The sequence below is a fragment of the Drosophila tropicalis genome, unplaced genomic scaffold (assembly GCF_018151085.1).
Source record: "Drosophila tropicalis isolate 14030-0801.00 unplaced genomic scaffold, ASM1815108v1 contig_593, whole genome shotgun sequence".
Taxonomy (NCBI): Eukaryota; Metazoa; Arthropoda; class Insecta; order Diptera; family Drosophilidae; genus Drosophila; species Drosophila tropicalis.
The window spans coordinates 4894013-5458108 of NW_027173070.1; the positions used below are offsets into that span (position 1 = coordinate 4894013).

The 564096-nt window shown below is 37.4% G+C and overlaps 60 protein-coding genes, 7 long non-coding RNA genes and 1 pseudogene across 130 annotated transcripts; 35 read left to right on the top strand and 33 right to left on the bottom strand.

The window, feature by feature from the left end:
• The first annotated feature begins 783 nt into the window (after window positions 1-783).
• On the top strand, window positions 784-35677 carry CAP (Cbl-associated protein). Of its 19 annotated transcripts, XM_068289765.1 has the most exons (18): window positions 15485-15659; window positions 15831-15905; window positions 22071-22478; window positions 22599-22697; window positions 22916-23055; window positions 23138-23210; window positions 23459-23491; window positions 24014-24167; window positions 24530-24650; window positions 24903-24935; window positions 25394-25446; window positions 25573-25751; window positions 30354-30431; window positions 34228-34534; window positions 34598-34712; window positions 34777-34983; window positions 35047-35282; window positions 35352-35677. In XM_068289765.1, the coding sequence occupies exons 1-18, from the start codon at window positions 15650-15652 to the stop codon at window positions 35518-35520; spliced, it is 2490 nt and encodes an 829-aa protein (XP_068145866.1). In that variant the 5' UTR covers window positions 15485-15649; the 3' UTR covers window positions 35521-35677. The 19 variants fall into 19 exon arrangements, with proteins under 19 accessions (XP_068145859.1, XP_068145860.1, XP_068145878.1 ...); XM_068289766.1 differs by lacking the exon at window positions 23459-23491; XM_068289775.1 differs by lacking the exons at window positions 15485-15659; window positions 15831-15905; window positions 22071-22478; window positions 22599-22697 and adding an exon at window positions 6083-12760 and having other exon boundaries at window positions 34195-34534.
• A 1032-nt stretch (window positions 35678-36709) lies between these two features.
• Window positions 36710-39377, bottom strand: RNaseZ (ribonuclease Z). Its single transcript, XM_068289778.1, has 2 exons — window positions 38107-39377; window positions 36710-38050 (listed from the first exon to the last, which is right to left on the bottom strand). The coding sequence occupies exons 1-2, from the start codon at window positions 39347-39349 to the stop codon at window positions 36975-36977; spliced, it is 2319 nt and encodes a 772-aa protein (XP_068145879.1). The 5' UTR covers window positions 39350-39377; the 3' UTR covers window positions 36710-36974.
• Window positions 39378-39490: 113 nt separating this feature from the next.
• LOC137576831 (uncharacterized protein C16C10.8) lies at window positions 39491-40444 on the top strand. Its single transcript, XM_068290156.1, has one exon. The coding sequence runs from the start codon at window positions 39562-39564 to the stop codon at window positions 40384-40386; it is 825 nt and encodes a 274-aa protein (XP_068146257.1). The 5' UTR covers window positions 39491-39561; the 3' UTR covers window positions 40387-40444.
• On the bottom strand, window positions 40358-41546 carry Obp46a (Odorant-binding protein 46a). Its single transcript, XM_068290157.1, has 4 exons — window positions 41106-41546; window positions 40933-41046; window positions 40714-40870; window positions 40358-40663 (listed from the first exon to the last, which is right to left on the bottom strand). The coding sequence occupies exons 1-4, from the start codon at window positions 41217-41219 to the stop codon at window positions 40458-40460; spliced, it is 591 nt and encodes a 196-aa protein (XP_068146258.1). The 5' UTR covers window positions 41220-41546; the 3' UTR covers window positions 40358-40457.
• A 1829-nt stretch (window positions 41547-43375) lies between these two features.
• Ndg (Nidogen) lies at window positions 43376-51495 on the top strand. The gene is made up of 11 exons (XM_068290155.1): window positions 43376-43875; window positions 46397-46876; window positions 46938-48305; window positions 48366-48633; window positions 48711-48853; window positions 48912-49321; window positions 49384-49541; window positions 50162-50416; window positions 50478-50652; window positions 50715-50999; window positions 51057-51495. The coding sequence occupies exons 1-11, from the start codon at window positions 43642-43644 to the stop codon at window positions 51319-51321; spliced, it is 4041 nt and encodes a 1346-aa protein (XP_068146256.1). The 5' UTR covers window positions 43376-43641; the 3' UTR covers window positions 51322-51495.
• Window positions 48629-49560, bottom strand: LOC137576833 (uncharacterized). Its single transcript, XR_011032323.1, has 2 exons — window positions 49268-49560; window positions 48629-49174 (listed from the first exon to the last, which is right to left on the bottom strand). It is a non-coding gene; the product is annotated as an uncharacterized lncRNA (long non-coding RNA).
• Window positions 51496-52389: 894 nt separating the features above from the next.
• On the bottom strand, window positions 52390-151094 carry SLO2 (slowpoke 2). 11 transcript variants are annotated; one of them, XM_068288420.1, is made up of 30 exons: window positions 97848-98428; window positions 91204-91397; window positions 71618-71697; window positions 71163-71262; window positions 70879-71077; window positions 70740-70814; window positions 70597-70680; window positions 70442-70536; window positions 70177-70360; window positions 69098-69361; window positions 68804-68982; window positions 68582-68722; window positions 67650-67799; window positions 67168-67430; window positions 66017-66415; window positions 63811-64137; window positions 63450-63600; window positions 62353-62832; window positions 61001-61106; window positions 60699-60914; window positions 60389-60552; window positions 60207-60318; window positions 59944-60129; window positions 59677-59883; window positions 57360-57542; window positions 56737-56942; window positions 56008-56223; window positions 55887-55932; window positions 54332-54520; window positions 52390-54266 (listed from the first exon to the last, which is right to left on the bottom strand). In XM_068288420.1, the coding sequence occupies exons 1-30, from the start codon at window positions 98064-98066 to the stop codon at window positions 53964-53966; spliced, it is 5718 nt and encodes a 1905-aa protein (XP_068144521.1). In that variant the 5' UTR covers window positions 98067-98428; the 3' UTR covers window positions 52390-53963. The 11 variants fall into 11 exon arrangements, with proteins under 11 accessions (XP_068144521.1, XP_068144523.1, XP_068144529.1 ...); XM_068288422.1 differs by lacking the exons at window positions 91204-91397; window positions 97848-98428 and adding exons at window positions 145130-145788; window positions 150583-151094 and having other exon boundaries at window positions 55887-56223; XM_068288428.1 differs by lacking the exons at window positions 66017-66415; window positions 91204-91397; window positions 97848-98428 and adding exons at window positions 145130-145788; window positions 150583-151092 and having other exon boundaries at window positions 55887-56223.
• On the bottom strand, window positions 84676-85382 carry LOC137577764 (uncharacterized). The gene is made up of 2 exons (XR_011032475.1): window positions 84950-85382; window positions 84676-84892 (listed from the first exon to the last, which is right to left on the bottom strand). It is a non-coding gene; the product is annotated as an uncharacterized lncRNA (long non-coding RNA).
• On the bottom strand, window positions 86137-87325 carry LOC137577143 (uncharacterized). 3 transcript variants are annotated; one of them, XR_011032372.1, is made up of 4 exons: window positions 86747-86881; window positions 86561-86689; window positions 86403-86499; window positions 86137-86340 (listed from the first exon to the last, which is right to left on the bottom strand). It is a non-coding gene; the product is annotated as an uncharacterized lncRNA (long non-coding RNA). The 3 variants fall into 3 exon arrangements; XR_011032371.1 differs by lacking the exons at window positions 86561-86689; window positions 86747-86881 and adding an exon at window positions 87174-87325; XR_011032373.1 differs by lacking the exon at window positions 86561-86689 and having other exon boundaries at window positions 86747-86864.
• LOC137576564 (uncharacterized) lies at window positions 88324-88914 on the bottom strand. Its single transcript, XM_068289780.1, has one exon. The coding sequence runs from the start codon at window positions 88904-88906 to the stop codon at window positions 88706-88708; it is 201 nt and encodes a 66-aa protein (XP_068145881.1). The 5' UTR covers window positions 88907-88914; the 3' UTR covers window positions 88324-88705.
• Window positions 89037-90664, bottom strand: LOC137576565 (uncharacterized). Its single transcript, XM_068289781.1, has 3 exons — window positions 90507-90664; window positions 89264-89501; window positions 89037-89158 (listed from the first exon to the last, which is right to left on the bottom strand). Exon 2 carries the CDS (start codon window positions 89449-89451, stop codon window positions 89347-89349), a length of 105 nt encoding a protein of 34 aa, XP_068145882.1. The 5' UTR covers window positions 89452-89501; window positions 90507-90664; the 3' UTR covers window positions 89037-89158; window positions 89264-89346.
• Window positions 95222-96358, top strand: Gr47a (Gustatory receptor 47a). The gene is made up of 2 exons (XM_068291236.1): window positions 95222-96136; window positions 96200-96358. Exons 1-2 carry the CDS (start codon window positions 95222-95224, stop codon window positions 96356-96358), a joined length of 1074 nt encoding a protein of 357 aa, XP_068147337.1.
• Window positions 140406-141029, bottom strand: LOC137577707 (uncharacterized). Its single transcript, XM_068291238.1, has 2 exons — window positions 140949-141029; window positions 140406-140885 (listed from the first exon to the last, which is right to left on the bottom strand). Exons 1-2 carry the CDS (start codon window positions 141027-141029, stop codon window positions 140406-140408), a joined length of 561 nt encoding a protein of 186 aa, XP_068147339.1.
• Window positions 151095-151338: 244 nt separating the features above from the next.
• LOC137578147 (peroxiredoxin-6-like) lies at window positions 151339-152413 on the bottom strand (annotated as a pseudogene).
• Window positions 152414-155174: 2761 nt separating this feature from the next.
• Prx6b (Peroxiredoxin 6b) lies at window positions 155175-156250 on the top strand. Its single transcript, XM_068291794.1, has 4 exons — window positions 155175-155370; window positions 155434-155808; window positions 155879-155954; window positions 156022-156250. The coding sequence occupies exons 1-4, from the start codon at window positions 155288-155290 to the stop codon at window positions 156148-156150; spliced, it is 663 nt and encodes a 220-aa protein (XP_068147895.1). The 5' UTR covers window positions 155175-155287; the 3' UTR covers window positions 156151-156250.
• Window positions 156251-156410: 160 nt separating this feature from the next.
• On the top strand, window positions 156411-162157 carry RanBPM (Ran-binding protein M). 2 transcript variants are annotated; one of them, XM_068291791.1, is made up of 11 exons: window positions 156411-156518; window positions 157654-159144; window positions 159210-159403; window positions 159474-159655; window positions 159723-159835; window positions 159899-160050; window positions 160117-160319; window positions 160391-160650; window positions 160713-160852; window positions 160917-161028; window positions 161092-162157. In XM_068291791.1, exons 2-11 carry the CDS (start codon window positions 157695-157697, stop codon window positions 161226-161228), a joined length of 2943 nt encoding a protein of 980 aa, XP_068147892.1. In that variant the 5' UTR covers window positions 156411-156518; window positions 157654-157694; the 3' UTR covers window positions 161229-162157. The 2 variants fall into 2 exon arrangements, with proteins under 2 accessions (XP_068147892.1, XP_068147894.1); XM_068291793.1 differs by having other exon boundaries at window positions 156412-156518; window positions 159213-159403.
• LOC137578148 (uncharacterized) lies at window positions 161253-162342 on the top strand. Its single transcript, XM_068291795.1, has one exon. The coding sequence runs from the start codon at window positions 161253-161255 to the stop codon at window positions 161769-161771; it is 519 nt and encodes a 172-aa protein (XP_068147896.1). The 3' UTR covers window positions 161772-162342.
• Window positions 162343-162844: 502 nt separating this feature from the next.
• On the bottom strand, window positions 162845-163648 carry LOC137578149 (succinate dehydrogenase assembly factor 2-B, mitochondrial). The gene is made up of 3 exons (XM_068291796.1): window positions 163519-163648; window positions 163284-163465; window positions 162845-163222 (listed from the first exon to the last, which is right to left on the bottom strand). Exons 1-3 carry the CDS (start codon window positions 163534-163536, stop codon window positions 162952-162954), a joined length of 471 nt encoding a protein of 156 aa, XP_068147897.1. The 5' UTR covers window positions 163537-163648; the 3' UTR covers window positions 162845-162951.
• Window positions 163649-163714: 66 nt separating this feature from the next.
• Sdhaf3 (Succinate dehydrogenase assembly factor 3) lies at window positions 163715-164382 on the bottom strand. The gene is made up of 3 exons (XM_068291797.1): window positions 164239-164382; window positions 164074-164183; window positions 163715-164007 (listed from the first exon to the last, which is right to left on the bottom strand). Exons 1-3 carry the CDS (start codon window positions 164309-164311, stop codon window positions 163816-163818), a joined length of 375 nt encoding a protein of 124 aa, XP_068147898.1. The 5' UTR covers window positions 164312-164382; the 3' UTR covers window positions 163715-163815.
• Window positions 164383-164689: 307 nt separating this feature from the next.
• Window positions 164690-192790, top strand: Galphao (G protein alpha o subunit). Of its 3 annotated transcripts, none has more exons than XM_068291429.1 (8): window positions 164690-164846; window positions 166185-166473; window positions 174572-174756; window positions 174845-175005; window positions 188436-188564; window positions 188620-188749; window positions 188815-188968; window positions 189082-192790. In XM_068291429.1, the coding sequence occupies exons 2-8, from the start codon at window positions 166356-166358 to the stop codon at window positions 189267-189269; spliced, it is 1065 nt and encodes a 354-aa protein (XP_068147530.1). In that variant the 5' UTR covers window positions 164690-164846; window positions 166185-166355; the 3' UTR covers window positions 189270-192790. The 3 variants fall into 3 exon arrangements, with proteins under 3 accessions (XP_068147530.1, XP_068147531.1, XP_068147532.1); XM_068291430.1 differs by having other exon boundaries at window positions 164692-164993; XM_068291431.1 differs by lacking the exons at window positions 164690-164846; window positions 166185-166473 and adding an exon at window positions 171507-172050.
• On the bottom strand, window positions 175291-185945 carry Cyp49a1 (Cytochrome P450 49a1). Of its 2 annotated transcripts, XM_068291426.1 has the most exons (14): window positions 185577-185945; window positions 180957-181246; window positions 180769-180887; window positions 180543-180708; window positions 177446-177526; window positions 177255-177371; window positions 177089-177165; window positions 176823-177018; window positions 176583-176757; window positions 176358-176527; window positions 176219-176297; window positions 176038-176152; window positions 175854-175972; window positions 175291-175771 (listed from the first exon to the last, which is right to left on the bottom strand). In XM_068291426.1, exons 2-14 carry the CDS (start codon window positions 181223-181225, stop codon window positions 175658-175660), a joined length of 1797 nt encoding a protein of 598 aa, XP_068147527.1. In that variant the 5' UTR covers window positions 181226-181246; window positions 185577-185945; the 3' UTR covers window positions 175291-175657. The 2 variants fall into 2 exon arrangements, with proteins under 2 accessions (XP_068147527.1, XP_068147529.1); XM_068291428.1 differs by lacking the exons at window positions 180543-180708; window positions 180769-180887; window positions 180957-181246; window positions 185577-185945 and adding an exon at window positions 177817-177913.
• A 1544-nt stretch (window positions 192791-194334) lies between the features above and the next one.
• On the bottom strand, window positions 194335-195135 carry LOC137577866 (peptidyl-prolyl cis-trans isomerase-like 3). The gene is made up of 3 exons (XM_068291432.1): window positions 195032-195135; window positions 194738-194974; window positions 194335-194663 (listed from the first exon to the last, which is right to left on the bottom strand). The coding sequence occupies exons 1-3, from the start codon at window positions 195032-195034 to the stop codon at window positions 194418-194420; spliced, it is 486 nt and encodes a 161-aa protein (XP_068147533.1). The 5' UTR covers window positions 195035-195135; the 3' UTR covers window positions 194335-194417.
• Window positions 195136-195326: 191 nt separating this feature from the next.
• Rpe (Ribulose-5-phosphate-3-epimerase) lies at window positions 195327-196618 on the top strand. Its single transcript, XM_068289434.1, has 3 exons — window positions 195327-195631; window positions 195701-195883; window positions 195958-196618. Exons 1-3 carry the CDS (start codon window positions 195440-195442, stop codon window positions 196252-196254), a joined length of 672 nt encoding a protein of 223 aa, XP_068145535.1. The 5' UTR covers window positions 195327-195439; the 3' UTR covers window positions 196255-196618.
• Window positions 196619-196791: 173 nt separating this feature from the next.
• LOC137577971 (uncharacterized) lies at window positions 196792-198218 on the bottom strand. Its single transcript, XM_068291574.1, has 3 exons — window positions 198214-198218; window positions 197463-197845; window positions 196792-197402 (listed from the first exon to the last, which is right to left on the bottom strand). The coding sequence occupies exons 1-3, from the start codon at window positions 198216-198218 to the stop codon at window positions 196792-196794; spliced, it is 999 nt and encodes a 332-aa protein (XP_068147675.1).
• Window positions 198219-198349: 131 nt separating this feature from the next.
• Window positions 198350-216037, bottom strand: Corin (corin serine peptidase). Of its 3 annotated transcripts, XM_068290687.1 has the most exons (14): window positions 215731-216037; window positions 214841-215178; window positions 207407-207509; window positions 207066-207336; window positions 204971-206387; window positions 204726-204910; window positions 204239-204672; window positions 203782-204182; window positions 203387-203713; window positions 203141-203324; window positions 202921-203080; window positions 202735-202861; window positions 202528-202673; window positions 198350-202468 (listed from the first exon to the last, which is right to left on the bottom strand). In XM_068290687.1, the coding sequence occupies exons 3-14, from the start codon at window positions 207475-207477 to the stop codon at window positions 202154-202156; spliced, it is 4038 nt and encodes a 1345-aa protein (XP_068146788.1). In that variant the 5' UTR covers window positions 207478-207509; window positions 214841-215178; window positions 215731-216037; the 3' UTR covers window positions 198350-202153. The 3 variants fall into 3 exon arrangements, with proteins under 3 accessions (XP_068146788.1, XP_068146789.1, XP_068146787.1); XM_068290688.1 differs by having other exon boundaries at window positions 204239-204669; window positions 214841-216037; XM_068290686.1 differs by having other exon boundaries at window positions 214841-216037.
• Window positions 216038-224617: 8580 nt separating this feature from the next.
• Coq9 (ubiquinone biosynthesis protein COQ9, mitochondrial) lies at window positions 224618-228721 on the top strand. 2 transcript variants are annotated; one of them, XM_068290389.1, is made up of 5 exons: window positions 224618-224743; window positions 227380-228038; window positions 228108-228317; window positions 228377-228448; window positions 228538-228721. In XM_068290389.1, exons 1-4 carry the CDS (start codon window positions 224683-224685, stop codon window positions 228413-228415), a joined length of 969 nt encoding a protein of 322 aa, XP_068146490.1. In that variant the 5' UTR covers window positions 224618-224682; the 3' UTR covers window positions 228416-228448; window positions 228538-228721. The 2 variants fall into 2 exon arrangements, with proteins under 2 accessions (XP_068146490.1, XP_068146489.1); XM_068290388.1 differs by having other exon boundaries at window positions 228377-228721.
• Window positions 224872-227104, top strand: LOC137577027 (glomulin). The gene has a single exon (XM_068290387.1). It carries the CDS (start codon window positions 225072-225074, stop codon window positions 226998-227000), a length of 1929 nt encoding a protein of 642 aa, XP_068146488.1. The 5' UTR covers window positions 224872-225071; the 3' UTR covers window positions 227001-227104.
• Window positions 228722-228782: 61 nt separating the features above from the next.
• On the bottom strand, window positions 228783-230332 carry LOC137577030 (uncharacterized). Its single transcript, XM_068290390.1, is given in 2 exon segments — window positions 228783-229823; window positions 229826-230332. Coding segments are annotated over 2 exon segments (990 nt in total). The 5' UTR covers window positions 230190-230332; the 3' UTR covers window positions 228783-229197.
• A 138-nt stretch (window positions 230333-230470) lies between these two features.
• DCTN4-p62 (dynactin subunit 4) lies at window positions 230471-232272 on the top strand. The gene has a single exon (XM_068290707.1). It carries the CDS (start codon window positions 230558-230560, stop codon window positions 232112-232114), a length of 1557 nt encoding a protein of 518 aa, XP_068146808.1. The 5' UTR covers window positions 230471-230557; the 3' UTR covers window positions 232115-232272.
• Rdh1 (Retinol dehydrogenase 1) lies at window positions 232197-233482 on the bottom strand. Its single transcript, XM_068290708.1, has 4 exons — window positions 233351-233482; window positions 233032-233295; window positions 232548-232964; window positions 232197-232480 (listed from the first exon to the last, which is right to left on the bottom strand). The coding sequence occupies exons 2-4, from the start codon at window positions 233286-233288 to the stop codon at window positions 232264-232266; spliced, it is 891 nt and encodes a 296-aa protein (XP_068146809.1). The 5' UTR covers window positions 233289-233295; window positions 233351-233482; the 3' UTR covers window positions 232197-232263.
• A 755-nt stretch (window positions 233483-234237) lies between these two features.
• Window positions 234238-235613, bottom strand: LOC137577346 (retinol dehydrogenase 12-like). The gene is made up of 4 exons (XM_068290788.1): window positions 235454-235613; window positions 235122-235385; window positions 234649-235053; window positions 234238-234573 (listed from the first exon to the last, which is right to left on the bottom strand). The coding sequence occupies exons 1-4, from the start codon at window positions 235531-235533 to the stop codon at window positions 234348-234350; spliced, it is 975 nt and encodes a 324-aa protein (XP_068146889.1). The 5' UTR covers window positions 235534-235613; the 3' UTR covers window positions 234238-234347.
• A 331-nt stretch (window positions 235614-235944) lies between these two features.
• Window positions 235945-237439, bottom strand: LOC137576959 (retinol dehydrogenase 12). 2 transcript variants are annotated; one of them, XM_068290308.1, is made up of 4 exons: window positions 237128-237439; window positions 236784-237047; window positions 236305-236724; window positions 235945-236220 (listed from the first exon to the last, which is right to left on the bottom strand). In XM_068290308.1, the coding sequence occupies exons 1-4, from the start codon at window positions 237211-237213 to the stop codon at window positions 236004-236006; spliced, it is 987 nt and encodes a 328-aa protein (XP_068146409.1). In that variant the 5' UTR covers window positions 237214-237439; the 3' UTR covers window positions 235945-236003. The 2 variants fall into 2 exon arrangements, with proteins under 2 accessions (XP_068146409.1, XP_068146408.1); XM_068290307.1 differs by having other exon boundaries at window positions 236293-236724.
• Window positions 237440-237737: 298 nt separating this feature from the next.
• Window positions 237738-239403, bottom strand: LOC137577345 (retinol dehydrogenase 13-like). Of its 2 annotated transcripts, none has more exons than XM_068290787.1 (5): window positions 239276-239403; window positions 238606-238869; window positions 238383-238539; window positions 238070-238329; window positions 237738-238007 (listed from the first exon to the last, which is right to left on the bottom strand). In XM_068290787.1, the coding sequence occupies exons 2-5, from the start codon at window positions 238860-238862 to the stop codon at window positions 237758-237760; spliced, it is 924 nt and encodes a 307-aa protein (XP_068146888.1). In that variant the 5' UTR covers window positions 238863-238869; window positions 239276-239403; the 3' UTR covers window positions 237738-237757. The 2 variants fall into 2 exon arrangements, with proteins under 2 accessions (XP_068146888.1, XP_068146887.1); XM_068290786.1 differs by lacking the exon at window positions 239276-239403 and adding an exon at window positions 238940-239097.
• A 36-nt stretch (window positions 239404-239439) lies between these two features.
• LOC137577347 (lysM and putative peptidoglycan-binding domain-containing protein 3) lies at window positions 239440-242669 on the top strand. The gene is made up of 3 exons (XM_068290789.1): window positions 239440-239658; window positions 239750-240312; window positions 242118-242669. The coding sequence occupies exons 1-3, from the start codon at window positions 239645-239647 to the stop codon at window positions 242360-242362; spliced, it is 822 nt and encodes a 273-aa protein (XP_068146890.1). The 5' UTR covers window positions 239440-239644; the 3' UTR covers window positions 242363-242669.
• Window positions 240479-242025, top strand: LOC137577344 (26S proteasome regulatory subunit 7). The gene has a single exon (XM_068290785.1). It carries the CDS (start codon window positions 240617-240619, stop codon window positions 241916-241918), a length of 1302 nt encoding a protein of 433 aa, XP_068146886.1. The 5' UTR covers window positions 240479-240616; the 3' UTR covers window positions 241919-242025.
• Window positions 242670-243909: 1240 nt separating the features above from the next.
• LRR (Leucine-rich repeat) lies at window positions 243910-263851 on the bottom strand. Of its 12 annotated transcripts, none has more exons than XR_011032399.1 (20): window positions 260298-260448; window positions 254023-254120; window positions 253246-253296; window positions 253027-253155; window positions 252846-252929; window positions 251901-252127; window positions 251662-251823; window positions 251502-251599; window positions 251199-251240; window positions 250466-250653; window positions 250319-250396; window positions 248935-250259; window positions 248068-248233; window positions 247729-247800; window positions 247301-247321; window positions 246349-246976; window positions 245869-246282; window positions 245628-245807; window positions 244948-245479; window positions 243910-244869 (listed from the first exon to the last, which is right to left on the bottom strand). XR_011032399.1 is itself a non-coding variant. In XM_068290779.1 (20 exons), the coding sequence occupies exons 1-20, from the start codon at window positions 262960-262962 to the stop codon at window positions 244768-244770; spliced, it is 4482 nt and encodes a 1493-aa protein (XP_068146880.1). In that variant the 5' UTR covers window positions 262963-263851; the 3' UTR covers window positions 243910-244767. The 12 variants fall into 12 exon arrangements, 8 of the variants coding, with proteins under 8 accessions (XP_068146880.1, XP_068146877.1, XP_068146881.1 ...); XM_068290779.1 differs by lacking the exon at window positions 260298-260448 and adding an exon at window positions 262926-263851 and having other exon boundaries at window positions 245100-245479; XM_068290776.1 differs by having other exon boundaries at window positions 245100-245479.
• Window positions 263852-264681: 830 nt separating this feature from the next.
• Window positions 264682-266083, top strand: LOC137576645 (ATPase ASNA1 homolog). The gene is made up of 4 exons (XM_068289882.1): window positions 264682-264896; window positions 264968-265085; window positions 265149-265589; window positions 265658-266083. Exons 1-4 carry the CDS (start codon window positions 264781-264783, stop codon window positions 265988-265990), a joined length of 1008 nt encoding a protein of 335 aa, XP_068145983.1. The 5' UTR covers window positions 264682-264780; the 3' UTR covers window positions 265991-266083.
• A 54-nt stretch (window positions 266084-266137) lies between these two features.
• Window positions 266138-269975, bottom strand: GTPBP1 (GTP-binding protein 1). Of its 2 annotated transcripts, none has more exons than XM_068289881.1 (5): window positions 269813-269975; window positions 268673-269030; window positions 268434-268614; window positions 268031-268373; window positions 266138-267965 (listed from the first exon to the last, which is right to left on the bottom strand). In XM_068289881.1, the coding sequence occupies exons 2-5, from the start codon at window positions 268932-268934 to the stop codon at window positions 266670-266672; spliced, it is 2082 nt and encodes a 693-aa protein (XP_068145982.1). In that variant the 5' UTR covers window positions 268935-269030; window positions 269813-269975; the 3' UTR covers window positions 266138-266669. The 2 variants fall into 2 exon arrangements, with proteins under 2 accessions (XP_068145982.1, XP_068145981.1); XM_068289880.1 differs by having other exon boundaries at window positions 268673-269033.
• Window positions 269976-270258: 283 nt separating this feature from the next.
• Window positions 270259-273119, top strand: LOC137577452 (uncharacterized). Of its 2 annotated transcripts, XM_068290928.1 has the most exons (10): window positions 270259-270580; window positions 270641-270795; window positions 270856-270971; window positions 271031-271242; window positions 271306-271460; window positions 271523-271634; window positions 271698-271851; window positions 271912-272083; window positions 272153-272384; window positions 272438-273119. In XM_068290928.1, exons 1-10 carry the CDS (start codon window positions 270341-270343, stop codon window positions 273020-273022), a joined length of 2133 nt encoding a protein of 710 aa, XP_068147029.1. In that variant the 5' UTR covers window positions 270259-270340; the 3' UTR covers window positions 273023-273119. The 2 variants fall into 2 exon arrangements, with proteins under 2 accessions (XP_068147029.1, XP_068147030.1); XM_068290929.1 differs by lacking the exon at window positions 272438-273119 and having other exon boundaries at window positions 271912-272087; window positions 272153-272349.
• On the bottom strand, window positions 273083-276491 carry CNT2 (Concentrative nucleoside transporter 2). Of its 3 annotated transcripts, none has more exons than XM_068290931.1 (9): window positions 276260-276491; window positions 275456-275504; window positions 275360-275395; window positions 275142-275301; window positions 274761-274965; window positions 273933-274697; window positions 273537-273864; window positions 273283-273463; window positions 273083-273221 (listed from the first exon to the last, which is right to left on the bottom strand). In XM_068290931.1, the coding sequence occupies exons 2-9, from the start codon at window positions 275495-275497 to the stop codon at window positions 273136-273138; spliced, it is 1803 nt and encodes a 600-aa protein (XP_068147032.1). In that variant the 5' UTR covers window positions 275498-275504; window positions 276260-276491; the 3' UTR covers window positions 273083-273135. The 3 variants fall into 3 exon arrangements, with proteins under 3 accessions (XP_068147032.1, XP_068147031.1, XP_068147033.1); XM_068290930.1 differs by having other exon boundaries at window positions 276272-276490; XM_068290932.1 differs by having other exon boundaries at window positions 276367-276449.
• Window positions 276492-278643: 2152 nt separating this feature from the next.
• On the bottom strand, window positions 278644-286023 carry ana (anachronism). Of its 3 annotated transcripts, none has more exons than XM_068290290.1 (5): window positions 285418-286023; window positions 280786-281186; window positions 280359-280589; window positions 279356-279428; window positions 278644-279286 (listed from the first exon to the last, which is right to left on the bottom strand). In XM_068290290.1, exons 1-5 carry the CDS (start codon window positions 285723-285725, stop codon window positions 278899-278901), a joined length of 1401 nt encoding a protein of 466 aa, XP_068146391.1. In that variant the 5' UTR covers window positions 285726-286023; the 3' UTR covers window positions 278644-278898. The 3 variants fall into 3 exon arrangements, with proteins under 3 accessions (XP_068146391.1, XP_068146389.1, XP_068146392.1); XM_068290288.1 differs by having other exon boundaries at window positions 280777-281186; XM_068290291.1 differs by having other exon boundaries at window positions 279144-279286; window positions 280363-280589; window positions 280777-281186.
• Window positions 286024-294868: 8845 nt separating this feature from the next.
• Window positions 294869-296228, top strand: LOC137577549 (leucine-rich repeat-containing protein 34). The gene is made up of 2 exons (XM_068291042.1): window positions 294869-295336; window positions 295392-296228. Exons 1-2 carry the CDS (start codon window positions 294910-294912, stop codon window positions 296132-296134), a joined length of 1170 nt encoding a protein of 389 aa, XP_068147143.1. The 5' UTR covers window positions 294869-294909; the 3' UTR covers window positions 296135-296228.
• A 952-nt stretch (window positions 296229-297180) lies between these two features.
• LOC137576943 (putative sodium-coupled neutral amino acid transporter 11) lies at window positions 297181-314236 on the top strand. 2 transcript variants are annotated; one of them, XM_068290287.1, is made up of 11 exons: window positions 297186-297353; window positions 297713-298026; window positions 301691-301750; window positions 306292-306591; window positions 306674-306788; window positions 306892-307144; window positions 310393-310463; window positions 310579-310740; window positions 310824-310936; window positions 311197-311388; window positions 311451-314236. In XM_068290287.1, exons 2-11 carry the CDS (start codon window positions 297970-297972, stop codon window positions 311721-311723), a joined length of 1596 nt encoding a protein of 531 aa, XP_068146388.1. In that variant the 5' UTR covers window positions 297186-297353; window positions 297713-297969; the 3' UTR covers window positions 311724-314236. The 2 variants fall into 2 exon arrangements, 1 of the variants encoding a protein (XP_068146388.1); XR_011032350.1 differs by lacking the exons at window positions 310393-310463; window positions 311451-314236 and having other exon boundaries at window positions 297181-297353; window positions 311197-311210.
• A 179-nt stretch (window positions 314237-314415) lies between these two features.
• PPO2 (Prophenoloxidase 2) lies at window positions 314416-316905 on the top strand. The gene is made up of 4 exons (XM_068289399.1): window positions 314416-315466; window positions 315527-315622; window positions 315688-316449; window positions 316511-316905. Exons 1-4 carry the CDS (start codon window positions 314483-314485, stop codon window positions 316721-316723), a joined length of 2055 nt encoding a protein of 684 aa, XP_068145500.1. The 5' UTR covers window positions 314416-314482; the 3' UTR covers window positions 316724-316905.
• Window positions 316906-317230: 325 nt separating this feature from the next.
• Ance-4 lies at window positions 317231-319388 on the top strand. Its single transcript, XM_068290178.1, has 5 exons — window positions 317231-317300; window positions 317382-318865; window positions 318921-319046; window positions 319105-319283; window positions 319339-319388. The coding sequence occupies exons 1-5, from the start codon at window positions 317259-317261 to the stop codon at window positions 319347-319349; spliced, it is 1842 nt and encodes a 613-aa protein (XP_068146279.1). The 5' UTR covers window positions 317231-317258; the 3' UTR covers window positions 319350-319388.
• Window positions 319389-329468: 10080 nt separating this feature from the next.
• Window positions 329469-342479, top strand: LOC137576533 (uncharacterized). Its single transcript, XM_068289706.1, has 9 exons — window positions 329469-329526; window positions 330050-330127; window positions 337965-339944; window positions 340004-340134; window positions 340358-340591; window positions 341221-341332; window positions 341451-341704; window positions 341769-342062; window positions 342129-342479. Exons 3-9 carry the CDS (start codon window positions 338599-338601, stop codon window positions 342242-342244), a joined length of 2487 nt encoding a protein of 828 aa, XP_068145807.1. The 5' UTR covers window positions 329469-329526; window positions 330050-330127; window positions 337965-338598; the 3' UTR covers window positions 342245-342479.
• A 168-nt stretch (window positions 342480-342647) lies between these two features.
• Window positions 342648-343811, bottom strand: LOC137577337 (uncharacterized). The gene is made up of 4 exons (XM_068290770.1): window positions 343317-343811; window positions 343175-343260; window positions 342965-343115; window positions 342648-342903 (listed from the first exon to the last, which is right to left on the bottom strand). The coding sequence occupies exons 1-4, from the start codon at window positions 343642-343644 to the stop codon at window positions 342737-342739; spliced, it is 732 nt and encodes a 243-aa protein (XP_068146871.1). The 5' UTR covers window positions 343645-343811; the 3' UTR covers window positions 342648-342736.
• A 3242-nt stretch (window positions 343812-347053) lies between these two features.
• LOC137577972 (transmembrane protease serine 9-like) lies at window positions 347054-357763 on the top strand. Its single transcript, XM_068291575.1, has 13 exons — window positions 347054-347117; window positions 347191-347543; window positions 347610-348132; window positions 348206-348313; window positions 348538-348636; window positions 348700-348763; window positions 351014-351237; window positions 353662-353778; window positions 353923-354102; window positions 356203-356688; window positions 356860-357037; window positions 357102-357480; window positions 357545-357763. The coding sequence occupies exons 1-13, from the start codon at window positions 347054-347056 to the stop codon at window positions 357761-357763; spliced, it is 2994 nt and encodes a 997-aa protein (XP_068147676.1).
• A 6727-nt stretch (window positions 357764-364490) lies between these two features.
• Window positions 364491-371882, top strand: Np (Notopleural). Its single transcript, XM_068290560.1, has 8 exons — window positions 364491-364601; window positions 367618-367775; window positions 367849-369319; window positions 369374-369790; window positions 370581-370758; window positions 370832-370984; window positions 371053-371324; window positions 371394-371882. The coding sequence occupies exons 1-8, from the start codon at window positions 364499-364501 to the stop codon at window positions 371555-371557; spliced, it is 2916 nt and encodes a 971-aa protein (XP_068146661.1). The 5' UTR covers window positions 364491-364498; the 3' UTR covers window positions 371558-371882.
• A 685-nt stretch (window positions 371883-372567) lies between these two features.
• Window positions 372568-372863, top strand: LOC137575742 (uncharacterized). Its single transcript, XR_011032223.1, has 2 exons — window positions 372568-372631; window positions 372700-372863. It is a non-coding gene; the product is annotated as an uncharacterized lncRNA (long non-coding RNA).
• A 7990-nt stretch (window positions 372864-380853) lies between these two features.
• Window positions 380854-397077, top strand: flz (filzig). Its single transcript, XM_068291576.1, is given in 8 exon segments — window positions 380854-381103; window positions 391425-391809; window positions 391811-395274; window positions 395769-395955; window positions 396024-396208; window positions 396280-396395; window positions 396473-396592; window positions 396664-397077. Coding segments are annotated over 8 exon segments (4872 nt in total). The 3' UTR covers window positions 396829-397077.
• A 2338-nt stretch (window positions 397078-399415) lies between these two features.
• Window positions 399416-406549, top strand: spab (space blanket). 2 transcript variants are annotated; one of them, XM_068290207.1, is made up of 6 exons: window positions 399416-399550; window positions 404756-405154; window positions 405324-405459; window positions 405522-405747; window positions 405825-405924; window positions 406214-406546. In XM_068290207.1, exons 2-6 carry the CDS (start codon window positions 404834-404836, stop codon window positions 406226-406228), a joined length of 798 nt encoding a protein of 265 aa, XP_068146308.1. In that variant the 5' UTR covers window positions 399416-399550; window positions 404756-404833; the 3' UTR covers window positions 406229-406546. The 2 variants fall into 2 exon arrangements, with proteins under 2 accessions (XP_068146308.1, XP_068146309.1); XM_068290208.1 differs by having other exon boundaries at window positions 399419-399437; window positions 406214-406549.
• Window positions 400969-402994, top strand: LOC137576466 (uncharacterized). The gene is made up of 2 exons (XM_068289593.1): window positions 400969-402347; window positions 402428-402994. The coding sequence occupies exons 1-2, from the start codon at window positions 401019-401021 to the stop codon at window positions 402491-402493; spliced, it is 1395 nt and encodes a 464-aa protein (XP_068145694.1). The 5' UTR covers window positions 400969-401018; the 3' UTR covers window positions 402494-402994.
• A 1352-nt stretch (window positions 406550-407901) lies between the features above and the next one.
• LOC137576257 (uncharacterized) lies at window positions 407902-409948 on the bottom strand. Of its 2 annotated transcripts, XR_011032279.1 has the most exons (3): window positions 409833-409948; window positions 409404-409551; window positions 407902-409343 (listed from the first exon to the last, which is right to left on the bottom strand). It is a non-coding gene; the product is annotated as an uncharacterized lncRNA (long non-coding RNA). The 2 variants fall into 2 exon arrangements; XR_011032278.1 differs by having other exon boundaries at window positions 409404-409927.
• Window positions 409949-410066: 118 nt separating this feature from the next.
• On the top strand, window positions 410067-415036 carry LOC137578009 (uncharacterized). Its single transcript, XR_011032529.1, has 5 exons — window positions 410067-410226; window positions 410458-410678; window positions 410765-411256; window positions 411309-411541; window positions 411604-415036. It is a non-coding gene; the product is annotated as an uncharacterized lncRNA (long non-coding RNA).
• LOC137578007 (dynein axonemal intermediate chain 1) lies at window positions 410391-416051 on the bottom strand. The gene is made up of 6 exons (XM_068291634.1): window positions 415691-416051; window positions 412240-412911; window positions 411753-412185; window positions 411614-411691; window positions 410723-411536; window positions 410391-410659 (listed from the first exon to the last, which is right to left on the bottom strand). Exons 1-6 carry the CDS (start codon window positions 415736-415738, stop codon window positions 410476-410478), a joined length of 2229 nt encoding a protein of 742 aa, XP_068147735.1. The 5' UTR covers window positions 415739-416051; the 3' UTR covers window positions 410391-410475.
• Window positions 416052-417553: 1502 nt separating this feature from the next.
• Window positions 417554-431160, bottom strand: babo (TGF-beta receptor type-1 babo). 4 transcript variants are annotated; one of them, XM_068291638.1, is made up of 8 exons: window positions 430367-431160; window positions 429958-430281; window positions 428061-428178; window positions 423584-423717; window positions 421145-421375; window positions 420592-420825; window positions 420013-420536; window positions 417554-419947 (listed from the first exon to the last, which is right to left on the bottom strand). In XM_068291638.1, exons 1-8 carry the CDS (start codon window positions 430434-430436, stop codon window positions 419765-419767), a joined length of 1818 nt encoding a protein of 605 aa, XP_068147739.1. In that variant the 5' UTR covers window positions 430437-431160; the 3' UTR covers window positions 417554-419764. The 4 variants fall into 4 exon arrangements, with proteins under 4 accessions (XP_068147739.1, XP_068147737.1, XP_068147736.1 ...); XM_068291636.1 differs by lacking the exon at window positions 423584-423717 and adding an exon at window positions 426021-426166; XM_068291635.1 differs by lacking the exon at window positions 423584-423717 and adding an exon at window positions 427695-427951.
• Window positions 431161-431519: 359 nt separating this feature from the next.
• Window positions 431520-432011, bottom strand: Tom7 (Translocase of outer membrane 7). Its single transcript, XM_068290567.1, has 2 exons — window positions 431829-432011; window positions 431520-431746 (listed from the first exon to the last, which is right to left on the bottom strand). Exons 1-2 carry the CDS (start codon window positions 431926-431928, stop codon window positions 431682-431684), a joined length of 165 nt encoding a protein of 54 aa, XP_068146668.1. The 5' UTR covers window positions 431929-432011; the 3' UTR covers window positions 431520-431681.
• Window positions 432012-432251: 240 nt separating this feature from the next.
• LOC137577170 (uncharacterized) lies at window positions 432252-435651 on the top strand. Of its 2 annotated transcripts, XM_068290565.1 has the most exons (3): window positions 432252-432419; window positions 432537-432643; window positions 434763-435651. In XM_068290565.1, exons 2-3 carry the CDS (start codon window positions 432593-432595, stop codon window positions 434919-434921), a joined length of 210 nt encoding a protein of 69 aa, XP_068146666.1. In that variant the 5' UTR covers window positions 432252-432419; window positions 432537-432592; the 3' UTR covers window positions 434922-435651. The 2 variants fall into 2 exon arrangements, 1 of the variants encoding a protein (XP_068146666.1); XR_011032374.1 differs by lacking the exons at window positions 432252-432419; window positions 432537-432643 and adding an exon at window positions 432650-433954 and having other exon boundaries at window positions 434763-434900.
• Window positions 435652-436122: 471 nt separating this feature from the next.
• On the top strand, window positions 436123-439165 carry LOC137575959 (dymeclin). Its single transcript, XM_068288752.1, has 5 exons — window positions 436123-436497; window positions 436568-437765; window positions 437825-438400; window positions 438460-438582; window positions 438645-439165. The coding sequence occupies exons 1-5, from the start codon at window positions 436355-436357 to the stop codon at window positions 438792-438794; spliced, it is 2190 nt and encodes a 729-aa protein (XP_068144853.1). The 5' UTR covers window positions 436123-436354; the 3' UTR covers window positions 438795-439165.
• A 4454-nt stretch (window positions 439166-443619) lies between these two features.
• Window positions 443620-444086, bottom strand: LOC137577977 (PI-actitoxin-Aeq3b). The gene has a single exon (XM_068291578.1). The coding sequence runs from the start codon at window positions 444084-444086 to the stop codon at window positions 443796-443798; it is 291 nt and encodes a 96-aa protein (XP_068147679.1). The 3' UTR covers window positions 443620-443795.
• Window positions 444087-451382: 7296 nt separating this feature from the next.
• Window positions 451383-455570, top strand: LOC137577981 (trichohyalin). The gene is made up of 2 exons (XM_068291584.1): window positions 451383-454528; window positions 454680-455570. The coding sequence occupies exons 1-2, from the start codon at window positions 451398-451400 to the stop codon at window positions 455461-455463; spliced, it is 3915 nt and encodes a 1304-aa protein (XP_068147685.1). The 5' UTR covers window positions 451383-451397; the 3' UTR covers window positions 455464-455570.
• Window positions 455571-466972: 11402 nt separating this feature from the next.
• LOC137576714 (uncharacterized) lies at window positions 466973-470356 on the bottom strand. Its single transcript, XM_068289966.1, has one exon. The coding sequence runs from the start codon at window positions 470285-470287 to the stop codon at window positions 467099-467101; it is 3189 nt and encodes a 1062-aa protein (XP_068146067.1). The 5' UTR covers window positions 470288-470356; the 3' UTR covers window positions 466973-467098.
• A 720-nt stretch (window positions 470357-471076) lies between these two features.
• AttC (Attacin-C) lies at window positions 471077-472034 on the top strand. Its single transcript, XM_068289901.1, has 2 exons — window positions 471077-471486; window positions 471548-472034. Exons 1-2 carry the CDS (start codon window positions 471143-471145, stop codon window positions 471945-471947), a joined length of 744 nt encoding a protein of 247 aa, XP_068146002.1. The 5' UTR covers window positions 471077-471142; the 3' UTR covers window positions 471948-472034.
• A 5580-nt stretch (window positions 472035-477614) lies between these two features.
• On the bottom strand, window positions 477615-479093 carry LOC137577675 (gamma-butyrobetaine dioxygenase). The gene is made up of 2 exons (XM_068291213.1): window positions 478115-479093; window positions 477615-478054 (listed from the first exon to the last, which is right to left on the bottom strand). The coding sequence occupies exons 1-2, from the start codon at window positions 479008-479010 to the stop codon at window positions 477733-477735; spliced, it is 1218 nt and encodes a 405-aa protein (XP_068147314.1). The 5' UTR covers window positions 479011-479093; the 3' UTR covers window positions 477615-477732.
• Window positions 479094-487879: 8786 nt separating this feature from the next.
• On the top strand, window positions 487880-489380 carry LOC137577133 (uncharacterized). Its single transcript, XM_068290525.1, has 2 exons — window positions 487880-487974; window positions 488059-489380. The coding sequence occupies exons 1-2, from the start codon at window positions 487920-487922 to the stop codon at window positions 489333-489335; spliced, it is 1332 nt and encodes a 443-aa protein (XP_068146626.1). The 5' UTR covers window positions 487880-487919; the 3' UTR covers window positions 489336-489380.
• Window positions 489381-519308: 29928 nt separating this feature from the next.
• Window positions 519309-521263, top strand: LOC137577982 (kinesin-like protein KIF23). The gene has a single exon (XM_068291585.1). It carries the CDS (start codon window positions 519368-519370, stop codon window positions 521261-521263), a length of 1896 nt encoding a protein of 631 aa, XP_068147686.1. The 5' UTR covers window positions 519309-519367.
• A 5709-nt stretch (window positions 521264-526972) lies between these two features.
• On the top strand, window positions 526973-532898 carry LOC137578103 (uncharacterized). Its single transcript, XR_011032543.1, has 3 exons — window positions 526973-527131; window positions 532708-532744; window positions 532798-532898. It is a non-coding gene; the product is annotated as an uncharacterized lncRNA (long non-coding RNA).
• The last annotated feature ends 31198 nt before the right edge of the window (window positions 532899-564096 follow it).

Sequence of the window (564096 nt, forward strand, 5' to 3'; positions counted from 1 at the left end):
ATCATCATCAGAATTTGCTAAAGAACTCCAGAATTCGAATGTTAAAACTAATTGAGAATTGCAACTAAATGAAGAGTAAAATGATTGGCGAAACATAAAATAACTTTTTGTGGATCCTTTTAAAATATTCTTCTTTTCAAGATTGACTTCAAACGAGCTCAAATGCTAGGTTAGACTTTTTAAAAATGTTTTAGAAACTTAATTTATTTTTTTAATTAATTATTTGATACATTTGAATACTTTGAGTACTTTTGTACATGAAATAATCATATTGGGATCCTTTTTTGAATCACGAACTTATTTTGAATGGAAATGTGTTCTTTACAAAATCAAGCAAGTGAAATACCTAAAAAACTATGAAGTACATTTTGGATCTTTATTGAAATTCACAATGAGAGAGGATTTTTTCTCTTGTTTGGAAATGTATTTGAAAATGAAAAGTTATTCCTTAATAAATCGAATTCTGGTATATTAACTTTAAGTTAGCGTAAGAAAACTCACATGAAACATGGTCTCACTTCAAAGAATATCGTTAGCAAAAGATTCTATTTCAAGTCAAATGCAACCTCGACAAAAAGAAACAACTTTATTGTGTAGATGAAGTGACCCCTTTCAAATCAAAGAGTATATATACAAAAATACAACAACTTATCATTTGATTTGCTTGGTTATTGTTCTTATTGTTGTTGTTATTGTTGCTGCCACTGCCAGGTGGGTGACATACGAGCAAACCACAGAAAAGCTTCCGCTAAAGCTTCAGTTTGGCATTAGAACTTCGACTTTGACGTTGTGTCCGATCCGCGTCCGCTTTCGCTACGTTACACTGGACTACAGAAACAAGATTGTAGTTTGATCAGTTGTTAATCGATCGATCGGGTTTTGTGGCCGGTTTCAAAAAAATATATATATCTTTTTTCTCTGTTCTTTTACAAAAATGTTTGTGTACTTTCCCCCTAACCACCCCCTACACACACACACACACTCGCCAAGAGTGTTGTTTGTGTGTGTGTGTGTTTGTGTATGTTGTTTGTGTTCGAATCTGACGCAATTTGTTTGCGCGACCTCCCCACCCCCCAAAACCAAAGTTAATTTGTTTGTTTATTTTCGCGAGGGTGGCAAACTTTTGCAATTACGCGCTAAACTTACAACACTCGGATGCTAAAGGGCAAATTCGAATATGAATGCCAAACAGAAAATGAAAATACGAACAGTAAAGTGAGGGAAACAACCAAATTATATGAGATCATTATTCGATTTTTAGGCCTGGCAAAAAAGATAAGACAAGAGTCAGAATGGACAAACGGAAGAATGGGAGCAAGACCGACACATGTAGTTAGATATGATAAAAAACAAATCAAGAGAGATTGGCCCCACTGTGCCATAGAGAGACACAGTGAGTTGTCTTTGTATTTGGCAGGCAACTGCAACTGCGGCCCCCTTTTTCCCTAATATTTTCTTTTTGGTTTGTCAGTCGGGCCATGTCAGCGGCACTTTAAAGATCGCGCCGACTGCGTTTGCAAATCGATTGTAGGTACATATATGTATATACATATAGGCAGATTTTGTTAATGTGAACGTGACGTCAGCAGAAAATTATAAAGCAAAACAAAAAGAAATAAAAACGATTCCCTTCGATTACTACTGCGCTTGTTGCTGTCGGTGGGTGGCAAATTGAGGCTCGCGCGCTTCATAAATTAATTTACTAAACATTATATTTGTTGTCAGTGTGTGTGTGTGTGTGTGTGTGTGTGTAAGACAGAGTGTAAATACAAATAGAGAGAAAGAAAGAGAGTGAGAGGTGGAGTCAAGCATAAATAGTATAGGCTCTACCAAGAGAGAGGCTACGAGAATGTTTTCCAAAATAAATTACGTATACGTAAACATGACTAAAGAGGCAATAACAACAACAAAAAGAAGAACAACAACAACCGATATGCCAACAAAACATTCAAAAATCTATGCTAATTAGCTACAACAACAACAAGCAGTACAACAACATAAGCAAACCAAAACAGACAAAGTATACAACAAGAACAAAAACAGAATCTAGTTAAAGAATGGAAAATTTTCGGCTAAATAAAACGACAATTGAATGCCCTAACTTAGGGAAAGACTATATAAAACTTTTGGTTGAAATTCAAACTCATTTCCAATATAAGAGATGAATTTTTTATTAGGCTTTGAAATACTACAAACTAACTAAAAGATAAAACAGGCAAATAGAATTAAAGTAGTGGAAAAAGTTTGTTTAGATGAATTAAACGACAATTTATATGCCCTAACACAAGAAACTCTGTGGTGAAATTGAAATCGAACTTACAACCGAGTAATCAAAACCTCACTTAAACGACCTTATAGATGCCCTAACACGGGACAAATTTGAATAATTGTAGTAACGACTGAATACTTCCACAATTTCTTTAATGAAGTTACAAAGACACAAAGTTATATATAAAAGAGTCGACCATCTTTTTTTTTAATTCTTGAAAATTGTTTTCAAGAGACCTTACAACGAATTAAATTAAGCAATCAGACGAACATTAGTATAATATTTCTTATAATCCGAACTCTCAAGACGAAATTTATTTACATTCAAGTGAACATTCTTAATTTCCTTCCAAGGAACGTTCATAATTTCCTTAGAAAAACCTAACAAACCTTACGCTTTTTAAATTTACATTTTCATTAATTAAAATTTAAAACAAAAAGAGAGAATTTGTACAAAATGTTGTAGAAAGAATCAAACTACTAATTGTAAGTTACATCAAGTTAGTCGTTTCTAAAGTTAGGTAGTATCTATTAAAAGTAGTTACAAACTATATTAATAAGTTCTCATAGTTGTTAGACACTTAGTAAGTAATATCTAGGTTTGGTTTAAAGTTCATTTACATACATTATATGTACATATGTATATCTAATAGTCTCAAGGAAACAGATTTGGTATTCATCACTATATTCTTCTAACACTTCGTCATTTTGAACAACAATTTCAATGACTTGAATATGCATTCTTTATCTCAATTGCAAAAATCCATTATCAAAATTTGAGCATGAATATGAGAATTTAGAGTCTTGATATCAATATGTGGTTAGGGTATGATTGACGATCTATAAATAAACTGCCTAAGCAAATTTAAAAGCACTTAAAAAAAAAAGGAAAACAAAATTCAAATAGTTAAACATATTCTCAGTTCCTCCCTCCTACTTGCTGTCTCTTTCTGGCCTTGTTTCTTTGTTTGTTAACCATTCAACTGTAGAGAAAAACCACAAAAGGTGCCATAAAAACTATACTGGGAAAGAGGCCCCTGTACGCAAGGGAAAGGGCGGGAAGAAGGGATGGTGGGCAAGTGTTGTGGCGGGAAAAGTAAACGGAAATCAAGCCAATTGTGTCGAGAGTTCTATGTTTGTCTGTATGGGCAAAGGAAATTGCCGTTTTAATAGGTTTTTAATTAGGTAGCAAATGTTAAATCTAACGATAAATGCGGTTTTTTCCAATGTGTTGTTGTTGTTGTTGGCTTTGTGGCTGTTGCATAATCTGTTGCATCTACACACATATGTACATACATTGACATATGTATGTATACATGTATATTTACCTCATTATGCATCACGTGTTGCAGAGTCTTGAGACGCAATCGTCTGGCACCTGACACAAACTTCACTCTCACTTACTCGCTCTTTCTCTCTCTCTTTCTCTGAGTCAGAAAATAAAAATTGAAATCCATTAAGTATCTTTTTTAAAAATATAAAAGGCCAAATACTACTAACCGCATGGCCCAGTATACACACACTCACAAACATAAGATATATGTATTTGTATATGTGAATCTGCTGTATATGCTGCTTCAATTTCAACTCGTAAAATGTATTCAAGAGTACACACACACACACTGGCATAGAGACAAAACAAGAAAACAAAATACAAAAAAAAGTAAAACCAAAATCAAAAGAAATTACGCACGAAAAATGTCTTGAAAATGCCATAAGTTATACCTCCCTCCCTACCCCATCCACTGCTCCCGTTCGCCTCTTCACCATCCCCTACCATGCCTCATCCTATGCACGTTTGTATAGACAAAAAACTAAAAATCTCGTACACTTTAAGACTATTTCCGTAAACCGTTTGCTCTTTCCCCAAATGCCCTGCAAAGTGAGGTGCGTCTTTTATATTTCTTTTTGGGCATATTTGAAATTGGATCTAGACTGATTAGTTCGATGACTGATATCGAAATTATAAACAGAGAACTCTAAGCTCTCTGAGTGATTACTGAACTGACATGAAAGTGAGAGAGAGAGTCAAATTGGAAATCCCAAAATATATTTCACTCCCTCAAAAAAACAAAAAAAAACGTTTTTCCTCTTTTATTGGAAAAAAGAATTCTGAAAATTTAAAAGAAATTTGATTCAGTTATTTATTATGGCGCATTAAGAAAAATATAATAAGAAGAATTAAGAAATCATATATTTTCTAGACACTTAAAGAAATTATTTGACCTTTAAAATTCCTTAGGTTGATCTTCGTTGTCTGGTTATATAAATCTTTTCTTATATGGAGATTTTTAGGACTTTCTTTTCTTATCATTTTTAATAGTTTATTCTTATATTTTCATTATTCGTTAGGTTGACTTTTGGTGCCTTCTAATGACTAATTTTTCGTAGGAAACAGTGCCAAAGATCAAAAACTGCAAGAAATTTGAAGAAATATTGGAAAACTTCAAAAATATGAAATCTGTTTTTTAGTGTACCAATTTTTAGCCCATTTGAGTTCTTGAGTACCTTCACGTGATTGACAAATTATTGAAAACATTTTGAAAACTTCGGTAAACAGGCGACTCGCAAAAAGATGTTAAGAGATGTGCCATTATTTGTTGAATATTTTCAAATAAAACCTTAAAGATTTTTCCTGAATCTATTCGATTCCTTTAAAAAAAGTTAAAGGGGAAATTCGTTAATACAATAGAGGAAATAAATATAATAACTAAACCAACTGTTTAGCCTTCACACTGGCATTAGCCAGCCTTAATCATAGCATTTCTGAATAAGTTCGAATACAACTCAAAATAGATTCAATGAATGCCCTTCAATTGCATTTGTCATCGAAAATTCTTTAATTTTTCCAAGTGTATATTGTGTTTATTTCAAAAAACAAATATGTCTTTGTTTCATTTTTAATTTATGAATGTTTCAAAAATATATGAAAAAAAATCTAAACAAGAAAACAGATTTATTTTTCGCAGACATATTCATTTTCAATATTATATTGTTTTTTGATGTTGTTTTTTGAAGATTGCATTGACCTAGAGGCGAAGGCGTGATACCCGAAGCACACCCTTTTGGTTTGTTTAGATTTGCATTCTGCTCACACATAACGACAGGGAGCTCCCCCTTTCCCCACTCTCTTTCAGCCAATCCCTTCTCTCTGTCATCTCCTTGAATTTCTCTTTGTCTCCTCCCTCGTACTCTCAATTTTTTGTGTATTTTTAAAATTGTGGATCGGGCACGCCAGCAACACCAACAGAAACAGCAGCAGCAGCAACATTATTATGAATTCCCCGATTTGTTGGTGTTGGTGTAGCCACTGATGATGTTGCCTGTGTAACTCATTTGGGTTGCTGCTTGTTGCTGCTGCTGCTGCTCCCAGCTGCCCTGGCCCATTCCTTGTCCGTCAGTTGCCCGAGTCAAGCCGTTAGCCGAAAGTCGAGTATACGGAAAACCGTTCAAATAAATAAATATATTGCCTCAATGAGATCAAATTGAATGAAAAACGAAAAATGAGAAAATTTTAGGAAATTCAAATGAAAATGTCTTTTTGACGAGAGCGAAAGTTGAGCGCAAAAGTTGAAACGCAAAATAATTTGGCCAAACATTTTCAAAAACCAAAAATTTTATTTCGAACGCGAGTTTTTATTTGATTGTTGTTGTTGTTATTTTGATTCTTATTTTGGTGTGCTGCATCGCAAAGCGCGAGCAACGGGCAAGACGCGTGTCAATATTTTTATACATTTTTTGTTGGTTTGTGGGGGGCGGGCGGCGATGGGCGGTTGGTGAGGCGGTCGGTCGAAGCGGGTCGGGGGTGTCCGTAAAGAGCAAACGTTGACGCTGGCGCTGAGTTTTTGTTTTTGTATTTTTGTTTTTTATTATTTTGCCGGTCGTCGTCGTCGGTTGGTTGGTTGGCTGGCTGGTTGCTGCCGGCAATTCAGTTCAGTTTTAGTTGTGTTGCTGGCGACGAGTGACACACCGTAAAGCAAAAAGCATTATAAGAACGAAAGACGACAATCGAAACAGAGAGAAAAAAGAAAAGAAACAAAAGAAAAGAAAAAACACGAAATATAGCAATAATTTAGTTCTAGACTGGCAAACGGGTCGTATGCGTAATCGTTCACACACAAACACAATAACAACAAAAGAAAAAATACACACACACACACAAACAAATACAAATACAAAAATCTGCATTATTAGTGACCTTAGACAATGCCCAATAATCGTAATCGTAATCGGAACCGAAATCGTAATAAACGCAATCGAAACCAAAATCAACAGCAAACGAAACAGGAGCCACAGCAGGAGCAGGATCAGGAACAGGAACAGGAGCAACCAGAGCAGCCAAAGGAAGAAAGGGATCAACAAGAGGAAACGACGCCAGCATTATTACCTACATTAGATGAAAATGAAAATTCTGGCAGCAATTCAAATGGGTCGAGCAGCAGCAGCAATACTTCTAATGCTCAGCAGGCTCTAACGAAGAAGACCCCCAGCCACGAAGAGGCAACGAGAGTGACAGTTGAGGCGGATGTGGTGAGTGCACAACAACAACAGCAACAAGTCATCAACAACAACAGCAGCGACGACGACGACAACAACAACAACAAAATGGGTGCGAAAAATTCCAAGCATCAAAAGGAAAAACGTGAAAAGTCACAAGAAAAACTAGAGGAAAAGCACGTGGAACAATCTTCAGCAACAACGACAATAGTAAATGATAAACCACCAGGCAGTCCTCGACAAGTCAGGGTCATAGTTCATCGCATAGTAAGGGAAGATGAAACGGACTTTGCACGAAATGATACTCAACAGCAACAAGTGGAAGAAGACGATGAGACACGAAAAGTTGCAGCACAGGAAGAGCAACTTAAAGTTGAACAGCAACAACAACAATATAATCGAGAACAAGAAGAAGTGGATTTGTTAATTAAGACATTACAGCAACCTGAGATTAAACAGCAATTAGTCAAAGAACAGCAAAGTTTCCCTCAGACTATCTCACCAGAAAAAGTGCAGAAAACTGAAATAGTTAAAGAAACCCAACATGTGCAACAAAAGCAACAGCATAAAATAGTACTACATAAAATACAACTAGAGCAAGAAGAGCCACAGCAATCACCTCAAAGTTGCGAGTTGTACTCAAAAGAGACGAAAAAAGTAGAAAAACTGCAACAAACTGAGAGTGTTGAAGAAAGTAAGCAGCAGAAACATATTCCACTGCAACAAACAGAGGAACAGCATAAAATCGTACTACATACAATACAACTAGAGCAAAAAGAACCACAGCAATCACCACCAAATTCTGTCCAGCCACAATCTGAGTCTTATGCAAAAGAAGAAACAACACAAGAGACGAAACTGCAACAAGCTGAGAGTATTGATGAAATCCGAAAGCAATGTGAGCAGCAGCAACATGTTGCACGGCAGCAGGAGCAAAAGACAGAGGAACAGAATAATATAGTACTTCATGCAATTCATCTAGAACAACAAGAGAAGCAGCAGTCACCACATAGTTCTGATCCGAAAGCAAAAGAAGCCGAAGAACAACTGCAACAAACTGAAAATCTAGAAGAGAGCCAAAAGAAGAGGGTTCAACAGCAATATGAACAGCAGCAACATGTACCTCAGCAGCAACAGGAGAAGGTAGTGCATCATAAGATTCACCAGGAGCAATCGCAGGAATCGCCACCATTGCAACGTAGTCATAAAGTGATCATACATAAGATTCACATTGAAACTGATGCCGAGGAACGTGAGAGGAGAGGTAAGCCCACAATTGAGGAGATTAGCAGCAATACAATTGGCACCGCTCAAGCGACAGCACCTATTAACAATATGGGGGGCACTCTATCACCACCACCGCGATATCTAGTGGAATCTCCTTCACCAAAAACCACCAAAGACTTGATACCAGCTCAATTTTTGAAATCCTCCTCGAGTGGCATACAAATTCAAGAATTAGAGTTCAATAGCGATGCCAGTTCGGGAGAATTTAACTATCCACCGCTGCAATCGCCATTGGTTAGTGAAGTTGAGTCCGAAACAGAGGCCACAACTCCCACTCAATTGCCAAAGACAACTTCTTCGCCAGATATGTCGTCCATTAGTCGCGCCGAGCAACAAGAGCAATTGCGTCAGAAGCGCGCCCAAAAGCGTAATGCCCTGGAGACGCACTTTTTGCCGCAGTTGCTGAGTCCGCGCTATTTGGACAGCATATTGGAGGAGAATGGCGATGGTTCGACAGCAGCAGCTGCAGCAGCCACAGCCGAACAATTGCATGCCAAGAGCAATCAAAATAGTTCGTCATCTGCTCAACGTATTGCCAAGGCCAATGAAATGTTTCCGAAATCTCAATTGGATTTCAGTCGTCGTCATAAGCGTAGAGAGGAACCGGTGGCCCTAATGCTAGAGACTCGTTTGCTGGAACAATGCACAGATGATTTGGAAAGTTGCACCCGTCTTGAGAGCACTCTATCGCCCCAATCAGAGGATGCTGAATTGGTCTATTTAAGCTCATCGGCTTCAAGTAGTATGTCCGATTTAGAGTTGGAACTCGAACTCGAACAGGCAGCTGCTTTGGCCGAGCGTACACTTGTCGATTTGGATACAGATGCTACCAAATTAATGGAGGGTAGCCAAAATCGTGCTGCTAGTAATGATGCTGCCGATGCTGATGAGATGAGTAGCACAACAACAACAGAACCGGCAACGGAAACTGAAACAGAAACAGAAGTGGAAACCGAGGACGGTGGCGGCGAGGCCAATGAGAGTCGTGAGAGCACACCTGTTAACCAGCAACAGCAACAACCGACTGAGTCTCAGTCCCAAGCAGATGGCTCTCTCTTGAGAACGACGCCTACGCCCACCACCACCACCACCACCACCAACAACAACGAAGAGGAGACGGTAGCGAATGTAGCTAAAGAAAATTCCGTCAGTTTGCAGGCTGCTTCATCGCTGGCGGCCACGCGCGAGCATTTCTTACGGAATATGGATAAAGTGCGCGAATTAATCGAAATGACGCGACGCGAAGAGGAAATAATCGATAACGAAAAATCTGGTATTACACCACAACGTTCACCCTCACCACCACCCCGGCCACCGCCACCATTAGCCCATCCAATATCCCCGCAGACCCCGCATAATGTTGTTGTTACTAACCAAAATGTAGCACAGCTTCCATCACTAATTTCCGGTTATGTGTTTAACCGTCAAGAATCAAATGAATCACATTGTTCTGATAGTACACAGCATAGTCAATGCACAGCCATTAATATGGCTTCACCACCTCCACCACCGACACCTCCAACCACTCAGCAGCTACAATACCCGCCCATACCACCACTACCCATCCAACAACAACAACAAGAACAAGAGAAACAACAACCAACACAGGAAACAATTAATCTAGTTGCAGATAATGGTCCTGAATCGGATTCTATAAAGAAATTACGTCTTCTATGCACCGAAACATTGGCATCTATGCCATATGGGGAACAAGTCTTGGAAGAATTAGCCAATGTAGCACAAAATATAGCCAAGGATCAAATTGCCAATAAAATGCCATATCCCATGCCAGATTTGCCCCACATTCGGGAATTGCAATTGTCAACAAAAGAGAATGAGAAATATACAACTTCAACAACTTCCTCCGCTTGGCTTGGTCTACCCACCGAAGCTGATCCCAAATTGTTAGTATGCCTGTCACCCACTCAAAGGGAATTGGTTGAACAACAGCAGCAACCTAAAGCCGATCAGCTGCTCGATGATCATCAAAAGTTTATGGAACGTCGTGGCTATAATGAGCTAAGCAAAGAACAAGTGAGAGTCATCGACAATGAGAAGCAAATGGAACAGCAACAACAAATGCTCAATATGGCAGCCAAGATGCGAGAATTGCGCAAGAGTTTGACGCCCACACCGCCGCCAGTGCCGAAAAAGAGTGCCGAAACGGCAGCCAAGGCAACAGCAACGGCGGCAACGGCAGCAGCAGCAACATCATCAATTGAAAATAAACCCAAAAAGCAAACAGTCGAACAGCAACAGTCGAGTCACAGCACCACCAGTCAAATGTCAAGCACAACCACAAGCAGCACAACGGCCACCACAAACAATGGCCACAATGGTATATCTAGCAAATTTCCCTCTTCAATGGAGAGTGAATTGGCACGCATGTTTCCTAGTCTCCAGCAACAGGGTGACATATTTGCCGAGCAACGCAAACGTTTCTCAAATATCGAGAGTGAGAGTAAAAACTTTCCAGAACTAAAACTCAATCAAAATCAAAGTAAACGTTACTCCAATATAGAAACCAAATCATATGAATCGAAAAAACGTACAGAGAATGGTCAGGTGATCTATGATATAACCAATTCCAGTCACGAGAAACAAGTCGAGGGTGACAAGGATCTGAGTAAAGTAGATGATGAGGTGAAACCGCCACCAATACCACCGCCACCCATGATGTCAGAGACGAAATTAAATGGTAACACTCAGGCAAACACTTTCATTAAGGATGACGTCTTCATTAAAAATAGCCAAACTAAAGATGAGAGCAAAAATGCTGCTTCCACCTATGAGGAATTTCGGCAACGTGCCAAGGCTGCGGTTGATGCCATTGGACAGGGACAGAGTGGCCCTGGCTTGGATACAGATAATGTGTTCAAGGACTTCGATCGTCTCTCACAGCAATTGAATAAGGAACTGCAATCGACGCGAGAGCATCGACAAAAATCTGCATCACTCTACGATCTCAGTGGTTTGACACGACAAACAAGTTGCCAAAGTCAACAGCAGTTGAATCAGCTGAAACAACAAAGACATGCCCACATGCAGGAGCTGGAAAAGGAGATAGAACGTTCGGCCAGATCCCGTATGGAGCGTATGTCATCGGTAGAGCCAAAGACCTATCAAATACCCATTGAAATGGAGGCGAATAATCGGTCTCGTCGCTCCGAGTCATTGTGTAATCTAAATGAGGTGCCAAGACGACCGCATACTTCGGCGGGCGTCTACAAAGAGGAAGATGATTGGTCACGTTATGCCAGTGACTTGGGCTATTCGGAGAACATAGCTCGTCCGTTTGCCAGAGAAGTGGAGATTTGCTATCAGAGACAGAGACCCAATCATGGTGGCATTAGGGCTCCACGTCTTTTATCGGCCAGCTCCAATGATTTGAGTTCCTTTACTAGCTATGATAGCTTCAATGCCTATGGAGGTCGAAGAACACATGCTCCTATGCTGAGTGAAGCTCCTCAGCAGCAGCAACAACGACCACAATATGCTAGCTGTTATTCCCTGATTGAGCGTAATCCCAATCCTACTTATATAAGCACAACCTCGAGAAGAGGCACTAGTCCAGCCCCACCACAAGTAGCACCACCACCACCACCTCCCGCCTATGATCGCCAACAGCGACGCTCTTCTTTGCCACGAGAACTTCATGAACAGCAGCTGAAATATATTCTCTCCAAGGAGGAAGAACTCAAACTGGAGGTGGAACGTTTGCAGCATGAACGTCGTCGCCTGATGGAGGAAATGCAAAGAGCTCCCGTTATAAATCCCTCCCAGCGCAGGGAAAGCTATCGTCCAGCTCCAAAGTTACCCACATTGAGTGAGGATGAGGTTTTCCGCCAACAAATGGCCGAGGAATGGATGAACAAAGTGGCCGAGCGGGATGAGAGGAGACATCAAAAGATTATCAAGATATCAAAAATCGAAGATGAACCAGAACACTTGACCACAGAGCAAGCCAATATTAGTGATGAGTTCCTAAATCGTGTTAAGGAACGACGCCATAAACTGTCCATGCCAGCGGATAGCGATTGGGAGAGTGGAGCAGAGTCTCAGCCACAGGGCAAGGCTGCTCAAAGTGGACCTGAATCAGAACCGGAAACATCAGTTCACATACTCGAAGGCCAAACGGAAGCAAATCTACGTCAGCTACCCAGACATCTGAGGGAATTTGCCAAGTTCTCAACCCAAGAACAATTGCCCGATGGCGGTCAGATGGAGCATCATGAACAGCAGGAAAAACGTGAGGATTTCACGGATAATTCACATTCTAGTGCCACCAAGAAAAGCAGCATTATCAAGACGTACAAGGTGTCGCGTCTGCCGCCTTCAGTCCAGGGTGAGTTCCATGAAGAGGAGTTCAAAGAGCCAAGAGCTCCTACACTTAAGCGTTATCGTACTCGCTCTAATACAGCGAAATTGATAAGTCAAAATGTATCATTAATTGATGATGCCTCAGCTTCTGCAACTAGTTCCTGCTACTACTCCTCTTCCCCATCCTATTCCTCATCCAAATCGCCTGATACTGATACTCTAAATGGTTGTGGTTCCCCTAACAAAGGTTTATCAACATCATCAGCATCCGTAGCTTCACAAGAAGTTCCCCCAACTGAGGCCAATGCGAATTCCTCTGCTTCTGGCAGCATTTTGGGTACTGCCCTTCTGGTGGGTTTGTCCTTGCTGACAGCCTGGAATAAGTTCAGTTAGAGACACCCACAAAGAAACACGAATTTTTGTTGAAATTATATCCCACTACACATCCCATTTCATTCCCCTTTCTTCTGTCCTCTACACACTCATGGGTATATGGTTATTTAACTATGTCACTATCTTAAGCACATTCGTACACATTCTTAATTTAATTTCTATAATTTGAACAAAATTTCGTGTCTAGTCAAAAAACTTAAAGTACTTTCTCTGTTTCTTTTCACTTTAATGGTATATGGTCACATCTTTTCATGCACATTTTCCTCCTTCCTCTCTCTTGTATATACTTGATGTTGTCTGTTGTCTCCTGTTTTCTTTTTTGTATATTTCCATCTCTCTTTATATCTATATATTGTGTCCATTGTGTGCGCCTACAGAAACAGAAACAGATTGCCCACCAGACAACTCCAACTCCAACACCAACTCGAAAAGTACCAGAACAAGAACAACAAGCACTTCAGAATCGACGTCCACAAGGCATACTATTAACGGAGATTCACCCATTTCCAGCAGCTTTAATGACCACTTCTTTAGTTCCCCATTTCGTTCGAAAATCTTTGAAGAGTTTGATAAATATTGGCGCAACTTTGAACCCAATCAAAACCTTTGCTAATGCGGAACCAGATCAGAAACAAAACAAAACAAAAAAATGCTTTAAAACAAATTTTCCTTTTAGTCTATTTCACTTAATGCAGCATGGAACTTATATATTATATTTTATAATTTCTATCTTTTGGATTAAATCTTTGAATCAATCTTTGTCTATGTGAAATTGTTTGACATCCAAAAAAAAAAAAAATATATATATATATTTATATATTAAAAAAAAAATAATGTTGTTTAATGTTTAATAAAAATTGAAAATTTGATTAACCAAAAAAAAAAAAAGAACCCAAAATGAAATTGTTTGTTTTTGATATTACTGCATGTACATACATACATATTCGTATACATACATATTAAATTTTTGTTTTTTTCAGAACGAAAATACTAACCCAAAAGAACTGATCAAATTGTCTAACTATCTCTATCTCGCTCTCTCTCTCTATATATATTTATAAATATCTCATTATGAAAACGTTTCATTAACAAATTGTAATAAATGTTTGTCTAATTAGTAAGCTTTAAGATTAATGCCAATGATTTACACTAGACAACATAAAAATGCGACCCCAGTCGTCTAGAGCGACATGCTTGTCAGAATACTAAACCAATTTTGTTGTCTAGTGTTGAGACATTTGCTTTTTGCTTTAATGTTACGTATATATGTACCTATATTTTACTTACTACGACTCTCTACGCTCAAATGTCTAGAAAATCGGCTTTTCATATAGCAAAAAGACCTCTTAAGTGGCCTCTTATCCCCTTGTGGTTTTTTTCTTATACGGCGAATTTGTTCTACTTAAGGCAATTGAGTCCATGTTGGTCCGTCGGCTTATCTCATGACCATACCGTGTTCTCTCCTCCCATAAGACTGGGAGTGGATTGCAAAAATAAAAGGCACAAGGCGATTAAGCGGAAATTTTAATTAATTCCAAGCAATTGCATGTGGCAACAGAGGAAAGGGTTAGAGGGGGTTGTTGGGGTAGAACAAAGTGCAGAGAACAGACAAGTTCTCTGATGATGACAAAATCGCAGAAAATAAACAAAAAGCACAAAGAGACAATTGAGCGGAGAGCAAAAATGCATGAGCAAAAATAAGAAAATTAAACTGTAGAACTGAGAACTAAAAACTAAAATGAAAATGCTGTAATTTAGCGCATCTGCCTGCCACAACGATGAATGTGAAAATGCGGCCACGCCCACAAAAGCAGACGAGATTTCTGCTCAACCAGCAGCCTAATCATCATCATCATCAGCAACAGCAGCAACAGAAGCGACGCAGCTGGTCCGAAAGCGATCTGCTTAAGGAAATTGACAATGAACTGCAACTGGCCAAGGGTTTTCTCTATGCCAATGGTGTGTCTTTTGCAAGATCCCTCCCCTCCCACCATTCACCCATTGGCTTTTGCCTCCTGTCTCTGTGTTTTGTCCTCTAATTGTTATCTACCCTAACAACCTCAAGAAAAACAAGCCTAATTTAAACGAGTGCAGCTGCTTAAATAATTTTTTCCCCCTTGTTGGCTGAACTCGTTCTGATTGTCTGTTTATTCAAAATTTTATAACATTTTCTATTTTTTATTTGGTTTTGTGTATATTTGTAGCATTTCTTTATTTCGCAGGGCCGCCCAGAAGTATGCTATATGCTTTTTGGTTGGCTCACGAAATTATGTATACGCCATGTGTAGCAAGCAACAACAACGAATAACCAATTGGTATGGGGAATGAAATATCTATTTTTTGGTCAATTTATCTTTTATCTTTAATTTATAGACCACTTGAACAGAGATTTGACTCTCACACACTCTCACTCTCTCTCTCTCTCCCTTTCTCTATTTTTTCCTGTCTCTGTTTACCTTAAAGCATAAGATTTTTTGTTTATAGTGAGAAAACCAAAAAAAAAAAAAATATTGGAAGAATATGTATAATTTTTTTTTTTTTTTCTTGAACTAGAACATTCAACAAATTTGTTGTTTGTCTACTCGCACACAAATTGAGATTTTCGTTTCGTTTAAAATATTTTTTTTTTCTTTCATTTTTGTTGTATTTTTTGGCCCAAAAGAAAACTTTTTCAGCAAGTTGAATGAGAAAATTTCTTACTCGTAGTCGTCGTCGTGTTTAAGTCGTGTGAGCAACGTCAAGGCGCATGAAAAACGAAAAAAGAAATAGCATATAGAAAAATATCAAAAAAAAAAATAAATTTTTGAAAAAGTATTAAGAGTTCAGTTCTCAGTTCTCTATAGATTTCCATTTTTTTTTTCTATCCAAACGAGCTGACAAAAAAATGGGGCAGGGTTAGTCGAGCATTTGATTTGGTTTGTTCTCTTTTAGACCAGACAAGAAAATTGTGTGTGTGTGTGTGTCTGTGTGAGCCTCTTACACCTGTTTCCTATGTAAAAGTGAAGCGGCAAAGTAGCAAAGTGCCAAAAGATTTCGTGAAGTTCAATTGTTTATAATTATTTCAGAAACTACACCAACTACAACAACAAGCACAACAATGTTTGCACCAAAATTTAAAGCACGAGCTCCAACGGGTTCAGGTAAAGGTTTTTGCTCTTGTTTTTCTTCCCCAAAAAACAAAATTTTTGTTGGTGACATTCATAAATGGCAAACATGACGTTTTCAAAAAAAAAAAAAAAGTCTTTGATATGACAGCTTGACGAATTCTTTGAGCAATTATAAATTACATTTACAAAAATTTATAATTTTATTTATATATATTTCTGAATTCTGAATTCAATCAGCTTTTGCACCTATTTCATTTGAGTGAAACAAAAAAAAATCTGTTTGGTCTATAAAGTTCTCGCTGGACGCGGGTTTTTCACTTTTGTTTATTTCAAATATTTCGTATTAGTTAATGCTAATTGAGGCAAATAACAAAATTTCCACATGATTTAAGCAAACAACAAATAGCTGGAAATTTTCTGCCTGGCTAAAATTATCAAATGACGTAAAATACAAACATTTTCTATGGTGAGCAATATTTATTACAATATTTGCAATGTGCTTTTACTTTAGGAGGCTACTAGAAGACGCCCCCGCCAAAAAAAGAGAAGAAAAACACAAAAAAAAACCCAAAAGCCTTTTACAGTGTCCAATAAAATTGAACAATAAACTCAAAGCAGATGTTGCAAGCAGATGGAAAGTTGTTCAGTCTATAGAGAAAGAACAGAAGGAATGAAAGGGGAGCACTTTGACCATGTCAGCATTAACAAATACTTTTGACGGTCAGGTTGATTTCGGCGTCGACGCCTATCTTACTCATCGGGCTAAATCTAATCCATCAAATTAATGGCGTCGATATTCTCTTAATGTTGATTTGCATCACATTTTTTGATTAGGGGGGCTTTAGAAACTATATGGACCTATGTATGTATGTATATACTATATAGGCTCCTATATATCTATAGGTAAACTTTAGTTGCTGTCTTATATGATATAATCTTTTTTTGATTTTCTTTTTGGGCCCGATAGAGATGTTGTCTATGTAGGCGCTGCTTTTATATTTATTTAAAGCATTAATTTGTATGTTGTTTTATTTTTAAAACTGCCGCCTCGTATGTTTTCTCTCGCCTTGCTGTGAACCGCCAAAAACAACAGCAGCAACAACTACAAAAGATATAAATGTGGTGACTTTTTACTGACTGGACATAATTTATCGTTCCTCATCCTATAAAAAAACAAAAACAAGAACAACAATATTTCGTTCAGTTGAACTTGAAGAAGAAAACAAAAATCGTAGGTAATATTTGAATGAAAACTGATTTAAAATTGAATTTCTGGGATTATATTTACTGTCAACCATATCTTGGGGATTTCAGTTTATTTTCATGTATGACGTATCCAGCAGGAATTAGCTATATAGTAGGTAAACCTATACATATATGCTAGATGTTAAGAGATTAATTGGCCCATCAAATTGTATTATAATCGCCTAACTTTATTAGAATTATTCAAATCGGTTTATTTCATGTCAAATTTTGATCATAAATCAGCGAGGTTTTGGAATATTTGCTTATTTCTACTTCATTATAAAGTCGAAGATTAACAATGGGGGCGAATACAAAAAAAAAGGGATTCAATGTTCTTTGTCAAGTTGGTCTAGAGCACCTTTTTTTTACAAAAATACGAACTGCAATTGTCCCAACAAATAAGTGAAAACTAAACTGTTATAATAATATATTGATTATCAACTTTTGTATACAAAACTATCAGTTAGTCCCAGTTTACTATCATGCATTTGAATATTAACTAGTCGGTGTTGTTCAATGGTTGACTACTGCCAAAGGTGATTCTAAGTTAGTTTAAATATTATATTTGGACTATTTAGCAGTTGTTAAACGTTGCAATTGTAAATGAAGATGTCTAAATATATTTTCTTTTTTCAATTCTTGATTATAATCACTGCACATTGGACCAAAATGCCTATTTGTGCATAAACTACCGTGAACTACCGAGTTGAAACTTCGTTTATAAAGCTAGAAGCTCGTACGTATACGTAATACGTATACGTATACGTAATCCAGTTAAGAATCAAAGCGGAAGGATAATAAAAGAAAGATCCTTCTTCAATATTTTGTGTTCCAAGATCGATTTTCAGGGGACTTAGAGTTTACAAATGCATAAAATGTTTATGTGGGACATACATATAAATACATAGTGTCTCCTATTTGTCGAAAGAGTTTAGGCTTTAAAAATCCTTCTTATGATATTGTCGCTATACTTTGTTTTCTGCTAAGTTAGATCAAAATCGCTGAACTATATTCGCATTTCCAAATTTCTATCAGATTTGCTTTTGGAACTATTCTCAATCCTCAATTCCACACATGCTTTTAGTAACAACTTAAAAATCCAAAGGCCCTGAAAATTGACAATTCGTAAACTTTAGGGCAAATCTTTATCAATATAAATGATAAAGTCAATTTAAAACTGAACCTAGTGGTTCACTCTTTCGAATCTTCTAAGCAAAGAATTGATTTTGTTTTTTAATCTAAGAGCTTTGGACTAAAAAGTTTTTTTTCCCCGTCCCCAAGTATTCATCGATTTGGTAGTGTCTGTAATTAAATTTCAGCTCTCTTATATTTTTCTTTTTTGCATCTCTTCTCCACTTCATAAATTCTTTAGTTTTCAGTCTGTGAATGGAGTGAAGCATTCCATATAAATCACTTCGATGAATGCCTCTTAATTTGCTGGCAAACAATGCCCACAATGATGCCACACCCTAGACACGGCCGACCCATACCCTCCTGCCACCAAAAAAAAAGTGCCTTCCCCCTTCACCATCCCCTCCTCCTATCCAAAAGCGAAATCAATGACAAATGGTTGCACGCACCCAGGTCCAGGTCCAGGTTCAGGTCAGGTTGTTTCCATTTCTAATCTACACCAACACCCACTATCTTTCCCCCACTCTTTCTGTTTGTGTGTGTGTGCCAGCAAGGCCATTCATTGAGATTGAGTGGGGAGTGAAGGGGGAGACATTCTTTGTGGTTCGTTCCGCTATTTGAAATGCTCACTCTTAGGGCAGGTTCTACTCATACCGCATCTAAGATTCTTTCTAGTTTGCAAATCAATAACAACAACAAAAACAGCAACTATATTAAATTTTCAACCAATTTGGACACTCCTTCTTTTGTTTTTGTTTTTGTGATGGTGAGACACACCCAAGAGTTTCTGTCTCTCGGCCTCTCGATTCTCACTCGCTCTCTCTCTCTCTCTCTCTCTCTTTCTCCCCTTAACATTTTCTCCGATGGCGAATTTTCCATTCGATTTATTCTAAAATGAGCAGCAGCAGCGGCAGCGGCGTTCACCGGAAGTGCCAAGCCAAGTCAAGCCAAGCCAGAAATAAATATCGCACAATTGTTATTTTCGGTTTTTTCAGTTTTTACACACACACACACACACATCCATACAAAACAAATGGAATCATTTTGATTGACTTTACGCTTTTTCAACTGTTTTTTTATTTTTACTTCTGTTGTCTTTTTCTGTTGTCTTTTATATTATAGCTAGTTTATATAGTTAGTCCGCGCACATCCGTTCCATTTCGCATTGCACGCATAATTGGCGTTCCAAAGAACCCAACTCTGGGCCAAAGCCCCTTTGCCCCCGCACCCCTCCTAAGCGACCGCTATCTCCGCTTGATCGAGCACTGCTCCCACATTTGAGCATATAGTAGATATATGTATATACACATATAATTGATCTTCTATTTAAATCGCTGAAATGAAATGGGGACGGGACTTGGGTGTGTTTAACAGTCAGTCAGTCGCTTGTGATTTGGTGGCCTTTTGTTTCTCTCTACTTTTTCTCTACTCTGTGCCTTTTCCTCCAAATTGGTGAAAAGGCCATCGTCATCTGCCTGCTTGACTGCCGTGTCACGCAAAATTCAGTCGCTTCGAGCCGTGCGCGGAGTCAGCAACTCACCTAAGCAAAACGCTTCAAAAAAATAAAATCAAAAAGATCCTTCTGTGTGTGTGTGTGTATGTGTATATCCTGTGACCAAAACTATTAGGTAAAATCTAATACAAAATAATCAAAGCAAAATTACGAGTGAAAATTGTGTGTGTGTATTAGTGTTTTTTCTTTGATTGACAAGTCTAAAGAATCGTTTATATATCTGTTATAAATTCCATTTTTGTATAATTCAATTAAGTGCTGATTGAAATAAAGACGTCAGCGCGCTCACATTCAATATTATAGGAAAAGCTGTTGAAAATCTGCAGAAAATCTACTCCATATATGTGTGTGTGTGAGAGAGAAAAGGAAATTTCAGACCGAAAATTAATGCTATAAGAAATACGTGTCAATGTCTAAGGGGAAAGAGAGAAGGCAATGCGCCTGGTTTGTTCTTTTCTAGTTTTGTTTTTGTTTTTTTTTTTTTTTTGCCTTTTTTACAGGTGGCATATAAATCTGTAGAATCAATGATTTCTTTATTTTTCTTTTGCCAATGCAAAAGCTGCATAGTTAGCGAGAGTTGTTTAAGAAGTTTTCTATGCAAAATGGAACGAAGTAAATTAAATAAAATTGATTTCATTGAAAATGATTGATTCATTCCAAAAGCAAAGAAATAAGACGAGGGAAGACTTCTATCAGAACTACTTTTGAATAATTCTCAAAAAAAAAAAAAAACAAGTTTTATCTTCCTATATATGGCAGACTTTAAGTATTGAAAGATGTTTAATTCATTTTGCGCTTGCTTTATATACTTGATTATTATATTAAGATTAAAGCTAACTTTATAAATTTCACAGTGTTGACTTAGTATATATCTTCACATCTGAGATATTAGAACATTTTATGACTTGTATATATTACCTCGCTCTGAAATAAACATTTGATCTGCTTAATGATCTTTGACTTCATTAAGTTGCCAAAAGCGTTCTCTATATAGTATGATATCACTCTTAGATGTAAAGATCACGATGCATGTGATATGGACAGACATTTCAAAATACTGATTCCTGTTTTAAAAGCTATAATCTCTATGATTATATCAAAGATAAATAATCTAATGCTAGAGTAAGCCATTTGTATGAGAACGTTATCTACATTTTGGTCTCTAAACACAAGAAATTTTCAAATTCCAAGTTTTAGAGTTAAATCAGTCCTTAAAGGTCTCTGAGAGGAAGAACTATGATCTATTAGATTATATATTATAAATATATTGAAATGCTTTTACTTTTATATTATCCATGTAAAATTTTAATTCTTGTTTTTAACGACTGATTAGAGAACTATGAATCAAGATTTTTCTATTTCTGTTTGTGGGTTTAAAAATTGCTTTTAATCTTATATTAATCAATTTGCATTCGAAATTTTCTGAATTTTATTCTCTAACCGTTTAGGATTGAATAAATTTAAGTTATATTAACTGAAATGATTCTATTTATTAGTTATTTTTTCTTTTTTGAAAAGCTTAAAAAGAATATCAAAATCTTCCAGAAACCTAGCCACGATCTACAAAAAAAAAAAAATTAAATTTAAATTTAATTTAAATTTTTGAGTGTAGAATCCATTACGGGAACAACTGTTGCTGCGGGTGTTTGAAACATAAATGTTTGAGAAATTCTGAAAATACTTATATTAAAGATCAATTAATGCCTTCTTTTTTGAAGATTCGCAGAATAGAATTTTCTAAATTGTTTACCAAATTGTTTAATTACTACAACCATTTATAGTTGGAAAACTAATTAAACACATCTCGTGTTTATGTTTTAACTGTATTTTTATATTCTATATTATCTATTTGTGTGTTTGTGAATTCTAAACATGCGCCAAATGCCATGACTCATCCCTTACCTCATGTGTGTGCTAGTGTGTGTGTGTGTGTGTGTGTGTGTGTGTGCCAAATTTTGAATGTCTGCCAAATGGCGGCGGCTTCCTTGGTCGTATTCGTCGTATTAATTATTGCTGTTCTACGTCGCTATGTTTGTTTGTCCAATTTGTCTTTTTTTTGTGTTTTTTGGTTTTTTCTTGTTGGTTGGTCGTGTCTCTCTTCTGTTTTTTCTTTTCTTTTCGTCGAGTGTAAAGGGAAACAGCATTAGAGCATAAAATTTGTTGACAAGTGTAAATTGAAAGAGGTGCACACCAATCAGAAAACTCAATCTCTAGAACTACTTTGGAAATGTCATGTCTGTCAGGAAAAACGTTCCCAGCGTTTCGATTCGTTTTGGCTCGAAACCTAAATCAATTCTGATTCTTAACAGGCGTGTGGACACCAAAAAGTCAAACACCTTGCGGCTCAACAAACGATCTAAATTTTGGATCTTCCTCGGTGGGTGCACCTACACCGCCGCCACCGCCCACTCAGCCCATTTGGACGCCACAACCTTCACCAGCTTTAAGTGGCCGCAAAGAATTTCGACCTGTGCGCTTTGAGTCGCCCACATTGCCACGACGATATACGGCTTTACAAGGACAACCAGCTGCTCCTCCTTCTGGGTCGTATATCACAAACGGCGATTATCCGTTGCCGCCACCTGCTCCACGTTCGGTTAACTCCAATTCGGATTACGCGGAAACCGATTGCTCGACACAGCATCAACAACAACAACAGCAACAATTTGGTTTTGGCCCTGTTGCCCCAAGTGCCAGTGTTTCGGATAAAATTAAAAGTATTTAATGATTAGCACAGTTTTCACTCCAAAATTTTTGCTTGATTTCGATCCTTTGATTCAATTCGATTGAATTTCTGTTTTTGCGATTTTGTTAATTTTGCCATTTTCATTTTAAAGCATTTGAACGCTCGGCTTCCACATCGGAGCTGCAAAGGCCGTTCATACGACGTCAACTGTCTGATACTAGCCGTCCAGTCTATAGACCCAATGAAGTCAGTAAGTATTTGAAAGAGGGCCTAAGAGTATGAGAGTAAAAACTAAATAAAAAGTAAAACAAATTGACCAAAATGAGGCACGTTGTTGTTGCACTACACTAGGCAGAATATGTTTTGTGTTTCTAAACCTTAAATCTACCCAACCCCACCACCAACTCTCTCTCCACCCCGACCCACTGTCAAAAATCGAACTAACTTTTAACCCAAAACGGTTTCCAGTCTACCAAGTCAAGCACGAGTATATGAGCGAACCGGAAACGGAATACGATCGTCCACGCAAAATGGCGCAATTAGGTCGACGGCAATATGAGGGCATCGGTCCAGTGACAAACGATGGAATGCCCATAATCCTAAGATCGGTAATGCACTTTATATAAATATAGGGGAACTATTCCATATAGTTTTTCCAGTTGCTCTAATCTTCTATTCTGTTGAAAACAGGAGGTTCAGGAGCCGCATCAACATGAATGGTATAAACGTCTATATCAGACCATACATAAGCAGAAGAATGGCGGTAAATGTTAAAAACAAAACTCAATCTTTAAACTGAAGCATATTCCATAAATATATATTTAATCCATATAACACCCATCCAGAAACATTTCCCTTTCCCAAGACCCCAATCCTAGTTCTCTTTTCCCCCCAATGCTTCAGTTTTCTCTTTTCTCTCTCTCTCTCTCTGTCGATTTATTGAATTCGATCTTTCTTCCAATTCTTCTCTCTCTGTTTGCCATTCTCACTTGCATTCGCTTCTTGTCTCAGATGATTTTGTGATACGCTACAAGTGTCCTCGAGGTGATTCTTTTGAAACTATTTTACATTTTAGTAATATTTTAGACCTTCATTAGCTAACCCCTTCTACCCGATCTGTTATCTTTGGCTTTATTTGCTTACATCTGCATATACATAGCTAAAACGCTTTGAAAAGTGATGCTATACCTTACTTATAATTGATAGTTGTATAATATATATTTATAATTTCATTTATTATTATTTTATTATCCATTAAGCATGCAGTACAATTTCCATATGTATTTTTTTTTTTTTAATTTATTCGTGTCTATAGCTCATTGATCAATTGGAAGCTTTAACCACTACTAAACAAACTATCCTACTATTAAGGGCTTAACTACTACTACTACTACTCACCCTGCAAAATCCAAACCAATCCAATCCAAATACAATATAAATGCTAACATCATGTGCGCTGAACAAAGTAATAACCCAATATAAAACAACAGACATACAATTAGCATGTAGAACTTTTAGTTTATGATTTGATTCTAATCTTCTTTTATGCCATTCATCAATTAACAGCTCGACCATCCTATAAGAGCAACGGTTATGTTTCAGAGCCCGAACCCAATTACGATTCCGATTACTCAACTGTAAGATATCGCACACAGAATCCTCATCGAGTGCAGTCAGTGTCATCGGCTGTTAATGTGAGAAATCTCAATCAGGACGAGAAGTGAGTACATTTAATAAATAAAAAATAAGGAAGTTTTCCCCTTAAAGTATGCAATAACTGTCGTAAAGTATACTTGAAATGTTCTCCATGCAGGAAACGATTCACAGATGATATACAATTTTTATTGAGATTAACCTTTGCATTCTTTATGGTTAAAAATATTATTTTTTTTTAAACCCCCAAGAGACACAGTTAAACCTTAACTACATGAACTAGATCTTAAGTTCTTTGATTATTCACTGCATACTTTAGGGATACAAATTCCTGTATTTCAATCACTAGAGCCCAAACTGACGCTTAACCAAATGAAAAATCTTTTCTTGTTGTTTCATGATTGATATATGAATATATGTCTTTTCCAGATTATATGGTACTATGCCAAATCCCATAAAATCGGCACAGAATTCATATAAAAATCAACCTGGTCGCATTGAGAACTATACCACAGGTCACTCATCCGTTTCCGAGAAGGAAAAGAAAGAGGTAAGTACCCAGCAAAAACCCAGTAAAAAATTGCATCATCACATCACTGAGAAGCACATCTAAGAGCTTACACATTCCTCGATGGGATAACAGCCATAGACCATTTCCTTATCCCACAATCAATAAACGATGCAAACGAACCATGTCACCCAAACAAATTCATATTCACAAATCGATTTCACCTATTAAATAAATTTCTAACTCACAAATCCAAACGAAAAAAAAAAAAACTGATCTTATTCACAATTCTAGTGGTGGGACGAAGTGATGGACATCTTTAACGGGGTATGATCTATATAATTTTATTAGTTTTTTAGTTGTTATTTTCTTTATTTTATGGTTAGCCATTGTTTTTTTTTTTTTTTTTTTTTTTTGTTAAGAAAGTTTACGTTGAAGTCGATTTTTGACAACTCTGCTGGGATCTATATAATATCCTATCCCATAACCACTTATTCTCTTTCCCTGCCTACCTAAATAAATAAACCTACTATAATTGCCCCTTAGTGGCTTAGGGAACATACACGCATACCGCGTATTATAATAGAATTCGTTGATGATTTTCCTGTAAGTTTTTAAAGTACATCTAGAAATATAAATCTAGGCAGGCATCATTGCAAAAAAAAATATTTAATAAAAATAAAAAAAAAGGCACTCAATAAAATTACTAAAATTCAAATCAACCTTTTACGAACTTAATATGATTTTATGTTTAATCTATTTTTATTTCCATTTTATTTGACCAGAACCTAGAACAATCGAAACTATCGCCGCTCTACACAGAAGGCAATTTGTCAAGGTAAGTTAATGCCAGAAACTGATTCGAAATGATTCGAAAGATTCAGATATATGAAAGCTAAACAAGGAAAGAACAGATAACATGTTCGAAAATCTCATTAATTTATATATTTTGCAAATTTTTCAGAGCTTTGGCCAAAGAATCTGGTTATACCAGCGATTCGAATCTAGTCTTTCGCAAAAAGGAGCTATCTTTCGGTAGTCCTTTGAGTCCTGTTGAGCAGAAGCAAGCCTACAAAAGCTTACAGGCCGGTGGAGAACCGCCCTTGCTTGGCTTCCGTAAGCCAGCACCCGAGAAACCCAAAGGTAAGAGTCATTTGAGAAGTTTGCTCTTAACAATTAAATATTAACTAACTATACTTTGCTGGCGACTAATTACTAATTAATTCAACTTAACGGTGTTGGTTCCTACTTCCTCTTTTTTTGGGATCTTGACTTTTACACTCTATTTTTTTATACTTAGCACCTCTTATTAGTTTGACTCTCTCAATGAATTCTACAAATCTTTAGCACACACACTGCCAAACACTTCAGAATGTTAGACGATGCCAGAGTTGTTAAAGGTTCGTACCAGCACCAACCACCAAGAAATCCACAGAAAACCCACAGGGCACCTTCACTGGGCACAAAAACAAAAACGGCACGAGTTAAGCGCCTAATTGAATAAAGTTTCCTGTCTTCCTGCAGAAATTGTCGAAGAATTCGAATTTATACAGATAACACCGACTCTAACAAAAATACGAGTGAGCACTAAGGAGCTAAAGGAAGAACCAGAAGAGGAAGAACCAGTAGTCCCTAAACCGCAGCCACCACCTCCACCACCTCCGCCACCACCGCCACCACCTCCTCCACCATCTTCAGCAACGACAGGCAAAAAGGAAGAAAAAATGTTTTCCAACTTCTCGAAGAATTTGCCCTCGTTTATACCTTTAAGCAAGAAGCAGCAGCAGCAACAGCTGGATCAACCTGCTAATCCTCCTGCCCCACCAAATCGTAAGTCTTCCTGCACCAAAAGCACAGTGCGTGTGTCGACCAAGTCCCGGCATGAGCAATGCTTCCAACCACCTGGAGGCAATGGTTCTACCATCACGCTGCGTAAGGTTACCTCGAGCAGCTCATCGCGCCGGGAACCCATTTGCCGTTCAAAGTCCACGGGAGCTGTCTCCACTTTGTTGGCCACTCTAACGGCTACAAAGGAAACGCGTAATAAAGATGGATGCTTAACCCGAGTCCAACATCAACACTCTCGTTTGCGTTCCGTGAGTCCCAGTCGTCGTCGACCGCCGGCACGTATCCTGTTGGCTTTGCGTCAATCGAGCCGCAGTCCAGTGGCCTTTGGACGCAGCATCTCCAAGGAACGTAGTTTTGCAGAGGAGAAGAAACGTTTGGAGAATACTCTGCCAGCGAATCGAACAAATTTCGAAGCGAGCACTAATATCTTGAGAGATCCTCTGCTGAAATCTCCACAGGATGTAAGAGAAGCGGTGCGTTCGTATGCCACCTGTAAGGCGCAGCATTCGCGTAGCAAGTCCTTGCCTCGTCTACCTCGACATACAAACTCGACTGTAAGCACTACTACGCGTCATACTATGTGCTTTCCTCAAGTGCGTCCACAAAACTTACTAGATTGCACGCGTGCCCTGAAAAAGGCTCCGAAGAAGGGTAAGAACCAACCCAAAAGGGCATCGAATGATAGTCTGCCACGAAGCAATTCAACTTATTCCATTGACTCAATGGTCAGGGAGGAGGAAATCATATCGATAGCGCCACCCAAGACTTATGTGAGTAAGCCGAAGAGCTCGCCAGCTCCCAAGTGTCTAATGGGTCCTGTTCCTCTGCAAAACAGTCGCAGCGAGGGACATGTGCCCCGCAAGCAACGACAATTGGCCAAGAAGCAACCATTGAGCGATACGGTAAGAGAGAAAACCAACTTCTGGAATGACTACAATGCCAAGCAAGCCATGTCTCTGCCGCAGCAGACGACTTCCGCAACATCTGAGTACAAATTCTGTTCTCTGGAACCAGAAGATGTCTACGACTGTGTTCTTCCACCGAATAGCGGTTGCATTGAAGATCTCGTTTGGAAATATGAGAACAAAAATGTGGGTGAATCTCAAATAAAGGGCATAACAGATATAGCACGTCCTGTTTCACCTCATCCGGACTATGAGACCAAGTCACTCGATCGTCGTCGTTTCTCACCAACCCGTGAGGTGAGAGTACCCCAACGGGAAGTACGTTCGCCTTCTCGTCGTCGCATTGATAGCCTACGTTCCAAGGAGCAGGTAATTGCCCGTGCCAGCAGTCTAAGCAGTGCCGATGATCGTTCCAAGAGAGGAGCAGGTGCAACGTCGTCGGCAGCAACAAATAGCACAATCTATCAATGTGGTGATCTAGCCCACAGTGCCACCTCATTGAATCAGCATTTGGAACGACATAGTCCCAGTTGTCGATATCGCAATAATTGCGAACGATTCACCGAACTCAATCGTTTCTATAGCACTTTGGAACGTGTGGGTCAGCTGGAAAGGGCCACTTCATCAAGCAACTTTCATCCCTTGCGCAAGGATGCCGAACTCTTAGATTTCGATGAATGGCGCAAGGTGCGTCTCCATGAGCGTGCCGAAAAGGAACTACAATATTTGGTGGGTAAACTGCAAATGGATCAGCGTGAGCGTGATTTGCATTTTCGTTCCAAGGATATCAATGATCTAAAATGGCGCCACGAGGCCGATCAAGCTCTGAGTGCTAAGAAAAAGTCCGTGGAAGATTTGCGTGAGAATTTTGAGAAATGGCAAATCCTAAGACAAAAACAGCAACAGCAGTTAGAGGTGGAACAGCCACAACAACGTCAATGGCGTCGTAATACAGTGGCCGACTTGGCCACCACTTTGGAAAATGAAACGACTTTAGGATCGTCATCGACGACTACAACAACTGAACGTCATCTTAATAATGAGCTGGTAAGCACTTTGTCCAAGGATCAAATAAAGAAAATTACACAACAGCTAAACGAGATCTATGCGGGAGGCAACCGTGGTCAGAAGCCTACTATAGATGAACAATATATTGTAACTGTAGAGAAGACTTCAAACCAAAATCAACCGCCAAATACTCTGAAAGTACGTTGCAATTCAAGCATTACCAAGGAACAACTTTTGGAACCAGTTCTACGCAAAAGAGATGAACCACAACCGCGTGCTACACGCAGTCAATCGCCCGTGGTTATAGCCAGAGAAACTCGTGGAGCCATAGCTGCCAAAAATGCAGAACTAACCCTAACTAAGGGAGCACCCGATGTGCCGCCAAGACCCAAACCGATAGCCAGTTCAACTGTCATTCCTTTAACTAAAGTTGAGCAAGCCGAATCCCGAGAAGCTAGCGAGAACATCAACGAGAAGATTCAATACTTTGAAGAACGACAATATGATGAGCCACCCAAGACAATTTATCATGCCCGTGAGGACTCGTCACCCGATGAGGCAGAAGTTATGCGCCTGATCGAACAGAATATGCAGGCACGAAGGCAGCAGGCAAAACACATTCAAAGCCAAATACAGATTCAGAATCAGAGTCAGAATAAAATTCAAAGTCATGTGGAATTGAGTAACTCGCTGACCGATTTGAGTGGCATCTATGGCGAAAGACCAGCGGCAAGGGTAAATTTTCATTTGCACAGCCCACCCGTGAGGCCACCCGACGACGGCGAGCACGAACTAGTCAGCTTCGAGAATGGTTCTGTGGAGGATCCTCATCATCCAAGCGGCAGCATTGAGCTCTACGATTCCTACTATCGTTCTCGCAGCCTTTCACCCCAATCTCAGGTGTCGGCTTGCTCTTCAAGCTCCTATCTGCAGAGAGTCTACACAGGAGAAGTGCAGAAAATAAAAGAAAAATTTGAAAGTATTCAGAGTGAGAAACTTACAAATGATTTTTTTGGGCTTAGTTCGCTGCGGAAGGCGCGCAGCGATCCTGAATTCAATGCAGGATCAAAAGACGCCTTGGCTTCTGTAACGGATACAGAGCCCCAGAGGAAAACAATAATCAAACAAATCTCTCATTTACCATCGCCCACATTGAATGCGTCTAGAGGACGCTGTCGTCAACGTGCCTCACGTCTAATGCCCCACATTGATATCATTAGCAAGACGGCGGCTCTGAAGAAGGAATTACCACCACCACCACCAAAAGTGGTTAGTCCAACGCGTAGTCTAAGCAGTAACAGCAACTATATAGAGCGTCTAAGGAGTCGCTATGAATCAACGAGTGAAGCTGCCACCCTTCAATATCTGTCTACTTCCCATCCGGATCTGAGAGATGTCCATGAGAGTATTTCACCACACTTAAGTGCCAATTGGGTGGCCCACAAGCATCCTCATCCCGAACGTCTAGCTCCACCACAACCCAAGAAACCTCAACGACTAACGCCGGCGGTGGCAAGGGCCAAGTCTACTTCTCCACCACGACCAGCAAAATCGTCGCTACATCAACAGAAGAAGTCATTGCGTGATGACATCTTTGCCAATCAAAAGTTTGATCCACAAAAGCATCGCCCCAAAGCACGATATGTTCCCGATGGTGCCCCCGCTCCCACTCCCGCTCCGGGTCCCAAGCCAGCGACTACTCCTCTACGTGGTTCTGGTGTTGTTACCTTGGAACGCCTCAAAAGAGCTGGCATGGCGGTAACATTTAAAGGTGATTTATGGCATTGGGTGTGTTAGCGGTTAGTTAGAATTAACTGAGAAGGGTGGGCGAGAGAGGGAAATCTTAGTTTTATGCTTCGGTTGTTGTCACGCCTAATCCTGTAGAACTACTACTGCTGCTCCTGTTGTTTGCTTATAAAATTGGCCAATCTATTCTCTAAAACACATTATTATATGTAACAATATTTTTTCGGGGCACACACAGATTATGATTCGAGTGCTCCTCCCATACCGCCCCAGCCGCCAATCAAGGGTTTGGTGTCACCCCTATACGATGAGCCAGGTGAGTGATGATGGTCCGCAAAATTTACTAACTAGCTACAAAAATTTTGCTGCAATTTTTCTCCAAGCTATTGTCTAATCTGAAATATGAATGAATGCTCCTATGTTACATAGGTTGTTCTACGCAGGGAAAATTAGGGGAATTTCCTCTGCAAACTTATCAGTTAAAAATTTGAATTGTTTTCTAACCTATTGCATACTATAAGGGACAAGTTTCCCCCATTTCACAGTCCCAGATCCGCGTTTGTATTTTCTCACTATGTAGAGCGTCGTTTTTTTGGTTGCTGTCATTTTTGCTCTAGTTTGACCCCTCTTGAACGACCTTTAGGGAAAAGCGTTTTAACTAACGCGACATAAGAAAAATTTCCGCAATTTCACCAATTGCTATTTCCTTTATTTAAGCTAGGTGTGTCGACTGAGGAATTAGTAGTAGTCGTAGTAGTTGACCAAATTAATCGATATCGAGCAATAGCACCTGCCTGCTGCCGGCTAACTGTCAGTGTTGTGTGTTTTGTTTTGCTGACCTGCTTACCACCCCCTTTCGCCTTAGCCCGCTCAATGCCGGTCTGAGGGTTGGCGTTGCCATGGCCAAGACAACAAAACAAAAAATGGGAAAAGAACCTGTCACCGTATTGGTTATTGTTGGTTCAGTTCAGTTAGTTAGTTCCACTTAATCGTGCCAAAACGTTGTCAGAACGAAACGCGCATCCCATTCTAACCCAAAACGAATGGATTATGCAATAAATGAATAAATGGATTTGGACTCTTAGCACAAGAAAATGATACATCAAACTTTGGCCCCGCGACCCAACAATCATTCCATGCAAAATGGAAATGGACGCATTAGAAATCGAACTGGACACAGTGTTCACTGGCGTACGAATCCTCCCCCCAACCACTCCGAATACGAATTCACATAATCAAAAGTTATATCGTAGTTGCGATGATTTGGAAATGACGCAGGAAATAAGCAGGAACTATATTTATCGTGACGTCTATACCCAGCCACCACCTCCTCCTCCTCCTGTCCATTATCATGGGAGTATTTGTGATATTGCGAATTGTGGGAAAATCCTTTGGTTGCGACGTCAAGATGATGATTTTCCAGCTCCCATGGTGCCACCTCATCCTGCCGCAAGGGAAATTGGTTATCATGTGATAGGATTACCCCATACTCCCATGCCACATCAGAGGCAAGCCTATTTGGCCAATCAGCATGCCATCGGAGCCTCCATACCCCTCATAATGTGGCAGCAGCAGCAGCAGCAACAACAACAAAACCCTCACCTTAGCCAAAGCAGTTAGTATTTTCTCCCACTTCCCTTTTACCTCTATAGCCTGCTGCCTCTCTTCTTGGACTTTCTCATTTGCATAGATCGCGAACGTCGCCCCGCTACCTTGCCATGATTTTTGCACTTTCTCACGAATGTTAAAAAGAAAACTCGTTATCACTCGTAGTGTTGGCCAAAGAGATAAGGTGTAAAGAGAGAGTGAGAGAGAGTAAACCAGAGAGCTTACTCTTGGCACATGCTAGCCAGCTTTTTGCCACACTTCTCACGTTTCTTTGATAAAAAGCTTCAGGCCAGAGAGCTTAAACGATCTTGTGTGAAAGACAGTGGGACTAGAAGTGCCCCAACTTTGTTACAATTTCACACAACTATCTCTTTTATAGACAGGGATGGATTAAGCCAATGGCCAATAGGTAATTCTGATGATTTAGAAAGGTAGTGTTGGGTGGGAAGAAATCAGTTTTCCCAAAATTTGATCACTTGTAAGTCACGTCACATTCTTGCTTCTCTCTTTCTGCTCCACTGTAGCCCCACTGAGAGCAACCGATCAACAATTAAACGTGACTTTTTCGGCGCCACAACGGCATTCGTAGTACTGATATTGTTCCGAGTTACTCATTGCGAAGTCTTCGCTCATCGCTCTCCACAGTCTTGTGTCTTGTTTGGGGTGGGGGAAAAACTTTTTCATTCAGTTTCGGTTTCAATTGGATTCAGTATCGGTTTTGGGTTTCAGTTGAGCGCCACGCGAGCTTCGGTGAGTGTGTGAGTGACTGAGTGAGCGGGTTTCGTTTGGTGGTTTGCCTTTTCCTTCCTAGCTTTTTGTGTGGCAAGTCGAGCGTTAAGTTGTCTGTTTGTTGGTTTGTTTATTTGTGTCTGTCTCTCATTTATTCTGGTTTTATCAGGCAATTTTCCTTGGCCTTCGAACTGAATCACATTTGTCTACTGATTGATTATACATAGAAGTGACTAATCAGCGGTAAATTGGAACAACAGAAGAAACGTTTTAGAAAAGTAAACAATTATCAATTGAGAAATGTGTGAAATGAAAAGTGACAGCGTTTTGTTAAAGAAAAGCCTTGGAAAAACCCGGCTTACATGTGTGTGTGTGTGTGTTTTTGCTGTGAAAGATGAAAATCGGCAACGCTTTCAAATGCTTTGGTCATGGCAAATCAAGTGAAAGTGAAAAATCTCTTTTAAGTGTCAATTAAAACCTTTTTGTACATGAACATGACTACAACACAAAATGCTGCTAATTGTTGTTGTTTTTTTTTCTTTTTTTCTTTACGTTATTGTTTTTGTACAAATATTTAACCAAGTGCCGCTCCCCTGAAAAGAAATAAAAAAACAGTTTTCTTTCACTCTCTAAGAAATTGTTGTCTCTTGTCGTCACGCAAATTCATTTAAGGTTTTTTTTTTTTTTATCAGCTGCGCAATTCTATTAAACAAATTCCAGATGAAAAACTTTTCAATGTAACTCAATTAAAATGATATTTTATTGCCTATATATTATGCATGTCGAGGCCAGTTCTATAAAGCTGGCAAAGCTTGGTTAATATATTAGGAAAGAGATAAGATATCTGTTTAAATATTCAATTAACCATTTGAAAAATTAACTTCAATTTGAGTCTCATTTTCTATGGAATAAGACCTAATTCAATTTAAGCCAATCAAAAGAGCGAATTAAGCAGGGGCGGAGCATTTAAGCTTCTCTAAGGGGTGCCCTCTTAAATATGCAATAAATAGAGCAAAAACTTCTAATTTATCATCCAAAAAGAATTCATTCAATCGAAAGAGGATGTTAACAGAACTAAAGTATGCAACATGATGATTAACGTTAATTTGAGTCTCATTTTCACAAAGAAAAGGACTTAATTCCACTTTGGTCCCTCGAAAAAGAATATTAAGCAGGGGCAACATTCGACAAACATAGAAAATTGTCTATTAGCAATGAGAAACACTTTTTTTTTAGATAAGATCAGAATTTATGGAGCTGGAGAGTAGCTAAAGCCATACCGAATCATATCAGATCATTTTTGCTGTCCAACTACGTCCTTGTCCTCCCTTAGATGCTTAAGGGGGGATAAGAGTTATCTCTCACGAGATTCTTAAAGAATTGTTTATTTGCTTAGCAATTGGCATTGTGGTGGGTTAGCGACCCGATCAGACAACCGACACTATCGTCTTAGATAACCCTCCTACCCAAAGGTTTCATAACAGCAGCAGCATTTTTTTTTTTTTTGCGGTTAGATCGTATTACACTTGTCTATCGCCTATATAGTCAGAGTTTATTTTTAAAATATAAATAAACAAAGTCACACTCACGTACACACACACATACACACAGTCACCGCTTATTAGTCAATTCTTGTGGGACAGAGAAAAGAATCTGTCTTATCGCCGAAAACGGGGGACGGAACCAAAACCAAATGTTGAGGGTGCTTCTTTTTAATCTAATCAAAATCTTTTCCTAATTAGAATCTCCTTCGAATCGTTATTATTATCAAACAGATGTCAACATCCATTTCAAGACACCCGTGAGGCATGAATATAAGCAAAATATAAGCGAAGAGGAGTTAGCAATACGTCAAGCGGAGCATATGCAAAAATTATATCAAGAAGAAAGAAGACGCAAATATCTACAGGAGCTGCAGGACATGAATTCACGTCGGCATACAGATAATTTTACGCCCTCACAGAAATCGCCCATAGCCCTGAATCGCTATGACGATTTTCCCACAGATGTTACACTTAAATCTCTAGTGGGGCCCAAAACAGTGGCCAAAGCCCTCTACAACTTCCAGGGACAGACCTCCAAGTAAGTAAACGAGATTGGAGATCCTCCTGAATAAAATATTAAACAAATTTTCTCTTCTTGTAGGGAACTTTCCTTCCGCAAAGGTGACACCATCTATATAAGGCGACAGATTGATGCCAATTGGTTTGAAGGTGAACATAATGCCATGATTGGGTTGCTGCCAGCCAGTTATGTGGAGGTTAGTCCAAGTACTATGCACCTAAAGGGCCACTAGCTTATAATTTGTCATTTGTTTCCTCTAGATTGTGAGTAGAGATGGTGCTCGTACTCCAGCCAAACGTCCCTCGGAGGGCCAGGCACGTGCCAAATATAATTTCCAGGCGCAATCTGGCATTGAGCTATCCCTAAACAAAGGCGAGTTGGTAACACTCACACGACGTGTGGATGGCAATTGGTTTGAGGGTAAAATAGCCAATCGTAAAGGCATCTTCCCTGTGTCTTATGTAGAGGTAAACTTAATAAGCTAAGCCATATAGACATGGAATCGATAACTAATTGGTGTTTTATCCTAGATACTCACCGATATTGGAGCAGAGGATATAGCGGCTAGAACGACAACCACCGTGATTAACAGTCAGAGTACCACAAATTTGCGACCCAATTTAGATGTGCTGCGCACAAATATCAACAATGAGTTCAACACTCTAACCCAGAATGGTGCCCAACCCCCGAATGGCATACTGAAGGATACGCGAGGATTGCACAAAACCGATGCCCTCCATGTGGATACCACTTCTGAGCCAGTGGCGTAAGTTATCAATCAGAAACTAAATTGAAGTTGTCCTTAAACTAATGTTAATCCCCCGTTTTCCTTTAGTTATCGCGCTCTCTACAAATACCGCCCACAAAATTCCGATGAACTGGAACTGCTGGAGGGTGATCTGGTGCATGTTTTAGAGAAATGCGATGATGGATGGTTTGTGGGCACCTCACAGCGTACAGGCTGCTTTGGCACATTCCCTGGCAACTATGTGGAACGTGCCTAATCAAATTAGACCCCTGGAACCGAAGGATATTCAAATTTTTTGGTCCCCTCGTCTCGTCGTTTCTGCCCCCTAAAATAATAATAATACTATAAATGTTCATCTCTAATCTTAAAAAGAATTTGTAGTCTAATCAAATAATTTTGAATATTAACTAGAACGATCTGAGCGATTGTGGGTCATGAAAAAAGCAGCTAAATGGAAAAACAAAACAAAAACCATACAAAAAAACACGTTATTATTTAATTATTTTATGTTGTTGTTAAATTCTTCTTCTTATCTTCATTCTCTTTAATTTAAAATAATGTAAAACTATTTATTTATTTTTAAAACAAAAACAGAGCATTAATTATATGAATGTTGAAATTATATTTAACTCCCCCCCCCCCCTCTCCACTATATCTCCTCCATCCACGGAACCGCGCTCCTCCAACACAAAACACAGAAACCCCCAAAAAAAAAAAAAAAAAAAAAAGAGATCTAAATTAAGTCTCACTTAAACAAAAATCTTTCCCGTTTACCTACTAATTTTAACTAGTCACAGCTAATTTCCAAAAAAAACATTGAAAAATCCCAAAAAAAAAAAAGTTTTGAAAAACATTTTTAAAGAAAATGAGAGCCATTTGTGAGTTTTTGTCAATGAAAAGTGCCTTAAACAAATGAAACTCTATTGACTTGAAAGCGAACCAGAAGTGCCCTTTGTTGATGATTATTAATAATAATAAAATATAATATTTATATAAACACACATACACCAACACACACAGAAATACACCCTGTTGCAAGCGTATTTAGTAAATAAAGAAAACAAACTACAAACAAAAAAAACAACAAAAAGTTATGAAACTATTTTTGACTTTGAACTGGTATCTTCTATATGGATATAGAATTCTGTAATGTTTCAATAATTGTGAGTAACTTAGATCAAACATTTTCATCCAAGATCTTTGTGATCATCTTATCTTATCTTAGTAATATCTAGATGACTTTTTTTAATATGGTTCAAAAACAAATTTCAAATGAACTGCCTTCTATACCTTTATCGGGTTAGATCTAGATTTTATTAGAGCGATTTTTATGTCCATTTCAGTTATACAAATTTAGACATCTCTTCTTAACTTTTAAATCTCTTCTCATCTTAAAGACTTTTCTCATGGGACAAGCTTGACATAAAAAACGTAATATTTTCAAATAGCGGACATAAATCAGGCATAAGTTATATACTTAAGTATTTAATTCATGGTTTAATTGCTGGGCAAAGAGTATACATAGAATATGCAATAAAATAAATATAAAAATTCAACAGTTTATGTTTAAGATATAGTGAATACACATACATACCTCGGTTAACTTAACTAAACTTTTGCTTAAGTTAAAGATCTCTTACTGATCTTAGCTTTGAAACGATGATATACCATATGATCATGATAAGCTTAGCCTATTTGAATGATTAGCTGCTACGTTTCGGCCAATTTGCGTTTCCTCTCCTGTTTGAGTTCCCTTTTCACAGCTCGCTGTTCCAATTCTTCGGTATATTCCGCATACATGGCCATAAGGGCTGGATACAACTTATGGTAATCTTGCAGATCTTCAAGGGTAACCTGCATATTGTCAAAGGCAATGGCCACATGCTTCATATCATCCACACTGGGCAGACGTGGGCACTTGGCATAGCGTTGAGAGAAATGGGTTAGAATTGTGTGCTTGGCTTGCATGTCACGTCCCTGCTGAATGGCCTGAGAGATGGTGCTGTGTGTCTTAATACGGGCTTCTTCCTCTAGATCATCCTCCATGGTGGCCTCGTGTATGAGAATGGTTGAATCACGACCCAGCTCAATGAGATCCAGGCAGGGCATAGTGTCGCCACTGTAAGTTACCTTAATGGGCTCATTTTCATGTTTCGCTTCCAGTGTTAGGCTAATACCAAATGCGTTGGGACAATGTCTTACCAGGCAAGTGGATATTGATGTTATGCCCAAGGGTTCAAGGCTTTCATCACTCAGTGGCTGCTGTAGAAGATCACCATTGGCCACCATCGTATAGGATCCAGCTATATCTTCAATTTGACTATGATAGAACTGCAACCAGGGTTCAATTTGCCGCGGAGCAAGCAAAATCAGGGGCTTCGCATGGGGAAAGAGCTGTTTCCGTTCTCGCAGGAGGCCAATTAGACCCATGTGATGATCGGCATGCAGATGAGACACATAGATGGCTTGCAATTGCTCGAGTACCTCTTGAGCCTTTGGTTGACCAAAGAAACGTATAATCTGGCCATAGGTTCCCTCACCGCAATCCAAGAGAATAAAACCTTTTGCAGATGTTTGTATCAAAATCGAACTAACATTTCGTGTTTTGTTGGGTATACATGAGCCAGTGCCCAAGAATATGAGACGAGGATAAGTATTCGTAGAGATTGGAACGTTCTTTGATTCACTTTTCAGTTGGGTCAGCAACTCTGTGAAACCAGCAACCGCATGAGTTTCCTTTATGTATTCCTCGGGTGTTAGTTTCACCTCCAGAGAGCGATCCAAACCTGCAAGAAAGGGAATTAAAATAAAAGTTTAGTTCTAGATATACCAATCTACTTACATTTTCTTGGTCGCAAATGAAAACTGGTCATTGAGACGACTCCCGCTTCATCTCCAGCTCTATTTTCTGTCACTTCTTTCTCTAATTCTGTCTCTTGGTCATCCTCTTCCAGTTTGGTTTTCTTCAAGTTCTGACTCAGTGGACATGGGACTGGCTCTTGAAGCAGAGGAAATATCTGAGGATTCAATTGATTCAACTGATGTTGAATCCTATGAGCAGCTGCATATCCAGAGAAGGCATTTTGTGGTGAACTTAAATATATGTTCTGAGTATCTTGAGAGAAATTGTCTGTTAAAAACGTTTGGTATTCCGGCAGACTGGATACTTCATGGGGAGTAAAATGAATCACAAGGGCTACCACTCCGAGCTTGGTTTTACCCAAATCCTTAAATATATTAGCCTGCTCCTTAAGGGAAGGCAAAAAATCCCTATCTGGTAGATCAATAAACACAAAAGACAAGGCCGTTTCGGCGGGCTCGGTGACATCTGCAGAGCGGACTACCCGACCATCGGGCAAAGTGACATCTTGTCCATTTTTTAGTTGTCCCATAAGAGGACCAGGCTTAAGACCCTGTTCCACACATTTCACAAGATTAAGGGCTCCTGGACGGGGTTTCATTTGGCATATATAACTCATGACGACTTGCTCCAGACCATCTATTGTCTTTTTTATAGGCACCGCCTCCACTTTCAGAATAGAATCCTCAAATGTTTTGCCTTCAGTGCAATCTTCTGTTTGCATTTGTAGATTTTTGAGAACCACAAAACGTCGCATCGATTGCAGCATAGTCGAGAGATGAGCTGGTCCATGCAGGCCCACCTGTCTAACACCAGCATCTTGAATGGTAAGGGCAAGACCAGGCAAGCCGCCCACCGTCGACCACGTGTTGCGTGTCACAAAGATGTGCTCCAATCGCGACAGACGCGTCCGATGCTCATGGGCCAGCCGCTGGGTTCCCTCGCCACAGTTAAAAAGATAGCGTGATTGGTCGGTGAACAGGTAAACCGAACTGGGTGAACCATTGGCTCCGTTGCCCAGCACCTGGAGATTCACGGTCCCAGGCACAACTGAAGCCAGCTTTTTACGCAATACATTCGGCTCTCGTGTATACTTGGCGGGCAATGGATCAGTGGCAGCTGCACCCACCACAGAGCTACTCATATTGATGAGGCGATGGATTTGCTGACGACGACGAAGATGTTGTCCATAAAGCAAAGGTCTCGAGAATTTCAAAATAATCATTGGCAATTGAGTCAGTTGTGCTGCCAGAAACAACAACATTAACACTCTGGCAACACAGTTACCGTACACTTGGATTGGTCACCCTACATTTACCCTACTTCCCAGTATTTTGCTCGAAATTGAGTTGCCTGCACTGGTCCACCACTAGAAATGCCCACGTGCGTTTATGTTTGAATTTGTTTAATTTTTGTATTGTCAGCCGGTTCAACAGAATGGTCTTCTTCACCTGTAATATCTGCGGCGAGAGCGTTAAGAAACCCGCTGTGGAGAAGCACTACCAGCAACGATGCCGCGGCAACCAAAAGAATGTCTCCTGCATGGACTGTCTCAAGGATTTCTATGGTGAAGACTATGTAGCCCATACCAAATGCATATCGGAGGCTCAAAAATATGCCAATCAAAATTCCAACTTTGTGGCCAAAGAGCCGCGTAACAAAAACGCTCAAAAGCAGGAAGGCTGGATGGACATCATTCGTGCCATTTTGGACAGCACGGATTACCAGTTGACGCCAGCGCTCCGCAACGCCTTCCAACGTCTGCAATCCGTCGATAATGTGCCCCGTAAAAAGGCCAAATTTGAAAACTTTGTGGGCAACTGCATACACATGCCAAGGCCACAGGCCAGCCAGGTGTGGGATATTCTCGAAAAGGAGCTGAATAAAATGAAAGCAGCCAAACAACAAGAATTGGCCAAATTGAAGGAGCAAAAAGAATCCCAGAAGCAGCAAGAAGTAGAAAAAGAGGAACAGCCGCCCAGCAAAAAAGCCAAACTTGACAATGGCCATGACATTGAGGAATCTACCGAATCCACCGAATTCGATTGGGCTGCCCAATTAACTAAACTTGTGGGCAAGCAATCCGATGGCAGTATTTTCCAAGAGAAATTGAAAAAGAAGCTACTCAAAAAGTATCTCAAACATTTGACCCTCTCGGAGTTAAGCGAGAAGCAAACTAAGAAATTTGATAAGAAATTCGACAAACATTTAAAAAAATGTGAAACGCTAAAACTCGAAGGGGATCTTGTTAAGCAGTTATAGCTTAATTAATTTTTATATATATGTATGTAGGAAATAAATCATATATAATTTATATCCATTTGCTCCAGCCATTAATATTTCACATAATGCATGCATTCCCGCAAATAGTCTCTGCTTATCTTGCATTGGGGACTCTCACGGAAACGATGAGCTGGGCAATTCAATATCATTTCATTGGACACACATTCCATGACCAACCCCGGATACGGATGGCAGCCATAACGTGTCAGACGTTTGGCCAATTGCTTAACACTTGCGCGAGGCAACAAGGAAAGGGCTACGAAAGGATTAGGTTTAGGATGGATACTGGTATTCTCTTTTGCTTACCATGTTTATCACATTTGATGTAGGTCTGATATAGAAGAGCCTCATCCGCATCATCAGCCAGTTCACTTTCCAAATGCTCTCGCACAGCGCGAAGATTCAAAGATTGGCGATTTGGTCTTAGGAAATCGGAGCTATTGAATGTACATTCAGAGGTACACTAACAGAGATGAGAATCGTTAGTATTTTACTTGAATATTTGTGGTTTAATGGATTACTCACAAACATATAGAGTTGCTCTTCCTGATCGTTGGTATAGTGGATCTTTTCATGCCAATTGATTTGGCATTCGGTAAACTGACGACTCTCATCATGTAAGTCACAGCAGAAATCGTGCTATTAACAAATATTAGATGATTAAACGAAATGTAGATATAGAAATCCTACTGCCATACCATGGTGTCCATATTATTAAATTCGCAATCCTCATTCATTGGCCCAGCAGGATTGGCTGTCACCCTCGAGCCAGTCGTTGCTAGTAGAATGATTAAGCAGAGATTAGGCCACATTTTACTATGTAGAATTTTTCCATGAACTTCAACGTTTTTATATGTTACTCCAAAAGTCGATTTAATTTTTGGCTAATTTTGCGTAACATTTAATGGTTTTTAATTACGAGCCAAATTTAAGTTTATATTTCTTTTTGGGTTTTGGGTAATTATGATCATCATCGTCATCATCATCAGCCCGCTTCCCGACTATTGCAGTATGACTGCGGTTTTGGTTCTGGACGTTCTGGGAGAGGTCGTTCTGCTCCAATTCCTGGAATGCATTTCCACGTGCAATGATAAATGATGGAAGGCCCATGGAGGCATCCATCAGACATGATTCCAAATATAGCTAAGAAGATATATAGAGACCAAGAGAGAGAGAGAGAGGGAGAGATAGATGGAGAAATGAAACACGCACTTGGACATGGCTGATGTCTAACAAATGCATGCGGAAGCATTATATATCCCACACCCATTCCCCGATACCTCGCTGCTGAGCATTCCCTTTAGCATTCAGCTGCAACTAATTAACCGAGAAATACATCATAAATAGTACATCCCTTCCCTTCTCTTCTCTGGAACATCATCAGTCAAGTCACAGACTTTGAGTCGCTCCAAAAGAAGTTTCCATTTGTTTATTTTTGACTCATGGTAAAAGGAAAGAGGGGTATGCGGGAGTGTGTTAGAATGGGTGTGTGTGGTAGGTAGGATATGCATTTTGTTATGGCGGCGCTTCATAGTGGCATATGGCCATAAGACAGACATAGACAAGGGATCATGTTAAAGGTGTAGCTAGAGCAATCAAGCGGCACGTGCCCCTACATCTTTGCCGATGAAGTTCACCATCTAGAAGAATTGGGAACATTTTGTTTTCCAAACGCCTAACTAGGCGCATTTTTTTTGGGAATGAGATTTTGAAACCCAATCGGAAACCCAACCCAATCTAGAAAATTATGTCACGCAGATGTTTATAATAAATTGAAACTTTAAAAAAAAAAAAAAAATTGTATTTCAGACTTTTAATTGGAGTTTAAATAAGTTGTATTAAAGTCAAAACAACTTTAGTAAATTGCTAAATACTCTAAACCTAAATATCACGATCTTTCCCAGTTTAAAACCATAAACTGTTATCAAAATGTAATCACATTGTTGTTACTCTTATCTTATATTTAATAACTTGATATTTTTCTATATAATGAAAAGTTTCTCATTTAAAAAAGGATTTTCCTTTAACGATATCTCCATGATTGATGGTTTCTCTATGTTATAGTGTTACGATCCGACGAATTTTCAAATTTTATCAGTAGCTTAGGGCGTAGAGTTAATAGACGGACGGGCAGACGGATACGAGTATGGCTAGATTGACTTGACTTTATAAGCTGTTCGAGAATAGATATACATAAGTTGTTGATAGGATCGAATACATCTACTTTTGTAGATTACATGTGTGATTTTTTGATAACCTTTTTCACAAGGCTATGAAACAAATTAATTTCGATTTTCACGCTTTTTTTTACAGACACTTTTTAAGAAATGTCTTTTAAAAAAACATATATTATAGGTATATGTAGATATAAATTAGTACTACAGATTACCAATAACAAACACTGCCTATAACTAAGTATATTACCCTTAAGAGATAAATGTCCTTAGTCCTCTTATGTAGGTTAAGGTTTAATGACCCAAATGAAGTGTGAAGAAAGAACAAACACATGCCGCCGTTATAGCCAAGATGAGCCATATCCGAATTAGCCATAATATTTGCTTTTGCCATTTCAAAAAAAAATAAGCAATTTTGAAGAGTAGACTGCAACTTTTATCTCCGCACATCATCACATTTTACTCTCTTTGTAGTAGTTGTTCATGTGGATGCTATTTGCATGTGAGACAATGCAATCTCATTGACTCCAGACGACTCTCATTTTCCCTGCCTCTAGAGAAAGAGAGAGAGATTGAGTGAGAGGTGGAGGAAAAGAGAGAGTGAGACAATCCCATACCACATGCCACATACGAATTCGAAAAAGACCCAACCGAACTGAAGAGAATCCACACAGTAGCAATAGACAATTCAGTCGAGAATTTGTTGGCAAACCGTGCGGTTCGTTTCGTTGCTCGAAGTTTTTGTCGGTCTCTAAAGACCATTTGGAAGAATTCTTCTTCCGTAGGATTCTTGAGTAGGAGACAAATTTGGAGGAGCTGTGACAAGTTCCAAAAAATTTCTAGCAGAAAATAGTTTTACGTTTGGCATTTATTTTTAAATCCAACTATATACATACATAAATATATATATATACTTATTCTTAAGTCAACTTTTTCGTGTGTTGTGAGTGTGAAAAAATGCCAATGGCAATAATATTGTGAAATATTTTTGAAAAATCCAAAGAAATATATATAAATTATTTAAATATATATATATATATATACTACATCCACAACCAAAATGAGAAACTTTAACATCAGCCATGTGCTGATCGGCCTGTTAAGCTGCTTCATTCTGGCGGCAAGTGGCCAGTACGAGCATTATCTGGATAGCCTGAGATCAAACGAATTCTATGAATTCATTGAGGGACGATCGGGATCTATACAATTTTTGGCTAAGGGCGATAGTGAGCAGTCTCTGCTGCAATTGGAGCATCCGATCAGTTTCTATGGCGAGAAATATGAACAGCTTTATGTGAGTATCATCCAAACGGTCCATCAATTGCTGATAAGCTGACCCACACCCAGATCCCTCCCCCTACCCGCAGCCATCTCACCGGCAATCATTATGCAAATATTTAATTCTCTAATCTCTAGCAGTAGTCGGTACACACATTGTAATATTTAAATGTAAATTTTACTTTGCTTATTTATAGAAATTCTATTATTTTATTTCGGCAAAAACATGACAAGACATCGATTTCAACACCCACCCAAAAAGAGGCTCTCAAATGTGCCTTCAACTTATTTCGCACCCTCGCAAGGGGTGGTCTTCCCCCAACCCTCCTATTCCCTCATGACAGCCCATTGATGTGGTCTTCTCCCCTCTTCACTGAAGGCCTCTTTGGCCAACTGCCAAAGTTTATTTGGCATCAAAAAATTATGAGAGCTCTTTTTTTTGGTTTTAGTAGCTTTTTAGAAGAATCGAAAGTGTCGTCCATTTTGGTGTTTGTTTTTTGTCAGCTAATTAACTAAATTTATGTGTCTGACGTGGAAAAATAGCACGCGGCACAAATGGAACATATACATACATATATTTTTGTGTAGAAAAGAAGCAAAAATGTGCATAAATCTTATCACAATTTTAGTTCCAGGAAAAAAGGAAACTGTAAATAGAACAAAACCATAATTTTCATTCTATAAAATGTCGGATAATTTGAAAAATAGTCAATGAACAACTTACTAGAACAAAGTCATAATTTACATTCCATAAATTGTGTGATCTTGTAAAAGTATTTTTGTATTTTGTGAACAGACAAAAAATCAGTGAAAACCTTTTAGAAACGAAAATTTGAACATTAAGAGGAATGATACTTAATTAAAAAGAATACAAAAATGAACTAAAGTGATGTCTTTGAATCAGTATTTGTAAGACAAAATTCAAAAATTGCAAGAACTTGTAGAATCTCAAATTTAGATGCAAAGCTCTTTTAACATTTGAAATTTTTAAATTATTTAAATCTTAAACTCGATATTAACATTTCAAGAGAAAACAAGAATACTTCTTTCTTTATAATAAAGGATCAACTATGGTCCGGAATATAAGAATTTGTTGCCAAAAAACGAAAATGTTACAAAAACTTTTAACACAATACAGATTTTTTCGAAAAGAAGTTATTTCGGTTGCAAGAAATTAGATTGGATTAAGATCTTTGAGTAGTCAAGTAGTCATCCTTTAAAGTATAATTTTGGGTAATAGTGTTTCCTTTTAAATGAAATAATTAAATTTTTGGAGTCTGTTCAACCAATTATTTTAAATTTAATATTATTATCAGTTCCGGATAGGGGAATTGGGTTAAGATCTCTGATGGTTCAAAAAATAGCTTTATAGTATGTTCTCCGAGTTTCTAAACCATTAATTAGTAATATTTTTAAATTTGTTAGTGCCAAAGGAGTAAATCTCTCTTAAATATACTATTTCCTTTTCAAAAAACTTATTTTTAAAGTATTTGTTTAAACTTTAACCATGTTAAGTCATCTAGAAGTTAGGTTATACTATTGAATCTTAGACTAAAGAAACCCTTTTTGGAATGGAATATATTGGAAAATTTTTAACATCACCGATTGAAAAGTATTAACAGAATTGTTAAAGAACTTTCACAGATTCATTTAAATTCATTAAACCTAATCTCAAGAATTAATTAATACTAAATTTATTAACTTTTACATGAATGAGATGATCGAACTTAGAAAATTTGTTTTGATTTCGAAAACCATGAAAACAATGACGTACTTTTCGAAGCCCTTCGATATCGGTTATATAAGATTCTTTTGAGTTAGGATATGTCTGTATGTATGTAGGTACATATGTACATATATAGATCCTGTATTATACGAAGTTTTCACCAAATTAATCTTCTTTGTAAATTGCTTTTCCCAAATTTTCTAATAAATTACTCTTAGTTTTTATGGCATCAATTATTGTTTAATTTCAACATACATATGTTAATGTTTCGAAAATATTTTGGAATATCTCAACACATCTATTTGTTATTCTATCCCGTAGAGTTTTAAATTGTTTAAGTGGAAATTGATTTATGTGCGGGTGATCATGTTGGCATATTATGAACACCTGTGCTCCAAATTCCAGTTTAACCGAAAAGAATAGGAATTCCATGGCTTGTCCGACCGACCGACCGACAGTTTATGTTTATACAGAAAATATAGGAAAAGCAATGGTATTTTTGGGTGAATCGAAGAGATTTTAAAGTAGGAAGCGAACTAGTAGTTTGAGCTAATTTTAGACCTGAGTGTGTGTGAAGTTGTGTGTGAAAAAGGGAGAAGTCAATTAAAGGGAAGATAAAGATCATTTGCCGTCTTATGTTAATGATTTGTTATTGTTTTCTTTCCGCCATTCTTGAGAGGGAAATGCTTGTTAAGTGGCCCGTTAGCACTTCAAACTGAAGTGCCCCTTATGGAAGGGCACCGACTGTCATTTCCTTTTCAAATTATCCTTCTGCTCGCGTACTTATTATCACTTCCTTTCCTTTTTGCAGATCAATACCAATGGCATTTTGACATTTAATGTTGAATTTTCCGAGTACTTGAATCAACCATTTCCTTTGGAATATCCTTCCATAGCGGCCTTCTATTCGAATGTGGATACCACAAATAGTGACGATAGCACTGACATTTCCCTCTTTGTCACCACGGATGAGGCCAGCTTGGATAAGGCCCAGCAATTGGTCCGTTACGCTTACAGCGAGCAGGCGGAATTCGAGGCAAAGCAATTGATTGTGGCCACTTGGCGGAATGTGGGCTACTTCGATTCAAAGACGGATAAATTGAATACCTTCCAGGTGGCTTTAATAGCCAATGATGAGCAGACTTTCGTACACTTCATCTATCCCGATGGTGGCCTCAATTGGCTGCAAGGTGAAGCTGGTGTACAGGGACTACCCGATATACGGGCCCAAGCTGGTTTTGTGGCCGAAGATGGCAGACATTATAATCTAAATGGTTCTGGTTCGGAAAATGTAAGACCGCAAACTGGACACAGCTCCTTCTTCATCTCATAGCATTTCTCTTTAATTTCAGGCTCGTTTCTTAAGCGAAAGCACTAATCTAGGTGTTCCCGGTGTATGGCTCTTTGAGGTGGCTCCTCTCAATCCCGATCAGAATGTTGTGCCACCGAACAATGCCGAATCACGTACTGAATCGCCAGCGTTGGCCCAGACTTGCCAGGCCAGTGGTCATCAGTGCGATACTCATGCCCAGTGCCATGATAAGGCCGAGGGTTATTGTTGTGTCTGTCAAGAGGGTTTCTATGGCAATGGAAAATCATGTCTGGCCAATGATTTACCCATACGTGTAACGGGTAGTCTGTCAGGTCAATTGAATGGCCAGGATGTTGACTCCTGGGGCGCTAAGTTGCAATCGTATGTGGTGACCACGGATGCCAGATCCTATACAACCATTAATCCTTTAACTGCCGAACAAGGCGCCCAATTGAGATTGATTTTGCCATTGTTGACCACCATCTCCTGGCTGTTTGCCAAGTCCATCAATGGTGTAGCTGTGAATGGTTATCACTTGACTGGAGGACAATATCAGCATACATCCAGGATACAATTTGATTCGGGTGAAAATGTGTTGGTCAATCAAACCTTTGAGGGTCTGAACTATTGGGATCAGTTGTCGGTGAAAGTGGATCTGTATGGTGAAGTGCCCACAGTAGATGCTGGAGCTCAACTCCATCTGCCCGACTACACGGATGAGTATCGGTTTGTGAGGCCTGGCGTATTGGAATCCGTTCAATCGCATCAATTGGAAATCAACGAAGATGGACAAACTCATGTGATTGGCTTTAAGGTGGATCAAAGTATTGCCTATCAGAGTTGTTTGCGTGACGATGAGTCCGATCCCACAGAGACAAGTGTCCTGGAGAAGGTCTCCAAAATCGCCCTGGACTATGTGGCCAGAGATCAGGCCTTGAGAAGCAGCGCTTTAAGTAAAATTGGAGTTGACACCGAGTCGAATGCTTGCACTGACGGCTCTGCCCAGTGCGGTGAGAATGCTGTCTGTGTTCCCTATGAGGATACTTATCGCTGTGACTGTCGTCATGGCTACTCCGCAGTGGTGGACGAGCGTGGTCTTGAGATCTGCGTGGATATCGATGAATGTTCTTTGGGTACACATGTCTGTGACCCGAATGCCTTCTGTGCCAACAGTGAGGGAGGCTTCACCTGTGTATGCTACGATGGTTTCGAGGGCAATGGCTATCGTTGTCTGATCAACAGCTCTGCTGCCGACAATATTGAATACTCTACCCCAGCCCAGAGGCCAGAAGAGTCATATCCACCGAATCCAGAACCCACTGAACAACAACCAGACTACAATGGCCAGGAGCAGGAGCCACAGCAGCCACAACCCAAACCACTGCCACCTCATCTGGATGAGTGCTATGTGAGTGAATAACGAAATAAAACGAAAAATAGGTCTAATCCTTTTTTCTTCTTTTTTCAGCGCTGTTCCCCCGATGCCGATTGCTATGAAGGTCGCTGCAGTTGCCGTGATGGCTTCTCTGGCGATGGCTATCAATGCGAACACATTTGTGGACACGATGAGGTCTGGGAACAAGGTCGTTGTGTCCCGCTGCTTTTGTCCTATGAACTCGAACCCGAATGCAATTTCCTGGGCGAGTGCCATTGCATCGAAGGCTATGAACTGACTGATGATGAGAAACTCTGCAGATATTTGGGTGGTTACGAGGTCGAGAAGAACGATGATTTAGGTAAGGAATTGTTTAATGGAATATTATTATTATCTATAGTCACTTTACATATATTTCTTGGATCTATTTATCTACAGTGCCCTGCGACGTGGATGCCAATTGTCATATCAATGCCAGTTGCAATTGGTTTGAACATGAATTGCGTCACATTTGCACTTGCATTTCCGGCTTCAGTGGCGATGGCTACAACTGTGAACCCATCGATGATTCTTGTGCCATAGTAAGTTGCCAAAAGCCAAATATAAATTCCAATTAAATGTAATTATTATCCCCAATAGAAACCTGAGATCTGTGATGCCCATGCTACCTGTAGTTATAGTGAGGAACTGGGAAAATCGGAATGCATCTGCCAGCGTGGTTATCACGGCGATGGTTATCGTTGCCAGCTGTCTCCGGAATGCCAATCTTCGGAGCATTGTGGTGAGAATGCCTATTGCGATGATGGCGTCTGCCAGTGCAATGAGAACTTCGAGAGGGATGTAAGCGACACATGTGTACAGGCTGGACGCTGTGGCAATGATTTCTGTGGCTCGAATGCCATCTGCAAGTGGGATTCATTGCGTGATACTCAGTATTGCGATTGTTTGGATGGCTATCAATATGATGTTGTATCTGGTTGTACCAGCAAGCCTACCTACTGCAATGTTAGGAATAATTGCGGCATTCATGCCACCTGTGAGCCAACAGAGTAAGTACTAATTCCTGTTAATCAAAGTGAAATCAATAGCTAACTGATGGAGTTCTTTATAGGGATCCCGCCATCTATGAGTGCCAGTGTATTGCTGGCTACCGTGGTGATGGTTATGTCTGCATTGAGGAACAAAATTGTCTAAACAATCCCACACTGTGCGATATGAATGCCAAGTGTCATTCGACCAACAATGGCCTGGTTTGTGCCTGTAATCAGGGTGAGTTACCTTTGGTTTTTGTTATTGTTTCTTGGGGGCGACGATTTTATCCTGCTTTGGAGGCTCACAAGGGGCGCAAGAATTAAAGAAACAGAATCCAAAAATGGCCAGGGCTAGCAGGACATTCAGGTAGCCATTATTTCGATCCCAGGTAAGGGGATGCATAAAGAATTCCCGCATCGATTGCAACATAGTAACACGCCGATTTGGATCATCTATTCTTGCACTAAAGGGTCGTCTGGTCGACAAAGCAACAGACCGATGCAATCCTGGAATAGGACGCACTGTGAGGCGTGTTATTCTTCCAAGCATATTTGGGGGCAAACGCATCTCTCTAGTTTTGTACGAAAAGAAAAGAAAGAAAAAAAGACTATACGAAATTTTGAAATTTAACACCAAAAATTTTTGACTTGAATAACTGTTGTGTTGGATTAAAAAACAAAAAGTTACATATTTTTACCTGAAATTTAGTTAAATCAAAGTTTACTGAGGTTACACAGTGAACTTGCTCCTTACGATATGCTATAAAATGAGGGCTTATTCATCCCGCCATTAAGTTTTTCATTGAATGATTCACTTTTTTGGTAGCGTCTTTAACTAAATCTTTGTATTCTTTTCAGGTTTCTATGGCAATGGATCTGTTTGCTTCGAACGTCAACAACATGAGGCGGATTTCCTTATAGTTAGTCAGGGTGTCGTAATTGTACGAGTGCCTCTGAATGGGCGCAACGTCATTCCCATATCGGTGGCCTCCATGGCAATTGGTCTGGACAAGGATTGTGTGGAAGGACGTGTCTATTGGGGTGATATCTCAGCCAAGAAGATAATGAGTGCCAAATACGATGGAACTGATTCCAAAACATTCATCAGCACAGGTAATAAATGAATACAAAAGAGAAAATGAACTTCCTATACATTTCAATATAAATGCTTTAGATGTAGAATCGCCGGAGGGTATTGCTATTGATGTGGTGTCGCGTCGCCTTTACTGGACAGATTCTGTGAAGGATACCATTGAGGTGGCTAGTTTGGATGATCCATCATTGAGAGCTGTAATTATTAACAAGAACTTAGTCAATCCTCGTGGCATTGCCATCGATCCGTATAGAGAGTGAGTAGAAAGATAAGAAAACGCTTGTGAATGCTTTAAATTACGCCTCTTTTTTTTGGCAGAAAACTCTTCTGGTCTGATTGGGATCGTTCGTCTCCCAAAATCGAAATCTCCGATTTGGATGGCACTGGACGGGAGGTTTTGCTTGGCAAGGAAGGTGTCAATTTGCCCAACTCTCTCGTGGTTCTCGAACATAGTGGAGAACTCTGCTATGCCGATGCTGGAACCAAGAAAGTGGAATGCATTAATCCCGAAAGTCGACAACTCCGCACAATATCAAATGAGCTTAACTATCCGTTTGGTCTGACCTTTACCCATGATCAATTCTATTGGACCGATTGGAGCACGTATGTAAAATTTCCATAAATTTAACATTTTTTACGTTTTTCCTCCATTTCTTGTAGCAAAAAGTTGGAAATTGTAGACAGTCTGGGCACCAGACAAACTCCAATCCAAACTCCCTTCTTTGGCAGCCATAAAATGTATGGTATGACTGCAGTGGAGCAGAATTGTCCTCAATATCAAAGTCCATGCCAGAATAATAATGGTGGCTGCACGGATTCCCGCCTTTGTTTGGCCAATCGTAAGGCTCCATCAGGCAAGAGTTGCAAGTGCACAAGCTTATCCACCAGCTGCAGCCAACCTGTAGGACCGTATCCCCAGCTTTAAAGGGATATCTTGAAATTAAAATCACAAAAAAATAAAAATGAAATTATTTTTGGATAAGTATACAAAGTACATAGAAGCAGCAGAAGTTGACTTAACCAAACCAACTAACCGAGTGCCCTTTTTTGTGTATGTAAAGCTACTCAACTTAATAAAACAAGAAACACTTTACTATTATTTAGAAATTGTTTAATTTTATTTAAATGATTTGAGATGCCGTTTCCTAAAGGATTGCCAGTACAGTCTAAAGTATTTAATTTGAATAAACTCTGGCAGCGCTGTTTTTTTTTCTATGTGGCGCCAAGTGCTAAGCTTGTTACATCTTCTGGCAACACTGCCAATTTCTCGTTGTTGCTTGCCGCAAATGTTCAAGGTGCTAATTTGTTTTATGAGTCCAAAGTGAATTAAAGTAAGTCGGTGTTAAGTTAAAGTAATTTTCTTTTAGTTTATGGTGTGAGCAATTAAATCGATGTGTGTTAAAATGAAATTCCAAACAAGGAGACAAATTTCAAAAAACTAAGCAGACGCCGCGGCGTCTTGTATATTGTTAAGGCAAACAAATGCAGAACTTCCTTTGTGTTTTAGTTATTGTATTTGTCAAGTGTCAATAAATATAAATGAATATATGTACATTTAATGTATACGTGGAAAATCTCAGCACTTTAAGGTAAATGGTAACTGATTTTTTAAACTTTAAAGTAAAAATTTATAAGTACCTAAATATTTCCCATTACCCCTCGAAATGAAGTGTTGAAAAATTGCCAAATATGGGGGAAAATCTAAGTTTCGACACATATTGATGTTAAACCGATATTTTTGATGAGCGCCAAAAAAGAATATTTGAGTTTAAATTAGTTTTTCCATAGGGATTTTTAACGACTTTAAATTTTTGTTAAAGGGACCTTTATTCAGAGTGGTTTTTTTTTTGCTGGTTTTAGCTAGTGTTTTTTGTTTTGTTTGTTGTTTCCTTGTTTCATTTTAAATACATTTTGTAATTAGTTGTTTGTTTTTTGTTGTTTTCTAATTTTACAATGTGTTTCTATTTGTACATTGAGACATCAATTTGATCTATTTTCGGTTGCTGTTATACTTAAACTAAATAGAATAGTATACATATATAAAGTATACCTATTATATATTATTTCCTTTTGTGCTGCTAGGCTAGCTTATGTTTAACTTAGGTTGTTTTTTCTTTTTCATAATTGAGACACTGGAATGCATTTTTCTTTCACTTTATTTTACCTTCTCTCTTTTTCTCTCTCTCTCCATCTCTCCTTCCTTTTATTTTTCTAATTCCCTCGTTGAGTAAAATGTCGCTTATAAAACTGAGTGCATTTCTAATATGTTTTAAGGTGATCTGATCTCTATATATATTTTATATGTAGGTACTTCTAATGCGAACTACAAAATTTTATTTGCTCTTTTGGGTTTTCTATAGCTCATTGAATTTGGTACAGTTTCGTCGGAACCAACTACTTATTTCTGTTTTTGGTTTTTCTTTTTTTTATTTAGTTGACTAAATTCACTAGTTTCTAATTACTAATATATGTATATACTTTTATTTTGTTTTCATAATTGTGGTTTTTGCGTTGTAGTTTTTTTTTGGTTCAACTAATAGTTAGTTTTAATGCAGATAGCAGTTGATTCTTAATTTAAATTTTTTGTTTTTATGTATATATGTATATACAAATTATTTGTGTTGTTGTTGTTATGTAAAGCATTAGAGTATACCAAAGCCCGTTCCAATATTATGAAAACCTTTTCACATTTTTTTTTTCTTGTGTTTTTTTTTTTCTCGTAAAGTTACAAAAATGTATCTGATATATTGTTAGTTTGCAATTTTGTGGGATTTTTTTTGTTTTGTTTGTGTATAGTACAAAGACATTAATAGCACCTTTTCATTAAATTAAAACAAATGAAGTGAAATGAAAGTAAATAAAGTGAATTTGTGTTGTTCCTTAGTTAGTTCTTAGTTTAAGTTAGCTTAACTAATGTTTATGTCTATATGCTTTGAAGCCTGTTTTTTTTTGTTCTGGAAAGGGGATATGAATTGGTTTTAGCTTAGAATTATTTGCCGATATTGGAGATGTATATATGTATGTATGTATGTGTGTATATATATGTATGTATATCTAACTATATTTTCTTTCAATCCAATAGTTTAACTACATTTGTTGTTCCCAAAACACATTTATCGCTTGATTTTGTTATTTTTTTGTTGTTGTTTTTGTTGTTGTTGTCTCTCTTAATATACTCTACAAATAATGAATGCTAGAATTACAAAAACTAAAGAAATAAATTTGCCAATAGGGGAAGAATTTTTTTTTTTAAATACGAAAGTCATTTTAGGCAATTGGAATTTGATTTTAAGAATTTCCCTTATTAATTTTTGTAATGAGAAAAAGAAATATTGAATTTTGATTCACTAGATCTACTTTCTATATAACTACAAATATCTTATATGTATATTTATCTATTGCCATTGCACAGCCACGCCACAGACATTTCAGGGAAGGGGGGGTAATAGGCAGGAAGGATATCTCTCAGAATTTATCTCTTCGTCTGTGCGTGCTGCTGGCCGTATTCTATATCCATTTGTTCTTCGACATGGATGAGCGGAGTCGTCGACCCCACATAAGGTTGTATCATACAATCGTGCCCTGTAAATGCTGCGGCGAGGAGACCTGGGACGATTGTGTCAGCGAATCCTGTGCCTGCAACGAGCTGCCACCTCCACTGCCTGAGGTACTTGGTCCTGGACCCAGATCAGCTGTATTGATGGCAAGGGAAGAGCCGCCACTACCACCGCCGCCGCCGCCGATTCCACCACCACCTCCGCCCAAGGCAGAGGGATTTATGCCACCACCAGGACCACCGCCCACCACACATGGTACACCCAAGATTGGTGTTGGCTCCTCCGGTGGTGTGACCTGTAGGGAAATTTGATTCTACACGGAGAGTTACACATTATAATTAGATTTTATTATTATTTGAATCGATCTCCAAAACCCACCTCCATTCCAATGCTACCATTTAGCGAGATCTTGATGGGATTACTGTGATTCGTTGCCTGCATTAGTGTGGTAAAATGGCTAATGCCGATTTCCTCTAGCGAAGATTTTCTCCGCCCATGACTAACGCCCACATTAGGCAGTCCTTGACGCAGGGATGAGGACCGTCGAAGTAGGATATCATTGTCAATCTAAAATGGATCCAAAAAAACAAAAAAAACGGGGGGGAATGGAAGTGCCACCCAGTAGAAGAGGAATAATTTGAAAATAATTATCATCTTTCAAATATGATCGATTCGAATTAAATTCAATCAATTCACACACAATAATGCACACACATTTACACACACAATACAAAAATACAAATTGGCTAATTGAGAAATTAAAATACATTAAAAAATAACACATGATGAAGGGGGCTTGGGATGGTGGTGGTTGGGGGGCGGGCACCCCATGTGACCCATGATGATTGAGAACGAACGAACGAACGAACGTAACGTGATGTTGTGGTTAATCAATCCTTTAGCGTGCGTGCTATTGATATGGAATGGTAACTGGTTGTTGCACTTGTTGTTGTTGTTATACTGGTTGTTGTTGTTGTTGCTTGATTGTTGCTGTGGTTGCAGCTGCAGCTAGTTGTGGGTTGTTGTGGCTGTGGCTATTGTTGTTGCAGTTGCTCTTATTTAAGGAGTTCTTTCGAGTGTGTGTGTGTTACTAGGTGATATTTTTCTAATAATTTGTTTTTATCATAATTTTTTGCAGCCAATTTTTAAGTAAAATCAAATAAGGCAAATTAAATAATAACTTTGGGCGTAGCTAGGTTAAATTTTGCAAAAGAAAAACCTTTCTTAAAGGCTTGAGGTCGTCTGCTAAACCAAAGAAATCAGATACTGTCAGACATACAGAGGTTAAAGTTTCTCAAAATCAACAGGACCTTTGAAAATTACAAGACCACATTGAATACTCTTGGGATTCGTTTAAGCAGCTCAAGACTTACTCTATTCTAAATGAAAATTCTAAGGAAATAACTCAAAAACCAATCTGCTTATCAAAAATTTCAGTCACATTTTGCTTTGTGGTACTCTCTTGACCAACTAACTGGCTGTGATTAACTTATTCCCTTTAAATGATATGCCAAAACTATGATCTATGACCAGTTTTATCTTAGGTTATCTTCTTTAGTCGGTAATTTGAAAAACATGCGTCAATCACTTATTTAATCCTGACTACGCCCATGATTTGGTTTATAACTACTTCGTCACTTGGCTGGAAATTTATTTAAAATTTTTAGACACTCATTTAACTGTACATTTGATTGATTTGACTAAATTAGATATGACAAAACATTTTCATTCCCAGCCAAATGCAAATGCAAAATATATAAATTACGCGTGTGTGGGTATAAGTGTATGTGTGTGTGTGAAACAAACGAACGTGAAACAAACAAACAAACAGATAGAGTTTGGTGGAAAAACGTGTGTCTGCTTGTGTGTGTGTGTGGGTGGGTGTAGGTAGGTAGGTAAGTATGTTAGGTAGGTAGTAGTAATAATAGCCAACCCGCAATGAGTTACTCCTGCCGCGCTGTGAGCCAACCACCGTCGGACTGTCGGGTAGAGAAAGAGAATTCGATTTAATTTGCTGCTGCATCGGCGGTGTGCGCTGGCTAGTTGATCCATACCCGGCCAATGTTTGAACACTCTGCATTTGCATGGGATTCAAACCGGCAATACCGGAACCACGTCGCGAACCAGCTCCGACGGCGGTATTGGTCATTTGGCTCATTTGTGGCCCACCCAAATTGATATTGGAACAAAATGAGATGTTTGATTTGCGTCGCGAATTGTGACGTTCGAAGGTTTTTTGTGCCGAAAACGGTGAAGGTCGTACCAAATAACTGGCCACATAGAAAGAAAGAGAAGAGAGAATGAAGGAAGAGAAAGTTTATTAGGTTTTTCAATTTCATTGAGTTGTGGTCTGAGAAAATGCAACCAAAATGTAAACCATGTTACATATTATTTACACTTTCACTTTATACTCTTGCAGAGCATACAAAGAAGAGAGGAAGACATTTTAAACCTTAAAACATTTATATATACATGTATTCCTAATCAGCCTAAAAGGTCAAGTTCACTCGTTTTATTGCCGGACATGTTCAAAACATTTTTGAAACGGACCACCATACCATAAAATCAGACAAGAAGTTGCAATTTGAAGCAGATCGGATAAACGGAAAGCTTAAAATCAGCAACTCGGTTGGAGCACTTCCGTTTTTCTTGGGCACGGCATAAATAGAAATAGACAGAGTGATGATGATAAAACTATAGGTTATATAGATGTATTGAGACACAGGACTGCAAGGGTATTTAAAGTTCAACATAGCCGAAGTTCATATTCTTTCATAGCTTACATTAGATCGCCCTCTTCCAGCTTGAGATCACAGCTTGGATTGATTATCACATAGGACAAATGATTTCGTTTCTCGCTAACATCATCATAATCTATAGTGGGCAGATTAAGTGATTCCATGCGACTACGCACCAAATTAGCTATCTCAGCGCGCTCAATTTGCTGTGCATGATTATCACGAGCCTCATCAGCCAAATTAATCGAATACTAGAAATAGAGAAAAGACCCAACAAAATAATTCTCATTAGAGATTAATAAAAACCAAACAAAATATAAAATTGAATGTCATCAGTTCTAGTCTAAAATGTTCAGTTAGTTGTTCTTGTTATGAGTAGAATATTTGTGTGCAGCGGATGGTGGGATGACAACGATTTTATGGTGGTTGTGGTGTGGTGGGCGGGGGCCAATCCCTTTTGAATTGCATTGGTCATCTTCATCATATTTCATGCTAATTTCATGCTGTAATTAAAAAAAAAAAAAAAACAGGAAAAAGCCAAACACTATGTTGACCTACCTGAGCTAAAGACTCTCACTCTCTCTACTGAATGTATTTGGTTGTTTTTTTATATTAATTTATTAAATTTCATGTTGATGTTTAATCATCATATCATCGGGGCTACTTACGGATGATCCTTTACGCTCCGATGTACAACCAGCCAGACAGTTGACCGATTTCTGTCGCTGATGTTGGTGTCGATAGCTGCTGGTGCTGGCACCTGCTGTAGATGAGGGTGGTCGATAGGTAACACCACGCAGCATTTCACTGCTATCCTTGGTGGAATCAGGTGTTCCAGTTTCCTCATCATACTGGGCGTATGAGTAATTTTTCATTGGTTGATTTTGTGTATGCAAATTTCGATGAAATGATTTACATATTTAATTGATTTTTAATTGAAATGGGCAGATGTGAGAGTATTAGTAAGCATATAATGAAGTAAAATTCTTCTCAGTGTGCGTGTTTCAGTGTTTGTGTGTGTGTGTGAGTGAGTGTGGCCATAGGTTAATGTAAACATTTAATGTGTATTGGTAGAAGAAAAAAAACATGCGGTTACCGAACTAAAAGCAAAAACATGTAAGTATACAAAAAAGTTTACTTTCTTTGTCTTTTTTTAATATTATTTTTTTGTTTGTTTCTTTTTAAAAAAAATAATATGAAAAGTTAAAGCAAAATAAAAATTCAGCTTAAGGCCGCACTAAATCAAGGAAAAAAAATATAAAACACAATATATATAAAGCTATATTTGCTTTGAAAAAGTGCCTTTAGCAAGCTGTTGATAGGAAAATCTAATTTTGTTTTCTTTCTGCAGTTGTAACATCAAAAAAAAGTTAAAAAAAAAAACAACAAAACTTGTTTTTTAAATGTACTTAATTGATTGTAGCATAAATAAGATTATTGGTTCAGTTTCAGTTGAAATTCAAAGCAAAACACAATTTTGACACTTTCTAAAAAAAATGGGAAAAATTTTAGACAATTTCAATGGATAGACTTGTTTAGGTGACCTTGCCTTAATCCATTTTTTTTTTTGGAACACAACAAGTAATGCAATCAGCTAATTAAACGAATTGACATGCAAATAAGCTACAAAATTAAAAGCAAACATGCATCAGAATCACGCAGAGAACCAATATGAGGGTAGTTAGAGGGGGAAAATGAGAAAGAGGGGACACAAACTATTATAACTACTTGGACAGGTGTGCTGGCCGGGTAGAGGAGGGAGAAGGGTGGTAGCAATCTACACACACATTTATCTCTAAATCAAAGAAAAAACCAAAACCCCAAAAAGAGGTCAGAAAAAAGAAAAATCACATTCAAGCATATGAATAACTTTTTTTTTGTATGAAATGTTTGACTTTCATTTGATTTGATTTTAATGTTTTTCTTTTTTTTTTGTTTAATAGTTTTTAGTTTTTTTTTTTTTTCTCTGAAGGTAAACTCACTGCGTGCTGCGTGTGCAATATATATATAGATATCTCTTTCTCTATATATATAAAGCCTAGGTCAAGTCCAATACAAACGCAAATCAATTAGCTTAATTTTTTATTGTAAACAAAATATATATCTCGGTCAACTGTGTTTCTTTTTTGTTATTATTTCTTTTAATTTGTCGTTTGATGAATATGCAGAAGTAATTTGTTTTTAGCTAAGATTAAGATTAAGCGTAAATGAAAATCCGTTTTTGAGATAGGGGAACGGCGGGGTAAAGGAAGAATTTGTTTTAACTACTTTGATAGACTTTCAGTTATATGTATATGTACACAAATCGGAATCGAATCGGAAATTGAAATTGAAAAGGCTACTTTTTTGTTCTTGGGTTTCAAATTCTATATATTGAGAGAACCTTTAAAAGTTTGGAGAGAAAAATAACGTATATATGATTTATAAAGTGGTATGTATATATATATGTATAAAGTTTAGTTCGCGCCAGACTCATATGCAGTTAGTAGATACTTATTGAAATCGAAGCGTAAGCGTGTGATATGGAAATCAATTCAAAACGTAAAGAAAAACGAAAAGAATCAACATATTAAAATTCAAATCAAATTTGAAATTAAAATGGAAACCATAATTGAACCAATTTTGTTCAAGTCTAGGCCTCGAGTGGTTAAATATCATTTTTTATTTTTTTTTTGGGAAATATCTTGAACTGAATGTGTACCTAATTGAAACGCAAAAAGCGTAACTTAGAGAGAACAAGAGAAAGAAGTAGGTGTGTATATTTATTTTTTAAAGTAAGAGTTAAGAGTTTGAGACAGGCTAAGAGTTATGTTTGATTTTTTTTTTTTTTTTTTGTGGAAGTTATGTGAGAGTTAGAGAGACAGACAGAGTGATGTGAGTTAAGAGTTAGTTAGTTAGTTTAGTGTTAAAGACAAAACTTTCGAAGTTGAAAACCTGAGGCCCTAAACGCAATTGACATTTGCCTTTTGTTTGTGTTGGACTCACCGATGGACGCAATCGCACACAATGCCTGCTGAAGGCCGAGAAGGGTCCCCATCTTTCGATCGGCGAATTACTCACATGTGATGTGTCCGCATTCGATGTATCTTGAGTGCGATAAATGCCAATTGGTATCTCACAGGTTGTTGAGCATAATTTCTGATATAAACGCCCATAGGTTCGTATCCACATGTCCTCTTTGGTTATACGCATCTGTGTAGGAAGTAAGACTAAGTCCCATGCCAAGTACTCATCATCAAAGGTGACACATACCGAGGTTAGGAAACCACTTCCCGGTGCCTGATCAATGCCCAGCAGTAAACGGACGAATGTGATAACATAATCCTTGACAAATGCCTGATACAGCAAAGTGTCCAGCATGGAGGCACTGAATACCGCTCCGGCGGCAAAGGGTAAACGAAACATATAGGATATATGCGAACCGCGTTCCTTTTCGCGCTGCGTGTAAAGTGAGCGACAAATTAGCTTACACATAACTGGACAAAGTTTTCTTGGGTGTAAGTGTAACTACTGACCTTTTCCATTTTACTCAGATGCAGGGCATACTTATCGTGAGCTCGGAATTGCATAAAACGCATATTAGAACTCTGTGATAATTCGGTAATACTTTTAATGCTGGGAAAGAATCTGAAAAAAAAACAAACAATAGAATGGTAAAGTCGTGAATTATGGCAAAAGTACTTATAGATGCACTTACTTGAACATATTCTGAACTGCTACAATTGTATTACAATCGGATAGGGAATCTTCTTCCGCTGAATTGGACAGCTCTTTATTAACAACCACCACGCTTTCGGCCAGCGTAATACCCGCACGTAAAAGATCATCTAGACAGTCAATTGAACCTAGCATCCAATAGACCTAAAAATGCATTTAAGTTTCAATTCATTTCTTAGTACATTCACTTTATAATACATTTCGTAATACATAATTCAATATGCTTTTATCAATTCATCGCTCAATATATTTTTCAATCCATTATTGAATTTGATTTAAATACTACATACCAATGGAAAATAAGATAGAGCATCTAAAAAGGCCACATCGGGTCGTCGTTCTAATAGCAATATAATGGGATTCAACGAGGTCTTTGAACGAAAGTGTGCTCGCAATGGTATAATGAAATTATATATGCCATTTGAGGCATAATCGGCCGCCAATATGATGGTCTTATTCTGCCATTGATATTCCTTTGCGTTCCTATAACTGCAATGCTCGCATACCTGCAAATTGAAATCGAAAATCAAGTACCAGGTAATGGGAATCTCTATATACAGACGAAGAGAGAATGCAGAATGTAGCCACTTACCTGTGCCAACTGCAGACAACAGAGGGGCTTCTTCTCTTTCAGTAAATAGCAAAGCGTCGGACTGACACCAATGAAAGGCGAAACTGGCGGGAATCCCTTGACAATGCTGCAAATGTAGAAGGTGTAAACACATGCGTTCGTTACTCTGGACAGGTCTTAACGGCAAGGAAGACAGAAGGATAAAAGGTACCCAGATGGAAGGAACAAATAAAAGTGTGGGGAAATGACAGGCGCGTGTGTGTTGGTCTAAGTAAAATTGAGACGGAAAAGCAAGCAACAAACACAACACAACAGGCAAAAGAAAACGCAAAGGATTAGCTTAACAATTGTATGAAGTATGAAACTGAATAGAACTGCTATATTCAAAATGATACTAATGAATACAATGAGGTATAACTGAAAAGTGAAAATGTTCCTTGGGTAAAATTAGAATGAGATTTTACAATTATAGAGATTCATATATGTGAAAAAGTTTTCATTTGATATATATATATACATTCTACAGATTGCAATATGAATTGGTCAAACTTTTAATAAAATTTGCCTTATATTTATGTCTTGTTAATTATAAATTTCTGTTTGAACAAAATGAAAGACACACAGAGCAAACTACGACTAAAAAAGTATTACTATAACAACAGCATTATGGTTAAATGTTGTATTTCTTATTTTCTTTTTTGCACGAGTTGCAGTGACATGGGCGTGTGGGTGTGGTTGGCGGTGGGCTAATGGTTGGGTGGCTTGAGACTTTTCACATGCAGTCAATGAGAGAGAGACAGAGAAGAAGAATAGACAGAACATTTTCCAAAGTAGTAGGAGTAACCCCTTTTCGTTGAAAAGGACTCTAATTGCACAGGCAAAGAGCGACCAAAAAAGTTTCTTTTTCTTTTGCTTAAGGGGGTAAACCAAGACGTGGAAGTGAAAGTAGTTTTCTGCGAAACAAAAAAAAAAAAAAACAAAAAAATTAATGCAGAACGGGAAAACCAAAAAATAAATAACAAATATAAGCAAAAGCAGCAGCAACATCAGCAGTATCAACAACAACAACAAAGACAAATCTCAAGTAGTGACAGTTTTGTTTCTTTTTTCTCCCCATTTTCCAGCAAGGTAAACGACGTCAGGGCCAAGCATTTAGACCGCGCCTTGGCCAAGTCATTAAAACATGTCCTGCGGGCTGAATGCAAACAAAAGCAACAGCAACAGCAACAGTAACATTGCAACTGCAACAACAACATGAACATCAACAATAACAACAAGTAGAAATAGGACAACTCTTTCAATGATTGATGCCTATCTCTTTTCATCTGGCTCCCTTCTCTATCTCCTTTTCTCTCTCTGTGTACCCAACTTACCCTGAATAATCGGCGGCCCAAACCGGACGCAACTTTCGATGCGTCTCAAGAATTGAACTGCTCGATGTAAATCCACAATTTGGTTGAGACTGAGCCGCTGCCGCTGTCGCCGACATTGTTGTAGTGGTCGAGGTGCTGGTGCTTGTGGTGGAGCAACTACACGAGCAACACCGTTGCAATTGTCGCCTACGTGCCGCTAGCATGGCCAATGCACCACCACCCAAGCCCAGACTCCCCACTCCGCCCACTACTGGACGTTGTTGTTGGTGGTGACTCTCACTGTCGCAACTGTAACTTTTCTTCATTGCTCGTCGCCGCATCTCAGTGGGATTGATAGGAAGCGGTGCTGCAACAGCGGTGCAAAAGGCGCAGCCAGGCGGCGTTTGTAGCGGTTGGGTTTGCGTTTGATGATAAGAATCTTCCGAAGAGCTCATGATGAGCGAATAGGTGCGCGATTGTGGAAAATGCCCGCCCAAGCAACTGAGGCGAGAGTGGTGGAGTAGGAGTAGGTGGTTTAGTGCGGTTTCGGAGGGTAGGTTAGTAAGTATGTGTGTTTACATAAAGAGGGGGTCTAAGTGAGGGGAGTTGGGTGGGTGGATACTAGCTAATCACTATTTAATTATTGGTTGCTGGTGCTCTAAGACAACATTCAATGAAAATTGATTCAATCTTCGAATGATCTGTATAATTTAGTTTTAAAATCACAAAGAACATTCATGAGGATCATTTAAAGGATCATACAGAAGTTATACTTATATACTCTTCAAGTTAGATATATGTATATGTTATATGTATGTACAATCAAGAGAAGGTGGTCAAACGTACAGTTATACATAATTTTAGTGAGAGACATTAATTTAATAAGTAGATAAATAGTAGTTAGGGTTACGCACAAACACACAGACACACACACAGTTTGGAGATTATGTGGATAGAATTAAGGTCCAGATTTATGTACAGAAATGTACAAGGTGTACACACACACTAAAACACTTACACATATACATACATATTTATATAGAGTTTGTGTGTGTCTAATTAAGGAGACAATAAGAGGTTCTTGTAGAGGATTTTGCAAGAGTGTTATAAAAACTTACGCTATTTTCTCTGAGGGTGAACGCCAAGGCATCTCATCGTCAATCTCATCATCGCTCTCATCACCCTCTTCGCCATCATCATTGCCAGCGATGCTAAATGATGAAGAAGTGAACATATCGGGCACAGGCAATATTGAAGGTCGTCTACTTCCTATAGACGTGAAAAAAATAGAAATTTAAATTTTAGACGACATAGAAGTAATTTCAAATGCAACTTTTATAAATCTATTTATAAGCAACAATCAGATCAGATCAGATTTTCTATTCGACTTTATCAAAAACTCAATCGATCTATAAGAATGTTCAATCATCGTTAGACTTGTATTATTCACAAAATTTTATAATCAAGGAATGACTTTACCTCTACGTTGATTGAGCACATCGGGACTGAGTAGGTTAGGATTATTGCCAAAGGGCACATCCAAATGATTGCCCGTGGTAGTTAATGTGGCGGGATGAACGGTTAATGAAGTACCCATACTGTGACCACCACCTACTCCTAGCCCACCGCTAGACCCACTGGGCATACCCGAAACTCCTCCTCCACCCGTTAGAGTGTTGCTTGATGGCACTGCTGTGGTGGTTATTGTGGTTGTGGCCATTGCCGTCTGTTGCTGCTGCGTCACTGTGGTGTCCTTAAGATTCTGTTTGGAATCTGCTATTATCACAGCTGTCGGTGTATCGCCGGCTGAGAAAATTGAAAGAAATCGAAGCGTTTTAAACATATATATTGAAATAATATGGTTAAATATTTTTCTTAATTGAAAACTACTTTTAAGAAAATTAATTTCACTTTGCTATACAAAAAAATTGATACAGAATAAAAAGGGTAAAAATCGGGTTAAAGCTAGAGTAAAAGTGCTCATTAAAAGTCCTTTCATTGTTCGACCGGCCAACAACGGTTTTTACTTCGGCTTTTTTTGATTAGTTAGTTAACGTGCAGGTATTAACTTTCCTTCTAATTACAAGCTCAAAAGAAAAGGTATTGGGGCGGAGAAGGTCGTGGTTATAAGAAAATTATTCAGCATGACGCAACAAGCTGAAAGTTTTCCTTTTTTTGTTCCGCGTCTTTGCTCTTGTATCGTTAGTTTTCCGTATTTCCTTTTTTCCGTTCAGGGTTTCATTTTTTTGTTGTTGTTTTTTGTTTAATTGTTGCGTGAGCTGAGCATATCATTTACAATTTGACACCGACACTGAGAAACTGAGAGATAGAGAGAGACAGACATGCACACGTAGTAGAAGGAGGAGAACGAGGAGAAGGGAAACAACAACAAGATAACAAACAAAGTCGAAAGATATAGAAAAAGTTACAGATACATCTATTTACATTCACATAGAGAAGGAGACAGAGACTAGGACAAAGGCAAAGAGAAAGTGAAAGAAATGCAAAGCGGCAAATGGCATAAAGTAAGTAAAATGAAGCAAACACAAAAATAGCAACACTGTGAAAAGTTAAAAGAAGAAGAAGAGCAAAATAAAAAGCATATACAGATGGTGTTTGTATGTAAAACATATCTATATACATATATGTATATATATACACATACATACATACATATATAAGTGTGGTTATGTATGTGGGGAAAAAAAACCAGGCAAAGTGGTTGCCGGATATATGCGCCGGATGTGGTTCGGGTATATGTCAAGGTGTGGTTTCTATGTGCGAACATGTGTGTGCGGGTGTTTGTGTGTGTCTACGGTGTGTGTTTCAAAGTGTGAGTAGTAGCGGAAATGGTTTTTGATGGCAGCGGAGTAAATGCATAATAAAACTTAAAGAGAGATAAAGGGAGTGGGTGATCCATATATAATGGCAGAAGAAAAGAAGAGACTGGGAAAGGGTTAGAAACAGAGAAGAGTTAGAGAAAGAGACAAAGTGAGAGAACCTTGAAAAGTCATACACAGAAATGTTTTTTTTTCTTTTTCACTTTGTTGATCATAAGACTTCTTTTTTATTTTCCCAACTTCAATGCTTATAGACTTTGCTGTAGAAGTAATAGATACGAAAAACTACATTGTAAGCTCCATATAAGGTTGAAAAACTTAGCCGATCTTCTTTAATTTTTGCAAACTTCTTTAATATGTATGTTGCATAGGATAAGCAGACGATTTTCTTCTTTTCAGTTTCAATTGGTCAAAAATATATGTATGTACCTATGTATATCCATCAATATGGTTTCGCTTTCAAAATATATATCGAAACTTTTATTAGCGGATTTTGTAGTGAAGTGATATTCGTTCAAAGCTTTAACTAGTTGTGAATTACAACTATAAGGTGAATAAAATGAACAAGGATTGCAAGAGGCATTTGTCCTTTTAATTATTTATATATTAACCTATATTAAAGAATTTTATGACCTGGAAATTATTTTCTGTGTAATTCTGTGACGGAAGGTTAAGTGGCAACTTTTATGAAAATAAGTAAGAGTAAAGTGGGGTATAGAAAAAAAATGAGTAGGTGATATTTTAGTGTGTTTGCTTCATTTTGTTTTATTTTTTGGAGGAGTTCTCTGGGGGGTTTCGGGGTTTGGTTGATGGGTGGGTTGGTTTGGATGGTGTTCTACACTCACGCACAAATAGTGATGCAAACTCGTTACTGTCGTTTGGTGTTTGCATAGGCGGATATAATTGCGGATACGGTTGCAAATTCAAAGGCGTGCCACTAACTGAGGCGGTGGCAGAGATGCCGCCATTTTCATAACTGGTTGTGGGACTGTGGGGCACACGAACACAAACAGATGGCACTGGTGCAATTGTCGTAAATGCCGCTGTTGTTGCCGATGGTGTTGCTGGTGTTGCTATTCCTGCTGCTGCTGATGTTGCTGCCGTTGCCGCTGATGGAGTTGTTGCTGTTATTGTTGTTGTTGATGTTGCTGATAATAATGTTGATGATGTGAAAGTCGTGCTTATTGTTGTTGTAGTTGTTGGTATTGTTGCTGTTGGTATTGTTGATGTTGTTGTTGTATTGGCTACATATTACACATACATATATATATGCATATATATCTATCACGGTATATATTGGTGGTATTTGATAGGTGTATTTTGTGTGTGAGATAAACTATATGGACTAAGACTCACGAAAGTGTAAACCTTGTGGAAAATCATTCAAATTTTGTTTCCATAACTTTTACATTTTCTGTTAGAACTCTAAAAGTATTTTATTCTAGCTGTAGTCTTTAGAGTGAGTAGTATAGAGTCAGTTTTTTGTTATGAACTAAGAGTTTCTGCTTAGAAAATGCCTACAACAAAAAAACAAACAAAAAGACCAAAAACGAAAAACATAACAAAGCGGAGGTCCTTTCGTTAAAGGGACTAATTTCTTTAATAATTTTAAGTAATTTTCCAGAGAAAAAAACTCAAACAAAAGAAGGCAAAACACATTGAAAGCATTTTCGTTTTTCCTTTTTTTTTTTTTGTTTTGTTTTGTTTGATTTCATTCAAGAACAAAATGGAAAGAGAGTTTAATAAATTAAAAGAAGAAATATATAACCTCAAAAATTAAACAAGATAGAGGGAAAGAGAGAAAAGGAAAAAGTCAGGGACGAGAAAGAGAGAGAGAGAGAGAGAAAGTGGGAGAAGAGGGAAGAGCAACAGCGACACACTTGTTGCTAAAAGCATACATAAAAAATCATTCAACGCAACACACTCGGTTGTCCCTCTCATTCGGTTGCTTTCTCTCTCTTTCTCACTCTTTAAAGCACATTCATTTGTATCTTACCATTAGCCGCTGCCGCTTGAGAAGAGGCTGATGTACCACCTCCACCAGATACGCCACTTGTCTCCTTAGTTGTGCCCGACATCGGGTCCGCTGTTTGATTTTGATTAACGACAAATGCCGAATTCTCCTCCTTGGTTATGCTCATATAATAACACGTGTCATCCTTTTTCATTATATGCCTTGGTCCGGGATTCAATAGAATGGTATCCTCATAGAATTCTGGCAGCTCAGCCGGCCTGACACCCACCAAGGCCACGCCATATCTGAGCAATAGCAGAAGTTGTATAGAGATGGGTGGGTGGGGTAGTTGGACAAGAAAGAAAACGAAACCGAAACGAAATTGTGAAGTTTTGCATAAAATTTATGTTTATAATTTTATGTATGTTTCTGCACGTGCCATTCAAATTGAACAAAAAAAAAAAAACTTATTTTTGTATACACAAGACTGGGTATTTTGTGTCCACATTTTCATTTTAACTTACTTGCGATGTGAATGAAAACTGGCATAGGTGAAACTTTTACCCTCATATTCGCCAAAGAAACGGCTGTCACCAAGAACAATATGATAGATCTCATTGCCCGAACATTTTCCATAGAGACGATGCCACTCTTCCGGGGATTGTTGTCCTTCCCTATAGCAAAAAAAAAAAAAAAAAATACAGTTTTGTTATATAAACTTATGAATAGCTTTGATAAAGGAAATAGTCATGATACACTTCATATATTAGGAATAGCGAATCACGGATTATCACTGAGAAGTTTTAGAGGTGCGAATTTTTGGGCTATCTCGTATGATTATACTTAAAGTGGATCTGGAAGTTTGGAGCTTACTTGAGTTGTATTTTCTCTGCTTTTACTTTTATGATTTAAAATTTGTAATAATTATAACTTTAATTTGAAATTTGTTTATTCTTAAAAGTAAATTTGCTTATCTAAACAAATGACATTGACACTAATTGTTAGTTAAATTTTAATCCTTTTATATCCCTTTCGAGACTTAAAGTGACAAAAAGTTTTTTGTCGAAACAAAGTTTGGCATTGCTATTTTTTATTTTTAGGGATCTCCCTTAAAATGGGTTAACTACTCTTGGGGTTTACCCCAGCGCGTATTTAATGCTTTCGTTGAAATGCCATTTGAAATGCTAAATTAGCTGCCCACCATCGAATGACAACGCTGAAGACTACTCAACAAACAAGAAAAAAAGAGCGAAGCTAAAGAACGAAAGGAAAAAGTGTGACGCATCCAACCCACATGACATGAATGACGCAAGGACATCAAATTTCAGTTGATTTCGTTTTTCTTCACTCGGTTCGCTTTTTTTCACTTTTAACAGTTGACCTGGCAGCCACTGGGCCATTGATAGTGAAAGAGTTTTAGTTAGAAAAGAGGGGAAAAAGGAGGTGGTATACATACTGTCCGCGGGATGTGTGCAGCAATAGGGTGACTAGGGTGCTGGCACCCGGGCAAGTGCAGTTGTTGGCCAACAGGGCGTACTTGAATTCATCCTCGCAGACGACATGCTCAGCGAATTTCACATGCAGCTTGTGTTCCGGCCTGTCAGATTGAATTCGATTAAATTCAATTTGCAAAAACAAAGAATGAAATAACGAAGAGGATACAAGTTTTGACGCTTACCTAAAAATTTGTACATATTGGGGAACATTTGGTGCAAAATCTTTAACAGCCCAAGAGCGTAAAATTGTATGCTCATCGGCAGCAGTTTTATCAGCATAATTGCGTGCAGCTAATATGAAACAAGCCTCAGCCTCATTCATTCTGGCTCGTGCCAAATCGCCATCCTTGAGACACGAGCCCTTCAAAAGAAGAAAAAAACATGCTGGTTATTGATGGTTACAAATGGCCACAGGGCATATTGACAATTAGCTTCAGTTTGTCTTAATCAATCTACTCCATGTGTATGTCCTTTACCTGTATATAGATCACACGTTGAGCCCAAATTGGCACTTGCAGTATCATTCGCATTGTTGTATCCAATTCCATGGGACTTAATAGGACCACATAAAAATCCTGCAGCAATGGATGGGCATAAAACTCATTGAGGAAGTCCATTATAGTGTCCGCATGCAGAGTTGTCGAACAGACCACAACATGCTTTTCGCTCTGTGCCCGATGTGAGGAGTAACTGCCACCCAGTTTTTGTCTCTCCATCCAGGTGAAGGCCAATTGTTCAAACTGTTGAAATGTGTGTGGAAAGTGTGGCAGGAGATTCATTAATAATTTCAATTAAATTTAAGTGCCTTCACATTTCCAGTGTGTGTGCAACAATTTAGCCAAAATTTAGTCAACTTGTTGGTCAATCCTAAAATCACTCTCTACCCACACCTGCCCTTCTTTTCGCCCTGCTCTCTCGTAGTCATAAATTCTGCAACACATTTCCAAGTTTTAGTGCAGAAAAACCATTTGATTGATGCTCTTGTTGTGAGTTTGCTTGCCCCAGAGCTCCCTACCTCCCCTTGATGTATATACATATGTCGCGAATCTCTATAACGTTCCAGGCACATATATATTTTTTTCTTTGTTTTTTTGCTCTGTGTAATGTTTGCTTCGGTTTATGGCAGTTGACTTCAGTTGTTGTTAGTTTTTGCTGCGCTGATATAAAACAATTGTTTTGCAAATTGTTCCAACATGGCAAACATACACACACACACAGAGAGAATGGATGCTGATGTCCCCCATCCTATGCTGCCTTCATATTAATATCGATTGATTGATTTAGTCTCATCTATTTTATGTACATACAACAATTTTGATGGATGGCTGGACATAACTAGTCCTAATGGTAGGTCCTAGACTGAATGACTGACTTTACTCACTTAACTTTGTATATACATTTGTATATGTACAGTTGGAGAAAGAAATGTTTCATAAATAAATAATAAAGTAGAAAAAAGTTCTTCTCCAACTGTGCATAGTTTTCTCTCAGTGTTATGTGTGTGTAAATATTGATAGAAATTAAATGTGATAGTAGGGTTGTAGCTTGAACTTACCTGTGTGGGCAGCACAATCAGCGCCACACAAATCATAATGACCATATAAAGTTGTGAGGGCCAAATGTCTGGAACAAAATCACCATAACCCACTGTGGAGAAGGTCACAACCACATAGTAGGTACTCTGAAAGAGATTCAAATGCCGATGACCAGCTCGCTGAAAGTGCTGAATGCCACAGACGCTGAAAATGAAACAATAAAAAACACAGACACACACACACAATTTAGTTGTTAAACAAACAGACTAAAAACTTTACACTCACCTAGTGAAAACTAAACACAAAAGAGTTGCTGATAAAATAGTCAATTGTTGAGATAAGGCTGATTGAGATTTTTGCATGGCTCGATGGAGATCATTCTGCGGAAGGAGAAATTTATTAAAAACAACCATCCAATGAGAATGTTTCTAATAACTTACAAACATATTCTCCAGAGAACGTTTGGCCAGCCAGCAATTAAGGAAAATGGGTATAAATAGATTACGTAATGGAGGATGAACAATCTAATAAGAAAACGGTTTAGAAATATTCATAAAATTTGTTATTAAAAAAGAAAACTTACCGTTAAAGCAAAAGGTATTGTCGTAACTAATTCTAGTATAAAATGAAATGATAGAATTTGCTGCCAAATGTTGCCCTGCAATGGTAAGAGTTATAGTTATGTTATATAACTTAGATCCGCAATGTTTATTATCTTTTACCTTATAGCCTAGATATGTGAGCACCAAAGATTGCGTTAAGGAGACCATGGCTAAGAGTAATTGCAGCACCCATAAAACAGTTGGTCGATTAACCCATAATATGGCGTCCCAATTGATAATGGGATTCTCTTGAAATTCTTCTTCAGTTAACTTGGCTGAGATGATGAACTCTGTCTTATTGGCCACTTCGCAGCCATAGCTAGACAGAGGCAGATGACGAGAGAGAATGAAAGAGAGAGAGTTAACCAATCGATAAAGTAGTTTTCTTCATAATTTGTTCTTACCATGTTATAAATGTTGGATTTTTATCCAATATCACACGTATTATGTAGAGAACACACGACAGTAACTTAAGGAATAAATCGGCAATTCGTATGCGTAAGCCTGTTGAAGAGAGAAGGAAAAGAAAAGAAAACGAAAAAAAGGACAAGAACGTAAGGAAAAAAGGCAAGAAGGAAAATTGGGTCAGGTAACTAAATTACTATGTGTCTGGTTAACCAAATGTTTACACAAACGAGTCCCCAATCAGCCCTCGTTTTCCCCCCAACACATATGCCTCTTCAATTACATGTATTTTCTCTCTGGCTGGTCAAATCAATATTTACTTAAGATTATCGAAATTCGTTTTTCTTGTTGTTGTCCCCATATATGAAATTCAATTAAATTCTTGTTTTCTTCACGAGTTTTGTTGTAATTAACATAAAAGTGAGCATGTTAAAAATATTATTCTTTTACTTACTTGAACGCTGATTCTTAATGAAATACAATTGCAGTCTTTCTTTAAATGTGTTTTCATTCACATAGTACTCCACACGAACTCTGTAAAGAAGAAAAAAAAATCAAATTTAACATTTATTTCGTATAAATTGACATCTAAGAACTATCAATTGGCAATTGATCAGCTTATATAAAGATGGATAAAAAAAAAGTATCACCATGGCACCTGGAACTTCGTCAAAAGCTGCAATGCATTTTCTATTAGTGCGTGCTGTTCGCAGCATTCTGCAGACAAGTATTAAAATGTCAGAGACCACCCAGCGCGTTGCAACGAACGACTCCTGTCTCCTCTGTCCTGCTAGAAGACACCCATCTTGTTACGACCAAGACACGTGATAGGCAGCCACGTTATTGCTATTTAACGACACAAAAGACATTTTGCGTATACATAGGTACATATGTACATGCATATGGCAAATATCACAGGGAACACATTTCACTTTGGCTGAGTCGAAAATGAGTTAAACATAGACCATATAACGCATCCATTTAACTTGTCGTGAATAGAAGTAGTTCAGACCCGTCATGTGCCTTGTAACACTTGGTTACCTAATAATAGGTATGATTGACTGGCACAATTAGCATTTGTACAGTACAAGAAATATGTATGTAGCATACTTTTATGAGCTATCATTTAATACCTTAACTTAAACCTTGATCTGCATCTTACAGCAATTAGTCTGGTTTATTTATATCAACCTTTTAGTGTTCACAGTCTTAAAAAACGTACCTTGATCTGTGGCAGCACAAAAAAAGACATACTTTTCTATGTTGTCATAAGCTGGGATTAATTTATGCACATAATATATCAATAAATCAATACTTAAGTTTTGGTTTGTATTTCCTTTTTGTATTTTCTTTTTTTTATTTAAATTTACTTATTAAACATTAAGTGAACAATGGTTTACTCAATGTTTTAAAAAAAGCAAAACAAAAAAATGTAGCATACTTACTGGGGACTCAGTTATGCATATTTCTTTATTCGAAATTGACTGCAAAGTCAATAAAAATTTATACAGAAATCATTACAAATTTAAACAAGCTCATCCATCCCCATTTTTACAATAAAAATGAATCTCTTTCTGTTGCTAAAGCAAGCAATCAACAACGAAATGGGTGCATTTTATATATTTATTTTGTTGCAATTGTTATTGGCTACCATCAAGAATCAAAGAACGAATTTTGTTCTTTGCAGTTAACTCAAATTTCGAGTACTCAGCAAATAAAAAGCAAAAAAAAAAAAAAAAAAACAAAATGAGAATTGAAAGCGTTTTCAGTCAAAGACTTACATTAAACACTTGACTGCACATGACATGAATGGATTTCAGTAATAGATTGTCTGAGAAGTGTAGATGAGCAGATGAAGATGGGGCCGGGGGGCTTGGAGTAATTAAAAGAGCCTTGGCCACACTTTAAGTGGGTGATGTTGTTCATCGCTTTGATCAAGAACAAAAGGACAATTCAATTAACTAGTTTTTTGTGTTGGGTCACCTTTCTGCTGCTTCTGTCTTGCTCTATCTGTTGTCTGCTGTGTGTGTGTGAATTGTCTCGGCTTATAAGTATAAATGTTTAAGTTTAGTTTTCTCTTGTTGTCTCATTTATGAGCTGTGAATATTCATGTCAAGGTTAATGCACGCCTAGACACAACAGCAATGAGCAAAGTAGTTGTGCTCCCGGCAGTGGCTCAATGGCACCTCAGAGGCTAAAGAAGGGCAACGACTGCTGCAGCGCGTGGTGAAATTAACGAGCAGCTTTTTGCTCACTCATATACACACACACATACAAGTGACCAATCAGTTATAGAGTACTGGCTAAAACTCACAACGTGCCGTTGCATACAATCAACTCTGACCTCGGAAATTTTTGGTGGCGTTGGAAAAAGCTGCGCACTTTGCGGTTATACCAGGGGTCATTCCTCCCCCCTTTGCTCCGTTTTGCTTCACTTTTTAGTGACTTGATTTCTACTATTTTCAAATTAAATTTTGGGTGAGGAAAAAGCCATTAAAATGTAAGTGAATAAATATAATTGAAACGTTTTCCACAGGCCACAACAAATTTTTTGCCACACTTTTTTTGTCACTTTTCTTGGCCCTTTTTTGGCCTGTTTGCTTATTTCGGCGCTAACAGAGTCAGCGCTAATGTGTTTTTGTTATTGCTTCATGTTCATCATCTTGGCCATCATCATCATCATGATCATCATTGTTATTTGATTATCTCAAAACAGGCAAGATATTGAATTTAAAGCCCGCTCTCTTTCTCTATGTTAGCTCCAAGCAATTTTTCCTGAAGCTACTTCTACACATTGCTCTTACCTTTTTATTGATTTTCTTAAAAATTTGATTTTACTTACTCTTGTGCGTCTCAAATTTCTATTAGAGTCGCAACAGATTTGATTACAAACTTGATTAAATTTCACTTAAAACGGAACAACTTAAAGGCCCCAGAAACATTGAAAACCAAAATCAAAGAACAACGTCACTCTGGGGTACCTGTTCGCAACCTGGAGGTCCTTTGTTAGGCCAAATACAATGTAAGCTCCCCAAAAGTGTGAGTGGGAACAAAAACGAAGCTAAAGAGTTTTGCTTGCTGTTTGCTTGCTTTTTTCATATTTATTACTCGCTTGATGAGGCCGACTGGAACTTCTACTAACGCCGCCTCCGTCTTGTTGGTCATTAAACACTTTTCGTCTTATAGCCAGTTATAGCCTTCGCTTTGGTTATACCCATGATAGCTTAAGTGCTGGCTTGTCTTGATTGCGGGTCGTAAAAAAATTAAGAGCTCCTTAAAGAAAATGCTCCAGATATATCATATAATCACGACAAAAACAAAAAATCTTTAAGAAAGCTTTTTGTTATCCATTTTAAAGGTGATTGACAACCAAGTTGGTCTTTAAACAAAAACTAATACCAAAAAAAAAAATGAATTTATGCTTCTGGTTAAATATTTTATATTATTTAAAATAAACTCTTTTGGTTGAATTGCATTCAAAGAAATGTTGAAAGGATTAATTTTAATACCCACTCAAAAAATGTATTTAAAATTCAAAGCAATTATTTTTATAATAGAACAGCTTGAATTTTTCATAGCATACTATTTTGGGCAACGCAAAACGGAAGTGCCACAAAATGGTCAACCAATAATTGTACACATAAAAATGTGTAGCATAGTTTTTAGAGCATTATTTTAAAGTTAAATTTAAATTTCATTTGGGGGGCAAACTTGCTAAGTTTGAAAGTTAAGTTCTTTTTGCTTTTACTATATTTTCTCTATGAGGACATAAGCTTTTAGTTCTCAACTTGATTCGATTAGAGACGCCTCCGTTTGCCGTTGTCTGCCGATTGCTGCCGTCTGCTGGGTTGGAACTTCTTCACTTGCCAGCGCAATCAAGTTATGATAGCTACTTAAATGCTTTTCCAACACATTTCGAGTTGTGTGTGTATAATCAATAATATTAAAATTGAGTTTTCATCTATATTAAATCAATTTGAACAATTTCTCTCACACACTTTAGCGTTTTATGCCTTACCTGGGTATGCGATCATAAGAGTCCCATGACGATAGACAATTATACGATGAATTGCGACTATTGCCAGCCATATTGCATAATAAATGATCCATTGGCTTGTATTTAACTTTGATTTAGCTTGTCATTCATTGAATTGTTTAGTATTTTATATAAACTGGAGGGCTTTTTTTAATACGTTTAATTATTTGATATGTATCGGTTAGTCATTGCTCTTGCACTTGCCTTCAAAAATAATTAAAGTGAGTTGAGGACTTTAGCTGACAGTTAGCCGAGTTGTTATAGACGCTTCAAGTTTAATCAAAATTGATTGCTTTCTGCAATTAATTTGTTATTTGAACACGCAATTGAGGACAGGGACACACACACACACAAATATACTCAGACACATTCAGAGAGTCACACATGCATAGGAAATATATACACATTCTACCATGTTTTACATGATTTTTATTCCAATTTATGTGTGTGTGTGTGTATGTAGCAGTGTGGGTTTTGCCTGTCTACCGCCTTTTGTTTGTTTCTACTCTGGTCATTTAATAAATTTATTGGCTACCTTGACGAAAATAAAAAAAATAACACACACACACAAAAGACGTATGGGGTGTGTGGATGAGGTGCGGAAAAGACACGGAAAATTGGCGTTTTATGTGGCCATTTTATTTTCATTCACTTGCACTTTTCTTTTTGTTGTTTTTGTCGTTTTTGCACTCTTTATTCCTTTTTGAAATTGTTTCGAACATGAGCAATTAATTAAAATGCATGAATTCATGTGAGCTTTAACTATAAATTATATTTTTCGTTTTTGTTTTTATATTGCAATATTTCCATTAAAAAAGTATTTGTTTAACCACCGCTGAGCATTGAAAAGCGATAAAAATCATTTTCATGCCCAACAACAGATTTTAATATACAAGCAAAAAGATAAAATGTTTTTAAATGGCCTTCGTAAAACAACACAAAAGAACTACTTCTATAAACATTTATTTAACTATTGTTTTTAGATTTTGCAACAGTAGAAATTTATGTATTTTATGTATCCAAAAAACACCTTGTTGCTTTAATTAGACTTATGAACAGTTGCCACAAAAACAACTAAAAAACTTCTTAACCTCTTTTAAGACAGGCTCATGCCCCAAAGCTTTTACATTATAAATCTTACATAAAATGTCATCATTTTGACTTTACTTTTTGTATTATCAATAAAACAATTTGTATATTTGATATGATTATGCCATGACTTATGAGATTTTATGTATTCTGTTGTGTGAAAAAGCCCACAAAAAAACATAAGAAAAGTCACCAACAAATTTAAGTGACATGAATGATGAATGACAGTTGAAATCAGGCAAACCTAGAAAGTCGAGAGTCCATAAAATCATCATTTGAAAGAAGAGAAGAGACACAAAAAAAAAAAAAAAGAAAGCATAGAAATCATGTTTAAGCCTTGTGGGGTTATCTCAGTTTCAGAGTGCTTAAGTGTGGCTAGACTGAGCGACTGACTGGACTCACTCAATTTGTCTGACAGTGTTTCTTTCACCCAACATTTTCTAATTTAAATTTGTCTTTCTTGCCACGGAGCCCTTTGGCTTCAGCAGCTGCAATTTATTGCCTTTGCTTCAATTAAAACAAAGGAAAAAAAGGAGATGAAAAACACGGGAAAATAAAGAGTGAAATGTATTCTTCGGGCGCTTTGGCATGACATTTGAACTTCTTTGGGGGCCGGACAAGGACACAGTTTGCAGATTGGAGGACATTGATTTCTGTGTTGCCTCATATTTAATGCAGGGTTTTCTTTCCCATCTTATGAGCTTCTTGGTGTTTTCTTCTTTTTGAATGCAATTTGCATGTCAATTGGCTTCGATGGAATAATTTAGGCAGCATTCGCATTGATTAATTAAATCGAAAGGATTTTCTCATAGGTTATTAAGAGAGATTACAAAAAGTATAGTAGACTTTTCTGCTGAATACATACATTTTTCCTTTTCTTGGAAAATGTTAAAGTGTTATGGCTTTAAGCAAATGTTTCAATCTCCTATTGAATTATGCATATAACAAGTATACGCCCAGTTAGACATTGAGTTGTCGGTTGACTAAGGTAATGATGCAGCACAAAACAGTTAACAATTACTTTAATTGCTTCGACGCTTTTTTCTCGTTCAATAGGCTTTAAGGATATATGTAAGTGTATGTATTATATTATTCCATTGCCTTTTCTCAAGATAATCCATCATATTGCACTTAGGAAATTGCAATGAAATATTTTCTTGTTAGTGACACTTTTTCAAGGAAATCCTTTAGTCATATAAGAATATATTTTTAACTTTTACTAAATTTAAGCCATGTCTGTGCTCACAGCTCATTAGGTTTATCGATTGGGCCACTTTCCCTTCGCCATATCAAACTCATTCCCCCAAGCTCAGCATCGTCATTGTCACTCTGCTGTGCCTTAACAGACAGTCCGACAGTCAGACAGACAGAGACAAGGGTTTCTTTTCTGCTTTTCTGTTTTTTAAATGTATGCAAACATTTGCCTTAACAATTGCTGCCTGCCACCATATGAGCTTGAAACCCTCAAAACGATAAACATTTTCCGAGCATTGAACTACTACTTGAAAATGAAAAGAGAAGAGAAAGTAGAAAAAAGGTTCTTTCACTCGTAACCAGCAACCAAACAAATCAATTTGACTAGCATTTGATTGCCATGTTGCTGCATAAAATTTAAATAATTTCTTACTACCATTTCACTCGAATGACTGCTTGCCAGCAGCAGGCTACTGCCTCACTTGGCCAGACATTGTTTTGGCCTTTGTTTTTGCCTGCCATTTGCATTCTGAAATATCTTTATTCATCTTTTGACCAAATGCGCTGACCTTTGAACCCCGCTTTTGCAAAGTATCAAAATTGTGGCACGGAAGTACGTCACAGTTCTATGAACTGCTCGCCTCCCCATTCCAGATATTTTAGTATGTGCAATTGTAGAAAAATGTAAAATGAAAGAATTCAAAATAAAGCCCCTTTCGTCTAGATATAGTTGGATGAGAAGTCAAAGAAGGATCTAGGGCGAAATTTATCTTTCAAATGGGCAGGAATTAAACTTATTAAGAACTTAACAAATTTTGTATAGTCTACTAAATCAATTTATTTATCGTTTGCTAAGAATTTATTTTTTAGCTGGTCTGGGCATACTTAAGAGGACAAATTTCGATCGTTCCACATCCCTAGATCCGTCTCAAACGTTGGATGATTGATCAGACCATATGAAGCTTTTGACCTTTGGTTAAGGATTTACTCTCTCCCAATTTTTTATACTTAATCCAAAAGGGGTTGGCTACTTATTTTGCCTCTGGACTCTTAAATGTTTCCGTTTTTATGATTTGCAGTACATTTTTATGACCCTGGCTTGGTTTATGGGTTTTTCCTTTTCTTTCTGTTGTTTTTTTTTTTTTGTGGGAGAGAGCTTTATAAACCTGCGTCTGAAATACGAATTTTAATGCGCTTATAGTCGTATTTCTTGATTGCATATATACACACATAAACCCACACACACACACACACACTTATACGCACACACACATCTCAGGAAATTATGTGAAATGCGAAATGTGGCTTGGCTTTCAGTGATTCGGAAATTTGCTTTGATGTTTCTATCAATTCAATGGGCCAGAGAAGTAAAACTAAATTAGCCCCACAACTATTTTAGTTAAAGACATTTTCGGCACGCAATCGACTCATCAAAACTTTCCCAACACACACACATACAATCACGTGAGAAACTTGTTGATTAAACAATTGCTAAGGCGTGCCTTTGGCTCTTGGCCAAATGCGCAACAATTTTACTTTTTTTTTTTTTTAACTGCAAATGCAAATTATAGGCACAAACAAACTGTTGCTTGTCCTGGAATGCCCACTCCTTTGCCTTTTGTGGTTGGGTTTAAATGTACGGAAGCAATCGATGCCACGTTAAATGGGCAATTTGCCCTAATGACGTCATTACTTGGCAGGCCAAAACACCGAGAAGGAAAAGCCTCAAAAGTAAAGGCTAATGTCCAATAGTCCATACCGAAAACGAGCGTCTGGTCTAAGCTTCTCGGCGCATAAATCAAATGCTAAAAAACTTCAACGAAAACCGCACGCGACCTTTTGTGTTTTTGCAGTTTGAAAACGAAAAAGAACAGAGAAAAAGTACATATAAAGTTCTCGATTGGGCAACGACATGGATATACCCTAAGAATAGCTGGTGAGTTAGACATTCCAGACATCCAAGATCTAGTTTGACTTGGTCTATGGGGTTATCTATGCATCTATAAGATACAGAACAATTTGGTGAAAACCTCTCCAATCGTTGTGTCTGTAGTTGTGTCTAATTTACAGGGTGTCAAATGCGAGAATAATATTTTTTCTTTTCTTTTTTTTTTTTTTTGCAAAACTGCGCATCGGCATACAAACTTGAGTAGGCAGCAAATTTATCACTTGAGCAGCTTAATGGTACTTGGGCAAATAACAACAGGGCGAAAACACAAAAGCGCATTACAAAGCGTTTAGCATGTTGTTTTTTCTCCTCTCCTTCGCTTGCTTTTTTTTTTGTTTTACTTTTTTTCGTTGGTTTTTCCTTCACATTTTTTGTTTTGTCTTATTTTATGCCTCTTTTGTGGCCTTTGTGCGTGTTCAGCTACATATGTAAAATAAAATAAATATATGTAGAGAGCAGGAGGAGAAGAGTTTTGGGGGGGGGGGGGTGTTGCCCCAACTGATGGGGTGGCAATGCCTAAGTGAGACTTTATGAACTAAGCGAAAATGAAGTCATAAGTGAATGAACAGAAGGTCCCTTGTGTCCTGCCCCTGCGTCAGTTTGTCCCTACCAATTCACAAAGGAAGCAGCTAAATAGATGAACTAAAAGTTTACCTCAAATTCTATGCGTGTGTGTGTGTGTGTGTGTACTGGTTTCTGTATGTGTGTGTTTTTGTGGTAAAGTTTTCGCCTTTATAATTGTTTTTTATTTTGCGCCAACAGAAAATTGAGAAAACATTTTAAGGCAACAGTTGACCAAAATTTAATTATAATTTCCAAGCGAAATGAATTTAATATGCATTTTAATCAGTGTGAAATTTACTTGCATAAAACCAATTTGATTTTGATTTAACTATTGACATATTATAATCAGTGACGGTTGCCTAAGGGGTGAAATTTTCTTCTCTCTTGAAGCCCAGGCTTCCGCCACTGCATACGACTCATTTTATATGTGTTATTTCCACAAAGTGATATTAAATTTCCTTTCATTTATGTTTAATGCAAATCAATGACAAAGCCTAACGAAAATAAAGAGAAAGAAGCCGTCTTTCTATCATCTATTTTTGTGGTGAAACCTTAGAAGCAATTTTGACCTAATTTTAAAGCTTAGGAATTTGTCTAAAAATAAATATCTATTTGTCTTTTATTAAAGTGAGAGTATTTTGGAAAAAAAAATACAAAAATGTTGTTCTTCTTTTTATACTGCCCAAGTTATTGTTAAAGCCGTTTACTTAACAAGTCTTTGGCTTTAATTGCCTTTTGTTAAACAAATGATGGCCCTTCTATAACCTCGCCAAGTTCTCCTTTTGCCCCTCTCTTTTAGATAAACATATATGCAAATATTTAATAATTTTCATATACTTCAGTGCCAGAAAAGCAATTTGCATTTGCGTTATTATTTTTTCATACACACGCACGCACACAGAAAATGAAAATTGGCATTTTCTGTTTGTCACACATGGAAATTTTTTTGGCAGAACTGGATTACAAATACATACACACATATGTTTATGTGTGTGAGTGTGTGTGCATGTTCGCATGTGTGTGTGATTTGGAATTAGGCGCCAAATTAGCTTATTTGACATTTCAATGTGCAAATATTTAGACAAATGCGTAGAAAAGCAAAAATATGCTGTTAATGCTTGACTGCAGGCCTTAAGTGAAAGCCACTGACAAGGCCAAATCGAGGATGCGAGTATGTAGGTAGAAACTGAAGCTGGCTTTAAGGATGTTTTAAGTGCGTTGAGTGCTTTGGCACAAAAATATCCATGAGTTGTCAATGGTATTTATTTATCTGCTGCTGTCAGTTAATTTCCGTTCAAGTAGCCATTAAAACAATCATTGCTTCGCTTAGGCGCCCCTCCAAAACCCACTCACCCAACCACCCACACACACACACAGACACAACGAGAAAAGACTCTCACTTTCTCTGAGCTGTGACAAACGTCATTTTTATGGCCTGCCATTAACAGCTTGTTAATAAAAATGGCAAAAATCCAAAAAGCGAAATAACTCAATTACATGGCCCAGTTGGAGCCAGACAGAAGAACCAAATGCGAACCACCGCGGCACCCTGTCTATCAAAGCGCCATCATCGTCGTCTTCGCCACCACCACCCCTCCTTAGGCAACCGCACCGCACCCATTCTATCATCTGTTGTATGGCCCATCCCATTGGCTAATTACAGACTTTTTCTTTTGGCTTGGCTTTTCTTTTCCTTGTTTGACATCAAACTTGTCCATTTTTCTTCTCCTCTCTCTCTCTTGGTTTTTATCTTCATTCTATTTTTTGTTTGGCTTTATTATTATTGAAACCAATTAATCTGCTCCTCACCATCTACTCTCCCCTTCCCTAGAGTCTAAGTGATGTCTCGCACGTGTCACAGTTTATCATAAATATGCGGATTTTGACTTATTGTATTACACATACGGTAGGTGTGGGTTAACGCGGTGTGTGTGTGTGTGTTAGCCAAGTTTGTGGTAAACTTTTTGCACTTGTCTTTAACTTTACCCATTTAAGGCCCTCTTACAAGTGTGGAAAATTGTCAAGTTAATTTAGCATTTTTGCTTAAATGAGAAGATTAACTAACAAGATTTAAAAACTTTATGTTGGAGATTGTTTAGGTTGATACTCTTGTTGAATTAACAAAACTTTTTTAAAAGGATTAGCTTGTTTTTTTTACGTTTATGTTTTTCTCCAAGTTTACTTATGTGTTTTTGTATTTATAATTCTATTTAAAGAATCCATCAGTATGAGGGATCGAGTTTTTATCTTTTCAAGAGCTAAGACTTGTGGTTTCTATTTTCTATCTCAAAAGTCAATGCATTTCTTTTATCAATTCATTAAAATATCTAAGGATATTTAAGTGAAGTACTGAACGGTAAAAGTCCCTAATGTGTTTATTTAATAATCAATAAATTTCTAATACAATTCGTCGCCTAGTTGGGGTCAAGGCTGTATACATTTTAGAATACATTTTAGATTATTAACTCTTTTCCTAATATTATATAAATTAATAAAACCGAATGAAAAGTTTTCCATTTTATTTTTGAAGTACTTTTAGTGATATTTTAAATCTTCAGTGTCTATTTTAATTTATTATAAAATTTAGTAGTTTCCTTTAACTTTTTAAAGTTTAAGATTCAAAATTTATGCATTTGCCAATTTTTTTAGTTATTATTTTTTTAGAATTAATTTCTTTTTATTTTTGAAAATTTATAATGAGTTGTAGAATTTTATTTTGCCCATTTCGTTTTGAATTAGAACTTTTATTAAACTACAAATAAATTTCGTTGCTCAGCCTCCATCGAACCACTCACAATACAATTAGTTAATTCACTTTCTGATAGATTTGACTATATAGCCGATTTTGCGTTATATTTTACAACCGCAATCGTAACGGAATCGAAACTCTTTAAATCGAACCGTTGCTTCGTCCGGTCGTTATTTGCTTTCGTTTGCCGTGGCTTTAGTTGAACGACTGAAATACGAACAGTTTTCGTTTGAAGAGGACTGCCAAGGAAGTGGCGCAGGCTCGCACAAAAGGACACCAAAAATATATATAGGAATTCCACCACAGCTTCATATGTGGTGGGTTTATTTTGAGGGGCAAACAACAGCTGAGCTATGGACATGGACAGAAAGGGCGCCAAAATAACTTGGATGCCGGCTAAGAAAACTCTTGTTTATGTTTTTCACAGTTCAAAGAGAAAATCTCAAAAAGCTCAGACACAAGGGATCCAACGATTGTCACAGTTAACAGCCAAAGAGAGTGAGAAAAGCTTTACGAAAAGCTTAATCAACAACTAACTGAAATTTTTAAATCCTCTGTTAATATGTTTAGAGTAGTGAAAATGTAGTTTAGGAAAAGTTGCATAAATTTTGAAATTAATTAAAACTTTTCTATTGACAAATTAGCTTTAAAATATTTTGGTGGAAATTGTGGAAAATTTATGTGAGGTTTATCTAGGCTAACCTTTTACCTGTTGACGGTTGGTTTAACAATTTAACCTTTTTACTGATGCCCCTGCTTCTCTTTAGTCATTGCGATTACCGCCATCAATCATGGTGGGCTCGAGAAAACATTTCAATTTCATTTTCAGGAGCTTCTTCTTAACCAATTTAACCAGCTTAACCTTTGTCTGTTTGCAGATAAGGCCAAACCCGCAGTACCCACAAATAAAACCTCCACCCCAAGGAATAAATATTGATAGTTGTAGTACCGACTTTTAGGTATCCTGGAAAAGCATTGAGAAATGTATTTCGTTTATTTGAAAAATCAACATCATTTGATGATTTTTATGGCCTGAATCAAATTTCGTTCAACCATGGGCCTTATATACTCTTTCATATTCACCTTATTCATTGAAGGGGGGGGCAGAGTTGTAAGAAAAACCATTTCTATCTTTAGTTATGCACAAGCGGATCCACTCGAGCCTAAACCGCAAAATCATGAAATATTTATGCGGATATGCGGATATGCGTGCGGATGGATGGCTCGATTGAAATGCGAGTTCATTTTGTATTTCAGCTTTAGCTCATTTGTTAAACGTTTGCGGTAACTGTGGGGAGTTGTGAGTTCTACGAAGAGTTTCTCCCCGATAATCAATCATAATGAAAGGTAAACCTTACATTCTCATCTCATCTCATTCTCATTTTCCCACGTGTGAAGCATAGTCAAACAAATTTGAATTACCCTTTCTGACCCCCTCTTCTGTCACCTCCGAATGCATGCATGTAATTATGTATACAACGATGGCTTAGCTCTTTGGAAGGAAAACCTTAAAGTTTTTATAGAAAAGTTGTCTTAACTTGTTTTTTTTTTTTTTTGCTTTGGCGTAAAACTTTGAACTTTTTGGCAAAACTTTTGCCTAACTCCTGACACATATATTTATGTTTGTTTACCCACAAAAACAAAAAACGACAACGCCAAAACGAAAAAACAAAAGTGGGAAAACTTGCCTTTCATAAATGCATTGAACTTGACTTGAAACTTTCAGCCGGTCTCTCTCTGAGAAAACTTCCATTGGTTTTGATAAAGGTCCTCGTGGGCCATAAATATAAATTGGCAGTTGAGCAGAAAGCGCATAACCCTCCAACCCAAAGCAGATGCCTTTAAATTCTCGACATTTGCGAATGATGTCGGTCTTATTATCTTTTGGTTATAAGTTCAAAAGAACAATTAAGAGAAAATGCACAACAAATCTTTTCACTTATAATTTTGTTTTAATTTGCATTCATTTATGATTTCATAACTGAAAATTTTTGATTCTTTGGTTTAGTTTTTAATATTATCCATAAGTCTTCCTGAGTGATCTAGGAAGAACTGCATCGTCGACATACAAACATGCCCATCAGGATGCCGAAGCCAAGGGAAATCAGATGACTCATCTTGAGAAATTTAGTTCGTCACACTTCAATTACTATGAAAAAAGGTTGTAGGAAATAAAATAATTACAAAGGAATTACCATTCACTTACACGTGTATTCTTGGCAATCAGAAATCCAAGTATTCCTCCCACTAGAAAGGTCAAAAGACGCTGCATTTTCTTTTTGTTGATTGGAATGAAATTTGAAATATGTTTAGGATAACCAGAAATTTAGTTGTATTTTTTCCAGATATAACTTGTGTTGTTTAAGTTTGAGAAAAACTGAAATTTAGATTGTTGTTAGGTCGAACGCCTATGCTTAACTGCTTAGACACAGCCAACTTAACAGACGTAAACTATCTATGATTTTTGGCTATCAAATAGCCAACAATACAGCCTACTATAAATGTCAAAAGCCACTCCATTTTCGCACAACAAAAAGAAAAAATGAAATATTATCACTATAAATTTTAATGAAACTTTTACAATTTGTTTTAGCTAAGCCACCATCCACTTTGAGCAAGAATGTAACAATGAGTAAATAATGAATTTCGAAATGACTTTAATTTTTAAGGCCTACTTTGAGAGTAAAGAAAAATTTACTTTTATACTTGATTCAAGTTAAAGAAATTGATGAAGTTTGACTTTTAGTTGACCAAAAGAAGTGCTCTAGAATGTGAAGGATAATATAACTAGTAGGATCTTGTATGTTCTAACTTATTTAACCTTATTCGTAAAAAAAATGTTCCCTTTTTATGCAAAACCAAGTGCAAGAGGCGTTGTCATTTGCGATTATTTGTGCCATGTAATTACAGAAAAGTTTAATCTATGTAGATGCAAATGTCTGAAAAAACTTAAATTCTGATATGATGCCCAACTTTTCCCGAAATCGAATGAACCAACGCATTTAACTTTTTCTGGGACCTAAGATTGCCACCTTTAAGCTCTAGTTTGCCTAACAACTTATATTTTATGACCCTTCCACGAATTCATTTGACCGCACACAACCGTTTAGTAGAAATTTACTGCTACTTTCAGCATCTCTTAACCAAATTATACCCTCTTTTATGCCAAACGAATTGTGTAGAAGATGAACTTGAGAAGAAAAATAGTTTGTTTGAAGGCACGCCATGCCGACATTAAGCTCTTCTGCCTCTTTGTATCTGTCTACAATGGCAACCCATCTCCCCCAAGCTATCTATAGCTATATTTATATATTCACAGATATATTAAATGTTGTTGCCAAGTTGTCTAGATTTAAATCCTTAGCCATTGCCAACGAAAATAAATATTTCAAATACTATAATGTATACTAATACAATTTTATTTTCTTAATTTCGCCATTTCACTTGTAATTTTTTTGTAAATTCTTCATTTCTTCTAGGATCAGCAGTTTCGTCTGCACATCATCATGCCAATAATGACCCCCAAGGCAAATGAAATAATATGAGTCATGGTGAGTTTTGATCCTGTTTTTCGTTTTCGCTATTTACTTGCTCACTCTAAGGAAAAGGATGTTTTGCATTAGCGATTAATGTGTTAAGCCTTTTTTATGCCAACTTACTTTAATATTTTTGGCAAGAAAAAACTTCCAGCATTGCCTATTGATGGTTTTTATTTATTTTTAATGGAAAGTTGAACTTGCTTCAACAACCGACCGACTGAAAATAATAATTATAGTTTAGGACCATTTTCAAATGTTAGTTATAAGGCTAAGATTACTGTGGTTCGACAAGAATTTCGTTTTACGAATTCTTGCCTATTAAGTAGCCAACAATGCAGCCCACAAGAAATGTTATAATCCAATCCCCATCCATTTGCAACGAATTTCTTTTAAAATTTTTGCAAAACCTTTTTGAACTCATATGAATTTCTAAAGTATACTTGTTTGAAAATAGATTGACTTACTTTTAACTGCCTACTTGTTATTGTTTCTTTTATGTATGTATGCCAATTAAGTAGCCTACAAAAACACCTACAAATAGAGTGAAAATCCACGAATTTTCCATTATTCAAGTTATCGAAAAAAATAATGATTTTATAGTTACTACAGTAATTTTAGACTGCTATTTAATAACAATGATTGGCGAATATCCATTTTAAGGCCTACTTTGTATTAAGCTAAAGCAAATAATTTATGATGGAACAGTATATAAAAAACTGTATCCTTTAGGACCCATTAAGGGTTTATGGTTATAAAAAGCCAAGAAATAAACGTCTTAGGGAAGTTATTTTGTAAGATTCCTTTGCTAAAACTGTTTACGAGAAAGGATTCTACAGCCCCTATAAATTATCCCTTATTCTCCTGCGGCTCTCGTTTTCCCTTCAAACTTACGTTTTACATTTTTTTACCAATAATATAGCCAAGAATAGCGCCCACAGCCAAAGTTAATATACGTTCCATTTTTTCGCTATAAAAAAATGTTTCAAATTTATGAATTGACTGAGTCCGAAAAACTATTTAACTGAATGTTTGATAATAAATCACAAGGTAACTATGCACGTTAACTTTGACAATTTTCAATTCCCCAAAAAATTTAGGCAGAACAGAGGTTCCTTTTCCTTGTCATTGTGTCTAAAATCACACCTAAAAACAAAACAAATTTTCAGTGCTCCAATTCATAGTTTTTTTTTTGGATTTTTTCGTTAAAATTTTTTTTCTCTAACACCAAAATTTTGTTAATTTTTCTGTGCCCACGTATCCCTTCGCCCGCCGAGAATGTGTCATGAAAGTTGTAATTGCGCTTCGAAGCAGCAACCAAACTGCCCGCAACAACAGTGTCCGCAGGGTCCACCGCCGCCGCAGGGTCCGCCGCCGCCGCAATGTCCACAATATCCTCAATATCCACAATATCCCCCCCCAGCAGCCAACGTGTCGGCCTCGTCCATCCCTATGGAGTAAAATCAATTGTGTGCCATGCAATCGACTCTTTTTCTTCGTAGTGGGCGGAGCAGTTGGCCTGTATTATGACCAGCTTAAGGAGAAGGCCGAAAAATCTATGGATGCGGCAAAGAAGGATGATAATAACCAAAAGGGCAAGGACAAGAAGAAGAAGTAACATGGGCAGCTGAGGAGTCAACAAGACATTAGAAATAAATTAAATCTTTTTTAACGAAAACTATACATTAAAATTATGCCATAGACTTCAAAAAGAAAGTCCAAATGAATGCTTTAAACCTTTTTTTAGCAATTAATGCTTTGTTTGGAACGTCTTTGACATGAGATTCTATGTTCATGGTTCATTTTTCCTCGTCCAATTCGAAATTCAGCGAGCACAGGAGTATAAAAATTTAGGAACTATTTGTTGCATTTAGAATAAGAGGGAACGATATTTGTTGTATATTTCTGTAGTTTAATTGAGTTGCATTTAATGGTAGAATAAGAAGAGGGAAAGAATACATGGGGAGAATACGACATTCCTTTTATCCTTATATGCTGACTTCCATTAGTGGAAGGAATACCCTAACAGATAAAACACTTGATATTTGTTGTATATTTCTGTAGTTTAATTGAGTTGCATTTAATGGTAGGATAAGAAGAGGGAAAGAATACATGGGGGGAATACGTCCTTCCTTCCATCTTTCTATGCTGCCTTCCATTGGTGCTACTTTCTGTGGATGCGGGCCCTCCTTTCATTGTTTCGATTTCGGTTCGGTCTCTCTGAAAGTCCCAATGTGCCGATGATTTAGCGCATTAAAGACGTTGCCACCAAAGCAGCTTGGCGTATTCTTCCCTAGTAGCATCGACTCGCATGCACAACCCACCAACCTCACATTGAGACTGGCCTGGACTGAATTGAACTGAACTGAACTGATCCCCGCTGCGGCTGCTGCCGCTGCTACTGCTACTGCTCATGGATGGATTGTCTACTTCTTTTTCTTGTCACCGCCATCGTCCTTGGGAGGTTCCTGGCCCTTATTGTCCTTATTGCGCACCCAGACAACACCAAGGCCCACACCGATCACAAAGAATAGCACACGATTGCATTGTGGGCAATTGAGTCGCGATAAGAACGAAGGCTGGGGCCGGCAAGTTCTGCGTATCTCATTTCGCTTGCAACAAGGCATCTTTAAGTTCTTTTATAAATAAATGTGTATTTATTTTTATCCTGCAACTGAATTTTCTTTGTCCTACTTTAGGAATTTTGAACTTAATTTTTGTTGACTTTTTCCCAAAAAATAAAAAAAAAAATATAGATAAATAAATGAAATATTTAGCCGAAATATTTTAGTATGTTGTTCTGTTTAGGTCTTGCTTGTGAATGATATGTAGCTTCATGTCGAGACTGGTACTTGAATTTTTTGATTCAGCCAGGCCAACTAGATCAAGAAAAAAACGAGAGAAATTTTTTGAATTTGAAATTTGAGACTGAAAGTCAACGCCTACTTTGTTTAATGAAAAAATTCGATGTCTCGCCCACTTACCAGGTGAGATTTTTGTATATCTGTGAAATTACTTCTTCTCCTTGTCTTTACCCTTGTCCTTGCCTTTTCCCTTGCCCTTGTCATCAGGAACAGGCTCCTTCTCCCTCTTTGGGGAAAGTTTTGGCATACCACATGCCCACCACAAGGCCAGCAAAAACGGCAGACAAGCGCTCACACATCATCTTCATCTTGACTTTTGTTGGTTTTCGACTTTTTTCTCGTTTTTCACTCTAATTCACTTTAATTTTGAACGAAAATTTTAATTTTGTTGAATTTTTTTTTTCAGAATAATTTTGTTGTAAATTTGTTTTTTTTTTTCTCTCTTTTTGAGGAAGCCAAAAAATGTGTGTTAATATGAACAGATGTGATATTTGACTGGTGTGAGTTTGTGTGGCAAGCCAAAAACGTTAGTGCCCCAGCCTACTTTTCGTTTGACAAATCTTTACACTGATTTTGATACGAGACTGAGAGGGAGACAATGTGAGAGAGATGGCAAGATTATCTAACTAATTGAAATGTGCCAAGGACAAAAGGACGCCAAAAATTCTGTGCTGCAGAGTCAAGAGTCACGGTCGTGTCGTGGTGGTTTGAAGACGGGGAAAGAAATGTTTTTTGCTATTTTTTTTGGTAAAACTAAGAGTTGAGAATGTCGTCGACCTTTAAATACTCTGGCATGATTAAATGGACCAGACCTAATACCTTGTCGCAAAAGGTTTCTCTTGGGGAGAGAGAAATTTAAAACTTCGTCATAATCTAAGCAATGGCGGATCAGGATGATTGTTAAGTGGGCATTGAAATCTACGTCATTTTGGTTGGGAAAAAATCATTTTCTCTTTTTTTGAAGCGTTCAAAAAACCAAAACTTGGTGAAGCCTAATTCCTAATTTTATCTTAAGTAAGGTGAAAAGGACCTTTTACCAATAGAATTAAAATCCAACCCAAACTAAATCTATTTATAATAACTTTTCGCCCCTTCAACTTTTAGAATCTAACATTTTCTGATTGTCGAATTTTTGCGATTTATTCTCATTCATCGTATTTGGTAAATCTCATTTGCCTATTTTTTGGATTCTTATTCTCATCTTTGTCATCCGGTTTTCCCTCGCCCTTGCCCTTGCCTTCATTTGTGGCTTGTTTATCATCTCTGGAGAACGTTTTGCCATACCACAAGCCCACCAGCACACCAGCCAATACAGAGGAAATGCGATCACACAGCAACTGCATCTTGACGCTTGTTGACTTACCCAAAGCTTAAATGATAAGCCTTAACGAGCAAAAAAAAAATTAAATTGGGAAACTTTAAATTTAGTACGGGAAATTTGGTTTGTGTTTGTTTTCTTAAAGCAGCCAAAAATGTGTGTTACTTGTAACTTGTGATAATTTGTACTAATGCGAACCTGACGCAAGTTAAAGACGTAGAGCAGACGACGCCTACTTTGATGGTAAATTAAAACCAAAGTAAGAATTTTTCCATGTCATACCTGAAAGTTACTTTGTTGTTCTTATCGATAACACTAAACCTAAAGATGATTTCGATAAATATTAAGAGAACTTAAATGTAATGTAATAATAATTTGTCTGCCTTAAAGTCTTCATGCAGCTTATGTACACCATCCACTTGATAGAGTATACACAAAGAAAAACACATTACAAATTGACTTTAACCCGAAACGAAAAAGCATCTGAAAAACAAACGAATCGCAATGCGGCATTATTTTGTCTTTACAGCCAGTGCCTAAAAGTATGTCACATTGTTTTGCTTTTGTATGTGTGTTTGTGTGCGCGTAGATTGCCCTCAGGTGAGAAAACAATCAGAGAGAGAGATAGGTACATACATACACACAAACACCAAAAAAAAAACTTTTTTGGCGTAACAACGATGTGTGGCAGCCTCCCCCCGTTTTGAAGATGGCAAGAGGCAGTCTCCCCGGCACTACTCACCTTGGTATCTGTAGAGCAATCTCGTCCAAACTATCCGACGGACTCATCGGTGTGCGCTCAAAGAGGCGCGACGGGGCCAATGTTAGATGACCGGTGGAATCGCTGACACATTTGAAGACCTTGGCGCCGCGACGTTGACGTTGCTGCTGGCGCTGCTGTTCCACGCGCTTCTTGCGCTTATTCTCCTCGGCGCGCTGAAGATTATGCAAGCGAAAGAAGAACATTGACATTCTGCGGGTGGTTGGCCGTTTTGCGGGGAGTAGAAGTATGAAGGCGAACGGATGTGGCATGTGGCATGGTGATAGTGGATGGTGCAGCAATAATTTCAAAAAATTTCCATTTGCCAGATTGCATTTTTAATTTTTTTTGTTTTGTTTTTTTGCATTGCGTGCACAATTTGCGTTTTATTTATTTTTGATTACGATTTTCGGTTTCGATTTCGGTTTTGGTTTTGTTGGTCAATTGATTAAGCATTGATTATGTTCGTTACATTTCAGTTTCAGTTGTTTTGTTTGTTTGAGTTTTTTTTTTTTCGTACGATATTTTGGTTTTTACATTAATTATTATTGATGGCATGAAATATGGTAAATAAGCAAAGAATTTTAAATTTGTTGTTGTGTGTCTCTGTGTATCTGTGTGTTTTGTTTTTGTTTTTTGGGAGCTAGTGAATGTAAATGTTTTCACATGCAAACAAACAAAAAAAAAAAAAAGAAGAGAAAGGAAAATTGAAATCTGCCCCAAACTTCCGTGGCATCAATCAAATTTAAATTTTACAACAGCTAAGCTAAAAGGGAGAATGGGTAAAGGGAGAGTGAGAGGATGTGAGAGAGGTGCCACTGGGCACCAACTGGTCTTGTCAGTTGTTACGCCGGAAATTGAAATATGAACCACATTTTGAGCGGGTTGAAAATGTCCATTTCTTTGCCTTAAGCTCTGTACCCAATGTCATAACAGGAAATCTTTAAGCGGAAGTTTTAAGCCAAAAGAAAAGAATTTTCTCTTCCTTTTGTATTTGCTTGTGTATGTCTCTGTCTCCTGTATCCTGTCTCCATCTCCATCTCTGTCAGTACACTCTTCTAATGAGCTCGCCTAGTCAATGCAAATTGATTGATTGATCAGCCGCAATCAACTGATAAATTAAAATCAAATGTTTCTTGTCATCAACAGAGCACCAGATTTCCGTTCAATTAGCAGTAGGCAGCAAACTTAATGACAAACCCTGATGGCTCGTGTCAAAAATAAATTAAACGAAATTTACATAAATTTTCCCTTTTTCCTTTAGCTCCACACACTCAAAATGATGATTGTCGAAGCAATTTAATTATAAATACGTCTCAGAAGCAACTCAGACGGCAGACAGATAATTGTCCAACCAGAAGAGGCAAGAAAAAAAGAATCATTAATGGAACGTTTCAGACAATTTTGCTTTTTGTTAATTAAACCTAAAGCAGACAAAACTTTTGCCTAATGCCAAAGTTTTTCTTGTGTCCTTCTCCACATGAAAAATCAATTTGAAATGAAGTGAAATTTATTAGCAAATATAAATTAAACTTTATCTTTAATTCACTTTGATCGATGTATATCTAACATATTAACAAATTTGTTGCCTACTTCCAGGCATTAATAAATAATAAAAGCAGCTGGTGCAACTAATTGCAATTTCTCATGGCAAATTCGTTTATAATTTTTCTTTTGCAAATGACCGAGACTATATCAAAACAAAAAATCCAATTTCCATGAGATATGAGGCAAAGCTCGGACAAACCAGAAGCGGAATATGATTTTGGCTCATTAAGTTAAGTGAATTTATTAAAAAGAACATTACATTTTTAAATGGATCACAGCTGTTAATTTTCAAGTGAAACCACAAAGCAAAATTAATGCAAATTACAGTTATTGTGCGAAATGAGAATTATTGGAAAAATATTATTCATTATTCTGTTGCTGCAACTGCTTGAAAAAGCCAGACAGTCGGGCAGAAAACGAAAAGGTAAAGTTATTAAGAAAAAAACCAAACACCACATATTCAATGAAAGTTAGTAACTTACATTAGAACTTCTCCGTAACAATTAGTTGACTTTTGCCACATTAGAGTAATAATGATAAGAATGATGTGTCACCCATTGCAACATGTTTGGATTGAACAGCAAGGCAGATGCGTAAGGGGCTTTTGAATGTGTTAAGGGTTATACCCAATCGGAATGCAAAAGGAATTGTTTGAATAAACAAACTACCACACCAAAAACTACTACTCAAATGACAACAACCACAACAATAACAACCAAAATAACAACAACAATAACAATAACCACAACGGGTTCAACAACTGAAAGTCCCAACACGAAAGCCAGTAACGCTTTGGATCCTACTAGGACTACACGTCGTCCGCCTCGAACTCGAAGAACACGAAAATCAACAGTTTTGCAGTAAAAACAAACAACATTTTTGAAATAAAAAATCCATAATAAAAGCTCGAAATTAGCTAAATCATTTAAATAACTTAAATGCCATGAATATCGAAAGGCGGCGACCTGCCAGCAGCCGAAGGGCAAGTAAAGTGGAGCCTTAGGCCTGCGGCGCAGATATTTTCACGCCCATTGAAAAAAAGCAAACAATGGAATGCCCTCTGAATCCCTCGCATTCTCCTCCTCCTTCTCCTCGAACGAACAATAACGAAACATGCAAGAAAAAACAGATATACAAGATGGAAGAGGGAGAGAGAAAAAAACGCAACGCAATAATCATTAGGCCACACAAAGCCCTGGGTTTGGGTTCCTGGGCTCTTGAAGCGGGTTGAGTGCCTTGTCAACTGCTGACCAGGCAGTGAGTGGGAGGGGGTGGGAGAGGTTTCGTGGCGGAGACACAAAAAGAATATATAAAGCAAAATGCCAAAATAAACACTTGTCCTAAGGGGTATAGTGGGTGGTGGAGGGTGAAGGTGGAGAAGGTGGTGCAAAGTGGCAGAACGAGCCAGCCACAAAAGAGAATATTTTCCAGCTCAGCACGCGTTGGGCGGTAAAGCGTAAGCGTAACACTAGGTTAGACAGAGGAGTAACAGTAGAAGGAGCAGCAGCAGGCACACACACACACACACACTAAAACACACAGGACACCCGGACTGAGGACAAAAATCTTTTCACGCTCCAGCAACAAAAAAATAAACGTAATAAAAATGTAGACAATTTTTACGACACGCAACAAGAAGAACAAGAAAATCCAAAGAACGACAACGACTACGGGAAATGTATCCACGTTTTATTTCTTCATTAAAAACCAGTATTGATTGCCCTTTTTTTTTTTTTTTTTTGTTCAGGCCACTTGAGGCCTATCAGAAAAGAAAACGCTCCTTAATTGTCTGTGTACCATAGTTTTTTGCTTTGATTTTTGATTTATTTACCAGCAAATAAATATTAATATAAAAATGAAACATAAAGGGATTGCCAGTTGAATGGATTTTTCTATTGTCCTTTATTCTAGCAATATACCCTTACTAAGGTTCGATTGTCTGTTTTTATGTCTAGTCTTTTAGTTTAGTAGATATTTTGGTACTTTCAAACACCTCAATTTGCTAGACTTGAATAGAGCTTGAAACATAATTTAATATTCAATGACGGTAAGGGTATACAAACTGCGAACACAGTTAAAATGACCTTCTTTCCTATTATTTCTATTCATCAATGTTGTTGAATGGTTTCAATTTCGTCTACTTCTTTCAATATAAAGATTAGGCAGACAAAAGCCGCTTAACCATGCAACAAAAGTCATCCTCTGAAGAGGATTTCGGAGAGCCACATGACTCTAAAGCTAAAGCCATTTTGTAGAGTATACATATGTATATTACAGGTAAAAGGTTGTCTCTTCTAATGGCAAAAACAAGGTTAACCAACCAATCATTAAATGGAATTGTTGATTAATAATTTAAATTGACCATCAATTGTTTTCTTGGTATGCATTGTTACGGGTTTTCTCTTTGTATATTAAGCTCGACCAACTATTTTCAGTTGCAGTTGCAGCAAAGATGGCTTTCGATAAGTTTCAATTGTACGGTTTGCTCAGTTGGTTTATGGTTCTGAATGGTCTGCATCATTTCTACTTCAATGTGAAATCCCAAAGCCTAATTACTTATGGCCTTATTAAATTTTATTGTTGCATACACCATGCTCTATCTGTATTGGCACTGGGGCGTATGATTTATGTGTATCATGATAATCCATCGATATGTGTCTCATTCCTAATCATAGCCGGTGTAATGGCGTCCTGCATACGGAAATGCTGGGAACGTAAAATGAGTTTGAAGAGGATTATGGTAAAATTGGTGTTTTTGGAAAAGCATGAATTTACTGGCTTTAAAAGTGGTCCTAAATTACGTTTACGTTGCTATATGAAAAGCCTGTTTGTAGCCATAACTTTTATAAGGATACATTTCTTCTACCCTACCTATATGAAGAGATTTTCCAAGGATCTATATATATTGGACATTTGTTCGTATTGGTTACTCTACAATATGCTACTAGCTGAGGTATTTGCATATTATTGCGTTTTGTGGCAAACATGTCGGGGATTCTATATACTTAATCTTCAACTCTCAGTAAGCAGAAGGAAGAAGCAATTATTAAAACTATTGCAAATCTATGGTCAGTTACTAAAACTAAGCACACAAATGAATAAAGTATACGAATATAGTGGAGTGTTTTTATGTGCTTCCAAGTGTTGGTATCAAATTGCTTTTGGCTATGAAATATTTGTCATTCTGGCATTACCTAAATCCTCGTTTAATGCTAAATTAACCATGGCCATGAAGGTGTTTATTATCTTGACTTTTATTCTCGATGCGATTAATTTATATTTGGCCACAGACTTGGCTGATGAATTTAACAAACTGAGAGAGCAGACCAGGCGTATTTTAAGGGAAAGTCGACAGTTTAATAGATTGGTAACATATTATTATTAAATCAATCAAATATTATTGATATTATTGCTTTTCCTTTTCGCTTAGGTATCAATTTTCAGTCTTCAATTGTGTTTATATCCCGAACGTGTGATGTTTCTCAATGCTTTTGCCTTTGATCGTCGTTTGACGTTTACTTTGTTAACTAAATCGCTTTTGTTCACAATTTGTTGGCTACAAGGCGATTATGCGAAACTTAAAGAATAGTAGAGAGCCAACTTTGACTTGGACGTAAACGTGGTCTTGGCATCTAGTTAATATGCACAAACTTTGTTGCCAGCTAATTAAGACACTCAAAGGCACAAAAGTTTCTACTCAACAAAACACACACCAACACACACACAGCAAGATACAACACAAACATCATGCAACTGCAAAATATATAATAAAATATATACCACATACACATAAATATATACATACATAGATTGTATAGTATGTTAAATGAAGACTTGTGGAACTCAAAGTATGTGAGTGTGCATAGAAGCCGTATAGAAGAGCAACAAAACATTTCATAAATGCATTTCTAGTTAAAGTTTGAAAGTTCAACAACATCAGCAGCAACAAGAACCACATAACAGAAAGAAACCAATAATAATAAATATGTTAAGAATTCTCTAAAGTAAAGTCTAAGATATGGCATACCCAATTATTAATAATTCTCTTAAAAGGATATTAACAAAACTATTTAACTGTTTGTTGTACTGTAAAGATTTAAGGTTTAATGACAACTCGCACCAATTCTTCAATTTTTGATTTCTTTAAACTTTTTCCTAAATTTTAGATCGCGACCTATTATTGATTGACGCACTAGTTTTTATTTTTATGACTTCTGCCAAAAAAAAATATAATATAAACAAAAAGGGGTGGAGAGCCTTTTGCCCACAATTGAACTAAACTTTTGGGAAAACTAATGTTTGACCCAGTTTTCAAAACTTTTCCATCAAATGTTAGTTGAATTTTAAAATAAAATTTGGACTCTTCGGGGACTTATCATGGGTTGCAGCTTTGCAAACATCTCTCTATTTATTTTTAATTCTATTTTGTCTTTTGATCTCTACTGAAGATAAAGTGACAGAGCACTTGACTTTCATTTGATTCGAAATCGACTGCTCCATTTCGGTTAAAAATTTGAAGCTATTTTCTTGAAATTGAATATATCAAGAGCAAAACAATGATAGAAATAACTAAATCATAGGCTAATTCAAGTTATGAAGAGTTGTTTATTTCAATTTAACATTTTGCAAGACGAATAAATTGGACAATTGATTGATTTCGAGAAGCTTTGCCCCCTTCTCACACTTTTGCTTCTCTATAAAATGCCACTTAGAAGCAAACCGGTAAATCCAACAAAACATAACCAAGGATAACAATAGATTAGAACTTTGTGTGCATATATTTATTTGTATAGAGTATATATGTGTGTGTCTGTGTGTGTGAGCGTGTGTGATAACATGTAGATGCTTTCTAGTGGCTCTCAGCATAAATATATATATGTATAAAAAGGATAGAGAATTTAATTTGATTTCCGTATGATGGCCAGAAATTGTGGAAATATGAGAAATGTTTAAAGCGTTTTCCTCTTATGGTATTATGGAAAACTGTAGGAAGGGCAAAACGGGAAGAAAACAAAAAGGCAAAAGCGAAAACAAAAACGAAAAGGAAAACCAAAAAAAAATTGGAAAAGCAAACTTACTTGTGGCAACCAATTGGCCAAGTTGAAGTTATATATGTGAGTTATATGGTTATTATTGTCGTTGTTGTAGCTGTTGTTGTTGTTGTTGTTGTTGGGATTGTTGTTGCTGTTCCTTCGCATGCTGTTGTTGTTGCTGTTGCTGCTGCTGCTATTGTAGTTGCTGTTATTATTGTTGCTGCTGCTGCTTCTGCTGCTGCTCATCATGATGCAAAAGGTCATAGCTTAAGAGGCCAAGGATTAGTGTCTGGTTGTGAGTACGGTATAGGTGTGTGTGAATGTGTTTGTATGGTGTGTAAGGGTTTTGAAACAGGCAGGTTAGATAGACACACATATACACAGGCACAGATAGAGAAAGAGAGAGAGAGACAGAGGGCGAGCGAGCGAGCGAGAGAGAGATAGAGACAGCTAAATACAATTAGATTAAGTTTAATCAGAATATTCTCCTTCTCACTCATTTAACAACATTCAAAGAGCTCCCAAAAAATGTTTGTTTTAAATTTTTTTTTTTTTCCATTGCTTTTTACCTGACTTTGATTTTGGTTTAAATTCTTTGTAATTACAATTATTTACTTTTATTATATTTTCTGTCCTTGGTTACAGTCTACACAGTTGACACTTTCAGTTACAGAGTTAACAGGTGTTTTTCAACATATATATATATATAATATACACAAAATTGGAACAAATTTACAGCACTAAGTCATCTATGCATTTTTGTTTAATCCTAAGTTTTAAAGCTTTTACCAATTTGCCAGTTTCTTTGTTGGTCATTTATATTTACACTTAAACCATTAAAATTTAATTACTAAGTTTTTAGTTAATTTTGTTTTGTTCTTGGTCTCACATTAAGGTTACACAGCATTAGGATTAAGTCTTTATATATAGATATACATTCTTCGTTTGGTCCATAGTTGGTTTACACGCTTAAACATTAATTATAGATTATTATTATAATATTTTGCAATTATATTTATTTAATTGGTCACTTTTTATATTTGGTCACTTCAATATGTTTTATGGTTAAAGCTGTTGAATTATTTATTGTTGTTAATGTTGCTGCTGGTTCTGAAAAAAACGGAAACTATCCAATTTGGTTTTTTTCTTCTTTCCTCTTCAAACATCACGACTCAAGTGTGCCCCACGAAGGAAAGTCATCACCAAAACGAATGAAAGCGATAATAAGAAACACGTAAAGTTGTGCCAAATGAAATTATGACCGACCATAAGACAATAAAGCAGTAAGAACTTATATGAAACAGCGTTCATGCAACGAATTTTGAATACCCTGAAATTCCTCTGAAATTGAGTAAAAGTTTTTCTTCTTAAGTTAAAGTAACTTACAAATGTTTAAAGTCACAATGAAACGTCATAGATTTACAGACACATTAAGCACAAGGGTTCAGGGTGGCAGAAAGTTGGGGGAACAAACAGCGTTGAATTTCAATAAACAATTCCTCTGGAACAAATTTAAAAGAATTTTTAAAGGCGAATTTAATTTGCAACTAATTTCGATCCTCTTTGAGAGGAAACCTGACCCTGTATATGACTATAATATGTGATATATGATTTCACAATAATTTTAAGTAACAATTCGAAAGTCTGTAATCAAAATTTACAAATAGATCTAGGCATCTGTAAACAGCTTACATTAAAGGCGTGTCTAAGTCAATCCTACTAAAAGGAGAAAGGTTTTATTGCTTAAAATTATCAGCAAAAGTTTCTGAAATGTTTAGATTTACACAAAACTCAAGGTTCAGAATCAAAGTTAATCAAACCCATTTTCTTTTACAAATAGTACATATTAAACTTAATGTGTATAGAAAAATATGAAATATAGAAAAATATTGCCGGACAATATTCAATTCCAATTGCCATTCATGCTTACAAATTATATAGAATATATGTATGTAGATGATTGAATTATAATTCCCTAACGGGACTTTATTTTCCAGAAGGACACTCTGTGTCATTTGCATATAGAAAATGAAATTCATTTAAAGTATATCACATTAAAGTGGACACCCGTTGAGCATTTTCTGCTAAGTTCAAATTCGTGCCAGAGAACTGTTTTATTATCTTTTCTTCTTCTTCTTCACCCGTTTCTTGCCCCACATTTTCCCCCTTGGAACCCTAGAAGCAAGTGCTGTGGCAGATATAATTTGATTTTCTTTCAATGGCCAAGAGAAAATTAAAATAATAATGGGCAAATATATGTATAAGCTTCTGTTAGTTAAATATAACAAAATACATTAGCTATATTAAGTCTTTAAGCCATGGTGAAGATGACAGCTTAGGCTACATGTATATATATATACATAGGTATATTTATAGGATCAGACAGAAGAAAATCGATGAAAAACAATAACTAAATATGATGATAATCATGGGGAGAAAGAGGAATACGAAAAGGCAAGCAGAACGAAAACTTGCCACCAATTTTTTTGTGAGTTGACAAAATGCAATATGACACTCGCACGCAACTCGGTTGTTGTTATCCTGTTCCTTTTCCTTCCTTTTAGTTTTATTTTTTGTCTTCCTGCAATTTCGTACAGAAATTGAATTTATGACCAGCTGCTGGTTTGACAGTTGCCACTTTATATAAAGAGGGCAACTTTTTGGGGCCACCCATAGCGAGTTTTTAACTCTTTACTCACACACACAGACAGACACAGAGAGAAAGTTCAAAGCAATTTTTAAAAGATCAAATGGTCAATAGAGCAAGAGAAGCCACAGGGGAGACAGACCGACACAGAGAGACAGTCCAAAAAGGAGAAGAAAAGGAAAAATCACTTCAATTTACTTTTCGATTTTTCAATGATTTGTGGTTGCTTTTCTTCTGTTTCTTCTTTTACTGTTGTTGTTGTTGTGTGACTCAAATTTACTTTTGTCATTTTCACACCAACCACAAGATGTGTATGGAATTTTCATCCCAAAACAAAATTGTCTCTGGCAAATATCTGTGCTAAGTCAGCAACGTATACAATTACTTTTCGTACATCCTCTTCCAGGATGTCGTTGTATATGCGAATGTGTCTGTGTGTATCAGTGTGGTTGTGTGTCTAATCACCATAATGAAAGGACTTGATTCCCAATGAAGCATAGCTAATTGGTTTAAGCCATTGATAAAAAATGTATATGTATAATAATAAATAAAAAGGAAAAGGAAAAACTTCAATCAAAATTTGTACAAGACGTTCTATATACATTTTGTACTCTTGAATAAATAAGTTGAAGAAAAAATTAAGTAAACCAAAATATAATTTAACAAAATTTGGGATTGAATTGATTTTTTATTCAAGATTTTTAATATTTTAAATATTAAACAAGTCAAGACTTTTCTTATGTATTGAATCCTTATGCCAAATTAGTTCTTGAAATGAAGAAAAATGTTCATTCGATTTATAACAAATATATTGATTATATGCCTTTCGCAACATGATTTATTGTGGCTTCATTTGATATATATATATTCCATTTTCTTGTGGATTTCTCCTAACTAGGGACAAACTTCTTTTAATTGTTGCCTTTAACCGGATTACTTATATAGTACATATGTAAAGCGTAAAAAAAAATTATGTATACGCCACGTTGGCCGGCCATGTTTCGCCTTGGGGTTTCCATAGGGAAAACTTTATATAGGCATGAGAGCTGGACAATATTCTACAGCACAATCGATACACTTTTTCCTGTTAATTAAAGTTTTCTGTTAACTGAATTTACATGGAAAAGTTACAGAAATTGAAAACTTTCGTTTCGTGTTTTTTTTTTTTTAATGGTTTGTTATTTAAACATTCATAAACTTGCCGCATCTCGCCAAGCTAAATGGTAAAGTTACAAAATGGTCGCCACTTATGCGTGGTTGTAGAGGAGGCCATGAAGCAGGAGGAGAGAGAAACGGAGATGAGGAAGTGTAGCGACAACATGTGCTGCCAATTTTGTGGGCAGCAAAAATTTTCACTTTTCCGTTGCTGTTGTGTATATATCAATATAAAGTATATTTTTGGGCCCCCTTGTGGGTGCGGAGGAGTTGTTGTTGTTGCCGAGTTAATGCGCTCAATTAAGTGCCAAAAACGTTCACAAAGTTGAGTGCATGAGAAGCTGGTGCTGTTGCTGTTGTTGATGTTGATGATGCTGCCACCATTTGGGGCAACTTAACACCCAGAGAGCTGGCATAAGGGGAAAAGGCAAAGGCAGAAAGCTTGGCATTGTTGCAATGAATGCGAGAAGCTTTAATTACATGAGCCGCTACTCAGTTGGCCCAAAAGCCAACGTCGAAAGAGTAGAATTCTGGGAGGGCACTCCTTTTGTGTTGTTTGTATGAGGGAGGGCAGAGTAGGGCATGGCAAGGCAAGGCAACTTGGCAGCAATTAAAGTAAGTGGTACCATTTTCCATTCTCTTGCTCGCTCTCCTCACAGTTTTTCGTTGAGTTATTTTCTTCATAATTTTGACAAAGCTTTTTAGGTCTCTGGCTTCGTTTCGCACTATTCCCACTTTTTAATACAAACAAAATTAAATGTAATATATACTATTATACGGTTTTCGTTTGAGCATTTGCTTTGTGACAAACTTATCTCTTGCGTTCACACGCCAAACGTAAGAATCAAATCAAAGTGTCGCCTTTTTTCATAGTTTGGTTTGGAATCTATATGGGGGCATCTGTGTGAAATGTAAAACTTCTTCAGAATATCAACTAACAAGCGAAACGGAAAGCAAAATCCAGAACGTTGTCTGCAGCTTCACCGATTAGCAGCTGAAGGAGGAAATGGTGGAGCAGCCAATGTCCTGACGGGGATTTAGCGAATGGAGGAGAAGCAACCCAGAGAAAAGCATAAAAATGCAAGCTATGCGTGTGAGAAAATGGACAAAAAACGCAAAAAAAAGAGGGACGCAAACGAACTAAAGGACCCATCGAGGACACTCGAAATGTCGACTTTAAATAGAGAAATCGCTTTGGCATTCCGCATTGGCATTTTGGCATTCGGTTGTAGGGCGAAACGTGCCACTTGGTTTAGATTCGGTCTCTTCTATCTCTCTGCTTCCTCCACCTTTCTAGCGACTGTCATTGCATCAAGTTCTAAATGAAGTTATGCAGCATTTTTTCATTGATTTCATTTTTTCCTTTCCATGTCTTTTTTATAGTCTTTTTTCGCTACCAATAAAGTAAAGTAGAGTTTCAGAGTTCGAGAGAGTGTTAGGTGTTAGAGAGGAATGGAGTGAAGGGAATTAAGTGGCGCTGCACGCCAATTAAGTGCAAGTGGGAATTGTTCTAGCTGCACTCAGCTGCTGCACTTGCCCTCAAAAGTAGGCAACGCCATGCACTACTTATACAAATTAAACAAGCAAAACAGGAATAAAGGGAGACTGAATAGGAAATGGTGCATAAAGGGGCGTATCTGAATAAAAGTGGGTCATTTGACTTCTAGAGATTGTTTTTAGTCCTCCACATCAATAAAAGTGTTTAAATTAACTAATTGAGCGTGTTACGGGAAATAGATTTAAGTTAAAGACAACTGAGTGAAAGCTCTAGACTTAAATTCAATTTGAATTCGCTCCTGTAGTTATGGTGTGGTAACTATTTGACATATGCAAATACTTTAGTGGCGCAAAATGTTAATGCTACCAGCCAGCACACTTCACAAAAGAACCTCTGACACTATTTCACTCCCTCTCTCGCTCTCTCTCTCTCTCTTTTCTCTTTTTATCTCCTGCTGACAAGCAACACAGATGCGAATGAGTTGAGGCTAATGTGACGAGGGCAAAAATACAAGTGCTTGTCGCTCACAGAGTCAGGATTTTATGGCTGATTTAGTGCAGCTAAATGCATTTTTACCCCACATACCCAAACCTCCCTCCACACACACAAAAAACACGGTAAAATGCATTAAGCCTCGTAAACTATTTAAGCCAGCTTCCCTCTGTGGCGCTTTCACTGCCCTTCTCCCCTCCCCTGTATCTCTCACTTAAGCTTTATACTACTCATTCGCCATTAAAGCAGCTCATTAAATATTGAAAAATGTTATGGACAAAACATAAACAAATTTCCACTGCGTACGAATTGCAATTTGAATTTTTTTTTGCTACTGCTGCTGCCCCTTAAGGGCACAAAAATTTGCATGTTGTTGAATTGCAGACAAATAATAAAAAAAAGAAATAATATATTCTATAAACCAAAAAAAAAGGAAAGGAAGAAGAGTTTATTAAAATAAACAAGAAATGTATATGGGGAAAAAGGAATTGGGACAAAAAGTGGGCATGGAATCTGGCTGAAGTGGAAGCGTAAATTCAATCAAAGTTGGGCCAAGAAAGGGCAAACACAAAAACTGATAGAGAGAGAAAGAGAAGATATATGTATGTATGTGTGCATACATTGAATCTCTCGGGCAAACGTCGGTACGCATATCGCCAGTAATAAATTGAATTTATTAGGAACGAAAATTTTTCACGCCTCATGAAATTGACTTTGACTCAAAATATGAACAGCAATTAATATTAATTCCCACAAAACTTCTCACTTTTTGTTGTGCTCGGCTTAACAAAATGTACTATCCATTAGTCAAAAGGTTTACTTGGCTAAAAGTGAGTATTTTTACTTCAATGCGAGAGTTTTACTCTCTTAATTGCAATTTCTTGGTTACAGGGTATTAAGCATGTCGATAGGTAAAATTAGATAGCCAGCATTAATTTTTGTTTTTGTCATTTAAAAGCTTTTCTCTGCTTTTCCTTGCCATTTTCATTGCCAGTTTTGTTGTTATTGCGGCTTTTTCAGTCAATTATCCAGCTGTCAGTTAACATTAAGCCGTGGCCACATATGAGTCGAACCAGCATAACTTGCCCATTTTTCAATTGATTAAATTGAGAAAGTTTTTATTCGTTGTTGTTGTTGTTGGTGCTGACTTCCTTGTGGCCTAATTATTTTGTTTACCTAGAAAATGTGTTTCTATATCGACTTTTAATTACATTCCCAAGAAGAAGAGAAGATAAAATTTAATTAGTTCTTAAAGCGTAAATTCATGTCACCCGAGGGAAGTTATAAAAGTTGCTAGAACCCCTCGGCCTAATCAAAGTAATCGAAATGGTCTTGTAGAACATAAAAACATTGCACTTTTGCTTAGATTTTAATTGAATTTTTCTCTTTCCCAAAAAAAAATTGAGGTTTAGTTTGGAGGAACATTTTAATTCGCCCTTGTTGAATGTGGGTGGTGAGCAGCTGCTGAACAAATTGAAATTCGGTTAAGACGGAGACTCTGCCTTTGCCTTTAATTATAATGAATTTTTGGCCAATTTGCATTAAGCAAAACGTTCATCATGATGATCATCGATGATGACGATGACTGTCATTGTCTCTTGTTGATTAAAAACTTTTGTCGATTATGTTAGCAACGAAATCGATGATGAAAGTGAAAGTAAACAATCAACAAAATGAATGAATACAATAAATGTAGAAGGGATGGTTGGAGAAAGGCATACTAGAGGGTATTGGTTATTCAGTGTCCTCGTCGTCGTTTGCTAAACAAATATAGCAACAGCAGCTGTTTTGCTGCTATTCACACGCAGTTTTTTGGCTTCGTTTTTTGTTAGGTTGTCAAATACAAACACAAAGTGAAAGCATTTTTGCGCCTTATGGCCAGGGCACCACCAAGAACACCACCTAGTGGTTAGGTAAATTCATTTCGCATGTCCCCGCTGCTTTGCTAATAAAATGACTAAAGAGAAAAATATATACGCACAAATATTCTTACACTGAACGAAATGAAATTTTAGCGAAATGTTCAAATGTCTCATTGTATGAAAATATAATTTGCCAAAATTGATTCAAGTGTGTTTTATTGGCTTATGTAAAGCCAGACAGCCTGTTGCTTTTCCTTTTCTTTCTGCAACTCATTCATCGCTTTTATTGCCTCCTGTGGCGGCGGTTTTAGGTGGCTTTTATGACATAAACGACAAACGTCGTCTTTGTCGTCATATGGCCAAATAGTTTTCTTCTCCAAAAAAAAAAAAAAAAAAAAAGAAAAGAAAATTGAAAATGCTCTCAGCAGCTGGCAAATGAATTACTACATAGACTTTTGGGGCTGAGCGTGTGAAGTTTTTCACTTGGCTTCGTCTTCTGCGCCTTCGGCAGAAGGTGTTAAATATATGCATGCATAAATTATGAACCTAAATTATACAAATATTTGACAAAGACTCGGCAAGAATGTTATGAAAATGGAACAGCAGTTGGGTCAACATAGCATATTGTCGTCGTCGTCGCGGTCGTTGTTGTTGTTGTTATGCGTTTAAGCCAAGATTGTGACATGGAACTTAAGCTTGCTGATAATATCATCGCATGTTGGTGTAAATAAATTAAGCAGCTTATCGAATTATCACTGGGTTGGTAATTAAAAGGCTTAACAAAGACATTAACTTTGTCTTTTCACCAAGGGTGGGTGTGTGTGCGTGTGCTTAATAATGTTATGAATATTAGTTTAATTTAAATAAGAAATTTGTAGCAGAAAATATGGAGAGACGTTTAAGCCATTTCTTTCATCAACATTACCCATACGCCTCGTGGGTAAATAGAAATCTGCCGAATTTCAATTATTTGTTGGTATTTATTGTTTCGTTTACTTAGTGAATTACTTAACTTAGTATGCACTCAATATGTATTAAAGGCTAAGCTCCTATTTTCCTGTCTTCTCTCCCTATTCCTCTCTTTCTCTCTCTCTCGCTCTCTCTCCCTCTCTAAACAATAAACAGTAAAATACTGCAAAAGGTGAATATAAATAAATAAATGACCCAAAAAAAGTATGCTACAAAAATAAAAACATTACTCATACGCCTCGTGGCTCAAGAGAAATGTGTCAAATTTCAATTATTTATATTTTATTCACAAGAGCTGAAGGAGTGAACGAGACAGAGTTGGGGTAAATGCCATTATGCTGACTTCATTTCAATTTTCGGTGTGTGGCATAAATTATGCAGAATGGTGGTTAAAGTGCATATCGATGGCAGTTTTTTAATTGAAGAGCTCGCTCGCGACACTCAGACAGAGGCAGGGCGACAGAGAGAGAGAGTAAGAGAGTGTGGGGAAATTTAATTAAATCAATGTGTTGATTTAATTGAAATGCGGGTGAGACCACTCAGCGTATGTAAAGGACATGAACATACTCGTCATCATCATCAGCAACATTCCCCATTTCCAAACCCATTTTGCTGCAGCCAATTAATTTACATGTTAATGCACTTAAAGCAACAACAATAACAAGAACAACAACAACAAGAAATTGGCATCAGCAACACCTACTGCAAACATGGATTATAAAAAATGCATGATCTGTTCTCGCTCTTTGTCTAGTTTTTGAGTTAAGGCATTTCAAGGAGTTTGACACTTACTCAAAGGATATGCATATCCTTGCATGCCATATCCAAAGGCATCCACAGTATGTTCTATAGAAAAATTGTGGCAGACAGAAGAGACCGACAGAATGACAGCCTGTCTATCACCATTTGTAGTTGCTGTATGCACTATGTCATTGAGTTTGTTTGTTGCAATAACAAACGCTTCCAATGGCGTCAGGACACATTGTGCAACGAGAACTCATGCGCTCATTCGTTGGCCCTACTCACCCTGAATGGGTTTTTACGCCATCTTCTCTTTTATGATTCTTTTTGTGTGCATGTGTGTGTGTGTGTGTGTGTGGGACTTTACTGAAGCTTGATTTATGGTCAACTCTTTCATCATCGACGAAAAATTTTCAATTGAATTTCGCCATGACTTTTTACTTATGCACAGAATGGTAAAAATGACTTTTTCCGGATTTTATTTGATGAGATATATGATATTGTATATTTAACTGTCGGACTTTGTATTTAATTTATTTTTCTTTCATTCGTTATTATTTGGGTAGATTTAAATGGAGGAAATTTTCGGCGTTTAGCACTTAGCTCGTTGCTCTTTTCTGACTGTTTGAGCTAGTCAAATATTTGACTTTAACGGAAACTTTTTAGCACTTGCACAGACACACACACACACCCACAAATGTACAGTTACATACATACCCACTCAAAGGATGTGCAGTTTTGCCTCAAAGTCTTCTGTAGTTTTTCACACATTTTGCTCTACTCACTCTCTCTGTTTCCCTTTTAACCTTACGGCAAGTCTATTAAATCTGCTTGAGCTGCTGTTGTTGCAGCTGCAGCTTGTTCTCGTTTTTATTTTTGTGCTTGACTATTTTTAGTCCAACTGCTCTGGTATATCCTTTTCTTGTGTGAAACTTTAATGGACTTAAACGACCAAAATTTAGGTACACAAATCTTAAATTTAGCAGAAAATATGTTAAATTAATAATTAATTTATGTCACAGCTGAAAATATTTTACGTCAGTGATAAATTTTTGAAATTTAAAGTGAAGTGAATCATTTATCTATGAATAAAATTCATCTCCATATACCTATTTATGGAAAAAGCTCAAACAATTTGACTGCCTCTTTCCCTTGGGTTATAACCAAACCAATCAACATCATTTCAATGTCAATCAGTAAATCAACAAAAATGAAGCAAGTAAATAGAAATTATTTGAACTGATTTCATATATGTACGGTATTTATGTACTATATGAACAAATGGCTATAGAAATGCTGATTCTCTCACGATAAACATTATACACGGGCAAACATTGAAGTTTTAATTAAATGATAAATGCAGAAAGCGCATCGAAGCGAAATCAGCCGCAAAAAATGTGAGGGAAATGCCACACCAACACACACGCAGACATGGTTATATGTCCCAGCGATTTTTAGTTTAAACCCCGGAAAAAAGGCAACCCTAAAGGGTTTAAGGGGTCGGCGGTGGGAGAAGTGTGAGTTAATTTTATCGAAACACAAGCACTCATGCATGTTTGTATATATAACGAGCTTGTGTCACTTTCTTTCTTCTGGTATATTTGTCCTGCAGCGTACATTGTGTTTCTTCCTTTCATTCGTGCTCCTGTTTCCCTTCAGTTTGTTTTTTGGGCCTGGCTCTTGTAACCATTCCTGACGTCAATCGATTGATTTTTATTTCGGTTTACATTCCGTTGCCCCTCTTTCGCTTTTTTTCTGGTTTTCTGGCTTATTTACTCGTTTCTTCTAATTGCAAGTAGGTTTCGAGGCGGCACGCCTGGCTCATCATTATGCTGATAATTAACGTTCTCGTGGTTTCAATTGTCATTAAATATGATAGAAATCGAAAGTATATATTTATAATTATATTTTTGGGTCTAGCTCAAGGTCAAGGTTATTAACTAGAGCAAACATGTGTTCAACATTTGATCAGATTCCCAAACCCCTCTACAATTTAAATGAAAAACTTTAAGCAGAGCAGACAAAGTTCGTCAAATTTGATTAAGGTCAACAAAGTCTGATTTGAGTTAATTAGGGTGTTGACTTTTGGCTATGTTTGTCCTAATACATTTCTTTTAATTAAGGAATATAAATTGTATTATTTTAATTATAAAACACATACTAATAATATTGATTTTTTAAATCAATTTGTCATAATTCATAGAAGAAGGAATAAAATTATTATTTTCTTTAACTACTTCGGCTTAAATGAAATCAGAAAGATAAAGAAGATTAATTCAAAAGTGTAAATTTATTTATTTATTTCATTTAAAGTAATCAAAAACTGTTAAATTTTCGCTTAAAATCATAAACATAATCTTAGCCAGCTCAATTAAAATAAAGAAATAAAATAAAAATAGGCTTTGACTTTCGGTTTTGTGAATAAAGCGAATTTATAAATATTTGCTCACAAACGAATAAATAACATTTTTATATTATTTTAATTCCACGAGATACACATATTTAATACTCTCTATATGCAAAGTATAAAATTTAATTCAATTAAAATATGAATTTTCATATCAAAAGATTTCTTGACAACTGAAATCGATACAGATTTAACAAAGCTATGACCTCGAGAAGTTGCGCCTTATTGGTATAGGGTTACGCCATTCCCTTAACATGGCATTGATATACATATGTGTGCATGTGTGTGTGAGTGTGTGTGAGCACCATGTTCTGTGTGGCAACTTCAGATTTTGAGTAGGGCTCACAGTAGACGTCAGTCGGCATATCGTCACATATGTCATTTGTGCTTCAATTTTTTTTTTTATGGCAAGCGTTTTATTGACTCGCTTCCCTGTTGGATTCCCACCCCTTCCGCCCTTCCTTCCTATTTCCTTTATCAAGCTAAATGATAAAAATTTAATGACCAGCACAGACAAACCAATACATGAGCATACTTAATGGTTGGTCGAAAAGAAGAAAGGACATCAATTTAATATACATTTACATTATTTAACTTTACCTTTAACAAAAGCGATTCACTTGACTAGAGTTATCGATAATTATTAAATGGTGTTTACTTTAGGGTAATGGGTCAATTTTTCAAATAAGTTCAAACAAATATATCGATTTTCACATTTGTATGGTTTGCTAAGTTCTACGGTATTACTCATACGCTCTGTTGTGTCAATCTGAATGATATTTTAGAAAATACAGGTAATTAGATTTGGAGTTGTTCAGGGTTAGGTAAGTTTTTTCTTCTATACATATGACGCATATGCTGTGATTTACTAAACAGGCTGTTTAGTGCGTTGCAAGTTTTTCTTGCTGTTATGGCGCGTTTTGTTATTAAAATTAGCTTGAATATAAAATGCTTCATACATTTTCGCACCACTTAAATATTTAATTAAAGACAAGAGAGACGAGCGAAAGAGCATATGGGGCCATACCACGCAAATGATGTCTTCTATATGGAGTAGTTTGCTTTGATAACATAATTCTTCTACTCGACTCTCCTCCCTCTGGTAGTCTGGCCGACTGTGGTGTGTTGCTTTAAGCCTCTTCCTGCTTTTGCGTTAAGTCGCTTTTGCCTTATATCCGTTGTCAGAGTGTCATGTTTTGTGTCGGTTTTCGGAGGAAGTGCAGTCATTTCATGCGCAATAATGTCACTTGCATCCAAATCCTTCTAACCACAACACTCTCCAGGAGGGAGAGAAAAGAATGAGTGAGCGCTGGGGAGGGGAGGAAAAGAAAGAGCAAAGGGCCTTGTGGCATTTGTTTTGTGGTTTTGCATGTTTTCTCATAAACTGACAGCAATTCATGTTTAGAAAGAAACTACAATCTGCTTTAAATAACATAAACTTTTTATTATGCATACAAAATGTTATAATGATGCAGTTAATTTGTTTATTTTTTAGTTTATCCTCTAGTTAAGTGGGCAAACGAATAATATGCCACACAGATTTCTATGAAAAGCAGCAAACAACTCATTGCCTGACCCATCAGAATCAAACGAAAAGCATACGCTATATGATTTAATATCAATGGTTCGAAACTATCCCTCATATTGGGTGCCGTCTGTGGCTTAGCCGCCAATAGACTTTGAACATTGCCACTAGACCAATGCTTGGAAAAACCATATTCATGGATATAGTAAAGAAAATCATTGATTGCCAATTCATAAATGGAATTCTGTTGAATATAAACGCTTGCCGGTATCTGAGAGACTATATCCAAATGTAGAGGACGACAGAAAATCCGTCGATTAAAAAACATTTGATAGCTATTGATGGCAGCCCACGAGGTAGCTGTCACCTGATACGCATTGCTAGAGTTAAACGACAAAGCCAAGTCGGACCAATTCTTCAAAGGAATAAACCGGGCATTCGGTAAAAGAGCTGCAAAATGATTTGCACCTAAAAACGTCTCAATGATCCTTTGAGAGTTCAGTGGGAAAAAAACAGGCATTTGACTTGCACGTAAATCCATGAAACTTTCTATATCCGAATATTCTGGGGGTTTAGTCATTATGGCACTCAATTTGGCAGCAAAAAAAGTACTAAAAACCAAACCGAAAACACTCATTGTGATCACAATTTGACGAAGTGAGAAAGAATGACGTCCCCGCCACATTGTCGCAATGCCCAACATATGACCAAAAACTCTTAAATTTATTAGAAAGTTACAAATCACACCGCGATGTTCTAGATTTTCCCAGTAATGCGAAATTTTCACTAGCAATGCTTCCATAATTGAAAATATCAGATACATAATTATTATGTAGAATAACCAAGTGTTGCCAAAAAATAATGTATAAACTTTTGATATATGCACTTTATGGTTGCAAGGTACGATAATGAATAGACTGGCTATGCGATAATCCTGACAATGAACCATACGACTTGGCATCGATTTCATGGCAAATTCAGCAAAATCCAATTCACCAGTCAACAGTTTATCAGTCAAATCTTCGTTGTTCATACGCGTTCCATCGGCCTTCCATGCAGCTTGATAATATTCCAGAGTAATATTATGCTTTGCGGCAAACTCTTGAAAATATATGGCCACAGGACTCATTAGGGAGATCTTCCGTGTCATCACATCTCTACCAAGAAATGCTAAGGTATCGTATTCGTTGGGCAAAGTAATGGCCACTTTTCCTTGATAATTTGACCAATATTTCGGATATAATTCTTTCAAGTCATTTAGATTTGCGACTAATTGAAATTTACCTTTGGCAAACGGCTGCCATTGGTAGATTTCGATTTCTCTGCCTTTTATTTGAATCAGAATGACTTTGAGGAACTTCATTTGTCTCAGCTTTTCGATTAGGAGAGTTCTTTTTAATTGCTTTGAATTTAGCCATAATATTATTCTTCCCTCAGGCATTCGCTTGAAATTTTTAGCCAATGTGAATAACATTTGAATGTCTGGGTAAGAGTTCAAGCAAATCAGAGCTACAAATAGCTTATTATACATGAGAGAGAAATGTGTCTTAGTCTCTTGATCCATTTGCAAGATGGGCCATTCATTGGTATGAAATTGGCTCAAAGGACAATCGTACATGTTTATTCTTCTCTGCATTATAAGGATAGTCGATATACTTTGCTCTTTATTTATTCTATCCAAGAGTTTTAGTAGCAGTCGATTATGATGTTGATTTGCTTGTTCTGGTGGATTAGTTAACGAAAAAAACTGCTTCTGATAGGCAGCGACAGTCAAAGTAAGGGCCAAGATGAGGATGCACCCGAATCCGCTCATCATTGGTGACTTTTTGCTTTCCTTCTTGATTTACAACTAACCGAACTCATCTAATGGATGTTCAGATTAACTTTGATGGTTTTTGAAATCTTTTCTCCATCTCTACTTAATTGACTTAAAAGCTTGAAAAATCTCACTGCACTTTAGATGGATTTAACGATTAAAAAAAATGCACAAATGTAATGACTGAGCAAGGAAAAAGCTAATAATTATGATTCAGAGCTAGTGCAGAAAGGAAATATGAGGAAATGAGGTGTATAAAAGGAAGTCTGGTACACTGAGCGAATAAAATCACTGTAAATAAATTCTCTTTAATTCTGTGCAGGTTATTTATTTAATTTTACTTATAAATTTTATTTAATTCTTTGTTCAGTTTATTTGTTTGGTCTAGACTGAATTTGAATATATAAGGTTATATAGGGGTACTTTCAGATACAAGTCAAACATAAACACTTGAAATCTATAAGGAGTTTCTTCTCTAATTTTTTGAAGTGTCAAATTTTTGAAAATTTCAAAGACTACTAAACAAAGTCGAATGAATCATGTAAGCATTTGATTACTTCTTTTGCTGGAATCAGAGAAATGGATGGAATCATAAATGAATGATGCTTCTTAAACAATGAAAGCTACACGGATGTGTTTCCGTTTAGCGAATTTCGTGAAATTTCCTGTTTGGGCCTTAAATAATACTCAGATGTAACTGAAAGGGAGTGTTTTGGCCCCTCCCTGTGAATACTAGGTTCCACCTACATATATGCCAATTGGAGGAGAGTTGGTGAAATTGACACACGTTTGGCAAACAAATTGTCTGATGGTCGCTTTTGCACACAAATAAAACGACGACGTCGACAAATAAACAAAAACAGGGAAAAAGAAAGAAAGGAAACAAAAAAAGAACCATATCGGATGGTTGCGGATATATGCGGATTCATTCCCGATTGCACACTTGAGTCGATGTTGCGAAGTAGGATTGGACGCCCTTCCTTACCTTTGTTTTGTTGTTCCGCATGCCTAAAGTTTGCTTAGCAGTGGAAAGAGGGAGGAGGGATGTTGAACGGTGCCCTTAGGACTAGGACGGCCGCGCACACGCAATAAATTCACGAAAATGAACTTTGAACTTGGCACAGTTTCTTTTTTTTCTTCCTTTTTTTGTTAAGTTATTGTTGCGCCAGCGCAAAAAGTTCATAAATTATGTCTAACGGGTCAATTGGTTAGTTGGTCGATTGGAACCGGCCCCAGCAACGAAAATGTGAAGAAGATGGGAGAAGAATATTAGAGTGAAAAATGCTGTCGCTGTTGATTTATTTATTTATGCACGGAGACAGCAAACAAATTCGCACGAATATTTTTATTGCCACTTAAATGCAGGTAAGTAAATTAAATATTTAGGAACCTTATGCCTTATATTCTTATTGATTTATGTGTGTTGCTGTTGTTGTGCCCGTAAGATTTCTGTTATTTGTAGGATAATTTATAACATTTTTTTTTTTGGTTTTTTTTTGTGTAATTTATTGTTCAACCAGCTTGTAATTAAAATTTAATACGCTACACACATTACATTTTCACTATATACACTTCGATTTCCGTTACAAATCTCAACACGATGAGGCGACCGAAAAAGGCGAAACGAACAAACGAACGAAACGGAAGAGACTCACATAGCAGCAGCTCTCTACATATGGGAAAACTCTGGCAACTCAACTTTCAACTCTCCGGCAGAGGCAGAAAAACAGAGGCAACGGCAAAATTTTCACATGTGTTTCATGTGCAAAGAATAAAAACAAACTGAAACCAAAAACCGAAACTGAAAGCCGACACAAACGTTGTCTTGCCCTCTAAAATGTATTCTCTCCACCTATTAAGTAATGCCGACTGATGTCGACTGTCGTTTGTCGTCTTTGTAGTCCGCTGCCGAGATATTACTGTTAAATTCACACAGAGAGAGAGAAAGAGAGAGTGAGAGTGGGAAAAAAGGTCCAAAAAGCTCATCACTACAGCAAGAGAGAATGCCGTTAAAGTTTTCCTTTTGGACCATGTTAACAAAAATCTAACGGTTGAATGTTTGAGAAATTCTGTTAAGTTACTTTGTAACCATATTTCTAACTTGAGTTGGTATAAATACAGGAATAAGTGTTTATAGATGGAATTATTTAAATAATGAAGCTTCTTCAATTTGGTAAGCCAAAATTATTTCAAATAGATTTGATTCCTTTGGGACTCTTTAAGGAAAACATAGATTTCTGTTTGTGTCTCTCCTCTTAGTGGTTGAAATAAAAATTAGTTTTTAATTTTTAAAATAAAATCGTTTTGCCTGACAAAAAAATTAAGATCTCTTAATTCAGAATGGATTTGTATTGCAATTTAAATTATCTCTTCCTACCTACAGAAGCAAATTGATTAAACAATTCATTAGAATTGGAGTATTTGCAAACAAGAACACGTACAAAAGTAATTGTAAAGAAATTTGGTTGAACCAAAGCTTCAGGAAGTTCAACTTACCCCTTTCTGTCATAAATTGTCAAGATTTTTAAAAAGTATTCACACAATGACTTATTAAAATTAGAGTTAACTTAACATACTGCAAACAACTCACATTAGCATACTAATTTCCTCATTCCCTCCAGTTTGGTTCGCATATAATTTAAAAAACCTCAAACAATTGTCAACGACATGTTTATGGCATGTGGTTAGGCGTTTATTTAGAACCGCTAGGCCAACTGTCAGTAAGTGCCTCAGTCACCCACTCATCCAGTCAGTAAGCAACCCTAGACTTATTAGCAGCATTAACGACAACCGCCAACACCGCAAATCATTAAATGTTTCTAGCACTCTCTCTTTCTATCTATCTAATTAAATTCTAAGCATAGCAACAAGTGATGATTCCTCACCATCGCCCAGATTCTCATGCCTCACCCTCACTATCCACTCAACCACAATAATAAATGTCAAAAATGTCAGACAAAAAACAAACAGTGAAAACAAATGTAAACCAGTTTGTACTAACCACGAAGCGAATGGAATGGGGAAAGGCAACTGGCTCAACCAATAAATCAATTCCAAGGACTAAACTTCTAGATTTTGCCTCTGAATTTCATTACGAATGCCAAGCACAGGCCACTCCATTCCACTGGCAAGGATATGGGGACATCAGGACATTGAGGCAGGGACAGCCAAGACAGGACAGGACGGGACAGCAGCTGCCTCAAGTCAAGTTGGTTTATGTTGATAGGAGTCTGCCTTCTGTCGTCGTTTTGCCTTCTGTCTTTACCGTTTTGCCATTGCCATTCTCCTTCCCCCTTGCCGTTGCCTTTGCCTTGGAGTGTTAACATACTCATATTCACTTTGCATCTTAATCGTTATGGGAAGAGGTGAATGGGATGGAAGGAACTTAGTTTTGCCTTTCTCTAGTATGAGATTGAACAATTTCGATAGCCAACTGTTTTTGATCCCATCATCATTATCATCATCATAATCATCAGCATCATCGTGTCCTTCATTATTATTGGCATATTTTGTATATTTTCATGTTGTTGGCCAAGTTATTACAAAGTTATTTGGCCTCGTTTATTGGCCCAACAATTTTGGTTCGTTTTCTCGTATAAATGAATAATGCAAATATTTGTGAAACTTGTTAAGGACAAAGTTGATACGGGAAATGACGTAAAGATAAAAGGTAGAAATAATTGATAATTAATTTACACTTTCAATTTGCAAAAAACAATACTTTTACTTGAGTAGGCAACAAAACAATTTTCCCAATACAACCATTACAAAGTTTGAAACTTTTTTAAACAAAGTTAGCGATTACTTCTTTTAAAAGTAAAAGTAATGTAGTTATATTATGTCACAAGTTTAAATCGTTATTTATCGATATTATTTTCTTAAAACCCTTTTTGTTATAAAAGGAATAATGTCAATAATATTACTTTACTACTATGAATTCGAATGCTTTGAATATTACTTAAAGCACACAGTGGTGCCATCTGTGGTTCATTCTAATCATTTGTTGTAATCAGAAAAGTCTACACAAAAAGCTTTTTACTTTAACCAAATATTTACACACTTAACAATTTCTCTCATTTATCCTGCCGTAAAACAAATGGCAATGCCTTTACAGTACTCTCTCTGTGTCTCGCTTGACGTCTTCCTACCGTTTGCTTACGTCCTTGCGCTCTCTCTCTCTCTCTCTCCTTCTCTTTGGAACGAATAATAAGGCAAAGACATAAACAGCGCAAACACGTGGCTCGAACCAAAGAGAAAAAAAAAGGACCAAGCGAAAAGAGAGAGAGAGAGAGTGTGTAAGAGCGGCCAAAAGGCAGAGAATAGAGTAAACTTCAGTCTTACATCTAATAGGAGGTGTAGCCCTCCCCCCCACCAAGTAACTCACTAAAAAAATTCGTTGGCCTCAAATGAACCTTAAGTTAATAATGATTTGGAGAATGATGAGTAAGCCAAATTTGTTAGATTGACCAAGATTTAAGCATGGAAATTCTTAATTTAATCGAGATTCGGACTTTGACTTGTTGCATTTACTGCATTTTTATGATGCAATTTTCTGATAAGTGTCGGAAAGTATGCTACATAAATTACATTACATTGCTTTTGTGTGTGTGAATAGTTTTTACCTTGAACTATGAATGGACTATGTGTATGAATGGCTTTAACTTTTTGCTACTAGCCAGCTGCAGATGGGAAACTTGTCTGAATTTAAATATTTTATTTTAGTTGACTTTTTGCGAGGACAAGTTGGTCTTTAGGGAAATCTAAGCCACAAATGTGATAAAATTTTCTGCAGAGAACATATACACACACACACACACACATAGCTACACAAATAGATTGCTCACACAAATAGACTCACTCATACACACAGAGAGACAATTAGTTGAGGCAGTGGCAGCAGCTGTCAGAGCATAAACAAAAGGTAACATTAGGCATAAATATATGTATGTATTTATGTGCCACATGGTCATATTAAGGCAGGTAAAACTGAGGTAAAAGCCAAATGGCTCATAAAGCACACATACTCGCAACACACACACCATATGTGTGTGCGTGTATGATTTCGACCCAAAATTGTCCTCGCTTTTTTTTTTTTTTTTTTTTTGGCAGAGGGTTTTATCGTTTATTAAATGCCTAAAGCAAGTTACTTACTTCCTTCCTTCTTGTCTTCCCACCTCTAACGCACATCAAAAGTGTGTCTTAGTGCGTCTATGCAAATTTTATGAACCGCAAAGTCGGAAATGACATACGGAATTTTATTCCATCCGTTTCAAGTTAGATATATATATAAATCAAGCTTATTACTCATACGCACCGTTTAGAGCGGAAAATATCTATAAATGCTTCCAGTTAGCTTACCTGAAAAGAGACAAGACAAAAATTTGTATAAGTAAAAGATAAAGTGAGTATGATGATGACTCTGCCTCTTCCTTTTCCGTGCTCAAAGGTGTTCAAGCAAATAGTTTAACTTACACACTCAAAGTCAAAAGCAAAAGGAGGAGGAGAAAAAGGCGGTGGAGCGTATCAGAGAATACCAGAGACAACGGAGTTGGGGTAAAAGCCGTTTAAGACTCAGGCTGTTAATGTTTTCCAATAGAAGCTCTTGATATATGAGCTATGCAATGTGAAAGCATGTGAGTTTCTCAGTCTATGTATGTATATGTATATGTGTATGTGTTTGTGGGTAAATCTAAGGATTTATATAGGTATTTCTGTGTTCGTTTAGGTTATACTTTTTTCTTTTCCCCAGCTCTTAAGTGTCTCTGGCTTAAGAGCCACTCAATAAAGAAGAAACTGTGACTGGTGAACCAATAAGAAACACATACTAGATGGTGAGTAAAATTAAAGTCATATAGTTTCACATGTCCATGAACATGACATATATTAAACAGCTTAGACAATTTTGAGAAAATTATGAGCTATATTTATAGAGAATTATTTTCGATTTACTTGAAACATCTAACTTTAAAGTATACCTAAAATAAATACTTAGAAAAGTGTTTTAAACGCATTGAGCTCAATATGCTCTCTCGAAGGTAAAGATTGTGTTATTTTTTAGCTACACGCAATAAGTATTCAATAGAACTTACTTATGTATGTAATAAAGTCTTCAACCTTTCGGCAGTTAGCTTTAAGGTTAAGTAGTTTTTAAATAAGAAATTAATCAAGCTTTAAAAATAGAGCAATACGTTAACTTCCTATAGTTAAAAGTGTACATAGAATAAGTCTATGGAAGCGCGACAATTAGCTCAGGAAAATTCCTATTTAAACTTCCCTTTCCCGAGGGAAATGCATTTCAATTCCAAGTAAATGGAAACCTTGTAACCTCATTTGGATTCATTTATTGTGGCTGCAATGCGCTAAAACTATTCATTTCCATTAAGTTGGCCATTTAAGTGCTGTGGCTGCTGTTACTGCCTGCTCAGTCAGACGTGTAATGGAGACAGGAGACAACACAGCAACAGGATCTTAAGCATAATTAATGTTTATAACTGGCAGCTAATCAATAACTTTGCCAATTAGCCTTAGGGGCCTGAAGCGAATCAGAAAAGGTGTCGATGCAAGGTGCTAGTCAAAGAAAAGAAGAAAAAAAAGGAGACGAACATAATTGAGTTATTTACGCTAATTGGCACACACACACACACACTTCCTTTGTTGAAAAGAGAGAGCTTCTAATGAAAAGACTCAGACTAACTAAAGAGGAAGAAGAAGGGAATGAGGCTTAGCTGCAGGCCAAGACCAAAACCACAAAAAGTTTGCTATGAGCAAACGTGCTCGGCGCCAAAAAAGTAGGCACGCTCAATGACTGACAAATTGGCACACTGACGAACCGTTGGCTTAGGCATAACAACAAAGGGAAAGCATACGTTCCTTCCACCACATCCCCATTTCCCTTCACTACCCTCCGTCCCCTCATCGTCCTTTTTCCTCTCTGTTTCCTCATATTACATTCAAAAATGTTCGTGCAAAATGCAGCCAATGGTGTTTGCTGTTTTGGGGCTTCCGCTTTTCCTGTTGCTGCCTGGAGTGTGTGTGTGTGTGTAGGTGTATCGTTTGGGTGTGTGTATGTTAGCATGTTAAATGCAATTACAAATATTCAATTTGCAAACCTGCCAACAGTTGTTGCATGTTGCACAAATTATTGATCACATTTATGATTATCCAAGTTCTTTATGCATAAAGAAGAAGTCATTATTTAATATCAAATGTCATCATAATGTTTCCAGGCCCAGGTAAATAATTTATGCTTTTTTGAGAGTTGTTGAAATAAAGTTGTATTGTTTGTTTGGCCATTAAACATTAGCCACGCTTGTGATACTCCGCAATTTCGAAAATCGAAAATTAATTTCTTAAGATTAGAATCATAGATTAACTGAAATTAAACTTAATTTTTGTAAATTTCGCTGCTTTTGAAATCCATTTTAGCCTTCCATTTATTGGAAAGCTGTTAAATTATATTCCTAATACTGGGATAAAATAGGCTTAGTTCAATGGTATTTTCCATTTCCATCTGCTGAGCAAATTGTTTGCCGTTTTTCGCATGTTTACAAATCGATTGCAAATTGAAATTTTATGCTGGTAGCCATAATCGTTTCATCTTTAAACTTAATTTTCACTCGTTAAAATTAAAACCAATTAGCTTTCAAAACACGCACCAGCAGGATCAAGAAGGATAATAATTAAATTTAAGTGCCTAAAAGTAGTCAAACTTTTGAGGCCGCCGAGCTGAGCCGCCATTTTTGAGTGGAGTGTCAAAGTAGATATCGAAATTCGCAGAAACATTTGGGGAATGAGAGCAACATTTTAGTAAAGTTGTGATTCGAGTTGATTATGGGACAAGAGAGATGTTGGGCCTTACTCTTGAGATTTCGATTTACCCAAATGCCAATCAAAGGGGGGTCTGTTGTGGCTATTCTTACCTTTCATCCAAACGCATGCTGCTACGACTTATGTCACTCCACACGGACATGGAGCGTGGCCTTTGAAAAATAGACTTCGAGAATCTTCGCACTGCCGTTGTGGCTGGCAATTGCTGTGGCGGATAGCCATAGCTTCCAGCCAGATCGTTGAGGCCATCGTCATTGAAATTGACATTACGCTGTTGCCGATGGCTGGGCGATGATGCTGCCATTGAGGGCATCGAGTAGCTGCAGGTTTGATTATCGTCCGACATGCCCAAAGCTGTATAACTCACTTGAAGATTGTGGGTCATTTCCTTGAACGGCACCAACAAAAATTATTCCGAAATAATTTCGATTTCTTATTTTTGCTTCTATTTAACCGTCGCGTTTTGGGAAGCATTCACATAACTTGGTTGATTCATTTTTAATTTGCACTGCACTCACTTGTGTGGTTTGGTCAGCTGTTCAGTTGGTATTAATTGCTCAAGTACGCAGACTCATTTATATAGACATATATATTATTTTATACAGCATTTTCGCGAGATATCAGACACTTCATTAAGCACAATTGAATCGCCTTGCTCTCATCTTCTCACTGTCTGTTTGTCTATTGTCTTTCCTCTCTCTTTCTGGCTCTGAAGTGACAATGATAAATGAGATTTCTTTCTTCCCCCATACGCCTTCCTGACTTTGACTTCGACTTGGGCATGTTTAATTGACTGCACCAAATAAGCAACAACAATAGCAATAACAACTACTACTTTTACTAGACAACAAATATTGTCCAGAGTTTAAAAGTTCAAATGGCAGAGTGATCAATCAATCAATCAAATCGAATCCTTAATAAATGTTACGCAACTTTCAAATACCAAAAATTAGCAATTTTCGTAGAACAGCTAATTGGAACACTTTAAAATCTTGTTAAAGTATTGTTTATTTCATTTTTATTTAAGGACACAAAACAAAATTGTATTTTGCTGAGTAGAAAAATGTTAAATGGAAATTTTTGTTTGGCATAAAAATGTCATGAATTTCATATGAACGACGAGTGTGCGTGTGTGTCTCTTTCAAAGGCGTGGCATGCGACGATTTTCCTCCCACCCCTCGAGATAATGAAAAACAATTTCCACAGCATCATCACAGCACACAGAGAAACACGCCCACAAAAAGCGAGAACCAAGTTGCAGTAGCAAAAAGAAGACACAGAAACGAAATTAAAATGTTTTACGCCTTGTTTACTCCCTCTCACCAAGCTTGCCTCTGCCATCTCTCTCTCTGCCTCTTTTCCTCTCTCTCTCTACTCCAGTCCACTTCAAAGTCCTTCTTCTTTTTCATATCCGCCTTTTATTGCTGCAATTCGGCATTATTTTTGAGCCAATTTTTGGGGCAATATAAACGAAATTTTTATTACACTTTGAGAGGAATACAAAAAAAAGGAGTACTAGTGTCTTAAAAGCCCCGCATAAACTGCTTTAAATTAGTAGTATTTCCCACCTCTAATAGTTTTACTAAGTATATAGTTGTCGCCTTTGTCTTGGGGACCAAACTCAAGCACGCAAACTGCTTGGTCACACGGATTATCGGTTTGGCTATAACCAAGACATTAAATGGGCTGTGCCAAGGTCATGATTAGAAAGATTTTATGGCCAAAGCGCCAAACAAAGGGCTGTTGAGGAGATGGGGATGAGGATAGGGGTAGTGGGCCACCACTCATCTCAATAATTTCCTGGCAACAACTTTAACCTTATCAATTAATGGAACTTGTCAACCCTGTGAACTTCGCTCTATGAACTTCCGTTTTTGTGAGGCCAGCTCAAATGCCAGGAAATTTCCTTCCCTTTCGAACAGAAAAACTAAGCACAGAACAGCTGTTCGTTGGCCAAAAACGGAAATGTCTTTCAAAATGTTATATACATTTGTTTACTCAAGCAACATATGGAAAATCCTTGGAATGGGGGGGATTGTAGACTTGGAGCTTGGGGAATTGGGAATTTGTTGCTGGCTGCCATAAATAAAAACAAAAGCTTAGAGAAGTAGACAGAAAATGTTAATGTGTCGACAACAATTTATGTGCCTGACATATGCCTAAGTATTCATGACAACTCTTACGGGATATGCTGATATTCTTATATGCATGTGACCAGGAAGAGGGGCAACCCTAAAAGTTTTCCTCGTCAATCACACAATGGAGAGAAAATCAAGAGGTTCTTTACTTTAACTACATACTTCCTATACATTGGTCAATATCAATGAAATGTAACACAATAAGCTCTTATTGCCAAAGGTTCAGGTAATTTTAATTCCAGCAAATCCGATTACTATATCAATTTGAGCATTCTTCACAAAGAAAAGGTAACTTTAAAAACCACCCTCGCATTTCATGGTACATAAGAGGCTAAGTTAAGCCTTGGCCATCAACAAAAACCTCGTTGAAACCCCGTTTCAACCTTTTTTTACGTTTTGCTGGGCAAATGAAATAAATTTAAAAATTTTAACCTTCAGTCAGGCAATGAGACGAATACGAGGGGGTTTGGGGGTATTGTAAGTAAGGAAATAAGTAAGTAGAACTTGTCAGCAGTCTGTATAACCCTCATCATAGAGTTAGTTGACCTTTCTTTAGGCTTAAAACAAATGCCCAACTAAGTCGTATGCCCTGAAAAGTGTATCTAAATAGATAATAATTCTCTATGATTTATTAGGCGTTTTTAAAAGAAGAATTTTTATATTCTACTTTCCAACTTTATATACAGGTTTTTACTTATCATCTTAAAAGCCTTTAATCTAACATAGATATAAATCTATTTTGATGTGTGTAATTTCCACATATGAATAAGTATTACCTTTATACTCTAATCTATTCGATTATATATTTATGTGTATATCTTTATGGCTACATAACTCTTAGCAAGGCCAAAGCATTCAAATCATTAAAGTGAAATCATCATCTTATAGAAATTGTTTTTTTTTTTTTTTTTTTTTGCTTAATTTTTCTTGGCTGCTTGCCATAAACAAAATTTCCCTTTGCCAAGTTTTTGTATTTGTTATCGTTGTAAATTGATTTGTGGTTTCAGTTTAGCAAGACTCAACTCGAGTTTACTTTTCGTTTTCTCTTTCTTTCTTTTTATTTTGTGGCTTATTGAATGTTTTATTCTTTGAGGCTAAAATATGATTGTTCACACCTGGTAAAAGATAAGGACTAAAAGAATATCAAAGACAAACATGAAATGACCAAACTTTTTCCCCTAAGTCTTAAAGTTAAAAAGTTTAAAATTTAGAATTTTCTTTTCTCTTTTTTTTTTTTTTTGGCTGAAGCTTAAGGATAATTTAATTTGGTTGTCTTCCTTCTTCTCCTCCGCCAAAGAAATTATTAAAGTTGATTAAAATTTGTTACGAAATTCACGCCATTTTACGGCCGACAAGAGCTATGCGGCCAAAGAGGGTAAAACTTTTTGGCCAGAAACAATTTGAAAGAAAATCGACAGAAAATTTGGTATCATGGGTCTGGGGCGGAAATAAATGATAATGGAAGGCTAACATAGACAAAGAGAGAAAGAAAAGCAAAATAATGGCGCAAATATCTGGGCAAGTGAGCAACAAATCAAATAGAAAGGGATATATATAGGGTTAGTTGCTCGTCTATTTTGGTCAGTGTTGAACATTTGTCTAAGGCAAAGAAAAACATGTTTTAGCCCAAGCAAATGTTGGTTCACACAAATGGTCAATCACTTATCACACAGAGGGCAAAGCAAATTGCCAGTCAAATGCTGTTACATCCCATTCATAAAAAACTTTTTTCAAGTTCAACAGAGAAGAAGCAGATGATATTTATAAAAATAGGCCTTATTTTATATATAGTTATGATAAACATGAAATTAAATTTTTACGTTTTCTAGTCCTTTAAGGTTAATGCTTTTCTAAGGATACCCAAATCTACTTCTGCCTTTGTTAAAAATTTAATGAAATTGGTTACTTTACTGACTCGGCAATTTATATACATATATATACATATATTGACCATATGTGTTTATAGGTTTATATTTGTTCTTTCTTTTTTGTTTGCTGGCAATTCGCTTTAACAAGCGAAAAACCCAAAATCCTAACAAAACAGAAAATGGTCAATTAAATCACAAAATTTATGAAATCTTTTGCCCTATAAAAATACCAAAAAAATATAAAAAAACAAATTATTTTTGTCATTAAAGTATTATTATAAAAGGGAAAGCCGGGGGAGAAATCAAAAAGAATGAAACCACAAAGAGGCTCATAAAATAACAAAAACAAGCAAAAAAAAAAAAAATGAAGAAAGAACAACAAAATCAAAGCGAAACATAAAAGACAAACATACAGAGACACACACACACACAGAGAGACTAAGTTGTGCCCACACACTCTTAAACACACACTGGGCGTATACTTAACTTTATGATATGTTATACGATTTGATGTGGCTTTTTTAATAAAGAATCATAACTATATATACCAAAAGATTTATACCATATATGCTGCTTTCTCTCTGTCTGTGTTTTTGTGTTTGCGGCTGTGTGTGTGTGTAAAGTAAAATAAAATGTTTGTGACAGAATCAAAGTATTATTCATGTAATATCTCCCCGCCCACTTTTCTCTTTACGCTTCCCTTTCCACTGTGTGACTGACTCGTATAAGCTGGCCTTAAAAGAAATAAAGCCAAAAGTGAAAGCCGAACAAAACCAAAAAAATATACAAAAGTTTTCTCTTTTTCCACTGCCAAAAGGAAAAACCAAAAAAAAAAAAAAAAAATAGACAGACAGGCTGAGCTAATCCCTGGCTAACGCCCCAAACAACTGGGAACAGAGAGCGAAATGGCAGGCAAAAGGTCGAGTTAATCTATGGATCTACCCAACTTGGCCACATGGCAAATTTGTTTGCCCAGACCACAAGAGGGGTCGGTCGAAAGGGGTACAAAGGAATGGCATAACTTGCCAAAAGGATAAATGTTGCTTATACTACAAAAAGACATTTACATATATAATAAAATTATCGTCTTACGTCTCTGTGGCGCAAGAAACTTTTCAATCAAAAAATGTACACAAATATTCAAGAAGAAAATTCTTCACAAACGTTTCAAATCAGTGAGAAAGCCAAATAAAAATATATATTTCTTCTTTGACCATTTAGCTTGACTAATGATAATGATGATGATGATATCATCTGATTTTACCATATATAAGAACTTAAAGCTGGCAATTAGATTGATGACTTTGACTTTTGTCTGTGGAACTGCGGTCAAGAAAAATAAATGGCAAGAACCTTTTTCTTTAATTAATCGTTTAATAAAAACAACTGACTATATTAAATCATACTTTTAAAAAACTAGTTTATAATTAATTGTTTAATATAAAACTAAATCCACTAAATCACATTTCCTAAAAACTAACAAAATTATGCAGATAAGAAAGTTTATACTCAATTTGTAAGCAGAATTAACAATGTCTTTCTCATAATTAACAAGATTATCTGTTGTAAGAAACCCAAAACTGTTAAAATTATTCCAATGGGAATGCCTTTATTGCTTGGGCAACCATATAACTTATATTGCCTTTTCATTTTGTGAACCTACGGGGTAAAAGCCTTAACTAAAAACCATTTAAATAAATAATAAACGGCAGATGAAAGGAAATCCTCTATTTCTCATCCTTCTATGAAATGTCTTGGCCAACTTAGATAGCAATCAGCCGAAAGTCCATTCTAGTCTAGCACTTTCATAAATTCAAGAGTCAGAAATTAAAACAAAAAAGGTTTATAAAGTTTATTTAAGTGCATAAATTTAAGTAAATTGAAAGTGACTGCCACAAAACTGACAGTTAACGCAAACTGTTGTTGGTGGTGTGGTGTGTGTGGGAAAGTAAACTATGAAAAATTGTTTGTTAGAGCACAGATAAGAAACATACATTCACATACACCCACCCATACACACACACACACACACACCGAGATAAAATGTGTCAAGGCAAAGTAGGAAACAGCAAAATAGTAACAAAAACTACTGCTTCACTAGATGAGAGAAAGAGAGACAGAGAATCTAACATGACAGACAAGAAAAGTTTTTTAAAACAACAAAACAAATTTCTATGTGAAAAAAGGGGAAATGAATCGATCATAGAAACGGAAATCACTTGGAATTTAATATGTTGAAAGCTAAGAAGCTTCTAAGACTCTGCGCACAAATGTATGCTATGAAGTTTTCTTTTATGGCTAAACACACGCACATAATCGTATAAAGCAACAAACACACACACTTCCTAGCACACACACACACACACAAGTAGTACATATTATACGTTCCCATTCCTTCTTTTGTTTTTTTTCGATTCTGATGTCCCTTGATTAAGTTTTTTGTGGAGTCCTTCATGCAAATTGAAAGTCGTTCGCCTTGCGACTGAAAAATCATTTCGCTCCCCTCAAGGACAATGCAAATGTGACATTCTGATGATGTTGTTGTTGTTTTTGCTGTTGCTGTTGTTGTTTTTGTTGCTAGTATTGCTGTGACATTTTAGGCTAATTAACCAACACACCCACACAAACGCACACCCATATACACGTACATTCCGTAAGTACGGCCTTGAGCATAATTTTTTGTTAAATAATAATTTGTTTGTTTTGCAAAAAATTTTTTGCTTGATTTGCTTGTTTTGAGTTCTTCTTTTTTTTTTTTTTGCGGCGCACCAATGAATTTAACTTGACGCGCACACAACTTTGTATTATATATTTCTTTCTATATATATATATATGCGTATATCCCGATATCTTGCCCGAGAACGTTGTGAACGTCCGTCGCGCTGTTCTGCATCGAACTGACTGCTGCCTGATGCCACCAACTGCCAATCTTTTTGTTGGTTAGCACAGCAAAGCAAAGCAGAAAAGCAGCAGCAGCAGCGTCAGCGGCAGCGTCAAAGGAGCAGCAGCAGCAGCAGGAAAAGGAAAATCAGAAGGAGTCACGCACCAGCAGCAAAAACCAAAGTGAAAAAGAGTCTGAGTCCGAGTCCAAGTCAAGTATATTTTTTTTTGTTTTAGCCGCTATAAGCAACCTGCCACATGAAACTTCTATCTAGTGTGGCTCGAAATTCGTCTCTCTTACGCAGAGAAAGAGACACACAACTCTCTCTTAATTTTGCATTGCGTAGAAAGGCAACTAGAGTTGTCAGGGCAACAGTTCAAAATTTCTCAAAAAATGTATGCAAAGTCAGTAACTTAAAAAGACAAAATATAAAATCTAAATAAATAATTTAAAAGTATTGTTAGTTAATGCTGCATCGTTTTTATATATTTTATGTATATTTCTCTTTGCTGGTTTTAAAACTATATTTTATATTACTTTTCAAGAAATACATACATAGTTCAAAAAGTATTTTTTAAACAGCATTAATCTCTACAAAATTATTAACTGGTTTCTTGAAAGAAACGTCTGAGTTCAAACCTCTTCAGACCGGTGCATTTTTGTTCCATTATCCTTCACGTGTAATCAACTTGTTATATAACAAAAAGGAATCCACAAAGAAGCCAAAGAGAGTTTCGCTCTTTATCACTTTCTCTTTCGCTTTTGCCCTCTGTCTCTTTCTTATTTGTCCTCGTAACCCAGTAGAAAATGGACAACAAAACAAAAATTGCCAACTGTTCATACATATCAACAATTTGGCGCCAAAGTTGGACACAGAGAGACAGAGAGAGAGAGAGATAGACACGTGTTTCGTGTCTGCTCATTGCCATTGCGAGTTCATTTCCGTTTCGTTTTGTTTCTACCTCTCCCGAACTGTATGTAAACAATGAAGCTTTTCTGTGACGTCATTGCGAAACCTACTGACGTCATTGTCTGAGTAAAGTCTCCAAACACGAAATAAAGAAGGAGACCCCCATAAAGTGTCGCCATCTGTTAGTCAATTATAATAATTAAAATATTTGCCTGCAAGTAAATTGAACGTATTTGATGAGGATATAAATTGCCATAAGAAAATGTTTTGATCTAAAATGGTTTTGAATTTGATATTTAAAATTTAGCGTTGGAAACCAATATGAAATAAGTTTGATTATAAGACTATTGTTGGTAAATGTGTTATCCTACGAATAATTGATATTTTTTCTTACTTTCTTTTATGTATATGAATATCCAGAACAATTATGTTTTCACGCAGTTTACGTTCAATTAAAACTAAAAACAAAATTATTCGCTTTTTTTATGGTTCTTGATGTGATGCCATTTCAATAGGTGGGCTTCTTAAACAAATAGCCAACACTGGATTCAATTCATCGTCACTTTAACCTTTCCTCCCACACTCACACTGAGAAGGTTAACGCACTTCTTGAGTTTCACTCAGAGCACAGTGTTCTATATAATGGAAATGTATTGATTTCCATAAATGATTGATAGCCCGAAATATTCAGCTAAAGTACTCCTCGCTAGCACATCGAGGTTTATGATAGAAACAAAAGGTGCGACTGACAGCCGAGAGCTGCCTCCCTCCCACCTGCTTCTCATCCTTTTGTCCTACTCATCCCACATGCAAATCCCCCTGAGCATCAACAGCCACTACAACAACAGAGCATTACGAAATTAAACATGAAAATGCATTTCAAGCCGCCTGAAAGTGAAATTTAATGCCAACTCTGTTGGAAACATGAGAGAAATAAAAAATTGAGGACATAGTGTGTGACAAAGAAAACGATAAACAAGCAAAAAAAAAAAAAAATTTGATTTTACTGAAACTAGCGAAAAAAAAGTTAGTGAAGAAAATTACAAACTTTATTTAAAAGTGTCTTATACCAATTTGGGAGAAAAAAAGTTGCAAAATGAATCTGTGAAATTTTAGAGAGTTCTAAACTAGGAGAAAATGCAGCCAGCATTTCTCTTTAAACAAAAAGTGTTCAGAATTATACAATTGCTTGTTTATCAACTTTTGTATAAATTTGCGTTTTGTTCTTTTGCTAAAATAAAAATTGTCGAGTTTCCGAGACTTGCTTAAAATTCAGGTCCAAATTTCCAACTGCCCAATTGATATGCCAAACAGCAGACGGACAAAATGCATAAAAGAAAAAACCCCAAAAAAAAATGACAACCGAAACCTGAACAAACAATGTAAAGGATATATGTATGTATGTAAGATATATACATATATATAAATGGGTGTGTAAATGTGTTGATTAGTGTATGTATGTGTGTGTGTGAAAATTTGTGTGAGTGAATTTGTTGTCAATTTCCTGCAATTTGTCGTAGGCGGCAACACAATCATCGTCATCACCATCAACATATAGCAGAGAAAAGGAGAAACGATTCTGATACTACCTTCCCCTGTCTTACTTCCTAACTACTCTTACTCCCCTTCCCACCCCTCTCACTGCCCGTATTCTGTAATGGGATACGCGGCAAAGACACAATCAAGACAACATAATATAAAAATAAATTAGAATGTGAAAATATGCCAAAATGACAAGAGATGAGATGAAATGAGGTGGATGGGGTGGCAATGGGATGGGAATGAAAAGAGTCTTTAGTCAGCAATTTGTTTTGACGCTAAACGACAGTCGAAAGGAGGAAAGAGTGAGCTATGTTGATGGGAACTAGTTGGAGAGCCTAAATTGAGTGTTTGACAGCTTACTGGCTGTTGCCTGATTGCTTAATTCCTGCCTTACTCATATGCATTAACATGTCGACTAGGAATAATTAAAATGTCAAGGCATTCCTTTGCAGTTGCCATTGTCAGTCAGTGAGAGGGCAGTAAGCCCCCATTTGATCTATTCTTTAACCTTGCCCAAAAGAGCCTATCAATTTCTGCCAACAAAATGAAAAAAACTATCCTACAACAAAAAACTATAACGCACAAAAGAAAAGGGTACAAATAAAAATGAAAATAACTGTCAGAAAGAAAGCATTTATGAAAGGTTTTCCTTTCTGGTTTTATTTTTCATTTATTTTCTTTTATGTGTGTGTGTTTGGGGGACAAACAGCTGACCGAATGCCTCTCATGAACAGACAACAAGCAAACGGCCATTCCCATATCAAGAAAATCCAACTTTTAGCTTTCGCTCTATGGAATTTGAAAAATTACAGAAAACCTTACAATAAAAGTATGCGACTATTTGATGACCTTTTAAGCATTGCCATACATTTATCTCCTTAAACATGGCCACAAGCCCAAAACTCTCTCTCTCTGTTTCTTACAAGTTTACCCTCTGAGGACCCCCAAAGAAATAAAATGTAAAATAAAACAGCAAAGAAAAACAAAATAACTGAAAAGATAGCATCATCACATCGAAGTCTGGAATCTTTTCAGTTCTCTTGCTTCTTCCTGTGAAGAAGGAGAGATACGGTGGACTTGAGGCGATGGAAGGCAAACCCGCCTCCCTGTTGATATGGGCAACCAAAATCATTTGGGACATTAATATAAATAAATTGGCATACAAGTTACAAGAAATGATAAGAATAAAGCAAACAGAGAAGAAGATGTTACAGACAGTTACAACACGTGCGGTTGCTGATCAGCTTGAGAATGCATCAAAGCAAATGCCATTACATGACTGACTGACCATCAACTTATTATACCCAACTTACTATGCACTGGAAAAACAGAATTGATGATCCCAATGATCCCTGACCCTACTCATGACTTAACACACATCATTTTTGACTCAGTATCTCTCTCTATTTTCTGATGTGCTTAGAAACTTATCAGAGGCAAGAAGTCATAACGAGTTTAGGTGTTATGCATTAGAATTTTATATCAGGAAAGAACAAACTTATTGTAACTTTTAACAAACTTATTGTAACTTCTTTTCATTATTCACAAACGTGTCTGAATCGTTTCCTATACATAAAGGTGAACGATGAATTAAATTTCAATCATTCTTCAAAATTTTAAAATGAACAAAAGCTCTTTCTCCTAATTCATTTCTTTTTACTACTATGTTTTATTATTAGGAGGACTATCTAAAAAAAATATTGACTTAAACAAAATACCAAATTAACTTCTATAAACAAAATACTAACACATATTCCTATTTTTACTTTTCAATAAAATTAAATTAAGATAAGCCTCGCACATATAAATTTGTTATTTCCATAGGTAATTCATTTACAATTTCATGATTCAAAACTCTGACAATGCAAATGAATCTAACTTGCTTCTAACCCCCACACCAGCAGTCCTCCTCCTTCTGCTTCTTCCTTTCTCTGTATATATGCATTTGGCAGGGGATATGCAAGGCCAAGCCCACTTAAAGCGTCACGGAGCCTTTTTGATATGTCGAATATCATGCAGCGCATACGAGTATATGGATATATATGTATATATATACCCATATATGTACATATGAAATCCCTGTCTCTAAACCTGAATATATTTGCTTTGCAGCTCACGCATTCAGACAGTCAGTCATTCGGTAGGTGGGAGATATAGAAGGGGGCAGACCCCTCAAGGCTCTACCCGTAGCCTTTTCATTTATTAATACACACTTTGCCCTCAGCCGCCATTTTGGGTGAAATAAAAAGCACAAAAAAAAGAGAAAAAACCAAACACAACCGAAAAACGAAAAGTACAACAAATATAAGTAAACGCCAAAAAGTCAGTCAATGTATAGTAATCAATATGCCAGTTCCCTCCCAATGATAGCCTCACCATCCGGCTGCAGCCCCCACTTGTCGCACATTTATATATATGTATGTATTGACTATATAGCATGTATTTCTGTTGCTACAATTCGATTTTTTCGTGGTTTCGTCCACCGTTTTACGTTTATTCAATTTGTGCACTTCAATAAAAATATATATCTGTTTATGTACCCGCATATGTATATTTATAAATATGTACACAAATGACTTTGTATTTGTCCAAAATGTTAAGTAGAGTTAGATATCGTCAGGTGAAATGTAATATCAAAATATTTAAAAATTTTATGTCTATGCAAATGTCTGTATAAAAACAGAATCACAGTTCAAAGTATTTCAGAATATAATTGAATTCCTTTGGAAAAATAACTGGTTATACCTCTAAATAGAACATGCTTATATGGAAAGTACACATCATTATATAGAGTGACCTCTGTACGTTTGGGTGTTTGCCTCTGTGTATCCGACTGTCAGCTATCACCTACGTACCTGTCACTTGTCACCTAGCTAACCTATGGTATTAGTGGTCTTCTCCTGTCGGGCGTCCAGGTCAAGGTCGCAAAGTGTTACGAAATTTTCACTGAATCCAACTTTATGTTTATGAAAACGCTTGCAAATCTTGTAATTTTTTATAGCCTATTATTAGGCTGAAATAAAAAAATCTTTAAGTTTTCGAACACGCTTTACCTTTTTTCATTATTGAAGCAACAAATCAGAGTGCAAAAGCGATAAATATAAACAACAGCTGCGACTGTTTTTCATCTCAAATATTGAATGAAAATCAAAATGCCAAAACTAAAAAAAAGCACATGAAAGGCGCGTGATGTTGATAAGGAAGGGAAAAGAGAAAGAGAGAGAGTGAGATAGACAGAGAGAGAGAGAGATGGGAGTGATGTTAAGGAAAGAGCAATGGTAGCATTATATAATATTCAATGATTTTTTGTTGTGATGCCATTTGACAGGCAGAGAGACGAGACGGCCCGCGACAATTGCCAAACGTCAGCAATTTTTCTCTGTGTTTTTTTTTTTTCTGGTAAATTTTTTGTCAATGTGTCAATATTTATACTTTTATTATATTTTTTTTTTTTAGTGAGTTGAGTTTGAGTTTCTGCCTGGGGAGTTTTATTGGTTTGCATTTTGATTGACACATTTTGAATGCGGCATGAGAAAATGTTTTTCGCATTGTGTGGGCTTTTTTTTTTTTTTGTTATTCTAATAGTAGGTAAATCAATTAATTGAGGCTTTCTCCTCGAAAAACGTAACAAATTCAGGGAAAAATCAAAAGAAAAATTAAGCTGAAATCCAGCCCTAATCAATTATGCAAAAGGCAAAATACGTGCCATGAACTTGTCTGACTTAAATGTACTATGAGTAAATCTAGGGCATGATAACGAACCAAGGAAATTCAATGAATTTTCTTCTTCTTTTTCTCGTTTTAGCCGTCTTTCTCTTTAATTTACTTGATACCCTGTAAGGAAAGATTGCGAGAGTATAAGTTAATAACCTCATTTCAGAACGGTTTTAGCTGAGCCTCTATAGTCCAATAAATCTTTTTTGTAATTGAAGCCCAATTCGAATATATTTAATTAGCAACACCGTTGGCTTCACTTTGACTTGGTACTAGGTATATTTAAGCCTTCGACATAATGATGTATTGAGTTTTGTTGAATTTTTTATTTATTTTTTTAGTTTTGTTTTATTGGAGACATCTATTTAACGGGTCCCCAAGGATATAGCCTTGATATTCGCTTGAGAGAGCTAATTGAACGCCATTTGCTGGGACAGTAATTGATGTATGACTTAGTCCAACTGTCTCTCTAAACGCCCACTGCGCTTTTCACCCTCTCTGACTCCCACTCTCTCTTTCTCTTTCACTCTCACTCTGATGCTCTTTGTGGCATTTCTTGAGGGACCAAAAGCCAAGCTCAAATGTCCTACACAAAAAGCCAAACGAATTGAATTCTTTCTCTATTATCTGTTTCACAATGCAATTTTTTGTCCATGATTTCGAATGGCAGCAAATGCTTTTGTGGGGCAAGCGAGGAAAGGAAAGTGTGGAAAGAAAGAAGAGAAGAGTAAGCAGGAAATTTAAAACTTTTTGTCCATTAGAAAATTGCGTTCGGTTACCTGTCGTTCTTTACTCGCTCTTGTCTATATGTATATAATAGTGACCCCAAATGAAATTGGACAAAAATTGAAAGACAAATGTCAATGGGGAAATTGCCACATTTTGTGGCACTCAACAACAACAACAACAATAAACGGAACGGAAAAGAAATGAAAACTGTAAATAAAAACCCCTTGATGCACTTTGCCAGTAATTTTTTACTCCTTTTAGTATTTGCTTTATAGCTTTTTTCTATCACATAAACAAAATACATATATATATATACATTTGTTCCCCTTTTCAGTTGTAATTGGATGAATGACATAGCCATTCCGTCTCTCCACGCACTCTAATTTTAATTTAATTAAGTAAAGTGTCGTAATTAAAGCGGAAGGCAATTGTCAATGTAGTTGAATCTCAAACAGATGACTGAGAGAACTAAAACAAGGAAGAGTCTCGCCCAAATGTTAGTCTAGCTAATTAGGCAAAGAGAAAAACAATTCAAATCCAATAGAAAACTGCTTATTTAGGGGACTTTTACTCAGCTTCTAGTTTCAGTTTTACGCATCAATTTCAAAAGTCTTTAGAATGATTGTGTTTTCTCCTGTGGCTAGCAAGCTCTTATGTTGGGAGTGGGTGGCTGGTATATAGCAATACGATTTTGTATTATTATACCGTGATGAACGTCATGAAAAGTGCAATGAAAATTCAGAGTGAGCAAAACGTTTTAAGAGCCTTTTTTTCATCCTCCATTGCCATAAAAAGAAAATTTGCATAAAATGGCCGAGACAAGAAAGACACCAGCGACTTTATCAGGGGCAACTTTTTGGATTGGGTTCAAAACTGGGTGCTCGCTCAGTTGTTGGCCAACTGAAGCGATCCACCATTGTGCTTGCGTCTGTCATCATTCCAGGCATACAGACGTTCAGTTAGTCAGTCAGTCAGTTCTTCAGTATCCTTCGCTTCCACTTGGCTTGGTTTGATTCGTTTCGGTTTTCGGTTTTCAGTTTGATTTGGTTTGATTTTGTCATTCACACAAAAGAGGATATCCTCTTTGGCTATGCTTCGCTGCTCCACACACAAACACACACACACACACAAAGACACAGAGAACTGTCCTTTCCACCTGCCCACCATGATGTTGTAATTGTTAAATATTGAAAAACGCCTACTAATTAAATATTTTGTTACCCAAGGAAATTGAAAAATTCCTAAAAACAGCTATCAAATGCATCATTGACCGAATGGCACTTTAGGGAATTCCAACCTAAAACTTTAAGATTTATTTCCTCCACAAAAAAAATAAAAATAAAAATGAAAACAAAAACAAAAGTGGAGAGAGGCAAAAGGAGAATGAGAAAAACCGAAACCTCAAGGAAGAGGCAACTGTTCATGTTTTACGCCACATTTAGTGCCGAAGGGTAAAAAAGTTGTCACACGTACACACACACACACATACACCCACATACACCATGAATACAGGCATGCATATAGCGTTTTGTCAAGAACTTTGCTTGTAATAGAATTTTGAAGCATTTTACTGCTCAGCATATCCTAGTATCAAAAGAGTTGAACGAGTATGATGATTTTTCAAAACAGTATCAAAAAGGGTTGCTCTAAAGTTTATCAATATGTGCCCTTGATATGTATATCATTCCTCTCTAAAAATAAACAAATAAACTTTAAAAAATTGAAACTTTATGCCTATTATTTTATTCTATTTTATTTGTTCGCCTTTCTACAGTTCTAACTGCTCTAACCAGCCAAAGCCAACCTAACTCATAAGTATATAGAAACTAATAGTCATTTTTAGGCGATCTCTTGCAAATTGTCGATACATATAAAAAAGAAATCTTTTGTCGGTTTAACACAATTTACAATATAGTTTAAGGAGTTTAAATTACAATTCGAAGTTCAATTGTTATGGGCTGGAAAGCATAAATGATCTGAAATATCACATTGATCGCTTATTGTTGAAGTGAAAATGAATATATCAAACATCTTTGAAATATAAAGTACATAGACTGCTTCCACTGTCGCATAGTCCCTGACAAGGGAGTTCTAAAACCTATTATCATACTCTAGGGTATAGCACAGTTTTAGCAACTTTTGTAAATGTGGGTGTAATTTTTATTGTTGCTCCTTTAGTTGCTGTTGCCTCTGCTGCTTTCTCTCAGGGAAAAGAACCACAAATTGCCTTTTTCGCACATTGATTGATTTTTTGAACTTTTGTTTCCTGCTCATTTTTTTCGTTTTTGGTTGATGGTTTTTTATGAGCTTGAAATGTCTGCACTTTAACTTTTGTGTCTTTGCCGCCCCCTCATCCTACCCGCACAACCCACTCCAAACAACGCACACACAAAAGCCATCGCTTTGAACTACATAATTATTTATTTATGAGTTTTATTTCATTGACGGTATTCAAGTTGCTTTCGTCGTCGTCATTGTTGCTGTCGTTTTTTTTGTTTGCTTTTCTATTGGCGAAAATGTTAGAGGTCAGTATTTTTCTTTTTTAGTGTTTGTTTGTTTGTTTGCTTTGTTTGCTGTTGCCAGGTGGCGCCAGTGTGGAATGGGCAGGTTGTGAGAGAAATAGCCAGTGGCCTCTTCTCCACAAGTGTCCTATAAATAGAAGTATGCCGCTTATGACGTAGCAACAGTTTACAAATAGAAGAGAACATGTTACAATCAAGGATATAGATAGGCGGAAGACAGATAAAACGAAACACAAAGAAGAGCCATAAAATACGCACAAGAACCAAAAGAAAAAGAAGTAAGAACGAAATATGGAATGTTTAAGTTAAAGCATTAAATACATCTTTAGCAATTTTGTATTCAAAAAACTAATTGAAAGGAAATCCAATGTAATGTGCCGACTACTCGGCGGATACGTAATAATTTTGCTTTAGATGCTAAATTTAGTAATTTTCATGCTTTTTCTGTCTTTTAATTAACACTTATTTCATATTCATAAGTGAATGTGAATAGAGAATAGAGAAATTATCACTTTCCATTGAATATATACATAAACATGAACATGAATGGCATTTACAAAAGTGAATTAAATATGAATTGAAATAGTTACAAATTTATTAATTTTTTCAGTTGTAATTCATAATTAAATGCTTTACACAGTTAACATGCTTTTTACCATTTGAATATAAAAAGTAATAACTTAATCCGGAGTTGTTTGTAGTTTTATTATACCTTCAACCGAGTCTTGAAATTTCCTCACAAATTTCGGTAAAACTGACACAAAAAGCTTTAGTGGAAAAATAGAAATCATGATTGAAATCTTTTTATTGATTTAAGTGCAAAATGATATCTAATTTTAGAACAAATTGACCATTACAGAGAACCTTTTTTATAGAAAATTGAATGTTTCTCTTGGTAGGTGGAAATATTCATGCATTAAACAATAAACAATCGCTTACGCTGTTTATGGCTTTCACCTTGATGCAACCGCAATTGCACAGGAGGGCAGCAAATCGTTTTACATGCGCACGAAATGTGGCAGGGAAGAGAATGAAATGGGAATGGGTGGTAACCCTATAAATAGTGCTTAATGCATGCATAATGCATAGACATGGCGACCCTGCACTACTTACTGTGGCTATAATCCATCCGTCAAGCGGGAAACTGGCGAGAGGGGCTAAGGGAAAGGAGGATTGGGAGCTGGGAGCTGCTTATACAACTGGCCACTGCGATTTTAATTATAGTTACCAAGTCCAGATGCAAAGAAATGAGAGAACCTGTGCCAGAACCTGACTGACATTTATGTTTGTTGCAAGTTTTTTTTCGCATTGTGAGTGTCATGTCAGAGAAAATGTCCGAGAAATGTTGCTAATGAATATGTCAGAAGACAAGTCGCACAAAGCAAAAGATAGAGAGCAGAAGAGTGAGAGAAAATTCTTATTTAAAGTCGAGTTGAAAGCAAATTTTTTTCAGTTCAAAAGCCATCAAAAGCAGGCACAGAACTCTTCATTCCTCCACCCATTGCCACCCTCATTGTTTACAGAAAATTGTGTTAAATGTGCGAAATAACCACAAACAATTTTGGCCTGAAGAAACCTTTACCTGTAATAATTTGGCTTCTTTTCGTATTTTCTTTTTCTTGGTTTTTTTTTTTTTTTTGTTGTTGTATGTAATGAGAGCAGAGCAAAGCGAAGGCGAAAAAAAAAACCCTTTATCCCCACAGGGATAAAATTTTCGTGGTCCCTAATTGAACATTTTCACTCATCTTACCAAGTATAAACTTTTCCTTCTCGTTCGTCTCGCTTCCAAATGATTTCAAGTGCGTTTACGCAGAAAAGAAAATAACCCAAAAATATTTGCCATATAACACTAAAATCGTTGCCGGCTAATGAGCTGCTCGGTGAATGAAAGTGAGTGGAAGTTTTTATGTTTAGGCCATCACATTTGACCTTTAACGAAAGGATTTCGAAATTTTAGGTAGGCTTATACATAAAATGAACTTGTTCGACGGGAACATTTGTCACCAGTCCCTATTTCCCTTCTAATAATTTTCTTGCCCAGGCTAATTTCAATCTGTTAACGAGTGTCAAAAACAAATTGCCAACTCGCTCCAGCCTTTTCACCCTCTTTAGCATTTTCTCGCATTTCCTCGCATTTTACTTCAACATTTTCACCATTTCCTTCCTACGTGTGGGCCATTAAAATCTTCTTAGCATTTGGACAGGCAATTAAATGCTTTCGCCACATAAAATTGTTCTAAGTATTTAAGGCCTCATAAATCTTGATCCTCCAAAACATGGGGCAAACATATTAAAATATTTTGTAAGTAAGTAAGAGCGAAAGGAAACAAAACGAAAAGGCAAAAAAAATAAGAAAATGCCATCAAAGAGGTAAATATAAAAAACAAAACCAAAAAAAAATCTTGCCAAAAGCCTTTAAGTCTGAAAGTTTTCTTTTAAGAAATCGAGTCACTATGAATATTAAATGCTCTATATAAAATATTTACAAAAAAAAATTGATTTATTATCCATTTGTTGTGGCTATTTAAAGAGGAAATTGAACACTCATTGATTGTTTAATGATTTTTGAGAGAGAGAAAGAAAACAATTTGTGATTTGTCTTCCCTGTTTGAAAAGTAACTAATATTACTAACTAAATTTCAATTGATTCCACCACAATCACTATCAATAGGTTTAAATGGCGAAAATCACTCAAGTTTGTGGATTGTTCTTCAATAAACCTCTATTAAGAGCGACTTCTACAGAGGGAGAGTTGTGGCTTCAACAAGTGACTATTTTTATAAAGTAAACAAATGATAATAATTCGTACAGCCAAGTGAGGCACCTCAGGCTTTTTCCTATACCTTGAGCAATATAATAACTATTGGTTAGAGTAGTGGAGGCCTGCCGTGACACACTAAAAACCGTGGGTATAGTACTTTTGGGAGGACAACTGAAGGTTGGAGGAGGTTGAGGCCTACGTGGCAAATATAAAAGCATCAGACACGGCCACTTGCGCACGTCGTGGGCAGGCAACTCAAAGTAGGGGACATGGCAGCGGCAGAGGCTCAGTGAACTGGGCTTATGAAAAATTTAAAACATTTACGCCACATTAAATGCAAAAACGGGGCAAAAGAACGAAAAATAACAAAAGCAAAAAAGGGAAATATGATTTTGTTAGCAGAACACACGTGGCTTCCGTCATCGTCAGACTGAATGGGTCCTTGGGGGATCCTGGCAATGGGTAAAAACAAAAGAAAAGGACTAAACCAATTTACACTCCAACACCAAGGAAATTATTTTCCGTTTTTCTTTATTTTTTTTTTTGTCTCCTTCTCCTTTCTCGCTCTCTCGCGTAAACAGTTTTTTTCCTTTCGTTTACTATTTCATATGAACAATGTTATATATCCAAAGCATTTCCATGACCATTTGAGGACCATTTTGCTTAGTCATTTTAACGCGCATTGTTAGCTGATAACGTCCAGCGGGATGGAAGCCAGGCAACATGGCATAGGATCCCTCATTCTTTAGAAAATACACCTTAGGCTTGATGGGACAAGAGAAGAAACTGCCATTGACCACTAATTGACGGTAGATAGTGCCGAAAACTTTGTGCATTACAGGATTATTGAGAAATTGACAACCATTAAGATTTTCAATTTTATACAAAACCCTCTGGGTCTTTAGCACTCTCACATGAATGTCTATGGTAAAGGCTGGTGCCGTCTTGGCCACACGAAATGTATACAAAATTCGAGAATCGGGCACTTTATGAAAATATGTTACATAATCGTGGTCACAATTAGTTTGCAGTGTTTCCAAAATGAATTTATATCTTCCCTTGATGAAAACATCTTGAGGCTAGAAACAGAATATAAGAAACTTGCTTTACATTTGTAATGAGTAAGCTATTATGTAATTTACCTCAGGTTTCTGAGCTCCCCATGAGTTCTTAACGAAGATCGTTTCGAGCAGAATTAACCAAAGTATATAGCGGCTAATCATAATGATGGAAATAAACTAAGCCCAATTTATCGCTTGTACCAGGCATTTTGTTCGTATGGAAAATGGGTTTTAATGTGAACTTAATTGTCATCTGAATTGAGTCATTTTCCAAATGAACACATGCGGAACACAGATCAATTGATTGTAAAAAAAAAAAAAAAAAAGTGAAATCAACTAAATAAAGTATCATTTAGAATATAATAGTGACATTTGCACTATAAAATAATGCCATTTTTCATACATATCGAGGTCATATCCATTGAAAAATTAGTTCGGATCTATATTTTCTATGAGTGATAGGGACATTAGGAACATTTAATTTGAAAAATATATTATACTTAAAAGCATCTAATAATAATCAATGATAACAACATGTTCACCTCTCCAGTGTATTTATTTTAAATTGTCATTCCAACAATAATTTAAAAGTGCCTGACAATGAACAATTATATACCTACATTTACATATATTTTTATGTCTTTATTGCCTCATTTTAATTGTCATTTCAACAATAACTTTAATGTTAAACCAATCAACCAATCATTTGGGTTATATGTACTTATACTATAAAAGAGGGCAACTTCAAAAGAAACACAAACCTCTTATCGCACTTTGAAATAACATAATAATAAAATGAAAATTTCTGAATAACTATTGTTCACAAACTCATTGAACCACCTTCGCAATAGTTTGATGTTTGTAGGATAGCATAAGGATAAACACAAAGTGTCAATTCATATTTAATAAGATGCATCAATGCCAAATGCCACGAAAGGCTCTTCTCTCGCTCGACATGAAAAATGGAGTAAATTTAAGGAAAATTGTTTCACACTTGAATGAAAACCTTTCATCAAGCATTAACCTAAAATATTTACCAAGCTTAAAGCATATTCTTGTCATTGAAATTGAGACTTAATTTGACAATGAAATGCACTTAACAATCTTGGATTTAAATCGTGCAATCGGTAATGAAATGCTTATCGTTGATTATTATACACTTAAATGCATTGCAATACAATTTAAATATATACATATATCGGCTCATCATCAATTTTCAATCAGTGAAATTGTATGAGCCTCTAAACCCATATCGAAAGTATGTGGAAATTGTAAGAGGATTTTGAAAAATGAATTTCACATTCAAATGTCAGTTCAGTGACACGTGAAACCCAAAGAATATTACTGCAAATTGTTCACTAAAGTGCCATCAATGTCAAAAAAACAAAACTCTAACAACAAATGGATAAAAGTGAGAATAGAATAGAAAAGGATATGCGGGAAAAAAGAGGTGGAAAATTTTATTTGCGCGGCTTGAGTGGATTTTCGTTTTCATTTTAAATTTCAAACGAAAGCCTGCGTGAAGAGAAATAAACTGCTGACGATTTATCGAGAATCAGATAATTTTAATTTTATGCGATTTTAATGGGTTTTTGAGTAATAATCATCAGTATCATCATATTGGGAAATTTGAATGCCAAGCAGAAGAAATAAAACCATTTGGCCCAGCCAGTCAGTCATTAAATTTGTATGAACCGATTATGAGTTTTCTGCGCATATTTTTTTTATGGTTGACTCTCGCTACGGTCATCATTTTGGCCAAAGATATGGTAAACTACAAAAATTTATTTTGCATTAAAACTTGCTATAAATTGCATTCTCTTATTTTTTATTTAGATAAAAACCCGTAGGAGAAAGACAACTTTGCTATCCATTGACACACACTGTGATGGGGAGTATGTGCGAAATTTTAAATTGGCCGGAGAAGAGGCTGGAAAAATTTTCAGTTTTAATTTAACAACTATAGCAAAAAGCTTTCGTATCGACATACGAATCCAAGCCACGGATCGATCTGTAAATGGATTCTTTTATAAATTGGAAAACCTGGATGGTTGTAGATATTTGAATAATCGTGAAACGAATCAACTATTTACCCGTTTCTACAATGAGATGATTGTGAATAACACACATTACAAGTGCCCTTGTAAGCCGGGTATATATTATTTGCGGAATCATGTCACTGCCAATGTTGTGCCCGACTTTCATCCATTCGGTAGCTATCAATTAATGTCAACGATTCGTATAAACAATTTGCAGACAACTGCAATGCAAATCGTATGGAAATATCGTGTTGAACGTGTTTGAATAATATCATCTGGATAATGCAATTTTATTGAATCGTTTATTGATTATTTCTACAAATAATTGCTCTGCGTTATTCACTTATTGGCATTTTTTGTTCATAGGAAAATGTTATTTCCATTTCCAGCTATTTCTTTTACTAATATCATTGTATTCAATAAATATATAATGTTTTTAGGCGGTTTAATGCATTAGACAAGTAATATCATTTGACTATTTAGTTATATTTGTTTTCGATTAATCGCAATTAATAATCGCTTAGCTTTAATTAATCAAATAGCGAATTAGTCGATTTTCCTTTTTGCATTGAGTTAGAAAATCGGGTTTAAATATCGATTAGGTTAAAGTCGCCTTAATATTTAAAAATTCATGAAAAGGGGGATAAAATCAAAGGTAAAATTTGTGAGGTATTAACTGAAGTAACGTTTCCTATTATCAAGCTTAAAGTTCACTTTGCATTCTACCACTGACCATCGAAACATTTTTGGAAGATTTTATACATGACGTCTTAAAGTCTATTGTAACAAGAAGCTTTGATTTTGATCAACGGCAATTTAGCCAATGCACTTAATTAGTCTGCAAGACACATATTAGCCCATTAAAGCACTCTCTTCCCTCTATGGTTAGATGAAGAGACCGCACCTCGACAATTAAAAATACCTTGTGGGATACTATGTCCAGCCACTGCCCATCTATTCATCAGGATAATCCAAGAACTAATGCTAACCAAGTCCCAAATCCCCCTATTTAAGACTGGGTTAATTGCTATTTTCATTTCGGTTGAAGAGCATTCAATTTTCGTCTCACATATGTATGTATGTGTGTCAAATTTTTAATTAACCCGCAGAAAGAGCAAAAACAAACAAAGAGAATATAATCCTTTTGAAACAATCAACCAATTTGCTGTCGCTTCAATGGACATGTACAATATGTCAAACCTTCATTTCAAATTTCTCATTTTCTATTTTCAGTTGTTGTTTTTTTTTTTTTTTTTGTTTTTTGTTGCTTCTGTTCATATTTCCTTAGTCAAGATTGGCTAACGAGTTTTTAACCTTATCTCCTTGGACCTTTTGTGTGGATTAATTATTCAAGCAACCAAAAGGACCTCTTGTATACCCTTCAACAGACCCACATGGCTCGTACTACGCCCTTTCCGAACCCACTGCCCCCTTAACTTAACCATTGTTGAAACCATATGTCAAGTGAAAATCGATTAATCGATTTGTTGGCAAAAGCCAAAGCCAACCGTCTCCGTTTCCATAAATTATGCAATGCCAAAGTAAGTAGTTGGCAACGCAATTAAAATTTTCGATATACCCTTTTGATCAGCAGTAATGGTATATGCATTTCAAAGAATGCAGCAAAAAAGACACTTCATTTCAGTCATTTAATTGTTTCTTTTGATTTTATAATCATTAAACTTTAAAGTTTTTACATGATTACCTTTGTAGATAAATTCGCAACTAATCAAATTTTAAATAAATATGTAGTTATTTTATTGCATGTATACGATATAATCTAATCGAAGATATTGATTCACATTTTTCATAAAATATGAAATATTTACAAAAGATTATTAATAATTGCAATTGGCTTGGTTGTCTAAGGCAATATTCAAAAATGTTCTAACTGAGATAAGTGTTTTAAATATTTCCTTTTTACAAATTATTTATATAGGAAACATGACAAAGAATGATGTTAAAAAAGTTGGTTCCCCTGTGAGATACATTCGCTATATATACTGGTTTTAAGTACTTGCCGCTGAAGGGCATTTAAAACTTGATTATGGCCAAAGTTGGTAGTGGTCTCGCTTAGCTTTTTATTTCTAGTTTTCCCACTAATTGCAATTAAAAACGGCTGAGCCTGGGCCGGAGTAATAGGATAAAGCTTTGCACCAGCTGTGTGGGCACTTTGGCGAATATATAGAGTATGGGATATATGACAGATTGCACTTAACTTACCTTTCGCCATCATCGTTAAATGAGAAATCGCCCAAGAGTAGATCACGAAAGCGATAACGTGGCTGAATGATGCGTGACATGTTGTTGGTTGTCGTCTGAGCTGAGCTGATGTTGTTATCGTTATCGTTGTTGCTGCTAATGTTGCTGCTGTTGGTGCTGGATGTTGTCGTCGTCGTTGTCGTTATTGTTGGCACTCTCAATGTCGTTCTGTTGGTGGTATTGATGTTGCTGTTGGTGTTGATGGTAATGTTGCTTGTGGTATTATTGATGATTTGGTCGTAGGCCGTTTCCGTTTCAGCACTTGCTTGAAAATCACTAAAGTCTGTCACATTAATTAAACACTCATTGGCAGTTATATCAACTGCTTGAACATCTTGTGTCCGCCGTCGTCGTCCTTCCACTGACTTTGCCACTCTAACCGCTGCCAACTCATCATCATGCTGGGCACTTGTCCCCGTCAGCAAATAACCGCCACTGGCCCGATTGGGCCGTGGCGAACGTAGACGTGTCCACAGATTGGCGAATGTCCTTCTAAAAGCCTAATGCGTCGCCTCCTTTGTTAAACGTTCCTCTTGCCCAATACTCTTCGTCTTGCAATCAATTATTCTACACAGTTCCTTATAATTATATCATTAACATAAACAAGAAGGATCATCACGCTGCAATAAAAGGAAATTTAAATAAGTTTAGATGAATGACTTTGGGGAAATGTTTTTTAATTAGTTTCATTTTTTCTCTATATTTATTCTGTTTAGCTTTAAGTCCTTACTGCATTCCATTAAAAAAAAGGGCGGCAACTAAACAGTTTACTTGTGTGTTTTCTTTTTCTTTTCCAATCAAAATGTAGTGGGAAAAACATCGTCTGTCTTTCTATAGGTAAACAAACTGGCGAGAAAACCAGGTTGAATCAACAGAAAAGTTAACCGAAACAGAAGCGCTCATAACACAGACACACATAGACACGTGAAGTGGTGGCAGCATGTGAAGTGACAAGTGGAGGCTGCCAAAGCTGGCTAGGAGATGAATAGTCCTGGACTTGGGGTAGGCTTCATGTGAAATGCCTGTATTTCACATTGCTGCTGTGTGTCTACCTGCTCGTTAGCTTATTATTTACAGTCACAGAGAAAGAGAGAGAGAGAGAAAGAGAGAGAAAAGAGGCGGTAAAATCAAATCATCTCACTGGCAACAAATTTCTGCCACTTCAAGATGGCTGTGCCACTTGTTGGTGCTGTCTGTGAAAAATTTCACGCAATTATTGCCAGAAACCGACCGAAATGCGAACTCTAAGGACCCAGGTGCAAAATCCTCCAACGTTAAATAAATTCCATTTCGAAGTTGCTGCTGCTTTCTCTGTCTCACTCTTCCTTTCTCTTTCTCTCTGAGACTCTCTTTTTCTTTCTTTTGCACACACAAAAACATTAATTAGATTTTAGCTGGTCCACCTAACATTTGCTTTAACATATTTATACACACACAAACACACTCATTCACTTTGTATATAATTTTATTTTAAATTTATAAAAGTGTTTTTAATTAGTTCCAGCAAATTGGTTAGACATGCCTGCCTGCCTGGCTGCAGGAGGAGGTAGGCCTCCTCGTCCTTCATTCTCCCTCCATCTTCATCTTTATCTTTATAATTAGGAACGGCTGGCAAATTAGTTTTTCAATTAGATTTATAGTATTTTTTTTTTGTGTTTCCACGCTATTTGTCTAGCTAGTTGTAGGGGAGCGGCTGAGAACCTTGAAATTTGAGAATCATGCCCACACAAGCGATAAATAAAGTTCCCAAAGCCTAAAAGTAGACAACACAAAATCTATGTGTACCGTGATAATGAATGAATGTGCAATGAAATCAAATTAGAAAATTGGTTAGTTCTAGTAAATTAAAATCAATATGATATGATTTGCCTTAGCCATGGCTAAGTATTGAACTATTTTGGGAATAACTGTTGTCATTTTAACTCAAAAGACAATTATCCGATATGAAACAGATTTATCATAGACCATAAGTGTCCAAATTCGGGTGAAAAGTTTGGAAATATATATGCCTAGAATATACGATCACACAAGTTGGCAGAATATAGACATATCTATTTCTAAAGCAAATCAAATTCACGCCTAAAAGTATGCAATGGCCTAATGATAAAAGTTCAAAATGAATTTTTCTACATAAGTTTCCAAATGACCTAAGAAATATTTCAACTGGACGATACCCGTTTTAAGCCTTTATTTAAGCCTGGCCGAAAAAAAAATATCCCCAAGCAGAGGCAGACAGCCCAAACACACACACACACACACACACGCATCCACACAAAATGAACAAAAGCAATAACGAAACACATTTAAATATAATTTTGAGGCTTATCAACAAGATTAGCAAACAAAAATAAAAAGGAAATGAATTCAAAGCTATGAGAAAGGGAATCCCCGCGAGAAAGAGAGAGACGGATAGAGATCGAAAGAGAAAAGAAGAAAAAGAGAGAGAGAGAAGGAGATCTCCTTAATATTTATAAAGCGCTTAAGCAAACTTTTTATTTCATGAAATGTTAATTTTAATTAAGCGACAACAACAGCAACAACAACAATGACAACAGAAAAATGGCAACAATGATAAAACAATAAAGTCACAGTGGAATGATTATGTGATAAGGGCCGAGCAGGAAATGCGAATTTGTTCTTCTGGCTGCTGCTGCTGCTTGTTGGTTGTTGTTGTTGGCTGCCTGCATGAAAAGCAGGTCAAGTTTTTTTTATAAAATATTCCAAGTGCCTAACCAAAATACAAAAAAAAAAGAAGAAACAAAACAACAACAGAAAAAATAAAGAATACATAACAAGGACAGAAACGGGAGCTAACGCCGCGTATAAAGCGCAAGAGGTAAAACTTCTGCGAGAGGGGAAGAAAACGAATGTTATCAGAATGTTGATGGATATCTACGAAGTGGTGTCAACTTTTTAATCCACCCTCGAAGATGTGACTGTGAATTGTTTAGTTGACACGCTGACTAGGTAGGGGAGGGAATGAAGACGAGGGTTGAGTAAGAACTTACGACCACTTCTTGTGGGACATTTGAGAGACAAAGAATAATAAAGAAAGTGCCAGGCAAAGAAAAACAAAAGTTCGTTCCTCCACAGTCCTCCCCATCCTTTCAGGCACCTCACGCATCTAACCTGTCTCGCTACCTTTTCTTCCCTCCTCTCTAGGGCAATTATTGTTGATGAATATAAACCAAAAATATGAGTCCTCCTGCTTTGCCTGCCTTTCCTACTTCTGTAGGCACGCGAAATGAAACTTTTCTTCATTAAAATTACAAAAAAAATAACAAAAAACAGCCAAGAAGAAGAGAGGAGTAGTAAAAGGTCTAGTCAAATAATGAATAGATGAATTGGTTTGGGTTATGCGAATGGATAGCTACAGTTCCTTGTCTGCTCCTCCTGTCTGCTCCCTGCATGAAAAACAATAATTTGTTATCTCTAGACCCCGTTCGTCCCTGAAACTGGACTGGACTAAGTGACCTAACCAGTCTAACCTAATCATCCGTTTACGTCCAAGTCTATAAATCACAAATATGCGTAGGCTAAAAACCATTTCTTCGTGTTTTGTGTGCGTGTGTGTGTGTGTGTGGTGGTGGTGGTTTTTGCGATATGTATGTGTGTGTGTGTGGTGTGCAAAAACATAATTAAGGCATTATGTTCTCTACCGATATGGGCTACATTGTATCGAGGGGAAAGAGAAGATGTCCCATTATAATTATGCTATTTGCTTCTCGCAAAAATAAAAAAAAACAAAAAGGTAGAGAGAACGAAATTAAAAAAAAAAAAAAAAAGCAATTTCCATTTTATGTTTAACATTTCGCAACATAAATAATGATTAGAAATTAAATATTGTATTTATTTCATTTTGGTTCGTTCAATTTGTGGTCTCTCAACCGCAAACCCAAAAATGTTGAAGATTTTCATTTTAATTTTCGTAAATTGAGCATACAAATAATAAATCAAAGTCATTTTTCACCTCTAAACACACTTTATGACACTCTAACGGAAATGAAAGATGTTTTGTTATTATAAATTAGAGAGAAAGACAGACAGTGAGAGAGAAAGAACGAGAGAAAGAGAGAGAGAGAGAGAGATAGATAGATTTTCAATTGGAAAATGTTTTGGAATTTGTTCAGGTTTCCATCTAAAAAAAATATAATTTCTATTCACTTGTTTTCTATTTATAAATTAGTTAGCCTTTTACTAATCTAGTTTGGGCATGGAGAGATTTAGGATGTATTTTTGGAGACAATCCGATCATTCAATCTAGATTTTAGTCTTATTGTCAGATATTATCAGGAGAAGACTCACTAGTTGGGAGTATGAAAAAAGTCAAATATGATTCGAAATACTGACATTTCATATAAAATAATTATCTTACTTCTTTTTAAATATAACTTTCATTGTGTCAAAGTACAATTCTTCTTAAAAAACAATTTTGTTTCTAATTTTATATTGCTGTAGGCTTTGAGCAAAGAAGTATGTTAATTAACTTTAAATGGAGACAGTAGAATGTTTCATTAATACAAATTTTAATGTCTTGCAATTTTATCACAAGTCTTTTTCTAATGAAATATAATGATATTCAGGTCTTTCCAATTGTATGTAACAGGCAGATTTCTTGCTGTCTGTCTATAAGGGCTAGAGACACCAAATAGTTTTAAGAATCGTGCAGCTTGTACCCAGTTCAGACCCTTAATAAACACGATTTTCTGCTCCAATTTTGACTTTTCTCATTTAAGCTTGATACACTTATATATGCTTTCAACTTATACTTGTTCATCAAATTTTATGAAAATCGTAGTAGTAAAAACCAAATTATGCGAATAATCGTCTTCATACTGTGGGCCAAAACGGAGGTGATGATCGATAGAGCCACTATAGTATTCATCAGTAGTATTTGAAATGAATTTTATATCAATTTGAAATAGTTATTTCACATGGTGCATAGACGATTTAATTAATTTTTTTGTCTAAACGAAATCTACGCGGCTACTAAATTACTTTTATTAAAATTAGTTTAAATTAAACCATTTCTTTCATTTATTTTTCGTGTTTTTTAAACACATTAATAACACGAATATCCCAAAGTTATTGGCAATTTGGAAGTTCTTGCATAATTTTTGGGTTATTTCATATATAAGGCATCTGTTAATGCTTCATGACATGGTTACACAAATGGCTAAAAGTTATGTTATTTCGACATGAGTCCGAAACTTTCCCGACACACAAACACACGCTAAAACTGTCTGAAAGTTTAACTTTCTCAAGAATTAGTGCTATGCTATCAATTGGCATCACACTTGGCTTAGACTTAGAGAGTTTAGTATGCCGATTCTCGAGATAGAGACCATGGTAGAATATAGAAGTCACATAAAATGTTCATTATTCAAAACGGGTTGATTTTCGGCTTGCTTTACCTTTTGGCCAGCACTTTAACACTTTGAAGGAGGTGGAGGCTTGGGGCTTGAGGCTTGATGCTAAGATGCAAATGGCTTGGCATATTTTATGAGTCATCATCCAGAAAGTAGACAAAACTTTTAGACCCACAACAAAAAACTTTTCGCTTCTTTAGCTGGTCTGCTGGTTGTTGTTGTTGTTTTAGCTGCATTTGCTGCATAGACACAAAAACTTTTCTGTCTGAGAACATGCACAAATTGAGCACTTAAAGTGATCCCTGATCACTTTTTGCTAATTTATTTTTGGGCCTAATTCACATGCTTTTCAAACACACATACACGGTATACACACACACACTGCTAACAACAAAGAAAAAGGCTTAAGACTTAGGACTAGCAGGAAAAGTTTGATTATCTTTTATTGTGTTTTTCAATTTTTTGTTTGCCTCTCGAAATGCCGAAATAAACTTTAACTTTTACTTTGATTCACCGTTATAAAGTAAATGCCCATAGAAAAAAGGCAACCGCACGCGCCTTTGGCTGAATTTGAACTGAATTCAAGGCGAAGCGCCAAAAAGCAAAAGCCGACACAAGCAGCAGGAGCTCCACGGCCAGACGATGGTGGAGTCCATAGCGGCATCCATTCCAGCTGATTTGCTATCAAAAGCTTTCGCTTATCAAAAACAGCTGTTCACAAACCAAAGCAAAAGCTTCTATTAAGCAAGCTTATACAGTTGAGGTTAGAATTATTCCACAGCAAAAAAGAGAGACTTGAAATTATTTATAATTCAGTTCCAATTTATTTCATTTTCTTTGGATTTCTTGTGTATGTATGTGTATGGCAAACAATGGAAGAGACATTTTCGAGAAATTCTAGTAGTTCTCCGTAGTGCGAACATAATTAACGCCCGATGGCATGGACACCTTGTCGAAGCCCTTGGGGAACAATTTGTGAGCCTCTTCATCGGTGACAGTCGGCAAGATCATGACTTTGGTGCCGGGCTAAAGAAGAAACAAACCGTTACTAAATCTTAATTGAATAATGGACAAAGAAATAGTCGAATCTTACCGTCCAGTTGGCTGGAGTAGCCACCACTTTCAAGCGATCGGTCAGCTGCAGTGAGTCAATGGTTCTTAAAATTTCACTAGTTTATAAAAAAATAAAAAAATTAAGTTCATTGCAAGTTCTTTTTAAACGGTTTTGAGGTACTCACTCTACATTGCGACCGGTGGACATGGGATAGAACATGGACAAGCGAACCTTGTGATCAGGACTGATTATGAAAAGAGCACGAATAGTCTTGGCAACCTCGGGATCCTTCTTCTGATCTTCATCCAACATGCCCAGTTTCACGGCCAAATCACGGGTGGGATCGGCGATAATAGGATATGGGAAATCGCCGGGAATATCCAAGCAATAGCTCTTGATGTCGTTAACCCAGTCAACATGTGAGTTCAAGGCATCCACAGAGTGGGCCAGGCACTTGGTGTTGCGCTTGGCGAACTCGGGCTGGTGGACAGCAATGCGTCCTAGCTCAGTGGTGCAGACGGGGGGTAAAGTCGGCGGGATGGGAAAACAGAACTACCCAGCTGAAAGAGCAAATGATCAAGTTGATGATGCCACAATGGATCATTAATTAATGTGAAACTCACTTCTTGCCCTGCCATTCGTGGAAGCTTATGGGACCCTTGGTGGTCTCGGCGGTGAAGTTAGGCACAGTTTGTCCTAGACGCATTTTGATTTGATTATTAGTTTGGTTGATTACTGAAGAAGACTCAGAAATTTGTTGAATAGCTGTTTAGCTGGTTTGAAGCACTCGTAGCTCACTGAATGCCAACTGAGCGGCGACTGCTGCTTATATAGTCGTCGGCGGATCGCCATGATTACGTGCGAGAGTGAGAGAGTGTGAGTGAGCAAAGTGTGTTCGCCTTATCTGGTATGTATACTAAGTGAGCAATATAGTATAGATTTACATATATACTAACGACTAACCATAAGCAATAAACATCAAGCAATTTAAAAGTTGGTTGCTGGGGGATGGAAGGAGGGCTCCATGGGGCGACTCTTTGACAAGGCTAGGCATATATGTATGTATGTTTCGCCATATACATATTCATATGAGAACATGAGGCGATGGCCTCGCCCAAACAAAAACTAGAAATTTCCAGTTAAACAATGAATATATGATGAAATAATTGCCCACAGTACCCCAATTCCTTTAAGTTCGAATAGGAAACGATTTGAACCTGCTAACAGGTGATCGAGACAAATGTTTGCCGGCCGCAACGACCTTCCTTTGAGAAACGTAAACAGAGAGCGTAGTATTCAACTGAGAGCGTTGTCTTGTACATTAGTATTGGTAATTGCCATACAATCTTCAATACTAGCAAACGTTTCATTCTCATCGGCGTAACAGAGTGCTACATACAATGTGTGTGTGTGACGAGAGCGTAAAAGAGAGCCAATCGATGTGAGATGGTAGTGGTAGAGCATATGCGTTTACGCTCACACACAAGCATTCGGTTCACATATACGAAACGAGCCTCCATATCAACAGGTTTCGAGCAAGAGAGCAACTCTTTGTGTAACTGTGTGGGTGAGACTGTGGCAAATCTTCAATACTAATACAGAATTACGCTCAGCTCTGTGTACATGTAGGCAGAATTGAGGGTAAATTCAAAATTCAGTTGTAGTGCTGATTTAGACTCGAAAATGCTGTCTTCAAGAAAAGAACTTAAGTTTGGCTCTGGGAAGAATGAGTGGATGACATTACAAGGAGTATTATTGGATAAGCTAAGAATGGTGTTCTAAGAGGTGCGTTTGAGAGTCATTTCAAGGTGATTGATATAAAAGTGATGTTTATTTCTGGCACGTTGTTTACAAGTTCAGTATAAAGTACAGTCTATGCCATTGGTGGTGGTTACAGTTGTAAATTTTTCAGTAATTTTCCACTTGATCGTCTGGCTTGTTTGCCTTCGACACAAACAACATGCATTCAGGGTTCATTTGTATGTATTAGTCGTACACAAAATCCAAATCAAATTCGTAGAAAGTGAGGAAATGAGAGAGGTTGGGGGAGGCATCGGAAGCCATATCAACAAATTCATAGAAAACCAGTATTCTATACAGGGTTTCTTTATTCGTTGACGAAGTGGATATGATTAATAAAGAGTATTGCTTGTGCAAATTATAAAAATATTTATCAAGAAAAAAGAGTTCCCGTTTGAATTTCAGTTTTAATATTTTAGTATCAAGAACTAATTTTCATCCCAGTTAGACACCCTATGTGAATACCGTTATTTCCCCTATTTGCCGCCATTGCTTATTCTCTACTACCTGATGTAGCTCATAGAAACCTCTTATCTTGGGTTCGGTTGTTGTTTTGTATGCGACCAACGCAAATATCAACTGTATGAATGTGGGAAGCCTTGTTGTGGCGATCGAATGGAAAATAACCAGAGCATGTTTACAGTAACCAAACCTTATGTCTTGTTTTTTTTACGTATTAATTGGCGACTGTCACGGAATCTAGTTTCTTTCATATAAAAAATGGCATAGACTGTACTTTATACTGAACTTGTAAACAACGTGCCAGAAATAAACATCACTTTTATATCAATCACCTTGAAATGACTCTCAAACGCACCTCTTAGAACACCATTCTTAGCTTATCCAATAATACTCCTTGTAATGTCATCCACTCATTCTTCCCAGAGCCAAACTTAAGTTCTTTTCTTGAAGACAGCATTTTCGAGTCTAAATCAGCACTACAACTGAATTTTGAATTTACCCTCAATTCTGCCTACATGTACACAGAGCTGAGCGTAATTCTGTATTAGTATTGAAGATTTGCCACAGTCTCACCCACACAGTTACACAAAGAGTTGCTCTCTTGCTCGAAACCTGTTGATATGGAGGCTCGTTTCGTATATGTGAACCGAATGCTTGTGTGTGAGCGTAAACGCATATGCTCTACCACTACCATCTCACATCGATTGGCTCTCTTTTACGCTCTCGTCACACACACACATTGTATGTAGCACTCTGTTACGCCGATGAGAATGAAACGTTTGCTAGTATTGAAGATTGTATGGCAATTACCAATACTAATGTACAAGACAACGCTCTCAGTTGAATACTACGCTCTCTGTTTACGTTTCTCAAAGGAAGGTCGTTGCGGCCGGCAAACATTTGTCTCGATCACCTGTTAGCAGGTTCAAATCCTTTCCTATTCGAACTTAAAGGAATTGGGGTACTGTGGGCAATTATTTCATCATATATTCATTGTTTAACTGGAAATTTCTAGTTTTTGTTTGGGCGAGGCCATCGCCTCATGTTCTCATATGAATATGTATATGGCGAAACATACATACATATATGCCTAGCCTTGTCAAAGAGTCGCCCCATGGAGCCCTCCTTCCATCCCCCAGCAACCAACTTTTAAATTGCTTGATGTTTATTGCTTATGGTTAGTCGTTAGTATATATGTAAATCTATACTATATTGCTCACTTAGTATACATACCAGATAAGGCGAACACACTTTGCTCACTCACACTCTCTCACTCTCGCACGTAATCATGGCGATCCGCCGACGACTATATAAGCAGCAGTCGCCGCTCAGTTGGCATTCAGTGAGCTACGAGTGCTTCAAACCAGCTAAACAGCTATTCAACAAATTTCTGAGTCTTCTTCAGTAATCAACCAAACTAATAATCAAATCAAAATGCGTCTAGGACAAACTGTGCCTAACTTCACCGCCGAGACCACCAAGGGTCCCATAAGCTTCCACGAATGGCAGGGCAAGAAGTGAGTTTCACATTAATTAATGATCCATTGTGGCATCATCAACTTGATCATTTGCTCTTTCAGCTGGGTAGTTCTGTTTTCCCATCCCGCCGACTTTACCCCCGTCTGCACCACTGAGCTAGGACGCATTGCTGTCCACCAGCCCGAGTTCGCCAAGCGCAACACCAAGTGCCTGGCCCACTCTGTGGATGCCTTGAACTCACATGTTGACTGGGTTAACGACATCAAGAGCTATTGCTTGGATATTCCCGGCGATTTCCCATATCCTATTATCGCCGATCCCACCCGTGATTTGGCCGTGAAACTGGGCATGTTGGATGAAGATCAGAAGAAGGATCCCGAGGTGGCCAAGACTATTCGTGCTCTTTTCATAATCAGTCCTGATCACAAGGTTCGCTTGTCCATGTTCTATCCCATGTCCACCGGTCGCAATGTAGAGTGAGTACCTCAAAACCGTTTAAAAAGAACTTGCAATGAACTTAACTTTTTTTCTTTTTTTATAAACTAGTGAAATTTTGAGAACCATTGACTCACTGCAGCTGACCGATCGCTTGAAAGTGGTGGCTACTCCAGCCAACTGGACGGTAAGATTCAACTATTTCTTTGCCCATTATTCAATTGAGACTTAGTAACAGTTTGTTTCTTCTTTAGCCCGGCACCAAAGTCATGATCCTGCCGACTGTCACCGATGAAGAGGCTCACAAATTGTTCCCCAAGGGCTTCGACAAGGTGTCCATGCCATCGGGCGTTAATTATGTTCGCACTACGGAGAATTATTAGAAGTTGTACACAGCTTTTCATCTTTTGTTTTCCATACACTTATATTAAGGCAACTACATATACAAAAAAAATTTCAATAAATTGGAACTGAATAATTTTACATATTTTTTAATGTTTTTATTTGCATATATTTGAAATGTGGTAATAGCCTTACTGTTACAACGGCGTGTTACGATTTAAAGTGTAACGTCTAGCTGCAATTTGATAATGGTTATCGATAAATCTGGGTTATTCATCTAAAGTTGGCAGCCCCCTGTTGTCGACAGGGTGGCCAGACTACGTATAAAAGTAGTAGAAAAAAATTAAACACAAAAAAAAACACAAGATCTTTGGCTAAAGAAAAGTGCTTAGCAACTGATAGGAAAAAGGTAACTATTCGTGTTTAATAAATGCAATTAATTGGAACTTGACAGAAGGAGAAGCGAATCCTTAGAAAATGCAATACACTAATGCAATTCAATAGCTGTTTTCTGCCCTTGTGTGTTTATTGTGTATGTGTGTGGGTGAATGTTGGTGCGTGATGCGTGTGCTTGTGTGTGTGTGCACAGTGACTGGGTTGGAAAGGAAAACAAAGAAAACTTCAAAAATATAAAAACGACGACGTAAAATGTAATTTTAAAACGCATTTAGAAAAAAAAACAATATTTTGTAATCGATGAGGAAAGTGTGTGAAAAAAATTAATATTAACAGTTGCTTTTTGATTGGTTATTGATTTTTTGCTTGGCTGCATTTGTGCATGTAGATGTAACTGTTGTTGTTGTTGTTGCTGGTGATACTGCTGCTGCTGTTTTTTGTTGTTGTTGTTAGTGCTGCATCTGCGCGTCGAACAACCGTAAACTGTTATGTTGTTGCTCTTGTTGTTGTTGTTGTTGTTGTTCGTATTGCTTGTTTATTAGATGCAATAATTGTTGCTGGGCATTTTAGGTCAGAGGGGAAAAGGGCCTTGACCGCAGAGACCCTAAGAATGTGAGTAAGAGAGCAAGAGAGAGGTAAAAAATAAGACAAAGGACATTGGATTGCATTTTCGAGGTTTTCGCTTCTTCTTTTTGCATTTTCCCCTGTGCTTGTTGTCCTCTCAACTTCCCTTTGTTTATTTGTGTGTGTATACACACAGTATACTCTTATCATTAAAATTGGCAAAGAAAATATATTTACATTTTTAAATCGAAAAAGTACAAATTCCAGTAGTTTTTTTTTATCTTAATCAAATTCTTTCAATTGTTTCTTTAAAATGAGTATGGGAAGTTGATAGTTAAATAATTAATTGATAATTTTGGTCAATCGATTTGAAGATCCTCACCAATTAGATCTCACAGGGTAATCGACACCCGATCCTTATTGCTAGTAACTATATGCTTATGTAAATATCGCAAATGTGACAAAAATAAAACTAAAATGGTTGAGGGCATGATTGTCGATCAGTTTGATGTTTGATGTTTAGTGGTGTTGGCCAGGATTTAATTGTTCTTTCTTCTGTACAAATTTCTTCTTAAACTAAAAAGGTTTAAAAAATTAGAAAAAGTTGCCTAAAGTAATTTGCACAATGGATCCGAATTTTAACTCGGAAAGCAACAACACTGGCGGCAGCGGCAGTGGAATCAGCAGCAACAGCAATCCTCCGCCTCTACCAGCAGAAGCTTCAACCTCAACAGCTGGAGGAGGCGTTGGCTCCACGTCGTCGTCCTCCTCCTCTTCCTCCACCAATGAGCCAAACACTACTTCAATCATTACATCCAACCCAATTCCCGAATCCCAACCTATATCCCATCCAGATTCTCATGCCTCATCATTATTATTTAGCATAGAAGGAGATAATCGTGATGAATATCAATCTCATACGCCTCATGATCATGAACACTCTCCCACTCCTACTTTTCACCAGACTGCACCGCCACCCACAACACCAGCACAACAACAAGGTGGATCCGAACAGCCCCAGCAACCAGAAGTGAGTCTACAGCAGCAACTGCAGCCGCCCGAAGAGGAGGAGGAGGAGGCAGCAGAGGTGGTGGTTGCCGCCCACCCAGAACCGATCATTGACGCCAACGCCATTGCCGATACCATTGACGCCGGGGCCATTGACAACGACGCCGTGGAGCGTATAGACGACTACGACGAGGACGAGGAAGACGACCTCACCGATGGTGATATTGTCCCGCACCCCTATCATCATCAACACGAAGTAGACAACGACGACGAAGACCAGCGAGCCCAAGAAGAGCTGCTGGAAGAGGAGGAGCAGCAGCAGCAGCCGGATCAGCAAGAGCAGCGTCTACATTCGGTGGCTGTTTTACCAAGCTATTCAACAGCTCGTGTCTCACTGCCACAATTGTTGCGTGCCGGGCGACATACTAGCTCCAACACTAACAACAACAATAACGCCAGCAGCAGCACTGGCAACAACAATAATAATAATAACAATAATAACAACAACAACATAAGCACCACTCCGGCTGCCTCGCGTCGTACTCGCCATTTTTATAGCAACAACGGAAGCCATTTCAGCAACGACATGTTTCCCGGCTCCTCGCATCATCACCATCACAATAAAAGCTCCAATCAGAGCTCACCAAGGACCACCAATAGCAGCAGCAGTAGTGGTGGCAGCGGCACCACTCGCCATCATCATCCTCATCATTCGCAACAGCAGCATCAACATCATCATTCTTCGTCCTCACATCAAGGCTCATCATCGGCAGTGGACCCATTGCGGCTCCTCTATCCGAATGTGAATGAGAATGAGACACCATTACCACGCTGCTGGAGTCCTCATGACAAATGTCTCTCGATTGGTCTATCCCAAAATAATCTGCGCGTCACCTACAAAGGAGTGACAAAACAACACAGTGATGCCGCCTCAGTGCGCACTGCCTATCCCATACCATCATCGTGTGGATTATATTACTTTGAGGTTCGCATCATATCGAAGGGACGCAATGGCTATATGGGCATTGGACTGACTGCCCAACAGTTTCGCATGAATCGCCTGCCAGGTTTGTGACTACAACAGAAATCATTAGTTGTCCGAACAATTATACTTCTTTCTCCCAATCTCAAGTAGGTTGGGATAAGCAATCATATGGCTATCATGGCGATGATGGAAACTCCTTTAGCTCATCCGGCAATGGTCAGACATATGGTCCTACATTTACCACAGGCGATGTGATTGGTTGCTGTGTGAATTTTGTGAACAACACTTGTTTCTATACCAAGAACGGCGTGGATTTGGGCATAGCATTTAGAGATTTGCCGGTGAGTTGGGAAAACTCTTAACGAGATTGAAGAAAAACGAATATGTTAAACATTTTGTTGGGGTTTTCAGACCAAACTCTATCCTACTGTGGGTCTACAGACACCCGGCGAAGAGGTCGATGCTAACTTTGGCCAGGAGCCATTTAAATTTGATAAAATTGTCGATATGATGAAGGAGATGCGGGCAACTGTCTTGCGTAAAATCGACAAATATCCACATCTACTTGAAACACCTGAGAATGTTATGAATCGGTAAAGAAACTCTCAATTTAATGGCTGATGAAAAAAACTATTAAAGTGTTTTTTATATATTTTGTAGACTGGTTTCGACTTATTTGGTGCATAATGGTTATAGTAAAACAGCCGAAGCCTTCACTGGCTACACAGATCAACAGCTCGACGAGGAAATGTCTTCCATTAAGACACGACAAAGTTCGTATAATTAGGTCACACACCATTTGGCACATAATAAATAACTTTATCTTCGTTTCGCAGAGATCATTAAACTCATACAGACTGGAAAAATGGGTCAGGCCATTGATCATACATTGCGTTCGTATCCTGGCCTATTGGAGAATAATAAAAATCTCTGGTTCTCCTTGAAATGTCGACAATTCATAGAAATGATCAATGGAGCTGACCTTGAGGTGAGCAAGAAAAATTTACACATTAAGAAGTAAAATGGTTAACCATCTTTATCTCATTTGTTACAGAATGCCTCTAATAAAGTCACAGCCACTACCCAAACCATGCCAACAAATCAAACATCGGTAATTCAATCGACCAAGACCTTCAAACACAGCGGCAGCAATAAGGGAGGAGGAGGAGCTGCTGCTGCTGGTCAGGGACAATCCCAAAATAATACTGCAAATCCAGCTGTGATAAAGCAAAGTGGCGATAAACAGGATCTAAAAGGGTTAGCTAATATATAGTCTCCTCCTTAACAAGACAAACATCTAACTATTTTAAAATTTCTCCTAAATTCAGCATAATAGTTGATGATAATTCAAACAAATGTGTGGATGATGAAGATGATCAACAACATCAGAATGATTCATCAAATAGCATGGATGTGGAAATGGAGCCAATCAATAGTCACTCAAATGGCGATAATGGTGAAGGCGGAAATGGCAGTGGCGATCCCGCCTCTACTGCCAGCGGCGTTGGTGGTGACTCCTGTTCTAATGGAAATGCCAATAGCAGCGCAGTGCGCAATTCTTTAGATGCCATTGATGAAGAGGAAATGGGTATATATATTATAAATCCGTGTTTAACCGAATTCTCATACTTATGCAATTTACGTTAAAAGATGTGGATATATCGCCCTCGTCGCGTAGCTATGGACGGATTATAGAGAAAATTTTAGAATTTGGCAAGGAGCTATCTTGCATGGGCCAACAATTAGAAAAGGATAATCTAATGACCGAGGAAGAGCGTCAGATGTTGGAGGTCAGTTAAAGTTAGAGACAAACATAACAGAACTTGAGATATTGATTGCATTTCTTTGTTTTAGGATGCATTTAGTTTGATTGCCTATTCGAATCCCTGGTCCAGTCCCCTGGGCTGGCTATTGTGTCCATCTCGTCGTGAGAATGTATCCACCACACTGAATTCAGCCATATTGGGTAAGAAATGGCTCTGTTTAACCTCTCTATCACTCTCTAATTTTTTATTTTGGTCCTTTCTAGAATCTTTAAATTTCGAGCGCCGTCCACCTTTAGAGTATTTGGTGGCTCATGCAGCGGAATTAATCAAAATTATTGGCCAACATTCGCTGGGCGAAGATGCTTTCGTTACCGTCGATGATATATTTCCGCAAAATTGACCCAGTTCGCCGACGCTGCTGAAAATGTTCGAAACGACGCTGACCTTGCCGCGTAATAGTGTAATGACCGATGACCAGCTGCCGGGTAGCAGCGGCAGCGTTATACCCTCCACCTCGACAGCCGCTGTTGGTGTCCAGACCACCAGCATCGCGTCGTCCACATCGATGCAGAATACAAAACGCAGGCGCCGACGACGTAATAAGCGACGACGCAAATCCTCCTCGCTAACCATTAGCAGCAATGAAGCAGCGGCGTCGGCATCGGCATCAGTGCCTTCTACTTCCCGCACTTATGATCCTGTGATGACGGGCAGCTCTTCTTCTAGCCTGGGTGGTGTAGGCGTGGCGGGTGGCCCTGCTGTTTCTATGAGTGTTTCCACGGGAACAGCTCGTCGTGGTCGTCATCATCAACATCAACGTTCATCGGCAGCAGCGGCAGCGGCAAGGGCAGCGGCATCAGCAGCAGCATCAGCAGCGGCGGCCTCCCATAGTCCATCAGATATGTATGTCGATCCGCAGGACTATTTCGAGACGCTCGATTAGATTTATTAATTAATACAAAAAGCAAAAGGCAAAAAGAAAAGCAAATTCATCGTAGTAGTATAAATTTTGTTGTTACTTCAGATATATATATATATTATTTCTTTTAATCGCTTTTCATTTTGGGCGCCCCCTTTAATTTTCGTTCGCTACTGATTTTAGAGTGAGTTTTTTTATAACCTATATATTTTTAAGTCGAAAAGTGTGTAATATTATCTTTGCAAGAAAGCTAAAGTAATAAATAATAATAATAATAGTTAAAGCTAAGATTAACGAAATAATGTGCTGATCCGATTGATCGGTCAAGATGCCTCTTCTCTTTTCTTAATTGTCATTATGTTTCATTTAAGCAAACAACAACAAAATATACAATACAATCCATTAAGAGATATATTTTACCCTTTTTATGATGATGGCTTTCTTGACTATTTTATATCCATTTCGTTTCTTTTTTTTAATGTAATCTGCCTATTCAAAAATGTTTATTGAATGAAAGACTAATTATAAACGCAAAAGGGCAAAAACGAAAATTTCTAGTAATATTAAGCATATTAAACAAATTTTACGCTCCACATATACGAATAATTTTTTTTTTTTACATATACGTATACATATATATATATATATATATATAATTAAAAAAAAGATAAGATATACACATACTACATATATTGAAATAATTCATTATAATGATAATAACCGGCTAATCGTTTCAACAAAAAAATATATTGTATGGATGTGTATTTCAAAGAACAAATCCTTTTGACGTTTTTTTCTGTAGTCTTTTTTAAACTTTATTCAAGCAATCAATGGACATTACGTTTAAGTTTTTGTCTAAAAATCAAAATTTGTTCATATCTAAGGCAAATTTTTAATGCATCGATCTTTTGAGGTCCATATTCGATGTTGAATTGGCAGGAATACAGAAAACACATCGAAAACGTCTTGTTCCGAACCTGGTGCTATAAAAGGCGAACGGACTCGATATTTTCGTATTCTTATGAATTAAAACATGGGCCAGGACTTTATCCCTCGACTGTCTATTTGAAAAGTTAAAAGTTTAGTCGTATTACAAGTTTTAATTTTAAACCTTATTTATTATGTATATTTAATTTACTTCAACAGTACAAACACCTTAATACAGATCTTTACGAAATGCCTTTCCTTCCATTAGAAACCTCTTTTACAAATCGGGTTGCCTTATGCGCTGGACACGTTCCTCATTTTTAACATGTTGTTTCAGCATTTGCATTATCTCGTTATCATATTCCGCTGGAGTGGCTTTTGTTTCTGTAGCCCAATAAAATATATCCCAGTCGTTGCTCACACCGTTTATTAATTTATCATATTGAGCCGTTTGATCCGCATTGAAATCCCTCAGATATTTGGCCACAAATGTGCTTAGCAGTAAGTCATTTTCTAACATTCCCCGTTTGCGAGATTGATAAAGCAGTCTGCAAATCATATTAATTAAAATTAAAAGTCTTTACTAGACTAGTAACTTGGTTAACTTGCCTCTGTTTACGAGTTTCTAAAGGTTCATCGGGTCTTAGTGGATACTCCGGGACAGGTAAGTGCGTTGGATCGTCATAGTCAATGATTTCTCCCGGAGTTGTGTATTCCGATTTGTCCAAGTTGCTGGCCAAACGGTTGACAGTAAACGACAGGCCTCGTGTCGACTTTGTCACTGCAGAAGACTATATAAAAATATCTTAGCATGTCTTTAAATTTTAATAGGCTTTTAATTTACCAAAATTTGCCGCAACATTTTGTTTTTGCTTAAACAAAACAGATGATATAACTTGAATCTATGGGGCAACACTAACACACAGCGATATGGCAACACCGTAACATTCAAATAGGTGATTGGCAAGCAAATTTAACGAGCAAATATCCAGGACTGAACATAATAGTTAAGCCAAAATTTAGGAAAAACATATACGTAATTTCATTGTTATATTTTCTAGGGTTTAATTAGGCACTTAAGAAGAGTGACCATAGATGTAAAGTTTCAAAAAAAATAACAGTAAGAACGAAAAGCTACAATTTATTTTCCGCGCACATCATCTGCTGTTATAGTGTCTCCATGCAGGCCTTTGGCCGCAAGCATTAATTCATATAGCTGGACCACTTGGTCATCTTTTAGCATTTCAACCGCCTTTTCGTTTAAATGTTCACCAATCTCTCCCTTAGGCTTTCCGCGCAGTCCCAATTGTTGTGTAATGGTCGAAGCATATCGCTATAAGTAATATACAGTATAGTCAATCTTATATATAAGAGAACATACAATCTAATAAACACGTACAGCCCATTCTGTCATAAATAGTTGTGCTTCCATGGGATTGCATTTGAGATGTCTGCGAAATTCGTCTCGGACATAGTTATCACCTAGTGCACGTAGTTCTGTTGGCAATCCTGTGGCATATGAACATTAGGTAAGTATTGAAAGAAGGATTCAGTTCATTCATACCTCGATGCAGCCGGAGAATAGTTTTATAGAGTAAACGCACTCGTTGTGGATGACTTAATTGATTCATTTGCATAGTTAGAGCGATTTTCAATTGTTCATGTCTGTTTACGATAAATTAGAGATGACATTGCGGTGTCTGACAAAAACCTAGCGGAAAAAGTGCATGAATTTTAAATTTTATTTCAACGGTCTAACCTCTAACTTTGAACTATTTTTTAGACCATATTTTATATGTTTTCAATCAGAGCTCTATAAGTGTTATTTTCAAATAATTTTTAAGCAATACAATAATTACAATAATTTTTTAATATTCAAACAAATAAAAGCTATTATTCTAGCTATTAATCGAAGCTGCTGTAGTGTGACAAGACCGTAGTCCGATGTGCTATTTCAAGTGTGACCCAATTTTTTAGTAGATGGTCGTTTTACCAGCCAAACAGCTGACCCTCCAGTTTCAGTTTGAGAGAGGAAGCGAGAGAGAAGCAGCAGCAAAAAGTGTAATTTTCGCACAAAACCGAAAATTTAGTTTAAATCAAATTTTCAAATTAAGCCAAATAAAAAAAATCAATTAAAAAGTGCAATAATATTAATTGCCTATAAGTGTAGCGGTAAATATTCCATCGAAAGTGATTGGCGGAAAAGTTGTATGAAACCGAATAAGAAAAAAAGCCTGTGGAAGAGTGAAAGAAGCAGAGCAGCAGGCAACTCAGCTCTGCTTGTGTGTATACGGCGCTGCACTGGAAAACTAGGCGGTGGTAAAAAAAACGCTGAAAAGCAGAAGAAAAACGAAGGAAAATTGTAGTGCCTCCCTGTGGGTGGTGGTGGATAGGTGGGTGGGTGGGTGGTGGTAATGGTGGTTGATTGTGCAGCGCGCGAGAGTGCGTAATGGGTGCGTAAGTGAGTGTGAGTGAGAGTGAATGAGAGCTTGCGTGTATATGCCTTCTCTGTGTGTGTGTGTGTGTGTGTTAGTGAGAGTAAACTAAATGAAAATTTATTCCAGAACCTGGACTATATAAGATTCTGAGGATGAGGATTTTGGGGTGGGGCGCCGCGACCGCCGCTCCCACGCTTTGTGTTTGCATAAAAAACGCATTAAATTAAATTTTTTTTTTTGTTTTTGTTACTTTATTTTTCTGCATAATTGAATTGATAGCACCATAGTGCCTATTGTTCTACATAGATCTCTCTTCCCTCTCTCGCTCCCCAGTCCCCCTCTCTAGTTCACTCTCACTCTGTTAACACACTCAGTTGCTCTCTTTGCCGGCTACCGTTACTTTGCGCCTACGCCCACGCTGCACATACACACTGTCAAATAACAAAAAAAAAAAAAAAAAAAAAAAAACTTTATATATACAGGCGCGTCCTTATTAAAAAGGACCTTTCCCTCCTGTTTTTTTTTGCTTGTCGGTCGCTTCTAAATTACTTACATGATAAATTACCTTCTCTGTATTTATCGATAGCCATCGATACCGACCTCACGACCCCACCGACCCAGCAAAAACCCCGCCATCAGGCGTAAGATAAGATAAAAGAGTAACAAAAAGCGAATTTGATGGATATTTTTGTTCCTCATTTCGGCCATATGCAAATTGTCTGGCTATCTGTTAGTGTTATTGTTTTTGTAGCCATTGCTGATAACAACAATAACAACAACTTAATTGTAAGCACACTGTTCCACACTGCCTTCCCCTCAGGGGGGGCAGACACAGTAGACACTCAAAAAATTAGTCCATTCTCAACACCTGCACGGCTGTGTTACCCATCTCTCTTCCATTTGGAAGTTTATTACATTTCTGATAAGCAAATAAAAATCATAAAATCCATTTACATCAAAAGAATTTAAAGAACTCAATGTGTCCTTTTTGGGAGAAAATAAGACCTACCATTTAATATCCATCGATCGATACCTCCACCACTAAAAAAATTTCAAATCGTGTGCATTTCAGTTTAACTGTAAAAATATATTGTAAATAAAACACGGATAACTCTAAAAAACCTAAATAAGTTAAGCAAAACACAACAAAAAAAAAAAACTCGGAAAAACAAAAACCAACCGGAGAACCGACAAATTTTCTTAATCTATACAATAAACATAAACAAAAAACCATTCGTTAAAAATGGGCTGCACTACCTCCGCCGAAGAACGCGCTGCCATACAACGCTCCAAACAAATTGAGAAGAACCTGAAAGAGGATGGCATTCAAGCGGCCAAGGATATAAAACTTCTGCTACTTGGTAAGTTAAAAACACGGATGTCATTTATTTCCTTTACTTTGTGTATTTTTTTTGAGATAGCTAATGCCAAAAATGTATTCCATTTCCTGTCTGTTATCAGATGGAAATGGAGTTTCACCACTTGAGTTATATTTTTGGAACGAAAATGAAATCAAGTGAAATGAAACAATGTCAAACCCTGAGCCTCAACCCACTCTCTCTCTTTATTTAGATAGCAACAGTTGCATCTCGTTTTGCACCTCGTAGCCCTAGCATCTGGCCAGATGATGAAGGCGAAGAACCTTAAGTGTGTGTGTCTCAGCCTCCGGTTTTTGGTTTTGGTTATGGGGCGGCAACTGCAAGAGACGCCACTTGACATTGACTAAAGCAATTGTGTGTGTGTGTGGGTCTGTTCAACCTGTCGTTGGATGGGACAAGTTGCAGGCTATAAGTCTATAAGAAAAAAAATGGGCGACCACAGAAAGACAGTTTCAGGTTAACCACATTGACATTGAAAATGCCAGTTAATCCTATTTACCTAGCCACGCGCCAAATAAAGTAAATGAAAACTGAAGGGGAAAATGAATTTATGTTGGCTTTAACCTTCACCACGTGCCACTAACCAACGACCTCCCTCCCAACCCTTGCATCCCCGCTCAAATAGATTGTATTGGCAACAGTCGTTGCACCTCCAGCACAGGAGGAGGCAGACAGGAAACAGGAAACACTAGGCAAACAATGCAGGACACAACTTGGGTGTGGTTCACTTGTGTTCAGTTCAGTTGGGCCTTTTGCAACAACTGCTTTTTTTTGCTCGGCCCGGCCAAAGTGCATAAAACTGAAAGAGCGGAAGTTCAGCAATGCAAAAAGAGAAGAAGAAACAATTCAAACAACACTTGAAACATAATTTGAAAGCAAAGTTTATTGAGGAAACATTTGAACAAGAAGCGAATAAAAATGTTGATAATATTTATTTTGTTGTAGTATGTATGTATATTCTTCCATATCTACTCCAAAGACAATTGTCTTCAAAGAACGTGCGTTTCAAAAATATGTGCTTCAATATGCTGATTGCAAACAATTTCAATTTAACATTCTTTAGAAATTATTCTGTAGCTATTTTGAACTATGAATGAATCTAGGTACATATATGATATGAAATGATATTTCTTGAGCTCAAGATTAATTTTTTCTTTGTTTTATCAATTGTCTTGTTCAGCTATTCTGTAGCAATTCTACGGAACTTCTTAGAAAATCTAGTTTGTTAGAACTAGGATTGCAACTAGTTACTAAATCTTTTAAACATATGTCTCTACATATGAAATAATGAAATAAAACTATAATTTTTTTTAATGTAACTAAAGACGACTCGAAGGAGGACTCCTTATACTGACAAAGGCATATTGATTCAAACCTCCTCAATAATGTCTTATACAACGTACTTACTTTTGTTAGATACTTATTAGAAGGTTAGGGATTTCCGTTAGGAGGTAATTTGACATCTGTCATGTAGTCCGGACTTCTCTCCGTTCTTTGACTTAACGGAGGAGGAGAGACAATTATACCTTTGCAAGAACCATTGCAAGAGAGCATCTTGTGATGCGGCTCAATCCACTTGACAAAAGTTAATTAAAAAGCGAGAGTAATAAGCAATTAAAACCTACTGATCCCAACTGATAAGTCCACTTACGTCAGATATCCACATAAATAGTTGGTCCGCAAAGGATAGTTCATTTAAAATAAGATCAGATCATCCTACTCTAATTTAAGACACGTAGAAAATGTGGAAAATGTTCTGTTCTAAGATCTGCTAAAATTTCCATATCTTTATCAGAAATTTAACACCTTTTTCTTACTGGGTTAGAATTGTCCCATTAACTTCCTTGTGACTGAAAATTGAACAAAAGAACTTAAATTGAATATGTATATGTATGTAATGTAATCAAGCAATTAAATTGACTTCTCGTGCCCATCTAGTACCCACCTCTGGCTATAGATATCTCTTCGTTTCAAGTGTCTCAATCTCACTCTATCAACTTGGTTGTCTGATTGTAATATCAAATCAGCAAATGCAAATAAACAAGCCCGTTAAACAAACTATAAAACTTGTACGAAATGTTCAACACAAATCGAATTTAATTGACTCAAGTCAAATGTCGCCCAAGTGCCAAAAGACCTCGGAGACCCCCAATTTCCCTTTTAGCCTCCCATCCCCTCCCTCAGCACGTCAACGGGAAAAAAAAACGGCAAATGGCAATGGACGGACGGACGTACATATGTATAAATGGTTGAATGACTGTGCCTAGATGGCTGGATGGTTGGATGGATGGATTGTTCCATCAACTGCACAAGTGCTCCAGTTTGCATGAGTTCGCGTGATAAAAAAAAAACACACACACACAGGGAGAGAGAAAAACAACAACAAAATATGAACCCGTCAATTTGTTTGTCGTTCTGTCGTTTTGCGGTGAGGTTTTTTATTTTTCTCTCGGTTTTCGGTTCAGTTCTGCTGTTCTGGTCTGGTCTAACCCAATTCATTCAATAATTTCATTTGCCTTCTGTTCAGGAGGGCATCATCATTGTCATCATGATGATGATGATGGGAGCCCCCTCGTTTGGTTGTTTCTCTGTTTATTCGAAATATGTGCAAACTGATAATTCAATTAAACTTGTCGTTTGCCCCTTCCCCTCTTACCCCTTTTTGGGGACTAACACGCCATCTAACGCTAATATTAAAATGCTTCTCTAGTCGTTCTTAGTAACAATTACATCCTCGCCATAAAGAAAATTGCCAAAGGTTAATTAACAGATTCCTGGGCAAGCTTTTCATTCAAATTTCCTGGAATTTTTAGTGTATCTCACTTCCAAGAAATTCTTCTTGGTAAAAGTGTAAACTAAGGTAAAAATGCATGTGGCAAAGGTGATTTTTAATTATTAGTTCTTGGAGAATAAATTAAAAAGAATTTTCCATAGAGTAACAAATATTATTTGGTTCGATGGTTTAAAAATTAAACACGCAAATTTTTCATCAACTCTCAATTAAACTTCTCAGTTAACGACCTTAACGAAAAAGACCTGAATTAAAAGATCAAGAATATTTAATATATACTCGGCTTATAAGGTGCGTTACTCTCTTGAGCCTGCAACAGGCAGGCAGGCATTTGGATGTCCTTTATATGGCCATAGGGCATTTGTAGGTAATAAAGTGTCCTGTAATTAAAGCTACACGGCAATGTTGTTCAAAGAACTCACAACACGCTTTTTAAATATTTGTACAAAGCTTAGTACCATCTAGTTAGTAACAATAACTAAATGGCCATAATCAACACATTATGGTCAATAATCAATTGACTTTTAGCATAATTAACTTCAATTCGATACAATTTCATAATGTACTTTTATTACGCCATTGTGATTATGGAATAGTTGCTTACAAGAAGAGCTAGAGGGCATTGATTTCAAAGTTAATGGCATTAGTGAGGGATCAATTAGCTCTAAAAAAAAACAACAAAAACAACATAATATTGTGCTAATGCGCTTTAACTTGGCCCATAAACGTGGTAAAGTTGTGTGAAGCCTTTTTGGCTTAACTAATTGTTTGGCATGGGCATGAGGTGTGTGGGAGGGGAAGAAGAGGCTAAAAGAGAAGCCACTTTAAGTAGCCTTTAAAATTCGCGTGGGCTGTGTGTGTGTCACTCGTCAGTCACTAACTTAGTTTTTTTTTTCGGTGAGTAAAAGATGTCCTTGTTGGTTAATACATATTCGTTATTCTCTCGCTACTCGTCATTCGTTGCTTTTGGCACGGCGCAGTCGCGTTGAATGAAAGCTCTGCTCGCTCTCCCTCACTCGTCCGTTCGCTGGCTCGCAGTGTGTGTGTATTGTTAATGTGCCCCCAAAAGCTTGCCACGCATTGCGTTTCAGGGCGGCTCCATTTGTCCAGTTCGCTCGCTGGTTCGTTCGCTCTCCTCGAGTCAGTCAGTCAGTCAGTCAGTTTGGAATTGGTTAGTTGTGATCAAAAGTGCAAAGAGAAACAAAAAAAAAACCCGTGCAAATGAAAAACGTACAGAACTCAAAGTTCTCTTGTGTTAACAATTGTGCAAAATATTCTGCAGAGTGCATTAAAAAATTTCAATTAATCTAATAATACCAAAAATCGTGAATTTTTCAAGAAAATTTCTCGAAAAAAAATTAATAAAATTCATAGCAAAATTTTTGTGGAAAAAATTAGCATGAATCATGCTTTTGCGTGCTGCAAGCAACAACAACAACAACAGCAACAACAATAAAAACGTATAATTCTATAAAAAATCGTGAGAAGGGGGAGAAGAAAAAACCATAGGAAAAAATGAAACAATTGCCTCCTGTTTTTTTTTTTTTTTGCTGCTGCTTTTTTCTAGCTGCTTTGCGTCAGCATAAGCCCATTTTAGTTGTCCCTCTCTCTCACACTCACTTGCTCAGTCATTTACTCACTTGATTTCTCACTCACTCGCTCGCTCGCTTAGTTTTTAGGCTTGTTTATGGCCACTTGTAAGACAATTCAATGGGAAAGAGTGCGCGTGGGCGTAGAAGAGAGTGTCAGAGAGCGGGGGCTGGTGGGTGGCAAAGGATAGCAAAGTCTTAATTGTAGATAATGTGCAATAATCATGCAGAAAGTGCAGAAACTGCTGTCAATATTCCCGTGCAAAACAATTAAAGGAAATATTAAACGGCTTTGGATTTTTCCCATTGATTTTTCTGCGTGTTTTACTAGCATACGATTTTTCGTTTTTTTTTTTTTCCGTATCAGGAAAAAGTATATTTTCCGTGATTACAATCAAGTATATCATATTTGGTAGTTCTATTATAACTTTTTAGACCTTTTCCATAACTCGCAGGAGTTTACGCAAAGCTCTCTTTGCCGCGAAAGCTCGCTCTATAGTGCGCGCGCTCTCTCTGCTCTCATGAAAGTTTTTGCAAGCGAGTGAAGTTTGGTTTTTGTTCTTGTTGTTGGTGTTGTTGTTGGTCACTTCTGTGCAAAGTTTACAAAAGAATTTACAGTTGGAATTTACCGTTAGGTGAGGACTCGTTGCTAAAATCGCCAGCAGCATCCTTCGTCACCATCGTGCTTCGCCGTTTACCGTTGCCGCCGTCGCCAAAAATCCCGTGCGATTTTTTTTTTTTTTTTTTGGACAAGTAAACAAATTGCGCAGGATATTCAAAGAAAGAAAAAAAAACAAAAAGGAATAACTGTTATATAAAAAATTTCATCAAAAAAAGCAAGCGAAAAGCAACGACAACAAAGGAATTTCCAAAAGAAGTGGAAAAAGAAAACTACTTTCATTTTGTTAGTAGTATTTCTTTCACTTTTTTTGATTCCGCTTAAGTTCTTAGAGAGGCGATTTTTTTTTTTTTTGTTTTTCTTCGCTGGCTCTGTTTTCGGCCATTCAATTGGCCGATATTCAACGACCTTCAAAACGTTTTGCGTCGAGGCAATACGCACCATGGGCTGCGCACAGTCTGCCGAGGAGCGAGCAGCAGCCGCTAGGAGTCGTCTAATTGAACGTAATCTTAAAGAAGATGGCATACAGGCGGCAAAGGACATTAAACTTTTGCTACTGGGTGAGTGTGTGAATAAGGCGAGAAAAACAACAGTTACTCCCTTTATTTGAATTTAGTGTTAAATTTAATAATCATGCCAAGATTATTTGCTTGTATGTATATACAATTTAAAAATCGCTTCAGAAAGTGCCGAAAGTTCAAGGTCAATTGTGGGAGGTAGAAAAGAAAAACTGTTGATTAATGTAAATTACATTTGATCGTTTGTATATTCTATCCTTATGTCTACTACCCACGGCCCACTGGCGAATTCAAGTGAATGCAATTCATATGCCAGGAGTAGTTCAGTTTTCAATACTTTTCAACCAATTTGTTTACATATTAAAGCTTCCAAGGTTTTTTTTTCCAAAGAATTTCAATCACTTGCAGTGCTTTGGGCAAAGTTCTTTTCTTTTCAAAATAAATATGGAGATATTATTTGAGAAAAACAGAAAGAAAAGACTATATAAACCACTAAGATGCAAATGATTTATATCGAATCGATTTTCGATATGAACTTTACCAGTTTACAGCAATTTCACTTCATTTTGAGTGCTACGAACTGAAACAATGTGATTATTTATGCAAATTCCATGATTCTGCATTGAATTCAAAAATACACAGAAAAGAAATTCCTTTAATAATTATGTGTGGACTTTTTTTGTTTCAGTTTTGATTTCAATTTTGCTGGTTTTTGGGGTCGTATGAGTAATATATTCATTCCATATATTTTGTTCGAAAGATTCTTAATTTTTGCTGCAATTTTACTTACAAAAGATTTTTCGGCACATGAGTTGCTCTGCATAGACCCCCGCCGATGAATACAGAACACGGATGCCTTCCACCCCCCATCCCTCTCGATCTTAAAGCCATTTTGGCTTTTGTGTTTACATTTTTGTGTATTTCATTTAATTTCCTTCAGTCTCTCCGCCTCTCATTCATCTCTCTCTTTCTCTATATTTCTGTGTGCTGCTGTCCGATTTGCGTGTTTCGTATAAAATGTAAATTTTTTGTTTTTTTTCTGATTTTTCACACTGGAATTGTTTATTTAAGAAAAGTTTTTCCGTTTGAAAAGTCGAGGGAGGAATTCATAATAATAATCACTGAGAGGAAGCCAATTGTATGTTTCTCCGTCTCCCTCTCCCTGTCATTCTCTCTGTTTCGCTTTCCACCTCTCTTGGGGTTATATCTCTCCCCAATCAATTCACAAAAACATTAAATTCTTAAGCACTTACCTTCAATTCTATACACAAACAAAACATTAATTTCCAATAGCAAAGGAAAAATCAAGAAAAATTTACTTCCCAGATATGAGTTTGTTTTTCTGGTGAAGTTTTCATTTCACCTTTTTTTTTTGGTTGTGTTGGAGGCGACCCAAATCACAAGTGTTAAGGGCACATTGAACTCTACTTAAACAGAATCATATAAATTTATGTATTTCTTAATTGATGAAAAAGAGCGGGGAAACAATTAAGTTTATATTTAGATATTGTTTAACTTCGCTAACTTTTAACTGTTTCTCTTTCTGCATTTAAGAAACTCCAACCTAATCCATTATTTTACTTTGCTCTACATACATATTATATTAAAGACTATTAGATGTGTCTTATTTCTTCTTCAATGGTAGGAAAATCTGGAAAAAAGCTTGTGATTCTTATATTTGTTTACTTCATCCTTTATTAACAGTGACAAGTTATTTAATGGTTTGGTTATGCAATTTCTTTCACAAACCATAAACTGAGATTATCTTAATTATTCACAAATTGATTTCAAAGTTGCCTTAACAAGTTGCAGCAATGATGGAAAACCAAGGAAAAAGCATAAATCTGACCAAAACTGTGGGGGTCGGATAAAGCTGATGACAAAACGCAAGAGCCAACAATTAATCCTTTGTTCTTTCACTATTTCTCACTCGCCCTGAGGCCCGTGAAGTGCAGTCCAAGCAAAGATGCAGCGCGCATAATGACCAGGAGCAGACTTGAGTTGGTGAAGGTGGCATGTGGGGACAGATCAGAAAGTTTCTCTTAGCAAACTAAAAAGATTGCAGTAAAATTGACTCCTTAAAGTATGCTTTCATTTCTAAAAAGTTTAATGAACATTATATTTTAGAACTATAAAGGAAATGGGTTAGCTTGGGGACCCATTTTAGGGCAAAGCGGCCCTGGTAATGATGATGATGATTGTGATGTGTATGTGGCTGCGAGTGAATGTATGTGTGTGTGTGTGTTAAAGGCCATTAAGCTCTACTTGTCGAATACAAAGCATAGACATTTACCACTACTGAAAAAAAACTATGTGTATATATAAATATTTGTATGGCCCTTTTACCCCTTGATTTCTTCAACCCTCTCCCCACCCCATTTCCCTCCAACTTTACGCTCTTTGCGTTTTGCGTCAGTGCACATAATCAGGCGCAAGTCTGTTTAGCATCTTTGCCAAAGGCATTACATATACATTTTTATACTATATACATGTGTAATACTTATAATCTTGATTTCTTACTTACACTTTGCAATTTGTTTTCTCTTCCATTTTATTTTTTTAGGTGCCGGTGAATCGGGCAAAAGCACAATAGTCAAACAAATGAAAATCATTCACGAGAGCGGCTTCACTGCGGAGGATTTCAAACAATATCGACCGGTTGTCTACAGCAACACAATACAATCATTAGTTGCCATATTGCGAGCCATGCCAAATCTTAGTATTCAGTATAGCAATAATGAGCGGGAGGTAAGAAATCAACTATCTGAACTTATAAATTCAATTCTAAATTCGATTTCGATATCTTCCGATTTCTTTGGTTGGTTGTTATTTGTAGAGTGATGCAAAAATGGTCTTTGATGTTTGTCAGCGTATGCACGATACTGAACCCTTCTCAGAGGAGCTATTGGCTGCCATGAAACGACTTTGGCAGGATGCCGGCGTCCAGGAGTGCTTCTCGCGCAGCAACGAATATCAACTGAATGATTCCGCTAAATAGTAAGTACCAGCGTTATTATGATAAAATCTAGGCCCCCATTTTAGGACAGGTTAAAGTTAGTGAAAGTTCTTTTTTTTTGCCAATATTTTTATAATTCACTTATTCGATTGCGTTTATAATTGAACAATCGTGATTAAGAAATTGCTGATTCATTTCACGAGTTAGCTTTAGTTGCCCTTGCATATTTATCGCTTCAATTAATCATAAATCATATGGAAAAACTTTTATCTAGCCCCTTTTTTTGGTTTGATTAATGAGAAAGTGAGAAAAAAAGTAGAGCATACTTTTAGGCAGGCTGTTATTTTATTTATACCAAGCACTATGGGTGAAAAGTAGGTTTTTTTTGTGAATGTTATGCTCTTTGCTTTCTGCAAGGCAATCGTAAACAGTGCCAAGAAACCTTTGTTTTTTTGCCCATAGTACATACTGAGTGTATGATATGACTTTCACATAAAAAAGGTAACTAAGTAGCTAAATATGTACAGTAAATTGTTTTGTTCCCAGACACGCAGACAACACACACACACTCAGATACATGAATAAATAAGCAGTGTGTGTGTGTGTTGCGTGTGTGTGTCTGCTTTTGCTTAATTAAAAAACAACTAAAAATATCACTTATACGCCATGTTTGACCAAAAGCACCCATAATATTCACTCCTCTCGCATAGTTAATTTGAAATTCAAAGGCGACTGCGGTATATATGTTGAGTTGACACGATAAACAAACTCTCCGGAAGTATAGGAAACTTTGTATTTGCGGAAAATCTGCAAAAATAGATGAAAATTGTAATAAATTAGCATCAATAGAGAGAGATAGAGATATATTATATATGTTTGCTTTGCTTACCTTGGCCAATAATGTGTGTAGTTCAATTTCGGCAAAACGTCGACCCACGCACATGCGGCGACCAAAACCAAATGGTAAACTGACAAAGGGATGTATCTTTTGACCAGCATGAGGACAGCCTGTTCACAAATTTAAAAAGTCAATATACATAGGTTCAAATTTGAGCCAAGAAAAAGCGACTAACCTGCATTTTGTTCATTCGGTTGCTGTTTAAGCCATCTTTCGGGCAAAAAACGCTTGGGTTCGGGAAAATAGGCAGGATCATTCGAAACCGTCAAATGTGGGAAAATCACATGGGTCTGAGTTTAAAAAAAGAAAAGAAATTTGTTAATTTTACGACTGGAGGAGTAATAACTTTAACTTACCCCCTTGGGTACATGATAACCATTGATTACGGCATCCGATTGAAGGCTTCTGCCATTGGCTATGACCACAGGACGCATTCTATATGAAAGACGCAAAATATTCATATTTTTGCTCTAAGTTTAAATGCAGTTAGTTTACCTCAAAGTTTCCTTAACACAAGCACGCAAGTAGGGCATTTGTTCAAGTACATTTTGATTGATTTCCGCATCGGTTTTGGGAAATATTTGTTTCAACTCATCAAAGAGACGTTGCTGCTTATCAGGATTCTTGGCCAGTTGATAAATGGTCGATGAAGCAGCCACTGAAGTCTAAAAAATAGATAGTTAGCAAAGGTTCCTGATTTATTTACTATTTTTCCCTTACCGTATCAACGCCCACTAGAAACAAATCGAGAGCCAAAACTGCTGCCAATTTGCGATTTCCAGTTTTACGCACAATTCGCTCTACAATCGATATGTCTGAATCGTTTTTGACTAAACCCTGCGATTCTTTAAACTCCGCCTTATCCATAGTCTTTGAAATGTTTTTCATGCAAATTCTATAACATTTAAGAAAATTTTTCATGAAATATGACTTTAAGATTAATTGAGATTATCTACTGACTCTGTAAACTGATCGAGAGCCTTGACAAAGCTGCGATAGGCCTTGGTGGGATATATACGCCAGAGTGGCATGCGTAATTCTAGTTCGGGAACAGCCCAAAAGAAGGTATTGATGGCCTCAATGATTTGTTGGGCCTCTTCGCTGCCCTGGGGCGATAAACAACCCAAGCGAGTATCCAAAGACACACGGCCAACAGCTGAGTGAAATAGACGAGTTAAATCAATTACAATTATGAAAATTACTTCCATTTTCTTGGCACTACTCACATTCTAGCGCCCATTTGTATAGCTCATGCAGAAAGTTGGCTGGCAATTGTTCATTCTCATCGCGCATTTGCTCAATGCTGCAATATATAATATGTACATATGTATATGTAGAAGGATTGTATGAATCATGATTATATAAGCTGTTACGCCCACAACGTCAACTTACCGGCCCATAAACTCGCTGGCAATGTCATTTAGTGGTGGAATATATTTCTTTGCCGTCTGTGGTTGCAGTAAAATGTGTTGAACCTCTTGGCGAAAGGCCTCCCATTTGGGTCCATGTCTAAAATAAAAGAAGACCTTTTTTGTTTTTTTTGGCAACCATTTCGTCGTATTAGATTATACAATCAAACTTACACGCCAATTAGGCCAGCTGTATTGCCAAAGAATTCACCTCTCAGGTCGCCCTTATAATGACGCAGCGAAGGCATTGAGGGTCTATTTGAACAGAAACAAAAATAACAGAAAAAAAATATGATATTTGTAAAGAATAAGAGTATATGTTTTTGCAGAGAGGTAGGTAGATAGGTACACACACAATGTGTAAGTCCTTGTGTGCAGACTAAATGTCGCCAGTCGAAAACATCAAACAAAACCAGCTTATGACATTTAATTGGGCTCCCAAAAACATGTTGTCTGATAAGGGGGAGTTTTTGCTTTTACAACTATGCAACGATTTTCTAGGAGGCTTTGAATTAAGTTAGATATATACATATGTACATACATACATAGAATTCCATTGGCAATGCAAGAGTTCTAGAAAGTTGGCAAAAAGTTGCCCTTCAAATGCAACGTATAACACTGAACTGCAGTGTTAGGCAAAGTTCTCTACAAAAGTGTTTCGGTTCTACACTAATTTTAGTATCCTTAAAATTATCTTATGGTTCATACTCGCCTACTGTCTGTAGAATACTTGACTGGATAAGCCAAACTCAACAACAAAAGTACTGTAGGTTAAAATTTAAAGTTTTCTAATACCAAAACTCTCGGTAAACAGAACAAACTTGTTTTGTTAGTGGAAAAACAAAGCAATGAGAATGGTTGATGGCAATTTTAAGCTCAATTGTCAGTACAAAATTGTCAGAGATACGAGAGAGAGAGAGAGAGAGAGAGAGAGAGAGAGAGCAGCTGGCTTTCACTTTGCAAATTAAATTAAAGTCATAAATACACAAAATAAAAAAGGTTCATATATTTATAGGCCTAGACAGCAAACGAAAAAAACTTCAAACAAAATTCACAATTTTGCATTGTTATGGAATAGGCTGAAAGTCAACACTCCATGATCGGTCACACATATAAGCATATGTACATATATATGTATTTATATTCATAACGAGATAAGCTTTCTTTTATTTAAACATTTTGCGCCCACCTTCTGTTTCTTTCTCTCCTCCACGGCCATGAACCAAATATACCAAAGAGACAGACAGAGAAACAGATAGACTGACATCGAGGCATTTGGCAAATAAATTCAGCAAGTCATCACATCATTTGAAAAAAAAAGTTTAGATAATAGATGGATATTTAGACAACATTAAAGACCATTGAGAGATTGATCAATGGAATAGCTCAACGTGTGCGTTTGAGCTAACTGAGAAACTGACCAACTGATGGTGAAGAGTTTTTTTTTCTTCTTTTATTGTTCAATTTTGTTTGTATACAATTTCATGGGCGTGAGCAAATTTTTTATGTCGCAAAAAGCCATAAATGAAGACTAACCATAAGAAATGTCTCTGTGTGAGAAAATATCTCAAATATTTAACACGAATTCCCCCCACCGACATCAACAGGGGGTCAAGTATGTGATGTGATGCCTTTTAGGCCGGTTTTCTATCTGTCTATGCCCATTTTTTTTGGTCATGTCATCTAATTTGATATGCACAAAGTCAGCCGAAAGCTAAGGCCAGACTTAAATTTATTTGCTGCATTTCTGTCATAAACTAAACCCGGCAAAGAGCTTAGATGCAATTCAATTAGTTTGCTTCGGAAACACACACACACACACAAAGCGAATCGTGTGATCCACACACAACATACACAAAATTGATGCAAATTAAATTAGACACGAACAAAAGTGTTTTGCGTAGTCGTTTAAACTTTAAACGTGCCGCCGCACGACACTAACTAAAATGTGAGATTTTAACTAAATGAAAGTGTATAATAGAGCTTAAGCAAGTTTGTTTGAGTTGGAAAGCCAAACTTAACTAGTACTAGTTCTTAAGTTACTCACACATCAAGTCGAAAGGTTGGACACATTCTTACACATTTAGTTATTAAACACTTTTGTCAGAACTTTTATGTTGAACACAATGAAAGATTTGAGTAAAAGGCAAAGGTTTAGGTTATTCAACAATGTTACAAAATCTAAAAAAAGTTACAAAATTGTGTTTTTCAAACCTAAATGGTAGAAGCAATAGATTCGACTCAAGATCTACAACTGTTTGTTTGCTTACTAAATTTAATAATTGTTATGATAAACAAAATTATAACTTTAAAAGTTGTAATTTTTGAGTCAATAATAGTAATCAATTTAACGAAAAACCCGCTTTGTTTATCTAAAACAAGACACCAGTTAACACTTTAGATGTCTTACTTGATCTTCTATTTAATCTTCACCTAATATACTAAACATTAACTGAAATAGTCTCCAGACACAATGCCCAGAAGGTAACTCATCACTCGAAACTTAAGATAATTTCTATAAAACTTACTGACTGATTGATTGTAGAAGTAAGAATTTGGTAAGAAAACAAAACATATTTGCAAAGATCTAAATAGAATAGTTTGTGTATCTAAATAATACGCTAAATTCCTTAATTTTAGTTAATACAAACACGTTTCTTCTCTGCTCGGAAAGTATTTAGTATTTGTCTATTCATTCGTCTTTTTGTATCTTTATGCAATGCAGAACAAAAATTCCAACAAAATGCATTTAAAGACTTCAACTATCTTTTGGGAAATCAACTAACAACAAGCAGATGTTTTTGGAAATAATATTTTTGCCAACTAATGCCTGTTTGTAAACAAAATGATTTAAAATAACCCATGACCAACAGTAAAAAGGGACTCTATAATGAAATGTAACTGACAAGACCCATCATTTGTCTGTCTTTCACAATTCTGTTGCTGTTTTTCATAATGGCAAGAACTTTCGAACAATCGTTCGTTGGTTCATTCATTCATTCATTCCTACCATGGCCTGTCCATCAGCAGCAATAATTTAATTAAAAATTAAATACCATATGCTTGGGGCTCTTGGTCATAAATAAATAATTAGGCATTGCATAGAGAACAACATGGTGTGTGAAAGGTTGTGAAACGAGGTGGGTGGAAGGGGGAGAGGGAGCTTCATGTGGAAGTGTATCCGGGTTATGCACGAATGCATAAGTGAGTGGCAGCCATTAAATACAGTGTGCACCAGTTAAATGCACCGCCAGTTCTTATGTTCTCTCACCTGTGGGGCATGGTCTCTTCCTTTTTAAAGATATTACGTATCTCATCGCCATCAAAGACAAAAAGTAAATCTGGATGACCAATTAGACCACCAACTTTGGCCATTTTGCCATAATTCACATGCAGCTCATGCATCACTTTATCCAAATCACTAATCTTATAGGTACCTGAAGCGAAAATGAAATGTGAAAAAGAGAGAAGAAGGAGACCAAAGAGGAAAAGCTTACCAATTATGGGTGCAAAACGCCAGGAATTGCCTATCAAGGGTAGAGGATATGGTCCTGGCACCTCGGAATATGGACGCACTGCACTCGAAACATTTGCTGTTGCCATTGCTGTGGATGTCCTGAGAGTGGCAAAAATAGAGAGTGGGTTAGTTGCCTTCTACCAAGGGGGAAAAAATGAATTAATTCACCTGGGGGTGGAAGCCTTCTTTACGCTTTGCTGCTGCTGCTGGTGCTGTTGCCGTTGATGCTTTTCCTGTTGCTTCTGCTGTTCCTGCTCTTGCTGCTGTTGCTCCTGTCGCTGATGTCGTTGCATTGCAATTGATTTTTCAATTTCCGTTGCCACGCCCAAGCCATGGGGAGTAGCATTGGGTAAAATCGTTGAGGTTGCTGAATATGTTGAACGTCTCATCATCATCGTCAGAGCCAGTGTGGCAGAGGTTCTACTAAAGCTGGTCATCTTGGCTCTCAGAGGATTGTTCTAAGAGTTAAGGGGAAAATAAATTCCAATCAGACACAGTTTACTTTGTTTTTGTTGAAAATTGCGGTTGACAGTTGACAAAGTCCTTATGTTTTATGAAAAGGTGATGAGAATTCTATTTGTTTCTAATATTTTTTTCACACTAGAGCGAGACAAATAACAATAAGCATTGAAAGGTGTTGAATGGTAAAGCAAATATGTCATAACTATTCATTGTTCATCTCTCTCCGGCTCAGACGGCTCTCAAGATTATCTCATGTTGATATTTATTAGGCCCAGCAGTTAGTTAGTGCAAGCAAGTTGAACGATAAAACAAACAATTCACAATTAGCAATGCCTAGAGGTCTCAAGGGGGGAAGGAAACTGAAGCTGAGGTGAAGGAAAGTCACTTGCTCGGTTGCTTAGTCAAATAAGACTTTAGTTATGGTTTATTTGTTCAAGTCAAGTAGCTCTGGTTAGTTTGGTTGCTGTCATTTTACTCCATAAGTGATGCAGCAGCAGACTAACCCAAAATCAAGTCGTAACGAACTCAAAGTCGACTTTGGTTTTGCTGCCTGTTGTGTTTTCCTCTTCTCATGCGTGAAATTTGTGCGGAAAACTGAATAAAAATTATGCGAAGACTTATTGCATTTGATTTGCCATTGAGGTTGTGTGTGTGTGTGTTTGCTTGCGGCCAAGACATAGATATAATTTGCCTTATATTAAAGTGAAATCTCTTTGCCAAGTATTTGCCTCGGAAATAATATGTTTTAGTTTGTAGGCAAGTGTTTTGTATATTTACTTTTTAAATTGTTCAAACTCTTTGGGTATTATGTAGAAAAATAATTCAGGAAATCAATTTGTGGCAACTGAATTTAACGTGAGAGTTAAATTTGAAGATCTGTCTACCAAACATTTAAGTCAGATTGACCTTATCTAATAGTAATCTCTATAAATGAAAAGAAAACCCATAAATTTTACTGCAGTTTGTAACAGAAAAGAAAAACTTGCTCTTTGTGAACGTCTTCTAAAACTTTATACACTCAAAATATATTTCCATAAAAGGGATGAACTGAGGACAATTTGAAACTAAGTAATTTAGATATCTCATTTAAAAACCATTTGGTCTTAAATTTACACATCATGCTTTTGGATTGATTTGATATGAATTCCTTAAGTGATCAACAAAGGAACAAAAAAATTCATTTTGTGCTTAATTTCCAACAATTTACAAGTTTGATTACAGCTAATAACTAAGTCAAAGGACAGTAATCAGGCAAACATGCTTTCCATCTGTGACATTTGAATGACTTTTAGACTAAGGACATAAATTATTTGTGATATTTGACTTGTTAATATGAAGGGAATATGCAGCAAGAACCTTTATTGATGACTAAAACTAGCAGATAACTTAGAATTGGTGGCTTAGTACTAACTTGTAATCTTTAGAGGTTAAAAGGACTTGGCACCTTGTGCTTAAATTTAACCAAGGTGTTTATTAGATTACTAATTATAGACGAAACGTTTTCGAATGCTCCTGATGATTTAAACACTCATAAATGAGCTTATTTTGTAAATAGAAGTGACTCCAATGTCGGTTGTAGATTGTAATCTAGCCATAATGTTTCTTGATTATTATCCTTTCTGCACCTTAGTGTACTTTATATAAAATCACATGGATGAGCCATTTTGATGTCTTCCTTTAATTAAATAAGGAAATAATCATTTTTTTATCAACAAGAAGGATCAAAATAGACTCTTCAAGGTGATTTCTGTTAAAACAATCTTCGCAATGAGCACATCAACGTCAAGCTCCTTTTATGAGAAGTCCTTCGAAATATCATCTACAGTAACGAAGCACATAAATATGTTTGCAAGGTCGATAAGTTATGGTTTTTGTTTTTTTAATGGCAATTAATTAAAATGGCCATCACTTTTAGTTCACGAGCGACTAGTGACTTTGTGCATAGTGGCCGCCTTAAGTTGTTATACTCTTTATATTCTTTTGGGGCTCATGTGTAATGTAAGTTAGAGGCCTTTTTTCTTGGCCAATGCCAAATTCATGCCATTTGCAAATAAAAGTCACGAAAGACAGACAATGCATTAAAAAAGCAAATGCTTGGATAAGGATAATTGTTTAGATATAAAGAGCTCTGTTTAACAAAGTTATAAACGTGCACACAACATTAAAGTTTTATGCACCTATTAGCTTGAATTAGTAACGGAAAAAGGTAAATACTAAATATTTAGTGATATTTATTCCTTCCTTCCTTTCAGAGTTAACTTTATCTATATTCACTTAGCTTGAGATTCTACTTAAAGTGGAAAAGCAAAAGCGTTGAACGATAGAGATATGTATGTACTTTCAAATACAGAGAAGGGAAGAGCAAATTGATAGGAGGAACGAGTGGGTGGGAGGGGGTGTGGCAGTTGGTTAAGGATGGCGGTTGGACAAGTGTTCTTTCCATTTTAACAATGGCCATAAAAGTCAACGCCAAGAGAGCTGCTTGACATTCTCGTTTCATTTTCGTGTATGTGTTTCTTTTTTTCGTCGCTAGGATTATCATTCAAGTTCATTATAACCAACTCGCGATAAACCACACACTTACACACACACACACTCGCACACAATCATGCATATACATTTATAGTTTAAGTGCTACAAGGTCGCTTCAGTTGCGGTGTAGGCAAGGGCAAGGATAAGCCAAGTGCTTTTTGTGTCCTTACACAATACACACACACACACACACACACACATGAAGAAGAAGAAGAAAAAATCTTTGCTGTATATGGGTAGAAATTTCATCAAATTTTTTTTTTTCGGTAGGCATTTAAATTATATTAACACACACATGTAGACGCACACGCACAAAGAAAAAGAACAAGACCGACAAAAAAACGGAGCAGGCGCACAAAAGTCGAGTCGAAAGTCAAGATAAATATAAAGCAGAAGCCAAAAGGAATGAAAAGAAAGAATGACAAACCAAGAGAGAGGGCCAAAAAGGAGCTTTAACACACAGAAAATGAAATTGTTCAATGAAGAAATAAATGGCTAGCGGGGCGTATGAGCAATCTTGAGCAGTCGTCCTCCTCAAGCTCAAGGCGAGGAGCCTGCGCGCTGCTCCCACAAAACACACACACAAACACACAAATACAAAGACACAAACTCACACACACAGTGTGACATTGCTCATACACAGCCTATCGTAAGATTAAAGGAAAGAGATGAAGAATGAAAAGAAATAAAATCAAATCAAACGGAATGTGACTTTAAGGATGTGTAATATAATCTATATTATGTATACACATACACATCTATATAGAAATCTATATATAACTATATGGAATTTGTCTCTGACAAGACAAAAATCATTGATTGATTGTTTTACTGAAACTTTTCTATGCTAACAAGGATTAAAAGTAGTCAGATAAAGTAGACCTACTCCAAGAGCTCGAGTAAATGGGTAAAAGAGTCTTTCATTTTGAGAACATGAAATTGCCATTAGGTAAATTTTTAATTAGAGGAAAGCTCTTAGAAGTCAGTATATATAAAAAACAGAATTAACTTAGAAGGCTCAAGTATCCTAGAGAAAGGCTCTGAGCAATCGATTTTTCCAAAACCATCTTAGAAAGAAAGTTCTAAATTATTCTTAATGTTTTTTGTTTGGTAATCTCACTTCTTCAAAAACTGCATATTATTCAAAAATTATTTACCTTGAGTATATTTGCATTAAAAATTAATTCAATTACTTTCTATTGAACTTCTTTCATACTTACTACCTATTACTAGCACGTTTTTAGTCTGTAGTCCCTTTTCACTGATTCGCTGCATAGAAGAGACCTAATTAATAGCAAAAAAGAAAACAGAAAATAGGACAACTTATAAAACGTTCCGAATCGAATCCCTTTATAAGAATCCCATTTCATTACTTCAATTCCTAAAACTCCATAAATTTTGAGTGAAAATTCGTAATGAAATCCCTTCTCGGCCCTGAATTCCCTCAAATGTTTAACTGATTTTCGCGATTATGTCACTCATTTTTATCCATAAATCATCTTTGGTTATTTCATTTTTCTGTTGTTTGTTTGTTGTCTTTAATATGTATATATACATAGATAGATATTGCAAAAATTTACGATTATTATTATTATTATTAAGGGGTGTGGCATTGATTTTCGAAAAAATAATAATGACCAACACATAAATTGATTATACAAATTTGCCTTTCACATGCCAATAGCAGTGACCACAGCATCTTTGGCTAACTAAATGCAACTAGTTTAGTTTATTGAAAAAGAAAAACAAAAAATGAAACTAAAAATAAATATCAGGATGGGCGATTGAACTCACCGTAAGACAACACAACGACCGTAACAACTCCTATTAAAGTTGATATTGAAAACTAAAGTTGAATTGCTTTATGTATTTGGTTTTTTTTTTCGCACACTATAAACACTTTAATTCACTTTTATTTAATTGCAACTTTTATTTTGTTTACTTGGCTTTTCTTTTTGCAATTAAAACCACTTTTTATGTTGTTTCATTTCGGATTTCTATTGTTGTTGAATCACTCCGCACACTATATACACATATATTTATATATATACAGGTAGCTGTATATATCAGTTGAAAATATATATATTTCGCACGCAATAAACCAAGCGCCAAAAAAAGCAGCACAAAACTTGGCTGTAAACCGAGCAAAATGTTTGAGCTGCTGCCTCATAGACCAACCGCAACGTACTAAACACGATCAGCCGGCTTCTTAGTCTACTTATACGCGTCTTCCCCTATGTCGTGCCCCAACCTCTGCAGCTCGCCCCTCGCCCAGCCGCCATTCAAGCATCTCACCTGTGTTTAGGCTACGTGCCGCTTCAATGCTGCCCGCTGTCCGCTGCCTCCGCCTCAGTTGGTTGTTGGTTTTGCTATTTAAGATATCTTTGCTAATTGTGTCAGCTCTCTCAGACGTTTTTTGATATGAAATTGAAAGTGTTTTTGTATGCGAGAAAAGCAAAAGTTATCATAATTTCCATTTGATTGACACTAATCGTGGGGAAAATGAGGTAACCAACCAACCAACCAACCAAGCAACCAACTAGGCAACTAACTAGCAAGAAATTGAAATAACTTTAATTGAAATGCTCTTCAACTGAATACAAAGCCACTTTTGTTGACTCGAGGTCAGTCAGTCATGGATGCCTAGAATAATTACTCAATACTTTTTATTTTTTTGCAAATTTTTTTGCATTTCAATGTGAGAAGATCGCACATTTAGATAACTTTAGATGGGGATAGATACAGACATTGCCTCACATTTGCCGTTAACACAAACAAATTTTCCGTGTCAGATGAGACAAAAATCGTTTATGATGGACATGTGAAAAGAGAAATATACATATATAAAAGGATAAAAGGTGGAATCATAACGAACTCTTAATACGCTTTATAAGTTTGAAGTGGGCAAGGGGACGTTCAATTATTAAGTTGAACGGCTTGTATTTTGAATTAACTTAGAATAGCTTCCAGGAATTCTTACTATATGGTTCAGGATTCATTCATTTTTTTTATCAGAAACTATATAAGAATTCCAAACAAGAAAAGGATGCTCTTTTGTGAGCTTCTTTCAAGTTGAAAACCATTTCCTCGTTATCTTTAGACTTAAAGATAAAGATTTCTTGTTGAGTGACTACTCAGCTTAAATATCAGAAATTTTAGAACTCAGAAGCACTAATCATGATCATTTAGTAACTTCTACAATAATTTAGACTAAAACTAGTCCGTACAGCTAAGATGCTCGTGTGGCTTGGGCTTTAGTTTTTGGTCCAAAAGTAATACCCTTCTATTTATTTAGGGTATATATGAAAGAAAACAAAAAAGTGCTAACTATAAGATTGCATTTAGCTTGACTTTCAATTGTGAAATGTTTCCGAATCTCATCTCATCTCGACTATATAATATATATTTTGTGGTCTTTTAATTAGCATTTGGCATATAAATTGTTATTAATATTTAGATATTATTGCATTTGCTTTTCCGTCTCAATGGATTTACGATGTTGGAGTAGATCTCTTTTTTTTTCGAGTTATGCCACAAGCCACCAGCCTAGCCAAGCACTAAGCCAGTGAGCGTGACTTAACAATTTCCTTAGAGAGTTGCCAGATTGTTTTTCTTGGTTAACCCATTATGATCGATGGGGCGGTTACAATAAATTTCTTGTTGATGTTGCTTGTCTTTTAGTTTTTTGGCGACGCCACCGCTTTAAGTTGAGCAATGTGCGTAATTAAGGCAAAAAAAAAACCAACCTAACCAGTTGCCCAAGCCAAAGACATTCAGCCCAAGTAATTGCTGGTAAACAAAAAGATTCCAAAAAGATTCCAAAAGACAAAAAAAAAAAAAAAAAACGTTTTCATTGTAAAGTTTTGTTTCAGTTTGGGGTTTAGAGTTATTTACGACTCTTCAATTTGCCACCTGAGAGAGCAACAAATGAATCTGTTTTTTTTTTTTTTAGTTAGCCGCCCTTTTTTTCTACCTTCCGCTGCCTTTTGGATGTTTTGCCAAATATATATGAACATACAATATGTCCAAGTTGCGTGTCTAAGGTTAATTAGAGCCAACCCACAACTCAGACAAATTGTCGACCAAGCTCGACCTACTTGGAGTTGAGCAGTTGACGTTGTCTTTGGCGTTGGCGTCGAGGGGAGGAGGAGAATTGCAGTTCAAGCCCTTTCATATGTTCGAGTTGAGCAACCAAAATCAAACTAATTAACAACTAAATACACACACACACACTTTCATGTGATGAAATCGAATCGGTAATCCAATATTAGCCCACAAATTGATAGGTTACAAGAGATAGAAAGGCAAAATCTCTTACCGGGTTGTATGATGCAACACACTTTGACTAGTTAGCCATCTTAGTCAGACCTGCCTATAGTCGCCATGTCCATTTATTTGAGCCATGTCCTGTTTGTATATATTTTTAACTGTTTGCCAACGGCTCTGCCTTCTTCGAAATTGTTTGCTTAAGAGCCAAAGCCAGAGCAAGAACCCTATGGAAAGTGGAATAAGAGGGGAGAGTAAGAGTGAGGTAGGGAGAAACTAGGGTTCCTAAGTAAACTAACTTTTATATGTCTATATTTGTCTGATGGTCTGGCCTGATGTCAAGTGAATGCAATTAAATTCATTGTTTCAACTTTCTTCTTTTTACAGTTTCCTCGACGATTTGGACAGATTAGGCGCCAAGGATTATCAGCCAACTGAACAGGATATTCTACGTACTCGCGTCAAGACCACTGGCATTGTGGAAGTACATTTCTCCTTCAAAAATCTCAACTTCAAGTAAGCTAAAAATAATGTTATCTAATATAAGAATAACTAATTCGTTTTACTCTAGACTATTTGATGTGGGCGGTCAGCGTTCAGAGCGTAAGAAGTGGATACATTGCTTTGAGGATGTCACAGCGATTATATTTTGTGTGGCCATGTCGGAATATGATCAAGTTTTGCATGAAGATGAAACTACGGTAAGTCATTACTTAACTAATAGACTGAATGGTGTATTAACTATGCTTTTCCATTGTTATTTTAGAACCGCATGCAAGAGTCATTGAAGCTGTTTGATTCGATTTGCAATAACAAATGGTTTACAGATACCTCGATCATTCTATTCCTAAACAAAAAGGATTTGTTTGAAGAGAAAATACGCAAAAGTCCATTGACTATATGCTTTCCCGAATACACAGGTGCGTTAGAATAAACTAAAGATATAGTGAATATATTCAGATTATCAATCAATTAAGCTCAATCTACATATGATAAGCTTCTTCTTACATGATTTCTATCTCTGTATTTCTAGGTGGTCAGGAATATGGCGAGGCAGCTGCCTATATTCAAGCTCAATTTGAAGCGAAAAACAAATCAACCTCGAAAGAAATTTACTGCCACATGACGTGTGCCACGGATACCAATAATATTCAGTTTGTTTTCGATGCTGTTACCGATGTCATTATAGCAAATAATCTACGTGGATGTGGTCTATACTAAAGCAGGAGTAATTATAATAAAGGATTAACCTACAAAAGAACAAAATAAAAACAACAAAAAATTCAGAGAAGAGGTGAAGAGCTACCAACGAGATGAAAGAAGGCAAGCAGCATTACCGTAACGGTATTAAAAGAATAAAAACCAACCAAGAGGAGGAGCAGGAGCAGGAAAAGCAGCAGCAGCAGCCGCTTGAGGAGCAGCGACGCGCGGGAGCACAACTAAAACCCACCAGGCAATGATCAAAAAAAAAAAAAAAAAAGCAAAACAAAAAAAAAATGAAAAAAACCAAACAATATATAACAATGATTCAATTCAATGATGACAAAAGAGAGAGAGAGAGATGAGATGAAATGTAATTGATTGAATGAATGAATGAAATGAATGAACCAACACACTTACATAGCAGACAAACAGAAAGCAGGACATCATCTAAGCAAAAAGCCCAAAGAACTTTAATTTGTTTAACAAAAAAATGAAAATGAAACTAAAACCTATAACTAAAATGATGAATCGAGTTGGAAATGAGCTAACGATAAAGATGATGATGATGAAGGCAGCTGACGAGAGAATCAACAAACCAAATGCAAAAAGAAAATAGTTATTTGAAAGCATTTCCTATATATACATGCATGCATACATATACAGACAAAACATCTTCTCTATACAAACATTTTTGGGGCTAGGCAATGGAGCTCGGATGACCGAATCGATCCAGAGTTTTCCCCCTCTGCAGCATACACGCACACAACTACTTACAACAAGCCTTGGCACAAATCGTCGTTGTTGCTTTTCTTTGGTCTGAATAATTTTTGATAGAAACGTTTATAGTCTCGATCATATTTAAGTTTAAGTTTAGTTTTCCAATCGAGTATATATATATATACGATATTTGTATATTTAATTGTTGCAATCTCTTTATCTCTCTTGCTTAACTAACTCTATCTACATACAAATATCTCTCTACCCCCTCCCAAGAACTAACGCTCTCTATAATAAATTATTCATGCCATATTCACATCCTCTCTCCACACACACACACACATACACACACACCCACCCACATAAATTCAAATCCAACCAACCTATGAGAATGATGCACACACATTTTGCTGCATTTTTCATCATTTGCTTGTTTTAGTGTCGCCTAGCATTAAGTTGAAAGTAAAAGTGTTTAAACAAATAGCAAAGAGAGCAAAAAAACATAATAATAATAATAATACAAAAGAAACAAAAAAAACGTGTTGTCAGCGCGCAAGCAGAAAAGAAAATATTATATAAAAAAAAAACAAAAAACCGAAAGGAAACAAAAAATATATATTAACAAAAAACGGAAAAACACAACAACAAAACTTTAATAATTAAGTCTAATTTAAACAAAACAAACCATATAAATCTCTATCTATTGTATTTACCAAAAAACAAAAACGAACAAAAAAAACTAAAGAATTTTTTGCATAAATTCAAGTAGACCGGGCCACTTGACTAAATGATTAATCAATTGATTGATTAATGGTTTTGATTGATTAAAAGTATATAATGTAAATTGTAATTTGCCGTGTATAGAGAGGAGAAATTCACACACACACGCACACACACACACAAATACCCAAAAACAAAATTGTATGCATAATTATGTATTCTTTGTTTAAATTTGTTTGTTTTCGTTTTTGTACACTAATTTCTAGTATTTTATATATATTAATATATATATTAAATATGCAAATCAATGGCATTTACTACTACATACTACAGGCAAACTTTCGATATCTATATATATGCTACATATACATACATATATTCGTTATATACATGTATGATTTTTCCATTTATCAAAAACTGAGATCAAACGAACAAACAAAATAAAAAAAATTAGCTTACAAATCTCGAAAAAAGTATATATAAATATGAATATATATATATATATTGATTGATTGTAATATTTATATATATAACTAAAACAAATTGTAACATTTTGATTGTATTTTAGTGAATGGCATTTAAACGCACACACATACAAACACACACACACACAACACGCACATAGATTTTTTTGATAAATGCATACCTTTTACCCAATGGAGAAGAGAGTGTGAGAGAGTATATATATATGTATGTATATACATTCTTGATCTAGCTATGTCTGTTTGTCGTTAGTAGCTAAAAACTAAACTATCAGTTAACAAACACGATTATTTGTGAATAATAAGTATTAGCCTGGAATAAAAAGTGACTTGACTTCTCATCGATCTCCTCAAACTGGGTTTAGGGCATTTCGTAGTCGGCTAGCCGTTTACGTATACAATTTTTGTTCAATTTAGTCTTATTGATTGATTATAATTATGTTTACGATTATTATGCCGATGTTGTGTATACATATTTGTATTGTATTTCATAATTTTAGCTGCAATGAATTTATATATTTATATATTTAACTTAACGAATTTGTTTTCCTCTCTCTATCACTGTCTATATCTCTCTCTCCTCTTGTTTTTGTGTGCTCTTTGCTCTTGAGAAAAAATATCCAAAATTTATGTTTTATAGTTTTTAAGTTTAATTTATGGAAAAAAGCAACAACAAAAAAAAAAACTTAAGAAACTTAAATCACACACATAACAACCACACAACAAAAACAAAGAACTTAGTAAGGTTTATTAGCAAAATAATAATTCAAATAAATATTATTTGACAAAAAAAAAAAAAAAAAAACAACAAAAAATATTAACAAAAAGCAAGGAAAATTAATATTGAAACCAGTGAGAGAACAAATCGGTAAATAGTCTATAGCCGATTTCAGCATAATGAAAACAACTAATCTAACTTATAATGAAAAACAAAAACCAAGTCATGTTATAAGCATTTACGTCTCGAACCTCCCCGAAATGAATCCCTTAATCCCCTACAGATCCCCTTCTCGAAACACTCAACTCTCACTCTCCTCTACCCTGTAATATTTAATATTCCATTCAAACAAAACAAAAACAAAAAAACTTGTAAAATTCTACCTAAAAAAACCAACAAAAAAAAAAAACACAAAAAATACGAAGAAAAACCAATTTCAAATAAAAACTATTTATTCAAAAAAAAAAAAAAAAACACAAAAACAAAAAAAAAAAACTTGATAAAATTTTTTGAATTTCTTAATTTTGTTTTTTGTTTATCACTCACATAATAAATAATTTTACTTACAGCGAAAATTGTTCGAGTGGCCGGGCTGCTATTTGAATAAGAGATTCGGCATAGATATATGTAGATCGTATATATATGTATATATCCATATATATGTATATGATGCTCCTGCATTGCCCCAGGCAAATATGTTGGGCATTTTAGCTCAGAGGCGAGACCATTTTTACACAAAAACCTAAGTTGAATAATTGTATGAATTATATATGTATATATACACATATATATACATATATATACATATGTATGTATGTATATGTATATGATATGAAAAAAAAGGGAAAAGTGAAGTAAATCTATTTATGAGCAAATTAATTAAGCAAGAGAAAACCCCAAAAGGAAAAAAAAACCAAGTTATTCATTTACCTAAAACAACAAAACATTCTATATATATATACAAAATATATATAGAAATCAAGCAAATAAATTAACTAACATTTCTACAAACACACACACGCACACATACATACAAGCATATGTACTATATTTTTCTCGTCAAACAAAAAAAAAACACAAAATCTAACTATAATGAAAGAAAAACCTCCTCTACTCTCTCATTTCAAAAACATTTTTTCACTTTAACCTCAACGATAAGAGCAAAATACGAAAGTAAAGAATAAAAAAAAAAAAAGTTAAAGGCATTCATTCCATATATATATATAAATATATATAAAATAGTACTACAAATCTACACAAAACAAAACTTTAGCATTTAATATTCGTAATAAAAACAAAACAAAAAAAAAAAAAACAAACATATTAACCATTCTCCAATCAAATCAAATCAAATGACACATAATGCATACATATTTTTCTAAAAACCCAAAAACTTAAACATAAAAAAAAAAAAAAAAAACTGCTCATACAATAACTAAATCTTTGTTCTGCTCCCCCCTTCAACCCACTCTAAACCCTTATTTTTCTTCTTCTATACAGAAATCGCCGCACTTCTAAAATATAAAAATCATTCATTAAACAAAAAAGAAAATAAATGGGAAAAAGTAAAAACCACTATTACTTTAATAGCAGTTAAACATTTATAAGTGACAAAAACTACAAATACAATTTATGATGACAGGATAAATATATATATACATATGTATTATATATATGTTTACAGAGAGACAGAGGAGAGGATTTCAAACTGGTGGAGAGATATTTCCAAACCTAAGACAAGACCAATTCCCACATACATGAATATATACTTTTTTTTTTGTTTCAATCGAAGATTGTTGAATCCTAATCGATATATCCTACTTACATACATAGCTCTCAAAAATTCTAGAAATTGTATGAATCGGAACCAAAACTCATATATAGGTAGACAAAACATTAGATGTGTGTTGATTGATTGTTTGATAAAGTAATGCCAATTATTTTCAGTTCGATTATGTTTTTTTTTTTTTGGTTTTGTATACTCTTTCTTCTTTCATCCATTTCCCGCAAATACTTTCCCCCTCTCTTCGACACATACACAAGAGTGGAAAAACAAAAGTCAAATTGCAAAGTTTTCACATTTCTATATACATAAATGAAAATTGCAAATGATATATTGGGCAAAGTCGAATAAACCAAAAATTTAACTTTATTTTAGAAACTTTTCTAAAATTATAATAATGATAAATCGAGAGAGAAATTGAATCGTTGATTAAAAAATTTAATATACATATAATATAATAATAACTATATAATAATAATAAATGATATGAAATACAAAAGCAAATCTAAAAAACAAAATAATGTTTGTATGTAAAAGAAACTCAAAATGTTAGAGATCATCTAAAATTTAAATAAAATTAAACATTAAAAACAAAATAATAAAATGTTCAGGTTAAATTTGGGTTTTTGTGAGAAGACTAGTGCAAGAAATAGAAAATTCGACTTTTAGTTTAGTTTAAGTTTTTAAAATTTATTTGGAAATATATACTTAAGGTATTTCTATCTACTCGTCTATATAATGAGCTATTATGCGGCCAAGGGATTGGCATGTATAGTGACTCCATTGATTTTCTTGTCCACATGCGGACGATAGTTTTTGGGATTAACTGGCAGCTTTTCCAGCTCATCCAAAGCATCAAAACCATCTATAACACGGCCGAACAGAGTATATTTTAAATCTAAATTGGGTTGGGCGGCATAAGTTATGAAAAATTGGCTGGCATTTGCATTGGGTCCATTGTTGGCCATTGAAACCATTCCACGATCTGTGTGCTACTCAAAAAGAGACAGAGAGAATTGGAAATGTAAATAATTTAGGGTTTATTCTACAGCTAGAGTTTTCTTACCTTAATAGTCTCCTTGAACTCATCATCGAATTTGGTGCCCCATATAGATTGACCATTCTTGCCGGTATTGCTAGGATCACCAGTTTGTACAATAAATCCTTTAATATTCCTGATGAAGATGCAACCGCTGTAATAGTCGCTGGCGCACAGGGCAAGGAAATTTTCACAAGCCTTGGGACACGCATCGCAAAACAGTTCGATCTTTAGGTCACCAACATCGGTGTGCAACGTTACAGACTAAAAGAAATAAAATGAATAAAATTGGTAATTTTCTATGAATTACTATTTGTTTACCATTTTGCGTTAGTGTGACCAGTTTAACCGGCTTAGTGTGGTTGCTAGAGATGAACCACATTGCGATAAGAAATTTTTGCTTTTACTGGTTCTGAAAAGTAAATAGTCGCAAAAACTGTATAGATTTAGTTCAAAAATAAACGTTTGTATTATTTATTTATAAACAAATTCTTAAAAAGTTTAATATGATATATTTCAAGTTATGTTTCGTAAATATTTTAGTGAACCGAAAATATTATTTGAACCAGTTCTAAGGCCGATTTAGTATATTTTTGGTTTTGTGAGATTTTTAAATTAATTCGAGCTCCAGCTCCTCTGTTTGACCTTATAGCGGGCAACACGGCATTCGCAACTCTCCATCAGCCTAGCCAACAGGTGCTAGGATTGATCTGTCGCTACAGCCACAAAATGTCATCACCAGTTAAAGCCAAAATCGGGCCAAGCATTCTAAATGCCGATCTGGCCAATCTCTATACGGAGTCTCAGAAATTGCTGGACAATGGAGCAGACTATCTTCATTTGGATGTTATGGATGGCAGCTTCGTTCCGAATTTGACCTTCGGCCATCCGATGGTCAAGTGTTTGCGAAACAATATCAAGGTATGTAAAATGTAATCCTATACATACTATGTAAGTCTCAAAGCTGACTTATCTTTTTCTCATTTTCAGACAGCGTTCTTTGAAACCCACATGATGGTCAGTAGGCCAGAGCAATGGATAGCTCCCATGGCAGATGCGGGAGTGAATCTGTATACCTTTCACATAGAACCAGTAGAAGATGTTTGCAAGGTCAGTCGTCTAGTTCAGGAAGCTGGTATGAAAGTGGGACTTGCCATTAAGCCAGGCACCAAGGTACATATATACACATTTGATTTGAGGTTAGGTTGGAGTTTGATCTATTTATATGGCTTCACATTTCCGTGCAGGTGGAGGAACTTACTGAGTATATGAGCATAGCTGATCTTGTGCTTGTGATGACAGTAGAGCCGGGCTTTGGTGGCCAATCATTTATGGCTGATATGATGCCGAAAGTGGAGTGGTTGCGTCAAAATTATCCCAACATGGACATTGAAGTTGATGGCGGTGTGGGACCTAAAACCATTGAGTGTTGCGCCAAAGCGGGGGCCAATATGATTGTTTCTGGTACAGCCGTTGTCGGTGCCTCCGACCAGCGCAAAGTAATGGATGAAATGCGCAACGTTGTCCAGAGTTATTTAAAGTGAGGACAATGGGGATTATATTAAGGCGTAAAGTGTTCCATCACCTAAATTCCGTGTTTAAAAAGACGAAAAATTAATTACTAAGTGCATACTAAAGAATTTATTAAGTTGTTTGCATTGCCCCTTTACCAAGCTAACTTTTGTTTTTATTTCGTATATCGAAGCGGAACAGAGATAGCAATAACAAACAACATCTGATCGTAACTAGTTCACTAATCAGCTGCTGCTATTGTCAACCGATAGCATTCGCAGTCTTTAACGGATATCGATATCTTTACCACCAACTAATATGTAGATTGTGATCGCTAATCGAAGCTTTTCTTTAAAATGTCGGTTTTGTTTGTGATAAATAATACAATGAAACTTTTGGGTATTGTGTTTTATATTGCCTTTGGAAATTGATATTCATTTAACGGTAAGTGTAGTATCGTTTGATCCTTGAACCCAGAAAAATATAAATCATCGAGGTCGGCAGCCTTGTCCTGGTCCTTAATTATTTTATAATTCTAATTGGCTATAAAAAATACAGCTCCTGTTTTATTAGTAGGGAAATTTTGAAGGATCGCAGCAAAAAGTGTAACCATTCACTGCGTTATCTGGCAAATATAAAGGACATTGCACTGCACTGCAAATGCTCAAAACTGCAGGTCGTTCCCTATCAAATGAACTATTGTATGTCAAGAAGACATACAATCCGTTGCCATTGGCATCTTTGACCACTTTGTATGTCCACTCGGGCACGGGAATTTTGTTGGCGTTGTATAAGCAAGCAGCTCTAGAAATTCCTCTTTCATCCGTTAACATGAGCGTACCGATTCCTCCAGTTTTTACACGAAACGGCGAATTCTCCGGAACCATACGACGCACCCATTCTTCGATTAGCCTCCAATTGCCATCATTGATTGATTTAATTTGAGGTACAATATTGAGATAACGAAAGGTGCTGCCCATTTGATCGATGAAAAGGAAATCGGCCGAGGCCACCATATGACCGCGATTTATGATGAGAGCTCCAGGACCAGGCAAATATGTCTGTGCTTGGCCAAAAATATAACAAAAATTATTGTATATCCTTTGTTTCATATAAGAAGCTGCCTCGGCAGGAGTTAACATTTCATCGGTAAGGAATTCCACCCACGGGCGACGGGGAACTGCGGATTTTCAAAATTCTATTATACTAAACTATGTATAGTTTTCTTTATTATACTCACAAAATGTCTTATAATAGACATCACTCGTAGAGTAGAGAACGCTTAGAGTGTTTGTATCGAAGCAAGTTCTGTAAAGTTCCAACTGTTGGCCCTGAATGACATAACCTACTGAATACATTGTGGCCGGACATTCATTATCCTTAATGCGTGTCAATGAAGTGGGCATTGGATTAGAACAACTCATGGGTAAAGGTTCGGAAAATCGACCATCATCCTGACACTTAGTTTCTATCACATCTGAAGATGAGCAGAACATGTGAAGAGTGACTCCTGTGGGCACAATTTCCAAGCGTTGTAGTTGATAGTTTCCTTTTGCATCGCGATGGGTAAAAATGCGATTCGTCCCTTCCACCATATTTCGCGAAATTGTACAGTCGCCCAGACTAGGAGGAAGAACTTTTGTATGGATTTTTGGGTAAAATTAAAATAGTTTTGCTCAATTAAGTAATGAGTTGTTTACCTTTAAAACAAATAACCATTAAAATAATTATCCTAAAATTATCCATGACAAAAAAAAAAAAAAAAAAAAAAAAAAAATTATAATAATTTAGCTTAACCTAAAAATTTGGAATATGGACCAAAAAGATTAAAGCTAAGACTACATTGTCATTTGAATTGTGTACTTATAGAAAATAACCCAAATTTTTGGGGAAGCCCCTTTAAGCAGCTGTTGGGTTGCATCACTAAATGTTATCGATTGCTTTATCGAACAGAATCTTAAGATTTTATTTTTTGACTTGAAAACATTTACATCATTTTGATGTCAATATTTATCTCGTGTGTATTGGTTTCTCTGCTTAATTTTTTGAAAGCAATTTTCAGTATGTAATAGATTTGAGTCTACTTTTTTGTAACTTGATACCCTTTTCCATTAATTGAAATTCCCATTTTCTTTTTTATATAGTTTTATACATTTATTTTTCCAACATTTATATATGTAAGTATATAGTATGTATGTATGTGTCTGACATGTGTGTGTGTGTGTGTGTGTATGTCGGTGTGTATGGCATTTTGCTTATAGCATTTAGTTTAGTTTATAGCTTAATATGGTTATCAATTGTCAATGATATCATCGTTCATTCGGTGCTTTTCCATTTAACTATTATTGTCCTGGCAAGGTATCGCGAATATAGTGTATATATATATATATATATTATATACATATATCGTAATCAGTATATAATCGTATATTTCCGTCAATTTGAGTCATCAAAATAAACCTCTTAACAATTTGTTATTTTACTTCACTGTTCCACTTGGTAAGTAGTTTTGGTAACGTAATTATGAGTATGTTGAGTGTTGTAAAACGTTTCATAAATTCTCAATGTCTTTTTGTTTTTAGCTTGCTTTCGCTATTAATATGTAAGTATTCTTCAAATAGTTTTTCAGGAAAAAGTCCGTTACTTTCTATTATACATATGTATGTAGTTTTTGGTTTTTCATATCCTTTTTTGTTTTTATTGTCATTTTGTAAATTCTTCACAAGGTCTTTGATTCAAAACTTTATCATATCAATTTGTTCAAAAATTTTACTCATTCTTTTGTTTGCTTTTTCTTTTAAGTTTTTGCTGTGCATAAATAACAAGTGCTGTATTAGGGTTTTCCATTTGTTTTAATGTTTTTGTTTGTTTTTATATATGTAGTACATACATATATTCCGATTCGGTCTGTGTGTTTTTGTGTGATTTCTTCAAGTGACACATAAATTAAATTCAACTAGCTTCTGTAATTTTTTGCTACATTTACATTTAACATTTCGCTACTTTTGGTTTTAATTTTTTTTTTTTCTTTGTTTGTCTTATCAAGCACATCGAACAGTTTGAGCATTTAATCCTTAATATCTGGATGGGTTTTCTTTTTACCTTTTGCTGTATGTGAGTCTGTGGTATGTGTGTTTGTGTGTGTTGATTGTATGACTTCTTGTACTTATCGCTTAGGTCTGTGTGGGGGGGGTTTTCTTTGAGACGTTTCGACTACATGCTTTCGATAAGTAATCCATCTTAAAGAGATCCCCATATATATATGTATATATTTAGTATAATTGTAAGTAGTATTCTCTAATTATTATTGTATTTCACTCGCTTTCTTCTTCTGATTTCTCCCCCACTTCGCTCTTACCAATGCTAAGCATTTAGTTTTACATCTACATATATGTATTTTGTATTATTATTTTGTTTTTTGGTTTCTGTTTACGCTAAATATACATAAAGCTAAGCGTTTTCTGATAGTAGCCTGGAGCTGGAGCCTGCAGTTTGTGGATGCATATAAAAATAGGTGATATATGAGAAAAGGAAATACACAGAGCAATAAGAAATGAGTTCAGCCATAAGTTGCTCAATTCTATCTATGACCTAAGTTTAAGTCCTGACGTTTCACAAATTCTTGCTCCATGATAGAAAAGTTTTCAGCTTTCAGTGAAGTATGTAGAAATTATTATAATAGATGTGTGTGTATAATTATTATAGTCCTACCGATTTATCGTTATCGACCGATTTGTCACCTGCTCCGCCGCCTTGCACACCATTCACTTCCTTTCGTTCCCTTTTTTTTTTTTGTTTTGGTTTTGGAATATATATATAAATTTTAGACACCATCACATCTGCTTACATGCTACATTCTACATAGTATATATGTGTATATATATTTTCGATATATGTATATTTCTTGTATATATTTCAGTTATATATATATAGTTTTCTTTTCATATGTGTGCCTTGTGTAATATGCGCTTCATTGGCCTCTTTGCCCGTCACATTGTTCTGTTTTTTTTTTTTTTTTATACTAATAATACTTTTTCTTGTCCTTGTTTGTAAACTGATTGTACAAAACATGCATACATATAATCGAGTATATACTCGTTTGTATATTTCAGTGTATATATAAATTAATTCTAATTTTGGAGCACTTTGCCCATACCTTACATGAATGTCTTCTAAAGCAACAGGTTTTGTGTTTTTTTTGGCTAAATAGAAACAAACAAAAGCTGTACATTTACTAGATAATGGTTTTCATCATTTTTGGGGAAGGGGGGTGGGGAATGCAACCGAAATGCCGTAACCAAGAGCAGATATAAACAGAAAAGAAACAGAAGTAATTTTAAATATCATAAGAAGAACGTTTCACAAAGATCAGATCAAAGTTTAGATACTGTTCTTTGACATATTTAAAGCTCAACAGATTTTTGTCAGAATTGTAAATTTCGGTTGCATTTCCTGCATTTTCGTATATCGAAGCTCAACTGTGTTTTTGTGTTTTGTCTGTGTGTACATATATGATTTTCCATAAATTTCAATACTTTTCAATTATACATATATGTATGTATATATTTCTTGTGCTAAGAACAACAACCAATTTTGAGTCTTTAGTTACGCATATTTTTTACACATAATATAGTATCGATTTCTTTAGGTTTTCTTTTTTCTTTGGTTTTCTTTGTTAGCAAAATAGTTGTAAAAATTGTATTGTACATAGCACATAGGTAAATATTTTTAGTTAGTTACACTATTTATTGTGTATGTGTGTGTAATTGTGTTTGTGTGTGTGTGTGAGTAAAACCAAATAGTAATTTTGTATAATGAAGATATGTATCCATGTATTCCATTTTGAGCTTCGTGTTTTTGTTTATTCTTTTGATAGTGTTCTCTAAATCGTTTTAATTTCGATTTTTGTGTTTTGTTGTTGTTGTGTATAATATTTTTTAGTTTATAGTTAAAAAGCATGTATACAATTTTCAACATATTTCATTATTTTGTTTTTGTTTTTTGTTTAAAGCTGAAACCCACGCATTGTAGTTTGTATTTTCATAATTTTTTTTTCTCTTCTCACTTAAATTTAATTTCATACATTTATATGTATATATATATATGTATATATAGAGTTTATGTCTTTTGTTTTTAAGTTATTGTCTCTAACATTTACATTTTCATTTTGTTTTTTGGTGTGCATTTTTTTATTTATTGTCATTTGCACATTTTATTTTGTTTAGTTTCCTCTTCGGTTTAAGGTGTTTTAACTTTTTATTGTCATTAAATTAATTTCATTTTTTGGTATAGCAAGCAACATCCATGAAATGCTTTAAGATCAGCAATATTTTCCTTATTTATAGGTATATGTTTATTTCAATTATTTGTGTTGGTTTTTCACTTCTTTTTTCTTATTTTAACACTCATTTAGGTTATTTGTTTATTTTTTATAGCTAATTTCGGTTTATTTTTCCAGTTTTTTTTTTTTTTCTCCATTTTTTGCGGCAATCATACATTTTTGTATTGGTTTCTTAAGTTTATTTTTCATTTTTGTCTCTTTCGTTCTTCTTTTTATTGTCCAGAGTATATTATAATATATATTTTTTCGACACACATTTACCATTTGGTTACATTGCATTTTTTCTCTAAAGCATATATACATACATACATATATCATTGTCATGTATATGTATATATATTTCCTTCGTGTAAATATACAAATATTATTGACAATTAGTTCCGCTTTTGCTTGATTTGTTTTTCGTTTTTGTTCAGTATTTTTGGTTTTTTTTTTTTTTGGGTTCATAGAAATCTCTTGGTAAAAAAATTGACAAATAAATTCGGCAAATTGACACATTATGATTATGTTGCCCTCAAATCTTCCTACGTTATTATTCATACTCATACAAAATAGTTGTCTATTATCTCCGACCTTTTTAGTTCCAATTATTAGTCACCTCTTGATAAAGATTTGGCATGCGTATAGTAATAAGGTTTGCCATTCCGTATGGGTCCGGTGGCCATTTTCGATAGGATATCTGGTCCACCGGGATGTATATCATACTTGTTTACCCTCTCCTCGCTGAGTGGACGTGAATGCTTTGACATCTGTTCATGTATCCAAGGAGAGTATTGCAAGACATTCGCATAGACACCTGGTAACTTTGGATGGGCACACATAATACCCCAGGAAACTATTCCGCCCACGAACCAACGATCCTTTTCACCCGGATATGGACAGAGAAGTGGACCACCCGAATCGCCCTATATATAAAAACATTTTACTTGATATTCTAGAAAATTTTGAGTGCTTGAGTTCTTACCTGACAGGCATCCTTGCCGCCATCTTCAAAACCGGCGCATAACATCCCTTCGGAGACAGTCAAATTGTCTAGCCATTCATCGCATTGATTACGCGGTATAATGGGTACCTGGACTTCATTGATGATGAATTCGTATGTGGATTTGGCTACAAGATTGACCCCTCTATAATGATATTTTCTCTCATGCATATGATAGGAAATACTTACGATCTTTATCTTCCCGTTTACCCCATCCAATGACTGTACAGAGAGTGCCCGGTGATAAATTCTTGATTGTTGGCGGTGGCAAACAGACAGGCAGAAGATGCTCATGAAAAGCCACTCGAGTGGCAAGCTGGAAAACGGGAAAAGGCTTGAAAATTAAAATTCAAGAGTATTGGAGATAAAACTTACCTGGAACAGGGCTATATCATTGTCATGGGCAATGGCTATATTATATTGAGGATGTGGTATTACCGCTCTGACTTTCACTTTCTGGCCCGTATATGTAAATGAATTGCGCCTCGTCACACCCAGTTGTATAGTCCAATCCTCGAGATCGATAACCGTGTGACTAATCAAAACGATAAATATAAAACGCATCGATAAATGAAAGATCTACCCCTTAACTTACTTGCCCACGCAATGCGATGCGGTAAGCACCCATTGATCAGATATTAAGACGCCAGCACAATAGAATATTTTCTCGGGTCCACCCAAAATGGCAGCTAAGAAAGGCCAATTGCCGGGATTCGATTGACTTCCGCCGATGATGCGTCTAGATGGCTTATGACGTCCACGTTTGACCTTGCCGCATTCTGGAATAAGCAAGGAGGGTATATAAATATTGCGCATTTAATAATTTTTGAATGAAACCCACCGTAATTAGAACAGGTCAGCTCTGCTATTGGATAATCTTCCGATTGCTTGCAATTAGCGAATTCCTGCATTAGAGTCGAACGACGTTTGGCATACATTTTCCAGATATCTGTCGAAACATTAACCGAGGCCAAGAGCGAACGATGTGTGTGTTGGGTGACCACACTGGTGGCATTTACCGCCGAGTAACCGAGAATAGAACAAACCGCACTAGGGGAAACAGCTCGATCCCAGTTCTTGACGCACGCCGGCATCCATTGACGCATTCCATAGCGAAATACCTCGAGTACACCGGAGCCCACATCGCCATTCCGTTCGCTGAGACGTACTGGAGAAGAGAAAGAGAGCAATTGCATACACCTTATTTTGGATAGGATGATGATATCAAATTCATACAGCAATTTCGTTCATCTTGACCATAGGGACAATCAATTATGCCATCGCAGACGTGCTTGGTGCCAATGCAGCTATCGTCGCCGCAATAGATCTCATCCTTGCCACACCGTTCGCATTGGGCCTCATCCGCTTGATCCATGCAATCCAAATGTCCGTCACACACATATTCCTTGGGCAAACAACGATTCTGATCACACTGGAAGCCGTCGCATTTCGGATTAGAGGCAGCTATCATCACATCCCGCACTTCATTCAAGCCCACACAGTCCTCTGCACTGGAGAAGTCCTTAAACAATTTACAATTCAAATACTCGGGCAAACTTAGTCCAAAAACGTCGAAAAAGAAACCGCATCGTCTCATCGTCTCAGTACAGAGAGTCTTGCAAGGAGGAACCGTGGCTCTAAGTGAAAAAATCGCAATCAAGGAGGGAAAAGTGAAAGGAGACTCATCTCTTACCCGCTCTGTCCACACTTTGGCATGAAGAGGGTGCATAGGAAAAGAGAGACGAGCTCATAGCAACGCACATCGACCAATGCTTCGTACGAGTCCAAATCCGTCACAGCCTCCAATTGGCCAAAATGTCCAATGTAATTGGGAAACACTGTGTAATTGTAGGGTATCTGCTGTCCCTGACAGAAACGAACTATAATGGGCACACAAGTTCCTGGTGCTGGATTCTTGCCAAATGTCGAAGCATCCTCCACATGAATCGTGTTAATAATTGTTTTATTCACAAACTTGATGGTCGGATAGGCATTAAAATAGGCCGCCAATCCCCCAGCAATGGCCAATAAAGCAAAGGCATTGATCAGCACCTGGAATAGGCGGAATTTCAAGCGTCCATTCGTGATGTAAGGATTGGAGCTCTTGCGACGGTTGTTGATAATCTGCTAAACATAAACGTTATTTCTATTAATTTTCATAAGTGATAATTGCTTCTTACCTGATGCTGCAAGGACATGGTGTGTGGCGCTCCATTCTGAAAGCGTACAATGGTCTGCAAACTGCTAGGCGTCACACTGGGTGCCTTTGTGAGTGGCGGCAAGGTGGTTGTTGTCGGCGATTTCGGTTCCAATTCCTCGAGGGGAATAGCTGGTATACCTTGACGCAAACTTATCGGAGCGGGTCCTGTCATCAAGAACAAATACGTAATGATTAGAAGAATAGAAGAGCAATCCCTGGACTTACCACTGCACATACGCTTAGATGTCGTCAGGGAGGGCAACAGGGGAGCCTCCATTAGTTTCGGATTGTAGCCTGGACTCGATGTTTGACTAAAACTATCACTCGATATGGTTGAATCCTGTCGGAAATTCATCTTTCCTCTGCCCATCAACGGCAATTGACGTTGGGCCACACCTGGCGGCGGCGGAGGCGGTTGACTTTTGCGTCCGCCCTGTGCGGCCGACAATAGAGGAGTTTCCATCATTTTGGAATTATATCCAGGACTGGAACTTATCGAATAGCTATCGCTGGACAAGGTGGAATCCTGACGCTGCTGCAACTTGGGATAGACAATGGGCGGCGGCTTCTGGCGATTGAATTTGTTGCGAACGGTCAACGGGGGAGGCGGAGGATTGCCATGTATCCGTGGCGTACTCTCTGCCAGGCAATTTGAATTCATGTTGAACTGTTGCCGTTGCGGAGGGTCTGGCGGCTGTTGTGGACGTTTCATTGGTGTTGGAGGCGGAGGAGCCACTGCAGGCGTGGACATGGATGACATTGTGGCGCTGGATAAAGTGCTTGATCCAGCTGAAGCAGCCGACGAGGTGGAAGCCGATGCAGACACACTACTGCTGCTCTCCTTGGCGCAATCGCTGGAAGAGTCACTCGGATTTGAGACCTTCAATGGCGGTTGCTTCCGAGCCGGTACCACGGGAAGTTTACTAATCAAATTGTTGTTGTTGCTGGCTGAACTTAAGTTCACATTATTATTAAGTTTATGCATCAGCGTCTCTTTGGCCAGCGGTGAGTCGATGGAACTGGCCAAGGACATGGGTTTCTCATCCAACGAGGATTGTGTGTCCACCGATGAGAAACGACTACGGAAATCAACGCTGGTCGAACTGGTCGAGGCAAAGCGTTCCGAGTGACCACCAGATGAGCCATAGGCGGAGTCCACAGTGCTGCTGGAAGAGCGCTGGGCTCGACTGCTCTTGGCCATAGCCAGGTGGGCATAGCAACGACTATTCGGGGTGCCCCCTGTCTGATAGGAATAACTGCTGCCATTGTTGACCTTGACCGGTGTCGAGGTCAATGACTCGTCAAAAACCGAATTCTCTAGGCTCATGCGGTCATCATCGGAAATGCCATCGGCATCAGTGTCCACCAAGAGAGCAGATCCACCTGAAACTGTGCTCATTACATTTGCTGATGTTGTTGTTGCTGTTATTGGCTGTGGATAAACAAAGACCGTGCCCTGGCCGTGGGCCATTTCCTGTGCAGCATTTGGCGATTGCCAAGAGGATTTACCTCGCATCAAACGACGTGGAATGGGCGGCGGGGGTGTCACTGGAGTGTCCACGCGTATCAATTGCTGCTGACTTTGCTGTTGTTGTTGATGTTGCAGCAATGACTTGCCGTATTTCGTATCCGCCATGTTTAACTAAAGGATAGAAGGAGGCAGACGGTAAAGGGGGATTCTGTTGGTAAACTATCAATATTCCATGCACTCTTAGCCTAAGCTCCTGCCTGAGCTTCTTCCCCCTTCCCCACTGCCTTGCCTTGCCGCTAAGCCGACAAATGCACATCACAAAAAAAAGAAAAGAAATTCTGACGCAGCTTATTTCCCTACGAAAAATGTTTGTCTATTTCCCCCCTCCTCTGGCCGCTATCTTCTCCTCATTTGACGACCCGGCAGGGCAGGCCATGATGATGACAAACAAAGCATTGTGCATCTCACCGCATTCAATCGATCTAATAAATCATGCCAAGTCAGGGAGAAGCTGAAAAGTTTCTTTAAAAAAAAAAGCTTCGTTTCATCCAATAATAATGAGAATGAATTTGCAGGAACGTATTAAGGGTTAGTTAGGAATTAAAATAATATTCTTTTTAAAACTTAAATATTTAAAATTCGGACTTTTCAATGTAATCTGTTCAATGTTTCCACGGGATTAATCACTAGAAGTAGGAAAAAAACGCCCTGAAACGGCCCTGTGCGTTATGATATCAAGGTCAAATTTATTGTTGTTTTCCTTTCCGATTATTGGCTTCTTTTCTCATCGAGACGGGCGGGGGGATCTGTGGGTCATTTCCCGTTTTGGGTTGAGTTGGTAAAACTCACCAGCATTTCGGTGGCTGCTTGAGGTAGCAGGTGCGACGGCGGTTTTGGCTTCGTTTTTGGTTTCTGTTTATTATCCTCCAGCATGGGATAATAGTGAGATGAATGGCGACGTACAATGCTGGAGCTGGTATTGGAGCTTACATTCGCGATGCCAGCGCTGGAGCTGGGCAGAGGCAAAAGGGTAACTGATTTGCACTGCTCCTGTTGCTTGTCATAGAAATCCAAGAGGGAATTATTGAGGGGTAAAGCCAAACTTGAGGCACGCTCCGAACTGCAATTTATTGGGATTATGAATAAAGGCTAATACATTATTATCGGATAGCGAATAAATTTAAACTCACCGCGAACGATTGCGCTGGTCATGCTCCTGGGATACGCTTAAAAACTGTTTATTCATATCGAGTGCGTTCATCTTTGTTTGATCCGGATATCCCCAATCGAAATCTGCAATTGAGCATTAATTTATGAACTGAATGAAGTTAAAGTTATAAACTTTTTCATTTGTGCATGTCCAGAATCACAACTGTCAGAATCATCGGTGAGGAAATAGCAAAGTCATGCAAATCAAAATCAATTACACACAATGAAACACACACACACACGCACACACACATACAACGGAACGAACCATGTAGGACCATGGCATACAATTTGGCCTTTTGTGGCCTAATGGATGCCATTAGCTGGCTCTGGTTTCGGGGGGCTTATAATGTAACAAAACGGCGCCATCAGACAATGGCCAATGGCATTGGCCCGGCTCTTTCAATAGAACGGTGCGAACAATGCGGCATTAGTGCGTAGCCAAAATAGAAAGGAGTAGAGGAAAGTTGAGCAAAGGGAATGGTGGGTGGGGGAGCATGAGTGTGTCTGTCTGTGTGTCCATTAGAGTTGGGCATCAAACTTGTGCTGACATTTCAAATTACAAACAGTTTAATTTTGTTTTGTCTAATATAAATTTGTAAGAAAATGAAAGACAAATCAATACATCGCAAAAAAGTATGCTACAATTTGAAATTTTGCCTATTGTCATTGCTAGCGGATATAAACATCATGGTTACAGTTCATCTTGTCCCCATATTGTTGCTCGAACATTCGGTCAAAGGCCTGAGGTCAGAGGGTCGACAACGGGAAAACAGTTGAGGGTTTTACGTCTTCTGTCAATAAAAGTATTGTCCAGGCTTATCTCTTGACTTTGAGTTGCTTATTATAAGTGAATCAGGCAACAACTTACTTGTCTCTTTCATTTTTATATTTGAAGAGGATGGGTTAATATATATATATACATCTACTGTTATCCTGCATAAAAGCCACAATGATATATTTTTGCGCTGATTGTTTGCACGTTGAATGACTGTTAGTCAGTGAAGCCAACAAGCTACAGGTACAGCAACTATATAGATGATAAATATACGGATAAATATTGCCGTTTAAAAAAGCCTGACCCACTTAAATCGGGAAATTCCAGTTTCCACTGCCTGATTCATGATAATGAAGATAATAATGATGATAGCGGCGATAAAGGGGCAAGAGACCACGGCAAACCAGGTGAACTGACACAACAGGTGAGAGACATACACACACACAGCTGCATTTCGCTCTCTATATGGACATATAGAAGTACGTACATATATTCCATTGCGGGAGCTGTCACAGCTTATTATATGTCAAGGACGAAAATTGACACTAATAGGATGCAATCAACTTTGATGGGCAGCATGGAAAGGTAAAACGGGGTGTGGTTAAGGTTGGCCATGCGTTTAGCTAAATTTCATCATAAAAATTGTGTGAAGTCCACATTAAAATTGGCATAACAAGCTCTCATCTAAAAGTGTTTTTCATATAAACTTCAATCTTAAAATATCTAACCCATTTGGAGCTACCAAAACATTGTTCCCGAGTTAAGAAATAGTCGATTCGCTTTATCAAACCTAAAAAAATGTGTGGGATAACTGTTAAAAAAGGTTATTTGCTATTATTTTTAAGTCTCTTCTAGATCCCTTGAACAACAAAAGAAAATAGATACCATGTTCTTATTAAATAAAGAATATATTTGATTTAAATTGGAGTAAACTTATATTATGAGTTATGTATATTATATGTGGTTATCACTTTTTTAAATGCAGTTGAATTGGTATTAAAAGTTTTAATTAAAACTGTTTGTGGAAGTATAAATCATGTTTAGAAATGTATTATTTCGTTTAATTTTCGCGTGAAATCCCCTCCCATTACCCTTTGATGGTATCCTGGTTATGCATGCTTATGTGGGCACACACACTTATAAACACACGCGCACACACACACATGATGTTAGCAAATAAAAAAAGTGAGCGTAAATGTGAATGCATATAATTCTCGTTTGATTAATGTGAATGCACGTTCATGTCCAGGCCAAGCAACTTTCCCGCACTGGCAGCTCGTGTGTGAGATGAGCTCGTGGTGTGGTGAGATAAACATACAAATTTTATTTACTTGGCATTTACCCAATTCCAAACTCATATGAACCATATAAATTGTTTGCTTAACGAATTTTTGCGACGCAAAACCAGTCAGCCATGGCTAAGAGCAGAAACTCTGGTATGAAAGAAGAATCAGGAGAAGGATGGGGGGCACATATTAGGTGATGTGTCCCCTGGGCAACTTAAGGGTGGACCATGGACATTATTGGTGCTTCCAATTTATAAATCGAATAATCAGAACTTTGAAATACCTTTCACATACTGTATATATATGTAAGATTGCTTGGGTCGAAGTTTACAAAGATATTTTTACAGATTGAATATACCCTTGCTCATATTTTCCATACCTTGTATTAGTCACCTTATTAAACATTCGAATTCGACAATGCATGCGACCCTTTTGAAGCACAACGACACCTTCCCCCACCGCCCACATCAGGACCTACAAATCACGGAGTTGACAAATCAGCAATGTGGAAGAGAAGACAGAGAGAGACGTACCATTGTCAACTTGTGATTGCAAAAAGGTTTGAATTCCAACATAGGAGAGTCCATCGGTCTGTCTGTTCTATCCTATCTAGCAATTGTAAGTTATTGTTGCTTTTCGCCCCACATTACGTATACGTCTGGTTGGCCCCTTGCAAAAGTATTTGCTACCAAGTTAATGGTGGAAAATTTGATTTTTGTTGTAGTTCATTTAGCAAAAATTCTTTACAATAATCCCAAATGCGGGCCCCGCACCACCCAATCCCACTTTTCTCCCCCCTGCGACAAATCCAACAGATGAGCCCCCTGGCAAAGGTATGCAAAAGGCCTTTGCCAATTACCAAATTCTCACAATGCCCTTTTGCTTAATTTGTCCAACTTCTTCATACACATACATCCATACCAGAATCCTGCCCATGACATGGGTCGTATCCATATGGGATCCATACAAATTTAAGATATACCCTGTGACCCGATGTGACTTACCATTGTGTCAATGGTCACTTAATTTATTTGGGTGGAAAAAAACCAAATCAGAGAGGAGTTTTAGCAATTGGTGGAAGGGACGAAATATTACAGAGAGAAGAGGCTCTTGAATTGGAATATGGAAAACTTGTTACAGGGTACATTTAGGTTCTGTTTTGGCATAACATTGGCTTCCGTTTCTGTTTTTTTATTTTGCTTTGCTTTGTGGCCGTGCAAAATTCTTGGAATTTCATTATTTGTTTGGTTCTGGTCAACTCTGGAGAAACTGACAGCTTAGTGTGCCAGTGTTTGAGTGTGTGTGTGTGTGTGTGCGTGTTTATGCGTGTGTTTATATATCTGACAGTTGTGCAGAGAAGCCAAGCAAAACCCGAGAGTCCTAGCTAGCTAGCTATGCGTCAAATATTTCACTAAAAAATTTTTTGCACGCACTTTCTGTTTTTTTTTTTTTTTTTTTGCCCTCGCTTTTTTTATTTCCTTTTTCCTTGGCATAATTTAAATTTATGATCCCCGCCTGTTGGAAACTTGTGCTCGTGTGCTAGTTACGTGAATTTGGTTTAATTTTTTTTCCAACATGTTTGTCTGCGGCAAGCATAAATTATCCTTGTGGATTTTTTAATTAGTTTTCTGCAGCAGGTGAAATGTGTCAGGTCAACAAGAAGCAACTTAATGGTGGGAAAGAGGGAGAAAGAATTGCTTGCCATCACCATTATCAGATAATGTCCAAGTGGCATCCAACAAAAAAAAAGTTTCACAGCCCATAAAAGTAGGCAACAAAATGTCGCTTTTTGCTATTTTCGGTTGCCCACATAAGTAGGCAAGAGATTTTATGATTTCAACCATTTTCTCATTAAATTATTAAGAAACTACAAGTTTTTCCACAGACTCGTTTACTTTTTGTGGCATGTGTGTTGGCTTTATTCTTGGTGTTGAAAGCTTCTGGCCACAATTACTTTTTACTGGGAACATCTCGTTAGCGTTGGTTCTTTATTGGTCCTTGTGGGTTTGATTTAGTTGCATGTACACATACATATACATGTACATACATATGTGTATAGTACATCCGCTTTCAGTTCCTGGCAGCTTGGTTTTGCACATTTCAACATGAAAATATCATCATCATCATCATCGTTCAGTGCCATTCCATCTCATCTCATTTCCGTTGAACAAGAAATCAAATCGAGTGTTCAAAGTGGACAATAAGCTACTCGGCCACTCACACTTAACTAACACTTTGATTTGTTTACCCTTTATCATGTAACCAAATATGTATCTATCATTTTCTCATTTTCAACCCCAATCAATAAGTCGTTGCCATTAGTTATACTCAAAATTAGCTATTAACTATGCCATTATTTCTGTCTTAATTGGCTCAAAGTCTACAATTATTCGAAAATGATGTGAATTGATGTTGTTGTTGTTGTTTTGCTTTATTCTCATATGTAATTATGGCCTAATACCCTCGACAAAGGGTATAGTAATCGACTTAAACTGTGTGCTTGTATCTGTGCATATATGGAGCACGGTACAAAGTACTTTGTACAAATGACATTTACTGTCATCGTCAACGCGCTTGTTGTTGCCGCTGTTGTTATGTTTTCTCTCCTTCTGCTTCTGCTGGTTCTAGTTGTCATTTTATATTTTGATCATCGACACAGTCGAGGAGAGAAGAGCGGGATAAAGAGAGCAAGCGAATGAATATGAGGAAGAGGAACAAGTAACGAGAATGGCAGCTTTACTTTCATTAGTCAAAGCGGCAATGTTGACTGACGTCGACGTCAACGTCTCTGCTACTGCTTTGTTTTTGACGTCTCGTTGGGCGCACGTGGCAGGCTGCAGGCTGCGGCTTATGCGAATGGATGCCCAGGCTCTCGTGTTACTCTCTCTCTCTTCCTTTTTTCTCCCCCTGGTTTGCCCATCTTGCGCTGTGTGCGTCGAACCGTTAACCGAGTGAAGAAGCATGAGAGATGAAGGCTGGTTAAGTTGATTTCTGTGTGTGGTCACATGCGACTTCGACTACAGTTATCAGTTATCACTGCTCAAATGATGTCCCTTCCTATCATGTCTTCCTCTTCCTACTCTCCTCTTTTTCCGCCACCTCATCTTCTCTTCGACATTTCAATTTCAGTTTTGTTGTCTGACTGTGTTTTAACGGAAATTGATTTTTGTACTTGAACGCCTTCCCTTTCTCTCTCTCTCTCTTTTCATCTCTTTGATACTTTCACACCCGCTCGAGTAATTTATAGCGCTGAATTCTTTTTATTCTTATAGTCTGACAGAATCCCACGAAATGAGATCCAATCTAAAGCGTGAACATAAATTTTGTTTCAATTGCATTATTTGCACTTCAGATTTTATTTCCGGATTTGAAATCAAACATCAAACTATCAAAATTTTCAGTGCAATTAAAGAAAAGTGCAGTAAAATGCGGTGGGAGGACTTCTATCTTTCTTAGTAATTCAGAACTAATCTAGGTAACTCTTATGATTAAGCTTAAGTGATGAACAAAAATACGTGAATTATTCTACGCAATGCATTCCAAAGAAATAATTGCGGAAAACAAGTTGGCAATTGGCACCAAGGACAGACACAGTAGTTCTGCCGCCTGCCCACTCCCTCTTCCTGTCTCGGTGTCTGTCTCATACATGCACTTTATTGAGCTTGTGGCTCAATGCGCAATTCACAATCAAATTGTCTAGTTATTAAATCTCTCTTTTCCTTCCCTCATCTGCAGCCGGCCCCGTCTCTTTTGTGTCCATGTTGCTTATTGGTTTTCCATTTACCATTTAATCTCTGCCTCTGGTCCCCAATCCCCAGCACGTCTACGTCTACGCTTCCTCCGTCTTCTTCCTCTCCTGTTCTATCCATCGCCCTGTATTGAATTTGTCTCTTTCATTAAATTTAAATATATCAAAGTATTTCAAAATGGAATTTACTTCATTTATTTAATTAAATGTCAATGTCGGCTCCATTGGCAAATATCTATTGATGATATTTAATCATTTGTATATATTTTGTCTTGGATTTGTGTTACTTGGGCCATTTACTTTGAAAATTAATTACATTCAAATAATTAAGTTGCAAAAATAATTGAATGTGAAACTGTTAAAAGGAAAACCAGATACTTGAAGTGGCATTTATGTGCCCGAAGCTTATACTTAGTATAGATTTTGTTGGATTTTCCTAAGAATGTTCTTAAAAGTTAGTTAGTTCGACTAAGTTTTATGAATTTTCCAGTTTAGCTGATTTCTTGGTAGAGGCAAGTTTGCCCTCCATTAAATGAAAAGAATCTAATTCTATTTGTCTGCCAAAGTCCTCCAACTTGAATCATGTCCATGTTGCATTTAGCTAGTGCAAATGTCTGGCAAAGGACAATTTTTTAATTGATTTTCCATTAAGGGATAGGGAGAAAGAGTGGGATGCTTAAAAGTATGCTACGCAAATTTATTTAGTGTGATGAAAGCAAGCAGATAATAAAATGGACAGCGGGGTGTTTGTTCGTTGAGGGTGTAGGAGAGGGGAATGGATCGGTGAGTGAGGGGTGGTTAGGTGGTTCAACTGCATAAAGGCGGCTTACACAAATTTGTGCACAAAATACAGCAACAACAACAACAGCAACAAAAATGTGGCTTTTCTCGTTTCAATTTCAGTCTATTACATTACATTTTCAATTTTCGTTTGCAAGGAGCATAACAATCGATTTTTTTCTTTTTGTAGCTTTGTCCTGCCAATTCCTGCCGGAGTCTGTGTGTGTGTGTGTGTGTGTGTATGTGTGAGCGTGTGCTTGCGCCTAACAAATTGAGTTCGAATGCTGTGTGTGCGGCGCGAAAGGCCAGCACAACTTGATACAACTTGGCGTAGAACTGTTCCTTCTTGCTTGGATGCTTACTTGCTTGGTGCTCTCTGTATCTGAATCTGCTTTTTTTGAATGTGTATGTATTTGTGAGTGTGTATTTGTATATGTATTAGTTTGTTTCGGTGTCTCTCGCTGTGTGTGTGAGTATGTATACGCCTTGTTGGCCTGTTTGTTTTCCACTTCAACTTCTGCCTGGGTTTTAGGTTCAACAAATTCACTCGCTCTGCCTTACTCACTCACCTCACCCCCTCTTTCTCTCTCTCTCTCTCGTTCTCTCTTTCTATCAATCTGTATATCTTTTTCTCTCTCTCTTTCTTTGACTGGTTTAGGCCCCTCACTCTTTGGAGAAGAGGCTTAGCAAATAAGGCGCTAACACATCATTTCACACTTAAATGCTGTAAAAATATGCATAAGGCTTCGTTCGTTTCAGTTCTTTTTTCTTTTCTTTTCTTTTCTTTTTTTTTTTAGATATATGATTCGAATGTTTTACTTACATATAACTCAATCGTTGTCGTTGTCCCGGTCGACGTGCTGGGATCGGGGGCTGGGGCTGAGGCAAGGGGAGGCGGCGGCTGTGGGTATGTGTTTGTGGAGTTTGGGTGACTGGCGGTTGTCGGCTGCCGTTCAATCTTTGTCCAGCATTTGTGGTGGCGGCGGAGTGTCCCTCTCAGTGTGTGAGATTGTGTTAGTGTGTTTGCTTTTGGGCCTTGGGCCAATACACCTCAGCTGGCAGGCAGCAGCAGTAGCAGAAGAGCAGCAGCGGCGGCGACAGCAGTCGTCTTGTTGTTGTTGTTGTCGTTCCGAGTTTATTTTATATTTATTTCGTGCCTCGCTTACAAATTTAGGAGGCAAAGAAAAAAAAAACCAAAAACAAAAACTGAGAAGAGAGCCGAAAAAAAGTCTTCAACAAAAATATGAAGCTCTCGCACTCACGCTCACACACACACTCGTTTGGGGGGCTTAATACAATTTCAGTTGAGGACCAAACACCGGCGACTATGGCTGACTGCGGCTGTGTTTCTGTTACTGTGTTTGTGTGTATAAGAGTGTGTATGTTTCCCTTGATATTTTAAGTGTCCTGTTTGCTTTTGCTGGGTTGTTGTTGCCTACTTTCAGGCACTGTTGTATTTGCAGTTTTTTTTTCTCACAGGTTTCTTTGTGTATAAATAAATTAAATTTGATTGGATGCTTTTACTCTCATTCGTTATTTAATTTTTCGTTTTTTTTTTTTCGTTTTGTTGTTGATCAGGTGCATATAACAAAGTGCAGTTATAATTGCTTATAGCTAATTTATTGTCATAAACGCGCACAAACACTCTGCACACACACAAGCATCAGAAACATACATACACACACATTCACTAACACAATTATTTTTAGTTACTTATGGAAGGTCCCTCTTGTTTCTCTCTCTCTTGTCATAATTTCCTCCTCTGTGGCTCTCTTTCTCTCTCGCCTCGCTGGCCGCGTTTACAAACGTTTATCTTTGCTGCTGTCGCTTAGTTGTTGTTGCTGCTGCTGCTGTTGTTGTTGTCGTTGGTAGCAACAACAGCTGCTGCTGCTGCTGCACGCGCGCCGCCCTACTCGCTCGGTCTGTATGTGTATGGTTAAGCACGTGCTGCTCTGCTGCTTGCCAATGGGCCACGAGACGACGACGTCAGTCTACGACAACCGCCTACGCACTGCAAGCAACGTTTTGTCGGCACTGGAATTTCAATTACGACAAAAAACGGTTTTCTAAAGGAACCAACGTTTCGCCAGGAGCCTAAAGCTCTGCTCTGTATGTGTGTGTGTGGTGAATTTTGTTACCCTATATCTAATGTAGTGTGGCATTTTCGACAAAGAAATCTATATTCTTCTTGTTTGAAAACTATATTTAGTGAAATAACACTAACTAACTAACAAATTTAGTTTAGGTAGACTATAATAAGTTTACTTTAATTTAAAGTAAAGAACATTGTAAAGTAACACCTCTTAACTATTCTGTAATATGGCTCTTTGATTGAAATTTACGCTTCATTTTTGGTATTGCTTTTTAACTTTAAATAAAAACATAATTCATACTTCTAGAAATATTATAATATAATATAAATAATTTTATATTGTGATTTCTAGACAGTATTTTGGCGAGCCCTTTTTTTTTTGGTCCTAGCGCTCTCTCACTTTCTATCTCTGTTAAGCCTTAAGAGAAAGCAAAGAAAGACACCACGAGAGAGAGCGTTTTGGAACTCACCACAGATTCTCCCTTCAGTTGCTGCTGCTGCTGTTGGTGCTTCACTTGCCATGAAAGTGAAAGCATTTCGCTAAGGACTGGGAGTTGCCTTGGAACTTGGCTTGCTTTTGGCTTTGCGCATTGTTTCAGCCAATTGACAATTGTTGATTTTATTTATTGCTTTAACTTTTGCCAAGACCCCCTCCGCCTACCTACACCTTCTGAAGCGCTCTCTTAACCTTTTGTATTTCTATTGCTTATCGTTCTGGTTGCAGCAGCCCAACAAAGGCAAACTGCAGACAATGGCAATAACTAGAGGAAATAATGCTTTACGTTTCCGTTGGGACAACCAGGAAGTCATAAATATTCCATCTGTTTAACAGGTGTGTTTGATATGCCCCCTCCCTTCCTCCATCAAAAACCCTACACAGCGAGCTTTCCATCTTGTTCATGGTGGGACTAGCTCAGCGGCCCTTTTAGTTTGGATTTCAGTTGAGAAAATTTTCTTTAAGAAATTCTTGCAATTTATTTCACTCACTTACCGAATCGAGGAGTAGAAGTATCCTGCGGAATGTAGCAACGTCTACTGAATTGCACTGTCAGGAGGCAAGTAAAGCAAAGCGCCCTAGTCAAGAGGGTCTAGAATGGCTGGCGTTTGCGTGTAGCTTATAGAAATTCCGCAAAAGTTGGTTTTTGCTTTCAATTTATGCTGATTTTGTGAGTCAGCGGAAAATTGTTGAAAAAACCAAATCCCCCTCTTTGCGTCGAGTTGCCCCTTGATTTTGACTCGATTCAGTGGCACGCCTGTTGCATGCCACCGAGTGGGGGGTATTTTGTTGCATTAATAATTGCAATTTCTTTGGTATTTAGAGAAGATGATGAAATTCCTACCAGTAAAAACCCTAAAATGCCAGGCAACTGAGTTAAAGCCTTCAGAATTACTATTACTAAAGTCTTTATTCGAGTCTCATCGTAGTCTTTTTCGCTAATCGGATTAAACTTAATTAGTTGGACCACCTCAAAGGCAATCAAATGGCTGCAGGCGGGACGACTGAAGGACAATGCCATGCATGCAACAGTGGCAAAAATATTACGAAAACTGGCACCTGGCGAAATGCTTAGAATAAAAGGTACTAACATACAAACAGTCATATACATACACTCTCATTCACACACACACACACCCACACAGTTAGACATTGAGTTAGTTTTTAAGAAGAACAAAAAAAATGGTCGCATGTTTCATGGCAAATTGTCAGGTGCTAAGCTTTGAAAAAGTGCTCCAATGGCGAAAAGTTACACCCACACACACACAGTGAAGCTGGAGTAGATGACACAGACAGAGAAAAGAGACATTGGCATTGGCATTGGGTCAGGTCAAACTTGTAGCCACCACGCACAGTGTCTCAAGTTTTCTTTAAAAAATCACATCAAAAGGACCTGTGAGTTAGCAATTGAACAATTTAATAAATAAATAATCAATTTATTTTCTCCTTAAAGAACACATCAGGGAAATTGTTAATGTGAATTTGTTCAGTTCACTCACCCGTTGTTTAAGGATTGAATGAAGTTATTTTTTGGAACCACCGACTGAATCACTTAATTGGCAGCACTTATTGTTAGATTAAAGTATCAACCACTGTGCAGCGACAAGTTCTTTTATGTGGACCGTTTCGTATGGAAAATTTAGGCAATTGCCAGAGTTGGTATTTATTTGAGGTAAGGGAGAGTGTAGTTAGAGTCTGGTGGAGGGTGTCGGCTGCGTGGAAGTTTTCTTTTTGTTTGTTTATGGAAAGTGTTATTGTTTGACTTTGAACTTTTCGCTTGTTTGCTGTCCATGTGTCCTGGGGGTCCCTGTATGTGCGTGAATGTGTGTGCTTTAGACCAAACTTGATGATGGGGCCTAAACAATATCATAAAATTTAATGCTCTCATATTTCATAAGTGAAGGAAGAAAAGGGGCACGGAAGAGAGGGTATACATATGTATGTACATATATGCATACATATTCATGTTGATGCCAAAGGCCCAGACCAAAATAAATCATGAGCATAAACTTTATCACTTCATTCCTTTTAGTCTTTGCCCCTTACTCTGCTCCTTCCTCCTGTGAAGTGGCCTCATATCAAGAATAATAGCAAAGATTTTGCATAAGGGATTTTCACGTAATTGTTAAAGTTCAACTGTTGAATGGATAATTTTTAATATACATAAATAGAAATGCTAAAGAAAGCGATAAGAACTAACAAAAATATCATGATAGATAATTATAATTTCCTAATTGATGAGTATTTAATATTTTTGCCTCAAGCAAATGATAAATTGAAATAACAATAAAGTCAAAAACAGAAATTCCAAATAAACTAAGTAAATAATAATTTGACGTCTTTAAAGCAAGGCTAAACGACTAATCGATACCCTAAAATAAGTTTAAGAGTTTCCAACTATTACCAAATATGATTATGGCGAGCTCCATTAGATCAATCGCAAAGTATATTTACAACTCCTAATACATACATCAATCAATCAATCAATTAAAATGTAAAGAAGTTTTTTTTCAGTTTTCAAAGACTTTATCTTATGTTTTATAGAATCATTATAAGTAGTTCTAATATAACCGAAAAATGCGGCATAGATTTCTAATGGCATGAAATTCCATTTCAATGAGTAATATTATTTTGGAAATGTTTACCTACTTACGACATGAGCTCCGTCTCATATCAATGTGCAGCTTCCGTATAAGCTTTAAAGAGCGGATAACAGTATTCCGATTTGTTTATCTTGAAGAATTCTTCTACCGAATTTTAGTCTGTGTGGATGTTGTATATGCTTAGACTGTTTTAGAGTACATATATGTATATGTATGAGCACATGTATTTATTATTTATTTCCATTTTTCTAAAGTTCTACAGTTTCTTTGATAAGACTGCGGATTTGCACAATTGATAGTCGAGCGGCGAGGCGTAGGCGGACAACACGGCGGAAGATGTGAACGGACGCGTCGTTTTATTGTGCTTTTGTGCATTTAATAGGCGCGAATGAAAACCAACTGCACTACTGGGTGGAGTGAAATCAACTGCCTACCATATACATCTGGAAAGTATATTTTTATATGCATTCGTTTATTTATAAGCTAATGTTAGTTAATTCGGGTTAAGTGTTTCAAAATTTGACGGGCCTCTTTTTAGAACAAGTTCTAAAATGTGAAGAACTAGTTCATTTGAATTATCGATGAAAACAATCCATGTCTAAAAATGTATTCTGCATCGTTTATTCTGCTAAAAATGATATAAAAACAAAAAATGTGTTATAAACAATTGATTTGTACTTGAATCGATTTTAAAACGGAAACATCTTCCCGCCACTGAAATCTGTTATCGACCTTTAATAACAGTCTGTTAACACACTTTTGAGTCTGTTTTTTATTTCGGCATCTGGCAACATTATTTCAGTATTTACATGTCCGTCAAGTTAGCGACACTGTTAAACTCGAGTTAGCGACGGTCCTCTGTTAACCCTCTGTAAAGTTTTTTGTATTTTTATATTTTAAATTTTCAGCTATTTATTAACTTTTTTGAAACAAATAAAGCCTTAAATTATTAAGAATAGATTAAATTTTTGTTTTAATTCAGTTTTGAGGGTTTTTGAGCATTCCATGTATTGACAATTTCTTCACGAAAATGTCCTTTTTTCGTTTTCGTATAGCTCCAAAATATTGCAACGGCTCAATGAAGATTGAATGCCAGATTATTCCCCAATTATTCATCTATATTCCCACCAAGTTTAGTTAAAATTCCTCACACGGTTTTCGAGAAAATTGCATTTTTTTGAACCAACCATGATTTTCCCCATACAAAATGTTTCAAAAATTACGTCGACTTTATCGGGCAAAAACTCGACTATATGGTAACGGCTCAATGAAGATTGAATGCCAGAATTTAGGTATGACTGTCTGGAATACGTCCAGAAAATTTCAGCAAAATTCCTCGTAACGTTTTCGAGAAAAATGCATAAATGTGGGGGTACCTTCCGAAAACAATGATTTTTTAAGCAAATGCAATTCGCCAATGTTCTTCTTCTTCCTCCTTTAATTCGCCCCTTACAAAATGAGTGAAAAAATGGGCTAACTTTGTTGGGTAAAAACTCGACTATATAGTAACGGCTCAATGAAGATTGAATGCCAGAATTTAGGTACGACTTTTTCAAATATGTTTGGGTTATTTTATTCTAGATTCCTCGTAACGTTTTCGAGAAAAATGCATACATATGTGGGTACTTTTTGCCCGCAAATTTTTTTAATGTCAATTGGCCCAGCTGTTTTTTCAATTCGCCACTCAACATATGGCCATTTCGCCCCATACAAAATGAGTTAAAAAATGGGCTGACTTTGTTGGGCAAAAACTCGACTATATGGTAACGGCTCAATGAAGATTGAATGCCAGAATTTAGGTACTACTTTTTCAAATATGTTCAGAGAGTTTCAGCAAAATTCCTCGTAACGTTTTCGAGAAAAATGCATAAATGTGGCGGTACTTTTTGCCGGCAAATTTTGTTCATTGTCAATTCGCCCAACCATTTGTCTCAATTCGCCACTCAACATATGGCCATTTCGCTCCACACAAAATGAGTTAAAAAATGGGCTGACTTTGTTGGGCAAAAACTCGACTATATGGTAACGGCTCAATGAAGATTGAATGCCAGAATTTAGGTACGACTTTTTCAAATATGTTCAGAGAGTTTCAGCAAAATTCCTCGTATCGTTTTCGAGAAAAATGCATAAATGTAAGGGTACATATTTGTTCAGCAAAGGCAAGTTGCCGCTCAGTTTTGAATTTCGCCATTCAATAGAGTGGAATAGGGGGACTATGGCACATATGGTGCCGATGAAATAGTGGGTTTTGCACTGTGGTACACGACTGCAATAAAAACATGTTATTTTTTTTATAATAATATTAAATATTTTTATGTAGGCTTTTCTTCAAAATATGAATAAACTTAATGAAATACGTAATTGTTAAATTTGTCTTTTTCATTTAAGGGAGAATTGTAGTAATGTATTTATATGTACATATATGTACATACATATGTACATATGTATGTTTGTGCAAGTGGAAACAAATTTGCTGCAAACAAATAAGACTTGCACCACTGTATCATACTAATAATAGTTTTTCGTAATTTATTTAAATAATTAACAAAACAAATTCAATCGCACTATTGCAAAACAACAGCTTTCTCTATTGTGAGAAAGAAATTTGAAGCAAAAAAAGAAAATTTTTATTAAAAATAAACAATCGCCTCCGCCAGGATTTGAACCTCTACTTCTTTTATATATGCATATGAAAACAATGCGTGTAATAAAAAAAATTATAAATTCTCCACTAGAATTCGAACCCATATACATTTTGTATATACGTATCATATATTTTTTATATATACATACTTAATTGCCCTATGAAATTCTTGTTTTTCATTTACTCACAATTAAAAGGTCAATATTTGACTTTTCACCTATGGTTTTATTGGATGAGAAAAAAAAAGACGAAAAAAAAATATATATATATATTAATTAGTAGAAGTATAAAAAAAAAACAACCCACGCGGGGTCCGAACCTACACACAAATTGCACCACCTTGGTAACAAGTGATTTGCTAGCAACTCCAATCTACTTTCTTATTTTGGGGTTAAGAGTTGTCCTTTACAAAATAACAATTTTTTTCGTATCATTTTTATTAGTATTATTTCGAAAGACGTTTCCTGAACACATACCACTGAGCACCGCCTTTTTGCTGTTTTTATATGTGAGATACATATATATTTTACCATTATCTTATTAGGTTTCGTTAACCCCAAATTAAGAAAGTAGGTTGGTTTTGGTAGCAAATCACTTGTTACCAAGGCGGTGCAATTTGTATGTAGGATTGGACCCCGCGTGGGTTGTTTTTTTTTTTATACTTCTACTAATTAATATATATATATATTTTTTTTTCGTCTTTTTTTTTCTCATCCAATAAAACCATAGGTGAAAAGTCAAATATTGACCTTTTAATTGTGAGTAAATGAAAAACAAGAATTTCATAGGGCAATTAAGTATGTATATATAAAAAATATATGATACGTATATACAAAATGTATATGGGTTCGAATTCTAGTGGAGAATTTATAATTTTTTTTATTACACGCATTGTTTTCATATGCATATATAAAAGAAGTAGAGGTTCAAATCCTGGCGGAGGCGATTGTTTATTTTTAATAAAAATTTTCTTTTTTTGCTTCAAATTTCTTTCTCACAATAGAGAAAGCTGTTGTTTTGCAATAGTGCGATTGAATTTGTTTTGTTAATTATTTAAATAAATTACGAAAAACTATTATTAGTATGATACAGTGGTGCAAGTCTTATTTGTTTGCAGCAAATTTGTTTCCACTTGCACAAACATACATATGTACATATGTATGTACATATATGTACATATAAATACATTACTACAATTCTCCCTTAAATGAAAAAGACAAATTTAACAATTACGTATTTCATTAAGTTTATTCATATTTTGAAGAAAAGCCTACATAAAAATATTTAATATTATTATAAAAAAAAATAACATGTTTTTATTGCAGTCGTGTACCACAGTGCAAAACCCACTATTTCATCGGCACCATATGTGCCATAGTCCCCCTATTCCACTCTATTGAATGGCGAAATTCAAAACTGAGCGGCAACTTGCCTTTGCTGAACAAATATGTACCCTTACATTTATGCATTTTTCTCGAAAACGATACGAGGAATTTTGCTGAAACTCTCTGAACATATTTGAAAAAGTCGTACCTAAATTCTGGCATTCAATCTTCATTGAGCCGTTACCATATAGTCGAGTTTTTGCCCAACAAAGTCAGCCCATTTTTTAACTCATTTTGTGTGGAGCGAAATGGCCATATGTTGAGTGGCGAATTGAGACAAATGGTTGGGCGAATTGACAATGAACAAAATTTGCCGGCAAAAAGTACCGCCACATTTATGCATTTTTCTCGAAAACGTTACGAGGAATTTTGCTGAAACTCTCTGAACATATTTGAAAAAGTAGTACCTAAATTCTGGCATTCAATCTTCATTGAGCCGTTACCATATAGTCGAGTTTTTGCCCAACAAAGTCAGCCCATTTTTTAACTCATTTTGTATGGGGCGAAATGGCCATATGTTGAGTGGCGAATTGAAAAAACAGCTGGGCCAATTGACATTAAAAAAAATTTGCGGGCAAAAAGTACCCACATATGTATGCATTTTTCTCGAAAACGTTACGAGGAATCTAGAATAAAATAACCCAAACATATTTGAAAAAGTCGTACCTAAATTCTGGCATTCAATCTTCATTGAGCCGTTACTATATAGTCGAGTTTTTACCCAACAAAGTTAGCCCATTTTTTCACTCATTTTGTAAGGGGCGAATTAAAGGAGGAAGAAGAAGAACATTGGCGAATTGCATTTGCTTAAAAAATCATTGTTTTCGGAAGGTACCCCCACATTTATGCATTTTTCTCGAAAACGTTACGAGGAATTTTGCTGAAATTTTCTGGACGTATTCCAGACAGTCATACCTAAATTCTGGCATTCAATCTTCATTGAGCCGTTACCATATAGTCGAGTTTTTGCCCGATAAAGTCGACGTAATTTTTGAAACATTTTGTATGGGGAAAATCATGGTTGGTTCAAAAAAATGCAATTTTCTCGAAAACCGTGTGAGGAATTTTAACTAAACTTGGTGGGAATATAGATGAATAATTGGGGAATAATCTGGCATTCAATCTTCATTGAGCCGTTGCAATATTTTGGAGCTATACGAAAACGAAAAAAGGACATTTTCGTGAAGAAATTGTCAATACATGGAATGCTCAAAAACCCTCAAAACTGAATTAAAACAAAAATTTAATCTATTCTTAATAATTTAAGGCTTTATTTGTTTCAAAAAAGTTAATAAATAGCTGAAAATTTAAAATATAAAAATACAAAAAACTTTACAGAGGGTTAACAGAGGACCGTCGCTAACTCGAGTTTAACAGTGTCGCTAACTTGACGGACATAGTATTTACAATTTATCCAACATTTCTTAAATATTCAAAGCGGAATAATGTCGAATGTGCGATGCCTGCACAAATTGATACGTTTTCGTAGGCTTCTAGTTCCTCTGAGTAAGTTTCTAACTAATATGTATATACAAGTTATCAAAAGCAAGTGTTGCAATTTCCGTCAATTTAACTGATTACGAAAGAGACGGCATCGTTAGAATCGAATAAAACAGCTGTTTTTGTTTGTCGGTTGAAAGTGTGAGTGGATTTTGGTTGGAATCAGAAAGAGGAAGAACGAAACGAGAGAGCAAAAGAAAATTTGCCGGGAAAGGCAGAAAATTTTATTTAGTTACAATTGTCAGAATTAAATTTTATCGATTTGATTGTGATTTTTATACTGTGTGTGTATCTGTTTATGTATACATAAGAAGAATATTTAACAAGACTAGACATGGAGCAGCCGCCTTCAGCTAGCGAGGAGGCCGCTCGCAATTTTCTGAAACTTATAAAGCAGCTGCTGCAGGAGAAGGCGTACGAGGGTGTGAAAATGCTTTTTCGAAACCCCAATGAGGCAGCAAGGAATCTACAGCACTTACCCCTCATTGCTATGGACATATACGAAGAGATTTGTGTGCCCAGTCTGGACGATGAGGTGAATGTGGAGCAGCCCGAACTCTTTGATTGTGCCAATGAGCTGCTACGACTGGTATCCCAATATTATTTCTCCCTGGAAGAGCTAATGCTGGAGCTTATGGAGAAGATCGAAGAGAGTAGCAGCATTGCGGTATTTTCTGCCTACATGAGGGCTCTGCAGGTGGTGCTTCAGCGTCAAGGTGACCAGAAACCGCAGGCTGTGGAATGGTGTCTGCAGAGTGTTTCATCCCGCTTAAAGGAGTGCCCTTTACCAGAATTTCTCAGCGAGGGCTACGATGAGGCAGCCGGACGTCTGCTGGAACAGAATCAACAAATTGAGGACTTAATGGCTTTCTATTTAACAATAGATCTCTTCTACCAGCCGCTATTGGCAGAGATTCTGTCCACAGGGGCTGCAATTCCCACCATTTTTCGGTATTGTGGTCTCACGCGACAAAATGCCTTCACTTGCTTCTACATTCAGCTTATGGGCAAGCCGCTAGCTCTCCTGCAAATGGGACGCGTACGCCATGAACTCACTCACAAATATGTCCAACAAGTGGTAAAGGGTTTGACTCAAGCTGCCTGCTCCTGTCTAAGTGATCCATTCTATCTACTGGGTCTGGTCGAGCAGCGTGCACGTTGGCAACGTAAATTGGATGCTGAGAAGGGTGTCTACGAGATGAGCAGTCAGAACATGTTTCTCATTGAAGAGAAAATGCCTCTCTATGCTGTCGGCATGTTCTACCATGCCCTATTTGTTGGCAATCTGCTGCCACCGAAGGCTCCAAAGATCTACCAGCCACTCTATTTATTTGAGACTGGTTTATATTTGGTGAGCGTTTTGTTAGAGCAAGTCGAGCCACCACTGCAACACTGTGGTTTGCGCCTGCTAGAGCATCTACTGACCAATACTTTGGCCAACTCTGGAGTAATTGTTCCTTGCTCTTCACTTCAGTTGGATGTGCACAAGCGACTGTGCGAGTCTCTTTGCAAAATTGTGGGCTACTCCCCGCAAGTTTCTCTACGCCAATTGGGTCTCCTAGTACTCCGCAAATACGTCATAGCCTTTGATCACGAAGGCAAATATTTCGTCTTGAAGAATTTAATCGAAACCCTGCAGCATGATGGACTCCTGGGCTACTTGGCCAGCATGTACAAGGATCTCGTTGACCAAGCCCTACGACTCACTGCCTCTGAATTGCCATTAGTGTTTAGCGGGAAGCAATTTCGAGAAATGTTGCTGCTTTGTCTCTGCGTTTTGCCACAAGATGTCAAGTCTGATCTCCTGCTTCATTCCGATCGTATATGCAATGCCCTTAACATTCTCCGCTACTTTGCTCTCAAGGATCTCTCAAATGACACTGGATTCTGGGATTTTATGCCAGAGATTGAGGAAAGACTCTTACAGCCACTGGGCAAGGCCCTGGACTTCTCGTTGGCCCACTACAAAGCCTACAAGGAGCGTGTGGAAAACGGGCAAAGTTCCTCGGATGATGCTCTCATGCAAAAGCAATTGAAAATGCTGGCGGTTAATATTAGCAACAGTGGGATGGCCTCTGGTGATGGAATGGATAACAATCTGCCCGACATTGGACGCGAAGAGAAACTGGATGTTCTCAGTAGTTCAATCACCAGTCTGGAATCGCTATTGGGTCTCTATTTAAGGGCAAACGAATGCATCGAGCAATCCCTTCGACAACGCCAACCCCAACAACAAGAACAAGTATCATCAAGCTCTAATTGAGAACTTTTTTTTTATACATATATATAAATATAAAGATGTACATATATATACGAAAATATATGTACATATATACCTTTATAATATAGGTATATTTATAATATCAATTGTGTCTTTTCTCTCTAGGGGTGATGTGGATAGATAGAAGTGGTTAGATCTAAGGTGGAACAAAGGTGTCACAGTTCGTATGTGTGTGTGTGGTCCGTCCTTGAGTTTTTGCATTTTGGGTGTTAATTGTTCAACTAGATTTCGCCAAATAGACCAATAGTTGCTAATTGCTGGTTTCATAGACGAAGTCGTTGTATCTCCATATGTGTGTTTGCAGTGGCAACAACATTTTGTGTCATGTATTGAGTTAATTAAATTAATTTCCTCTTTGCAGATGCCCCAATCCGAAACAATAGTCATATACTGTCTCCCCTCGGCCAGAGCCGATCTTATGCACAGGACTCTAAGGATAAAACGCATTTGGAAGATTTTCGTTTACGCGAAGAGCAACGTGAAAGGGAACGCGATGCTGCGGAGGCAGCAGCAGAAGCAGCTGCCAAGCACAAACAAAACGAATCTGGCGGCGGAGGACACCAGCATTTTCAGGATGCAGAGCAATCAGCTAAACAGGCTAAAGTAGATGGCATACGGCAGCAAATCCTTGATGCTGCACTCGAGCATGTCCCCCAATTGGGTTGGTCGCGGCAGTCCATTGTCAAGGGTGCCGAGCAGTGTGGTTATCCTGGAGCTGTGCATGGCATGTTTCCAGAGGGAGGATTTGCTCTTGTATCCCATTTTAATAGTCAGTCCAATGCAAAGCTAGTGCAAATCTTACAAGAGCAAACACAGAATGGCCAGCGGGAAGTCACGGATCCTCTTGACTTTCTAGTCCAGGCTGTGCGCCAAAGATTAGAGATGATAGTGCCATATAAAAGTCAATGGCCACAAGCCATGGCTCTGATTGCCCAACCGCAACACGCCTCAACGGCATTGGCTCAGGTATTGACCTTAGTCGATGATATTTGCTACTATTCGGGTGATCGGTCTGTGGATGTAAGTAGCGGGCGGACGAAAGGCAACAGTAGAACCGAACAAATGATTTACTTTACTTTTTTATTGCAGTTTGGTTGGTACACAAGGCGTGTAGGTCTGGCCACTATTATGAAGATGACCGAATTATATCTGCTACAGGATTCGTCACCCGATCATGCCCAGACTTGGTCGTTCCTTAAACATCGCATGGATGAAGCTGTACAATTGCAAATGATGTTGGCTCAAACTGAGGGCATGACGCACACATTTCAACGTTCCTTTAATTCAGCCTTCATAACGGTAAAGCTAATCATTTAATATATCGTGAAAAGATTTCCTTAAATATTACACATCCACAGGCACGTAATATACTCGGCCTAGGCTACAATCGCCCCTAAAAACCACCCGTAACCAAAGGAAGGAGACTCAAGGTATGGACCACCCGATCTACTGTATACATCTAGACATATATAACGAATTATATATATAATTGTAAACTTTTCTAATAATGTGTTGACAGCATCTTGTACAGTTTGGCTCGCGATTTTTCAAAACTCAAAGATGTTTATATTTCCCCTTCTCCGCCCCATATTTAAACTAGTCTCTGTTTGTTCAATCGAAGCTCTGCATATATGTATATATAAGAAAATGTCTTGAGTTGTTCCGATAAAATTATTTAATACAAGAACTTTTATAAGACCCAATCCTCTCTCCAAAAGCTTAATATTCAACCGGAAGGTGAATTCAGGACGTTTCGATCAATTTTATTTTAAATTTTGTATCGTTTTCTGATAGCACAACTATGGACACACATTTAGACATTTAGTCCTCAATCTGAACTACCCCAGAGCAAAAATAGTTTCCACCATTGCTGGTAACCTTCATTGCCGATGTGGGTTGTCCAGAAGAAGGAGGTAAGTACTTTTATCAACGCATACTGCTCCTCCGTGAAATGGAGCTTTGCCGTCTGCCACCAAATGTGGATAAAAATTCAGAACCTTCCGTTAAGGATCTTTCACTGAGTATGGTCATATTTTCGCGCATCCGAGTAAGCTGAGCCCGTTGCTCCATTGGTCTATATCGGCGCACGGGTTCTGTGCCAATCGTACCATCTTGCATCAATCGTTTTCGTTGTGGCATTCGTGATAGCCAGGTCCAGGGTTTGTCTGCATTGAATGGTTCATAAAAGAGTATTGGCGTTTCTCCATTTATAAATTTTTTTTTGCTGATTCTCTTTTTTTTTTTTTAAGGACCCTGCTGATTTAATTGATGATGTCGAGAGAGATGAGGTTGTATTGTATGTGGACTTGAGAAGCTGGGATATCTCTGGTGGTGGTGATGGTGGTGGTGATGGTGGTGGTGGTTGTTGTTGTTGTTGGTTCTCAACCTCTATCATTGGCTTATTGGGACTTGGATTTTCAGCAGCCACTTCGAAGTAAAGATCCGAAATGCCCTTAAGGGATTTCGTGTCGCTTCGATGTGCTTTGCCTTTTTGAAATAACTTATCCAGATCCAAGTCGTTTAATACTCGAAGCAACTGTTGCATGGACAGGGAACCGTGATCTTCGCATAAGCTAGAGACGCTGCACAGGAGCTTTAGCAATTCGTCCCGCTCACTTAGCAAACCCATAAGATCGCCCTCGTCAAGTCCATTGTTAAACCATTTGTATTTGCGGTTTAGCAATTGCATGCGATGCAAATAGTCCTGGATTAGACGGATCAATTTCTCGACTGATTCCGGATGCATGGGTTCAAACAGATTACCGTTCTGGTCTATCAGAGAAGAAGGAGAAAAAAAAGAGCCTGGCTAGCCAAGGGCACATCGTAGCTGCGTCGCCTTTTCATAATCCGCATCACTTTGCCATAGTTGGCGTGTAGCAGACGCAAGAGCATATAGTGTGTCGCCTCTGGAGATTGTTGCAGCCGGCGGGCCAGCTCAAAGATCACATTGCGATTGATATCCAGCCAACGCGGTGGAAGCGTGTGGCATACACAAGAATTTTTGTATCTTTCCCTCGTTCGCGCCTCCATGTACCACTTGTGCTCGCTGTCCGGCTGCTTGCGACCACGAACGGAACAAGCGCTTGCGATCTCATGCACCGGACAGTGAGGACATGCGTATGGTATGGGCGGACAAGGAGTGTGACGCAGGCGGCAGCAGTGTATGCACATTTTAGATAGAAGATAGTTCTGTTATTAGAAATCAAACGATTTTGCCAGATGTTATTTTCCTAATATTTTTGTTTATTTTTTTTTGTAATAAATGACCAAATAATCAAAGGTCCTAGATTTTTGTGTATCTGTTACCATTATATACACTATCACCAATGAAATTTAAAATAATACAAGCGTTGAAATGGGTGTAACGGCTCGCAGATTTTAAATTTTTTTAGTGTGACCAGACATCGTAAGATTTTACTCTTCAGCCCTTTGGACTGCAAACAGCTGTTTCGCAAATCGCGTCATGCAGACAAAGAAGAAGAGCAGCAACAAAGTGTAACATTTTTAAGTATTTGGCGAAAAATTTGCAAACTTTTAATATGAGTTTCATGCAACCAAGTCCTGTGAAATATGCCTGCTCCTGCGGCATCTTGAATCCGATCAACAAGTTGTTCTTTTGCCGACATTGTCCAAAACTGAGATGCGGTTACTGTGTGTGCCACGAGATAGAGTCGCACTTCTGTTCCAATTGCCTGGAGAACATACCCTCGTCGGAGGCGCGACACAAGAAAAACTGTTGTGCCAATTGCTTCGATTGTCCATGTTGCCAGCACACTTTGTCGGCCCGTGCTACCACGGTGGCTGTTGTGAAGAAGTCTGATGAGGCCAAGGACAAGGAGGCGCAGAGTGCAGCAGGAGGGGAAAGTGGCTCAACCACACCCATAAAACCGTCGAGTGTACCCACAACTAAGAAAATGTATTATTTGTCATGCCTCTCCTGTCGCTGGACTACACGAGATGTAGGCATTCCCGATCAGGGTGTGGCAACTGGAACTTGGCCGGACAACGAGTGTTTGTACCAGCTCCGTTTTAACTCTCTACTCGAGTACTATCAATCGGTGGTATTGCAAGAGAAACAGGACAGACAGGAGTTTCTGCGTCGCAAGTCGCCCAAGCAGCATAAATTTCCAAGTCTGACAGATCGCACAGGTCTAACAGTATCTCTAATTAGACGACAAATCGGCTGGAATGAAAAGACATTGCCGAAAAGCAAACCCATTAGCATTTCTCCAACTGAGGCCACAGCTGATGTGGAACAGCTACCGCCGGATATCTTTACAGAGCCTTTGAATTTGCGCCAAGTGACGACAATTGCCCAACGGCTTAGCCAGCCAGGAGATCAGCCCACAGCCGTGGGTAATTTGTATCCTCAACGCCGCTCGCTGTGGATTAAACGGTCGCTGAGATGTCGCCAGTGCGAGCATAATCTAATTAAGCCCGAATATCATCCGACGTCCATTAAGTATCGAATTCAGCTCTTCGCTAGCCACCATGTTCCCGAAGTGGTGATGGTCCGTTGCGAACAGCCTCTGAAGCCGGGTCAAAAGAATGCGATTCTCGTGAAGATCACCAATCCAACCATGTACGACATGACCATACGGATTCTGGATGCTCTTCCCGAGGAAGAAGAACGTCTCACAGCAGAAATGTTGCAGCAGGCCTGCAAAATCAAGGAGGAGGCGGTAACCTCCTCGCCTCTTTTAAGGGCAGCCGGCATCACCTTATCCCGACAGAATTCTACACGGGAGATTAAGCGAGAGGTTAATGAGTTGGCCAACACACTGATTGAACCACTGGAAAGTGAATTTGTACTGAGCCAACGCGATGATTCCAAGGAATTCGACGAGGACATCCAAGCGCGCGGCGAGACCGAAGAACCCAAATTTATAATATGGCGCAAGGGCAACAAAGTTTTACTGAGACTACAATTTACCCCAGAAGCGGCCTCAAAGATCTCTGATGAAGTCGTTTTGAGTTTCTATATGCAATATACTTACGTGAACACGGTGGCCAACACCACGGAAAAGAAGGAGCCAACCACGCAGGCACTCTACTCACGACTATTCATTCAGGCGGGCACAATAGAAAAGGAATAAACAGCGAAAATGGCTAATGAAATGAAGAACTATATTTCCAAGTGGTATGGATAGTCTCCAAAACTATTCAAGCACACATAAATTATGGATTAAACATACTAATTTATTGTCATAGGCAAATGCTATTATATCTAATATTTAATAAACCTCTAATCCGACTTGCTAGTCCACTTCTCACTCTCTGCCCAAAGGAATTTGCCAACTTTCTCATCCTTGGCAGCAGGGGCCACTTCCTTGGGTTTGCAATCGCTGAAATACTGGCCGGACACGTTGACCAAATCGGGGTCAAGAGCTGCATAGAGACTAGTTTGTGCACCACTCTTGGGAGTCTTTAACAAAGGCCACAACATTGGTTTTAAGAAATATCTGCCAGAACAAAAAATTGTTAAAATCCACAGTTCACAATGAATTCATTTTATCCCGAATTACTTACTTCACAAAGTTTGTTTGGAAGAATTTCCAGTTTCTGGCCAGCTCTGTGTCCACAACACCTGGATGCAGGGCATTAACAGTGACTCCAGTGCCCTCCAGACGCTTCGCCAGTTCGCGTGTGAACAACACATTGGCCAATTTACTCTGAGAATACGCCAATCCCTCATCGTAGGACTTTTCGCTATTTAAGTCATCCACATTGATGGCTCCACGTGTGTGAGCCAAACTAGAGACGACTACAATGCGACTGGGAGCAGATTTCTTGAGAACGTCCAACAACAAGTTGGTAAGCAGAAAATGACCCATATGATTAACGCCCAACTGAATCTCAAAGCCATCTTTGGTCAGAGTTTTAGGACAACGCATAACACCGGCATTATTGATTAGAACATGAAGTTTTTGTTGCTCGGCTTTGAAACTGTGTAAGATTAGGAGGAGGAGAAAATGAAAAAGGATTCGTCACGGAGAAAGAGAGTTCAATTTACCCTGCAACGAATTTACGAATGGAGGCCAGAGAACTTAAGTCCAATTCACGTGAGAATATATTCTGATTATTCGTTTCTTTGACAATTTCCAGGCGAGCTATTTCACATCTGGTCATATCCCGACAGGCCATATAGACTGTGGCACCTCTTCTGGCTAGTTCCCTTGTTGTCTCCTTACCAATTCCTGTATTGGCTCCCGTAACAATGACAACTTTGCCCGTTTCATTGGTTTGCTTGGTGAATTGGCCACCCTGCATGTAGTCCCTGTGGTTTCAATTGGTTAGTAAACAGTGGGTGATTCTGCCTATCGTTATCTTACTTCAGAAAGTAGACTCCAATGCCGATTACAGCTGACCAGATGACAGTTGGACATAGTAGACAGTCTATTATCGATATAAATTGTGTAGGTTGTGTTTGCTCGACAAAGTTTAATTTTGAACTGAGAAAGCAAAGCAAGGGCTGCATTTGTTATATATACATCAACTGAGAGCGAAACTGGACGGGTGTGGGCATGAGAGAGCGACAGATATATAGCGATAATCATGATGATATGCCAAACCGCGTTTTGGAGAGCAAATGTGAGTGAGTGAGAAAGCAGACTGGTGAAATACACTTCCAGAAGGTTCTAACACATGAAAAACCATCTGATATATGTAAATATGGGTACTCTACTCTTATTTGATCACATAATGTTTCTGCCTCTATCCCCGTTAACACTCCAAGCTTAAGAGATTATTGATAAGGTGACGAACTTATTGATAAGGTGGAAATTGACCACATTTAAAGCGTATGATCTTGAGATGTATTCCCTATCAATTGTAAGAGTATTTACATTCTGCTTTTCATCATTGAGTCAATTCAGTCTCTTCAGACATATGTATGTATGTACTTCAACTTCTCAATGAAAGACTTGATAAACAACTTATAATGTTTGGGGTTGAAATGGATTGGATTTTATAAGCTAATAATTTATATTACCTAGCGTAACATTGCGATTTTTTTGTAAAAGGTTAGACGTTTTGAATGATTGGTGAAATTCAAGCCAAGTCAACGGGTCGTATGCGTGATCGTGACTGTTATTTTTTTTTTTTTGCCTATTCATTTGTAGTAAAATTGTCCACCCTATACCCTGGATTATCAATGCTGTGATAAGATATATTTAGGAAGCAATGTCACCAGCAAACAGTTTAATATAAGTTTAATTAAAAAAAACTTTATTGCAAAACTCAACATTTAACTTACATAAAACTAAATTGACCCCGAAACTTTTTTAATGACTTGTTGACTTATGTAAACTATGAAGAAAGTGTACTTGATTAATTAGACGGATTCCTGATTCCTGTCAACTTTTCACTCTCTAGCCAAAGCCATTGGCCAGTTTCCTCATTCTTGGCTGCTGGTGATGTCCATGTTGGTTTGCAATCGCTAAAATACTGTCCAGAAACGCTATCCAAATCGGGATCAAGCGCTGCATATAATGTGGTTTGTGCTCCACTTTTTGGAGTCTTAAATATGGGCCAGACAAAAGGCGTAAAGAAATATCTAAAAACGAAATAGAGGATTTTTTTTAATCAAAGTATAGTATATTAGATACTATTACTTATGCATTAAACGTACTTTCTGAAAAAGTTCCAATGCCTTAGAAGTTCGGTCTGCACTACCCCTGGATGTAAAGCATTTGTGGTGACTCCGGTGCCCTGCAATCGTTTGGCCAATTCTCTGGTGAATAATATATTGGCCAATTTACTCTGAGCATAGGCAAAGTCTTGACTATAGGATTTCTCGCTGTTTAAATCCTTCTTATTGATTCGCCCGAATATGTGCGCCAAACTGGAAACGTTGACAATTCGACTAGGAGCCGATTTCTTCAGATATTCGAGCAGTAGATTGGTCAGTAGAAAATGCCCCAAATGATTCACACCGAGATGCATCTCAAAGCCATCTGTAGTTAGAGATTTGGGACAATTCATTTGCCCGGCATTGTTTATCAGTATATGCAGCTTATCCTGTTCCTGCTTGTAACTAAAAAGTAATAGAAATAATATATACAATTATAGCCCTGATTTATTTAGACCTTCTTGATTACTCACCCCACCACAAATTTCCTTATCGATTCTAAAGAACTTAAATCCAACTCTCGAGTATAAATATTTGTGTTATTTGTTTCTTGGACGATTTCCCGTCGAGCTTCTTCACACTTTTCCAGATTCCGACAGGCCATGTAGACTGTGGCCCCTCTTCTGGCTAATTCCCTCACAGTCTCCTTTCCAATTCCTGTATTAGCTCCGGTTACAATTACCACTTTACCCGTTTCATCGGTTGGCTTTGTAAATTGGCCTCCCTGCCAGTAGTCCCTGAATATAAATTGTTTTGTTTTTGTATATTGTTAGTTGTTCAAAGTTCAAAGTTTGATGTCGCCTACCTGAGCAAGTGTATTGTAGCGGCTATAATAGCTGGCACAATTACCACAGGGCTAAGTAGGTAATCATAAATTAAACTCATTTTTTCAATTCTTTTTGTTCTCTTAGCTCGCGGCAGCTGTTAACAACTAAATAATGTGACATCTAAGTCGAGACTGAACACAACAAAGACTCGCGTAATCGTTTAAACTTAAAAATAGCTCAAAGTTTAATTTAATTGAGAGTGAGAGTAACTACACATATATATTATCAGCATTTTATGAATCTTGCTGGGGTCATTTGCTCTCCATTCACGTAATTTTATATTGATTCAGCTATTTAGTTGAAACTCGTTTTCCATAGTCACGGTCAACTCACTGAGAGTATACTTAAAAATATGAGAGAAAACCGGCTTTAAAATAGCTTTTTTTTTGTTGTGTCAAAAGGACATTATTAAAGAATTTATTTATAAATTTAAAACTGTTTTATTGTTTTTTCTTTACTAATTATCCCCGTATTAGAAATTCAGTTTTTTTGCCTCTCCCACTTGACCACCCTTTTATAACTAATCACTTAATAACTTATGCCTGTCCATTTTTCACTCTTTGCCCACAGCCATTTGGCCATTTTGTCATCACAGCCAACAGGGGCCACCTGTTTGAGGGAACATTCGCTAAAATATACACCCGAAACTTGATTCAAGTCAGGATCCAATGCCGCAAAGAGAGTTGTTTGGGCTCCGTTTTTTGGTGTTTTCATCACAGACCAGAAAAGCGGTTTCAGCGTGGTTCTGTTTAGGGAAAAAAGGGATACACTGTTAGTCCAGACTTATTCAATAGATTAACCAGATCAATAAACACACTCTGCTACATACTGGGCGATGGGAGTTTGAAAAAACATAATGTTTCTTGCTATTTCCGTATCGGCAATTCCTGGATTAACGGCATTCACCGTCACTCCAGTGCCCTTCAAACGTTTGGCTAACTCTCGTGTGAATAAAATATTGGCCAGTTTGCTTTGGCAATAGGCGACGCCTTCGTCATAGACGCAATAGTCGCTATTCAAATCTTCCACCTGTATCAGTCCACGTTCGTGGGCTCGACTAGCAACGACCACAATGCGACTGGGAGCCGATTTCCTAAGAACATCGAGTAAAAGATGTGTGAGAAAGAAATGACCCAAATGGTTGACTCCCAGATGCATTTCAAAGCCATCTTTGGTGTGTTGCCGTGGGGCCCAAAAGACGCCAGCATTATTGATAAGCAAATGCAAGTGACTTTGCTCGCGTTTAAATCTAAAAGAAAGAATTCATTGAAAACGCCCTGCATAAAGGCTAGAAATTCACATACTTACCCGTCCACAAATTTTCTAATCGAGTCCAACGAAGCGAGATCACATACTCGAACGTAAATGTTGGGATTATTGGTCTCTTCAACAATTTCATTACGACTTCTTTCTCCTCGTCTCCTGTCGCGACAGGCCATGTAAACGGTGGCTCCACGCCGGGCCAACTCCCGCACTGTCTCCTTGCCCAGCCCTGTGTTGGCTCCGGTTACAATCACAACTTTTCCCGTCTCATTGGTTTGCTTATTGAACTTTTGGCCTTGCATATACAATCTAAAAGATAAAGGCGCCATGACTACTACATAATCAGTTGCAGATTGTTGTTACTCGTTTATTCTTGTTCATTTCCATACCTTAAACAGTAAGCGATAAGGGCCACTAGGCCATGTGTCAGAAGAATGGGTACCAAGCCATGCAGAATATTGGTAATAACTCCCATACTTCCACACAAGAGTGAGGTCTTTGCCTAAATGTATGACGAAATGTAAATTTTTCGACCGAGTTTTTCTTTGCTTTACTTTTTGGTCTGTGTTGTTTTAAAGATTCCCGTAACGATTAGTCGACGACAACTGATAAAATTGATAGCTCGACTGGTGGCTATGACGATTTTATGAGTACCCTGCAAGCGTGAAATCACTTTTAGACATTGTTTTGATTTTTTGTTCAGAAACCTTTGAGATTCTCCCCATGGAGCGAAGCCAAGTATTTGACCTGTGGTCGGCAAATGCTTACAACACACCGTATACATATATCTATTTTAAACAAATGATGCATTAACAAAGTAACCGGTTTTTGGCAGCAATTAGTCATTCAGTCAAGCAGTGAAATTTCTATCGAACATGGTGTCATATGAAGAAGACACATAATTGGGATACACATTTCATTGGATCGCAAATGGCATGTCAATTACAATTCTCTTCCTCCTCCTCGTCCCATTAACCAAGTGTTTGGGTTTGTCTTGAGTTTTAGTAAAAAAATATTTTTTATTGCCCAGTCGTTTTAGGTGAATTTACTTTTAATATTTGTGAACTTGTCCATTTCTCGCTGACTGCCCAAAGCCATTTAGCTGTTTGCACGTCTGTGGCTGCTGGTGCCGGTTGTTTCAATTGACAGTCGGCAAAGTATTGGCCAGTTACTTGCTCCAATTCGGGATCCAAAGCGACATAGAGACTAGTTTGTGCTCCGTTTCGAGGAGACTTGACGAAAGGCCAAAACAAAGGTTTGAAAAATAATCTACAGAAGTATACAATACATAAAAAAGGCGTCCTAGTTTTGTAAAAAACATACATACGAACCCAGCAAAAAAACTATTAAAGAAACCCATATGTCTAAAGAGTTCGGTGTCCACAACGCCCGGATGCAGGGCATTTACCGTTACACAAGAGCCTTCCAGTCGCTTGGCCAGTTCGCGAGTGAACAACACATTGGCCAGTTTACTTTGATTGTAGGCTTTGCCCTCATCATAGGATTTTTCACTATTCAGGTCTGCTGTGTTAATTTCGCCTCGGGTATGAGCCAAACTGGATACATTGACAATTCGACTAGGAGCAGATTTCTGGAATACATTTGGTTAATATAGCAATCCTAGAGAAACAGCGCCATTAGTACCTTTAGTAGATCCAATAACAGGTTGGTCAGCAAAAAGTGTCCCATGTGATTCACACCCAATTGCATTTCAAAGCCATCTTTTGTCACAGATCGTGGACAACGCATCACACCAGCGTTGTTGATCAGCACATGAAGCTGTTCCTGCTCCCGCTTGAATCTACAAAGGGAAAACAATCACATTTTAAAATAACTTCCATTCTCTGTTCTGGCAAGCTGGACGTACTCTGCAATAAAGTGTCGTATGGAGTCCAAACTGGACAAATCACATTGCCGGCAGTAAACATATTTGTTTTGCGTATCTTTAACTATTTCAGCTCTAGCCTCTTCACATTTATTCATATCCCGACAGGCCATATAAACTGTAGCTCCTCTTCTTGCCAGTTCCCATGTTGTTTCCTTGCCAATACCCGTATTGGCTCCGGTTACAATTACAACTCTGCCAGTTTCATTGGTTTGTGTGGTGAATTGCCCGCCTTGCATAAGATCCCTAAAAAGATAAACCCGGTAAACTTTAGTTGTCAATTTAAGAAAACGGAGGTTTCTTTTAAATAACTGACTTTATGCCACATGCTATGCCAACTGTAGTTCCAGTTACACTTAACCAAAATATTGGACGACTTTTAAGGAAGGTAAATAATCGCATAATTCGGTTAGCCTTTCGTTTGCCACGGAAAGAAGACAAAAGATTGCGCATTGTGACGTCAGTGATGAAATGAAGTCTATCTAAAGCAAATATGATCACAAATTTGAAGCGAAACTGTTTTTATAATAGTTTATCTACCAATTATTTTCGTTTATATAAAAAATTAATAGAATTAGGAGAAAATTCTAAAAGGTATCAGTGAATCCGACTGTCATCTACGATTATTTATTTAGCCCACAATGGTACGAACCTAAATAATGATTTAAAATAAATTATTTATTAAACTACTTTTTGTATTTTTGCCAAATTTTTGAGTAGAATAACAAAATACAATTTCCTTGTTATTCGTCATTTTCAGATCTATCATATGTCTTTGAGCCTATACTGTAAACAACTACTTTACCAACACAGGACTTTACGAAGCTATCGATATGTTATCGATACTTTAGTTCTAAGCTTTTGTTTTTGTTGTTGGCTTTGTTTTGATTTAACACGTAAATGGTAATTAAATTATTGTTTAAAAATTACAAAGCCAACGGAGTCAACTTGAGCAATCCTGACAATAAACAACACTGAGGCAGCCAAGAAGAAGCAAGGGTGACATTACAAACAAACAACAATGCGACGCAATGTGTAAGTCAACGCCAACTCGACTGTGTCTGGTGGCTGTGTCAACAAGTTTTAGACAAAAACCTAACGTGATGTCTTCCGTTTCTGATTTCAGGCGCCAGCACCAACAAGACGATGGGGTGGAGGAGATATTCGCGCGAACAGAGTACGATACCGAAGAATTTATGGACCTGGATTTAATTCAAATGGCTAATAGACCCAACACACAGTCCAACAAGCTGGCTCGCTTTGAGAACACGCTGGAGGTGAAAGTGCAGGAGGGCGATACGCTTCAAGCTTTGGCACTGCGGTTCCACTGCTCTGTGGCGGACATAAAGCGCCTGAACAAAATAGATCGAGAAAATGAGATTCATGCGCGACGCATCATCCGCATTCCTGTTACAGTACACAATGTCCTGCTGGGCAACGGTAGCATATTGACGCAGCAGGACTCACTGCCAGCGGTGCATAGGAGCGGCAACAACAGTCCGCGACATAATGTGGAGCCTACGCTTCAGATTGAGCGCAATCCCCTGGAGGACGCTCGTTTAATGCTCGACGAGAGGCTTTTAGTTGCAGCAGTCAATGCATCTGGAACCGTAGACAATCAGCCTACGTCGTCCGCAACATCTACAGGAGGTGCTACTAATGGGATTCATGGATTTCTGGATGATGAAGGTGAGTGAACTCCACAGGTTGCAGGGCAATAACACGGGTATTGGTATTTCGATAGTCCTTCTTGGGTCAACTTTACCGATGTTTAGTACTTTGATTTTCCTGTCATCTCCAAAAATACTAAATAGCTAAATTAGCTGTTTTCATAGCGGCTATCGAAACTCGATATACTTACACAGTTCGGTCACACTACACTAGCAGATTTAGTTTAGTCATTCTATAGTAAAGCAAATGGAAAAATAAAGAGAAATTGCCAATTTTCAAGGCATTTGTAGAAAAACAAACAAAAAGTATAAAAAATAACAATATGCCAGATTATCTGGGAGACGATCAGCGCAAGGTGAAGCACGAAGAGAAAGAGGATAAGGAGATAAAATCCCTGGACGAGGGTGATATTGAATTGTTGAAAACCTATGGCCAAAGCCAATACCACAAATCGATTAAGGCCATTGAGGAGGATATTCAGAAAGCAGTGAAGCAGGTCAATGAGCTAACTGGCATTAAGGAAAGCGACACAGGTCTGGCACCGCCCGCTCTCTGGGATCTGGCGGCGGACAAACAGATCTTGCAAAATGAACAACCCCTCCAAGTGGCAAGGTGTACCAAAATTATTAACGCCGACTCTGATGATCCCAAATACATTATCAATGTAAAGCAATTTGCCAAGTTCGTGGTAGATCTAGCCGATTCTGTGGCCCCCACCGATATCGAGGAGGGCATGCGTGTTGGCGTTGATCGGAATAAATACCAGATTCATATCCCATTGCCTCCAAAAATTGATCCAACAGTAACAATGATGCAAGTGGAAGACAAACCAGATGTCACTTACAGTGATGTGGGCGGTTGCAAGGAACAAATAGAAAAACTGCGGGAGGTTGTCGAAACCCCATTGCTGCATCCGGAAAAGTTTGTCAATCTGGGCATTGAACCGCCCAAGGGCGTGCTGCTCTTCGGACCTCCCGGTACTGGTAAAACGCTGTGCGCCCGTGCAGTGGCCAATCGGACGGATGCCTGCTTTATTCGTGTCATTGGCTCCGAGCTGGTGCAAAAGTATGTGGGAGAAGGTGCACGCATGGTTCGCGAACTTTTTGAAATGGCTCGCTCCAAAAAGGCATGCCTTATATTTTTCGATGAAATCGATGCCATTGGTGGAGCACGATTTGATGATGGTGCTGGCGGAGATAATGAAGTACAGCGTACTATGCTGGAGCTTATCAATCAGCTGGATGGTTTTGATCCGCGTGGCAACATCAAAGTTCTCATGGCTACAAATAGGCCCGATACTCTAGATCCGGCACTGATGAGACCGGGTAGATTAGATCGTAAAGTGGAATTTGGCCTGCCCGATCAGGATGGACGATCGCATATATTTAAGATTCATGCCCGCTCCATGTCCGTTGAGCGGGACATCCGTTTCGATCTGTTGGCTCGACTGTGCCCCAATTCGACTGGTGCCGAGATTCGTTCTGTTTGCACGGAGGCTGGCATGTTTGCCATTAGGGCGCGTCGCAAAGTGGCCACCGAAAAAGATTTTCTTGAGGCGGTCAATAAGGTCATCAAGAGTTACGCCAAGTTCAGCGCCACTCCGCGCTATATGACCTACAATTAATTAAGCATTTGCATTATATTCTCTGGTCTATTTTTGAGCAGCTGGAAAATATTAAGTAAAACTATTAGTAATGGAAACAAGAAAATAAACGTTCATAAATAACTCAATTCTCCAGTCCATTAAGCTAATTTTTTGGGGTTTATTTTAATGTTATTACCGAAAGCTTTATCCAACTAATGGAAACTTTTGTTTTCTGCAGCCCATACGGAGCGATCTGCAAACGATGACAATGCGCCACTGCTGAGCGAAATGCTAATGGACAGACATGCTCCATTGGTTCGCCCCATACCAGGGCCTTCCTTGCGCGCCATCGATTGGTCTGGTTCTGATTGTGATATGTCGTGGATATGCCTCTTGGTGTTCATACTCGCACTCTGTGTCGTAATACCGCTGGTCTATGTCATCTATCTCGCCGAGCATCCACATCATCACATATCACAGTAACTGAATTGGCAATGAAACAAAAATAAGACCCATTCCAAAAATTTACTGGCCGCTGAATTTATTTTTTTATGCATATATAACATAAGGATTTCTATCGTATGACGTCTCAAAAGTCTCCCCCATTGCGTCTACGTCTGTCTCAAAATAGCTGTACAGAATCTTCCGACCATTGAATTGAAATTAAAGCTGGTGCAGCTTTATTTTTATCTTGTAAATAGACCTGTGTCTATCATAATAATTGTAGAAAATAAAAGAATGCATATCTTAGAGATAATAAAATAATACTATAACACAAGAGAATACGAAATTTAACAATCTGTTATGCTATGTTTTGTTTGTATACATTGGTAAGTTTTTAGCTTCAAAAAAAGAACCTCAATTTCCCATGCACTAAGTAAGACTTATTAAAGGCATTTCTTTATTTGCTTCTACAAATAAATTCTGCAACTTTCATTTATATATTTTCTAAATTTATTCGATAAAATTTAGATATGGACTTGGCTTCTTAAGTTGACCGAGCTATGCGTTTTATTGTCTTATTTTTATTTACGTTTTTACAAAATCGTTTATATCTCAGCTGTCCGCAGGACTACAGAAATGTCCTTTGCATTAATGATAGTACTTCAGTATTGCAGTCTAACAATGTAATTTTCTTCCTGATCTTTTAAAGAACTTGCGAGATGCTTGACAAGTTTTTCAATTATATCATCAAAAACTACAAAATGACAAAAGGATATCCGAATCGTTATTCAAATTCCTATTATGGACAGGAGAAAATTATTATTTTTCGTTTTTTAGCTTTAAAAATTCAAAATCCTCCCGCACGACGAAAGGACATATCTTCCTGGTTTGGCTTTGTTGACGTCGATTGACATCAGGTCTTGAAATGTTCTTTGGCAAGCTGAGAACAATTTTTAAAAAAACTTTATGTCTATGTTAATGATTTTTTTTTAAATAAACATAATATTTTGAAAGGAAAATATTTACATTTAACAAAGAAACACAAAACAATTATATTTTTGATTTCCGTTTAATTTGAATTTCAATACATTACAGTGAAATTTGAATTGCTTAGCTATAATGAACACGTTAAGTTTTTTCGTTATTTATTCGTTTGATTTTGTTAAATTTTAATTCTTAGTAAAGTTGGAATGGCAAATCCTTGGAGAGCCAACTATGGGAATTGTTTTTGTTTTCCGTTCGGTGGTGGTGTGGTTGGTGCTTTAGTTGGGTTTCTTTGGGGGATCCGGTTGAATAAATTGATTCTGCATTGGATTCGTGTATGGATGGTGCATTCTACATAATTCCTATATATTGAACTTGATCAGCCACAAATACTGATAAATTTTTAATGTAAATCCTTAAATGCATTCATAGCAATTCGGAGTTGTATCTTGAGTTGCTTAGACTAAATTGTTAACTTTGTTTTGTGTGACAACTAACGTAATTCGTAATAATAAATGCATCGAAACGGATTGTCCTTGTAATACTAGAGAAATCAAAAAAAAATCGAAAAACTGAAAACTGAACAAAAAAAGGAAAAAGTATTGTTGTTCACGATCCAGCCAAATATTCGAAACCATCAAATTTATTGTTTTCCATTGCACATTTATAAATATTTTTAATGTATTAATTGGAAGTTGTTTTGTTTCGAACATATGGCGTAATGCGGATTTGGATCTCGAAACATTTTCAATAATTATTAATATTAATTTGTTTTTTTTTTTTTTTTTTTTTTGGAAGCAGTTATAAAAAATATTGTATTTCATTTAAATTTGTTTAAAGTTTTAGTTTTAGGTTTAGATTTAAAGATACGCGCAGTTTACTTAATTATCCAAATGGCATACATTTTTGTTTTTTAATCGCCATCGGAATTGCGTTATCCATAATGTTCTGTTAGTTTTTTTGTTTAAGCGCTTAGAATACATAATTTTTTTGTTGTTTTTCTTTTGTTGTATATAATTGGCACTTAACTCATTTGTTTTAAAAAAAATATATATAACATAAAATATAGTACACACAAAAACGATCATTTCGGGATCAAAAAGGTAAAAAGTATATATGTAGTATATATACCAATATGTATATATAGATGTATGTATGTGTATATATATATAGGATATAAATAAATAAATCACGTTCATTCAGTAAAAAAGAATTGGCCAAATGAAAACAAATACACAAGAGCGCCAAATTGCACATAAAATATTAATTAATCATTTTCCTTTCTCAGTACGAATATATGTATATATAAGTAGGTGGCAACCTCTAGTTGTCTCCTTCTCGATGTGGAGATCGGTCATCCAAGATGGTTGCTTGATCGGAGTGGTGGTGGATGGTGTAAAGGTGTAAAGGTGGTCATGGTGCCGACGAGGGTGAGGGTTAGGAATGTTTCTCTAGACATTTTATAACTCGATGACATCCTCTTCTTGCTTTGTGTAGGGCGCAGCAGTTCTAAAGGATAAACGCTCCGAATCGTCTCGTTGCAGACCCTTAACTAATGTCTCCTGAATAGGCGGAGGGGCGGAAATAAGAGAAAATATTTGTTAGTTGGAAATTAAATCTTATCGGACTGGTACATTTACATGACATGCAAGCAACAAGGAAACTAGGCAAGCAACAGAATACAAAAGGCTGATGCAGATGAGGATGGTGAAAGAACGACGACGACGACGACGTGGCCAATGGAAAGAATGAGAAGTTGTGATGGTTTTGCAGCAGCAGGCATCAATCAAACCTCGAACAGTGTTGAGATCTCCTTGCCAGCAATGCGTTTGAGGGCTCCACTTTCCGCACAACTGGAGGCGGAACCATTTCGTTTACTTAATATTTCATTGCTAATTAGGTTCGCTCTGCTCTGAGCTGAGTTGCTGCTCATTTTGCTTGTTATCCTGTTGCTTGTGCTGGTGATGCTACTCGTAACTGACTCTTCTGATTCAAACTGGCTGCTAGTATTTAATACTGTTGTTGTTGTTGTGGTTGAGGATGAGGAAGAAGTGGTGGTGCTAGTGGAGGAAGTTGATGAGACTGAGGTGCTGCTGGAATTACTGCTCGTGGAGCGCAGATTCGATGTGCCCAATATGGTTCTTGGCATAACAGGTGGCTTGAGGGGAAGTTCTAAGTTTTACAGGCAATAAAAATCAAATTAAAATAAATAAAAGATAGGGAAATCAATAAGAAACAAAACAAAAAGAGACAAGAGCAGCTACTAGATTACTACCTACAAGCAGGCGGCATGCATCATTTCGAGCTCCAATAGACTTACCCAGACGATTGAGACCTGCGGCCAGTTCGCGCACCGATTTCTTTTCGAGAGCTGCTCCCGGGGTGATGCCCACAATGCTACCTCCTCCACTGCCGCCAGCTGCTATGGCTATGCCCGGTGTTATGCCCACAATGGAACCACCGCCGCCGCTCTTGCAGAAGGCAACCACTTCGGGAACATCTACAAAAAGGGAGAAAGGATATTTGTAGTTACAGCAAATGCCCCTTCAGTAGTTACTCACCTTCATCCAATTTCTCTGGTGTGGTCTTCTGCGAGTCACTTGTGGCCTGACCATTGCCCAAGTCGGAGCCGGTTGCATTTTTCGGTTCACCTGGACCAACCACTGACCAGGGGCGTGGCTTCTGCAGGACAATGGGAGTGCGGAGTATGCCATTGCCTGTCTTAACAATGACACTTCCATCTCCGCTGCTCGTTGCACTATTCCTAATTGAATCGCTACTCGGTGAACGCATCTTGTCTTCGCCACGTGTGTTTCCTGCCTTCAGCAGTCCTCCCCCAGCGGCTGCCTCTTCGCCAGACCCGGAGCCGGCGCCCCCCTCTGTTCTCATCTTGACCAGCGGTGATTTACGTCCAACCAAAGGAGAATATTTCTCCAAGTTGTCTGTGGAACGGGAACGGGTTGCCCAAGAAGCACCTGCGGACAGGAATACAAAATATATATCAATATCTCATACTGGATTCCATTATCTATAATACTTACTTTTCAGCAGTGGCGATTGGCGTTCCAATTTGATTGGTCGGCGCTCTTCCAGAATGGGTGTGGTCTCCTCTGATGTCATGTGTCCATTGCCATCTCGACTCATGGTGGGGCTATCTACAAAGGACAATGAGCTGCACTCCTCCGATGTGGGCGACACAAGGGGCGTCAATGTGGTGGGGGTAACCGAACCGGGACGGAAAAAGTGTTCCAATCCCTCGCCAATCTCTCGTCCGCCCAGCCCTTCGGCATTGACCAAGGGACGCGTGGGCGCTCGCGTCTTGGCCCGTTTGGGGCGTCCTTTGACCAAATGCTGCAGCTGAAAGGAAGCGCTGGGCAGCTCAGTAATAGAATCGCAGCATTCATCGCCACCTCCATCATCGGCGGTCAGCAGGCTACTGTCGGTCATATTGCTATTGCCAATGGCTCCGTTTCCGTGACCAACCACAGCGGCGGCTCCTCCGCCTCCTCGAGACAAGACTCCTGACAACTGATGCGAGCTGGATGAGCGATGCGAAGAGGGTGACTCCAAGAGATCGGGTATGTGGCTCAAACTGAGATTCTCCACCACCGACTGGGGACGCACTTTACGGCCAACGGATCGGCGTTTGGTAGGCAAATGCGGTGTGGCCTAAAGGAATGAGTTTACACAGAGAAAGAGAGCGAGACAGAATTGGGATAAATCTTGCGGGAAAAACGGGTGATTTATTTCAAATGGAAATCAATGGAAAATGGAAACGGGGAAATGGGAAAACAAACAGGAAATGAATACTAAGGAATCAACTAAAACAAAAGAAAGAATAAACCGTTTTTAATTTCTACTACATACATATAGAGTAGAGGGGGGATATAGTTGATAGATTGGGGATAAACTATATCATTTGCATTGAAAATAAAAAATTTGTAGTAAAGTTTACAAAGATGAAATAGAATGGACACAAAAACAACTACTTACAAGGTTCAGATATTCCAATTTCTTTTTTTTTTATGTGTGATTTTTAGTTTTTTAAATTGCATTTTTTATATGTAAATGATTGGAGATAAGGTTGGAGATATATATAGTTTGTTTTTAGATAGATTACACATATACATATATATATATATATATTATACAGCAGATCGTGTCAGGAGAAGATGCGCAGACGAAGACGAGAATGAAATAATGAACATGAGTGACGAGTATATATAAATTCTATAGATATATATATAGTATTGTGTGATTTCTTAGATATATGTATTTATATATGGATGATATGATGATTATGATTGATACTTGATTTGATGGATGATTTTCTTATTGTAATTTGGCACTCGATCTGTCTTTGTCTCGTTTATTAAAGATTATTGCATCCATTTGGGTAGCGACAAATTTTCAACACTTACAGTGGGTGATTCCAATCCCGATTTGGATAAGATGGAGCCACGTCCTGGTCGTATTATTAGACCATCAGTATCCTAAAAACAAAAGTATGACAACAGAAACGAAAATTACTTAAGGCCAGGCCGTACAACAAATATTTAATCAGTTTCATGCTGATAACAGACTAAGCGACGACGGCAGCATGAACCGATTTCAGTTCAATTGAAGTACACAACTGTTCTAATTTTTTTTGGGTTCGATTATTTTGTGGCACAGAAAACGAAAGTGGCTTTCCATGGGGCTTAAGGCGCGCTGACATCATCATCATCAACATCATGAGCGAGCACCTCGTCGCAACTTACATGGCTCGATCGACTGCGCACAATATCGGGGGTCTGCGGTTCGTCCATTAGCAGCACCGATGGCGACTCGGCAATGCCCAGGCCACGGCGATAGCGTGTCAAGGCCTCCAGCACTTCATCCGTAGCTCTATCCGATATGGCCGATGCCAATGACTGCTCAATTTCACTGTAAAGACAAACAAGAAAGTCAAGTTATTAGTAGGTTTTCTTTGGAATTTGAATAATTAGTAGGTACTTGTGAATGGTTGGTGATTCTAATGATTCAACGTTTGAGTTTTGAGTTGATTCTGGTTCCAACTCTTCATCGGGACACTCCTTATAGGCAGTTTGCTGCCTGGATGACCCTTTATTGCCAAAGCAACAGCACAAAAAACATCCCAGACCCATTATTATGGAATCCCACACAGAAATGGCCGACGAAGGAGACGGCACAGAGACTGGTCAGACGTTTGACTCCAAATGGAACTGCATTCAGCTGTTCAATTTCAGTTATGTGTATCTACATATTTATTTTTGTTATTCTTTTTTTTTTTTGGTGTTTGCTTAATCTTATCTAAGAGTGAGGCTTCCTCTCTCTCTCCCACACACACACACATATATATCTACTCGTTTTTTACACATTTGACACATACAGACAAACAACTGTTCTCTCTAGCAAGTGCGGAAATGTCATTTCGTGTTTGCATAATGAGAGCGAATCGGAAGAGTGAGAAAAAGATAGAGAGTGACTAAAGCAGAGAACTCAATCTCAAATATTTGCAAACTCAACATTTTTTGACTAAGCAAATGTACATTTGTATAAACAATCACAATGGCTCTCTCTTTCATCTGGTCCATTCTTTAGGGTTAATCTGGAGTCCAACTTACCCAACTTTATTCATTATCTCGCTGCCCGCATTGTTAAGCAAACAAGTCTGAAGAAACTCCTCGGGCACTACTAGCCGCTCCGCGAGAGCTTTACGCAAATCCTGGACCACAATCTGATTGCCCAGGGTTTTGGGGCATTGCTCGATGCCAGTCCGTATCATGGTCTCTAGAGTTTCCTCCAGATAGCTCTTGATCGTGTAGCTCAGCTCGCTGGCCACACGGGTCAATTTCATTTCGATGGGATGCGAATCACTGCGCACTGCTTCCTGCAATTTGGGCATCAACTGTTTGCAGTTCTCGGCGTCGGTTATAAGGCGCTGGACAGCCGACACACTGTCACCGCCTCCGCCCTTGGCTATGGAAATGGTATCCTGAGTCTCGGCCACAAGTTTGTCCACCAGCTGGTGAGTGGAGGACAACATAAAGCCATGCTGTAACCGAAATGCTTGGCCGTTGCTACGCTTTAAGCCATTGCAATTGCGTTGCAAGAGTTCCTGCATTTTGCGCATCACAGCATCCGTCTTGTCTGGATGATTTTTCAGATGGGGGGCAATATCAAAGACGGGGAATGGTATGTGACGCATGCTGTGATTGTGCTCCAGGGCATAGACTATATCCGCATAGCCCTGCAACGTCACATTGTTTTTGTCCATGTAAATGGTACGCAGGCGATTGTTAATCTGCAGAGCCTTGGCCAACAGACGGGCTCCCACATCGCCCATGAAGTTGCCACTTATATCCAGTTTCTGGAGACTCTGATTGCTGCCCAGGGCATTGATGAAATCGTGGAGATCGTGCTTCAGTTTATTCTCAGACAACATTAGCTCGGCCAGTGGGAAATCATCCTTCTGTATCAGATTGACCAAGGCGTCCATTACGGGGGGAATGTGTTTGGGTTTCATGCCCGTCAAGCTGCGACACAAAAGAAGTGTCCGAATCGAAGGATTTTTCGAGATGGCCGTCAACACGGGAGCCAATTCCGCATCCAGTTGATTCTCACTGATGTCCAGACTTTGTAAAACTCGCACGCCATGTATGCAGGACTCGAGAACATGGGCACCTTGTGTGCCCAGCGTATTACTGCTTAGATCCAAGTGCAGGCCTGCCGTTGACTCATTGCAGGCTAGGCCCAGAAGCAGGTTCTTTAATGCCTCCATGGGAAGTTTACAGCCGGCGATATTTAAATGCTTAAGGCTCAATGAGCTGGTGAAGAACTGCTTGAACGAGGGTGGTATCTCCTTGCCCTTTTTGGTACTAAACGAATTGTGCGACACATTCAGATGGGCCAAATGCGTGGCACAGCCGCGCAATAAAGCTCCAAACAACTGAAAGAGAAAGTGGATAATAAGAGAGGTAAAAATGAATCTAGCACATTTCCACTCACATTCTCCAGTATAATATCAGTCGATGCCAGATCCAAGTGCTCCAAAACGTTTGGCTGAGCCAGAAAGTTGTGCAGGTTCTACAATAGAACAAAAGAGTATCAAATAAGTTTCAATTAGGGATCAGAATAATAATCATTACTGCTTACCGTTATGTCATCTTTGAGACTATTGCCACTTAAATCTAGATACGTGAGAGAATTGGCTATACTTTGATTGACCGTCAGGGAATGTGACATCTGATTGACGCCTTTCGAGGTGAGACCACAGTGAGCCAATGCCAGCTTACAGAGTCCCTTGGACACCTTGGCTATGGGTGGGGCCAGGTGAATGGCTCCTAAGGTAGGAAGGTACAGAGATTTATATTAGGAAAACGAACATCAAACTGGCTAAACAATGATTTGAAGAAAATGAAGCAATGGAAAATGGATCTGAGGAATTTTCATTTCGATTATGCCAATTGTGTTTGTTACAAAAACAAGCAGAAAAATAGCAAATGATTTCCCTCGTGGTGGCCCTTGTCGGTGGAGTGAGTTAGAGAGATGAGGAGAAGAAGCAGTGAGACCAATTCAGAGAAGATTCTTTAGATTCAACCGACATGGGTCACACTAATCGGGGATCACAAATATTGATGATTAAATATGCATAAGAATAACAAGAACAACAACAACATCAATAATAATAACAGTAATGAACAATGAACAATGAGAATGAGTAGCAAATGTTTATGTTCTGATGAACTGTGACCAAAAAGGAACTGCTTCGGACATATTCTTTATCCCAATCATTTTCTAAATTAACAAATTTCTTTTGGAGTTGATTCTTGGCAGTTCTTTTTAAAGGCACAGTCCTACATATATCATCTATGTGGCTCTGTCAAACCTTGTACAATCTTTCCGAGTAGGGCGCACAGTGAGCTGGCTCCTACACACACACACACACACACACGCACACACAAGTGCAGTAAGATTGTGTGTACATATATGTGATGGGTCAAAAGATTAACAATTAAACAAAAACATTGGAGAACAGAGAGAGAAATGAACAACAAAAGTGAAAGACAATATTGGATTAATTGGTTTCCACAAACTAGACCAGACTAGGAAACTAGGGGTGGATCAGGAAGATTTATCCATTTGCCCATAGTAAGGGTTGTTTATCTGTATCGTCTATCTATATACGCACCTTTATCCTCTATTATATTATGACTCAGATCGATGGTGCGAATGGCGGGATTGCTATTCGAGATCACAGATGTCGATAGTTTGTTCAGAAAATCACCTCTGCAAAGGATTCACAATTAATATTCTAAAAGAGTCTCAAATTAAAACTAAACTGAGCTAACCTTAAACCTAAGGCCTCCAAATGCAGCTCCTCCAGCCACATTGAACGCTTGAGCACATGCAGAATACGTTCCAAAGTCTCATTCGAAAGACGCATATGGGCAGCCTTTAGGCCACGAAAGAATGTATTATATTCCAAGGCTGAAACAATGGCCATCAAGTCTCTGTAGAAGATGATAAACAAAAGAATTATGGTAAATATTTATTAGTGTCTTTACTTTTTCGTTTCTCGCTCACTCACTTTGGTTCCAAGTGATCAAAGTCTCGTAAATTGAGAACTCTTGTGTCGTGCGACAAGTAAATCGTATCGACATCCCAGGCAACCTCTTCACGATAGGGTACACCATGGAAATCACACATGCAGGCATATTGAGCACTAAATCCACCGCAAGGTCCCACATTACGAGGATCGGAGGGTCGAAATTCTTCAGAGAAAATGGTTTCACGTTCCGGTGGTTGGATATCGATCTGTAGGAGAAGAAAAATAAATGTTTTAACGAAGTGCAACAAGAGTTTTCAGTTCTGTTATCTTCACATTTTTTATTACTACCACAAAAAGGACATACTACTTGCGTGTCCTGTGACAATTAACCACTCATGTCATTGTCTCTTTTCGCTAATTGGTGATAATACTCGTAAAACTAGCACTCTGTTAGCAATCAAATGAAAGAATCTATGTATCAAGACTCCAAGTAAAGTGATTTACAAGGCAATCCACATCGAAGTTGGTAAAATTATAATCATTAAATTGTGAAAACTATGTTTAATCGTTCTTTGGATCAGCATAAAACATATGCATTGAATTCCCAACTCCATGCAAAGCAGATAGCATGACAATGGGTACAACATTTATGCATTTAAAGCTTAAATGGCTTAATTAATGAAGGCCTCGTACCGAGGGGCTCATCAAATGGGTGAAATATTATTGGTTGGGAAGTCGGCAGCCACATGAAAACAGCAATCATTAAATATTAAATTAAAACTTTAATTAAAGTCAGCAGCAACCCACATGCAGTTGCCGTTTAGTACTCTCAAGTGCCAGCCAAAAAACACAAAAACTTTAAGGTTTAGAGCAAATGTACATATATGGAATACCTATAGACGAGCAAATACTATGTATGTAGGAGATCCAGTCATCTAACAAACTTCTGATGGATAGCTTATGTTTTATATTATATATACGTACCTTTTTGATGATATATTTGAGAGGAACTGTTGGAAATATTTGCTTAATGGCCGATGCCAAGTCGGTTAGTATGACATCAGCATTCTGAAAAGTAGAATAATAATTTTAAGTGGTTTAAAATTATAGTAAATTGTATACAGAGATAGAGAGAAAAAGAGAGAGAAAGATGGGTGTCACCTACCGAACTGAAATTGCCCGCATCTCCGGTGGTTACAAACGAGTATGGCCGATCGCTTGTGACAATGGAAAAATGCGTGGACTTTTTACTCTCGACACCGACAATATCCAGATAGTGGAAATGGCATTCAATCTATGTGTGAGTGGATGGATGGAGAGCATTATAATTGGATTAACTTACTCGCTGTCTGTCTGTCTGTCGGCTCGCTCTTCTTATACTTACCTTGGTGGGCACTTTGGCACTAAGTAAGTAAATGCGAACTGGCGTAAAGACCTGAGAAACAAAATAATGTTATTAGTAGGTGAGAGAAAGAAATAAGGATTCTTTTGACTAGTCCATCTCTTTGATTGGAAATCAAAGCGAGGGCTTTAATTCATTTAGGGTATTTAGTTAAATGCAGAAAAGAAGATTCCTTTGTCGACACTTTTTGCTCCCCTCTCCTTCTTTACTTTGACTTTGGTAATTGGACACTTTGTCTCAGTCACCTTTTAAGCGGCTTTTGAACGAATCAATTTTCCAGTCATGTGACTTTTGAGTCGGCCAGCCAAGAAATTAGCATAGAATGGGCCATGGTAAAGGACAGACGCCGCTAAGTATGCTATAAAATATCAATTACAATGAAATTTACTTCCCACTCCAAAGGAGAGACCATCCATTCGGAACTTTCAGTGGCACTTTTTGAATGTTAATTAAGTTTAAAGAACAGAATCTGGTCGGTATGGAATATAGCCATGACCCTTTGGGACTATCAAACAAAGAATCTTCAAAACAATCTGGTTTCTGTCTCATTTATTTACACCAGGTGGCCCGGGTCGTTACTCTTGACTAAGTAACAAAGACAATACAAAGAATTGCTAACAAAAAAATAAATTTATTTTTGATCGAGAGACCTCTTCTTTATGTCTGCATCTCTAGTGGGGCATGCCACACGCACATGACTTGCTGGTGATGATAATTATGATGGGAGGAGCCTCAATTAGCAGTTGCTATTAAACTTACCAATACACGATTTTCTGTTTTATCGCCTTTCGTTTCCAATTTAACCATATATTTCACGAGTATCTTTGTATGGCGACCCAATAAGGATTTGACGCTTTCTGCAAACGAGAGAGAGAGAGAGAGAAAAATATAGATTGAAATTAATGTAATCGTCGGGGCGAAAGCTTATAAGAGTCATATACAATTCTTGATAACAATTATAACAACAAACAATTGTCTGACAATATTATATAGATATGTTAATGTATCTATATGTATATCGTTTTTAGCATGCACAATTCGTGTATTATATCATGCGAAATCAGTTTTCAAACGAAACACGTAGATGCCGGCCCCGCTCATATGAAGGCAATCATCAAATGTCGACGACAATGCCCACCTCCAACCACCAAACAGTCAACCCATCCTCCCTGTGGCCACCTTATTATTTTCATTGCAGCAGCACCAACAGCTACTTAGCATACCCTCACACACACACATAGCCAGGAGCGCATCTAAGATGATAACAAACTTAAATAGATTTTGCCACTATTCTTGCCTAGTTTTCCAAAGTAAACTTTATCATATTGGCCAAAATGCCTTTAAGTTTTAAAAAAGGAAAGAATATATCCGAAATTTTCAGAACTAATTCCAGACATTTCAAATATTATTCTTTTTAGGCACCTTAGTAGTTGACAAGAGACATCCAGAAAATTGATGCGGAAAACCTTTTAGTCGGAACTGGAACGAAATAGAAGTGTTCTCCATTTACAAGGTTCTCCATCGTACTGCCTATAGAATACGTAATGACAAATGATATCTAAATAGTGTTTAAACTTATTTTATTTATAAGTCTTAGAATCTTTAGTTAAGCCGCGAGAGTTGGCGAACCAAAGTCTTTCTAGATTATTATGAGTGTTCCGAACTTAATAGTGAAAAGGATTTTTATATATGATCATCATTTCGCCCTGTGGAAACACACACAAAGAGATTCCCCCACGCCTTAATGTCTTCTTTTACCTCCCTATCCCACTTGCTCCCCACCGCGCTCAAACGATGACGAATTATTCAGAGTGAGAAATTTTGCAGTCGCAGTTGACAAAAGCAAGAAAGAGAGATGAATAGAGAGAGTGGGAGAGCGACACACGATGAGGCGATAGAAGGAGTTGGGTTAGAGGTGGGGTTGTTAAGGGGGTGAGGTAAAGGAGAAGGCATTATTATGTCATGCGACAGGCATGCCAAATCTCAAGTATGCTTACAGTTATGACTCCTTGTCTAAGCATGTTCCACAACGACAACAGCAACAACAACAGCAGCAACAACAACAGCAACAACAACAGCAACAAAGCATAAGACAGAGAGGGGGGAGGATAGGGAAGGGAAGCAAAAGAGGACGAAATGGAATTGAAATGTCTGAAATATCAAATGCTCTTCTCCCTCTCCAACCCCAACCTCACCCTGACATAAGGAAAAAGGGCGATAGAAGAAGACAATGACAAAGTCAAAGCTCTTGGGCAAAAGTTTTTTGCCCACAGCGCAACACTTGAAGAAAATTGTTTTGATTTACATACATTTTTGCAGTAGTAGTAGTAGTGGCAGTAGCCAAAATATAGTTTGGTTTACCTTTAAAACGTTAAATGTTGGTGTGGGGGAAAGTAGATGTTAATAGCAAGTGGATTTGCATGCCAAGGAGATACTAGACACCTGACCATCTACCCACCACACCCCCTTCTTGACCACTCTCACCAAACAGCGACACTTGCCTTGATGGCTTTATGCTTTGTTGAGACATGTTAGGACATGTTGGCACGCATCAAAAATCAAGCAGCACGAAAAGACAACAACAAAACATTTGACTAACTGACTGACTGACTGACTGATTCGCTTAATTGCAGACTTGAGAGCTTGCGCGTTGAAATGTGAATGAACTTGGCCTACCACCACCCTCCCCAACTTACAATCTCTTCATCTCATCAACTCACACACACAAACACGGAGAAACACTCTCTCTGTCTCTCATACTTCGTCGCGCTCTCGTTACATAGTAACGGTAGCTTGAGTGCCGCTTCTCTTTCTTTTGATATAGCGGGGCACTATGACAAGAAAATGATGACAAGTGCATGACAGTAGATCAACAAAGTCTTTGTACAGCTAAGAGAATTTAAGGAATTTCCAAGGGTCATCATGTTCATGAACGTGTTGTACACACAGTACTGACGACAACACAATCCAAATTACCTGTCTGGTCCACAGCTATCCCATCTATTCTGTTCCCCCTTTTACACTCTTTTGTCGCTACGTCGGCGGCTCTATTTCCGCCTAGGAGGAAATTCGACTTTAATTGAAAATTGTGGTTATCTTGTTCGATTTGTGCGGTTTCATTTTGCTGCTGCTTACCCACCTATCTGCCCAAGTTTTTGACCCCGTCCTCTTTTTACACTTGCTCTGTTGTCGATAATCTGCTTTAGGGTCAAAGAACCAAATTCTAACAAGATTGTCAAAAAAGTTTCTGCACACATTTGGCTGTTGCAGATGCGGCTGAGCACACACATGGTGTAGGTGGCCTGGTGGGCGGATTTGGCAACAGGATCTAAGCTGGACAAAAACGTTTGAGTGTGTGACCCAATTTTGAATGAACTTTTTACTGCAGGAACAGCCGCAAAGCTCAGCACAATGCGAGAACGAGAAGGATTACACGAGTTCAAAATACTTTATATCCTACAACAAGAACTAAAATTGCATGTGGAAGTGTGCGGGAGCAGTGCCGGATTTACAGCAAGACCACAGTAGGCCGATAATAATCCAAAAAAAAAGTGGGAACCCGTCAAATTTGAAACGCAAGTCAACATGCAAATATTTTTTTTTTTTTTTTAATTTTGGTATTTTTGGGCAATTGATTCAAATTTTCAAGGCTGATTACCATTTCATCCTCGCACAGGTCGCTGAAAAGCAGATCTTCCTTCTTTTTGGCACTACTTTTAAATTTATCGGGAAAAATATTCATTTTTCTATCACCATTATGCGTCTGTACGATTATTATTGTTGGAAAACTGTGCGTATACGTAATTGCTAATTAATTGTTGAAAACCAAAAAAGAGGAGCTGACATTCCAGGGCGACAATTCCGACAATTCCGTCACTGTGTTAAGAGTTTTTTATAATAACGTCCGTTTTGTAGTCGCAGTTTGTTAAATGAACATTGTCTGTAGTTCTCCGTCGTCATCATCATCGTAGTTATTGTTGGCTATGCAAACATCACAAACACACACACACACATCTACACCCGCACTCAGTGAGTCACAGGCAAACTTTGAACTCTTATAAAAAAAAAAAAAAATAACAAACTGTGTTCAAACTTGTCAACAAATGCAATATGCAGACAATGGGAAAACTGTTCTACGGTTTGACAGTCACACTTAACTTGCATTGCCCACCCCAAAACCTCACCCCACCCACCACCTGTATTTGGGGAGTGACGTAGCAAGAATCAGATAAGCTCCAAAGACCATAAAGGGCGCCAAAATCTAATCGTAGTTTGTTGAGATCATAAATTTAAAACACATGTAAATACATATTTATTAACTCAAGGGATAATCATACAAGATTACAGTTCGTTCCAAAATTTATGGGCCCAGTCTATTTTTTGATAACAACATTGTCTATTTTATTTTACTAATCCAAAAAAATATTCCCCAAGATTTAACAAACACAATGCCGAATTGCTTAGTTATCTCATATTAATAGATTATCTCGGGAAAACCCTAGAAGTTCAAGCGGAAAACTTGTTTTATTCATATACATAATTAGGTAGAGAATTGGCAGGCCTTAGCTTTCTTATTATTATAAGTCTTTCATTATTGTATCTGTTTAAGTCAAGAAAGATAAATTTGTATCTGAAGCTACATATTTTATATGCCCAGATCAGTACCAACATCCAAAGTAGGTATTTTCTGCCTCATTCTAGGCTTCTATTATAAGATCATCGATTTAAATTACAATCAAATGGCCAACTTACAATTTATCAGTTTGTAATTGTTGGCATTATCACTGGGGAACAAACTGTAATATAAGATCTCGAAAATATGCTGATGTATGTACATATGTACATATGTATACATATATCATTTAACAATCGCGATATTGTTAATAAATATTTTCTTTATGCAGTCTAATAATTATTGTAGTTAGCCCGGTTTAGCCTCGGGGCGCCAGAAGACTTAACGGCGGATCTGTAACGAACGCGCGTCAACACGCACACTTACACAGAGAGAAAGAGAGAGAGAGAGAGAGAAAAAATACAAGAAAGCTTGCTGAAATATCAGCTAAAGACAACAACAAAAGCAGACAACCCAAACAATGGCAAGGTCTTTTTAACTCTTTGTCTTTTTCTTTCTGTCGCTCCCCATCTCCCTCTCTCTCTCTCTAACTCTCTTTTGACAACAACACAAAAGAAAGTTAAACGAACAATTTTGATTTTCGTTTTTCTTTACACAACTTTGTGATTACTTTACGTTATGTTAATTATTTTTGCACAAAGAGTGAAGACGACGTTGAAAACGAAGAAGTGGTAAAAAGGGGTGGAGGAGCTCTCAAGTAGATTGCGGGGGAGAGAAACAGCTGACTTGAACAGAGGCCACAGCTGTCTCTGTCTCTGGTGCTATTGTAATTAAAACTGTAATTGAAATTGTTTAGTTCAGTTTTTTTTCCGTTTTTGTTCCGCCAACACCTTTTTCGCCTTTTTATAGAGCAAACGAGGCTTAATCCAAATTCATTTGACCTCAAAAAAGCAAGCAACTTATGTGAAGCGCAATTTTCGTTGTTGCGGATTGGATGGATAGAGCAAGGGAGGGGGGCAGGGCGACAAGTGTATGTGTAATAGAAAGCGACAGGTTCTTTTCAACTGGCCAGAGCAGCGTCGTCAGCGTTGGCAGCTACAGCAGGTCAGGGATGCGTCTCTGTCAGTGGCTTTAACATCATCGGCACTTGCTGCCTCTGTGGCTGGTTGACACAATTTCACCCAAAAAGAGACACAGAGCGAGAGAGAGACAGATAGAAAGAGATGGCTTCATAATGGGAATAAAATGGAGCAGCAAAAGATTTTTTTTTGGCTTTTGCTGGAAGTTCTTTCTGCCTGCTTCTTTTGCTATTTCTTTTCAAATGTTGCCAAACTAGTTTTCTCATAATTTGTGTCTTATTTTTTGCCAACTTTCGTCTACTCCAAATTGTCTGGCATAGATTTTGGAGTGTGGCATTAACCACTAATGAGGCACAAGGATAAACAACTGGAGCAGCAGGTGAGAGTAAGAAAGAGATAGAGACACAGCGAGAGAGAGAGAGTATAGTGTGAGAGAAAGATATCATTTAATATGTTTGCTAATTGCTTCTCTCTCAGCATTCATTTATTTTGCCATTTAGTTTGCATTATTCACTTAATTGCTTTGCATAAATTATTGAGCAGCGGACATTTTGATTGGGCCATCCACACTCATCTCTGTGTGTGTGTGTGTGTGTGTGTATATGTGTGCGTGTATGTAGGTCAAACAGGAGGTCAAAGCTTTTATTTAGCTGCTGCAATACTGCAAACGCCAACGCCCATTAACAAACAATATCAAACGAAAAACTTTAAATTTCAAATAGTTTTGCATTTTTTCACACGCAGCCATAAATATTGGCTTTAGATTGCAACACAACATCCCATCCCATCCACAAAGAGCTTGGTCAATGGCACAGTGGCGCATGCCTATAATGAAACGACCATCTCTACCTTATCAGTATTTCATTTCTTATCAAAACTAACATCAGTTGCTTGGCCTTTGGGGGACTGATAACATTTACCAATTGGGGCTAATTATTGAACAAATTGAGGTAAGCAATGGTCATTCAAACGAATTGATTGATTTTTCATGCCTCAGAGATTCCATCAAAAGGTAATATTTAACACCATTTCAGCGTACGATAAGCCTTTGAAGGCATTGCCAACCACTGAACACAAAAACAAATAATGGCGAGACCAACAACAACAACAACGTCAGCTATAAACTTTCAACAAGACAATTTCCGTTGAACTCACAACAACAAAAACAATAAACCAAAAATAAAGAAGGTGCGGTCTGGTGTGATCTGGTCTGGTCGTCCCGTGGTCATCGTCGTGGGGCATAAACGTTTTATAAAGTGCAAAAACAAACCGCTAGAACTGTTGTATGTGTGGTTAAATGCATGACGCACTCCCAAACACCAACGCTCCACCCGCCCCCACCGTTGCCTCGTCTCATCGCCATGTCGGTTGGTCGGTCTCACCTTCATCGACGCTGCTGCGTCGCAGTTTGGAGGTCTTCTTTAATACATCGCGTATCTGGTACTCCATAATGCACCGCAAATACTGATCGATATGATTCATCATCTCGTTTGTGTACATAATGCTTTCTTTACCCATTCCGCTGCATCAGAACTCACAAAACGAAAACTATCAACGATTAATAGATAACCAACGGAGAGAGCAAGGAGCGTCGACACGTTGCAATTCTTACTAGATTTGCAGTAACTTTTGTTTTTCGCCTTGAAGCCCGTTGCGATCAATTTTAAAACTGAGACAGACCCAAAGACTACAAGCCCAAATAGCAAACGATGGCTTCTTATCAGTTTGGCATTGTGGTGGGAGTATTATCATCGCCCCCCTCTTCCAAGAATGAGAGAGAGAGAGAGAGCAAAGAGTGCAAAAATTTCAATCGTCTTAGAGAGTGAGAGAGAGAAAAGCTCAGCAAGTAATTTACTTTGTTCCGTTCAAACCAAAACAGGGTGATTCAAAGACAAAAAAATTGTAAAGTCAGAATAGAGTGAAACTTGCTAAATTCAGGCGGGGAGTCAATAATTTAAAATATGTAACTCTAAGTTTTTAAGTGTCCCTATGTCATCTGTAGAGTAATTCATAAGTACGTGGGGTAGGTTAGGATCAAAGTCAAAAGAAAATTGCAAATTAAAGAAAACTGTGAATCAATGTTCCTCGGGAACACAAAAAAGAGCAGGAAGTCTGTTTAGCGTTATTTCAAGAACTACCAGGTTCTCTCATCAGCAGATCTGCTAACCAGAAACGATTTGCAAGGCCATACTACTACTTCAACACTAAAACCAGTTGGGAATTGTAACTGGATATGCGACAAATAAACTTTATGGATATATGTATGATGTAGATCGCAAAGGTAAAGTAAATAAAAGCTATTTTAAATTCATATGCATTGACTTGAAAGCAATTGCAAATTTGGCTTAAAATATGAGAAACTTTTTGGAAATGAATTTATGTACCGCTTATAACACAGGCCAACCAAAGGTTCGCCCCATATTTTTTGTGTTGGTCTGTGTAAATAATATAAGTATACACTTTTAAGTAATGCCGAATTCACGATAAGACTATCGCGATTTTCTTTTCTGTTGGCACCACGCCTTAAATTCTTAACTTTTGTTTTATTTAACTTTTAAGAATGTGTGTATGAAACATTTAAAGAGGGGGTTTAGTTTGCTATTGCATTGGCAGGTGGCAGGTGTCCAAACACAAACAGATCAAGCAAACAGGACCCCACTCTCTACCCCCCTTCCTTTATAAATCACTAGCCCAGCGGTGTCTCTTTTTCATTCGTGTAATGCCCAATTGAGTTTCGGGTGCAACCAAAAACAAAACAACGGCAGCAAACCGAATCGAGTTTATTTTGGAGCGCTGCAACATCAACAACCACAACAACAACAACAACAACCACGGGAACAACAACAAACTATATCATAAATAAAATTGTCAATGCTTAATTGGGCCAAAGAGCTTGAAGCGTGAAGCGATCTAAATTCCTGCACAGTTGGCCTGTAGCCGGTGAAAATAAATTGAAATCCGCTTTCAATACAGAGACGAATTATGTAATAAGAATAACCGATGAAACATTAACTGATTAACCAGTTATCCCGTTAACTGTGAGGCTGAGCACCAGTGAGATGATCTCATGGATTACTAATGATGCAATGCACCCATCATTCCCCTTGATGCATTTTGGTTAGATTCCTTAATTACGGGTTTAGTTAATGCAAGATTAACAGTTTTCTCTAGAGCAGGCTAATAGGAATAAGCACAGAAACAGAGTGAGAGAGAGAGAGGGAGCAAGGGGGATACAAACGAACAGAGGCAGGAAGTAACTCAGACAGCAAGAACAACAATTAAGAGATGTAAATAGAGAAGGAGCGAGAGGGAGACTATTCCACCTGGACTAAAGATGAAATAGTCTCTCTCAATCTTCCTCCTAGACTAAAGGAGGAATACGAGCTTAGGGAACGGTAGCATGAGCAATGCTGGGTGGAGAATTATGTCATCTTACTTTTCTTGACTCTCCTCGGGGGGTGTTGGGATATTTTTGCACTCAAATCAAATTAGTGTAAAATGGCAACCAAATGACAGACGGCCCACACCGTAAAAGGAGGCACAGTGTGACAAAATCTTTTGAAAATGCAATAGGACAAAAACATGAAGAAAATCATCATTCTTTATACATATACTGATTCTGCTCACTCAGTACCGCAGAAATTCTTACACCCCTCCCCTCATAATTAGGGCTGTCATGCGTTAAGCGATTTCCGTTGAAAATATTTTTTTTTTTTAAGTTTTGATAACAAGAAATGTGAATAATATTTATTATAACAAGAAAAGTGACTAATAAACATTATGCATGTTCGTTCGACAAGAGGGAGTGAGAGCGAGAGAGAATACTTATTTCAAAACTGGAAAATAACTGCAAAAGGGTGTCAAAACAAAAACGAAAGGAAACCAAAATACAGGGGATGCAGTTGCATTTTGGTTGCTGTTGTTATTGTTGTTATGCAAAGCAAAAAACAAATGGGACATAAAGAAATAAAGAACTAAAGGAGAGGAAGACGAAAAAAAGGATTACTCACCATTCAGGTCCTTGGTTAACTGCGAACGCGTCGACATTTTGTAAAATGATGCTTATTTTTTGGGGATTTTATTTTTGTTGTTTTTTTTTGTCAGTGGCGAAAGTGGAGAGGATCCAACGATTAGGCCAGAGAAAATGAAGTCAAACAGGAATAACCACCAGTCGAAGAAGAAGATGATGAAGAAGGAGAAGTGTAGCGGAGAAAAAAAAGGGCCAATTCGTTGTTGTTGCTGCTTAATTTGACACTGACACGCCTTCGCCTGGCAACAACAACAACAACGCCCCAAAAACTGGATCCGGGCAGCTGCGACGCATCCGAATCTGCATCCCGTACCGGGCAGGGCAGTTAGCAGGAGCAATATTTGATTTCAAATCTTGGATTTAATATTTATTTTTCCTTTTCACACACACACAGAAATTTACACTTGCACGCACACAAACACACACACACACAAGCAGCTACAAACACATTCACATTCGGTTTTTCCTTCTTTTTCACGCTTTTCCACCCTCGGTTTAGGGGTCGGGGCAAGAACCGAGACGAGACGCCGGAACAGTAGAAGATGAAAATTAAGATTTTCCCACTTTTCACTTATTAATATCTGATCCGATACTTGCTCGATCTGTCGTTCCAGTTGGCAAGGAAACTTTAATTCAATGTTTTTTGCATTTTCGTTTTGTATATTGGTTTTGCGAATTTTTCTTTTGATAGCGAAAATATGAACACTTTTCTTGGCGGAAAACAAGGAGAACGAGGAAGGGCTGAATATAATCGAAAGATGAGAAAATGTATAGCTTCAGCTCTTCGTTAAATTTTTGCAGTAGTTTTTTCTTTTTGTTTTGGCGCCGCACTATTTCTACTGTTTTTTTTTTTTTTTTTTTGTTATAAATAAATTATTTTACATGCGCGAAACAGCCTCTCTTCGCAAAACAGAAAAAAAACTAGAGCTGAAAAAACATCGATGGTCCTATCGATACATCGATGGTTTAGTATTTTTATAAAACATCGATGCTTGGCCAGCACTATCGATGTTTTTCAAAAAATATCAGTTTTAGAAGCGTTGACTATGTTTGACAGCCACTGCAAGGGGGTCGCAACTCGATGCAACAAAAGAGTCAAACATCGAAAAGTATGGTCACACTGCGGAATCGAGAAATCTGGTATTTAATAAATTACACAGGCCGACATTTTTGAGGTCAAATTCGCAATATATTTTTCCATGATATAAGCATAATATTGTACTAGAAACATTATTATTTTATCCTATTAATGTATTAGGCTTGATTGAAAATGAATTTACAAAATATCAAAGAGTTATTTCTTTGTTATAATGGATAATATCTTACACTCCGGATATACATAGTTCTATAATGAGTAAAATTTCAACCAAAAAGTATGCTATAGAGATTTCAAGAATTGTCTGCTTTTAAATTTTAAAGAATTGTGGGAATTTGCTGCGTCTTACAAATTGTATATTAGTTATATGTGCAAACAAGAACTAATTTTCTTACACAAAATATTCTAAAATCCGTAAAAAAAGTTGAAATTTTTTGTTTAAACTTTAAATAGTATACTTTTGGGTGCCTATTTTCCAACCAAAGATCTCCAGATTTCACAAAATCCAGACGTGATGGACAAAAACCAAGTATGCAGTTAAAATCAGCGTACCCGAATTAGTAAGGAACAGCTCTCAAGTTAACGTCAGCAAAAATCATGTCGGCCTGTGTTATCGATTAAGTGTAGTTTTTCGATTTATTTCGCCATCCCTAGCTTAATTTCCAAAATTAACAATAAGTTTTTGTGGCAAAAGTCAATTCAATTGCTGTACTTACGTGTCTCTATTAACAAAAAAAATATGGTCGACGAACCATTGGAGCCATTGGAACCCAGTTTGCAAAATTTGATTGATCAACAGTCGTTGAAATGGATCTTTGTAGGCGGCAAAGGAGGCGTGGGCAAGACTACATGCAGGTGGGAAGAATGTGTGAAAGAGGAAGAAGATCGAACGAGAACAACAATGACTAACGAAAATCCAATTACAGCTCTAGCTTGGCCGTGCAATTGGCCAAAAAGCGTGATTCGGTGCTTATTATATCAACAGATCCGGCTCACAATATTTCGGATGCATTTGATCAGAAGTTCACAAAGGTTCCAACTAAGGTAAGAGGAGTCTTACTGGAAGCTAGAGCGATTGATTTGAAGTGTTTACTCCTCCACTGTTAGGTTAATGGCTTTGACAACTTATTTGCCATGGAAATAGATCCGAACGCTGGTCTCAATGAGCTTCCCGAGGAGTATTTCGATGGCGAGAGTGAGGTGCTGCGTGTCGGCAAGGGTGTAATGCAGGAGATGATTAATGCCTTGCCCGGCATCGATGAGGCCATGAGCTATGCCGAGGTGATGAAATTGGTCAAGGGCATGAATTTCTCCGTAGTGGTCTTTGATACGGCACCGACTGGTCACACGTTACGCTTGATTGCCTTCCCCCAAGTGGTGGAGAAGGGTCTGGGCAAACTGCTGCGACTTAAAATGAAGGTGGCTCCACTTTTAACGCAATTCGTATCCATGCTGGGCATGGCAGATGTCAATGCCGACACCTTATCCCAGAAACTGGATGATATGCTGCGTGTCATAACCCAGGTCAATGAACAGTTTCAAAATCCGGTAAGAAAAAAATATTTCACCAGTTAAAACGAAATAATTCAGCATCCCTTTGTATCTTTATTTGGCAGGATCAAACCACTTTTGTGTGCGTGTGTATAGCGGAATTTTTCTCCCTCTATGAAACCGAACGTCTTATCCAGGAGTTAACCAAATGCGGCATTGATGTACACAATATAATTGTCAATCAATTGCTTTATGCTCATAAGTCCTGCTCCATGTGTTCTTCCCGCTTTAAGATCCAAGAGAAATATCTCGATCAGATTGCCGATTTGTATGAAGATTTCCATGTGATTAAATTGCCACTGTTGGAGAAGGAAGTTCGTGGACCGGACAGCATTAAGGCATTCTCCGAGAACCTCATAACCCCCTACGAACCTCCAGCAACAAATGCCCAAAAGTAGCAAGTGATTTAGTTTGAATATCTAAAATGTAAACTAAATCTGTGGACCAAAACAAAAACAAAAAAAAAAAAAAAAATGCATCCGTAATAAAATTATACAAAACTGTCTATATAACCCGACTTTAAATTTATATCTAACAAAAGATAATTGGTTCCACACAAATTGTACACATTTATTGATTAGACCTTTCAATAATCAAAACTGATAAAATCAATTTCAATCAACAACTTAGTTTAGAAACTTTTCATAGATTAAATTAAATATTTTTTTCTTTTGTTTTTGGAATAAAAAGTCGAATATTCTTATTTAAAATTATTTTCGACTTGGTCAAATTAAAGAACAATATTCATTTTTTCATCCTTAAGGTGAACTTTTCATCTTAAAACTAAAGAAATCTTAAAATTTATGTCATCGAAGTTGGGTGTGAAAAACTAAATATTATAAATTCAATTTGGCAAACAACGAACATTTAATGTGATTGTGTGTGTATGTGTGTGGACGAAACTCAAGTGATGATTTACATATATATTTATGATTTATATATGTATATATATTTCGTTAATGTAATTTGCGGCAATTTTTTTGTAGTTTCTTTCACTTTAGTAACCAGTAGCAAAATAGTTTTCTCTCTCTCAAAAAAAAAAAATAAAAGATCTATGAATTTTTTCTGTTTCCTTACCTAAGTAAAAGTTTTGTGGTAAGTAAATATATTCACTCTGCCATGTCCAGAGGGGGGAAGGGGAGGAGCAACTGCCTCTAGGTTAGAGGAACCATTGGATCCGGTAACTCCTACTGCTGCTGTTCCTCCTACTGTGGCTGATGATATTTTGGTATTTCTTTTCCGTTTGCCACCCCTTCGAGTGGCTCCTTCACGTCTCTCTCCGCCACCAGCACCACTTCCTCCTCCTCCTCCACCACCGCCACCATTAAGATACTTCTCTTCCCCAGCGGCCGCCGCTCCAGACGAGCTGCTCCCTTGCCCCTGTTGACGCTGTTGATTATTGGTGCCATTGCTGCCACCATTCTGTTGCGACCTTGATTGCATTTTGGCTGGCTTAGGGCGATAGGGCGAGGCTGCAGCATGTGGCATGGGCTTCAAAATATTACCCACCGCCTTGGTGCGACCCTCACGGAAAACAAGACGCTGTCCTGCCCTTATGTACTCCGGTTGCTTGATGAAACGGAACTTTACATGGGCCTTGTCGCCAGTGCGCAAGCAGTCCCTGGACATGTGGATAATGGAGGCTGTCTGGCGAATGCTACCGCAGTGCACCATGGCCTGGTATCTGGCCGAGATCGTTGTGGGATGATGCAGCACCAGTATCTCCCCCTCGAATTCCCAACAAGCTTGAGGTTTGAGCTCTGGTGATACCAGAACCATGCCCTTCCTCAAATAGGCTCGCTTTATCTTCTTCAGCGAGAAGCTTGCCGTTTGTCCACAACGTACCCGGGTGACATTCATCCGCTTACGATGTATACTTTTAATGGTGATGGGCACAAAGGAGCCCACTGCATCGGGTCCAAGCATTAGGGCATCATTCAGTCGAATCGTACCCTGCAGACAAGTGCCTGAGACAACTGTACCTACGCCTGGGACCGAGTAGACATCATCGATCTGAAATTCGGCTGGTAGATTCTCCGAGCCTGCCATTCGCGTGCTTAGTAGATTAAGGAACACCTTTAGCAGATCCAAATTATCCCCATTGACATTGGACACCTGGAAGATGGGGCACAAACGTTCGCTAACAAAGTTCGTGGCACTCAGGACGACATCATCTTGAGTGCGGACTACAACTGGAACTTTGCGGCATCCCTGGGATTTGAGCATTTTAAAAAGTAACTTCATATTATCCTGCAATACATTTGGTGGACACATGTCGATTTTGGTCACAACCACAAAGACGGGCACGGCCAAAGCCAGGGCGAGACCCAGATGCTCCTTGGTCATGCCAATGATGCCAGCATTTGCGCCAATCTAGGAAATAGAAAATAATATCTTAGATTTGGTGCTTCGGGCAATGTCTCCTGGGGTTCGCTTACCATTAGCATACCAAAGTCTGGAGCATGACCAGTCATGCCAAAGACAGTGGTTTTTAGGTAACGCTCGTGTCCTGCCAAATCGATAAAAGTGATCACTTTCGATGATTTCTCACAGATTTTGACCCAATCGAGATGGCCATGATCTGGTTTATTCACCACATTGCCAATGCCATCAAAACCGAGTATATCATTGCCCACGGAGCTAGTGCGACCACTTTCAATCTCATGCTTATGGCGGAACAGCCGTTGCCTAGCATGACCCCGACCGTTATCTAACTCGCCATGGGTCAAAACGCCCAGCAAAGTGGATTTACCAGCATCCACATTGCCCACAACAGCCACACTGAAAAATTCGGTTGAAGATTAGGCATAGTTTGGTGAAACAGAGAAATGTCTCGCTCACCGTATCTCCATAAAATCGGTGGTCTCAATGTGTTTTCGTATGAGCACTTGCGCTGTTTGTCCCTTCTCCGCTCGCCTTTCCCTCAACTTGACCACATCCGCATCGATTTGAGAGGCCAACTGCTGCATGGTGTTAAATGAGGCAGCAAATTGCTCGGGATTCAAGCCACTATCACTGCCATCTGCAACGGGAATAGGTCAGGACATTTATTTCCATACTTTTCCTTTTTTTTGTCTTACCCTCGCCCACTCCAATCTCATAAATGGTTTCGCCACAGTTGTCTACTATGCGATCCAAGATGCGTTTCCGCAAGAGCTCCATTTGCTCTGGAGTCGGTTGTACCAGCACATCCTTGGCTCTAATGCTAGAGTAGTCCACGGTGGATTGCTGTTGCTGCTGCTGCTGCTCCTCCACAACACCATTGAAGATGTTGTTGCTTCTTGTGGGCTTTATGCCCACGCCCACTGCCGCAGTAGTGGGCGCATTTTGTATATTATTCATTGTTATTTGATTCAGCTATTGGCTTTAGTTCGGCGATTAATGTATTCTGGTAATCATTTGTGGTGTGACTAAAGATGTTGTGCGTGATACTTTCTTCTTCTGGAAGAAATGTGCAAAATATTGAAATTAAATGGATCTCTCAGCCTACAGCCATTTGGTTTTCATTGATTTTCTTGTCCTTCTGATGCGTCGATGGCATTGCGTTATGTCAATAACTAAAGAATAACGAAATCACCGGCTTATATAGAGAAGGATGATGAAATTCTCCAGGAAACTTGCATTTTAAAATGGAGTAAGAGAACGACGAAAGAGAGAAAGAATGGAAGATGAACAAGTGCTAGAGCGCAACAAGTCGGGGGGAATTTCATTCGAGTGCGTAATGACCGTTAAGTGAGTTATCGTTATCGATATCGATGGTATACACTGCACAGCTTATAATCACTTTGTTTTTTTTTTTGTTTTTGTTGCTCAACAGCTGATCGGTTTACATAATAAAATTTGTTGACGTGCCCACATATGTGAAAATTGTTGTTGTAGAAATTCAAAATTCGTTTATTTTTAGCGCCATACACACACATCCATATCTATGTATACACAAAGGCACACTTATATAGAATGCGTTTGACTGTGTTGTTTGCATAGGCACAACCAAAACAAAATCTGTCACAAATTATTGTTGTTTACCACTTTGGCAGGGGAGCGAAAGGCATAAGGGGGCGGCATTAAATAACAAAATCATCTGCTCATTTTAGCATATAGCAGGTACAACTGTATGTACATATACAATGCAATTGAAAGTGAAAGGTGAAGTAAAGGGATTTTTTTTTTTTTTTTTTTGTTTTATAGTTTGCCCCGAGGCGGCTGCATCTTGCACTTACATTTCATTTAGCCTCTGCTTGTAACTGTTGTAATTTGCTGGGTCTCTAGATATTGTTTAATTACACTACGGTATACATAATTTAGCATCTACTTAAAGTGCCTCTTCATTTGTGAATTTCTGTGAATTGTGTTTTTCCCTGCTCTGTCTGTTTATTCGTAGCCACGTACATAGGGAAGGGTGATCATGGCCTTAGCACTAGTTCGCTCTGTCAAATTGTCGAAACGAACTAAATCCGTTTAAAAGTAAACGCAATTTCTAAAAATTATTTATTAAAATAAGATTTTAAAAAGCCTTTTATAGTAAAGAATTCATTGAAAATATAACTGTTAATGTATAATAAAAATCATTTCTCTATATGTTGGAACTTGTTGCTGTGGAACCAATTGTCAGAACTAGCTACAGGGCTGCAAAGGCCCTGATTCCATCATTTATCGATGAAATAAATGTTGCGGTAAATTTGCCGCAAAAATTAATAAGTAATAAACAAAGAATTTGTTTATGTTTGTTTTGTAAGTTAACAACCTAAATGGAACAGGAAACGGTCTTGGCGATAACGTTCGACGAGCTGGAATGCATTGACCAAGACGATGTAAACCTACTGGTGGACATAGACACAGCTTTAAGGATCTCCAAAGAATCATTGCAGGAGACTCAAATTGTAGAAGTTTTGAGTTTGTGGCTAAAGAAACTGCTGCGAGCCTATGTCAAGGAAAATGTCTGCTGCCACAGAGTTTTCCTAGAGTTGAAGGAATGGGCCCAAGATATGGTAAGTTGTCTGAGTTGTCTCTTCTAAGAATGCTTTTACTGATTCCATAATGTTGAACAGATTGGAGCTGGCCCAGATTTGGTGGTGGTATTGAATGAAGCTCGTGATTTTCTTGTATCAATTAGGGATGAATTAATAAATTCCAGCGAATCGCAAACGCAGGCTACGTCAAACTTTCTACTCGCTTTAGTCCTGGGCGTTTTGGATGAGGAAAGGTTGTAATTGGCCTGGATTCGTGGGAGAAATATGACTAACTAAAACGTTTTGTGTTTCAGGGCAATTAAACGTAAAGAGGATATTCCATTGGCCATGGATTTGCACTTAAATGTGTTGTCATTGCTGCAAGGGACTACAATTACGCCTAAATCACCTTCAATGCATTTATTGCCAGGTGATTCACCAAGTCCTTACCATTGTTCTCTTTATTTATCCTATCTATATCTTTTGTAGTGGTGCAGCAGTTGAATACGATATCGGGTTTCTTAAGCTCTAGAATAACCTATTTGGAGGCATTTATCCGAACTAGCCAGACAATGACCAAACTCTGTTTGGATTACAAAAATCATTTGAACTCTGAACAAACCATACCCGAGTACCTGAAGGAAACAATTTTGCATTTATGTGATACAATAATCAATCATTATGAAACCATCTATATGAAAGTAAAGTATTTCACGATTCAGGAAACAATTTGATCAATTCAAAATATTTCTTTAAATATTCAGGAAACCCTTACAGTTCCACTCAAGAAGATAGAGGAATATCTGAAAGTTACCCAACAATATTTTTCTATGCTTATAAAAATATTTAAAACTGGTGTAAACCCCAATGATAATGCCGTTCTAGATACCCTAATTGAATTGTTGATGGGCGGCGAAAGGTAGTATTTATTTCTTGAATCTATTACTAAATCTCCTCTCAATGTATTTTTGTATTCTGTAGAAAACCCTTGCATGATTTGGGTAAGGATCTGAACAGACTTTTGGCTGAATATGTGCGTCCCTGTACCTTACGACTATATGAAATAGTCTATAAATTAGATAGTTTTCAAAAGGTTTACACAATCGTGTCAAAACTGTTTTAAATTGAAATCTATTAACCAATTTATAATTTTCAGCACCTAATTGATTCTTTAAATGATCCCGAGGAAAGAGGTATTGATTATTTTGATCTTTGCTTGGATTTTATACATGTTATCATAATAGATGATACAAAAATTACTGCATCAATCTGTCAAACATTGCAAAGTATATTTGAATATATGTTCAAGGGTAAGTTGAAATGTTTTGTTTATAATAGAGGTACATGCTAATACATTTTTTTCTCTACAGATTCACGTAATTTTGTATCAGCCGATCGTTATGATCATATAATTGAGGCTTATGGAAGTCTTTTATATATAACCGATTATGAACCATTACAAAATTATTTTTTGTGTACATTATTTCAAAATAATTTGATTATGTCACAAGTCTATGGCGATGTATTAAACATATGGTTTCGGTGGGTTCGTAATCCGTTTAAAAACTAAAAAGAACTTAATAATTGGAATTCCATTCTTTTTTGTAACAGTTTGCAAAAATGGCCCAGAAATACTTTAGCAGAGGCTATAAACATTTTTGAAGGAATGCATAACTCATATGCAATGTGCTCACAAAATGTTAGCCGTTGGCAAGTTAAACATTTGCTTAAATACTTTAAAGGACTGATGCACATGCAGGACACTCCTGAACAGCAGATACTAGAGCGTGTTCTAAATATCAAAGATGAAGCTCTACATCGCATTAGTTTACACTACGAGCTGGTGAGTTTACGGATTAGGTCCATACGGATAAACCTTATCCCTCTCCTTTTTAGGTAAACCACTTGCAAGAATTGGCTGAAAAACAAGTGCAGTGTCCAAAATGGTTTCAACAATCCCTCGATGTAAGCCGTCAGTGGCTTAGCATGGAGAACTCTACGGCGTTTGCCCATGCCTATTTTAGTTTAGCTTTGGCCCAGCAACAACAAGCCACAAAATTACTTATCGTAAGAGGCTTAAACCCCAAGGCTCTTGGTTGCCAATCGTGGCATGCTCAAAAGTTTCTATTCAAATGTCAGCAGAGTCATGACGTTCAACTGAAGGCTTTCAGTTCCCCTTATGCCCTACTGCCGGAACTTTCAGCTTTGCTAGAGCTAGAGAGCACAGAGTTCAAGCTGGACCCCAATCCAGAGAGGTTTGAGAATGTTTTTACTAATTTTGTCTATGAGCCACGCCAGCATCATTGTAATCTGAAACGTAAGAATCCAAATGATGAATGTGAATCGAAACAATTAATTGAACAACTCTGTGTAAACTCTCAACAATTAAGAGACTATGCAAGTCAATTGGATTCTTTTGATTTAGAAAATGTCAAAAAGATTATTATCAATTTAAAGAGCATTGATCCGTCCTTACACTGAATACGTATGATTAAAACAAAACTGAAATTTGTTGCTTGTTTTGTTAAGAAAGTAATTGAATTGTTTTAAAAATAAATAACATTGATTTTATTAGAAACTTAGGGCGACTAAAATTAAACTAGAGTGTTATTTCTACGACCCAATTTCTCGAAAATTTTATCATAAGTATATTGCGCCTCCTCCTCTTGGATTAATATGCCTGAAAAATATATATAGAAAAATGGATTTGCTTTGGATAATTCTCGTCAACTGAAACTCACCTGCAAAGCTGGCAGAAATGAAACAGACAATGCTGCCCACCACAAAGGCGCGAAACGCCACACTGGTAATGGTGGCACGTCTGTGTGGTGCCATCGCACTCAAAGAGCCAATGAGTATGCCCAAGGAACTGGGATTGGCGAAACCGCAAATGGCAAATGTGGCTATTCCGCCACTGCGAGCCTAATGAAAGAAACAGAAACAAATCAATCAATCAATAGATTAGAGGAAAGTAGTTGCTTATTAGCTAACTCACTGAAATCTGATTTGAAGCAATATATTCGCCTAGTCGCTCGTAGGCAACAAATTCATTGATTATGGTCTTGGTGGCCACCACTTTTGCTATGATATCACAATCTTCTTTAGGCACACCCATGGCCCAAACGAGAGGGATAAACAGTTTAGAGAATATCCATTCGAAATCAATGTCATCCAGACCCACCAGAAAACCAAGCCAATTGACTATGCCATTGAGGAAGGCAATGAAGGCAACAAAAGCCACAATATTCGCTATAATGCCAAGAACAATGGGTACAGCATTTGTGGCTCCACTGGAAGCTGCATCCAATATAGAGGAATCTTGTCTGTTTGATAGGAATTATTAAATAGAAGGGTTAAATAAACTTCAATTTTGTTTTGGTTTCGAACTTACGATTTCTCCAGCTCTATGGACTCGGATGTCGTCTGACTTACTTCGGTTTCGGGCATATATAGCTTGGATATGGCCAATGTGGCTGGAGCAGCCATCACCGAAGAGGTTATTAGATGAGCAGCCGAAGCACCAAAGGATAAATATGCCGCCAACACTGTTCCCGATACAGTGGCAAACCCTGACACCATTATGCTATGGATCTCACTTTTCGTCAATTTATTAATATACGGACGTATTAGCAATGGACTCTCGGACATTCCCAGAAAGATATTTGCTGCTGCCGTCACACTTTCACACACTGTGGTGCCCAAAATGGATTGAAGAACCCAACCCAATTTAATGACCACCCATTGCATGACGCCGAGATAATAAAGAATTGATATGAAGAAACTAAAGAAGAATATCACCGGTAAGATGGCAAAAGCAAAGACATCCTCCCCGATTAGGAACTCGCCGAATACAAATTGGCTACCCTCCTTGGCATAGTTCAAGAACGTGGCCACCTTGTTTCCCAGGCATTCGAATATCTGGCGTCCCACCTCCCAACGGATACAGATGATTCCCAAGATAAATTGACACGTGATGCCAGTGATGACAATCCTCCATTTGATGGCACTACGCTTTGTGGAGAAAACATAGCCACACAATATAAAGAAGCAAGGAGCCACCAGCGAAACCAATTTCTGTGGACTATCTCGCGTCTCAAAGTAAAGGAATATGGCAAGAGCTGCTAGCAGTATGCCAATCATAACCAAGGAGACAACACTGCAAAATAAAGAATGGTTGTTTAGCAAGTGATATTGATTCCAAAAGTATATCAAAACTAACGTGGTGCGGCTGAACTTCATCCATTTGTCTGATAAAGGCACTATAAAGTTTCTATGCAGACTACGTCCCACTTTTGGCTTGAATATATAATAGTAAAACAATGCCAAATATGTAAAACTCATTAGCAGGATGAGCATTCCGAATCCTGAACAGAATTGTATGCCACACAGCAAATGACTGCTATTCCAGGTACACTCATAGTGGGCTAAACGAAAAGAAGTTAATATAATCTTAAAAACTGTCTATCGGCGGATCTAAGACTGTGATTGCCCCCAAAAGTATGCAAGAATTCTCATTTTGAGACATATAAAGAGCTTTTAGAATATTCAGTTTATATATCTTAGTCTTAGATTCGTGTTCAACATTTTCGTTCGTACTCACAAATATCATGATAATGATAGGCGGCATATGAGAAATATCCAATAACTACAATATGTATGAAATATTTAAGAAATATTTTAATCCATTGCTTAATTTTGGCTTTATCATCCGGCGCAAGGGGTCCATTTTGTGTGGTCAAAATTTCCACTGGAACATCAGTCTATAAATGAATATATACTCAATACAAATCTTTATCGTAACAAGAGCACGAAACTCACCTCATATGTATCATCAATTTTTTTCGCTAGATCTCTCTGTAAGCAAAAATGATGTAGTTTCTGAGTCATATTTTTCTAAAGAGTCTCTCTGCTTACCTGATCCAATTCAAAGCCATTATTAATGGCTCCCTTCTCCATGGTTTATCTACGAATGAAAAACACAATCGCAAAAATTATATATATACTAAATTTCTTAAGACCATAAACTACGTAAAATCCTAATCTTTCTTTCACAAAAAAAAAAAAAAAAAATAACAAAAATGCTATAGATACGTATCTCAATTGAGGAATCAACTTTGTTGGAAACACATAAGTCGAAATGAAGTGGGGGCTAAAACATCGATCGATTGATAACAATAGTTTTTGCACGTGGAATTTTTGGGTATAGGAACTCAAGTTGAAGGCACTTGTCCTTATCATAAATCAGGAGCAAGCGGACCGGTTCTATGCCATAAATTCAGCTATACGGATACTAGGCCTTGGCTATATACGAATTCAAGAACTTTGGAATACGAATTGAAAAGATAATACAATCTAATTTCAAGTTAAGAAAATAAATCGGAACACTTCAAAACACATGCACACACACATTTTTGTAGATAATGTCCATAGAAATCTGGCCAGGTCTATATCATACAAATCACTTTAGTTTCGGTAATGTTTCAATTATACCAACTCGAATTGGCGCATCTTCTTATCACAGAGAGAGAAAGATAAAGAGAGGGAGACCTTTATTATAAATAGCCAAGATTTTTGTCATTTCAATCAAATCACTTGTGTAAACAGAGAGCGAGAGAAAGAGAGAGAAAATGATAAAGATATACGCCGAGAGAGGCAAAATGTAGAGTTTATATATAAACTTTTTTTGTTTTGTTTTGTTTTTTTTTTCTGCCTCATTACCAGGTAATTCACCTTTTTTATAAGCTTCTTTGGTTTCAGATATATTTGTTAATTAATTTATGTGCAAAACACGTTTTTATAATTCCTAAATGAGGTAACGTCACAACCTTTGTTGGGGTTTTTCAGTTTTTTTTTTTTTTCTAAGTTAGTTAGTTAGTCAGTTAGTTGAGGTTGAGGAGCTGCTGCCATTCTAACTTCCAACTGGCTTGAATGCCGCAACAAGACTAATAACATACACCTGACTCCAGAGTCGACGAAAGCAAAAATTGTAGCGCGTTCGTACGTAAATTATTAAGCAGTTAAATTACACTGGCAAAAAAACCACAGTCATTCGTAAGCGAAAAGTTGTGACATTTTATCAAGTTGATAAAACAAAAATTGTATTAGCTCAGTGTATAAAATCATACCCAAGACTTTTAAGGTTTGTTTAATAACCTTATCTAGCGTTGCATTTGGTTGTTGTGTTCGTCGAAAATTGTTAAATTTTATAAGGAAGAAATAGCAAAACGTGTTTTGATCGAGACCTTTCGGTGGGGGTTCCTTCATCATAATAAATTTCACCATTGATTAATCTACTAGATAGGCTCTGGTCAAAAAAAAAAAAAAAAACGTACACCCTAATCTTATCATAATTTGATAGTTGCTAGTCCATTGAGATCTCTGATTCGAGCCCCCCCCTCAATTGTGTTAATCATATATTTAGTTGACATTTAATCACATTTTTGTATACTCTTCAAAAATGGGTATAAGCATTTTGATTAGAAATATAGAAGAAAGTATCTCCTACGTTTACGACGAAAATTTAGAGCCTTGAAGTTATTTTCAAATTGGCAAATTTTGGCAGTTTCCTGGCTTCGTTTATCTCGAATTCAGACGGATTATAGAAACTATGGATACTATCCGTCGATGGTAGACATTTACATCAAAAACTTCATTGTTTTGCCACATAATTGTCACAAACCTTCACACTTTTAAGTTAATTATATAGCACATTACCTTAAATAGTAATATAGTGTCTATTGGACCAAATATTCCAGTATGCAAAAATTTGTTTTTATTATCACAAGATTTAAAAACAATTATTGCTCAAAACACAATAGGATCTAGGCGCTAGGAAAGTCTGCTCTTAAAACTATTTAATAATCATTCGAAAAATTCGCTTTTTGAAACATTAAATTACTCTGTGGACAAAAAAGTTCTCCAAGCAAATGAAAAGTTATAAATTTGTTGAATATAATGAATTCTTGTTTAGCATTGCATACTTCAAGGGTCAAATTTCGTCCACATCACAGTCATAGTGGGCCAATAAGGACTTTCGTTAATGACTGCGACAAATTTGTTCAGGTTTAGGCAATTAACTTCCATACAAATATTTCGTACGATAAATAGTTATATAGTTATTCGTTTGAAAAGGAATCATGACTATCAAGAAGCATTTCATCAGATTGCATAATATGTCATCATCATATAATAGAGTAAGACGAAAACTTGAAAAAGGGTATACCAACTTCGAAATGGCTAATAAAAGTTCGGATCCGGGTTTTTTTTTTTGTTTTACAGTGCTTACATAGGTTTTGTTTTCGTTTTTCTTGTAATCGCTTTGCAGTTTTATTCTGTTTAGGTATGTAATATTATAGCCTAAACGGTTTACAAAATGTTTTCAACTTGGTTACACTAGAAGTAAGTAATATGTATATATATGTATATATATTTATGATAGTTATATATAAATGTATATGTGTGTATATGGGGGACTGAATGGTTTGTTTGAATGTGAGTGTAAATGCGTTTTCCTGTTTATTGCCCAAAATTTTAATTATTATTATATACAAATAACTCTCTCAACAGTGTCGAGATGAAAAAGAGATTGAAAATTGTGTAATTGGGCGAGAAAATGTTTCTGATCTAGTATCTAGAGCTGGAGTAAGTATGTCTAACACAGGAAGGCACTCTTTAACCTAGTGACTTATGTAATTTAGCAAAAAAAAAAAAAATAAATGGAGGTGTGTTCTATGTTTGTGAGTGTGTATGTGTGTGTGTGTGTGTGTGTGTGTGGGGTCAATGCAAAAATTCATTTTATATATCTTATATATCTTAATTGTGGTTTACATAGCTTTAGATTTCCTCATAGGGTTTTTGTTTTTACTTTTTGATTTTGGATAAGGCTTTGTTTTAGATTCTGTTTTTTTTTTTGTTTTCATTAATTTGTAATATTCGCATTTTATTCTAAAAGTTTTGAGCAGGAAATGCAACCAAAATGGTCTCAAAATAAAAAAAATTATAATTAAATTATAAACAATTCGCAAAAATTGAACCACTTCTAAATCACAGACTCCTAATATAAGAGAGAAAAAATAATTATAACAAATTTCGATCAAATTGAATTTGTTTTTTAAACTTAAGAAATATTAGTTTTTTTTTCTTTTTTTTGTGTTTTGTTTTTCTGTTTTTGTTTATAATTTAAAAAGTGAAAAAACTAATAAACTAATTAAGTCAATTGGCTCTTGAAAGATGCAAAAAAAAATTATAAAATGAAAAGGAAATTAAAGAATTGGATAGAGAGTGAGAGACAGGAGGGGTGAGGCTAAGAAGAGAGGGGAATTAGAGTTAGATCGGATTAGGAATTATTATCAATCGATCTATTCCTGTTGTTGCTGTTGCTGCTGCTGTTGTTGTTGTTGCTTGTGAGCCAATACATGATGATGCTTATGATGATGATTATATTGATTATGATGATGATGATGATGGTGATGAACCGATGATGTTGTTTCCCTGTGGCTATGATGATGACGCCTGCGATGCTCCGGCTGATGTAACTGTCTATCATCTATCAATCTATCATCTTCATTGATCTCCTCCGTATCAAGATTATCGGCATCGAGCGTGTTATCAATTGTGGATGAATTGTTGCTGGAATTGTTACTCAACGATGATTCATCCTTTGATTCTAATGCCGAGTCCGATTCCTCGCCTGCTAGACTAACAAACTGTGCATCGCCGGTGAATCGTACATCTAACCTTGGGTATCTGTCAAACACATCGAAGGTTTAATATAAACGTCAGCTAAAAAGTATGCTACACTTTTATCTCTATTACCTGGGCATCGTGCGGTTTTCCAAACAAGGCAAAGGCGTTTTTGCTCCGTATACGGTCCATGGGATTGCAGGATCTATAAAAATATTTATATATATATGTTCCACATTAGAAAAATCAACTTCAATCAACTGCACGACAAAGCCATGCCAACAATAAAGAAAATGTAAATAAAAAACAACATGCTCAGCTCAAAAAAATATGAATTGAAAAGCTTTAACACATAAAAAAATGAACAACAAGAAATCGGCACAACAATCAAAGCCAAAGGCAAAAAGCACAACGGTGCGTATAAGGCATATTTCTGTATTAGTATAAGTATAAGCCAAAAGGAAGGCAATCGAAACGTGTTCTTTTTTAGATTACTCTTTCGATTACATTCTCATGTGGGCAAAGCAGCAGCATTTACTATGTGAAACTATTTGTATATGACATCTTACCCATCCAATAATAACAACAACAACAAAATTACAATAAAGAACTAGGAAAATTGTAAATTCAAAATATACGTATTACTTCCGTTTAGATCAACAACTTTTTTCTTGCATAAGTTATTGACAATGTTGTGAAACGAGTTCGCATAAATTTTCTACAATTTTAGCATATTTTTGCCTGTTTTTTTTGTCTGTTTTTCTTTTCGATTTCTTCTTTTTTTTTTTTTTTTGGTTAAATATTTGCTGAGCTATGCTCAATATTTTGCTACATATCGGACAATGAGGAATCGAATTGAGAATTGGCAAAGGGTTTTGGTTTACAATGCCACAAGATATGCACAACAAGAATATCTATATTGTCAGCATTTATTTGTCTGGATTGTGTCCGGCCCCTTTTAGCTGAATATTGACCTTTTGCGACGACAATGAATAGAGAGAAAACCAATTGAGGATAAAAGATAATGATCAAAGGATGTTCAACCTGTCTCCTATTAAAATTTCTCTATTACTGATTTCATTCTTATTTGGGTTCGGTGGGGGTGTTAGATAAGCCTGGCAAACAACACGCTTACCTGCCTGATCGCATTTTGGTTGCTCAAAGTAGAGACCCGGTTTCAATTGATTCTCCTCATCATCGTGGACCTCAATCATCAGCATTCCCACCACACTGGCTGGGAGTGGAGAGTGCGAATGTTGACACTGCTGTTGTTCCCAGTAGTTAAGGGCGCATTTCACATCGATATCGACCCAACCGATTTTCGAACTGCTCAGCATTACGGTATTGCAAGTACGCTTCTTGCGCTCTAAATGGAGATGAAAACAAAAAAAAAGGAAAAATGATTAAAATTTAAGCCCTAAATGCATACCTATACCCTTGCAAAAGCGTGATCGATCGATTCTTGTGAGAAAATTTTGAAGCAACAGCAGCCAAAATGAATCTTCATATATGTACGTATATATTCCTCTTTGCAAGGATATAGCCAAACTCACCTAACTTACGTTTCTTCTTCTGCTGATGGACTATGGAGACGGTGACACGGATCTGCGAGTCAAGTAGATCCGGTTCGGGGCAAATTGTAGTCTCAGCTGTGGCTGTCGGCTCTGCGGCTGACTTGTTATTCGGATCTATCTTATAGAGACGCAATAGGGCGCTATCCAAGCTCAGACTATCCCCGGCCGATCTCTGGAATATGCTGCTGGCAAATTGTAGAGTAACATTCGTTGATTGTTGCCAATTTAGAATGCTTGTCTCGGCATTACAAATGGGAAAGCCTGCCTTCTCGTGCAATGTCTTCTGGCCATGTGTTTGGGATGCTGATGCCCCAAGTGAATCTCTATTGGCGTTTCCATCCGATTGATTGGTCACCGCATTGCGTATAAGATTAAATATTTCATTCACACTGCAAACAGATACAGATAGAGAGAGAGATATAGAGATGAGTTGAATTCAATCTACAACTATATATACCCAACTGACTGACAAACTAACTAACTAATTTGGTTCAAGTGTTTATGTAAAATGTCCACTTAATTGACATTTTAGCATTGTCATCGTCGTCGTTTTCGTTGTCGTTGGGAAAATGAAAACGTACCAGTGATTTTTTTTTCTTATGACGCTGTGATTCAATTTAGAGACAACAAGAAAATCAAATGGGCAAGTCTCTACCGTCTGACTCTTTATAAACTAATTCATTTCCTTCTGGAAATTGGGTTATTACTTATAAACTAGAGATCACCAAAATGCTACTCATATGTATGAGTCTTAGGAGAGATCATGGAGCATTGAAAGGGATATGGAAATGGAATGAATTGGTTTTTAGTAAAACATTGAATTCAAAGATGTTAAATCTGATTTTAGTTTTCCAGTCTCAGAAGCATCTAACCGAGCTAACCGAGCTTATGTTTATACGCAGAGACTCTAGATCTAATTTGAGAAGAGGAAATGGTCTTAGAGAAAAAGGAAATGGTCTTAGTTCTTAAAAACTGAGTTAATTGTATGTGAAATGAATTGAGTATTCAAGAATTGACTCTGCCAATGGGTTTATTTCAGCTTTCGATTAAATTTTCCACTGTCTACTCGAGTCAGACCCAGACCCAATAGTGGGAGGATGCATAGTGGATTATCGTGTCTCTTCAAATTGAGACCAGACAAATGTTTTCTGCCATCTCTGTGCTCAATCTTGACATCGTGTTGATGATGATGATGATGATCATGATAATCATCATCATCAACAATAGTTAGCTATGTGGTGGCTCTAGCTATGATCTAATCTGGCAGAAATTGGACAATTGTTGTAGATGTCTGGTTGGGTAATTGAGCCAGCAGCAGCAGCAGCAGCTACAGACTTCAAGTGTATTGTGTGCGAGTCGGTCGGTGCGATTAATTGTTTTGTACCAAAAGTAAGACCAAAAAACCAGAGTGACAAAGGCGAAAAGGAAAGAGGGAGGACGGGGAAACAGAAGTGATACAACATTTATTTGGCCTGCGGCGTAGTTTGTCTAGCCAAAATAATTATGAAACATGTGTCTCCGTCTGCTTTTGGGTCTGGGTGTCTGCAAAAACCTGCCTTGGGGCTTATAGTTAGCATATACACACTCGCATACACACACACACACACTATATACTTTGATATCTGTGCGAGTATTTTCTGATCAAGGAGTCTGCAGCAGTTGGAAGCTGTTTGGCTTGACTGTCTGAACTTGAAAACTTGTTGGAAACCACTGTGAGACTGAGATCTGAGGCTAAAACTGACGCTGAGACTAAGGTCTGAGGCCTGACTCTGACTCTGTCTTTCTGTCTGGCCCCTGTCTAGACCAAAGTCTAGAAGTCAGTGAGTCATTGGCTGAGAGATCGAACAGATCGACTGGGCATGCGCAAAGGCAGAAGGCAGAAAGCAGAGGAATTCATTGCATTCACAGGTGAATCTTCCAATTTGCTCTGCTTTGATTTTGTTAAAAGGCCCTAAAAACTTTTGTCTTTTATTTACTTTTGAATGCAATTTTACAACACAAGTCTGCGGTCTGGCCATTTGCCTTTTGCCTTTGGCTTTGCCCAGCTTCCAGCTTCTATGTTGCATGTCTGCAGCAGTTTGTCTCTCTCTCTCTCTTTCTCCGACTCTGTCTCTCTGACTGTGGCATAGACAATGCGAGCGGCTAGACAGTGTCTAGCCGGCTGCTGCACTTCATTATCATATATGCAACGAAATGAAACGATACGAAACAGTAGTAGTCCGTAGTCAGTCAGTCAGTTAGTCAGTCAGTCAACACACAACACTCTCAGAGAGAATCGCCTACAACTGTTTGCACTGTTTGGCATTCCGTCAGATGGAGCGCAGACAGGCAGGAGCAGCAACTGGCGAAGAAGAAGAAGCTGTCTCTGTCTGTTTCAATATTATTCATACGTCATCATCAATGTTTCATGGTGTGTCTGTTGAATGATACCCCTTCCAAATTGGGGTATATAAGCTTTGAGAAGCAAGTGAGCAAAGTAGTCGTCAATCTGTTTCTAGGTTTGTATGGATCTTCTTAGACAGATCTTTACATGGCCAAGGCTTTACCCATCTTAAGCGATCGTCTACGGTATTTTAAGGTCGATGCCGATGGCTATACAATTTTTTTTTTTTGCGGAAGATGAAACAATTTAGATAAATCAAAGGCTTTATTTATTCGGCCAATCTGAGTTTGTCGAGTTTGAGTGGAGGCTCTTCTGTGCCCCTCTTTTCGCTTCCTTCCCTACCCTGATGGGTTCCATCTGTCTGTCTCTCTCTCGCTCATGCTAAGGCTGTGGCATAGCAACGACCTACAAAAAGTTCATTAACGGAGACCCGAGACTCAGACTAGACATGGCCCAGACTGTTACCAGACATTTGTCAGACAGGCGGCCGCCTCAACCGCCGCCGCCGCGACGCAGTCAGAGGAATTTCGTTGCATTTATCGTTGCAATTTGCCTCAGTCTCCGTCTCCGTCTACGTCTACGTCTCTGGCTCCTACCTATTCATGGTTCTTTTATTTTTGTCACTCGAGACACTCAGACAGAGAGTTGGTCACTTGTTGTTGTTATTTGTGCATTTTCTGTATTTTCTTCTCTTATTTGTTTTCGATTTCAATGTTTTTTCTTTTTTTTTTTTTGCTGAGGTTTTTGGAAAAACCCAATTAAAAAAAAACACGAAATAAATTATATATCAAAAATCAAAAGCATAATTAAAAATCTTGCACCAAAACTCAACACGTGTGGAAATTATTGTATTATTATTATTTTGTTTTCCGAAAATTAATTTTGTTTATTATTTGTTCGTGTTATAAAATGAATTGAAGCGCAAGATATACAAAGTACATACAAGAAATACAATCGGGAGAATCGGGAAATATATATACATATATATATATATATAAGATAGGTACATGACTGAAAATTTATTTATCTAGGAGAAAAAAAAGTATTAAATCGGGGGGTGCTTGACCATATTCGAGAAATGCATATGGTTTTAGCCTTGAAGCGATTAAACAGAAACTGACACAGTGATGCCTGACTAAATGCGCCAACCGTAACGGTTGGCCAAATTTAATTGAGCAAAGGATTTTTAATTTGTTTTCAATGTAATCAGCTAAAGAAAATAATATTTTTCATATGGCAGAGTTCTCTTTTCATTCATCTTTTACATTTAAAGATTTCCTATGGCTACTAAATGGTAATACAAAATTTATATTAATAAATAATAAATGTGTCCAGTAATGGGGCCCTTTTAATATTTAAAGGACGTGATTTTTTTTAGGCTTATTTCCTTTCGAAAGATTGGACAACACATTTATTATCCCTGTTTAAGATGAAATTTCCTAAAAATATGGAGTATAAATTATTAAATTTGATAGTTTCAATCACTTTCTCTAAAGAAGTGGGTTTTGGTTTAAATCTAATCTTAAAAATCCCATAATAAATTCAATGTCTAGTAATAAATTTTGAATTCTTTGATGATAAAAAATTTGCTTTGATTTTTATTAAAATTCTAAGCATAAATAACTCGTCTACTAATTAATGATTAAAATCATTTTAGAAGTTGTAAATAAAATAATTATTTTTAGAATTTGATATAAAAAAACTAAATAAAATCACCATCACTATTATTAGAATTGGCTTAAAATTAAAAAAGAATTAAGATAAAGAAGCGATTTGAATTACAACTGAAAGATTATTTCTTTTTTTTCCTTAATTTTTTTGTTTGTAATCTTTTTTTATGCACTTTCTAGATAAAAAATTGATCATATTTTGTTGTTATTTTACTGTATTTGTTCAACAAATTAGTTTTATTATTGAAATTTCCACGAAAATATTGTGCTTATTTATACATAAAGAAAAATTCATAGTCCATTTAAGGCACTTTACAGCCTTTCTGCAGTTAATGATAATTTGTCTAAAAAAATATATACAAGTATGTATATGGAAACTATCCATCACACTAATTGACGAGATGAAACAAAGTTTCATTTATAGCTTTTGCCTAGTCACTCAAGAAATGTATTTTTAGGCCTTTCTTTTTTTTTTTGGTTTTTTTGAGAAAAGAGTTTTGCTTAAAAATTTACTTTTTCTATTCTGTGACATTTGTGACAATATTTGTTTATGTATTTTTGACTCACCGTCGCGAGGCAACATGCTGCAGATGACGATGGCTCGATGTTTGGGTGGTCTCGTCTTGGTTGTTGGGATTTGTGCGGTTTTGAATGCGTCGCACCTGGGCATCGGTTAAATTGAACATGTTCCAAATCGTACGATTATTGGGATCGACAACCACCGAACGCACTTGGGCATTATCGTCCAGAAAGGCCGATCGACCGATACGTCCGCCACTGCAGGACTTTGGCATCAGCAGGATAAGGCACAGCGAAAAGAAAAGCAATCGCAGCAAATGCCGACAGCAACTCTTACAGCACAAGGCACTTGACATTGTTTCGGTCAATTGGACAAACAAACGAAATGTCAATCAAAAACAAAAGTTTAAGTCAAGTAATCAATCTCACAGTTTTTTATTTTGCTCTTTTGGTTTTGTGTGTTTTAATTAACGTTCTTTTTGTATGTTTTATTTATTAACTTTTTTTGTTGGCATTTATTTTGACACTATTTGGTACATTGTGAATTTTGCTTTCTTTCTGTTTTGTGTGTGTTTTTATGTTTTTGTGACGTTTTCTTTTTATTTTTTGTGGTACTCTTTTTTTTTTTACTACTCGATGTGCTCGGTCTAAGAACCAAGTATGAAGTGATTTGCCAGAGTCGGTTTTTTAGTCTTAAATAAGAAAAATATTTGGTTGTGCTGGGGGCATATCTACTTTGTTATGGTCGTAAACGCTACGCTGCGTTCGGTTTGTGTAGTACACTGCAAGAAAAACTGGTAATAGAGTAGATTTTGCTATTGAAAAGTTTGCCATTAGACTTTACTTGGTAATTAGCAAGTTTTCTAAGATTTTATAAATGTCTATAGCATATCTTAGGGCATTTTAATGAAGAACAATTTATAATTATCGTACTCTGGGCGAATTAAGTTCAAATATTTAATTTCTAGACATCTAATAAGTTGTTGCACTGCCTTATTACGAAGGACAAAGCAATTAATAGATTCTTAAGGTTTCCCATATTTCTATAGCATACCTTGAGGCGCTTTAATGAGATGTAAGGTTTGTTTATTTGCAGTCAGCATTATTTATTTAATTGTTTTCCTTGAATTTAATGTATTGACAAATATTTAGATGTCACAGTGTTTAATTTTGAAAAAGAAAGGCAATTAATAAGGTATTAAGGTTTTCTCGATGTCCATTGCATACCTTGGGGCACTGAAACGTGAGAAATTTTGGTATTGCTGCTATCATTGTTTTTTTGTTTTCGTTTTGTTCTCCCTAAATGCTATATTTAATACTTGAAATTGTTTATTTATTTCTTTAATTAATCATAAAAGAACAAATATTAACCATTTTCTTATTAAATTAATAATATTTTGTCATCTTATAGTTCATTTGTCTCCCCTGCGACAAGATGCATTGCTTGCTTTCGTGGACAATTCACATTTGCAGTGTATGCCGGTCGCCTGAGCTTCGGGGCTGATAGTTCGGATATGCGTTCGGTTCGGTGCTGCTTTACTGGCCAGCCGACCAATCAACAACGTGCTGCCTGCTGCTGTAGCAGCGGGCTGCTTGAGGATCTGCGTCGTCGTCGGCAGCAGAGGCAGAGGCATTGCCAATGTTATTGTTGTTGTTGTCATACTCTCACACTGGGCGTATGAGTATTTACGTGTGTGTGTTTAAAGTGTTTTGGGCGCTTTGGCTTTGGCTTTGGCATGTCGCTGTCAACATCATCAGCAAGCGTTATGTATGAGTGTGCGTACGAGTATGTGTGTGCGTGTGTGTGTGTGAGTGTTTGATAGGTGGACGTGCGTACCCTTATCGTAAAATGTCAAAGAAAGTGAGATTTCTTTTCTTCACCTCGTCGAGTATTCTGTGTTCTTTGCGGGGCGTCGTAACCTAGCCAGCATAGAGGTAGGTAATTGCCTAGTTGTATTTCGAACTAAAGGTAAAGGGTGTATGTACACATTCATTTTTATAGATAAAGCCATAGTAAAATAGATAACCCTAAACTATAGTGGGTAAAAAATTATCAGTTTTCTTCATTCCACAAACTATACTTAGAGAGAGGACTTTGTATTTTTAAGTGAATTGCTTTGCACCTGATTTAAAAATACTATTCATACTCCCATGTACTCACTCGTATGTATATTGTCACTCCTCATTAATGGTAACATTTGGTTAAAGCCATTTTGGGTTGGGGTGCGTAGATGATTAGATAAATCTGAAGTGATTTTTATTTATGGTATGTAGTTGGAGTATAATCAAATTGTTTTGATGTCTAATATAGTTGCAGGCACTTTTGTTATCACAAATTCGTCGTCTGTGTTTCCACACTAGAAATTTGGCAAAATTTCCTCATTAGTTCACCATATCTAAATTGACTCTTCATACGTATTTGACTTTGAGTAGGGTCACGCGTGTTCGTCAAGCTCCTAGGACCTCAAAGCTGCAAGATCATCCAAGCTCACTATTGCGAATTTTGCGTACGTGCGTGGAATATGTGAATTAGATAGTGCGTACATCGTTTTTGGGTTTTGATTAAGATGAATAAAAAAGATTTTTCGGCGGATATAATCTATTATGAAGTGCGTTTGTGAGAATTGGTGCCTGGTACAATAGGTGTAGCGTCTTTTTAGTAAAAGTTACTTATTGTTTGCCATCCCAATGTTATTTAAATGGTCATTTATATATAAATTTCAAAGAAAATGACTTCTTCTTCCATAGAATTCAATGATTATCTGTGATAAGCTCATGTTTTTAAATTATCAAGACATTTAACAGAGTTTTAGTTTAATTTACTAGTTTCGCTTTGTGTCAACTCTCTAGTGTTGAGTGTTGAGAAGGAGTTTATAAGATCTATCTGTGGCAACTCTATTCAACGGTGTTACATAAATTTGCATTATCATCTTATACGTAGTATCTGAAACCCCCTAAAATAACTTCTGAAATCAGTTGCTTTATCATTGGGCCACCCAGCTATTTGTCTACACTTAACACTTATAGTAAATTGGCCCTTTGAATAGCTGTTTTAATGTGCGACTGCTTAACAGTCTTATTTGATCAGTAGCACACTTTTCTAGACAAGCGAGAACGTAATTTTTTTGGCCTCTAATCTCTATGTTTATGGCCATAATTTGATAAAATCAATCGCGTGGTCTATAGAATTTACTTGTTATACGCGATAAGTCCTCATTTTTGAAACAATACGTCATTTTAGGATAGTTTCGCTTTGTCGCAACTCTTATCTTTGGTGTTGGTCAAGAAAACCAGTGTTGAGAAAGAAGATCAAGTGGCAATCTCTTATCTCTTTCCCATTTGCAATACATTTCGTTAGCACAATTTCAACGGTACTTTCTGTGTTATGAAAATGTTTGCATACGGAAATCAAGATCTGGCATTTTTTCAAGGACGTTCTTGATATATTTATTTATTTACTTTCATTCAACAAGCTTATCATCATCATCATCAACGTTGACTTTTTTTTGTGGCTCTGTTATTTTTTTTGTGATTTTTGTTTTTTTTTTTTTTGGCTGTCTGGATCAAAATTGAATTTCAAAATCATTGTATAATTTGAAGCACTTAACACAAAAAAAAAAAAAAACACACACAAAATGAGAAAAAAGTCTGGATTTCTCACCGTGTCTGTGTCTCATCTGATATGTATTTTGTATGTCTACACAACGTTTAAGCTAAGCAATGGCACGAGGGATGGGATCGGAATCTGGATTCGGATCTGTATTTGTATCTGTGAGCGCAGACGACGTCGGTTATGCAAAGTTGCAATCGCATCATAATCTCAAAAATATACGAAAAAAAATATGTGGCCAGAGAGATAAAGAGGCGCACGAGAAGTTCTTTTCAGACGACTTTATATAATAATGTTTATTTATTGGACTGACTGGATTGACAGAGTGACTGCCTGTCTGACTGACTGACTGACTCGTGTATGCGACATATTTGCATAGAATTTGTCCCACTTTATAAATCGTCAACAAAACACAAACACAGACCAAACAAAAAAAACAATTGCCAGACTATGGCAATTGGAATGCCAAATTGTGAGTCAAAAACTAAAAGAAGCTTTCGATTTTCTATTCAATTTCAAGGCCTAGAATATTTTCTTTTTGTTCTTCTTCTTGTCACGTCTGTCGCGTCGCATAATTGGCATTGTAATACCCTTCAGATGCAGTCCAAGGAAGGTATATACACATATATAGAGCTGAGCATAAGTCAAGTCTGTGCAAGAATCTCTATCCCGATCAGCAATAGGAGAGAAAGAGATTATAGGATTAGGACCTTTTTGCGGGAGTTAACATATCCGCTACTCTCACGTACCCAAGAAAGTTTCTTAGGACTAACGAAGAAAGTTCTATAACCGTTTTCACATGGAAAGACAGTTTACATTCGATTCGACTCGATTGGTTCTCTGTTACCCTTTCCTTTACAGGGTATTTTACGCAACATACCCATCTCTTTGACATGGGTTGGATATGTATTTCTTTTGATCTAGTTGGAGACAATTGTCAACATAGAATGTGCATGCTTAATTCTAATTTTAGTCATTTCATTTTTGGACCCTCCTCGAATGCCTGACACGCTCGTGCCAGTTAAGAGTTAAGAGTTAATTTTAAATCGACTGAGACTGACGCTGAGGCGGCGGCAATTGCGCTTAATAAAAACTTAAATTTTAACTATACAAAAAGGGAACCAAAACAACACGTGGAAGAAAGCACTTTAAAATAATATATAAATACATTTATTTACCACTTTGTCACTTTTGCGTAGGTGTTTCGTCCACCTGGTTGAAATCAGAGCAGGTAGCGGGAGCATAATAAGTAATTTTTGTTTTGGCTACTGTTTGGCGCCCATATTGATAAGAATTTTTTGTGGCCAAGGTTGTTTTGAGTGGGCTCAAGAAAAACCATATGGTGTGGCGTGGAGTAAAGGTTTGAAAAGCAATTGATTTTTAAGTGACTTAGCGACAAAGTAAAACACTTGATCAAAACTTAAGTAAAGCGACTAACTTTTACCTATTAGTTAGATGACTAAAACAATAAATTAGGGACTTCTGATCAGTTAGATCGACTTTAAGCCACTTAAACACAATAACAACACTCCAATCTAACGGAAATTAAATATTTTATAAGTTATAAAAAGCAATTAAAGTCTTAGTACTTGATTGGGGGAAAGAACATGTTTTCCGGTTCGTACTAATAGTTTCAATTGATTTGCAAGCCATTAATCCGAATCTATAAATAGTTTATTGTGTCATATTCATCCAAAGTTTGAACTATTTGAACATTCGAACTAAGAACCGATAATGACTGTGATGATAATGATTCGCCTCTTATCGGACAAATAGGCTTATATGTAGTAAGGGGGATGGCCAATGGGGTGATTGAACCAATCAACAAACAAAATATCATTAACTATAAAAGGTTTGATAATCTATTATGATGATATTTAGGTGCAACAAAGTTGAAGTTGATATTTATGTGTATGGGACAAATTGCATAATAACCGACTATCGGGGAACCTACCTGCTGCCTGTTGAATAATACTACATACATTCTATATACAATACGCCCAGTGTATTCTGCGGATTTTTCATTAATTATGTATGCATTTTCATGCCAGCCAAGTGCAAGTACCAAAAATTTATTTAAGCATCAATATAACACGTAATTAACATAATTGTGCCTTGACTTGGTCTTGAACGTTCCCCCTTTACGACTAGAGGCGACAGAGGTATAGTAGGCAGAATGCATGAGATCAGCAAAGACCCCAAAAGAGTGGGAAAAGGGAAGGAAGAGAGAGAAAGAGAGAGAGAGAGTAAGTGAAGGAAGTGGAGGGGGGAAAAGGTGAGGTCTATTAAAAATACATCGACAGCGAACCAGACGTTGCAGACCAACCGACCGACCGACCAGTCCCAGTCCCAGCCCCAGTCCCATTCCCAATCTCCATCCCAGACCCAGTCCGGGGGTGTTGCCAATGTTGTTGCTGCTGCTGCTACTGACACTGACTTCTGTAGGTGCTTGGTTGGGCTTTGCTGTGCTGCTGTTGGGCTGACTGGTTGGTTGCTTGGTGCTTGGTGGCTGGTGGCTGGTGCAACCGCCGCCCGAATGCAGTTGTCGTGATTGTTGTCTCAGATTGCATGTGGAATGCAAAGACCAGGAGCCAATTTGTTATTGTTGTTGTCTGCCCGCTGGCTACCGGCCGGTTACCGGCCGGCTACCGTTCATTGCGTTCGTGCAGCTGCTGTTGCTCTTGATACTCTATCCGCCCCGAAAAAGGTATCCTAAATTTATTGAAAGAATTGGTTACAACCACATATGCAAAGGATCCTTCCTTAAGAATGATGTTTTATCAACTCCTTTATTACTACATATATGATCTACATATTTCAAGGCTTTCACATAAAATCTATTACATAAGGAGAGCCTTGATTTTATGTAACCTTTCATCTCAAGTGTGGAAGATACCTTATGAAAAAGGACAAGCTAACTATTATTATAACAATTTATTTCAATACAGAAAGGTCTGAGTTCTGAATTAAGAGATGAACTATCTAAGGACTTGCTGGTTTTAAGAATTTGCAGGACTTGTATTGAAGTTAAGTGTTTCCAATCTAATAATAATATTGCAATTCTTTGTAATGTAAACTTTTTCAACACAATTCAGAGGTAAATTTCAAACATTGCCATCAGAAACTTTTTAGTTTATTTGTATAGTTTGAATCATTCGAAAGAGCATTTAAAAGTTGGGAAGAAAAATTGTTGATTGCCTCTTTTTGCCTTCTTATTATTAGTTTTCGTTTTACTTTAATTTTGCTGTTGTCGTATTTTTTGTTTTTGGTTTTTAGGTCTTTCGCGTGCCGTCGTTTGGCTTCTGTGTTGCTGCTGCTGTTGCTTCTGGTTGATGGTGGCTGGTGCAGGGAACTGGGAACAGGCCCAGTCCAGACTCAGACCCCATGAGCCAGACAGATCGTCGCACTTTTCGCAGTCGAGACATCCACAGGCCAAGTAAATGTTGTTGCCGTTCTTTTGCTGTTGTTGATTGTCAAAATTGACAATGAATGCGTTCGGGTTTTGGTTTTGGTTTTCGTTTTTGGTTTTGGGGTTGTAGAGTTGGGCTGACCCATCCCCATTTCAATTCCCATTCCCAGCCCCCCCACTCTCCACCACCATCACGAGAAGAGACAAGTGCAGCAGCCGCATGTCTGCTGTTTGTCTGGAGGCCGTTGCATGTCAATGATGTTGCTGCTGCTGCTGGTGCTGGTCCTTAAGTGATGCATTCAGCGCCTGCATCCCCGATATGGCAGGTGAATAAGGCAGACCAGACAGATAAATAGTTTTGCTCTGCTACGGCGCACTGCAGCCGTTTCACACTTTAAATGATATGCACAGAGAGGCCAACAGACCAAGTCTGTGGCCAAGTCTGTAAACTGTAAGCTGAGATGGCAATGGCAATGGGGAATGGGCAATGGGAATGGAATGGAGGAGGAGTGAGACAGACAGAGAGAGAGAGAGACGGCTAGCAATTATTACTCTGTCTGTCTGTCTGCAGGTTTTACCATATTTCTTCTTTTTTTCATTTCGTTTTTTAATTATCTGTTTCCAAAGAAGAAAATTTTTTGATGACTAAGCACAAGGTAAACGATGGCAAAACAAAATTCAATTTGTTTGGCAATAACATTTTGATAAAGATGTAGAATAAATTAATTTACCTAGTTATTCCTTTCTCTGTGGTAGTGATTTTGTTCTCCTTTATGTCAATATGTCTCTTGACCAAGTGGAAATACCGCAGAAAAAAAAAAAACTCAAAAGTAGTAAAAGTGAAAAATTATTTTCCGATTCCTAGTCCATCATCACATATGGGCACCTGTTGTTGTCCACACACAAACACACACACACTCACATGCAGCTAATAGACTGAACAGAGGACTGAACTGGATTGGACTCGAGTCCGAGACCAAGTCCGAGTCAGAATTCAAGTTGTTTGTCTGGAGTCTTTCTAGAGTTAATTTCCTGGCATTTCAGGCAAATCAAAAAGGCCATCATCAAATAAATGAAGATGCATCCTCGGACCTTAAATGGCTTAAATATCTCTCATACCCGGCAGCATTCTCCGAATGACTACGTGCATAACGAGGACAACGATGATGATGTTTCTGATGATGATGACAACGTCGTCGACTGGTTGGCTGGCTGGTCTGCCTGGGCTGGCTGTTTGAATTGTTTCCTTTCCTTTCCTTCCTGACTTTGGAGATTTTATTTATAGGACAGGCAAAACGGCGCGTGCCAGCACGTCAACTGTGTAGCAAACAAATAAAGTGCATAGACTACAAGACCACGTGGTTGACAATGAATTTTACATTCATTGTGAAGCAACAGTAGCTCCAGTCTGTCAACTACCTACTTCAGTTTCCAGTCTGGTCCCGTCTAGGTCTGGTCTCCCTGTCCATGTCGATGACATATAAATGAATGAAATATCGTTTATGGTAATTTTACCCTTAAATGTATGCTGAAAGTTTTCTGCTAACTATGCTAATGAAAACACACTATGCCACACTATACAACAGAATTGCGGTCTACCTATATGTAACTGAGTCTCTGTATACCATGAATGCCAAATTGGCAAAGTTGGAAAGCGAAAAAAAAGTGTTGCAATTCAAATCAAACTTTTTGACGGCATGAATATGACAGCATTTAATTGACTCAGTTTACCAACCCATAAAAAAAAACAGAAAACTTTCTGCACAAGCAAAAAAGTGGGCCACGTCTACAGGAAGGGAAAGAGCAAGTAGTCTATGTACTACTGTACCTATATATAGTTATTATTCATAACCAAATTGAGTCCTATATAATATATGTGAAAAAGAAAGTTTTACGTAAATAACAAATAAAACAAGACAATCCTACAAAAAAAAAAAAAAAAAAAACTGTAATAGCTGCTTGGGCTTTGGCATTAAATAAAGAAAATATCACTCCAAGAAATATATTTTATTCAAAAAATATTCAAAAATATTTGAAGCCACATTTTTTCCTCCTCAAAATCTTCCATAAAATCAACAAAAAGTTTATTAAATTTTATAAATTCTATGAAAGATTTGGAGGAGGAAAAGTTTTAAAATAAACATACTACTTGAGACCATTTAAATATTTATCTACATTTAAATTCTACAACATATTTCCATAAAAAAGTATATTGTTAATCTAGGAAAAGTTAAAAAAATTGTTAACTTTTGATAGAAATTTGAAATAATTTTAATTTGTAAATAAAAATAAGTTCATACTACTTAATTTATTAAATTACAACCTCATTGCTTTGCTTTTTATTTTTGTTCAGTGTACAAATAGATGACCTAATCTGGGGCTGTCTTTTAGCTTGCATACTTTTTGGCTGAGTTCGAAAAGTTGCTCTCTGTTTAATGTCACGAGAAAGTCAGTTGCTCGTTTAGTTTCACTCAGTAGTTTAGTTCAAAATTGTCAAAATACTTAAGAATAATTATCAAAAATGATGTGCGATGTTGGCTTACCTTGTGATTATAATCCATCCTCATGCCCCAAGCCGCCTCCTGCGCCGGAGCGCAAGTTCACCACATTGTTGCTTCACTGTTGGCAGCGTGAGTACGACAAGCGGCCTTATAAGAATTTTCAATTTCGTCGCTTAGACTTTGAGGAGCGTATGAATCGAAAATATCATTGCCTACGTGATTTTCGTGTTATTGTGAGATATCTAACAGAATGTCATAAAATGCATTCGGTATCCATTTCGAGTATTGTGATAAGCAATTGCGAAACCAGATCCATGAGGGAACTCGTTCGTGCACTTCGGAACGTAATGCAGATTGAGTTGAAACTTATGAAATTGCCATTTGAATTCTTTGTGATGATGCGTCTCAGTGCGTCAGTATGGAAAGTGACGGAACTGAGTCTGGAGGGTGAGTGCAACCCCACATTCCTTCTGCTCTGATCTCATCCTTATTGTAACTCTAGGCACACCTCTATCTGATTTGGATGTCGGTATGCTACGTGAGTTTCTGCTGGCCAGTGAAACATTGCTCTCCCTCAATGTCAATCATTGCAGTTTGACTCAATATAATTTTTGTATGATTGCCGATGGAGTCTACAAATCAAAGACAGTGCGTTGCCTGAATGCCAGCCGTCTGTTGGGTCTTCATCTAAGTTTGGATACCGAGAAAATGGTCTCAATTATCGGCTCGTTGTTAATGCAAAATGGCCTTGTGGAGCTGACCATGCAGCAATGTGAGTTTAGTGCCCAGGACATGGAGGTCATTGGCGAGTATGTGGGCTCTAAGCAAAGCGTCTTGCGTAAACTCAATTTGGCCAGCAATGTGATTGCATCGGATGGCACTCTCTATCTAATGCGAAACCTCGCCCACGGTGTCCGTTTGGAGCATTTGGATATAAGCTGCAATTCCATTGGCACACACGGCGGTGAATGGATTGCCAAGTATTTGAGTTCCTGTCGCTTGCTTCAGCATTTGTATATCAATTATAACGAAATCGGGGCGGAGGCCATTAATCTAATACTCCTCACTCTAAAGAAGCCCTGCAAAATGAAGCGTCTGAGTATTTATGGAAATCGCTTTGATGCACGCACGGCCATGATTTTGAGGCGTTTGCTTGACTCCGAAGTGGTTTTGCATGAGGGAATTGATGTTAGTTATACCTTTGATGAAGATCTCAATGACTATCGTGTAGTGCCTTGGCGTTAGTTTCAGTTAATTAACTAAACTTAGATTTTGTTTTGAAAGCATTTTAATGTTCTAACCCAACCCACCAAGTAAAAATCTCTTGATGTTACCAAAATAGGTAATATTTGTCAGAAACTTTTTCTTAATAATAGTTAGTTTTTATCCTTTTAGAAGATAATTACCTCACCAAAACGACTTTACTGATACTAATAACTAAGAAGGACTTACTTGTTCTTAACTTAGTTCTGTTCAAGTATTAAAATTACCGAAAAAAGTTACTTATTACAATTCATTCTTTTATTTTGAAGTCTAGACAATTCTATTACCGAAATAATTTACATGAAATTTAAACTCTGATCGATTCTAGATGATTCCTATTATTTTTCAAAGCCATTAACCGTTTAACCTATTACCAATTAAAGGTAATCTTTACTTTTAATTCAAAGTCCTGTCTATTTCAGTTTCTTTTCCTATACCCGAAACTCATTTCCAAATAACTTTCTTGATTGATTCGATAAAATCTTAAATATTTCTAAATTTTAAGTTTTTACATTTCGGTTTTGCTTCCTTTTTTGTATCCTTTAAAAAGCTTTTGGGCGTTACAAAACGAAAGCTTTAAGCTCTGCTGTTGTAGCCATACGGTTTTATTTTTCTAGAATAGTTCTATCCGAAAGAGTTTTGGGTTTTCGAATAAACCATATCGTTCAATATTCTTAATTGTTTCACTTTCATAAAGTAGAAAATTATGTTCAAAAAACTTGCCAAAGCTTTTGTCAAGAGAAACAGCTGATTTTGGCAAGTCTGGTAACTTTCACTTTCGTTTCCGGCTTGTCTCTCTTTCTCTCTCTCTCTGCTATTCTTGCTGGAGTGTTTCTGTGTGTGTGTGCATTATTGTTGGCAATTTCAAAGTCAAGCAACAACACTAACAACACAAGCATTGAAATGTGCGCAGCAAACAGCTGCTAACCATTGAGCATTGAGAACTTCCAACAACACACGACGAGGACACCGACGTCGAGGAACAGCACGAAGATGCAGCCGATTGGGCGATAGGACATTGGCAGGACAACGCCAACGTTATCCTTGTTGAGAGTTTCGCAATATAAATTTTATTGCAGCGCCAGTCACAACGGACGCTTAGTCGCAGGCAACACCAAGAACCCGCAACACCAAACAACAAGCAAAAGAAAAAAACCACGATTAAAGAGTTCTCCGACAGATAAAAAAAAAAAAAAACTAAGTGAGCTGAAAAATCGAAAAGCAAAAAAAAGTTAATGAAATTCAGAGTTCAAAGAGACTATGAAAGAGACTAAACTCTCAAGCGAAAGAACTATTATATAATGGACAAATAAGTTAAAGAGACACAAAAGTTGTGTTTGCCGTGCTGTAACTCGGCTCGATTAATGTTATTGTTTGCTCCTTTTGGCCACACATTCTGCACACCACTCGCTTACTCGAATCCTTGTGTGTCTTATGTGACAATGTGTCGGCAATTTATGTAAAGTGATAGTGTGAGAAGGACTCTTGGGTATGCCTAAGGAGCAAACAAATTGTTGAAATTTAATATTATCTCTATTATATATAGTATATATCTTCCAGGCTGCTGTGACTGTGACTCTCTGTCTGTGTGCTTGTGTGTGGTGTGCGTGTGTGTGTGTGTATGTGTATTAGTGTGCGTGTAAATATTTTAGCCATCTACCCACCTAAAACGGCAACTAGCAAAAACCTAAACAAAACTTCTTCAACTAAAAGACAAACTATAAAATCTTCATCGACATCGAAGGAAGAAACAAAAAAAGCTGTTAAAACTTTTCTCTCCCCCACAATCCTCATCCTCTGTCGAGTAAAGCCCAAAAATGAATGACAGTAGACGCAATACGGCCACTGAATTTAGTTATATACTACAGCGGCAGGTGAGTTAACAAAAAGTAGTCGAAACCCCAAGTAGCTGTAATTAGATGCACCTTTTGGTCAACCTTTCATCCAAGTCCTTGGCAAACATACGAAAAACAAAAGTAACTTCCGTTAATTTTCGTTTCATTGTTGCACTTTAATTACTGTTCCACTGCCTCCACTCATTAGCCACGATTTTCGTTTTCACTGCTAATTGCACCCACATAAGCAGGATAAAGCAAATTTGTTGCTCACCTTTTAACCACTCCAAGTTCTAGCCAAAAAGTAGGGCAATTTCCGCACAAAACACAAAAAACCGCAAAAAATATTTCAAAATTAGTTTTGTAGTATCTTGATAGACCTTACCTGAAAGAATACTTAAAAACAAATCAACTTGTAAAAAGACAATCATGAGAATCTATGCAAAGAACACTGAAGAGAATGAGTTCTGGCTTACTGAAGACTACAAAGGCATATTTAGACTTCATATTAGAGAATAAATAAAGAAATTTCTTACTAAAATAATATATCAGGCTTCTTTCCGAATGCTTCTTAGTAGGAATTCAAATTGAGATCTGTTTTTCCATCTATAAGGTGGGCAAAGCTATGCAATGACCATTCAGATAATTTTGCAACAAAATATTCAATGATTCGTTTTAATCGTTCGTTTATTAAATATAAACTGAATTTTTAACCGCTTTAGAGATAAAACTTTCATTCCTTATTAGCTATGAATCGTAGTTATTTCCTTTATATTTCAAATTGCAAGGACTCCACTGTATTACCACTCCGAATTAAAGTGTTAAATGTAGCATACTTTGCAGCGCAAAATGTAAATTGTTTCTATCAACATCATATGGAAATAAAGGGATTCCTTTTAATATGGGAAGAGGTTCGGCAACTCATTTATATTACCATTTCTATAAGTAGTCATTCTAAACTATCTATCAAAATTATTTACTTCAACAATATGATTATTGCAATATCATTCTAATACGATCTCTAAAGATGCTCTACCAAGTAGCCAAGTGGATTCTATATTGGTTAAGTCTATCTTCGAGTTAGAAGTTTAACATAAATCAAAAATATATGCAAAATAAAAGTTAATTCAATGCAATGAACAGCAATCAACAATTTAATGTGTTGCGTTGAATAAATGAAAATTTGTTTGCTGTCAATCAATCAACATTTTCATACATTTCTGCACACATCTCGCCTCATCAACCGCTCGCCTCCCTTTGCCTTCCTTTAATATTCAATGTCATTTGTTTTGCATATGAACTAAGACCCTTTTGGTGGTCATTTGCATAATCCGAATAACCATAAGCCATAACTCAGCCCCTTCTTTTCCCCTCTCCATCACTCTATATCTCTCCCTATTGAGGGGGAAAGGTAAACATATTTTCGATTTGTAGATTATATCATTTAGCAAAATTACCTTGCATGTCAGTTGGCTTTAATCATGAAGATACGAAATCAATTTTATTTCGTTTTGACTAAAATGACACATCAACATTTTCGTAACGAGGGTTGATTGAGTGATAATTTCAGGTGGTTTGGGGGCGGGTGGCAATTCACATCATGTTTGTATGATTAATGACAAAAACGTGTGGAAAATTCATGTTGGTTTATTTATTTATTGCTTTGCTCATGACCTTTGCCAGGATAAAGCAATTTGTCTCCCAATCTCACACTTGGGAATGATAAAGGGATCACGGGGAGAGGGGATACGGGTCGGCACCTCAATGGATTTTTGTCTAAAAATTTAATTAGTTCTGGCAAAAATCTTGACACGTCCTTCGGGGGATAATGATGGCAGACGTTTTGGCGATTTAGGTCCGCCAAACTTGATAATAAAATCAATAAGGAGCCAGCTTAACCTTTAATTATACAACACACACACGTAGGCACACACACACATATATGTATGTGGGGGAGCAAAGGATTTATGATGTAGAAAGAGGCAAAAGCAAAGACGAAGACTTAATCGCCGCTTAATATGCAAGGCATGTGGCAGACCTTGGGCAGGATAATGGGCTGCTGCTGCTGTGAGGCGTTGGCATTGTTCGTCCGTTAAGGAATTCAAATAAGAATGTCAGCAACAGACGACGATGTCGGCAACGGTGACGGCAACGGCGACGGCGACGACTACTATATAAAGCACAATTCCTTCCACCCACTCAACTAACTACCCACGCATTCAGTTCCCCACTAGCTGGCTTGCTTGTTGTTAAACGACTTCACGGAAAGCACAACAGAAATCAATGTCAGACCCAATTCAATGCAATTGCAATCCAAGAATAAATCGAATGTCCATGGTCCATGGTCTCGTCTCGAATGTTGGCCAACGTTAATTAGACATCAAGCCCTAGCATTTACAAAAGCAAGGGGAAAAAATCGACCTAATTAAATCAAACATGAAAGGAAACGTGCAAGTAATTGTTTAACTGGGCTAACGGGTGAATGGGATAACAACTGCTTGTCGGAAAGCAAATTGAAGGCCAACTGTCTCTGTTTGACATTTTTCTAGTGGAGCACCATAGCCACAGCCACAGCAGCTGCAGCTGGAGGAAGGTCATCTCGTTTTCGAGCCAAGGAAATCAAATTATAAGCCACAGTGTGAATTGAGCGTTGACTGAGTGAATGAATGATTAGATGTCATCATGCTTCGCCTGCGTTCTACAGCATCTAGAGTTAGCGTAACGATGACGATGAGGGTTATGCAATAATGCAAAAAACTGTTGCATACCCCAAGGAGCAATCGTCACACATACTAAGCATGTGCGAAAGAGCGAGAGACAAATAGTGTCAGATGATGAATGATAGTGAAAAATGCAGCAATAACAATCTGAAAAGCTGCAGCTGTATATCTACTTCATCATTTTTGTAGACAGGGGTGGAGTTAAAAGGGGGCCCACCATGACCCAGAATACAAGAGTCACTAGGGCTAAAGCAATTTCAGAGTCCCGATTCTCAAATATTTAAAGATCCCCTTTTAGTCAATACCTTCATAAATATTTGACATAGATTGGTTTATTTTCTACAATTTTTCCAAAGTCACTTTCAACACAAATTGGCATTCAAATTTCAGCTAGTAAGTCAATCGATTGACTTATCCTCTCTTGAATGGAGTACAAAGAACTCCTGGCTACGTGCATGATGTTGCCAATGGTTTCTGATATCATCTTGTTCTTTATATATTATATTACATGTTATATCTTGGTTGGGAGCACAACCAAAGCCATCGTTTGCTCTGATGGATTCAACGTGTCTGTGGGCAAAACAATAAAAAAAGGAAAACCCACAACTCTGTCGTATCTCTGACTGTAAATGTTTGTTTCTCTCTCTCTCTGTGTGTGTGTGTGTGTGTGTGTTTGTGGGGGGGAGTAAGGATGATGGGAGGCGGTTCGCTTGGTTGGTTAGTGGGCGAAAACATCAATAAAAACAGCAGTGAACACATGTTCCATATACATTTTGTACCATTTTTTCTCTTTTCCCCTTTTTGGCATGCGAATAAATTGGCATTTTTTTCCTACACATTTTTTTGCCATTTTTGTTTATTTTTTTTCTCTGCATGGCACTTGTAGTAATAGTAGGATATTTTTTGAAGTGGAACTTCAGTTAATTGTTAACAATTTTTTGTTTCTTTCGATTTGATTTGAATCGTTTCGATTTTCGATGCAGGGCAGCGATGTATCCGCCACTGAGGCTTATGCGTTCGATGACTTCAACAATTTAATGAAGGTAAACACATTGACCCAGTTCTTGACTAAAACCCCCGACACGCTCCGCCTTCACCATAATATGTACATTCCCACATTCATGCCATACCCAAATGGAATTCCTTTTTCGCTGGAATCTTTCACTCTCTTGCTTGCTTTATTTTATTTTAGAGATGAGAAAGAATATTTGACGCCTCTTGCCCTTGGTTGGTTATTAAATTGGAGTTCTTGTCCTCGGACTTGAGTTTTCCTAGCATCAAGGATATTGTATAATGGGGAAAGGACTGATGTTCATGCATTACCCTGCATAAGTAAGGACCTCCCGCCCGCTCTCTGTGCTCCCTCCTTCTCTGTTTTCATAGGCTCACATTGAAAGTGTTGGCATAGCCATTAGGCAATCAAGGCTAGACCAAAAAAAAAAAGAAAGGAGGAAAAAATAAAATAAAAACTGACTAAAGCTTAGTTGATTGTTTGCTCAACTAATGGGCCCCGACCCAAAGGGAAACACAGAGCGAAAAAGATAGGCAGAGAGACGTTGAACGGGGACATGATGAAAGGCAGACAGTTTCAATTAGTTGCCTTTGCTCCTTATTAACGAAATTTTAGCCGAAAGTAAAAATTATTTATTAATTGCAACAAAAACAACACAAAGACGAACAAGCAACGAGCAGGAAATGAAATACACAAAAAAATAGAAAGAATGAAATCTAATTGAAATACTCAAAGCAAATGTAGTTCTTTGCTTGCTGCAAGGAGTGCAGGAAAAAGGAGGACAAAAGAGCAAACCGAGAAGGTCAAAAACTATTTCAGTTTGGGCCAGACTAGCCCCACCCCACACCCCACCTTGCATGTTTGTGTTTACCTGGGCCAGAGTCAAGGAGAGGGAAGTAGAAATGTGGCCGGGGTCTCTATGTTTGTCGACAAGCTTATGTCAATAGTCAGCAGTAGTCAGAATGAATGCGGCAACTGGAAGAAAAAAGCGCAGTTTTTGTGTTTACCCACTGTAGTACTAGTACACTGAGTCTGCACCACTTCCCCCTGCCCGACAATTGCTCCCCAGTTGGCACACATTTGGGGCATGTTCTCATAATTGTGAGGTGCTGACATTTTTGTAGGCTTAAGTTAATTGCATGGGGAGAATCTTGCTTCTCTTTCTAAAACGCTTGCCGTGTCTAACCTGGGCCAAATGTGCGCCTAAACGGTTTGCCACAGTTTTTACATTTTCTTTAATTTGTTTGGTCTATTTGATTGGGTAAATTGGTTACGAATTGCTCTTTAGTTCTTGCCATTAAAGCAAAGGCATTAAATGAATTTTTCTCTGTTGCTCGCCAATTCGAGAATGATTTCACATTTTTAAAAGCTCAAAAAATCTAGAAAAGATAAAGAAAATCCAGAGAAAATCACAATTTCTTAATCCTACGCCTAATCGAATTCAAATTTTTACAACTTACATCGTCTAAAATAACACAGGATAACACATTTCTCTCTGCGGCAAGGACCTCATATCCCTTTTTGATCTTAACTTCTCAACTTATTTTTAGCCTTACAAAATATTTTTTTTGTTGGTTTTAAGCAAAGCCTTTTCTTATTATCGTAACATTTAGTTTTCTCTATCGACTGGAATTGGGAAACAATAAATAGAAAAATCACGTGACGTATGCGTAATATCATTGCGTATACGACAAGTGATTCCACCAATTAATTTATTTTCAGCATTATGAAACAAGGAAGTTAAATATACATAAATAGTCTCTAGAAGTAGCATTTGAGCTTGCAAGTCTCCCATTTTCTTAAAAAAAAGATTTTTAATAAGCAGATATGGAATTAGTGAACTAAATACTCACATAAGCCATCCTGAAATGAAAAAGTCCTAGTCCTTATTCCTTTGATTCTCTCCTGTCTACTGAATTCTTATGGTTTTTGTCCAAATATGATGTTAACCAGGGCCGAATTGATCAATTGAATTCTTCCTGCGAGAAGGAAGATTTTGGTAAGTCAGGAACGATTTTCAATTTCACAGCAGTTTCTATCTTTAAAACTTATTCTAGATCTGATAGAATTTTAGAGCTGCGTTCTTCCAATAAGTCTGATAGTTGTATCATTAAGGCATGGGAAACATCTCTTTTTCTACTCATACAGAGTTCTATTTTCTAAATTAAAACTCTTTTTAATTTTAATCAAAATTAAAAATAAATTTAAAGCCATGATTAAAGGTACATACATGCTAGGCAAGAAGTCCTTTCTGGGATTTTTCTCCTCTCATCTTTTTTCGAGTCCTTGTTCTGATTCAATTTGAAATTTTGATTGTTCCTTAATTTTATTGTCTTGTTATTTGCCCAACTCATGTGTATGTAAACATTTATGATGATAAGACCCTATATATACATGAATAATATTAATTAAAATCGTGCAGAGCATGAAAAGGTTTTTGTTTGTCCTTTCCGGCTTCCACTTCTTCCCTCCCTCTTTCACTCTTTCTTTCTCTTAGCTTTCTCGCCTTCTCCATCTATGTGGTATTTGTGTTCGTTCGCCTTTTGTTTGTGTTTGTTTTTTAGGTATGAGAAAATTGTTCTACAATTTTTAGATATCTGGTAAATTTCCAGTCATGTTCAATTTGAGTTTCGATTTTATACTTTTTAATTGGATTGTGTGTGGGCGAGTGTGTGTGTGTGTGTGTGTAGGTGTGTTGGATCAGGCTTAAAGCATGATAACTGCCAATAAGCCTACATAAAGGCAAAAAAAGAGAAGGAAGAAAAATTGGGATATTTGGTTAAATTTGCATACGCTTTTATCTCAAATACTTTGAATGTCAACAATTTTATCAGCTTTTTATTATAAAATACCAAAAAGCCTACGGCAAAATGATGATGAATAAACATGATGAAAATATGCATACCTATACGAGGGTTGGTTTTTCTGTTCTCAAAAATAATGATTGAAAAAGAAATAGGTGTATACCCTTCTAGAGAGTCATCTAGTTAGTTTAATGGAACTTCAGACTAAATCTTGTTTTATCCACACAAAAACCAATTAATTCCTTAAAGTGGTTCATGTGTGAGAAGGATAGTGACAAAGGAAAATGATTAATTTGAGTATACATAATATCAAAATAAAGCTATATATAGGGGATAGGAAATTTTCGACTGAACTGGTTTTGAGCTCAGTCCTTATCTCTACCAGGAACTATTAGCTTTTCTTGGAACTTAGATGAAAAGCGTCTGAAATGAAGGATGAGGGCAAAGTAAGGAGTTTGTTGAGGGTAAATTTTGTAAGAGTAAATGAATTTCAACATTGTTGAAGTTTCCTTGTTTTTAAACAAATTGAAATTTGTCGGTAAGTAATTTATTTATTTTGCAGTTTATATTAATAAGTTTTTTTTTTTTTTGTTTGTAGATGGGAAAAACTTTTGGGGTTGCCCTCGTAAATATTTTGTTACCCCATTTTATTGCTGGGCAATTTTTATGACAGTCAGAGCGAGACAGTACGAGCGAGCAACATAGGATGAGGGAGATAAGGTTATGTATATATATGCATTTTTCTGTTTTTTTGTTTTTTGTATTATTTATATACATTTATTTATTTATGGCCTTATGGGTTTTTATGATGCTGCTTTCAATGATTTGTTTTTTTGATGGGTGTCTGAATGTGCGGTTGGTTGTTTACATACCTGGTTTTCCCTGGTCCATGTTGAATTCCTTTTTCGTCAGTTAAATATGAGATTTATCTACACACACACACACACACCAATAGCGAGAAAGAAAGAGAGAGTTGATTGCCTTTTGTTTCTTTTTTTCTTGAGCCTAAATGACCTTCATTCAGCTTTCTTTTGCCATTTGGTAATTTCATTTGTCTCTTCCCCAAAGATAGTTTTTTTTTTTTGTTGCTGCTTCTTCTCGATAAGATAATTAGACGTTCTCCTTTGATGCGTAATGGCAAAATGTTTTTAAGGGTCCTACGACTTTGCTGCGTGCCTGCCACTTAATTGAATTGTACGAAAACTGGCAACTTGCACGAAATTTTCATTATGCTTGCTCGAGCAGCAGAAACCAACCAACCAACCAACCAACCATCCGACGAAGCGACCAACATATGCTGACACCTTTGCTCTTTCTTCCTTTATTTTTTGTTTTTTGGTTTTTGTATTTGCTTGATTTTTGAAGAGGGTTTTTCTGTTGGAAAATATTTACTTTCGAGTGTAAACTTTTTCCGGTTTCTGCTGGCAGTTGGAGGAAAACTTCTTTAATTGCCAGGCAGCTGTAAAAGTTGCCAATTTCCATTTGAGAGGAAGGAAAAGTAATAAATGTTAAGTTCTGCTTCTGGTTCTGGCCTGGTGTGGCCTGGCCTGGCTGTTTATTTTTAGTTGTTTTTACATATACTCGTGACTTTATGATGTTGACTTTATGTTTATTGTAGAGGCAAAAAAAAAAAAAAAAAAAAAGAAACCTCCAAAAATAAAGTTCAAGCTTTCATAAAACACAGAGACAATAGGCAAACACACACGCATAGCACCTGCTGATGAAAAGGGTCTTTCTCACACAATTCTCGTGCTGCCTCTCCTTTTAGAACAATCCACAGACTACACATCAGCAACAGCAGCAGCAGCAATCCCATCAGCAACAGCAACAACCCTCCAGCAACCAGCAGCAGCAACAGCAGCAGCAGCAGAATGGTTTAATGGGCGGTGGATTGGGCGTGGGCGATGCGCTGTCCTCCTTGCCACAAGCTTCGTTCAACTATATCAACTCCATTGTGGGCAGCGGAGTCATTGGCATACCCTATGCCCTACATCGGGCCGGCTTTGGTCTCGGTTTGGCCCTTCTCATTCTGGTCGCCTACATAACCGATTATTCACTCATTCTAATGGTAAGTGGAAAGTGGGCGATTGGGGGATGTGGTGTAATTTGTCAAAATGTCATTCGCATTTCCGGATTTGCATCCTTTACAGGTGAGATGCGGCCACATTTGCGGTCGTTTCAGTTATCCAGGCATTATGGAAGCTGCCTACGGCAAATACGGTTACTATTTGCTCTCACTGTTGCAGTTCATGTATCCTTTTCTGGGTAAGTGTGAGCAGAGAGAGAGAGAGAGCGTGGGAAATAAACGGATTCAAAATGTTGGCCTATTTTCTAATCTTCTTTTCGTGTTTTTTTTCCTCTTCTCTAGCCATGATATCGTACAATGTTGTCGTTGGCGACACTTTATCCAAAGTCCTTGTGCGTTTCTTTCCCTCCTGGGGCGCCTCAATGGGTGCCGTTCGATTGGGCGTTGTGTTCTTTGTCAATGTTGGCGTCGTAATGCCCTTGTGCCTCTACAAGAATGTCTCGCGTTTGGCCCGAGCCAGTTTCATTAGCTTGGCGTGTGTAGTCTTCATTTTGTTTGCTGTCATTATAAAGCTCATGTCGGGCGATTATAAAGTGTAAGTATCGCTTTTTGTTATTGTTGTTGTTTTTTCGTAGTGATTTTATCACAACAAAGCAGAACAGAACACCCACCCACGCACACGCAGATATACAATCACCCACCCATTCGCCACTCATTGTTGTGAATCAAAATAAATGAAGCTCAAGGCGGCAGACACACAGACAGACAGACAGGTGCGAAAATAACAAACCAAAATTGTCTGCCTTATGCGTGGGCCATAACAAATTAGATTCGAGCCTAAAAAGAGAAAAAAAAGACTCTAAGCAATGTGGCAAATCGATTGGGAATAACATCCTTGTCAATTACAATTCATGCCATTTCATGCTTATGCTTTTTTTTATTCCTTCACTCAAGAACACTTGATTGCTAAACCTGAATAGGAGACACACACACTGAACTCATGGATGTTTTAGACAGATATTGAATAGAGGGGTTACCTTTCACATTTTTGGCAGCAAATCAAGAGTTCCTTGTGTCTCCTAAGCATCTGTTGAGATTTTGTTGAAAGCCTTAAGCAAGTCCCTAAAATGGGTAATGGAAAACTTTAGTGTCTTCTTCTTTCTGGCGCCAGCTATTGGTTAATTTATTTGCTTTTAACATAACTCTTATCTTTTATTTTTTACTATTTTGCGTATTTCGTTAAGCATATGAAAGTACTTATAAATTGCTTTTTACGGTGATTGAGTCGAGAGATAAAAATTTACTTTAATAAAAGACCACAAAACCAGTCGAAGAGGTATATTAAATGGTAACGAATGAGTTAAGAATAAAAGTTTTATAAATTTATGTATTCTTAATCATCATAAGAAGTCGAGTTAATATAGCCATGTCCATCTGTGTGTCTTAACTTCACTTCCTCAATTTGAAAGCTACTGAAATAAAACTGGTTATTCAAGATGGTTATTATCTAATTGAAATGGAGGTTGACATATCGTTGGATCGGACCACTATAACACTAGCTCTTAACGAGATCACTGATAAAGAAGCCTACTTTATTGATAAGTATCTCATAATAGAAAAAATATACTAAAACCAGAGGGCCGGGGCTAACTTTGACCGCGTCAAAGTTTGTATACCCTTGCAACTATTTTGGTAACTCTTTCCTTACCTATTAGCCATCAATGTGGAAGAACGTTTTATCTAAAAAGGCTTATGTTTGCGAAAGAATTGAATACAATCATAGGAAATAACGAAGATATTGATCAAAGTCACTGTTTTCCACCGATCGTTCCTATGGGAGCTATATGATATAGTCACCCGATCTTTATCAAATTCGACACAGTCATTAACAGATATATTAAATTAAGAAATGTTTAATTTGAAAGCAATCACGTTAAAAGTAACGAAGTTATTTACAAAAGTCACTGTTTTCGACTGATCGTTCCTATGGGAGCTATATGATATAGTCATCCGATCTTGATAAAATTTGGCACAGTCATTAACAGATATATTAAACTAACAAATGTTTAATTTGAAAACAATCACGTTAAAAGTAACGAAGTTATTCATAAAAGTCACTGTTTTCGACCGATCGTTCTTATGGGAGCTATATGATATAGTCATCCGATCTTGATCAAATTTGGCATAGTCGCTTATAGGCGTAGTAACCTCTCTAATATTAAGTTTCACGATAATAGCATAGAAAATAACGAAGTTATTGAGAAAAGTCACTGTTCGTGACTTTGGGGTTTGTATGGGAGCTATATGATATAGTGGTCCGGCTGAATCCGAGATATACAACGCCTGCAGTATATACAAGCCTGCGTGCAAAATTTCAGCTCTGTAGCTCTTACGGTCTAGGAGGAGTTTGCGTTGATCCAGACGGACGGACGGACGGACGGACGGACAGACGGACGGACGGACGGACGGACGGACGGACGGACATGGCTAGTTGAACTCGTCTCGTCGTGCTGATCAAGAATATATATACTTTGTATGGTCGGAGATGCTTCGTTCTATGCGTTGCACACTTCTGACCAAAATTAATATACCCTTTTTGCAAGGGTATAAAAATATTCTTAAAATAAAGAAATTTATCATAATGTAGAAGAGATTAGCATATTCTCTTTATTTACTTGTGATTCTCAACAAGTTTAATCGTTGAAATTATGTTATGGTCATGGCCAATCGCTGGCTTTAGCCTGAGTCTGCTGATGACGTGAACTTGGTGGCTTTTGAAATAGTTGTGGAAACAACTTGCTAACCTTTTGTGATGGCTTAAAGTTAAAGTGATAAAATTTAATATTCTAGTATAATTTTACTCCAGGAAAGTAGCAAAAAAGTTGTAAATTTATTCAAGCATAATGATAGACACAAAAATATTGCTGTTAATTATATGTGAATGAATTTGCCAATTATGTAACATAATTATTTTCCGTTTCCTAGCAGCTTCCTTTTATATTTTTTTGGGCTGTCGAGAAGCAATTTATTAAAAATTACTTTTGCGTCTTTGCCAGCAACCTTAAGTAATAATGCATAAAGATTTATTTGCATTTTAATTACTCAAAAGAATGTACAAAAAATGAAAAATTTGCGTCAGACAATGCTCACTTCATGCCCTCTCTCTCTCTCTCCCTCTCTCTCTACACACACACCGAGTCTCTGGCTGGGGTCCTGGGCGTTTTAGTACTAAGTGGCGCTTTAGTGCCTTCAAATCTGCGGTGACTACCCCAGAGGCGAAGGCAGAGACGGGGACAAAGCCTTTGAGGGGGACAGAAACCGGGTAGAAGCTCATAAAATTTAGTGTGCCACTTGTTTGCCGTTTTTATGGCTTTTCATTAGTTTTTAGTCCACCCTCAGCCAGGCTGACTCCAGAGTCTGTTGAATGCAACTTTGTCTTACATTTGTTGCCCCCAGGCAGCTGCTGCACTTCACTAGACACACATACTGAGCTGTACTGAGAGAGGGAGAAAGACAGAGAGACTGTAAGAGAGAGATAGCAAGAAAGGACCCTCGAGTGGCGGCGGATATAGTAGAAGCTTAGTGACGCCTTAGCTCTTGGACCAACCGACCCGACCCGACCCACTCTTCCTTTGTCCCTCGGCCAGCTCTTATTTCAGGGCTGTTGCTTGGCATACAATTTAAATAAATTTCCAATTTGCGGCGCGTATATTTTATTTTATTTTCCACCTTCATTCTTTTGATTTTCCTTGTGTCTGCGTTATCTTTACACCTCTCACCTTTTGTCTGGCAAGCGAACGAAATGTTAATTTGGTGTGAACCTTTTTTACGTCCCATCTCCAGGACGGACACTGCCGAATCTTGGCGTTTTGCTAACACGGATCTGATACCAGCCACCGGCATCATGGTATTTGGTGAGTAACCAATCCAAAAAAGATTGAGTATGTGTGCGTGTGTGTGTGAGTGTATTGGTGAAGTGTTCTTCTTCAAATTGATTCACTTGGGGTTTTTTCTTTTTGTTTGTTGCAGCCTTCATGTGCCATCACAACACATTTCTGGTCTATCAATCGATGCGCGATGCCACGCTGGAACGTTGGGAGAAGGTCACACATATTTCCATAGGTTTTGCCTGGACAGTGGCCGCACTCTTTGGCATTGCAGGCTATTCCACTTTTCGCGCATTGTCACAAGGTACAAAAAAAAGCGATTTAAATTGTAATTGCAGTTACATGTGCTCACCGAATCTATCTCTTTTTATGTCGCTTTGATTGCAGGTGATTTGTTGGAGAATTATTGCTGGGATGACGATTTGATGAACTTTTCGCGTGTCCTTTTCTCCATATCCATCTTGTTGACCTTCCCGATTGAATGCTTCGTTTCGCGTGAAGTAAGTTCTCTCAGCCATGTGGGTTTAATAGCCAAAAGGGGGACTTAACAAAGCTTATAAACTAAACTGCATTTTCCCTATATCGAACAAGAAGATACTTTTACGAACCTAAACTACGCGTTTGAAATCTGTTAACCCCTTTCTTTGAGTTTGTTTAAACGCCGCCCATGTCTCGAATAATCATTTCGATTCGTGGTCATTTATTTGATTTTCCACACGATTCGTTTTCCACCATTTTCTTTCTTTATTTGCCATTGCAGATTGTACGCGCTTTAGTTCATCGTTTTGTACTAAAGGAACCCATTAGCGAATTCACCCAGGATAAAGACCCAAATTTGGAGAAGGGAGCAGAAATTGATGAGTACTCGAAAGCCATTACCATGGCTATCGTATTCAGCGCCTTTATAATATCACCCATGACCGATTGCCTGGGCTCAGTATTGGAATTGAATGTGAGTTTTCTTTTGAGTCGAATTTCGCTTTAGTTATGCTAATGATTTGTACCTTTCTCAAGGGTCTATTGGCAGCCATACCACTGGCTTATATACTACCTGGCCTGGCCTATATACAAATGGAGCCCCATGCTCTGTTCAGTCGCGAAAAGTTACCCGCCTTGGGATTGGTTGTATTTGGGGCTTTGGTAACCATTTTGGGAGCAGCTGTTCTACTGCCCGGCCTAATGGGCGGCGATTGTCGATCGGATATTGTGATGGGATATTGTCGACAAGAGTTCCAGGGCAATAATTCCACCGTCAATGAGGTGGCCGCTAGTAAACTAACAAATTAAGATAGAGAGAGAGAGATGGAATGTTGAACCATCGAAGCCAATGAGCAATGTTAATTGTTTAGTTTAGGGAATTAATGGTAACGGATTGGGATGATTTTGACATATTTTGTTGTTGTCGTTTTTTTTTTTTAAACTGGAACGAATGTACGAAGGAAACTTGTAGGTACCTGAGATGTCTCTGAAGTTCTAACCAACTGGGCAAGTGATAAACTGAACCAAAACCTGAATTTCAGTACAAAACGAAAATGAATCAAAAGTATATAGAGAATGATTATGATTTGGTACTTTTAGTTCTTTAAATCCCCCTCCCAATCCCAGAAGGCGAGCCAAAGAGAAAGAATTGTATGAGAAGATATATACATATATAATATTGTATTGTAGTGCAAGTTCCTTGATATCTTGATGTGTGGCTAAAAAAAAAAAAAAAAACAAAAAAAACTTTGCATGCATATTTCTCCATATAGAATTAGATGTTGTTTGTAATTTACCAAGCTAGAGGACTTAGTGTAGTAGTTTTCAAAAACTATTTTCCGGGCACCAATATACAAGAAACACACACACACACATACACACAAACACGATATGAAGAAACCTATATAACATATATATATATATATATATGTATATTGAAATTGTTAAATCAAAAACACTTTTATATATGTGTACAACAAACAAAACAAAAAAAAAAATAGAAAAGAAAACAAAAATGTAGTAGAAAATTGCTTCAGCTAACAACAAATACTAAAACATTCAAAAACTATTCATAATATTCTGATCTTAGTTTAGTTTTTAATGCACTTAATCTATAGTTTTCCAATGAGCATATACACTCGCATAACTACATATATATTTTTGTATGTATTTATTTACTTTCTATTATTTATTTTTTGAGCACTATATTATGTAAATATTATATATATATATATACGAAAAGAAACTTTTTTGATATGAATTAAATAGATTGTTTTTAAAACACAGTCAATACACAACATTTGCTCACACTTCTTACTAACTAAAACTCGTACTAAATACTTACTACTGGTTATATGGGGAACCAAATCGAACCAACCAACCTACAAGAACAACAAAAACTACACTCTATTCTAAGAGCTTAAAACACAAACAAAAAACATATCATCTTAAACAACTATGGCCAAATAAAACAACAAACAAACAAACAAAACATAACCAAAGGCTTTTCTAAGATACTTTTTACAAAAGACTTCCTATCGACTATGGCTTAGACAAAAGAAAACATCACACATTGTACATACAAAAACGAAACGAATCGAATCGAATCTATATATAACAAGCTGCTTTTATTTCACACTTTACACTGTCTCCTCACACTTACAGCGAAATCAAAATCAAAACATATAACTATCTATATGGGTAAAACAAGCAAATACAAACAAATTTGGTCAAAAGTAGGGAATTTACTTATTTTAGACATATTATTATTAAATAAATGTATGCCACGAAAACAGCCAGTCATATAAAGCCAACTTAAAGGTAGAGAATAAATCAATTTAGAAATCAGTTTTTTTTTTTTTTTTTTTTAACTGGAACTCTAAATCCGGTTAACTCAAAACTTTGCTCATTCTCTTGGGCTTTTGAGTTAGTGGGTCTAAGCCTTGAATTGTAGAATATTTCTACAACTTTAATTTCTTAAACTATATATTATTGTACGGAAACGGCCAGCTCAAAACAACTAAGTTTTTTGAGGTAACAATATATTGTACTTACCTCAAAAAACTTAGTTGAATTTAGAAGTAAAACCAACCAATTGCGTAATTTATTGTTAAAGCCAAAATAGAAAACATAACTTTTAAATTTGGCATTATAGTCGGGGCAGTTTCTTTTACCGATTTTATTCTTTCATTTCTTTTTTTTTATAAAGTCAAATTTATCAAATTTAAAGGAATTGTGATAATTTTTGTTATAACTTCTTATTTTTATAATTAACTAAAATTACTTTCAAAATAATATATCTGTTTAATTCTAATTAATTCTTATAAAGAGTTTTCTAAAAGGGGCATACTATTTCGGATATATTGAGTTAAAATTTACCAAATTAGGGACTTTAAGATAAATATAAAGTTTTACAAGTTTTATGCAACTTTTATAAAACTCTTAGAAATACATTCAAGGCAAGCGGCTTTAGTTCCAAATTTCTGTTCTGAGTTCGAAAACCGATCTCAACCTTTAAATGGTTTTTTGTTGGCTTTTGCTGTGAAGTGCATACTAAAAATTGGAAACGAAAAGTTATTTTTTTGTGTTCAAAAACTAATGTAGACAAATTTATAGAATTTGTTAAATATATAAATATATATATATACATATATAATTAAAGCAATTGATTTAATATGCGATAATCAAACTTCATTCGTATTAAACATATGTATAGATTCACATATGCGATATATATACTACAGACATATATATATATACAAATATATATACATATACTTATACTATATGTAAAATAAAGAATGTATTTTAGAAATATGCAATATCTTTGCGGTTTTTCTTATCACAAAAGACAACCACTAGAAATGTTTGTTCAGCTTGTTCCCAGGCTAGAATTGCGGTTAGGCCCTCCGTATGGAGTATATGGATAATGTGATAAGGTGCCTGGCTATAAAAGCACAGTGACATTTCTTTGGCAATCACAGTGCTCTTTGCTCGTTGGTCATAGCAAGAAGTTGATTCAAATACATTTCTAAATTTCGAAATTTGTTTAACAAACCTTTCAAAACATGGCCGATAAGAACAACCTATTGCTGCTTTTCGAGCACCCCAATGAGCCCGTCTTCTTGTCCAAGGGTAAGAAGCCCACCGTGTTCGATGTGCCCGATTCGTTCTTGACCGATCGGTATAGGCCCATCAGTAATGAGGTGCAAACGCGTGCTGGTGAGAATGTAGAACAACGGATTCCAGTGCGTGAGATCTCTGTGCCGGATTTGCGTATACCCATGTCTCTGGGACGCAATGAGAACTTCTCTTTGTTCATTCCAAGACATCGTCGCATTGCTGGTCGTCTGATTGATATCTTCATGAACATGCGCTCCGTCGAGGATTTGCAGAGTGTGGCCGTCTATGCTCGTGATCGTGTTAATCCTGTGCTCTTCAACTATGCCCTCTCAGTGGCTCTGCTTCATCGTCCGGATACACAGAATCTCGATTTGCCTGCATTCTCGCAAATGTTCCCCGAACGTTTTGTCGACTCGCAAGTGTTCCGCCAATTAAGGGAGGAATCATTTGTGGTCTCTTCTGGTTCACGTATGCCCATTGTGATTCCGCGGGATTACACGGCCTCCGATTTGGATCCAGAGCATCGTCTATGGTATTTCCGTGAGGATATGGGCATCAATCTGCATCATTGGCATTGGCATTTGGTGTATCCATTCGAGGCTGCCGATCGCAGCATTGTGGCCAAGGATCGTCGTGGAGAACTTTTCTATTATATGCACGAACAGATTATTGCCCGCTACAACATGGAACGATTCAGCAACAACCTGGCTCGAGTACAACCCTTTAACAATCTGCGTGATCCCATCACCGAGGGCTACTTCCCCAAAATGGACTCCCTGGTAGCTAGTCGGGCTTGGCCTCCACGTTTCGACAACACTCGATTGGGTGATCTCAATCGTGAAGCAGATCAAATTAACTTGGAAATCGGTGACTTGGAACGCTGGCGCGATCGCATCCTAGAAGCGATTCATCAAAAGTTTGTTGTGAATGTGAGTTAGTAGTTTCTAAGTGGGGTAAAGATTCTATTAAATCCATTTTTTCTTCTGTAGGAAACTGGCCAGCGTATTGAGCTGGATGAGGCCACTGGTATTGATACTTTGGGCAACATGGTTGAGGCTTCCATTCTATCACCAAACTCCTCATTCGTAAGTCGCACTTTCTAGGATTCTTCGTTCTTCTTGCTTACCCATAATTTCTGTGTCCCTTTCAGTATGGAGATCTGCACAACAATGGACACATTTTCATCTCGTATGCCCATGATATCAACAGCAAACATTTGGAATCCTTTGGTGTGATGGGTGATTCGTCGACTGCCATGCGTGATCCTGTTTTCTATCGCTGGCATGCGTATATCGATCGCATCTTCCAGGAACACAAGTCTCGTTTGAGTGCCTACACTGAGCCACAATTGAATTACTCAGGCATTTCCATTACTGGCATACAAGTGGCCACCAATGGTGGACAACCCAATGTCTTGACCACCTTCTGGCAGCAATCCGATTTAAATTTGTCCCGCGGCTTAGATTTTGTACCCCGTGGCAATGTCTTTGCTCGCTTCACTCACTTGCAGCACTTGCCCTTCACCTACACGATCAATGTGCAGAACGATAGTGGAGCTATGCGTTTCGGTTATGTTCGCATTTTCATTGCCCCCAAGAATGATGAGCGTGGTCAACCCATGCAATTGAGGGAGCAACGTTTAATGATGGTGGAATTGGATAAGTTTGCCGCTCAATTGAACCCGGGACCAAATACTTTGCGTCGTCGTTCAACCGAATCAAGTGTAACCATTCCATTTGAGAGAACTTTCCGTAATTTGGATGCCAATCGGCCAGCGGATAATACCCCCGAAGGTCTGGAATTCAATTTCTGTGGTTGCGGCTGGCCCCAGAACATGCTCATCCCCAAGGGTTTGCCAGAGGGTCTGCCCTGTGATCTGTTCATCATGATCTCCAACTATGAGAACGATAGGGTAAGGCTCTCGATAAGATGTATTAAGTTTGAAGTAGGCTAATTATTCTCTTCTCTCGTAGGTTGATCAACAACTGACTGGTCGTTGCAGTGATGCCGCCTCTTACTGTGGTGTCAAGGATCGTCTTTACCCCGATCGCCGCTCTATGGGCTATCCATTCGATCGTGTGCCACGCACAGGAGCTGAACGTTTGGCTAACTTCTTGACCCCCAATATGAGCATTGTGGATGTCACCATACGCCACGAGAATCGCACAGTGCAACGCCAGAACTAGGCTTAACGAAATTGAAGACTACAATGCTTCTGATGATGATGACGACAACCTGACCTTCACCCACATTTAACTTGTACGCTTTTCTTAGCCACCTATATTGCATTTTTATTGAACATATACACAAAAATATAATAATAATACTATATACAAAAATAAACAAGACTTTATGGCATTTATTCAAATTAATCAGTTTCACTTATTAAGGCGTCGAGGCCTTAGCTTATCAGTAGAATTGCGCTGTCAGCTTCTATCAATAGCTGCCACGGGCAGTCTGAAAAGGGGTCTGACCGCAAGAAACACAAAAAGGTAAATGACTTGTATTTGAAATCTATTATAATTTTTTTTTAATCTCTAACTGACTAATCTGTTATGTTCTTCTTAAGTTTATCTAGAGATCTTTCTATTAACACTACCTTTGTTAGCCTCTGTTATCCTCTTGAGATCCTGGACTACGTCTATGATCTCAGTGTAGCTTAAAACGTAAGCTTCATTCATCAAGAGCCAACAGTTTGCCTGAGAAAGTGAAACCTAAAAGATGGCTTTAGCTTTGCTTCTACTACTGATGGCTGGTCTAGGCGTAAGTTATACTTTCATTCTATCTACTATGAATTCATTTTATCGCCATTTCGGTCTCTCTCTCTTTCATTCTCTTTGGCAGCTTTCCAGCTCTTCTGCTGTCAATTATGAACTCCAGGCCAGGACTTTTATCAATGAATCGAGCACACGTTATTATAAATTCTATAATGACATGGCTGCCGAAACATATACCGCCAACGATGAGGAGGATTTCGATGCCTTGTTCACCAAATTAACCAATGTGAAACGCATTGCCGATGAGCTAGTTCGTATCTCTCGTGAGGCTAGCGAATTTGACCTTAGTAAATTGAGTGATTTGCGTATAAAACACGCTCTCCAGGAATTGCGCAGTGTTGGTGATTTATTTGTTCTGGGCGATGATTATTTCTCGCTGGTGCAAATGAATTTGGCTGCCCTGCAGACTTTGTCCACCGATAAGGACATTGAACCTTATATGGGGGGCGCCAAAATGCCCAATGAGGATGACAGCCCGTTGGCCTATTTTCCGGATATACAGAAGATAGTTCAGCGTAGCAGCGATGCCGATGAATTGAAATACTATTGGGAGACTTGGCGGGAGAAAAATCAAATATGGTCTTCGGTGAATTTCTACACAATTGTCCAGTCTTATCAGCGAGCGGCGAAAATCTTAGAAGTGCCGGTTCATAGGCTTTGGTATCGCTTTGACGACAGCCAAGATCTGTTACGTCAGATGGAGAGGGTAATGGAGGAATTGAAGCCTGCGTATAAGCAGCTCCATGCCTTTGTACGTCATGAATTGCATAAGAAATATGGTCAGGAGGTGGTCGATGCAAATGGACCCATTCCGGATCATCTTTTCCAGCAGGTATTGGAACAAGCTTGGAGTGATGGCAGCATTTTGGAGCAATACTTTCCACGACGCGAATTGCCACAATACGATGATTTTGTAAAGGATCGCACGGCCAAGGCTTTGATCAGTGAATCGGAAAATTTTTACACCTCTTTGGGTTTCCAGCCTCTTAGCCAGGAGTTCCACAAATCGCAGCTGAAAGAGCCAAATCAGCATAGACCCGACGATGATTGCCGTCCCTCAATATTCGATTTGACGCCGCGTGTTTATTTGATGTATTGCGAAAAGGTTAGCTTCCGTAAGCTAATGCAATATCACTCCCATATGGCTAGGGTCTATTATGCCCAGCAGAAGCAAGAATTGCCCTCGTATTATTTCAAGGCTTACAATCTGGAGTATCCAGTGGGTGAGGCTGTGGTTCTTTCGGCCTCATCACCCACTCATTTGGTTGGCCGAGGCCTGGCCAAGAACGTGCAGTTCACGGAGAAGACTCTAATGAATCGCCTCTTTCGCATGGGTATTCATACTATCCTCAACATTCCACTCTATTATGTGCACACCAAGGTGATGCATGATTTACTCAACGATTCGGTGGACATGGACACAGTAAATAAACACTATTGGAGGCTAATGGAGCAACATGCTGGCATTGAACCACCTTCCGATCGTGATGAAGATGCCATCGATTTTCCATATAAATTCTATGTCAATATTGATCAGAATTATCAAACTCAGTAAGTAGATAAAAATATTTTTTAAATTTATTTTAAGATTCCATTTTGTTTGCAGGAAATTCATTTCGGAAATATTGGGCTATCAATTTTACAAGGCTCTATGCAATTCCACCTCTCTACATGGTCAGCCTCTTCATAATTGTGATTTCTATGGCAATTTGGCAGTGGGCAACAAATTGAGGTATTATTTTATATAATTTGTAATATTTTTCTATTAAAGTCTTTCTTCTTTATGGCAGATCCATGATGAATTTGGGTTCTACGAAACCTTGGAAAGATGTCATTGGCAAAATATTGACCACGAGTCCCAATCTTAATAGTCAGGCTCTCCTGGAGTACTATGATCCCATATTGTCATGGCTGAATGCCCATAATAAGGAGACAAATGTCAAAATCGGTTGGTCTGCCACCAAGAAGAGTAAGTAATCGATTAGTTATATAGAATTTATATTTATTTAATTTTCTCTTTACAGAAATTGTTTAAAATTTTACGAAAATCAAATATATATATTTAAAACAAATAGTTTTTGGCGCTTTCATTTTGAATTTTGTGCGAGTTTTTACCAGCACTGAGCATTAAACTAGTTCCCTATCAGTGTTGCTTTCCCTTTCATTGGTGTGAGAGGGAGATAGCTGTAAATACATTTGGCGCCAATTCGAAATTGAACATGCGCAGGAGAAGAAAAATTTAATTGAATTGCTCAAGACAACAAACCAAAAATTTGTTAAACTTTTGTAATTCTAATTGGTCAAAGTGCTGGGCTTTGGGGCGTAAAATCAGTTTTTGGCTTTAACCTCAAGAGCCCTGAAAATGCTCTATTGTTGTTGTTGGTGTTGTTATTGTTGCTGGAAGTGCTGAAGTGTTGCAATGTCGCAATGTCGCTAGCGGATTGAGGACAGACAGGGGCCGGACTGGCCTGGGCTGGTCAGTTTTAAAGCTCATCGAAGCGCAGCTTGTTTTGTGCGTAGTCGCTTGATTGCATCCATATCCACATCCACATCCGACCAAGAGACGTTCACACAAAACAACTTTTCGGTTTTGTGACAATTCAGGAGTGGATTAACCAAACAACGCAAAAAGAGCTTACTTAAACTAGCAAAGGGTAATGCAGAGACTAAAGTTAAGTCTAAGAAGAGTTAAAAATTGATTTAAGATAAACTCTTGTGGATACATACATACATGTATGTATGTATATGTATATATTTCATATCGATATTGGATTTTAACCTTTTCTTCGGCATACAAAAGCATTTAAAAGAACATTTTATAACGTTCACGAAAGATTTACCTAAGTTTTCCAACAAAACACAATCTCAGAGTACTAATTGTTTTCAATTGAATACTTGTTTCCAAAATCCTGTCATGTGATATATTGTTTATAATTGTTTCTGTCGGATATCCGCATTGCTTATCCGTAGTTTCTTGTTCCTTTCCAGCTTTCGGCTTAAGACGTGGCTAACGATTTCTTCCTTTGTACAGAAGACTAAAGAACAAGGACTAGTCTTAGCTTATAAAACGAATAAAGTTCGACTATTTTGTTTGAAAAATAAAAACAATTGATTTTAACTCCAATCATTTGACTTTAAATCTGCATAGATCCAGCCATGTCTGGCAACACACGATCTACCAGTTTTTTTCTTGTAAAAATACACTTTCCTCTTAAGCATGAGACATTTTTCGATTAATGAAGTGTTTGGTCTTGTAGATAGTGTATAAAAAAGTCGTTTTTTATCTATTTTCACAACTCATACCGGACTTGGACTTGTGGAAACGCTTCAGTTGTTGCTGTTTGTTGGAGAAAGGTCAGCGGATTCTGTCTTTGCGTTCATTTCGATTTTCATTTCCCTTGCCATTTCCATTGATCGGTCATTAGCCAACGATTGTGCAACGATTGGCAAGGTCGGTGGTTGGCAGGGCGTTCCCTTCATTTAGAGCCTGGCTCTGCCTACGCCTACGTCTCCAACTCCACCTCCAACTCCATTGCCATTCAGACAGCAGCTGCTCCTCCTCCTTTTTGCTAATTGTGACATGGATAACCGTGAAATGAAATTATTTCCAGTTGCAGAGCCAAAGCTCCAACGCCAACTTCAAGTCCAACTTTGACATGGCACGGACATGAGTGAAAGGCTGAACTCTTTTTTTCTTCGTCGTTTCTTTTTTTTTTTTTTTTTTTTTGTCTTTTCTTTTGCCCGTTTTGTTTGGTTTGTTTAAATTGCCCATCAACAAATGCATTAACATTAACCCAAAAAAGGCGAATATAAAAGTAAGAAAAAAAAAAAACAGCTCAACTCTATATACCCAAATATACATATGCATGGAATTATCATATGATTATATTTTTACCCCCAAAGTTGAGAGAGTGTGCGAAATGTTTTAGCTATTCCGAACAGCAACGACAATTCGAGGCAAATATTTGGCACACAACAAAAAAGAATAAGCAAACTGAATAACTAAGCTGCTTAGTCAAATATAAAGAAAACAAAATCCAACTTAATAGGTTTTACATCAAAATATAATACACCAAAGATTCAATTCATCTTTGTTTAGCGTTACGTGAGTTTATTGAACTAAAATGTTTAGTCAGAGATTTGCATAGCTTTCAGATAATATAGAAATCAGGAAATGCCTTTAAATGAAAATGGAACCTTAAGAAATGTAAATGGGACCGGAACTGGCCCGCCCAAAGATTATAAAAAAAAATGTTGCTAAAAATAAAGTCGTGATATGCAAGTGGGTTATAGGAGAAATCGGTAATAATATCTTTAGCAAGTTGAAATGGAGCCTGTGTAAAAGTTAAAGTCAAACAACTTTTTAACAGAATTCGTTCTAAAAATTTGCATTAGCTAATAAACATGATATATAACATTTCATAAAGAATTGAATAAAGACAATTAACAAATCGGACTTGGAGGAGGCAGTTTCTTTAACCTTACCTCCCGTGAATCCGACAGAGATCACAAACGAAGGCATATCATCAAGAGAAACCTTTGCTGATCTGTTGATTGATTTTGCATAATCGTTTTCTTTAATTGTGTACCTTAAACTCCAAGAAAACTTTGCCAACCCAAAAGCCTTAACCCCTTAATGGCTAATTAAGATTTTTTGTACCATCTTTTTGAGGTTTTCTGGACGTTTTATAGAAGCATTTTAAGACTTAAGATATTAAGTCATATACCAATGGATATTTAATCGAAAAATGGATTACACCAAGTTTCAAACTCAATATTCAACTCTTTCAAACCTTTAATTGAAATATTGCTTTATTAAGAGGATGATTTTTTGGTATATTTAAAAGGAATCAAAAGTGCACTTCTTTGATATAGGAAGTCCAAATCTAAGTCAATTCTCTGGGTTATAAAGTATTTGCAAAAGAACAGAAATAATCTTTGATCCGATCCATCAGAAACGTTGATGCGTTTATAAATATTTTATGATAGCAAACCAAATCAATTAAAATGATCAAATTATTGTTTTTTCTTTAATCAATTTTTTGGCAAGAAGATCGGACTCATCATTTTCGCAAGAAAACTAAATGATTGTTTGATGAAATCTCATGCTGCGAATAACTGCCAATGCGAAGAAAACCAAAACGAACTAAGCAAGCGGCAGCAGCGCAAGCCAAACATACAAACAAACAAAGCTCCAGCTAAGCTGACCCCGAGCAATTAAGAAATTATGTATATGTATTATGCAGAGAAGAGATGTGATGAAAAAATACAACAACAGCAGCAACCAAAAAAAGAGGCAACAATAAAAAGCCATAAAAAAGCGAATGCGAATGCGGCAAGAAATACAGACTAAGCATTATGTATACGCACTGCTGGATGGCTGGCTGACTGAGTTGCTTTTCGATGCTGGCTCTCTGTTTCAGTTGTTTTTTTTTTTGTGTGTTAACCTTTCTTTATGTTGATTACAATAAAAGCAACAACAGCCACACAATGATACAGCATGCCCATAATTATCATTTGTTGCATTTCATTTGCTGCTGGTGCTGCTGCTGCTCTCTTGCTGATGGCTTGCATTGTCTTTGGCTTAAAATTTTTTGTGTTTTTTGTCCATATTTGTTTGGTTTTTTTTTTTCATATTGTAAATCATCTTCTTGCCTTGGATTTGTTGCTTTTTGTAGGTGTCGCCAGCAGCAAAAGTTTTCTTTTCTATACATTTCATTTGGTTTTCATTTCTTTTGCTTCTATTTAGTTTGCTGCTTCCTTGGCGAATTGACCAAAAAGAAGAAAAAAAACAAAAGACTTAAGACACGAACTTTACACAAAAGTGTTATATAAAAGCGGCAAGAGGTCGAAGTAGTGGCAATGGCGTGGATGGGAGGGGGCCACGGGGGTGCCCTGGCCTGCTGCTGTGTAGGTGGGTGAAATTATGCTTGTTGTTGACATCATCGCCAAAAAATTGGCCAAGAAGCAGCAGCAGCAGCAGCAACAGCAACAACTCCAGCAGCGGCAACAGTCAAGAGGCAACTCTTCAAAATTAACAACAACAAGAAAAGTGAACAACAACAAAAACAAAACAAAAAATCGAAATTAATTTTACTTTCATTTTCGTTTCGTTTTTGTGTATTTTTTTCGGTAAAGCCAATGCTTTAAGCTGTTGGCTCATTTCATTTTACTTTAATGGTTTACAATGTTGATCATCATCATCATCACGATGATAAAAATGTGGATGGATGATCATCATAAATTTTTGATCTTGTTTCATTTTGAAACTAGTTAAAATTGATATTAAATAGCAATTTCTGCAATAATAATTTCACTGGTTTTTGCAATTTTAATGCTGATCGATCAATTGTTAGGTGAGCGGTAAATGCAATGAGGAAAAGTAAAGCCAATCATTTCAGTTTTTGTTCAGTTAGTTTGTTGTCATGGCTTTTGTTCCCCCATATATATATAAGTAGGTATATGCATACAATGGAAAAGTCACCAAAGTGGTTTTCCAAACGGTGCTTTTTGTCAATTTCCTGACAAGCTTATGAAATGCTCGTTGAGACATTATCATTTTGTAGGTCAAAACTTTATATTTTGTATTTTGTTGACGAAATGTACAATAATTGGGCCTTTTTGCCCAAAAAAGACGAAATTGAATGGGGTAACACCTGTTGCCCCGTCCCTCGCACCCTTCTCACAGTCGAGTGCACTAATGTGCAAATTAACTATATCTTTCATACATACTATATATCATTTTATGCTGCGACAGGTGCGCTATGTGTGCACTCGCCTTGTCTCTGGGCAATTACATTTTCTTTCATTTTATCATAATTTCTTGCATTTAACTTGCGTTTTTTGTTAAGACTTTTTAGTCTGCTCAAAGACCGCAGACATCTCTGAAGAAATTTATGTCTACCTCCCTCCTTCTCCTCCTCCTCCTCACCCCGCAAAACAATAACCACAAAAGAGACACCCTCGGTTACGCATGCTGCCATCATCAATGTGTCTGTTGTATAAGCCTTTCAGCCCACAGAAGAAATGTGTCGCAGACGCAGTCGTCGATGTTGGAGTTGAAGTTGGCGCTGGAGTCGAATTCGAAGTCGAGACAATTGTGTAATTAGCCAAAAAAAAAAAAAAAGAAACAGGGAAAAAAGTGTAGTCAAAAAGTGCCAAAAAAACACAACTTCCAAATGCCTTTTTCAAGCTATTCAAAAATTTGATATAAATAAGCTTTTCATTTGTCTACTTGCTATTAATATTTCGAATTCAGACAGAAATATCCAACATGAAGTCACAGTCAAATAAATTTTTCCTCTCCTAGTGCATCGAATAGTATTCAAAACGTTTCCTCTTAAATTCGTCACATGAAAAAAATGTTTTTCAAACTGCTAAGCTTAGAATTTTATGTGTTTTTGTTTCAAGATTCTATCTATATAAACCGATGTTTGATCCTGAAAGATACTTCATAGTTCACAACATAGACGAAAGCTAAATAATTCTGGAGAAATACTTGATTAACATTGTATTTTTATTGTTATTTGCTTTTTGCTTCAAAACTCCGTAAAAAACATACAATTAGTGCCTTGACTTAGCAACTTAAGACAAGTTAATCTCTGTGATCTTTGTTGAAATGGACCTTGTGAGTACTTGTTAAGTCAAGAGACGACACCCCCAACCAATACAATGGTTGGTTGTTCCTCAAAGATACTTGATAGTTCAATATATGAAAGAGATTGAATACAAATTACGGTGAACTTAAAATACTTAACAAATTAACGTCAAGGCCTATGGTAGCAGAAAAAGCCTTGATCTCAAATTGTGTGTTTTTGTTTTCTTCTTCAGTCGGGGAACTCCCAATGAGAGATAGAGACACAAATTAGTGTGTAGTATGGTAGTATAGATGTCACCTAGAGTAAACCCAAACCAACATGCGGGTATTCATGTGTGGAGTGGCCTTTGGAAAACCTCAACTGAAACCGACAAACTTATTCGAGTTTTGGTCAGCATCCGGCGACGGCGGCGGCGACAGCGAATATGGTGAATCATCTCGAGGTTTTTTCTTTTTGCACTCTATTGATGTGTTTTTTTTTTCTATTTTGATTGTTTGCCAGTTTGCTCCCGCTGAAGTCCGTTTTGATCTCATTTCATTTGAATGCTGGAATGGAGGCGAATCGAAAGTGAAAGGAGCAACAATTTCTTCAACTGTAATGCGGGTGGGTTGTGGTGGTTTGCGGATTGCCGGGTATCCGATGGGGGGGGTTAGGTTGCTGCTGGCGGATGCGCGACAGTTGGAAAGTGTTTTTTCTGATTTTTGTTTGCCAGCTATGTATATACATATATATAGTGCCTATGGCAGCTCGTATTTGCCTGCTGGCAATGCGCAATATGCAAAAATTGTAAAGTCGAGTAGCAATTGCTCTTAATTTTTTTCTTAAATGTGGCACACAAAACGATTTTGATGACTTCCATTTTTTTTTGTGAGAAAGCCAAAACCTCAAAGATTGAGACTTAACTTTGCTCAAACACATTGCCAGCAATGAGGAAGTCGCACCTTAAGATCGCATGTTCAAAGGAAAATCAACGATAATGGAAAAACGGGCAGAAAGCGCACACAAAAAAAAAAAACCAGAGGGCCGGGGCTAACTTCGACCGCGTCAAAGTTTGTATACCCTTGCAACTTTTTTGGTAACTCTATCCTTACCTATTAGCCATCAATGTGGAAGAACGTTTTATCTAAAAAGGCTTAAGCTTGAGAAAGACAGGCCTACAATCATAGGAAATAACGAAGATATTGATCAAAGTCACTTTTTTCCACCGATCGTTCCTATGGGAACCAGAGGGCCGGGGCTAACTTCGACCGCGTCAAAGTTTGTATACCCTTGCAACTTTTTTGGTAACTCTATCCTTACCTATTAGCCATCAATGTGGAAGAACGTTTTATCTAAAAAGGCTTAAGCTTGAGAAAGACAGGCCTACAATCATAGGAAATAACGAAGATATTGATCAAAGTCACTTTTTTCCACCGATCGTTCCTATGGGAGCTATATGATATAGTCACCCGATCTTTATCAAATTCGGCACAGTCATTAACATATATATTAAATTAAGAAATGTTTAATTTAAAAGCAATCGCGTTAAAAGTAACGAAGTTATTTACAAAAGTCACTGTTTTCGACCAATCGTTCCTATGGGAGCTATATGATATAGTCACCTGATCTTGATCAAATTTGGCATAGTCGCTTATAGGCGTAGTAAACTCTCTAATATTAAGTTTCACGATAATAGCATAGAAAATAACGAAGTTATTGAGAAAAGTCACTGTTCGTGACTTTGGGGTTTGTATGGGAGCTATATGATATAGTCGTCCGATCCGGCTGAATCCGAGATATACAACGCCTGCAGTATATACAAGCCTACGTGCAAAATTTCAGCTCTGTAGCTCTTACGGTCTAGGAGGAGTTTGCGTTGATCCAGACGGACGGACGGACGGACGGACATGGCTAGTTGAACTCGTCTCGTCGTGCTGATCAAGAATATATATACTTTGTATGGTCGGAGATGCTTCGTTCTATGCGTTGCACACTTCTGACCAAAATTAATATACCCTTTTTGCAAGGGTATAAAAAGAAAAAAGCACAGCCAAATATGTGGCTATTAGCATATATCTGCTGCTGCAGTTGCGCCTGTCAGCTTGAGAAGCACCCTGTATATGCCAATGGATGATGAGGCAGGAAAATATTCGCAAACACACACGCATACACAAATAAATACTTATATATATATATGTATATATATGTACTCATATATGGCCTCGCGAATGCCATCATCACTTTCACCTAAAGGTGATATAATGGCCAAGTCCGAGGCAGTCAACTACGTCATCAACAACAACAGCAGCAGCTGCATTAATCTTCCTCTTTCTTAGCGGCGATTCCCCCCCCCCTTCGCTCTTTTATTGCCTTGGGTAAACCCTAAACTCAAGAGTCCCGTGATCGCATTTAGCACCCCCAATGTCCAATTCTTACACCAGAATCTCCGACTGTTCGCTTCGTTTTGTTTCTTTGCTTTACTTTGTTTCTAAACGGATCTAATTCGATTAGCATCAGTTCAAAACAAATATCCAGCACCAATTTAATATTTGATTTGTCCATTAGCAAATCAATTTCCTAATTGATTGCAAAAAAAAATATGAAAATAAAGTCACATAAACAAATTAAAATTTGATAGAATAAAAAAATTCTAAGGTGCAGAAGCTTAGATGCTCTTTAAAGATCTTTTCTTAATCTATCAATTTAAATACCTACTTTTGGTTTAAAAGTCTGAAAATCCGACAAATTAACTCAAATATAGCAGAAATCCAAGTTTTCAAAAAGTAGTCCCAAGGTCATTTAATGGAACAGTATGTTCGAAAGTTAAAGAAGAATAGTAATGAGAAAGAAAAGACGGGTGTTTTATATTGTATGGAGCATAAGTTGTCATAGGAGTTACGTTGTTGTGCTATAATCCCTGTTTTCCCTACACAGAGATCCTAATCTATAATTATAGACCCTTATCAAATGATAGAAATGTAGATACTAGGTCAAAACTACCACCACCTCTGGCTTAAGCTCTCTAATGCTCGAGATACTCCAGACAATTAATATGGTAATCTGATCCTGATGAAATTTGGTGCAGTCACTGGAAAGTATCATTCGATGTGTTAAAGATAACTGTGTTTTGACATACTCATAATGTAATGAAAATCATAATGTAATGCAAGTTTCTGATCTCTATTTAGAAGAACGTGATCTATGTATTATAATCGTTTAATTCTATGACCAAAGTTTGCTTTAATGATATTATCCTGCTGCTTATTAAGTATATACCTCACTCCTTAATGTCCTGCTAAGTGTCCTATGTTGAAATATATATACCCTTCTTTGGCTAGGGTATATAAAGAACAGAAACATGACTATGCATTTTGTATGGGGGGATTTCGGCGCGTGGCTAGGATATTAAAAACTTTCCATTCCTGTGCAAATTATTTACATATACATATATTTATTAGATTCCAGATTAAAGTCTGGGTTCTTGCTCTTGCCACGAGCCAAAAACTGGCGACACGGGCTTTTGTAATTAGTAAGCCAAGATGAGATATTTGTTGATTATTTACTTATAAACAGATTATCCCAGAGGATCCCCAAACGATATAAATTTGAATGGACTTTCAATATTTTTCTCTCTCTCTCTTTCTTTGGATTGCCTGTCTGTGGTTATTTATTTGTTGTTTTTGACAGGAGGCACACGCTCCTACATATCAATCAAATCACAGAGCAAATCAAGATCAAATCACAACAAATCAAAGCCAAAAACCAAAATCAACTCGCACAGCAATTAAATCAAATGAAGCAAGGCAAAAGCAATGCCGCCTAACTGCAATTAGCTGTCAAAGTCAAGTCACAAGTCTGTCAAAAGGCATTAAAACAATTTTTGTCTGGGATTCTTGTTTTTTGGTTTTTAAGTGAAATAAAAAACCGTTTAATTGGCCGCTGTCGTTTGGAGTGAAGTTGGTTTTATTTCTTTGGGTGGGGGTCTACTATTGACCATGGCGGCCAATGATGCTTTACGACTCTTTATATCATGTAATTACAACTTACGAAATGGACGCCATCATCAGAAGAAGCCTATTCGTGAGCTGAAGGAGAGAAGAGGGTGGCATAAGGCAATAATTTGTATTATTTGTACAATGCGGTGGCTGTTACTGTTGCCTCCCCCTCCCCCATCCCCCCACACCGCACCACGCATTCCCTCTGACAACTCCTCCTCCAGCACTTATACCTCATCCTCTATCATATCTGTCTGTGCATTTATTGTTGCCTAATCGGCGACGGCGCCAAGGAGAGAGAGAGGAAGAGTGAGAGGGAGATCTACAGCTGCTACAGCTGTTTTTTTTCTTCAAGCTTTTTTGCGTGTGCCTAAACGAACGATCAAGCAAACGAATGTTAAGAAAAAGAAAGAAAGAAAGAGTAGGAAAAAGCAGCCGCGACTGCGCAGCAGCTTGCAAAGCTTCAGCCACTGACGCCTCGCCGCTCAGTTCAGCTTTGGCCTGAACGTTGGCTTTCAGACTTCTTTGAGACTTTGCTCAAGAAGGTCGTGTTTTTTGTAGCGCTTTCTTAACGGTAATACACGGTTTTAAAAGCTCCGTCGCCCCACTATCAATCGAGTTGTATATTTCCTTGCAAAAAGTGCGTATAGCTTTGAGCGTAAGTGTGCGTGTGTGTGTTTATGTGTGTGTGTGCGAAAGCGCAAAGGACTTTTTAAAAACAAATATTTGGCCCCCTGAACCGTCCCTCTGAAAGTTAATAACAACAATTGCTTAAATTACATGAGTGAGTGCAATTTTCCACCAATATCTCCGCCCCTCAACTGAATTTCATCCCCTCCCCCTCAATCCTCGTATGCCCCGCTTACTCCGTTTGGTTGTGGCTGACAGTGAAAGTGATTTGATTTTTTTGCAATTGAAGTCGGAGTCAGAGTTGGACTCAGAGTTGCGAGTATCTCGGCAATGGCAATGTTAAGCCAGTTTTAAAACCGATTCGATCTTGGTTTTTTTCTTATTAATATTATTTTTGCAAAACAAACAAAATAAATAACAACGACAACAACAACAAACAACCAACAACTGTCATTTGTAATTTACGGATTTTTTCACCAAAAACCTTTTTCTTTCATTCATTTCGTTTTCTCAAAAAAAATTTAAAAAAATAGCAACAACAACATCTACATACATATATTGCAAATTGGATTAATTAACAATATATATTTCAACAATTTATATTTTAAAAGGTAAGTGTATGCAAAAATATTAATAATAATTTGCATTTGCAAAAATGCATTAAAAAAAGAAAATTTCACATTTAATAAGCATTTTGTTGCCTCTCGTGTCTCTCTCTCTCTCTCTCGCCTGTTGGTGATTAAATCATTGAAATTGCAACATTTTTGTTGGCCAAAGCAAAACACAAACAACAACAAAAAGTAAATAGTCATTATCTAATAAATCTAACCACATAAACTTTTGCACATATAAGTTTCAACTGATTAACTTGGAGGCCTGGAGGGGTCTTTTGCAATTTCTGTTTACGTATAAGCCAGCAAAAAGTGCAAAAAGTGCGAAAAGTGGAAAAGTTGAGAGATAGTCAATTGCACAAAATAGTGAAAAATTCAGCAAACAATTTGAAAAGATAATTTGCCATGCAAACCAAGAGGAATAAAAAGTAATGAAAAAACAATTAAAAAGCAACAGAAAAATGCCTTAAACTTTGCTTTTGCACAGAAATAAGCTAAATGTGAAAATAACTTACCGAAAGAGAATTAATAACAATTTTTCTTTAAAATTTTAACTACTCATGAACAGTTTTCATTATTTATTGATAAGGCAATGTAATATAATTTATATATACTTTTCATATTTAATGAAAGAAAGTTTAATAATTTAGTTGAGGTTTATTAAAAAATGTCTAAAATATGGCAAATTTATGCCAAATTTATGCCAAGATCAATTAACTTTGTCTTTTTTAGTCGCCTCTTTGTAAAAGGTTAACTTTAGTATATAATTTATTGTTCATCTATAATCATCTATTCTACGCCTAAAATATTTCTCAAATTTCAATTGCAAAAATCACTACCTAAAAAAAATATAAATTTTTCACACTTTATTCCCAATTAGCATGAGTAGTCAAAATACGTTTTATATCTCTTATATCAACTGAAAACCAGACTAAAATAAATAAGATTATTTTTACCTTTTGTCTTGGCCTTATAACAATAATCTATTAAAGTTTAAAATTAAGCTAATAAATTGCAAAAATTTATCCCCAAAAGCCAAATGAAATTTTCTTTTCCGCAACAAAAAAAATTTGTTAATTGTTGTCCCAATTTCGAAATGTATGTCGGACAATAACGGCGAAGCGCATTTGATTATTCAATTTGTTTAATTATTATATAACAAACATTGGCAGCAGCTAAAGACAATTGTGGAATAATAAATAAGTTTTGGCCAACAACAAACAAATAAACAACTTAAAGTTAAACAAAAAAAGTAGACGAAATGCAAAAAAACAAAACCGGAAAATATAAATAAATAAAGTGAAGAAGTGCGTGAAAGAAGGGCACAAACACAAACACTGACACACACACACAGAGACAGAGACAGAGACATGTATACAGAAAATGTGAAATGAAACAAAAGTCGGAAACTTAACCTCAATTTGATGTTGACTTGCAGTCACATAAATTATTTGGCAATGTTTTTTTTATGGCCTCGTCGAAGTATTGTGTTGACTACACAATATCTCTCAATATAGGTGGATATTTAGTATATGACATGAACTTCATTATCAGCCAAAGGCAACGCCAACATCTTTTTACCTTTTTTTTTATTTTATTTTGTCTTCCCCCATTTTTATTTTTTTCTTGTTCATTTTTCACTTCATTTTTTTTTGGGTTTTTTCCCTTTTATTTTGTATTTAGGGTCATTGCATAATGCGGAGAAACTTGTATTGCTCTCAATGCGCTTTGGAGCATGTCATATATAAGTATATATCCAGATATATACAAAAGACTTAAGCCACAAACTTGAGAACTTTCTTTCGAGGGAGAAAGAGAGAGACGACGACAGTGACACAGATTACTTAATTTTTTTTTAGCCAAAATCCGGTTCAGATCGGTCTCAAAATGTGATTTAGGCCGAGACCCTTTTTAAATCATGTAATAAACCTCAATATAAAGTAAAGAGGAGATGAGAGACGATACAAAGAAAGAGAGAGAGAAAGAAAAGAAAACAAGTTCCGCCTAAATTGTGACCATGGCCATGGATTTCTTAGCCCAACTGCTCTTTTGTTAGTTTATGTAAATAAGTTTTTGTGCATTTCTTTTTAGGTTTCTGTTTCCTTTTGGCTAACTTATGTAAAGTTCCCCGCCCATCAGTCACCGCCTCTCCACCAACTATCCATCACTCTATATATGTAAATGTTTTCTCAATCGATTATGTCTTTCTTCGTTTTTGTTGCGTCTGCTTTTTTCTCTCTCTTCTTTGAATTGCGTTTGTTAATTGGGTTTGAGCCAAATTGTGGTTGAGGGCGGATTTAACCACTACTGGGCTTTATGTTAACGACTCTTCGTTGAGAAAGAGCCCAATTTTCGAGAAAACGAATCAAGCTTTTTATTTGAGTTTTAATTTTTGCATTTCACCCATTTGCAATGCAAATTAAATTCAGTGATTTTTTATTTGGCTAATTTTATGACTTTTACATTGAGGACTGAGATTTTTATTCAAACATTTGATTATTTTAGGGTATAACAAGTTATAGCCATATTTTAATCACACCAAAATTCGTATGGATTACACCTACATACATAAGTATCTTAAATTTAGTCGCATTTATTAGGACAAAATATGCAAAACTTAGTTAATGTGTCTTTTCGAAAGACCTTTGGTTTGAAAAGGAAATACTGGACAAAAGTGTGAAATTTGTTGGATGAATATCATTGGAGTTTAAAAGATTTAAGCCTGTTATAAACAGGCCATAATAAATATGTGGTTGTAAGTTTGGAAACCAGTTTTTGAATAACTGAAAATAACTGGAAAATTCATGTTTGACTAACTGAGGATAACTAAAAAGTTCATTTAGATAAAAATATATTAAGTAATTAATGTGTAAATCCTCCTGATTCTAATAAAAACCTTTGCAAAGTTTCTTAGTTCTCTTTTTGTTTAGTTAATTAAGGATAACTGAGAGGGGCAAAAGGGTAAATATTTATTATTCGATCTTTGTTTAGATTGACTTCAGTCTTATGGGCTTAATAGAGTACTAAGGTACTAAGGGTTAATAATTAGGTGTCGATATCTGAATGTCACTCTTTAGGAGCTGTCCCAGAGAGTCATTTAAAATGGATCCAATGGATCGGGTCAACATCCCCTTTGTCTAAAAACATTCTTTGTTTACTCTGAATTTCGTGGACATGGGCTAAGAGGGAGAAATGTTTTGGCACATTGGCGCCCTGGTTCAATATGTGCCCGCCTCGCCGTTCGATGATTGGCTATTAATAACTAGTAACAATCTCTATTGCCATAAAAATTTATTAAGCTTATCTAATATAAGTGTGTGCTGTGTGAGCTGGAGCTGAAAATTTCAACCCACCGAAAAAAAAAACTTATGAATATTGCCGCTAATTGCATAATCATTATTATCATCGTCATCATTATCACAAACATCATGACGATGATGATGATGATAATCAGTGATCATCATTATTCTCTTGATGATGATTTGCATGCAATGCTTATGTTATATAGCGGGCCACTTCTTGATACTCAAATCAGTTGCTGTTGCTCATGTTGTTGTTGCTGCCGGTGTTGACTTAACACATTCGTAACAATTGCGCAGGTTGGCTCGTGTATTGAATATTAATTAACACTCTCCACTTCACGTCACAGTGTTGTGGTTGTTGTTGTTGTTGTTGCTCTTGCTGTTGCTGTTGTCGATTCGGCAATCTATTGATTATGTGGTCAGGCCAAAAAGCTTGGACATCCACGCACCAGCAGCAACAATCATAGTGCCTTTACAACAACATTTTCGGCACTTACCTTACCCAATGGCATTTTTTTTGTGGCTTTTCATTGGGTGTTGCGTTTGTCAGTTGTTTTGTTTGTTTGTTTATTTGTTGGTTTGTCGATTTGACAAAATGTGCCAATGGCATGACACCAATTTTCATTTTCGCCAACAGTTCAAACAGCTGTTTGACCCACTTGAGCTCCCTCCGATTTCAAATGGGAAAGTCAAATGGCTTAACCTTTAAATGTTTGGTTAAACTTTGATTCGATGATGGCTTAAGTAAACAATTTTATTGCAATTGCAATTACTAAAGCCAATTTGTATAAGTGAGCAGAAAGCCAAGCTGATTACTTGTGGGAGTGGCCATGATATCTTTCCTCTTTATTTCGAATTGGTAGCAATTTTCTTGTCAACGAAACGCCGCTTTGCTTAAACTCTAAACCAAACATGGGAAAACTCTGGCAAAGAATGGAAACTATTGAGAGATTGTAACTCAAACTTTTTAGAAATGACACAAATGGAAAACTTATTCTTTGAGCTAAAACAAGAGATTGAAGATTAAAGATTGTGTTCTTAAGAGGAAGACTATAAATGTTTGTTTGGAAGCATTAATGTCTTACGCATTGGAAATTGCTATCATTCCGTGCCACAGGTTATTCATAGAATATGCCAATAAAATTCAATAACATTGCCACTATAGACTAAATGAACTACAACATAAAAATCATCTGGAGATAATTTTCAAATCAACTTTAAAAACTTGCCAGGCGAAACCTTATTTTGCACTATAAACTCGAATGTTGCAAAAAACCAGTCGAAAAATCATTTAAATGCAACGCCCAAATACGAGATTAAGAAATTTTGTTTACCTTTTTGCGTATTATTTGAATTTAGTATATCAGCTTAATGAATCTGATTTCGCCATAGCTTTGCAGGCTAATCTAAAATAGCAAGATTAAGAAATTCGCTATGCTTTCTGATAGTTGAGCTAAAAATTTGAAATAATTGATTTTATAAATGAATCTCGGATATGGTTAAAAAACAAGAAACAAAGAGATAATTGGAGTTTTGCAAATGGTTTTTATTGTTTTCTCTAGCTGCCATTTTGTATGTGTATCTGTAATTTATGCGAAAAGTCTCTACCCCTCTATAATTTAAGCATTTTCCCCCAATTTAACAAAATGTGCATGAAAATTTCCTCGAGCATTTCCACACAGGCAGAGAAAACTTGTCACAAATTTATTTTTATAAGCATCTTGAGAGACAAGCCAGTAAGTTGGCTTGAGTTTTATAGCCATTGTTGTCATTTTGGGGCGAATTAAAGACAGAAACACAAAAGCTACAAAGAGAGGAGAGAATCTATACAGTGGCTAGAGGCATGGCCCCTTGGCTGGAGACATTTGTATATGACAGCGAAAATGTTATGGTCACATGCGGCGTATACGTAATGAGGAGTAAGTGCATCAACGAGCTGCTGCTGCTGCTGCCGCTGCGGTTGCGCATTTAAAATGCATTTATCTCAATTACGAGCAGGCAACGAGAAACAAAATCGAAAAACAGAAAAAAAAAACGCAAAACGCTTGTTTTACAACCAAAATGAAAACCGAAAAAACGAATCAGCCAAACGACGCATTGTTTGCAGCTAAAAACAGAAAGAGATAGAGAGAAACAAAATAAAGAAAAACTTTCACTGGCAAGAGCAAAACTAAAACAAAAGTGCAGAAGCAGATGCAGATATAAATGTAGATTGAGAGAAGGAAGAGAAGGAGGAAACTCCAAACAAATCACGTAGAAGGCGGGGGAGGCGATTTAAACTTAGCTTTACAAAATAATAACACAAAAAGAAACCATTGCCCAAAGAGATGAAACGACTACAAAATACTCTACTTCTACCCCAAGTGGACAAACATTAAGGAATAATTAAAGTAAGATAGAGTACTGATAAGTCCACCAAGGATATATTAACAGTATTATCCTCTACATTTACAGAGAGATTACCTCCCAAACCTTTGCTTACAGGGTATGTAAAATAGCAAAAAAAAAAAAAAAAAGTCAAGCTTATTGTTAATTAAAACAAATAAACTGGCAGGCCAACAATAAATTATGCATGGGCCGACAGCAGAGAAGAAAATAAAGAAAAGAAAAGAAGATGCAGATGAAGATGGAGAGAAAAAAGAAGTGTGAAATGGAAAAGCATTAAAGAGCTGCTGATGATCATTATGATGATGATCAGGGGGGGGCAGAAAGAGTTAAGTAAAAAAGAAGCCAAGCAAGTTTCCGGCGTCCTTCATTCAAGGCCGTTCGTTCATATCAATTTCGTTTCATATCGTTTCGTTTTTGGTAATGGAACAATAGTTTGTTTGATTTTGTTTATATAACCTGTGAGTGCCATCAATTGAATCTTTTTGCATCTGTTGCATCATTGAGAGTCTCTCTCTCTCTCATGCTGTCAATCATCAGCGCCTCTAACATGCCAGGTGACAAAAACCAGTTGAGGAGTCGCCAAAATTTCGTAACTAAAGTAAAATCTAAAAGCATACAACAAAAAAAAAGTTGACTGTTTTCTTCTTTTTTGCAAAAAGTGTTAACTATTATACAATAGACTGTTGTTGTTGTTGCTGCTGATGCTGAGATTGCGATTGTTGCTTCTTCTTCTATTCAAGGAAGTCACGTTTCATTGGCATGATCTTCCTGGTTTATGACTCTCACTCTCGATACTCAATGGCAGATACTCGATCCTTGGCAACAAAAATCAAGTTCAAAATGTCAAGTTTGCGGCACCAAGCAATACCAAACATAGAGACGCCCGCACAAACAGAGGAAGCCACAGTAACAGCATCAAAAACAACAGCAACAGCAACGGCAACAACATGAGCAACACCAGCAACATTTAAAACTCGCCAGCAGCTGGTCGCTTGGTTGCTGAACTCAAAATGAAAGTGAAAATACGCAAGCGGCCAACTGCAACGCAAAAATAAAACAGAAAGGAAGAAAGAAAAAGAGAGAAAGAGAAAAAATACAAAATACATTGGTAACTCTTACTTTCAAAGCAATTGTTGGTGTTGTGACTATTGCTGATGTTGCTGATAGACTCGGTTTCGTTGGGAACAACAAACAAAAAAGAACTTTAAACAGCATTTAGTTAAAATGTTAAAAGAATGCTTTTTTGTTTCTTGGAAGTCTTAACAGAATGTGGACAAGAAATATATATACACCGTAGACTAACTGATCGAGCTTTATCTTTCAGAGTTCGCATAAAGTATTGTTTTAGCCACTTGGGACTACGGTTTTCGTTAAGAGACTCTAAGTGTACATAACTAAATTGGATAAAGGTAGATGATTGGTTAGATGTAGAACAGTTTTAAAAAGGCCGTTTCTTCTAGACATTTTCTAATCAAAGAAGCTGGACCAAATATGTCCCTTATATAAGTTTATAGAAAAATACAAAAAAATATAGAAAAAATCGAATTTCAAACGTCTAATGAAAACTCTTTAAACCAAAAATGACTAAGAATTATCATCACGTTCACGTCGGGGTCACCAAAATACAGAGATTAAGTTGGGGGTCACCAAAGTATGTTGGTCTTTAACATGACCATGCCAACTAATAAACCCTGTCATTAAGATTACAGGGTATTTGTGTGTGTTTGCCTTTATTTTTATTGCATCCATTTCATTTCCTTCTATCGTAAAAACAGAAAAAATTAAAAGAAGAAATTGTGTGCAGAAAAAAAGTGAAATAAAAAGACAAAATAAAAACTATTGCCGATGGCAGTCAAGGTTTTTCCAGTTTCGCCAGAGGAACTGGTTTGCCCCTCTCACACTATTGAAAGGAAAAAAAGAAACAAGAGGAAACGCCTGATGCCAAAAATAAAACTTTAAGTTTTAATGATTTTTCCAATTTAAATTATTGTTTGAATAGATTTAACGAATTCATCAAATCTGCCCCCACTAATCATTAAAAATCAATAAACAAAACAAAAAAAAAAAGTAAATAAATCAAAAGGCCGTTAAGGCTAAATCGTTTACATCTCTTTCTCACCGTCTATTTTCTCTGTATCGTTTTGCAGGCTGCAATTAAGGAAGTAATTTGTGTTACCCGCTCCTCGGCCATCGTCATGTTGCATGAAACCACATGAAGAAATCGCTGTTAAAGCGTTGTTGCCGTTGCTGCTGCTGCTGATGTTGTTGTTGTCACTAGCAATTGCCATAATTGCCCAAGGAGTCCAATAACCGCACTGAGCCATACCCCCACCAAAATCAACCCAAATCCTCAACTCCCTCCCCACATCAAAGCCAAACGAAACTTGCTACACGAGCGAGCTATCGGCGGCAGGCACAACAAATCCAGAAAAATATTGTAAAAAAAAAAAAAATCAACTCGAGCAATCGCTTGAGATCGGCTGAGCGCCGGAAAATCCCAAAAAATAACAACCACATCAATTGGAGCCTAAGATCAATGAACGCGGCACGCAGCTGCACTGAGGCGTAAACTGAAGAGATATAGAGAAGAGGAGAAGAAGAAAACAAGGCAAGCCATTTGATTTTTGGGCGTCTCACATTCAAGTTCAAGTTGCCGAGGTGGAGAAGAAAGACAGAGGGAGAGAGGAAGAGAAGCAGGAAGTCCATTTTGATTTTCGAAGCCAAAAGAAGTCATTAACATCTCCTGCTGCTGCATTGCTCTTAATCATAGCTCAATGTAAAATGTTAGTGACCACCACCAATCGACCATGGAGTCATCAAATGCTCACACTGAATCTATTAACCATCACCTTGCTTGTATTTGGGCTGATCGTGCCTAGGGTCCAATCACACACCTCTACAACTGCTTCGACAGCTGCCCTGCTGACAGGACATCAGTTGATGCCCTGGCAGTTGGTTGCAACATCATCACCCAGCCCTCAGTACACAGCACGCAATTTGTATGCTCCGTTTGAAAGCTTTAGCCAACAGGATGACATCAGTTTTAAGGATGTACGTCAACGAGATGATGGCACCATAGTGCAATCCTTTGGTTCCTATCGTACAGCTCGGCAATCGCCGTTGGCGACCACAGCTCAACGTCGCTCCGATTCACCAGCAGTGGAAATAATACCAGCACCATCGGTTGAATTGCCGCAGAATGAATTGATAACCATACCAAAGCAATTGGTGCCCTCCAAACCGGAGAATGTGAGTCGTCAGGGTAGGCAACGCAATTATATGTATATACCTTTGATAGGTGGTAGCGAAGCGAATCCAAATGGCGATGCCCTGCTGCAATTACGTCCAAGTAGAAATGCGACATTATCGTCTCTGGGCCCACCAGCCGATGGTGTGGCAGCTGTGGCTGAAGAATTCGGCTCCGAGTTGGTTAACTCTGGCTTAGGAGGCGAACGCACCGAGCGTAGTGATCTGTTGGCTTCGGCCACTTCCACTTCCACAGATCTGCTGGAGCCAGAGAATACCAGTCGGAGAGTGGGCTTTCAATTTCCCAGTTATAGCTTAAAGCCAGCCACTCCCTTCCATCCGCAATCGTATCGTGAGGACAATCCCATTTTTGGTGAAGATTTGGGACAAACTTTCACCACCAGCGATGATGGTGACAACCATGAAACTCGTCACACGCGGCAACTCTACTTCGATTCCGATGTATCACCACCCACATCAAGTTTTGAATTCCCTGGCCTGTCCTCCAATACCAAGCCTCATCCATTGGCCAAACTCTATCGCGATGAGGTAACTAAATTCGGAGATATCAATGGACCCATCACGGCGTTGCCTCAGCAGAGACCACAGAGAGGTTTCTATTTTGGCGATACAGAGTTTCGTACAGGTCCGCCACCACCTCCTCGCCAGTTTGGTCCACAAAAGAACTTCCAGGAATACGTCGGACCAAGTGAATATCAGGGATCACGCAAAAGTCGCTATTATCCCTACAAATCATCGAGAAGTCCACGAGTTGTTTTCCCCAGCAATGACAATGTTGGCACCACAGGACCCAGTGGTTCCGGCACAGTTACAGGACCGTCAGGCACTGGCGTCTACTTTAGCGATAATCTAGCCTTTAGGTGAGCAGAGAAAGCGGACAATCTTCTATTGAAATTATCAAACTTCTTCTCGTAAATAGGGATCAAAACTTTGGCATCAATGAACTGGCTGCTGTGCAGGATGTGCGCAATGATTATAGTCTACAAGATTTGGATAGTGCCTCTGAGGCCACCAGTAGTCCACAATCGGCGAGCACATTTAAGGAGAAAGGTAAGGTATTAGTTAGTCAGATGGATAGATGATTTGTTTAGGTAATGTAGTTTTTAAGTTTTCCTTTATAAAATATTCTTGTTTCTGCTGCTGCTGCTGTTGCTTGCACCGCCGCCTAATATTACACCCAAATAATCTACACAACAACATTCCCACTCTATACATATATACCTAGTATATACATATACTGTACAAAATAAACATATACCCAATATTCCGACAGTCGACATCACCACGGACATGGAGTGCCAGCATCGTGGCGGTACTTGCGAATTCTTTTTAGGCTGCTGGCTTAGCGGTGGCCTTATACAAGGCACCTGCAATGGATTGTTACGCGGCTGTTGTCATCGCACAGCAAAATCAGCGAATTTACGTAGCTCGGACCAAACGGGTCAAACCTTAATCGATTTGACTGATTTGCCGCAAAAGAATTTTGGACCAGTTAACAATGAACCTAGTGAGTGCCATGTCCATAGAGAGCACGTCCAAAAGCACCAACAGAAAAAAAAAAATACTCAACTACTAAAAAAAAGTCGCTGAAAAAAAAAAAAAAAATTTGCATGCCTCTCTAACCACATGGGTTAATATCTCTCGTTCGTAGTTCGTTATGTCTTTTTGTAGTTGTGTGCACACTTGTTAACGTATTTGTTTATATATATACTTATATTTTTTTGCTTTAATTAAGCCTGCAATTGTCTTATTTAATTACTAACAAAAGAGGCGCCAAGTGAAATGAAATGTAATGTAAAAGCCAGAAATTAATTGCCAAGCATGCTTATGTTAATTACCACAGCACGCTAATGATAATTAAGCCATATTACACATGACTCTTAACGGCATGCTGGAAGCTCCATGTCCAAGACCGACACCGAAAAAAAAAAAAAAAAACAAATGACCGACCACTAGAAAGTTAAATAAGAACTCTCCCTCACCCAGTGCGGCAGTGGCAAGAAAAAAGACTCTCTGCATGCCATTTCCTATCTCTATTTCTTTATTGCCTGCTTTACTTTCTACTAATCCTTCTGTTGCATTAATTTTGTGTACTATCTTTTAACCAATTTAAATATGATTAAATGAACATTGCAGGCTGCGGCATTTCATTGGCCAAACAAACCGCCCAGAGACGAATTGTGGGCGGCGATGATGCTGGCTTTGGTTCATTTCCTTGGCAAGCGTATATACGCATTGGATCTTCTAGGTAAGGTTACCTTGCCAGAGAGCTTTGCCATTGTTGACTGATTTTTAGTGAAAATACCACGTCGGGGTCACCAAAATGCAATTGATTAGGTTACTCATTATTTCTTCTGTCGTTTCAGATGTGGCGGCTCTTTGATTTCGCGTCGTCATGTGGTCACTGCTGGACATTGCGTTGCTCGCGCCACACCACGTCAAGTTCATGTCACCTTGGGAGATTATGTAATCAATTCGGCTGTGGAACCCCTGCCCGCCTATACATTTGGAGTGCGACGCATCGATGTGCATCCATACTTTAAATTTACTCCCCAGGCGGATAGATTTGATGTGTCTGTTTTGACGCTCGAGAGGACAGTGCACTTCATGCCCCACATAGGTAAGTCTCGCATAGCTTATTTACTTGGCCTCCATAGTTTTAATTAAAATTTCTTTTCAATTAGCACCAATTTGCCTGCCCGAAAAGAATGAAGACTTTTTGGGTAAATTTGGTTGGGCTGCCGGTTGGGGTGCCTTGAATCCAGGCTCTCGGCTCAGGCCCAAGACCCTGCAGGCCGTGGATGTGCCAGTGATTGAGAATCGTATATGCGAACGTTGGCATCGTCAGAATGGCATCAATGTGGTCATCTATCAGGAGATGCTGTGTGCTGGCTATCGAAATGGTGGCAAAGATTCCTGTCAAGGTGACTCTGGTGGTCCTCTGATGCACGAGAAGAATGGCCGTTGGTATTTAATTGGTGAGTAATGCAATGAGAAATCCAACAAAAGATGCATCTAACTTATGCTCTTATTCTATTTTATAGGTGTTGTCTCTGCCGGCTATTCGTGTGCCTCACGTGGCCAGCCTGGCATCTATCATAGTGTTAGTAAAACTGTCGATTGGGTATCCTATGTGGTGGGCCTCACAATGAATATCTAAGATCCATCGATCCAGCTCCAATTGCAGCTAGAGTTGCGATATTTAATTTATAGATTCATCGACTAATCGCACCTGCCTGCTAAGTGGGCTCGGCTCACCTGCCACTCTATTCTCTTTACTTCTCGTCTCGTCTTTCGTCTAAACGTTTTGTATATATATAAATCCGTTTCTTCACTTACTCTTTTTCACTTTTCTTCATCAATTTGTATCTGATTATTTATATATTCGATGTAACTTGTGTTTTTCGGCATTAAAATTAAGCGCAGTACAATTTACTTATTGTAGTAATTAAATTAAACTTAATTTACTTAGTCATATATGCGCTGTTATGTAATTTTAAATGAAACCTATTTATGAACTAACTTTTCGCGTGTCGCGTGTAAATAAATTATGTAAATGTTGGTAATATATCGCATATAGTATATAATATATCACATTTTTATATATATAAACAACATTTCAACAGTGATGCAGTTCAATTCAGTTCTATATTTAGGGATTAAGTGGTAGCCCATAAGCCCTATAAGCGGCAGCTGCCCACGCTGCATGCTCGGGATCTTGATAATATAGACCAGGGGCAGAGACATCACGGTATTTTGTTAACTGATCCATTACCCGGAATAGGGTAAAGACCTCATGATAAATTTTGTAGAAAATTACTACAAAAAGTAAAAGTAAATCAAAGGACGTTACGGGGTAAAAGGAATATCAATCTCTTACCCAAAACAAGAGCGAATACTAGCAGGCACATTAGAAAACTAGATAAATCTATAAATAGGCCAACAGTGGCATAGAAAACACCTAGATATAGGCCAAAGCCGAAGACAACGCCATGGAAAATAAGCCAAGGATATAGCAGCCAACTGGTATCCTATAGAAGTAAAGGCTTGATTAACCGATATGAGATGGAGTTTAGCATAAAAAACTTACACGTGCCACTCCGATAAGTAACAACAGGCTAACGCCAGTGTTGATCAATGACATACCATAAGCTATAGTACTGAAGATGGACATCACTGTAAAGCAGCAAAATTAAATCACACAAGGTTCAAGTAAAACAATGACAACTCACAATTCGACAGCAATTGTTGCTCCTCGGCGACGAGCCTTGTATGTAGCCATTGCTTGATGGCACGATCGATGTCCAGCTGCAAGTGCATGGTCAACATGGAACTGCATAGCACTACGGCTGAAATAATGACGCCCAGCCAGCCCAATATGATGACGTTATATTTCAGATTCTGACATTGGACATAAGTAATGCAGTTGCTCATGTTATTGTTGTTGTTGCTCATTTGGCGGCGTTTCTTATGATAGTTCTTGATGGCTGCAGCAAGTGCAGCGGCTTTTTCTAAAGATGACGAAGATGATTTGCCAGGCTCACAATCAGTGGGGGCCATTTTTGGAGCTCGATTCGATGTTGTATTATATATTAGCTTGTTCGGTTTTTTTTCTGGTTTTTTTGGGAAGGGTTTTTTGTTTTTTGGTTTTTGTTCTGTTTAGTGTGAACAATGGAGAAGAATTGAAGATGAAGTGTTGAAATGCTTGAAGAAAACTTTTCTAGCTAACTAAAGGCCTACTGAAAATCATATATTTCATATGCTAATACCCATCTCTCTCTCTCTGTCTCTCTCCTGTCGTGTGTGTGTGTGTGTGACAGAGAATTATAGTTTTAGAAAGTTACATAAAAATGGAATGGTATGACCTGCATTTTGTTTTTTCTTCTTTCATGTTCATCTTGTTCTTGCTCCCATTCCAGTGGTTCTTGTTGGTGTTGTTGCGACGTCGCATAAAATAATTATAAGAGCATAGAAGTTGGCAAACATTTCCTGCACACCATCATTTCGTAATAATTAGTAAAGATAAAGATGAGCAGCAGCAGCAGCCGGAGCAACAACAAACGAGAACAACAGCAACAACCTGTTGAGGTAGAGAAGAAGTTTTATACATTTTTTTTTTGTGGCAAGGTGCTTCTTCGCCTTCTTCTGCATGACTAGCGCCCAGTTTCAGTTTGGCCATCAGCGCGTGCGGTTCGGTTCTTAATCTCAACGCTCTATCTCTCTCTTGCACCCACTCTCTCTACCTGTCTCTTTCTCAGTGGTTTATCGAGGCCATTCATACATCTCTGACATAGTTTTCATACATTTGTATTATATAAAAATCAATTAGTTAAATGTGTTAACCCATTTCCCACCTCAATTGAAAAGCTGTAGCTCAGCTGGAGAGTGACTCATTCGTCAAGTAAAAGTGGAGCATCAAAACAAACAAAAAAAGAGACAATACCAAGAACAAAATAAATAAATAAATATCACCCAAATTTATGTATGTTTAATAAAGTGAAACGACTATGAGCTACTCTGTAACTCAAATTAATAAGGATCGTAGCAAAATATTTTACCAATTCTATTGAGATTCCCAACAAATCAAAGGAGCGTTAAAGAAATTTTAATGACAAGGAGATGATTCCAAATGATTGAGTCATCAACTTTGCCTGAAATTTCTACAGGAATGATGATTGAATACTGTGTCTTAGATTTACTCATTCACTACCATAAATAATTCTCCTGGTTTGCCAAAACATAAACATAACTGTTAAAAGACCAAAATATTAATAATGCAGTAGTAAAAAGTTTCACAACGAAATATAAGTCTAGAAATGAAATTCTTGCAGAAGTATTTACATTTCTTTTAAAGTTCTTTGCAAAAATATTAAAGCTTGGTTTTGTTTTCCACTATCGAAAGAATTAAATCATGAATCATCTATTTTACAAAAGTTTATGAAAATAGCTAATGCTTCAATAATATGACTAACTTTTAATTTCCTTTGGGGATTACTTTTTTTTCAAGCCTATATTTACTTGTTTAGTAAATGGTATCATGTCTCGTTATGTACTGTAACGATCCTTTTTCGTCCTTCGGGATATTTACAATTATCTCTTGGGTTAGGTTCGGCACAACAAAATTTATTTTGTGCCCCGGTGAAATTAGAACAGGTTTGTTTAATGATTTGTTTTGGTGGTATGTTTATTTACGATTGTTTATGGGCTTGGTTGGATATGACAAGTTTCCTTTAGAGGAGTCCCGAGCTCTTTCCTGGAATTTCGGTAACAGGATATATCCTTGTACCTTCCAATATGCTGGGGATCGTCCTGGGGCAGTTTGACCTTACTCGATTCTTGCCTAAACACGGTGTTTTAGTCCTATTCCAAGGACTTGCTGGTTACAGGATAATTTGAGAGGTTACTCATAAGGCCGTCTCGAATTATTCTGACTTTTCTTGATCCTTTCACTTGTTTGTTTCACTAGTCTGAGCCTTTAAGGTTACTCGTAAGGCCTTAAAAACTCCCTTGGTTGATCATGACTTGTATACTTGAGTCAATTAGTTCCACGTCTAAACTAAGACTGCCGGCTCTGTCGAGCGTGGTCCCTTAAATATATCCCGAGATGCCCATAGGGCGCTGGCTGCGGCGTCGTGCTGTTGGCAGCGGCGTTGGGATCGTGTCAGAAGTGGGTCGCCTCTTCCGGCGAATTCTGCTTACCGGCAGTATTCAAAGAATGGTTAGGCTAAAAAAAGTGCTTATGCTAGAAAAGGGAAGTGAAGTACCTAGTGTGTCTTGGGTCACATATTTTGCTAGGGTCGCATAAACATAAGTTGCTTACATGGCTAAATGTGTTTACAGGAAATAAAAGACGTATGTAGCTTAGTTGACTAACAGTGATATGGGTCGCGATGCACGCGTGCTGTGTGCACTCGTTTAATTTCCCCTGCAATGCACTTTCATACGTATATCGTATCTATCAGATAGAGGGCTTCCCTATCGTTCATCCCTCCCCCTTCGGTTCGCATATTCCCCTATGCAATGCACAAACCATTATCGTTTCATATAATGCATGCATGCCCCCCACGCATCTTCCTGCTTGTACGAAATTGCCAGCGGTCGCATGTGGTTCGATCGGTCATGTTTGATCGTAAATCATGGGATCGAGCCATATTGGACTTGGTTGCCCATCGCATGTGTGTGCATATCGGTTTCTTGCATTATGCTTCCCACGCATCTTCCCGCTTGTACGAAATCGCCGACGGTTGCGTGTGGTTCGACTGGCCACGTTTGATCGTATGCCACTTCGATCCATCAGCAGCGGATTCGGTCGTATATCGTACGTTTGGTTTGTGTCTCGGCTATATCTTGTATCTGGTGCATCCTTTGCACCGCTTGATTGTGTTGTTGCTGGCTTGTTGTGTGGGATATTATAGTTAATTATAATGTTCCTCACAGTACCTATAGATAAACGTAAAAAAATCATCATACTTTTGTGATTTTAAGGGCCACATTTAACTTTGTTTTAACTGTTTTGATGTCAACACCAATTCCCGATTATCGTTTGAGTATTTTCATCAGCTCCACGACAATGTTGAGTTGATCAATAGAAAAGCAAACCAAACTGAATATAAAGTTAAGAAAAGACAAACAAAACAAAGAATTTGAAGAATCGTCTTAGTATATAACAAAATCAATCTAATTTTAAAATACTTTCTGGGGTTTCCCTAAAAACAGATCAAATATCAAAGTTTTTCTTCATCTTCAATTTCACAGGTTCAAGAAACCAACTTCAGTCAAGTGTAATTTGTGTGATTCACCCTTTTAACACACTTTACACTTTCTATGCCATAGAAGGTATTCGATTTTTGTTGTTACAAACTTAACAGACCAATTTAAACTTTCAAATATAAATTAGAGATTGTGCCTACTAAGTAAAACAAATGAAAATTCCAACTAATAAAAGAAATATTGAGTTAGTTTCATTAAAATGCAGCAGCTGCTAATGCTGCTGTGGCTGCTCCTTTTGCTGCAAACGAGTCCCCTGAAGGCTAGTAAGTAGTAAAACGAAAATCTTGTTTTCTTTCTCTCTCTCAACTTTTTCGCTTTTTATCTATTTTTGATTAGGCCTGCTCAACACTTTATTGGGCGTGCCAGCAGAGTGTGTTCATCAGACTGGCATTTGGCCCTGTAAATTGAGCTTCTCGTGCTGGCTGCAAGGCGGCAAACATGCCAAAGGCTGCGGCCATAATAAATGGCTATTCAGTTGTTGCATTGCCGCAGAAGCAACACAGCATCAGCATCAGTATCAGCAGCAGCAGTCACACCAAAACCAGCAGCAACAATATCATTATCAGCAGCAACAGTCGCCGCTGGAGAATCTTGTGGACTTTGGCAAACTGAAAGTGGCCACTTTGAATAGTTTACCCAAGCGCATCATGTTGCGTCGTCGGGATGATAATGATCTGCTGACTAGTAAGGTAAATCTGTGAGAGAAAATTGAGCAATTAGCCTCGTTTCCTTACCCCCAATCTCTTTCCTTGTAGACCCCTGAATGTGGCGTGCCTCGGACAGCTCAGAACACTCTGCAGAAACGCATCATTGGCGGTCGTCCAGCCCAATTTGCGGAATATCCATGGCAGGCTCACATACGCATTGCGGAATATCAATGCGGCGGCGTTTTGATCTCTTCGAATATGGTGGCCACGGCTGCCCATTGCATACAGCAGGCACAATTGTCCGATATCACGGTGTATCTAGGTGAATTGGATACCCAGAATTTGGGACACATTCAAGAGCCGCTGCCGGTGGAGAAGCATCGTGTGCTACAGAAGATAATCCATCCACGTTTCAATTTTCGAATGACTCAGCCAGATCGGTATGATTTGGCTCTGCTGCAGCTGGTCCATCCGACGGGTTTTAGTGAGCATATTTTACCCATTTGCCTGCCCCAATATCCCATACGCTTGATTGGACGAAAAGGTTTAATTGCCGGCTGGGGCAAGACTGAGGCACATTTGGGCCATGCTGGCACCAATATGCTGCAAGTGGCAAGTGTGCCTATTATAAGTGAGTAATGGATTCCAATTGATCCCAAAATTCGAAAGCTTATGATAATTTTACTTTTTTGAAAATTCATCAGCTACTTTGGATTGCATACGTTGGCATGAAAGTAAACAGATTAATGTTGAAATTAAGGCCGAAATGTTTTGTGCTGGTCATTCCGATGGTCATATGGATGCCTGTTTGGGTAAGAAAAGATGCAAAATACCTTAAAATTAGAATTATCTCTGTATCCTCTCAACTTCTCATGTGTGGTTTTGTTTAAAATTCGTAGCATACTTTGTGGCTGCCACTTAACAGACATCTGTTATGAGTTAACATAATTGAAATTACTCGATTTCAGTTGTTTCCGATGAGAAAATGTTTACATTTCGTATAAATAAAACTACCAATATATTTTCTCCATTGCAGGCGATTCTGGTGGCCCTTTAGTGGTTAAGGAACGTGGTCGATATGTTCTTGTGGGCATAACCAGTGCCGGTTTTGGCTGCGGTGTCGATCATCAGCCGGGTAAAACAAAAGCCTAACTAATATGATTGAATTAATTTAGTATTAATGGCTTATGTCTTTTAGGTATCTATCATAATATACAAAAGACAGTCAAGTGGATACAGGATGTCATCGAGCGTAATGAACTTTAGACCCGCCTCTTCAAACTCTCTCACCTTATTTAGCAATGCAAATCAGCTAGCAATCTCATTAGTTTATTTCATATTTAGCATTAAGCAATGGCCATGTGCAATCTAAAGAAGAGAGATAGAGACAAAATGAAAACGCATCGTAAATATTTATTAAATTAATTAAATAATGATGATTAGGTGGCCTTTTTTAGTAGGTGGTTGGGTGGATGGGTGCCGAAATCGACCTTGAACGCAATCGACAACAACTGTGACACGTTCCAAACTTTTTTTCCCTCTTTGTATGTGTGTGTAACTTTTTTGTGTATTGTGTCACATTTCTTGTGTCTTGGCCTATTTGGTGAGGTGCCATAAATGGCACAATACAACAGCAACAACAAAATCCCATTGCTTAGTCAACAACATTTATAATAATTTGTACATTAAACACATTAAACTATCAGAGAAATAGATTGCCAGAGTAAACTCTCAACCTGCCAAAGGAAGGGTGAAATTTGTAACAAACAGGGGCGTAGTTTGGTTAGAAAGGGGATAACAAGTTAAAGGAAATCCAATGGAAATATTTTTGCATTAAAAAAGTACTTATCCTATTGAAAATTGTGAAATTAAGATAATTGTCCCCTAAAGTATGCAATAGACACTGCAATTTACTTCTCAAAAACTTAGGAATATTTGTGCAATGTCTTGTTAATAAAAATTAGTCGTAGTTGCAGCTAAATGATCATCTTTGGGACAATTTTAGAGCTACAGGACATTTCAAAAGATTAGTTTTTAAAAATTCAGCTACTTGACCGCCATTGCATACCTCAGGGAGCACGCTTTGCTTTTTTAAATTCCCTTATTTCTCTTTAAGAGGTTCTGGGACTACAACTACCATTTAATACGATTACTTAAAGCTGTCCCTATAGTTAAGTAGATTGAAAGTTTTCCATCTTAAGTGAAGTCACAAGTTTTCCAGATGGTGGGCAACCACTCCTTATTGCCACGGCCCTGCCCTTTGCAAATTACCCAATGTTTGCAATAATCAAATTAGTTACGCAGTGCAATTTAGTTGCAGCACTGGCAGCAAATATAACAAAACGGCTTAAACTACAATTATTACTGCAGACTTGTCCCAACCAAATTGATGACAATGAAAACGACAAACAAAGCCAAAGCCAAATTGGAAAAGTGTGTCATTGATTTTCAATAGTTCTGCGTACAACAATCAATGGCTTTAACTAATATTTATTTATTGTAGTTTTTTTTATTATCATTTTCTTTAAAGTTTTTCATTATAATTTTCATTTGATTGTTTCACGCTTGAGATCAGCTCATGGCAAATAAGATGTTATTTCGGCTTTCGCTTTGGTTTTCTTATGTGGTTTTTCCTCCGGCAATTTGTTGAAGTTTTCTTTGGTTTGGCTTGACAAATTTGTGTATGAGTGTGTGCGAGAAAAACTTATGAATGCTTCCGCTATTTTTTTTTGTTTTTTGTTTAGTCACACAAAATGCAATTGACAGCAGCAGCAGCAGCAGCTGAGTTGAGTTAAAACTTGTTAATGTTGGCGGTGTCGGCTCTCTTAGCCTTAAGTTGTGTGTGTGTGTTTTTTTTTTGAGTTCGGTTTTATTTTTGTGTTGTTGGTTTGTGGTTTTTTGTATTTTTATTTTACTTTTCACTTTCGATTTCAATGCGATGCGAAGACTCTCGCAGCACACGCACACCAACCTACCAGCCACACAAACACACACACACACAACGTGCAGAGAGACAACACTTTGGCGCTTATTACTCAATAGTCCCCGGCGCTCAGTTTGTCGCTCGTTTTCAGTTCAGCATTTTTATTATTTTTGTTTTTTTCTGGTCGAATTTGTCAGCCGACTGTTTATTAAGTGTTTTGACTTTAACGCAAACTGTTCGCCGCGACGTTCGACGCAAGACGCCGCCGCTGCCGCTTGCATTTGCTTGAAACGACAACGAAAATCGAGAAACAACTGTATTCAAACATTTCTCACTGCAAAAAAAGGAGTATGAAAATATCTGAACTGAGGCGCTATTATTATTGCAAAATCGTATTTAATTTAATTTAATTCAATTTGTTGCTGCTTGACTCTGAAATTTTTCTTCGACTTCTTTTCGTCATTGCGGGCCTATGCAAAACGAGTTACAGACGATTATTCAATCAAAGAAAAAGAAACAAAAAAAAAACAACAAAAAATAAATACCCGCAACGTTGCTACGTGAATTAAGTGAAACACAACAATTGCAGAAATCAGAGACAGCAGCAGCAGCAGCAACAACAACGAAAGTATTGCAAAATGCCTTTGGCAATTGCATGGCTGCTGCTGCCACTTCTCCTTTGCCTCACAGCGGCAACAGCTGCTGCCCACAGCAATTACAATTCCATTTACAATGATGTGATTACACCCCAACTTAAACAAGCCATTGACAAGGAATTGCCCAAAGAGGCCAAGTTCTTTGATGAGCTCGATTGTAAGTACAAGCAAAAAACAAAACAAAAAAAAAAAAAAAAAAGCAATCTGTGTAAACATAAATATTTATGAAGCGGTCAAGTCAAATTGAAGTCAAGTTCGTTGCTCAAGTCTTTTGTTTTAAGGTATTTCAAAAGACATGTCAAGTGATAAAGTGTCAGCAAATATCTATGAGTTTCTTTCATTGGTAAGGAAAATTGTTAAAGATGATTGTCGGCATGTTATCAATTCAAGTTCGTTGCTTAAGTCTTTTGTTTCGCAACCATTTGGAAGGTACCAAGGAAGAAGTATATCCCACTTTTTTATTTTACTTACATGTGACACTTAATTTGTTAAAAATTATACACAAAGGGATAGCTAAAAATAGATTTTAGTTGTAAATGGAATGCGAGCTTGTTGCCCAAAGCCATTTTCATCAATTCTGTGAATAGACATCAAAGACTTAATTGGTAAATTTAAGTAAATAAAAACTAATATTTTCCAGAATTTAGAAAATTAAAAGTTTGTTGCCTAAGTCTTTCGTTTACACAGATATTGCCTATACACACAGTACTTCTTGGGTTTTAGTAAGATTTAGAGTCAATTTTATCTAACGATTCCGATTATAGTAGTAAAAGTTCATTACGTGAGTCTGGTTATATATATTATCAGTCATACATTGATATGACCATGTAAATTCCATTAATGTACTTTTGAAAAAATTGCTTAGTATTTTATCTTACAGATCAGAAAGTAAAAGTTCGTTGCCTAAGTCTTTCGTTTTGAGATATTTTATGGTAATTGATATTATGGCACACAATCTATTAGGTCAATTTATAGGTAAATTTTATGCAAATGAAATATGCTTATAAATATATGGTAGATTTTGCTTGAGTTCGTGTAAACTAAACCATGAGCAGGAGACAAGTTCGTTGCCTCAATCTTTCATTTAAAAAGTCCAGGATCATTCTTAGCCTTTTAACACCCCATATAATGTAAAGAAACCAATTATAGGATCATTTGTAATCCGATTTAGAGTAAAAGTAACAAAATTCAGTATCCCATGACTAAGAGCTTTAAAACCGGCCCACTTTGAATTCGATTAATCGATGACATTATTCACTCGATTATTGCTAATTGACATTATGCAATTTGTTAACCTTGATGCTCTTGTCGATTTCATGTCAAGTTCGCCCTATAAACATGACTCAGACAATTTCTCAAAATTTTAACAAGAAAGAAGAAATAAAACAAGCTTTTAATTAAAAGGCGAAAGTTGCCTTCTTCTTGTTCTGGTGGCACCCCGTAACCAAAAACAAAAAGAAAAGGGTGAAGAAAAAACAATTCATCTTACGGCCTCTTAATTTGACTTTCCAAAAAAAGAAACGAAATAAAATGAAAGAAAGAAATAAATGTTTATGTACATGAAAACCAATTAGCTAGCGTGAGCAAAGCCACAGTCACAGATTAAACAACAACTGAAATCTGGTCGCTGGAGGAAATGTGAATAGCCATTAAGAAATAGCAGTAATAGCAGCAGCAGCACCACCAGCAACAACAAACAGATCAGACAAAAGGCAACCTGCATTTTACAAGTTCAATGGCATGATCAATATGTATGCAATAAGGCAATATGGGGGGAAAAATAAAAAGCAAAAGTCTTGGCCATATGATAGACACTCATAGACAGGAAAATCAACTGCAATTAATAGCCCGTTGCCACCGACACCGGCACCGCCACCGCCGTTCGATCAACATTCGAAAGTGCCAAAACCATTTTTTTTCCACCAAAGATTATAGATTATTTGTGTTATTTTCCTTTAATTTTCGATGTATACAAACTCTGGCAACATGTTGCCAAGTTTAAAAAGCAACCAAAAAGCTCGCAACATTAAACAAAATAAAAGTTGCTCTACGAGTGAAATGCGGCTGGTTGGCTGACTGCAAAGTCATTTCATTTCATTTCTTCTTTTTCGGTTGTTTGTGTCTTTGCGTTTCATTTCGTATCGTTTCTTTTTTTTTCTCCAAGTCTGGCTTTGTTGTTCGCTGGCCACAAAACTTTGGCTTAGTTCTGAAATGAATTTTCCAACGCGCGGTTGTCTTTCACAGAGCGTGTAATAAACACAATTTTTCTTTCAATGTGTGTGAGAGCCACGAACAAGCCGAGCGTAAAACAAGAAAGTTAAATGAAAATAAAAGTGAAATCCTGTTTTCTCGAGCTGCAATGAAAAAATGTTACAAAATTTAAGTTAAAGGATTGCTCATAATATTCAAGTGCATTCAAAACGAAAGCGAAAGTTTCAATTGAAAATAAAAACAAAAATATAAACAAAATAATATTCAAAAGTGAAAGTCATGTGGCCAATACTTGCCAAGGACACTTGGCTAAGATTGAGCAGCGGCATCGTTATCATCATCTTTAGCCACACAATCTCAACGGCTTTAGCATTGGGTTATCCCAGTGCACAGCAGGAACATGATATGCTCATATTGGATGCCCTATCACGACGTAGCGGCACTGGATATTATGGCGAGAATAGCGTCATGGAAATGCTATCCCGAAGTAACAATTTGACTTGACTTTGACTCTGACAAGGGCTTTTAATGAACTAATGCTTTTTATTCTCTTTCTTCTTCTATTACTCTTTTGCTCTCTATTATCATTTTGTATTCTAATCTATTGCCAACCCACCCCCAATTTTTCTAGTGATTCCACAATCATGCCGCTTTCGTGGCCACAAATTCGAATGTGGCCTGTCCATCTCATGTGTCTTAGGTGGCGGCAAACCGCTCGATCTTTGCTCAGGCGGCATGATTTGGTCATGTTGCGTGGACAAAGATTTGGATGCCGAGGAGAACTCACATGCAACGCCGGTTAATAACACGAGTGAGTATATAACCACCACCACCACCACCAACAACAACAACAACAACAGCAAAAGCAATCTTCAACAACAACAACAGCCACAACAAAAAGAAGTTCATTCTGAAAGTCATTTCGTCACGATAATTGCAAATTGCCGAGCTTCAACTTATGCAATTGTATACCGACTCTTTTGTTGAATAATAGAGCGAGCAATAAATTAGAGCTCGCATTTCGAAAATGACAAACCAAATTGTTCAACTTCGGTTAGAAGAAAGAAGAAAACACAAACTGGAAATGCAGGGAAAACAAGAAGACATTGTACATTTGTAAGAAGTGGTTCGAAAAGAAATGACTTTTATTTTGTCTCTTTCATTCAACTTGTTTAATCTGTATGGGAAATGCCATCAAAAAGAAGTTTAGATTCGCCCCGGATATGATAGTTAACAAAAAAAAAAAAAAAAGAAGAAAATTTTGTAAATTTCCGTAACATGTATTAAGTACATTTTCTTTTACCTTTTTTATGGCTCTTAGTTTGATTATGGTTTAATAAGTTGAGCTTCACTTTAATATTATTTTATGAAGAGCTTTTTCTATTTTTTGTATAGTTGAAAAATGTTTAATTTTTTAAACAAAATGCTCTAAATTTGTTGGTATCAAAACATGTCCGAAGTCTCTGAAGAGCTGTTTTTGAAGTTCTATTTGTTGCTTTTTAAAACTTATCAATTTTTTCAACTTTTAAGTTAAGATCTTTAAAGACAATGAAAATACGAGAAGTTTCGGGATTTCCAGATGGAATTGACCATCAAGATGATATCCCATTGCATAATTAGATCATTTATCACTAGTCATTAACTAATGAAACTTAAATAATACTTCATTTTTTTCTCAAGTTTTTCAAGTCCACAAAAGCATTACTACAAAATGATTTGCGTATCCAAACATACCATGTGCAAATCTTGTTGAAATTTTTAATCGATATATTCTTCAAAACATATTTGAAGCTTGAGAAGGAATGCTTCGTTTCACAATTATGACGCGTAGCTTATTTCATTGTCGATCATTTGCACATACGACTGACTATTGAAGTGCATATCGTAATATTTTTGTTAGACTAAAGTTAACTAATTCATCAACCAACATTTACCAAATAGTTTTTGCTACTTCTTTTGCGTTCCAAGTGTTGTTTGTTTTTTCTTTTCTGTTGTGCTCTGTTTAGTTTTCTAGGCTTCTGCAGTTAAGTTTTACGAGCGTTGTTTTTCTTCTTTTTTTTGGCATTACAACATGCTTCGGGCATAAATAATTCTTGGTGGAAAAGTTTTGAGAGATTCACGTTTTTACCGCAATTTATTGTACGCACACGAATGAGTTCTGTCTGTCTGTCGGGCGGCACTTTCTTTGTCTGAAGTTTGTGTTTATTTTTGTTTTTTCATGGAGATTTCCCAGACGACAATGATAGAGCCAAAAAATTCACTTGCGGAAATAAACGAGGGTGAACGTTCAGTATAATTTTTTGTTGTTTTTTTTTTTTTTTTTTGCATTTAAAAGTGAAATTTTTGGTGGGGTTTTCTTTTCGTCAAAGTTTTATTATTTCCCTGCTGTCTGTGTGTTTGCTTTGCACCGTCACCAAATGTGGGAAAAATGTCGAAAAGTTACGACATAAACTAAAACTAAAACTCGACCAGGCCAAAGTCAAGAAAGTGTTAATCAAGTCATGACTGACCCGTTCTCTGCCTCTCTCTCAGCTGTCAGCTCTCCGAATTTCCACCTTCTCTTCTGTTTTGAATTACGTGCGAAATATTGAGGCATTAAGGTCCGGTCTTTGTTTTAAGTGTCACCCTCGATCAGGGAGACGAAACCGTTTTAAGTTATGTCAGCAAATCGTGCGGTCAGTCAGGCGAGCCTCATACCCATTACAATCAATTTGTTGGGCATATTCAGATGGCTGTAGTAAGCAATTGCAAAGGGGTATCTTCAGGTCGAAATTGAGATCTGTTGTTGTTTTATGGGCGGCAATTAAACGAGTAAGTGAAAAAGTTCGACAGACAGACAGTGAAAGTGTATGCAAAATCTGTCTCATCATCATGATCATTATCAGCAACATGAATCATCATTCTCACACAGGTGACATAATACACTTGCATGATATATATCCTGATCTATCGCCGAATGCCAATAAGCCACAGCACCATAGCACAGCGCCCAGCTCTTCTGCTTCCACTTCCTCCGCATCATCATCATCATCATCTGCAGCAACAGCTTCACGTCCAGGTTATGGAAATGGCGGCTACTTTGGGGTCACCAAGCGACCTGGTCCTGGCAATCCCTATAAGCCACCAGCCCCATTGCCTCATCGTCCTCTCTCAAATCTCAATAGTTGGGAACATGATGCTGGGAATAGTCATCATGGCATAACGAATCATTTGGATAACTTTTTTGATGCGGACTCACCGCCAGGGTCGGCTGATGGAAATCCACATGATTTACTGCCCAATGCCCAGCCCTTTGCTGTGGGCAATGTCTTGGATCTGAATGCGGGCGAGGCGGCCGATGAATATCAGACTAATGGTGGTCCTTCCTCATCATCATCATCCTATCGTCCAGTGCCGGGTACTAAAATAACAAACAATTTGAAAATCTGTAGTTTTGTGTTGTCAGCACCAATCTCTCTCTCTCTCTCTTTCTCACACACTCACTCACTTGTCTCTAACTCTTTCTGTTTCTTTTTCCCGTCATATTTTATTGTAGTATTAATTACTATTTACATTTTTATTCCTTCAGGCTGTGGTGAGGTCTATACACGTTCAAATCGCATTGTCGGTGGTCATTCGACTGGCTTTGGTTCACATCCCTGGCAGGTGGCCTTGATTAAGAGTGGTTTTCTCACCCGCAAACTAAGCTGTGGTGGTGCTTTGATATCCAATCGTTGGGTGGTCACTGCCGCTCATTGTGTAGCCACGTGAGTATTGGGAACAAAATGAAGTTCAAAAGTCCGACTGAAAATATCTTTTGCTCTTTCTTAGAACCACCAACTCAAATATGAAAATACGGCTTGGAGAATGGGATGTACGTGGTCAGGAGGAACGTCTCAATCACGAGGAATATGGTATCGAACGCAAGGAAGTTCATCCGCACTATAATCCAGCTGATTTCAAAAACGATGTTGCCCTAATACGATTGGACAGGAATGTGGTATATAAACAACATATTATCCCAGTCTGTTTGCCTCCACCTGCAACCAAATTAACTGGAAAAATGGCCACTGTGGCTGGTTGGGGTCGGACGAGACATGGTCAAAGCACAGTGCCCTCGGTGCTGCAGGAAGTGGATGTTGAGGTCATCTCAAATGATCGATGTCAACGTTGGTTCCGTGCTGCGGGTCGCCGGGAGGCCATACACGACGTGAGTGAGGGAAATTTATAATTGATTTCAACTTATCTAAAATGAGCTTCATCTTCCCATTTAGGTCTTCCTTTGCGCTGGCTATAAGGATGGTGGTCGGGACTCTTGTCAAGGTGATAGCGGTGGCCCACTCACCCTTACTATGGATGGTCGCAAAACTTTAATTGGTCTCGTCTCTTGGGGCATTGGTTGCGGGCGAGAGCATTTACCCGGCGTCTATACAAATATTCAGCGTTTTGTTCCTTGGATCAATAAGGTGATGGCCAATGATAACAATGCGTAGTCCATCTGAAATCTAGTGGATAAATGCTGAACAATAAGAATTGGAAGACTGCAGTCACCCGTTCGAGGATGGGAAAACTACTTGTATATGAAATTCCGCTGCAGTTGTGTGCGTGGAATGACCTCAACAGATTGCAGATGGCCATGATGTGATTCCTCTATGACTCGGGGTTGCTAGTGTTTAAGGTTCTTCCCTTCATCTCCTTCGACCATCTCATATCCTTCAGTTATCCTTTTTATTTATTTTACATGTATTTGTATAACTGTTGTATGTCCTTCCCATCCCATCCCCGACAAGTTCACCCACATGCATATTGGAGTTTCTGAAGTTTCACAAAATATTTATTACAATCCCCTTTATCTTTAATCTCCCAGAGACAAAAATAATTATTACAATTTTAGTTAACTTTTAACAGAGATAATAAAAGTATTAAATCAACCAAAAATTTTGTTACCACTCATTAATCTGCAGAAAGTAGAAAAGGTAGAAAATCATCATTTTTAATCCGCATATCATTTCTTACAAGTAAACGGCTCTAAGATGTTATTAAACAATGTTGGCATACTTTTAGGCTTTAGGTTCAAATTTAAGAGTTTCGATTTAAATACCTATCAATTCTTATACGTATAAGACTTTATTTGCAGCATTTGAAAAGAAGCATTTAAATATTTCTATGTATGATTGGAGGAATAACATTGATCTTTTCGGTGTAATATTTAAGTAAATGAAACAGAGAAATTCCCATTTAGACACTCACCCACACACTTGAGACATCTGGAGGAGCTAATATTTAACAGACAAACACAAGCAAACAGCGTAAGATAAATAATTCCCAAAAAAATAAAGAAGCGAAAGGAGAAAATTAAACAATGATGTCAACTGAAAAAAAACACCATCTCTTCGTGTTTTTTGTTGTTAGTACACACAAACAAAGGACCAACCAAGCGGCAGAGACGATGACTGAGAGACGACCTGCTTTGAATAGCTAATGATTTGGATTTCCGCTAGACTCTGCAAGGCAAATTAAATACCAGTGGTTAATAACGAAGCTTATCAGTTCGATAGTGATCAAACGACTTACTCTCTGGAGAGAGAGAGAGAGAGAGAGAGAGAGTGAGTGGGAGAGAGTGACTGAGTATGAGTGAGTGCTCTCTGTTTACGCTCTTACCATCCACATTTAGCATCCACTTCTTACTTTGGCCTCCTCCGTATGTGTGTGATATCTTGTTGGTTTTGACCAAGAAGTTGTTATTGAGCGGTGGTAACTGGCCACCACAACCTGTGTGAATTTGGTTTTTCGGTCCCGTCAGTTGTTGTGGAGCAGCGCCAGTGTCAAGGTCTCTCAAGTTCAAAATATACACACATACAAGAAAAAACAAAAATTAACGAAGGAAAGACACGCGTCATCATAATCATCATCATCATCATCATCATTGTCATCAATGATATGAGAAGAGATCTCGTCGACGCGTCTTAAGAGATATATATCATTATATATCTGTCTGTCCATCTGTCTATCACTCTGTCTGCGGGTGTCTGTGTGTCTGTGTGTGTTGGTTCATAAATAACATTTAATGATAGTTTAATGATTTTTGTGCTTGGCTATGTTAAAGTGATCTAAGCTCCCCAAAAAATGGTTCTTATCAGGCAAAGACTTTAATTTAACTTTCTTAACCTGACGACGAGCATAGTTTGTAGTACAAAGACAACACACTCACACACACACACATGCACACACTATGGAGTTTAAGCAAAGAATGGCAACTCATTTGCACCACAAAAAAAGAAACAAGACAAAAATATTAAAGAAAATGTTCCAAGTGACAAACAAAGCCGACTTCAAGTTACCCTTTTCTACTTAGAACTTTGGCTTTCTCCAGTTTTCAACATTGTCAGGTTCTTATTCGGTTAAAATCTTTGTCTAAATCAAAGACTATTATTTTAGTTGGCTCTATCGAAATACTTAAGATGTCCTAAAGGGTATACAAGAGCCACTCACATGACCATTTCTTTGTTTAGTGCTGCTGGTTCATGCTATTTTAATGTGAAAGCGGTCGGTTTGCCCCCCCCTCTGAGCCACCCTCTATGCCTTTACGCCGCCCGCCCCACTAGCATTTGCCGCCAATCAGCTGTGCTTGTAGGAAAGAGAGAGAGAAAAAGAGAGAGCTCTCTCAACAACACACACACACACACACTCACGCACAGACCTAGAGAGAGAGAGAAAGAGAGATAGGGAGAGCAGTTGCAGAAGAAGTTCATTTGAATAAGCCTAGGCATGTGTTGTTGTTGTCATTCTTCTTCTTGCTAGCCTTAATGGAAACCGTTATGCGAAGCCGAAGTTAAAGCCAAGCTCTAACTAGCAACGTCAACGTCAACGCGAACGCGCACGCATGCGTCGTCGGCTTCCTATGTACATATATCTCACAGTGTGAATGTGTGCGTGTGTGTGTATTTGTGTTTCGTTCTTCTTCGCCTGCTTCTGCTTCTTCTTCTTCTTTAGCGGCAGCAAAATCTCAGTCAACTGCGACGACATTTGCTGCTTGCCCGCTGCTGCTGTCGTTGGCTTCTTTCGCGGTGGGGTCTTTGGGGGCTGCTCAGTTGTTGTCTCTGTTCAGATGTAAGCAACTCGTCGCGGTCTTCACACTGTTTGCTGTCCGCCGTTTGAGCTGCTTCTTCCTTTCTTTTTCGTTGCGTTACTCGTGGTTAAGTGTCTGTCTGTGTGTGTGTGTGTGTGAGAGTGAGTGTCAGTGCGTGTCTTTGCATGCCGCAAATCTTTCCATTTACTAAAATTGGCTTGGCCCAAACAACCAAGTTCAAAGTGCCAAACGAAAAAGAAGAAAAATAAAAGAGAAATATTCTCATCCCCAGCTAACAGTGCTTTAGCTTCTTCAAACAAAAGGTAGCGCAGCTGACAAAAAAACAAAAACAACAAAAAGAAATGTGAAAAATATTCTAACCAAGTGTCAAACAAAAAGCCAAAAGTGAAGAAACTCATAAAAAAACTAAAACACAAGAGAGTGATAACAAAAAAAATAAAATAATAATATAGTAAAAAGAAATTAAAAAACTCAAAAAAAAGAAATGTCTTTAGAACAGTTGAAAACTGATTGTAAAAGTTTTCAAGTTTCTTCCTCCTATTACGTCGGGTTCAAGCTTCTACTGCCTACAAGTTAATTAAGCGCCAATACAAACAACATCGGGCAAGAGGCATGTGGCAAGAGGCCTTGCCACAATAGAAGCAGCTTATAACTGCAACTAACTGCATCATCGACGGGCGCAGGCAGCGGCGGCAACGGCGGTGACTAAACAAGAGCAACAAGTTCAAGCCAAAGTCAAACGAGTCCAAAGCAAAAGCTGCCTGTTGCCTCTTGGCTGCTGCAAATTTATTGAAATTCCTGTAAAAAAACAAAAACAACAAATAACAACAAAAACAAGCAGAAGGCAACAGGCAGCAGCTTAGCACAAGTGTTTCAATTGCTGCTGCTGCTGCTGCTGTTGCTGCTGTGGCAGGCAGCCAACTCGGAAGACAAGAGCTAAAGTTCTTCTTCTTCTTAGCCGTGTTGTTCTTGGGCTGCCGTTGCACCTTCTTCGTTTGGCCTGGCATAAAAGATTTTTCGCTTTTGGGTGCCACAGAACTGGTCTCCCCCTCCTCCTACCATTGCTCTCTTTCTCCCTCTCTCACTCACTCTCTTTGAATTACTCTTTCGCTATCTACTTAAAGGGTAGCAAAATGGGGTATATTAGATAAACACACATTAAACAATCGAAATCTATGCGAAATTTCCTAATTAAGCTACTGAAAAGTTATTGAAACTAATTCTAGAGAGATGCTTTTTAAATCAAGTACGTCATTTGATACGTGGTCAATGCAAAGTCGAGTCTTTGCTGCAAATTTATCTTGGGCTCCTTGCCAGTCTTTGGTCTAAAAGGCAACCGCCAACACCAATCCCTCCTCTGTGGCGGAGTGGAGTGATGCTGGGGATTGGTGATGGGATGATGATGCAGAGAGATGCAGATGCATTATTTGCATTTGCAATTCATGTTTGCTCTTGGCGTTTTTTTCTGCTCTGCTTTAAGACAGGTTTCAGTTCTGATCAGAATGCGGTTGCAGGCCACAGCAGGAACGAAGCAAGTAGTTGGCTTGTTGATAATTATTATAATTTGCAAGCGATTTGCTCGAGCAATTGAGAAGACTTGCCAAGAGACATCAACAGCAATTGCAACAACAAACAATTAACTTGACCCTTTGAGTGAAATGTTCATCAAGTTCGTGTCTTAAGTCTTTTGTTTTGTTACTAATTAAGTAACTTGGGCCAACGGGTAGCTACCCGCATCACAAGCCGTAGCGGCAGCAACTAACAGAAGCGCTACAACAACTACGCGTTAAATTTCTCCAAACCGTTTTTGGTAGAGCAGAAATGAAAGCCAGCTGAAGAGACCAGCAGCTACCGCGACGCACTTCTTGTTTGATTTTCTTTTCTTTTCGGTTCGGGTTTTTTTTTGCCTTTTCGACGACTACCCGCAAATGGCATAATTCTTTTGTTCGCTCTTCATTTGGCTAATTTTGTATTACAATTTCATATTTGTATTTGTGGTTGTTGTTGTTGTTGAATAATTTCACTTTTCTTTTAAATAAATATACTTTATTTTGGGATTGTTGGCTTTCGCTTTTATTTAAGGCAAGCACACACACACAAAATGTCTTTTTAATAACAATAACTTTATATACCTTCCATGCAGATGCTTAATAATATTTTGTGTGTTTGTAATTTCACTTTTAATGATGTACGAAACGAATGTCGAACGACACTTTTTTGAAATTGAGCAAAATGAAATTACTTAATTGCCTTGAAAACATACACACAAAGATCGAAATCTCATGCAAATCATGACTTGACCCAATTCTGGACTCGTTTCTCTCAACGCCAAACGAAATCATGTTAATTTGCACACAAATACACAAAAATATCTATAGAACGTGACCCAAATACACAAACAATTCTAACTCGATATATGTATGTATGTATCTCTCTTGCTCACACACTCTATGATAAATCTAGAGAGATTTTATTTATGGAGGGGAATAAGACCTGCAATTAGTTTTCTAACACTCAATTAAAGCAATCAGCGGAAATATTTGATAGCTTCCGTTTTGGCTTGGGATTTTTTTTTTTTACTTTTTTGTTCGCTTTACGCTTAATTACCGATCTAGACAAGACAAGACATACTATAAACTGAGTTAGTTTATCTTTCCCAAATGTATAGATCAGTGGCGGATCAAACAAAGGGACATCCCCCTGAACCGAGCAATTGTATCTGGAATCTTATCATTATGCTAATTAATCAAAGGAAAAGTGTGTAAGAAAAACCATAAATCTATTGGATCTTTTGTTTTAAAACGTTGTTAACTGCAATGAAAAATGAGCTTCGACAAGAAATAGAACTCATATCTTTGAGAAAATATACAAAGCTATTAAAGAAGATATGAAATTTTGTTCATTGATTCGGACGATACTTGATTGGCATATTGGAAAACCAATAAAAAATAAAAATAAAGATTTCCAAATCACTTTACTTACTTTGCAATGCTTTGCGTTTAATTTGGTAAACAAAGTAACAAAAGTAAATTAGATTAAGCACTTTATTGAAGAAATGTCTGGAATTTGCGGGGGAGTTAGTTGGAGCGGTTAGTTGGATATTCTAATTTAGCCTTTAGGAAGCAAAGTTCTAAAGTCCGCACCTGATGATGAAGAAAGACAATTCCCTTCATAGTTTTTTCTACTACTTTTCTTTACGTTCTAAACGACTCCACCACGAGTTGGTGTCTTTTTTCTTTAGTTTTTTTTTCTCTTTTTTTTGCGGTAAAATATGTTTAAGCTAGACAAAGAAGTGGCTAGAGCCGCAAACAGTTGGTGTCAATGACCGTATTACGCAACAATGAAGAAGATGAGTTTGGATCAATGAATGTTCTCTCCAACTCTGTTTTTCTACATCCTCTCTCTATCTCTCTTTCACTCTTCGATGGAACATCATTAGATTGGAAAATCCAGTTAAGTTTGTGACAACTCATTCGTTTGGCTTTCTTTGATTTCCGCTGTTACAGTTCGAGTTCAGTTTTCAGTTTATGTCATCATATCTGTAAAACTTTCTTCTGCTTCTTTTTCGTTCACAATTAGTCGTATGTTGAACCCTTTCCACACATAGACAGACACACACACACACACACACACACCACTTACTCACTTGGGTGACATCGGTTGAGAATGCATTTGGAAACAGTTATATAAACTTAGCCTAAGATTATACAATCCCCATTTGGTGCGGCCAGTTTGGTCAGTTTTTCGGGTCGCTTTCTAACCAAAGCAAAACTTTTGCTTTCCATTGAAAAACAAATAAACATACAACACCAGTAACAACAACAAAATGTCTCTTATACGCCCTGTGCTGGTTCCATCAGCAAATTGCTTGAGGTTTTTTTTTTCATTTTATTTTTTTTTTTTTTTTTTTTTTTGCATATGCAAGTCACTCCACTTCACTCGAAGGTGGCTAAAGACTTTCTCTGACTTGAGTCATCACACAGTTGAATGGATGGATTCTACGCACTTGCCTTGCCTCACCTAAAAAATGATGATAACTGACTCATTTATTTTACAGATGGCAGCAAATACCACAAACAACCGCACATCATTAATATTATTAAGAGTGCCCCAAAAAAGTGGAGCAACAATTAAGAAGATGCCACATCAATTCCTGCTGCTACTGATCTCCACATTGCTGGCAACAATATATACGATAGACGCCAGTCCCGTATTTGTGGATAATCCCAGCTTAGCACAGTGTAAGTAAATATGTAGTTTAAACAATTTTTGTATCTTGCACGCGCGTTTGCACCTCATTCTTAGAACCCCTTTGGGGCTACAAACACTTTCTCTCACGTACTGTCTATTAAAAGTTTCATTTCTTTTCTCTTCTCTACAAGTCAAGGGTTACATACACACTTACACACAAATGAAGGGAAAGACAAACCGATTGTCAATAGAATTGTTGACAGAATTTGTCTGTCTTTAGGGCCATTAGAAAATAGGTAACATTTGGCACCTTATATAATACTTTATCGGTCTAGATATATCTCTCGATTCTCTGATTTCAAAATACATTAAATACTTCCTGCTTGTGAATCGCATTAACACATAAAAAAAAATAAAAATTTAGTGGCGAAAAAAAATAGTTTTTCTACACAGAATCAAAAGACTTAAGCCACAAACTTGTTCTTTTGCCTGGTCATTTCTAATGAAAGTAATCAAAATTAATGAATAGTTTCTTGACCGGTGAGTGAGGCGAGGCCGGGGCGTCTCTTTAATTGGGTCATAGCCATTAAAAGACACGAAATTTATATGCTATTAGCACTTCCTCCACTGACTGACTGGACATCAAATCGAGAGTTGGCCAGCAGCTGCCAATTTGTCTAAGACAAAGAGCAGCCTTTAGAAAAAAATATACCTCAACAAGCAAAAGACGAAAAAAAAAATACACACCAGAAAACTTTCATACAGAGAGCCAAAGCCGGCAACAAACGTCAGGCAAAGCAAAGCAAAGGCAATTGAGGTCAACCATCAGCCAGGCAGAAGAATGTTGCCATAAAATGAGCAACCACCGAGCCAAGCCAAGCCAAGCCAACTCCGTGTCCGAACGACGCGACGTATCAAAGTTGGAGTCCAAGAAAGCGTGTGCCAGTGAGCGCAGACTCTCCAGCATTTCATTTTTATGACTGGACCGAAAGCAACAAAAACAGAAAAAAAAAAACTTTTGAATAAAAAATCTCAAAATGGGCAGAGGCAGAGGCAAGTGGCTGCAGAAAGCGGAAAGTAAATTGAAGGCAAGTGAAAGGGAAATAAACAAATAAAGACTAAAAAACTGAACTCATTCCCAGCATTTTCGGTCAATTCTAATCTCAATCACAAACACACACACACACCCAAATAAAGTTAGCCCGACCCACTTTTCTAAAAAAAAACTATGTACATATATAGATATATATATAAATATACATATATGTATATATGCATATGTATATATGCATAATATATAGCTATATATACATATATTTGGTTTTATCAGCATGCCAAAAACGAATTTCCTACATTGCAATGCGGGTCTGGGTCCCTCTTTCTCTTTATCTATCTGTCTCTCTCTCTTTCTGGATTGGGGTCTAAAACTGCTGCCAAGTGGTTGACCCAAAAAATAAAAAACTACATAAAGAAGAAGAAAAAAAACACAACACACACACACACACACATTACACAAAATCGAAATGCAAACACAGAAACCCAAAAGAGAAAAAGCTGCCGGTTTGGCGCGCGCTCGAGTCTGTCCGTAGCGTTAACTGTGGCCGAGACCACGACGTAGACGCCGACAGAGTTTTGTTGGTCTATTGAAAACGTGACAACGTTTTGGCTTAAATTCGTAACTCTTTTTTTTTTACTTTTGTGACTTTTGAGTTCTCATTGCCTGCAAGTTCGTGTCTTGAGTCATTTGTTTTCTGCGGCGGTGTCGGCGGCTGCTGCTGCTGCTGCTTATTGATTGACTTAACTCTACTTAAGTCATGTCAGAATATTTTCGTGTTAATTGCATAAGAAATGTGTACGAGAGTATAAGAAGAAGAAGACGTACAAAAAAAAATAAACAGTTAAGGTTCAATAAACGCAAAACATGGGCCATGTAGAGGGGGAGGTAGGGGGTTAAAAAAAGGTTAGCAACGCTGAAAGAGTATCACTCTAGGGGTATAACAAAAAATAAAAATAAAGCAAAACAAAAAGCTAAATATAAACAATGAAAAATCTAAAAAGAATAAGGAAACTTAGAGAATTGCCAAACAGGTTCAGCTTTTAGTCTTGCCACTTAAATTTTGAAGTAACTAAACAATTTCATCTTAAGAAACTTGATCAAGGCAAGGCAAATGAAAGAGTATTTGGTGTTGACATAATTGTCAGCGATTTCATTTTGATTTAGCATTGAAATACATAAGTATAAGAAATTTCGCCAGGCAAAAGGCAAGTAATTTATGTGTCGTGAGTATTTTTAAGAGCTTAACAAGAAGCTAAAGACTGCTCGCTGTCTGTTTGCCTCCTGTTGCCTGAACTGCCACCGGTTAACTGAATTATGTGTTGAGTTTATTTATGGCCAAAACAAATGAGCAAATGACTAAGATGGTTAAAGAAGCAAAAGACAGCAGGAGGCAGCAGCATGCTAAAACAGGGTACAGACGAACCCAGCGACAAGGAGCCATCCTCTTCCTGTTCAAGCTCATGTTCAGGTTTAGTTCAGTTAATATAGATTTGTTGTTTTTTGTGTAATTACATAAGTTCAAAGCTCGACAGCTCGATTACAAAATACCCCACCAGCTGGAGATGATGATGATGAACGATTCTTTGAAAATGAGGCAAGCACGAAGAAGACACAGAAGAAACGAAAACGTAAAGAAGAAACACAAAAACAAATCATAAGTAAATAATAATAATTAGACACTGGCTACTGTCTATTTTGTGTATGTGTGTAAATGAATGTGTGTGTGTGTGTGTGTTTGTTGCCTCATCGAGTAGCAGTCGATTGTATATGCCCTTCAGCTAAGACTTTAGGCCTCTGTTGTTGCTGCTCTTGCTTCTGGCCACTTTATTTTCACTTATGTTAACTGTGTGAGGCTAACGGTAAACCAGAGTCAACTCAACACAAATTGGCGTACAAAATTGAAGGCGTTAATCGCCCCACCATCAACGCATACAAGAGCGGAAATGGTGTGAGAAATAGAAGAATATGTAAATAATCTCTCTCTTTTTTTTCTCGTTTTTTTCTTTCAGTTCAATCTGGTCGAAATATACGTCATTTACCATGCATAGTTCGTAAATCGGGCAGATCTGGTGTCTGTATGTTTGCCATTGATTGCATTAAGCAGAATGGCACACATTTGGGCACTTGCATTGATCGTTTCTATTTTGGGTCTTGCTGTGCTTTGAAGGTAAGTTTTTAGCCCCACACAAAGGTCGAAAAGAACCTCTTAGTAAGCCATTTGGTTTTATTTCCTTTTGCAGGAGGAAGCCTCTTTGTTTGCTCCCGAGATCAGTGATAATAGCATCGATCAGAATACCATATCACATTTTGCTCACGAGTCAACCACATTGCCAACAAGCGCCCTCTTTAAGCTAACCACCGAGGGTAGTGGCAGTAGCAGCAGCAGCACCGCAAAATATAGTCCCCAAACAGCTAGTGAGCTATTGAAAAATGTCACACAATCATATTTGAGTACAGTGAAACCCATAAGAACTACACATCCCACCACAAGAAGGCCCGCAGCATCTCACACCACTCACAAGAATTCGCATTTTGTGGTACGCACCACTGTAAAGCCAAATCTAGGGCCAGCACCATCATCAACGAAAGCGACATTAACAAGCAGCAGCACCACAGTCAAGCCACCACGTCGTCGACCCACCCATAGCACGACCAGCAATAGGCCAGTGTTAACCACCAGTCAGGCGGTGCTTGAGCAACGTATTGAAACCACCACGGCGCCAAGTAAATTTGTAACATTTCAAATTGTAGAGACAACTACACCACAACCCACCGAAGCCACCCAACATTTGGTGGAGGCAACAACTACAACCAATAAGCGACATCACACCAAACCCACACAAACTAGTAGTAGAACAACAACAACAACCAGAGGTACAACTACAACTACCAGTACAACAACAACTACAACTGCACGTCCAACACCACCGTTGCGCACCACCAGTAGCAGCAGCAGCACAGCAAAGCCACACAAAACTCAGAGCAGCAGGCGACCTGCACCGTCCAAGAAACCGAGCACAACAACAACAGCCACTTCAGATAGTGCCACGCACACAACGTCGGGAACAAGGAGGCCCATAGAAAGCAGTAGCACCACCACACCACCACCACCACTTAGAGATGAAGTCAACAATGTGCCAGAACGTGCCACAACAACCACCACACATGCGCCCAGACCCCGGCCACAGCCGACAGGAGAAGTTGTTAAAGTGCCAGCGCTTCTTGCAGAGCCTACACCAACAACGCCAACAACAACCACTGCCAGCAAAGAAACAACCAAGGTTAAACAAACGACAACAACAACAACCGCTAAACCAACAACAATTACAACTGAGGCCACAAAAAAGGCTACAGCCAGCACCACCACCACTACAAGAACAACAACCACAACAAGACCAACTACGACACCACCAACAACAACTACAAAGAAAGCTACAACAACCACTACGGCAACAACAACCACAGCGAAGCCAACGCGTCGTCATACAACTAAACCGCCGACAACGACAACAACAACAAGGAAAACAATAACCACTGCTGCACCACAGTTACTAACAACAACAACCACCGCAAAGCCTGGCCTAATCACATGGACAGATGTTGAAGCGGAACCCATGACAAATGCAAGCATATCGAATGATTGGCAACCCGCTGCACCACCAACTAATTGGATTGCAGTCAACAAAACCACCAGCACCACAGTGGGTAAGTGCAATGATAGAGTATTAGTTTAAGACACATTTGTTGAGGTTTTTTTTTAAACAGCACCACCACCATCACCACCGCCAAGTGCCACCGATAAAGTGGTTATCTCAGTGGCCACAAGTGTTAGCACCAGTCAGTCGAAACCCGGCACAGGATCTAACACAACCAGTAAGCCTCACAGAACCACTAAACCACCAACGACGACGAGCACCAGCACCACTACTCCCAGCACCACCACTACCACAAGAACAACAACAATAACCACAGATGCACCGCTAGTTAATGAGATCTCTAACAGCAGCACCAGCAGCAGCAGTGTTGAATTAGTCTCTTCTACATCATCTTCATCCTCAGCTGAGCAAATGGGCACCACCACAACGGATTACAGTGGTGAGGAGCTGAACACAACGATTGATGCAACAGGCAGCACCACATTGGCCCCAACAAATGCATTGGAGGGCGTCGATTACAAGGAAGGTGAGTAGCAACAACAGAGAAAAAGAAAAAAAAAACTTGTTTTCTATTAATATACCCAAGACCAAAATCAAGAGACAAGAGACACCAAAAGCCAGGACCCAGGGACTTTGGTCCACAAGACAAAGATGCTGCTTGCCTGGCCATTAAATTCAATTTGAAGGCTAAACATTGGCCTTGAGCGTATAAAAACTATGAAGAGGACTAGCAGATAAATAAAAAAAAAAAAAACAAACTACAAGAAGAAGTCTCATAAATGGCTTCGGTTCTCTTCTGTTCTGATCTGGCCCTCTAAGCTTGGCCACAATTTTTACAGCAATAATTTACTATAATGACTTGTGAGGTTTGGTACACACACGGGACGGGGTCATCCAGGAGATGACCGAACGATCTTGATGCACGAAAAAAAAAAAGAAAAAAAAGGCCAATGCGAACGAACGCGAAAAGCATCTCGTCGCCGTCGTCGTCGTGGATCATAAACTAGGCCGTTGACTGTGGCCAAAGTCAAGGCCTTTGGGCCATGAAGCATTTTACATTTTGAGTATCTGTCTTTATGTCTGTTTGTCTCTCTGTGTGTTCGCTTTGCGTTATTCGCCTGAGTGAGTGACTTGGCCGACTACAAGACCAAGTCAAAGAGTGATTAAAATGTTTAAAAGCCTTTTTGCTTGGACCATTATTTTAATTGTGATCTCTCTCACTCTCTTGCCTCCCTCTCAGCTCAATCTTATACATATCATACTGTTTTTTTTTTGGTTAATTTTCTTTTTTTGTTGCTTTTTTGACGTTCTTGCAGTTTGTGGTCGCCGCATGTTCCCAGAGCCACGCATAGTTGGTGGAGCTAATGCCGCCTTTGGTCGCTGGCCATGGCAAATATCGTTGCGTCAATGGCGTACCTCGACATATTTGCACAAATGTGGCGCTGCCCTGCTCAATGAGAATTGGGCCATAACAGCGGCTCATTGTGTGGACAAGTGAGTGAAACGAAATCATCATCATGTTTTGGACCTACATCTTATCCGTCTGTTTCTGTCTCTTCCCTTGTAGTGTACCTCCCTCCGATCTGCTTTTGCGTTTGGGTGAATACGATTTGGCCGAGGAGGAAGAACCTTACGCTTATCAGGAGAGACGTGTGCAAATAGTTGCCTCACATCCTCAGTTCGATCCACGGACATTCGAATACGATTTGGCTTTACTCAGGTTAGATAAGCTAATGGAATGTACGTGCAAAGAGAAATCGCTAATTGTATCTCTTCCTCCTCTTGTAGATTCTATGAACCTGTGGTCTTCCAGCCGAACATCATACCGGTTTGTGTGCCCGAAAACGATGAGAATTTCATTGGCCAGACCGCCTTTGTTACTGGCTGGGGTCGGCTATATGAGGATGGCCCATTGCCCAGTGTTTTGCAAGAGGTCGCTGTGCCAGTTATCAATAATACCATATGCGAATCCATGTATCGCACTGCCGGCTACATTGAGCACATTCCCCACATATTCATCTGTGCCGGTTGGAAAAAGGGTGGCTACGATTCATGCGAAGGTGAGTGGGGACCCTTTAAATCACATCAACCCTCTTCTATATAAATTTTTGTGTTTTTTTATTTAACAGGCGATTCTGGTGGTCCAATGGTCTTGCAACGTGAAGCGGATAAACGTTTCCAACTCGGTGGCGTCATCTCTTGGGGCATTGGCTGTGCGGAGGCCAATCAACCGGGCGTCTATACGCGCATTTCCGAGTTTCGAGACTGGATCAATCAAATTCTACAGTTTTAGTCTATAATTTAGTGAATGCCTAGCACGTCTTCCCACAATTCCCCCCAAAAATCCCGTCATTCTTCAACTAGAACTCGTGCTTTGGTTATGATCATATGATAAATCATAATCCGAGCAACGATTTCAGTTGATCCATCAATCCACACATACACACACACATACACATATTTACCTCCACCACCCGAAAGCTGCTGATAAAAGAAAAGAAAGAAAGAACTTCCATTACCATAAATTTTAATTTTAGTAATGCCTAAGTTAGTGAATGTGATTAGCAAGCACACTAAAAGCAACAACAACCACATATTACTGGCAGCAGAAATGCACGCAGCTCACTCGATATGAACACCCTAATTTATTTTCATTTTGCTGTAAATAATTTTCTAAATTATTGCATAACATACATTTATTTATCTAATATAATATAATCATTAGTTTAGCTGTTCGACTGTTCGGTTCCGTTGGGCAAACGTACTTACTTACATAACATACATAGATCTAAATCATTTAGTTGCTTCTTTTTTTGCGAATCAAATCAAATAATAATACAACAATTAATAAATTTATCCATATACATATACGTATGTATGTAGAAGAGAAGCTATTGTAATTTAATTTAATAATCGTATTGTAATTATTTATTTAAATAATCAGCTGCAGCTGATATTGATCATAATCTCGATGATGATATAATGATGATGCACCATATAATTCCAATTAAAATGTTTAAAACAAATCAAAATCCATTGACTCGTAATAGCTTAGATTAATGGGGGGATGGTCTTAATGTTGAGGAACCAATTGTCATTTGACTTGCATTGCTATACGCAGCAAGGCAAAGACTCATGAATGATCTTGCACATCTCACAATGCTTTTGTTTTTGTATTTTTCTCTTAAGTTTTCTAGAATCTACTGGCGTCAGTCTGGTATGCTCTGTCTCTGTCACTCTTTATAAACCTATATGACCTAAGTAGTTGCGTAAGAATTGAAAATTTAGTAATAAGCAAGCAAACGAACGATCAAGACGTGTTCTAGCAGTGGCAGATGCAGTTCAACAAAATTGAAGTAAAAATAAAGTTAAGTTCTTATGAGATATTAAACACAGTGGTTTATTGTTCATCACTTAAAATAAATTATATTCTAGGTGGTTTTCATATGAATTCTGTGATGAAAGCAAATGGAACTTTTCTTTCATTTTATTGCTCTTTTAGTTACTAGTCTTCGATGGAATATGTTTTTAAGTTGTCGTCATCAAAAGTTGGCAAGATTTTGTGTCATATAGGTTAATAAAAAACCAACATATTTTAACTAGTCTGGCAATATGCATAAATCTTGAACCTTAAATATCTTATTATAAGCAACTGCTAAGCATCCTATCAATGATCATGGGAATTCGCTCAAGTTTTTATCAAAAAGCAATCCAAATAAAAATATGTCAAAATTACAAACCAAGTTTACAAGGTCTTCAAAGAGCGAATGTTTTTCAGGAATGAGCAATAATAAAACATTAAACTCTCTATAAATCGGGAAATACATATACGAAAATCTACGCACAAAAGGACTTAAAAAAAACTCTGTCATAGGAGTTTAAAATCTAGTTTGAAATTCTAACTTAGAATAATGTAGTTTTTTATAAACATCTCAATCAACTAGAATTGCATTAAAACAAAATATTGTTCCATGTAGATAGCGTTGTAGATAGAAGTTCCATTGTGAAGCCTAAAAGTATGCAAATAATTTGTAAAATCATATTACCAATCTCTGTTAGCTGGCTGTTAACTTAAGACGAAAAAACAAAGCATGCGAGAGATCTAGGGCAAAAAAAAGCATAATAGTGTTTTAACTAAAAAATAAATGAAAATCAATTAAATTATTTTTGGCTTTGGACCCACAGTACATTGCACATTCTTATCAGCAACAAGATATCTCCATCTATTGCAAGTAAACTAATTGCTCTAAATGTCATGACACTTCAACGAAGAGGGACAATTTAACCATAGGAACTTGGATTAAGTACATCATTTAAATTCCTTAGACACAAGAGTTACTCTGCTATTTGGCAATTGTTCAAGAGTTTTTTTTTCTTTTGTTGTTTTGTTTTCTTTTTGGAATTTTCTGCATTGAAGCCGAAGAGTTTGGAGTACAGAAAACTTTCTTTGAGCAAACGAAATAAGTAAACAAAACGCAAGAAAAAAAAAACCAAATAACAAAAATTTCCAAAATGTATTTTGCATATGTGTAAGTAAGAAAACGAACTCGAAAAGTTCAATAAATAATGCCAAGCATGTAGCAAACGGGGCAACACGCAGCAGACCCAAGACAAAAAATACTCGCATATGTATATATATTTATTTTCTTTCAGTTATTTATTGTATTTATGAGTATTGCAAGATGAATAAAAAGGACAGAAAACGAAAAAGTTGAATGGATCAATCTAGTTGAATCGACTGCATTTTCTCATCTATGTTTGGTACAAGATCTTATTCAATTCAAAACTAAATTCCTGTGGTTCAAATATTAAGAGACATACAATATATACGTTGTATATAACAGGATCTAATTTAACTCAAAACTATGTATTCAAAAACAAAGAACAAATAAAACTTTTACACATTCAAAAAGTTTAATATACTTCTGTGTCCTTAATTTGGGTATTGAATCGTTTGCCTTTTGGTTACTTTGAATCAAATCTATTTAAGAACTGACCCTTACAAATATGTAATTTATCCTTGAATAAAAAAGGATTTAAAAGTGTCTGTGATTCGATATGCAGTGGACCATGTTCGTTATGCAATATTTTCCTTATCGCGGGCTTTTGTTACCAAAGGGCATAGTTTGAATGAAAATGCTTATCTTTATTCTGGTCGAAGTTTTAACGACATTTTTAAATGCATCTGGAGAAACGCAGAGGAAACTGTGGAAGCAAAATAAACGATAACCAACCTCAGGCAGGATTATTAAAGAAACGGTTGGGAAATAAATGAAAGTAAAATTGAGATAAGGAATTAAAACCACTGCACTAGCTTGACAAATTTGATTAAATTATTAATCAGAAATTAAAACTAAGATTTCATCGTCGATTCTTTTTCTTCTTCCAATGAATAGGAGATGCAAAAAAGGAACGCATCCTATGAACGAGTATGAAACTGAAGCTAGTTTTTATTGTAGTACCTTTTGTTAAATGTCTGTAAGATGTATGTAACTTTCGCTTTTAGCCTTTGATGGTCATTTGCATTGGCCCCTTATACCATACCTCGGCCACTACCTCATGCCTTTGCCCCTACCTTCAGGTCATGCCTCTACTCGTGCCCCACCATGTGTGTTGCGGGTACTTTTGTTTATGTCGTGTGGGAGCTCCCACGGAATATACATATTTGGACACTTGCAAGTGCATGCAATCGTTTCATATCATAATTTTTACTTGGCATCACGTTTCTCACACAAAACTGTTGAGGATTATCAACGACTTTGATCACGACAGCAGCTGCAGCTGACCAAACTAAGGCTTTCACATCACAAGCAGTAGGAGTGGGAGGAGAAGGTTGAAGCTAAAGTTCAGGATTAGGTTTCAGGGGAAACCGGAGATCTAGACAAAACGATTCTTATCATGCATAATAGCGAAATATTTGTGGATTTTTTTTTTATGGTTTAAAGGGAAAGTGTCAAAAATTTGCTCACTTCTTTGATTGAGGTTTAATTTTGATCGTTTTGTTTGCACACACAACCACACACACAGACACACAAAAACTCGTGGATCTTTTTTAAAGGCAATTTGTCGATTTATGACGTTTTAGGTAATACATAAAAATCGAATAACTATCTATGAAAAGTGAAAGCTTGGATAAGGTTTGCTGTGTGTGTGTGTGAATTTTTATGATATTTTTTTCGCAAGGCGATTATATTGGTCAAAACGGGAGCATCATTCAAATAACCAAGCAAAACTAATTTACTTCCCACTAACAATGAAAAACGAAAGCGATGAAGTAACTGAAAACTTCTTTCCAGTCTCCTCTTGAAGAGGGAGGCTTTAATTTCTATAGAAAATGAAAATGTTGCACAATTAAAATACATTACAAAGAATCATTAAAAGACCCTCAAGAGATGACGATCATGATCATGAAGATGCTCATTATGATGATCATGTTGATGATGGTGGTGGGCGACAAACAAACAGCAGAAGAAGAAGAAGGTGTCAGCAGACACCAAAAGGAGATGGGGTGGGGGGCAGTCCAAATCTCTAGAGAAGACTTTCCCAAAATGGATGAAACAATGCAATGCCAGGGAAATGCTTATAGACAATTTCTTATTTACCAAAAAAAGATTTATAGGAACAACCACCAACCACTTCAAATGTACCCCGTCTCTCAATAAAAGCAGAAAAAACGAAAGTTCCACTCTGCAAGTGTCCAACATTAATTTCTTTCTCCCATTGGAACAAAAAAAGAAACAAAAAAAAAAAGGTTACATATAAAATAAACAATTGAATACTGCATAGGCTGAGAAATGCCACCGTTCTGTGGGCTCTTCTCTATGGGAATGAAACTTTAAATGATCATTAATTTGATGCGGCTGCGGATTGGAAATGTGCACAGACAACAACAACAAATACAACAACCCATAGGAAATTAGACTTCATCCGGTAATTATTGGTTTAATCTTGATAGATAAACCCGACACAACTTGAAGCTAACCCGTATTGGTTGAACCAGCAGCCTTTTTCTCATCGCCTCTGAAAATGATTATATCGATGGACTTATGTATATCTTGTATCTCAGCTTGTCCACAGGTGTGTCTAATGGTCAAATATGGGCGTCAAAAATTGTTATTTGATAATGATGATGATCAAAAGTGTTGTAATTTAAACTAAATTTAGAAAGCCAACTAACTTGGTTATATAAACATTTTGATGAACTTGATTTGATTAAATGAAATTCCTTCTTTGAGCCATTTTTTCGATTTTTCCTTCCAGCATTTTCCCTCTGCCCAAACTGAGACACACTGGGCAAAAGAAAAATATTAAGTTTCGCTTTCTAATTAATTGCCAGACGCCTCCAACAAGCGCGAGTAAAGTTATCAAGTGAGAGATATTTTCCCTTCTTCTCATTTTCGCCAATTAAACGGCCATACATAAAAAAAAATATAATATAATATAATAATAATAATAATAAACAACACAAAAAAAACCATGATTACCTACCAAGCAACGGAAGTTCGAGCAAAATTCTGTGAAAGGTGCAAAATAAACAAGAAAAAAAAAGTGGAAAAAAAGCAAAACGCAATGAAGACGAAAGTCGGCTGTTTGTTTGTTTTGTTGCGCAAATGAAATTAATTTCAAATGGCGAAAAAAAGTGAAATAATAGTGCAATTAGTTAAGACCACCAACCTAGAGAGGAAGAGCGCCATATGGTAAGAGAAGGAGAGAGTGCTCAAAGAAAATTATCAAAGTTTGAAGTATTGAATACCCTAACTCCATGTTGGTCAAGTCTTAGAAGTACTTTCTTTCATATGATATGTTATAGACATTTAGTTTGTAAAACTGATACTCTAAGGGTAAGCATATACATACTTTATGCTAAATATACTTGGTGTTGATGCTAAATAACCATATATTAAGGACTAAATTGGGGAAGTAATTTGATTAAAACCCCCCTAAATAGACATTTGGACAAAACTTACGACTAAATGATTCATGCTGGTTTACTTTTGGTCTGATTGGACAGGTGTGTTAATGGAAGGATAGTTTGTTGTCTAATATAATGCTCAGCTTCCTAACGTGTACCTATCCCATTCCACCTTAACTTGGTTTGATTGTATTTGAAGCATTTGTCCTTTTACAAATAAAATCCTTCATTTAGGAAGGAACAACCTCTGAAACTTATAACCGTTTGAAATAATTACCAAAGTCGACATGCTGACAAAGATAGTGTATTGAGTTTGCTTATGCTTACTCACAGTAATGTATTCACATGGCTGCAGGGTGTCCCGAGCCAACAACAACAACAATAACAATTTCGCCCCATGTACAACTACACTAAATCCACTTAATATTGAATAACATTTGCGTAATTAGTTAATAAATAAAAAGTGTGCGAAAGCCAACAACAAACAAACAAACAACAAAATTTATGCATACGATGATCTACCATGAAAGATATCCCAGAGACAGCCCTCAGAGACAGACAGAGAAACAGAGGCAGAGAGAGAGACAGAGACACAGACCCACCAAGTGACTTGAGGGCCCTTTCTTTGTGGGCCATTGACACAGCAGTTAATTGAAATCGCAAGTTGTCATCGGCAAACGGCGGCAGGCGGCAACAATTTGTAAATGTTGTTGTTGCTGTTGCCTGCGGTTGCATGTTTTCTAAGCAGTTTTCAAGTTCCTCGTTATATGTTTGAATTTTTTTGTTAACGTGTCATCTACACATTTAGTTTAACAATCATTTAGCTGTACTTGTTGCTGCTACTCACTTTCATTTACAAAATTTCTTTTCTTGTCGGCTTGTTTGCTTCTACTACTCTTTTTTTTGGTGTATGTAAACACTGGCCCAGTCTTTGGGATTTTCGGTCACTTGCTAAAAGTGAAATTATTGCTGTTTCAATTAGTTCGTTAGTTGAATGTGTGTGTTTACACCGGATCCATCTGTGGCTAAATCCAAACCCAATAGTTTGCCGCCCGCTAAGTTCGCCTATAAATCACACAAAAGTATAGGGTAGCATGTGGCTCTGATAGTGATTAATTGGTCCCTAACCTGTGGCCATTTAAAACTCATTGAACTTTCATTTTCAATGGTCAGCTAATCATCGAAAGAAATTGCTTATATCAAAGGCGTTGACAAGCAAATTTCGTTTGGCCCTCAATCGGTTTTCTTTTTCATTTCGTTTTGTTTCTTTCTCCTTTTTCTTTGCCAAATCAAACAATCTTTTACTTTGATGTTTTTGCGAGGAGGAGCCCAAGATGATGGGCATGATGATCATCTTTTTGATGAGGAGTTGGGGGCTTAACTCTTGAAAATTCAATTTCACACACTTGTCGCTCACTTGCCCATAATTATAATGATTGATTGACCAAGTCTCCACCTGCTGTCTGCAGCTTAATTAGCAAAATATATTGGCGAATAAATGAAAATGTAAAAATGAATTTAAATACCTAAAAGTATTTAAGTTTTCCTTAAAAATACATATTTAGGTAAATTTTATATTATATTATTCAATTTGTTTATACAAAATATAATATTTAACCTACATATTTCAACAGAAACCTTCCATATATTTGGATCCTCAAAAACTTAAAAAATAAATTGGAAATTTTTGTGGTTGAATCTTGCTAACAAAAGGAAAAAGGAAAGATTCATCATTAAGTTTGTTACGGGTCAAAAAAAGTTTTAGATTTTGAAGATATTCTTTCTAACAATTTCAAAGATTTTTCCCTAATAGTTTTCCAATTTGTTGGTTTGTTTTATATATTGATTGTTTGTATTGTGGCAATTTGTTTTAGTCTTCACTTTTTTTTTGGATTATATAATTTCTCGAAAATCTGTTTGATTGGCTTGGTTGTCGGCATCTCTCACAATCGTTACAGTAAAGAAGAATAATGTGTGCATATATTTCATCTTGGGTCTTTTTGTTTCTTCTGTTATATATATAATATTTGGTTGTTGTTTTTGTTGTGTTTTTGTTAGTTTTTGGCACCTTCTTGGGTGAGCTTCATTGTTTGTGCTTGGCCACTCAACACAGTAGAGATAGTGACCAATGCAGAGGCGGTATTCGGAGTGAAAGTGTTTTGGGGTTTCTTTGTTTTGTTTTTTTTTTTTTTTTTTTACCCCGTTCATTATGCTAAAATCGTTTAAATATCCATCGGGCTATAACCCAAATGAAATGGATTGTGTTGTAATAACATTGAGTCATGGAAAATTGTTTTTTTTCCCCATTTTTTTCTTAGGATAGCTCACGACTAGATGTTCATCAATGTTCTTGCCCACCCGCCGGCGTGGGCTTGGCCTGGAGTGGCATGGCATGAAGTGCTTAGGAATGGGCCAAGTTTCCATTTCAATGGAGACAAACGAACCGAAATGAAACGAAATGAAAGTGAAATTCTACACAAAGATCGTGGGGCCACGCTTGACCAGCCAAACGTTTATGCTAATGTCAAAAAAACAAGGCACTGCAAAAAAGACACAGCAAAACATTATTGCCAAGTGCATTGCAGTGAAATTTGGGTCAAGGAGATTTGCAACAACGAACCCAACGAACACGACAAGTGCACAAAATGACAGTTATTTGTGCGTTTACTAATTGCCCACCAAAGAGAAGCGGGCCAATAACCTGGCTCAAATCGGACATGTAGATCGTCGGCGGCAGGCCCAGCCAAGGCGAAAGCTCGGCATTAGCATCAGCATTAACAGAATGAACCATTAACAGGCCAAGACGCAGACATAGAATGGCCCAGAGCTCGGAGAGCTCTGTTAAGACTGACACTCTTTAACTTTGAGTTTCAGTTGAGTTTCATACGCGCACGCGTGCGGATCTACCACACACAGAGAAAGATAGTTGAAGAGAGTAACAGGGAGAGAGAGTGATAGTAACAGATAGAGAATGTTAGAAAGAAAGCAGTAGCAGTAGCAGCTGCCGAATTAGAAATGTTTACCAATTGAATTCAAAAATTGATAGGCGAAAAATACTCTCACGTCCAACACAGACCCTCTCTCTCTCTCTCTCGCTCTTTCTCTGGAGCTGTCCGGCGCGCTCTCTGTGCTTTTAAAGTGAAAGTTTAATATAACGACAAAAGTGGCAAAGGTCCGTTATCTCTGGACGGTGTTGCTGCTGTTGCTGCGATTGCTGCCTGGTGACGGCCGTCCCATTGCCTCAAACAGACATACGCGAACCGTTCACCTGAACGGACGCCACGGACGCTTAAAGTGGGATAAACAAAATTCAAAGTGTCTGTGCCCCTCTTCATGCATAATACACAGTTATCAATTTATAATTTAATTCAATTTGAAAATAAAACGAAAAATTTTGTATAACAAATCTCAACCTCAGCTGACACACAAAGTCAAAGTTCGTGCGGAAAGAAAAGAAATAAGAAAAAAAAAAACGACAAGAAAAAATTAAATCAAGAAAAGTTTTCTCCTAAAACGCGCTCGCGTTCGTTGCCTAAGTCTTTTGTTTAGCGGTAAAGTTACAACATTCCTTTTTCGCTAATTTTTGTGTGAAATAAAGCTAAACGTAACGAAACGAAATTGAAATAACAAAGCAAGAACATCTACTAAAATAACCAACAACAATAACAACCACAAACATGTTTAAGTGGGTTACGCCGGCCTCAAAGGCGTTGGGCCGCCCCATATCCCATATCACCTCAGCAACCAGAACAACACCAACAACAACAACAGCGGCCACAAAAAGAACGTTACAAAGAACATCAACAACAAAAGCAACAGAACTACTTTCCTTCACTTTAACAACGTTAACAACTTTAATAATAATAGTCGCATTATTTGTGCAGACAACAAGTGGATTTAGATCAATTGAAACGAATGCCAATGGCGGTAAGTAAAAAGACCAACAAAATTCATTTACCATTACTTCTTCTTCTTCTTCCTTTTCGTTTTGTTAAATTCATTTTTATTGATTTTCAAAGAAAGTACCCAACAAACAAATAGACGAAAAAAAAGTATCAAAAGAAAAATCAATTTGGCAAATTGCAAGCTCATGTCATCGAATCGTGTCACCTCTAAACCTCTCTTTTCCCCACGTTGCCTCTCCACCTCGCCCCCGGGTCTGGTGCCATTAGTGAAAGCCTTGACAAAGAAATACATAAACTATGCCTTTGTGTCAATAAATGAACCATCAGAAAAACTTTGGCACAGAAAATCAGAGTGTTTGCCACTTCTTTTTTTTTTTCTTCCTCCTATTTTGTGTTGTGTCTAAAACGACTTTCCACACTCGTATAACAGCAGCAACAACAACAACAACAGCGACAACAAAACGCACTTGGCAATTATTTGGTTCATTTTTATGCCACATTACCGCCATCTGACACAAAAGATCCATAGTCATAGTTGGATAGGATGAGGAACAACTAACTACCCAACAACAACCAAGCAACCAACCTTACCCACATAAATCTAGATGACTACCGCAGACAGTTTTTATGACACTTTTTCTGCCACCGTTGATCGGTTTGGTTTTTTTTTTTTTTTTGCATGTTAACTGTTGCCATTTTGCTGAAAAGTGAAACAAATTTCTCAATGTGTGTAAAGGTTATTAGGCCAAAGAGTGTTTAATTGAAAACAAAAGACTTAAGACACAAACTTGATGTGGTGAAAATCTTTGGTCGCTTGAAGCGAAAGCTCTCCATTGCTCTTTAGAACTTTTGTAATTATCTTTTGCTTAATAATGGTATTATTATTAGAAAACTTTATGGAACTACAAACAATTATTTAGTTAAATTCATAAGTTGAGTTGAGTATGAAGTTAGTATTTACAAGTTTATGTATTTACAAGAGTCTACCATCCATATTATCATTGAGCCATCTGCAATAACAATGGCTAGTAGTCATTAAGATAGACCACTTCAATCAGTTTATTGCCTATTTTAGTTTATATAAATAATAAAAATAATTTATTAGTTAGAGATTTTAAATAGAAAAGCTTCACATTTGAATAATTCTTTGACTACAAGAATTGAAAATTAATTATTTATAATCTTTTTATAAGTATAGGTATACATCTTTTCTGAATATATTGTCTTTAGAGTCTTAGCAATTTGTAAAGAAGAAAAAAAACGTATTATTATTGAAAATAAATGAATTATGGCCAATTAAAATGATTGCTTAGTAAATTTTCAAACCTGAGACCAACTCCATTGAGAACAGAGAGTTGGAAAGACTTGTTAAACATTATAATAGAAAACAATTTAAGACCAAAATTTTGCCTAATCAGAGCCACAACGTTTTACAAATTCAATTCACACTCAATTTATTCAAGTCAAAGACTCGCTTTTCATTGCATTTGTGGATGACAGTAGAAAATAAACTTTAGGTTTCGGGATGCGTTTTTCTCAAATCATTTATTTGTGCAGCTTACGTTGTGAAAATCTTCTGGGCCCTGGGCCACACAAAGAAGAAAAATCAAATCGAATCATTGTACAAACACTTTACCCACGATCAATACCCCTATCCACCTTTCCCCCACTCCTTCTTGGGAAGGTGTTGGGGAGATACATAGATAGAAAAAGAAAAATCAATGCTTCCGGTACAGGCAAATGCCAATCATGCTACAACATATCATTAGTACATACAACAAAAACAATTTTCAATTTCTATTCAGTTTTTTCTATCTCTCTTTCGAGCGGTGCATGTTTGTCTAACTAAAGGAACGAGCGACCAACAGCATCAGCTCCAACAGCAGCCGCAGCATCAACAGATCAGTTCAAACGCGTGCGAAATGCAACAACTGCAACATGTTGTACAAGATCTTCTTAAACCGAAACGTGTGCCAGTTTGCGGCTTTGCACTTGTCCATTTCTCAGTTGACTTTGCGGTAATTTCAGAGTTGATAGTTGCCAGTTGTCAGAGTTGTCGTTGTCTCTTTCTCTCTGGTAATGGTGAACTACATTGGATCTTGTTTCTCTACTATATAGAACTATATTGAAAATGTTCTCAATTTATGTTAATTAGTTAAATACAGTTTCACATACGTTAAAGTATTTCACATATTAATATTGCATTCTCAAGGTAATTATTGTGAAAGCGACATTTTGCCGCTTTTTGTAACTTTCTTCGCCTCTTCATCATTTTGTCTCTTGTGCTCTCTGTCCCTCTCTCTCTCTCTCAGACACACATTTTGTCTCTGTGTCTCTCTGATAATAATTTAGTTCCCATAACCATTTTACACATCATAAAACTTAACGCAATCGCATTAAAACTGTGACAGATCCATCAACAAGTGTCAAAGACAGAGAGAGAATGAGATGGAGACCCCATTTCACCTTGCACTTCCCACCCAATGCTATATAATCATCATCATATATGGAAAGGGGGAACTCTTCATACTCGCTGGTTTTATCTTTTAAGCTCATCAGCATTGTTTCAAGTGCTCCCCAACATTTCCTTTTATCGACACTCATCCAAAGACAACTAGAAAAAGAGAGCGAAACAGATTGAGTGTGTGAGTGAGTGAGAGACAATTTATTGAAACTGTCTAACAGGAAATACATAGCAAACATCAAATTTGTTTTGACATGTTTGACGGTGAAAGTGAAATTCTCTCTCTCTCTCTCTCTCGCTCTCTATCTGTCTGTCTTTGTCAATGTCTTCTTTTAGCTGCTTCCGTTGCTGCATTCTTTTAGCCCTCCTCTACGCATTCATTCTTCTCGCTCTGGCTACCAATCAATCCAAAATCGTATCAAAATGATCAATATTGATTTGCCAAAAGTGACAAAAAAAAAAAAAATGATGTCATTAACTGAACTAAAAACTTTCACTGTTCCATCAGCAACTGTTGAATAGTTTAATCGCTTCTTTTTGACTCTTGTAACTAACTGTAGTAATAAAATAGTTCTTATAGATTCAATTGTCTCCTAAAAGCATGATTTGGCAAAATGTTCAAAAGGCAACAACAAAAAATTATCATAATTATAATGAAAACAAAACGGACCGACGACGACAACAATTGAAACTCAGCCAAAGAACCTGTTGTCGGTTAGTTGGTAGTTGAAGTTGGAGATGGAGTTGGAGTTGGAGCTGGCTGGACAATTGTGGTGGTTGACACCGTGTGATTACCTTTCTCATTGTGAGCAACCAACTGACCAGACACCTTCGAGATGGCAGCGTGAAAGAAATAAAAGAAAATTGCTAAAAAATAAAAACTGCAATTGAAAATCGAATCAGCTTTTTAGACAGATAAAAATAGGCTTAAAGATTCTTTTTTTTTGACAATTTATGATCTATTGCCAAATTGATTTTTAGAAAATAAGAAATTTAAATTTTAACCCTCTTATCATTTTATGATCATCACGCAGTAAAGATTTCTAAATCTGGAATCTCAAAACTTTTTAAAGAGAGTTTGCGTTGGTTAGCGATCGGAAATGGTTATATAAGACATCTTAGAAACTTTACGATAATTTCTGATATTTCTAATTAGATCACCAGCAACTTTATAAACTAATTGAAGTGACTTTTGAATTAAATTTAAAGTTTGAATAGATTTCTGTTCAGAAATTGTTTTAGTTGGCTTATTGTCGACATTAGAAATTCTTTCTTTACGATCTGTTGATTTTGCAATTATTTTCTGTTAATCCTCAAAGTTCTAAACAAACAAATTTCAGATGAATTGTGCATCTTTATTTAGTTTTTACAATAAATTTAATACAAGTAGTAAACATTAGACTTATAAAAATTGTTCCAAAAAAGCTTAAGTAGGTTATGGTTGATCCTTACAATCAATGCCTTTAAATTATTACAAAACTCAAGTTTCCTACTTAGATCTCAATTTACATTTTGTTAGTTTTATGGAATGGCATTTCATCATAAGAAATTGAATTAATTTTCATAAGTTTTATTTAAAAGAATGTCGATTTGCTCTATTTGCAGACCGGAAATTCTTCACTTATTCGAAATGAACAATTAATTAGTGGCTCGGCAATAAGATTCCCCAATAAGATGTGGGCCTCTTGAGTTTTACGATAGAATTTAACTACAGCTTTTTCTCTTTTCTTATTGAGTTGTTCTTTTGGTGTTATCTGTGTGTTTATGCGATACTTTTCTTCTTCTCTTATCATGGTCTGCTCATCTCTGGTTACGCGCTTTTCAGTAGTCGTAGTAGTTGCTTGATGTTGAGTTCTGGTTTTGCCACAACATACAACAAAATTACAGTTGCTATTAGAATTGCATGCGTAAAGTACATATACATACATACTACACATGTGTGTATGTGTGTGTGATGAACGAATGAACGAGCTGCCTGGATGGCTGACTGGCTGGCTGGCTGGTTGGTTGCCTGGTTGGCTGGTGGCTCTGGGGGCACATTGCACATTCACTGTTACTTTACCGGTCTTTTTGGTCGTCGTCGTCGTCGTCGACGTTGTCGCCCGTCGCCGCATTTTTATTTGGGTCACTGTTACAATTTACACCAACAACAACAACAATCAGTAGTTGTTACTGTTGCAGAGTTGGTCAGTCGACACTTGGATGCTGCTGTCGAGAATTCTGTGCCAATTTCATTGAGCGACATTCGACCCAGAGGCATTTGGTAAATCAAAACAAATTGAAATTGAATATCTACACAAAGCCAACAACCAACAACAACAAAAACTTTCCAAGAGCAATTTTATGTAATTCAAGGTGCTGCCGTTCAAATTGCGTGCAAATCGGTTATACTACCTGATTTATATACCCACCTATAATATACATATTCACATATGTACATATAGTCGCGATTCATGTGTATTTGTAGTTAATTTAGTTCACAGTCCAATTCCCTGTATGAGGGAGTAAGTAGAGCATGCTAAGACAACTTGTGTTTAAGTTTATAATGTTCGATGTTAAACAATTCAATTAGCATGCGATTAATAGAAATGTTTTTCTCTACGATTCAGTGCAGTTTAAGCATCCAAGAGATATTTGGATATAAGTCACATCTATATTCATGTATTCATATCTTCAAGAGATTATTAATGAAAGGTCGTGGAAAGATAACTTTCCATTTCTCTCACGCAATGGAAATATTTGTGCATGACGCGATCCAACATGACAATGCGTTGAGATCAAGATGACCAAGAAGATGAGTCGGACAAATGACGCACACGTAAATCCCATTAAAAATCTTAATGCCACAAGCAGCAAGTTACTTCATCAAATCATAATTAGTAATGCTAATACACTGAACAAAATTATTTCGGTTCATTTTATCTCTGATAATTGTGAGCAATCCTGAGAATCGAAGTTTTCTGGTCGAAACCCCTGAAAATTGCGGGAATAACAAGATCATGACAACTTTGGGGATGAAATAAGTATAAGTACTTACTTACCCTACTTAGGTTGAACTTGTCCAAACTTATCTGGGCTTTATTCAGGTTGTTTTTTGGATCTACAGTATATACATTTATCATCTTTTGATTATCTGGTTTCGATATCTTGGCTTGGCTTGGCTTACTTTCCTACTTAAGTTCAAGATGTCCTTAGACTGGTGATTCTATACATGAAGCTAACGAGATAAGTGTTATTTTGCAACACATTTGAAACAAAAATCTAAAGGTATATTATATATACTTTGAAGTCTGCTTTTATACTAGTTCTAGTTTCTAAAGTCTCACTTTCATTTTAAAGGTTTTAAATTACAAACATTTTCAATTTACTGCTATAAAATGTAAATTTTTCTCACTTCCTGATTAAACCATTTTTTTCGAGTGTCATTTGGTAAATAAATTTCCTTTTCCTTTTGTTTTATTGAAAAGTGAAATTATCTGTAAAGACATTTAATTTTTTTTTTTTCTTCTTTTTCTTTCTTTTTTTTGTCGCATTTTGTTGTTTTGGTTTTTATGTTAATTCACATGAAAAGTGACATTTGGTTTTCAGTCAATAAAGTCGTTAGGGAAAACCTTCGAGTTCAAGAAAATGAAATGGAGAAAGAGAGTTTCTCTAATGATTTATTAGCCAAGTCGGAGTAAGATATTTTTTTATGTCTTTTGTCACTTGCCGAGACGAGACATTTTTCATTCCCCCTCTCTCTCTCTCTCTGTAAGTGTGTCTTCAATTTCAAGTTATTATTTATAGGAAACTGTAATGTAGACCAAGAACATTCAACACTTAACACTTTCACAACGCAATTGGAGCAAAATTTATGCGATCATCTAAATATATAATGATATATGTACCGACTATATCACACGTGGTCATGTTTTTTCTTCTTCTTTTTTTGCAGCTCTGAGCTAATTGATCGATAATAATTTTCCATTTTACCGTTAAAGCGCCTCGTTTGTTTACATTCTCAACGTTCCAACCGATCGATCGACCGAATGAGAGTAAGCGAACGAACGAGCGTGAGTCTCAGTAATCTTTGCACTGAAAACAAGTTCTCCGCCAGCGAAATCTGAGAGCGGAGATCTTGGTCCATGGATCGGTCGGTTGGTTGGTTGGTTGTCTTGTCTTGGCTTGGCTTGACTTGGCTTGGCGTGCAGCAATATTCATGATTTAATTAATTTCCATTCCATTTGTAGAACTGCAGCTTCCACACTGATAACTGTTAAACATTTCTCCTTAGTTGTTATCTCTCTCTCACTTACACACTCCCTCTCTCTCTCTCTCTCTCTCTCTCTCCATCTCTCTGTGTGGGGAACCCAAGGGCTAGTGCCCTCGTTTATTGAGCAAACATGCAACAATTTGATGGTTTTCTTGGCTATTGAGCCAATTTTCTTATACACATATTGTTTATGATTAATGATGCAGACGATGCCAATGAATGGTAGCCAAATTTTTATATATCTTAGTTATCCAACGATAGCTTCCTTTTGTTTACTTTTCAACATTTATGACAGTTAAAACAAAAAGTTCATAGTTCAAGCCAAAATGTTGACTGACTAATACCCTAAAACTTCTTAGAAACATACCCTGGGAAAAATCTAAAGAGAGTTATTAACTTAAAATAGACAGAGTTATTAACTAAATAAGACATTAAACTTATAAATACTGTTGGAAATGAGAATTTATTCCTTTTCATGTCTAAAAATTCCATTCTCAAGGTTAAGTTTTCCTTGTTTCACTATCTACTAGAGATCTCTCTCTTGTCTTCTTAAACTTTTTTAGTCCAAAATGGGCGTGGCCTAAGCAAAATTGATTAATATTAATAATAATCCATAATTAGTCATCTGGAATTCTCTGCCACTTTTTACTGCTCGTCTACAGGGTATTAGAATGTGTTTAAAATAACAGCGCAAAAATTATTCAGCCGTTTGACACACTTTCCCATAGTAGCCCAAAAGAGGCAAGCCGGCTTTTTGTTTTCGCCTGGTCTTCTTCCCTCAATGTCTCTCTCTCTCTCTCCCTGTCTCTGTCCCTCTTACTGTCTGTCTTTTTCTTGCCATACATTTTATTATCTTCTTCTGCTTCGACTGGCTTCTCAGGTGTCGCATCGAGATGTGATGCTGTAACCTATTTTGCATGCGTCGATTGCGATTATTACGATATACGAAACATCCGAAGAGTCATTCAATTGACTTGATTTTCTTGTTGCACCAATTAGGGTCAGCCACACTTATAGAGACTTACAGAGAAAGAGGGTGAGAGAGAAAGAGAGAGTTTGGTAACCAATATTCATGTACACAAAATCACAATGAAATCAAACAGTCACGCACATTCTTTGTTGTTATGTGGCAGGTGCGGTATCTATACCGCACCCTCCCCCCGTCAACATAGCAAGCCCACCAAAAATAGAAGAAAACGATATTCGTGTCTTTGCATATTTGATGACAACAATTTTTGAGCTGAAAGATATTGTAAGAGTCACATAATATGGCAGAATATTTACTGAGATAGAACAATAAGTTGAATATATATCTTTTAATATGCTAATGGATTTCCACAAATCTAAATCTATATTAACTCTAGTGGAGTTATGAAATTTTATGGTTCAAGAAATCCATGATTACAATCTGAAAGAGTTCTTTGGCTGCTTTGATACCCCCAAACCATTGCCAAGAAAGACTTGCAATAAGTATGTCAGATTACTGAATCGGAAAAGGAAATTTTAATTACTATTTGAGGTGTCTTTTCTATTTTCTAATCAGTGTGTGCATGGAAAAGTAACCAATTAGTTGGTTATCGTTTAATATTTAGAATTTTTAATGTGTTTAAAGCTTTGTTTTAACTTAAAGAGCTTTAATTTATACTTAAAGTATATAAGGCCTAATGTTGAAAATGTTTTTTTGAGATACTCTGATACGCTAGTCACAGCCTCAGACCACGTCATAAATAACATTTTGTAGTTAACTAGTGACACGAATTGTTAACAAAAGTGGACACCTTTTGGGTTAAGTTTTGAGCCAAGACATGAGTTACATTTTTGAGTCAATCAGAGATTCGAGAGATTTAACTTGCATGTTAGTTGTTTGTCCTATATTCGGAACTCACTTAATCACATTATTTGCATTTTGTCTCATGTAAACCTCGCATTTCCCATTAATAATGTCAAACTAACTAAACCTAACTTAAATTTATACGAATATGACTAGTTTCGATTTCAGTATTTGTCTTAAATCAAATAAATGATGCTAAACAGCATAATTAAGGCTAGTTTACTCTCTCATTAAGTTGCCCCAAGTGGCAGCCACCAACAAAATCTCCATAATTATGTACCACGTTCGCCTCACCTCACCTTAGCTCTCCCCTCGCCAAGGTGGAGGGCCCTCAACTTGACTGACTGACTGTTAAACTGCCCTAGCTCAAGAGTTTAGCTCAAGGCAGTTTCTCACCACAATTCTCTCTCTCTCTCTCTCTCTCCCTGTCTATCTCTTATAGTTTTTCTACTTTTCTCTTCCTCCATTCAAGTCTGTGTTCCATGGGTTTCTCTTTGTGTTTACGATGTTGCGGTAGAACACTTAAAGAGCGCACTTAAGTATCGAAACATAAAAAACAGAAAAAAAGATACAAAATAATATTTAAATCATAAAAAACACAACTTGAATTGTCTTGTGGCACTAGAGCAGAAAAACGAAATGGAATTGTTAGCAAGAAGAAGGGAAGGCCAAAGCAAATAATAAAAAAACAAAAAGCACTATCACTTTTCTCAATTATGTATTTTGGCCGAGTCTCTCGAGGCGGCGGCGGTGGCGGTGGCTGTGTTTATTCTAATGGAAGTTTTTGCTTTAGTTTTTTTTTTCGTTTTTGATATTTCACTTATTTTTGTCTGCCTTTTTGGTTTCTGCGTTTCTGCCATTGTTTACTTTCACTTGGGTTTTCCTCTCTTTCTTTGGCTACGTGCCTAGCAGCTTAAAAACTTAAAGTGAACAGTGGTTAAGAAGAAGTGAGATTCCTGGCCAATTTCGTTTTCGTTTAATTAACATCCAGTTAATTGATTTTGGGACTTCTCTCACCTTTTTTTTTTTTTGGGAAGTCTTGGTCTAATTTGACATCCCAAACATTGACATAGTCTCAATCGGAAATGGGAACACTCGAGGTTGAGGTTGGGTGTTAATTGCCCTGAAATCAATTTCAATTTTTTCTTTCCTCTACCTTCCCAACTTTTGGGGTAAGGTGAAAATGTCAAGTGAGCTTCACTTGGCAATTTTTTAATGAGGCAACTTTTGGTACCAAATGAGCCGGAAAAAGGCCAACAAGGTTGGTGATGACGACGACGACGACGACGAGGAGCCTCGCAAATGCAATCCAAGTGCATTAGCCCAAACCAAGACCGGCTGGGGGCAAAGTTTTGAACTTTGACTCTGTGGCACTTTCACTTGGCGGCGGTTGGCGGTTTGCGGTTGGGCTACCTTTCGTGCAGAACACACCACTGACTGTGGTCAGTCGGCAAATTGTAGTTAATTGAGTTTATTGTCTTTTAGTGTGCGCTTCAGGCTTTGAGCTCAGCTGGAGGCATTCGGAACGACTCTCAGCTCATAATTGGCATTGAAAATAATGCGCACAATTAAAAACGAGGCAAAAAACTGTTTTTTTTTTTTTTTTTTTTGTCACTTTCATTTAAGGAATTTTTCTATAGTTGACAGATTATTTTCACTAGTTAGCCAATTATTTACAGTTGTCCATAGATGACTGACACTTTAATTATATGTATACATATGAAGAAGATTATAATCTGCCATCTCGAATCTCATTTGAAATTTCCCTCCCTCTCTCTTTTTCTGTCTATTTTCAGCTGGTCGCAAATTGTTTGGCGGCTATCGCATTACTCCCAAACACTGTCGGGCCACAAAAACTTTACCCAGTTCGGATCCACGCTCGAATGGCCCAACCATTTGCATGTTCAATCATGAGTGCGCCCAACGTGGAGGCGAAGTGGTGGGAGCCTGCATGGACGGTTTTCTGTTTGGCGCCTGCTGTCAGATACCACAAACCCATGAACTGGCAAGCACTTTGATCAATGATGCCCAAAATGCCTATTTCCAGCAACATCAGCAGCAGCAACATGCCGCTCAATCGTCGTACGAGAACTATGGGGAACAGCAACTGAGTGAGGAGGAGCAATTGCCCTCATCTTCGCAGAATATTGATAAGGTCTATCAGCAATTGGGTAGCAGTAGTACCCCCCAGCAATGGCTATAGTGTGGAGCAGACACAGCAAGAGTTTGCCTCAACAGAGGCGGCCACCTACTCCGCCCCCTCTTCGGCTGCCTCTTCGGGTAGTGTGGAGTTTGAGCAGGTTCATGAGGAGCCCCAACAAACGGTTGAAATAATTCCGGAACCACCTACTCTGCATGTTCACAAGCATTCCGTGAAGATCAATTCACCCTCATCGCCACCACAAAATGATGATTTTGTGATGCAAGTACTGAGCACTTTACCCCCAGAGCATAGTCAAGATCATCGTGTTACCTTCACCACGGAGGTGCCCATGAAACTAGCCAATTTGGATAGTCATGCCAGTTCCGAGTCTAGTTCATTCGAAGAGCCCACCTCACAAACTCCAGCGCCTAGCACAAGACCTCCCACGAGAACAACCACAACTAGAGTGACCACAGCGAAACCCAAGCCAAAACCGAAGCCTAAGCCGGTGCCACAGCTGGTGGAGACAATGAAACGGCCAAAGCCAAAGCCTGCACAGCACACCACAGCTCCGATAAGCACCACCACCACACATATGCATCATCATAATCATTTGATACTCGATGGTGGTGAGTTTACACACAGCGATATTACCCATCCCGGAGCCGATGCTGATTTGGTAGAGGACTTGCAATTTTCAACGGGTTATGGACCACAGCCTATTTATGTGGAACCTCCCAAGGATAGCAGCAGCACACAACCAAGTGCTTTAGCAGAAGATAAATATGACCAAGTGCCAACTTATACCGACAATAATTTCAAGCGTCCAAGTAGCAATAGTCCCGGAACAACTGTTTCCTCTATTACAACGCATGTTGATTCAATTGAATCAATCATTTTGCAGTTGAATAATACCAATCACGGTCCTTCCTACAATGTGGTCAACAACCAACAGACACCACCTTCGTATAGCGGTTATCCCAGCTCAAGCCAGAGTGCCACAGAACAGCCTTCGAGTGAGTTTTATCCAGAGGCTAACAATGAAGCTGATAAGTCCTCTTACGCCACCACTGACATCACCGCTTCCTATGACAAGGTCTCCGATGAACAGGATCTCTCAGTTGAAGCATCACCAGAGTTGCCAACAGCACGACCCATTTATGGTGAGGACGATACATCTGCTGCTCTCGAGGAACATACCATGCCAGCCACTGGATATAACGATGCCATATCACCACTGGCTCCACAAACATCTGAGTTCAATAAAATGCCGGTAATGGGCATAGCCTATCCAGTGGATATGTCCTACATCGAGGAGGAATCGGGCCAATCGAATACCGAATCTAGTTATCAGACACTGGCCCAAATCCCCACTGAAAAAGAACCTCAACATGCTCATCCATCTCCAGCTTACGTAAGACCTACCACAAATGTCAATAAGCCCAATCGTCCAGTTAGCAGTTATATTGGTATGGTCACTATGCAAAATTACAATACTAAGAAACCATCTGTTAGCGAATATCAAGGACAATTGCCAGCCGAAGTGTCTGTCTCTTCGCATACAACCAAAGTGCAAGAGGACTACGCTGAAACTTCTTCTTCCGAGGGTTACAGTCAACCAATTATGACATCCACAACATCCGCCTACATTTCATCCACATCCAAGCCACTGGCTCAACGACCACAATACGACAGTAGCTACGATACCTCATCAGTGCGTCCTGTTTTAGTTACGGCTAGTCCTAGACCTCGACCTCCACTGCGGCCACAGGTTAGCTCCAAGCGTCCAGCTATTAAGAAACCCATCAATAATGAGAGCACTAAGAAGAAACCTCAGCCTGCCAGCAATTATGGTCAAGGCGAAGAAGAGTCGCCCATCACTCACATTCAAATTAAAAAGCCTTCCAACACTTACAACAAGCTAACCTCCGAGCATACAGCACAAACGTCTTATCCACAATCAGCGGAAGCTTCTGCCTCAAACTACCAGCAACCCGAAGTTTCGTCTACTACTAACTACAAGCAGCCAGAACAAACGGGATATCCTCAGACAGAGGCTTCCGTCGAGAACTACGAGCAGTCAGCAGCTGCAGCATCTACCTATCAGCAGTCAGAAGAAGCCGGCTATCCTCAGTTGCAACAAGAAGTTTCCAAGAAACCACCATCCGTTGTCAACTATGATCAGCCAGCGCCGCAACCTTCGCTAACGTACAACGAAGAGGCCGCTGTGGCCAGTTCACCTGCTCGCAAACCCTCAACATCGAAGCCTGTCTCGACGAGCTATGTCACTGGACCCAGTACTCCACGTCCTCCAGCTACTGTCGACTACCATTATGACAATGTGCCACCTCTATTCATGGCCGATGATAAATTGGATGCCTTCATTCAAAGCACGGCTGAAAATATTGTAGGCTCCACGCCTGGAAATTATCAACCACCTCTTTATGCCACTGCCTCGACACCTGTGCATGTCCATCGACCAACCACTGCGAACTATGGGCATAAGAAACCTGGCTTTGTGCAGATCAACAACACACCAAAACCACCAAGACCCACCGTGTTGATAACACCCAAACCGACGGCAATCAATTTGGTGACGGCTTCTCCTTCAGCATCACCGGTAAGCTCGAACGATTTTGAGGATCCTGGCTACTTTGGCAGCAGTCCCCTGCATGTGTCCGCTTTCACACAATCCACCACAGAAGCGGAAGCGCTTTACGCAGTGCCATCCGATGACAAGCCTGCATTCCCTGGCTATTATGGGCCCACGCCCACCTATCCGGCCTTCCCAGTGCCGGGCGAGAAGATTGGCCAGCATGTGGCCAACGATGAGACATACACGTCACCGAACGATTTCGTTAACTTCCCGCCTGTGCGCAATCCAAATTTAAATATGTCCGCTGCCTCGAGCGCTGTCACCAGCGACTTGGAGCTCTCGACGCCCGCTTTTGTTGAGGATATTGTGCTGAAGGATAAAATGCACACGTTGGTGCACAAACTGGTTGCGTCATTGCAGGGCAACTTCGAGGCATTGGCCGATATGATTGATGAGACGAACAATACGGCAGCTACCTACCAGGCGGGACCAATTAGTGGCGCCGGCGGCGGCGCTGGAGTGACCACTAAGAAGCCCACACGCAAGCCAGTGAGACAAGGGAGCACTGCCAAGCCCAAGGCGACCACCACAAAGAAGCCAGTGACGCGTGTGACAACCAAAGCCCCGAACAAAAAGACATCGGTGACCACACGAAAACCCCAAACGGCAAATCGCCGCACAACTGTGGCGCCATCAACGGTAACAACCCGCAAGCCGACAGCAACGAAGAAACCCACGCGACGCGTTAGTACAGTGAAAACGACAACAGTGAGCTCGGCTCGGCCAGCTGACGATGAGATTGTCGACGAGGAGGATGAAGAGGATGTGAATCCAAATCCGCAAGATAACGAAGTTGATCAGGATAACACTTTGAGCTCGTATGGTGGGGCCAATGGACGCAAGATTCGTAAGTATTGTGGCAAAATGAAGCAGCATGTACAAGCATAGACCCGAAACAACTGTCTCTCACTCTCTCTGAATCGCTCTCTCTTTCTTACTTACAAACTGTTGTTTTCTCTTTCTCTCTCTCTCTCTTCATCTCTTGATCCTAAACGCTCATGCATATCCGAAATTCCCAATATCCATGCACTTGTACTTGAAATCATTCCACAAATATTTAGCTAAACGTCGGAAACGTCCTCTTCGCCGAAACCATTAAATGAATAAACCTCGAATCCCTAACCTTATCCTGATCCCAATCCCAGCAGCAAAATACACTTAGTTCTATGCTTTCTCCCAGACTTACTCAATCATTCTCTGCAATCCAAATGGTCTTCATATACATTTTTTTTGTATCTTTGTCTATATCTCGCTCCAATTCGCTCGATCTCTCTCTCTCTCTTTTTCTGTGAACACTCCCTCCTACTACTCCTAACCTCGCATTTCAATCCCCATCAACAGAATGCGGCATTCGTCCACATGTCAAGTCTGGTCGTATTGTTGGCGGTAAAGGTTCTTCCTTTGGAGCCTTTCCCTGGCAAGTTCTAGTACGTGAATCCACCTGGCTGGGACTTTTCACAAAGAATAAGTGCGGCGGTGTTTTAATCACCAGTCGCTATGTCATCACAGCGGCTCATTGTCAACCAGGGTAAGTCCGGAATCTCCGACTCATTGATGTCTCTTTAAGCTAATCATTTGGTCTACCATCGTTTCCAGCTTCTTGGCCTCTTTGGTGGCTGTTATGGGTGAATTTGATATTTCTGGCGATCTGGAAAGCAAACGTCCAATTACCAAGAATGTCAAACGTGTCATTGTACATCGTCAATACGATCCAGCGACATTTGAAAATGATTTAGCTCTACTCGAAATGGATAGTCCAGTGCAGTTCGACACGCATATTGGTATGAATCCTAAAACAGATATATAAATGTATATTTTTATATAATACTTTAATTTTCCCTACTTTCTTTAGTACCCATTTGCATGCCCAACGATGTGGCCGATTTTACAGGACGCATGGCCACAGTCACCGGCTGGGGAAGACTTAAATATGGCGGCGGTGTGCCCTCAGTGTTGCAGGAAGTACAGGTAAATGGTTTCCCCCTCTAACTATTAGATGATTATAACTCGACACTAACCAATTACTTTGCTTCTCCCTCTGTTAGGTGCCAATTATTGAGAATAGCGTGTGTCAGGAGATGTTCCACACCGCCGGTCACAATAAGAAAATACTCAACTCATTTCTGTGCGCTGGCTATGCCAATGGGCAAAAGGACTCTTGTGAGGTGGGTCAACTTAACTCTCCCCTCTCTTTTTCTCTCACTAACTTGGCTTTGTGTTGTTTTTGCTTCCATAGGGTGACAGTGGCGGTCCTTTGGTGCTACAGCGTCCTGATGGTCGCTATGAGCTAGCTGGAACTGTATCCCATGGCATTAAGTGTGCAGCGCCCTATTTGCCCGGTGTCTATATGAGGACCACCTTCTACAAGCCTTGGCTGCGTAGCATAACGGGTGTCAAATAGATTCCCTCAGAGACCCACAGAGCAGTAGTAGAGGCGCAACAAGTGTAAATAGAAATAGAGTTAAAATCAAAACAAACAAAAAACGAATGTCACTACCCCACAATTCATTTATATTTCTCTTTATCCCATTTTCATTTTCCTCCCCACTCCGCCCCCCTTCTCACAAAATCATTGCTTAGTTTAATTGAAAAATTGTGTGTTTTTAGTTTTTTTTTTTATTTCATTGTGTTTTCCTTTTGAAGTACGCGCGTGCCTAACAATTAGTTGAGTCTGAATCTGAACGTTTTTAATTTGAATTAATTATTAAGGCATATTTTATTTTTATAGTCTTATTTATTTATTTATTGATATTTATATCTACATATATATTTATTTACTTCATCATTTGATTTGATTCAACTAAAAATGATAAAAAAAAAAAAAAATTGTTACAATTCATCGTAGACAAATTGTTGTTAAATATGAGAGACAGTGAGAAAGCGAGTAAGAGATATCAAAATGTTTTTAGTTCAATTGAATTTACTAATATTATTTAATTATATACGATTGTATTTACGATTTATTTATTTAAACTAAGTTAGTGCAAACAAAAAACAAAATAAAACAGAAGAAAAAACAAACAAAATAACACACAACAACGAACAAAACCTAAAGAGTAAAATATAAAAATAAAACGAAATTCAATAAAAATTTGAAAAATTCTTATACAAATTAAATCTTGGAGGCAGTAAAGAGGAAAGGCATCTGAGGTAGTTGGTAATACGGAAAAGCCAATCTGCACAAAAATTTCATTTTCATTTCAGAACAAATTTCACATTTTTGCCACCCCAACTGAGCTGAAAATAAATCTTGCACCAATCAAGAAAAGAGGCCACTAGCTGAGTGCCACCTGCCACGAGCTGTTGTTGTTGGTGTTGCCTAGTAGGATGCAATTTCCGTTTGCCCAATGCCCAAGACATCAACAGCATTTTCACTTTATATTTTTCTTGTTCTTACTTCTGCATACAGAATATTTAATGTGAATGGATGTGAGTGGGTGGTTAAAGAGAGAGAGAGAGAGATGGTGAGAGGGAATGGGTTAAAGCCATTTTAAATTAGAGTGCAAACACTTTCTATTGATTGAGTATTGGTGGAAAAGTTTTACATATTTTCATGTTTCTTGTTTTATAACTGGTTATTGTCTAATTATTAAATGACATGAGACAGAGAGTTTGTTTTAAGTTTACTTGTTGTCTTTATCGACCTTAAGATTGACTTACTATCCCAGAGAGAGAGAGAGAAGTACTCTGACTAGTCAAGGACACAAACGACTTATCTTCAAAGGCGCCTTGGGTAGCAGTAAAGTTAAGGGCTAGTCCACCCTGAGGCACATTTTTTGAATTCAGGCTCTACCTTGGATCAGTAAATTTGTGGACTTCTTTTGCCCAAGTTTAAGGTCCAATAGCTTATAGTCACCATTATTGAGGGCCCTTACATGAAGGCTAGATTCAATCCCGTCTCCAATCGTCTGATTGATATTGTCTAATAGGCCTAGGAATAGATGGCCTTAAGAGCTGGAACTGATCATTTTATTGCAGACTCTTAGCTAAACTAATAAGGCAATATGTCTTATGATTTCTTGGAAAATGGGAACTTTCTGAACTATTTTGTTTTAGGCCAAAATTTTAATTACTTATTCAAAACTTGAACTTTTCCTCACCCATACGCGTCCCTGACTTATACTATCTATGTAGACATAAACATAAAACAAACTTGACATCAACTTAAATTTAAACGTTGAAGTCCTTTTCATGAATTTGAAATTCATTTAATCAAATGCGCAACAGTATTTTGCCATATACAGAGAATTCATTAATACATTTTAAGTAATTTGTGGAATGAAAGATTTATGGCAAGGGAATTCAACAATTTGCATATTTGAGAAGAGGCGGCGGCAAACAGAGACAACATCATTATCCCTGACGCATATAAATAATGTCCCCAAGCAGCACAGGTCCATTTTATGTACATATACATACATACATATATGTATATATAGAGAGGTATTTAGATTGTATATAATTTGACTAAATGTGATTTTAGCCTGAAGCCGAGCAGCGATTTTGCCCCCCCTCCACCTCTTGGTGTCACTTTGTGGAGATGGCGGCGGTTTTTCTGCATTAACATGCTCATTAAATTTGCAAAGACTGCAAGGACAACAAACAGGCATTGGTGGGGGCGTGACGTCATTGCCGAAAAACCACACACAGACACACACACACTCAGTATAGGTACACAAAATGTGTATGGGTACATAAATGATGAATGTATGAATGGGGGGTAGAGGGGTAGAGGGCTTTGCCATTGATATTGATTCGTAGGCCAACAAAAAGCTCTCTTTTAGCTGCTCGAAAGAACACAAAACAGTTTTTTAATTCATAAAAATCCAACAGGCGAAAGAGAGTGAGAGAGAGTAAAGCCGCCAACAACGACAGGCGATGCCGACAAAAAGCTTAGCCCCCATGCAAACACAAGGCAAGGCAAGACAGAGCTTTTTTTGTTGCTTCCACCGACGCTGCGACAGGTGTTGCCTGCCTCAGTCAGTCGCTCAAAGGACGAGCTCACTGCAGGTACGTAGTAGTTGCTCTGTTCCTTCGTTTCCTTGGGGTTCATGCTTTTAAAGTGGAATAAAGTCAAGTCAAATCAAGTCAAGTGAAGTGAACTTAAGTGAGTCAAAAGTCATGTAAGTGGCCAATTGCATTTATCAATTCGTTTGCATTCACCTGGCAATCGAACCAGTGTCTTCCCATTTTCATCAATGGGCTTAATTACCTGAACTTATGTGCGGGTGTGTGGGTGTGTGTGCCGCCTTTATGTGTCATAATTAACACTGCCAAAGCCAAATTAACTTTTAGCACTTTCCTTCGCCGTTTGCGGTCATGCTAATTCTGTGTGTGTGTGCGTGTGTGGGCGTGTCTTAACCTTAGCCTAAGCTTATCCAATTGCTTGTCGCCCCATAATACGCTTAATGACCATTTATAGCATGCTTTTAGGGGCATTTACTTTCTGAATACCAAAGAAAAGAACTTATCAAATTAAGTTGCCAGCTATTTGTTTGATTTCAACTCCTTATCGACTATTATAAATTCTCAAATACTTTGCAAAATCCACAATTTTGTTTAGTTGACGGCAATCTTTGTGAATTTAAATGCAAAAATTAAGTTTATGATACTAAATTTTCAATATATATTAATTATTTCTACCTAAGCTGACATATGTTCAGATTGATCTAATGTTGATTGATATATTCTGCTGTTTAATAGATCTAATAGACCTGCCAACTTCGTGGAAAATACAAATTTTTCATAATTTTTTTACCTAACTCAATTGATAAATATTACATTGATACTGATTCACCCTCCACAGCTTGCTATGGAAAGTTGAGATGAAATATATTTGATAGTCTTGTTAGGAACTGAGCTACAGGCAAATGCAAATAGAATATGTACTTATTCAATATTGTTAAAAATATATATAATTATATTCCCAGTGTTGGCACATAAAGATCATTAATCATTTTTAGTTGTTATAGTTATAATAAACTTAAAGTACTTTGCAAAATATTGTTTAAACTTAAAAAATTTAGAAAGTGATTTTTCAGTTAACGTTATTGACATTCAAATTTATTGAAACTATTTAGGTAGATTTTCGCATTGCATTTGTCTAAAGTATTTACATGACTTAATCAGAAAATAAATATATTTGACCTTTTGACTCCAACAGACTCGGTATCAGCAATGGCTTCAGGGCCAAGACTACTATCTCTCACTCTCTATTTCTCTTCCACTCTCTTAATGTTAATACAAGCAATTGTTCTTTTTTTGTTTTTAGCTTTATAGCTTTTTATAGCTAATCTAAACTGATCCATGCAAAACATATTAACATAATCCATCTACAAGATGTTTATATTTGTTACTAAATTGATACCTGGTTGTATCTCGCTAACACCTAAATCTTAAAGAGAAGAGAAGCGTTTCCAAATTTACTGAGTATATATAATATATGTGACCGATCTTTAAATCAACAGCCGAGAGAGAGAGAAACCTGATGTTACCTCTAATCAACGCTTTTATATAGAATGCACTGATATCAATTGGAGCATTGCTTGATTTCATTTTGTTCTGTCCAGTCGCATTTGAAGAAAGTTCGCGATGAAATTAACGAATTCCGTATTGGTTTTAATTTTAAATACATATTTTGTTACTAATTTTATTGGCGGTGCTCAAGCGTCGGCATTAATTTGCTTTGAAATCGATGGGAAGATTGCAAATTATTCCTTTGAATCGACAGAAGTTTCATTCAAAAAAGCCCGTGAAACTTTAAATCTCACATCCAGCGATGTGTTTCTAGACGAGGGACGTGTTCTTACTTTAAACAATGAACGCCGCAAATTAGTCAATACGGAAGAGTGTAATAAAGTGATTAACGAAAATCAAAAGGCCACAATCACCATTCAGCTTAGTGATGATGAGCAACAAAAAACAATTACTCTACAAAACGATGCCAAATTGGATGCAGTGCGCGTTGAAGTAATGAAATCGTTGCCTGAACATTATAAAAATACAAAATGTGCAGATTTATATTTTGTTAATAAAAAAGGTTTCGAAGTGCTGAGAGCCGATGAGGCAGAAACACAATTCCAGAATATATTATCAGCCGACTCGAAGATTACATTAAAAAATAGATTCATTCAAAATCGAACAGAAGTGGCAATCAAATGGCTCTTAGAAACATGGCAGATTCAAGTTAATTTACGTTCATCACTTGGCGATTTGCGTTATTGGATCACTAAACCGCTGAACTGTCCGAATCTTAGGGAACCATTGAGTCTGCCCGATGAACCACTATTCAACACTAAGAACAAAGCAGACAGAACCAATTGGCTTGTCAGGGACAAACATGCTGCACTTGAGGATATTCCAAAATACAAGAATGTGGATGCATCCGCCTGCGCACTGACGGCACCATACAACAGAGAAGAGGAACTGGCCATTGAATCCTACGTTTACACTACGCAATCTACCACCAATAGCAAGAGAATATACTACGTGGACGTTTTGGAAGCAGAAGAAACTTTTCTTGTTGGAACACAAACTGATGAATTCTCCGATAACCATTTGAAAGTTACTGTCATATCAATGGATGCCTATGATAAAAAGATTTTACTTTTGAAAAATGGGCGCTCAACGAATCAGCGGTCTTTAGTCTGGGAAAACATTGTAATTGCCAGTAATAATACACGGGCACAAATACAAGTGGAATTTATTAATCATCAGGATGATTATTTATACGATTGCGAATTATTTGAACATCGTGCCAATTATGAGGCTCACTCCTTAAATACATTTGTGATTGAAAAAAGTAATAGATGCATTTTTGATTCTGTTGGAAGCTTGGAAAGCGCTAGTGCTTTGATCTTCAACAAGGAAACCGTTATAGTTAACGGTGAAGATATTTCAAAATACCGTAATGAAATTAGTGTGAGTATGACTCCCTATCAAAAAAGGCATTATAATTGTTTTCAAAAACCTCTACGATCCGTTGCAACCCACAAACCTAGCTTAGGACCAAATTTTATGACGCAAAGCTCTCTCTCAAGTTTGTTCAATATGGTTACGAATGTTGATGTCCAAGAAAGCGAAATGACAATGGGCAATATTGCAAAAGGCGAATATCTAGGTGATGTCAGTGGTGGAGAAAGTTGCACACTTACAAACAATGCGTTTTCCAATAATAATAAGAGGAAACTTTACTTCAATTTATTTATATTCAAATCAAAAGATTTCGCTAATAGAATTATGGAAGATATACCAAAGGCTTTTTAAAATTTCATGAAGGAAAATATTATTTTATATATTTACCTATTTTCACGGTTATAATGTATACCAGTTTTTTTTTTTCTCAAATTTTGTTAAGCAAATCTAATTTTAGTAATAATTTTTTTTAATGTTCATTTTCTTTTTCATTAATACCTATTCTTATACATACTTGTACAAAAATTTAAAAAACCTGTTTAAACAATTTCTATTTTTGTGAAAAATTATTTTAATATTATTTAATCTTCTTTAGAAAAGTAAAAACTAATGATTTTCGCGTTAATTGAATAAATATAAAACTAGCTCACTTATTTAATATTATTTTTATTGTTACTACTTTGGTTCTAAATCAACAAAAATCAAAGACAGAAATACTCAATTTTACGAAAAGAAAGGACTCTGCATTAGCAAGGTTCTCAAGGAGTCCTTGGTGAATTTATAATCGAATATTTTTTTGTTTTTTAGGCAACTCTCTGTGTTCTAGAAATTCGTCAACGAAAAAAAAAAAAAACTAACCATTTATTTGAAATTTAATCTCGACTTTTGGTTTCTCAATAATTAAAAACAACTTTTAACGATTGCGCATATAAAGTTCTTTGTTCTAAAATAAACTTGACCATCTAAGCAAGAAGTAAAACTTCAATTGGGCTATAAAATGTGACGCTTTTCTTCCAGCTGCTCTATATTGATGCCTTTTCCGATTACTTCTCTTTACTTTGTGCAAACTTTGAACAAAATTGGAAATGAGAAAAAAAAAACCAAAAAGGAAAACTTTTTGCTTGCCAATTTCAACATAATGACCATGAACTTAGTCCGATTGAGAGAGATATGTAAGTTGAAAACTGACTAATTGCCAATTTTGTGCCCGAATCCAAGGAGAAGTTATCTTAAAATAGAAGAGCAATTAATATTGCTAATAGCTTGGTCATTTTGGCGAGATAAGAAGAAAACGTTCATTAGATACGTTTCCAATTGGACAAAATGAAATGAATTACTTGCCGCGCGTTACCTTAACTTGCCTTGCCGTTGCCTACCTAACTTTCGAGCAAAAGCGAAAGGTTAATGGGTCAGAGCGAGAATATCAATTACGTCCCCCAACCCCAACAGAAAAGAGAGTAAGTGAGGACATTTTATAGCAACAGTTGTTTGCTTTGATGTTGAAATGTAATTAGTTGAGATTTGATAAAGGTCTTGGACCTCTTTTGCCTTAGAGTTGGCTAATTGTAATTAGCTTCCCTCAAAGTTATGTCAAAAGTTTGACAAGCCTTCCCAAAAAAAATAAAAAAAAACATCAACAACAAAATGTACAAAAAGCAATTAAAGCAATGCTAAAAGCACAGTAGAAGAAGGACTCTTTTCGAGCTCATTTGTTTACAGGACTGACGACGCCTCTCATTAATGAAATTGACTTCCCACGACAAGTCACAGGACAGGCCAAGTGAAGTCAAGGCGTTTCCCCTTAAAGCCAGGATGATACATTTACTGACAAGTATAAATACCACACACAATTCTGTCAACAAAACTATATTTAACCTTAACCACCAAGCCAAAACCAAGAAAACAAAAGATGGTAAAGTGAAAATGGTTTTTGTGTTACTTTCCCCCCCTCTCTCACGCTCACTCTTTCTCTCTCTCTCTCTCTTTTTGAACTAAAGTTAGAGCCAAGGCTAAAAAGCAGGTGCACTTAAGTTTACTACCAACTGCAGCTGTTCCCAGCCAGAAGAAATGTTTATCTAAATGAATGAATAAATAATTATATTTTATGGAATGCTCATATTGAAAAGTTGGACCCACAAAACCCTTATAAGTATGCTACACAAAGTTGCCCTTTGATGTATGCTACAAAACATTGAAATCTCAATTTCCTCTCTAGACAAACACACACGCATAGAAGCAGTTGCTTATATATGTATGTATCCTGTTGGCAATGAAAAGCCTGAAGTAATGCAGAAGCATAAATTAAGTCACAACCGGTAATAATACTAAATGTGATGAAATGTACTGATGTTTTAATTAAGTCTATATATGGTTTCATTTTTCAACGATTTTCCAACCATTTTCATCCTGCACAGCAACAGCAGCAACACCAACAAGGACCTTGGCCAACGGCAATGTGGTGCTAGGTGCTGGCTCTATAAACTTGGTGCAAAATGAGAAGCATTCCGATGTGGGCAGCCATTTGGCTGCTCTTCGGTTTGGTCCTGCAGTTGAAGGATGCAAGCGCCACATCCGCCTACTCTTCCTTCTCCTCCTTGCCATTGGCTTGGCAGCAGCAGCAGCAGCGTAACCAATTTGGACGGAATTCGCGGAATTTCTTACGTCGCTCTGGCCCATCATCTTCTTCCCTAGCTGATGCAGCGGCAGGTGGCGGAGGCGGCGATGCGGTAAATCTAATGGCAAATGGCTACAATGAGTACAGTCAACTATTTGATGACCGTCATGCTCGGCAACAGCAAAAGCAACAACAACAGGTGAGATGAAATGGAAATAGCCGAAAAAGAATTTCGTGATAATAATTAAATAGAGTGGTATCAATTCGTTAGGTTTATTTAGGGAAAAGTTCAAAGTTCATTAGGCAGCAAACATTGCGTATGTTGAATAAATTACTTATACGCACTGTTGTTTCGAAACTAATTGCAGCTGCGTCAGCAACAACAGCAAACCGAAGTCTACGGCATCGTTGAACCGCTAATTGAGGACACACCCTGTGCGGACCGTGCCTGTCTGGTGAATGATGATTGCTGTCCCACTGGCGTCTGTGTCAACACATATGGAGGTAAGGCAACAAAAACAACAAAGTGAAAACCCCTTTCATAAATTGCATTTGCATTCGGGCAGAGGGCAAATGCGTTTATGTCTTTGGACGGAAGCGTGATGATGATCAATGTCAGCGTCATTCGGATTGTCCAACCGGCAGTTTATGCACATTATCTAACCAAGAGGAGGCCGGAGGTTCAGCCATTTGGCATTGCGAGGCGTCCTTGATGCAGGAATTGTTTGGCATAAAGCAAAAACATTCGTTGGGCAGTGAATGCACCAGCAGCAGCGATTGTCAACTAAACATGTGAGTGCACGAGAAGGACGAACAAGTCAATCAAATGTCATTTTCTTTTCTTTTTTTTTTTGGGGGGTTTTTTGCAGTGGAATGTGCTGCCAACAGCAAAGATTGCATCATCGCGCCATGACCAAGCTAAGTTGTGGCTATTTTCGTGATGCCTTCGATTGCATTGATATGGCCGAGGTAAGGATAAACCAGAAGGCTGAACTTTGCCCCCCTAAGTATGCAATAAAAAGTCGAGAAATTTACTCTTTGAAAACAAGTTTTTTGGGAAGGTTTTTGGATAAAGAAAATATCAAAAAAGCTAACACTCTTTATAGATAATATAATTACAAGGCATACAAAATGTTATACAATGAATGTCAGCCTATTGCATACTTTTAGGGTCGATGTACTCCCGATTTCCTAGTCCTAGATGCAAAAACGAAAGTCTTAAATGCAGTTTAAATCAAGAACTTTCCTTTCTTTTCAGCATCGAAATATCTGAAGGACAAAAGACAAAAAAAACATATCAAATGTTCTATATATATCCAATATATATAAAAAAAAACATCTTTTCAAATATTGAACACTGAAAATACATATCAATTTCTTCAAGAATAATCATTAATTAAATATATTTACATAAAATATTCCACAAATAATTATAATATTTAATCAAAAAGAACAAACTAAAACAAAAAGAAAGAATCTTAATGTGTTTATAGAAACAAAGTAAATCCCTAAAAAAAATAATACTGACTGAGGCATTCAATGTTATTCAAAATAAAAATTTAAAAAAAAAACAGCAAGTATTAACAGATATATATATACATATATAAAGCATTTTATTCCAATCTTTATGTGTAAAATTGTTATTATTAAAACAAAATAAAACCAATTAAAGCACAAAAACAAAAATTGGTTTTCATTTCCAAACATCTTATCAGTTTTTGGTTTAAATTCAATGAAGAAAAAAAAAAAAAAAAAAAAAATCAAGTCAAGTCACAACAAATAGAATATCTTAAATTATATTTGAAAATATATTGTAAAATTTTAAATTATTTAGAAAAGAATAAAAAAATAAATGTATAACAAAATGCACAACAAAAGTGCTAACGGGCTAAACAGCTCCGGAAACCAACATGAAAGATGTTTTTCTTCATCAAGGTGATAGCAAAAAGGATTCAATGAGTTTAACTACATAACGAGCCTTTGTTCTTTGTTCCTTTGTTCTGACTATTCAAATTTTCATATTCAATACATCTGCATCAAAAAGTGTTCAAAGTTATTTGATCCTACACTCAATAGCTTACACTAAAATTCAATCAATTTGTTTTTGCATCGTTTGAATGCTATGAAACTGAGTCTTACGTCAGTTAACAAATCCACTCGAATTCGATTTTCATTACCATTATATTCATTTTGATCAGCGCAAACTTAAATTAACTTTTCTGTCATTCATGCAGCTCTCTAATAGATATTTAAAAAAGATCGAGTTGAATATTGCCCCTTAATGATAACAATCAATAAATTTAAGCGAAACCTTGCATTTAGCCGGCTCGAGGTCAATCTTCCAGAAGAAAATTATTTCAAGAGCAACACAAAGAGGTAAACAAATTGTCTGTATTGCTATTCTACGGTACAATTTACCGTGTATGAAATAATAGAGCATGAATTTAGTTTGTCAGGGGCTCTTACACTAATTTTTCATAGCGCCTAAGGTTATGCACAAAAAGGTGGACTTCGGTATTGTCTATTGGCATCTCTGATCTTTTTTCGCTTCATTTAGTTGCAATTCCCAAATGGTTTCAGCATTAAAGACATGGAATGGCTATTGCAATTCTGGAGTCCTTTAGCAAAGTCTTGAATTAGCTATTTAGACAATCTGCTCATCTTTTTGTGTTGCCTTTGAAATAGTTTTCTTTTGGAAGATTGTTTTGGAACTATGTAATTTCATACCAAATTCTGCATTTTCCAAAATTCTCTTAAAATAAAGATAAACTAACCATATGTTATTGCATTGGCAACGGCTGGGAATTAAAATATGGAAGTTGCTACGCCCCCATATCAGAAAATGGAAATGATTCACTTTTGAAAAGGGGAAAAAGTCACCGATACGTCATTTCTATAGCTAATAAAACAGAGCCAAAGCTTATCAGCATCCACAGTCAAACAACATTTTTCGTAGAAGTAGGCGTTATTTTCACATTTATTTTAACATTCCGTACTGATTAGGCCTGATTTGTATAAATAGATTTTGAGATTTCGAAAAATATTAATAAGTAGTTAGTAAAGCAAGTTTCATTAAAACGGTATAACGTAGTCGGACCACAAATCGTTGACGTATTCAACCATATTAATGTTAGGTTGTAGCTCCCTAATACTTGAATTATCTCCGTGGGTAACAATCAAACGTCTAATTTCTCCCATCAGATGGGCATCTTTTTTAAAGAGAATCTTACAAGTTGGAATAATGTTTTTCGCTGAAATTATTGTCCATTTTTGGTCGTTTTCCATATTATGCTTGAAAGACTGGACATCGTGTACACCCTTTACCGTGGAAGTGACATGTTCACTTTCAGTGAACTCTGAGTTGTCTTGATTTGAAATAACAACATTCCCACCCATTTTATTCCATTGGGTACCCAATTTTGCTTCCAGTTTATCAAGCTTACTCTCGTCGGTGTCATCTGATTCAAAACCGAAGAAACTAATGATTGCATTCCATATGTCTTTGAAGAATTGTAGAAACTTATCGAAGCCACTCATTTCCTCAGAGTTTTCATTTTCATTTGAGGCTGTACTGACATCCAAGCGTCCACCAAGATCAAAGTGATTTGTGACATACCAACCAAATTGGTTTAATACTTTGATAATTTCTTTGGTGCGATCTAAATTAGATAGATTTTGTATATTGGCAGCCGCATAGATTTTATCGCGAAAGTCCGGACTTAATACAATTTTATCCTCGTCAATAAGTATTTCGGTTTTCTTACTTATAAGAGATACAACAGCATTACGAACATTATACTTGGATTTCGATCCATTATGTAGATGATTGGCGTATTTTGCATCTAGAATAAGATTAGAAATTTTGTCCAAAAAATCTTTATCCCCAAGAGATTGAATAGTTTGTCTAATTAGAAAAACTTCATCTCTCTGTTCCACTATAGGTTGGTAGCTTTTGTCAAAAGTGATGGGCGACATGTTAGACAACTTTAAAGCCAAAGATTGTTCATCATAGATAAGCCCCGTCAGAAATCTTTCCGCAAGCATTTGCACCGAAGTGTACATTGCGCCAACATATAAAGTGTATTGAACTTTACTTGTATCTTCCCCAGAAGAGACGTCAATTACTTCGCACACTGGTGTGTCCAAGGGAACAGACGCAAAACGTTTATCATTCGCCAACTTCACCGAAGCACTATGTGAACTCAATAAAATATTCTTTGCCTCTTGAAGGTAACTCAAAAATTGATCAACAGTTTGGTCTTCTACCTCTGTGACATTCATAAAGAGATCCGATTTCAAATCAGCTCGACCCAAATCACGAATAGAAAGCATAAAGTTAGACGACTTTATAAGGGAACAATATTTTAAAGGTTCAGCAGTCACATCATCTAGAAAAAATGAATGATTTTAATAAAAAATAAGCAATTCGTTAATTAAAATATACTTACATTGAATAGAAGATATTAGTAAAGTTAGAGTAAGAAAAAAACAATATATAGAATCCATTTTGTTATATAGATTGTATGTAGGTGTATTTAGGAGGTTTTAGTCTCAGACTGTTCGTTTTTTATTCAATGCACTGTATTCGTGTACCAGCTGCAATACATTACATGAAACGCAATAAAGGGAATGCAAATTAATTGTCAGCACAATGAGATGATGCCAGAGTATTGGTCATCGGTTGACTATATTATATTATACACAATTCCAATATTGAAACTGATTGTGCTTGTTTGCAAAAGGTCTTTAACACCTCAGGGGAAGTGGAACAAACATCTCTTAAAATTGATCAGTTCAAATTATTTGCTAGCTTTAATTTCATATTTTTTGTAGCCTTGTGTCTGAAATTACGGTGCTGAAATTGTATACTGGCTTACTTATCAATTTTTAGATTAAAGGCACTAATTGACGGGAGTGTACTTGCTATGTATAAACAATAACAAATAAACCAGAAAAGAACCTCTTTATACAAGGTTTGATATCAATATGTTATGTTATCGTTATCGATGTTATCGATATAACATTTAGCTATAAAATAGCGATAGGAAAATCTACATGTTGCAATTTCGAGCGTTGCCAGATGCCACATTTTGGGCACAGCTGATAAAACAATACGCAGACTGTTTCAAACAAATAATAAAAATCCCCGACTTTAATATATTCGGATACCAATAAAAAGCAAAACAAGGTTTATTTTGCACATGAACCAATCGGTTTTCCAGTTGTCTTTAAGCTGTAGCATAAGCTTAGCCAATTCAGCGAACAAATTTGGTAATCTATTCTTTGGGACACATGCATTTCAAATTTAAGATCGAGGATCATTAATTTTAATTTTGTTTAGTGACACCTTGTAAAAATTTATTGCTTAAACTCGCACTTTTCAAATTACCGCGATCAAACTCTTTATACTATGTACATATATACACATACATACATGCATTTAACCTTACGACGTTTATTATATGTATTAAGCAAATATCTTATTTATATTTGTATATATAGAACAATTATCATTGATGCTCAACTACGGACTGTAGTGGCTGTATCGGGCTCAATATTACCCTCGGGCAGCTCCCTGACCAACGATAAAAGCTTCTCCAGCTTGGATATCTGCAAAGTGGTCTGATCCAAATACAATTGCTTCTTTGGCGGCTTGACCATGACACGCAAATTAGGCGATAACTTCAAGGAAGTGGTTACACCTCTGCAAGAAGATAGTTTAGGTTGGTTCTTGACAAGATTAACATGATTTAACATCTACACTTACTTTTCATCTCCCACAACTATAAAGTGCAATTTCTCATTAAAGGCCAGACGGGTCAGTTTATTCTTACGTTTGGGAACCACAGCCTGAATGCAAATGGCCTTATACTTGTTCACATTCAAATCAAAGACATGCACTTTCCCCTCGGTGGTCACTGCAGCAAATACAGTGCTGGAATATGGAGCCCATTTGACATCGCCCACCGCTGAACCCAAATCGAAAATGAAGAGAGGATCAGCCCTCATGTCCTCCCAGACTTTAACACGCCAATCTCCACCGCAAGAGACGAAAATGTTTGAATTGAAACGATTGAAATCGATGCGATAAACAGACATATTATGGGCATTATAGGTCATCAAATACTTGGAACTGAAGGCTGTGCTACATTTGTAGATGTAGCCGCATTCGGTGCCCACTAGAAAGATCTTGGGATCGACCGGATGGAATTTCATGCAGCAGCCGCCACTCTTAAGACTAACCTTTGTGCCATCAGGGCCATCGACTAGGCCATCTTCGAGATACAATGTTATAATCGTGGTAACCCACAATTTGTTTTGCATTAGAATCCAATTAAACACTCTTCCATCAGATGATACGGAATAGAAGTTAATCTCGCCATCGGTCATGTCAGGACCCCATTTAAGTTGCCAAACGCATTCGCCATGTTTACAATTGACGCCTCGGGAGACATATAAAGGCTGTTTGCAATCGCCACGCAAATTATAGACAGCAACATTGCCATCATAGAGGCCAATTACCACCAGGAATGGATATGTCGGATGTATATCACAGCACATCACCCCGCAATCAGTTTGAACTAAGGTAAGGTAAGGTAAGGTAAGGTAAGGTAACTATTTAAAAACTAAACTAGAGATTATCCCCAGCTCTACTCACTTATATAATCTGGGAATGAAGGATTCTTCACAGTGAAGAGACAAAGATAACCCTCATTTGTCTGTTTCATAAAGTCATCTGGCAAGTAGATAAATATTTGGATGATATTTCCTTTAAATTACATTATTTCACTACTTACGTGAACCAAAACAAACGGCAAATAGATCATAGTAACTTGGATTAAACAATATATCGGTGACACTCATTTTTTTGGTCTTTTCATATTGAAATTTCCATAGGGGCAATAGATTACCCTCACCCTCTCGAAACTCATCTGCCGGATCTTCCCAATAGCGATAATCATTGGCTATATCATCGTAGATATTCTGATTGATCATACGTTCCAGGATCTGCCAGCATTTCAAATATTTCTTGTTCAACTGCTCGGCCATGGCAGATTTATCCTTGAATTTCTTTTGACGCATTCCCCGTTTGACAGTACGCGAATCGTCGCGTCGATTATCCTTCTGTTGCTCCTCGAAATCAGCCAAATACGAATCATAGATAACCCATTGAAGGACATTCGCGCCAAATTGTGAACGTGGCGGCGGAATGGTTTGAGTATCCACACTCTAAAACAAAAAACTAACTTTAAGGGGGAAACCATTCTGGTTTTCGACACTTACTCGCTTGGGTAAAGTAAAGGTCAGAGCGGCACGTTCACAATAATTAAATTGATTGATTAACTTGCGTTTCTTGCTAGTTGTTGCTGCCGCTGGCTGAGCCTCACTTGGCTCATCATCATCGGGACCAGCTGCCTCGCCATCTTCTTCTCCATCGACACCTGATTTCCCGCCAGCTTCGTCTTCCTCTTCTTCGCCTTCCTCTTCCTCGCCGCCAAGAGCATTTTTATCCTCCAGTTTATCATCATCATCGGCCTCAGCCTCTTCACCTTCTTCGCCCTCAACCAATTCGGCATCTCGTTGCTCTACCAACGAATAATTGGGCATAGGCAATGGATAGGCAACATCATCAGTTTCTTCTGCCTGACGACGTGCTTCCTCCGAGTCCACATGCAACGAATTACCCGGAAAACTTATCAAAGTCACTGTATTCCCAGGCAACGGAGCTGGCACAAATTCCCCCTCTTTAAAACTAAACACCACCAAATTATGCACCACATTCGTATTGGTCGGTGTTAGCACTTTTGTCACCTCCTCGGCTAATTCGGCCTCAGTTAGATCCAATTGATCATCCGGCTTTAGCAATTGTCGTGACTTCATCCAGGCATCAAAATCATCAGCATCTCCACCGCCGCCACCGCCACCGCCATCGCCCTTGCTCTTGGACGTGCGTATCTACAAATATATATATCCATAAGTCATTAACTAAATCCAACTCATCAGACACACAACCAACTCAAATAGGTGCATCGATTATTATCATTATTAACACAAAGCTGAGGGAGGCGAATTTAGGTAACAAGAACTTGACTTACCTTTATCATATCGAATGTTAAATTGTGCATTGAGAATTTGATATTGGAATAACAACTAAAATTAGATAAGGTTAGGCTTTTGAAGAGGCTTTTGGAGGGGGGCGGGAAAGAGTAGGATTATAAGTAGAAATTAATCATGCAACATGCAACAGAGTAAATCTTTCTCTTTTATATTTTCTTGTTCTCCATTTATCCATAGAACAGATCACTTTCAGTTACCTCCTGCTGTGTATCGTCGGATTCCTCCTCAGATTCCATGCAGCTGGCAGCTGACATATTTTGCTATCGACTTTATTTTTGTGGTCTCAACTGTACCTAAAAACTACACACTACACCCACAAACACACTCACTCGCACACGCATCTACAGAACGGCGGCTACTACTAGTTGTTGTTGTTGTTGTATGTATTTACAGTATATATAAAAGATGTTTATGTATAGAGAGAAAATACGTTATATATATTTACAATGCATTTTGATGTTTTATACTGATATTTACATAATGTTCTCTACATGCACTCACTCACACACCGACAAGAATCATAAGTAATAATATGTAATGACACTCCACTTATAAGAAATTTACTTTCAAAATTGAATTTCTCGACCGTTTTATAGGATATTCTTTAGCAGGAACGCAGTTTTCAGATTTTATTCATAAATTTCAACGAGTGAAAAGATAAACCTCCATAGAATTGGAAGATACTGTTCCAAAAGTCGCAGATGAGCTTCTTGAAATTGAGTTTTATCCATTTTTGAAATCAAATTTCTCAATAGAGTGTCCTTACCGATGATGCACAATGACTCATTCGCTGAAATTTCGATACTAAAACAAAAACAATTAATTTAGAATCCATTTAACCTTTGCAATTCTTCACATATAAATTTATCAAACTGTTTTAAATTCTTAAATTGTTTCACTTTATGTGAACGATTAAACATCTCTTAGGTTTTTTTTCTCATTTCTTTTTGAATTTAAAAAAACTAAAAAATATTCTCGCCATTAAACCCGGCGAAATCTATGAAACCGCCTCTTAGATCGTTTCCATTTTTCTGAGGGATTAATTATTAGAAAATCTCTTAAAAACAAAGATTTAAAAAAAAAAAACCCACACCCAATGAACGCGATTGGACTTCTATTTAAACTACCTAAACTTTTTAATGATTAACAATAACTCTTTACAAAATTTCTATAATGATTAACAATAACTCTTTACAAAATTTCTATAAATTTACATATATGCATTTATATTGCCTCAACAAAAAAAGTTAAGCCAAAGTATAAATTTAATATTTCATAGTTTCTAGTCGGAGCAGCCTTCTTTTTTTTTTTTGCTATTTTAAACCTTCAACAAATGAGCCACTGGGCATGGATTAAATAGTTTAAATTTATAATGATATTTACATATTTACACACTCGCACTTACAAATTACAAAATGCAGTACTACTTGCGTTCTAAATTCTAAAGGAAAAACTGCTGCTAAACAAGGGGAAGGATTACAGGATGCAGAATATACAATTGGTCAATATACCGCCATGGCTTTGTTAGCAAGTTTCCACATCTTAAAAAGAAAATAACTAAAAAATACTAAACACACACAAAATTCCGAGAGAGAAAAATAATGTTTAGTAAAAATACTTGAGAGAGTTAAGTCGCTTTTCGCCGTCTAAAACTCTCGTGTGAACGCTTGGATAAACGTAGACCAACTAAAATCTGTGGCAAGGAATTGCAAACAATTTAAACCAAAAAACTTTGTTGACTGTTGATGACGTCTGCCACCATCATGTCAGCGGCCTCTTCAGAGCCAAAGAATGGATGGAATAAACTTTTTCTACTTCCGCCCGACGTCTGCCGCAGCAGGTGAAAAGGGCAGGTAAAGAGGAGTTTCATATTGATATATTAGGCGGCTCTATCTTAAGGTGGGGCGGCGGGTAGCGAATAAATAAACAAATTGCACACAACTCCATTAAGTGAGATCCCAAACCCAATCCAGACACACTTCTGTGCGCGGAATTAAGTTACTTACATAGCAAATCAATGAGGAAATTTCGAGTTTTAATACGCTTTACGCGCGTTTAGGAAAGGTGAGCCTAAAGCCATATAGGTGAGAGTGATTTATTGACTGGTTTATTGCGTCGATAGTGATGGGCCTTCGACACTCTCTAGAGAGGTAAGCGAGGCAGCAGCAGCAACTCGATTATCGAGACAGAGACAGAGCCTGGCCCAAATTCAAAGAAATGGCTAAAGTATATATAGTAAATTGGTAGCTGTAACTACATTGCACCGTTGCCAGTGATCCATGGCACGCACATGCTGCTCCTCTGTCCTCTGCCCACTCCCCCTCCCCGACCCGCTTCTCAGTGAGTTCTGGCGGAAATTGCAAATTATGTGTCGTGACAAAGTTCCATTCCGAAATTTTTTTCCTGAGCGCAAAAACTTATTAAAAAGTAATCGCAAATTTTTCAAAAACTCTACAAAAATAGAAACGTGCAAAAGCGACGAAGGACATGGACATGGATGTGAACGTGGATGTCATCGTCGCATAAGGATTCAGTTTAGTTGTGACTCTCGAGGCGTTCGCATGGATATTCCAAGTTATTTTTTTGTTGTCCCGAGTGTTTATTTTGGTGTACTTACCTTTCCTCTGTTCTGTTTGCCATCGCCTTTGCTTTTCGTATCCGGCATAATGTCTGCTTTTGCTCCACTTCCGCTTTCACTTGGTCCAACTTGTTTGTTTTTGTGTTATCTAGTTTAGTTTGGTTATTTCTCAATTTCCTTGCCGTCTGAATTTGTTTTGAATTTTTTTCAGTAACTCATTCTCCTGTTAAAAATAAAAGTAACTTAATAATTTTCTGTTTTGTCGTTGATGGTTTTTGGGGCTGTGTTTGTTGCGTTTTCGACAAAAGTCAAACTTTACGTAATATTAGAAACTAAATAGACAAAAAATCAAATGATACGAATTTAGCCATTCTGCCTGCTTTGACTTTGTTTGTTTGAGTTTCTATAGAGACATACGCACTAAATCTTATTGTTTTTTTGCCATTTGCATATCGATTGTTTTCGCATTAGAAATAAAAGCTTGAAGGTGGCCCAAAGGACTGAAATATCCAAAAGGCAATCTCTTCTTTATCGAAAAGTCAATTTATTTTCATCTAAACTCCCTTGGAACTCCGCTGGCAGAGTGTTAAATAATTTATTAAGCAAAAATTTGTAAAACAATTTGATTAGCTATCAAAATGAAATGAATATGTTGCCTCACTCACTTGATTACTCTGTAATTAACTTTTTGTATGTTTTTAGTAGAAGAAGCAAATCAAAATCACTTTGTATTTAAAAAGTTTAAGTAAAAGTGAGTCAATGAGTCAAGTTTTTCATCGAACTCAAAGTTTTAAAGTAATAAATTAACAAGTTTTTATACATTTGGATGGTCAGATTCATTAAACAAAAGCAAAGATTTAAAGTTTCGAAAAAGTTTATTTATTCAGTTTTCAAATGGTAATATTCCAATTCGTGAAAAAACCGAGAAAAAAATCTATAATAGGAAAAACTGTTTTCTAAAATCAAAGATATACCCATATTATCAAACAGCTATGAATCGTATAAATAAATTGACAATTTCTGTCCCTTAATCTCGTTTTTCTTTTACAAAAATTTGTTGGTTTTTTTTTTGTTTTCAATTTTTATTTAAAGTGCCAGTAAAAACGCAGCTTAAAGCTAAAAGTTAGACTCTGTTTACACTTTCAACGCATTTTTGTTTTTGTTTTGTCAACAGTACACGCCCAGACGTACATACATATATATATATATATATATATATCATATATATTACTGATTACATCATTAATTATGCCTTCAATCATACACATACATACATAAATCATTCCAAAAATCATTAATTTCATTCATATTACACTATGTATATATATCGATCCTTCCTAATCGTTCTCTTTCTTTTCTCTCTCTCTCTGTTTTTATAGCACACACTATTAGTTCTTGTTTTTTCTTTTTTTTTTTCAAATAGTTTTTGTTATTGAGCCTAACAAATTGAATATTTTCACTTACACAATATTCATTTTTTGTTTTTTTTCGACAAACAACCAATCAAATTGTCATTGTGTGTGTGTGTACATTTTTCGCTTATGTTTAGCTAGCAAATTATAATATAATTTATCATTTCAAGTCTTTGTTGAATAATTGAATTAGGAGGGGAGGGGGTAGGGGGGAGTCTTTGTTAGATATATACGAATGCATGTAAATTGATAAGCAAAAAATATTTCTTGTTGCTTTTTTCGACTTCTATAAACTATTTACACAATTTTACAATTACAGGAATTACACAATACATATATAAAAACTAAATTAAATATATATATTATATATCTATATATATAGGTATACAATATATTTAAATCGATTGAACGATTGTACAGGAAATTTATGGAATAAACTTAGTTTGATAAAACACATTTTCGCAATTGCCTAAATTAATAGGAAATCAAATTTCGTCGTAGGCCAAAAAATATATATATTTAAACAATTTTTCGTATTTTTTTTTTGTTTAACAATCGATATTATCAGATTTTTTTTCTTTTCACTTATACCAAATACAATTGTAATTATAATTAGAATTAATGTAAATGCTTAGATTGGATGTAAATTAATATGTATGCATGTTAATCTCTCAACGTTTATGTGTGCAAGTATGTATGTGTGTGTGTGTTTATGGGAACATATTTGTTTATTGCAGTTTTGAGGTTGGTTTTAGTTTAAGATTAGAATTCTGTTGCATTTTTATGGCAATTTGTTGATGAGTGTGAGTATGCGTGTGGGTGGGTGTGTGTGTGTAATACATTTAGTTTAACCAAGAAAAAAACACACAAATATACAAATATATTTTTTATACTGACTTAAATTAGTTGTAAAATGTTTCAGAGCAGCAAAACGATTTGTTAACAAAACAAAATAGGAAAACTTTATTATATAATATAAACACACTAAGAAATTGAATATTTTTACTTTAAATAGTTGAATAGAAATTTAAATAGCAAAATTTGGATTTTCATATAAATAAATATTTCGGAAAATAAAATAAATTATTTAGTATATTGAATATATAAAAGATGTTTTGCTTAACAAACTTTTTGTAGATTTAAGAGTATAAAAAATACCTAAATCTTTTAAGCTTTGGATAATAATGAGTTTTAGTTTTTTACAATTTTTAACTTTATTTTGAAAACTAAAAATCATTTTGCTGCCTAGATAGATTTACTAATCGGGGGATGTTGTTTTGCAACTTAATTCCGCACAAAGTATCGAAATTCTTTCAATTAAAAGTTCGAGATTGATTTTGGCGTATATGTTGCAATGTATTTTGTTTTGTACATGAAACATTATGGAAATATAGTTTGAATATAAATTGTATAATGTATATGCATGGTGTTGTTTGTTTTTTATATATATTGTTTATGACTATAGTTTAAAAATAGGAAGAACAAGCTTTGGTTATAAAGGAATAAAAAAAAACTATATATCAAGGAATTATTCTGTTAGATGAGATGTGGTCAAAGAAGGTGGGATGCGGGTGCTGTTAGCGGGTTGGGGAAGGGGCGAATATAAAACAACTAAATGAATAAAGTTGTGAATGATCAAATGAGGGAATGAATGAGAGTTCTGTGCGGGGTGGGAGGAGGGAAGCAGCAAGTGAGCAAAAGGCGGCGCACTTTCATTTGTATTTTTTTCTCTTTTTTGTTTTATAAATTTTTATTAATATGATTTCCTGAGTTTTTCTTTTTGTCCACTTTTTATCCCCCATTTCTCTCTCTCTCTCTCTCTTTCTCTATCTTCTGACTTTTCTCTCGCTATAAGTTCCTTTTTTGTTGGGCCTAAAAAATGTTTGTTTGATTTGTGGCTAATTTGCGCTTTCGTTTTTTTTGTTATGTGTTTAAACTGCTGCTCAGTCTTGGCAAAGTCTTTTACTGTAGATTTTGTTGTTGTTGTTGTTGTGAACAAGTTCTATATATTAAAAAAATATACATCAGATGTGATTACTACTATATGTATAAGTTATCGATATATATATATATAAATGTTTCTAGGCCCTAACTTTGTTATTTTGATAGCACTAAATTGGCAGTGCGGCAGTTAATGAAGGCGCCGCCACAAAGGCCCAAAAGCTGCCTCAAAGAAATAAGAAATTATAAAATATTTGTTGCTTTCAATTCTTTTCGCTGTGAATTATTCAATTTGAACATCCCACCACCATTTTATCTAGGAAAATGTCAACGAATTCAATGCAGCTTGAAAATACAAGTGAAAGCAAACTTTTTAACAAAAAAAAAGAAAAATCTCAACAAAAAATGTCATTGGAAAATTAATTAATGTATATATACAAAGTGAAGGGAATAAACAACGAACAGGGGGGAGGGGGAGGCGGGACAAAAAAGCAATGCATAATTTTACAATATTTTGGTTTCTTTTTTAGGGGTTTTTTCTATTTACAATTTTCTCTGTGCTTTTTGGAACTGCCATAGTTAAGGTAACACGGGGCCAGGTTACAGGTTACAGGTGTGTGCGTGTGTTTGTATTATTGTGTGTGTGAGTGTGTGTGTCTGTGTCTTACCACTAAAATTGTGGTATTCTGTTTGTTGTTGTTGTGGTTGGTGGTGGTTTGGATTTTGGTGTCAATTTAAAATCGCCCGACTAGAGCCACAATCAGTTCTTTACTTTATCCTCCACACTTATGCTGGCCAGTGTCTTTTTAATACGCAGCGCTGTTAGACGTGCCACTGGATTGGGATACCAGCATTCTTTCATCACCTTGGCCATATTATGCAAAACATCTGAGGCATGCCAACGATTTGGTATACTCGGTCGACACTTTTCAATGCAAACGACCTAAGGAAATGGAAGTGGACAAATTAATTTTTGCTGTGAACTGAAATCAAAAAGACGATTGCTACCTTCTTCATCTCTTCGATACTTGGATCGGGCTGTACTGTGTCATAGTAGGGCAATTGATATTCATCATAGATCATTCCCATATTACAGCGACGTGCTATTTCCCATAATATCAAACCAAAGGCATAGACATCGGCACGTTTATAGGAATCAAAGTGCTGGGCATTCATGCTCTCATCCAATACTTCGGGGGCCATGTAACGTTTAGTGCCCACACGATGTGTTGATGGTATATCCACAGAATCATCTTTCTCCACATGACGCACCGCCAGACCCAAGTCACCAATGGCGCAGCTCAAATTCGATTTGACCAGAATATTCTTAGACTTGAGATCACGATGGGCAATGGCCGGCTTGCCACGTGTACCCACAATATCCATATGCAAATGAGCCAATCCAGTGGCAATACTTAAGGACATATTCAGCATGGTATTCGTGTCCACACAGTGAGTAGTTAGATAATCAAAGAGTGAACCATTCTCATGGTAATCGGTGACCAGCCAAAGTTGCGTCCAAGTTCCATTATCTAAAAAAGAGAATTTCTTAGAAGAATCCAATCATAGCGAAATGCATCGACTTACCCTTATTATCAGCTGCTATGAAACCCAATATATTCTCATGCCGCAGCATAACAGTCTGATAGATTTCGGCCTCGCGAAACCAAGAGCATTCCTCACGACTGGAGAAAATCTTAACTGCCACATTCTCGCCACGCCAACGACCACGCCAGACCTCACCGAAGCGTCCTTTACCAATGACATGGCATAGCTGCACTTGGCGTGCTATGGATCGTTGTACCAGAAGGGGTAGACCAGCTGGGAAGAGGGGTGAAAACACAAATATTTAGTCGATCTTCTAAAAAATACTAGACTTAACACGTAAGCAAAGCTTTTGAATGATTTCATGGAAGTTATTTTAACTCATGTCTAAAATACAGTCTTAGCTTATTGGCTAAGTGCCTGTAATTCAGATGTAAACAGGGATAAAATCGGCAATTCAGCCATCAACAATTAGTTGCCCCTTAATTAAGCCTAAGATCGTTTAGTCTTATCCAAATCATTGCGTTGCAAATGTCGTAGATTCACCAAAGTGAGTCTCTCATAATTGTTCATCTAGTTTCAAATTGCAACTCACCTGAACCCGATCCGGATGTGGTCATCTCAATGATATCATGTATTGTCGTGTTGCCATTCAATATGGGATCATATACAGAATCCTCCCTCGGATATGGACGACCACTGGCAATGCGTTTGCGTCGCTGACAATAATACCAGGCAAATGTGCCCGACAGGCAAATGATTAGAGTGGCGCCAACGATAATGCCAACTAGTTCCCAGCTATTTAGCTTATAATCGGTATGAAAATCTGTTTAATAACCCACAAAAAAAAGTACTTAGTTAGTTTAAAGTTACAAGCCCAAAATGTCATGTGTTGAAAGTTAGAAGAGAGCGAGAGAGAATGTGTGAAAAATTAATGGAAAATCAGGAAAATGCAAGAGGCGTTTTTTTTTTTTGCTTTTTGGGTTAGTCCAGCGAGCGATCGAGGCAAGAAAGGCGCTGTGTGACATGCAATGCATAAGAAAATCCAAGTGCAACAATAATATAAAATAGAACATAATGCAAAACAGAAACAAATAACCCACAAACCAAAAGACCAAAGTGTGCTTCAATTGATAACAAATTAGTGAATTGATTAATTAAGTTAGTTCTACTTAATTATATATACACAAGTTAAATACACACTAACCTGGTGGGATTATTTACAAACCTCTTGGCGCTACTTAAGACGACCAAAACGACTTGAACGTATAACTATGTTTTTTTATAGATAGAATTCTACAGTTATAAACAAATGGAAGACGCTTGGCAACAACTCACACAAAAACAAACACACGTACGAAAATAATAATAGACCTTATAGCCCCATATCCTTTTTTTAATCCTTTGTATGTTTGTATCCTTCTCCTCATATCCTTATCCGCACCGAAACGAAATAGAACAAAACAATCATAATAAACGCACACAAACAAATAACGAAACATTTACACACACTCACACACACAGACAATATGAGGAATGCAAATGAAGGAAACAAACTACGCGCAAAAAATGGGTGAAAAGATGAGAAAAGACACAACGAAGAGCGAATTGGGGGCAACAAAACAAACAGTGCGATGTAGAGGAAGGGGGAGAGAAAGAGTGAGAGATGATCGATCATTAGTAGCTTTAAAAGACGGCTGCCAATGGCAAGTTGGCTGCTCAATTACCTTTTCCAAAGGTTCGCAGCTCCCAACTTTCATTAAACCCTAAACAACTATTTCAGTTTTTAGTTTATTCCAAATTACGATTAAGATTGACTTAGCAAGTTGGCCGCTCTATTGGCTCTTTATTTTTTAGATATTCAAGATCGATCTAACCTTTTAGGCAATGTTACCTTATCCTTATCTCTATTTGTAACCTCCATTTCATCTTATTTCTCGGCGTTTTCAAAAGAATTAAATATTAGAGGAAAATATATCATACATTTTCATTTTAGATGCACTTTTATTGACTAGTTAAGAGTTTTCGCGAACGCGGAGCTAATGCTCAACCTTTCGATGCCAAAATGATCAAAAGACACTTAAAAATAATCCTATTCAATCTTTTAATTTCTACTCTTGCTAATGATTTCAATTTGTTTAATCTTAAAATATAAAACTTGATTTATTAAACCTATAAACATTTTAAGCATAATTAACGGATAGAAATTCTCTCATCTCATTCTCTTAACCTATCCCTCCCTCTCTCTTTATGATGGATAAACAAATGATGGCCAGACATTTGCGAGACTTATAAATGAATGCAATTTTTTTGTGCCACTGCAGTTTTTTATTATGAATGGAATGAATGAACGAATGAGTTGAAATGGGCGCACACAGACAAGAGAGTGCACACACACAAATACAGACACACACATTCAGTATGACAAAGACACGTGGTGGGGGGAATGGGTGGCTGAAGTCTGGGGCCCTTGAGACATGTTTTTTTTACTTCTTTATTCTGTTGCCTATTTTCCCATGTTTCATATTTCTCTCCCTTTTTATTGAGTCAATAAGATAATGAGGCAAAAGGTCAAATTCGACAAAAACAAGAAATACAAAGACAAAATGGACAGGTGGAGAGGTTAGGGGCGGCCAAAAGGTGTATGAGGGGGGGAGAGACAACGACAAGGTTGCAGTGCGTAGGTGAAAACAAAAAACAAACCAAGAAATGGGTTTACTTCTCAATGGGTGAGGGGTCAAGGAGGTCTAGGAACGGCGGCTGCGGGGATAGCTGAAAGCGAGTGCGTATGTGTGTGTGTGTGTATGTGTGTGTATGTGTGTGTGGGTGAAGAATGGATGTGGTTTCTATGTGTGTGTCTGTGGGATGCAAATGATGATATGGGCGTGGCTCAAAATGAATTTCATTGAAGAATTCTGACAATGATGGGGCGAGAGTGCTTTGGCAGTGGTTGCTTTTCGTAAGTATGTGTGGGTGGTTGATTGGTTGGTGGGTTGGGTGGTTGTTGTTTGGGTGGTGCAATACTCTCTCTCACCTGGTATAGCATCATTGTAATTTTCGCGCGTATTGCAAAAATCATCATGACAACATTTTGTGGCTGTTGTTGGTGTTTTATCATGACACCAGGCGGGATCTTCGGGTGGTAAGTGGTTTTCTAGGTGCAGGCATCTACATACACACAATAGTTTTTTTTTTTTTTTTTTTTTAGGAATTTTTGTTTTAGGGTGATTTAAGGTTTAGGGTGTAATTTAGAATACTTTCGAATGTTGGTTTGGTGAATGGGTAAGGAAAAGGCGTAAATTCTAATCCATAAAAGAGGCGGCATTTGGCAGTCAAACTCTTGCTAAAGCTTCCAAATCTAAGTGTTTAAGGTGCGATTTATGTAGGATATATTTACTCTATATCGATATTAACTCCGTTGTAATGCATTCGCCGATCGACAGGGGCCATGCATGCACAGCAACTGACTTGGCCTTCAATTAGATTACTTAAAATGGTTAAAAGAACTTGACAAAACCATAATAGCAATGATGACTTCCTTTAGTGGCCTTTTATTTTTCAAAAATTAAGCTAGTTGCTGCGTAAATTGTTATTTTTCAGCGTTTTCTTTATAAACTTTAGTGTTTTACAATGATTTTTTATTTAAACTTGATCACAAATTGTTGGAAGTTATTTTATTGGGTTTAGTCTAATGCCGCCTCTTTCTACAATTGTTTCTAATTTAAGTTGAAGTTATTTTAAAAAACTATTTTAGTTATTGTTGTTATTTTTGTTGTTGTTCTTGTTTTGTGCAGATTGTTGTTTATTAATTTAAATGCAGCTGTTGTTGTTGTAGTTTACTTATTATTAATACCACTTAAACTAAATGTTGTAATTGTTGTTGTTTTTTAGCAGCTTGCGTGCAAAATTGAGCAGCAGCAGCAGCATCAGCAAAAGGCAAAGGGTGTGGAGGTAGCACAGCAGCAGCAGGGGTGAAGGGGTTGATTGGCTTGGGGTGGGGGGCCGAGAATAATGTCTACAAGAAGGAGGAGGAAGGCAAGTCTCTTCATGGGAGTAAAAGCAGCACCGTCAAGCAATTAACTACATTTTTTTAACCCTATACATTTATATTTTTTAATTGGATATGTACATTTTATCTAATTACAATCCAAAACACCAATAAGAAAACCTTTTTAGAGGATTCACTACTAGGAAGGGTAACTACGAAAGAGAGATCAACATTAATTTAGGTAAAAACAATTTAATTCCCATTTTATTTACTCGTTTTCCCACACACACTCACACAAAATACATGCATACAAAGCGAATTTTCCAAGGGGAAAGTTTACTGATTTTAAAAATCGAAAAATACAATTACATAATCTGTTCAAAATATAAATCGTTGATTGATATTTAGTTGGCTAAACCATTTAATTTTCTGTTGAGCAAATTTTAATTCAATAACCGTTTCAATATTCTAATATATCGATACAATATGATATTCTAATATATAATATATGTATATCGATTTACTATTACCTCGCGATATCTTTGGCGATTTGTAAGCTATTTAAAAACTTACTAATAGAACGTTTTTCTATGAAATGAGTAAAGAATTAATGGTTTTGCATTGCGAGTAAAGAAAGCCACCTAAGTTTGACTTGTTTCGATTTGTTTACAATATATATCGTTGTTAATTTATCAAGTCTTATAAACTTTACTTCACTCCTAATCAAATGCAACTCAAGACAAGATATTGATTTTTGATTGAAATAATACATCGATGGAAACCGTTCTTTGATTATCTACAAACAAATTTAAAGCATCTCTTATATATATATTAAACAATTGTTTAAATAGTTTCAAGTTTCAGCAAAAATATATAATTCTGATTTCATGTAAATATTTTACACACATATAACTAGGATATAATGATATAGAAAATATTTTTGAGCATGCAAAAACCGTAGAAAAGAATAGAGGAAATAAAAGTAGTAAAAAACTACCGAAAAGACTTTGCTTGGAAAAGATTTTTATTTATAAAAGTAAATAACAAGTAGTAAGCTAAAAATTCTTTGTAATTGTTGTTGGTGTTTTTGTGTGTAGTAAGGAAAAACAGAGATAGATAGATATAGAAAGAGAAAGACAGTGGGGAATTATATGTATATATTTATATATACGGGGGCGAGTGGAGGGGAAAGAAATCAAACGTGCTAAATTATAAAAACAAAAATATCATTCAGGAAAGCGAACAAAAAGTGCAAAAGAAAAACAAAATTAAGAATAAGAGAAAAACTAAAAGAAAAATAATTGATTATTTGATTTTGTGTTAAAATAGAGAAAAAAGAGCGTGTTGTTGGTGTTGTTGTTGTTGTTGTTGTAGTGCATAATTAGCAAAAAGGTTTAAAAAGATAGTGCAAACTAGATAGTTGTTGTTGTTTTTATTTGTTGTAGTGGAATGTTTTGTTTGTTTGTGGTTGTTGTTGTTGTACCTGTTTGAAATATCCTTTTCATTATCTCCTCTTTATTGCAGAAATCATCATTACAACATCTAATTCTAAACGTATTAAGCTTATTTTTACTCGTTAGACATTCCAGCGGCTCGTGGCGACTGATATCATATTTCTTTGGTAGACAACTGTGTGTGCACCACCAACACACGGTGGAAAAAATTACGCATACGCACGGAATACATTTTTGTGTTTTTGTTTGGTTTGGCAATTAAAGGCGGAGCGAGCGAGCAGAACGCAGAGCATAAGGATTTGATTTATATGTACATTTCGAGAGCGAATCGAAGAAATATACAAAACAAAACGTTTGTGTGAGCGAGAGAAAGAGAGAGAGAGAGGAAAAAAGAATATAAAATAGTAAATTTCAAATTAGTTTAGCTTTGGCGAATATTTGTTTTTCTTTTCTTTTTTGGTGGGAGTACAAATGGAAAACCATTAAGCCAAAGGTCATTTCAAAAATAAGTACAAATATAAATAGTACTACCAATTTAAAACTTTTTGGTTCATTATTTTAACATTCAAAACCTCTAAGAACGATCTACATTGATAGTAAACCCGCAAAACAGTCTTAGGCAAGATTAAACCTTTGATTCGTATAGAAAATTCTGAGTCCTCACTTTCAAAAAACTAAACTTATGTCTTTTTTATATGATTTTATAGACAAGAGACAAAGTCGAAGCTGTCACAGAAACTTGGTAAGGTCTCATCCAAAAACTAAATGAAAATCTGAAGTCTAGGTTATCATAGGACTCTGAAATGGGGAGAACTTTGCCATTTAAAGTATGCGATACACTGGAAAGTTATTGTTGCATTCAGCAAATTGTTAATTTTTCATTTAAAATTTCATCAGAATCTAACTAACTGTCCTATTGCGCCCTAAAGTATGCTTTGATTCCAAAACTGAATGAATTTATTTTTGTTTTGGCATTATAAAATTAAATATTTAGTAAGGTTTGGTCAAAGTTTTTTTGGAAATGGAATCTTACAAACAATAAAAGGTTTCGAATGTAATTTGAAACACTTTGATAACACCAAAAAACATTTAATATGGCACAATCTTATGTGGCATATGTTAAACACTTTTTATTACTTGATAAAGTTGATCCTTTGATTTTCTTTAAAGTGTGGCCTTATTTATTGTAAATAGTTTTCCAATTTTGAATTTAGAATGGACGAACATGGTATAGGGTTGGTTTTCTATTTGTACTCCAAATATTTATGGGCATTGTTGTGGGTTTTGTTGCTTTTCAGCTTGTTGCTAATTGAGATTTCAGTCTGGTTAGTGGGCAATAAAAAAATGTATATATATATATGTATATTATATATCATAACAATAACAATTGAATTTATATATTTGTTTCGACCTCTTCTTGTTGCGTTGCTGTCGTAGGTTTTATTTTTAGTAGTGCTCTGCATTATTATTATTTAGAAGGTAAGGAGGATGTTATTATTATTCAAATCAATTCAATTCAAATTCAACTTCAAGTTTCGAACCCAACGAGCAAAAGAAGTATTTAACGAACGAACAAACGAAGTAACTTGAGAACAACGTGCTTAAGAGTGACAGATGTAACAGAGAGGTTGACAGAGGCGGTGTGTGGGTGGGGGAGGAGTAGTTAAACAGGGGCTATGACGTGCACAATTCGTATTGCGCACCTTCATAAGAGAGTTGGGCATTAGCATTATCTTCGTCGTCAATATCATTAGGAGCATCTTCGTCATTGAAATCATCGGCCTCCGATGTGGCATAATATTTGATAATCGGTCGTAAATAACGATTACAAAAATCACGATCATTGCAACAGGCATGACCACCGCGTCGGGCAGCTGGTCTGGCTGTGGGTCCACCCTGACGACCATCATTACACCATATAAAACGGCCCGGCGGAAAACTCTGTGACATATTTAGGCATCTGTGTGGCGCGCACACACACACACACACACACACATAAGATACACAATTAAGACCAATCTACCAACTCTAAAGTGTGCGAGAATGCGTTTGGATTAACCGAAACTTACCGAAAACTGAAAATGATCTTATTATCCACATCCTTTTCAACCGATGTGAAGCAATGGCCATCCGTTTCGCAAATATGATTTGTCTCCTTGCATATATCGCAATGGCATTTGATAAGCTCTGAAACACGAAAAAAGAAAGTAATTAGAATTGCATAAAACTTTTAATTAAATGATGATAGAGAGTTAGCCAAAAATTTCATCAGGTTTTTCTAAGAATTTCGTTTTAACTAGTTTAAATGAAGCAATTAACTAAATGTTTTAATAATAACTGTCCATTTAAATTTGCTTAATGATTGAAATTCATAAATCATGTGGTTTTCTTTAACCGATCAACACACACAAAAAGCCATGCCCTCAGGTGGTTTACGATGAAGAAGACGAAGACGGAGAGACGAAAGCCGACGGATGGCGATGAAGCGTGCTAAAGCAAAAACAAAAGCATTTAGCATTAAAAACAAAAACAAGAGGCAGACGGCGCGAAGACAAAGTGTAAAGTGGAGGGCCAGACAATGCGACCAGTTTTCATCACCCCTCCCCACTAACTCTCCTTCAACCTTACAATTCTCTAACCATCGTTGATTGTTCACTCTCTCTCTCTCTGCCTCTTGCGTATGTTTTTTTTTTTTTTGCCGCCGTTGAATGCAGTTGCAAGTGCAACGTGAGTGCATGCAGTGGATGATGTTGGTGCAGACAGAGATATAGAGAGAGAGAGAGGTTGACGGAGGAGGTATTATAAGGGGTATTGGGGTGTGAGAGTCTCAATGGTGTGGGGGTGTCTGGTTGCTTGCATTGAGAGTTGTCTGGCTTTAGCACATTGACATCAAATGACGTCACGAGGTCGCCAGACAATGCACACTGGGCCAAAAGGTTTTTAAAAACAAGCGAAAAATTCTGTTAAACCACTCAAAGTTTAAATGGTATGCGACAAATTATTATTAGAAAAGTAGTTCCTAGGAAATTTTTTGTATAAATATAATTAAAATCATACAAAAGTTATTTTATTTATAAAACGTTTTGAATCGCACTGATTGAATTCAGACCTTATTTTGTTAGGAAATGAAGGTACTAAAAATATTTCTTAAATTTGGCCAATTAAACAATAATTACTTAGGCAACGTTTTGGAATCGCTGTAATCAAATTTTGGCCTCTTTTTTTGTTATAAGCTTTTACCTTTTCGCTTTGGGAATTGAATTGCTTAAAGAAAACTGAACTGTAGCAATTATTCCACAAGTTGTTACATTTTTTTAAGTGTCGTTAATTAGGAGAAATATTTAACACCTGACACCAAAGCACATGTCTTGGCAGAAATTCTTCTAGAAATTGAACTTCTCTATAATTGTGGATAAAACATATGTCTGTGAACACATTGAGTCATGAGTTTGTCGCAACACAAACTTCAATTATGCTTATTGTTAAATAGTTATGGACAACATATCGTATGAGTGATATTTGATCTACAACTGATTTTTCATTAATCTAGGTAATTGTTTTTTAGTGAAACTAAAGTTAAACCATTCTATAATATGTATTTACATATGATTCAAAATAAATTAAGGTGAATAATTTTCGTAAAGTTTGGACTAAACTCTTTTATATTGCACCTAAAGTACGAAAAACTATATAATATAACTATTATAGGCTCCAAATTTGAAAATCTTTTAGAGAACGATTAAAAGATCAATGACATTAATCCTGTTCCATAACTACTGAGGAATTTACCCCTTTAAGTATGCTATTAAATAATTTATAAGCTCTCAAAAGTTTCTAGCTTAATTATTGTCCTACACTATGCAGTGAGTTCTGAATATTCTTTTTTGTTTCATTTTCTCAGGTGTAAATGGTTTACTCTTCACTACTTTTGCAAGCTGGTTGTCCATGGGGTCAATTGAAGCTTACTTTCATGCTTTTTAGTGGGTGCAACTCCTCTTAATCCTGCTGCTGCTGTTGCTGCTGCTTGAGGCATTATGGTTACTGCTACATTGCTGCTGTTGTTGTAGTTGTTGTTGTTACTGCTGCTGGTGTTGTTTGTGTTGTTGTTGCCATGGCTGCTGCTGTTGTTATCAGCGGTTAGATAAGCCTCACCAGCTGCTGCTGCTGCTAATGTTGGCGCCCTTGTTGTTGTGGTTGTGATTGTTGTTGGTGGTGGTGGTGCTGCTGCTATTACTGCTGTTGGCTGCCATTTGGTGGCATTTGTATTGATGATCATTTCAATTGGTGTGGCTGCAGGCGAGGCATAGAAAAGAATGTGAATTATTTCAATTAGGTTAGTTTTTCGCACCTTTTTTTTATTTTTGCGTCCACTTACCCCAATTGGAGGCCATTAGGCAGCAGCAAAATATGAGCAGACAGAGATAGATTTTCACGGCCATTTTCATGACTGATTTTTAGGTTTTTCGCTTTTCTTTTGCACACATACACAGACAGACGGACACATACACACACACAGAGGCTAGTTCAAAGTCTGCCACAATATTATGTTGTGCGCTTTTTTTTCCCGTCTTGTTATTGTTGTTGAAGAAAATTTTTTTTGTTTAATATTTGGAGCGGGAGATTTCCTCCCCTCTCTTGCTTACACACGCACACAACACACACAGACACTGGCGCGAGGTCACTCTTTTGGGTTTTTTTTTTTTGTTGGTTGGTTGTCTCTCACTTAATTTCTTTTATATTGCGCATTTAAGTTTTGGCAGGACTCATGTTTGCAAGGCCCTCGATTTTTAATATTTATTTCTTTCTGAAACATTGTTAATTAAAATTGTCTGCCTTCCTATTAATCGGTCGCTCTCACTCTCTCCCTCCTGCTTGATGGACTGTCTGTGTCTCTGTTGTCGGCTTCGCCCCAAATCCAATTAGAAAAAAACTTCTTTCTTCCACACTTCACTTCTTTGCTACACCTTTCTTTCGCACACTTTTGGGACTAACTTTTTAATCTGATTTTCATCACGTGATTTAATTACACTTTTCCTTTGGCTAATTCTTGTCTTAATAATCTAACCGTTTGCCCGGCACTTTGTTTAATCTAGTTCAGCAATTTTAATTCGTTAAACTAAGGAGTTTTTCAACAATGTTAGCTAAAAATCTGTCTGTGTATATGTAAATGATAAAAAGAAACTATCGAATAAAATGGAAATCAATCGAATGAAAATTAGGTCACACCGCAAGGAAGTGCGATATATTATCGATATTGGTGCAATGTTATATAACACATCGATTTTTAGACAGTGTTGGAAAAAGTGAAAATAGGTGGCAACATTTGAATTAATTTCTACTTTATATTTGGAATTTCCTACATATTAATATAACATTTTTAACAAAGATTTTGCAAAAGTTTAGACTATAAGTAGATCATTTAGCCGTAAAATAGCCCATTACCACGACTGTCAGATACACTTATTACACCCATCCGTTAATTTTTAAAGAAACGTTGGTTCTCACAAATAATATATTACTCTCATAAATTGTTTAAACAGAAATTTATTTCCGATAATTGCAGGTACTACTGGTAGTGCCAAAAGGAATTAATGCAAACCGAAAGACAATTAAATGCCGGGCCCTTCGACATATGTATGTATGCTGCTGCTTCTCCTCACCCAAAGTCATTTAGCCTATTTGTTATTATGTTATTGCCACAGCAGACTGAGTATATTCAATGGCGGCATTCCAGGCTCGGCGCCTTTGGTGAATCCTACAGATAAATAGAAAAGCCCAGAAATTAATCCTTTCGCTTCTTCTTTCTTCGCACATGTTCATGTGGAGGATTCACTCACCGAGATACAATACAAGTGGCACGAATCCCCAATGAAATGTTGTTTGCACAACATCGACAACCACACCCAGACGCTCTTTAACTCCTTCGGAAAGCAACATTGTACTATTTATTTTATTAGAATTAAAGATAATTTCGTTTTACTTTACTTTTCGCAGCAAAGAAGTTATGACGTAAAAAGCTTGCCAGACATGAAATAACAAATTGGCAGGTGCCAGATGTTGCCAGACTTGCAAAAAATAGTCACGCAAAAATAACAAAAATAGATTTTAACAAACAATGCCAATTAAATTACGAATTTACCGAGAGGATTTAAAAAAAAAACTTTCTGTGGTAAGAATAAAATTTATTATTAAATTATTACGGGGTATACATCGGATCGACTTCATTAAGAGCGGCATTTAAAACGTGTTAGCACTAACTTTTGTCACTTTGCAACACTTGATGGTTGGCATGCGTTCTAAGAAAAGAAAATTTTCTTTTCGTTTTTATTTATTATTAAGAATTTAACAAAATTAGATAATACTCGGAACGCATTGCTGAACCAGACAAGGGGACAGATTGGCGCCAGCAATATATTTAAATACAACAGGTAACAACAAAAGCCACAAATAGAATAGATAAAAAAAAAACTAAAAAGAAGGAAGAAACCAAAGAGAAAGAAAATCGATTTGTATTATGTAAGTAAAACATTTGCTTTATCTTTCAGATAAAAAAAAAAAAACGAAAGCAATAGTTCTGCAAATATTTGATTGATTTTGGATCATGAAAACGACAAATCTGGGCTTATATGCATTTCGTTTGACCTTCGGACAGGTGAGCATAAAATAAGAGTAAAAAACGCATCAAAAGACAAAAACAAAGTGCTTGTGATTGTGACGTCAGAAATGACTGACAGAGCGGAACTTAAAGCTGGCGACCGCTGTGAGGAATGTCTAGGCCAAGGTTTGGATAATAAATTGCGACATTTTTACATAAATCTCGAGGAGCAAATCTTAAAATGCGAGGCCCGGACTTGTTTGTGGCCACACAACGATGAAGTCTCCTCCGATGAGGAGGATCCCGTGAGGATGGAGGATCACATGAGATTGGAGACCCACCTAAAGCTAGAGGATCAGGACGAAAAGGTGGAACAAGTGGAGAAAGTGTTGGCGATTCCAACATCAACTGCTGCTCCATCCGTTAGGGATGATGATGATGAGTTTATTATAAAACTCCTAGAGGATTTGGCTGCCCTAGACGACAAACCAGTGGAGGATTATGATCTAGAAGCTCTGCTTCCCCCTATACCATATCTTTCGCCTAATTCTGTGGCAGCATCACCAACAAAACCTTCCAGCCAACGGATTGATGCCAAGCCCTTTAGTACTCATCCACGAAAAGATAGTGATGCTAAACCCTTCAGAACTCCGCCACGAAAGGAGATTGATACCAATCCCTTTAGAACTCCCCCACGCAAGGCATCCATATTGCCTCAACAGACACCTTCACCAGCTCAGCCTTTAAATATTACCATTGATTTGCCAAGACTCGATGAAGTTGTCACGAATAGTGAGTCCAATCTCGTTCCGGCTTCGCCTCCTGCACAGCCTTTGAATATTACCATCAGTTTGCCGGAAATATCAAAGGCGAATCTAAATTTCCTAAATGCTGTAAAATGCGATAAAGGTCCAACTAAAGTCAGGGAACGAAGGAAACATCTTCCATCTGCTACATCCTTAAGCACGGCCACAGTTAGGCAAATGCTTCTCAAACTAGAAAAACCAACACAAAATGCGGAACAACAACAAAAATAATGAAAAAAAAAACAAAGGCAAAGAAGGAACGCACAAAACATAATAATCTCGAAAAATAAAACTTTGCATATACATATATACTATAAGTAAATTATGCATGATATTTATTTTTGGATTTGGCGATTGTTCATTGCTCGTTTATAATGCTCGGCACGCTTTAAGCGCATGATGGAGGGTGAAGAAGAAGCCCACATTTAAACACACATCAATAAATGAGAAGTAATTCCGGTCACTGTCCAAGTAGATAACAAATCACAGAGAGAAACAGAGTGAGAAGAAAGCGGTCAAGCCAAGTGCGTCACATAGAATACATCAACACAGAATCAAAAGTGTACGAACAACTTTTTATTATATATGTAGTTTATAGCCTTTGATAGGTAAATCCTTTTTGCCAAATTAATTAAGGAGCCTCTTTCAATTCAATTGACATACATATATTAAGCATTAAATAGTTTAAAAGTATATTCTTGTACTAATTCGTAAAGAATTTAAAAGAATCTCCATGACAAAGTTTGTAGCTTTCTGAGACAAAATAAGTTCCTAGAAGTTTTTAATTTCGAAAATTCGCTAAAATGATTGGTCATTAATGATAACAATTAGGATAGAAAACGTTTTCTCTTCATTCTTTACTCAGTTTTAGACACCTAATTAATCGTTTGATTCTTTTGTCACTATGGGCCAAATTTTCGACTAAATACGGGAAAAGTCAATAAACTTGACCCACTGTTCTCATTTAAATACAATTAATTGACGTCACACGCAATCAAAGTCACCGCGACTAAAATTGTTTTTGCATACTTTTCCAAGTGTTGTCTAATAATCTAATTGCCTCATTGTGATTGTCAGAAGGTATCAAAGGGGCATGTGGTCGTCGGTCTTGGTGTCTTATCGGTGAGTGAATTACATCGATAAGATTAGTTCAATGAACGTGGGAAATCTGGTATAGGCGGCACCCGTTGAACCCGTTGCCAACGGAGGAAAAAAACGCTGCGTAGTAGAAAATGTTATCTCTACGCTGGGTGGGCATTTAGCCAATTTTCGCGAGACACTTTGTTTGTTTGGCCTTCTAAAAAATGCTATTAAACGAATCCAAATAATAATAATGCAATGTATTTATATATTTTTTTTTTTTTTTACAGGCACATGGCTTTACCACAAATTCCGCGGGACCTAATGGGCGTGTGGTGACCCGTTCGGCGACCATGTTGGCTGTGTTTGGCATTGCCCTCTCCTCGTTTAGCCTGAAACAGCTGCTGGCCAAGAAGCATAATAAACACAATGCCTTGCGCAAACTATAAGTGAACTTTATGCAATTGAGCAAAGCAGCAGCAGAGGGGGAAAGATATGGAGTAGTCGGAGTAGAAGTTGATCATGCGTTTCCCTCCATTCATTCATTGTGTATATTTGTTATAGTTTAAGACACCCACCACATAAAACACACACACACCACATCATCTACAACCACAAAACACAACCACCACAAACATTTTAATTCGTGGGAAATGTTGAAAACTTCTGCTGGATTTGCTTATTTAAAAAAAAAATTACTTTGCTTTGATTTTGGTTTACATTGTCGGATATATGTATATAGATATGTATGTATATATATTTGATATATGTATAACTTATTGTTTCCGCCAACTGAAAAGGAATATAACATTTGTGATAAATTTGCCAGAGACAAGAGAAGAACGGAGAAACAACAAAATAGGAGAAAAATCTATCTAAACCCTATATCTACATATATTTTATATCATTTTTTTTTTTCTTTCCTTTTTGTTTGTCATTAATTTTCCTATATACACATACAACATTTAGTTATGTATTATGCAAATTCTAAATTGATTATAGAAATGAAACATAGAAACGACTAAAAAAAGGGATACCAAGAGCAAAATATTATATATATAATATATATATATATATAAAGTTGGATAGTCGACTCACCACAGACACAGTATCCAATAATAAATTAGTTTTAGTTTATTATTCAAATAATATATATATGCATTATAATCAATTTGAAAATCAACGACTTTTTATTTGTCTGTCGGGGTGCGTAAAGTATTTAGTTATAATCAACATCGAAATTATAAATACAAACTTGAATGGGTCAATCGATGGGTCGCCAAAGATTCAAGTTTATGGAATTTAAGACTGAGGTATAAAATTTATGTCGAAAAAAAAAGAATCCTTGAGTGAAATTTTAATATCATTTGAAGTCATAAATATCAGTTCGTGTGAAACATTACCAAAAACTTGACTGTACAAAAAAATCACAGAAATTCGTCTAAAATGATATTCTTTTGGGATATTTGATGTTTTAACACGATTTTGAAATTTAAAACAATTTAAAGGCTTATTTTCGTTGAATTCAAATTCTGTGTAGATACATTTTATGTTTACTTAATATTTACGTGTCAAACATTTTCTTTGGCTATCTACATGGCCAGTGGTCGCTATCGACTTATCGATAATTTCGGCTCTTCTGTTGTTGTTGTTCTTGTTGTTGTTTTCTTTAAATGGGTGACGTGCACGTCTTACAAAAATTGTTAATAATATTAACTATTAACTAGACTAGCCGGTCGCAATCAATGCAGTAGGCGGAGAGAGACAGAGAGCGCTAAAGACCGACAGCGAGCCTGAGATTGTGTATGTGAGAGAGAGAGGGCATAGTGCAGACTTCTCCATCCTAGAACAAATCCTCACCCTCACAAAAACAAAAAGGAAGATGGGTATCAATGTCAGCAGGACAGCAGATCTATCGTCAAATGAGTGGCTCCAGCGGTTTGTAGGTCGCCAACATATTGCCCACGATGATGAGGTCTATTGGAATCAGTTGCTCAACTACAACATTGTCTTGCCGGAGACCAGGTAAACTCGTGAGATTGAGATTGCCGACGTCATCAACCTTAACTTCCCATTTGTATCGTTCCTCTTCCAGTCAGGACCAATTAAATCTAGATTCGCGGCTGGAATCGTTATGTCAATCGTTTATTGGTCATAATCTAAAGACGGGCAACTTTGGCTCTTTGGTCACCGTGTTTCTGGAGAAGACCAGCGAGCTGTTGTCTTTATCTGATCAGGAGAGCAATCTGCATGTGTGGCAAACCTTCAATGCTTTGTTCATAATACGCAGCCTGGTCAAGTATATCAATGAGACGGGTTCAGAGTTTCAATTGCTGCAGCATTTCGAGGCTATGCCTAGTGCCGAGTTAGCGACAGTCGAGACGGCTTCAATTGCCATAGAGGCTACCACCAATGAACAAGCGGCGGCAGCGGCAGCGCCGCTGGCTCCTATCATTGTGGATGGTGCTAAGTTTGAGACTTTTATTGATGCCTTGGTTAATTTGATTGTGGTGATTCCGGTGAAAGAGTTCACCTATCATCTTCATTTGGAGGCCGTCAATATGTTGATTACCTTGCTCTCAGTGCATTTGTTTGCTCCACAGCCAAGTATGGACAAATCTCTGGTCTTTCGCACTGTTTTCAAGTGCCAGCATGCCAATGTCCTGATGTCGGCTCTCCTGCATTTTGTGTCCCGCCTGAATGAAGTGCCACACACAATGTTTGGCTCTAGTTCGGCTGGTTCATTTGTCTTTGGCATTGCCGAATCCTTGCTATCGATATTTTCGTTTCGCAAGTCGCAAGATTTATTAAAACCCACAAATCAAGCCGTGGGCGCTAGTTCCAGCCTAGAGATCTGTCAGCAATTTCGCTCTCATTACCCATTGGCCAATCAGAGTCTATTGCTCATTCTGATATTGACCAATCATTGTACATCGCAAGAGAATCCCTATCGAACGAGTCTCTTTGGATGCGCAGACTCAAAGGATTCGCCACGTTCGCAACAACAGCAGGCACCAGTATCATTTCAAATTGATTTCTCTGCCGTCTATGAGACACTGAGTCGCATTGTAACCATCGATCAGGCCACATTATTATTATATTTGCTGCTACATCGGAATGAGCGTTTCTATCGTTTTGTGATGCAACAACAGGATTTGGAACATTTGGTTATACCCATTTTACAGACATTGTACAATGCTCCCGATAGCAATTCACATCACATTTACATGTCCTTGATTGTGCTACTCATTCTCAGCGAGGATGAGGGCTTCAATAAGAATGTTCACACAATTGTAAGTTAAATTTGAATCATCTTAACATAAATTTCGAATCCAATCTCTATTTTCTGCAGATGCTAAAGAACATATCGTGGTATACAGAGCGTACTATATCCGAAATTTCATTGGGTGGCATTCTCATATTGATTGTTATACGAACCATACAATATAACATGCTAAAAATGAGGGATAAATATTTACATACAAATTGCCTGGCCGCATTGGCCAATATGTCTGGACATTTTCGTGCCCTTCATCCATATGTGGCGCAACGTTTGGTCTCTCTCTTCGAGACACTGGCACGTAAACACACACGTTTGGATGCCCAACTTAAAGAGCCCGCATTGACCATTAATTCCCACTCAGCCAGCACGGAACAGGATGGAAACGTTTCGGCGACGACAATCGATGGCGGCAGTGGGGCTAATGTGTTTGTCAATATGTCTGGAAGCACACCAGAGGATATGCTGCAGGATTTAAGCGTTTTAGAGGAAGTACTGCGCATGGTATTGGAAATATTAAACTCCTGCCTGACAAATCAATTGGTCTATTGCCCAAATTTGGTTTACACCCTACTGTATAAACGAAGTGTTTTCGAGAGCTTCCGCAGTCATCATGCCTTCCAGGATGTTATACAGAATATTGATATGGTAATTATCAAAATTATTGCCTATATTTCTCACATATTTAATGCGGTTTCTCCATTTAGGTGGTTGGTTTCTTCTCATCACGCTTGCAACGTGTTCAAGAGCAACGCGGCGAATTGGGTGTCAATGAGGTGCTCGAGGTGATATCTAAGGGAGCCAGCCAATGGTCAAGCGATCGTTTGAGGGTAAATGTCATAGACTACCTTTTTAAATTGATCTACAATGTATTCTCTCTTTTTACGTCTAGAAATTTCCCGACCTTAAGTTTAAGTATGTGGAGGAGGATGCTCCCGAAGAGTTTTTCATTCCGTATGTCTGGACGTTGGTCTGCAAATATGGCTGTGTGCATTTCAGTTCGGAGAGCATTAAAAGTGTCACCACAGATATAGCCTGCTAATATTATGCCACGCCCACAAATACACCCTCACACACACAGACCATTTAATTTCAGCTTCCTGAACGTACTAAAGCAAAATCTAATCCAAAGCCAAATAAGTTGATTTCCCTGTGTACATCTTCTCGTTGACTCTACTATATACATGTATATCTAAACACATAAAAAGACCGAAAAGTTAAGCTCCACTGAACGCCTATTGATCGATTCAACTAAACTAAAACTATCTAAAAAAAACAGATAAATTGAATATATTAATATATTTACACTGTATATGTTAGTTCTATGATAATTATATATATATTTAAATATGTATATGTATGAATTATATTTAGCAATTGGAAGAAATGTCTATAAATTATATATTAACTAAAGTTGATTTAATGTTTTCATCATTTTTCATTCTCCATACCACGTTCGAGTTTAATTTCGAGTATCATTATCTTAGAGACAAGTTTTTTTTGGAGCGTCAGGTGACTGAAAATTGGTCTTATCTATAGATAAAACCAAAACGAAATTGTCTCTGTGTATGCTTATGATTTTAGAAATGTGTAACTCATAAAAAGGGCTCATATCTTAGATGGCAAATTGTTCTTAATTTTTATAGAACTAGTAGTTGAGGAATTCTGTTAGATTTGCACCTATTCGGCAGTCTTTATAAGATTTTCATAACTGAATGGAATAAGATTTGAAGGCATTTAAGTGGAAAAGGATGAGAAGCACAAAGAAATTTCTTTGTAATTTTCTTAGATTCTTCCAGATAGAAAGAAATGACATTAAGAACTGGAAACAGAAAATGTCTTCTTTAAGTATGTTTCATGTTTTCAATATTTACGCTAAAATAATTAATCTTTGCTCCTGAATAACTCTTAAATGTTGTCTCTGTATATGTATTTCTTTAAGTGTTCTGATAGACTAAATAGAAATTTTATGTTCTTACTAATTTATTAGTTAGAATCTGCTATTAAAAAGTTTCTTAAATAACTTGAGTGATTAAAAAATTAAAATTTTATTAAATCTATTAAAGATTTATTAGAATTAATTAGGAGATCCAGACTAGAAACATGAACAGAATTCATTGTTGGACTTAAAGGATGTTAAAATATTTTGTTACGTGAGTATACGAAAAATGTGATTAGGTTGAAATATGTTTTTATTATATTTTAAAACTTCTTCCATACAGTTTTTCAACTTCGCATGTTTTTTGCTTGAAATTCCACTTAAATCATCAAAACTTAAACTGTTTCAAAAAGTTAGAAACTAATACGTTTGTTTTATTTAATCAAAACGACGCCAAAAATTTTATTTTTTTAGTTAATTTTTAATAAAATAAAGTATTTTGGGTTTCAGTTTGACATGTATCTTAACCATTGCTAGGAATGTTATCCTAAGGGTCAGAGGTTCACATGTTTTGGACTTTCAATATTTTTGAAAAACTAATTACTATACATACATGCCACTTTTATCATCTAAATTGTTTTAACGATTTCTTATTGAATTCTTTTAAACTACTTAAAGCCGCCCAAGCCCATGGAAAGATAGAAAGGCCGAATAATAATTATTAATGGAAGATTATTAAAATCTTTGGGCTATAAATAGTTTAGTTTTGAAGATATATGTATTAAAATTGTTGATATAAAAAGTCATATGACTATATCATGAGAATGGAGATGGATAGTCATCCAGTCAAGGGCGTATATAAGCTCAGGCCAAGCCTCTCTGGTCTCTGGTCGTTGCCTACGACTTCGATAATGATGATGATTATGCCGGTTGCCTATTTACACTTCATAATGCATATTTGCACTATCTGCAGCAACAACAATTGCAACAGCAGTAGCAGCAGCAACAACAAAAAAGAACTGACGACGTTTTACTGCCTACAACAAAAGTTCGTTGACTTGTGTAGTTCCCCTCCATCGTCTATTCAGAAGTGGAAGGGGAATTTTGTGGTCGGCAGACTGACTCTTATTTGCTGTTGTTGTTATTGTTGTTGTTGTTGGTGTTGCTGTTGCAGTTGTTGCTGCTGGTTCGCTCTACGTGCCTTAAATAAATAAATTGCCAATTGCAAACTAGCGAAAAAACGAAAAAAAATAAAAAAAAAAAAAAAAGAAACAACACATTAAAGTTGCCTCTTTGTTGTTGCAAGAAACCTAACTAATAAAATTCATTTACAGAAAACGCGGAAAATTTGTTATTGCTAGTGTTAATGTTGTTTTTCATTTTGTTGTTGTTTTTGTTGTTGCTGCATTTTCATGTGTCTGCTACGTTTAGCGCATTTTAATTAATTTTGTTTTGTACGAAAATATTTCAAATTTCTTTCTATGCGGGTTAAAAAAGTTTATTGACTTTTCGTTAATGTTAATATTGTTGGCCATTTTGCAGTTTGTACAATCAATAATAAAGAATTTTCTAGAATTTAGCGTTAGTAACGAACTTGCAACATCGTTTTTTTTTTTTTTTTTTGGTCTTCTAGCAATTGTTGCGCAGCACCAACTGGCAACAAGCAGCAAAATGATTGTGCAATAATCATTGTGAATTAATAAAATCAATAGCTAAATTATGACATCGATAAATATTATTTTTGGCATTTTTCATAGCCGGTTGCCGGTTGCGTTTGTTTTTTGTTTTTGTTTTTATGTTGCAATCGCCCGCATTTTGCCTAGCAGCAGCAGCAGCAACATCAACAACAGTTCAGCTCTTACGGTCATTGATCCATAGATTGGGGCAGGGCAGGTCCCGCAGAAAAACAAAACATCAAATTGGAAATTTGCCCTCGTCTGCGTGGTCAGAGGGGGCTGAGGTGCGATCGGGGCTACGGTCTCACGCTTCAGCGAACGCGTGGCGATCGTGGCACATTGGTTTAAAAATAATCCGTTTAAACAAGGCGTATGAGTTTTCAAGACTTGTGAAATAATTAGGAAAATGGTCACATTTCTTTAAAAATAACGATCTGGGTGTAGATTAAAATTATACTCTAAAGTCAACAGGGCGTATGATTTTATATTTCATTAAGAAAATTATTACATTTCGTTTAGAAGGGTATTCATTAAAGTAGCTATAAAATGTTATAGCCAACAGGGCGTATGTGTATGTAAAACTTGTGAAATCCTTAAGAGAAAAGCAATCGATAAAAAAACAACTACAATCCTGTTGTATTATAGTGATTTTGGTTTAATATCTAAGATTCTGAACTCATATGGTCCAGCTATCAGCCAACATGGCGTATGAATATAGTATGATTTTGATTTTGGTTTGAAAAGATTACAAAGACGTAATCTGAAAGAGCCAACAGTGCGTATGAGAATATTAGACTGATTTCATTTCATATAAAAAAGCAATTGATCTATTGAAGTAAAACCAAATAGATAAAAAATCATCGAAATTTGTAGACCTACTACAAATATTGTTGATCACATTTGACCCACTGTCCAGCATAGCGATTAGAGAAACATGAATAATATTTTAAAAATATACTTAAAAATGCTTTTGTTTGATTTCAAATTGTTTTGCCCTTTTTCTTCGGCTGATTCGGCTGGGTTTTTGTTTATTGCCAATCGATTTAACATAAATTCGCACCTTTTTTTCTCAATTGTTTTCTAAGTTTACTTGAAGTTGACTGTGTTGATGATTTTGTTAATGTTGTTGTTGCTGCTGACGTCAGTGGTCGTTTTTGTGGTTTGCCTAGACCCAACTAGGCATTCATTGATGACGACCTTTGTCGCTGCTTTATTTGTACCCATTGATCTTGTTTGTCTAACCAGTTGAATTGTTTGACTCGTATTTGCATGTTTGCCATAAGAAATTGTTTTTGTCTGGGGCCATTTCCAAGTGAAATCTATGAAAGTTGAGTAGCCCGCGGCATGAATCAACCCATAGTACTTTAAGAACAACAACAACAGCAATAGTAAAAATAACATCAACAACAACATTGTGGTCAAGTAATGTGAGTGATCTTCTGAAGAGTGAGGCCATAAAAATCTTTGGTAGGTTTGGTCGAGGGCATCTTTAAATATTTCTCTGGAAATTTCTTGAATTTTATAGAAAAAGATTATATAAAATTCTCTAGTTCTGATTCTTAAACATTTTATGTAACAGCTAACATGATTATAGAGACCATTTGAAATATGCCTTTAATTTAAATTTTTACCTATTGGGAAAAATCAAAAATTTTGTTCTTGTATATGTTAATTCGATTAAAGAATTTGTAACAAGAATAAAATATTAACCAAAAATGACAAATATTGTAAAACCTATAACAAATTTTGAGCTAGGCAGAATGGAATGAATTATTTGGTAGAATATTATATAGTAAGAGAATAATTTGATTTCGGGCCATTTGCTTGTAGTTCGCAACTAGTTTTAGCTTTATGTATATAGTTTTCCATCCATTTCAATTTTGGAGATTTTTAGCCAAGTCTTCTAAGAATAGTTGGTTTTTTAAACGGATGAACAAATCTACTGCTCTAACCTTAATTCGAGACTTTATTCTAAACATACAACTTTAATTCGAGACTTCCTACAACTTTACTCTAGTTTGGTCGCAGCTCTATTTAATTCTACTTAAAGTTAAGAAAGTCTCAAAACTTTTTTTGAATTCTAGAAAATTCTATTAAATTGTAGATTGAAATTCTTCTTTCGTAACGGAATTTGAAGTTAATTCTTCAGTTTGTTTCAGAACTTTTACACTATTCAAAATTGAATTTGTCCACTGTGTTTTTGTTTTTGTATAAAAAATTGTCAACTTTATTTGATTTGTGTATCACAATAACTTAAGAACTAACTTATAAATACAGGTGTGTGCTTAATAAGGTACAAGAAATGATGCATGAAATTAAAAATCAAATTTGTAACTAAAGCGAAAACTTTATAAATATGTGTAAAGAAAATGGTAATGATGTTGTGTGTGTGTGTGTGTGTGTGTGTAAATGCTGCCTTTGGTTCGCTACTTTTCAGAGGTCGCCTTTGGCAACACCTCCTTCTCCCCACATGATGACTACATGGTCCCTACATGCCCTCGCAGGTGGACATGCAATCCTTGTAACTGGCAAAATTATTCTCATTGCCATCACAGCCACCGAATTTGAATTCAACGCATTTTTTCTGCTCCGGATCGTAGCGCCAACGTGGAATCAGAGCACGGCAGACACCTTTGCGTGCTGGCATCAGACAGAATTGCTCCGGATGGGTGTTACGTCCCGTGTTGGCCACATCATCCAGGGAGATGGCATCAAAAAATTCACTAACATCATCGTACAGATCCATGGGACGAGCTTCTGATACATTACTGACCAGCATGAGGATTAAAAGTAGCGGCACAACGAAACAGCTTAATTTACGATCGCACATTTTGTTTTCCTTTGTTTTTGTTGTGTTTTTTCCACTATATTTTTGCACAAAGCTTTTTCTTTTTTGTTTCTTTTAGGAAGTTGTTCACCTGGCAATTTGCAGCTCTTGACTGATTGCATTGCATGTTGGTGCTTTTGGTTTTATACAATGGACGTGACTTGACGAGCGTGGCTACGAAAGACCACCATCGATCTACCCACCAACCAACCAACCAACCATCGATCAATGGACTCAAAGACAAAGTTGGAGAAAAGCTTTCGATTTGATCCGCTCTTTAACTTGGCTCTCTCTCTTAACTTTGGCAATTGGCAATGTGTCTTTAGGCTGTACTCATTTATTGAATGTGTCGAAGAGGAGTTTAGAATTAAGAATCGTACACTAAACGAACAAAGTTTCATTTAGTTCTTATTAAAATTTAATTGTTTGCGTTTACATTCTGAAATTTGAATTTATAAGAGATATAAATTTTAAATTATCTTGGTTGATAATCTTTAATCATCTTTTATGTATTAAGTTTAAATTTCCCAAGTCGTAAGTCCTGAGTTTTAAAAAGACAAAATTAGCTTAAAGAATCGGGTTAATCTATTTGTCAATTCTTAATTTCATCATCTTTATGCTCAGTTTAGGTGGGTTTCATTAAATCATTTGATTAAAAAAACTCAAAGCATATTGGAAATATAAATAAAAGCTAATAGGAGGGGAAAACAGGCATCGCTACGGATCGTTACGGCCATACCATATCTTCAAATCTAAAACATGTTGAGAATTACAACTAAATAAAGTAAAAACTTATTATTTCTCACTGGATATTGTTTGATTTTAAGTATAACTATTACTTAAACTTGATCAAAACGACAAAATGTTGATCAAATTGGAATTTTTTTTTTTTTTTAGCAAAGAATTCAACTAAGTACTCTAGTACTCCCTTTAAATATTCAGCAAGTCTATGAGTTCATTTTCTAACCAGGAAACATTGTTTCGGTTACTTAACAACTACCATTTTTAAAGGTTTTTCATCTCATTTGCAGCTAGCCGCATTTGTTTATGACTTTAGCCTTTAGAAACACTTACACACACTGACATAGAGAATGAGAGTGAGATAAAGAGTCATGGAGAAAGGGAAAAGAATTGCCTGATAATAAAATAAACAATTTTAGTGTTGTGTTGACTCATTTGAGAATTGTCTGCTTACCAAGAGAAAGCAACTGGGAGGGATGGAAGTGAAGTGAAGACCAGGAGTCATAGCCAAGTTGGTGGCATTAATTTGTGCAATTGCCTGAGGGGCAAGCAGATATCTACGAGTTGAATGTAACGCATAAGCAGGTGAAGGCAATGTTGATGATGATGCTTTGCCAGAGAAAGAGAGAGAGAGAGAGCAAAATAGGGGGAGGCTGTGAGGTAAAAGCAAGCCCAAGTATCTTCTGGTCATGATAAAAATTGCATGAGCTTGCACTTGGCATTTTATGCTGTTGCTCTTGCTGCTTTTGCTCCTAGTGCTGGGTTCTACTTCTTCTCTTTTTCTACGGCTGTTGCAGACGTTCCCAAGTTGCAGTCAAATTTTCATTTTTCCACTCACGTATTTCGATTAAATTCTCATTTTGGTCATAATTTTCCAGTTTTTACGTTTGCCTCGGCATTAAATTGCCAAGCTCCCGTCGCACTCAGTCACCCACCCACTAACTCACTCACACTCTCTGTGCGTGTGTTGCTTTAAAGGAAAATGCCAGCGAATACATTTAGAAAATTAAAAGTTTTCCCACCTATCAAGACACACAAAAGTAAGTTTATTTTACTTTACTTTTCTTCACCTCTTCATTTCTTATGCCTGCCTATTCTAGGACCACATCGGAGCCGCTCAACTGCGAATTGTCCTTATGTTTGTCTTATTTTTCCCACACATAAATCAATTTCGAAGGCTCGACAAGTTTTATTATTGGCTGCATAAATCCGTTAACAAAGCCCAGCCACCTGATGCTCCTGCCACATCTAAGTATTTCTTTTTCTGTCTCTTTTACCACTCCCCTTCCACAAGTGTGTGTGTGTGTGTGTGCAAACGTGCGTGTTGTGTGTATGTGTTTGGCTAATTTTCCTTTTACGCTCATATTCCCTCGAAAGCAAACTGGCAGCAGCAATAAACTTTTGCAATAAATTGGAAAATACTGCGACATATGTGTTTGGATTGGAATTGTTGCATCAGCCCTAGAGTATGCAATGATTTTATATGGCAAGTTTTTCGAAAACTTCATTGTCCATCTTGGGGCTGCAAATAATTTGAAATATTCAAAGAATGCAATGAAAATATGTTTAACTAGCTTCACTCTGTTAATACTTTTAAACAGAATTCGTTTTCCAGTTTCAGGGTCTTTCCCTTAAAATAGGGTTCTCTTAAGTTCGCCAATAGTCTAGTCGTTGAGCTCTTGTAAGACACTAAAGAGAAAGCTTTAGGCTTGAACATCAACACATTTTTGGTTCTAAAAATAAAGGACTCACTTGTTGGATATAGTTTTTTTTTTTTCTTAATTTTCCATTGTTTCATTTTGGTAATTATAAAATTCTCTTCGTCACTCACTCAACGTGAATTGTTAAACTAATTCGTCCAAAATTTCTGGCTTATTGATTGACAAATTTTGATCACTTTGCTAAGGGCCAATATAAACGAAATATGGCAATAATATAGAAACTGCAATGTAATTAAATTACTTACCCCAGGATACAGCACACACACACACACACAAAAACATACACACATAGGGAATTCGTCCTTTTAACATGTTCGTAAACGCAAAATACCAATGGGCCCACTCAGAGAGATCTATCTGCTGCCTGCCCAGGCCAGACCCAGAGGCATATTTCCATAAAGCCACCCGCAAAATAACCGCTGTCAATATGCAGATTAACGCATCAATTACATGACACGCCAAAAGCGTTCGCACAGAGAGACAGAGTGCCAGAGGGATGGGTGCCAGTTGGCAGCTGTGTTTATTAAATTTCGTTGGCGGTGGAAAACTGTTGCATGCAACATCCAGAAAAATGTCATTTTGCTACAATAATTTAATTAATTGCAACATTTTGAGTCGCAATTTGAATTCCATTCCATAGCCGCAACAATTTGCACCATTATTCCTCTAAATTAATTCCATATAATTGACTTTGGCTCTCCACTCCAGTGGTCAGTCAGTTGTCCCATCTCCAGCATCAGCTACATATGTACGTACATACATCCTTCTTGTCCTTCTTCTCCTGCTTTCTGCTTCACGAACTTTTTGACTCGTTTATTTTTTTATGGGCGTCGCAACACAGAAAACATAAAAACGTCTGTTGCGTGTTGCATATGGAAAATTGCCAAAAACAAAAAGAAAAGAAAAAAAAAAAAAAAAAAAAAACACGCTCACAAAAAGAAGCCAAAAAAGAGAGGCAAAAGAAGTTGCAAAAGGAAATGTAGCCAAAAAAAAAAAAAAAAGTACGTACTAAAGGACAAGGCGGGACAGGGTAATGGCAAATAGCCATGACAGGCAGAACAAGAAGACCCAAAGAGCTGAAAATCCAAATATATATCGAACATGATTTCACCCTTTAGTTAAGCCAACATCAAATTGAATTTATGAAATTTTATTATATTTTTATCAAAATATATACACTAAGCATTTGGAATAAAATGGAAATCGAAATTGATATCCCTTTCACATTGGTTGTGCGCTTAATACGCTTTCTAATACTTGGCTTACTTTTATACAATATATCATATCAGAATTATTACAATTTATATTTCTCTAAAACATATTTGAAAATTGATATTTGATACTTTTTATTTCTGTTGCAGGATATCGACTCATACGTCTATTTACGAAGAATACAAAATAATATGTCCATAACCTAATGACCTGGAGTGTATAACCGTCTAATATTTGTATATCTAAAATAGAGAAAGTTTCCTAAAAAATACTTTCATACTTGACGACTTGGTCTACCAAAGAGACTCCCCCCCGTTTCCGTCTATTTGTAGGGTATTCTCGATAAAGGAAACGTTTTTATAGTTGTTGTTGCAAGTGCATGTGATTGCTTTATGAGCCTCAGATGAACTGAAACTTTTCTCATTGCTCGAGTCACGTGCCGCTTGTCATTTAGTTAATTATCAGCAATTAGCAGCGAATGTTGCCCAGAAATTATATTAAATGGCAGCAAGTACACACAACTAAAGTAAATATAAAGAGAAAATTGAAATATAGATACATAGAATTCTTGTTTTGAACTTTTCATTTGAATTTTATGTTGATGTTTCTTTTGCTTCTAGAGAGTTTGCTGCTATTCCTGGTGTCTCATGTTTATTTAATTTGATCAATTGACGGTAGATGGTTGTCACAATAAATTTCCTTCTCACTGCCCTTCTCTCCTTGACTTGCACCTGAGGCAAAGTCATTTTAAGAATGCACAAAAAAATGGTCAAGCGGCAAATAGATAGATAGATGGATAGACGGACGATGGGACAGAACAGTTAGTTGAAAGAAAGAAAGAAAGGAGCAGCACGATCTACCTGTACACGTAGAGCATTGAGTCAACACCTTGGCAACATGGTCGTGGCAAATGAAAAGAAATTGCCGATTGCCGATTGCCGAATGCCGACCAGTAACAATATTTTTCACTTGGCACGTGCATATCCTTCTGGGCTCTACTTTATTCAACTGCATCCTGCATACTCACATTCTTTTAGACACAGGCACACATCCTGACAACATACTTCAATGCAATTGCATTTAAATCAGTTTGGTTCGTGTGTGTTGCCGGTTGCGTTCCAAAGTCCTTTGTAGCTGTAGCTTCCACCTCTCTGCGCTCTCTGCTCATAAATTATGCAAAATTTTTTACCAGCTTCTCTGCTCTATGTGTGTGTGTGTTTGTGTTTGTGTTTTTCGCCATTTGTTCATTTCGAGACCAATAAAATGAAACATTTCAAAGTTGTAAATATGCAGCCATTCGATGCGATGTCTGCGTCTGCCGCTCGTAAACTGTTGCCCAGAGAATGGTCAGGAAAGAGGCAGAAGGCGGGAGGGCAGTCGGCATTTTGTCAGTAATTTTCTATTCCGCTTAATGAATTGCTTGTTTGTGGTTTTTGCCACCAAGCGGCCAACAGTTTTTTTTTCTTTCTTTCCTTTCCTTGGGCTTTTGCATATATGCATAGTAAATGCATTTAAATAAGTTTTCAATTTTACATTTCTTGTTTCATTTTTTTTTTTTTTTGACGGGTTTTTCTTTGTCCTGCCTGTTGGCAAGGAGGATGGAGGAGAAGGACGAGGATTGCTAGTAACATAATATTTTACTCAAAAAGAAAATAGAAAAACAAACGAAATGCTGCTGCTGCCCATGTCATTTTTTTTTTTTTAAATTTTTTGTTCCTATGTCCTGCGTCCTTTTATGCTCTTTTCCATCTTGCTCATAGTCCGTGACAAGGCAAAAGTATTGAGGCATAAGTAAAAATTGCTGTCACAGACTGATGCTAAGACAATGCGACACAAAAGAGGAACAGCAGCAGCAAAGACAAAAAAAAATGCCATCAAAAACTCGTGTTTTTGCCGCATTTATGAAATCCGAGAACATATTTAACTAGTAAATGTTGAAAGCAAAAGGAAAGCCCCCGCGGGGAGAGGTTAGTTAAAGAGGGGGGACAGTTTGAGTGGGCCTTTCAGTTGAAATTTATCTTTAAATTGTTAAAAATTTTATCCAAAGTTAATCTTTTAATATTTGTGTTGATTTATCTACTCAGCTTTTAATTTGATAACTAATACCTATTTGGATGCTGCCTTTAAGAGTTGGTTTTCCTTTTGTTGGAAATCGTTTAAATATCAAATTGTTTTAATATTTCAAATCAGATTCGAATCTTAAGTTCATTAAGTCTACTATAATTGAATGGTAGTATATAAAGGATAAGAAGACATATGCTCAATCTGAACTCCTTTAAATGGCTTTCTTGGCTTTGGCAAAGTTTCAAGTAACTTCATTTTGGCTATTATAATCATATCTTGGCCCATTCAATTTCATCATCATCATCATCAACATTATGTGATGTATGGGAAACTTTTAACTCATTGTTTAATTCAAATGGATTTCAGACAGAACCGCACAAAACTAAACTTTTTAATCAAATGCTCTTGCTAATTACATTAGTTTTTGCCGAGGTAGCTTATATATGTAGCTGTTGCTGCTGCTCCTCTTCAGTTGCTCGGTTGCTCGTGTTGCAGTTGCTCTACGTTTGATTATTTTCAATTATTTCGAGTCGCGCATTGTGCTGACTTTGTGGCATTGACATGGCAGCCTCTCAATGTATGTGGGAGTCAGAGTCGTGATAACACACACACATACAGACACACATACAGTGCCACTGCAGCGCAGACAGAGGAGACGGAAATAGGAAATGTTATTGTCGTTGCCTACAACACACTTGCAAAACTTTGGCAAACATAAAAAAAATATGATTTACATTGGTGTAAAACAAACAATAGTGAATGCTACAGAAAGAGATTGTAGCAGAGAGAGAGAGAGAGTCAGAATGTGGGCAAGGATGAGTGCAGGAGGAGTGGCAGAGTTACATGGTATATGTATGTACATATACATATGACAAAAGAACATCTCATGTTAAACAGCTGTCGGAAGCCGCCGGCGCAGTCGTTTTACGTGTGTGGCAAGGCAACTTAAAACAATACTCCTAACAGGAAACTCGACGCTCTCTCTTTTTTTTCTCCTTTACTCTTTCTCTGTCTCTCACTGCGTTATCGGTCGTGGAAGGTTGTCAAAAGTTATGGACCACACCTGTTGCCTGCCTGCCCGAATCTACCAAACGACATTTCATGTGGTAAGCCAGAGAGCTTCTTTAATAGAGAACGGCCATGTTACAATGCTTTGATTGAAAACGCGTTTGTGAAATCAGCTAATAGAGTTTTTAGAATATTTAATATCGCATGAATATCATAGTTTACACAAGTTGGAAAGCTAGTAGCGCATAGTGAAGGGTGTACAAGTTGTTGAGCATTTCTACACCCACAATAACCAATCTTGAGATCTGTTTTTCAATGAGTGCAAAGGATTCAGTTTTCTACTAATTTTTCTTCATCTTTTAACGGTCACTAAAGAAAAGATTCATGGTCATGCCTTAGTTATCCTCGCAAGATAAACCTTATAATATTCTCAGAGAGAATCAAGTAGGTTGATGAAAACTTTTCATAACAACTTTATATTATATTTTGTAAATTGATTTTATTAGATCTAAAGACAATGATCTCTATATTTTGGTGGATCATGTTGGTCTTTGTAAGCGGCTTGCAGTCTCAGGAGATTGGCCAGTCTCAAAAACATAACAAGATGGGTAATGAGAAATTGCTAAACTTTCATCATGCGGTTAATGAGGCACGACAAGAACTAGAGGACCTGAGAGCACCCTATGATGAAGTATTAGATTCAGCAACAGATCAGCGTCAGCGTCGTAATTCAATTGATGATATGTTGGCCAGTTTTGCCCAAGATGCACCCAAAAGTTGTAACGATGACGCAGCGGCGGCTGCGGGGTCTGTACAAGATGAAAAAGCACTGCAAATGGCAGCCGATGCTTGGTTTCGTGACATCCAGGCGAGCTTGAGTAAAAGCCAATCCCAAGTGCAAGCAAAGGAAAGCAGCACCGGCAACAAGCAGGTGCGAGCTGTGCCAGCGAAAGACCATGCCAAGACTTTTTATAACAATTATGAGAAGGCAATGGAGCGTACAGAAATTGGCAAAGTGAAATTGAAATATAAAAATGTACCGGAGGATACAATTATCATGCAATCGGAACGCGCCAGAACTCCGTATCAAGAGGAAGATAGTCATGCGGCCACACAATTGGATATTAAATTAAAGCAAGTGCAACAATTACTCCATGATCATGAGGAAAAGCTGGAGAGACAACGTCTCTACAAGAGCAACAACAACGATAAGGTAAATGTAAAGACTAGCGAATCTGAGGAGAAATTACCGCAATATGGTGATGGTCCCATTCCCGATGGGGTATACGAGCAGACTTTGGCTCGACTAAATTTTCCCCATTTGCCTTTGAAAGCTAACAATTTGTCTCATGAGGCCAACTATAAGTTATCCAAAATTGAACAGGAGGCTTCTGAACAGGCCTCAAAAATCCCGATTAGATATCCATTTAAGCGTAGTAGTTCTTCCAATTTCAATCCCATGAACGAGATCAAGCTTAAGACCAGCAATCGTCTAATGAGGAAAGGAATGGGGCCATCGTTGCCTAGTAACTCTTTGACAGATTCGCGGAGAAGCCTTTTGGTAGATGACTTGATCAGGCGTAGGGAGAGACAAATGCAGCAAAGGGATCAGCGAGAACAGTCACAATTGGAGGAGCATATGGATGCTATAATGCCGCAGCAATATGAAGCATTCTCTAACCCAAATTTCGATGGAAGTGATTCGATGCGTCAAACAATGGACTCACCACAGAGCTATGACTATCGTCTACCTCAATACGAGCAATTTCATTCGCTTAATCAGCGTACCAATATGAGGGATTATTCCAGAGTCAAGGACTATGAACGTTTTAAAAGAGAACCCGAAGGTAAAAAGACTGAGAAGTTACAGGAAACTGATGCCGATCAGACAGAAGATACTAAACTGGAGTCAAAAGATCAGCAAAACCATCAAGAGAAGGAATCGAGCGAAGAAAACAAAGTGGAAACATCGGTAGAGGAACATCATCAGGATGACGAAAAATCTATAGAGACTCCAATCAAAGATGAAACTAAAGAGGAAAATAAACTGGAGTCCAGTAAACCGGATATAGAAATTGAAAATGAAGCCAAGGGTGAAAATGAAAACGATTCCCCTTTGCATTCCAGTAAAACGGCGATTGTCAAGAATAAGGAAGATGATGCCATGTTGCGTTTAAATATGAAACTCAAAGTGCAGGACCCCCTTAAATCTGTCACAGCATCGGAAGAAGCACTCGCAGTGGCAGCTCAACCAACTAAGGTTGATCCTTGTAAGGCAAGTCAAGCCATCAAAGTTAATTCGGATGCAGTAGTCAAGTTACTGGCCAATGAAATGTTGCAGTTTAAGAACGAGAAGGAAAGAGCCAAACGTGCTGTAAGAAAAACACGACGACGACATCAACCACTTGAGGAGCAGCAGCAGCCAGAGCAGGAGCAACATCGACGTTCGAAGCGATCCGTGGTTGATCTAGAAGATCACAATGGCAATCACATGCATGTGGGTTCCTTGAGCAATGCTCCGCTGACCTCAGATACCGAAGATGGGGCGAAAAATGCAGATGAAGATGATGGTGAGTTATTAAATCAACAATTAAATGGAATTCATTATGATAATACAAGGAATCAGGTGCCTATGTTGACCTTACGCCAACAGCAACAAACTTATCCATTGGTACCGCAACAGCAAGTTCAATATCCACAGCAACAACATCAACAACAACAACAGCAGCAGCAACAACAACAACCCCAACAACAGGCGCATCAACCGTCAAATTTTCGAGCAAGTTTCAATTTGACTCATTTTTTTAATGAGCTAACGAAATTGCAGAAAATTCAACAACCCCAACAGCAGCAGCAACAACAACAGCAACAAGCCAAGCTGCAACATCAAATATATCAGCAACAGACTCAATCACATCAGCAACAGCAACAACCGCAGCAGCAGCAACAACTTCAACAGCAATTGCAGCAACATGCACAAATGAACTCAATACCAAAAGCAATACCCAATGAAAATAAATCGATTTTAATGAAACAGTCGCCAGTACATCGTTATTTGGGACCATTTTTTAATAGCAAGCAAAGCAAGTCCAATATATTGAACAGTGATCCCTGTTTAACTACAGTAGAACCTCGTTTAACAACAATCAATCCCGATTGTGTGCCCATTACCCAACCATCTGCAGCATCATCTACAGGGGAAAACAAAACAACTACAATAAACGGCTCAACTCCAACTGGTTCCGAGGATGCAGCAACACCTTCAGCAACAGCTGCAACACCCACGGACAACATTTGCAACAATCCCGATATAATGAAACTAAATGTCTCCATTAATGCAAATGTTTGCGGTGATCCTAAGACAAAACAATTCTATGGCAATGGTTCAATCAATTTGCAACCTGGTTACGAGCGTTTGAATTCCGATCATGATATAGAGGATCATTTTCTTGATAAAGAACAAGACGAGAATCAAACACTGGTTGATGAAATGAATGAAAACTTAGACACCGAAGAACGATATGCCCGCCAAGCACGTAGACACCAGTTAAAAGAACAAAAGAAAAAAAAGATGCAAAGAAAAAGACAAAGGCCAAAGAGGGTCATCCTTCAAGTTGTAAAGAAAGTAAAAAATGGTGAGTTGAAGAAGTGGGAAGTTTAGCTGGAAAAATTGCAGATTTGTTTTGCCTTTTTACCTTTAATAAATTTTTCTCTTTTCTTCTTCAAGGGAAAGGCTTAAATAGCAATATTAGTTTCTTTTTCAAATCGATATCATAAAAAATGTTTCCTATCTTTTCAGTACTGTACAACATTCTGATGAACCTTCATCGGATAGTTATGAAAAGCTAATAAGTGGTAAAATTTCCGAGGATATTGTCAATGCTGTCTTTGAGGCGGTTAACAATGATCCAAGTTTGGATCGTCTGGCTGGAGTTTTGGAACGAAATCGCAAGTGTTTACAAAAGAAGCCTAAAAATTTCTATCAGATACGCAACGATCGTACAGATCAATATCTCGAGCATACCGAAGAAATGGTCAGGCAAACTATGGAGGCCATTAGCGATATTATAGACAATCAAGTGAGGCAACGTGCTTGTATACCGCTGCGACCCGATCTGATGGAATTCTACGATACTATAGTCAAAACTATGGCCGAACAGCAAAAGAGCCGCGAAAAACGTGAGAGCACTTTGCAGACTTTGGCAAATGATTTCAGCCAAGATGTGCGATTGCTTGACCCGAGTAAAATAGAGAAAAAATCAAGAATAGTTAAGAAACTATTGCGACAATATGATGAATTGCCCATGGAAGATCAGCAATCAGTATCGAATATACGCGATGAGTTGCTTATGGATTTAATCTATCTAAGAAAAATGGCCGATACAGCGGAACGTATTCAACGTAATGCCCAACTGAGTCAGGTTCTAAAACAACCTTCGTCCGGCAAAGACAATAAAATATTAATCACTGGCGAGTTCACCCCAAGATTTATCAAACTGATTAGGACGGCCGAACTATTCAGGGGCGCAGGGGCTGAGCACCAACAGCAGCAGCAACAGGCTAAAGCTTTTATAGGTCTATAAACTAAAGTGAATTTTATTCTGGTTTACCATTCAATTTGATTTTGTTATGCGATTTTGTTTGATTTATTTTTCTACTTATTATAAAAAATTAAAAACAAATTTTGTAGCCCCAATTTATAGCATTATCCTTTTTGATTCCTTTTACCAACATCCCAAGACTGATTATATGACAATTGCTTTTGCTATTAACATCAAAAGCACTTTGACAATAAATGAGATTCAATTTCTTTTCAATGAAAATGCCAAAGTGCCAAAGAAATGACAAAATGGAGACAATAAACTTGTCCTCCTTATCTCTCGATTGCGTAGAGCGCAATCACAAGTTCGGTACTTTGGAATAAAACAGAGATCGCTAAAGCCTTGTTTTCATGTTGAAGGTCATAATAAAAATATAAGTTAATGTGAGTTTTTTGCTTTCCAAACTTTCCTATACTGATAATAATTATAATGATAAAACCTTTAAACAGGTTGAAAATATGGAAAGCACATTATTGAGGCCTAAAAAGATACTGCAATGTAATCTTAATTGATTTGTAGCAAGCAATCTACTAAATATTAGGCAGATAGATAGTTTATGGTCAGGCTCAGCGACAATTACAACTATAAGAAATTCCTCTGTGTAGCATCTCAAATACCTATATATACCAAATTAGAATTCGTTTCTGCAAAAACGTTAGCTATCAAAACAGTATCAGAAAGGTTGAAGAACTTACTGTTAGAAAAAGGGAAACGGTTAAACTATTTTTAAGTAACATTCATGGTTATTACGCCTGAAAGACGTCAGTATTTCTTCGAATTACATCGCGACTTTTGTTTCGAATAAAAAGAATATGACAATAATAAAAGCTTTAATTTCTTTTCCAATGAAATTCTCAAGTTCCAAAGAAATGGCAAAATTGACACAACATATTTGCCCTCCTTATCTCGATGAAATCACAAGCGTTGAATGAAACAAAGATCGGTGAGGTCAATAATATTTGAGATTGGGATGTGCAGCTATATGATATACCAAAATAAATATTAAATTAAATATTAATATTTATCAGAATATTTTGAAAATAACATAATTTTGCTCAATTATTCATTATACCCTTGCAGAGGGTATTATAGAACTGGTAAGATGTTTGTAACGCAGAGAAGAAAACGTTCGATGAATCGATGCGTAAAAGTTGTCATAATCGGACCACTATATCTTTGAGTGCTATACGAAAAAAAGATAAAGGAGTAGGTTTATATAATTAACTAAGATCTCCAAATTTCAATAAGATGGATCAGATCTGCTCAAACGCTGCCGACAGAGTCACGTCTTTGCTCGAAATAAGCAGCGCAGCTGAGCATACATACACACAAAGTATTTGCAAGGGGATACAAACTTCGGTGCATCCGAAACAAAGTCATTGGAAAAATTATAATCTTTACGAAAGTCGGATGGTAGCGGGGTTGCTGATTTCATTTCTAAACAGTTCCCCGTATATTTTTTTTAATGAATAAATGGGGAAACGTTTGCGTTTGAGATTTCAGTTTCTGTGAGTCAACCAAGCGGACTGGATTCGCTTATTTAAACTGCACTAGGTCTTACTTTTCCATTTGAAAAAAAATGAATTCTATACATTGTTATTTTCTTGTGATGGTGCTTCTAAAACTTTTTATAGGTGCTTTATATTACTATATTTTTCAAATTAACATTTTTTTATGCCAACGACTTTTTTGGTTTCTGATATTATTCTAGATGACGTAACTGCTGCACCCCAAAATTATTGTTCATTTATAAAGACGGAAAATTTTCTGCTTTCTATTCGAAGTTTTGAGTTAAAATTAGATGTTAATTTGAATGTCAAAGAGTTAGAAAACAAAACTGTAGATCAATTTTTGACATTTCTTCAGGAGACGAAGAAATTATCATTGAGTTCGCGTGCTGAATTGCAGAATTGGTCGATTTTAAAAGGCGATGGGTCGTTTACTCCTGTTTCTTTAAACACTCCGGTTTGTCAAGTGATTTATGTCTCCTCTGAGGGGAATACAGTCCAGTATAGTATATTTGTTGGAAAGCAAATCATATCTTTGCAAACACTTAAGGAAAGATTCGCGAAAGGGATCATTTATGATGACCAATCGAAACGTTTTAAATTGGCTGCCTTTTCGCCTATCACATTCGACGAAAGCTACAAACCACCAGAAGTAAACAGCGGAACTATTTCTTTGGAAAGACAGATTATTGAATTAGCACATGACGATAAAAGTTTTAGGAATAAAATTTCAACCCTTATCCTATCTGCAAATAATGCTGATATAAAAAACATTAAGTTGAACTCCGAGTACAATGCTCGATATGCTGTTGCATCTCTTATAAGTAAGAAAACCGAAATACTTATTGACGAGGATAGAATTGAATTAAGTCAGGACTTTCGCGATAAGCTCTATGCGGCGGCCAATATGCAAAATCTATCCAATTTGGAGCGTACCAAAGAAATCATCAATATATTAAATAATTATGGCTGGTATGTCACAAATCGCTTTGATGTTGGTGGACGATTGGATGTGACAACAAACTTAGCTGAAATCAGCGACTGTGGAATATTTTGTACTTTTGAAATTGTAAAAACAATCTATTTGTTTTTCAAAAATTTGATTGGGGAACCTAGGGACCTAACTGATGAGGGTGAAAAAATGGAAGCGAAACTCGGTACCCAATGGAATAATTTGGGTGGAAATGTTGTTATATCTCATCAAGACAACTCGGAATTCACTAAAAGTGAACATGTCACTTCCACGGTGGAAGGAGCATACGATGTCCAGTCTTTTAAGCATAACGTGGATGACGAACAAAAATGGACTATAGTTTCTCTGAAAAACTTAATACCAACTTGTAAGCTTCTCTTCCAGGAAGATGCCCACCTGATGGGCGAGATCAGACGTCTCATTGTCAACTACGGAGATAATCCAAGAATAAGGAATCTACAACCAAGCATTAATATGGTTCAATATGTAAACGATTTGTGGGCGGACTATGTTGTAGCTTTCTAAAGCGATCTCCTGTTTCATATTTATAATTAATTGATTTTACAAAAATTTTTTAAAGTAAAAAGTTACAAAACATTTACTCCCCAAATAGACGAATACAAATAAGTCGAAACAAAATTCATAAACCAAATAAACAAAGGATCGATATAATAGATTTATAATTATCTTTAGATTCTGAAATTTTAAATGTAGCAACTTAACTCATCCTAACAAACGGATAGTAATACATTTTATGTAAATGTTTTTATTGTCTTCTAGCTCTAAGCTTCCAATTTTTAATTTTCTTGTTTATAGAAAGATTACTTATTAAAGTCCGGAAGTCTTCTTGCTGGGCTAAGGCTCACCGTTCATCTTTGTGATTGGTTTGTCTTAAATAAGAAAATTTGAGAAATAATAGCCAAAGCTTAATGAGTTTTCAAAGAAAATTTCGGTAAAAAATTTAATATTATAGGTTAACCAATGCTGCTTAAGAATCTATATTAATACATTCATACATATGTATGTATGTATGTATATATGTAGAAGGGTATAAAAAACAAGCACAGAAAGTCTAGGAACTCTCTTTACTTGCGCCTCATGCCACACCCTAATCACTGAGCGCCTGCAAACAATGGGCATATCTCCCCCCACCCCATCTAGCACATCTAACAATCGCTGCCCTCTGCACCAGCCCCTTCTAGAAGGGTTGTAATGAAAAAGGGGGCAACGTTTGGTTGCTTGGTTGGTTTATGCTTGTTGCTTTTTGGCATTGTTCCTATTTGGGTTCTGATTCTGATTCTTCTGGCTTTACTTTTATGCACATGCAATTTTTTTTTTTTATGTATATACATTTTTATTTTTTTTTTTTTTTTTTTACCCAGAACATGAAATTTATTTGTGGCTGCAATTCCAATTTCATGCAAAAGGGGAGTGGAGTGAGACAGAAGAGAAAGGAAAAGATGGGCATTACTTTTGTTGTTATTGTTGTGGCTGCAACTATGGTTAATGCTTTGGCCACAAAGCGTCAGAACTAGACTAGACTGAATGAATGAGAAACTTGAATGGGGTACTTAAATTGCAGAAATCTTGAACAATTTATCAAATGCTTTAAATAATGACAGGAAGTACTCAGTGGCAGTCCAATTCTCCTCTCCTCCTGCTTTCACCCTCACCATTCCACTGTGACTCCTGCTGACTGTGTTAATTGTTTTTGTAAAGTTTTTAATAACTGTAGGCAGGCTGAGACTGAGAATTGCTGCCAGTCAACTGCTGCCATCAGTCTCATTATTTATTTGTAATTTAATAAACAAAAATGGTGCGAGTGAGCTTCGGAACTCAACTCGTATCAATTGCCGCGAGCTAAATGGGTAAAATGTTGCTGAGAACAAGGGGGGTGTAGAGTGGAGCAGGGGAAAATGGAATGAATGCCTTCGCCTTCGACACGTTAACGGGTTGGCCCTGACTATTATTTGGCAGCAATTTATTTTATGGGAAAACTTTGCTGCCAGCTTTTTAGAAGATTTTTATGACATTACTGGCTCACCCCATGTACCCTCTAATCCTGCACCCTACCCCACCCAACCCTCTTTTTGTCAGCCACCTCTACCACCATCGAAACCAATCTGTCGTAGAGGTAAAACATACAGCGGAGTCAGCTTGAATTTATGAGCCGCCATGCATATTTTAATGAAGCATTAAAGCTTGATTGTGATTTTACTTTTCCAAACACACACGTATACAAAACACTTTTATACATTCACAAACCCACACATACACACATGGGATTTTGTGATCTCTCATAAAAGTGACAAAATATAATTTGGATTCTTAGAAAACTGATAACAATTTCTGGAAATTTTAAATTATTAAATGTTTTTTGCCATCTTTTGAGAAAATTAATTCAACAAGAATAACAAATAATATACATTTGTCTGGGTCACCAGAAAGCTTAATTGATCCTTGAATACAAAACAAGACGTAAAAATCATTGAACTAAGTTTTAAGGATTGGATAAGAAGCCTACTTCAAAGGATCTTTCAATCTAGTAAGGGAAGCAAAAGTCTTCCGGTAATAACGTGAGAAAGACTTCTTCATATTTAACTATATTGAAGGAAGTTGAAATAAAGATTATTCAAAAGAGAAATCTAAAGGACCTTAAACCTCATGAAACGAATCATAAAATTGTTTTATTGCGGTTTAAGTTGACTAATCAAAATCAAAGTAATTTCAGTTTAAATTTAAATCAAAATTCATCGTTTTTTGTTTAAACACCACCACCCCTGGTTATACACTCACACACACACTCATACGACCCTTGGTAATTTATGTGAAGGTTAGGAAAGTGTGAGAGGGGGGGTGAGGGGGAGGACACAAAAGCCAGTGTTTGATTTTATGTGTTTGGCTGCGTTTGCCGTTTTTAACACTCGATTACTTTAAATGCTCGCCTCGTCATACATTTGACTTTGCCAGTCAATATTTGTCTTTGGCTTAACTAGCACACATACACACACCAGCACACATACACACACCCCACTTGTACTTAGCCACCCTTACCCAAAAATTTGCTTAGTTCCCTTTGCCTCCTGCAACCGACTCCATTGAAAAGTTGCCTCTAAAAAGATTTAACATCAGCATATTTCTTTCTCACTCCCCTGGCTGTTTGGCATTCTGTTTGCCTTTGCCCGGCAGCCTTCTTCTGATTTTCTCTCTCTTACTCACTCTCACCCTCGTGCTCCTTTTTTTTTTGTCTTTTGGTTTATGTAATGAGTATTTGGTTACCAGTTGACCCTCAAAAAGGAGACCAGAAGAAGATGCTTATTGAAATAATGCTTAAATTACTAAGCAAATGACTCATTTATCAACTGGGCAAACTTGCCAAAACGCCAACTCAAACCATTTAACCATCCACCCACCGCACCACCCACTCATCCAACACTCTAACACTCTCCACAGGCACACACACACACACACACACATACAAAACCCGACACTGACAGCTATCACCAACTCAACCACTGCTCAACCAGCGGGCATCAGGCATCGAGCATCAGCGATTCGCGTATATACAGATTAGCATTGGCTGACGGCCAAACTCAACTGTCCCTATGGAAATTTCATTAAAAATGATTTAAGGCAATTTGCCTGGACATGGACCACATCAGCAATGCTCGCCCCCATGACTCCACACACACCACATGCCACGCCTCGAGCGCATAAATTAAAATGTTTCGTGTTGATTGGCGGCGGGATTCAATTCCCTCATGTGTTGTTGTTGTTGCTGTTATTGTTGTTATTGCAGTTGTTGTTGATGTTGATGTTGCCAATTCGTTTGGCACTTTCACTGTTCGATTAACTCGTCGATAATTGAATTATTCCACTTTTCAAATGCCAAATACAAGAATTTCGAAACCAATAGCAATTAAAAGCCATCGAAACAAAGTCCACCACAAGATTGCTTTTCAAGTTAGTTGGACTAGATTTATGCAAATGAAGTTGTGGCAGCGATAAAGATTTGGTAGCGGGAATACATCTAATTGTAAGATCAACTTAGTTGCTCAACCCTAAACCTACTTCAAAAACAGCATGGAAACATGGAAAGCTTCAATTTCGCTATATTCCCTTCGTTTAACCTGTTCCCACTTATAGTTAGAACCCCTGAAGTATTAAGCTACAGTATTCTAAGGAAACAGTGATCAAAATTATCCTTTAACGGATTTGGATTCCATTTTTTCCTCTGTAGGCAGATACTTTGCATCAGTTATTTCAGTTTTCATTTCTTGTAACCAAATACTACTATGGCAAGGTTTGATTAGATCTTTCTTTTAAGTAAACAGTCGATGTGAATGCAACTCCATTTAGAGTATATACTTATGTATCTCCAATTCAACGGTAAAATGCATCAAAGAGATAGCAATTTTTTGTTTCACTTAATTTAAATTCACCCAGCTGCAGCGATAAGTATTATTAATTTTAAGTGGAGATAAAAAGAGACAAAATGAAAAAACAAAGTGAAAGAAAACAGAATCTATTCAAGTTGATCCAGTCATATTTATTGTTATATGCATTATGCGTTTAATGTCGCTTGATTTACATTAGTTTAGTTTATGCAACAACAAGAAAATTGAATTTTCTAGAAAAAAAAACAAAAACAGATTTTAACTGAACTGAAAAGAAAAATGAAAAGAAACAAAATGAAGAAAAATAAACGTGGCAAACAAGGAGGAGGACGGTCGGTCGGTCTGTCAGTCCATCCGTCCGTGATGTCCCAAGTGCTGCTACCACAGAGCGTGGTGGAATATGCAAATAATCTACAAATTTATAGGCTTTTGTCCTTGCGTTGGTGTTGCTCCTGTTGGATGTCTCTTGTGCCATGCAGCTGTGACTCGCTCTCTCTCCGGCTCGAAATTCTTTTGAGTGGCATGCGGGTAAGCCAGGTTATTATCTTTTATGAACTAAACTTGGTTCTTTTTCGTTTTGATTGGCTTAAGCAGGTTCCATCTATCTGTGTATCTCTGGGTTTGTGTGTGTATGTGTGTGTGTGTGGGATTTCAATTCGTTTTGTATGATTGATGCATGTGTAGATGCCGATGAGGAAGATGATGGGAATGATGGGAATGATGATGGTGATGTCAATGGAATATGCCAAACTTGACAGTAAAGTAATACGAATCGCAAAGGCATATGCAATGCTCTAGAAAATCCATTAAAACACTTGAGACCTTGGGCAGACGCGACGCATACCAGCAGGAGAAGCAGCAGCAACAGCTTAAAAAGGAACAACAGCAAACAGAAAATGCATTTCCGTTAATAGTAACAGGCATAACGGGCTGCCTTTTGAAGGCTGTGGCAACACTTAGACATGCCACACCCTTACCCTCTATTCACCGCCCTCGCCCTGTCTCTCTCTCTCTCTCTCTCTCCCTTTTCTCTTTCACTCTCACGCGCCCTTTTTAAAGCTCTTTTCCTTTTTACATAAAATCTTATTGATATTGCAATTTTTAGCATTTTGTAATTGGAGGGTAAAAACGTTGCGTTCGAAATACTTATCACATGGCCATCAATTGTCTGGCTTCCACCTCCTGTCACCCCTCCTCCTTTCTTCTTTGGGATAACTGTCTCTAAATGACACTTGAGCATGTGTTTAAACATGCCAAGCACTTGAAGGCGGCACTCACTCCAGAAACTATGCAACAAGCAGCAACAGCAGCAGCAGCACACGGCACAGAAACCAAGCTGTGACAGGAGAAGTCTGCCTCAGCCTGTCGATGCGCTGATAAGTCGACCCCAAAAACCTTCTCTCCTTTCCATAAGACCTCCTCCAAAGTCCCTCTGATTCGCTATCTCTGAAGTTGCCCATCTTGTCTACAGAAACAGCAAGTGGGCAGAAAGGGAGGAGGATCTCAAGCATGATAGCCAAGTGGTGCCAATGTTGCCAATGAGATGTTGTAGGGTAAACTCATAATTGGAATTAATTATGCATTCGCACTTTGCGGCCAACTTTTCGAGTGGTTTGCTGGTGCTGCTTCTTCTCCTCTATGGCATAGATGGTGGTCGTGGTGGGGAGACAATCTCTCTAGTGGGCGTGGCAGCATGTTTGCTGCTTTAATTGTCCAAGTGTGCCAAGAAAATGGCTATGCCAAAGGGTTAAGTGCAAATTGCAGTTATCGTATATAAAGATTTTTTATCAGCTTAAGAAATTTAAAAGAATACATGAACTTTTCTCCCTGCCTTGCACACTTTTGTTTTAAGTTTTGGACACGCATTTAACTATATACACAGCAAATGTATGTATGTATGTAAACTTAATTTACACAAATCTCTTAGAAAAAGCGGGAATGGTATGGAACCAAATATAAGCTTATTGGCGACTCTCTATGAATCGACTCGGCCAAATTCAGATTATTAAATAAACCACAGCATATATTGTTCATCATTCCTTTCGAGCTTTCATGCACTTGATTTAATGATAAAATTCACTTGATTCTTGCATAAAATAAGATTTCAAAGGTTCTTCTGAACGAAATTGAATCTTTTTTATGAGAGGTTACTGTAAAATTACGACTTTCTTGCTTTAACAATAAAGGCTAATAGAATGAAACTTTCGACCTTTATTCATGCGAACAACTAAATAAAATATAATGATGTATGGACGATAAGATTTCAGTTGATAAGAACAGTTAAGTTCACGATTTGTTGACCTCTATTGAAAACAGCAATTAGTGATAAATAAATGGAAAGATTTAAACTTTTTGTTGCCTCCTTTTGGGCTGTTGCAGCTATTTCTTAATACTGAAATTGAATAGGAAAAAAATATGTATCTTTTAGAAGAGGATTTACTCATTATAAGCTAAGCTAGACATTTCTCTCTTCCTCTCTCTCCCTCTCTACTTCTTTTAGATGTTTTCATCTTCTTGTGTGTCCAAATCCATATAGCTTTATGGCTACATATTTTTCCTGCTACTTAGCCACACACATAGATACACACACCTGTGTCCAATATTAGTTACAAGCCCACCCAAGTTTTCCGCCCTTTTTTTTATCTTGTGCGTGTTTGTTTGCGTTTTGGTTCTCTTTTATTATGTGTTTTTTAATATCCTTGCGAATATAATTCAACAGACAAAAAAGTGGAGAATGGAGAGAGAGGAAGAGAGAGAATTAATTAAAATTTTTGACAGCGACAGCTAATAAAATGCAATTGCCACCAGAAGCTGGATGATTGCACAATGACAATGAGAACGACGACGAGGCAATGTCGACAATGCAAATATTTTTATGTTATTACAATGGGCATTTAAGTTTCTGTTGATTTCTGTCTGATTTGGCCAAAAGGAAAACTCTGACTGACTGAAAGTTGAACAAAAGCTAGACACACAAAAAATAAAAAAAAACAGATTTCGATTCAGATTCAAATTCAAATTCAGTTACGTCTTTGGTTTCAGTCGCTGATTTTGGCTGCTAGTCGCGTGTCATGGCCAAACAAGATAATGTTACAGCTAGCCAGCAGCAAATTGAGCGGCATTCAGTGTGCTTTTCCTTTCATTCTATGCCATCTTTTCCGATTTGCAGGAAAATGCAAATGAAAATGTCTCAACTTACATTGCCCAACGATGTGGAGGGAAGGGGGACCAAAGACTATTTGGCCAAGGCAACTGTGAGTAGGAAGTAAATTGGGTGGGTGAATACTGTGTTTCTGTTCCTGTTCCCTCATGATTGATCGTTGGCATCAATTTCCGAATGTTATTGCCTTCGAACCGTCAGCTGGTCATTTGATAGGTAGAGGGTAGAGAAAGGAAGTCGTTGAGCACTTTAAGCCAACAAACTTAAAGCCTATCAAAATCAACTGGTCAAATTACTTGAGTTCATTTTATATTACCTTGTCAACAGCACTCGCTGTCGGCTTTTTGCTTTAAACTCAAAGCTGTATACTAGATGTATTATATGTCCGTATTTGCAAGGAAGTTAAATTTACTTACATTTCGACCCACTGTGTTGTTGTTGTTGGTTTTTCTTTCTTCCCCTTTTTTTTTTTGTGTTCATTTATGGAAAATGTCTGCTACATGTTTCGCTTGCACAAACAGAATGCGAAGGAGTGTGCAATAAAATTCCATTACAGCCTTCAAAAACAAACAAAAACCAAGTAAAAATAAAATAAAAAGTAAGACCAAAACCAAGTTAACATTAAGGTGGAGAAACATTCTATACTCTCGACTTTGTAAAGTGGGAAACAAAAACAATTAGTTTTACTATGAAGTATCGGTATATGTTAATTTAAAAGATTTCTCAAAATTATGAAGATAATCATCCCAAACATTCTTCGATTTGGGTTTTATAAGTTTTATAAGTTTAGAGTTCATCGTCATAAATATATACTAAACTAGGGATAAGGGAATTAAAAGCCATCTTTGAATATATTTGTTGGTTGCTTTAGTTCTAAGAGTGATAGGAGATACTTTAGAGGAAACCTAAACTCTGTTCCAAGTTAACATGCATTTATTTTTCCGTTTGACTGATAACTTTTGTCCTTTTATTAGACTAAGGTAAGCATAAGACTAATGTCGCCTATAGAAAGAAATTTCGCCTACTTTTTTGATCCAGAAAGTTGAAGTTTCATCTTAGTTTATCTTAGGATTTGCAGACTGGTTTTCTGCCACTTGCCACATCGTTAAATTAGGCCCAAATCTCATTACCTATAGTCTCCATATAAAGACTGCGTTTAATTACTAGACGAAGCATTAAAGTATGTATAGCCTTGTTACTGTTAGGGTATAAGCTACAACTTGGCCAAAAATGTGGCATCTTGCATACGTTTGAGGCGGCGGCAGTCGGAGAAAAGCTGCAGCAAGTGAGTGTATTAAAAGCCAGCAAACATTTTCAAGTTACGTGAGTGCATCGCCTATGTGTGTGTGTGTGTATGTGTACATCTTTTGCATATTTTATGAAACTTGGCAAAGCATTTAACAGACCCTCTCCCTTTCTCCCATACTATGTCTTGCAAATAAACGCGGCAAACTCATTACTAAAATTTATTTTGCACTTAAACAAAATGTTTCTCATTGGAGAAGTTTCATTTCAGCTTCGGTTTAAGCTCTTGGTTTTAGAGGCTCATCAAATGCTGCCAGAATGCTACTGATCATGATCATCGTCCTGTTGATGATAGTGATGCGGCATTGGCAGCAAATGATGAGTTTCTCCAGATATCTTTCCATTTGCCACAGGGAGAACAAAACTTGGGTACTTGTTTTGGAGGCGGGGGCTTCGATTCGGGATAGCCTTTCGCTGTAGCTCTAATGCGTTGCAGCTGGGACAAAGGATTTGGTTTGGCGGGGCATCCCAAATGAAGACATGGTGAACCTTTTTTATGAACAAAGCCACATCGCAGGCAAATGTCTTTGGTAACAGAACGAATTAAATTATTCTTTGCACAGGCTTCTATAGAACCAGCAGAAAGTGTCTCAGAAATGGGCACCTCGACGCCGCAGCGTGGACATTTTTCCCAAGTGCAGGGCTTTTGGTCTTGTTCCAATATTTCACCACACTCTGAGCATTCCTCATCGGATGTGAGACCTCCACGACAAGTTTTTCGCGGAGCATAATAAGAATTTTCGGTGGATCTTAAATTTTGAGGTTTCCGTAGGTGACGGCGCCAGTTGAGCTTAGCTTTCCTGACCTTGAATCCAACCTTGGACACCGCCATCTTGAGGTGTTGCCTATGAAGCCTCTTCCTGTTTTCCAATTCCTTGAGGAAGGGACTCTTTCTGCGAGACTCAAAAAAATTCTTATATTTAGCTAGAACTTCACGTAAATTTGTTGGGGAATAACGTTTCTCGACATCAATTAGACCCGCTGGTCCGAAAACTTTCGCAGAGAACTTTCCTCCTCTGATTGATTGAATACTACTAATTGATTTGACATTATACTGATTGTTTGACAATAGTCGTTGGATTCGCTCCTCATGTTCTAATTGACTTTGAGTTAACTGTAAATCCATTTTGTTCTCTGTTTCACCCTCTTCCCAGAATGACTCCACAGGCTGCCCTGTCTCATCCACATAGGCATCTAATTGAACCAAATCTTCGACACTGGCTGCATTATTCTCTGAGGCAATTTCATCAAACATATGACTCTTTTTCTCTTCGGTCTCATTGGCAACTTTTTCCAACCACGAATTAATTCGGGAACTTTTCAGTTTGGTATCCGAAGTAGCTCGAGGTCGCCCAGTAACCGTGAAAATATCAATGGCGCTGGGTTTCTTTCCCCATGGTTTTATGTGAGGTTTCAACTCCCGATAATGAAGTCCAGCACTAAATTTGGCCTTGTGTGTGATCTTGCCACTTAAACGAACCACCTCCTGTCCACGAATGCTCACAACATCTCCATGATCAATCACATCGGTTACAATTTCATTCAGATATTGCATATATTTATCTTTTAGAATAGACAACATATCCCCGACAGAGAAGCCAGCTGCTTCCATTTCGTCGTGCAAACCATTAAGATTCTTCCACATATGATGTTTCTCCACCACTTTCATGAGAGCTTTACTATCGGGCACGGCCTTCAGTAGACTATTCTGCTCAATGGTCTCTTTGAGAAAGTGTTGTATGGGCTTATATTTCTCCTGACTATTCATTTCGTCTAAATTAAAGATCACTTTGCTGGTCTCACCTGCTATTGTTTCTGAAGAGTGCACCGAATGACCGTCCAATGCAATTCGTTGTGAATGTTTATCTTTGTTGCCTGTTCCGAACTTCACCATTGTTTTGCTCTGTGGACCATCGCCCATGGCTTGATTTTCAAGGTAAGATTCCCAACTTATTAACGTAGAATGGGATGCTTGCCTCCAGGTTCTACCCTTTTCTCGTGCGTTTCCCAATTTTGATATGATTTTCTTAGGTGTTTTTTTAAAGGATACTGATACTTCACTTGATGGCATTTCCAATGTATCCAATTCGCTCTCAAAATCTTTTGGGGTTGGCGGTTTCAAAGAACTTCGATGACTGCCTTTACCTTTCTTGACTAAGAGTGGAACAGCATCTGCTGTTTTTCCTTGACCTGGACGTTTAATTTTGGCCAATCTTGTATTGACTTCCAAATCTTTTAAATACTTGGTTTGCTCTGCATTGAAGCCAAGTTTTTCTGCAGGTTTAATTTTTGATTGCACACTTAATGGATTTTCCAGGCTTAGTTGACTTTTTTCTTCGTATACTGAATCCGACTCTCCAGTAGTCACCTGACCTGAGAATTTAATATCCCTTTTTTTGCAACCAAATAGTCCAAGACTCTTTTTTTCATTTAAAGCTTTACGCCTGATAATTGATTTGATCTTTGAACCTTTTAATTTTTTTGGTTTCAGGAATTTTTCTATTGTGGCTTCACGATCTTGTAATTTACACCGTTTTCTAATTTGATTTTGTTTTGGTTTTTTTAACTTTTTCTTTTTCTTGATTTTATGGGGTTTACCTACTTCGATCGTTCCATCATCAATTAGTAACTTGAATAAATTTTCTATATCTTTAAGACTTGGAGCCCTTTTGACTTTTTTGCCTTTTTTTAGATCTGTATTCATTTCGACTTGTTGAGTTTTGGGTGATCGTTTTCGAGTGGTTTTTTTAGGTTTTCTTTTGGGTTGATCTATCAATTTGTGCTCGTCTAAGCCAGATTGTCTTGGTGTTACCCTCATGGGTAGCCATTTAGATTTTTTCCCCTGCATTTCCATATCCCAGAATAAAGAAAACCCACTAATTCTTGGTTTTTCTTCTGTTTTCTTTACACGATTCCGTGTGCATGTCTTTAACCAATCAAAATCCATTAGGTACTTTCTAATGGCCTCCACTTCCTTTTCCCAGGTGTGCACAGTGCCCTCAATTGCTGTATCCCTCTCTGGCGAATCCATCCAACCTTTCAAAGCTTGTCGTAATTTAGTAAAACATTTATCCACTAATTTTTTGTGATTGGGTTCCAGGCTCAATTTTGTCTTCAGTTGACTCAACCTGCGATCATATTGCTCGTCTTTTTTCTGCTGTTGCTCCAATTGTTGACGTTGCATTTTAAGCAATTTGGTCCATCTTCTTAGCCATCTTTTGTACACTATTAAAATGTCATTTAACGAATGTCTAGCCCGAACACGTTTCAATTTAGCATAATTCTTTTGCTGAGTGTCTATCAGTTGGCGCAACTCTTCCAGCAAATCGGATCGAATTTGGCGTACCTTCCGCCAACGTGCACGGGCCACTAGTTTGTACTTCTTCAAATGACGAGCCTTCTGTTTGATCTGCTTCTTCAGCATCATCAGCTGGGTATAGCGGTGCAACAATGGTATTTGCATATTACGAATGGAGACAATTTCAATGTAAAAAATCAAAATTTTATTTAAAATAATATTTTAGAATTTCAGAAAATTTTATAGGCTACTAGATCAATAAGACCATTAATAGTTGATGCGATTTTTGATGTCTTTCAAATATTTTAAATTACAAATTTTAAAGCAGGGTACGGAGGTTTATCATCAAGTTCTAATAGAAACAAAACTACTTATTTATCGTACTGATAGTCTTCTAATACAAGCTTAAATTGGGAGGATAAAGCGCCAAAGATCAACGATCAAAAGATTACGGTGTGCACATTTGGTTAAAATGTTCAGATTGACTCTGATAAAGTTTTAAAGCCAAAAATTAGTTTGATATAATACTTAGCCCCTTAATACTTAAAGATAAATAAAATATGTTCATAGCGATTTATAATAATAAAGAAAGCCTCTAATATTAGCCAATATAAACAGGTTTAGCCCAGCATAAAAAAAATCATGTAAAATACAATAATTTACCCGATTGATTGATTATATGTATTTGTGAATACAAAAGAAAACAACAAAGAGAACAAAACCATCTGCCCCTCACTGCAATGCGTCATCAGATTCATTCTTTCAGTACGAAGGGGACTTTCAGAAGCGGGGACTTTCGTTATCAGTTGATGCTAGGTAAATCACCTGGACAGAACGGGTATTCACTTCCCACGAAGCCAGTGATAAGGCTTGTAAATCACAACTGAAATTCAAAACGCCAGCTTATTTGGTATATAAAGAGCCGCAAACAGACTATCAGCATCCACAGTCAACCTACAGACATCAATCTAATCGAGTCTTAACAACAACAACAACAACAACAACAAAAACCACAACAAAATGAGTAACGCAAAACTTGTTTCGCTTTTTATGGTCAGCTTGGCCGTTCTAGTGGCTTATGCTGCGGCCATGCCTCAGCGAGTTCACGCTCAACACTTGGTTTACTATCCACCACCACCGCCACCGAATAGCTATCAGCCAATACGAGTACGTCGTCAGGTTTTGGGTGGTTCTCTAAGCTCTAATCCCGCTGGAGGAGCCGATGCTCGTGTGGATTTGACCAAGGCTATTGGCACCCCACAACATAATGTGATTGGACAGGTGTTTGCTGCTGGCAATACCCACACTGGAGGACCACAGCCAGCCACTCCTGTGACCAGTGGTGCCACTCTGGCTTACAATAAGTAAGTTGTAAAAGATTAGAATACAAATTGTTCAACCATTAACCATCTCTTCCTGCTTTAGTCATGGCCATGGTTTGGATTTGACCAAGACACATACACCTGGCGTTCGTGATAGCTTCCAGCAGTCTGCCCATGCGAATCTCTTCAACAATGGAGTGCACAATTTAGATGCCAAGGCCTTTGCCTCACAGAATCAACTGGCCAATGGCTTCAAATTTGAACGCAACGGAGCCGGATTGGACTATAACCACATTAATGGTCATGGAGCACACATAACTCATAGCAATATTCCTGGTTTTGGCAAGCAATTGGAATTGGGTGGCAACGCAAGATTATGGGAATCTATGGATAGAAATACAAAACTTGATCTTAGTGGCACTGCCTCAAAATGGACAAGCGGCCCATTCCAGGGCAAAACCGATCTGGGTGCCAATTTGGGTCTATCGCATTACTTTGGTTAAATCGAAAGCTACATAAAACAATTTTTCTTATAACTAATAAGTGAAAATGTAAATACAATAAAATTATACATATAACAAAAAGGTAAACTAAGCATTTTTTGAGTCCTTTATTAATCATTCTCTTCTGAAGAAGATTAAAAAATCAATTAAGAAATGTTTAATAATTAAAATTCTTTATAGAAAAGAAACACAACGAATCTCCTTTAAACTTTTCAAGGCAGGAGACCAGCTGATTTCCTGATGGTCATAGGTATACACTTCTTTTAGTTTTCCTGTTGATTTAATTGCTTTACTATTAAGCATTTACTTGCTTACTTATTTAGTGAGTAAAACATTTAACCCGCATCCTTTTTGAAAGGGTTTCTTCGATTTAGACATTCTCTTAAGCAATTTGTTTCTTCTTCTGAATGTTCTTAGTTTTCGAACCAGGTGGAAAAGTCAATATTGTGGTTGTTTGTTGGAAAATATTAACTAAACTGTCTCTCTGGCCTGGGGTAAACCTCAACTATTTGCATACAATTTGTAGGAAAATGGAAAATAATCAAAGCAATGTTCAGCTAGCCATGAGGAACAAGCACAAGCACAGATGTGGAGAAGAGAGAAGGCATACAATACATATAATGCGAAGGATTCTGTTGAAACGAAGCTAAAGATGGAAGGATGTGTCCGGTTATAGCCAGCTACTTAGCAAACATCAACACCTGTTAAGGGTTACACTCGAGAACAAAGCTGTAAATTGGCCTGGTGGTAAGTGAATCCACCCAGCTGAGAAGAGGCAACCAACTAACCACCAGGAAGCCAACAACAACAGCAACATCTAATCAATTTCAACAAAAGCCAGAGAAATGGAGAGTGGAGAACTGAGAAGGTGCAGGCGAGATTTTGCTGACCGCAGGCAATGCCAAATGGTTACCGACCATGACTATGGCAAAATGTGCAGCAGCAGCCAACATAAAGAACAGAAACGAACGCAAATGAACGAAGATGAAAGATGGAAGGACGTAAAGGGAGGGCGGAGAGTTTACGGGAATGAAATGAAATGGTTGGGATTTTAACTTCATTATGAGATTTGTATAATTGTTAACCAATTTACCGTTACGTTTTGCATGCCACAAGCCACAGAAACGGCAACAGCAGCAACATCAAGCTTGCTTGATATATTGTCCAAATTATAATGCCCCGGAAATGTTATTAATTCCAAATGCTACTCAATTTGTGCACTAATTACATTGTCCTTGTTGTTGCTGTTGTTGTGGCTGTTCTTGTTGCCTCAAGCCAGGCATTTATTCACATTGAGCTGATGTCTGCTCTGTTCCAAATATTTCGTTTTTATAATTCACCATTTCACCTGTCATTTATGCAGGTATGTGTGTGTGTGTGTGTTCGGATAAGTGTGTATGTATGCGTTCATTATTCTAAATACGCTTGGCACAAGGATTTCATAGATTTCATCTGCATTCAAGCCGAAGCACACAAATTTATGTTAAACCAAATATGCATGAATGAAAATATAGAAAATCTCACATTTCATCTCTGCATAAAAATACCCTGTAAACAAAAACAGCTAAAAATCTATATCCATTCTTGCGAACGCCATGAAATAACCAACTGCTTTCCATTTTCAGTCCCGGGTCTCTAAATCCCGTTCCACTTTTCTCTGTATGCACTTTCAGAATATGTATGCTTCAGGGATTTTTAAAATATTTCATTAAGTATGAACATAATTCCCTTAAGAAATAGTCAAAATTTCTAGGGCATAAACGAAACTATGTTTTATCTTTGGTTTGTAGAAATGTATTTCACTTTCAAATGGCTGTTAACCATGTCGAACGATCTCCCTATCCCACTCTACGACTACATACATATGTATGTATATGTACATATACCCGCCACATTTTGCCACTTCCGGCATATATTAGCCTAATTACAAAATATATATAAAACACATATTTGCCATTGTTTTATGGCCCCAAAAACCATAAAATGCGAAATTCAAATTCAGTGACTCGTTTGCTTATCTCTATCTCTCTCTTTCTCTGATTGTCTGTATGTGTGTTGGTGTGTGTATTTGTGGCTAAAGTGGCACATTTTGGTTTTCGGTTTCTGTTTCCGTTGACCTTTAATTATTTCAAAAACCACTTTCGCTTATTGAAAAACGAAAAATAAAACAAAATAAAAAATAACAACCGATATGATGCAACCAGGGCAAAAAAAAGGAGAAAAAAAGAAATATATCCAAACACACGACGAGGACGAATGTTTATTGATCCGGCGGGCGCGAGATGCTTTTAAGATGCTCACATAAAAATAATAATGATGCAAAGGTGTGGCGAACACAGAGAACTCCACAAGAAGTGGAGGTGGTTTCGGTGGTGGTGGTTTAGGCAGCTGTACATAGAAATAAATATTTATATGGGCGCCATCTATAAATTGAAAGCCAATGGCAAAAAAAAGGGTTGCACACTCACACACGACAGGTGAGACGACTACGACGGCTACGTCTTAGCTGGCAGTAGTCAGGAGTTAGGTGTGGGTGTGGGTGTGGGGAAGCCAGGACTTATGAGCTTTGGTGCACACATTTGGACTTGGACATTTTTACGATGTGATTTCACATAACCGCAACAGACATGGCAGACAACAACTACACACTTTGGTGATAAACTTGGAAACTGCTGCAAGAACACAAGAATTTATTACACTCCAGCGGCAGCGGTTGCTCCCTTCCTGCCCACTTCCACTGCCCTCCTCCTCAGTCACTTACTCTCTCTAGCCTTAACGCCAAGTCCCCCAAGTTTGCCAATTCTAATAAGCAAAAATAAGCAGTTGAGCTACGCTAATATCCTGAATAAAACACAAGAAAAGGCAAAAGAATATAAGTGTCACAAGAGGGAGAGGAAAATAGGCGGAGATGTAGAAAGAGTTGACATCATTTTGTTTGTGCTATAATGACATATATTTTGCCCTTGATCATGCATGACCAAGTCATTAATTTTATATCCAAAAAGAAAAACCCTTTTTTGCTTATGCCCATGTCAGCAGAAAGAAAGGAGGACACGCAAGGATGTGAATGTGGATATGGATATGGATGAGGATATGTCTGTGGATATGGATATGGTTATGCTCCTTACTGTCGCACTTGAGTTGATTTAATTCAATTCATGGACGACAGACAATGATGGCGTCAATTGCCTCATGTTTATCATTGTGACAGTTTCTCTCCCAATCTCTCTCTCTCTGTCTGTCTCAATCTCGTTTGGCAATGTTACAGCAAAACAGCAGACTGCGAATGGGAGGTGGACCGTGGTTGGATTTGGAAGCGGAAATTGTGGAAATTGTATGTAAGCGGCATTAGTTTGGCAATTGTGCAAGTAGTAGACTACAAATTGAGCACATTATTTCGAGAAAACCCCTTTTTGGCCTGTCTCTCTAGCTTGCACAGAGAACAAAAGCGGAAAATGGCCCAAATTCAGTGGCAAGAAAATCTTTATCCATTTTCAGCTTGGAAGTATGCAACCAAAATGAGTAATAGTAGACTTCTTTAAGAAAAATCGAATATGAACTGTTTTGAATTATATAATAATGGTTTTAATTTATTTAGTTTCAAATATTTTCTTTATTAGTCCTTTTGTTCAGATCAGCCAATTTCGATTATAATCATGCTAATCGATTTGTACAAGAAGAATTTTGTTTTTTCTAACAAGTCAAGGTTTCTAAATGAAACTTTGTGATCTTCTGACCGCGATGGTCTAGACTCGACTTTCCGAACATTCATTTATACAAGAAATAAGTGTGTAAAAATGATTTGGCCCTTAAAATTTGGTTTGGGTAGGATAAAATCCAGATAATGCTGTATGAAATTTGTGCTTTTTCTCAGTGTGCCATTTGCCCTTTAACACATTTAAGACACACACACACACACACAAACACACATAAAGAAAGAGAATTTTCTTTTTTTTTTTTTTTTTCTTTAGCTGACCCTGTGCCAATTAAGTGCGGTGGTTGCTTTGGGGTTAGTTGGGAGTTGAATTCGGACCACCCTAGAGTGCAATTTAGGGCAGGTTTTCAATTACACATTATGGCTGCAGTAAAAAGTTGTCGCTCTTCCTCTCTTCCTCTCGCTCTCTCTCTCTATTTCAATGTGACTTGCCCTTAGCCGAAATTGGATTTGGTTCTTCAAGTCGGTTTGCTTGCACTTACCCCCTTTGGTATACATACTGACACCCTCCCTCCTCTTTCTGGTCGACTATGCCTCTTCGAGTCGTTGACTTTTATGAACTTATAAACAAGAGAGAGGCAACCCTTTTTGGCCTGTTGCTGTTGCCACAGTCACTGCGACAGCCACAGCCTTATTATGTGGATTATTAGAGGGATTTTCCATGCTGCTGCTGCTGTTACTGTAGCTGCCTTGAACAAATTCATGTGCTCCAAACAGCTCCTCCATGTGTGAGTGTCTTTTCTTCTGCGTTGTTTTTTTTCTTTTTCGTGCGGTGAGCATCAATGACATAAATAAAAAGATTTCCAAAGGATTTGCCTGCGGGACACCACATACACAGAGTCGAAGGGAAGTGGTAAGGCGCGGATGGTGGGTGTGGATTGAGAGGCAAAGGTGCCGTCAAAATGGCAAGTCGTAAAAATCTTGCCATGTTTTACTTGTGGGTGACGCTAAAAGCTACCAGCAACGAGCCAAGTCAATGTTGATTTTGGGCATTGCCAGAAATTGATAAACAGCAGCAACAACAACAACAATACGACGACATCAGCTAATCGCAAATACCACAAATAGCTATAGTTAGAGCAGCAACAACAACAAGTAAACAAAACAACTTTGTTGTACATCTTGTCTGAATCAGTTTGCTCGACTGATAAGCTAATTTGCAATTCCATTCCAACGTAAACAATGACGTGTACTGGACTTTCACTTTGTCTCGCGTGTTTACTTTAATTGATTTGTGTGGCCGAACAAACTAAATGATCGATCAAGAGTCACCCTAGGAGCAATAAATAATGGGACTTAAATATTTTTTTGGTGATAAACCAATCTATTTGGGAATTGCAAATATATCTAACAAATAAATTCAAACGATTTTAGTGATCGACAAAATATTGGATAAAAAACTCACAAATTAATGTTATTGTTTTTCAAATACGGTCATAAAGGGTAGAATTTTTGAAAAATATGGAATCTTAATAAGCATATAACACAAAACGTTCCAGCCCAACAAAGCATAAGTACAGCACCGAAAAAGGATGCTTCACTTATGACGCTTTAATTTTAGTAATTAAACAAAATTTATTAAAAAAATTGAAAGAACTATCTTTCCATACTGACTAAGTAAACAAAGTTGGGGTTTCTCAAAGAATTTAGTAAGCCTTATATTAGAGAGCATCCTTGTTCAGATTTGCCCACTAACAATTTTACTGAATGAAATGTGGAAACGATTACGAAATCTTAAGTATGTGACAAAGTTAAAGCTTTAAAAGGACTTAATTCCTAAATTTAGATGACATTTGATTCCCAAAAGTTATTCTTTTCATCATTTTGTTCCTTATACATCTTAAACTGATGTAAAATTAAAATTATTCATTCTTTCTCTAAAACATTTTATTCATAATTTCAAACTAAAAGCAAGTTTTAAAGGACCTCTAAAAATAAGTTTGAACAAAAGATTTTGGATTATAGGACTTTTATTTGTCATTTAAAACTTAAACTAAATCTCGAGGATGTTAAGCGTATCCTCCTTAGATCTTTCTTGTAAAAATATAAACTTTTATTGAGGATTTTTGATTATTTTCCGGCAGTTTGAGATCTTTGCAGTATTCGCCAACGCGAATAGACTATATCCCAGTCCAGGAAACCGCCAACAATGTGTCGAACATTCTGTTCGGTATCGGCATAGCCCGTGCGACCATGCACAAGACGCAAATTATTGAATGTGAGAACATCTCCTGGTTTGGTCTTGAATTCGTAGGCCTGCTCGTGGGCAAGGCGAACGAATAATGCCATGGCCTCATACCAGGGACGCACTTGTTCGGGATGGACATTAAAGTGACTGTCGCGTTGGGGAATGCTGTGATTGATACGCACATAACGGCCATCGGCATCAAGACTGTGAAAAAATGTAATGGAATGAGAGAGTTGTCTTTGTATTAAAGTGTGTCCTGCTCACTTGATGACCGGAGACCGCCAAATGTTGTGGAATTCAAGCTGATTGTCGCTTCCAATGTCTGCCCAGTCTACAAGAGTTTCGGTAAGTATACGAAATTGTTCAGGATATTGTTGCTTTAAAATATCCGCCACATGATAGGCATCTGTAAGAAGATTCCTACCACCAGGCGAATCCGATTGTTCCAGAGTGTGGAGGAGAGTCACTCCCGGTTTATACTCAAAATAGGGCATATCGGTATGCAGGGGCAAAGGCGCAGCTAAATAGGCATAATTACTGGCCCCGGGTTGGGCCCTCACCGAGAACTCCTCACCGTAAGTTGTGCGTCGCATGAAACCTACACGATTACATAGATGTCGCACCACGTCAAACTCCAGAGGCGCCTCTTTAATCAGGGCCATGCCATAAACTGCCAATTGATAAAGCCACTGCTGCAGTTCATCATTTTTTGAGATCAGATCCTGATAGAGAAATTCCTTTTGAATCAATGCGAATTCCTTGCCACTCCAATGCCTTGGCTCTGGACGATAAAAGTTCTGCAAGTAATGCATACGATTTGGCAGAGAGAAATCCCTTTCCCTTAACCAATAAAATGGGTATTCAGAACGATGACCATCATTCCATTCAATGTAGACTATCTCCCGCCTTTGATCAATGTTCAAATGGTAAACTCGAATCCTTTTCGTATCCAAATGCTGCCACAGCTGAGGCAGACGACTGCGGGTCTGATGCAGATAACATTCCGAACAGAGACAATTGTCACGCAGCCAAATGTCAGGAAATTGCATAGGCAAACCCAATTGATTTGATTCATCGGGCACAAGGATCAACGGCAAAGATTCCTGCTCGTAGTGATATTCCTCTTCTTTACCTTGTTGCTGCTGTAGCAGTTGAAACATTTTGTGTATTTTTTAAGTTAGACAACCAGCAGCTAGCTCTTTCATTTGCTGAATGATGAGTTGAGGGGGACCTAAGCCCACGATTTCAATTTGGAATTCATTCACTATACAAAATCAGCCCACTTTAAGTCCGGGAACCGATAACTGCTCGCCTGATGCTGCTGCTATTGATGCTGCTGCTGCGGCGGTTGCTGACGCTTCTGTTGCTGCCGCTTCTGTTGCTGCTTCTGTTTGTACGGGTTTTGAGCTGACATGAAACGATATTTACCCGTATACGGGCCGGATTTGGGGCGACATAATTCGAAAATGATTTGGAGAATGAAGTTGTCTCTAATGACATCTTAGCTCACTTCACAGAGTGTGATAAGCTTACATGACGTATATGCTAAGCGAAACTCAATTAAAGGCAACTGCATTATTTCACTTTCAACTGGAAAAAAAAGAATTGAGGGTATTTTCTATTAACGCTCGTTTAATACTCCCACAATTAGGATCACATATTATGATCTTAAAAGCTTCTAGTAAAAGCTTTTGGTGAGCTTATTCACAGTGTGTCAAACGCCAATTAATCTGCCTCGAACTTTTATGTCTATTTAAATGCTGATGTTTTAGCAATGTAGTTTAGCTTATTAAGTTTACCTTTCTGTTTTAGTTTCGAAATTTAATTAATTTCAAAAAAGTGTAATTAATAAGGGAAAGAAATATGTATAAACAAGTATTGTCGGAAAGAAACGACTGTTTCAATAATAAAACTAGTTGAGAATTATAACTGAAGGCAAGAATAGAAGGTATGTTAACAAATTCTTACAACTTGACTATTAAACATACATCAAATTACTACAATTTGTTTTTCTTTTACAGGCAAATCCGACCCTGTAGCTGAGCACTTATCAATTCTGATATAATGCCAGTGCAGCAGTTTTTTTTTTCTTTCCGTCTCTGTCCCTCCTTGTTGCCCGTTTTATGCATATAAAATTAAAAATGCAAAATTAATTTTTTTGCCAACGTTTGCCATTTTTGCATAATTGTTTGTCATCAGCTAGCAGCTAGCTGGGCTCTTTGTCCTCCACCGCCTGCAACTCTCTCTCTCCTAGTGATTTGTTCTTCTCCTGTTGCTGCAGTTGCTTCCGTTTTTTTTTCCTCTCTGGGCCCATAGAAAATGCTGTCAATCATTGTTAGATCGAATGCTGATTGGAATGTATGTATGTACATATATGGATATATCATCTCTGCCGCCTGACAAGACAAGAAGAAATACTGAACAATGCAACAAAAAACACAATATTCAACGGCAACATCATCGGGAACAACAGCACCAAACAGCGATTTTTAATTATCACTTTCGTATTTTGTTTCAGCTTCAGCTGGCTTTTTACACGCCTCAAACAATGGGAATTCACAAGCCCTAAAAGCTCAACAAGATACCTCCAAAGTAAGGGTATACACAAAGTCCAAATAGAAAGCATCAAGAATCAATCAACAATATTGAAAAGACATAATAAATAGATTCACATGGCAAGGCTTAAAAAAAAAAAAAGACTCTGATTGGAAAACCTCTAGGAAAAAGAGTAAAAAAAGAGTATTCCAATTTCGTTATTTTTCTTTTACTAAGATCTATGCATTTCACTTTATTATTTTCAATTAAAAACATTTTCGCAGCCCATTCACAATTCTGGATTCACATTCAGAATGCTTCATTGTGAGATGCCCAGAGTGAGAGAGAGAGATGTAATAAGGTGTAAATGAAAATGCATTCAAGTGACAGTTTTTACCCACTCTCTGTCTGCCTACCTGCTGATACAGCATCGGCAGCAGCAGCACTTAACAATAATATAAACACAAATACACAAATGCAACAATAGTAGCAAATAAACAATGTGACAAATATCGAGAGACACCAGAAGAGAGACACTGAGAAACAGAAGGTAAAGGGGAACATGATGATTTGCTCCTAAAAGGTTTCTCCCTAGTAAAAAGTAAAACAGTTTTCTCTTATCCATGATATTGAAAATTTGTAAATAAATAATCGCAACCACAATTAAATAAATTAAAGTTGCAACCGCATTGACTAAACCACAAAGCAGTGGAATAAAAAATGTATTTTTCAATAAGAAATTTTAGCAATATGAAACAAAACAAAACAAAATGTTCAGATGTTCTTGTTATGTTTGTCGGTTTTTATTCGTCTTTTAATTATGGTTTTGGTGTATCAGAGATTCTTGAGATTCGTTTAACAAATAATATTCTACATACTTTTAAAAAATTTAAAATTTATTAGGGTATCATGTTGGTTGTCAAACAATGGGAATCTAATGTTTGTGGGTTCTTTGTTGGGGCGGTGGCTGGACCGAAGAAGGTCATCATCATCTGGAGTATTGCCACTCCTTTGAGACCTTCACAATTCCATCCAATTAGTGAACAACTTGGCTAATGTTACGATTCACGATTTGGATGCTGATGCTGGTTCTCGTTTTCAATTCCGCTCATTGTGAGACGCATAATTAGGCGCTTGCGACTCTACGCCATTGTTGGAGACACTTGAAATAAGCCCAAATTGGCTAGCTGTTAGCCACACCCACCAACCCAAAGAACCAACCACGCCGGCAACACTCCAAATCTAGTTCTCTTCCTTCTCAAAGCGCGTAAATTGCCTCGAAAAATATGAAGAAGAAAAAAAAAAAAAAAAAAAAATAGGAGAAAACAAACAACAACGACAAGAAGGACGAAATAAGTAGTAGGCAGATTTGGGCACTATGGGACACATAAATAAATATATGCCCACAAAATCCGTAAATATGATTAAGTGCCAAATTTATTTACAGCTCCCTGGTTGCCTTTAAAAAGTCGCATTCGTATTCGCAACCAGCCGGGGCACCTGCCGGAAGCCGAGTGGCAGCCGCGAGGCTTAGTGCCGCTACTTTAACCACTTCTTTACCATTGCTCCCCTTGCGCGTCCTGTTAAGTTCTGCTTGGGCGTCGGCCAACTCGATTACAATTACGTGCGCTAATTGCACTTTAAACGCGTCCGAGCTTGTCACAGCAGCAGCATTTCATTCCATTCGCCCCTTTTTGAATGGTCGCTCGCCTCGAACTTCGCACTCCGCCCCTTTTTTTTTCTTTTCCATTCTGTTTTCTGTTCGCCCGCCCGCACATTTTCTGCTATTTTTCATATATTTTTTCCTACCATTTCCTTTTGGCAGCCAGCAGCAACTTACAACTACATAAATTTGCAAACATGATGTCCTTGCTATGGCAGCGCATTATATTCCCTTCGCTGGTGCACTGCCACATCCACATCTACATCCACTTACACGGGCTGCCAGGGCTAAGGCTACTTCTGTAACCTCACCTGCTGCTGCTGCTGCCCACATCTGTTGTATTGTGGTAGCAGGCAAGTCATCGTCATCGTCCTTGCAGTTGTCCGTAATTCAAAGTGACGCTAAATTTAGTTTAATATACACAAAATCCCCATAAGGTACCATGGATTAGAAAGCTCAAATGTACTGCAGAAAAAATTCAGTAATCTAAATCATGTAAGTGCGCAACAAAGGATTAGCTGATTTCAAATCATAGCGAAGTTATTAAATTGAATGTTTGTTTGTTTTTTTTAATTTAAGCAATAAAGTGAATACAATTTCAATTCGATCAAACTCTGTAGCTTTTCAGAACAAATTCCTTCTATGTATAATAATTTTCCAATAGAAAGAAAACATCTTTATGATCGATCCATTATTTAATTAGTCTCAAGATCTAACTAACTTCATCTATCAAGAAGTCAGTTGTTCTATCTTAACAATGATACTTTCAAGGGCCATTTAAATTGATTTTGAACCATTGTCATAGCAGGACCCTTGCATCAACTCTTAGTTGGCAAAGTGGCCCTTGTGAGGTGTGTGTGTGGGGTAACCAAGGCGTAAGACCATGATGTCTGTTTTGCCCGCACACCTTTCACCTACGTTGAGGTCTATGATGGCTGCTGGCTGCCAGCCTGTTGGTTCTTTTGCTCATTTACACCTTTTATTACGTATGCATGCGTCGAGGACGAGAGCAAAAGTTTGTAAAGTTTAGTTTGCCATTAACGTGGCCATAAGCACTGGGCCCAGTCACATTGCTACCACACTGCTTATGCTTGGCTATTCATATGCAAAAGAGAGCAAGAAGACCCACTCGCACACACACGAGGTGTGCTTTAGGAGTTGAACAGAAAGTAAAGAAACTTTTGCACATAGCAAATCAAAGCTCAATGCAATGTAACTTTACTAAGCGTGGGTATGTGTATTTGTGTGTGTCTAGCATGTGTATGTGTATGTCCTGTCAAAACCCAAGTTCAGTTTGGCATTTCTTCTTGCTTCTTTGCCTTGCGGGCAAAAGTTTTTTAATGTGAAAAGTGCAGAAAGAAAGTGCAACCCTCATGCATGGAGAGCATGTCATTTAGCTGCCCCGCCGCTGCCCGCCCCTCTTCACTTTATCTGTGTCCCCTTTTGCTTCTTCTTCAACTTCTTCACCCTGTTTATGTCACTGCATTTTAATTTACTGCATACCTTGAGGCTCGCATGCCAAGTGGCAAAGTCCAATGTACGGCTGAGGCTGACTTGTTGCCTCCACTGAGACAGATTCACCCCCGCGCTATCCGCCAACTCGTCCTGACATCTTGTGGCGTTACGTTTTACATTTTACTGCAAATTAAAGGATTTTCTTTCGCCTTTTTTTTTTTTTTTTTTTTGTATTTCGAGTTGACAACTTAAGATACTTAGGCATAAAAAGCCTGTCATACATGTCTCTCCCTCTCTCTCTGTCTCTGTCTATCTGCTTGCATCTTTGTTTCTCCGGGTTCCCAATTCCTACTGCTACTGCTCCATACTTCTGGTCCTCAACTCATCTCATGTGTGCAAAGAGAATTAAGTGCATGCTGCGCTTTGTTGAGAATCACTCGAAACAAAGCCATGAGTTGCTGCGGGCAGGCGCAACCCTCTAAAGTTACCGCCCCAACCAACCAATTCTCCGCCATCACCCCCTCAACTCCCTCTCCCAGTAAGGGTCGGCGGCTTTGGGTTCGAGTTCAGCCCCTTCTGCATCCTCTCATTTACCATTTTCTTGGTTTTATTTGTTGCCATTGCCAACACCTTTTCGCCTGCGTCCATTTTATTATTTGTCTTGATTATTATTTTCCATTTGTGCAAAATTAAAATACAACAACAATAAAAGGAAAGAAGAAAAGAAGCGGCATACAATAAAAGAATGGAGGGGAAAAACCAAACGGCAGCAGAGAAAAAAATGCAAGCTTTATTCAACCGCAAAATACAACAACAGCAACGGCAAGTGAGATGATAGTAGGGAGTGAGGGTTTTGGGTGGGAATAATGTGGAAACTGAAAACTTTTCATCAAAAATCAGCCAACGGCTAAACTGGACATGGAACAGGCACAATCTCAGTGAAATGCCGCCGCTCAGGCCTCGTCCCCTGTCCGAGGCAGATAGAAAGGGACGATGGCAAAGATGGAAGGATGATGAGGGGAGACAACTGCAAGGAAAACTCACTCTGACAGCTTGCCATGAAAAGCTCGCTTTGGTGTGACAAATCAAAGACTAACATAGCCAGCCGGGGACCCAGGGATCGGACCAGTTTCGGTTCCCTTTCTCCCCCACCACGCCTCTTTATTATCCGCTTTGGTTAGACAGAAAACACAAAACGCACGCTTCAATGGCACAATGTGGTAGAGTGGAAGGGTAGGGAAAGAAGAGAGTAGACATCACGGGGAATGGAAATATGTTGATACCAAAAGAGAGACACTGACAGCTTCAGCGGTTAGTTAATGCCAAAGTTAGGCATAAATAAAAATATTTAAATGCATGATTATCAAAAATAAACATAAGTAAAACACAAATGTTTAAAGAGTAAATAATATGTCAATTTGATTACTGTATATTTATATTATACAAAAACTTAACTCTAAATGCGAACTAATATACGATTTACGAAAGTAATATCTTAGCTATTAACCCATATAATAAATCTAAACTCTGAAATGTATACATACATATGTATGTAGTTTGCTTTAAAAGAAATATAATAATATAGGAAAAATAGGCATGTAATGAAATTAAATGATATAATATAATATCCATAATATCATAATATCATCAATTCATCAATGCACAGACAATGACGTAGGCTAGTTGAGCAGAGCCGATTTATATTGACTGTGATTGTGTTCTATTTATTCGATCTGATTGAAATTTTGTGATCTGATGTTTTATATCCAAAACTATCATAATAGTGAATATCATAGGAATACTCCAATATCTTAAGGTATTTTTCTTAAATAGTTATATGATTTAGTGACAATTTTCATACTTTATCTCTCCGGTATCTCAAATATCATCCCGATAGCTCTTAAGATGGCAGCGTGAAGTTGATTTGCACAGACGGACGGATGGACGGACAGACGGTCATTGCTATATGAACTCAGCTTCTCAAGCTGATCATGAATATATTATGACGATTGATTTTTAAACCTTTTAAGCGATTGCAGGCTTAATAAGATTTAAACAAAACGATATCCCAGAAATTTAACATTTATTTTTTTTAAATTTAAGTAAGAAAATAAAATTCTCAACAGCTAGTGCTATGTATAATTGAGATAATTTCCAGGCATGATAAGGCAAAAATAATGGATTCAATGAATCGTGGCGTTATAGGAATAAGAAATAAAGTGGGAAAACCACAAAATGTAAGCCATTCTTCTGTATGTATATACACTTTATGTTTTTGATAAGCATATATGTATATATATATAAAGGTATATAGGAACAATGCTATAAATAAACAAGATTAACAAACCACAACGGCATAAAGGAAAGTTAATAAAAGCATGATTAAATGTTGACTTTTATTTAATGTTTGAACACTTTGAAACTGTAAGCTATTTATGACTGTCTTTATTGTATGTATTTATCTCTAGAAGTGTATGGTTATATTATATGTACAATAATTTTACACAGTGCAATCTAAATGACTGGAATATTTCCAATGATTTTCTCAGCTATTTCACGTGATTTAAAAATAAACACATTCAAATGAAAAGTTATCTTATTATTTTCAGTAAAATCATTATTTCTCACACTGCATCCAACACGCTTTGATATATCACCTTTGTGTTTTCCTTTGCCAATGTTACCCATTGTTATTTGCTTTTCATTTAAGTCTATGTTGCCCCCCTTAACGTTTCTCCTCCTCCTACGACGACGATAACTAGAACATCTATGTTGATCCTCAGGATAGGGAGTCATAGTCATGCCAATTTCATATCGATATGTTGTGAGATCCTCGCCGCTTTCTATGACAGTTTCCTTATTAAAGATCAATTCACTAGCGTCGGTCAGGCGGCCAATATGGTCAAAGGTACATTTGCTTCCATAAGACTTATAATCCATAAGATAATGCACTTTATATTTGGCTCCATAATCGAATAACTTGCAATCATATAGATACGTATCGCGATGATTGAGGAATTCTACTGAAATGGCTGCTCGCGTATTATTGGTTGCTATTACAACATTATCCCAGGTTAAGGCTCGCCTGTTTGTTGATCGCACATTATTCAATAGCAAAAGTATTTTATCTTCTGAATCCCTGGATAATACTTTGACTTTGAAATTGGATCCAGTGAATTCCTTAGTTTTTGAACCAGCAAAAGATGTTTGTTCTATTTCGGAAACGTCGACGTAATAGATTTTTTTGTTCAATGATTTCGTGTTATAAACATAATGCTCAATGGCCAAAACGTTCTCTTGACGTAACGGTGCAGTCAATGCTGTTGAATAGGTTTCTATTTGTTTAAATTCTGGTATTTTTTCAAGTTCTGCGTATTTATCTCTGGCAAGCCAACTGGTTCTATTTTCATTGTTCTTAATATTGAACAATGGTTTATCGGGTAGCTTCAAGGGGATCTTAAGGTTTGGACAATTGAGCGGCTTAGTGATCCAATAGCGTAAATCACTTAAAGAGGCACGCATATTAACTTGAACTAGCCAACTTTCCAAGAGCCATTCAATTTCCACATCTGTTCGATTCTGGATAAATCTATTTTTTAATGTAATCGTCGAATTGGCTGATAAAATATTTTGAAATGAAGTTTGTGCTTCATCGATTCTCGGAACTTCGAAACCTTCTTTATTGATGAAATATAAATCGGCACATTTTTCATTTTTATAATGCTCAGGCAATGATTTCATCACTTCAGCACGCACTGTATCCAATTTGGCAGCGTTTTGTAATGTAATAGTTATTATTTGTTCATCATCAGTGATTTGAATGGTTATTGGTGCATTTTGATTCTTGCTAAACACTTTATTGCATTCTTCTTGATTGACTAATCTCCGACGTTCATTTCTTTGCTCAAGAATAAATCCATCGTCTAGAAAATAGTCCGAGGATGAAAGATTTAAAACACGACGAGCTTTTTCATATGAAACAGCTTCCGAATTAAAAGTATTATATACATATCTGCCATCTACTTCAAAGCAAATCGATACCGATGACTGAGCTCCATCAATTAATACAGCAACAAAAAACTGTGTTATAACTAATATTGAAGACGTTAATTTCATTGCTGAAACCTCAAGAGCTGCATCCGGTCCCAACAAAATGAAGACTTTTAATGTCGAAACCAATTAAATTGCATTTACTTATTACCATTCTGCCCCGTCTGTGACTTAAGAGAGATTAAGTCCCATCCTGTTGTTGTTTTTGCGTATATGTGAATGAGATAGATTAAGAGTGAATTCTCAGAATTATGCGATAAGCCAATAAATATGAAAATACAAATTTTTGCTTTATAGGAACGGAACGTTTCAGTATCATCCATACAAGCGACTTAGCTGGATGTCTTTTGTCTAAACTCTAGTAAAATGAAGTTTACAATATTTTGTATTATTTTGCTAAGTTCCAAGCTATTTTCACAAAGTAAGTATTTTCATATGTTTATTGTTAATTATTCATATTTATTTTTACAAATAAGTTTCAATTAATGCTTATCATTTGTTTTAGATGATGTGGCCGCTCGACCTCTAAGAAATTGTTCACTTATAAAGTCTGAAAACTTTATGCTCTCCGTTCATGATTTGAGCCATGGCAAAAAATCGGCTGTTTTTTTGAATATCGCAGACGTAGAGAATAAAACTGTGGACCAATTTTTGCATTATCTTAGCGATGAGAAAAAGTTATCATTGAGTTTACATACCGCTTCCATCAATGACGGTGGCAATACCTATTCTGCTGTTCTTTTAGAGACGCCTTTGTGTGAAGTAATTGATGTGACGAATAATGAAGATCCAAGTAGCGTTCAATATACTTTTTACGTGGGCACTTCCTATACGTCGGATCAAAATCTCACCAGGAGATTCATGAAAGGACTCATTTACGACGATTGTACAAAGCTTTTCAAATTGGGTAGCTGGTCTCCAATCAAATTCGCTGACAGCTATCAACCAGAGCAAAATGATCCCTCACCAAGCATTTCTTTTGATAAACGAGTTGTAGAAGTAACGCACTCCTCAACGTCCAAATCCCAACAAGAATATAGTTTTTCCGCTGAAATTTCTGCATTCATCGTTTCTGGAAGCGCGCAATACTCCAATCAACAAAGTTCTGCATCGGAATCGAAGTCTAAAACTCGATATGGTCTTGTATCGCTTCTAAGCCAGAAAACAGAACTCTTGATTAATGAGGATCAAATCGAAGTAAAACGAGGGTTTCTAAACAAACTCTATAAGGCTGCCGACAAAGCGAAAACGCGTTCCAATATAGAACGCGCAGAAAAAGTCATCAAGATATTAAACGAATATGGTTGGTACATAACGAATCGCTTCATTCTTGGCGGACGATTAGACATCACTACACTCTTAACCGAAAATAGCAGCTCAAAGGAAAGCAGTCGGCTTAGAAGTATGGAAGTAAAACTCCAAGCCAAATGGAATTTATTCAGTGGTGGTGTAAGTGGATCGTCTAAATCAAGCTCTAGTAATCGAGATAGCAACTCAGAATTCGCTGAAAGTGAATCTATAACTTCCACAGTGGATGGAGCATTAGATGTTCAGACTTTCAAAGAGAACATCGACGACCAAACAAAATGGCGAGTCATCTCCTTGCAAAACATTATTCCGACCTGTAAATTTGTCTTGAAGGCTGATGCTCATTTGATGGGTGAAATTAGGAGTTTAATTATCACCTATGGAAACCTTCCACGAATTGCTAAGTTACAACCAAGCATAAATATGGTGCAATATGTCAACGAGTTGTGGTCTGACTATGTTCAACAATTTTAAATCAATAAAATCTTGATATGCACCTGTTAAAAAAAAAAAATATTAAAGAACCGTTTTTTTTATTTATCTTTGAAGTTTAAATCTTATCATAAAAAGGAGTTAAATTTCATTAAGTATGAGAAGAAATAATAGGAAATTACTGAAATGCCAATAAAAATGACGATTTATGAATTTTTTTGAATATTTCTTGTTCTGTTAGTTTAAGAAAGTCTAAACACAACAGAGAAAATCATATCTTTAAAATGCAAAAAACAAAAAAAAACCTCTTTAAGTTATAATTTTACGCTTCTTTAGTTCAAATTTGGTGCCAAACTATAGAGTTCCATTAGTTTCATATGCTTCAATAGACTATTAAGTTAAATTGTTTATTATTCCAAGCAGGTGTTGCTTTTTCTCTCATGTAATTTACATTATGACAATAAACTCGTGTGGAATAAGAGGAAATAAAAAGTGAAACTTGAATTGCAATTTTGATAATTGCTACAGTGCCACAACCGAACCTCACATGTGTGTGTGTGTGTTTACCACCTTCAGTAAGCTCGTTCAGAGTCATTTTTTGAGCTTTGCTTGACAATTTTATGAACTTAATAGACTAAACATTTTGTTTTTTGGGGGTTGGCATATGTAACCCTTTTTTTGGATAAGGCTTTTGGCCTCATTAGACCAAGAAATAAAACTCGAGTTTTTATAACCTTACTCCCTCTAACCCGTGTGCAGATCGTAAACAGAATTGAAATTGCCAGCCTTCACTTCCCGCTTTATGCCAGTAAGTTGGTGTCTGTCCGCTGACTGTTTAATAGTTAACGAGCTAAACTTGCCGCCTTTTGTGTGATATCCCAAAATGACACCCATCAACCACTCTCCAGAGAAACACACAGAAAGAGAGAGAGAGAGAGATAGAGAGATAGAGAGAGAGCTAAGTGGGGGAACACGGGTAAACTAACCCTTTCACTCACAGCTGACCATTGTGTCATCTGTTGGTTAGTCTTGGGTTCTATTGTTGCAAATTTTCTTTTATGCGTTTTGAAGAGGTTGTAAAAAGTAGCATCGACCGGAAATTACAAATGTCCATATAATGTCAATACATTGAGCAGATTAGTGGTTGTCATGTGGGTCGTTAGACGTTACAAGCTGAGGGAGGGGAACCAAAATGGGAGGACGGTTAAGTTCTGTGTTAGATATGGTATGGCGTTTGGTTTTGGTATGGAATATTTAAAGGCTGACCGTTATTTGCTTTAAACAAACAACTGCCAAATGCCGGAAGTCATTTGCATGCAAAGAGCAGTTTCCCTCTAACATTCTACAACTGTACTCCCTTTACTATATCATTGTATGCGTGGGTATGTGTGTGTCTGTGTGTTTAGTTGGATTTGCCGATTTGTGGTCCTGCAAATGCATTAAATGCCTGCGTAAACAGTGTGCAAGTTGGGTAATCCCCGCCTGGTCTAGTTCACAGAGTTGACATAGACCATAGAGAGGGATACGCCCTCCTTTATGTCCTTTCTCTCTCTCTCTATGTGTGTGTGTGTGTGTGTTTGGTATGTTTTGGCATTTTGTGTTAATTTCATGCCTCTGCTGTCTATGTCTATGACTCTCTACTGCTCTCGTTCTCTCTCTCTCTTTCTCTTCTCTCTGAATTATGTTTTTGATTTTAGTTGACAATGAGCGGGCACAAATTTATTGTCTACAACTGCACAAAATCGAAGCGTTGACAACAACTGCATTATGGGCGTTTTGCCAAGTGCCAACTGCCACAAGGCGTGGCCCTGACAGTTACACACACACACACACACACAAACGTACACACAACATCACAACAGAGGCAAACGGCAACACCAACGCCTAAACGTATGCAACACGCATTTGTTCCCTGCTCTTCTTCCCAAAATCCAGAGCAGAGATAGACCCCGAGATAAAGAGATGGAAAAAAGGCAAATTTGATATGAACAAAGCCTCTGGGGGGCTGAACGTTTTGCTGTAGTTTCTGTCGTTTCAGTTGCTCGGTCAGTCAGGCGTTCGGTTGAAGTTTTTAATTGAAAATTTGCTACTATTTATGACTCGCATGGGAATTCTCGTTGAACAACCTCGCAGAACACAAAACACAGTCGACAAAACTGTATCGAACATACAATTTATAGTGTATAGAATGTGAAAACATTAAGCTGCGCTTCATAATCGTGGGACATTTTGTGATATATCTCTTTAGATCTGAAAGGTCATGTGGTATACCTTCCTTAATATATACATTTGTAAGTCCTTAGTAGTAATTTATATTTATATTAGGAAGTCGTCTCATCATACAATAGTCAAAAGTCTAGGATTAAAGATGTTTCATAAACAACTTGATTAATTTAATTACTTTATTGCTTTTTTACAAGCAATACAATTATAAAACGCAACTTATTATTGATGTAGCTATTAGGCAATATGTCGATGCAAAACATTAATAATCACTTAATATATTTGGCAAAATCTAATTGAAAACGACCAAGGGTAAGCACACATTCAATTTTGATTTGGATAATGACAACTTAGTTTCGAGAGTCAGTTCAGTTGTTTTTGTATATTTCGCTATTTTTTTTAATGTTTTAGCTCTTACTTTTGCTGGCACTTTTACATGTCTAGCAAATTAGTAACTGGCCCATTAAGCGACTTTATTTGTGTGCGGTGCATAAAATGGAAGACGACATCATAAACTTGTGGCAGGATCATACAGCCTCCACCCCCCACAATGATGCTGCCTTGCCAAAGGGGTAAATTCTAGGTGAGAGACAGTGAACGGGAAATGGGAGAGGAAATGCAGTGTCCCGGAGTCTCGTCTCCAATTCAGTTCCAGTTGGTAGTATTTTCTTTTTTCTTTTTGTTTTTGGCATGCAGTCAAGATGCGGCTCCATTGGCAGGGAGCTGGCCATAAACGTGTTTTTACAGCTGCCCTGGCAACAGATGGCAGGCAATTCGGAGTGGGGAGACATCGGCAGATGTCCATGAAGCAGCACAAGCAGCAGCAGCATGTTGTTTGTCGATATTTGCACGCCACATGACAGACCAAATGTCCTGGCAACGTTGTTGTTTGCCCAGCTAAGCGCCAGGGATTGGCTACCCAGGTAACCAGAGGGGAACCGTAAAAGGGGTAAAAGGTAAAGGCAGAGATAGCTGGCTTGCAGGTGTGATTTTATGCAATTTGCTTTCATATTAAATGAGTGGACCCAGGCACACCCTCCCACACACACACACACACACACATATCTACAGAGAGTCATACAGAGGAGACATAAAGAACTTTCATTCATTTGCTGCCTTGGAAACTGAATCTCAGAGCCTGCGCCCCTATATCCTGGTAAAAACTGTGTGAAACTGTATGAGTGAATGGGTGGGTAGTCATATGGGTGGCAAACTGTGACTAGGACTACAAGTCCTACTACTCGTCCAAGGGGGTAAGGGGCAAAGTAACTGTGCAAACGTTGCAGCTGCAAATCCGCAATCAGACAAAGCAAATAATTTTGCAAAAATAAATATGAGGGATTATTGTGCAGGCGGCAGCTGAAAAGTATGCTATAATAAAATGCAGCTAAGTCGTTGTCGTCGTCGTCGTCGTATTCGACCAGAACGATTCGTCCTGACTGACGATATTAAATTTCAAGTGCATGTGTTAAGCCTCCTCCCCCCTCTTATGCCACCGAATGTCGTTCTGCCATTGAAACCTTGTCCTTGCTGCATCAGCGAAAAAAAATGAGAAGGATAGATAGGCTAATGGGTGGAAGGGAGGGTCGGGCTGACATCTCGTCCTCCAATAACCGACGACGACATTCATTTGAATGCATTTGCCACTTGAGAGATTAGCCTTACCTTGCTCATGCCCTCATACCACTTTCCATTCACTGTGTTTGCATTTCATAAATTTACTTTTGTCATGTTTTTTTTTTTTTTTTTGTTGCCCATTGTCTATTTCTTGGGTATCTTCCCCCCTCCCTATCTCTCTCCCACCCTCACCATGACCATTTCTGCCATTCCTAACCAGAGTCAGTCATTATTTTGATTATGTAATACTTACATTTCAGTTTTTTGCTTTTTGTGGTTGTTGTTTGGCATTTTTTTGGACAGTTTTGTTTGCTGCTTCCCCACCGACTCACCCTTCACTCTGAAAATGATTATTATTATTATTATTTTGCCATTGTCTGGCCCTTGTGATATTTTCCCAGTTTTTTCCTATTTTTAAAATATTAAAAAAGCAAAATGCCAGCTTCCTAATGTTGCATAAACTCATTGTGAATGAGTTGCGAATAAAAACAAAAAAACAGCAAAAAAAATCTGCGAATTTTTATAAAATGAAATGTGTTTTAGTGTAAAATTAGATTGAAATCGAGAAGAAAGTCCAACACTTTAAAGCAATCTGCAATGGAATTTGTTAAAGTTGATGAAGTTTTTGGTCAACATTTGGCTTATTAGCGGTTTATTTTCGCTCTTGGCTGTTTTCGGCTAACAACTACAATACAATTATCCTTTGGCTGCCAGGCATCAATTTGCGATTTCATTACAATGCTTAATCATCATTACAATTGTCGAAAGACAGTAAGAGAGTGAGTGATGAAAAGGAAGTACTATATATGTAGTCAATGGACGAGTGTGGAAAACTTCATGTCACAATATTGTTCCTGTTCACACACACAAAAACACAATAAAAATGCCGCACATTGAGATGGCGTGAAATGGGGGGAAAAATTGTGGAAAATGGTGGAAAATGGCAAATGGCATTCTCAGTGCAATTTCGCTTCTATGTCACACCGTCGTTCATATGCCTGGACGAGTTGCCGCGTTGCGCGAGTATTTGTTGCTACTATTTGATTATATATGTAGCCATATCATGCAACGCCTGTTGAGAGAGTACGAGCGTTGGGGGGAAAAGAGGGGCCATGCCATGCCATACAGACCTAGAGCCCACCACCCACGCCATGGAGACGCACAAGCGTCAAATGCAGTTTATGCCCCGGTCATAAATCAAAATTTTTGGTTTCTGGCTGTCAGACCAGCCCATTGCATAGCTCCCTTCGAAGCTGCTGAAGCTGCAGCTGGATGATGATGCTCCTCGCTAGAAAATGGAATGAAACGGAATGGAATTGTGTTGCCTTTTGTGTAACTCGTTTATTTTCGTGGTCATAATTTGCCGATGACGCGCCAACAGCAGCTCCATGGACGCACATCTGCATCGGCATCTGCATTTTCTGACCACCTAAAATATTGGTTTAGATTGTGTCAAACAAATTGAATTTTTGTTTTTCGGACGTCCATTTTTTTCACCCCTTTTTTCAAAATACATCAAAAAGGAATGATTTTGACCCCAAGTCCAAGAATGTAAAATATATACTTCAGGAATGAACAGCGTCATATTAAAATAAGGAAAACATGAGTAGATATATAGAATTGAAAAGATTTACAAGGGTAAGGTTAGAAAAAGGCGATATCTGAGAGACCAATGACTTAATTCCTTACGATTTTATCATTTCTATCATTTATTAAAAATTTATTTATTATTTATCATTTCTTAAAAAATTGAAATAGAGAAAAAAGAGTTTGTTTGGAATTCGATTAAAAAGCAGATTTAGGCATAAATTCGTAACAAATTCTCATAATTTTACTATGTTTTACTTTAAACTTAAATATTTAAGAAGCAACTACCGACAAATGTTCCGTATCCACAAGTCTTCTTGCCATCAACATAATTTGCAGAAGGGAAAATCAACCTTTTATACACAATGGATTCGATATCCAATATACATTTTGCCACTGATGCAAGTGAAAATGCAGAAGAGGTCCGCAATAATAGTCTGGTTTTTCATCGTTGTTGTTTTATTTAAACATAAAAATTCGTTTGGTATTTTACTTTTTTATTTTCAGTTCTGTTGCCTGTACGAAAATTGCACTAGATGAAATTTTCCGCATGAATGGCAAAAATTATGTTTCGTGTGTTGTAATTCGGGGATAAAGATTTTCTTTTTTTTTTTTTTTTTTGGGTGGGCATTTTTATCGGTTGCCATCGATCTTTGGCCTGTGCATTTGACAGATCGAAATTAGAAATCGCCGAACACATACAACGAGACACACACACGGAGAAAGAGAGAGAGAGAGAGAGTGAGAGAGCGGGCAAGAGCGAAGCTAATTGAATTGAATTGTATTGAATGGAATTGAAATTCGCAAATGTATTGCGGAAAATTTGTAACTAAGTGCATAGCTGTAACCAAACTGACTTTTCCGGTGGATTATCGCGTGGATTTAAGTGATTTTTCTTTCATATGCAAAGCAGACTCTCCTCACCACCCTTTCTAATGCATCCACTCGTTCTCTGGTTGACTTGAATTTGACTTCGCACGAAGGTAAATGATATTGTGCGCCACTTAAAGTCAGTTTACAAATTTGATTCTCATGTTTGATTTTGGTTGTGTACTTTTTGGTTGGGTGGTTGAGTGGAAGAGATTGAATCGTGACTTGATAGATGAAGGTTTGCGGGGGGGTGGTATATTATAGTGGGGGGGAGGGATGGTAATGTGGCGCGTGTCTGCGAAATTGAAAGCCCGTTTGCCAATGTCTGGCAAAATGAGAGCCGACTATTTATAGTCTGACCCCGACTAAATGAAACTGTAAATTAGAGACAGCAGCAGCAGGCAGCATCCAAGCAGAAGACAAAGCCACCGACGAGCTCATGATAATAACTGCAGCGTAACGAAATGAAACGAAAAAAACAAAATAAAACCCATAAGAGAAGAATGCAGAAAGAGTGAACATAATCAAACGCAGCGCCTAAAAGTAGGCAGCAGGGGAAATTTCCTATGAAAATGAATATCTCACTACAAATGAACACCAGAAAAGCCGAACCACAAAACACGATCTGAGACGACCAAAAACGATGGCAATCTTCGTTTTTCTAGCAAACACAACGAAGTTGATTTAAGCTTTTTTTTGCCAAAGGGCAAGCTTTTTGGGACAAAATTTTAGTGCGTATGCGCAGTACCAAAGGATTTTCCCCTTTCTGATGCTGCTGCTGGCTGCGTTAACTGTAAATGAGCTCTCTCTGTGGGTGTGAGTGTTTGAGTGCGTCTGTGTGCGTTCAAGGGTCCAAGTGACTGAGGGCTTATCTCTGCATCGCTTGTAAGTGTTTGAGACTGGCTGCTGCTGCTCTTCTCCTTCTCCCTTACATCTTTCCAACCATGCTTGTCCTCGCCATCATCGTCGTCGTCGTCATCGTCGACGTCGTCGTGGATGCTGGCATCATCATCGTCGTCTTGCGTTTCTTTTCTTTTTGCATATCCCCACCCGGAAAATTCATCGTGTATGTGTGTTTTTTTGGCGGTATAAAAACCCCCGCAACGCATTTTCTAGCCTCATAAGTTGGCAAACCATTGCGTCCTCTGTGTGTGGTCCTTTGGTCCTTTGGTGTGTTTTTCTCTTACTGTGTGTCTCACAAAAAAAAACCAAAAAAAAGACCCCCAAAAACACAAAAAACAAAAAAAAAGTATCAACAACAACAATAGAAAAACATAAACTCAACAAACGAAACCGAAAAAAGATATTGAAAGAAGCAAAGAAATTGTGAAGAAGTGCAAGCAACAAAAACTAAAATCATGAAGAAAAACTTAAACTCTACGCAAAGTGTTTCTTAAATGTTAAAAACAATTTTTGAAATTATTTCAACTACATTTTTGAACATATATTTATATGGCAATTGTTTTGGTTTTTTGTTTGTATGTTTTTGTTTTACTTTAATGAGTTTTTACGCATTTTTTGTTGTTGTTGTTGTTGTTGGTTGTCGCCCAAAGCAATTTGCATAATTTGTGGAACAGCCTGTGAATTTATGTTTCGTTTCGTTGCTGCTTGTGTAGTAATTCATTTATTTATTTATTTATGTACACAGTCAACACCTTTTAACAAATGGCAACAAAAACAACAACAAAAAGTACATCAACAATAGCGAACAATTACAATTACAATTACATATATTGGCAATTAAATTGATCACGACTGCAAGGTCAGAGATGCAGAGCAGAAGAGTATCAATCGTACATATAGATAGATATATGTATATACATATTTGTAAATATAAGAATATATGTACTCATCGTTGAATAAAATTACAAAATGACATTTGTTAATTATCCGTAACGCACCACCAACTCAAGTCCACCACCCACCACCCAACACAAAACTGTAATAAACTAAAAAAAAAGAAAAACAGACCAAATTAAAAACTTTATAAAATTCAATTGAAAATCATTCAATCATTAAAATGCAAATGCAAAATGCAACAACTCCAATACGAACGAAAGAAAGGTAAGCACAAATAATGTTTAAATTAATTATTTCACCATGGTATTAATTAAACATTTTAATCGAAATTCACACTAAACGTTGACCACATTAATTGAAAATCATTTTGGCCTTTAATTTATACAACTAAATTTATCCTTTCATTGATTACTTTAATCAGCTTCGTTCTGGAGTAGATTTCTGAATTATTTATTGTGGCAGATGTCAAAAGCAAACAAAAATATGGCCAACTAATTGTATAATTTTAATATTATTTTAATAAGAGATTATTAGTGCAATAAATGGCAGCAAGAAAGCCCATTTCAATCTATGGTTAATTTGTTTATGCCATTTTGAACATATTTGATCCAAAACCCTTGTACAGATATCAATTAATGTTATTTATGATTGCTAAGATCAGAAGATAATAAGAGACTAATTACTCAGAGTTGAAACGAATGGATAATGATACAAGGTTTAAGTTAAACGAATCTAGTCTTTAGAAGCAACCTTGGAAAGGACAATTTCAAGTTGGTAAAAAACAAACTTATAGTTTTGAACTCAATTATAAGTATCTGCTCACCTTTAAATCATAAAGTAGAAATGATATTATTTAACTAATATATGTATATTACTTTTGATAGGTAGCTTCCTTTATTAAACATATCATCTATAAAAACTAAGTACTCAATGCTTCAATATAAAAATTTGTAATAATTTCATTGCTTCGAATGTACTGCAATAATTCAGAAGTTTTTTAAAATATTTAACAAATATAAAAGACAAATATCAAAGATATTTTCAACCCAAATGAATAAAAAAATACTCTCTATATATCCTGGAGTTCCCTATCATTAGAATATAATAAAAAACATAAATAAAGTAAAGTTATCTGTTATAGATTTTAGCTTTTCCTATTCAGAAGTGATATTGTCATTTCTTTTTGGGTTTTGAACTAAACATTACACTTTTATGTGTAAGCAATAGAAGAAGCACCGATTTCCTTCAGCAGGTTCTATCATCTTTATGAAGATGTGAGTGTAGAATAAATCAAATGAAATATTCAGATTATCTCTTTTATTCACGTTTTAATCTGTTTGATTAAGCACGCATCAATTATTGGTTTCGGATATATTTGTTATTTAATAGAAATGCCTTTATCCTTCTTCCATTTGCTTATTTTCATGATTGTCATCTCATTTTAAAATCTAATTAGCAATAAATTCTTGCTGCAGACTGATGGCTAATTATGCTAAGTATTTTATAAATTGTAGCTAATGGAATTAAGACTAAAATTCTTATTGGTTGTGGTTTTTTTTTGTTTGATGAATGCGATTGAAATGAAATAAATTGAAAATGATATCAATGAAATATGTCAATCAACATAAATTACATGAAAAGTTCAGTTTTCATGTCATTACAAGTAAACATATTAAATTGATTATATTTATATGTCATAATGATTAATTAAACAAATCGAAAAAGAAATGGCAAACTATTTGCATTGCAAAAATATAAAAAACAAAAGGCCGCAAACTGTTTTGTATGCCTTAACCGGCAAAAAGGCAGAGCGTTGGAAATCTGCTGGACCAAAACAGGAGCGGAGCCCAGGGCCCAAACTAAGTTAACGGCCAAGCCCTTTAAATTCCAATTAAAAGGAAAATGTGAATAATTGCAAAAAGTGCTTAGTAATGTGTAAGCAAAAGGGGGTTAGAGAGTTGGAGTAAAGTGAAAAAGGAAATGGAGCAAAGGCAGAGAGAATGCATTACTGCATAGTGTAACAGAGAAAGCGATGCAGAAGCAGAGAAATAGGAAAAAGAGGCAAAAGCTGGAGTTTTAGGAAGCTGGGAAAAAAGTCTTGTTTTTGGCTTGGCTTAATTGCATTTTAGTTGATGCTCAAACACACACACACACACACACATACAGACGTTCACACACCAACGCCCAAACACACTCGCACACACACAACCAAGCTTGAACGCGTTTTGTTGATTTTTGCGCCTGCTTCAGCATTTCCCGTTGACATTTTCAGTTATTTTCCGATTTCCCTCACTCTCTCTGCTTAGTTCGCTGCCATCTGGCTTCCGTTTCAACGTTCTAGTTCTGGTCCTTCTACTCTCATACTCATCATCATCATCAGCATCATCATCATCATCTCAACTCATACTCATACTCATGCCTCAACCTCTGGCTTCAGTCATAGTGCTGCGCTGGTCTCGATGCCTTTCATGGGTTCCAGCATGTTTTCCCAGCTAAATGTGTTACTGTGTTTGCCTCAAATCAGCTTCCGTCACATGCCAAGCGCCACAAAATAAACACAGAGAAAAGAAAAAACTGAGTGAACGAACGTACGAACAACGACTGGGGAAAAACTGAGCAGCGCATATGCTCGTTAAAGTTTGCCTTCTCGTCTCGTCTCTCCTCTCGTTTTGGCGATAAAGTGCAAATTTTGTTAATTATTCGTGCGTTCGTGCGCTTTTGCCTGAGACTTTTCGCATAATTGCCACAATTTCCAGAAAAAAACCAAGGAAAATGGAACTAGACCAACTGCACATTTTTACCAAGCTTTCTATATTCTCTTTTCTCCTTGTTTTTTCGTTTTTTAATGATCAGAGATTGTGTTTTAGCAAATGTGTGGATGGAAGTTAGATAGACTAACTAATTAGCTTTGTTTAATCCAAGTACAACTGAGGACTGCTGACCCACACACACACACACACACTGAGGTAGTTTTTGCTTGGTCCCTCACCTGTAACGCACTCTTTCTCTCTCGACTGGCATAAATTATGCAGCCAAGTGTGGCAAAATATTAACTGAAATAGCAGTGAGTTACCTCCTAGCACATACACACACACACATACACAAAACCCAGAGTCAACCCACACTTGAGTTTCTGGTTACTTGCTTAGCTTTTTCCTTTTTTTGTATATTTTTTTTCTGTGGCCGCTCTGGCGTATACGTAATGTAACGTCACTTGGCTGACTTCCGACATTCACCTCACCCAAAACCAACTCTCTCTCTCTCTCTGTCACTCTGTCTCTGTGTTGGCAACTCCCAGTTGATGCAGCTGATACAGCAATTTATTTTGTTAGCCAGTTGGTTGCTTGGCTCAAACGAAGCGTCACTATATTGCTGCAGTCAGGTTGGAATGACTTTTGCTTTTGGATAATGTGCTTATATCTCAATTATCGAACACATAAATCGATTGATATGATTTTCTCTAACCGCAAAATTTGTTTGCACTTGTCTGATAGTTGAGTATACTAGCCATATTACACTATTCAACAATTTTGTCATAGTAGTAGATAGAAAAATCACTCAAACCTTCTATCAGTAAGTCGTTTTTCTTAAAAGCAAATTAATTTGTTTCACTGGGAAAGCAAATAAAAAAATTCCTGGAGAATTTTCTTTCTCAAACTTAAAAACTTTAAAAAAAAATTTGTAGTATAGTGTAATTTTCAATTGACGCTGAATGATGGCAAGTCAGAAAGGACACTTGAAATGAATTGCATATGCAAAATAGGATAAGCTTCTGGTATGACAAGTTAATTTTGGCCATAAACTTGTTAGCTGATTTCTCATTCAATTCTAAACTTGACTCAATCCACCAAAGAGCGGCAAAATTCATCTAAATGGACAAGTGGCTAAAAAATAGGAATCCTTTATATGTAGTGCTTATGTGTGTGCAGTCAGAAAGGAGGAGTTTATTTTGCTGGCAATAACAAAGTAAATTTGCTCAAGTGCAATGGCAACTGTAAGCAAAAAAGAGGAAAAAAACCGAGAAAAAAGAGTCAAGTAAATCCCAAGCAGTGAGCTCATTTTCACAATTAGGAAAAAAGGAGGAAAATGGCAAGCACGAAGGCAGTGGCCGAAAAGGAAGAACAAGACAGAGAACGAGACCGAGTCTGAGACGGGGAGAAAGAGATGGTTAAAACTTTAAACAAAATGTTCAACTTGAGTTGAGGCTTTTGTTTGCAAAAATGTAATCCAAAAAAAGAATCCTGTAAATACTGTAAAGACTGAAAGGGGAATTTGAAATACCCTTTAGCATTTGTGCTTCCTCTAACGGAGGTTCTATATGCAAAAAAAAAAAGGTGTTAGTACAGTTAATAGGCGTTAATTTAGTTGCAGATCTTTAAGTTGCGTGTATTTAACAATAAGAATAACCACACATGAACATTTCATACAGAAGAATTTCAAAGGGCAGACAAACTCAAAAGCAGTAAAAAATCGAAGGAGGTTTAACACTTGAACTGCGCTTTGGAGTAGAGTCTTGCCTTCTTTGATCATGAGATCCTCAGCTAATAACATAAAAGCTTTTCTTTGTATTTATCTAATCTGAGTCATGACCATGGGCACATACCAGTCAACAGCTTTTAGCTCAATTAAAATGTGATTTGTTCTTAGTTTATATTTAAAATTACATGCATTTAAGCTGCATTGGCATACCTTGTAATTCGCAGGTAACAAAAAGGGTATTCAAGAAAAATAGTAAAAAGGATATATACCTATATATGTATATATATTTTTTTTGGCTGCTCTTGACGGTGGTTCTCAACGCCGTAGACGGTCGTCGTCACCGTCGTCGTTGCATTTGCTGTTGCTTCTTGTTTAAGTGCAGGTTCTGGTCCTTGATGTAGTTATTGCTGTTGCTGTTGTTGTTCTTGTCCTGCTGTTATGCTTGGAATTTGCTTTGCTTTATCCTTGTTGTTGTGCCTCTTCCCCTTTTGGGGTTGCTTCTTTTATTTTTTAGAGAAGGAAGTAGATTTTTTTTGGTTTTTTACTTAGTTCTTTTTAGTTTTGCATTATAAAAGGTAGGAATTAATGTGAACAAATATAGAGAGTGAGAGAGAGATGAAGGAAGAGTGAAAAAAATCTGCACCTCTTGAGTTGATGGTTTCTTGGTTATTTATTTTTGTTTCATCATCTTTTTTTCTTTTCGTGTGGTTAAAAGTTGAATTTAATTATTTTTGGAGCAAATGGCTTTAAATGTCTCGACAAAATGATTGCATCTAAACAAATTTCTCGTTTTTGGCTTATCTATTAAACTAATCCACAAATCGCTCAACTTTGCATAATGCAATTCCCTTTTTCCAAAAGCAGAAAGAAAAGCTAAAATTTATTCAGCTATTTGCAAATTTTCTGGGCATAAAACTTGTCGCCCTCCCTTCCTCCCTCCACCTCACTAACTGAAACTACTTCCTGGCCATGTCCTGTTCTGTCTGCCTCTCAATGTATCTCTTTCTGTGTCTCTCGGTCTTTGAAAGTTTGTTCAGGCCATTGCTGATGTCATTTGCATGCAAGAAGACAAAAAAAAGAGTGAATTGAAAGGAAGAGACGGAAGGGTTCTGGTTACTGCCTGTCAACAATCTTTTAGTTAGTTGCCCCTTTAGGCAAATATATACTTGGGATTTTCGGGGAGAAAATTCAATTGTCACAAAACTCTCTCGTTGATATCTCTGGATTTCCACTTGAGTTCACAATTTTTGTGTCTCTTAATGTGTGTGTGTGTGTGTTTGGCATTTGCTTAATTTATTTAACAAATTGCTTGCAACATGCTAATGTTGCAAATCGCCTGACAAATTGCTCCTGCAACTTCAAGTGGCGATTTCGTGATTTATGTGTGAGAATAGACATACCGACAGACAGAGAAAGAAAGAGAGCGGGAGCAAGACATAAATGTGGGTCAGGAGACAAGACAAACAATGCAACTAAATGTGCAACCTACTTTCCAATTATATAGAAACCATCTCAGACCCGGAGAACGACCCAACTCGACCCGACCAGAAGCTATAACCAGCCAAGGACCAACCACAATAACAGAAGAAGCCCCCATTCCCCTTCGCCCCCCAATAATGGGAAAGAAGCAGCAGCAGAAGCAGCCTAACAGGCAAATGGAACAAAGCATTCAGCTTAACAATAGATTCTGAGGCCTGGGTGAGTGCATTTAGCTGAATTACGGCTGCTTTTTCTTTTAGCATAGATATATAGAGGGGGCGGAATGAGGACGAGGGCACATTGCACCTGCATGTGCATATATGTATGTGTCTCTCTCTCTCTCTCTTTGTCGTTGTCTCCATCTCATGCTTTTACTGTGTGAAGTGAACTGCAACGAGTTGAAGTGGGTGAAGGCTCAGCCCAGCCCACCTGCCCGCACCTGATTACGCCAAAGGCAAACCAAGTACCTTTTGTGCCAGCTTTTTCATCCAACCCTCTCTCACTCTTTATCTCTCTTACTGGCTCTTTGGTAGTGCCATTATATGCCCAAAATAAGGCCACTCAATGCCACTCCCGAGTGGCTATACAAGATGACTCCCATGGAGTGCAGAAGGTAAAGTAGTAGTGTCTTGTGTCTTATTCTTCGGTTGTTGTTGCTGTTAGTTTCACCTGACTGCTGACTTGCCTGGCTGGGCTGCTGGTGGCTTTCAATTCATTTGCAGCAAAAATATAATTTTCATAATTTAACTTATTTGACTCTAATTAGTTGTACATTTTAGTTGCGAAAAACTTTGTCCAAACTAATTGCTATATAAATACACAAGAGAGACACAGAAAATGGAGAGAAATAGATTGAAGGGGAGGGTAGAAATGGAAGAGATGGAAAGGCAAATGGAGTTGGTTGCTATTTAATTAGGCTTTGTATGCATAGACAACTCACTCTCTCTCTCTCTCTCTCTCTCTTTCTCCCTCTCATCACCCACTCGGTTTACAGTTTCCATTTCCGTAACCGTTTCCGGTTTCCGTTTTAGTTGTAGCTAAAATATTAACCCAGTTATAACCTAGGTTATTTGATTCATTTAGTGTCACAACGTTAACCCATTAAGCACACAACAAAAACAACAACCATTCAGTTTTTAGAACTAAAGATACAGATACATTTGTTTTCCCACTTTTTAGGGCGCCTTTCCCTCTTCCCCTCTCACAATCAAATTGCTGTGCTGGTGGTTGGGGCATGGCAAAATGCACAAAAAGCTTAGCATAAATGAGCAACGTTGCCTGTTGATGTTGCCTCGTGTCCGGTAGCAAAGCTCATTAGCGTTGCAACAGCATAAAACGGAAATATTACGTATACAACGCGGTGGCCAAGTTTGCTTTACAGCTACTACTCTTCCTCGTCTATCTGCGGGAAACCAAAACTAGCATTCGCAAGGGATGCAAACTAAAAAAAAAGGATATATAATAAAAAAACACTTTGAGCTCTTACAATCTCTGTACGCTGATTTTCATATTTTCATTTAGTAAAAATTGTATTTGGGGACACATTTGTTAAATATTCATAAAAGACACTTGAATAGATAAAAAGGTTCATCTATTAATCCTATTTCACACTAATGCTTGTGGCTAAAACTATTGGCATTAACAAAAATAAAACCAACTTTAAAATAAGCAACACTTAAGTTTGATTATTGCAAATAATCTTTTCATATTAAACATTATATAAATAACTAACGAAATTTAGGCTCAAGATTATGTGCAAAATTGCTGAGTCGTTATTGATTGCATTTATTTTTAAATACTTTATGCAAAGAAACACAAGGCAAAAATTCCAAAACAAGAACGAAAGATGGACAGCAAGATATATAGATAAAGTTCAGATTTATCTCTTTAGCCAACTGGCAAGTTGTTCTTCTTCGGCCAGATTGATGTTGCATATTTCAAGGGGGGATCGGGTTTGAGTTTGCTTAAGATGCATTTAACTACCACGAAGAACCAGAAAAGTGTTTTAGCCAACAACTTTCATAGCCACAGCCATAGCCATGGCCATTTATAAATATAATTAAAGAAAACTCTGGCAAATTAATTTAAGTTGAAAAATTTAACAAAACTGCAAACAAGGCAAAAGTTTGTTGCAACAGCAGCACCAGCAACAGCAACAACAACAAGAACAAACATCAACAACAACGACAACAACAAAACTCAACAATCACAAACAATAAACAATCAAGTTGAATTCAATGGGGAGCAAGATGAAGAGAAACAACTGGAGAATTGTATTGGAGGAGGAGGAGGAACAGAAGAGATGGCTGATGATGACGATGGTCATGCAATTGGCAACTTTTTAATCAACTTGAAAGATGCAAATGCTGGAGGATACGAAGAGGAGAAGAAGGATGGGACTTTGAAGTCTGCAGGATTAATAGTAGGGAGCAGCCTCTTATTTTTTTTATACAATATAGAGTGGTAATTGGCCAACAGAAAACGGGGCGTTAATAATATTGTATCACTCTCTAACTCAGTGTGTTAAATTACAAGCCAACAGCTGACGCCAGTGATTCAATTTGTCAGCTTGTTAGAAGAAGAAATGGACATCGGTGGGGGGTTTGTGGCGGGTATGGGATGTTTGGGAGTGTCACACCCGGAGCTCATCCGGTGCTATATAAGAAATGATGTGACTTTTAGTGCTGCCTGCAATTTGAACTTAATTAAAAACCTTGTCGGAGTAATCGTTGTCGTGTCCCTCGTCGCCGTCGTCGTCCCAATCGTAACTGTGTTGTCTGTCCAGTCCGGTCGTCGTCTGACGTGCCAAAAGTAGTTGAAAAAGTTCGATTCAACGTCTTAGTCTTAGTCTCACAGGCTGTCTGCGGTCGTTGCCTCAAAGTGCAAAATCCTGTCTCTCTGTTTTCCTCTCTTTCTTACGTTTTATTCTTTCTACTTTCTTTTTTTTTTTTTGCTGCCGCAATACATGGCCCAAAACACTTAACCAGCTACAGCAAATCTCCTGCTCCCAGCCTCCTCCACTTTTTGTCTAATTGAGTTTTGCACTAGGTTCAAGTAAATTGCTTTCGATGCCTCGAGTTGATCAAAAAGTTAATTCAATCATTTTCAATTTTAATCGTAAAATCAAAGTCAGTTATGTTAGTTTTTCATAACCAATTTCAAAGACATACGGCAATTTGTTACAGACGAGAGCGAAGTTCGTTCATCTTTCATTTGCTGACTACATTTTTCTATAGAAACATCAGACCTTCCCTCAGTGAGATATGAATGTTGCATATTCAAAATTTTGCAGATTCTTTTTTTCTTGTCGTTGTCATATAAGAAAACACGTTGTGTCTTGGCTTTATCCTTGCCATTCAGAATTGGCGTTTAATATGTTGCCTGCCTCTGTGTGAATCTTTTCTTCTCACATCTCATCCATTGCTAGCCTTTCCATGTCTATTCAGTCTCTACGCTATACAAAACGCAATAAAAAACTTGTACAAACATTTTTAATTAAAAACTAAATGCCATAAATATTAGGTAAATGCAAATGTCCAGCCCCTTGTTGTTGCTTTCATAATTAAGAAGAGTTGAGCTAAACCTTAAGAAAGCAGCATACAATGCATTCAAAAGAAGTAAGACCAACAAACTTGACTATTCTTTCGTTTCTCCCTTTTTTGCGTTGCATACTTTGCGGTGTGTTTGAATATTTTAAATGAAATTTTCCAGGCCAGCAAACACCTGACACACACACACACATACCTTTTTCAGACAAGCAAACAAGCGAACCTATCTAAACGAAATCACTGCAAAAATATATATACAATGTTTAACCGATATTTCTATATATTTATTTTTTGTTTATATCTATTTATAATTTTTTTTTTTTTGCGCGCAGTAAATCACACAAAAATTCAACATAAAACCCTTACAGTGAAAAACGAAAAATCAAATAAAATATTTGCGATTAAAATAAATGCTGATGGCCACAAAATTTTGGTTGTTAAATTTTTTTTTATATCCCTATACGTGAAATATATTATATTTGTAAAGCTGAAAGTATATTATACCCAATAATTAGAGCTGGTAAGTTTAGTTTTTCAATTTAAATGTTTCAATTTCAAGTTTTGGTTTGAAGTCAGGAGATATAGAAATGCTTAAAAGTTGAAAAACTCTAGAATCATAACGAAAAATTTTACGTTTTCTTTAAACTTTAATACTTATTAGGAATAAAAGAATAGTCCAATCTGAATCTGTAAAATTTTAAAAACTGTAAAAACAGTTTCAATTGTTTGAAGCTTAAATTGGATTGGATTGGAACCCATGAGAAGTAAAGTCCAGCATGTTTCATTATTCATAGGCTGCTTGTATTTTATTCACGCCCAGAATTTTAAACACATGATCTAAATATACATACATATATAGACATATATGAATTGGTTCTGCTGAAATGACTATAGTTGAATTTGGGTTACTTTTCTATTAGTTGAACAAAGAATTAAAACTTTTGGCAGTGTATATTTATTGCCATTTTGTGGCATAGCGTATAATATCTTTTAGGCATCATTTGTTTGCTGGATTTCTACCAGCACTTTACTTTATATGTACGTACAATGAATTGTTTATATGATATTGATATATATGTATGTTGCTGTTGTTTTGGCTGTTATGTGTTTGCACTGGCCTCCCCCCAATTTTGGTCGTTGTGTTTTTTTTGGCTGTCTCTCTGATTTTTTGTAGTTATTTTAATTGCCAACTCTGTCTGCTGGCAGTGGTATGGAGAGCCGAGTTGTGGTCAACCCGCACATTTTACATTGTTGAGCAGTTTAAACTAAATAGTTCTAGTAACTGATTCGTAGAGCAGAAGGACAGAGAAACTAATATGCAAAAGGGCCGCCAATCCAAAAAACTATTCTAATCTCTGGGCTGTGGACCAAGTTGTGTGTTTTCCTTTTGAGCCTGTCAAAACTTCCGTTTGGCACACAGGATATGAAGTGGCGTTTGTGACGATTTTGTGGGCTACTTCTCGATTTTGACTCCCTCTCATCTCTATCCCTCTCTCTCTTTCTCTTTATCCTCTTGGCTATTTCTGGTGTTTGCTTTCCTTTTTTTTTTTTTGGGTTTATTTTGTTTGTTTTACGCTTCGTTTGTTGTTTGGCTTTTGTCAGTTGTCGCGTTGTTACCAGGCAGCAGCAGGCAAATTGAAATGTTTGCCAGGCTTCGCTACGCTTTGTATCCTGACTGTTGGAGCCTCTCCTGTTTCATCTGTCTGCTGGTCCATTCGTCCGTTTGTTGATCTTTGACACCAGACTGTAATTGAAAGTTTTTTTTTTGCCTTTTTTCGATACTCGAAAACTAGTTCAAATTGTTTTCAATTTTTATAGACCATAGATTTTTGTGTTTTTTTTTTTGACTAAAAATTTTATGACCATACAAAATATTGGCAATTAATTTGGCTTTATCTTCGTTTCTTTCGATTTTATGTGTGCTATTTGTTTGTTTGAATTGGCTGGCTTAATTAATTTTTACATGTTCTGCAGTTCCGATGGGGTCACACCTGGCACACACACACACATACAGACACACGACTCCCAAAGCTTTTTATCGTCAAACCGTGTCGCGGCCACAAATTTTATCGATAGCAAATACAAACACACATACACACACTCACACATTGTAGAGAGATGTGGGATATACTCGCCTCATTTTTTCCATTTTTTATACTTCGTCCTTTCTGTATTTTCTTTCCTTTTTTTTGTCAGAGAATTTTTGGCTCATTGCCAATGCATTGTGCGCCGATTATTTTGCCGTTTATTTTGTTCGCTTTTCTTTGGCTTCGTTTTTCGTTTCGTGGGTTTTCCTTTTTTTTTTTTTATTTTTGGGTGGGTTTTTCATATTAAATTTTTGTCACTTTGCCATGTCTATCTGCGAGAAGGCAGCCTCCAAATTGGCTGCTTTTCAACAAAGATGCAACATCTGTTTCATGGCTGCTGCTGCTGCTGCTGCTGCTTGCCGTTTGCCTACCCGTCCGATGTCTGCTCGTCTACTTGCATACATATATCCTTTTGCATATCCTTTTTGGCTCTGGCGCAAATTGCAATGCACATGTTGACTGCTTTCCTTTCGGTTGCCGTTGCCATTGCCGTTGCTCATGCTGATGCTGAGCTGCTGATGTTGTTGCCACAAAAACCAAAATCCTATTCATTATGTCACCGGCTAGCAGCAAGCAGTTCCTGCCTCTCTCTCTCTCTTTCGCTCTCGCTGCCATTTACATACATGTCCTGTTTCGTTTCATTAAATGCTTTGCCAGAGCCTCAGCCTCTCTTTCAGTCTCTCAGACCGCTCAGCATCACACAAAATTACCAATTTATTTTGCTGGATTGCACTATTTGGCTCTTGCCCGGATGGATATTATAATCTTGAATTGGAAAATTGCCCTAGGTCGAGAAATGTCTGCAAAATGTTTGGTAATCGAGGGGGAAATCCGGTTTACCTGTTTAAGGAATTTTTCTTGTCAGCCAAGGAATTAAAATTGTATAAAGTGCATAATGTTATCTAATTTTGCCATTATTAACTTGATCTAAAGCAAAAATCGGATACTAAAAATTTTCGAATCTTCGAATTTCAATTATTTTTATTATTTATTACACTAGTTTTCTAAAGCAAATTAATGGTCTATTTAATTGTGATTTAAAATGGCAAATATTTAGAATTTATGGACAATTTAAATGCAGTTTTATCTTATGTACGTACTTTTTCCAAGGTTTTTTAGAGACATAAATTAGGTTTTTGTTTCACAATTTCTTGTTTCACATGCTTTATTTATTGAATAATCGGGATTTAGATTTAATATATATTCTATCCCCTTGAAATATTATACCAAAAGCAAAGAATCAGTGAAATCTTAGCCAAATTGAAGGACGTATTGCTTATACGTATTGCTTATAAGATAGAAAGTAGTTTACCTTTTTAACCAATTATCTAGATATTCAGCAACTTCTCGAAAAGAATTTATACCGAAAAAGTAAACTTTATCACCTTTTTGAAAGATAATAACACTAGACCACGCTAAATATCCCTAAAAACAAACAAATGATAAGTAATTTTAGTTGCTTTTTGCTGGTTGTGTATAAAAATTTGATTTTTCCTTACTTTGAAGTCAATTTTCAAATGGATTTTGGTGTCTGTTTTTATCTGCCAAATGAATTCACTTGGCATTCTAATGATCTAATTAATTAGTTTACCTGCCAGATGCGCTTGCTTTACCTTTGTCTATCTCTTTTCATGGTTTTTTATTGTCTATCTCTTTACGTTGATTCTGGATGTCCTCTCCCTCTTTCTCTCTCTCTATGTGCTTGTGGCTAGTTTTCTATTTGTTTTCAAATTGCACGCACACACACACACACACGGAGATCGTCCTGGTAAATTGGCTGAAAGTGTGCACGTTACCAGCTAATGTTGTGGGCTCCATTTCAGAGCACTGGCTTTGGTCTTGGCCAGAGATTTTGTCTCTACCTATCGTTTGGATGGCAAACGGTGACGACCTTTGGGCTGCTTGTCAAAGATTAAGCAAACTAACCTAAGCGGACAAACAAACACGCACTCGGGGGCATGTGCTTAGGTTTGGGGGGTGCAGAAGGGTGTGGCAGAAGGGTCGCTCTGCTGTCTGGCATAGACACATTGTGTAGTGATGGTAGGTATGCTGGTCCTTGGATGCACATGGACCAAGGACCAAACCAATTGCTGCAGCATTTAGTGTGCAATAAATTCAGTTTTAATTTACTAAATGTGTTCGTTGTCTCTCACGAAAAGGCCACAGCGCGACCCCTTGGCGACCTCATAGCGCGTGAAGTAGACAAATGCCTGCAGAAGATGGATTGAATGCGAATGAAGAGAAATACAATTGTTTACCGCATATCCTTGAAGTCTTTTCTCTCTCCCTCTCTCTTTCTCTATATGTTTCCTCTCTCTCTCTATCTCTTTCTATTGCACTCTCAATACCATAATCGAATTATTCATCTTATTTGAGCTATCAATTAGGCAAATGCAAATGTTTTGCCTCAACAAATTAAATGCAATTTGCCAGAAATGACGATGATGATTTTGTGGCCAAAATGCTTGTTTTTGCGGTTTTCCCTATGTTTATGTGTGTGTGTGTGCGTCTGTGTATATGTGTTGACCACACAATTTCCTGTCATTAGGGTCAGTTGCTATAAGTGCCTGGAGGGCAAATTATCAAAGTGGCCTAACAACATCTGATCCTACAGACATAGCAACCAACCAATCAGCTTTATTAATTGAACTTTTCATGAATTTAAGATTCCCATTAGACTTTGATAATAGGCAAGTCATCATAGCCGGCAACGTAATACTCTGAAAAGGCAAATAAAGAGAATAGAAAAGCCTCATAGACATTTGCTTTGTTAAGAGTTTAGTTTTCTTTTTGGTTTCCTTTATCTGTCTCTTTTACTATTGCATCTGTTTGCCTATATCTTCTATATATTCTACAACGCTTTAAGGACAAAATCATCTTCAAAAAGTGTTTAACATATTGAAAAATTTGAATTACTCCTTTCATCCCCTTGGGAAAAACCAACCACCCTGCAGTCATTGTCATAATTTCACATTAACCCAGATTTTAAATGACCAAAAAAAAAAAAAAAAGAAATGAAGCTCAGCCCCTGAACAGCTGTGAGATAATCGTTGGCTATCCATCTCTTACTCTTCTTCTTTTTTCGTCTTGCTCTCTCCCGCTCTCTCTTTGTCGTTGTCTCATGTATATGAGACTCATTAGCCGGAAGGCAAAATCATCATCAGAGGCAACAGCCGCCTGTCCTGACCTAAACTGGACGTTTAATTATGTTTCGCTTTTGCCTCAATGTTGACATATGTGAGCGCTGTGATGCCATCAAATATGCAACGGAATGGTTCCCGTGTGGTCCACACACATAAAATATCCAATTAGATTTGATTGTCACACACACACACATTCAAGCGCATTTCTAAAGGTGTAATGGAAAGGTATGTCAATCAATTTTAAATGAGTTTGAAATGAGTCAGAAAGAAAGAATCTAAACTCTAAATTTAACTTTAAATGAGGGCAAACAGTTGACTTAATTGCCAACTGACACTAAGCAACACACATCCAGGGAGAGAGAGAGAGAGAGTGAAAGAGACAGATACATAGCGCAGGGCAGAGAGGAGAAACAGCAGGTGGTCTTCTCTTGGTCTTCTCTGTGGCCGTGTCGTCCCTAAGACTCAACCATTTTAATGCCCAACTAAGCCTCCTGCCTGCCGCAAACTGTAAACATCATTAGCCAATATTATATGCATTAAATTTTATGCCCCAAAAGGAGGAGGAGAAGGACAACGCCAAGACAAAAAGTGGGCAAGAGAAGGGCAGCTGGGAGACGACTTTCTGCTGGCAAGGCAAAAACTTTTCTTTTGCCCGTAGTTAAAAATGTAAACATCCAGTGCTTTTCTGTGGCTTAATGCGGACAGCGGTTTCTCTTCTTTCTCTCTATCTCTCTCTCTCTATCTTTTTGGGGTTCCTGTTCTGAATCTGAGCATACAAATTGTCTAATCTCTCTGCCACATAGTTCAGCTCTTGCCACCTTCTGGCAAACTGGCAAAAACTTTGTCATTAGGTTTAGACGCCAAAAAAATATATGCAGATATATAGGTAGATGTATGTTTGTGTGTAAGTGTGAGTGTATAAGCCACTCGTTTACTATATATGTATGTATGTATATATATTTGAAACAACAAAATGTGAAAAGTTTAAATTGTTTTTCTCGAAATATATAAATAAATAACTGAGAGAGTAAGAGAGACCGAAACTGAGAGAGGATTTGCATTGAGACTTTAGGTAAATTTCATTCAGTCCAAAAGTTTCTTTTTTTCTTTTTGTTATTTTTTTTACCTCTCTAATGATGTCAGGTTCAGTTAAATTTATATAGAGTTTTGCGTAAAATATGCATTAAACTATTTCTTTCTGTTATTTTTTTCTCTTTTTTGGTGCAAATATTTTTTTAATTAATTATGCCAGGACAAGGCAGGCAGCTGTAGCAGCAAGCGGTAAAAATATGCGTGGCGCTTAAAAGTATGCTATATTTTTCCACTTCATTGGCCCAAAAAGTGGAAGGCAAACTACAAAGGCTGCCACGGCCGCTATTTTTGCTGCTGCTATGTGGCACTTTTTTAATTAGAGAGAAAAAACCACAAAAGATTCCACCTCTCATTCTCTCCTAGCCCTTCCTCGCGGCCATCTCTATGTAGTGCATTTTTGTCAACTGCCATGACCACGCCCATGCAAAACGCTTGAAGCAACGAGAGCTTCTGCTTAAATGTAACCCACTTTTACGTTGTCAAATGCTAATCTAACTAATTAAAAAAAAGAACGAGAACGAGAATGAATTTGCTTAGCAGTTGACACACTTATAAACATAATATTCTACTTTTGCAATTGTTTAAATATTTGCACAAGTTTTAAATGCCTTCGACATGTTTTTCTGTTTGCGTGTGTGTGTGTTGCACTTGCCATTTGTCCTTTTTTTTGTGTGTTGTTGTACAGTCCAGAACTGCCAATGTCCTTTTTGAGCTCATTTAAATATTTACACAGTTGGGGCCCTGGGCCTAGGACGGAGAGTTGTCGTTGGCCTTTTTCGCTTTAAAGTGAAATTAATTCAAAGTAATGCTTTAGGTGGGAATGGTGGTGTTGGGGCGGGGTGCTCATTTATTTATCTGCTTGAGCTGGTGAGTGAGTAAAAAAAGAGTGTGAGGAGGAAAATCCTTTTTAATATGCCTGACACATTTTTCATTTGTCATTTTGGCCGCAGCGGCTCGTTAGATGAAAACCACATCAAATGCCACACACAGGACCCAGAGAGAGAAAGTTTTCAGGACTCAATGTAATCGTCACCCGCATTGTCAGCATCTCCATCTTTTCCATCATCATCCTCATCATCATCGTTTTCTTGTTTTTGTGTTTTTTACTTTTGCCTCATCACTCTGCATCTTTTTTTATACATTTTCTCTCGTTCTTGTTCACACTTTTCGTTTTTTTTTTTTCTCTCTCTCTCTCTCTCTCTGTATATATCATGCATATCGCGCTGCAATCGCTATCAATCGACACTTTTGCAGCTTTTCTCGCTTCCACACTTCACTACGCTTCAGTTTTGGTGTACTTTTGCCTGCCGCTTTTAGTTTACTTTAGTGCTTTCGTTTCGTTTTCTTTTAGTTTTTTGCCATTTTCTTTTCTTTGATAATCCTTGAAGAAAATTGTTTGGGCTTTTGGGCAAGGTTACTCAATCAACTCAAGCTGCAGCAGCTTCAGACGAAATCTGGAACAAAATCAAATTCCATTCCATTCTCCAACAACAAAGTTTTGGCTTTTAGTTTTACTACTCTCCACCACGACGACATATTCTTTGCGACAAATTCTCCCCTCCCTCTCTTCACTCTCTGAAAATCAACAGCATAAATGACGAGAAAAAAAAATGTGAAGGGAAACGGCAAACTGGTCATTAATCATTTGGAGCTTTGTATTCGTAGTCGTTGCTCGATGGGGGAAAGCAAAAAATGGAACAACACACTGAGTAGTACGTGTCCAGTGTGTGTCCTGAATCCTTGCCAGACCACCATCGTGTTGCCAACATGGGACGACTAAGGACAACTCTGTGATTGAACCAGATAGTTTAACACCTTTTGTTTTCATTGCATACGATGCGAGGCGGAGGAGAAGAAGAAGAACAAATTGCAACGAAAAACTTTTTATGGCAACTAACAGAAAAAAAGGAAGAAAAACTAACTTTAAACAATTTCAACAATTTTATGCTGACTTTGTTTTCTGCTTTTCCTTTTTTTGTTGCTCAAATATGTATATTACAAAATATTTTGTTAAATCAGCTATTAATTTTGCTTACCTTTTTGGCCACCCGAAAGTAGGCAACACATTTTTGACTTTTTCTGTTTGCTCATTTTTATCCAGTTTTTTTTCTCTCTTTTGGCATTGATATGAAAACCAACTCAGATTTCAATCTGCTGCTCGCCCCTTTTGCCCTTTTATCTTCCTCCCTGAGCGGCTTTTGTTTATTGTGTAATCTATGGACTTGATGGCACAGCTGTTTGTCCAGACAAACCCCACCCGCTCCAAAGCCAATACATCCTTCTCTCTAAAACGAAGAAAAATGCTTACAATTAAGTGGTTTGGCAATGCATTAATTTAATTAAAAGGGCAGCTATGTAAAAAAAAGAAATAATAATACTTTGTGTTTTGTGAAATTTGCCCACCAACTTGGGCGTATTTAGAAAATACTTGACTTAGAGCCCAACTAAATGGCATTTAGTTTAGCTTTACCCGACCACCCATCACCTGCTCCTCCGTCCTCTATGCCTCACACTGGGCCATACACACAAAAGGTCAGTAGCCTTATCAGCAGTCAGCTTGAAGCAGGACCACCACCCACATATGATGTCAACTCTCTTTCATTCTCTCTTTGTGTCTCGCGTGTAAAACTCTCTTAGTTGTGTTCTCTTTGTCTATTGCTCAAATATGCAAGCGGTGGCTAATTAAAGTGCCACAGCATCCGTTAGCTGGCTTTTTTGTTTACATTTCCCCTCATTTTTATTCGCTCAACATGCGCAGACTCCCTCTTTTACTCTCGCAATCTCTGAGTCTTTTGTCCCAAATTCACGAAGATTTCAATAGAGGATGCCTTCGGATTTCGACACAGCAGTAGCAGCAACATCTTTTTCAATTCACTCAGATTCATTTGGCTGCTGAACTTGCTCGTGTCTGGTTGTTGGCAACGGAGCAGAAACAGGCCAAAAAAGATTTAAAAAACAAATAAAATCAAATAAAATAAACTTTTGGTACAAAAAAAAAAAAAAACCTTGTGAGAAAAGTGCTTAGAACAAAGTGAACGAGACAGTTGCAATTGCTGTTGTACTTAATATTGGCAAATACTAGAAAAAGAAAAAGATATAGAGATTAGAGATTAGAGTGTGCAAATCAATATGCAAAAGAGATATGGCCAGTTATCGTCGTCGTCATCATCATCATAGTCGGGGAAGCAACAGCCGCCGGCATTTGTGTGTGAACTGAACGGAAATTGGAAATGCCGCACTCACACATAACCACGCATAGATATATATATATTAATATATATATTTGCTCATTCTAAGACGCCTGAGACAGCACCAAGAGCTTAAGTTTTTCACATGTAAGTAGAAGAAACATTCTTTCATTCATTCACTCACTCATTCAGTTGCTTGTGAAGTAAAAAATATGTTGCATGCTTTTAAGCTGCTGGCTAAAATATGTTTTCCTAGTTCTTAGTTGGTGATAAATGTGAGCCAACGAAATCTAAAGCCAACAGTAACAAATTCTAAACATATTGTAAAGGAAACAAGACTTGAAGAAGGATTAACCTATAAAGTTGCTCATTTTATTGCCTATTTTCAAAAGTTCAGCTGTATAATGTAAATGTGTTTTTTTTTCCATATGCCTTCATGAATGGCATGAATATGAATTAAATAAAAATAAAATAAACACACGCCTGCACACACACACACATGATACCCCCCTTTCATGCTTTTTTTTTTGCTTTTCCTTCTTCCAACTATCCCCCGAGCGAACAAACAAATGCGTGAGAAACCAAATTGAATTGAATTGCTTGACATGAAGGCATGACGACAACGCTGGCCCCCAGTATCAGTCCCCAGCCTGGTTAGGCTGCCCCATCGCCCCTCTTTCCTCCATTTCCCATCTCAACTTCAGCTTCAACGCCTTTGGGCAACTCTGACTGAGACTGAGACTCGGCAGACTTAGCCCAGGCAGCTTTTCGTATGCGACTTTTGGGTAAAATTTTATAGCAATTTATTTGCTCTCACTCGTCTCTTAGCAGTAGTAGAAAGATGAGCAGGAGCAGCAGAAGGACTGAGAAGTATGGGGGATGGGTAGAAAATGGTTATGGTTTCTGCCTGGCAACTGGTTTCTCTGTATGTTTTCCTTGGGTGCCCAAATAAATGCCTTTGCACTTAAAGTGTATTTGCATGCAAACACAGAACAGAGAACAGAACGGAGTAGAGAAACAGAAAACGGGAGCGAGGGTGGGGAGTATCCTCTTCACTGTGGGTATCCTGACATCATTATTTATTTATGATTATTTTATTACATATATGTGTTTGTCTGTCTGTGCGTGTGTGTGTGCGTGCCACATTTGCTTAGCTCATCTGGAAATATGCGGAATAATATTTAGCTGATTATTATCTTTATCATGATTATGATAAGGATGAGGATGATGAGATGAGGATTGAGCAAGTTGAGAAGGTTGGGCCAACTTTTAATTAAATTAATTATTGAGCCAATGGCCACGCCCCTGACCACTTTGCCTCCCATTTCCCAGCGGGTAAAGTGTCATATAGATTGCTCTTGATTGGCTAACCCTCTCTTCTTCCACTTTGCCTCCTTGACTCCCTTTGCTCGCAGCCCTTGTCCCTTCTTGCCCCCATCTGTTTGTATTGGTCCTGGGTAAATAGGCAAACGACACTCGACTCTCGTCTCGTTTTCAGGCTTTGCGTTGTGGCCACTTGTTGATTGATTTTATTTATTTATTGCCTTTTTTCCACTGTGTGTGTGTGTGTGTGTATGTTTTCCTCTCTCTATTTTTCGCTTGAAAAATTTCACACATTTTGCTTTCGATTTGATTTTACTATGAGTACGAGGAGGAAGAGTAGAAGTAGGAGATTCACTTCCGTTCTTGCGATAAGCCCTCATTATCATTATATTTTCCCCCTATTTTGCATATATTTATGTATGTATGTGTATAGTTTGATAATGAAATGTCTGACATGCACCCGCACAAAAATCAACAGAGACAACACCAACAACTAGAATGGGAACTCATTGTGGCAGCTGCAAACAGATAGACAGCAAACTCCAAGAGAGAGAGAGAGAGAGAGAGACCGACTGCAAATACAACAAATTCAGATAGAGATACAGATACAGATACTTTGCTAACGCACGCACTGTGATTCAGTTTTTGCTTTGGCACGAACACATTCCTCTAATCTCAGTCATTGCACACACACACATACACCCCCACACACACACACCCATACACAGACAAACGCATAGACAGACATGCATTTGAAATGGTTTCACATTGAATCCAAGTATAGCGGAAATCATTTATTAAACATTCAACTCACTTTACTCCTAGCGGCTCTCTGCTTAGCTCTGCTCTCAGCTCGTTTATTTCAATTACTTCATAATATGCATATCGACAGTTTCTTCCACCATCCCTCATAGCCAAACCTCCACAACCCATCCCACCCTCTTCCCCTTCTGGCAATTTTCCAATTGAATTGTCTTTAATATTTTAATAATCACATAAATTGAAGGATTTTGCTGTTCTGTTTATTAGTTGAACCCGCTGCCCCCGCCCCGCTTGCCAATGCCAATGCCTAAAGGTCCTTTGCATGACTGCCGTGAATTAGTCACAATCGATTTACCAGCTCGTTACGACAGCTACGCCAAAAACACTGCGAAATGTTCACGCATAAAGTGAATTAACTTCTTGTCCCCCTGGCGGCAGAAGGCACAAGCAAATGAGCATGACTATTATTAAGGCACAAATAGGTTGGCAATTTATTTAAGCAGTAACGGAATCAGCATGTTAAAGCCATCCATTTCTGTACATTTAATTGAATAATATAGGTACCATATTAAAGTTGTGTTTGCTTTTCTAGAGCTTCTTGCTTACTAATAGTTGAAGTTATATTGAGAAACCATTCAAATATTGTTTAAAAGTAGGGAAAAATCTAAAAAGACAAAGCCACCTTTCGTTGAATAATTGAGGTTATATAGTATAGTGCCTTTCCAATTTCAATAACAAAACTAAAGTTTCCACTTTCGTATTGAATTAAATGTCAATTCCAAAACCCAAACTTAAACCAAAGGCAAATAATTCTCCATATGTCTCCAATTTCCTATATTAGTTTCAAATAAAAATCAGAGAATAAATAAATTAAAAATGAAACAAATTTCTCGCACACCAAAGCGTATTCTGAACACGCCAAGGAATCAATCACCATTAGAAAGCAATTCACATAATGAAGTCAAAGATAACGTTAATGTGTATTGTCGCCTGCGACCTCTGCAACTGGAAGTAGATCTCACGTCATTGCGAGTCATCGATTCGAAGACAATTTGTATGAATTTGCAAGATCAACAATTGCAGGATCGACCATATTATCGACAGCAACAACAAAATGAAATCAGATATAAATTCAAGCACATATTTAAAGCTGATGCCTCGCAACGAGAAGTATTTGCTGCTGTCGCACAACCTCTCGTTGAGAACTTAATATGTGGCCGTGATAGTTTACTTTTCACCTATGGAGTGACTGGAAGTGGCAAAACTCATACAATGACTGGTGATTTGAGACATCGCGGTATATTACCAAGATGTCTGGACCAGCTCTTTTGCACAATTGCTGATTACCAAGCCAAGATGTTTATATTCAAGCCAGATAGGTTAAATGGCTTTGAGATATTGTCGGAAAGGGAAGCCCTTCAGGAGCAGCTGGGACTGAAGAGAAAATTAGTAATGTCAAGGCGCAGAAAATCCGCCTTACAGAAATCACTAGAACTGCCTCCAATTGTATTGGATGCATTGGATGAGAACAACATGTACTCGGTGTTCATCACCTACATTGAGATCTATAACAATAGTATCTATGACCTTCTCGAAGTCGATGGCTCACAAAGATCGTTGCAATCTAGAATCATTCGTGAAGATGCCACGCATCGCATGTATGTCCATGGAGTGAACGAAATGGAAGTCAAGACCGTGCAGGAAGCCTTACAAGTCTTTCAGATGGGACAGAAACGCAAGCATATGGCCCATACAGTCCTCAATCAGGAATCAAGTCGCAGTCATTCAGTATTCAGTATTCGGTTGGTCCAGGCTCCAAATGACACTCAATCCAATGAGCAACTGATAACAGTGAGTCAACTGTCTTTGGTGGATTTGGCTGGTAGCGAGCGTTTTTCAAAGACCAAAACAACTGGAGTACGGCTTCGTGAGGCCGGCAATATCAACAATTCGCTAATGACATTGAGAACCTGCTTGGAATACCTTCGTGAGAATCAGCAGTTGGGCAACAATGCTAAGAAAATACCCTATCGGGACTCAAAGCTAACACATATGTTTAAAAGTTATTTTGATGGCGAGGGACAAGTCTCTATGATTGTCTGCACTAATCCCAGAATTGAGGATTACGATGAGAACTTGCAAGTAATGAAATTTGCCGAAATGACTCAAGAAGTGCAAATACTTCGAGCTGGGACGCCGGCACACCCAAAATGCAAGACGCCCAATTTAAAAGCACAGACTCAGTTGAGTCTAGGACCAGACTTACCTAGCATTCAATTAAGCAATCTTCCCGAGACAAAATTACGAATCCTAGAGTTCAAGTCCTGCTTACAACAACGCAGCAAAAATCGTAAGGAGTTGATTGAACTCTTACACATTAAATGCGACAATTTTCGCCGAATGCTTATCAAAATGGATGAAAACAATCGTATGCACAGTGCAGCTCTACAGGGGAACAAGGATAATATTCCCCGTCAGAAACGATCACGAAGTGTCGAAAATGGCCTAGAAAACAAGGAGAATATACCTCGTCCAGAACGCTCACAAAGTTCTGAAAATGTCCTAGAGAATAAAAAAACTATTGCAAAAGCTTTTCTGACAGCCAAACAAACTGATATCGTTACAAGGCCTTATCAAAATAGGCTCAATTATACCTCCACCCAGGCAAGTTTGCTTTATTCTTTTCATTGTAAGAAATTGGATGACATACAGGAATGGAAGGCACTCAATTCTGAGAAATATAAAGCAGAAAAGCAAGGGTCCGCGTTTTAGACAAGTGATTGCCACCAAGATGATATCCATCGGTAGTTTAATGTTTAACTTAAATATTATTTCAATTTTTGATTAATTTTGTTTTTTTAATAAACCTTCGGAAAGCTAAAAAACTACACGTCGGGGTCACCAAGTTTTAAATCTTACAAAATGGCGTATGACACGAAAGACTATTCGGGTGAAAAATGCTTCTGAATATTTATACGCCATCAATATATTGAAATATATAACTAATCCACAACAAGCAGAACAAGCCACAGACTGGCAGATTAAAGAAAAGCATAGTAAAAAGAGCCACAAAAAAAAAAAAAACAACAAAAAACTAGTTATATATGTATAAACGAAAAACCGAGAAACCCTAAAAACCGAACTAAATACCGTTATCGTTCTTTTTTTTTACACAAAAAAAAAATACAACAACAGGGCGAAACTTTTGAAAACAAACTGTGCGGTTTCACTTTGTTAACAGCTCAGAAAATGTTTGTCTAATGCCATCGAGGAGGTGGTAGAAGGTGTGGGGGAGGGGAGTCTCCCGCCACAGCCACAAATAATGCAAACAATCTTTTAAAAGACCGCAAAGTTGCACGCCATCAGTGTGTGTGTGTGTGTTTTGGGGTGTGTGAATGTGTGTGTGTACTGGGTGTGTGTTATGAATTTTCATAACTTTCGACCAAAAACCGAGGGAAAAAAATTACAACAGGGGACAGGAAACTATACTTAAAGCTTGCAACATAAAATAGAATAGAAGAGAATATATAGATTTATTTTTCAACTCACGTGAAGGACTAACAAAAAAAAAAAAAAAAAAAAAAACATAACATAAAAACTGCAGCATACTTTTGGGAGTTACATCAATACAAAAATTGCCCGCTGGAGTTGGTAAGTTTTATATTTTTTTCTTAACAGTTTCCAGTTGATTTCGTTTCTCTTGCCTGACATCAAACAAGTTTTGTGCGATGCCTTTGCATAATCCTTGTTCGGTCAGTCAGTAGCAGGAGAAGCACGTCTTGTCTGCTGCTTGTTTTCGCCTTGACTTTAATCATATTTCCATCAGAGAACATGCCATGCATATTGATCAAGGCAAATAATGCTACCAGTCGCTTTTCCCCCTCCTTGCTCCTCGTTTTATTTTGTTTGCTGCATATCCTTGTTGCCATGGTTCTTTTGTTTTTTGTCAACTTTTTTCATTTGGATAATTTTTTAATCTACGTTTTAAGCTCTCTGGCTCTCGGTTTCTGTCCTCATTCTACCCATGACTTGGCAATAGTGGAGAAAAAATCAAAATGGCGTTGCCGCATATGAATGGCAAATAAGAGCACGTGCTGGCATCCCAGCAAGGACAACAAGCCATGAGTAACAGGAGCACGGGATGGCAGAACAGAACTACAAAGATGTAAACTGCAGTTGGACTTCCTCCTGTTGCAATTTGTCCAAAAATACAAGGTTCTGAGTACCGTTAATTCTATACCCTTTGCGTATCTTATGACTAGCTGGTTTTATTAAATTTTTTTAAATTTACTCCCTAATGTATGCTTTTTTTTTTTCTTTTCGCTGACAACTGCTCAACTTGCTGGCTACTTATTAGAAGGTATAGAGAACTAAGATCACACTAAATGTTTTAGTTATTTCAATGTGACTAGAATAATTGCTCTAAATGGAATTCCCAAATGTATGCTACACATTTTGATGTTCGTCGTCAAACAGTTACTCATGACAAGTATGCCCTCAGCTTACAGAAAACTTTTGCACAGGTTAATTTTTTTCTTCTATTTGAAAACCGAAAAATCGCCTCAAGTTCTTACGGCTTTGCGAAGCGGAAACATTTCCCGTCAACGGATGCTGGGAGTTTCAAGTAAATTAACGTTAATTAACGGAAGTTTTATTTTGTTTTCTTTTCACTTCGTCCAAACTAAGTGGCTCAGCTCAGGTGGACAAATTAGCAGTGAGAATGAAGAAGATAAAATAAGAGAGACAGGGAGACACAGAGTGAGAGAGAGATGAGACAACAAGTAGCGTATCATCAGTCGAATTGGCGTGTAAATGGAAATGGATATGCTTTTTTTTCTTCTATTGACAGGCACAACTTGCCTTTTGGCCTCTTCCCATGCTCTCACCTCCCCCTCACCCTTTTTGGGCATCGTCATATATATTCAATGCACTTTTGAGACAATGGAACTTATAGCATGCTTCAGATTGCTCACTGGCTGGCGGCCTGTCGTCCTCTCATCCTGCCGGCTGAGTCCTGGCAGCAAACAATGGCGACAAACAATTGAAATCTGTGCGCTTTGTTTTAGGCAGAGAAGCGAGCAGAACCACAAAAATACAACAAACAAAAATACAGAGCAAAAGTAGAGGACAAAAAAAAAAGAACGGTAGCTTGTCCTTGCCATGTTGTAGTCGTCGTAGTCGTCGACGACGTTGTCCTGCTTGCCAGGGGTGGGTTTCTTTCTGCTGGCCAGCAGAGAAAAATTTGTACAGCTTTTAATTAAGGCAGCCAAAGACAAGACCAGTGAATGAATATATATAGCACATATATATATGTATGTATATATAGCTCTATGTACAACAAATGAGAAAAGAAATCAGCAAGCAAGCAAACGAGTGACGAAGGACAATCATAATTGCGGAAGGAGCGTTGCGGAGTGGAGTTCGTCGAGGACCGCATGAGGGTTGCCGTGTTCAACGACAACAACACAAAAAACTGTAGAAAAATCGCTAAAAAGCAACGCCATTCAACAATGCAGCAGGAATTTGGATCGTCCTTCGTCCTTTCCTTTCCTCTCGGTTTCAGTTCTATGAGAAATTAATTATCGCATAATTTTATGCCTCACTGACATCTGAAGGAGTTTCATTTACCACTTTTTGACAGATTTTTCTCTTATTCGTACTTTTTTATTTTATTTTTTTCGGGGCCATAGAATGTAAAGTATGTGAATTGATTTTAATGCCAAAGCAACCTATTGAAAGCACTTTAACTTACTACACCACTGTCCATATCCATATATCCACCCATACCATGAAGTAAGTATATCCATGGCAAAAGCCATTATCTAAATTTGTTTGTAAATCATTGCAAATGTTAATTCAATAGCTCAATCACTGACAGCCGGGATAGTCCCTTCTCAAATTCAGCCCCCTCCACTCCCATTCTCTTCCCCCTGACCATACCTCTTTGAAGGCATACCAGAGCACCCCTCTAAAAATATTTCTCTCGACATACAAAAGAACATCTCGTCGGGCAGCAGTGTGCCTGGAGGGGCAGCAGCAGCTTCTTCTAAGTTCAATGCCAAGTGGCCGTGGCCCCTGCCCCCATTCCCCTCCCCACTCTTTCTCTTCCTCTTGAGTTCCTTTTGCTTTTCTTTTTGTTCGCCTTGAGAGATTCCTCTTTTTATTTATCTCTCTGTGTATGTGTGTTTGAGAGGTTTTTTTTTCTTCTTTGTGAATGGAAAAAAAAGAAACGCAAAAATTCTCTCCCTCTCTCTAAGTCTTTTTCTCTCGCAAGGGGCTGCTCCTCTGCTTATTTTTCATATGCGAGTCTCCGCGATATATTCAACAGATGTTGTAATTGCTCATAAAACTTGATGACGCTGCCTGCGTCAGAACACGCGCAACGAGAACAATTTCAACAATGAGAGCAAAATGGCAATGCCAGCAACAGCAGCGGACTCACAGCATCCAAAGCCAAAGCATTCCCAGCGGTTTCTTGAGACTCGTTGATACTCATTACTTTTTGAGAACAAAATGTATGACAAGTCAGGTATGGGTAATAGGTCAGATCTTAAAGAATAAACAGCTTAGTAGATACTTCAAAAGTCATCTCTAATGACAGGTATTTGGCTTACAAAATTATCATAGATACATACATAGGTATAACATTTGTAAAAATTCTTTGAGAACTCAAAGAGCAAGTTTAGGTAGAGAGAATAGGTGATAATTGAGTCAACATTTGAAGGAAGATAGAGAGTTGGTATTAGGGTTACTTTAAAAACTTTGGTACTTTCTTTGGCTTTAATAAATAATACTCTAGTCTTAGTTTTGTCACTTTTAATTAAAGCATTTTACCAACTAATTTCCTAATATGGAAACCAAAATGAAATGGTAATTATGCCAGATTATGTATTTAACATTTGATAGATTAATTATTCAAATGAATAATGGACTTTTATAAGAAATGTATGACTTCCATTAATTGAAAACAAATGCTCAATTATAATATTTTCTATAAATTAGATACGTACACATATGCAAAACCAATTTTCATTGATTTTTGGTAAACACATACAAATATTCTCATAAAAGGTATTAAAAATTCGTTTAATTTTGTGAGTTCAACGGCGAGTTTATCGTCTGTGTGTGTTTATTTGTTTGTTTGTTTGTTTGTTGGTTGCTTTCTAGCTTTGTCTCTGACTGTCTGACTGTCTTCTCTTGGGCTATAGATATGTAGGAAATATTTGTATATTGTATACCTAAATTATATTTAAAGATGTTGAAGAGATATGTAACATGCGAACTGGCAAAGTCTTTTCTCGACTTGACATCAACATTCATACATACATACATACGTCACAGAGAGAGAGAGAAAACTAGAGAAAGAGGATGCAGGAGATGCAAAGATAGAGACAGAGATAGAGAGATACTTGCAAGTAGAGTAAAATTTGCATATGCCTTCATCTTCAGCTTTTTTCTCAGTCTCATCTTTAGTTTTATCTTCATACAATATGCTGAGCATCTGAAAAACCACAGAGCGTCTTTTTCTTTTAACTCTTTTTTTTTTCCTTGCCTTGTTTTGGTTTTGCAAATTTTAAAATATATATTTCACTTTACTGTCTGTGTGTGTGTGTTTGTGTGTGTGCTTGGAAAAAAAGTTTTTGTGGCTTACTAATTTGTATGCACCCAAGGCTCTGCTCTTTTTAGACTCTCTCTTTCACTCTCCTGTCTAAGGCTAGCCTTGTCGTCAAGCTGTGACGCAAACAAAGGACATTTTCATATAGGTATGAGGGAGAGAGAGAAGAAGAGAATACCGTCACCAAAGGAAGAACATGCCATTGACATGTGTTTTGCAAATGTTCTGTCTTTGGCATTTGCTTTTGGATTTTTTTTCTTTGCCCCTGTTTTCCTGCTCTGTTTCTTGTACAGACGGCGATATAAAAAAAATATATTCTACGGTTTCTAATAAGCGATCAAAAAAACCAAAAAGGAAGCAACAATTATGCGAGAGAGTGACTGTGAGTGCGAGTGAGTGAGGAAGAGGTTTGAGCTCATATGCCTTCCCCTTTTTCCACACACACACACACACCAATGATCGTTTCGATCAACGTCGACTTCTATGCGGGCAGCGCTGCTGCCTTCTTGTTATTACTGATAAGCGGGTAAAAAACTGTGCTGCGCTGCGCTGCTCACCCTCACCGCAGCGCCGCAACGTTAACAGCGCAGTTGGCAGCATTTGTGTCAGTGTTCCATTTCATTTTCATTTCATTCAGTTGGCTGTCGTCAGCATTGGCGTTCGGTACAAAGAAAATAATAATAAAAGCCAAAAAAGAAGAAAACACGAATAGTTCGTCAAGGATTTTTGAGTGATTACACACGCCTTATCAGAGGCGGGGACGATAGACGCGCGACCCTCACCATAATTGCCCTCAATCGTGTTAAATGATACAAGAAACATCAGCAATAACAACAACAACCACCATCGTCGCCTCCCCCTTTCTCTTCCACGCTTCACCTACATATCTAGCGCTTCAATTAAGCGTATCGCGGCATTTAATTGAAATGTTTTAAAGGCAAACAAATCAAACGGCGATTGACGTAACGCAAAAGAAGCTGCAAATAATTGGAATTTCATACAATTTTCCGGCTCCGTTCAATCGGGTGAGTGTTGTTTTCCTCTGTTTGATATATTGCCACATGGCCACCAAATACATACATATGTATAATGCTTATCTCTCAGTTAGTTGCCTGATAAGCTAGCTGAAAAAAACAAATACCCAACTAAAACATGACAAATGTCATTGGACTTTTGCTGTGAAACTCTTGAGTTTCATATAAAAACCCCCGAAAAAAAGACCAAACGAAACGCCCCTTTATTAATGATTTCTCTGAAAATTAACACAAAACTGGTTTAACGGGTCTCACGACAAAATACACCATAATGTCCACGTCCTTTGAAAATGTTAGAAAATCGCTCGAATAATTAGAGTAGGAAATACCCTAAAGGATAAAGAGGGTATACAGAGATGTAAAGAAATCAGTATCAATTTCTGTTCATAGCTCCGAGAAAAACTGAAGATTTTGACTATTTTTCACTTTTTAGTTTTAAATAACAGGTCCTATACGGAAATAATCCGATACTACACAGGCATATCGAATATCAAATTCAGTTTGGTACAGAGTCAGAAGAAAAGATATAATATAGTTTATTACCTTTTAAACATTTATTCCTACTACCTTAGACGAATTTTGTAAAAACCTAAGATCATAAGAATTGTTGGACTAGATCTGACATTATACTGTAATTACTGGTTCGATTTAAGGACAATAAAACCTAATAAAATATATCCTATAGAGCATCTTTACAAAACTTGTATGAAACATTACCTTTTTGGGTAATAAAACTATTCAGATCGATTGTGATATGGGGAAATTGGATTGGAAGGTTGAGTTACTCGTACTTGAAATCACTAAGGAGGGTATCTACTAGTCGTTGACTTTGGGTTAACTTTACTCAATTTCATTGTTTCTCATATTTTCCGTTTCTTTTTCGCGTTTTTGCTCTCTCTAGTGTCATAAATTTCGCTTTTATCATACACACTCTGGCTTGCCCTCTCTCGTATATTTTTTCAGCGCAAAAGGAAAGCGCAAAAAAAGCAATACAAGAGATACACAAAGTACGCATATGACAGAGAGAGAAAGATAAGGAGAGAGATAGGGTCGGGGGGTCAGGGTAGGAGATTGTTTTGGGAGGCATAGTGGGTTGCCAACGAGGGGGATGAGGGGTAGTCGGCAGACATATAAAATAAACACGCTTGTGCCTAGCCCGGCCTGGTTGCTCCTCCAGTGGGAACGCGCAAATGATAGCACTACAACGACTGTTCGCTTACACTACCACTACTACTATAAGATATGTGTGTATGTGTGTGTGGGTACAGTACAAATACATATATCCATTTATCTATATAGTATTTTGTTTCTGTGTGTGTTTCATGTCTGTATATATCTTTATAATGTCAGTTTCTGTCTCTGACTGTGTGCATGGTCAGAGCAATAACAGTTAATTTATTCCAATTAAGGGATTTTCCTGTTGAATATGCGCCTCTGTTGTAGTGGGGCTATCCCTGCCCACTCCACCGTCTCCTCCTTCGCTTTTTGCTACCTCGCCCTTTCCTAGTAATACTAAAATTGTACTCTCTCTCTCTCTCTGTCTTCCTCTATCTCTGTGTTTTTTCTTTTATTTTCTCTTTCCCGCTGGTTTTTTCATAATTTTTTTTTGTCTTTAGGGTTTTGTTTTTCCTTCATGTTTTGTTGTTGTTGTCAGTATTTTTTCATTACATTAGCAAAAACAAAATAAAAGCACAACAAAAAATTAGCAAAAATTTTATTTTCGTTGTTTCATTTTTTGTTTTGTAAACCTTAAGGGATCTAAACTAATTTCATATAAGCCTCCTCTCTCTCTCTCTCTCTCTCTCTCTCTTTCCCTTTCATTCTAATTTTATTTATGTTTTCATTTCCCCTTTGTTATGTGTGTGTGTGCTTGGAGGGGCGAGGAGTTGAGGGGGGGTGCCCGGAACAGAGGGCATCAAATCCATCAACACTGACCCAAAACATTTTAATAAATTCGTTTGGAAAAAATGCCACAACACTTACAAATAGCATTAAATGAATGTGTTTAAAAAAAGGGGTAATGGCAAGGAGGGGCCGGGGTAAGCAGTAGGTTGTTGGAGCCGGGTTGGGGGGCAGCAAAACGGAAACGAAATTTATGCGCACATTCAACAGTCACTTAGACCTACAGCCAGTCTGCCATCCCGCCATCCCGCCAGCATTGCTTCGATTATTAAAATTCTAATTGAAATTCAAATGTGCGTTGGCATTGCGTTGAGTTGAGTTGAGTTGAGTTGAGTTGAGTTGAGTTGCTTATCGCTTTAAGTCGTCGACATCGTCGACAACGATTGCCATTCCATATGCCCCATGTGCCCCACATGACCATACTTTCATTCCCATAACCACTGTGGTTGGCGCTTCCGCTATGCGGGGGTCTACAGAGGAAGTGAACAGTTAAACCAGCGAAATGGGTGAGAAGTGTGGAGAGCAGAGAGAGAAAAAGGAACACATAGTTAAAACAAATGATTTCATCGGCTGACATAGAATATGTTAAATTTAACATTACATTACATTAATAAATCATGTCAACCATTTAAAATTTTAACTTAACAATTCCATATTAACCATTTCAGTTGCTTAGAAAACTTGCTGATAGATAGATAGATGTTAGTTACATCAAGGAAGATAGTTAATTGATGGCACATCATCTAAAGTCATAATCAGGCATGAATCTTAATCGAAGCATTTTCACTTTGAAAAATTTCTACTAATTTACATTTCTTTTCTTTAACAACTTTAAGAAAAAGCCTTTTTCCAAGCCATTTAAATGAGGTCTTTCTGGTTTTTCTCAATTTCTTTGGGCTTGAGAACATTTTCCTATTTAATTTTCTGGAATTTTTGTAGATCTTAGGCATTTCTCTGTCATTAAATGCAATTAATCACTTTTCCTCTAGATGGATTTTTTTGCACATATATATCCTTGGTCCCATACACAGTGTGTGTCATGTAATCTGTCAAATTACTCATGCAAATCACAGACAGACACGCGCCTAGGACTTGTCTTCGGGCACACACACACATCTAATTGAGGCAGCGGTTTGTCCTGGTGGTGGGTTTTTTTGGTCTCTTTTCCTGAGCCCATCAATTAAATTGACTTTACTGCTGCCTCTATGATTAATTAGCATCTTAGATTCTGGTCTGATCCGGTCTGTTGTACTTGTTGGCCATTTAAAAATTACATTTCCAATTGATTGGCACCAGAGACACACAGACAGAGAAAGAGATAGAAGGGACAACTGAACTGAACATGAACAGTAACCCTCAATTATGCAGTTTACACAAATCTTATCTCAATTGCAAGCGACTGTTGTACATATTTTTTTTGTCTCCATTTCAGTCTCTATTTGCATATGTGGTACAGTGTGTCTGGGGACCTTCTTATCTGCATTTCAAGGGAAATGCTAATGCCATACGATAAGCGTTTCGAAATACATACAACAAAAATCTTGGTCTTTCCTTCTTAATCTTTCGGTTTTTTTTCTTCTTTTACTTATTATTTATGTGCCAGATTTATGACATTCGGTTCTGTATTTTTTTCTTTTTGTGGTCTTATTTTATCGGCGGGAAAATTCCAGGCACTTAACACTCAACTCGGCTTGAACTCAATGCCACATTGAAAATTCCGCATAATTTAGACCAGCAAGCGATCGTTTATCATACATTCCTGAAATACTCTCTAGAATGCTATAAGCGAAAAGTATATTAATTGAGTGATAGACTAGCTAAATTCTGAATCAAGGCATACTTGAGAATTGTTGGTTAAGTTTTAAGTCTAATATAGTTTCAAGCTAAATCAAAATCCTAAATTTTAAATACTTCATTATATAACTTATGTTATGTATTTTGGTAAACAGTTGATTCTTAACTCTTTGTGATTCTTTTATTTTAGTGTGGATATATCTAAAAGGGTCATGAATAGACATAGAAATACCCAAATAAGTCAGTTTTTCTTTCAGGATTTATTATTTGAAATATTTCATCTAACAAATGGCAATTAGAATAAACTTTAATATATATTCAATTGATAAATAATGATTGCAACAAATATAAAGCCATATTTGTATAGAGTATTTAAGAGTGCAACTTTTTGCTTCTAAAAGAAGGAGAGGAGCTCATTTTATTATTATTTTTTTTTTTTTGTTGTTTCATTGTATTTTTGCTGACCTAAGCTAAAAAGTAGAACAAAGTTGCATATAGACAGCATAACGTCATAGTAATCAAAGGCATTGAATATCAGTTTTGTCAGAATATGCTGAATGCATTCACAATGCATTCTCTCTCTCTCTCTCTCACCCTTTGTTTCTTCATCAACCATCACCACCTACGTAGTTCTGTTTATATTATAGTCCTTTTGAAAATCGGTTTATGTTTTCTGCATAATTTGTTTGCTGTCGTTATTATTATCATCATCATCAGCATCATTATGATGAGCAGCAGCAACGGCAAACAACAAACATGGCAATTGCGTGTTTCCGGTCTTTTTGGCTAAATTTGAATTATGAGTTAATGTTAATTACTTGGAATATGGTAGTATAGAATGTGTGAAGTGCAGTTTGCAGTAACAACAATAACAACAACAAGAATAACTTCCGTTGATTTGGTTTTGTGGTTTTTGCTTATTGAATATTTTCAGTTCAGTTTGGCTTAATTAAACAACAAACATCTACAGAGAGAGAGAGTGAGAGGAAGAGAGAAGTGAAATATAGACAGAGAGGGGAAAAGTGGAAAGGAAGATGAAACTGGGCAGATTGCAACAATTACATATGCATGGCATAATTTATGAGCGTTTTGTGTAATTGGAAATTTTAATAGTTGTCCATAAACAAATTTTATCCCAGCATCGTTGGTTTTGTTTCTTTTTTCTCTCTCGCTCTCTCTGTCTCTCACACGCTCTCTGTCTTTCTCTTTTTTGCTAATTAAATGCAAATACTCTCTCTCACACATGAATTGGCATCAATGTAAATCCTTTTTCCTATATACCCATATATATCAATGTGTGTGCATGCATCTCACCTCTCTCTCTCTCTCTCTCTCTTGTGCTCGTTCTGGTCTCTGCATTTCCAATTTGCATTTGATTTTATATTTATGACATTTGAATCCCCCTGGCTTCCCTGCTGGCTCTCTCTTTCTCTCTGTTTGTCTCGTCCCCCATGTCTCTCAATAGAGTTTCTCTTTCAGTAGTTTCATTTCTCTGCTTCAATTGATTGTTCTGATTTTACACATTTTGAATCTTTTGCGTACGAAAATTTTAAAAGTTTGAAGCGAACTTTCGACAGTGTATGCAAATGTGTGTGTACACAAACACACACACACACGCACACACACATACAATTATCTATTCATATGCAAAACCATTCTTTTTTTGTTGTTGTGCTCTTTGTTCCTAAATGTCAACAGGCCATGCCCCTTTTGTTGGCCTGGAACAAAATGCAAAAAACCAAACAAACAAAACTAAACCATAAAATATTGCAAATTGATTTTGACATATTTCAATTCCTATTATGGTTATGATTCTTTCTGCACTTTTTATCGGATTTTATTAAATTGGCAAATTTCTTTCCTATTTACAGATCTCTGAAACGATGGATGGGGCAAAATCAAAGACAGGTAAAACAAATAAATAAACGATGGTATATAAATCACTTGTAATACCTTTTCAGCATGTAAACAGACAGTTTAAACTTAAGTCAACAGTTTTGCTTATTTGTTATTTCAATTAAAGAAAAGTTTCAGACAGATTTAGCTACAAATTTACACAAAATCGACAACAAATAATAATAACATGAATGGCACTTAAAAGACAAATATCTAAATATGATGATGTAACTCTTGATGTAAAATTCCAATACAAAGATGTAAACAATGATGATGTTAATGATGATGTAAACTTCTGTAGAAGGGTCTTGTAAGAAATGTTGTCATTATTTTCCACTAAGTTCATTTAACTACAATTTCTCACAACATGACAAAAAATCAAAGATGATGTTAAGCATTTTCATGATGATGATGTATCCCTGGAACTCTCAAAAATCTATTCAAAATTCAAAATGGCAAGCGTAAAATTGTTTCAATATTCATAACGTTGGTGCTAAATGCTCGCTCTATGCTCTACGCTTGCCTTTTTTTCCACCTCCCAAAAAATATGGGTGGAATAGGTTGAACCAACTAATATGCAAACGAGAGTGAGAGGGGATGGACTCCAACGGAAGCACATAAAAACTCAGTTTGGATGCGAGGAAAAAAAACAAGAAGGGGAATGGGGGTCCTTCTGTGTGTTTGGTCAACATGTTTGAAATTTAAAGCACCTGGGCTAGTGGCCCTGATAACGCAGCAGTCAGGCAATAGGTGCCAGGAGAGAGACCACAACGGACAACAACAAAGCGTATGCGTGTCCTAGGGCGATAGGCGAACGTGTCTCTATGTCTCTCGCTCTCTGTGTATGTGTGTGTGTGCGATTGTGTGTACTGGCCAATTTCCATGGCCCATTATTGGTTAGCCAAAGCGTTGCCCCAGCTGCAAACAATGGGCATGTCATCCCATTCCCCTCCCATAACTGTCACTGCTATGACCCCTATGAGTTTGAGTGTATGTGTGTGTGTGTGTAAAATGTCGCCACATAAAAAGCGCATAAAAGCCGATAAGCGACATTTATGCGCCAAAAATCTCACTAGACGGAAATTCGGTGTAAATTTCCTTTTCACACAGTGAGAAAAATTGAAAAACTTTTGTCGGCTAATTGAAAATGGCGACAGGTAAAGGATAGTAGGTAAAATAGAGAGTATCCATGTGTGTGTGTGTGTGTGTGTGGCATACTTTTGGGGGGCCCTGCATTTAAATTGACTTGAACCCCCGAAAACTAGCTGACTTTAACTTCCGCCGGAAGATTTTATGAGCCATGGCAAAGACCCAGACCGACAGAGAGAGCAATTGGAGAGTTAGCACAGTCTCATAAGCCATCAACGGAGACAAGTCCAGGGAGAGATATAGAGAGAAAGCGAGAAGCGACCATGCATCAGCGAGCAGTGAGCATGTTTGTGCCGAAGATTAAAAGCATGTGTCCGGTTTTATGTGGCCCTGTCCAACCTTTTTCCCCTTTCCCCCAATCCGCCATTCTTATACTCTAAAAATTTATAACCGTAAAAGTGCAACACTGAAAAAGTAGAGATGCAAGAGAGACAGAGACAGAAACGAGAAGTTCCTCTGGAGGTTCGAGACTGAGCTTGCCTGGTTGTTGGTTTTGCGGCTGTCGCCTGTCGAGGTAAACCAGCTGGCTGACTGGCTGGTTGGTTGCCTGTATGGCTGCCTTGGTTGGAAAACGTTTTACAGCACACACAGATAAGTCCTTTGGCATCCTTTTTGCTGGGCAACGATGCTGGGCGCGCGCGCGTTTTGTTGCATAGTTTTGATTTATTACACAGCAGAGCGACGGCAGCAACAAATTTCATTTCGAAATTCATAACGAACACACATAAAGTTGAACGTGCAGAGCATGAAAAAAAAAAACAGAAAACAGGGAAGGTGAACGAAAACCAGGGCCATGGGTTAGTTTATATGCACAATATCAGCGCATTATATTACCACAGAGTAGACACAAAGCGACAAAAGACCAACAGAGAGAGAGAGAGAGAGAAAGAGGGACTGACTGAGAGACGATGGGAATCCAGAGCTAATTTCAATGCATGTGAAATGATATTTGCAGGTATCATTTGCTAGAATAAACACATGTCAATGGCATCAGAAAGCAGGGGGAAAACTGAACAATGAACACAACCTTTCGACTTGCTATTGTATTGCGAATCCTCCCTAAACCTAATAAGAAGCTCCCAATAGAGACAATTTCAAATTTGAAATGTCAACCAACGAGACTCAGAGACTTAGAATGAGACACAGACTAAGACTCAAATTTGTCAGATGGGATGGGGTTGCAAAAAAAACCACATGATGAGAAAATCGAAATGGAAAAACCTTAGAGCAGTTGCAGCTGTTCGCAGTTTGAGTTTGAATTCGAGTTTCAGTTCGAGTTTGATGAAAATCAATTAGCAAGCCAATCAAAAAATACTTCAACTATTGCAAAACGGTTTGCATTTTATTGCTAGCGCTTAGAAGTAGGCAACACTTTTTATTTCCGCAGTTTTGCCGTTTTTTGTTTTCGAGAGTTTATGATTCTTTTTTCGTTAGCGATTTTTTTGTTTTTGTTTTTTTTTTTTGTGCATATGCATGAGCAGAGGCTCTTGAAATTCTCCTTCTCCGTTTGATTGCTGAATTATTTATATGTTTTATATATGCGAATGCCAAAATGCAAATGGAATATGCACATGAGTTAGCAGCAGCAGCGGCAACGATGCGCCTTTTTTTGTATAAGCTCCCTCCCTTTTCTCTTTTTTTTTTGGTTTTGCATTTGCAAATTAGTGTGTTTGGCTGATGACTTTGCTTGGGCTATGTTTTTTTTTTTTTTTTGTTTGCTGGTTCAATTCGTTTGACGCATTGTCAGCTGATGTTATAGTCATTTGTTGCAAGTGATTGATGGCCAGTTAAAAATCATATTTGGATTTGGGGTAAGTGAATCTAGTCGCAAAGAGTCAGTTAAAGCTGACCGGTGCATTCGTACCCTTATCATTCTCGCGCCCCGTGTGCATATCTAGACAACTGGACGGAGAACTGATAAGGGCTCGTATCACCAACTCAACAGGGCGAAAAATGGGTGAAAAAAAGTGTGTGTGTGTGTGTATGTGTGTGTGCGTAAAAAATCGGAAAAGTGCTTAAAAGTGCATGGCATTTTAATAAGCTTACATAATGGAAAAGCCGCAGAGCAAAGCTACGTTGTGCCCACGTTCAAGGCATAAGCCGACTTAATCCCTTTTCGGATCCTTCCCCCACTCACCCACCAGCCAATGAAGCGAAATGGCGCACAAAAAGCCATGACAACCATGGCAACAACAAGAACAGTGCAGAAAAGTCAAACATTTTGGCCCGCATTAGATAATGTTTTATTATTCACATTTAAACCGGTAAAACTAAAATATTCATCAAAAATATAATAAAATTAAACAACGCAAACAAAAACCAAAAATAAATGATAATAAAAACTTTGCTTAACATTGACAGGCAAACAAAATTAATAAAATAAATTTATGAAAGGACCAATCATGGGCAATTTATCTAAGTGTGAGCTCATGTCTGTGTCTCTGTGTGCGTGTGTGAGTGAGTGTTTGTGTGTCCTGCGGCGAAAAGTGAAAATCATTTTCAAATTAGCACACACAGAAAAATGTTTTGCAACACAAAATGCCAGAAACCAACAACTATTTTATAATTGTGCAAGAATTTCAAATTAAATTGCTGAATATATGCGCATATACATATGTACATACATATTTATATATTTTGCATGTATTTTGTATTGCATATTTGCGGGCGTCATCCCTTTGGAAATTGAAGCGTTTACATTATGGGATTTGCGGTTGCGGTTATTAATTGCTTATCGCCATGGAATAACGATAAGTATGTGCGAAAAAAAGATAAGACTATTGAAATTTTTTACATTTCCCCAGATTTTTTAATGTTAAATTGGAATAGGCCAACAATGAATATTTCAAAAGGTGAAACAATAATATATTAAAATTTTTAGAAACATAAATAAATAACCATAATAAAGATGATATATAAATCCGAATCTTAAAATTTTGGATATGCGCATGCCAAAGGATAAGCTCCACAAAAACCCAGATGTGAAATCTTTGGCTTAGGTTTGGAGATAAGTTAGAGCTCATTTGTTGATTCTGAAAACTGTCTGCAGAAAAGATCTCGTCTACTGATAATAAACAAATTAATTTTAAATAATAAATTTGATGTAAATTTTTAATGACTAGTATAATTGATTTAAGACCTTGTTTTGCAAAGTCTGTGAGAGACTTAATAGATTCGAAATCCTGAAATAATAGCATTTCTCAGAGAATAAATACACATAATGTACTTATGTATGTATATATGTTTTTAACAAAATCATCTCATCAGATGTGCCCGAACTGTAAGAAGAAAGCTGGGTAATTAACTCACAGGGCAACTCAGCTGGAGGAAAGAAGGTCATGCCACTCGGTTGATTCACTTAATCTATCAACGCGACTGTCGCTCAATACCAACCCAAAAAGCCATTTGCCACATATCATGCGCTTTAATTACAACAACAAATGAGAGAAACAGAGAAAGAGAGCGTAAAGTTCTCACTCTTCCCCTCATATCTGGCATACATATACATATATTCCCTGTGGTGACATGGAAGGATGCTTTAATAAACAAAACCATTGGCACTTAAGAAATAAGCAATACACATTTAATGCTCCGACTTCGTCTCCGGTCCGCTCGGTCTCGGGGCCAAGCAATCAGCGAAAAATGCTGTTCCTTGGGCTCTTGGAATTATGGCCAAAGCGGACAAGCAACGAAAGAACGACAATGAAGACGGAGAAGCAGGAAAAGATTGGAGAACAGAAGAAGCAGGCAGTCAGCAACTGGCCAGCGACAAAAAACAATCCGACATTCATTTATTATTTAATACGAAAACGCAATTCGTGCATTCACCTGGAAACCATCAACAAACGTCACCAGCGGGAATAAGTAGGAGTTTCTGGAGCTGGAGACAAGAGCCAGGAGCCAGGACATACGCACCCCGTGAGAATACACACAAAAACAAACTCATATACACAGACACACACACACACACACACATGGATGCTAAGGATGCTCTGCAAATAGTTGGCATTGGCATTCGTCCTGGTTTACTCCACTTGGTTTTCGTTCTTCGTTTCTCTTCGAGTCGACTGAGCCCCGAAGGCGCAGGGCAGCCAAGCATAACGGTAAACCAAGCTGACGTTAACTGGCAAGGCGATAAACCAGAGAACGGGAAAAAGAGCGAGAGAGCAACCCTAAGAGGAAGGAGGGTAGCAGCAGGTCAGACAGGACTACAGACACAAATGAAATTCAAGCAAATTGAAATTTTATTTCACCAAATGTCTTGCTCTTTACGCCTTGTCTGTCTGTAGAAGCTTTCCCCTAATCCTCCATCCCACGAAACTTACTCTGTCTTTTCACTTCATCTAGCTGTCTGGCATTTTATTTTTGGGCGCGATTTGTTGCACTTTTCAATTTAGATAAATTAAAAACAATGCCACAAGAACTTCAACTCGCCACTTGCACTTCCAGCTGCGGCTGCACTTCTGTGGCACAAAAGTGATAGCAAGAAACAGCGCGATAGAGAGACTTTCAGAGTTTTGTTTTTGGCAAGAATAAAACTTTCAAGTTTTGGGAGCAAAAGTTGTAATCACCTGAGAATTGTGCACTTTTGTTTTGTGTTACCTGTGCTTCATCTTTTTTTTATGTATATATCGTATCTTTTGCTGTCCTCGGACAGGTGCAATCGATGCCAAGAGCAATTGAAGTGGAAACAATTCCCAATGCTGGGGTTAAGGTTTACAAACTCGAAGACATACAGCTCCCAAGTTGATTAAAAGAAGTTGGTGGAGGGGAACTCTCAATTGAAAGTGCTGCAGTTAACCACAGGGGAGCAACATCACCTCACCCGTCCTCAGTCTGAACTTAGCGCAAATAAAAATCCAAATAAAAAGGATGGCAAATATCAAATTGAGGGAGGGGGGCTTAATCGATGCCCTCATGTTTACACACCCGAATGAACTAAAGACCGACCTGGTAATGAACAAACACACTCTCTCTCTCTATTTGTCTCTCTCTTACTCACTGTGTCCCTTATAGTCGCATTTTATCTTTAGCAGGACTTTAATAGATCGATTTAACCTTAGTGCTGCTTAGTCCTGTCACTTTTGCTCCCATTTTATGGCCTTGCCCCAACAGATTATGCGGCTGCTAAAAACTTTTACCAACAACTTTCCACCATTCCATTTTGGCAATTTGCTTTATGAACTGCACGGCCAAAAAATAGAAAGGACTATCTGCTCAACTTGGATTTGAACCACTGCAACGCAAAACGAACTTGGCAGACAGCGACACAGAACGAGACAGAGAACGAGAGAGAGAAAGTAAGACATATCCAAGTCCTGGTCATGTCCCGGCCAAGTGGCAGTGCCAACATTTTAACACTTTCAGTCGCTAATTTTTCTATTATGCAGACTGACTGCAGTTAGACCTATATAACTCTCTCACTTTATATGCAATCACACACGTATATGGCGCATTGTGTTAAGCACCCTTTCCACTCTCCGTCACCAACCAATTCAGGTAAGATGCAGCTCATGCTTTATTATAATCCTGCCACAAGGATTCTTCGCGAAACTTTTGTAATTTGATTTTATGGCAAACTTCAACTGGAACTTCCGCCTTTTTGTGGGGATGCAAAATCCATGTTTGTTTATCAGTGAAGAAAACTTGAATGTAACTGTGAAAAGATTTCTGCATAAAGAAAATGGAAAGATTTTTTTTCAAAAATTGACTCGACAAAATGAAAACTTTAGCAAGTTAATCAACACACAAGAAAATATTAAAATTTTAAGAACTTTTTGAAAAAATTATAGATGGCAAATATCCGCATTTGTTTGTTATTAATATGCGTAAGTAGTTTACATATACATATAAAAAAAAATATATATAAATAGATAATAAACTGAAATACTTTGAGTCGATAATAAAAGCTTACTAATCAAAGAGTCTTTCAAATCATTGCGTCGCTTAAAAAAATAGTAAAACCATGTGAACAAATCTCTGACTGACTGCGGTCCTTATTCTTAAACTAACGTTATCAGCTGAAAAATGTCCTTTAGGTAACTGAAATAAAACCATAATAACAAGTTCATTATGAGTCTCATAGAAACCATGGACAAGAATTGATCTTAAAACTAAGGTTAACACCCGCCAAATAATTAAGCAATCATTACTGAATCATTGAGAAATCATTGAAAAATCATTTAAGAAGCATTTAGAAACCAGTGATGATTACTGAATCATTGAGAAATCATTGAAAAATCATTTAAGAAGCATTTAGAAACCAGTGATGAATCATAATGGAATTATGATGTATCGAGATCAGGAATCTATGAAGCAACTATTTATTAAATATTTTTTTGAAAAGAATTATCAATGAATTATGAAGGAGTTATTGATAAATCGTCAATGAATAATTAAAGAATCATTAGAGAATCGTGAATGCATCTGAAAGGAGTCATTCATGAATCATATAAGAATCGTTATTGACTCTTAAATAAATCAGAAAGTAATCACTAATAACCAAAAAAGAAATCATGAAGAAATCATTACAGAATCATTTAACAATAACTATTGAGATTATAATGAATCGTTAGTGCATTATGAATCATTAAGGAATCAATAATGAATCGTTAAGGAATTATTACTAAGTGCGTTGCAAAACCCATTAATAAATTTTAAAATTTTCAATTTACAATATAAAATGACTTTCTTTTATAATTGGGTTCCCAAATTTGATAAAAGCCTTTCCTCCTCGTGGAGTATTGGGACTTTGCTTTTGGCAAATATTTCACTTTTTGAGTTAGTTTTTGGGTCGTTGTTGGCTGGCATTAGCGGTAACGGTGACGTTGGCGGCATTTGCAAGGCAAATATTTATAAATCAACACACCAAGAAACAGCAGACAGACGGCTCAGAGATGGCTGAAAGGCACATGGGTGCGTTGGGGGTAGAACAGGCTAACCTTCAGCGCGGAGTTCTGTCCTGGCAGCGACACGCACTTGACTTTCGAAACTCACTTCAAGTCGTGTTGGAGCCTGAGCTGAGAGTTGAGTGGAGTTACAGTTTGCCTGAAACTCCATTGCCTCTTTTTCTCGTTTCAAAGTGCCACGAGTTTTCTGTCTCGTCTGTCTGTATGTGTTTTTGTTTGGCCAGGAAGTTGCCGCTGTTCGCAAGTTTCCACGTCGTCTGTCGCATGATGTTGCACTTTTTGCTGCCATTTGAAAATGAAGTTGTTTTCAACATCAGTTGCACACATCCAACGAAACAGAGAGAGAGAGAGAGAGAGGGATAAAAAGCAAATCGTGTTAAATTATATGACTAAAAATGGGGTTAAGCTGCAAGTGCAAATTGAACTAATGCCAGGACGAAATGAAAAAATAATCCAGCAAAAAGTAGTTGGAGTAGAGTGGTGTTTGGTCCATTTAAAGAGCACCCGCAGAGGGGCGCAACATGATGGCAGTGCCACACCCCGTACACTTTGTCAACACACACTCATCTTGCCCGCATTGACCCCAAAAATGTCTAGCCATCCGGCCGCTGCTACACAGCTGCAACACACTGCAACTCATTCATTCACTTCATTTGCCGAGTTACGCACGCTCTCACAGAACGTATGTGGAAGAGAGAGGATAGATTTGTGGGGAATAGAGTGGGGGTGGGAAGGAAGGAAGGGAAGGTTTGGGGGATTTTCACTGCCCTGTTGATGACATCAATTTGCGTAAATTGTGCTAGGAAAACGCTGCCGGAAACGGGCAGACTAATGGAGCGGAAGTTTTTCCAAAGCATTCGAATGACGCTCGTTGAGTTGAGAGTTGAGTTGCAACGCTATTGCCCGCCCTTTTATGCCACACGAATGGACGTAAGGAAAGAAAATAGAAAGAGAGCGAGAGTGAGAGAGGCAGGGGAATCCTGGCAGTTGTAGTTGTTAGTCAGTTAGCCATTTCGAATGCCATTCAAAAGCTGCATGCAGATGAGATGGAGCTGCAAATGAAACTGGAGGTTTGCTTCTAATGAAGCTGCTGCCAGCAATTAAACATTACGCATACGCCATGTTGTGCCTGGTAGATTTAATGCAATTGTCTCTCACTCCCTTATCGCTATCTCTCTCTCTCTCTCTCTCTCTATTTTTCTCCCTGCAAGTGTTACGCTTAATTTGTTTGAACGTTTTTTGCGATGAATGGAAAGAGAGAGGTCGAGATGGAGGCAATGTAAAATTAAACTTGTCTGCTGCGCATTTAAAATGTCACCGGAACGACATGGTCGTGATCCGGTAGCAGTGGCTCCCATCTCACACACATCTCACTCACACAAACCCAAATACACCTTTCCCCCAATCCCCCACCACCCACTCACACTGCCTCTATCCACCCGCCTGCCCGCATAGCAAAACGAACGCAAAAATTTTATCAGCATCAGCATGAAAATGTCGCCGCATATTAACCTGTCATCCATCACTTTTGATACTTTAGCTACCGTGTCTCTCTGTCCCAATCTCCTGGCCACCTCCCCATCCTCCTTTCCCTCGATAGCTGCCACTGATGTTACCTTTGGGGAAAAAAAGCGAAAAGGGTCAATTCCGTTGCACGACACACACAAAAGGATAACGAGCGCAATATGAGTTGGCATAATAACACAACAACAACAAGAATAACAATCTACAATAGCAGCAACATCAGTGGCATCAACATCAGCATCAGCAGCAGCAGCAGCAGAATGACAGTACAAAGAGAAAATAAAATGGCGCCAAGGATGTTCCTGCTGCTGCATTGGATGACGATGATAGCTGAATGCAAAAAGTCTCCGCTTACAATTTTATTCAATCAAAAAGAGGGAAAAATTTTCAACTCAACTTGAGCATAACAAACACAAAAAAAGAAACTATTGAGCCCGCAGAACCAAGTCAAATTCCCTCTCCGTTGATTACCTCAACCTATAACTTGAGGTTTGACATTAACAAGAGAAATAGTATTTAACAATTGTTTAATCTTATTAACCAAATATTATTTTTCTTATTTGTAAATAAATACATAAATAAAATGAACATGTCGGGAGTTTTGATCGCAAAAACATTATCAAAGCCAAAATATGAACAGGTAAGTCTATTGGTATAGAGTTATATTTACATACACAAGAACTAACTACTTAAAAACAAATGCAATTTTCGGTTTTTTACTATTTGCGTGTTTTGAAGTACCTTGTAAAAAGGCCCCAATCATTTTGAGCTGTGTTTTTCTACGACTGAAGATCTATTTTTAACATTTTGGTTGTTTGCTTTGTTATATTCTTTTTATTATTAATTATCTAAGCTAAGTGATAGTTTAGAAATGAACGAGCCAACTTTTGTAATAATCTGCAAGTTTAAGGCTAGAAAAACTAAACGTTTGGTTTGTCATCTAGAAAAACAAAAGGAACTTTTTTTGGTCAACATTGTGTCAAAGCTTTTGCATGTTGTCGTTGGTAAAACTAAAATTATTAAATACTAGAGAAGTTTTCTCCACTTCTCAGACAATGTCTCTCTTTTGTCTCTCTCTCCCACTTTCTATTTTCCGTGCTTGTTGATGTGGCTTAGCTGGGTGATTCGCTTGGTTGATAACTTTTCCCAGAGCCAAAGGCCAACTTTAAATTGTCCGTGTGTGTGTGTGTGGGAATATGCGAGTTTTGTATGAGTATTGTGAGTGTGTGTGTGTGTGTGTGCTTTTTATGACTAAAATTGTAAATTATGTCAACTGGCCACGACCCACAGAGCTCGTTATACATAGCCAAGCGGCGACGGCTATAGCAATGGCAGTGGCAGTGGCTTTCTCTTACTCTCTCAAACACGAAACTAATGAAAATTTATTGATAATAAATTTAATATGTTTTGTGGGATGCACACACATCCTTCTCCATCCAGACACCCTCGCTCCCTTCCTGGTAACATATCCTTAGAGTTTTGAATTGTTTGGGAGAAGTTTGGGTTTCAGTTGTGTATGGGTTATGCTCCCTCTCTCTCTCTCTCTCTCTCTATCTATTTTTCTCCATGTTAGAGCAAGTCATAATTATACCATACACCCATAGGGTGAAATGGTATATTAAAGTCGCCAAAATGTATGTAACAGGCAGAAGGAAGCTTCTCCGACCCTATAAAGTATATATATTCTTGATCAGGATGAATAGCCGAGTCGATCTAGCCATGTCCGTCTGTCCGTCCGTCCGTCCGTCCGTCCGTATGAACACGCAGATCTCGGAGACTATAAGAGCTAGAGCCACCAAATTTGGTATGTATACTCGTGTAGTATGCACATGTTCAGAGTTAATTGGAATTTCGGCCACGCCCCCTTACGCCCCCAGGAATCACATAAAACTGTTTTTCTTAAAAAGTATGACAGCTAGAGACATCAAATTTGGTTTATATACTCGTTTAGTTGGCGCGCAGAAACTAATTGTTTAAACTTTTTGCCACGCCCCCTTCCGCCCCCGGAATTTACATAAAACTAATTTTCTTAAAAACTATGACAGCTACCGACATCAAATTTGGTATGCAGACTATTTTAATAGACGCGCAGAAACTGGCTATTTAAAAATTTTGCCACGCCCACTTCCGCCCCCGCAAATCAAACAAAACTGATTTTATCAAAAACAAACAAAGCTAAAGTCACCAAATTTAGTATGTATACTGGCTTAGTATTCGCGCAGAGTATATATATTTTCATATTTTGCCACGCCCACTTCCGCCTCCATAATTAAGAAAAAACCAATTTTCTCCTGTAGTTTTTTGACTATCGCATTCAAATTCGGCAGACTAATTAATCTTATCTATTTCTACAAAACTACCAAATTTTATTGAAATCGGACTAGAAACATGCAAAATATGCGTATGAACGTATTTTACTACGCGGTCCACAAGGCCAGAATTGGCCGTTGGCTAGTAGCGGCGCTAGAGTGCTCGTGTGTTCGTAGAGTGAGCGAGATAGCACATACTATGAAACATGTAAAAACAATTTAATAGACATACATATGTACATTTGGTTTTCGAAATTTAAAAAAATTTGTTTCACCTGGTGTATGGTATACCCGAGTCGACGAGTCGACTTACTTGCTTCATTAATTTATTGTAATTAAATGATAATGTCTCTGTCTCTATCTGTCTCTCTCTCCAACTATTTGCTGGCACTGCAGTTTGTGATAGTGTTAGATGATTCCATCGCCTTGACTGTTTCCTCTGCTTTTCTTTCCGTTTTTATCAGCTGGCCATTATCATCCTTCGTCAATGGGGCAACCCGCTGTTGACATTTCATTGAGTCAAGCTCAAACTTCATTATGTCCTGCAGCGTGTCTGGCGCCAGTTGGTTAGCAGAAGCTCGTGTCTCTGTCCCATCTTTCTTTCTGCTTCTTCGATATCAAGCCACTTCCACCTTCCCCTCGATGCTGTTCTTCTTTCTCTCCCTGTGTATATTTGTGTGTGTGTGTGTGACTTTGTGTCTAAGTTTGTTTGCATAACCTATTTGTATAAATATTTTGCCTTGCTTCCAACTTATTTGTTGCCTTTTTTGCCTCCTGTATGCCACTCTTGCTGTTTTGCCACCCCTCCTCTTGCTGGCGTCTGTTTTGTAGGTGATAACAATGTTTGTCTTCATTTTCCATGTTAAGGCGGGATGTGGGGAGTTGGGTGGCGGAAAAACTTTACTTTTAACATTTTCACTTAAACTTGCACAACAAATTCGGGTTTATTATTTTATAGTTTGGACACGTGTGAGTGTGCGTGTGTATATGTGTGTGTGTGTGTGCAGAGTTCAGCAAAAATATGTTGGTAGCAAAATAAAATGAACATTTATGTTGCATACTTTTGAGGCTTACGAGCTAAAGCCTCCTCTCTTCGCTTCCTTGGGCATCACAAGCAAGAGATTTTGTCAGTGTTTATGCAAAACCAATTTAATTCCAGCGATTTGTTGACACTTCGACAGCAACGGGCAATGGCAACGGAATCTCCATACTAATCTTAACTCAAATTAACATGTCTGCTTTAGCTAACAAAATGCAATTTACACTTGGTGTAACTTCTCCTCCGCCATTTGGTGCTTGAGACTTAATGAATTGTCAAACACTTTAAGCCAATAAACGCAATAATGGCACACATACACACTGACAGAAAGGGAAAAAGATGGAGAGAGGAGACAAAAAAGGGAGACAGGAGACACCTGGAGAGACAGGTGTATGGCAGCAATTGCAAGGCGTTTAGCTGTAAAACTTTCAAAAGTTGTGCCATGACAACGCCAACTTTTACCTATGAGCATGCCACCGCTTCAAGTGGCAACAACGTTTACCCAACACACATACACACACACACACACACACACACGCATACATAGAGAAAGATAGAAAGAGATGGGGCATGCCAGGACATTTGTCACAGAGTGTGGTATGTGTATGTCTGTTTTTTTTTGCGGCCCCATGACTGTCAGCGAAACTTTGCTTTGCTTTTCTTTTCGACATTCAACATTCGACATTCGAGAGGAGTGGCAAAAGCAGCGGCAGCTAAAGTGTTTATGTTGCCCGGAAGACATAAAAGCGAAGCGAATGCAGTCAATGGCAGCGACATGCAACCGCAACAAATCCAACGGAAATCCACTTTAAAGTTGAACAGGAGCAGCAGCAGCAAAAGCATCTGAGCTAAGCTGAGCTGCACTCTTCCACTTGCACTTGCACTTCAATTCTACTGTCAAGTGTTGTCAGGCAATCAATGGACATGCACCCAGAACCAGGACACAACCAGGAATAGGACACTGCCCAAGCAAGACAATGCTGCTATTGCTAAGATGGATAAAAAACATGGAGAAAAGAGAATGCCAGAACAGAAGGCAGAACTGAAGAGTGGCTAAAGTCTTTTGTCATTCTTTTTACTTCCACTTCCTTGCCTCTTCTTTTTGCTCTACTCTACTCTCTTCCTATTGAACACAATAATAATAAATACAATGCCCAACAAAAACGAAAGTTTCAAGTAAAGTAAATTGTCTGTACAGGACCTCCTTCTACACTTCGCCCCGCAACGGCTACTTTCCTCTGGTATCGAAATCTAAATGGTATCCAATGGATTTGCTTAAAGACTTAACGAGAAGTAGATAAATAATCTAAATATGAAATTATACTATCCGATAAGACAAGTGTTATATCGTGTCTAAAGCCGTTTAGATACAGAAAAAAAAGGAGATTTAATAGCTAGAAGAGCTTAGATAAGTAAAAATGGCTAAGGCATTTGTTCGTAACTCTAGCAAAATACAAGCACTTAGTTGACCAGTTTAGCTGGCTAAATTCAGTCCCCTAAAAGAGATTTAGTTTAACTGAACTAGTTCCAAACAAAAATAATAATTTTTAATATTATTACAATTTTGTTTAAGGCTAAGAAGATGGATATATGAAAGAAGTCTACATAGAAAAAATAGCTTCAGTACTTTGTTGGGTTGATTAGAAGAGTTATCACATTTATATCATTCATTCCAACAAATACCTCAATTGTGCTTGCATTTCAAAGGAATAAGATTCCTTATATTCTCTTCTTCTCGATGACTGAGGTTGACAAACTTTTGCTATGACATAAACTTTTATTATAGTGTTCTTTTGGTTCAACTTTAGCAAATAGCTTCCCGACCAAATTATAAAACAAATTCTAGATAAGAATGTTAATATTTCAAGTATCTCGTCCAGCCTTTTCTTTGTCTAAGAACGGGTAATTTAATGATTAAAATATGCTTCATTCTAGATATAATTCAAATTACTTCATTAGCCCAAGAGTGGAAACTCATGTCAACATATTGTTTAAATAATTTGCTAATTAAAAAGCATTTCATTGCGTTTTATGGTTGTAAGTATTTTGTTGTGTTGAAAATCATTTAAGATTTAATTAATGTTTGGCATTTTGCTAGGCAGGTTTCCCTCTCCGAGCTCCCTTCCTTTCTTATCAGTGATTCTCATTGATGGGTGAACAAAATGTTTACGTGTACGTGAAATGGTCAACTGAATAATTGGCATAAAATGACAACACACATACACACACACTAACACACACACACACACACGCAAATAATTGGCATAAAATGACAACACACACACGCACACCCGCACCCCAGCACATCAACACACAAAAGGCAGGCCAGAACAAACCGATGAATAGCCAACATGGCTAACATGAAATATTAAACAACAACAACAGCAGTTTTGGCTTTAAAAAGCAGGCAATAAGAAATACTCTTAACAAGCAACACGCCAAAAAGAAATGTGATAAGAATGTAAAGGGAAAAGCGAAAAGGGAGAGAGAAAGGAAATGAAAAAGGAAAACGGCATGACAAAAGTTAAAAATCAATTCGTGGCAAACTGAAAGCTGATTTATGACTGCATTTATGAAAGAAACAGAACCAAAACGTAACGAATCGAATCGAAAAAAACCAAAAGCCAAAAGTAAACACACATGCAGAGGGAGGTGGCCGGGACGAAGAGAGTTGGGATAGACGGAAGTAAAACTGTAGGAAATAGAAAACTAAGTGATTGAGAGTTATAACGAGTCCCAACAAATTTACCAGAAAATTGACTTTTTCTGTTTGGAATTAAAGCGCCAGGACGAACAAGCGGTAAAGAGGGAGTCAGCCAGAGAGGGCAATGCCTAAGGGGGCGTTACCAATTTGTGGGCGTTGCCGGCTTGTCAACGCAAAGACAGAAAAGGCAAGGTGAAAGAAGCGAAAGAAGAGCGAAGGCGGGTTGTGTGTCGTGAAATTGAACTGTTTGCAACTACAAATTGCAACTTGTTTTCGCCTCGATGCATTTTGTTTTATTTTCGACAGGTGAAATAACCGCAATTACGTGGCTACCCCCTTCTTTTCTAAGCTCCCACCGACCCCCGATCATTTCCTGGTGTCCAGCAAAGTTCAGGAACTAAAATTGCCAGACGACCAAAATGAAAGAAAGGAGTAAAAAGAGGAGCCCCATTTGCAGTTGCAGCTAGAGAGAAGTACAAAAAAAAAAAAGAAATTAAAAAAAAAAAATTCAGCTTAAGTGCCGCTTTGCGAAACATTTCGTTGCATAAGCAAAAGGCGAAGAAGCTGGCTACTAGAAGGAGTAGGGGTAGGGCTTCAGGATGTTTCACTGAAGTGAAATAGTAGTAGTAGTTGTAGTTGTAGTTGCTGCAGCAACCGTCCATGATGATGTCCTTGCCCAGGCAAAGTCACAAAACTAACGAAATCGGAAACAGGAAGCACACAAAGCGTCGCCATGGTCGCTCCTTGGGCTTGCGCTACTTTTGGGTTTGTCCTGGCATCATCATTGTCGCTTCGCTGGATGCCCGAGAACTGCTTAAAAGTCACAGTGTACCTCTCGCCGCCCCCTTCTGCTTTCTGCCTTCTGCTTTGCGCTCTGTGTGGAGGGAAACAAACAAACGGCAAACGGCAGCAAAAAGTTGCCACAGTTTTCCAACAGTTTTCCCACAGTTTTCTCCTTCTTCTTGTTGTCATTTTTCTCTGCTACTGCTGCTGCTGTGTGTAGTACAAAAATTGGTTGCTCATTTGTTGGTCACTACTCTCCAAAAACCGCTGGTAATTTTCAGCGGCCACTTGCCGTGCCTCCTTGTTCTCTTTACCCCGCCTTACCCACTGGCATCCTATCGTCACCCCATCTTCAAGTCATTCGTATGCTTTGTTCAATTAATGAGACTCTTGACAGTTTTCCGCTGCGCTGCTTTTGGTGTCCTTTTCTCTTACTGTTTTATTTTTTTGTTGCTGATTTGAAGTTTGCTTGGGCTGTTTTGTAATTTATAATGTTAACTTTTTCCTCATTTCTGCCGTTCTTCTTTCTACTTTCGGGATGTTTTTTTGATTTTTCAGGTCAGGGCGCACTTAATTAATGAAAGAGGCTAAAAAAAAGAAGAACAACTCGAAGAAAAATTGCAATTGAATACAAATAGAAAATACCTAAACATAAATTCAATTAGCCGCAGTCCAGCAAAAATCAATAATAACTTCTAATTTTCGGGGGTTTGTGTATTACTCATTCCTTACGAAATTACCTACAATTCCATCATTCTCTTTAGCTTTTGTTGTTGGCTTATTAATTGCTTCACGTACATTGCTCATACGTTATGTTGGCAGGGTGGGGAAAAGAAAGTAACGGCAACTGTCACTTGTAATTAGCACAGCTGAGGCAAAACTGAGGCAACTCAAGTCGTGTTGAGTTTTCCTTTAACTGAAATTTTTGACTGAGTGATGCCTAAATACATCTCTTCCCTTCCTTTTGCCTGCCGAAAACTCCCCCGCATAAAAAGATGAATGTCTTTTTGGCAGAGCATGTGAAACAAGGCGTGGCAATGTATAATTATTAATGCCGTCATCATCATCATCATCAACATTGCTGGGCGTTAATGCTGATGACTTGTCGTCGCTGATGTTGCCTGCTTTTAGGCGCTGCCCGCTTAAAGTCATTTGATGAGATGCTGCTACAGCTTCAGTATGTTGGCATACACACAAACACACACGAGTACATACACACATATTAAACAGGCTCATGTGGGCTAGCTTCATTCTACTCTACCACCCTTCTTCAGCTTTTCTCTTGCCCGTTGGCATCACAAAAAAAATAAAGCCGAGAAATATAATAATTTGCAGAGCACATTTCTTTCCTGCTCTTATTTTTGCACCATTTTTTTTGTTTTTTGTTTGTTTGTTATATGTATGTTTCAACTTGGCATACCTTTTTTTTACTGCAATTTTTCTCGCCGATTTTCACACACATAAACACACACACATACGAATAAAGACCGACAGACAGTTAGACTTGATGCTGATGCTGATGCTGCTTCTGTTGGTTTTGTGGTAAGGCCTTCATGTTGTGTGTTTGGCGCCATTATTAATAAAGTTCACGAATGCAATGAGCGCCAAGCGCGTTATGAGTGAGTTGCCCACAAGCACACACACCCATAGAGAAAGGAGTGCCACGCCTGCACTATGCACAGTTAGTCAGAATCTACAACAGCATTCAAAAGTAAGTTGAAAATTGTTCACATATTTTCATTTGATTTTGGAATACTCTGTAAATGAAGAAAATTAACATTCCTAAAAAGGGTTATTTTTGGGTTATTATAATAATTATTAATAGCATTACATGGATATAGTATGTGAATTAAAAAATTCTAGCAACAAAAAAATGGTAGTAGGTATATCTATTGGAGATTTTAAAGTAAGTTCCAATGCCTTGCGAAAAAGATGCAATTTCCAACAGAATTCTTGACAAATGGAAATCTTATTCTAATATTTACTACTCGTCACAGCTTTTACTTTCCTTTGTTATCTTAATATTAGTTAATATATTCTGATTAAACAAATAAACCTAAAGCAAGAGCATTTGTTAGTCATTTTGAGTGGATTTTATGGTTAGTCTCTTTATATATTTTTCTGTCGAGCCTGGCCAACTCAGTGTTATCTCTGTTACTGTGGCAAACGGAATGCATTACAGACACACGACCATAAAAGTCTATATATAGTTACATATATCTATAGATATATGTATATACATACATATATACGTAGAGAGAGAGTCGCAGATAGAGGCAAACAAATGCAAACGAACATGGCGCACACTTGTAATTCCGCCTAGGTGCATGGCAGGCCCAAAGTGTTTCTGTTTCATGCCCATTGCAACAGTTGCAAGTTGCAACAGCGGCAGTGCCACACCCACTCGCACACACCCAAACGCACACACACACACTTACACATATACCGTGGTAGGTTTCGTTGGTTGATGTTGATGCGCCTCGAGTTCTGTCGAGTGCGGCTTTTGTGGGAAAAATTAAAAATTTCGAGTGGGCCGCAAGTGGTTTCAAGGATTTGCATTAAGCGCATGCTACCAACTTGGCAGCAGGCATCACCCCTCTCCCTCTCGTTCACCATATCCAACCGCACACCCACCCACAAACACACACACACACACTAGGACGGATATTCATATAGAACCACATTAACGTTGCGCTATTGCTTTGGGCCTTTATTCTCTTTGGCTTCTACTACATTTTAGCTAAATCGAACAGACAATTTGATATATTTTCTATATATATTTATCATGCATGAGACCTGACACACAAAAAGTTAGCGATGCAAATATTTAATTTCAAGAGTCATTCAATTTCCCATTTATCTTTGAAGTTTTTGTATGAGCTGATTAGACATTGGTTTTTCATTTTTAATTTTGGATGAACTGATTAGACTTTGCTTTTTCATAGGTAAGCAGGTCACCTAAAATATAACTAAGGCGATTAATAACATTTTAAAACTGGGCACATGTTTTTAGTTGATGTAAGTGAGGCCTACAAATATTGAGACATTTTAGTTAAACAGGCCGATAACATAATATGACATTGATCAGAGGCAATTAAGGTTAGCAATACTTTCATCAACAGACAAGTCTAAACAATTTAGAAACCCTTTTTGGCGTGTGAAATAGCACAAAGAGTTAAATGTCCTAAAACGAATATAAAATAGATCTTTATCCTTTCCTTTCTCTTGAGCAGAAGGATAGTTATCCATATTATATCATTACTTATTCAGATATTAAACGGATACACCATTTGTATCTCACTACCGACTACCGGCTACAGTTTTGTATGTAGTTTCTGTCATGTTTCGCTCTCAACTTACATATGCCCTTTTTCATACATGGAACATGGTTGCATTCTTAATAATTACACACACTGAGACACACACACACATACAGAGAGAGAGAGCTCAGACACAACAAGAACAACAAAAAGACTTTGCATGGCCCACTAAGCACACTTGTCAGTTTGTCTTGTTTCTGTCTCTCAGTCTCTTGGTCTGTGTCTGCTTTTGGTTCTTTTTCCTTCTGTTGTTTTCTATTTGCCAAGCGCTTCAGCCGACTTTTACACACACACACACATACATACGTAGACATACACATGTATATGCATACTAGGATATAAGCTATTTTTATTTATATTTTTCTTCTGTTCTAGCTTGAGCTGAGCTTTGACTCTACGACGACTACAACGAGGACGACTTGCAAAAATTTCATAATAAAGTTGTTGAACTATTTTTCATTGCATAGTTTTAGGGGCGCAGTGCACTTAAGCGTATTAAAATGCACTCGAAATAGAAATGGATGAAGAAAAAAGAAAACAACGATGTGTATGGAGACTCTTACCAAAATGCAAATAGCAGATAATAATCGGGCATCAGATTTAAAGAGCTCAAACAAAAGGAATAAAGCAAAAAAATGAATCAGAGGAAAGCAGCGGATAAGGAGGAGGGTGAAGGAGGGCAAAAGTGAAAATAAGTGTTCAGTTGTGAGGGTCTACGTGTAATTAAGTTGGCATCAAGGACGGACAAACGACACTCATGTGTGTGTGTGTGTGTATCTCTTTCTCTCGCTCTCATGTGTGTGAGTGTGTCACGCTTCAGGGCACTTTAAATTGCTTGGGCCGTAGCGTAAAACAAATGGCCCTGGAACCAGTACTGCCAGGAGAATGCACAACGGTTACATGCACGTACTTCCTAATCCTTTTTTTCCGACAATTCGCGTAGCTTCAGTTCAGTCCAGTTCGGACCGGACTCGACCCTTGGACTCTCCATGCGGGAAGCCTTTTCAAAAAAAAAAAAAAAAAAAAGAAACGGGGGAAAACCAAGCAAACAAATCGAGCAGCAGCAGCTCGCAACGTGCGACGAAATCAAAAAGTTTGAAACAATTTCGTCGTAAATCTTCGAAAATAGTTTCACAGGACAGGCCGAACAGAACCACATAGAACACCTCCCTCCAAAACCCCACATACACACATATAGAGAATGAGAGAAGGTCAGAGCCAAACGAAATGAAATTGAGCTTAGAAAAATGTATACACATGGCATTGTCAGAATATCACAGAAAGGCTGGCTACAAAAGAAACACAACAGTGACACAAAGAGAAGGAGAGAGCGGACGAGAAAGAAGAATAGCAAGGAAGCCATAGCAACTATTTTAATAACCAAAAAACATAAACTCCGAGCAGTCCTTGATCTCTATGCCTATGCCTCTTGCTGTATTCAAGAAGGCAAACAACATGTACAAAATTTTAAGATGAAGTTGAAGCAAAGTTCCCCAGAAACCGCAAAAGTCTCTAAAACGACTTGAGGCAAACAGTAACTTCTCATACTAAAGACTTTAAGGTAGCCCCGCCTGTTTCTATCTAATTTGTAGGCAATAACTGAGTAAAAATATTTATCCCGACGCGTTGTAAGAATATAATATAACAATAATATTTTGGTGACCCCGACGTGATGATCAATTTTAAGAATAGCTTCATTTTAATGAATTCTTATATCATAATGTCAATGTCAATTATGTCAATTATTTATAACAGACTTAATAAAATCTTTATGACTTTTTATCATTTTGTATTAGTCTACTCGGTGTTGTGTCCAAAACAAATTAAATGTTTTAAAAATTAACACAATTTAAAATATCTCAACTGAGAAACTAAAATATCTATAATGTAAACTGTGCATAAATAATACTTATAAGCGAGTTAAGGGATTTCAAAGTCAAAGCTTTGTATACAAACGATGAAAATCGGCTTAGCGAGGCTTTACTGTAAGCTTAAGCAAATCAAGGCAGCATTTAAAATTCATACAAAACAGCAAAAGGAAAGGAATCAGTTTGTCTGACAATGAGGTGGCAGCAGGATGCACAGCATGTAAGTTTAAATGGAGAATGGCTGCTGCTGCTACTGCGGAGATGCTGTGGGATGTGTGGCAACTGTGTGTGTATGTCTGAGGTTGCCAGCTTGTAGGGAAAAGTGTAACTAATGCTCACTGGTGGCACTAATTTAATTACAGAAAAACGCAACGAAAGTGTCGCCTTGGCCACATTTTGCCAAGCTAACTCGCTTGGCCATTTGCTGATTGCCACAAATTGCTCTAAAGGGCCATTTCTCTCATTCTCTGTCTCTGTATCTCGGTCACTCCATCTCTGTGTATGTCGCTGACTTTTTCTCTGGCCACAAGAAGTCAGAAGTTGCAGTCAGAATTGGCATTCGTATTTTCGGTAGAGTTTTTATCGGCTGCCGCAGGCGAGAGGCGAAAGAAGTGCTACTCATTAGGCAGACACTTGCCAAAAGCTTTAGAATCTCTTTCTCTCTCACTCTCCCTCTCTAACTGACTCTGCTTTTCTTTCTTACTCTGTCTCTGTCTACTTTACAGTGTGTGTGGCAAATTAATTAATTTAAGTCTTATGCAATTGCAACAGAAGAACGAAGCAGAAGAGAAAGAGATTGTTGCAGCTGCAACCGAAACAGAGGCAGCAATAAAACATTAGACAAGTGTCTAGTGCAAACGAGGTTAAACATGCCAATGCACACACACTCAAACACCCACTCACACACACAACGATACAAACACTCTAGAGATGTATGTGGGTTTTCAATATTTTCCAGCTGAGAATGAAAAATCGATTTTAGTTTAAAATTAACAACCTCCAAAATGACAAACATGGACTTTTTGGGGGATCTCGCAGTAGCACACAATGGCTACTCCTGCCAACAGGATATTGCATATTTGCCCACACACACAGACACCGCACCCCAAAGAGTGCAGTGAAAAATTGTTACTTTAAAGCCTACTGCTAAAATGCCTGTATAACACATTTGAACAATTTTCATTGGGAGCTGCTGCTGCCAGTCATTTCTTACATTTTCGGAAACGAAATTGCAATTGAGAGCATGTCAAAGGACCCCAGAAGAGAGAGAGAGAGAGAGACCCAGAGACCGAGCCTGCTGCTACTTCTGCTGGTCGTTGCTTAAAGTGAACTTGTCCACATTGACATGGGTGTTCCATGTTTGTGTGTGTGCGTGTGGGTGTGGGACGGAAATGGCCAAAAATGCAGTTGTTCCATTGTCACAATTTGACCATGTGAACTGCAGTTGCATCTCTCATTCCATCCTCTCTTTCTCTCTGTCTATATCTCTCTCCTTCTCTGTGGCTACTGCGGAAACCGGAAGTGGTAAACATGCATGCACAAGACGACACTGACCAAAGAGCCCAGTGGCCCCTCAACTGCCCTCAAATGATGGTCCCACACGCATGGATTGCATTGGATGTGTAATGAAATATCAATCAATGCGAATGGCAGGCAGGGCAACACACACACACACACACACGCACAGGCATACTAACGTGTGTCCAACAAAATAGTTGACATCCATGAACCAAAAAGGAATTTTCAACATCAAAATGTGGAATGTTTACAAGAAAAACGGAAAAATCTATTTGTAAATAAAGACAAAAACAATTATTATATTGGAATTTCACAAATCAGAGAAATAGACTTGCAGCTGCAGCAATTGCATTAAACAAGATATTTTCAAATATTTTTACTGCACTGTAAGAAATGAAATACCAGAAAAGTAATCTAGCATTTCAGAAGGAACCGATGAAACAACTTGAAAATATCCATTCCGTATCCTGTTCCTTCCGTTAGAAAACACCAAATGTGTCGCATCGGAGGCAAATTTCAGACAAAAAACTGTTGAACAAAAGACGGCATAAGTTTCTTAAGACAAAAGAATTGTGGCAGAAGCCACAAGATACAAACAGCAAATCGAATGAGAGAGTGAGATAAGAAGGGAGTAAATTGAAATAAATGCAAGGGGACTGACTGAAACTGTAAATGTGACCGTCGCACGTTTCAATTGCGTTGCAATCTTACAGTCTTTATATCCTTCCAGACCTTGCTTGCCACCGCCGACCCCCGTCTAGAAGCAAGACCAGGCCAGGTCAGGCCCGGGCAACAACAATTTTTCGACTTATTAATAATGCAACGGCCGCAATTCAATGAATTTTTGACTCTGTCGAGACGACGATGACGACGACCATGAAGATGGCTAAGAAACATGCCAACATTCAACATTGAGAAGAAACAACAGCAAGAAGAAGCATAATTTCTTTTTTTTTTTTTTTTTTGTGGGAGGACTTTATCTGATGAACCTTTTAGTCACAACTTTGAGAGGGAGAGAAAGAGAGAGAGAGAGAGGTAGAGAAGAGGATGTGGGGGTAGTGAGTGAGACCCATAACATGGCTGCTTAAACCTTTACGTGCGACAAATTTACGACTTCAAATGTGACCGCAGCAGCAGCAGCCACACCACCACCTCCACCACCACCTCCACCACCACCTCCACCACCACCAACAACAACTACAACAACAACTGCTGAACATATTTTGTGGCAAAAAGGCAGACTGTGTGCCTCCCTTTCCGCCACTTAACTGTATACAGGTACAGCCCACGCACTCCCCAACAAAAAAAAGGGCAAAATAAAAGAATGGTTCTGGAATTTTTATGGTTGGCAAAAGTTCAGTTTTCCCACAAAGGCAAACCGAAATGATGGGGAGCTCTATTTTAAAATTGAAATTAATATTTGCTTGAAACTGAAATGGAGTACAATCTGCAATTAATATGAAAATACTAAAGCCTGATAGTGGTCCATCGGGACTCCTCCTATCTTCTTCATCGGAGATAGGATATTTAATGCGAAATCAAAAGGACAAGTTTTTTTTGAAATAGCATTGATTTTTAGACTAAATAAGTTAAGACTTTTCTAACCGATTAATGTCTCATTTATAAATACTTCACAATCATATTAAACTTTTTGCCATTCTACTTCCCCATTAAATACCATTACAGTTATCCTACTAAAACCTTAATCTTTTAAGAACTCCAATTCTATTCAGATTTTGAAGCATTTTTGACGAGTGAAATTGTAAATAAGAACATCTTTTTCTTCCTATGATAAGAGAGATACATCTGCATGTCGGTAGCTATTGCTACTATGTTGGTTCTCACTAACCTTTAGCCTCTGTTTTACCTTTTACCTATGTAGCTATGCATGAATTTCCCTTTTTTGCCTCCCGCCCCGCCCACACCTGCCGCTACTTTCTATGATTCGCCTCATACCCCTCACTCCTTACGCAAACAGTTCACTGTCCATTACATAAATATTTTATTTCAATAAAACGTGAGCTGCTTTTTATGAATTTCATCGGCATTTCATGCACTCTAGTGCACGAATTTTTGCACTTTACTGTCGCTTAGTGGCATCGTTCGTGTTTGGTTAGTATTTTTACTTCTATGCTTTGACTTGTTGTTGTTGTTTTTGTGTAACTAAAGGGTTAAGCTGCGACCCCCTTCATGGCCATGCTTCTTGGCCATGTCCATTGATGTATGAAACATTTGATTGAATTGACAGCATACACTTCGATTCGATTCTCTTCTTCTTCCCACTCTCTGTCTTTTTGCGACTCCGGGGGGTTGGCCAATCGTGCGCATATCACATATCGAAACTGAAACTCGACGCTGCTGGCCATAAAAAAAAAAGATGTCATAAATTTTCCACGCATTTTTTGTTCCGTTTTTGGTACCCTATTTGATAATATTTGAATGATTGTATAAGCTGTGCGTGAGGATCATTTTCGAGTCCAAATAATCTCTCGGTTTTTCATTGTTTGTAGCAATCCTGAGAATAACAATTTTTCAGCATTTTTCCTAGCAAGAGTTATTTGTTCTTTAGAATCTTTTGAAAACGTTGATGTATATATACAGGGAGATATATCAACCCCTTGAAGAATCCATATATAAATCTAGAAACAACCTTACAACCTTCAACAACCTTACTTTTCCTCTATTTCCCTTTTTCTTTTCCATCTCTCTTTTGAATATGAGTTACAGTTTACAGGATATTCGCTAAGCGTTTCGCTTCACATTGAGAAACTTTGTGTGTATTTGAAACCACGCAGTTTTGTGGTTTGTTTGTCTTTTTGGTTGCTTACACATTTCATGAACATTAAGTTAATTGAAAAACGCATAGGCAAAATGAAAGCCAAAGAGTCTTAGTCGAACGCGCCCCTCTCTGATAACCATTGACTGGGGCTTATTAGTCGCAGTGAAACATTAATCTCCGTTTGCCATTTAACACCGCAAACAAAATATATAAGAAAGGCGACCATGCCTGGGCCACATTGTCCTTTTTTCTAAACACGCACACTCACACAAAAATTGTAAAAAATAAAAAAATATTAGAAGGAGAAACTGTAATCTCTGTGGCAAAGCGGAAACATGCCGCAACGTTGACAGTTGCCTCTCGTCGGCCAGCAGCAGCAACATTGATGAATTTTTTCCTATTTTTTTTCGGTGGAGGGAGAAGGTGCCAGAACTTTGCCAGCGGGCGGCTAACAAGCCAAACAGCACGAAACAAATTGAAATGAGGTTAGAAGAGAGAAAAAAACAAACTGTCAGCCTTGGCCGCCAAGTAAATTTAATAGCTCAGCATATTTAAATCGTTGGTATGTTAAAACGAAAAAAAAGGAAGTAAAAACAAACTTTTACTCATTTTACAAATTAGCTGAAATTTATTTAAATTTCGTTGCCTACATTTGAGCGTTGCCAGCAAAATGGCGCATTTTGTGGTTCCCCCTTAGAGACTACCGAAGAACGAAAAGTGGCAGAAAGAAAAGCGAATGCCAAATGAAGCAACTAAAAGCAAATAATTTAAATTGCCCATCCTGGAATATTTTGGCAAATCTTTTTTAACAAGAATTTTATGGAGAAAAAAATAATATACGAAAGAAATAACAATGTGAAAAGTGAGTAAACATTTGGAAGAATCTTTAAAGAATTTAACAGATATTTAAGACAAGTGCCAAATTTTTGACATAAATAAAATGTTTTGAAATAAAAATCGTTCGTCACTCAAGAGGTATAAATGAGTTAAGCTTAATTTTTGTATATTTTCTTGATTTTATGTTTCATATACAAGAATAGAATAAGTTGGAGAATAAGATGATATTCTTTATTCAGAAACCGCAAAAAACTTTATTTTTAGATTAGTTTTCATTTTATTCTTCTTGATTAAAGTTACTTAAGTATCTCAGTCTGCCGTAAAATTAAGATTTAGCCTCAATTCTGATTGTTTTTGGAAAGGTGTTCCCTTTAATGTTTTTCTCACATTTTGTCATGGCATACTTTTAGGCTGCAGTTGTGATGTACTTCTTTGATTTTTCTTACTTTGAAACTTTCCCAGACCTTGCAGCCATGTAAGTATCCCTGTTCTTTATCCACATCATTTTTAATGGCAACTGAGAATCACTTTTAGCACTTAGAACAACGACAACTCAAAGTCAAAGACAATCTTTGTGTGTTTGTTGCATGCTCGTCCTAATTGCAACAAATTGTTGCAAATGCAATTAAAAAATGTGAAACAGATGTAAGAGTAAGAGAGATAGATATCTGTCAAAATAGGAATAGGATGTGGGGCAGCGCCGACATTATGCTTATTGCGGCAACTTTTTCGGCCTCATTGACACGGCTTACATTGGTCTGTTGGTTGTGTTTTTTGTTGTCTCATAATGATTATTAGCCGGCTGCTGCTGCTGCTGCTGATGCCAAGCTGACCATTTAAGTTGAGAAAATCTCATTTCGAATTCTAACTAATAATTAACATGACGATAAAAAGCACACGGACCGAGCCAACCAACCACCAAACAACCTTCTAGGTTCAGTTTCAGCTTTGGCTTCATTCATTATGTAAGCTGAAAACTGTGTCTTGTTGGCATTTAAAAAGTAACAGCAACAGCAGCAACAACAACAACAACACAAGCGACAGACAGGCAGGCAGGCAGGCAACAAACTCATTTAAGCCAAACAAACATTTGTAGTCTTAATTTCTCGTGGCTCATCATAAACTTGGTTACATTTCCCCCAGACCCCTTGATGATTTTCATTAAATTCTTACGCCTTTGTTGTCATCAACATTGTTGTTGTTGTTGCTGATGCTGTCGTTGTTATTGCTGTTGTTGTTGTTGGCTTTAAGGCCACACGGCAACATTTGCCTGAGTTCGCGTTGCTTCTCTCTCTTTCGGTCTGTTGGCTGTGTGTGCCAGTTAACTTTGTGTTTTTATCGTTATTTGTGTTGAACACGCATACTTAACACCACGCACACCAACACATACACACACACACATCAGCAAATGCTAAAGAGAGATGGGTAGATAGGCAAAATGTAGCTGCACAATATGGCCAAATTCTCATCAAAATTTTATGCTGAAATTAACAAATCTGTTTACAAATTTATTAAAACGCTGCTCATTTTTGCTTCTACTTTTCAGAGAGCTACAACAAAAGCGAAAGATACTTTTTTTCCAGCTGAAGGGCGGAAGTTCTGAATGGGACTTTAATGCTTTTGTCTTGACTCTTTAGAATAAACGTTACGTTACCTTAGCTTGTGTTTGCCTGAAATATGAAAAGATACAAAAACCTCTCGAAATTCAAAAAATTAATTAAACATTTTAAATATTATATTCAATTGGTTTTCTAAGATAGAGAACTTTGGAATTATTTCGTCCGTTTTAAAATATTTCAACAAAAATCACAACAACAATAGAATTCTATGGGACAGAAGGAGGACTTATTTTAACTCAAATGTTTCCGCGGTTTTCTACGTGTCCAAGATGTGACAGAACAGCAACAATTCAGATTAAACCCATTTTTTCCACAAATATTTTGCTAGAGCCTAAAATTTTGTCACTTCTCACTTTTTTATTTTATCGTGAACATAAGCGTAAATCGAATTAAAACTCAATTTCAAAAATTATGTTTAATTGCTCTTTCCCAATCAGAAAACGGGTTTGATATTCATGCAATATTAAAATTTCAATTCCCCAGGCGAAGAAAAAAAAGAAACATTTACAAACACAAAAGTGCAACTGTGTGCGTTGTAACTTGTGGTTGACCATGTGGACGTGGCCCTTTGGCATTTTTTCTATTTTCCATTTTTTTTGGTTTAGGTTTTTGCTGATCTGCTGACATTTTGTCATGGCTAAACAATGGAGTCAACTTATTGACAATAAATAACAAATACAAATACTAACAATAACTCACTCAGCACACATGAACAGACACACACACACACATACACACATAACGGTAATTATTCAATATGCAAACATGCAAACGGCAGCGATTAACATATTATAAGCCCATACAAGAGAAACAAACAATCAACATATAGACACACACACACACAGATACAAAAGGTGTTAGAATATTTGTGTGTCAGCAGCAACAACAACAGCAGCATTTTGCATAATTTACCTCCCCTTGCACTGCCCTTTCATCATCATCATCATCAACATCATCATCCTCCACCCTTTAGAAATTTGAATAAAACCCGAGAGATGGCAAGAATTTCAATAGTTCAAACGGTTGCCGTGTCGCCAGGTTTATTTGCATGAATTAGCAGACCAATATGAAGTGTGGTGACTGTCTGTCTGTCTATCCATTTGTTCATCTGTCACAACAGTTCCTGCCTCCCTCTGTCTCTTTTTAACTGACCTAAATGGGGCTAAATATAGTGAAAGAAAAGTGCGGGAGCCAAAAATTGTAAAAACCGTGAGAAATCAGATAAGAAGGGAAAGCAACAAAAAAGAGTTTTGGAGTGGAATATTTTCAAAATGAATATTTTCGATTATCTGCTAAAAAGATTGTAACAATTGACAGCATCCAAGCTAATGAAGTCATCAAAATTCTGTTTTCAAAAAATTTTCCACTATTTATAAGAAATTTTTGAGAAAGATCGTTAATTTTTGTAGTTTCTCTTTTCGAGACTGACTTTGGAGACCAATTGCACTGTTTTTTAAGAAAATTAACCCTTTTTCTTAGAATTTAAAGTTTCTCTGGAATACTGGAACTTATTGACTTTAAAGTTCATGTATTAGTTAAGAACACTAAGCAAACAATTTGAAGTCAGCTTCTGCTTAATATATTAAGAGAAAAACTAAAACTATGTTTGTATATTCGAGACCATATACTTTTAGCTACAGGGACTTAAACTTGACTCTAATTTTGATCTTAAGTTTCAGTATTTTGTAGTGGAAATACCTATCTTGAACCAAAAATATGTCTTACTTGATTTAAGTTCAAAGTCTCAATATTTATTTGTAAAAAAAAAAAAATTAATTACAATTGTTTTTCTAACCAAATTGGTTTAGTTATTATATTAATGCCTGCTTTATGATAATTTTTTGTTCTGTCATAGTTAAAAGTAAAGGTAAATCAAACCTAAATCTAAACCTAATTTATGCATCCACAATTGAATGCACAAATGAATTAACTAGAAATGCTCAATAAATCAAACGTTACCGCTGTTTATTGGCATAGTATTTAGGAAAGTGTTAAACAGTTTTGCGATATTAATGATTATTGTATTAGTCAGACGGCTGACTATTGACTAAATAAAACACAAATATTGAGAAATGATAGATAGATGATAGTTTATGGCAGTTTATCATTGCTAATACTATTGACAAATCCATAGATTTGGCCGACCGTGTTTCCAATATCTGATGCGGTGGCGGGGGGGAGGATGTATCGATCTTTAAGCCTCTACCCAATCAGCTTAAGCATTTAATCAGTTAATTGTTGGTATGCAAAATGCATGGCCATGACCATGCTGATGACCATTCGTGAGATGGAATGGTGTGATTTTTTTTAATTAACAGCGCAATTTACACGGCATTACCAACCCTCGGACCAGCCCACTCACTCTTTCTCACTCACTCTCTCCCGCTGTCTCTCTTGGGCACAAAGATATACAAAAATGGCCGTTATCACGCCACAATAACCTCAAAATTTATTCACTTTATTGATAATGCAATAAATCGCAGCCGAGTGGCCAATATGCAGTGTGTGTGTGTGTGTGTATGTGTGTGTATTTGCCTTGCCTGCTGGCTGGTCTGGGGCTTGGGCTTGGTTGCATTTGTTTGACTGTATGTGAGCTTGCAATTTTTTTGTAGCATATTTTCGGGCTGTGCGCATATTTTTCATGTTTGCATATTTCATTTCAATTTTATTTCTTCTCCTTCCTTTGTGTGGGTGTAAATGTGGGTGGTGGGGTGTTTACATGCACTGTAAAATATGCCATGAAAATCAACAAAAATGCACACACAGCAAACTCGATGAATGGGTGGGAGTATAGATGAATGGGTGAGTGAGTGGGTGGATGGTATGCAATTGGCAATTGTATTTCGATTTTATTGTTTTTGTCTTTAGAAATGTTACGCAAAAGAGCGAACGCACGCACATTGATGATGATGATCATGATGATTATGGTACAACCTGACGGGATGGGGTGGATACGATGTGCTACGAGGTGTTGCACAAAGAACTTCAATATTTTCGTTTCATTTCG

Coding starts and splice junctions, on each gene's coding strand:
- CAP (XM_068289777.1), top strand. CDS start 6,475: ATGCCCAATAATCGTAATCGTAATCGGAACCGAAATCGTAATAAACGC. Junction 25,752..26,132: donor AGCACCCGAGAAACCCAAAG/GTAAGAGTCATT, acceptor GTCTTCCTGCAG/AAATTGTCGAAGAATTCGAA. Junction 34,713..34,776: donor TGCCAGCCAGTTATGTGGAG/GTTAGTCCAAGT, acceptor TGTTTCCTCTAG/ATTGTGAGTAGAGATGGTGC.
- RNaseZ (XM_068289778.1), bottom strand. CDS start 39,349: ATGATTATTTTGAAATTCTCGAGACCTTTGCTTTATGGACAACATCTT. Junction 38,051..38,106: donor TCATTTGCGACCAAGAAAAT/GTAAGTAGATTG, acceptor CCTTTCTTGCAG/GTTTGGATCGCTCTCTGGAG.
- LOC137576831 (XM_068290156.1), top strand. CDS start 39,562: ATGGTCTTCTTCACCTGTAATATCTGCGGCGAGAGCGTTAAGAAACCC.
- Obp46a (XM_068290157.1), bottom strand. CDS start 41,219: ATGTGGCCTAATCTCTGCTTAATCATTCTACTAGCAACGACTGGCTCG. Junction 41,047..41,105: donor TTAATAATATGGACACCATG/GTATGGCAGTAG, acceptor ATTTGTTAATAG/CACGATTTCTGCTGTGACTT. Junction 40,871..40,932: donor AAGAGCAACTCTATATGTTT/GTGAGTAATCCA, acceptor CATCTCTGTTAG/TGTACCTCTGAATGTACATT.
- Ndg (XM_068290155.1), top strand. CDS start 43,642: ATGAGAAACTTTAACATCAGCCATGTGCTGATCGGCCTGTTAAGCTGC. Junction 50,417..50,477: donor CAAAACATTCATCAGCACAG/GTAATAAATGAA, acceptor TAAATGCTTTAG/ATGTAGAATCGCCGGAGGGT. Junction 50,653..50,714: donor GCCATCGATCCGTATAGAGA/GTGAGTAGAAAG, acceptor TTTTTTTGGCAG/AAAACTCTTCTGGTCTGATT.
- LOC137576564 (XM_068289780.1), bottom strand. CDS start 88,906: ATGCCTTGTTGCAAGCGAAATGAGATACGCAGAACTTGCCGGCCCCAG.
- LOC137576565 (XM_068289781.1), bottom strand. CDS start 89,451: ATGAAGATGATGTGTGAGCGCTTGTCTGCCGTTTTTGCTGGCCTTGTG.
- Gr47a (XM_068291236.1), top strand. CDS start 95,222: ATGGCTTTCGATAAGTTTCAATTGTACGGTTTGCTCAGTTGGTTTATG. Junction 96,137..96,199: donor GTCGACAGTTTAATAGATTG/GTAACATATTAT, acceptor CTTTTCGCTTAG/GTATCAATTTTCAGTCTTCA.
- SLO2 (XM_068288420.1), bottom strand. CDS start 98,066: ATGACCTTTTGCATCATGATGAGCAGCAGCAGAAGCAGCAGCAGCAAC. Junction 64,138..66,016: donor GTTTGCATCACTATTTGTGC/GTGAGTGTAGAA, acceptor CAATTTTCTCAG/CCGGCGATACACCGACAGCT. Junction 57,543..59,676: donor GTGTGCGATTGCGTCCATCG/GTGAGTCCAACA, acceptor TCATACGCCCAG/TATGATGAGGAAACTGGAAC.
- LOC137577707 (XM_068291238.1), bottom strand. CDS start 141,029: ATGATTAGCCGCTATATACTTTGGTTAATTCTGCTCGAAACGATCTTC. Junction 140,886..140,948: donor GGGGAGCTCAGAAACCTGAG/GTAAATTACATA, acceptor TTCTGTTTCTAG/CCTCAAGATGTTTTCATCAA.
- Prx6b (XM_068291794.1), top strand. CDS start 155,288: ATGCGTCTAGGACAAACTGTGCCTAACTTCACCGCCGAGACCACCAAG. Junction 155,371..155,433: donor CACGAATGGCAGGGCAAGAA/GTGAGTTTCACA, acceptor TTGCTCTTTCAG/CTGGGTAGTTCTGTTTTCCC. Junction 155,809..155,878: donor TCCACCGGTCGCAATGTAGA/GTGAGTACCTCA, acceptor TTTATAAACTAG/TGAAATTTTGAGAACCATTG.
- RanBPM (XM_068291791.1), top strand. CDS start 157,695: ATGGATCCGAATTTTAACTCGGAAAGCAACAACACTGGCGGCAGCGGC. Junction 159,656..159,722: donor CCTGAGAATGTTATGAATCG/GTAAAGAAACTC, acceptor TATATTTTGTAG/ACTGGTTTCGACTTATTTGG. Junction 160,853..160,916: donor AAGAGCGTCAGATGTTGGAG/GTCAGTTAAAGT, acceptor TCTTTGTTTTAG/GATGCATTTAGTTTGATTGC.
- LOC137578148 (XM_068291795.1), top strand. CDS start 161,253: ATGTTCGAAACGACGCTGACCTTGCCGCGTAATAGTGTAATGACCGAT.
- LOC137578149 (XM_068291796.1), bottom strand. Junction 163,223..163,283: donor TTAGAAACTCGTAAACAGAG/GCAAGTTAACCA, acceptor TATGATTTGCAG/ACTGCTTTATCAATCTCGCA.
- Sdhaf3 (XM_068291797.1), bottom strand. CDS start 164,311: ATGCAAATGAATCAATTAAGTCATCCACAACGAGTGCGTTTACTCTAT. Junction 164,184..164,238: donor TATTCTCCGGCTGCATCGAG/GTATGAATGAAC, acceptor CATATGCCACAG/GATTGCCAACAGAACTACGT. Junction 164,008..164,073: donor TATTTATGACAGAATGGGCT/GTACGTGTTTAT, acceptor TATTACTTATAG/CGATATGCTTCGACCATTAC.
- Galphao (XM_068291429.1), top strand. CDS start 166,356: ATGGGCTGCACTACCTCCGCCGAAGAACGCGCTGCCATACAACGCTCC. Junction 166,474..174,571: donor TATAAAACTTCTGCTACTTG/GTAAGTTAAAAA, acceptor TTATTTTTTTAG/GTGCCGGTGAATCGGGCAAA. Junction 188,565..188,619: donor TTCAAAAATCTCAACTTCAA/GTAAGCTAAAAA, acceptor GTTTTACTCTAG/ACTATTTGATGTGGGCGGTC.
- Cyp49a1 (XM_068291426.1), bottom strand. CDS start 181,225: ATGACCAGCTTTAGTAGAACCTCTGCCACACTGGCTCTGACGATGATG. Junction 180,709..180,768: donor GCGTTTTGCACCCATAATTG/GTAAGCTTTTCC, acceptor TTTTCGCTTCAG/GTACCTATAAGATTAGTGAT. Junction 175,772..175,853: donor TACACACATTATTGGCCAAG/GTAAGCAAAGCA, acceptor CTATTTTTGCAG/ATTTTCCGCAAATACAAAGT.
- LOC137577866 (XM_068291432.1), bottom strand. Junction 194,664..194,737: donor AGTTCAAGGAGACTATTAAG/GTAAGAAAACTC, acceptor CTTTTTGAGTAG/CACACAGATCGTGGAATGGT.
- Rpe (XM_068289434.1), top strand. CDS start 195,440: ATGTCATCACCAGTTAAAGCCAAAATCGGGCCAAGCATTCTAAATGCC. Junction 195,632..195,700: donor GTTTGCGAAACAATATCAAG/GTATGTAAAATG, acceptor TCTCATTTTCAG/ACAGCGTTCTTTGAAACCCA. Junction 195,884..195,957: donor CCATTAAGCCAGGCACCAAG/GTACATATATAC, acceptor ATTTCCGTGCAG/GTGGAGGAACTTACTGAGTA.
- LOC137577971 (XM_068291574.1), bottom strand. Junction 197,403..197,462: donor TGTCTATTATAAGACATTTT/GTGAGTATAATA, acceptor GAAAATCCGCAG/TTCCCCGTCGCCCGTGGGTG.
- Corin (XM_068290687.1), bottom strand. CDS start 207,477: ATGAACGCACTCGATATGAATAAACAGTTTTTAAGCGTATCCCAGGAG. Junction 207,337..207,406: donor GACCAGCGCAATCGTTCGCG/GTGAGTTTAAAT, acceptor AATAAATTGCAG/TTCGGAGCGTGCCTCAAGTT. Junction 204,673..204,725: donor CCATGTCCTTGCAGCATCAG/GTAAGAAGCAAT, acceptor GTTTATGTTTAG/CAGATTATCAACAACCGTCG.
- Coq9 (XM_068290388.1), top strand. CDS start 224,683: ATGTCGAATGTGCGATGCCTGCACAAATTGATACGTTTTCGTAGGCTT. Junction 224,744..227,379: donor TAGGCTTCTAGTTCCTCTGA/GTAAGTTTCTAA, acceptor TCCTCTTTGCAG/ATGCCCCAATCCGAAACAAT. Junction 228,318..228,376: donor TTAATTCAGCCTTCATAACG/GTAAAGCTAATC, acceptor ACACATCCACAG/GCACGTAATATACTCGGCCT.
- LOC137577027 (XM_068290387.1), top strand. CDS start 225,072: ATGGAGCAGCCGCCTTCAGCTAGCGAGGAGGCCGCTCGCAATTTTCTG.
- DCTN4-p62 (XM_068290707.1), top strand. CDS start 230,558: ATGAGTTTCATGCAACCAAGTCCTGTGAAATATGCCTGCTCCTGCGGC.
- Rdh1 (XM_068290708.1), bottom strand. CDS start 233,288: ATGCAGGGTGGCCAATTCACCAAGCAAACCAATGAAACGGGCAAAGTT. Junction 232,965..233,031: donor ATTCGTAAATTCGTTGCAGG/GTAAATTGAACT, acceptor AATCTTACACAG/TTTCAAAGCCGAGCAACAAA. Junction 232,481..232,547: donor TTCCAAACAAACTTTGTGAA/GTAAGTAATTCG, acceptor TTGTTCTGGCAG/ATATTTCTTAAAACCAATGT.
- LOC137577346 (XM_068290788.1), bottom strand. CDS start 235,533: ATGAGTTTAATTTATGATTACCTACTTAGCCCTGTGGTAATTGTGCCA. Junction 235,054..235,121: donor ATAAGGAAATTTGTGGTGGG/GTGAGTAATCAA, acceptor ATTACTTTTTAG/TTACAAGCAGGAACAGGATA. Junction 234,574..234,648: donor CATTGGAACTTTTTCAGAAA/GTACGTTTAATG, acceptor TTTCGTTTTTAG/ATATTTCTTTACGCCTTTTG.
- LOC137576959 (XM_068290307.1), bottom strand. CDS start 237,213: ATGGGAGTTATTACCAATATTCTGCATGGCTTGGTACCCATTCTTCTG. Junction 236,725..236,783: donor ATTAGAAAATTTGTGGACGG/GTAAGTATGTGA, acceptor TCTTTCTTTTAG/ATTTAAACGCGAGCAAAGTC. Junction 236,221..236,292: donor ATCGCCCAGTATGTAGCAGA/GTGTGTTTATTG, acceptor TTCCCTAAACAG/AACCACGCTGAAACCGCTTT.
- LOC137577345 (XM_068290786.1), bottom strand. CDS start 239,076: ATGCGCAATCTTTTGTCTTCTTTCCGTGGCAAACGAAAGGCTAACCGA. Junction 238,330..238,382: donor TGTTATTGGATCTACTAAAG/GTACTAATGGCG, acceptor AATGTATTCCAG/AAATCTGCTCCTAGTCGAAT. Junction 238,008..238,069: donor TTTAATAGTTTTTTTGCTGG/GTTCGTATGTAT, acceptor ATACTTCTGTAG/ATTATTTTTCAAACCTTTGT.
- LOC137577347 (XM_068290789.1), top strand. Junction 240,313..242,117: donor TGGATTTCTGGATGATGAAG/GTGAGTGAACTC, acceptor TGTTTTCTGCAG/CCCATACGGAGCGATCTGCA.
- LOC137577344 (XM_068290785.1), top strand. CDS start 240,617: ATGCCAGATTATCTGGGAGACGATCAGCGCAAGGTGAAGCACGAAGAG.
- LRR (XM_068290776.1), bottom strand. CDS start 260,433: ATGGGTAAAGAAAGCATTATGTACACAAACGAGATGATGAATCATATC. Junction 253,156..253,245: donor GTGCCAAAGTGCCCACCAAG/GTAAGTATAAGA, acceptor ACTCACACATAG/ATTGAATGCCATTTCCACTA. Junction 251,600..251,661: donor TTGGAGGCCTTAGGTTTAAG/GTTAGCTCAGTT, acceptor AATCCTTTGCAG/AGGTGATTTTCTGAACAAAC.
- LOC137576645 (XM_068289882.1), top strand. CDS start 264,781: ATGGTCGACGAACCATTGGAGCCATTGGAACCCAGTTTGCAAAATTTG. Junction 265,086..265,148: donor TCACAAAGGTTCCAACTAAG/GTAAGAGGAGTC, acceptor CTCCACTGTTAG/GTTAATGGCTTTGACAACTT. Junction 265,590..265,657: donor ATGAACAGTTTCAAAATCCG/GTAAGAAAAAAA, acceptor TTTATTTGGCAG/GATCAAACCACTTTTGTGTG.
- GTPBP1 (XM_068289881.1), bottom strand. CDS start 268,934: ATGAATAATATACAAAATGCGCCCACTACTGCGGCAGTGGGCGTGGGC. Junction 268,374..268,433: donor ACCGATTTTATGGAGATACG/GTGAGCGAGACA, acceptor CGAATTTTTCAG/TGTGGCTGTTGTGGGCAATG. Junction 267,966..268,030: donor CAGACTTTGGTATGCTAATG/GTAAGCGAACCC, acceptor TCTATTTCCTAG/ATTGGCGCAAATGCTGGCAT.
- LOC137577452 (XM_068290928.1), top strand. CDS start 270,341: ATGGAACAGGAAACGGTCTTGGCGATAACGTTCGACGAGCTGGAATGC. Junction 270,972..271,030: donor TTCAATGCATTTATTGCCAG/GTGATTCACCAA, acceptor TATCTTTTGTAG/TGGTGCAGCAGTTGAATACG. Junction 272,084..272,152: donor GTATTAAACATATGGTTTCG/GTGGGTTCGTAA, acceptor TTTTTGTAACAG/TTTGCAAAAATGGCCCAGAA.
- CNT2 (XM_068290931.1), bottom strand. CDS start 275,497: ATGGAGAAGGGAGCCATTAATAATGGCTTTGAATTGGATCAG. Junction 275,302..275,359: donor AAATTGATGATACATATGAG/GTGAGTTTCGTG, acceptor ATTCATTTATAG/ACTGATGTTCCAGTGGAAAT. Junction 274,966..275,141: donor CTATCATTATCATGATATTT/GTGAGTACGAAC, acceptor CTTTTCGTTTAG/CCCACTATGAGTGTACCTGG.
- ana (XM_068290288.1), bottom strand. CDS start 285,725: ATGTCAAGTGCCTTGTGCTGTAAGAGTTGCTGTCGGCATTTGCTGCGA. Junction 279,429..280,358: donor ACCAAAATGCGATCAGGCAG/GTAAGCGTGTTG, acceptor ATATTTTTATAG/ATCCTGCAATCCCATGGACC. Junction 279,287..279,355: donor GAAAACCGCACGATGCCCAG/GTAATAGAGATA, acceptor TGTGTTTGACAG/ATACCCAAGGTTAGATGTAC.
- LOC137577549 (XM_068291042.1), top strand. CDS start 294,910: ATGATGTGCGATGTTGGCTTACCTTGTGATTATAATCCATCCTCATGC. Junction 295,337..295,391: donor GACGGAACTGAGTCTGGAGG/GTGAGTGCAACC, acceptor TTGTAACTCTAG/GCACACCTCTATCTGATTTG.
- LOC137576943 (XM_068290287.1), top strand. CDS start 297,970: ATGAATGACAGTAGACGCAATACGGCCACTGAATTTAGTTATATACTA. Junction 301,751..306,291: donor ACTTCAACAATTTAATGAAG/GTAAACACATTG, acceptor CTCTCCTTTTAG/AACAATCCACAGACTACACA. Junction 311,389..311,450: donor GCTCAGTATTGGAATTGAAT/GTGAGTTTTCTT, acceptor ACCTTTCTCAAG/GGTCTATTGGCAGCCATACC.
- PPO2 (XM_068289399.1), top strand. CDS start 314,483: ATGGCCGATAAGAACAACCTATTGCTGCTTTTCGAGCACCCCAATGAG. Junction 315,467..315,526: donor ATCAAAAGTTTGTTGTGAAT/GTGAGTTAGTAG, acceptor TTTCTTCTGTAG/GAAACTGGCCAGCGTATTGA. Junction 316,450..316,510: donor CCAACTATGAGAACGATAGG/GTAAGGCTCTCG, acceptor CTTCTCTCGTAG/GTTGATCAACAACTGACTGG.
- Ance-4 (XM_068290178.1), top strand. CDS start 317,259: ATGGCTTTAGCTTTGCTTCTACTACTGATGGCTGGTCTAGGC. Junction 318,866..318,920: donor GATCAGAATTATCAAACTCA/GTAAGTAGATAA, acceptor TTTTGTTTGCAG/GAAATTCATTTCGGAAATAT. Junction 319,047..319,104: donor GCAGTGGGCAACAAATTGAG/GTATTATTTTAT, acceptor TCTTTATGGCAG/ATCCATGATGAATTTGGGTT.
- LOC137576533 (XM_068289706.1), top strand. CDS start 338,599: ATGTTAGTGACCACCACCAATCGACCATGGAGTCATCAAATGCTCACA. Junction 340,592..341,220: donor ACCAGTTAACAATGAACCTA/GTGAGTGCCATG, acceptor TGAACATTGCAG/GCTGCGGCATTTCATTGGCC. Junction 341,705..341,768: donor GCACTTCATGCCCCACATAG/GTAAGTCTCGCA, acceptor CTTTTCAATTAG/CACCAATTTGCCTGCCCGAA.
- LOC137577337 (XM_068290770.1), bottom strand. CDS start 343,644: ATGGCCCCCACTGATTGTGAGCCTGGCAAATCATCTTCGTCATCTTTA. Junction 343,261..343,316: donor GCAACAATTGCTGTCGAATT/GTGAGTTGTCAT, acceptor GCTGCTTTACAG/TGATGTCCATCTTCAGTACT. Junction 343,116..343,174: donor TACTTATCGGAGTGGCACGT/GTAAGTTTTTTA, acceptor TTACTTCTATAG/GATACCAGTTGGCTGCTATA.
- LOC137577972 (XM_068291575.1), top strand. CDS start 347,054: ATGCAGCAGCTGCTAATGCTGCTGTGGCTGCTCCTTTTGCTGCAAACG. Junction 347,118..347,190: donor AACGAGTCCCCTGAAGGCTA/GTAAGTAGTAAA, acceptor ATTTTTGATTAG/GCCTGCTCAACACTTTATTG. Junction 357,481..357,544: donor GCCGGGAGGCCATACACGAC/GTGAGTGAGGGA, acceptor CTTCCCATTTAG/GTCTTCCTTTGCGCTGGCTA.
- Np (XM_068290560.1), top strand. CDS start 364,499: ATGCCACATCAATTCCTGCTGCTACTGATCTCCACATTGCTGGCAACA. Junction 370,759..370,831: donor GCGGCTCATTGTGTGGACAA/GTGAGTGAAACG, acceptor CTTCCCTTGTAG/TGTACCTCCCTCCGATCTGC. Junction 371,325..371,393: donor TGGCTACGATTCATGCGAAG/GTGAGTGGGGAC, acceptor TTTATTTAACAG/GCGATTCTGGTGGTCCAATG.
- LOC137576466 (XM_068289593.1), top strand. CDS start 401,019: ATGAAATTAACGAATTCCGTATTGGTTTTAATTTTAAATACATATTTT. Junction 402,348..402,427: donor AATACCGTAATGAAATTAGT/GTGAGTATGACT, acceptor CCACAAACCTAG/CTTAGGACCAAATTTTATGA.
- spab (XM_068290207.1), top strand. CDS start 404,834: ATGAGAAGCATTCCGATGTGGGCAGCCATTTGGCTGCTCTTCGGTTTG. Junction 405,155..405,323: donor AGCAAAAGCAACAACAACAG/GTGAGATGAAAT, acceptor AACTAATTGCAG/CTGCGTCAGCAACAACAGCA. Junction 405,460..405,521: donor CTGTGTCAACACATATGGAG/GTAAGGCAACAA, acceptor GCATTCGGGCAG/AGGGCAAATGCGTTTATGTC.
- LOC137578007 (XM_068291634.1), bottom strand. CDS start 415,738: ATGCCGGATACGAAAAGCAAAGGCGATGGCAAACAGAACAGAGGAAAG. Junction 412,912..415,690: donor GCAAACAGAACAGAGGAAAG/GTAAGTACACCA, acceptor ATATATTTGTAG/ATACGCACGTCCAAGAGCAA. Junction 411,692..411,752: donor TGCCGTTTGTTTTGGTTCAC/GTAAGTAGTGAA, acceptor TCTACTTGCCAG/ATGACTTTATGAAACAGACA.
- babo (XM_068291635.1), bottom strand. CDS start 430,436: ATGAAAATGGCCGTGAAAATCTATCTCTGTCTGCTCATATTTTGCTGC. Junction 430,282..430,366: donor CCTAATGGCCTCCAATTGGG/GTAAGTGGACGC, acceptor CCTCGCCTGCAG/CCACACCAATTGAAATGATC. Junction 421,376..427,694: donor TGCCCAACTCTCTTATGAAG/GTGCGCAATACG, acceptor GTTATTAAACAG/ATTTTCATACCGATTATAAG.
- Tom7 (XM_068290567.1), bottom strand. CDS start 431,928: ATGTTGCTTTCCGAAGGAGTTAAAGAGCGTCTGGGTGTGGTTGTCGAT. Junction 431,747..431,828: donor GCCACTTGTATTGTATCTCG/GTGAGTGAATCC, acceptor ATTTATCTGTAG/GATTCACCAAAGGCGCCGAG.
- LOC137577170 (XM_068290565.1), top strand. CDS start 432,593: ATGAAAACGACAAATCTGGGCTTATATGCATTTCGTTTGACCTTCGGA. Junction 432,644..434,762: donor TTCGTTTGACCTTCGGACAG/GTGAGCATAAAA, acceptor TTTTTTTTACAG/GCACATGGCTTTACCACAAA.
- LOC137575959 (XM_068288752.1), top strand. CDS start 436,355: ATGGGTATCAATGTCAGCAGGACAGCAGATCTATCGTCAAATGAGTGG. Junction 436,498..436,567: donor ATTGTCTTGCCGGAGACCAG/GTAAACTCGTGA, acceptor TTCCTCTTCCAG/TCAGGACCAATTAAATCTAG. Junction 438,583..438,644: donor GGTCAAGCGATCGTTTGAGG/GTAAATGTCATA, acceptor TTTTACGTCTAG/AAATTTCCCGACCTTAAGTT.
- LOC137577977 (XM_068291578.1), bottom strand. CDS start 444,086: ATGCTGGTCAGTAATGTATCAGAAGCTCGTCCCATGGATCTGTACGAT.
- LOC137577981 (XM_068291584.1), top strand. CDS start 451,398: ATGATCTCTATATTTTGGTGGATCATGTTGGTCTTTGTAAGCGGCTTG. Junction 454,529..454,679: donor AAAAATGGTGAGTTGAAGAA/GTGGGAAGTTTA, acceptor CTATCTTTTCAG/TACTGTACAACATTCTGATG.
- LOC137576714 (XM_068289966.1), bottom strand. CDS start 470,287: ATGCAAATACCATTGTTGCACCGCTATACCCAGCTGATGATGCTGAAG.
- AttC (XM_068289901.1), top strand. CDS start 471,143: ATGAGTAACGCAAAACTTGTTTCGCTTTTTATGGTCAGCTTGGCCGTT. Junction 471,487..471,547: donor GCCACTCTGGCTTACAATAA/GTAAGTTGTAAA, acceptor TTCCTGCTTTAG/TCATGGCCATGGTTTGGATT.
- LOC137577675 (XM_068291213.1), bottom strand. CDS start 479,010: ATGTTTCAACTGCTACAGCAGCAACAAGGTAAAGAAGAGGAATATCAC. Junction 478,055..478,114: donor TGGCGGTCTCCGGTCATCAA/GTGAGCAGGACA, acceptor ATTTTTTCACAG/TCTTGATGCCGATGGCCGTT.
- LOC137577133 (XM_068290525.1), top strand. CDS start 487,920: ATGAAGTTTACAATATTTTGTATTATTTTGCTAAGTTCCAAGCTATTT. Junction 487,975..488,058: donor TTCCAAGCTATTTTCACAAA/GTAAGTATTTTC, acceptor CATTTGTTTTAG/ATGATGTGGCCGCTCGACCT.
- LOC137577982 (XM_068291585.1), top strand. CDS start 519,368: ATGAAACAAATTTCTCGCACACCAAAGCGTATTCTGAACACGCCAAGG.